Source organism: Meleagris gallopavo, chromosome 5 (assembly GCF_905368555.1).
Source record: "Meleagris gallopavo chromosome 5, MGAL_WU_HG_1.1, whole genome shotgun sequence".
NCBI lineage: Eukaryota > Metazoa > Chordata > Aves > Galliformes > Phasianidae > Meleagris > Meleagris gallopavo.
Genome location: NC_139408.1, coordinates 38277095 through 38814734, shown reverse-complemented (window position 1 = coordinate 38814734; position 537640 = coordinate 38277095). Strand labels below are relative to the sequence as shown.

Here is a 537640-nt window from a genome sequence, read left to right as displayed (position 1 = left end):
TTGACATGGATTTATTTCTCTATGTTAAAATTGTGTTAAATTGTAAGTACACGTAATATGTGCTGTTTAATGGGTATATTCATCAGGCTTCTGGTAGGTTGCCTTCAGACATCTAACTTCACAGATTGGGCACTTTTTCCAAGAAATCAATATTTATCTATGAGTCATTCTTATTTTGAGCGTGTAGTATCCCTAACATCAGACCAATGCACAATCTTGTACAAATGAGGCCCTTGTTGTGAACTAAATGGAAGAATCTGTAATAAAACTGGAATGTTGTAAATCAGGACCTGTGCCAGGCTGTAGTGACAGAGCGGCGTGCATTTCTGAGTACAGCATTGCAAGGGGTGGAACTAGAAGGGGGGAAAAATGCAGCCTTCCTCTGTGCAGCTATGCAGTGATGCCCAAATCAGTGCTGGAGGGGAGCCAGCCAGTCTGCTTAGAGCTGGTCCAGCGGCTGTTCAAGTAAAGTCAAGACGGCTGGAAACTGGACTTTGACTTGACAAGGTGATAGAATAGGCAGACTGAGCTCCTGGAAGGCCCAGTGGTATTTTGTGCTGCTTCAGAAAGCTCAAGCTGGTTGTGGGCTCTCATCCTGGAAGGAAGGGCTGCTGATACAGGAGCTGTTCTGGGGTGCAGGGAGATGAATAAGGAAGAGAAATGCAGCAGCGTTCAGAAACTGCTGATTACATCTGAGGTACAACTTTACTTCCTATCCTCCAAAAGACCGGTTTCTGTCCTCAGGTGAGTGAGGTGAGTGCCACGGGGGTGGCACTGATGCTTGATGGCATAATGGTATAATGCTCTGTATGTAGTTTTTATTATACCATGTTTGGAATCTCTTGGGTTCCACAGCCATTTTCCCATTATGTGGTCCTTGACATGAACAAGGCTTTTTTTTTTTCCCATAAATTGGTGTTTTCTCTTCATTTAGATCTTCAAGCTTTCTTAATGTTTTTGCTAACCAAATATAGAAACTTCTACTGCAAACTTTAACTTGCTTTCTCTGTCCCTCTAATCTCCTGTATCTCTTTTCTCATTTTCTTCATTTTACCATATGGTTTCCCAAACTGTACAATGCCTTCCAACATCGCTCTCCCAAATTCCATATGCTGAAAGAAATCTTCATGACTCCTCCTTCCTGGTTTACATCCAAGTACTGGCATATATATACACTTATACTTCTGTTTTCTAATATGCCATCTCTGAATGTAGTTCTGGCCCATGTAATGCATCATCTGAAAGAAGAAAGTTTGTGCTTTATCTAAATAGGCATAGTCTACTATGTGCTATGATTGCTGGAAATTGCTTTGTCCATGTTTACCATTCCTGCAGCCATTGTATTAGCCCCAAATTTCACCCGAAGCTCATCTTGCAGCCCTGCAGCTGATAAAAGGGAGCTCTTGGGCTTTGCTTGTCTGGTTTTTTCACTGTGTAGTTTTGGATGAGGCAGTTCTGCAGTATCCGTGTTTCTCCATTGACCAGACAGGGAGTTTCTTTCTTGCTCAGATGAATGTGTCTGCAACTGACCCCTTGAAATGCTGTAGGGACAATAATTACATGTCTGTAAAGCAAAGAAGGAATCTAGCTGACAAAAAAGGGAGGGTCTGGTTGAGGTGGGAACGAGAACATACGTGAAATGATGTATCTCTTTGTAAAACGTATAACCTGTATGAGAACAACCCAAACAAGTCACTGCAGTTGAAAAAAAGTGAATTTCAATAATCTGGTAACTTCCAGGCAAAATCCCATGGGAAGCAATTCCAAGGAGAGAGATTTAAATAACGGGTAACGGGAGCACAAGCTCTGGCCATCCCAGAGCAAAGCATGGGCTGGGAGTGCCAAAGAAGCCAAAGAGAAGTTTTTCATTGACTTCAAATACAAGACAGAAGCATACAGAGGGTGACAACTGCTGTGCTACTAGGGGCTGCTGTGAAGGTGTCATGTGGAAGGGGAAGGACTGCTTCGCAGAAGGGGGGTGTAATGAGGAGTATCAAAGGTAGAAGGAACTATAAGTAGTACAAGATGGATTGAGAATTAGACCACTGCTTGACAGTGAGGGGAAGATACAGACAGGCAGATCCCTGAGAAGTTGTGCACCCATCCACAACTACTTTTATTATAAGCTTTCCACTGAGCTTTCTACTTTCTCTTTGCTGGTTTTTATCACGTCAGTTGGTTTCTTCCTTCTAATCATCCTGTTTGGCCTCTTGGAGTATTAATGCATTTTTCTTCACCATAAATGTGATGAAGTTTCTGTTTATTTCAAGGACTGTTATTGTTTTTTAAATAACAGCAATGCAAGTAGGTTGGAGATCTCCTCAGGCAGAGCTGTAGGACTCATGGGTGCAGGCTGTCTGTGCCTGCTGGGCTTGAGTCTGGATTGCTAATGATGGCTGTTCAAAATCCAACTTAGTTCCCACTGGGTTGGAAAGTGCTTCATGATGTGACACAAGTACATCATTCCCTTAATGACAGAACCAAAGTATTTCATCAGCACTCGCACATTTTGACTCTGAGTTTGCAGGTGCAAAGTTTCTCACTGAATGAGAGAGTATTTGTGACAGGGACCAAAACTGGAATGGCTGAGGTAGGCGGGGAGGGGAAGGCCCCAAGGCTCCTCAGGAGAGGGGTGGCGCACACAGAAGCCACAACACATGGGGTTTGTGTTGAAAGCAGATGGCTGAGCATAGAGCCGAGAGGTGGTGACGCTCACACAGCCCCGCGTGAGGGCAGGATGCAATTAATGCAGAACGTCTGCTTCAATAAATCACTGCAAAAAGTGCTGTGCTCAGGGAAGACTGTTGTGGGACAGATGGGGGCAGGAGATGCCCCGGTCAGTGGCGTCCATGTGAGTTGCAAAGAAAGAACAAAGACTGGAGACTATCAACAAATGTTTCAGGTATTGACACTGACAGCACTTCTGAGAGGAGGCGAGCCCAATGGGGGTATGGAGGAAGTTCCTCAGGGAGAACAGCTCATTGCACCAAGCTTGTGCAGTACTGTGTCAGCAACTGAAAGGTGATCTAGAGCAGGTGGGAGGGTGGCAGGTGGAGGCCCATGCCCATGTGGCTGTCCCTTGGTGGGATGGGAGCCAGGTGACTACTGGCACTGTTGTGCTTGCCAGGCCACCAAGCGTGTTTCTGGTGAGATTCCAGCCTGGTGGTGGGGCAGCACTTGAGGGTTATCAGTGGTGCTAATAAGGGGGGAGTGACTAACTGCTGAGGTAGGTACTTGCGCCTGCAGGAGCCAGACCTGCCCACACCCCTCAGAAGTCAGCAGTGCTCAGGCAGGTGGATCTGCGCAGTCCGTGTGTGCCCTGTCAGCCTTGGTTGGGTTTCATCTGTCTGCACGCTCTTCTCCCCAGCCATGCCCTGGGCAGTCTGGGGTGAACCTGAGGATGCCCAGTATCAAAGGGACATCAGGAAGCATGTTTTTGTTTTGTTCTGCTCTTGAATTCTCTCCCACACATTGTTCCTCCTCTCTGCCTCTCCCCTCCCTCCACCCAAATCTCCAAGGCCAGTGGTGTGGCCCTGTTCTCCCTGCAGGCATAGCACCTCCTGCAAGCTCTACAGCTGTTGCCTTAATCATTTTATGGGGAAGATTATTCTCTCCTGTGTCTTTTTTGCTTCTTGTTATGCAACTATTTTGTGGTTTGCTTTGCTACAGAGCTGTGTGGCCTGAGGGGCAGTGTAAGAAGGTGGCTGGAAATATAACATGCCTCCTGCTCCCACCTGAGGGTGGGATGAGGAGGAGACTATGGGCTCTGTGGTTCGAGATGGGAGAGAAAAGTAGCAAAGGGGATTAATCAGGCCCAAGAATCTGGCTGCAAGGTGAGTGAGGAGCCCAGGGTAGTGGGGGACTCAATGGATTAGGAATTGGAAATGAGCAGGAACCCAAAAGGAGGGGGAGGAGGGGTTGGGTTTGTTAGAAAGCAATAAGGGGCAAATCTCAGTCGTGTCACAGTAGACCTGTAGGTAAACTGAGGCAATGACACTTGTCAAGGTGAGTGATGGTACTGTACTTTGAAGGGAGCTGTAAATTAGATAGTGACCAACCACAAATTTTAAACAACATAAACATAGTCTTCTGAAGCACAATAGAGCTCTACTGAAGGTCGGAGCACTTCGTCAGCCATCTGCCTCACTGTTTTGCAGGCACCCTGATGGTGACTGAAGCAGCCTGTGTGCTAAACTAGTTCTTTTTCACTCATCACAGCTTCAGGGGAGGTCTTGCAGGAATCTAAGAACAATTCAGGAAAGAGCTGAGCTCTGCGCTAGCTGCATAGAGTTCAGGGAGCTGGGACCATGGCAGGAAACCCACAGACCATGGCAGTGTTTGTAGTGCTCAGCCTCTGGACACATCCTGGGGCTTTCTTATGCCTCAAGGCTAGCTAACCTTGATCAAGGAGGGAGCTTTCCTGCTCTTTTTTTATCCCTCCCTGGACTCAGCCTGTGCTGGCAGCACTGTGGTTCTGCAGCAGTTTCAGAAACACCTCTGACAGCCCCAGAGCTGTGAGGAAGCAGCTGCTCTGCATGCAAGGAGAAGCGCTGTGTCTCCTGGGCCCTCATTTTAAGTCATGCAAATGGTGTTTGGATCTTTCTGAGCCTTGAAGTCCCTCCTTTCTCCCACCTCACATCCCTCCTGACAGCTCTCTGCTCCTGTGTTGGAGGATGTATGCTGGTAGAGGAAAAGTACTGCTGTCTTCTCGAGACCCTTCGATAGGTAGAGCAGGGTGTTGGGGAACAGATTTGCCGGACAGAGGGCAGGGAACAGCTCCTGATTGTGTCCCCACACCATCCTAAGGGAACCAGTACTGAGGGATAGGGAACTGGTTGGTTCCTTTTCATTCTTAGCCCTCATTGAGCACTACCTGCACAGGATATTACAGCCCTACCAGCTCATTGCCTCCTGGAGCACCTCCATCTCCAAGGGTAGCGAGCTGGGCACGCTGGGCAGAGTCTACTGCTACAAAAGTCTGCTCTGTGCCAGCAGCAAGTGGTCACCGTCTGTGGCAAGGAGGGAGGTACAATGAGGGGAAGCGAGCTGTCATTTCCCATTGCCATCATGGTCAAGCATTTAGTGCTGCCATATGAGATGCTCCTTCCAGTAGGAACTGTTGCCCTGGGATGTGAGCTGTACAGTGCCTGTGTGGAGCCAGGGAAAGGTGTCCCATGTCCCAACCAAACATGGGGCAGCATCCCTAGGCTGTCTCCCTGTTTCACTATGTTCATCTCCTGCCTTGTACTCCCTGTGCCCATCTCACTCACTCACCAGCTGATCCCTCAGCTCCAGCAGCCTGCCTTTGGTGCTTCCCTTCTACATGGGAACTGCTGAACCACAGCCTGAACCACTGATTGAGCACCTGGGGAAAGGACCGGGTCAGCCCTGGGGGCACAGGTGAAGGCAATTCAGCTGTGTGACCAGAAGGGGTGGAGCCTGGCTGCACCTCTTTGAGACCTCATTTCAGGGCTGACTGCTGCTGGGGAAGGATCTCTTTCTGGAGATCCTTTCTTGGTGAAGCTTTCCCCTGCAAACCTGGAATCTTCTGATACGGGTGGGCAATTTTCTCTCTTTCCTTTATAGCACCTTTCTAGTGTGCTGGTCCTTCTGTCATCACACCTCTGTTGTAATGGTTTTCCCATTATATTGATCTGTCCAATTGCTACACCGGTGATATTCAAAGCAGAGTTAAGATCCTTTCTTCTGGCTCGTCAGGCAGAGAGTTGGAGTCTCCTTGAGGAATTCAGTTCCCTTGTGAGTTTGCTAGACTTGAGAGACTGGATCTAGGCTGGAGCTCTCCATACGCAGCACTGTGTCCCCTCTGTCCCAAGGCTACGGGGCTCCAGGAGCCCATGTGAGCAGGGCAGGGCTTTGGGTGCTGCCAGAGCTGTCTTCTGTGGCCCTGCCACTGGGCTGCCTCATGGATAGAAAGAGCCCTGGGAGTTGCAGCTGAGCTGAGGCATGGTGCTGTGCTTCCTGCCAAGGATGGATGGTGGTGCTCTGAAGTAGAGAGCCTCCAATCTGCTTGCACTGGGTCAGGATGCATCTGGGTTGGGATCCAGGCCACTGTCTGTAGCAGGGCATGAGATAAGATTGCCATAGTTGTTATTCCAGAGCAGAGCAAGGGTTTCAGTGACGCTGGTGCTTCTGTGGTCTTTGCATCCTTCGGCAACTCCTGTCCATGGGGCTGCTCTTCTTTCCTGGGTTCTGCTATGCTCCTTGAGTCCTTGCTTGCTTGTACTCCTTTGAGTTTCCCTCATGCTCCCTTGGGCTAAATTAAATGCGCCATTTACTTTTATCTGAGCAATAAAGAGAAGTTCATTGCATCATAGAAACATTTGAGTTGGAGGAGATTCTAAAAGGCTATCTAGCCCAACTCTCTCCATTGAACAGGGATATCTACAGCTGATCAGGTTGCTCAGAGCCCTATCCAGCTTCACCTTGACTGTCTCTAGGGATGGGGCACCAATCACACTTATGGACGACCTGTTCCGAAACCTTTACTAACCTTACTGTAAAAACCTTCTTCCTTTTACCCAGTCTAAACATCCCCTTTGAGTTTGAAACCATTTCCCTTTGTCCTATCATCACAGACCCTGCTAAAGAGTTTGTCCCCTTCTTTCTTACACCCCCTTTAGATACTGACAGGCAGCTCTCAGGTCTTCCCGGAGCCTTTTCCTCTCTAAGTTAGGAGTCCTGAACGCGTCTGACTAAGCTGGTTTCCACTCTGTGTACCACCACCTTCACAGAATTCAGCCGTTAATTACCCTGAAATGACAGAGGCTCTTTGCGACGCCGGACCGCCACCTGCCCGCAGCGGTGGCCGAGGGGCAGCTCGGCGCGGTACCGCCCGGCCGGGGGGGGCGCGGGGGCACGGCGGGGGGCGGAGGGCGGGCGGCTCCGCTCTGTTGCGGGCTCCGCTTCGCTGCCGGCCCCGCTGCGTGCGGAGCGGACCTCGGGCTGCAGGGACGGGGGCAGGCTCCCCGGGCGGGCTCTTCCCCGCCCCGCTATGGAGAGCGGGATGCTGTCTCGCACGCAGCAGGAGCTGATCCGGGAGAGCTGGCGGCGGGTGAGCGGCAGCCCGGTGCAGCACGGCGTCGTCCTCTTCTCCAGGTGAGCGGGGGCTCGGAAGCAGCGTGGCTCCGCGCCCGGGGTACTCGGCCCAGAGGAGCGGATCCCCGGGGCGGCGGGTGGTGCGGGGCTGCCCCGCGCGGTGCCCCGCGTTGCGGCCGGGCGGGAGCTCGCGGAGCCGCGCCGAACTCTGCCGAGCGCATCTCAGCGTCTTCCCTACGGGCTGCGACGGGACTCCGAATGGAGCCAACAAAGAGAGAAGATGGGGCCTCTCTCCCGCCGTTGCAGGTTGTTCGATCTGGACCCTGACCTGTTGCCCCTTTTCCAGTACAACTGCAAGCAGTTTGCCAGCCCCCAGGAGTGCCTGGCCTCTCCCGAGTTCCTGGATCACATCCGAAAGGTGAGAGGGGTCGGGGCAACCCGCCGGTGGGTTCGGGACTGCCAGGAATCGATGGGAGCGCACGGGAAGGCTGCTCTGTCCCCGAGACGGGGAGGGAGCGGTGCTGAGGCTGCCTCGCAGGAGCTCACGCACAGGAAGGATTGGGCATTACGCAGCACAGCCCTTGGGAGCAGCCCTGCTGGGACAGAGTGCAGCCTGTGCTGCCTTCGTAACCCTGTAACCTCCATCTTCAAACCAGCCTTTATAACCTCCATCTTTAAAGCAGCGGAGCGCCTGCTCGCCTGGCCTTGTTCCTTGTGAGAGGCTCTTTTCCTGATAGCTGCAGGCTTTCTGCTATTTCCCTGCCACTGCTTACTGAACAAGCGATGTCCATCTTTATTTCTGCTCTTATTGCTTTAAGCTGAAATAGCTCTTTGCTCTAGTTGGAGATAATTTCCCTCTTGAAATTATACAGTTCTACCACCTCTTGCCTTTGCTGGGCTAACCATGCCCAGGCTTTAATCTCTCCTAACTTGTTCTGTCTGCTCCCTTCATCCCTCATTAACTCTGTTCTGTTTCCACATGACTCTTCATCCCTCTGGGAGCCCACTGCCATTTGTGCACTGCCAGAGCAGATCTCCTGGCTGGGCTCTCCCCCCCCCCCCCCCGCCTCCAAATACTTTGGCCTACCTTAGAATTGTCTCCTATGCTGTTGCGCTATCCTGGCAGCTTCCAGAGGTTCCACTCTCTCCTCCAAGAAGGAAGGCCAACAGCTCCTCTGCTGTGCTGGGAGGTGATGGTAGCTGCTGGGCTGAGCAGGGTGAACTAGAGGGGCTGGCCTTGTACAAATGTGGTGCAGCTGCTGTGCTCCCCCAGGTGATGCTGGTGATTGATGCAGCTGTCAGCCACCTGGAGGACTTGCCCTGCCTGGAAGAATACCTCTGCAACCTCGGCAAGAAGCATCAGGCAGTTGGTGTGAAGGTTGAGTCCTTCTCGGTGAGGTGTACTCTCCCATCCCACTGTGGCTGTTTGTGCAACCCTTGACGGTTCCAATTCTGCACCCTGTGCTGGGTGCAGCTGGCTGGGGAGGAGGCTGGTAGCTCAGCACAGCCCTGAGCCACTGGAGATGTTGGCATGGCCTGGGAAGCCCTTGAGCTCCCCTTGTTTTGTGCCTGGAGAGTAAGGGCAGAGGGGAACAAAGCATTTCTGGGACTGTTTGGATTGTAGAAGAGGAAGCTCAGGGGAGGCCTTATCGCTCTCTGCAACTCCCTGAACAAGTGACAAGGTGGAGGTCAGCCTCATCTCCCAGGTTATGGCAATAGGATGAAAGGGAATGGCCTCAAGTTGTGCCGGGGAGACTGAAGCTGGATATTAGGAAATATTTCTCCTCCCAAAAGAGTGGTCAGGCACTGGAAATGGGCTGCCCATTCCAGGTGGGAAGTGGTGGAGTCACCGTCCCTGGAGGTGTTCAAGAAGCATGTAGATGTCACACTTAGGGATATGGTGGTATTGGGTTGATGGCCAGACTAGGTGATCTTAGTGGTCTTTTCTAACCTTAACAACTCTGTGATTCTATGATTTCCCATTTGGAGAGAGCGATGGCTTGGTGCACCATTGTCTCTCACCCAAAAGTGTGCAGGAATGAGGGAAAGGATCTGCCTGTTGTTCCCCAGCACTGAGTTGACACTTCCCTGTTTGCATTGCAGACAGTTGGCGAGTCCTTGCTGTACATGTTGGAGAAGTGCCTAGGTGCTGCCTTCAGCCCGGATGTGCGGGAGGCCTGGATCAAACTCTATAGTGCGGTGGTGAAAGCCATGCAGCGCGGCTGGGAAGTCCTCCCAGAGGGGGACTAGCCCTAGGCCTGGCCCTCTACAGGACAAGCACTCTCCCTCTCTGCCTCTCTCTACCTGTCTGTCTCTATGCACCAGCCCACCTTCTCCAGCCACATGTACTTTGTGATCTCACCTTGCTTTGATGCTGCCATGTCCCTGCAGTTCCTGGTGGCCACAGGGTATCTCTCTGTAGCCCAGAGTATCCATCAGGTTCCTGTGTGCCAGCGCCTGTAGCTGTGCTTTGGTCGTCTGCTGGCTCCCTACCCTCCTCTTGCTGCCCATCCTCATAAGATGGCTGCTGACGAGGGCCCCTCAAGCCCCACAGTGAGCTCTCATCCTGCACTCTTCACCCAGCATCACCCTGGGCAGTGATCTTGGTGCTCCTTTGCCCTTCTCCTGTGCGAGGCTGGTCGCAGTATAGCGTGTTCCCTGCAAATGTTTCCAGTGGTGGGAGATCACATTAATACCAAGGTAAGGCTGCTCTCAGTGATGTATGCTGCTGCCCAGAAGGGTTCCTTTTGACTTGCTCAGTTGATTTTGTGAGAGCTGGCTGAAGTGCACCAGCAGCAGTGACTATTTAATGTTTTGTATTGAGAAGAATAAAGCAAATACAAGAAATCATCTTAAAATAACAATGAAAGTTGCAATCATGTCATGGCAACGGCTTCTAGAAATGATTCTGGCTCTTGGCCAGGGGAAACATGCCTGTAATTTTTCTGCTTATGAGGGTAGGACCTGGAGTGCTTCCTATCTGCACACAGTGCCCATCAGCAGAGCTTCCTCCCCTTGCAGAAATAACTCTGCCATGCCTGAGACACAGCTACCATGGAGGGGAGAAGGCACACTGCTAGCACTGAGCAGCAGGGCTGTGTTAGGGTAGGAATACAGTACCTGCCAGGAAGCTTTCAGGGGAATGGCTGGGAGGTAGAACCCACATGCTCCAAGGGAGCTGAACATGATCTCTATGGAGAAGGTCATCTTTAAGGGAAGTCATCCCAGGGTAAGGACAAGGAACAAGCGCTCATCTGCAGCCAGTGCCCTTTTTCACTTCTCCTTCAGAGCAGAAGCCCGGTGTTCAGGGCTGTGATTGTCCCTCCTGTGCTCATCTATCCTCCCTCTGGGCAGGAGGGCAATCCATGAGATGTGTCGCTATTCCTGTCCCCTGCCCTGTGGTGCTGGTGGCTGTGCTGAGCACACAGCAAGGACTCTGTGAGGAGTGGTGTCAGGGCAGAGCCATATGGGCTGTGCACTCTATCCTCCCTGAGATACCAGGCTGTGCTCTTGCAGTCTGGTACAGGGCAGGAGGGGCAGGGAATGGGGCAGTTCCTGCTACAGCCCTGATCTGGGGCATCAGCACCAGGGGCAGGAATGTTCTGAACCTGCGTGGCACATAGGCAGGTGTGTGAGGGATGGAGTGTGTGGTACTGCAAGAAATGGTTCCCTTGTCCTTTAGCTTCCATTCCTTTTTTGTGACATGTTTTGTGTAATTCCAAGGGGAAACAAAATAGTCTGTGTGCCTCTTACACCCAGCTGTACTGTTTAATAAAGAACAATCGAGAGTCTCTGCCCTTTTGGGTGCCTGTTTATTTTGAGACGCCTAAGCAAGCTTGACAAAGGATGACAGAGGGGTTTGCTGGGCTAGATTTAAATGTTCCAGTTTTTCACCTAATCTGACACCCCTTGCCCTGTACCAGCCTTTCTGATGTAACACCACTGGATGCTCCTCTTCCCCCTGCACCTTTTCTGCTCCTGCATCTTCCCCTTTACCCCTGGGCTTCCAGCCCAGATAGCTCTTCCAGTTGCTGCCACAATGCCACAGGCTGGATACAAAAGGGACAGCCATGCTTGCCTTTGGAGATGGTCTGTAGCTGGACAGAGAGTGACAATGGCTGTCACTACCAGGCAGGAGTAACGCGCAGAGGTGATGACTGCAGGCAGCAGGTGGGTGAAGTCATTTTATTCAAGGCACGGTCATAGCGATAAATAACAAGAAGGTACAGACCTCTGGCACATTCCTACAGTGTGGCAAACAAGGGCAATCCAAGCCTGAGCTCCACAGGACTCAGTGCCACTCGCAGGCACTTGTGTCCCCCCAGAAAGGGAGCATCAAGTCATTGGATAGGGCCACCAGTATCTTACCCGCCCCAAGATGAGTGGCTGCAGGACACCAGTGTAGGGAGCTGGGAGCCCCCCCCAGCGTCTCTTCTGGTTGCCACAGCCACCACTTGGGCATGTAGAAGCCAGGGAGCAGCAGGGCTGCCAGCCTTGAGAGCTGAAACCTCCAACTCACTGCTGGGTGTACCCCCACTCCCAACAGCTTCAGTAATGCTGGGCAGGGGAAGTGGCACAGGGCACACCTGCAATGCTGTTCACTGGGGTCAGACTCCTCCATCACCCCTGGGATAGCAAGGACTGGGGCAGGGCACCCTCCCAGAAGTGCAATGCAAATGCGAGTCCCCCTAGCAGGGGAAAGACCCAGATGAGCTCTCTCACATCCCACGTAAGGTCTTGGGCACCATCCATGGGCAGGCACCAATTCAGCCCCTACTTCTACAGCACTGCACCAAAGTGGGGAGAAACTGCCTGAGCACTGCCCCATTCCTGGACAACTGGCACTACAGGAGGATGACTGACTCATGGGAAGAGGCAGGATTTCAAGAGCCCCACCTCTGCATTTTCAGAAGGTAGCAGATGCGTCCCCCACTGGCACCATAACCATTCTGCTATCAGCTGCCTGCTGTGGCTTTACCCCAGCAGAAAACCACCCAGGCACAGCAGAGCTGTGTGCGCTCACCCTGTGGGAGCGAGGCTGGGGGTGCAGTACCTGCTCCTGCATCCAGGGCCCAAAAAGCCCAGGGATGCTGCCTGGCAGGAGCAGGTGTGCACACACCCAGTGCAGCAGCATTCGTGCTCCAGAGGCTCCTGGACAAGCCAGGGTGTGCTGCCAGACCCCTGTTGCTATTACAATGGGATGGAGCTGGGGTCCCCACAGGCAGTCCCAAGGGGAGCGTGGGGAGCGTGGGCAGCAAGAGTAGGAGGATGGGAGCCACCAGTGAAAGGCAGCTGTTGTTATGGCCACAAAATACACTTGTCCCTGAAGTCCTGAGGGCACAAGCACACTGCAGCAGCAGAGGGAGGGCACAAAGAGGGCAGGCCCTGCCAGGACAGTGCTCTCAGCACGACATGGGTTGGGGACAGGACCCAGGGCCATGAGAGGCAGCAGGATGGCTGCAGCAATGGGTGGGCAAGCTAAGTTTTGTCATGGCTGAGGGGATGTGTGACCATAGAAACCTCCCTCCTCCCCTTGCAGTAGTCTTTCAGGGAGACCTTACCCCAAACCCCTGCAACCTCTCTTCCCCATCCTAGACTGGATGAGGCAGATGGGGCTGTGGGGGTGCAGGGTGGCCAAGCCTGTCTGCAGTGGCAAGGCCACACTGCCTTGCATGGGCTGAGGTCCCTCCCTCACATAAGTCCTGATGCCCCCCTGCTCCAAAATCAGCCATGTGTGGGTCCATCAGTGAGGTGGGTGCCCACTGGCATTGGCTCTCACCCTGGGAGCAAGATGCTCACTGGTAGCGGGGCTGGCTCTCCATCACAGGGCCGGTCCTGTACTCGCCTTCCACTGTCTCCAGCTCTGTCTCAAAGTTTTGCAGACCACAGTCCTCCCCATCCTCTGCCAGCTCCAGGTGGTTGCCCATGGTGCCATAAGACTGGTGTGCCGGGGAAGCTGCCGGTGTCAGGCTCAGCTCGGGCTCCTGCAGCACTGTGGCCACAAAGAGCTGCCCCAGGGGCAGTGAGGTCAGGGATCAGAGGCTGAATGCAAGGGATGTTGTCCCAGGCTGGGAGTGAGTTGGGGGCCCACAGCAGAGTCAGGGAGAGGTACTCACATTGGAGTTGGGAGTGGAGGAGACGCTGCTCCGCTCGGCATCAGTGAAGGTACCCTCGGACTGATCAGACATCTGCAGAGGGGAGACAGGAGGAAGCCGCACAGGGGCAAAGGGAAAATTCTTTGGGACACTCCAGCGAGAGCAATATCCTTCACCGAGGCTGGGTCCAAATCCCAGCAAAAATAGGATTCATCCAACTGGGCTAGAAATGCTGGCTATGACCCTCCTAACCACAGCACCACATAGTGCTGATGTCCGGAAATGGGGAGCTCCTCCATGGGTACCAAAGAGCTGACTGCCAGGACCAGGACCAATCCCTGCCCTTGTTCTGATCTGACTATACTGGAAATGCACCCAAGCAAAGCACAGAGTGGGAGATGGGAAACAGCTGCCCATGCTCACCTGGTAGCTGGATGGTTTCCGTGGCTGTAGCTTCTTCAAGCAGAGGCCAAAGAAGGAGAAGACAATGCAGGAGAGGAGGACCACAAAGGTAAAGAGGGTGACAGGGCGGGTGGGACCTAGGGCAGAGACATGAGGTCAACACGCAAGCCTCGAAGGACCTGCTGTACACCTAGCTGAGCCTCAGGCTGGTGTATGATGGGGGTGCTCTGAGCTCTCATCCCCCTCTTCCAAGCATTAACTGATACTCCTGGATCTTTCAGGTCTTCAGCATGTCTTCCCACCCCACTTCCCACCCCCTACATTGTGTCTAACTCAGAGGTGACACCACCATCCCTCAAGGGTGCAGCTCATCGCCCAGAACTTGCGACCCTGAGAAGTGGCAAGGGGCAGTTCCAAGCTGTCAATACCAAGGCGCAGGACGGAGAAGAAGAGCAGCCAGAACATGCAGAGGATGGGGGCCACCACAACTTGGCTGATGGCAGCGACATGGAGCCGCTGGTTCAGCTTGGTGGGGATGTACACATAGTAGATGTTGTATCGGTCCACCATGTGTTTGAGCAGCATGTAGAGCAAACCTGTTGGAAAGACAGGGGATCTCTGGTGGCCGTTCCTTCCTTTCATGGGAAGTCTCCACACTGCTACTGATAGCTGGGACAAGCTGGTCTCAGCATGGATGGGAAGACAGTGGGGCCATACTCACCAAAGGGGACAATGATGGGGCAGGTGATGCTGTAGGTCATGACAACAGAGAAGATGCAGCAGGTCCACGCATACTCCAACCCAAACTGGAACTGGTAAGCTTGGCTCTGAGACATAACCAACAACACTGTTACTGCCTTTGCCTCTCCAGGTGCACAGGATCACTTGTATATTCAGAATAAACCGGGGCCATGTACCCGCTTGATGTGGAGCCGCTCGGGCTCTGACTTGGCGAGGCAGAGCCGGGCGGTATAGACAAGGAGGCCAGGGATGCGCAGCAGCTCCATGGCTGTCCCAATCAGGCTGGAGGTGACAACGTAGTTGACGAAGAAAGCGCCATTGTCTGGGAGGAAAACACACCTGCCCCATGGACAGGGAGGTTGAGAAGGCGGCAGAGTTGGCGCTGGGCTCTGCTCTGCAGGCTCTCAAGTTTTGGGGAGAAGGCCTTTACTCACTGGAACTTGATGTCGGCCTGGTCCAGAAAGTGGGTGTCAAAAAGCCAACGGAAGAAGAGGTCCAAGCTGGGGGATACAAAGGGGCAGCTCAGAAGGGGGACACAGAGCCGTGTGGGGGACATATAGCCTGCACCTGCCTTGCCTTGCCCTGGGCTCAGATCACACTTACTGGAGCCAAGATTATGCAGATACCTGACCTGGTCTTCTGGGATCTGCTGAAGGACTTAACACAAGACAGGCACCAACAGCACCTCAAGCTAGTTGTAGCAGCCTGGAACAGATCTTCACCTACTCTATGGGGTATTTTCTGTCTGTGCCGATCTGGGTGTAGCTTGGCATCACTAAAGCACGAGCCTTTTCCTTCCCAGGGACAGCCATGTGTCATCTGTGATGGAAGCCCTCAGCCCTCTCAGGCTCGCAGGGAGAAGACAACCCCAGTGTGATGCCCAAGCTGCAGGCTGGTCTGTACCTGGTCAGTCCCAGTGAGGGCAAGATGATGACCATGAACACCAGGAAGAAGAAACACTTGTGCATGGTAAGCTGGTTCTCACTTGACCTGGGGAAAGGGGAGAAAAAGACAACTTTGCACTCCTTGTGAGTGATGATAGAATCACCAAGGTTGGAAAAGACCCACAGGATCACCCAGTCCAACCATCCACCTATCACAAATAGTTCTCACTAAACCATGTCCCTTATCACAACATCCAAATGTTCCTTGAACACCTCCAGGGTCGGTGACTCCATCACCTCCCTGGGCAGCCCATTCCAGTGCCTGACCACTCTTTCAGAGAAGTAGTATTTCCTAACGTCCAGCCTGAATCTCCCCTGATGCAGTTTGAAGCCATTCCCTCTAGTCCTATCACTGGTTACACAAGAGAAGAGGCCGACCTCCAGCTCACTACAACCTCCCTTCAGGAAGTTATAGAGAGCAATAACGTCTCCTCTGAGCCTTCTCTTTTCCAGACTGAACAATCCCAGCTCCTTCAGCCGCTCCTCATAAGGCCTGTGCTCCAGACCCCTCACCAGCTTTTTGTCCTTCTTTGAACCCGCTCCAGGGCCTCAATGTCTTTCTTGCAGTGAGGGGCCCAAAACTGGACACAGACACAGCCTCACCAGATCTGTGTGCAGGGAGACAATCATTTCCCTGTTCCCGCTAGCAACGCTGTTTCTGATGCAAGCCAGGATGCCATTGGCCTTCTCAGCCACCTGGGCACACTGCTGGCTCACGTTCAGCCCAGCATCAATCAATCAATATCCCCAGGTCCATTTCCTCTACACAGTCTTCCAGCCACTCTGCCCCCAGCCTGTAGCATTGGCAGGGGTTGTTGTGGTCAAAGTGCAGGACCTGGCATTTGGCCTTGTTGAACCTCATCCCATTGGCTTCAGCCCAACGATCCAGCCTGTTCAGATCCCTCTGCAGGGCCTTGCTACTCCCAGGCAGATCGACACTTCCAGCCAACTTGGTGTCATCTGCAAACTTACTGAGGGTGCACTCAATGCCCTCATCCAGGTCATTGATAAAGATATTGAAGAGGACAGGCCCCAGCAACGACCCCTGAGGAACACCACTCATGATGATGCTACTGGGGCTTCTCTCATTCAGCACAGCCCTGAGCGGTCCTAGAGGAGCATGGGGTCTCCTTACCTTGTCCAGTGTGACTCAAAGAAGGCCGAGTAGTAGACGAGGAATGGCAGGAAGACTGAGAAGGCCCAGAGTAGCAGCGTGGGGAAGAACTGGGTAACAACTGGGTTCTGCAGGAGGAGAGATGGTGGACACCCTCTTAGGACTCTGCCAGCTCAAGGGAGCAACAAGCTGTGCCTGCCTACACTGCCACTGCTCCAACATGTTGCAGGCAGCTCCCTGGACAGGTGTACATGGAGCAGCCCTTCTATGAGCAGGGACATGTTCCAGGACGCAAGAGATTGAGGACAGCCAAAGGCATCACAAAAATACACTAAGTTCCCATGCTCTTCCAACAGCTACCATGTCAATAAGCAGGAAAGCAATGTGCTGCCAGCAGCTTCTGACATCTCCTGGAGCTCTTCCCACCCCTTTTCTCCTGCATGGACACCAACTTGCCCTTCCCTGTGGACATAGGCACCAAAGCTCAGGCTTAGGGCTGTGTTCCAGGGACTACCTTGAGACTTTCCACAGGTCGTGTGACATTGAACATGTCCATGGTGTTGACGATGATGGCCGGTGTGGTGAGGAAGAAGAGGAGGATGAAGAGGCAGATATTAAGGAGAATGAATCGCACCCACCAGGATGTGCCACGGACTGACAAGTTCTCCCTATGAGAGGAAAATATAACTTGGATGCGGTGCAGAGGAAACACTGTGTGTCTTGGGTCTTCTGTCTCAGTCCTCCAGTGCTTTGTGCCCTGCTCCCCACACCAACCACCCCATAGCCCTTACTCTAAGCCTACCATCGCTCTCCTTCCTATGCTGCATCACAGATAAAGAGCTCCCAGGATCTGAGTATGACTACAGTGAGGCCTGTGCTACAAGGATGCCTTGGAATAAGGCTAGAGAAGCCACAGCCTAGCAATCATCCCAAATCTTATCTGATCCTGCAACCTATGGAGCGATTGTTCCAGTTACCATTGGTAACTTCAGCTATGACCACAGGAAGGTTCTTTAGCCCCTGTTACCCTGGGAAGGTGCTCTACAGCTATGGATATGGTTTCCCCTTCCCAACTGCTGGCCCTTCCTCTCTCCATTCCTCCCACCCTGGCAGCTCACCAGATGATATCACTGGGTGCTGGAGCGTAGCGCACACCCCACTGGTGTGACTTGACCACGGTGGTCACGGAGGACTGCTGGGGATGCTTCCGGCAGTGGATGTGGCTGTAATCCTTCAAAATCCTGCAGGAGGAAGCCCAGAGACAGGTCCAAACCATGGATTCAGAATCCTCCCTGCTTCTCATGAGTCTTTCCCCGCAGCTCCAGGCAGGCAGAGACAGACGGGTTGCCTGGATTTGGCTGGAGGAGCTGTCAAAGTGCCCCCCTGCTGTCCCCAGAGATGGTGGCCCCATCCCGCACCACCACCAGGCTGTGGGCCATGCTCACACCAGCAGGCCCCAGGGACACTCACACAGCTGTCATACGCTCATCCTGGAAGGTGACAAAGGCCATGTCAAGCCGCTTCAGCGTGATGCGGTTGCGTTCAGCATTGAACTCATCTGTGAGCTTCTCCTCCAGTTCTCCATAGTACTGCTCAGCATCCACCTGTGGGAGCAGCCAGGGCTGGGGCATGGGCAAGCTACCGTGCTGCCTGCAGTTCTACCCATACTGGGACCACGTTGACTGCAGCCCAATCCTTTGCTTCCTACCTGCTCAAAACCACAGAAGCGACAGCAGAAGATCCGGGCACAAGGGTGGGTTTTGATCATGATCTTTCCCTCTTTCTGTGCCTTGGTGGTGAAATAAAGCCGGCCCTTCATTGCCTTACGCCTGCCAGGAAACAGACAGGACAGTTGTTCTGCCTCCATCAGACAGACAGGTACAGGATCCCCATGTACTCACCTCTCTACATCCAGTTTCATCAGCTTGCGCACATCAAAACAGAACTGTACGTTGGTGACAGTGCAGCTGGGATAGGCCTCACTGTGGGTACATGGACATGGTGGCACCAGAGGACAGTGACAGGGATTGAGACAAACTTCCCTCTCCTCCCTAGGGAAGCCCAGGTAGGATGGGGACATCCTGCTGACATGAGGCTACTCACTGGAAGTGCTTAATGATAAGTGAAGGGTCTGTGATCTCCATGGGAATGCGAGTAACCATCAGTGTCCGGGCAACCTAGGGAAGGAGAAGAGACAGAGGATGGGGCTGGGATCCATGGACCATTCATTTGCTATCTTGTTCAGCCCAGATTGCAGTTTGTGGTCATATCTTCTGCAGTACAGAAAGGGAAGGGATTTACACTAAGGGAAAAGGCTCAGACACTATTGTGCACTTAGGTGGAGGCACAAGGAGTTGCAGAACCCACAGCCTTTGTCCCTTGCTGGCCTCCGGCATGCTGCAGGAACAGGAGAGCCTGTGGGCAACTGCCAGTCCCAGGGCCTTAGCTTCAGGGCTTGGCTGGACAGCCAGCTTCTGACAGCTAGAGCTAGAGCTCCAGTCTCTGCGACAAGACAGCAGAACATTTGCCTCCAGGCTGCCAGACTTTCTCCAGAAGCAGGAGAAAAATGACCTTGTCTTTCCATGTCTATCCAGGTCTGACCTGCTTCTAAAGCTTCCTTTACGTACAGCAGAGCACATCTAGAGTTGTCCATCTGAGCTGAAAAAGGCAGGGATGGTGGCTGTGGGGAGGACACTGCTCACCTTTTCATTCTCTCTGTATTCCAGGTGGATTGAGTGGTGAGCCATGCACAGGATGGTGAGGATGAAATAGATGAGTGCAAAGATGCTGTGCAGCCACAGGAGACGATCTCTGGAGAAGGAGAGAACTGCATCAGCTCACGCTGCAGCAAATGGATCAGCATGGTGTTTAGCACCCTGCCATAGCCACCCAGCCAACCAGCAGAACCCTCTGAGCCTGCTGCCAGTGCTGGAGACCTAAGCCAAGAACGCATACAGACACACAGCCTCCCACATGTGCTGTGCTGCTCACGTAGGCCAGGCCCCAGACCGATGCACTGCTGCAAGCACATCTGAGTCCTTGCAGCACTGCAGCTGCACATGCAGCTGCCCAATGCCAGAGCTACGTACTGTGTTGGGATGTTGGCGATGGTGGTCCGGCCAAAGTGAGTGGGGTTGTGTCCTGCAGGAGAAGAGGACAAGCAGGAGTTTATGAGAATCTGGTGCAGAGAGCATCTTCATGCTTGCAGGGCAAACGATGCCTGTGGGCCCTCTTTGCTCCTCCTGTTCTCCCATCTCCCAGGTCCCCAGTAAGCACCCACCATCCTGAAGAACCATAACTGATGGAAGGGTCTTATCGCCCTCTAACCCAAAAGTGCAGTGCTTGTGCCACCCTGAAGCTGGGATGCACCTACCTAGGAGGTCCCCCGAGAAGTTGACAGGCAGGATGACAGCCACGGAGAGCACACAAACCAGCATCAGCAGGACCAGGAGGTGCCGCTGGAAGGAGAGGTAGGTGGTGGCGTCGACCCCACACTTGCTCTGAATTTCCTCATCCCTGGGAGAGAGCAGTGGGGGTGAGTGCTGGGGATGTCACCACCACCACTGTCACCACCACTGTGGTCTGCTGTCACCATACCCACTCTGGGGACACTAGGGCTCACAATGGAGCTGCTCTAGCTCCACAGAGTCCTTGAAAACTCATGGCATTCTGTCTGCAGCATGTGGGATTTGAGCACAGAGGCAACGGGCCCTCAGGCTGCCATCCCATTGTAAAACTGGATCCTGCTGGGATTGCTGAAGCCCTGTCCTTTGGAGCAGGAACCTGGGGTCAGCAGAGCAGTGGAGGACGGAGAAAGAGGAGCCTCTGCTCTCTCCCCTGGGGGGCACTTCAGCAGAGCTCTCCTCCACTGCTCTAGCTCTTGGACCACCACCCAGAGGGACCAGCTCCCTACAGCATGACCACAACACTGACAGTACACACTTACTTCATCTGGTAGATAGAAAGGAGCCAGGAGCAGAATCCCTGGAAGGGGAGAGAGACAAGATGAGGTAAGGGCCACCACCCCCAGAGCCCTAATATGGAGCTGACCCTGCGGACTCTAGGGGCTCTATCTCCTTGTCTTTGTCCCCTTTCTATGGGGGTTTACAATGACCTTGAATGCAAGGAGCTGCAGGCAGAACCTTGTGGGATGCCCTCCTTTCCCCTCCTGTGAGAGCTGATCCTGCTCCTCCTCTCCTCTCCATAGCTTTACCCAAGGTAAAATTACTCCTCACTGAACACAGACACAAGTGACTCTACATAGATCTCCTGCCACACCCTGCTTTCAAGTATTTCATTTACTACTGCCAATATATGTTGGCCTCACAAGCTCTCTGGCAGATTTCCTGTTTCTAAGTGTCTGAAAAATAATTTAAGTACTTGTTTTTAAGATTTCTACAAATGTTCCTACAAACTCCTCTTACCCCTTCCCTGGAATGCATTTTACACCTAACCTGGCAGAGTTTACATTTTCCTCATTTGGGAACTGCTTAACTTTTAAAAGGTGCCTTTTTACATCTATAAATCTTTCTTAATCTGCTTTTTAGCCATGCTAGCTTTCCTTTTGTTTTTTTTTTCTCTCTTATTTTTGATGAGTAATATACATCTGCACACAATATCCAGTATGATGCCTTTAAATAGTTATCCTGCCACCTGCAATTATTTTGCTCTTTTACTTTCCCTGCCTAGTTATTTTTTTTTTATAAGTTCATTTTTTTAATAGCTAACAGTAATTGATTTTTGAACTTTTGTTATCAAAAGAGGGAAAGAGGCAGCAAAATGTGTTGGACTGTGCTTGTTCCTAGTGTAGCCCGTTTTGTGCCAAATGCCGAGAGGAGAAAAAGGCACATTTGCAGCAATGGCAGAGTAGAAGTGAGGGCATCTGGCAGTCAGTGCCCTGGGCATCTCAAAGTGGTTTTGCTGAGAATTCCAAGAGCAGCTGCAGACTGCCTCTGCCGTAGCTGCTGTGTACTTACCACATCCTTATTGTCGACATCTAGGGGGCTGCTCTCTGATGGGGACTTCTCCTTCTCACTCTGCTCCCCATAGAACAGTGATGTCAAACTTTGGATGGATGAAAAAAAAAAAAGAAGTGAGTGAGGCACAGGAGAGGCTGCAGAAAAGAGAGGGAGAGCACCCAGGGAAACGACACCGAGATTTTCCTCAGCAGCCCAGCTGCTGCACTGTTCAGGCAGCGCATCCTGCCCGAATGGCACTGAGAGCCATGTTACCACATGCCCCATGACATCACTTTTCCTGCAGCAGACAATGTCTGTTCTCCCCCCAGCCAGGAGCGCTGGCCTCGTAGCCAGGTCATCACCTCTGGCCTGGACAAAACAGCAGCACCCTAAGGACTCCTCTATGGGCTGCACCACAGCCCCATTAGAGAGGCTGGAGCCAATCACCAGCAGTAGCCTTGTGGTTTGCTCACCTATCATTGTCCATCAGTAGCGCCAGGCGCCCATAGTCCCAAGCTGCTTTCCGAAGGCAGGAGAAGATCAGGAGAAGAACCTGGAGGAGGAAGGAAGGAACAGCGAAGGGTTTTGCCACAGGATCTCACCATCTCCCTTCTTCCTGTTTTCCTGCTGATGGGCTCACATAAAACACTCCTCAAGCCAGATTGCTCTTGTTCCGCAACCTCACACTGCTGCTGCAGGTAACAGCACAGACACTGACACAGCACAAGTGGCCTCTGAAGCCTGAAGCCTTGAGTGTATGTGCACCATGAGAGACCCCTGAAGTTGGATTATTTCCCACTGGGGCAGCAATCCCCGAGGTGCTGGTGACCGCTGCTTCTGCTCAAGCATCATCTGCTACCCACCACAAAGTGTGCAAGGCTCTTGGCCACCAGAGCTGCATGACCAAAGCAGCAGGGTGCACCAGCACACACTCACATACACGTGCAGCTGTCACCACATCTGTAACACACACCCATGCTCACAACCACCACATCCACAGCCTTCCCTGTAGCCCCAGGTGAAGCTCACTGTGGGCCTTGGCTGAGCATCATTAGTCGGATGGGCAGAAAAAGTCCCCATGTGCACAGAGGTTCAGTCCCATTCCCACCACATCTGCAAAGCACCAACCTGCAGCACCACGGGAGGACATTTACCAGATGTATCTTTGGCTACCCAAATACCAACACAACAAGGACTGTCCCACAGAATCAGAGGAAAGGGCTGGAAGGACCTCACAGCTACTTAGCCCACACAGATCATAGTAACAGGACGTTACAGGGACCCAAACATCTTCTGGTTGACCTCCTTTCTCAAGGAGATTGTCTCCAGCATGGGTGAGATGTGGCAACAAGGTTTCTTTTAGGACACAGCTATTCCTGGTCTCCCAGGGGTGCATCCTTTTAGGGGTTGGGACACAGCAAACTGAGTTTCCAGCCCTGACCCCCATGCTCTCCCAGGAGTCTGTGGACACGGCATCCTCCTGGTCTGCTCACCAGCCAGAGGATGAAGTTGATGGCGAGCACAGTGGGCACGCCACCAAATGGCAGCCCTTGCAGGACGGTGCTGCGTGAGCGGGCACTGAAGCATTGCTCCTCAGTGGTGTTCACCAGGGTGTCCAGGAAGCTGAGTATGTCCAGTGAGGTGGGGCCAGCCCCGTCCAGCGCTGGTTCCACCGAGTACACGTTCTCCATTGGTGCTGTCACAGGGCCTCACCCTGCAACACAGGGCCAGGGTGAGGATAAAGCAGCTGCTGCTTGAAAAAGGGTCATGGCTCCCCTGGTCCTTCACAGAGGTTGGGAGCTTGCTAAGGGCAGGGAGGGGATGAAGCTAGGTGCTGATCTTGCAATTTCATAGAATTATAGAATCATTAAGGTTGGAAAAGATCTCTAAGATCATCTAGTCCAACCCTTACTACCATGACCACTAAACCATGTAACTCAATGCCATATCTCCACAGTTCTTGATCACCTCCAGGGAGAGCCATTTCCCCAGTCCTACTAGCTACCAGGAAAGGGCTGTGGCACACAGGGCAGAGGAGGGTTGACAAAGTCTCACAGCTACCTCATATTCTTTTCCTTACCCGCATTAAAGCCCATGCTATTTGGTTGTCTCTATCATACCTGAGACAGGTCTTCTCACCACCTCTCCACTCAGTCTCGGAAGCTGAGTTCAGCCATGGCCACTCTGTTGCAGTCAGCAGGTAAGAACGAGGACTCAAAGCATTTGCTTGAGTTTCTGAGAAAAAGAAATTATGATGTTAGCAAGGGGGCTGCTGGGGTTGCCCTTCATTAATTCCTGTCAGCCAAAGCTACTGCTTGTGGGACATAGTCCAGGCCTCCCTTCTCCGACATCATGGTCTGCATGATTTGAGTGTCATGGGACCACCCTTCCATTTTCCCACCAGAGCAGGATTACTCCTTCCAAGACCTCCTCCACTTCCTCTGGGAGCTGATGGTGCAGGCTACAGTCACTGCCAGTAGGAAATGCTTAAAGGCCATTAACAGTCAAAGCTGTGTCTTACTTCCAAACCTTTTCTACTACTGTGCTTTGGAGGAGAGGATCCTCTCCAAATCCATGGTGCTTGGGAACCCTGTGAACAAACATTCTCCAGAAGCCAGTGTAAAATAGCATGATCATTATTAACAGGGATACCGCAGACTTATGCACCAGGATGGTGCCAAATGGCTGCTGAAGCACAGGAGGAGAGGGTCAAAAACCTCTCTGTTTAGGGACAGACAGGTTACCAACATGAGGAGGAAACAGCCAGACAAAACATTGTATTTGGAGGCCTTGAGCAACCAAAAGTAATTTTGAAGTTGATCCTGCCCTGAGCAGAGGCTTTTATCAGATGATGTCCAACGGGTCCCTTCCAACCTTGGCTATTTTGCATCTCTACTCTTGGGCACTTGTGCTCCTGACAAGGTGACCTTCTCGCCTGCCTGGAATTTCTAAGGAGTTAAATGAGTTCCTTGTCCTGCAGACACGCTAAGCAGAGATACTGCAACCACAACCTGTGAGGCCATGTGAAACCTTACTGCACCCACTCACATGGACTCTGCGAGCTTTGTATTTTTGCCTACATTGCAGATAGAGACCATTTTGCAGCCCCTACAGCCACTCAGCCCCAGCTGATCACTGATGCAGGATGCTCCTCACCCACATGGACAGGACAGACGAAGAAGAGCAGGAGCCACAAACTGATTAAGCAGCAAAGGAGGATGCAAAGGCAGCCGCACCTCAAGAGACCTGGCTATACAAAGTGTTTACGGCATTTTTTCCCATCAAAACCAAACAGGACAAAGTCTGCTTCAACACCAAAGGAAATCTGATTGAGAGGTCCTTAGGGATCACAGGGAGAGCACACTCAAAATACCTCAGCTTAGAAAGGGGATCTTCCTGTGCTCTACAAGGATTTGCTTTTGTTGAGAAACATTTACTGCAGATGTGTCAGTGTGACAGATGGGAGACTACAGGAGCATGCGCATCTACGTGCACTGCTGTAGCCTCAGTCTTTCCCTCTTAGATCACTCAGCTTAAGTTCCTCTTGGACGTGCACAGCCATATATATGCACTGACATGGCCAGTTCATGGCATCTGGAGACACATCAGCCCCAGCTGGGGGTGCGACGGGACAAACAAGCAGCAGCCATTTGGTTCCAGCCTGGCTGCCTCTTGCTCACTGTGAGACCACCAGAGCCTGTGACTGGGGTCAGCCCTTTCCTACAGAGATGTTCTCAATCTGTTCTTTCCATGTGCACGTCTTCCTCCCTCCCCTCCCCATGTAAACAGCAGAGCCATCACCATCTGGCATTTCCAGCTGCTAAATAATTCATTGCCTTTTTGTTAACACAGAGAAAGTGTCTCTGGCCGAGGGAGCTGTTGGACCTTCAGCAAATAATCAAGGAGACTCTTCGCAACCTCTGAGTCCCTTCTGCCACCAGCACTCCAGCACCCAGCAGTAGGATCCTGCAGTTTGTTTCTAGGTTCTGTGCCCACATCCATAGGGGGAATGCATTGCTGCAAGATGACAGGGTGAGAGGATCGGTGTGAGTTGGCTTCTCCTATCAAGTCATTCTTGCTGCCATCTTCCACTAATAGCAGGCTGTATTTGCTGTCACTCCAATCCTTCCTGCCTGCAGGCTTCCCAAATGCAAGCCTTCACCTACACAGTGCTGCCAGTCCCTGTTTCTCCACCCAGCAGTACTTCTTAAATGTCAGTCTTCTTGCACAGAGACAATTAAGGAGCAAGAGAGGCCTAAAACCACCAGGGCGGCTCTGTCCCCCCTCTCTTGAGCACGTCCTGCTCCAAAGAAGCCATCCCATCATGCTCAGTCTTGTAACATAGTGCTTGTAGCAAATCACATCTCCTCTGAAGATGATCTCAAGCTCGCTTTCCTACCTTTTCATCAGTTCCCTCAGCCTCAGATTCCCAAACCAGTGCCATTTCGGACCATTTTTTCCATCTAATCCCAACTCTTATGGTTCTCTTAGGAGAACTTCTGCAAATCGCATAGCAGCAGCACTACCAGAAACTGCTGGAAACAACCAGATAGGTAACTTGCATAGCAACAGCGCATGCACAAAAATGGCAAGAGAAGATTTCTGCTCCTGTGCACAGCCTGAGCCCAGACCTGTAGGACATGAGCAACCTCCCTCCAGAGCAGAGATTCCCATAGCAAGAGGTTGCATGGGTACAGTAAGTCAGATAGACAGCTGCCGCCAAAAGACCTAAAGCCACATTTTCACATCAGTTTATGAGATAATGCAGTACTTTGCAATACTCTGTTACCAGCACAGAGAAGTCCAACCAAGTGCACATAATCAGCAGAGCAGTTCCTATTTGCTGCCACACAGCTGCAGGGAAGCTTCCTGCCATTGTGCTTTTCCTGACTTTATAGGGCAGCAGAGGAAATGATGTTGTGAACAACAGAGCCAGGTGAGTGTATTCATATCCAGGGGTGCTGTAAGAGCTCCCTGTTAGCGGTGCATGGCCAGTGTCAGTCACAGCCAGGCATCCCTCTGGGCAGGCACTGTCCCTAGCAGTGACAGTGACAGCCACGTGAGGAAATGCAGAACAGGCAGGGCTGCAGCTGGGAAAATGAAGCAGTAACAGACAGGCAGGAATCACAATACATGCCTAGCCCATCAAGATCTTACAAGATATATGCTAATACAGGGCTAGGAAATGTGCAAGTGACAGAAAAGCACTTGCTCCTCCCCTTGCAATGGCTGTTAATGGGCAGTGCATTTATCAGACTGACTGTTCAAAATGATTTGTTGGATGATTTCTATGAACCATTTGCAGTGTGTGAGGTTTGCCTTAAATAATCAGTGCCCTGATTGCTTTGTTTATAGATCAGTATCTGCTTCTCCTCTCTGGTTGGGCAGGCACTAATCCAGAAAATCAGATTTCCAATTAAAAATCAAACATTTATTTTTTGTAGACACAATTTTATAAAATTTGTCTTTCCCTTTAAACATTCTGACAGCAAACTCATTTGTTAGGGCATTAAGGGAAAGCCGGAGTAGCAAAACACCAAAACAAAGCTTTGGGAGAGCTCAGATAACTAAGCTAGGCTTCTCCAAGTGCCAGTGCTCACTCAGCCTCCACATGCTGCTTGGGCAGGATGGACTCACTAGTTTTTGTGGCAGGTCAGCAGCTGTGGCATGGGACTGGGACCTGCTTCTGGTCAGCAGGGAAGCCAAGCTATAAAGCCAGATATTTGCTTGCCCGATGTTTCCTGGAAGGCTATCATTCCACTACATGAGTGCTTCTCTTCCTTCCCAAGGAGCCATGCCCAGGCTGCAAGAGGGGAAAATGAGGACCGATGTAACAGGAAAATCAGGTCCATGCCCTTCTGTGTCCCCGGCCATGCACCTCCAGCACCTGGCCTTGGCTAGCAGTGAGTGGGGCAGGGTAGGAAACATAAGCCACTGCCACTGACTCAGCACAGCAAAAGGCTAGGGCTTGGAAGTCTGATCCAGGCCCTGCACTGAGCTCAGTGCAGCCTGACCAAGGCACAAGTAGCAGCACCAAAGGGCATGGTGACCTCTCTGTCCCTGCAGCTCGATGTACAGCAGAACAGGCATCTCGCATACCACATCCAGCCCTGAGTGGGCATGATATTGAGGACACCATCCCCAGGGCACTGCCTTCAGGACAGAGCTCTCAGTAGTGAAATTGAAGAAGGTGTTACTTATGCCAAAGCATTTTGCTCTGCTAAGGCCATGGTACAGGCAATTCCCCAGCAGAAGGCTTCTGTCCAGTCACCATCAGGACAGATACTGGGTCAGAGAACATGTACCAGCTCTGTCCTATTAGCCTGCTGGAAAACAGACAGCCAACAGGGAGAAACATGCCAGGAACAGCAACCTGCCCTGCTGATCAAACCCTGGAGTCAGTAAAGTGTGGAAACAAACGACCACCTGGCAGCAGCTGATGACTCCTATCAGGCATAACCACCTGCTCAGAGACTCATTTTGTTAACACTAAGCAAGACATGACTGCACAGAGAGGTGACAAGGACCCAGCAGCTGATGTCCTCATACATCCCTGCAGTGGCCCTCCTCAACCGCTGCTAACCAGCTGTCCCACCAACAGGTATCATCTCATCTCCAACACCCACCAACACCAGCAAGGCTGACAAGTGCTGCTCTTATTTGATATCAGAGGCTGAAGAAAGCGCCTGGAGGCAGACGGCTGCTTCCCCTATGAGGGTGACCATGCCGACATAGAGCAGGGTGCCATGCCAGCACAGAGAAAAGTGCTGCCTCCTCTGGGATAAACTCTACACCTTGGAAACATGGGCATGGCTGCTCGCAATTTCTGTACAAGCCCACTGCAGGTCACATCTGCTGTTCACACCAGCAGAAAGTGCCAGAAGCACTGTGGGCTCCGGAAATGAGGAAAAGGGAAGGTAAGAGAGCAACTCCTCCCTCCCCAGACCCCTCTCAGTACCCAGGAGCAGTGGGAGGCGGCGAGGAGAGTGGGAGTTTGGTATGCTACATTTCCTAAAGCCACCTGTTGCAGAGGCTCCTCTCTATCTGCAGCACAGCACAGTTCTGCCCAGCTCAGCCCTGGGCAGTGCCAGGGTGGGCAGGAGCTTCCCCAGGGCAGGGACCAGGCCAGGGTTGTGCTTGTGGTGCTCAGTCCCCCAAACCAGGATCTGGGGAGCCAGCCAAGCCCCCACCATGGGCTGGGGCTCCTCTCCAGTTCCCGGACCCTGCCACCGCCAAGTGCAGCTCCTTCTCCTCAGTCTCTCACCTTACTCCTGCCCTCTGAGTCTTTCCTTCAGGTTCTTCTGGACATCTCCCTTTGCTTTGCCCTTGAGGTTCCAGCATCCACAGTACCCCTGCATCTGGCTCAGCCCCTGGAGCAAAGGAATTCTCCTGCCCTGCCCAGCTCACCTCTTGGTGAGCACAAAAGATTCTTCCTGCAAGCGGTGGGTTATAACACTATATATATACACACCCAAGATGTAATTTTAGAGCGTTTGCAGAGCTAGAACACTTTCCATTGCCTGAGCTCAGTGCCAGGAACACAGAGTGAGGTTCAGGCTGCAGCAGGAGCCCACAGACACACATCGCTTACCAAATGTGGCCCCAGCACAGCTCTCCTCCCACCTCTGCCAGGCTTCCAGCAGCACTGGGTAACACCGGATGACCAGGATGAATCACACCGCCCGGTGTGTGGGAGCTGGCAGCGCTGCGGAGGCTTCACCCAGGGCGTTACATAACAGGGCTGCGGCCGGGCCTCAGCCTACAGCCTTGGGTCAGCATACAGCAAAGGGAAGGGGAAGCCTCTGGTTGTGGGCACAGCAGCCTAAGAAGGGAAGACAGGGATAGAAGGTGCTCCCCAAAGCTTCTCAACCCTGTGAGGACCCACCACATGGCCACCCTCCTCCCCAGCATGCAAGCAAATCTGGTTCTTGAATGGGAAGAGGGTGGATGCTGAGCCAGGCTCCCAGCCTCATCCCCCAGCCTTATCCCTCAGCCTTTTGCAGCCCACGCAGCCCGCAGAGGGAGAAGCGGGAAGCGGCTGCTGCGGAGAGAGGCAGCTCTCCAGGCAAGCTGCAGGCTCTGCAAGGTACACACTGTTCCAGCCTCCTCCTGCTGTAGTAATGGGTGCATTGGTGTGATGGCTTGTTCCTGCCACCTGTCCTCTCTCCTCAGCCACGTACCCCCTGCAGCATAGGGCAGGGCCTGGCAGGGCAGGCAGCCTCTCACCTCCTCAACCCACTTCCTTCTACCCCCAGAAGGGACATGAGGAGCTGAACAGCCCCAGAGTATCAGAAATAAACCCCAGGCAGTGGGAGGGGGATAAAATGTCTGCTCTGGCCATGTCCACCATCCAGCAGTGTCACACAGCCAGCGCAAAGGTTGGATGTGACAGAGGAAAACATGAGAAATGGCTCATTTCCCTTACGGGAAAGATGGAAGCGTCACATCTGGGCACATACAGAGGCTGGGGAAAGGACAAGGCATGGGGAGGAAGAGAAAGTGTGGGCCAAGAGGGGCAGCACAAAGCCAGGATTGGTGATGCTTTCAGCACAACTCACCCTTGGAAAAAGGCTACCTGGGACCAGGAAGATGAAGTTGATGGACATGTGGAAATGTCCCCTGCCACCTAGATGTCCTCTGGCCACGCCAAACAGAGACAAAAAACATCAAGCCCCATCACATGCAGGGCAAAGTCAACTCTCTGCAGAAGCCGGTAGCAACACTCCTTTCAACAAGGCCTTAAAATTACCTCATTGTTTTAGATGGAAAGAAATCTTGGAAATTCAGCTGCAGAAGTTGTCTGAATAAATTGGAAGTTAGAGAAATTCCTCCCACACACATAGCTGTTGGGATGAACTAACCCTGAAACCTAACTGTTACCCTGGAACACTTGGACAGTTGTAGGCAATAGCAGTACACACACACAAGAGAGGGCATGGTAATTATGGCATGACAACGTTCAGCAATATTCTTTGTAAGTCCCATTACTGTTTTTTTTTGTACAGTTTGGTGCAACTCTGTGTGCAGAAACACACATGCCCTGACCTCCCTGCCACAACTGAGCTAACCTGGAAGTCCTTAAAATGTAACATTCTCAGGAGGTGGCACAACCACCCAAGCTTCTCTTACTGTTATTCACTTCATTTTGCTTCTGAACAAGGAAGAATTTGATGAAATATCATGAAAGAAAACAGAAGAAATTAAAAACTTGGATGAAAGAATTAAAAACTTGATGAAAAGCTCCCAACAGAAAAATTCAATGAAAGTGCCTGATCAGAATAGTAGCAGAGCAATATGAAAAGAAAAAAGCAATAAAGAGGATGTGGAACCAGAGCAAATAAAAGAATTATGACTTTCTGAAGCACATATCTGACAAAAAAGTAATCAAATGTTGCCCGAACTGAAAACCAATTTAAAACTTGAAATTGTAAAAACCTACATGCTAAACTTGAGATCACTCTAATCTGGGAAAAAATAAGTAGAAACGCACACAGTATGTTCTTGTTATCAGAGATATGCTCACTGGCTGAGCTGCTGGAAATAAAACCTGATGAACTACATAAGCAGCAAACTTTTTCTTAAAAAAAAAAAGAAAAAAAAAAAGCAGAGAGGAAAAAAATAATTAATTATTTGAGTACAGAAATAAGTTTATTAAAAGTTCACAGAATTCCAGTGAGCTCAAGCAGGAGTATTCCCTTTCCAGTTCCAATAAAAATGAGTGTGAGAGGATAATCTCTGCTAGTTCTGAATTCTCATAAAGCAATCAAGTCATATCCTGGTTATATTCTGTTCCTCCTAAATTCTAATAAAATTCTGTTCCTACTGTGGAGTCATTATCATTAAATTCACTGTATTTACAAATAATGCTTTCATAATATATATTTTTTAATGGACACAGATTTTAAGCAGTTTTATTCAGCTAACTAGGAATCATTTTTCAAATGCTCGGTCTCAGCATTTGGAATCAAAATTCATTTTCCACTGAAATACAGTTGGAACAAATTTATAATAAATAATGAAGTGAAATCTAATGGGAAAATGTGTCACTCACCATCTTCTAATATAAGAAGTACAGGCATTAAGAATTGAAACAAATGCATGTCACACTATAACCTCACTCACTTAAGCACGGCACAGCACCCTGCTCAGCCAGAAGTACCACAATTTATACTCATCACCAAGAATCAGCTTGTCCTTAGGCAAACAGCAGCAATCCATAAACACAGAAAGATTACAACTAGGCAATTACATCAGCACTTTCTGATCATCCATTTAAATCGTGACTTTGGCCCCTCCATCCTATTCAGCAGCAGGCTGAGAACCAAGCAAGCAAGGCACAAATAAACTTAGTCTTGATTCTAAGAAGCACGGTGCATTCTTCTGCCTTTTTTGCCACTTCCATGTAGTTCTGCCAGTTGTGTCCTCTCCTCGACGAAAGCAGCCCAGAAACAAAAGGAACTGAGTATATTCCCAGCCCAGAACCTGTGAGCCCTGGAAATCTCTTACTGATGTAGAGACTGCTAATGCAGGCTCAGGGGAACTAGACAACCACCCCCATTTCTGGTTGTTTCTCTGACACTACTTTGGGGATCACACCAAATTTCTCGGAAGATGCGACTAACAATCACAGAAATGCTGAGGCTAGAAGGTATCTCTTGGAGACCATCCTGCTCAACCTCCCTGCTCAAGGCAGGTGACCTACAGGAGGTTGATCAGGGCCGTGTCCAAGAAAGTTCTGAATATCTTCAGTGAGAGAGACTCAGTTCCAAACCAGAGCTACATTGACCCCACACTGGCCTGCTGCAGACAGGTCCTCCAGCCCAGCGGTCCCAAGCCCAGGATCACTGGGAGCTGGGATCCCAGCTGCACTGGTGCCCTGTGATCTTTGGCCAGCCACTTCTAAGTCCAGTGTTTCACACCCTTAGCTTGCCAGCCATCATGCAACTTCTCAGCACCTCCAGTCTCCTACTACCACCTTCTAGGACAAAATGAAGCAGTCCCTGGTAGAGCCCTCTCTACTCTCTCTTAGGAGGAACTCAGAATTACCTGGAGATGTTTTTCCCACCTCTCACACCCTGCTTTTTAGCACTTGAGGGTCTAGAGAAGCCTGGCTCACTCCGACTCAGCCTTCTCCATGGCTCACCCAACCTATCTGCAGATAGCAAGACACAAGACATGAATGCTGAGGGTAAGGGAATCAGGTCACCTAAAGCTTTCACATGTTCCTACTGAGCAGGAGCACTATGTCTCCTCTTTAAATATATCGTCACTTGAGATCAAACTACAACAGCTCTAGAAGCCCTTCCTTGGCCAAAGCAGGATTCACAGGGACAGTGCTGGGAGCTGCACAAATGATCCTGGTGCTGAAATGCTTCCGTACAGTGGCATTTAAACTCCCTGGAGACTGAGCAACATTACAGTAATTTCAATTAGGAATGTGATTTCCCAGTCAAAGAGGCTTGCTCCGCAGCCCTCAGCATGGATGCAGCACTTAAGCCTTTACAGCCATCCACTGAGAGGGCCGTACGGGGCAGGCAGGGCGGGACCATGCTGAAGCTTCTGTAACCACCACAGAGAGCCACAAAAACTAGACCCAACAAGGAGGGAAGTGCTGGAGAGGGGAAGGTAAAGCAGGGACAGGAGGATGAGAGAGGAGAACCCACAAACAAGGCCTCTCTATCCCACCTCCTGCCACCTGTGTGAAGGAATCCTGTGGGATCTGCCTGGCCCTGTCTCACCCATTAAGCACCAACAAACATGCCCTGGCTGTGAGAAGGGCTGTGCACAGCTACCTGGCCCCAGCTGATCACATTGTTGTCATAATGGTGTGAGTAAACTCACACCATTGTTGTCACCTAATAACAGGGGTGATAGCAATCAAATTTACCAGGCTGAGCTGCATTTGAAGCAGTAACTTAGAGCAGTTTTTAAAAGACACTTAGGCACCTTAAAGTGTAGGTAGATGCCAGAGTGGTCGTGAAAAGCACCGAGGCATCTCATTGCTGGAGGTCTCACAGCTGGGTAGGGACAGAGCGCAACAAGGCCGCAGCTGAGGCAAACTGGGGCTGGAGCTGCTGCACAGAAACCAACCAAAGAGAACAAATATGCTCCACTGCTTTCCCTGAAATGATCTCATAGCAAACAGCTTTTGATCTGAGCTCAGTACATAAGCAATGCAATGTTTTCTTCAAACTTTTGGCTAAGTACGCTAAATATATTTACAGCAATTAAGCTATGTAGGTAAGAATAGCTATTTCACCAGGCGCAGGAGTGATGACTGCAGAAGGCTTTGGTGTTTGCAGGACTCATGGAGGAGTCAGCACTTGCACAGCAAGCACAGTGATGTCTTCATATGAGTTTAGGTGATTGATTAGTTTAATAACAACTGAATTCACTAGTGGGTGTCAGAAACATTTCTCCTTCTCCCTGCTGCTTTGGTGAAGTGATCACAGCCTGTGAAAACAGGTATTTCCTGCAAGGAATATTTAAAGCAGACACTCCTCCTTTTACAACTCTTCAAATTCTGGGTCTGGAGCTGTGCTGAACCCCAATTCCTGTGCCTGAGGCCACAAGCTTGGATAGCAGAGGAGCAGTGGCCCAGCAGCAGGCCTCGTGCTCCCTGCAGGCCACAGTGGCTGAGGTGTGGGCCTGCCAATTTATGGAGTGTTTTGGAGAGTAGGAACAGAGGGATTGGTGTGATATCATGGGGCAAAAAAAAAAGAAAAAAAAAAGAAAAGCACTGAAAGGGACTGAGACACTTATGGGAAGAGCAGAGAAAACATGCTGCCATGGCAAGCAGGCAGAGGTTTAAGCTTTCAGGGAAGCCAGAAAAGCCCATATGCGCTATGGAGTCGGAGGCTGCAGGGGTCAGGCAGCCTCCATGCTTTTATTTACTACTCATTTGTTTGCAGAGGGCTGTTTGCCAGGCTACTGAAGACAAATCCTTCCTGACAGAGCTGCCCCTGCTTCCCTCTCCATCTGCTCAGCACCGGCACCACTTTGCAGGCAGCAGGGCCAGCAGGACAGACTCAGCCCTGCCCCTGCAGCACCTGGTCATGCTCCCTCCTACTTCTCCCACACCTTCCCCAAATTCCCCTCTGAACAAAAAACACAGCATCCCCTTCCATCCCAAGCAGTACTTCCTGCCTCCTCCCCTGCTCAGACAGGCCTGCCCTGCACCATTGTAAGGCCTAGTGCACAGGGTTCCACGGAGAAAGGTGATCGCTCCCACCCACCTGCCCACCCAGTCTTCTCCTCCCCTCCTGTCTCCACATCCTCTCCCCACTGAATTCTCATAAAGAGGAGAAAGCAGAAGCACAGATCAGTTCTGGAGATGGCAGGAAAGCAGCTAAAGGAAAAAAAGACGTTCATACAATAAAAAAAAAAAACAAAAACAACCAACAACAAAAAAACAAACAAACAAAAAAAACAACCACAAACAAACCAACACCAAAAACCTCAGCCAAACAAAGGTGCCTGGATAACACTCTCTGTGTCAGGGAGATCTCTGCATTGCACATCTCTATGCAGCACCGCTGCCACGCGGGAGGACATGAAACGCGGAGGGGAGAAGGCACGGCCCCGGTCTGCAGACGAACTCGGGTGAAGTACAGTGGGGGAGAGCAGCTAAGACAGTGACACAACCCCAACCCTACTACCCCTTCTGCTGCAGTTATCACTGCCCAAAGCCGAGGGCGGAACGGGGAGAGACACCTCCGGCACCCCTTCAGATGTGGTCCCCGGCTGGGCTGTGCGGCCGGGATGACGTGGGGACCGAGCACAGCTACGGCATGACACAGCGGCGGGACGACATTTCGGCTGGCACAGAGGCAGCGGCACAGGGACCCAGAGAGCTGCCCGGCCCTAGGGCTCCCTCCCTCCTTGTGCCGCTGGGCGGCTCCAGGAGCCCGGGGCAGCCCCGCACCGCGCCGTGCCCCGCCGCCCATCCGTCAGGTGCAAACAAGAGCTACGTAGAGCCACGCCGGTACACGCCGCAGCACGCGGGCGGGAAGCGGCACCTCACCCGCGAGAAGTACACAGAAATCTCCTTCGGCAGCAAACCGGCCCCTTCCCCGCATCCCCGACCCGCGCGGCCCCCTCCGGCATCCCACCGCCGTCCGCCGCGAGCCAAACGTTCCCGGCGGATCCCACGGGCGCGTCCGCCGCGAGCCGAACCCCGGCACGGCTCCCTCCCTTCCCAACCGCCCAGCGCCGGCCCCTCCCGCGGTCGTACCGGCCTCCCCCGGCCACCGACCCGCGCCCGACACCGACCTGCCCGCAGCTCGCTCCGTTCGGGGCCCGCCGCCCGGCCGCCGGGTGCCCGGCCTCGGCACGGGAAGAGGAGGGGGTCGGGGCCGCCCCGCCCCGCCGCCCGCCCCGCTGCGGCGCCCCCCCCCACTCCGCCTCTGCGCTGCTCGGAGCCGGGGCCTGCGCTGCCGGGGCCGCCCGCGCTCCAACGGGTTCGCCTGGCCCCGCGGCTCCGGCTTGGGGGGAGCGCTGCGAGCCGGGCGGCGCGGAGCGGCCTCTGCGGCAGCCGGCCGGGGGAGCTGCAGGGCGGCACGGCACGGCGCGCGTTGCGGAGCGCAGCGGCGTTCGCTGAATCTCTGCTGCGGATGCGGCGTCGCCCGGTTGCGCGGCAGCTGAGAAACTTGGCGGGGATCCTACCGGTGCCGAGCGGCCTTAGGGTGGGACGGGGGCCTGAGCGGGGGTGCAAAGGGGCTTCGAGAGCCCGTCCTCCCCCAAGTACCCACCGCGCTCCTTCCGACCGAGCAATAAAAGGCGAAGGAGCAGCAGCACGGTGGGCTGCAGGTGCTCCCGGCCTCCCCGGTTCCCATCCCAGCCGGTAATCGGGAGCTGCCGCCAAAGGGTGACCCCGGAGAGGTCCCACTGACGTCCCGAGCGCTTCGCTGCTGCCACCCCATAGGGGTGCCCGGGTCCCACACACGTGGCTGCAGTGCTGAGTAAACAGCATCTAAGGCACTCTCTAAAAACTCGTTTAGACTCATTGGGTCTCTTTAGGGCTGAGGAAGTGCAGCCCAGCGCAGAGCCCCTGCACGGTAGGGGAGCTAAAGCCTGATGGGCACAGCCTGATGAAGGTGCGCTACCCTAGGGAACCAAAGAACACAATGAGCAGGCAAGCAGGAGCTGGGAATAGACGGCACCACTCCTGAGCCGTGGGGATCCAAGGAAAGAGAACCAACTGTCCCACACAGTGCCCTTCCTTCTCTTTAATCTCCTCATGGCTGTGGCCCTGACACAGCACTGCTGATGGTGCAGGGCAAAGTGGGATACAACTGGATGCCCACCAATAAAATGTTACTGTCAGTGAGACCTTTGTCCCCAGCCTGTGGCTTTGAGAAGCTCCCACAGCTAAAGAAATGTGACTAACATCAGGGAACACTGGAACAAACAAGGACTTCTATCTCTCTCCATCTCCCTCAGCCCCAGCTGTGATGCAGAGAAGTTGCTCAGCTGCCCACTCACTCCCGACGAGCCAGCACTGGTCTTACAGTGTCACTCAGGCTGAGAGGCTATGACAGCTCCTTGTGGCAGGTGACATGGGCAGTGTCAGGACTCTGCAGGTTGCACAACACGCGCTCTGCGTGTTGTGACTGAGCTGCAGAGGCTGTGGGAAAGACAAATTGATGGGATTTTCTAAAATCACTTGTGACAGCAGATTGCTTCTGGTTCCCCAGTGCAAGATTCCCATTTCTCAATGAGTACAGACTGTATTATTCATAAGCCATGGCTTCTCTGGTCCATTGAGCTGGAAAGCAAGATGCTCCATCATTTAAACTGGCAAATGCCATGGTGAAGCACTGACTCCTGAGTAGAGCTGGCCTCCTTGGCTGGGACCCTGGCCCATGAAGAGCGCTATGGGTATGGTCTTGCAAGGTTCATGTGCTGGCTGTTCCCTGCCAGGTTGGCCCAGCAGGGTGCACTGGGTCTTGCCTGGAGGCAGATGGTGGAAGAAGAAAGAGCAGAGTTTAGATTTGGAGCCCAGGGAAAGAGCAGCAGGCAGAGAGGTAGCCATCCCCTATGAGGCACCCTGTATGGGTGCACTGCAGTGCAGTCTCTCACCATGCTGCGAGTCAGGCAGAGAAGCCCTGGACACGGTGCTAGGTTAGAGCATCCTCTACACAGCCTTGGGTACAGCCCCCTGCTTCCTTGCCTGCTAACTGTTTCAAGGACAGTTATCTGTTACTGGAAGGATTTCTTCTCATAACACGATGTCTATCCTTTATAAGCAGGAGTTTATTCTCACCCTGGTGACCAAGAGGGTGTTATCCCCAGATAGAGAAGGAAGCTTGTACTTGAGGGAATTAACCCTGCAATCACGCAGTGCTGGGTGGGCCTCCTCTGAGGCTGACATCATACAGCCCTGCAGTACTCACTCTAATCGCAGCCATGAGTGCTCAGCATTTCTTTACACTGGGCTCCAGAGCATTGAGCAGACACCCAGCAAATGTTGCCCAGGCAGTTCAGTAACCACATTAGGCAAGTGCTGTTGAATCCCACCTAAGGCAGCCCCTTGGATGGAGGCAGGAGGCTGCTCCCTGATCCTCTCTAGCCTTTTCCCTTCCTAGTACTGCCTGTCACCTTCCAGAAACACCTCCCAGCTGCAGTAGCTAAGGAAACAGGGCTCCTGCAGACAGCAGCTTCTTTCATTGGGTACCAGCACTGCAGCCTCGAGGGCTCCCGGGGAACTGAGATGTGCACTCAGGGCTATGGCAGTGCCAGTCCCACACAAAGCCATGCAGAGCCTCTGTCCACCCCGTGTTGATCCCAGAGCCTGAACACAGCACATCACTCCCCACTCGTACCTCCCAGCGGTCACACCAGCCACCTCTGCTGCGTTAATTAAGAAAGTTAATTTCTTAATTTTCAAGTGCTCACCCCAGACCACTGCAGGGCTCTCTGAAGGCAGCTTTCCATGGGTAATAACAGAGAAATGGGGACCACAGCTGCTAAGACAGGAAATCATTTCTCCTACCACCAGCTCCCTCGCGGGTTGCTATGTGCATGCTTGTAATTTCAAATTTACTTCAAACATTACCCACTAACCAGGCTGTGTGACCAGGCACTAATCAGTTACATTAAAGTATGCTAATTGGCTCTTCTCACTTGCTGCTCTGGTGGGACAGCATGCCTCAATACTTACAGGTGTGGCATTTCTCCCCAGCTCTCAACCCCCTTTTTTCAGCTGCCCTCAGCAGCAAGGTGCTCCCGAGGTGCCACTCCACCCACCACAGCCCCACACCAACAGGCAGCACAGCAGCATGGGTGGCTCAAGCTGTCCAAACCACTGCTATAGTTCCACCACAACTGCTCATCTTGATGAATGATGAATGCCAACCACCCTGCTTGCAGCCATCCTTGCCTCCAGCAGTATCACTTGGGGGTCCCACCAGCATCCTGCCACTCACCAATCCATCTTTCTCCCTGCATACTGCCTTTTGCAGCACTGAACACTTAACTTACCTCCTTGAAGGAAGACAAATGGGAGATCATCACCTAGACCTGCAGGCTTGCACTTTTGTGTATCAGACACCCATGCATTCCCTGACAAAAGTCTGCCCTGGGGTCAGACCCACTGCCACTCACCTTTCAGTGACAGATGCACTGACTTGACCTTGTGCCTTGAAGCTCAGGGTATGCACATTGCTTACTTGTGGCTCTGGTAGTGTGCATCAATGCGAAGTTGGATCTGCTCTCTCTGGAAAAGGCTTCTTCCTCTCTTAGGCAGATATATCTGAGAGAGAAATAGAATAAACTTTTGGTTGCACACAGCTTGTAGAGAGGTAAGAGATTTCCTGAAATGGAGGTCATTCAAGAAAAGTGTAGATGTGGCTCTTACAGACAGGTGTTACAGCTGGAAAGATTATCATGGTGAAAACTGGAAAATAAACAGGGAAGGAATGTTCACCTGTATCCAAAGATCTAAGTTCACAGGACAGACTCCACAGAGAAGAGGTCCCCAGAAAGAGATCCTCTCCCCATGGCAGTCAGACCTTAAATGGGGTCTAGAGTCTATCAGCTTCACCTGTGCTCCCACGGCTGACTCAGTCCTTTACTCAGGTGATCAATCAGTGGTTCAGGCCATGACTCAACAGTTCCCATACAAGTGGTGATGGTGGGGGTGGGCTGGCAGTTATACTACAGCTTTAATGATTCTATGATTTGCCGATCTGAGCCAAATCTTTCCTACAAATTTAAGGGAAACATCCCCTCTGTACTGAGAGCAGCAAGCGGTAATTCCCAGCGGATAAGAAGAAGATCCAGTCTGAGTCCTTGGCCTTCTGAATCGGAAAATGGAATTCGTGATGATGCTTCAAGCAAAGAAAGATTGATTGCACAGATAGCAGGGAAAAGTTATGGTAGTTTTAATGAGAATGTCAGTGGATATTGGGGGCAGATGTGAGCTGACAGCCTGAGCCAGCAGAGCCAGCATGGGATGTAACGAACCATATTAGAGCTCAGGCCAAGCACAGAGCCTTGCATGCAGGATGTGACCCCACACACGTGCCCGGCCATCCCGCCAGCACGCAGCCAGCACTCCGTGCACTGATGTTCTCCCCGGCTAAAAAGAGCCTCCAGACGCTCAGCTAATGAAGATTCAGCAGCGTGGTCCTTTCTGAGTGCCACTAGAGTCATTAACCGTAACCACGATGCCTCACACGCAAAATACATCTTTGCTAACTCCTTTCCCGTACGTGCTCCTAAGCTCCCCTAAGACCCGGTGCCTCCCACAACGGCACAGCCCAGTACAGCCGCGAACGGCCAGCACCAGCTCCGCCCACGTGCCTCCGCACCCTCATGGGGCTCGGCCGAGGCCTCCGGGGGCCTGCGGGAGCTCGGCGGGCCCCCAGCGCCACCTATTGGCGATCCCGCGCCTGTGCGCCTCGGGGAGCGGGGCGGCCCGATGGGGGGCAGCTGGGATACTCCAACCCCACCGGGCAGGAGCCGAAGGGAGGCAGCTGGAAACATGTCTGGAGAAAGCCCAAGTCTCGTTGCCGCAGGGACTGCTTCCTGATATGGTAGGTTTCAGCTGGCAGGAGCCTATCTTGCTTCAGGCAGCCTGGTGTGCGGCTGCCCTTGGTGTGCTGCCATCAGCCTGACCTTGGGCCTTGTCGAAGCAGTACCAAGGGCTTCATTTGATACCAGATATATCAGGTTGCTCCTCCTATCAAGCCAGATCTACTCCAGGAAAATATGCTGTTCATCAGTAATAGCCACAGAGGTGCACAGAGACTGATGATGGGGACGAACAGTGGAACACCTCAACCCACTCAGGGATTGTTGTAGGAACCCCTTTCGAGTGGGCATCAGAATGACAGGGTAATGGCCCTTCCTCTTTGGGCACTGGGACAGGCTGCCCAGGGAGGTGGTGAAGTCATCATCCCTGGGAGTGTTCAAGAAATATCTAGATGTGGTACTGATGAATACGGTTTAGTGGGCAATGTTGGTGGTAGGTAGATGATTATAGAGGTCTTTTCCAATTTTAAGCATTCTATGATTCTTCTGCACCAAACCCAGTGCTCACAAGGCCAAATGCATGGGATCCAGCTTCTTCTGTATCTACCAGAGGCTTGTCTTTCGTACAAAAGCACAATGGCCTGGGGTGAGACAGGCCCTTTACTGGGCTCAGGCAGCTGTGCACTGTGATACATGGGGACAGAGCGCTGCAATAAGCAAGACAGCGTTTGACCTGGTAGATGGGTGGCTGGAGACCTGGTTTCTGCTTCCAGTGCTGTTAGAACATTCTGCATAATGAATCCTAAAAGGAAAAAGCACATGCTGGAGCAGGTAGAAATTAAGCAGAGAGAATCTGGCCTTCCATGTAGCAAGGAAGTGTTCATTTAAAATCATCACCACCTGTGCTGTAGCTGGGGTAGTGCTTAGAAATATGACTGCATGTATGAAATATGACTGCAGTTATGTACAGTGCATGTAGTGCCCCAGTCGATAGACAGCATTTTTGCAGAGCCTTAATTTAGGCACTGCTCTCACAGATGCACTGGAGGAGCATCTTCATGACAGGGCAGCAGCCACGTGACACAAGGAGCAAGATCTCTTCTCCCAGAACACTACTGCAGCAGGCAGCAGGATTAATCCAAGTCTATTTTCTGGAATTGATTTAACACTGTGTTCATTTATCTGCAGCTCTTGCTGAAGCATTTCATATTTCAGATCTGATTTCACTGTTTCCAAGGCTGAAAGGCTTGCTTCTCTGGGGAACAGCAGTTCTGCAAGAGAACAACAAGTAGGAGCCCTAGGGAAGCAGCAACAGGGAAGGAATATTTTATCTTTAGTAACTGGTCATTTCCATTTTGGAGGTAGTGAAAAAAGAGCCATCTGGTGGGTGCTGAATATTCACTATGTAAACAGTGACTTGGTTATGAATATGTACATGCAATATTGTTTATTATTTATAGGATTCCCTAGATGTGCAGATTTGACACAGTGCTCAACAGCAAGAGACCATAGGAGAGGAAGCCGAGGCAACTGGCCTGGGGTTGGGGAGAAGAATGCTTCCTGTATAAAAACGGGAATAGCACCTCTTCTGAAGCAGCATCTGCTTCTGCTGACAGCAGATTGACACTGAATTTGTGTCAGTGAATTTGGGTTTGGATTGCCTCCATTCACATTTATTATTTAATTCTCTGTTCCTTAAAAGATGTGCTCCTACAGTGCCCTGTCTGGGAATGACCTAGCACAGCACAGCTGGACCAGCTGCCTGTACTTGCTGTGGTATTCACCTGGGGGTGAGGGAATCTATGGCTTGAGCTTTATTGCACAGGAGCTTCAAATCAGTCAGCTTAAACAGGAGACAGATTATTGTTGCATTTTTCCTGTGAGCCTGCTAGAAAGAAAAGCAAGAAGAGGATTCCCATGGAGACCCAGGGTGACACTGCGTTATCAGAGTATAATGTCGGGTACTGAAGAGTGCTAAGGGGATTCAAGAGCACCTGGGCACATTCAGAAGATGCTCAGAACATCGCTGGCTGTGCATTATTTTTCCTCTACTTCCCCAAAAAGATGTTTAGATGTCTATGTGGCTTCAGGAGTGAGGGAGATTGTCTAGGAAAGGCAGGAAGAATTGTAAGGAGTTTCATACAGGAGAAGACAGTGTTGGTGACTGCTCTGATGTTTTGTGGAAAGAGCTCTGTATTCCTTGCTAAGTGACTGTAAAGAACCTGTATTCTGCACTCACAGGACTCTCCCTGTCATCACATCTGATATTGGAGGAATGTGGTCATTGTAGCAGTTTCTTAGCTGCAGGAGGACAAACAGTCTCAGGCAGCCAGCACCAACTCATGCAGAGCATTATAAAAGCAAATCAGCTAATGTTTTGAAGAATGACTTGTCCTTGTACCTAAAGCACTGCATCCTGCTTTAAATCCTGTGGGTTAGAAGACACCAGCTGACACGTCTTAGAAAGCAGCCTTTTTTTTTTTTTTTTTTTTTTTCTTGTCTAAATATATCCTTGGTGCTCACACTGCTTGGGCTGCCTGAGTCATGGACTCTGTGGCAGAAGTGACAGCAAATGTGCTGCAGGTTGCTGTTCAGATATTCTGATGGTGGGTTTTGCTCAAAAGACATAAAACATCTGTTAAAGTCTATTCAGTAGCTCATCCTTGGAGGCAATTGACTCTTTGTCAATAAACATTTCCTCTGTCTTCCTAAGTGCTGGAAACCCCTTTGCTATGGGATGCTGTTGCAAGGGAAGCTGGAGATCAGGCATGTTTGAAAGGGTCATGTTCTAGGTGCATTTTTTATTCATTTCCATTTCTCCTCCTCACTTGCGTGGATTATTGACCCCAAAACATCTCTTTCAAATACAAAGATACAGCAAGGCATGGATATGTCTTTAGGTGGCAGATAATTTATTTTAGAACTGTCTGGATTACTTTTCAGTGTATGACACTATCTGAATCATAACATGTCCCTGCCTAAATACCTTGCACAATTCAAATTATCTCCCAGCTTATTCCTACACTGAGTGATAAGCTGAGAGGTTTGTAGTAAGAAAACTGCAGCCAAATTAACCTTCAGAAAACCTGTCACACTGAGACAGAAAGGAAAAACCCTCTCTCAACATTGTCCTTGAAGGGAGCAGAAAGCGAGAGCAGGTGAAGATTGACCAGACGGGGACTGAAAAAGATGCAGAAATGCTTAAGTCATAATTTCAGATACAGCATGCACTTGGCAGTATGTTAAAGTCATGACTATCTTTCAGCTGTTTAGTTCCCACTTCTTACTTTGTTAATGAGTGTCCTCTTCACTGAAACCCCTGACACAACTGATGCAGCACAATGGGCAGTCTAAGTCAAAATCATTAAAATCTGGCTATAGAAATCTACACTGACAGCTGCCTGCACTCAGTGCTGGCTGCCCCTCCACTCAGGTTCCTGAGCAACAGACACAATACCCCAGGTCCTTCAGGCTTTTCATCAAAGGTTTCCAAAACACAGCACAAGACTGAGAGAATGAGGTGACTTCATCTGGAGAAGACACAGTAACCATTTTCAAGTACACAGACATCACAGAGAGAAAAGGATTCAAATTTTCTGTATCCACTGGGCGTGAAATAAGGACTATGGATTTTAATTGCTGCAAAGAAATTTCAAGTCAAATAGGAGGAAAATCTAAAAAGGGGGAAAAGAACTAGATGAATTACCTTGAAGTAGTGGAGAATCCCCATTGCCAGGGATAGTCAGGATCTAGTTGGACCCTCTTCTGCAAGGGATGGATATATCTGGGTCAAGGAGAAAGAGGCACTGGGAAAGGTGGTTGAGTTGGCCTCTGAAGATCATTTATCACTTTGAGTAGAAACTTCGTATTAGGACCCTATTTCAGGATGTTCAGATCTGTCCCTTGATAGCATAGGCAAGTGCAAGAAAGGAACTGAGCTCTCTTTTTCCTCTCAGTGTTCAAGTCTCCACCTATGTAGATCTGAAGCTGGGCAGCATAAAAACCTGCAGCGCTGCTGCCAACCATGCTATATAATTTCTGTTGCTAAATTGAAGACTTCAAGCCTCACCTGCTACATTTTATGGCTGTTCAACTTCACCTAACCAAACAGGAAATCTCTCCAGACATTGTGGGTGTTAAAATTTTGAAAGTTAACTAGCTGGAGAAAGGAAAAATCTCACAAGAACTTTATAAGCTTTGTACTTAAATGATAATTTAAGACAAGCAGCACTGAGTTTACCACAGAGAGCATTCATTTCTCCCAAGCTATCACAGTAAACAGCAGATATTAACTCACTCATTTCAGAAAAAAAATCACCATCAGGATGTATCTTGAATGCTAGACTAATGGATCTGAATGAAGTAATGCACATTTTGAGCTGGAAGAAATGATACATAATTTGTGATGCAATTTAAAACAAGATCTCAAAAGAGGTTGAGCAGGGTGTATCAGAGCATGGAATTGACTAGAACTGCATTTTATTTTGCTTAAAATGGCTGAGCACAGGGAACAAAGGGGTCCAGCGAACAAGCTACCAAGATGTTCATCTGCCAGTCATCGTGACCAAGCATAGCCTATGTTATTGAGCTAGAAAATGAAAACTCCAGCTGGCTGACAACTGTACAGATTATGCCACCTTCCTTGCTTGGGCAATACTGGGAAATGTGCCCCCTCAAACACGTGGGGAACAATAGCCACTTCACACACACACACAGGGAGCAGGGGAAGGTGACATGATGAGACTCGGTTATGCTAACACTGGAATGAGAGCAAGTATTATTTCAATGTACTATGCTAATTTTTGGAAAACATCTGCACAGTAGGTAATAACAACAATAAATTGCTCCTATTGGTGTTCCTCATGCTTACTTGTCATGGTTTCCCAGAGGCAGACATGTGGCTTGAAACCTGCCCTATACAAAAGACAGGAAAATTCTAATACATGGATTAAATAATTTATCTACAATTGAAAGCAGGATGGAGAACTACTCCAACTCCTGGGTCACAACCAGAGTCTGTCCAGGGAAACTATCTCCCCAGAGGAGGAGCAGGGTTGTGCCACACATTCAAGTTATCTCATGTAGATGATCTTACAATGGAAAAAATTCAAATTCCTGAAGAAAATCTTGCTACTTGCTCCAGATTAGCTGCTGCTCTCACTATTCACTTACTCATGTTAATTTCCTTATTTACTGACCTCTCTCTTATGCATACACATGCACATGAATAGGCAAATTCATCCATAGATAATTGCTTCCCCATCCTGTCAACATTTCATCATATCGACACAATGGCATTGAACGAGGAATTTTTTTTACTATATTCTAAAATATGCATTCAGTATTTTGACAGTGACAAATCATAAGCAGCAATTTGCAGGAGCATTTTAATGAAAATGTGTGGGATAAACTGCCCTACTGTTTTCCTCTCCTCTCCTCTCCTCTCCTCTCCTCTCCTCTCCTCTCCTCTCCTCTCCTCTCCTCTCCTCTCCTCTCCTCTCCTCTCCTCTCCTCTCCTCTCCTCTCCTCTCCTCTCTCTCCTTCCTTTCTCCTCCTTTCTTCTCCACTTCCCTTTCCTCCAATTTGGCTGTTGCTTATTATGTCCCCTGTACAGGCAGAGTTAATAACTTTCATCAGATATGGTCCCTTCAACCAAAAAGTCTCTTATTATATGAAAAGAATTCTGTGGTGTTTTTCGGTTTTTGTTTTTGTTTGTTTTTGTTCTTTTTGTTTGTTTTTTTTTGTTTTTTTGTTTTTTGTTTAGTTTTTATTATTTTGATATAAGCTGTTAAAATATGGAGGAAACAATGTCTGATTATTTAAAGATAAAATTCTCACTGGGTCATGCATCTTTATTGCAAGGCTCAGTCTACTTTAAATTGATGATTTGAGGGAATATTGGAGGATTTTTATTCTCAGCAGTCATGACAGGAGAATGAGGGAGGTGGGAGTGAAAGCTAGATTGGTTCTGAGCAGCTCTCCTTTCAGTTCTGCTGAAGGTGTCTCTTAGTTGTTTGTCACAGCAGACCCAGCGCCTACAGGCTTAGTTTGCACTTTCTTTTACGAGTATCATTGCCTCCATTTTTCTCAGAAATGTTGAATCATGAAAGTTATCTGGTAGAAAAAAAACGTTTATGATAAAGAACCCTTGAACTTGTTTGCTGTCACCAACCTCCAAGCTAGTGCAAGTGTCAGAGATAAGCACAGCCACCCTCTGCTCCAGATCTCTCTCCCTATAAGAAGAGACATTAAACACATTTTAATTTTGCTCTGTGTGTTCAGACGAAGGGAGAGGCAATCTGTTGCTAGGTGTGCTGAGGTAGGCTAGTAAGCCTTGGGCCTATGATAAGGCTAAAGCCACCAGTCCTCTTTTCCCTTCCTCTGCCATGGGTGGTTTGTCTGTGGAGGGAGAAGGGATGCTTCTCATTGGAGCTGAGTGGGTGCAGCATGTAAGTGTGTGGGAGAATGAGAGGCTGTGCACAGCACCAGTGTAGACAGTGTGAGAGTGTGTAGGTGGGCAGTGGGGTTGAGGTCGTGCAGCTGTAAGAGGGGAATACATGTTGGCACCGTTTCTACCAGCCCACCATGCTGCCCAAGCACCTCTGTTCATACACCAAACCCTCTCCTATACATCTGCTGTTGTACAGGGCTGTACTAACCACCCAGGCAGAGGCTGTCTCCCGCTTTCCCCCTGCCTCAGATGCTGGTTCGAGCAGGAGACGCCTCGTGGGACGGCGACATCTGAAGGCTTGTCCCCCCTCGGAGCCTCTGGGGGGGCGCAGAAAGAGGTGGAGGACGTGCGGTGGTGCTGAACGGACAGCTCCGGGTCCGCGGGACCGAGGGGGATAGGAAGGGACGGGGACGGGGGTGTGGAGTCGGGGGAGGGAGAAGATCGTACTGGAGAGGGGGAGAGGGAGAAGCAAAATAGGACAAAAACAAAAAGAGAGGTAGGGGGGGGGGGGGGAGAGAGAGAAAGAGCGGCAAGGGCAGAGGCAAGGCAGGGGCAGCGACAGAGACAGAGGACAGGGACAAGGCCGAACAAGTGTGGGACAACAAAAGAACAGAATAGGAGAGAAAGAAGGAAAAGGAGACAGAGGGAGGAGAAGGAGTACGGCGTCGGACTGCCCTACGACACGGCAGCCGCGGGGGTCTCGGCTTGACTGGAGGCGGTAACGGCGGCTCCGAGGTGCCAGACGGACGGTACCGGGGCAGCAGGAACAAGGGGACTGCAGGGCGGCGGCGTGCATAGGGACCGACCGCCCACAGCCGCCGGGACACTGCAGGCACCGCGGCGCTGGGGAGCTCTCTGGAGCTGCCGGCGAGGAGTGCTCGGGGTGCCGGGGCAGCCACGCCGCGACCGGACTGGCTCCGAGCTGCCTTCGGTCCTCCGGGCTCTCCGCGTCCCCACGGTACGGGCTGAGCCTCGGGGCAGAGGGGAGCACCAAGAGAGCTGGGGGAGCCCGCCCGGCCGGTGCCGATGCGCTGTGGTCGGCCAGAGCCGCGGCTGCGGCTGCGAGGCCGCCCGGCTTGGTAAACCAGCGCCGCAGGTTGCATCCGGACAGCACTTGACCAGCTGTTTTGTGCATTTTCTAATTTCGTGCACAGCAGGGCAGCGGTCAGAGAGGTAATCTGTAGATCCGTGGCTTTAAAGGATAAATTAGAGCATTGGATTTGATCCGTATTGCAGTGGATTAGAGCAACCTCTCCCCCCTCCCCTTCTCCTCCCCCCTTCCTTTCCAATTCACTCCCCCCTCCTCCAGCACCACCTTTTTTCTTCTCATGCAATACCAAAACTGACCCTGCCTGGCAGAGGGACTCTGCTAGGCGAGCGGAGCGGTGCCTGTTCCGCCGGCGCACCGAGGGAGCCAGCTCTTCCCCTTCAGCCTCCGCAGCCCCTCCGGGGCACCGCCGCTGCGAATTCCCCGGAGGCAGACGCCGGGGCCGGGCTGCCTCCTCCGGGCGCCGGGGAGCGGGCGCTGCCCTGGGGCTCCCCTTTGCCGAGCCCCGCCGGGGCCGTGGGGCGGCGGCGAGAGAGAGCTTCCCCGCCTCAGGGCACTCCCGGAGCAGAGCGGGGCCGGGGACCCGGCAGGAAATGGAAGGATGAAGTGTGCAGCCGGAGCGGTGATGTTCGTCCTCTCCTTGCTCTCCCCTGCAGGAACGTAATCCGCAATGCTAGTTCTCAGGTTGCTCAATGTTGTTGCTCCAGCCTACTTCTTGTGCATCTCCCTAGTGACCTTCGTCCTCCAGATCTTTCTCTTCATCCCCAGCATGTTCAGAGACCCCTCCACCACCCCACTTTTCTCTCCTGCTCTGCTGCATGGGGCCCTCTTCCTCTTCCTCTCAGCTAATGCCCTGGGCAACTACATCCTCGTGATCCAGAGCTCCCCTGAGGAACTGGGCAAGGGCTTAAACTTGGGCGAAGGAGCTGAAATGATGGCGGACTGGCTGGACGGAAGCAGGTCCCCTGGCTCAGCCTTGCCCAGCACTCACTACTGTAGACTGTGTGCCAGAGTCACCCAGAGGCATGACCACCACTGTTTCTTCACAGGGAACTGCATTGGGAGCAGGAACATGCGGAACTTCATCATGTTCTGCCTCTACACCTCTCTGGCTTGCCTCGACTCCCTGGTGGCAGGCATGGCTTACATTTCTGCTTCACTCTCCATGTCCTTTGCAAACCCACTCGCCTTCCTCACACTTCTGCCTCACTCTATCAGCCAGTTCTTCTCAGGTAAGGATCCTTCCTTGGCCACGAGGAGCCCATTCTTCTCCCAGGGCTCCAGGATAGTGGCCATGCTCTTTGCTGTTTGGCTGTGTGTGAGGATGGGTGGAGGGGGGGTGTGGGCATGGGGAGAATTGTCTGTGTTTGATAGAGTCTCCTTTAAAGGCAATGGCTTCAGAGACTGGGACCCTCTCCGGGTTACATCTATAGCCCTATTCATAATGTGTTGTACTCTGGAAAACACTCTGTAACCAGATTGCCAGAGATGGTCTAGGGCTGCAGTCGTGATTGAGGCATTTAGACAGAGGTGGGAGATTTTATTCATTGTACTACAGGTGAGGGGAGTCTTACATGCAGATGTGGAGAGTGTCCCAGAGGAGATATGTCCATTCTCTTCATCCAAGTCATGCACCTACTCCACCTCCTGCCTCCTGTCAGAGCGAACTTACTGATTCTAGCACAGGAGAATTTGGGCTCACGTTTCAGAAATCAAGCAGGGCATTTGTTAATGTAATTGATCAAACACCTCTCTCTTGACTCTAGTCTGGGATGCAGCTCCACAGAAAGGCAAGACAAATTATCCATTCCTGCCCTCTGGAAAAGCTCTGCAACCAAAGCAACCTCTGTCTTCTTTTCACCATCCCTTATTCATCCCTCTGTTTTTCCTGATTTCTCTTCTCTTCCCGTCCTCCTGTAAATGTCCTCAGGATTTCTCCTTCCCTCCCATTCATTCTGTTCCTGTGCCTTTTCCTTCACTCTGCCAGCCCTGTCTCTTCACCTTTCACCATGCTCTCAAACTCTCCAACCTCTTCCCTTTCTCTGTCTAAACATAAGAGCTAGATAAAACCTGATCTGGGACAAGTTACTCTGCAAACAGCGGAGTCTGCTCTGAAATTGACAGCTGAAAAATGCCATTTTCCCCACATGCAGTTCATGCTGAGCACATTGAGATCAGTTTTCATCAGACTAAAATAGGTATTCCACATATTTTAGTTTTGAAGGTTCAACTGAGCACAGAGTAAGAAGGGCCTGGAGTCTGTTTTGGCTTGAGTACTGCCACCAGAATTGTTGATCATTATCTGATAAGGAGATGTTCATTGCTGGTGATACAAGAGCCAGAAAGGCCCCTGATTGCTTTCGGATTCCAGGCTGGGTTTGCAGGGTTGCCATCTGAAAACAAACAAATATCTCTACTTGGCAAATGAACAGATTCGTCATGGTAATCACTGAGAGACTATAAACATGAAATCCTGCCATGACATTTTTATGGAGTCATTTTTCCATGCAGAAGAATTTTTGTAAATAGTGTTGCACAAGCTTCACTAGCATTAAAAACACTTGGCATATTTTTCCTTGGTGCCTAAGCTCTGCTCAGCACATCAGCCTAGAAGGTAAAGCAGGGATTTGGGAGAATATTATCCAGGAATTAGTTCTCTCCCTGATTCTGTGGGCTCGTCTGCACCAAGATGAGTCCTGGCACATGTATGAAGACACACTGGAGTGCCCCACTTTTGGTGTCAGCACCCACAGTGCCAAAGTGGGCACACTGCAGTGTGTGAATGGGATGTGAAGGGGCTGGGAGCAAGGCTGGGGTTTGGGCACCCAGGAGCCAACAGAACCATAGAAACATGATCCCATGGAATTTCTGCCTCAGCTGGAATGACACAGTAACATGCAGGTGCCTCGGTTGCTCAGGAGGAAGGGCGTTCTGGGCTTCCATCAGTTCATTTATCTCCTGTGCAGGAAAGAGAAATATGACCTAGAATAGTTACTAGAAGGACTAGAAGGACTGCCCACCCAATGTTCTTATGCAGCTATTACTTAGGTGGAATCCAAACAGAGCTTTGCTACAACAGGAAAAAAAAAAACAAACAACAACTTTACCCTTCATCTCCAGCGTGCCCTTGGTGCTGGGGAGGTGGGAGAGGACAGAAGTTGAATCTGCTGATCTAAGGTCAACTCAGTGTCTCCTGCTTCCATGCTGGGAAAATTTTTGGTTGGCTCGTTTTCCCAGACCGTGCTCAGGCATGTATTTTGGAGTCTGACCCAGAGTCTATAATTTCAGGCTGTGATTCAGTTTTTCTGGCATAGATAACGTATGGTAATAAGCTTGAGACCACGTCAGGTCAGTCAGAGCAAAATGAACCCGAGACTAAAGTGGACTGTGGTGATGAGGGGCAAATGAAGCGCACTTCTATAAATATAGGTCAGGCCAGATCCAAGAAAGAATGGATAGAAAATGCTTTTTGTGGGCAGCCTGAAAATAAGGTTAAAAAATGCACACATCTGGAAAATATGGCTGAGAGATGCTGAATAAATGCAAAGGGAAACAAGTGTAATTGCTTATTTGATGCTGAATTTCAGCAGCTCATAGAAACAAAGCTTACAGCTGTCTTCCCAAGGCTCAGAAGAAAGCCCCTTTCTTCCGCTCCATCCCATCTGAAATCAGCTGTAGAAGGGAACACATGCCTGTCACACAGGTCCAGCAGAAGAGCAGAGAAATCTGTATTTGGCTCTGTACTTCCCCTTTGGTCCCCTAAGTTATTCTGATAGAATTGGTCTGGGGGTTTGTCACCATCTTGGACATTGTTCTCTCCTTGCTGTATGGCACATGAAGCCCACTGGGATCTAATGATATCTCATTAGATGATGCTGCAATTAAAGTGAACGCTGAACGACTCTGGTGCCTTTTCCTAGCAGGATGATCCAACAGTTCGGGGCTGCAAGCAGCACCCTCACCAATAGCCCTCAGAGTGGCCTGCAGGCAGAGCCCAGGTCTGAGTGCATTGTGCAGGCCTGTGCCAAGTTTGTGCTCCCACTCTGCACGCCAGGCAGGCTGGGCTCAGGGACCATGGGCTGGGTGGAGTATTCTGGCAGCAACTTTAAGAAAGAAATTTGGACTGAACTTGGGAAAGTTTTCTGTTTCATTTTCTTGCATTCATGTGAAAGCTGTATTTGTCAAGTGGCAGGAAAGACATTACTGATTTTTCATTAAAAAAAAAAAAAAAACATTGTTCAGCTATTATACATATCACAGAATGGTTTAGGTTGGAGGGGTCCTTAAAGTTCACCCAGTCCCAACTTGTGCCATGGGCAGGGCTGCTGCTCCCCATTAGCTCAGGCTGCCTAGGGCCCCATCCAGCCTGTCCTCGATCCCCTCCACGGATGGGGCATCTATATCTTCTCTGGGCACATGTATGTCTAGTGATGGAGCCCCAAATCTGTCTGCCTGGTATTAGTGCATACGGTAAGGTTTCTGGAAGCATCCAAATGCTGTAGAACTGCATCTCCTTCCAAAAGGAGCCTGGGAACCACTGAGTCCCTGTGCTTAACAGGCAGATGCTGAAATCATTTCATATTCTTCAAGATAGAGCTGCAGTCATACAAATGTCTTTCACTTCTGGCTGAGACTGCCTCTGAAATCCAGATCCTCACATTAACAACAAAAGGAGAACTCTGCAGAGATTGCCACCATTTTAGCACCTCCCCAGTGGGATGCATTGCCTGGGGCACTACAAGGAAAGGGATGCACTGCCTGGCCGCTCCAAGGAAAGCAATTTTGTGTTGTTAGTCACCACCCTACCTTTCTCCTCACTCACCTCTTGTATGGCTGCTCAATGTGGCCAGCCAGGCCCTCAGGGCTGCGTGTGATGCTGACACGTGAGAGGTTCCTAAACTCTTTCTTTTGCTGTTCCCCTCCCCTGACTGTCATTATGCAGGGGCTCTGCTCAGCTCTGAGATGTTTGTCATCCTCATGCTCTACCTCTGGCTTGGGATTGGGCTGGCCTGTGCTGGGTTCTGCTGCCACCAGCTGCTGCTGATCCTGCGTGGGCAGACACGGTACCAGGTGCGGAAGGGGATGGTGGTGAAAGCCCGGCCCTGGAGGGAGAATCTGCGGGAGGTCTTCGGCAAGAGATGGCTGCTGGGGCTTCTCATCCCCATGCTGAACGTGGGAAGTGACTGCCGCAGGCAGAAAGTGAAATAAAAACCCTGCATGCGCATCCCTTGCAGGCAGCACTCCCCAGCTCCCAGACCATGAGGAGCTGGGCCACTTCATCCCTTGAGACTGCAGCCTCTGCAGGAGGATGGGACCGGCTATCCAAAAGAATCAATTTAGCCTATTAATGCAGAGATCACAAACCATGTAGAGGAAGAGATACTGCAGCTTAGTAGTCGCATCACTGCACCTGCATACATGGCAACAGGCTTTGAACTAGCAGCAGGATTAGTCTGATCTCTGTTCCCTGCCCTTGGCCACCTGTATGTCCCCAAACAAGCTACAGCAGGAGCTCCCTGAGAGCCTGGGTTGTTGTGATAAGTTGCAAAACTGACATCTGCTCATTTGGAGCCTCCAAGGTGCCTTTGGCCCTTTTGTTCTGGAGGCAACAGCACTGAGAAGCCCTCCCTGGCAGACCTGCAATGCAATCAAGCCTCCAAAGGAGCAGGCTGTGAACATGGCTATGGCAGCGGATAAATCTGCTCTCAAAAGGCTAGGAAAACCAGGAAGGAAACAGAGAGAAATCCAGTATTTCTCCATTTCTGTCTCAAGAAAATGCTCTCCCCGCTCCCTGTGCAATGACATGCCAACACTGCAGCTTTGCCACATGCTTTCAGCAGCCCTTTGTCCAGGAATGCAGCACAGACAAAGCTGCAGCAAGCAGATAAATCAGCATCAGGCAGAGCACAGGGAGAGGCAATGCAGAGGTGAATGGAAAGCTGTGTCTGAGGAAATGTACTGTCAGGCTGGGTGAGAGACAGAGACAAGAGCACGTTCAAGGACGTGCCCACGTCCCCCTGCACCACACTCTGCAGAGGGCACCGACACTGTTGGTGCTGTGGGGGGCTCTGAATCCCAGAAACAGGAGCAGTTTCAGTGGATCAGGACATTTTGCACTAAAACCAAAATGTTTACCTCGGACATCCCCGCCACACCGTGTTTATAGGCTCTCCAGAGCAATTCCCTCTCACGTTGCTGCAGAGGGGTAAATTCATCCATGTTATAACTCCATTAAGGAGGTTAATGGAATTACTACAGGGATTAATCAGCCTAACGTGTCAGTTGTTTTCCAGCTGCAGCAACAGCCCTTGAGATCAGTGCAGATATGCTATGCTACTAGGTGCCTTAAGAAAGAATGAGCAACATTGACCAGGATCATAGTGCTGAGCTCCTCAGCACCTGCAACAAGAAGCTGTTGTTTTGGCAAACTGCATCAGCTTATGTGGGCTGGGCAGAAATCCATTGCTTCTCTTTAATAAGCTGGGGAGTATGCTGACAAGCCGTGAAAAATGTGTTTTCCCTTCCTCAAAAATGCTCTCTATGCATCCCAGGTAGAGAAGCACACGTGCTCGCATCCTTGCATTCCTCATGAGCCACAGCAGAGGCACGCAGTTCTATAGCTTCACACTTGTGTACATGTTTGGATCAATAATAAAGTCTATTGTGATGAGCAAAGCAACCATGAAAATATATTAAAAAAACCCTAACTGGATAATTAAAACTTGTAGACTTGTAGCATACAAGCCTTTCCACACTGTGTGTGTTCGCATGAATGCACCACTGTTGCAATGTGTAATAATCTGTATTTGCACTAATGGTGAACAATAAAAAGTGTTTTGACTTTTTATGGTGGCTGTATTGTGCTTTTTAACAGTTCGTTAGCTGTCTTTGTATGTGACAGAAGCTATGTTTGTTACCTCGTGTATACAGACATCCTGAAGGAAAAAGTCAGGATGTGTTTATTAATTTGTCAATAATTCGATGTAACATTTTGGATAAGTCCTTTCACCCTTTCTACTTTAATGTAATGATCAATCTAAAAATGCATCCAGCAGGCAACTTGGGGACACTTTCTACTCACTATTTATAAATTACATACAAACCTCAGTGGAAAGCTACAGGAAAATTGAGTGTTATCACTGCCCATGAACAGCATCTCAAAGTAAATTATTCCCCGCTGGTGAGGTGGCACCAAGGTGAGCAGACAGTCACCTTGTCGCTGGCAGCTGAGCCAGCACTCGGAGCCATGCACCTCGTCTTGGACAGACTCCAAAATTATTCTTGTCCCACCAATCAGTTGATGCAACAACTTCTTTTATCAGATATCTCTACAGGCAAAGGGCTCCCAAGGTTTTACATCAGTAAAAATTATGTTCTTACCCTCTGCAGCTGGCACTTGAATGCTGCAGTTTGGGCAGCTCGTGGCATTCAGGGCCTGCTGCCAAGCCATGAGCTTTTTGGGGGTGGCATTGTGGGAAGGGCACAGCCAGCTCACAGCTTGGGTGGACTGCCTGTGAGGACAGTTCTGTGCAGGCAGTGATGTTAATTGCCCCCAGAGCCTGCTATCTCTGCTCACTGATGCTGGGCCATGCCTGCCCTTTGCCAGTCAGAACTGTCTGCCCTCACTGCAAGGTCTCTCCATGTTGCAGCCCAGGAGGATCTCAATTTGAGCAACCACAGCATGGCTCCCCACAATTATCCTTCACCCAATTGTTCTTCCTCATGACTTATTCAGTCATCTGTGTTCTGACTGCAAACCATCATGTCGTCATTTTGTGCAGTTAAATGTTTCCCCTGCAGCAAACAGCTGGATGTCAGCAGAAGTTGTGGGACTCTCAGATGTATGCAGTCTTTACAGTTATGATCCTCTGGGATGAAAAGAGCTATAAAAATGTAACATTACAGTGGCTCCATGTATTGGCTTATTTCTCTCCTCATTCCCAGTTGCGTGGACTGCCCTATTTGGGGCAGAGCAGTAGTTCTGCAGGGACAGCTGAAAGCAGCTCTTTGATTATCCAGCTGTCCTGACATCCCTTCCCAGTCATACCTGTGCATTCACTTGTAGAAATCCTTGGAAGAAAATGTTAACAGGGCTCAACAGCTCTGAATAGAGCCTTTGCTCTTAGCTATGAATTAGTAAATGAGGGCTTAGCTCAACGGCAGTGTCACAAAATCTCAGCTAAATCCGTTTGATGGCTCTAAAGTTTTATAAGGGTAAATAAAAGCTTCCCAATTTCTGTGCTTAGAGAGCTAGTGCTTACCATTTGTATTTTATTAAGTAGCAGCCGCAATAGCACAAACATTTCAGAACATGATTTCTTGTGACAATGTCTAAGTATTTCTAACAATTTTAAATATAAAACATCTAGGGCTTCTCTGGGCTTTGGAAAATCAGATGACCATAATTTCTTCTCTAATAATGATAATGGCTGAGGGGAAATGCTCCCTGTTGCCCAACTCCTTGCCACAGAAACCACAGGCTTTTGCTGAGTGGATTGTCTGTTTTTGGTGTGGCTTCCTGAAAAAAAAAAATAGTGCCATCTCTAAGGCCTTTGCAATGATAATGGAAAACAATTTGAGGAATGCAAATGTGAAATAAACCAGTAGAGATCAGTCCTTATATATAGTGAAACTCTTATACAAATAAGAAGTAGGTGATGTTTGTTTTCATACTACATTATTGGGCAATCATTCAGGTCTGCATACGAAAGGTCTTCACTGGATATATTCAAAGGATACAGAGTTGAAACATGAAGAGTCTGAAGTAATAAGGCATGGGGAAGATATGAGAAAAGATGAGGTGAAATAGCATTTATCTTCTTTAAGAAAGAGCCAACTCAAGGGAGATGATCACAGTCTAAAAATACTTGCAAGGAGACAGAATAAATGAATGAGTGGACTCATTATTGTAAGAAGATAGCTGGAGGAGGACAGGCAGTCCTATAGAGAGGAAAAGAAAAGCCAAGGTCAGGGATGAGGGCAGCTATCTATCTTTATAACAGTCAGTGGAAAGCAATCGGAGATGTGTTCCCAGTAAGAGCAGAAGTGGTTTTATGTTGGTAGGGATGATGCACCAACATCCAGCAGGCAATAGGAGGTATGACAGCACAATTCAAGTTTGTCTTTATTGATTGTTGACTGAAAAGACATGGAGAAAGCCCAGCCTTGGAAAACACATTTTTAATAATTTTCTGCACAAAACCCCTCAAAACCCCCCAGCAGAACTGAAAGGGCTTTTCTCAGCTGAATAACAAATAATGCTATCAGCAGGTGCTCAAGGAGTAGAAGTCCTAAGTCATAAGAGCGGAATCTGTGTGACAGTTCTCTTCAAGTTACTTAGAAACCAATCAGAGCTATCATGGTTGGAATAAAGAGATGACCTACCTGTTCAAAATGAATAAGTAAATGGAGAAGAAAATTTAAAGCATCTAAGGAGACTCTGCTCTTCTAGATGTTCACATTGATAGAAATATAATGTCAAGCTACGTACATTAACAAACAGTAAGATGGTCTCTAATAACAATGTGTCCAAATGCGGGTTCTCTGCTTTTTCAGTTCTCTTCCAGAAAGCGCAGGGAATAAAGAGATCTTGGAGCTTACACCAAATGTCAGCAAATATGGACTAGTTAATGCTTCTGATCTCCTGTGGAAGCATTCTGCCAGCATCATCTTCACCACACCAAAGAGGTCTTAGCATTGGGTGTCCCTCAGGATCTAACTGGTAAGAGATGATGGTGCTCAGGCAGGACAGGCCCTTAAGGAGTTAAGAGTCAGCATTTTCCAAGTCTCCTCATGTGTTTACGAAGAAAAAATACAAGTTCTCAAGTGCTAGTGTCAAGTACCTTGCACAGTGCCTCATTTAACATTCTGGCAGACACCTTAATAGCAGTTTCAGAACTGATGTGAATTGAAAATGCATGGAACATATTGCAACAATTTGCTTTGAAAGTGGAAAGGGGTGAATGGCAGTAGCCCTCTCCGCATGTACAAGAGAATACTCACCTGTGATCAGTGGGGATGGGAAAGTTTCATTTGTCTGCTACTAATTTTCTCAGCACTGCTGTTAATCTATCTTGATCTTGAATAGTTAGCAACTTGAATTTCCTATTATTGCTGTTTATCCACAGGCTGAGGGGGATGCCTAGTCTCTAGTATGTTATTCAGTTGTTTTTCTCTCTCTGTTTTTGCCACCAATCATTCCCAGATTCAGGTTTTCATCATGCCTGACTGGAAGGTTCCCATTAGATGTCAGGTCAGTCTCTCAGCTGCTTATATTAGATAAGAAGAAGTGAAGACTTGTATCTCTGTGACATGAGATTGCTGAATATGCACTAAACAGGTTTTTCCTATCCTTAAAAATCTTAAACCTGCAATAGCAAAGGAGTGAACGCCGTGGACTCAAATGAGAATGTCCTGGGAGTTAATAAGCAACTGCTGGATGCAGCCTTGTCACAGAGGCTGCTTTCAGGGAAGGATGTTATCCTCTACGACTGCTGGGGACCACAGGTGAGCCTTAGGATGCAAAAACAAGGGACAGATCCAGCATCATCAGTCAGGACTCCCAGTGGCTTATGACTGCTGGGAGGAAACTGCTGATGAGTACAACATAATCAATCCCTGTGGGTCTAAATATGACCTGCCAAAATCAAGCAGGTCCTGAGTCCAGATGCAAGAAAAACACTGAGAGAAAACTCCAAATAGCACTACCTAAAGGAGAAAGTTTCAATAGATAAAGACTACCAAGTACTCAATGCAATGATCAATGTTTTGAGCAATGGAAGTTCCTTTAAATCTTGGGAAAACTGTCCCTCCTGCCAACAACTTTCAAGTGTCAACTTGTTACTTTTCATGTAGAGTTTGATATTTAAGACTCCTGTTAGATGTTCTCTGTGGATATGGAAAAAAAGTTACCTCTTGACTGCAGGAGGTAAAAGGTGGTAATGAAGCTCTACTAAGCTATCAGACATGTTGTTTAAGGAGATCTAAAATCTCTCTTAGAGCTTGTGGAAACAGATCTCCATTAACTTCTGAACAAAAACAAACAAAAAAGCTCATGTGTTCCTAATGCCAGGAGGAGAATGGAATTTCAAAGCAAATAATAAGGCTCAGTTTCTGGTTCTCAGAATTGGAGCATATTCATTGTGTATGAATTCAACCAAACACCACCTCATATCACCCCATTGCTTCAGGGAAGCCATACAGTCTGAAGGGGTTTCAGAAATTTGCCCATATAATCATTGCAGCTGGCAGGCACAGTCAGCCTGGGCAGAGCTGATGGCCTGCAGCAGGAAATACCATCAGCTCAGAAATTCTACTGCCTGAGCTGCACATCAAAAACCCTTTAGCTCAGGTAAAAATCTTTCATGTATCACAGAAGCTTTCTGCCAGGTATGGGTTTGAGATACAAGAACTTCTGTAATCAGGCTGGAGGCAAACACATATTTCCCCCTGACGATCTGCCTTTGGCTCTGTGTAATGACTGCTCCTGTTGAACTAATTTGATGAAAACTGGTTCAGCATCATCCAGTCAGCTATTAGCATCCTCTGGGAAAGGATAAATTTGGGGGAGGGGAGGGTGCTCATTAAGGTATCTATTATGTTGACAGAAAGAGTAGGAAAGTGTGAAACACATGAAGGAGTATGCCAATCCAGACTACAAATTATAGTACAATGGACAAACTCTGTATGAGCCTGCAGAATAAGATGACAGCATTTCAGAATGCAAACGAACTTGAAACAAACAAACAAAAAAGATACAAGGAACTTTTTCCAATGTGCTCTGATGCAATAAAGATGTGGAATATTGTATTCAGCTCTGCCCTCGTTATTCAAACAATATGGAGTTCATACAAATGATTACAAAACTGAGAAATGGATTTGCATGGGAAAAAAATGGTCATATTTACCTGCTTTGGGTAACTATGGCCAAAGTGGAGGTGAAGAAAATGCGGCAGCCATCCATACACACTGAAGGGTTGGAGAAATAATTATTGTGGGATGAACAAGCAATATCTAGAAACAGAGTCCAACTTAATAAGAGGAAGTGACCAAAATTTCAGGAAGTAATTCCAAATGACAGTTTTTCCACTCTTAACCATTAGAAGAAGTTTGCATTGGAGAAGCTAGAGTCTTCACATCCAGGAGGCTACAAAACTGAATGGGCTTTTAAGGCACAGTGAAAAGGGAACAACCCGTTGTTGATGGAAAACAGCGGAGAAAAGTGAATTAGAGAAGCTTCCACTTTTTACTTAAAGTGCAGTACTGTAGTTCAAGCTGAAGTCCATAGAGATTAGATACTGATCATAGGCACTTCAGATTTGTTGATGTTATTATGATCCTTTTCTACTCTGGGTGGCATTTCCTGACATCTCAACAGAATTAAAAATATTAGTACCATAATGTTCTATTCAACAAAAGTTACAGGAAGTGCAAACAGTTGTGCAAATAAAATAATCATATATATAAGTGGTATGTGTTGAAAGAGGCACAAAACAGGATTTTGGTTGTCTTCTCATAAGCATGAGATGAGAGCACATGTGGCTTCTACTTGTAAAAGTTACCACAATATTGAGAGACAGCAGAGAATTTCACAATTTTATTCCTATAGTAGCTATATGTGCAGTGACAAGTAATGACGATCTTCCTCAGCATTTCAGCAGACTAAGAAAAAGCCAAATTGCTTATTTTTAATCTCTCATACTTTCAAGCCCCAACAGAACAACAACTCTCTATCTACATGAAACAAACATTACCACATTTCTATTTCATTTTTTTGAATTTTGAAATGAAGTCTTAGATATGCTAATTTCCTATAATATAGCTTTCAGATAAGAAACTTTGGCAATTAAGAACCTCTGGCAATAACATGATCTTTAAACAGAGCAGCTACATAAAGACACGAAAGGTGTGATGTCATAACAGATTTAAGATCGTTGTTAAATTTTGACATCATTTTAGGATGTTCTTTCTTTTCTTTCTTCAATTTACTTCTCTAATACAGGAAAATATTTTTGATAAAACACAGCAGCTCGTTGGAAAAGACTTGAGCAGAAGAATGGGAGATCAGCACAGTGTTTGGGAAATATCAGAGAGGAGAAATTAGACATTTCATTATCTCAGCTATTACTATTTGTGAAGCCACCAGAATGACCTTTTATCCTCATCTGATAAAATTTACTCAGTAAAACCTTAGTGGAAATGTAGCCAATACATAATTCATATTTTGTCTCCAAAAAAGTTTTACACTGAAATCAAAGTGTTAAGAAGCTCTATAGATTTTCACTCCCCCCAGACGAAGTCCCTGAGGCATTAGATGTGTTACTCTGGTAGTCAGAAGTCTTCAGTACCGCTTCAGAGAAAAAAAAAACCAAAAAGCACAACTATTGTGCAGTTAACTATCCAAATGTCAAATTTTTTAATAAATGTGAATTTTGGGGAGAAATGCTCTATAACTTGGGCAATGCAGTTGTACAAATAGCAAGACTGTGTCTCTAAAGTTCCTTCAAGGAATACAAAACTTCCCTTCGTTAATGCATTATTACATATTACAGCATAATCTGAATTATAAATATTTAAATTGTCTCAAAATTCAAATCCTTATAAAAAATAAATCCTATGTCCTGATTTTTTTTACCTTGGGTTTTGACAAATCTCAGTGCCTCTCCAACAAAACTGTGCTAACAATATCAATAGGCATAAACAATCAGGACAGAAGGTCATTGGATGAAAAGACAATAATGAAAATACTCTCAGTCCTGCCAGTTGCAGAGCAACACTGTATAGGAGAAAAGATTTAAACAAACACTTAGTTTCAAACATAGTCGTAGTCCCATAACTACAGCTGAACTACTCACATCTTTCATTTCAGTCATTGCCGCAGATAGCGTCCTAATTAGATTGTTCTCAAGCGGGGAAGCACGACAGTACTCAATATGAGTGATCAAGCTTCACTTTATTGTTGCAAACACAGGGTTTATATATGGTTCCAATACACATGTGTTTGCTTACTATTGGTGCACAACATGGGCTGCTAGGTGGGCTGCCTAGCCTGAACCAATGCTCAGCCAGCATTCATCCCTGTGCTGCTGAGTCTGTCCACTTGTCAGCCCCCCACATCCACAGAGCACAGCTGCAGATGTGGGCCTGCTGTTTACATGCTGCCCCAAGGATGCTGTGACTCCCATCTAACTCCTAGTATTTTCTCATGGGTATGCACTCTGTGCTGCCGCACCAGTTATGCTCGTACATATTCTCATGGCCGCCCTGCTCTTGCAGCCATTCCCCAACAAGTCATTTGTTTCTATGTTCTCTTGGTTTGACTGCAGAACTCAGTGCCTTCCAGGACTGAGATCAACATGTTTTTCTGATTTAAAACACTGTAACTTTTTTAGATAAGAAAATGTAACATCTGATAAGCCTGCAGGCTTTTGACCTCTATTTCACATGTTGCATTACTACAGTTTATTGAACAAGGTTACGCACCGGGGAGGAAAAAGACATGTGTAGGCATAAATTAATATATGTGTGTGGGCAAGATAGATGTCTGCTTACACCACGAATGCTGGAGAGGATTTGTATGCAACACGGCCAGCTATAACTCTGTTTAAACCCATAGCCTTGTCAACGTGGAAATATCTTAAATTTTTCCCTTCTAAGGCATACAAAAAGAGATGTTAGTCTCCATACACCTTCCATTCAGTTTTCCATAAGGAGTAAGTTTCTATACTCACTGGTGGAATTGCATTAGGGGAAATTAACCCAGCAGCCACATAGTTTAGTTCACTAAAATGAAACAACTTATAGGTTAGTATAACTACACAGATGTTCAGCCTTCAGAAGATTCAGTACCAGAACCATGGCAGCCCACAGCCATGACTTGGAGAAAATACCAATATTGCAATTCTTACAAGAGAAATTTAAAGATTTTATAATAAGAAACAAACGTTGTTGTTGTTTTTTAGTTATATACTTACGGTATAGTTAAGAAGATCTAAGTGCCTTGTCCAAGGATAGAAGGAAATAGCCTTAGACCATCTCAATTCCAATCATATATTATTGTTTAAATTATTCCATGCAACAGTGGTGATGGCAGTGCCAGGTGCTTTAGAGCTGGGTGTGATTCACAGTGTTAAGCCATGAACCTAAGCCTATAGCATTCTCTTTGGCCAGAGAAAAGAGGAGGGGAGAACAAGTAACCAGTGATAGCAGTGAGTGAGTTCATTTCCACCATCAAAATATATTCAGATCAAATGGGAAAAAATACAGAGACTCGATTTTTTAATAAGGAATCTGATAAAAAGATTAGGATATTGCATGTGGATGGTTACCTTAAGATCTATTTTCATGCATCCTCATAGCATCGCTTATCAGTATTCTTTTCCTTTCTGCTTTTGTTTTTCTTTACTAGCAGCTGCCACCTACTTATGGTACAAATTTGTGGAATTTACTTCATCTTTTTCTGCTTCCATTCCCTCAAATTGCTGAGATTTTGGGCGTCAGCCATATGGTGACCAGTTCCTCACTCAAAGTTCTCTTATTTTATCTTTTACCTGATGTGATTTTTTAGACTAAAAAAAGGAAAAAGGAATGGAAAATTACAGTGCACTGGGAGCACTGTTATCCCAATCACTAAGACAAGATTGAGAGCTGATATTACACATCATAAATACCACCTCTACATCAAGACCTTCTTTGAGATAGAGACCAGGGAAATCTCAAAAAAGTAGAAAGACCAAAAGTATACGTCAGATATGTCAGTGCTAATGGTACAACCTGTTGGACAGTAAGTATGCACGTAATTGCTGATATCAATTTCATGTTGTTATGAATGCTATGAATGCTTGGGTTAAAGCAGTTCTGACCTGCAGCTTGAGTGCCATGGAAATGCATGAAAGAGTTCAAGAATTGAGTGCTGCTATATCTGGTTCCATTCCAAGCAGAAACAATTCCAGGCAAACAGAGACCTCTTTTGAGTCACATTTATATTTGAAATGCTTTATCCCATTTACTGAAAAATGATGTGCTAAGAACTGATCTCACATCAGAACCGGGAGCAATAATGGAATTATGGAAATGCTCCCAAAGTTAAGTTAGACTTCGGGGAACAACAAACTGTTTTCCTCCCTTCTCCATACTAATACAAGATGCAGGCAGTGGCCTATTGCTGCTATTGTCATTATTTTTTAAGAGGTAATAGTGATTGTTTGCAGGACTGCTGAGTGCTTGAACTAACTGCCACTACATCTAGATGAACTAATCACACAGGTACTCCCCATATGTGCTCATCTATGCACAGTTGTTATAATGACACAGAACAGGAAAGGTATATCAGGGAGTAATCTCACCCGTGGGAATTCAAAGTCTTTATTTTATTGGCATTCATCTGCTTCCAGTCACCCAGCCAAGCACACCGATAAACTCAGAGCTTTTACATCAGATGGCAGTATCTCTGGTTGGAAGGTGTTATTGTGCTGGAGAAGCAATGGAATTTGAAAGAAGGAAGCCTTACAAACTGCAGTGATGCTTCCTGTAACTTTGCTGGCTCCAGGATCAGACAGAGGCAGTGCATCATTCTGCTTTTCCTAATATTACTGCTTCAAGTTTGGCAGCAGAAAAAAATGAGCAGGGTAGCATTTTTCATGTGCAGGCAAGCCTTATGTTCGCATCTCATAGATTTTCATAGAAGTAAACTGCATGGCTGTGGCCAGAAGGTGCACCTCCTGAATGCTCAGCTTCATTTTTAACCGCTACAAGCTTGTCAGAGCCATTGGTGCACCTACATCCCCCCTCATGCTGAACAGCATTGCTTCTCTAACTGTGGCAGTCTCTACTGATGCGCTGCCATTGCAGATCACAAATGCTGCAGCAACAAAGCCTCAAGCACAGTCACCACTCTTTTTCTTCCAGTTTGGACTGGCTGCAGCTCCCATTATCCATTTGGAGGCTTTTTAGTATTCAAATGATTATCTTCAAGTTCAGACTTGCCTTACTTGTGCAATTAGTGTGGAAACAAATGTCTGGGAATTCATCCTGGCCCTTTCTCATGTAACTGATGTCAGCCACCCACTTCAGAGTGAACTCAGAAAGCTTTGTTGTGCAAGAATTGTTGCAAGCATGGTCAGGGGTAGAATAATGAATAATGAGATGGGAAAGCCAAGCTCAGTGTGATGCAAGCTATCCTCTCCTGAACTCGGAGCATGTTTGGCCATGCTGCATAGCACTAGCATTTGCATGGGAGACAACTTTTAGCGAAAGCACGTTTCAAAGGATCAAATACTTCTAAGAACTGGGATGCTAGTGGGTACCTTGAATAAAACTGAGATTTTATAATTTCATAGTATTTCATGTGTTGTTATATGCATGTCCAGCAGGTAACGCTGATAGCCTACCTGGTATCAGTCGGATTGCTGCCTTGGTACCTGCAGCCTTACAACAGTCACGATCACCTTCTCAGTGATAAGAAATACCATGATTCTTGTGGGCTCTTTTGGTGTGTCAAGACAAAAACAGCTCCCCTTCCAGTTGAAACGCTGCTGTCTTAACGACACATCACCATCCTTGAGAATACCCTGACCACATCAAAACTGCTTTGACACTATATTCTGTAGCACACAAAACTCACTTTTTGAAAAACTGCTGATGATATTGTTGTTGACTTCTGGGTGGGAAGCAACTGTAGCACAACATAATAAGCATTATTAACATTTAATCTGGGTAAAAAGAATTTTCCAAGTATCTACTCATATTTCACTCTACACACTAAGCACAAAACTCACAACATTCTCACTGCATTAAACTCTGCCTCTGTGAAGCATAGCACAAGGTCTATCTGGTATGGCAGTGTTTTGTACTAAATAAAACCCTTTACTTTATTTTCATTTTTCAAAATTAGACATTTTAGGGGCATTGTGGAAAAACTGCATTTGCTGAGCTAAGAATTTCTTCAGGAGGTGCAGTTTTATCCTCAACTCAGGAGATTTGCTACAGGAGATCCTGCTTCTTCAGCATGAGGTGATGGAACCACTCTTCAAAGCTAGGGTTCCATTTCCTGTACAAGAAACCCAAAACAATTCAAAAGGTGATGAAGGTAAAGGGAAATATCTTCGCCCACTCACACTGCCCAGAGCATTTCCACACTGCTTAAGATTCGCTGAAAAATGAACACTATGAACCAATGCTGCAAAACACTCAGCTTCCAGACAAAATGCATTTTCATTTCCAATAAAAACATGTGAGTTTTCCATTCAAAGCATATCAATTTTTCAAGCAGTACTATCTATTAAAAAACAGTAAGCATTGGTTTTCTGCCTGTTATTGGATTTCTTAGCCCTGGTAAATTTAAGTGGCCTAAAAAAAACCCCTGCTACTGTTATGGAAAAAAGTGAAATTGCCTAAGTGGTCATAGTAGGAGGCATTCCAGTTCCATTAAACTAATCCAATTAATTTAATCACAATAAGAAGAAAACAATGAAGAAGTTGATGAAACTCCTCTTTCAGCCCTGAAAAGCCCTACTTCCTCCATTTCTTGAAACGTATGAGATGAGAGGAGGAATCTTTAAGCTGGCACTGCTCCATTTCAAGATGGAAATCATATTGCTGCAGTGCAGAATAGCAAAAGCGTTCCAGAAAAAAATCAGAGAATAAGTGATTAGAGAAAGGCCAGATGTATTCTTCTCATATCATGACAACAGCTTGACTTCCACTTCAAAAAGTAAAATAATAAGATATTTTAAACAAGAATTGCTAAATATTTTTAAGTCAGCAAGTCTGAATAAGTCATGATTGAAAATTTAACAGAAACTAACAAAAAGCTCTATGAACCAGCAATACGATTGCAATGAATTTCAGACTGCTAGGCAAGATTTCAGCTGACTTAGGGGAGGAAAAATCTAATACAGCTTCAGCTTTTCAGAAGATAGGAAGATGGATCTGAATGAACATAGAGAAAACATTAGAATAACCTGTAATTTTTGATTAAACAGGTAGAAAGCAAAAATAACTGAAATTAATGAAGCTTAACAGAAATAGAACTGGTCAAATAAAATTGAGACCTTACTTTGATTATATGGAATTGGAAATTGATAGGAGGACAAAAGCAAGGACATATTTATACCTCTGATGGGTATTTGAAATGTGCAATGTGACACACTTTGATGCCAGAATTATATGAAATTAACTGGATGGTGTGAAATGTATTACAACTACGGTCCCTTAATTATATACAGTAATCTGTCAAACACTGCCTTCTTCCAATGAAACAAAAACAGCCTAAAATTTGTTCCTGACTACATTATTTAATATTATTTTAAATTGGAATACAACATAGAATTATTTATAACTAAAGATGAAACAGTTTAGAAGGAAGGAAGCAGAAGATAGTAATGTATGAGTCTGGTGACTTAAAATCAGTTTGACCTGCTTTCTGGATGCAAACTGAATTCAAAGGACTATGGAAATACACTTAAGGGACAGGAGGTCATAACCTTAGCAGGTCCACAGAAGATTTAGACTTCAGACCATAAGTGCTACTAAAATGAGAGATAGTAGCAGTAGAGAAAGTTGATATGGCAGAACTCTTTGCAATCCTGTTATGCTTTAAGTGCTCCACTTAAAAACGCATTTAAATAATTTTAAGGGATATGAAGAAGAGCACTGGAGATGAACAAAGGATGGAAGAAAGTTGAGAGCTTAAACAGTTACTTTAACAACGCAAGCTGAGGAATGACTTGTTCAGTTTATAAATACCTATAGTGAAAAGAGCAATATCACAGCATGCATTTCAGTTTAGCAGACAAAAGGTAAAGGTTCTGACAGCTGGATACTGAAAGATGACATTCAAGATAAAAGGCACATTTTAAACAGTAAGTAATTACCTCGTGAACAACTTGGGTGGATTCTTCATTGTGAGGAGCTTTCAAATGAGGGCTGGATGCTTCTTTTAAAGATGCACTTTAGTTCAAACAAGAATTTGAAGAAGTCTTGGAAACTGCACTCCACAATAGAGGAGGCCAAAACACTTCTGTCTTCTGAGTCAGACTAAAGGAATTTACACTCGAGCAGTTAAATTTGTCTCACAGACAGAAGTCTTATGCATTTTGGACACTTTGGAACACACGACACAGTTGAGAACTGTATGGCTACACTATACAGCTGCCTGCAAGGAATTAACACACAGATAAGGAAGAGTGTAAAACTGTGTAGGCAGAAGCCCCTATTTCTGTCCCAGGAATAGAGAGGAAAAAAAAAGCAGTAACAGCAAGCTACAGCCTAGTGCATGCCAGAAACTTTGCATTTTGAGACTCCTCAGCTCAAGTCTGCTGGGGACTCTGCTCCTTTCAGACTACTGTGTTATCAGAAAGATAAAGAAGCAAATCTTGTCCTCAGTGAAATAAAGATGAGCAGGCCTAATACCCTGTAGATGGACTTCACAGTGTAAAAAAATCGAGCCAGAAGAGATGGAAACACAGTGTTGGTGAAAAAATCTACTGCGTTACTTGTACCTATACCTGTTAGGAGAACAAGGGCTGCAAACAGTGAGTTTGCTCTGAGTGAATAAAAAGACCTCCATTATGGCACTCCCCTTTGGATGTAAAGCAATATGGTTCAAGTCATTGTTCTGCCTAGCTCAAAGAGAAAACTTGAAGCAGAATCTCCTGTACCTTACTTTATGACAGTATCTCAAGCCATGACATTGCTGGGTGTTTTGGGAATGACTGCCTAGTTCTTGCTATAAGTTTGATCTTTGAAGAAAAGACAACCACATTTTGAAAAACGCATTTTATTGAAAATCTGGGATACAGACTTAGTTGACAAGCATTCTCCTCCAAGAGAGGGACTAAATTTTTCCACCCAAGTAATCCTTTCGGTAACAAACTATCCATACACTTCACAATTCAGACCTTACGCATATCTGGCTGGCAGATTAAGCTAGTGTAGGAGTTTGTCCTGCACAGACGGTGAGTATAATGTACAGTCATCACATGGAAGTAACAGTTAAGAAACTCAAAAATTCTTCCAAGTTTTCATGACAAATCTATGGCAATGATCGTGCACTGCAATATATTTTTAGAGTTCTGTACAGGCCACTCTGAGACAGGCTCCTCCCAGAAATCCTTTAATTCATATACACTGTTAAAAGTTCACATGTCACTCTTCTGTAAGAAATCATAGTATCACTTTTGGATCTGCACTTTCCCACACGGGGAAAGTGGCCTTGTGGAAATAAGTAAAGCATGATTTGGAATCCAGGACTTGGCAGCTCAACAGCACTAGACCAAGCAATATATTTTTCAACTATATACTTTATTTGATTCATATTTCACAGTCTATTTCTGTAAAGATTTAACAAAAAGGTCATGTTTTATAACAGGGCTCTTAGGCTACTGTATTCAAAGCTGACAATGAACTTGAAAGGTACAGAAAAGGTTTACATTCCAACTAGAGGAGTAGAACTTCAAAAATAGCAAAAGTAATCAAAAAATACCAATGTTTATTTAACCTCAATAGAAAAACAGCAGTTTGTCTGAGCCATGAAGATACGCTGCTTGCTAATTGTAGCAGGGACTGAAGTCCCAGCAGACCATCTCACTGACTTTTTAGACTGGGACATGTGTTTTAGACTGACTTGTTGTGCCACTTTTAAAGTAAAAAAAAACAAAACCAAAACCCTCTAATTTTACTGCTTGCATGTTTCCAATTAAAGAGGCTAATGTTTCTGCTCATCTCCACTGGACCACTTCCAGACCCCTGCCGAGAATCAGCATCTATACTTGTCCTAATACAGTCAACTAATTTTCCTCAAAAGAACACCAGAGCTATACTGTTTTATTAAATTGCAGCCAAGAAAGGAAAGTCCTTATTGTTGAAAGCTTTACTAGGGCTTCTCGGAGTAAAGGCAGCTAAGAGAAACCAAACAGAAAGATATCTGCCAATGTATCTGTTACTAGGGCATTCAAAATCCTTTATGGTAACCACAAATCTTGAAGCAAAATTTGTCCAGGGATAAAGTTCCTATGGGGCCCTGGCCTTACTTATCTAGAGTTCTAGAGTAATTTTTCTAGTTCAGTAGAAACTGTTTAAATCTGGACTGATGCCCAGTAGATTTCTAACCAGCTGCTGGACATTATTCCAAATTTATCAAATACATACTTATCCAAATTAACCATTTGAAATGCCCATCAGCTGTAAGCTTACACGCTTCAGCTCACTCTTGGTGTCGTCAGGAAAAAACGTACGTGGTGCTGAGAGGACTATGAGAGAGTTTTAGCAGCTAGAGGCTCCCTAAGCCAAAGTGCCCTGCAAAGCCAGGTTTTCCATTCCCTTTATTCCAACAGTAATAGAAATAGGAAGGAGATCAAATAGTAAAAAAAAATTTATTTACTGTAAGGGTGGTCAAACATTGGAACAGGTTTCCTAGAGGAAATCTCTACGAGGGAGATGATACCCCAGGTTGAAATATTAGAAAAGACATTTGGATAACACCCTCATTAACAAGCTTTAGCTTTCAGTTAGCCCTGAAGCAATCAGCCAGTTTGATTCGATGATCTTTGAAGGTCCCTTCAAAGTAGTAACAAAGAATCATTTAAAAGGTCACCCGTGTACTCACTCATCATAAACAGCTAGAATTCAACTTCTTTTTTCTTACTTCCTTTCATCTCTAGAGAAAGCCTGAATCCATTGTGTTTCCTAGGAAGACAATCATTTCGTATAAACACTTTCTGAACTTCCTATTATTCTCTATAATTGATAGACAGAATAAGAATGCTAAGAAAAATAGAAAAGATATCCTATGCACTTTCCCACACTACACCTCTAAGCCTATTAAAGGCATCAGATCAATGGAACTGCCTCCTACTCCTTCCTCTAAGAAGCCCTTATCCTCTAGGATTCTTACACAAATGGCACAAGGCCCCACCATATCTACCCACCCAACAACTGTCATTTAATGCACATATCATATGTAGTTCTAGAAGAGCTAGTTATGTCCTACATTGTTACACTGTATTATGCTGCTTTCCTGTCTTCTGATTTCTCTGGTTGAATTTTGATATTGCGCGCTGCAAGTTGGGAGATATCCTATTATACACAATAGGAAACACAACACAGTCTTCAAAAATTTGTCTCTTAATATATTCCCATGTACCGTGCTACAGGAGTAGTAGCACAGCAGTTCAGCAGGAGAACAGGATGAACAATGAAACACATTGCTATTAGTTTGTTACAGCTCATAAAGGGCTTTATGGGGAATCCTGCCACAAAATTTATCTCTAGGCCTTCGGCTAGGGAAAACGTGACTCCCATTTCTCCCCCACGAGACATCTACAGCATTTCTTTACATCGGTTTTTCCCTAAAAAGGGGAAAACCCCTTATTAGAGGGAAATCCTTTGCACCTTTTCTACTGAGTGTATTTTAGGAAGTCTACAACAGCATTCTCCAGAGCCTTCTCTAATCTTAATTCCCAAAGGCATCAGAAAATGAAGGGGTCAAACCACAAACTAGCAAGAGTTCTACTATAATTTCAAGTACCTCTTTTAAGAATCTGAAATGAAGTGATCAGAGCATCAAAATACACAGTCATCTATATGGCACAATTTTTGGAAAGCATTTTCAAGTGGAAATGAACACGCTGTAAGCAATCCAGATTTCTTATCCTTCATAGGAAGAGACGTTCTTAGTTCTTTTACACAGCCTGCTTCTGGTAAAAAGCAAACGAACAGACTCATTTTATTGGAGGGACTGACAAAAGTGTCTACATAAACTGACATCTGTAGAATAGCTTTTGCAACTGACAACTGCAGATGTCTGCTAATAACATTGCGTAAGACGTTAGGCCTTAATTACATTTCATGTCAAGCAGGCTAGGGATGAGATACATTTACATGGACGAAAATGGTTTTGTTTAATTTCAAACTCAAGCAGATAAAACTTTCAGCAAGATTTTCCAAGTTGACATCTTTTTATTTAGTTATTTTTAAATAAACATATTCAGTCAATTTCTCTCAGTAACAAAAAAAAAAGGAGGGAAGGGAGATGGGAGGACTTGTTTTACCATGGGCCATTATGCCCCTTCTACTCTTACTTCTCTCCTTTTTTTCATTCTTAGCAATCGATTTCGTAGATTCACAGAATTGTAGGGGCTGGAAGGGACCTCTAGAGATCATCTAGACCAACCTTCTTGGCGAAGTAGGCTCTCTAGACCAGGTTCCACAAGTAGGCATTCAGGCAGGTCTTAAACATTTCCAAAGAAAGAGGCTTCAGTCTCTCTGAGCAGTCCGTTCCAGTGCTCCATCACTTCACCCTTACCGTGAAGAAGTTTTTATGCACATTTGTGTGTAACTTCCTAAGCTTCAGTTTGTGGCCATTCCCCCTTGTCCTATTGCCACTGCTGCAAAGAGTCTGGCCTTGTCCCTTTGCCTCCCACACCTTAGCTATTTATGGACATTGATCAAATCCCCCCTCAGTCTTCTTTTTTTTCAGGGCAGAACAGACATAGGTCGCTCAGCCTCTTCTCATAAGAGAGGTGCTCCAGGCACTCTGTCATCTTAGTGGCCCTCTGCTGGACTCTTTCCAACAGATCCTTGTCTTTTCTGTACTGGGGAGCCCAGAACTGGATACAGGACTCCAGACGAGGTCTCACTAGGGCAGAGTAGAGGGAGAAGATCACCTCCCTTGACCTGCTGGCCACACTCCTTTTAAGGCATCCAAGGATACCATTGGCATTCTTGGCCACAGGGCACACTGCAGAGTCCCAGGTCCCTCTCTGCAGAGCTCCTCTCCAGCAGTCATCCCCCAACCTGTACTGGTGCATGTGGTTATTCCTCCCTAGGTGCAAGACTCTACACTTGCTCTTGTTAAACCTAATCTGGTTCCTCTCTGCCCAACTCTTCAGCCTGCCCAGGTCTCGCTGAATGGCAGCACAGCTTTCTGGTGTGCTTCCTTCCAGCTTCATATCATCAGCAAACTTGCTGAGCGTGGACACTATCCCCTCATCAAGGTCACTGATGAAGATGCTGAACAAGACTGGAACAATTTCACAGCAAAAATAAAGAAGGAGTCTAGCCTTATAAATGAAAGATACATGAATAAAATAACATTTACCTAGTCTTGCCAAATTAACCCTGGTGAACAAGTATCTTCCTTGCACCATGTTTAAAAACGCCTCTGCATTCTACCAAGAAAATCCAAAGCCACTTGCCCTGAACACTTTTTAGTCATTAATGGGTAGTGCAAATAAAAACAGCTTTGAAACAAACACTTCCAGTGCAAGCCTTACAATTCTCATTCATTCATCTTTACAGATCAAAATCCAACGTATACTCAACAAAATCAAGTCACCAGGCTCCTAAGACTCCTGTCACTTTGGTCAAAGATTGCAATAAATACAGAATGTTGCTTCACCACAAGCAGATCTTCACTAATTCAAAACAACTGTAACCCCAAAAGCAAGATTCTCCATCAATAGTCAGCAACAGTCTGATACCACCCCACCAAACTAAACTTCTTCTCACACCAACTTCCTTCATCTACTTGCAACTGGTGATAGCCCAATACTGGGGACTGTTTTTCCGTGCCACTCTCAGAACTGGCAATCTGAAGATGGGAATGGGAAGAGACTTGCTTGCAGAATTCTGCAAATGATTGTCGTCTTCTCACAAGACAAGCAAGAATGGGAGAATGCCAGCAGAGCACATCCAAGCTTCCGAAGTCCAAGAAAGTATAGAGTTAGCATGGAATTTAAGGTCATACTGGAGTAGCGAGTACTCATCTTGTCAAGATCTCACTGTGCTGTCCCAGTCCCACGGCCGGCTGTAAAGATAAGTTGTAAATGGCATGCCACCTTGCACATCTTGGACTCAGAACGTTCAAGTAAAGCTTGAGACAGGAAATAGGAGGCACAGGAATAACTTAACATCTATGTACCATTTTACTACATGTTTGGATAAGTGGAGTCTTCAAGGTTGCTATTAGCTTTCTCTGAACCTGTTAGAGATGCTTCTAGCTCTGCCCATGACTGTGGAGCATTGTTCTTTATTGCCTCTATGAAAAGTTGTGTTTGGTGCTTCAGTCTGTCCAGCTCAGCTTGAGTCACCTGGTTCTGATGAATGAGCTCCTTGGTTTTTAAAGTGATCTCTAGCAATCCTGACCTGCGTAGCACAACGAGTGTATTCTGAAAGCGTCTGCACTTACTTTGCTGCTGCAAAAGCAGCTCGGGGCTAGTGCAAGTCTCTTCTGGTATCAGTGGTAGGCTCCACACTGCAGACTGCACTGTAGTTTGTGATGCACACTCATTCTCATGAGGAGTGCACTTTGCTGTCTGTAGAGTTCCAAAAGGCAAGAGAGAAGCCAAACCTGGAACTTTCGGAGTGTCAGCAGAAACACAGTGGAAACCAGGAAGAGTTGACGCTTTACCAGTTGTCATCAAACTTGAAGAATTTTGCTGGTTAGAATCCTCAGGAGCCTTAAAGCTAACTGGTAGATGGGCAAAAGGACTAGTAGACAAATCTGTGCTCCTTGATATAGGAGAAGTCTCCATTTTAGATGCTTCTGTGCAGAGTCGTTTATGGCAAGTGGTTTCCTGCCGTTCCTCTAGATCGAAGGAGTGATCCCTTTTGCAGGGCTGTGGTGCTATTTTGGGATAAGAGTTCAGGATGGGCAGGTAGTTAGTAGGATCATTTCTCTTTTTCCCGACAGGGTGAGGGTTAATGGGAGGTGGGATAGATGGGTGAAGAAATACCAGCTGTGGTTGAGCTGGAATCACTTCAAAGGATGGCTGGACAGTCCAAGACTGGAGCTGGGATGAACTCCCCTGAGAAGCATAAATGGGGAAAAACAATTCTTACAGCAGTGCTATTGATAAGAGTTAAAAAGCCTTAAGCAAAACAGCCATTTCTTCATAATTGATACATGCTACACAATATAACATATTGTGAGCAGCTTATTATCAAACTTGCTCTTCTCTGACAACAGAACATAACACTACAATCAAAGCTGAAAACTATACATAGATAATATATTTAAAAACAATTCAATTTATACACACTTTCCCTAATAAGAATTACAGTGCATGCTTGTATCATACAGTGCTAGTGTAAAATTATTACTGCAGTAGAGGCTAAACAAGAAGCACACAGAAAATTTGAAAAATAAACTTGAAAAATTCTGGTTATGAAATATTCCAGAAGAGTCGAAGACAGCACAGATATTTCAGGAGCAATTCAGACTCCCTCTTTGTTGAAATGCAGCAACTCCAATTCTGTCATTTCTATTCTTACAGCAAGCTTTTGAAATGGTTATTTAACACAGGCATTACTTAACGTAGCTTCTCAGTAAGTCTTGGAATCATAAGTACAATAAACGTTTGCAATAAATTTAAAAAACCATGAAGTTGAAAAAGAAGAAAAAGTACCGACTATCAATCAATTCAAGGAAAACTGCCTGTTTTAAGCCACAAACAGTTTAATTCCATCCCTTTGGTGAAATCCTGTGCAATGCCTTAAAAGCGTTATATGTCAAGAAAAGTGTTCAAGTTTTTATGTCCTTCCACAAATCACATTCTGCAATATAGGTAGGGTAATACATCAATTTTTACAAGACATCACCTTTTCTTTCACAAATACACTACTAGGGAGCTTCACAAGATCTCTTGTCCAGAAAGCAACCTGCTTTCTCTTGACATATCAAATGGTCTGGTAAAAAACTGTATTTCTTTCAGGAAAAACAAAAACAAAAAAACCTTCACTTTTTCTCATACAATATACTCTCTGCTGTTTCTCCAATTTCTATGGTCCATTATTTGGAATGTTACTGCAGGCCTGCTGAGGGCACTAGTTTTAGAAGCACTACAATATTTCATTCTTTTTTGTATTATTTTGACTCGCCTGAAATCCAACCTCTTTTCTTCAGCCTCAGAACATTTAAACTGGCAAATGCTAATATGCTTTGCTGAAGTCCACTCCTGTCAGCAGAGGACCTAACTTGACAAAGGTGGGCATATCCACACTGATTCAGATATTGAGACTCGGCAATGAGACTCAATTACCAACTCCGACACTGAGTTCAGTGGGCAAGAAGCCCTGTAGTAGTTAACATTAGTTCCTTATTTCACAGACAAAAGAACACATCCAAAAGAAAGGTACTCAGACAAATTAAGAGTGGGGAAGTATGTACATACCATGGCTATATAAACATTAGACAGAACGTGAAATCTTAAGAGCAAGGCTTTGGAGTCAGAAATTTACGCAGTACCCAGCATACTGGAGCCCCAAATTCATTGAGGCCCATAGAACTGTGATAATAGTCTACCATGCTCTTGTTTTTATCCCCTACTGCCATCTCCACTATTCACTTTCTTGTCCTTTCCACTCTCATTGTGTTCTGCTCTTATTTTCACACTCAAAAATCTCATTTTTATTAGAGAAGGAGACATTTAATTTTACAAATTCTGCAGTCAATTTTTTAACAAAAGATAACATTCTGCAGATACCAATGTTACTCACCTAAAAAGCCTTCTCACCTATTATGAACTTCTACAAACTTTACCTCAGCACTACTGTATTCCAGAGAATTAATTTCTGCTTTATTTTTTTTAGTAACATAGTTAGCTGTTTGCACTCTGAAATCAGGACAGCAGATAAACATCACTAAGCAGAAACACAGTGGTTCTAAGACAGAAGGTAATGCTGCCTGGGATTGAAACAGATAAACTGTGGTAACTGGGGACACTGCATTATTATTATTATTATTATTATTTTTGGTCCAGGGAGCTGAACTGAGAATTGTGTTGAAAAGAGCACATTGATAAGATGACCAGCATGACCACCTGAGGTAACGAGACTCAGTGGAAAGAGCTAGAAAGACACTCCGTTCTGACCTTGTCTTGCTGCTTTTACTTATTGAAATGAACATTTTCAATTTAAAATGATTGTCCTTATCCATAAATAATTAGATTGAAATGTTATGAACTGCTCAAATTAACTGAGTCTGGTAATTTTATCTACATCTTTCTCCCCGTATTTTTTTCCTTTTGCTACACTATCAACATTCAAGTTATGTGTATCATATGGCTACTTCTCCTACGTATTTGTAACAAAATCAAGAGTTCAACATGCTCAATTTTTGAACCCCAGACCAACAGCTATCCATCTGTGGTGCAACTTGTCTCTTTCCTATTACAAGAGAACCTGGGCATTTGTGTTTTAAGTCACGTGTGTTCTGTCCACACACCTAAGAACATGGCTATAAAAAAAAAATAAATGCTTCTTGTCAAGATAAGGCACAATGCTCAGATCAGAACCATGTGCCCCTACAAACGAATGACCTGTCGAATTATTGGAACAGGTTACTGTCATGGTTTTATATTTTTTTTTTGTTTTGGTTTGGCTCTCAGTATTCCGCATCAATACATCATGTAGTATACTGGGAGTTAAAGTGTTAATGCTCCAATTCCAGGCACCTATCCCTATACGTTACAGAAGTCATGGGATCTGACCCTTCCGGGTGGGGCGGTCTCTTACTGCCTGGCAGTGGGTGCTGGAGGGTGCTTTCCTGGCCGTTCCAAGCTTTTCAGGTTTGAATCGGTATCGGGAACTCTCTCTCTCTCCTGTTTTATTTGATTTATTAGTCTCAATTTCAATCAGATTGTATTATATTGTGTTATCTTGCATTCCGATATCATAATTAGTAAAATAAGTTTTCCTCCATAGATTGTTGCCGCTGTTTTTTTTGTTTTCCTCCCTTCCTTCCCATTTTGTGGGCTGGGAAGGGGAGGGCAGGGGTCTACCGCCCCCCTGTCACGGGTGTAGATTGATCTCGTTAACTCCGTGACAGATTTTGGTGGAGAATGCGGGCATAGTTCTATTTCTTAGCTTTTGGAACGAATCTCTCTCTCTGCTCTTAGAGAGCTTCGTTAGGGAGCATTATCAGTAGTTTAGGTTTCTGTGCTGGAAAACTTGACCTTGAAAGACTAGGCGTGCTGCCAGTGTTCTGGGATATTTGTAAACTTTGAGCACTGCTCAGTCTGGGTAGTGCCTTTTTCTTTTTTTTTTTTCCCTTTTTCCTCCTTCTTCTTGTCAGTTTCAATTCATTAACCCCTGTTTTAATAGACACCAGCAATGAACCCACTTTTCATTGTGGGGGTGTTGAGTAAAGGCTTACAAACCGTCATGTTACTCTCAACCTATTGGCAAATTGTCAAGGCCATAATTACTTGTTGTGGAATTATGTTCATATATAACTACTTAAGGGCATTGACGGAGACACCTGCATGGTACCTGTATGCAATGTGGTATGGTCTGAATTTTGACATTCACATCCCAGATGGAATGGCTAATTTTACAAACAGCACAACGTTCAGACCAGTCTCCAGGCTTCCTTATCGGTTTGTCAGACGGTTTTCGAATTCTGAATTAATACTCATGGGCGCGCTATTGTTTTCCTGGATTGTGATTATATTCCTTTACAAAGGGAAGGAGTCTCCTCCAGAACCAGAGAGTGCTGACTGGCAGGGAATATGGAGAGGTTTAGGAAAGATCTTAAAAGCAAGGGGACCCGCAGTGTCATGGGATTTCACACTTGAACATCTGTGGGATCCTGAGAAACTAAGTCAGTATTTGAGTCAGGGACAGCGCGGCTTACATAACTCTAAGGAGGTACAACTTATTTGGGGTTTGGCTTGTGCTTACCGCGCCCTATATAATACTATTCTGGAGAGAGAGAGTTTCCGAGCTGAGGTTCAGGCCAAAGTGGAGAATCTCCAAGTCAAATCTGATCAGTTACAAGAGACACCAGTAACAATATCAGTTGCTCCTGTGGAAGGCAAGAAATGGAAACGAGTGTCCACGCGTCTAGAACGGAAAAAAGAAGAAGCGGAGGCGGAGGAGGAGGAAGATCCAGGCGAGGGGCCCTCCTCAGAACCACCACCATCGCGAAAAGCAAAAGGAAAAACTAAGAGACATGCAGAAGAGACTGATGATGAGGACATCCTTATTACTACTCGTCGGCCCCTGAAGATGACTGAAATCCAAGGTTCAAGAAAGGAGTTCACACGGGGCCCGAATGAAACTATTGTTTCCTGGTTGGTTCGTTGTTGGGACCGCGGGGCCAATAGCTTGTTTCTAGATGGTAATGAAGCTCGCCAACTAGGAGCCATTGCCAGAGACCCAGCTATTGATCGAGGAATTGGTCGATGTTTGGATGAGTCTGCCTCCCTTTGGGAACGAGTGCTAATAGCCGTGAAAGAAAGGTATCGCTTCAAAGACGGCTTGAAGCCTGTGATGAAAAGATGGGATACAGTTGAAAAGGGTATCCAGTACTTGAGGGAAATGGCTGTGGTGGAAATGCTGTTCGACCCTAACTTTGTTCCTAACCACCCACGACAAGAACGCGATCCTGAGAGAGTGAGGACGACGCCTGAGATATGGCAGAGACTCATAACAACAGCACCAGACAGATATGCCGGTACACTACTGTCAGCTAATGACAGATACCGGGAACAAGAGAGAATACCCTTAGTTTTTGAATTGATTCTTACGCTCCAAAACTACGAACAACAGCTACCCCCAACTCACGCTTCCATTGCTGCCATCTCACAAGTAACGAACCAACTGAATGAAATGCAGGAGCAAATATCTCAACTGATTAATCGTGACAAACCTGTGCCAGTATCAGAAGTGCCCAGTGAAGATCAGGATAATCAAAAGAGTCTACTGAAGGAGCTGATCAAACTAATGCGAATCCTAACTAACGACGATGAACCTCCCTACTCATGGGCACCATCAAAAATCTCAGCTATTAAAAGCAAACGCTTTCCGGCTCCAGTGAGGAACAATACATCGCGAATTGCCTTGTGGCGTTACCTACGTGACCATGGAGAAGACATGAGAAAATGGCACGACCAAGCTACTCCTGTACTACGAGCACGGGTGAAAGAATTACAAAGCAGATCAATCACCAGTGCAGTTGCTCCACTTATCACAGGTAATGAATAGAGAGGCCCTGCCTTCAGCCAGGGGGGGGAAAGGGATAATCGAGTATATTGGACTGTGTGGATTCGATGGCCTGGCACGTCAGAACCACTGAAATATAAGGCACTGGTGGATACTGGTGCACAGTGCACTCTGATGCCCTCGAGTCATGAAGGGACAGAATCAATCCATATTTCCGGGGTGACTGGAGGCTCTCAAGAATTGACTGTGTTGGAGGCTGAGATAAGCCTCACTGGTAAGGACTGGCAAAAACATCCTATTGTAACTGGCCCAGGGGCTCCATGTATACTAGGTATCGATTACCTCAGAAGGGGGCATTTCAAGGATCCTAAGGGGTATCGGTGGGCCTTTGGGATAGCTGCTGTGGACACAGACAACATTAAGCAGCTGTCTGTTTTGCCTGGCCTATCAGAAGATCCGTCTGTTGTGGGGTTGCTGCAAGTAAAAGAGCAACAGGTACCGATTGCCACAAAAACGGTGCACAGACGGCAGTACCGCACCAATAGGGATTCCTTGCTCCCCATTCATAAGTTGATTCGTCAACTAGAGGATCAGGGAGTGATCAGCAAAACTCACTCACCCTTTAACAGCCCCATATGGCCAGTACGTAAAGCCAGTGGAGAATGGAGACTGACGGTGGACTACCGTGGCCTGAATGAAGTCACACCCCCACTGAGTGCTGCTGTGCCGGACATGTTAGAGCTCCAATATGAACTAGAGTCAAAGGCAGCCAAATGGTATGCCACCATTGACATTGCTAATGCCTTCTTTTCCATTCCTTTGGCCAAAGAATGTAGGCCACAGTTTGCTTTCACATGGAGGGGCGTTCAGTATACTTGGAACCGTTTGCCCCAGGGGTGGAAACACAGCCCAACCATTTGCCATGGGTTGATCCAAACTGTATTGGAACAAGGCAGTGCTCCTGAGCACCTGCAGTACATTGATGATATCGTTGTGTGGGGCGACACAGCAGAAGAAGTCTTCACGAAAGGAGAGCGAATAATCCAAATTCTTCTGTGTGCTGGTTTTGCTATTAAGCGGAGCAAAGTGAAAGGACCTGCTCAGGAGATTCAGTTCCTAGGTATAAAGTGGCAAGATGGCCGTCGTCACATCCCAACAGATGTGATTGACAAAATCAGTGCCATGTCTCCACCCACTAATAAGAAAGAGACACAATCGTTCCTGGGCGTAGTGGGTTTTTGGAGAATGCATGTTCCAAACTACAGCCTCATTGTAAGTCCCCTTTATCATGTGACGCGAATGAAGAATGAGTTTACATGGGGCCCGGAGCAGCAGCAGGCTTTTGAACAGATTAAACAGGAAATAGCCCGTGCCGTGGCCCTAGGGCCAGTACGAATGGGACAGGGTATAAAGAACATCCTCTACACTGCTGCTGGAGAGAAAGGTCCCACTTGGAGTTTGTGGCAGAGAGCCTCAGGAGAGACCCGAGGCCGACCCCTGGGATTCTGGAGTCGAGCTTACAGGGGGTCAGAAGAGGGCTACACTCCAACTGAAAAGGAGATCTTAGCCGCGTATGAGGGGGTTCGGGCTGCTTCTGAAGTAATCGGTACTGAAACGCAGCTTCTTCTGGCACCTCGGCTGCCAGTGCTGAACTGGATGTTTAAGGGAAAGGGTTCCTCCACCCATCATGCTACCGATGCCACTTGGAGTAAGTGGATTGCGCTGATTACGCAGCGAGCGCGGATGGGGAATCTCAACCGTCCAGGAATCCTAGAGGTGATCATGGACTGGCCTGAAGGCAAAAAGTTTGGAACATCACCAGGAGAAGAAGTAGCACGTGCAAAAGAGGCCCCACCATACAATGAACTACCAGAAAATGAAAAGAAATATGCTCTGTTCACAGATGGATCATGTCGTATTGTGGGAAAGCATCGCAGATGGAAAGCCGCTGTGTGGAGCCCCACACGACAAGTTGCAGAGGCCACTGAAGGAAAAGGAGAATCGAGCCAATTTGCAGAGGTAAAGGCTGTCCAGCTGGCCTTGGATGTTGCTGAACGGGAGAGGTGGCCAATGCTTTATCTTTACACTGACTCATGGATGGTGGCAAATGCTCTATGGGGATGGTTACAGCAGTGGGAGCAAAATAACTGGCAAAGAAAGAGTAAACCTATTTGGGCTGCTGAATTGTGGAAAGATATTGCCGCCCGAACAAAGAATATGGTTGTAAAGGTGCGCCATGTAGATGCTCATGTGCCCAAGAGTCGGGCTACAGAAGAACAGCAAAATAACCATCAGGTAGACCAAGCTGCCAAAATTGAGGTGGCCCAAATAGACCTGGACTGGCAGAACAAGGGTGAATTATTTTTAGCTCGATGGGCCCATGAGACCTCGGGTCACCAAGGGAGAGATGCGACACATAAATGGGCTAGAGACCGAGGGGTGGACTTAACTATGGACGCTATTGCACAGGTTATTCATGATTGTGAAACATGTGCCATAATCAAACAAGCCAAAAGGATGAAACCACACTGGGGGGAAGGGCGATGGCTAAAGTATAAATACGGAGAGGCATGGCAGGTTGATTATATCACCTTGCCACGATCTCGCAGTGGTAAATGTTATGTGCTTACTATGGTGGAGGCAACAACTGGGTGGCTTGAAACCTATGCAGTACCCCATGCTACCGCCCGAAATACCATATTAGGTCTTGAGAAACAAGTCCTGTGGCGACATGGTACCCCAGAAAGAATTGAGTCAGATAATGGGACTCATTTTAAAAATTCTCTTGTAAATACTTGGGCCAAAGATCATGGCATTGAGTGGATTTACCATATTCCCTACCATGCACCAGCCTCTGGTAAAATTGAACGATACAATGGGTTGTTAAAAACTATGCTGAAAGCAATGGGAGGCGGTACATTTAAACACTGGGAGAAGCATTTGGCAGAAGCCACCTGGTTAGTCAATACCAGAGGATCTATCAATCGTGATGGTCCTACCCAATCCAGCTCCCTACTTACTGTAGACGGAGATAAAGTCCCTGTTGTACATGTAAAGAACATGTTGGGAAAAGCAGTTTGGGTTCTTCCAGCTTCTGGAAAGGGCAACCCACTCCGTGGTACTGTTTTTGCCCAGGGACCTGGGACCACTTGGTGGGTAATGCAAAAAAACGGGGATGTTCAATGTGTACCACAAGGAAACTTGATGCTGGGGGAGTGCAGTCGATAATTCTATGTATATGTATATAGACGTGTGTGTAATGCATTTTAATCATCTTTTTCGCTTATATATGTATATAAATTAAGCATGATGTAGTGATGTAGAATAAGGGGTGGAATGTCATGGTTTTATATTTTTTTTTTGTTTTGGTTTGGCTCTCAGTATTCCGCATCAATACATCATGTAGTATACTGGGAGTTAAAGTGTTAATGCTCCAATTCCAGGCACCTATCCCTATACGTTACAGAAGTCATGGGATCTGACCCTTCCGGGTGGGGCGGTCTCTTACTGCCTGGCAGTGGGTGCTGGAGGGTGCTTTCCTGGCCGTTCCAAGCTTTTCAGGTTTGAATCGGTATCGGGAACTCTCTCTCTCTCCTGTTTTATTTGATTTATTAGTCTCAATTTCAATCAGATTGTATTATATTGTGTTATCTTGCATTCCGATATCATAATTAGTAAAATAAGTTTTCCTCCATAGATTGTTGCCGCTGTTTTTTTTGTTTTCCTCCCTTCCTTCCCATTTTGTGGGCTGGGAAGGGGAGGGCAGGGGTCTACCGCCCCCCTGTCACGGGTGTAGATTGATCTCGTTAACTCCGTGACAGTTACCCAGGGAATTGTTGGAGTCTCTGTCCCTGGAGGTGTTTCAGAAACACACAGATGTGGCACTCAGAGACACATTTTAGTGGGCATGGTGATGATGGATGGACAGTTGGACTAGATGATTTTGGAGGTCTTTTCTAACCTTAATGATTCTATGAAATATTAGCAAGAACCCACCTCTATGCTGGCTGTGACACACAGTATTTAACAGATTTTGCTCCTTTTCAAAACAGATTCAGTATAAAAGAATCAAGATCTATATTCTTTTTTCTTCACTCTCACTGTTTTCTCATACATATTCTAATAATAAAAAAGGCTGAAGTACTTTTGCCTTGTTTAAAAACACGAGTAGAAGCAAGAGGCCTAACAGTATACCAATACTTCAAACTTCCAGCTCTTGCTCTTTCTGTCAAAATACAGACCTTTTCAGCATCACACAGAAGTGTAGAGGAATAACACATAATATGATATTGGAAGATACAAACATGGAATGTAATTGTTGCAACATGAGATATGATATGTAATTAAGAAAAAAGTTGCTCAAATAAATATACCGAAACTAATTTTAGATACAGATTTAATTTGTTCATTTATAACTTTCTAAATGAAAGCTTCACATTGCATATAAAGCACTTCTTAGATTCTAGAAGTGGAAAGCCTACTCCTTTGTCTAAACTGAACAAAAAAGAAATCATCAGCTTCTGAATGGAAAAATACTTATTTTAGTTTGCTCTTTGGTGCCATTTCAATAACATTATGAAGACCTATTTTTTGCAAATCCCTTTCAGACAAAGAGCAGATGCAATGCAGCTTCCGTATTTCATCTTTTTCCCCCCTTAGCAGTTTTAGACGCCCCTCCAAAAGAGGGGTTGTTACTAACGAAACTTTACAAATTACTGCTTACTTTCTGGACTGCAATAACTTCATGCAATCCTTTTTGAAAGGAAAATATTTTAAAAAAATTTTGCAGTATTTTCTGAATATATTATTTTTTCCTTACCTGCTTTACTAGAACATTTTTCATTACAACCATAGGAGAAAGTGCAGGAAAGGAGCTGCTCGTGGTCACAGGGCAAGGCCAAGGCCCATCCTCTGCATTCCAACACAATGCATTCAGGACATCCTCAGAGTCAGTATGCTCCATAGCACTTAGACACTCTGAACTGCCATCTGCCAAATGTAGAATTCAGCTGTTAGTAGTTCCACATGTAGCATGCTTACTGTTTCCTTTCTGTTCTACTATTCTGTTCCCTTTCAATCAAGCCATTGTGAGTAATAAAGTTCAATTCTGCAATACCAATAAAATTAGATCTTTTGTGACAGCTATTAAATGACTTTATTTATTAAAAGACTTTGTATTTCACAATAGTTCTGATGCAAATACTGTCTCCACAAAAATCTATTTATTTTCGTTCATCTGTATTTAGTCTCCTATGGATGACATGCTACCACAAAGTCAGCTCTGAAGACTGTTATACAAAAGAACTAGCAGATTCTGGTCTGTGCTGCAGTCTTTTGCATTTTTTAATCTGCTATCTACAAACCTAGTGTGCACAGTACCTCCCAAAAAAACACTTTTAACTTATAAAGGGAATCTTTGTATGATTATTTGTTGATTATTAAAACAGAACATGTCTACATTTTGTTGATGTTACAAAAATTACTGTTTTATCAGGCTCTAATCTGACAATCCAGTCAAACCGCAAGACATTACATGACATAATCCAATAGTTCATTGATCACTGCAAAGAACAAAAGTTAATCTTTCCATTCCCACTTCTAGACTCTGAAGAATAAAGAATTTCTCCATTCAGTTCTTTGTTAGGCACATTTTTATATTTCCATGCCACTGAAATTCACAGGATGAACTACACAATGCTCCACTCCAAAAATTTTGATAGTAGGATTATTTTTTAACCTGCCTTAGATATCAAGACCCTACCATGTAATCAGACACAAACTGCAAAGGGTTGGAATCAGCTTTGTCCAACATCACTAGCAGTCTGGAAAGAAAACAGGAAGAAGAAAAAGAAAAGTAGCACAGTCTTTCTAAACCTGAGTATCCGGAGTCCTTGTCAGATTCAGTTGCTGCCATGCTGAAGTGATGATTCAAGCTCTTCATTTCCATCAGTTTGCCCAATATTTTCTTGAGGGTGTCAATACATGACTATTTTGTCTCCGTGCTTCCACAGTGCTGGTGGCTGTCTTCAACACCTCTTCCATTGAGGAACTATAAAAACCATTAAAAAACAAAACAGAGGCTTCCTCTGAATCTAACAAAAAATCCAACAGTATAAGTCAAAAGCGACTATGCATGTCCTTGCAGAAATCTTATCAAAGTTTTGAGGCCTCTGTTAAGCAATCTGTAGAATTCTATTAAATTTCCAGCTTCACATTTGCTGTTTATCACAGATTTAGGATAGCAAAGACTTGTCAGTAAAACCACAGCTTATTCCCTGCAAAACACTCTGAACTATTCATATTTAATAACACATTAGAGAACAGAAAAGACAGGCCACAATTCTTTGCATCACATTACTTTGTAGAATTTTTGGGATTCAAGCCTTCTACCTGCCTCAGGCTAATTTCTTAAGTTTCAAGGAAGTTCCCACAATCCAATCTTTCAGTTCCCTGCACCAACTACAAGGGAATGATACCACAGTAGACGTGGCTGTTGTGCCCTTTAGAGTAGGTTAAAACATGTTGAAAAATCTAACGCATAGAAATAAATTAACTGAAGCAGAAATACAGTACAGTTTTTTGTTGTTCTTGTCGAATGTGATTGCTCTTTTAAAACATACTATTGCTGTGAACACTGCCAGTGAATAAACCTAAGACAATTCAGAAGTACTACAGACATGGATTTGGCGGAAGGGGCAGATGACCATATCTTGTTCAGCTCTTTCCTTCAGCAGCTTGGCAAGTCAAGTACAGAGCACAGGTCTGCCAATCTTAGTGTATTACCTGAAGTAGAATTGTTCCATATGTAAAATCACTGGTGCATGGTACATTCATTTTGCGAGCACAGTACATATTTCTAACTTTGCTAAGAATTCTGACAATGAGGCAGTAACTCACAATTTCTGAACCCACAAATGTTAGTAAATAGAATCATAGAATCATTAAGGTTGGAAAAGACCACTAAGACCATCTAGTTCCCATCAAGTCCAACCATCCTCCCATCAGCACCATGCCTACCAAACCACTAAACCATTCTTCCCTATAGATGAATGTAATTTCTTGAACTGACAAAAATGCAATGCCCAGCTCTACCGGATGGCTCTGAAGTTCAGCACCATGGTTAACCAAGATCAAATAACATATATAGTGTACATTCGTTATCTGCAATTAAATCAAGGTTCTTCTGAGTGAAGTGGAATAGTCACTTATCTCTTTCTACACTGCCAGTAAATTAATCGGAGACTTTCAGGGATAGCTCAAATGACTCAAAGAATGAAATGTAAATAGACAACTAACATATTAGAGCCATTTCTCTACCTACAAAGGCAAAACAAGCTAAAAGCTATTCATAAACAATTTTTTCCCAAGAATTAAAGTTGCCCAAGTTACATCTGTCTTCCAAACAGCTATTCTAGGAGCACAGCAGAACCTGCAAAGCTGTGGTTTTGTTAGAACAGTCTGTTTCCCTGAGTGAAGCAAATCTTGTGATTAGAAAGAAGACAGGGATGAAGAAATCCATACTGCTAAAAGCACAATGCACACTATGTCTGCAAGTCACTCCTAGTGGAAATGTGGCCTTAGAAATGCCTCCCCATATCCTTTCTGAATGAAAATTCTGAAAGGCTGAAACTAGAAGTGACAAAACAGAGAAATGTAGTTACATGATGGCCTCCCCTGACGCGTACTCGTAATAACCTTCCCATGCTTCCTAACGGTAGGCAGGCTTTCGTAAAACTAAGAACAGTTTCTCCTCTTATAAAAGGGAGCAGAGACTTTGGCTAACAGAAAGCTGACAGGATGAAACACAGAAATTGACCAATACTATTCATAAAAATTTCCTATAAAGCGACTTTTTCAAGTTACATCTCATGTTAGAACTGTGTATTTAAATTAAAATTACAGAAACTTTGAACTTCACATAACAGACAGAGCAGGAGCCCATTAACTGCACTGACTAGTGACATCTACCTCAAGTAACACGCAACATACATATTCTGGAATAACCTACCCCCAAAAGTAAGTTTCTTCTTAAACTCCTTACACTCGATGGCTAGAATTGTGCTTCAAATTCTTAAGCCTTAGCACCTCCACTAATGAATTCTGTACATTAAATAACAGTGCTGAGATGCTAAGTGGCTGCCTGTAAAGGTAGAAGAATATTCAACAGAAGAAAACTTAATCACTAGCCTTTTGCCTCATTTCTACTTCTGTCTTCAGTCACACCTGCTGACCTGCTAACAGATATGGAGCTGTCAGAACTATGGAAAAGCAATGTAGGTGCTATCCCTGCCCTGTGTCTAATTCATAGAATCATCTGATAGGTCTTATCAAGGTATCACGATCAGGAAATCCAGTAATTACTGGCATTTTAAACTAGTTATCAGTTTACACTGTAATCTGTATGAATTTTAACTGGATTAAAAGCTATGAAGACAACCCTGCTTCGCAGTCACTACCAGAACAGCACGGCTGAATGTTTGCGGCATGGACAAGCCTTAAATGAAGTAACCGGATCCCAGCTTCCGTTACTTCTCCTTCTCCAAAGCAGACAGTAGTTAAGAAAGCACTGCGTATGGATGCTAGTGCGAAGAAGAGCTAGAAATACGTGAAATACAAGCACCCCTTCTGTCAGCCAGGCACTCCGTCGGAAGGGACCCACGAGGCTCGCAGAGCCCAGCTCCCGGCTCCACACAGCACCATTCAAAATGCAAACCCCGCGGCTGAGATGCTATTCCAGCACTCCAGCTGCGGGCCCTGGAGCTGCGACCGCCGCACGCAGCCCGCCCCACGCCCGGCCACTGCGGGACGGAACCTCATCCCGGCATCCGACCGGCGTCCTCCCCAAGACGCAGCTCCAGGCCGTTCCTCGGCTCCCCTCAAGGGAAGCTTTGCGAGCTGCTGGCCCATCTTCCCTTAACGAGGTAACTGAGAGGCACCCACCCGCAAGCAGCGCTCGGGACGGTGGGCGCCGAGCCCCCCCAGCCCGCACGCGGGGCTGCTCCCCACACCGCCACGCTCTCCCTGCCGCCCGCCTCCCCGGCGCCTCGCCCGCGGGCAGGGCCGTCCCGGAGCTCGGCGGGACGAGAGGTGCGGCGCAGCCCCTCCCCACGGCGAGGCGGAGCCGGTCCTAGCCGAGATCGGGCCGCCCCGAGCACTACGGTCACACCGCGCCCTCGGCGATAACGCGCGCCGAGCCGCGAACCCCTCACCTGCCCGCCGGCCGCCTCGGCGCCACCCGCTCCGCGCGTGCGCGGCGCCACCACCGCGGAACGCGAAGCTCCCTGCCGGCCTAGACGGGCCCGCCCCGGAAAGGGAAAGTGACCCGACCGCTTCCTTCAGCGCTCATGCGCGCGGCCGCCTGCTTGCGCCCTCTGTCGGTGGGGCGGGTGCAGTGCGCATGCGTGGCCGTTAGGGCGGGAAGAGCGGTGGGGTGCCTTGTGGCGCCGTGTGCGGCGCGCAGCCTCCTCGGGCGTTGAGGCGGGAATAAACTCGGTCTGAAGCCGTGTTCGCGGGCCCTCAAGCACAGGGGTGGGGTCGGGGAGTAAGCAGCTGTAGATGCACAGCGGTTGTGAGCACATGTGGAGCTTGCCAGGGAAAAAGGCACACTCAGGTGTTGCCTGAAAAACACTGGAGAGGTCCATCCATTCCACTGCTGTCAGAGAAGTGTCGGAAAAGAGAATCTTCACAAAAAACGTATGAGTGCTTTCTGCTACACGCAGAAAATATGAAAGTGGGTGAAGCTGCCCGGCCTGGACACCTGAGAGGATCGGGCAGGTGATCAGAGCCAGGAATTTGGGGTGCTGCTGAAGTTCCCAAATGCTGTGCTGAACAGTATAATTCATCTAACAAATGCCAGTTTAGGCTTTTCTAGTGCCTGTTGTGCTGTGAGGAAGAGATGTAGTGTATGCACAGCCACGTAGCAAACAGGGAAGGCAGCATCAGAGGTCCAGAACTGGAGTCTCAGAGAGGGAAAACACAGCAGATGAAAGAGCTTCATAAGCAAATGAGGAGTAAAGGATACTCTTCTCCTTGGCTGGTAAATATGGAATAGTGGAAGGAATGTGTGTGTGGATTTGCTTTCCATGAACTGCAGAAAGCCAAGGGCAAACAAGGAGGAGGAGGTGGATCTTCTACATCAGTTACTACAGCAAGAATAGATGTTCTTTTTCAAAGAACTCTAAATGCTGCCAGCACCCAGAAGCCTATCAGGATATTTTGCATTTGGAGATGAAAAGCAGTTTCATGAGAGAAAACAAAAGGGATGTGTGGAAGGGCTGAGCAACGACAGTGATTTCCCTAAATAGTAGTACGTAAAAGAAATGCTTCCATTGTAATGGTGGTCTTGGTTAAAGAACCTGAAACACACTTATTAGATCACGTTGGTCTTTTTAATAAGTTCCCGAATGGAAAAGAAAGGAATCTTTAGCCTCAGCCCTCTTTTGCAAATAATCTGTCATGTACAAAGCAAATCAAAATTTCTGAGGCTGTGTGAAATGACATTGTCATTTTGAAAATCTTATACAGAATGGGATTTCATTCCTACCAATTCAAAGTGTTGAGAAAGAACTGTAGTTACACGGACTGCTAGAATGCATTTTTGAGTATTTAAATACCAGATCTGTCTCTGAGTGCATCTAAACAGTACTGTGAGATGTGTGATATCTAGGCTGTGGATTTGGATCCGTTACCATTTTGGAGTTTTGGATTCTGAGGGAAAGCATGCTAAGAATGCTGTTACATCATGATATTTGCTTAGGCATGGTGTTGATTGCCATATTCCCAGAAACAACCCTCACCGATCTCCACAGAGACCAGATTTTTCAGAGCACAGAGTGTCCATGGGTTCTCCCTGAAAACAACTCATCAGAGAGCAACAGGCCTGTATTTGGGAAAGAAACCAGCCCTTCAGTTCAGCTGATTCAGAACGTTCGTACTATCTGACACCAGACTTTCATCTGAGAAACAACAGGTAGGAGTATGGAACTACTTTCCTGTTCACAGAGAAGTTTTATTGGATAGTCAAGGTAAATGTCTGTCTTAAGTTAATTATATCTTATCACTTGAATTCTCCCAGCATTCAGTTGAATTATACCCTAGATGTAAATTGAGCATTATCACCTGAATTCTTTGTATTCTATAACCTCGTGCTTTAATTTGTGTGTTTTTAATAGTTTATATCATTTTCCCTTTCTTCCCTCTTGATCTTTCGTTGATCCAAAGTCTCATTTGCTGTGTGCTTTCTGTGATTACTATCAGTGACAACAGGATGTTTCCCTTTTTCATTATGCTGCACTGTGGTTTGTTTACTCTAAAGGTGAACATTTTGGCAAATGTGTTAGCTTTTCATTCACTTCCTTGTTTAGTTTGGTCATGCGACAGGAAAAGAGTGGAAAGAGTATGGGTGAAGTATGACTGCATGTTTGCTCAGTTTAGGTGTTTCAGCATTTTAATTTTAATCTTTTTTTCCAGGAAAAGATGTAGAATTAGTCTTTGATGACTCAAGCAAATATTTATCCAGTGAAGCAATTAATAGGTCTTGTGGGGTTGCTGAACAGTTATAGGTGATGATATGTGGATTCATATATGCTTATATGCTTATGGAAGAAATAATCTTTTGTTCTAACACAGTAGAAATAAATGGTTGGCAAACTCTGAAAGTAAAACGTAGCCAGAGGAAGAGCACAGTTTTGTAATACATTGTCTGAACTGGAGAGGTAGGAGGTGTTTGCTTGAAAGCAACAAATACTCAATCTTTTTTCTTTATGCACTCGCCGATTTATTTTTCTGTCACTGGCAAAATACACTTTAATAGGCATTGCATTGAATTAGGTTGCAAATAATAGCTTTATACATGCCACTTTATTGAACCAAAGCTAACTTCAATATTTGATACAGATATCTTGGTTGTTTTTGTTATTAGTTTCTGTAATTTTAATAGATTAATTGAAGAATATTGTTGAAATGCCGCATCTAAGTTTTTGTCAGTCTTAACCAAAGAATAGATACAGATATAAAGTTGCTTCACATTTCAGAATATTGACCCCAAATCTCGAATGTATTTCCTCTTGTATTTTTGTTATGTGTGTTGTTAGACATTAGAGCATTATTAAACCTTCTGATCTGTTTAAAAAGGCATTCCACATATGGGCTTTGTTAACAATTAATATCTTATTTAATACTTATTAAAGCATGAAAGAGATATATTGTGGTCCATTACTATGACCTAAAGTTTTTATATGTCATAAAATTTCATCCAGCAGTTCGTTTAACAAGATTTTTCTCTAGAGAAGGTATTTAGCACTTGTTTTCTTTCTACATTTCAATTTTATGCAGCAATGCTTTCATGTCAAAATACTTCAGCTTCAGTTGTCCATCTGCAACTATATCATTAACATAAATGTCTCCAAATTAAGAGAAAGCACCATAAAGGTGCATCACAACAGATGCATAGCAGAGAGAGCACACCGTGCATAAAACACGCACCTTTGATGCTCTTTACTCTCCACTGTACTGTATTTATATTGGAGGATAGCAAAGCTAGCTGTAGTATTACCTTTCACCTTTGGGAAGCTATGTAAAAGAATGGCCCCAGGGACTGGTTTTAGTTGGGATGGCATTTCAGCAGTTCGAAGTAGTTTGGAAAGCAGCATGCTCCCTTATAGCCTTCCGCAGATTCTTTCTCTTTCTGTGTTTCCAGTGCACGGATGGAAGGCTGCAAAGCTGTTGTGGGGTATACATTGCAGGCTGTGAGATTTCCTCATTATACTGTTCTTTTTTGAGGAAGGAATATACAGGATTTACATAGTTGCCATAAAAGAGGTGCTTCTTACTCCATGGGAGGGTGGCTGTCATATTTGCCTGGAGATCAAAATTATTGGAGTTTGTGTTTTGAGTGGTGATGGTTGCTTTGGGTTGGCTTGTCTTGGTGTGAGTGTCACAAATGTTGATCCTGTTAAGGTCATCTTTATGGTCTCTTTAACTTGGATTGTAAATAGTTCAACGTCTTCATTTTTCTAGCCACATCTTAATTTTGTGAACCAGAGAGTGGTGCTAAGCATCTTCACATTCTTAATGGCTTTCTGCATTCCTGCATTATTTCTAACAACCACTGGGTGTCGTGGGTCTCTTTGGATTACAGTAGGCAGGAAAGGTCAAACTTGGTCCAATCAAGGAGTGTGGACTTTTTTTTTTTCCTTTCTTTCTTTTTTTTTTTTCCTCCAGAATGAAAAGAGCTTTATTTAATTTACATAGAATAACAGTAAATATTTGTAAATCTTGCTTTAAAGTGTTATTTATACAGCAAGGACAACAATTACAGCAGTCTAATTCTCTATTTGGCTTTGATTTATTCCCAATATTTTTTACCCTGTCCACTGAATGGCACATTGTTTGGTGGAAAAAAGATATCACCGGGAACTTAGAGATAATCTGGTAATGTTAATGCATAATGCAGCAGAATTAATGCTACATCAAATCTGTAATTTCCACGTAACTATATTTGAGAATATTATTTTGATAAGGATTTTGGCCTGTTACTTCCAGTCCTTTTTAAAAGCAAATGAAAAGGCAAGAACTCATTACTTTAAGTGCAAGGATAACAAATGTTCCTCATTCTCCCAGATGAGAATTTTGAATGTGACCAGTCAGTATATAATGGTATTTGCCACTGCAGATTAAGGGAATATTTTTTGCACATAGAAGGATTAGATGCTCTACAGCTTTGTCTAGTCAGCAGTGTGATCGTGTGATGCAGTAACACTGATGCAGTCATTGTTGTGCCTCATAGTGCAGGTAGATGAAGCAAGGATATAGACTGGACACATGCTTCCCAAGAAGCTCAGCTTTTGTGCCTTTTGTGACTCAGCTCCCTGTACGGCTGTTATGTTGGCTGGCTGAATGCAGTTGTTATGCATGGGTTTGTTTAGTGGTGCAGTGATTGGGATTTTACTTGTGCAGTGTGTGAATTTACTATAACCATTTTAAAAGACAAATGTAGAACTGGCTCCTGATTCCCAGGGTAAAATATATTCCCTTGTGGTAGGGGATGCATTTTACCTTTAGCTTAAAAATCTGTTCTACACAGACTGCCAAAGCGAAACACTGAACTGTTTGTGTCCAAGACTACGGAAAGCAAATCTGTAGGAGCAGATCAAGTACTGGTTTTTCCTGTGCCATATCAATAGTATATCCAAATCTGAATGAATTTTTATGAGACTAAAAGAGGATAGTGCCTTGATTGCAGTACTTCACAGATCTTCAGGTCAACTTTCAATAGTTATCAAGTTTAGCAGCTCTTCTGAAGAGGTCTTGTACCTCACAGAGGTCTGTATCAACTGGAACGTGCTTTTAGTTTGCAATCATTTATGAACCTAACTGATCCTAATGAGTATCTTTGCCAGCCTCCGTTTAGGGAGAAAGAAGCTAAGAAACAGTTCTGATTTCAAGTGGGGGCAGAATGGGCAGGAGATAGCAATTAAATTTCTAAACCATGTGCAGGGCTGATTTCTGTTGTTGTGCTGAATTCAGGCAGTGCTGTAGGGGCTGTCCACTTTAAAAAATGAGGCCATTTATTTGCGTGTCTTTGGGAAAAGAAACAGCTCCTAGATGCTTTTCTGACAGTATTTGCCTTACAGACTGTATTGATTTAACAAAAGTAAAGCCTTTATGGCAAATGTGTCACCATTGCTGTGACATCACTGAAAAACTACCTAAATATTTTATTTTGATTTTTACAGCAATAAGTGCAATGTTAATCACTACAGTACAAAACTAAAAAAATAAAATCCAAACCAAACCTGGTGATGTTCTGTTTTGAATTGAAATATAGTTACTGGTTTTGGTCAAAACTTTTGAAATCTTGGAGTTTCCTGAAAGTTGGAAACACTCTTCTTCTTAAATTAGAATGAATATGGCCCTGTAAAATGACCGCCTTCTGGAACTGTTGTAGAATTGTTATCAAATTCCTCACGTGTTGCAGTGATCTGATATAATGGAGGCTTGCAGGGTGGGAGTAGTAATGCCTGAAATACAAAATTTCTGATTCTAAGATATTTTATGTGATTTTATTCGAGATACCCTTCTGTAATAATGTTTCCATTCGTTTCATTGCTTTTTGGAATGAAATAACACTGATACTAATTGTTTGTATGTTCCTGCAGACCACACAGAGAAACCTGCAACGGAATACATGAAATGGCAAGCATAGCCAGGCTGTCACACTCTTGACCAGCTCTGCTGTGCTAACAGATATTTTGCTTAAGTAGGGCAAAAGCAAAGTATAGTAAGGACAGTAGAATATTTTGCAGGTGTTTTGGCAGGTATTTGGGCATTTGTGGCTCCAGGGCTCGCCCTTTATAGATGTAAGATTGAATAAGATTTTTCAGTTTGCCAAGGGCAGAGAAAATGATATCCAATCAGGGAAGATGACTTTTCATTTTTGTTGAAAATTCTCCACATGATGGCAGTAAAATACAGTAAAATTCAGAAGTGCCTTATGTTTCACTTTCAAAACCGAAAGGGGAAAACAGCCCCAGATGAAGAACTGAGTATGTGACTGGGCTTTTAGATTTCTTATTTTCTGTTGGTAGTCCTTAAATTCCCCAGATGGTTTTCCAGACAGCAAGGCTATAGGCATTCTGGCACAAGGAGAAACAGGCCACCCATCACATCGTACTGGGGCACGGTGTCACTCTCAGGCACGACTTCAAAAGATATTTTTGGATGCTTACTCTCTGTATTAATATGCAGGGGGAGAGGATAAGGAGAAAAGAGGTTGTTTTTAAACTCTGACTGAAAATCTGTCCTTCCCAAAGAATATGGAGACTGTAGTTTGTCACTTGAAGCCACGTAACAGAAGCTGGTAGAGGGCACTTGGATGAGGACCCAGTTTGCCCCAGTTGGGTGTTTGACCAGCTTGGGCTGATTGCTGTAACAATGCCAGCCAGAGATTAGTTGTGGAATGAGCTTGCAGTTGAGACTCAGCCTGTCTAGAGCACTTGGATAGCTTGGTGTATGGGAGCACTTAGAGGGGAGTGTATTTAAAGAACCCAGAGGCAGCTGTGTGGCTAAAATTAAAATGTGTTTTTCTTGTATTGTTTTTGCTTGGTTTCCTGTTGCACACTCTGGACCTGTCTTGTGAGAGCAGAAAGGAAGGGGATGAGTCAAAGGGGTGAAACTGATCCTAGAAATTCCTGCTTTGCTTTTTATGGCTTGGATATACCAGATTCTTGACATGAAAAGGCCTGTGGCTAAACCTGTCTTTGAAAGTCGCCTCTTCGTATTCATATGCCTTTCATTCCATCCTTCATTCATTCAGCCCAGAGATATTCTTTCTGTGTGTGTGCAAGGATTGTTGCTCCATACCTTTCTTCCCATTTTCCTCCCCAGAACATAGAAGGCCTGATTTTTCAATGCTTATCACCAAAAATAATGATCTATGGCTAATCAAAACATGTGTGAAAGTATCAAATATAAATCGCATAAAATTCCTGCTGTATAAACAGACACGAAAGATACATAATGTGGACATATCAGACCAAGAACTCTGATAAACCAGAAAGTTGAAAATGTAAACAAGGTTCTTTTATAATCAATAGAGCAATTGCTGCTTTAGCAGAAAGATAATTTTCTTTGGGAGAACTTATTACTTAGAAGTCTTAGCATAAAAACCTCTAGCAATTAATTTATACTCAATTCTGACATAAGGAATTATTAAACCCAAAATAGCACATGGGGAATTAGAAAATAGATTGAAAAACTTGGTCAAGGTCAGATAGGAAGTCTGTGACAGAGTTAAAAGAAACACGCAAAGAAGAAAAGGGCGGCCCCTGTTCACCATTTGGCACTCTGATCACGTGCCATGTAGAGGTTGTAGAGCCTTGCTGTAAGGCTCACAACTTGCTTAATATTATGCCCTAAAAGCTGCTTTGGAGATGTATACAAAGGTCTCAAGTTGTGGGAAGCTTGGGTTATGATTCTATATGATCAAAGGAAAAAACAGATTTTTTTTCTGACACACAGAAGTAGAGGGGTACTTCAAAAAACAGCTTCCCCCCCCAGCAGTATACTCATTCCATCTACTTAAAACGCTCTGTAAATATTTTCTAATCTATTTAAAACAAGCAAACAAACTCACATACATGTTGAGCTATGCAGTTTTTCTAAAGAGTAATTGTACTATTAAGGGGTGAGGTGAAGGGACCTACCTAAGTACTGATGAATTGGAAAGTAGAATTCAGTGTCACTAACCTCCCAGTTTGTGAAACCTGAGACTGATCAGAAGTAATAAACAGAATTTTATGTAGCTCATTATTCATTGGTGTAGCAAAGCTTTATTTTCAAGAGGGATTAGGTTCTTTGTGTGCATGCAGCATTCCTGTTGGTGACAAGGAGAGTTACACACTACAGCCTGAACCCCCAAGTGAGCAGCAGTGAAAGGGTCACATTAACAGTTTGAACTCTGGCAATGTCAAGGGTACTCTAGAAACAATGAAACCAAAAACCAGGGTAATCAACAGGGTCTGAATAAAACAACAAAACTGAAACAGCTACATTTCTAAATTAGCCTTCTGCATCAGTATTCATTGTGGCCAGAATTTTGGGTATTTGGTTGAAATCTCTCAGGGGTAAAAGATTCAGGAACAGTAGTCCCATTAAACACTGCTAAAGACTGAGGTTTTCCCAAGTACCAACTTCTTCTTTTTCCTTATTTGTCCGACAAATAATGCAGTTCTGGTATCCCTGCACATTTTCTACAAGAAGAAAGGATTGCGATTAGGTTTTCTGGTTTGTTTTTCTTCTTCAGAAATAGCTCAGTTGTGAATGACCTTGTGTGATATGTAAGAGAAGTTCAGCACGCAGTTTTGGTGTTACAAAAGGGCCTGTTGGTAATTTCAATGCATATTTCCCAAGTCCTCAGAGGGGTCACCGAAGGTCTCCATTACGTGCAGTCTAGAGCCTGCTACAATTTTCTCATACAATTTAATCTGCTGCCTGGACGGCCTCCAGTGTACAAGCAACTGACAATCTACAGCCTTTGGAATTGATTTCCTGGAATTGTGGAAGGCCTGCTTGGCCTCCAGATGACAGATGTGTGCTGGAGCTCTCAGTGCAGCACGATGCTTTACAGAGATGAGTGAAAATTTGCCTCATTTCAGCATTTTCTGTAAGCTGTTAAGTCTCCTTCTAGTGATTTTAGGGATAAAGTTATCACCAAGATACCAGCACCATTCTGAGTGAACATTGTTACTAATACTCCTTTGCTTTCTGTAATGCTTATCATACGAGGATCTTAATGGCTTTATAAATATTCTTTAAGACAAGTAGGTATCTATTATCATAGTCATTTTGCAGCTGATGAACTAAAAACTAAAGGATAGAGTAACAAATAGCCGAAGTTCACATTACCAGAGTATTATCATCACTAGAAGAAGGTTTTAATCTCAGATTATACTTCCACCTGTTAATTTGGACTCATGTTTAAGTCTCTAGGATTATAGCCATACTTATATAATGCACATGAAAAGTACATGCTCTTCTTTGTAAATATCCACATAGGTAGTAGAGCAGAGACAATAACTCCAGTTTTAAGTTTGTATGTTCCTCCCATTTATCTTCTCTGTATAGTACATGCTACTAACTTTGAACTGTAGGTGCTATTCTTTCATCTCGTGGTATATAGCAGCAAAAAACACTGCTCAGACTGAGTCACCAGAGGAAACTATAGTGGTGAAAGCACATCAGAAAAAGTTCTGGTTTTTTGAATTGAGAAATATGAAAAATACATTTCCATGAGAACGCGTGGTAATTTTTCAATTGATGGTGAGTTAAGCAGGCATTCAAAAGCCCAAGTGTCTTTCCACATGTAGAAAGTCTCTTCAAATATAGAAATCAAATATACGAAAAGAATCAGAAATTCTTAATACGAAAGTCCCACTCAAGTAGTTCAGTAATAGCTTGTTAGAATGGCTCATATGAATAAAATCTGAGTATACGGGTACACGTGGTAGCTTGTTCAGAAAGAGGATACTGTATCTACTGTGAGATCAGGAAGAGTTTTCTCCCAAAATCACAACTTAAAAAAAAAAAAACCAACAAAAAAACATGCAAAAAAATATACAAATACTTCATCTGGAAAAGTGTATACCAGGTCATAGAGAGTCTAGAGTGTCTTGATGTGTGATGCAATGAAGATGGAGCCATGCTATTTTCAGTGGTGTCAGTGCTAGGACAAGTGGCTCTGGGTGCAAACTGGAAATTCAGGTTCCACTTGAACATTTTTCCTGTGCGTGTGGCTGAGCACTGGCACAGGCTGCCCAGAAAACTTGTAGAGTCTCCTCCTTGGAGATCTTCAAAAGCCACCTGGATGGGGTGCTGGGCTGCCTGCCCTGGGTATCTCTGCTCGAACAGGACTTGGAGCAGTTGGACCCAGAGGTCCCTGACAGCTTCAGAGCCACTCTGGGATTCTGTTATTCTGTTTTGATAGCACTTTGGTACAGAAAGTAGAGAAAAAATGGAGGTTAGAATACAGTCTGTGGCAACCTTGTGTTAAAAAGAATGTGGATGAGAATGTGAAAGTGGAAGAGAACCTGTGTGGACATGAAACAGAACTACCAATGATCCTTTTGAGGGAAAGGAGGGAAAATAGCAAAATTGAAAAAGTGGATTTCAAGAAAGCAGACTTCAACAAGCTCAGGATATTAGAAGATCTCATTTCATGGAAGCAAACTCTGAAGGAAGAAAGCATTTTCTGATGAAAAACAAGTTACTTAAGATGCAATGATCTAAAAGCAGGGAAAGAACAGCACGTACAGCAAGAAGTCATCTGGCTAAATCATATACACTGACATCAAGCACGTGAAAGAGTCACGCAGGAAATGAAAATTATAAGAGATTACTAGGATTAGTATAAGGGAATGCATGTGGGAACAGAAATAAAAAACAAGAAGTCATAGAAGAAGTTATAATTAAGAAAACAAGAAATCTTTTATAAGTAACCAGCTTAAAAGATATATTAAAAAAAAAAAAGAATATTTCATTTTATGACTGTTAGGTTTCTACTTAAATTCTATAATGAATTAGAGAAAGATCGAGCGACTGTTCAGTACTTTGAATACTTTGAGAGAGAAAACTAGTAATGTAAGATGTCTTAGACCAAAACAAATAATGCTTTTTTTTTGTTGTTTCAGTATTCACTAGAAAGGTTTACTGGAGTTGTGTGGCTAATGCAATTATTATCAAAAGCAAAGAGATATGATCTTACAGCCTACATAAGATGGGCTCCAGCTTATTTAGAGAACTGGTTGAACCTTTCAGCAGCATCTCTGGTCTCTGATAGCCCGGAGATGTTCACTCAGAGCGTAAGAGATTGAAAAAGGACAAATTTAGCACACAAAAGATAAAAAGAAAGAGCTGGGGAACTCAATGTTAGTAAATTTAACTTCAATTCCTAAAAAAAAAAAAAAAAATAAAAATACTGGAACAAATAATAAATAATCACACAAGTTATATGTAAACATCTGGAAGACAGAATAGAAATGGCTAAGAGACAAAATGGATATATTGAGAGCAGCCCACATCAAACTAATTTGTTTTCCTTCTGGTTTGAGCTAGTAAGGCTGGAGAGAAATAATAGATGTTAAATATCTTGATTTTAACATGGTCTTCAATAATCTTTACCTGTCTAAATACTGCATTATAAGCAAAGCAGTAAGACTATATGAACACCATGTTTGTAAGATGAGTGCAGCATTATTTGGAAAGCATACTTGAACAATAGTTAGCAATAGTAGTAGCAAAATAGCAAAAGTAATTAACACTGTCAAACAGGAAGGATACATCAACTGCTTTGTACAAGTGTCTCTCCTGTGCAAGTTCTACTTGGTATTTTCAGTCGTGAGTTGAGGATGGAATGCAGAATATGTTTGTTCTATCTACAGATGGCTGTAGGCTGGTAACAATGAGTTGGAGTACAGAATTCAAATTCAAACTGGTCTTGGCCAGTTGGAGAAGCAATCTGGACAACTGGATGAGATTCGAAATGGAGAAAGGTGAAATTTTATATTTAGGTGGGAATAGGCAGCTTTAACAGCTTGAAATAGGAAATAAATGGCTAGTCCCTTGGAAGAGGATTAGGGGGGTAGTGTAGGACACCTTCTGATGCTAAATCAGAAATGTACCTTGTAAAACTTGGGAAATAACAGGACTCAGTATCATTAAGGTCTCACCTAGGTTACTGTAGTTAGCATTTAGCATTATAATTCACAAAGGAAGTGAGTCCAAAGGAGAACAGAGAGAGTAATCAGGGCCTAAAACACGATTTCTGAGGAAAATTTGAAGATCTGGTGTTGTTTAGTCTATAGGAAAAAAAGTCTGGTAGGAAACATGCCTTCAGGTGTATCATCTGGGCTGCCTCAGAAAGAAAAAGATTATTTTTTCTCCAGGTTCGCATGAATAGAACAAGAAACGAGTTTTAAAATGCAGAAAGATAAATTCAGGTTTGGAGTTTTCTAAAAGAAGGGATAATGAGGCACAGAAAGGTGTTGCCAGGAGGTGATATCAGATCTCTATTACTGGAATTCTTTATGTTCAGACTACCTGTGCCCAGATTCTTGATATTTCTGAACTACAATAGGACAGTAGGTAAATGAGTTGAGCTCTTGACATCCTTTTCAGTGCCATCTTATGTCAGTCTGTGCCTGAATTGTGCCCTTCTCCAGCACTGGCTGCCCCATTGTTGTGGATGTATCAAATGCTTCAGGCAACAATGAAAGCAGCCATTTCTCGCCAATACACACTTAAATAAAATTGAGGAAGGGAACAGGAATTTTGATTTGTATAATGCAAATGCTAAGAGGACTTTCTGTATGTCTGTGAAGTACCATGCAGAACTGGGGGCAGAAAATGTCAGACTTATAAGTAGGGGATATTTAGACCAAAAACAGTCTCCGTGTCTTCACTGTAAAACTCACCATCATCTATAATCCATCTTCATTTATCCTTTCCCTCATGTCTTTCCTTCACAAACTTTTAAAAATATCGCACTGAGAGCTTTAAATTGACTTCTAATTCAGTAAGAAATTCTTGGCTTCACTCTAACAAACTTCAGAAAATCATATCAGTAGTCTATGGAGAAATTGCAAGTTCATTGTAAAGCATCTTCTCACCATAAGGGATCACAAGGCCTTAGCACTGCTCTACTTAAAAATTGAAAACTCAGCGCATTGAGGGTCGGATTCGATGATCTCTTGAGGTCTCTCCCAACCTCTGTAATTCTGTGATTCTGTGATTCATTATTCCCATGGCCCTGTAGCACGATGCTAAATCACAACACAACTAATATTGGTCTGTTTAACTAGTTCCAGAGCTGCAGTGACTTGAAAAAATACAAGTTTCTTTTGTAGCAAATAAATTTGCAAATAAGATACTCCTCTAGAAGCTAAATCTCCTTTCACTTTTATTCCCATCTCCTTTTTTGTGTGTATGCATAGAGACTTTGTTTTATACATATTTGTATTTGAAAAGAACCAAATGCTTTTTCTTTGTACTAAACATTTTCATAGTTACAGGACTGGAAGCACTAGAGGGAATATTCTCAGTCATGGCAGAACAGAACTGGAACTAAATGTTAGGTATTGTGAAGGAGACAATACATAAGAGAATCACATAATGAGGGATGGATTTGATCTGCTATAAATTAATGGGAGATAAAGCATTGGAGACCACGGTCAGCACATCCTATTTTCATTCTTTGCAGTGTTATATTCAAGGAATTTGTGTTTTTTTTTTTTTTTTTTTTTTTTTTTAAATGCTAATTGTAGTACATGTGAAAGGTTTTTTTTCAATTTTTTTTTTTTATTAATACAACCAATAGGTTGTTTTGAAGAAGCTATTACCTAATTTCCTTCTATATTAGCCTGAATTGAGAAAGGGAATACGAAAAGACTTAGTGAAAGGTTGAAGTTAGGAAAAAGCTAATTTTTTTGAAATGAAATGTAAGCAGTCAGGAGTTGTTAAATCACTAGATAAAAAGAATTCACACTTATTTCAAGAAGAAAATTAGCTTCTTCATCTTCTCCACATCAAATGAATGACGCTTTGTCTGCTGAAGAGGAAAACATGAGTTTGATGATCTTCTGAGTGAGACATGTTCAATGTCACTGAAAGTTAGCCACAGTGAAAATGTAATTCCCTCCTCCAGGTCTTCCAGCAGCTCCTCAACAGCATGCTCCTTTCAGAGCATTCTCAGTTCATCTTTGAAAACCACAATATGACAGATCAATTGGCAACTGCACCTTGAGAAAAAAGGAAGAAAATAAAGAAATGAAGGAAAGGCTTGAACTTGATAGAAAGTTGCAACCTTCTTTTCTTCTTAAAACATCACACCCTCCGTGTAGCACAAAATGAGCAATTTAAAAGTGATTGAAGACCTTTGCCCTGAATTCAGACAGATTTGAATTTGTGGTTTCAAATTAGATACTGCAAGTGAAGAGGCAGAAGAAAAAGAATTAAAAGAACAACTAAAAGAATCAACTTTGACATTAAAGCATATGGTTTGTTGCACATGAGAAATGATCCAATAATGGGTACAAGTATCCATAGAGAAAAATGAGTTCCTACGGAATACTATTGATTTTACGTCTGAAAAGAAAAGCAAAGAATATTGTGTCCAGGTTGGATTAGATATTGTCCTCTAGTTTGAAAGAAAAGCATGAAACGATTCTTTACCTCTGTTATAATTACGGATATACAGAGATTGGATCTGTTTGCATTAAAGGTCACTGAAGACTTCTGTGTGGACAATGTTCGATATACTTCAAAAATGTAATTGAGAAATTTCGTAGCACTGAACACTGTTGTATGGCACATTTCAGCAGTTCAAATATTCTTCTGCAACCATCAATCTCATACTGAAAGTAGAGGACTGATGTTCCATCTTCCCAACAGCATTCAGAGAAACTTCATGGGAAAATTTTTTCCTGATTTTAATTGAGGATGGCTCGCATGAAGTGATCTAAACACACCTGAAAATCCACTCCATTTTACAGCATCCAAGCAGAATTATGTCACCTTTTTGTAAAAGGAAATCAATTCCAAAAGATCACTGTACTTTCATCAGAAGTGGCACAGGCATTCAGATTTATGTTGAGCCCAAGTGGAACTGTGATCAGAACACAACTTTACTGGTTTGCTATACAAAGATTGTATTTACAAAAGCTGTTATTTGGCATTTCTGATAGGCAGAAAGTTTATAAACATACAAGTTTACGGTTACAGGCACAGAGTCAAAATGACTTTTGTAATTATAAACTAAAATCACACAGCGGAAAAGTGTTCTTTTTTCATATACTTTTTTTTGTAATTAGAAATGCTATTTAGCCTACATTACTAATAGTTAATACAGATGACAGATTTTAGTCTAAATTAAGGAAAAGTATCCAATATTTGGCAGGTAGGCTCTAAGCTTACTTTTCTTCCCTCTTTCAACACTTACAGGATTTCTGTGTGATGAATTTGAGAGGAAGTTACATCACAGTTTATCAGAGTAGTAAAATTTGGGAGCAGAATCATAGCAGCTAGATATTTAAAATTGGTAAGATGCCAGTTTTACAAAGTGTATGCAGTTCAGTTCAGCACACCTAATGTACCTCTGTGGTAATTGAGGTGAATTTGTTTGAACTGTTAATCTCTGAAAATCCTTTTTTTAAATATGCTGGAATGGCTTGTCAGAGTTGGGCAGCATTCTCAGAAGAGATCGGTATCTTTGCTGATCTTCCTTCCCCTGTATGGATCTCCTCCCTAAGTGGAGTAAGAGCAACGTATTTCCAAAAATTCCCTGAGCAGATTCCAGCATGAATCAAGATTTTCCTAGGCATTGTTCTTCTGGAGTGCTATGGCAGCAGAGACTATACTGGTACGACCTTTTTCCTTATGCCTTGAAATGACTTTCTATTGCTAAGAGGGGGAATAGAGGAGGAGGAATTACATCTGAGTCTCAGTGTACTTTTGCTCTCATAAAATATACTTGAAATCCAGTAGCAGAGTGCATATTCTTCACCTGTACCCTCTAATCTTTGTTACAATTCACCGTTATGAACACGGATTTTGTTAGTGCAATCTCAATCTGCTAATGTCATGTACTGTGAATTTTGAGATCAGCGACCAGGTGAGCTCCAGACCAAAATTCCAAATTCCAAACCATTTTGTGATTCTGGAGATCAATATACGTCCATGTGATGTAATTTGAATTCATTCTTATTTTATTATTTATTCCGTGAAACTGGAAGAGTAATAAGGCAGTTCTAGAAGATAAGCAGACTGACTTAAGTCATGATAGATCTGTTAGACTGGCATCTATTCATGCCAAAATAATGGGAATTTACTAAGAATGGAAACAAAACTGATGCAAGTCAAAGTACATTTACAGAAAGTATTGTCAAAGAAATCTGATTTACATTTATACGTTTACTAATTTATAGACGTGATATATACAGGTTCTGATAAGACATTTGGATTGGTACGATAAAACATTCTGATTAAAGAATGCATCCTGTGCAATGTCAGCAATGCACACAGTGCTCTGGTTTGGCAGCTCAGAACTCAAGAATACTTGTCAACAGAGTCATCATAATTGGAGTTCACTTTACATGGGATTGATACTAATGCTATCAATAGGCTAGTGGAATTCTAAAGCTATTCAACATTTTCCTCACTGTTTTAATAAATCAATGGTAATAAATACGGATAACATAAGGATGGCAGAAACAGTAATTACTGACCGAAGCCAGCATGTTCTTATAGGATCTTGTGGACTGTTTGATTAAATAGAGCCTATTCAAAGAAAGTTTTAACACTACAACAGTAAGTTCATATACTTATGGACAAAGAACATATTGTCAGTTGCTCGGTTGGAAAAGGATTTGTTTCCTGAAAACCATGATTCTGAAAAGATTTCAAGGTCACAGTGGCCAAACATTTCACCATGACTCCCAGGATAATGATTTGGCAAAAATGTGTCACTTGAATGGGAAATGGACTACTTGAATGGTAATTCACGTTTTGGGTATGGAATTGGCACTGGCGTCTTGAAAAATGTTCCTAGGGCTTGTATCTTAAAAAGATCAATGAGCACTTTGGGTGGATACAGAGTCACGGACATAATCACAGAGTTGTTTTTCATGGTTTGAAAACTGAAGGGCCAAGTCTGCTTAGTTCATCAAAAATAAAAGATATAATTCCAAGGTAATGTGATTACAATATATAAATACTTTCCAGGGGAGGAAACAGCACGTGGCAAAAGGCTGTTCATTTTAGGGAAGATCGGCACAGCTCTTTTTTATGCTGGAACTTAAGTCCAGATAAATACACTTCAGAAACAAAGCTCATTTTTTTTAACAGAGAGGGAATAAACTACAGAGAAAGATGGAGATTCTTCATTGCCCAAGATGAAGGTTTGAAAATTTCTCTGAAGAAATATGAATAACCTTCAAATCAAAACAGGACGGCTTTTTTGGACACACTGTAGTGAAAAATAAGTTAGCAGCCTTAGAGTAGAATTTAATAGGCTGCTATATGCCAGATATCCAACTAAAGATTTAAAAGCCTTTTCTGACCTACTGAATTTATGGAAAAATGCATTTACATATAAAAATATCTTGAAAGAATTTTAACATTCTAAGTCATGCATTCAAGAAGGGGAAAAATAGAATGTAGGTTTCCTGGCCAAACTTGGCTCAAATTATTTTATCCGTGCATTATAAAATGGTTCAATTACATGTTCTTAGATTTTGGAGGTTATATAGAAAATGGATAAGGTGCCAAGGAGGGTAGAAATCATCATCTTGCTAAATAAGTGGATTAGTACCACAGAAATATTATGTGATCATGCCATTTCAAACTTATTCTAATGAATATGCTGGAAAAAAGCTATTGCTGGCATTTACCAGCTTGTGAACGCTTGTCTCTGCAACATCTGTGATCCTTTAATGAGAGCAGTGGGATTGAACAGGAGTGAGAAAGACTCAAATAGGAAAAGGAAATCCTAAAGTCACATCTCTCCGAGAAAGCTACTTAGTGCTTTAAATACATTGTGAAAGAAAAATACCTCTGTTATGGATAATTTCTATTTCCAAAGTAGCTGTTTGGACCCAGCTCTTCTCTTACTTGTCCTGTTGTAGATAAACTGGACAAATCTGAAAGACTGCTGTGTTTAACTAATTACCAAACCGATTAGTTACCATGTTTGTCCAAGCATGGTGTGTTGGCTGAGCAGAGCTTGATGGAAGTCTGGAGATGGTAGAATGAAAGTGAAGATACATCATTTCTGTAAACTTGTGTATGGTTCACTGTAAACTATCACAGAAGAACTGTAAGAACTGATTTCTTTCACATATCTGTATGCTGAGAAGGCAGATAGAGCAAATGTTATAACTGAATAAAAAAGAAAACAAGAATTTAGTTTTAGTGATTGTTTCTTGTTCTCAACTGCATGTAATGGTATAGGGATGGCTTTTTCTTCCATATGCCGCCTGAAGAATAACTTGAATGTTCTTCTCATGGACTACAAATAGTAAAAAGCAAGATATAGAATAATAAGAAGCAAATGTACCGGAACAGTGAATCTGTACATTTTTCTGTTTATATATTGTTTTTATGTATGAAAGGAGATTTTTAAGGAAGAAGTGTGGACTTTATGATATGCAAAATTAGATGGAAATAAGAATGATGACACACAAAGGGCAACGGCAGTGTACCCAATGAGAATGATAGATTAATAGAAATTTCCACCAATGTGGAAGAATAAAAAAAAACAACCAACAACCTAAAACCATGGACTTCTTAATTTGAGGAAACAGGAAACCAGTATTATGTGCCAGCAAGAACTGGTATGGATTTTCAATTAATCTTTGAATTCCAGAATGGTACTGTGTGATTGGCAGGTATCAAAAATTATTTCTGTTTCTAAATAGACAGAGAAGAACTACAGGATTGCTCTTTGGCTTTGGTACTGTTCAAAGCTTCAGGGCTTTGAAAAGATGGAGTAATCAAAGTCATGTAAATGCGGATATGTGGAAAATGGGATAAAATGTGAGATCGTGTCAGACAAACCTCATCTCTTTCTTTGATAATATGATGCAATTCTTAAAAAAGAAGTAGCTTGATATACCTAGATGTAAGTAACACTTGATCATGGAAGTAATTATTTAAGAGGGAGAGGCCAGGAACTGATTTTTTTAAAAAAATTCCAAACACAACAGGGTACTTTGAAAGAGTGGTTATACAAATACAGGGAGTTTGGTTATGATATTTTTGAAAAATTCATCTTGGGACTGCATCTGTGTATTATTTCCCATTAGTGATCTTACTGCAAAAACTTGTTTGTCCTTATGAAAGTTACTGATAACACTGAGCTGGGAGGTGTAGCTAATATCTGCCCATTGGATGGCTTGAACAAGATGACTGTGTTTGCAGGAGGCATTAAATGAGAAAGCAAACTTTTCTGCAGTGCCATTCAGTTAGGGACTCATGGCAGGAACTGTGAGCTGGATGCACGGTGATGCAGGAATTTAGAGCTCAGTGTTTGTTAACTAAATGCACTGATAACATTTTTCAGCTATGTAGAAGACCACTTTATGTTCAAAAATGCATTTTCTGTAGAAACTGGAAAATGATTAGGACAAAGCACTTTCAAAGATTTCATTTGGCTTACTGATATCAGTCTGACCACTCACACAGGAATAATTATGTATTCAAAGTGGAACAAATGCAGAAGATGGCTGGAAAAATCATTACAGGATTGGTAAAAAATTCTTTCAAATGGAGACTAAAAGAATGTGGATTCGTATGGCCAACCAAGATGAAGATTCGGGGAGGATGTGAATGCTTTCTAGAAATACGTTTGGGCATAAATTGCAAGGAGAGAGAAGAACAATTAAAAGATAAGGTCAAATGGATATGAATTAATCAAAATCATTAGAAAGTTAAATTCTCTAACCATCAAGAAAAAAGAACTTCTAGAGCTGTCTTCTAGACAGAGCAATGGGTGCAAGGAATCTGAATGACTTGCAGGGTGAAGGTTGATACACTGATGACAGGCTGAGGCTAATTGTAAAGCTGGAGGTGGAGGCTGTGAGTGAGGCTGTGGGCACGTGGCATACTGCCATTCTTAGAAGAGCACTAAAAGGAGATTTGCTCTCCGTGTGTCACTGCATCAGCGGGTGCCATGTGTTTTGCTTGCTGTAATACTAGAAAGTGGAAAGCGCGAAGCCAGCAAAGTTGTTAACAAGATATAATGACACACAGGGAAAGATTGCGTAATGTACTGTTTGGTTTCTGTCCTGTTGTTACTAGGTATGGCCCTGAAAGAGCACATCTTGAAGGACACGTTTTGGTGTGGTGTGTAAGGGATTCTGTAGCTGATAAGTGCAAAGAGAGAATATGGGCCAGCCCATCCTGGCTTGGTTTAGGTTCTTCATCCTTTACTGGGTCATGAGTTTTGAGTAGTAATTGTGGCATTTAACTTCAGCATTCACTTAATGTATCACATCTCTCCGAGCTGCTATTAATTGGAAAGGTGGGAAGAAGAAAAGAAGATTTTACTTGTTCTCTTCTTTTTGGCAGCATAGTTTCTCTTCTGTGCTGTTTTTCACTCTGCCATCTTTCTTTGATGAGATTGGTCACGACTCTGTTGGGATTTCAGGTTTATTACTCTGACTTCAGGTCAGAAAGGAAATTTTTACTGGTCACATCTGCAAGGATTATCTTTTCAGGAGGATGGGGGTCGAGGAAGGATGCCTTTCCCCATAGTTTGTACGGTCGTCCATTTTTGGATTAAGTTCATATCACCTAACAAATCCCCTGGCATTATGGAGGCTCAAAGCATTATAGACTTCCTTGAAATCTTTCTGTAAAACCCAAGGGTTTGAGTAATGAAATCCCTTTGTGTTGCTGAAGGGTGGTGGGGAGGACTTCCAAAAGTAGGAAAGTATGAATGTTCTTGTGGACCTGTTGCTTATACTGTCCTTCTTAGACCCAGGATTGAACTGACGCATGATTCTGATGCTAGAATTTTGATTTAGCACAGTGCTTTATTGATGAAGTATAAACCTGAGTATAAATCTTTGCTGTTTGATTTTATTCGAGTCCGTACCATCTTTCCTAAAAATTGAGGTGCTAACTATAGCTTTGTGATTGGTTTCCAGCTGGCTGACTGTATTCCCTCTGAAGTTTGAACTAGGCTGGATATCCTTCATCACTTTCTGACTTGTTCTATAGTACTGCTGTGTTCTTTCGTGCATTTGAGAGTTTAGATGCATTTAAATTATGGGGCAGTTGAAATTTATAATCATCATCATGCTGTCTCACAGAGAGCCATTTCTAAGACACATTGTGCTGCAACATTAATATTTATCATCTTATGTGGTTATTAAATTATTATGACAGGAATTTATACTTCTTTACTATTAAATATGAGATAAAGTTTAAAAGCATTCCCTACTTGGAAAGGGATTGTAATAATAAAACCATGAACCAGACAAATAATAAAGGAATGCGTTAAGTAGTACACGTGTTAATTTAAGACAAATTAGTATTTTAACCTCCAGAAAAGGAAAATACTGCCCAGCTGTAGTGAAGTGTAAGGAACAATTGGAGATGAGAAATTCCAAAGGAAAAGAGGAAGTATTATCTTCTATCCATTTTTAAGCTTTTACGGAATTCTTGAAGGAGCTGAGATGCAAATGAAATACTCAGATTACTTTTAAAATCTGAAATAAGTTACTGTGATGTTTTAAATACTTGTAGATGTACCTATCTATAAACAATGCTGGCAAGAATTCTGAGTTTACAAACTTCCTTCAATGGGAAGAGTGCATTTATTAGGGCTTCAGTTTTTAAAAGCTACACTAGAAATCAGTATTCAGAACCAAGCTCTTCCTCTCTCATGGAGAGAAAATTTCAGGAAATTCCTGAAATGTAAGTTATTATGAAAAAAAAATTAAAGGTAACAGATTAAATGTATTTTAAAGAGATTATATTTAGCAGGTTATCAAATTTGGAAAATTTGCAGGCCCCTTGTACCTTAGCCAAGACGGCAGTTTTGTTCCCAGTGTTTTCCCAGGGCACAAAGATGGCTCTGAGAAGCATGCTGCTTATGCAATATGGTGCTGGAAGCTTTTCCCTACGGGGTCCAAAAAGGACCCAGTTCTCAGCCTGAGAACTTAAGACTTTCAGAACTTTCCACTGAAACCTAAAAAGCTAGACCATATCCTTAAAGATCGACTTATGTATGGCTAAATACAACTCCTTTTCCTTTGGTCTTTTAAAGGAGAAACTCCCACATAAAGCTAGGATAGAGGAAGCTGCAGGGAAGCTGGTAGCTGCCTCAGTTTATAGATTGTTGGTTTTTTAAATTTTTTTTCTCCCTTCCATGGAAGAAGTATTCCCCCTCTTCTATACCTCTGCTTTCTTATTTTATAGCCTTCCCTACTAAGAAGAGAGTTTTCCTCTCTTGTTTCTACCAGTGTACCAAGTCACAGCTGTTAGTTCAAGCAGCTTGTGGGAGCTACTTTCCTGTTTTCACGCAGAGGGAGAATTTAAATGCAGAGTGAACCAGGAAGGAGTTTGTGTGTGTTATCCCTGACACAGAACTGCTGAATCATTTTCACTGGGGAAAAGTTTTGAGTTTGTCAGATGAATGAAGGAAAGCAACTCCTGTAATATAAGCAAAGAAAGGAAGAAAAGGTGATCCAACAGCAAATGGTTGTATAACATTCTTGGATTCTCTCTCAGGGATGAAAGCTTCTTGCATCTAGACCATTGGGATCATTCACCTACTGCAGTGTGCTGGTTAAGTTTGCATGGCCACGATACCATCAGTCAGCATTTCTGGAGATGCTTATGAAGGGAATGTCAAATATTCAAACAGTTATTAATGCCAACAACATCTTTAGGAGACTACTTTCTGGACTAAACAACAATTCAGGAAAATATCTTAAGTGAATGGAAGAAGAACCAAAGTCTGGAAACAATTTTATACCACTAGATTTATGAAATCCAAGGATCCCATCTTGCTGTCATGGACCTCTGTGTCTAGAATTTGGTTTCACATTATTCTTTTGAAATGCCAGTTTATAAAACTTCTGTTTAAGCAAGGGAATACCTTGGAATCCCTTGATGATAGTTTAGGTAGCTCTAGAGTTTTCTCTTTGACTTGGATTTTCTTCCAGGCATTCTGTAGCACAGGGTAGTGGTACTGAGGTTCTCAGCACTGAGGCTGTTCATTTGTCACCAGCTCTCTGGTGAGAAGCATTATTTTTATACCTGTCAGCATAATATCCAGGCATCACCCTATTTCAGGGGAATACTTCTTCAGATGGCTGCAGAGCAGCTTGTTGCCTGCTTTGCAGCAAACATGCATTAAGTGCTCTTAGGAGCAAGTATGCTTACTTTGCAAGTTATCACTTAAAACTTTTTCATTTTTCCTTACATATAGAAAAAAAGGCAAGGAGAGTTTTAACATAAGGAAAAAAAAGAAGCTAAGCAAAAACTTTATTTTACTTGAATTTGATGGTGCTGTAGGAGGCCTTGTAAGGTGGTAAGGTGCTGCAAACAAAACAAAAGAGCAACAAAAATGGAGTAGAAAGAATCAGTTAGGTGGCATAAGCTGTTGGTGGGATGCCAGTACTGGATTGGTTTGGTCACTGATTCCTTTTATACATCTCTGAAAGTAATGCTTCCTATTTATTTTCATGGAAACTACAGCAGATACAAAGAGCATAATAACAAGGACTGTTTGGTAGAGCAAATTCTCAGCTACAAAACACTGCTATGCATCACAGTCACCATCAATAGCTATGTGTTTTTGTCAGCCATGAATAAGAGCCTGCATGCCATGCCCATAAAAATCTTCACCAGTGCAGGTGGCACACTGTTGCTGTCACCACTGCTGAAAGGCACCACTCACTGCCTCACAGTGCTCATGTCCCCTGGTTGGTCTCAATAAAAGTTCAGCAAGAGTCAGTGAATGTAAATGGGCACAATTTTTTTTTCTGCTCGGAGGAATTCAATGATACACCTTTGCTTCATATTCATTTCCATGTCAGACACCATTTTGTCAGACTGCCCCTTGGCTGCCATCTGTCACACGGCAAGAATACGTAACAGAATACTGGTGGGAAGGGTCAACCTCTGGGTCTGTCATGGGTCAATATAGTAAAACAGAACGCATTACTTTTGGAGCAGCCCTTGCAAATGGAAAAAGGAAAACACATAGAAAAAAGAAAATAGCATACAGAATGAGTGTAACTTTCATGCGTATCATAGCACATGACTAACTGCTCTTAAGTGTCAGACCTAGCATTCTTTTTAGAATGAAAAGACTTCCTAGTTTTGATTTGTTTAAAGTGCTACTTTTGGTCACTGGCTGGTCACTGTTGTGCAAGCTGGGGGTTGTTGTGGCTGCCTGCATCAAACCAAAAGACAGCAAACAAAGAGAAGAAAGATAGAGAAGACCAGAAAGTAATTTGTTGGAAAGCTAGAAACGCTGCTACTTTGGGGAAGAAAATAATAGGAGTCTTAAGTTCATATTCCAGATGTTAAATATTCAACTAAATGTGGCAGTGCTGTCTCCTCACCCAACCACTTGTAGGTTTTTCAGAGACAATAAAATAAGCCTAGAGGAGAGACAATAGATGGTAAACTGGGTGGGAGAAGAGGGGCAGGAAGGCATAGCAACTCTTATGATGAAACTTGTTCCTTTCTCTGTTTCTTGAGTTATTCAGTCAGACAGTCTTCCGGTCCACAAACCTAAAAATGTTGCCAAATAGCTGCAGAAAAATAATTTCCAGAAAAGGGTGGCATCTGATTTATTTCCTACATCCTACCCTGACTTGTTGTGGTTTTGGCTGCAAGATTACAAGTCTAAAACTGAGAGAAGTGTCATTGGCCCCTAGAGACAGTGTCCAAACAATTGAACATGTTTGGAGGAAAGGTTTATTCTTTGGCTCTCTCAATACTCGTGGCTGCCAATTATTGAGCAGTTATGGCCAGACACAGATGCTGTGTTGTTCATGGCTGGCTTTTGGGTTCAGAAGTATCTGGAATTGTTCAAGGAAGGCTAAGGAGGTGTCCAAACATTTCCTCAAGGTTCCTTTGATATTTTGTTCTGCTGACGATCTTTAGGCACGATGGTTTCCCTGCGGAGAAATTCTTGACTCATATCTTAGAGGCTGGGCTCGTATAGGAACTCAAGTAGGGAGGTTAGAATTCCTTTTCTGGTCATCTGAGAAACTGGACTCATGAGATCTCATCAGCTCAGGGCAGACAAGGTTTTGGAAGAGCTGAAAGCCACAGAGTTCACAGGCAGTTTTCAGGGTTGGAATAAAACTCTGTTCTCGCAAGAACTCTTTGCAGTGCTGTGAATGACACCAGTAGCAATCCTTTTTTAAGAACTGGCTACTTGCAATGACTAGAAAAATCTGACAATCTTAATAAAAGGAGAATGCAAAAAACATGTCTTTCTCCTTCAAAAATAAATCCAAATTATTGAGCCATTATGGCCTCAATAATTTCTTCAAAAAGAAATCAAAATTGCACCTGAAATCCAAAGTTAAAACTGAAGTTGAATCTAGATATCAGTCGTGAATTTGGCTGAGAGATCTAAAGCCAGAGGGGAGATGTTTTTCTTTCTCTCCTTATGATAATTCTTTATCTTGCCTTTTCTTTGGATCATTGGGTTCAGAAGGGTGGTGATTTTGACTAGTACATAACCAAAATCTCTAAGTCATGTCCCCTTCTATTCTAGGTATCTTGCTCATGAAAAAACTGTTGAAGGGTATTACTTGGCTATGGGACAGTGTAAATGATAGTAGATATTATCAGGAGGAAGAGGTTCAGTTTCACTACTTAGTGGTTTTTGTTCTTGGCAATTTGGACAAGTACCTCGGGAAGAAGAAATTCTGCATGCTTTGCTTGGAGACAATAATCAATCTCTTCAACATTTGGGATGGATTTAGGTCTCTAGGCCTTTGAATTATTTCCATCTAGATCTCAGTAAGACAAGAAAGTGCATCACGTTCTTGGTGGGTAGTGACCATTGCTTTTCAAGTTGTTATCCTTCAGATCTTCAGTAGTCCTTGGGCTATCATTAAATGCTTGGCAATGGTTGTATATTTTCTTTGTTGTTCATGTCTGCAGGTGTATTAGTTATCTGAAGAACTTACTATTAGAAATTATTTTTACAGTTCAATAGTCCGTGCCTTCTGGGAAATAAACTACTCTAAGAATCTCTGTCAAAATAAGACTTTCTTTTGCACAGTTTCAGGTTCTTCCCATGATAGAGGCCACCTGCTGTCTCAAATGGGCTCTAGTTCACCTGTTCTTGGACAGTTTCTAGGATTTAATGTAGGCAGATGATCAAGTTACATCCATGGCAGAATACTCAGGTTATATTTTGCTGTTGATTTTATATCAAAGAGTTTTGATATGATCTTTAAAGTATGAAATAAGCACTTGGAGGTGGTCTGGGTGCGTTTTCCATCACCGAATGAAAGACTTGATCCAAAATCAACCAAATATACTTTAGCAGAGGTGCCCTCTTAGCCTGCTTCAAAAATCACGATTGGTGAGGAGCCTCCATTTCAAATATCAGAGCAATTCTTAAACGATTCTTTGGAGACAAATGTGATCACAGAGGTCGTTTTGCAGTCAGTACAACCATAGCCACCATTTACTTGTACTGGTTCTCTTTTCTTGCAGCCACGCTATAATGCTCTTTTGTGCACCCATCAAGACTTCTTTACTGCATCAGTTTCAAAGTAAAATGTGCTCATTCTCAAAAGGAGTTTTTAACTTTAAAGAAGACAATTTGCGATGCAGCCAGTCCTGTTCATTAGGAATCATCAGAATAAGCTTATCCAGAAGGAATCCATGGTTCCAAAGCAGATTGGAACCAGATTCGCCCTACGAAGAGTCCCTAGAAGTTGTGAGGTCCACTGCATCTTTTCCAGCAAAGGTAGGAGGAGGGTTCTACTCTAGCTCCTTTTTTCAACAGAAGCGATATACATCTTCTGAATCTGAGGTGAATATTCCCATTAACAGAGCTTTTACATTCCTTGGCAAAAGCAAAAAAATCTTTTTCTTCAAGAGAATCTCTGAATCCCATACTGCTTCTGCTTGCAAATCAGAGCAGGTTGAGCTTTTTCTTCAAGACCAAACAACCAAGACCTATCACTACTTTCTGAGGTTCTAAACAATGAAACTCGCTTGTAGATGACAGGATTTGAGGGTAGTGCCTTACCTCTGCGTGGCTGCATTCTTACTCCGCTCATCTGAACCTTCATCCTCGTCTTTCAGCAGCTGTGTCTGAGCTGCTTTCTACAGAAATCTCTCAGGAAACCCCTAGTTACCTGACGTTGTCCATCTTCCCATCAGCCTTCTGTTTGCACAAAGTATTGAGGAGTACTACAGGGAAAAGGAGATGCACCTTCACTAAATCATTAGTCTCACAAGCAAAGCTTCAGAAAAAGCTATTAAATTTGCTGAAGTCACAGTTATGTGGTAATACTCCTATGAATTAGACATTGATTAAAAGGCAGAGCTGTCAGATTTTCCACATGACAAAAGGTTAATGTGGGGTGCCACAAGGTCCAGTACTGTCTTCTGCTATTGAGTGTAATATATTGAGCAGTTATCTAAAAAAATTGGGTCGACAATGAAATGACAAATTTTGCAGATGACATGAAAGCAAATAAGTGTCTGGAATTCAGATTCATACCCTACGAAATCCCCCTGATGTGTTGCATTTCCTATCACAGCGAATTCTGTTAGTCCTTTTCACTGTATTCATGAATGTAACTTGCACGATACAATATCCCAGCAACCTTATGTTTTGCATTCTGCTGAGTGAGGTTTATAGCTTTTCATTTTCAGCTTTGGGCTGACTTGAAAGACTGAATCCATGTCCCAGCCTGCAGACTGGGAGTAATTCATTACCATGCAGAGCAGGTACAGAGGGAGACTGTCTCTATGCGACAGCTCTCAATCCACTCTGATTATTACAGCTCAAGGAAGGGGGTGTGCAGGGGAAACTGAAGAAGTGAAAGGAAAAAAAAAAGATTTTACAGACTTCAAATTTAAAAAAAAGGATTGGTATACAGTATCCAGAAACATAATGTATCTGTGTCTGTATTAGCAGCCAGTCATTCTATCAGTAAATTTAAAAGCAAATATCCCTAAAAGATGATCACAAGGAAAGAAGCCAAGCCTCAAATAGTAATTACCTGTTGAATTTATTATTTCTGGACTCTTTTAAGGAAGAACTTATGACTTTTACATGAAAAGCACCACAGCATCAAATAAAAATCCACTCTGCTACTAATTTTCTTTCTTTCTGCTTGGGCACACAGCTCCCTATCAAGATTGTAAAGCTGTGTCCATTGTAAATGTGTGCACTGGCTTTCAGGGGAAAGGACAGGGAAGACATTGAAGTGTAGGATATCATGATTTATCTGTTTTGTTTTAGCAAGTCATAAAACTATGAGAAAAAAAATGCTATATTTGTCTGTTGACGTTCATCCTGAAGGGTTGAAAAATGTTACATAGATAATTAGATCTTCTCCCTTTTTCCAATTACATATATCCCAAGTGGCTGCCCAGCCATGGGTAAATGGCTAAAATACTGCCACTTCGGTGTAGAAATATAGCAACTTGTTAGCACTGGTTGTTATACTACACAGTAGTTCAAGGGGAAAAAAAAAGTATTTGGAAGCGTAACTATTTTTTTCTTAAAATGCAAATATGGGGATCATTTTTTGTGTGGTAGTTGCCTTAACTTCCTCTAGAGCTCTTACCTTACTCTCTAAACCAGTGGCGAGAGCACTTACCATGGGAGATTCTGTGTCCTGAGTTTAGTTTGATTGAGGAGGCTCATTTTGCCATCTTCTTCCTTCCTAGGAGGCTGGCTTAACAGTTAGCAAACCGGTTGAGGTAGGGGCAGCATTTTTCTTCCTGTTGGCTCTGTGCCTCTGTGCTGAAAGGAGCACCAGATTTATGGTTCCGGAAGAACAGCAGACAAGAAGGGGCACGACTTGCCAGCCTGGTACTCCAGAGTTCTCACCATGAAGATGGGATTCATGGGTTCAACAGTATTTCATATTTCTCTCCCTTTGTGCATCTTTGCACAGCTCACCACTCATCTGCTTCAACTGTCTGATTGGAGTATCTCATTTTCTTCTGACATGGCATAGAAGTGCCTAATATTCTGTGGGGTCAGGCGGTCAGGCGGCTAAAGTGAGCCGTTACAGCACCTACTTTTTTTATCAGCAGCTTGTAGTTTATTTCAAAGATTGTCTATATAATCAGAACCCAGGATTTTTGTTTTTGAAAATTAACTGGGATATTCAGTGAACCACTAGTTCTTTTCAGTAGAGTTACATGAAAAGAACATTGAAGAAATGATGGAGTACAATTTCAAACGACCAATTAAGGATCAATGGTAATGTCACTAACAGAAAATATCCAAAGTTCCGGAGGTGCTGGGTTTTCCTATTCATTAGTCGCAACAATCCAACATTATCAATTGAATTATTTGCATACGGACTTATGTAAAATCATACTCACTTCTGTAACTGAAAACTTTAATTCCGTCAAGGAGATCTGACACCAAGAATGGTTGAAATGCAACCCAGGTTGCTACACATTGGAGCTGGGATTTCCTGGGATTAAGTTGCTCGTATTTATAACCCAGAATCTGCATTCTTTTCCATTGCAAATTTATAGTTTATTTCACAGTCATTCTGGTCGGGGAGGGAACTGATTATTTACATAATGCAATAATTATGTATAACTTATTACTAAGTTTGATGAGATGAACCACACCTAGACAAATAAACTTGTTTTCTTTCTCTTTGAGATAGACACAGATAAGAAAGAGGCCTAAACTCTCCCATCATGAAGCATCTTTGGTGATGAGAAGATTTGCATCACTCTTGAAACTATTTTCCCATATATTTACACAATATGTGTGTAGCAGATAGATAAAAAATAATTAATAAATCATTAATGTAATTGTCCTCATTTTAGTCTGTAGGGTCTTCTTCAGTGCAGCAGGTTTGTGCTGTCTGCTAAGTACAGGTAAATGCAACTGATCTCCTGAGATCTGTTCACACCCACAGTTTTAACCATCTTGCTCATCTTGTGTGCTACATGTACAAGAAAAGAAGGAATTCAGATTTCAGGGTAATGTAAATGCTGGTATTTAATGTTTGGAATGTTTGACTTTGCAACCATAGTATTCTTTTAACGTAATCTCTTTATGTGTAATTTTCTGTGTTAATTCCATCATGTGGAACCACATTAACTCTCACGTGGATCATTAGTAGAGCTGGAACTTTGATATGCTTGTACAAACCTGTACCATTTGAGCTAAGAGACCTGAACAACAGGCTGCTATCCTTTACGTGACCCAGCCTCTGAAGGCAAAATGAGACAAACACTTTGTGAGGGGATTTCACGGCTATATGCTGACAACAGAGTAATGAGGGGGCTGAGGAAGCCTTGTCCTGGTACTGTACATGCAGTACTGACTGAAGATCTTTTGCTCTTACGCATTTAAATCTATCTCCTTCTGTATTTATGAACAGAAACTCCCTGTGAGCTCAGCTCAGCCTGTTGTAGGATGTGCTCAGTATGGATAAAATAATAAACAAATTTATCTACTAGCCTCTTATATGACTGGAGTGTACAAGCTAGCCATTGTAGACTTTGAAATTTCAGGTTGTTTTCCTCCTTACCAGCATGAATTATGTATGGAGCAAAAAAACAAGTTTCTCTCTGCACCCAGGGCTGCCCTGGCATTCTGTCTGCTGTGGTTCTGAAGTGTTGGAGTACTGAGCCTTCTGAAAATAAATGCAAGGATTTTCTATCATTCACAAAATAGTATAGTTTTCTGTAGGTTAATAATCAGAAAAAACTTTTATGATGACATTGTGCAAAGTATCAGCCTCATGCAGACAGCACAGAAAACTTCAAGTCAAATGACTAAATTTTGGCAGTTACAGTTAACTAAAGCAAGGCGTTCTAATGGAGAGTGCTATTTAACTTCCTTGTACAGCTCTTGAGGAATGTAAAACTTTGCCCGCAGGATCCAAAACTGTAGTAGGGGAAGTACATGTAGATACAAGGGACTCAGAATGAGCAGCTGATTAGAAACAACCCCAAAACAGGTCAGATTCGTTTAACTGCCAACATTTAGGGAAATCAGTAAACAAACAGAACAGTCCAGTTGTTGAAAAATAGCATTTCAATGGGCTTTTGCATTCAATATCATAGATTTTGTTAGGAAGGAAGATTCAAAACACACAAAAAAATTATATTGATCATCTCCATTCAGCATTTTCAGTCAGTACGAACTGTGAGAGTTATGAAGCCTTTGGTATGAAGTATAGTGCCATAACTAAACAATTTGCTTATTTGGGTTGTTGGAAGTAAAACCACACAGGCCAAATATAAAATTGAGCAGTTTTATCTCACAGTTTCCATCAGTTTCTGTCTTCTGTCATTTAATAGCATTTGTGTAGTGCCGTCAATCTTAAAATCATTTACTATCGGTGTATTTGGGGACATTTTAACATCTGAATTTTAAAAATAGATATATTCCAGTCCTTTTTTCTGCAAATAGCTGATTGTAGTGCACAGTATTATTACCTATATTAGGCGGGATTTTTAAATGTTCTAATTTTTTACCAGAAGAACTAACTTGTTTCGTTTTACCTTAGAACAGAAGTTCTAACTGTGTGTGCTTAGCCCATGTTCCCACTAATATTAGGATTATGATACTCGATTTTCTGGTAGTATCATCTCTAGACTACTTCAATCTGAAATTGATGATCTGTTAATTAATGTGATAGCAGTCTAAAAAGGCAAATTTGGACATTTCTCAATATTTTTGAGGAGTACTGGGCTTAAACCGCAACCTTTCCTTACAATTTATGTGATTCAAGTAACACCGTGTTTACCTGACCTGTGCTAAAGCTGCACAGAGCTGCCCTGCTCTGCTTTGTGTGTATCTGTCCCATGCACCTGTTTCATGCTGGTGTCCCCATTCCTCTGCAGAATTTGATCTTGATTTGTGCCTAGGTTTTATTAAAAGGGCAAACTGAAGAGGACTTAGGGCAGGAAAGCCTTGCTTCAGTTTATAGGTGTACAGTACAAATTAAGTCTGTGCCATAGCTAGCTTTCTAATCACTCTGCCTGTCCCTAAGGATATCCCAACACACTTTCTGGCTGTGCCAGTCCAGCTATTTCCCAGCAAACTTGGTGTCTTGCTGGTTGACAGAAAGAAGCAGAACTTCATGGGAGAAGAGATGGCTTTCCTGGCAGAGTAGAGAGGAGCTCCTATTAAGTTCACGTGAGCCTGTGGCTGGAAAATCATGCTTGCTAGATTTTGGCTTCCTTTTAGAAACTGAAGCCCATGGAAATGTTGGGGAATGAGGGTGGTTGGGCACTGGAAGTGGCTTCCTAGGGAAGTGGTCACAGCACTGAACTTCCTGGAGTTAAGAAGGATCTGAACAATACTCTCAACCACATGGTCTGATTTTGGGGGGTTGTGGAGGCAGGAGTTGAACTCAATTATCCTTATGGGTCCTTTCCAACTCAGGGTGTTCTATGGTTCTATGATATGTGATTCATCCTCTATCCATCAAGGATTTAATTCTTGATGAAATAACTCTTTGCCTCCCCTTCTGGTAGGACACTGTGACAAAGGAAGCACCCTATTCCAGAAAATACAGGAATTGTCATGCTGTTTGGCAGGCTCCAACTTTTTGCACGGAGGAACTCCTTATACTGAAGAGATAGAACCACTGTCCATCCTCCCTGTGCAGAATGGGAAACAGTCCTTCTGATTCATGCTCATCTCCCTCCCTCTTCCTACATTTGCTGAGGAGGATCTCTATTTCATAGACTCTGCAGTAGGAGTAAGCATAGGTAATGAATGGCAAAATTGTAACAATCACAGTTCTAAACAAAATAGTCCCACTTTATCTAGCATAAAGGAGAAGTTGGCTATCTGAAACTCCGTCCTGGTCATTAAGAACTATTGTGTTCCCATCCCATTGTGTTCAGATTAGTTCTTCAAAGTCTGATCATGTTCCAATCACAGCAAGAGTAACCACATCTCTGTGACAAAGCTGCAAAGCAGAGGCTGATGGACAGCGTCTCTCCAAAGCCCTGCTCATATAGTCACAGGCTCTCTGAGGCCAAGGAGTCGAAGTGGAATACATGCTGCAGGGATTTGTGTTTCTGGGAGACGGAGACACAAGCAAGCTCTTGGTCTGCTGTTCTCACCTGCTCAGGCAGTACGTGCTCAGGGAGGATGGGCACAGCCTGACTCCTCAGTGACCCTCAGGTTTCATTAGTGTACATAGCCCAGGTCGCATGAACTAGTTAAAATATACTGTGACAGACCTACTAAAGATATAATTAGAATAGTTTTTCCCAGCGTAGTCATTGGCAGTGGAAGCAGAGAACGACGAATTCTAAGTCAGAGTAGCCTCTGTGTGCTGAACATTTCTACTTCCTTTTTCAAGGTGGAAAATGTTAAGATAAAGACACTTAATTGCGAGTGATGGGAATGTGTTACTGCAGATGTGCAACTCTGTGTGTTTGCTTGAGAGACAAACTGGGGCGTGTTCGTCATCTAATTACTCAATTAATTTCATAATAAGATATAGCAGTAATAATTTGTGTGAATTGAGCAAAAGGAAGAACATGTTCTAGGGTTGTAGAATGTAATCTTGGCTGAGATGGAATAGGTGGCATTTCTTCTTCTCCCCTGGACTGTGCAAGAGACTTTGTGCTGATCAGGGGAGTTCTTTCAGGGAGGTCTTCCTTTATCCTAGCTGGTCACTCCCAATGTGTAAAATTGAAAACCATGTGGCGAAAAATACAAAAGCTAAAACTATAGCCAAACAAAACCCCAGTAATAAAAGCATGTTTTACACATCTCAAATGCTCTACGTTTAAATAGGAAAAGGAAGGAAGGAATGTAGAATATTAACGAAGCTAATATAAAATATCATTGATTTTTGATTTTATATGGTATGCACAAAAATTCGGAATCCATAATTTTAGGAAACTCCTTTTATCTCCAAACACAGGTTTACTTTGGCCCAGATTCAGCAGAACATTTAAATACAGACTTGAAATTATTTATAAGCTAACTGCCCAGGATTTGATTGGGTCATAAAAGAACAAAATGCTCACCAAAGACACTCTTTATGGCAAGGACTTGGGAAACCATGACTTCCTGTGTTGCATAAAATTCCCAATTTAAAAAAAAGAAAACAACCCTAGAAACTATGACGGGTTTGGCTCACGTTCCTTCAGTACACAAGGGCTGTTAATGCAGAGAGCAATTGGCAGTCAAATGGAGGCACACTGTGGGGCCATTGTGACTGCTTCTGATATGAGTGCAGCAGGTAGGCGGATGATGAAGCAACCTTGGAAGCAGGATCTGCCCTGCTGGGACTCCTGGCTGGCTGCAGCACAGGGGCAGCCTGAGGGTGGCTGGCCACGATAGTCTGAGCAGAAAGTGTTGGTTTGGCTGAAAAAACAGACATCCATATTCTGGAAAGTTCCCTCCCTACTGTTCTGTGAGCTCTGTGTAGCTTTGCCAGCAGGAGCTGTGCAGACTTAGAAATTCCTCCCCTTTTTCTTTTGTTTAAATACAGGAAGAACTAAAGTAGAATCAAAAGGGTCCAACCTGCAGAACTGTGAAATTGAAGTGAAACCCACATCCTGGCAAACAACTGGCCATAGCTGTAGTTTCAGCAGATCCCAGGTTATACTGTTCGAAGGCAAGTTATTAAATCTTACCGTCTTGGCCAAAATTCAATGTACTTCATTATTTTCTACCTCCTTGAAGCTCTTCTCTGCACTTTCAATAACACGAAGTTTCATTCATCTCCTAACATAACATAAGCTTGTGCAGTGTTGCTTGTGAGATGCCCCAGGAGATGATAAACAGATAGCAAGCAGCGTGAGTCAAATGTGCATACCTGTGGGTAAGGCTCCAGGTACACTCCTGCTCAGGGCGTAAATGCAACTGCTGTGTTCCTACTCTGGGAAGGCAGAAGGAGGTGAATGAGGTTGAAGCTGAAACAGTGTTACTCTCTGTACAAAAAATGGATAAAAAAGGATACTGTGCAAGCAGAAATTTCTTCTAATTCAGCCTATGGGTCTGGCACGCAAACAAGCACATATTGCAACAATTTATGAAGTATGGCAAGACCGATTTGTGCATGCTTGGGCGCTTCTGCTAGGTCCAAAGGGCAAACTTGCTTCAGCATATCCTGTTGTTTGCTTTGGAATCTCAAAGATTAAAGGTGTCTATAAGTGTCAGTAATTCTCTTGGTTATTGTTAAATATTTCCTTTTATTATCTATATAACAGAAGCTAGAAATTAGAAAAAACAAGGTGAGTTCTCAAGTGCGCCCTCACTGTTTCCTGTCTGTGAGCACAAGAATGTTTTGTGCGTGAGGAGACTCCAACTCTCACGTCCCAGGAGGAAGGCTTGACCACCAGACTACAGGCTGTTTTGAAGGCAGGCATCCCCCACCCTTCCTATTGAAACCGTGCCATGTTGCAGAAAATAATTTAAGTTCATTGGGCCAGAGAAAGAGAGAATGGGAGACACAGAGAGCAGAGACAACGTAAGAGAAAGCATGACTGTACTAGTTAAGGCATCCATCTGGCAGAGAGATTCTTAGATTCCCTTCCCAGCTTTCACAACTGTTTCTTAAATATTTCATATAAATAGTCACTTGATAAAATACAGAAACAGATGTTTTGGATACCATATTGAGAGACGCTTAATTTCCCCCATGTTGTTTATAAGAAATCTAGACACAGAATGAGAGGTTCTGAATTTCCTTCTAGGAACCCAATACTTTTCGCTTTGACTCTGTGAGGTCTAAGTTCTGGACAACTTAGCCCCTCTTTGGACCTGACTCTCATGATGTCACCTAAAAAACCTATTTTAGAGATGTACATTTCCCTCCCCAGTGTATTTGACATAGACTTTTTTTTTGTATTCCTTCTTATAAATGTTCCATTATTCATTCGGCTCTTCCAGGAACCTTTAAAATTAAAAGCTGCAAAAATCAGCTCTGACTTTATCTTTAACTAGAGTAATTATTATTTTTTTTAATTTAATATTTTACTTGCTAGAGAATATAGCCATTTTCCCAGTACAGAAACTTGACTGAACTTATTTTCAGATACCTTGAACAAGCTAGATTGAAGTTGTTTTTCTGTCATCAAATAGGGATGTTCAATGGGGAATTCCAGTACAAAATCCAAACTTAATCCAGTGTTCCTGATTTTCTCGAGAGCTTTAGGGTGAGCATTTGTTATTTTTCAGAAATACCATGCCTGAAATGGCTGCCTGAACTTGTTCTGCCAGCCTGGAGCAGAGACGCTCTTTGCTCACACATTGCTGTGGGGTTCCTGATGCCACTGTTGGACTGAATGGTTCTGATAGTGATGACCATAGCTGGGGCTGGTGTCTCAGGTAGCATTTTTGGAGTTTTCTGTAGGGCACAAAGTGGGATCACTTTTGGCCAGCCTACAGCTTCTCATCTGGTCTCCAGCCTTTCCAGGACAGAAAGGAAAGAATTTGATGCAGCAGCTCAGGTGCCAGTATGTTCTTTCCAGTTGCTGTTCTGGAAGCAGCCCCTCCATCTCCAGTTACATAGGAGCACTGTAACATGCTTTATTACTTTCTCAAGCTGCAGCTTATTTCCCAGGTTCATTTGTATCATTTTCCTGGATGAGATATGATTCCAAACATAACAGTATGCTGGCTGTAACCCTGGTCAGCATTCAGCTTGAGAAGAAATTATAGGCATGGGCAATCTCTCTGGTGCATTGACTGAACCCCACAGTGTGGTGTCATCAGCAAACTTGCTGAGGATGCACTCAACCCCATTGTTGTTGTCATTAATGAAGATATTAAAGTGTATTGGTCCCAGTGCTGACACATGTGGGGCACCACTTGTCACTGATCTCCATCCAGCCATGGAACCATTGACCACCATTCTACTCAGGACTCTGTCCTGCAGCGTTCTTTGTCCATTGAACAGTCCACCCATCAAATCCACATCTTTCCAATTTGGAGAGAAAGATGTTGTGGGGTACTGTGTCAAAGGCTTCATGAAGTTCAGATAGATGACATCATTGGCTCTTGCCTTGTGCATTGATGTGGTGACAGCATCATAGAAGGCCACTAGGTTGGTCAAGCAGGATTTGCCCTTGGTGAAGCCATGCTGGTTCTCCCATATCACCTTCCTGTCTTCCATTTGCATTAGCCCAGCAGAGAAGTGAGACTGACAGATCAGTAGTTCCCAGGCTCATTCTTTTTACCCTTCTTAAAAATGGGTCTGATTTTGCCTTTTTGCCAGTCACCTGGGACTTCACCTAACTGCCGTGATCTTTCACATGTCATTGAGAGTGGCATGGTGACTACATCAGCAAATTGCCTCAGGGCTCTGGGATGCATCTCATTGAGACCCATAGACTCAGATGGTCATGAACCTGATCTTTGCTAACAGTAGAAGGGACACTGATTCTCCGATCTCCTCTGTTCAAACCAATTGTTTGGGACGTGACAAGCAGTTATCAAAGATGAACGAGGCAAAAAAATTGTTGAGTACCCCAGACTTCTCCTTGTCTGTTGTTACCAGCCTGCCTGTGTCACTCAGTGGTGCGGGGGCTGTGCCCTCTTGGACTTTCCTTTTCTGGTTAAGATACCTTGGAACCCTTTGCCAAGTTTAGTTCAGGTTGGGCCTTGGCTTTCCTGACCCCATCCCTACATAGCCTAGCAGCTTCCTGATACTTTTCCCATGGTACCTGTCCATTGCCTGTGCATTTTCTTCGTGCTCTTCAGTTTGACCAGCAGGTCCCAGTTCAGCCATGCCAAGCTCTTACCTTCCTTTCCTGACTTGCTACACCTGGGGATGGAGAGCTTTTGTGCCCTGAGGAAACCTTCCTTAAGGATCTGCCAGCTCTGCTCTGCACCCTTGCCTATAAAGACAGTTTCCCAGGGCGTTTTGTTGACTGACTCCCTGAAGAGCTGGAAGTTAGCTTTCCTAAAATTTAACACCAAAATTTAACACTTTGACTGTCTCAATATAATATACAATTAACTAGCTTTGAATTTTAGAAGGACATTGAATTATGATACTTCTGTATTTGTGGGAAATGCTGTGGGAACTCTAAGAAGGTCAGATATCCAAATGGTTATGGTTATTTCTCATTCATAGGGGTCCACATGCAACAGCACAGGCCCAACTTTAAGATTTTCATTCGAAGTGATGCATTTTAACAAGCCTATCTGTACCCCAAGTTTCCTTGGTTTTTTATCAAGGAGCTGAGCAGAGTTTACGCTACTTAGCCTGTGAACCATAATAATAAAAAATGGGGAAGATAGTCAGGATCTACATAGCTTTACATTTAATATGGGGAGTTTCTGGAAAGAGTCTGTAAGTAGGGACTGCTGCCCAGACCCCAAGCTTTGGCCAAGCAGTTATTGGCAGACCTCAAAGAGGGTGGTGAAAGTGCAGCTTTAAGCCATCCTTGCATCATCCCGGGGCTGTCTCCCTGCCAGCACGGACCCCAGTGTGAGCTCTAACACTGTCAGTGCTACTGTATGTTGTGCAGGCTACCAGTGGGCCCAAGAGACTAGGCTGGTGGCTGGGGATCCGTGAGAAATAGGGTCCTTTTAACCATTTCCAAGCCATATGTCTTTCACTGGTCCTGGGAAATCAAGAGCCGTTGCACGTGACTGCAGTGACTGCCACTAGCTGAGGCTTTTTTGTATCTGCGCTGGTTGATCTGCAAGTACCTGGCTGAATTGCCTTGCCGACCCCATTACACTGATCATGTGGCAAAAATAAACAATCCAGAACACAGCATCTGGAGAATCTAGCCCAAATGACTGCATGTATATATGAAGATGTTTGTGATATCAATGAATTCTGCAGTTGCTGCAAAGATCACTTTGTCTGAGACTTTTCACTTGCTTCAGAATAAAGAAATCTGAAGAATATAATGAGGAAAATGAAGTCTGAAATCTGATTCCTAACATCCATGAACTGCAGCTCCAAGCTGGAGGGAAAGCATTCAAATCCCACTGTGCCCTCCTGGATGCAATTCCATTTGTAGCTCTGCAGTAATCAGCAGACATCAGTGTCTGCTGCAATTGAATATTTTTGGTATGTAATTGGCACGGTACCGGCTTTAGAAATAGCTAAGGCAGATGAATATTGCTTCTTCTTTTCATGTGTGTGTGTCTGTATCATCTGTGTGAAGCTGTGTATTAATGTGGAAAATTCCCTGTTGATTTTGCTGGGATGCATGTCTGTGCAGAGAATCTGTTTCATTCCAAGCTGCAGTAACGTATAGAAGGATTTTTTTTTTCTTTGTGCTGTGAATATCTAGATTAAATTCCAAGTATTATTTGTGCAAAAACTGTGAATGCTTCCAGCTTGCAAATGAAGTCAGCCCCTTGTTCGTGTTTACAGTAAAACAGCTGTTCTCAGCATTTCTCCCTGAGCTTCAGCTACTTCAGCTCTACCGTACTCACTCAGCCTTACATCATAGCAGCTGCAATAATAAGAGGCTGAAAGAGGTCAGAAGCAGCCAGTCCTGCTAAACCACACCTTTGTTTAAAAGAGATCTGGGATTGTAAAGTGTCTTAACTGCTACATTTTTCAGCCTGACTGGACTCCATACATGGGCTGGGTCTTCAAAGAGCCAGCTCACCAAATGCACGCAGGCACTGCCAGCACAGAGTAAAGCAGAACACAGGCTCTTTATACATTTTCCCAGGAAACATTCTATAGATCCAGACTGGGAAATGTTCCAAAGCTTCACAGAATGTTCACAGAACTAAAGATAACAGTAATAAAAAAATGGACTAGAGCACACTGACTTTTAAAAGAAATTGCTGAGCCTGTTCTATTTGTGTTGCAAAGTCTTGGTAATTTGCGTGGCAAGACTTTGCTGATGTACACTGATGTACTAATGTACACTGTTAGCAGTGCTGAACTGTGCCAATCAGCAGGTATGTAAACAACATTCTAAGAAAAGAAAAAGGCATCAGTTGTGTAGGTTGCTTTCTAGACTGTAATTCCTTTGTAAATATTTATGATCACTCAAGTAATAAATGCTACTGGATGTATTTTGTAAAAATAATTAGGGGCTAGCAAAAGGTAAAATCGAGTGTTCCACTGCTCAGCTTTCTTTTGAGAGGAGAGAGGCCATCATTTTTCTTCTAGTTATGAAACGTACAGTCTGCTGAGGTTCTGCAGTGTCTGCATTGTAAAAATACATAAAAAATAGTTTAGAATCAATTTAAGACCATTTTAACATGAGATGTCCTATATGTGATTTACTGACGCCTTTTCTTCTGTTGAGTAGTGGTGGGAGATAGGAGGGTTTTAGCACACAAGAGACAATGTGTTCATTGCTGATTCATTACACTACCAAGGAACCGGATAAAACATGTCATTTTTATTTTACTGAAAATGAAATTTTGAAAACTGAAATAGGAAGAAAGTGAGATTTGCAATGTTGAAAAGTTTCCAAACCGATTTATGGGTCCTTTATTCCATGAACAAAGGGTTATTTTAACAGAAATTTCACAGTTAGAATCAAGTATGAGCATCGCAGCCACATGCCACATAATGCCAGTGACACCTTCTAAATCTCCAGTGAGGAGGAGCAGCAGCCTTCCTGGCCGGGCAGCACCCAGGGTGTTGTTTCAGATGATGTCACAGATCTCCTGGGTTGTGGAGGGTGCTGGGGCGCTGGAGGCTGTCTCAGCTGGAGGGCTCGCTGTGCTTAGCAGATTCCACAGCATGGCCGATTGCATCAAAATGTGACTTAGAAAAGCCCTCAATGTGCTTTCCATTAACAGAATGAGAAAGAAGAAAACAATGGAGACCAAAGGAGAGATGGTAGAGTTTGGAGATTCCATGAATACTTTTAATTCTGTAGTGACAGTATACAGTGTAAATTACTAGGTCTAAATTGTACTAAACTGGGAAGAAAAAAATATATCAGTTACATTACAAGCTTGCTTTGAAAGAATCCTTTGAGATCCTAATGATGTCAGGGCGGAGCTGTACGAGGCACTGACCAGCACAGAAAAGTATATAACCCTTTGTTGAAGGGCGCAGAGGCCACAAGTACGAGGACTGCACAAAGGCAATGATGTGAAACTATATACTCCAGCAAATTGTTTAAGGTAACCGTCCACAGGATAGCTCTGTTCTGCTATCACAAAAACCACATCTGGGTGAGGAACAACAAAAAAGCAAGTTGATGTTCTCTGATCTAGGTATCTATATATATATAATGTCTATTTATATAATATGTGTGTGGATATCAACTGTATAGAATCTGAGTACTGCTAGAGATGCACGTGTCAATGACATAAACCCTTTGTAACCACCCACCCAAGATAAATACTACTTAGCAGCATGCATTTTTCTTTAGGTTTCACTGGTGCATTCCAAGCACGATCAGTTTGCTGCTTCTGGTATAAACTGTCACTTGAACCCCCGGATAAAAATATTGCTTCTTCTCTGTCATGCTGAGAGAATATATTCTAACTCTCTCACTCTGGGTACAAACGTGTCTGTCATGTTTGAAATGGTAACATTAAATACGTGTTTCTGCTGTCGGAAATGCAGCAGTTAAAGCCTAAGTAATATCTATAGGATTAAGATCCAAGAAACCTTACAAGAAATCTATATGTAGTTATCTTTCCACATTTCCTCTCTCTCCCCTGTCACAGACCATGAAAGAAAATACCAGCAGCGCTCTGCTCTGTGCGCTTATCTCATCAGGCTCCATTTTCGGGTGTGTGGAGTGAACGGTTTCACCTCAGTAGATTTGTAGCAAAATAATGCACATTCTTCCGTGCGGGAGGAATGAAAAAAAAAAGCAGGATTGAGCCCAGAATGGGGGCAGGGGGGAGAGACGGGAAGGTTTTTTAAACGAGTTTCCTGAATAATCAGGAAATCCAGTGAGACAAACAGAATGTGTGGTGAGCAAGCCAGAATTATCAAATTACCATGACAACCGTAGGCAAGAACCCAGAGAGAATCAGGTAAAGAAATTACAGTAGAATTACACTTAGCTTTGTGTGTATTTATTTATTTATTTACTTGAAAAGGCCCAGGCAGCCAGGAAGAAATATTTCCTTTGCCCTGGCTGGTGCAGAGGCTTTCTGAAACGCAGCCTTGCGTGCGGCCCTGACATTGCCGTGTACATGTGTGCAGGTCGCTTTTATCTACATTTGCATATGCAGATTGTTTTAGCCGGCAGGATTTGATGTCAGACAGAAAACTCAGAATCACAGATGCCTTAATTTGTTGGAGAACGGGAACTAACAGAAAATTCAGAGAAGGTGAAGAGTGCGTGCGTGCATGCGCATACACGTCTGCCTGCGTGTTTGTGCTGCTTTGGACACGATCTCCCGGGCATGTTCTGCAAGTGACTGCTTTCTTTCACCTCGGCTTAACGCATTCGCAGCCAAAATCCTTCCAAACAATGTACCCACTGAAAAGTAAGTGGAAATGGAGTGAAACTTAAAGAATTTTGGCGCTCGTTGGAAAAAGCCCCGGGTTTTTACCATCGGCTGGTGAAGCAGATTATCTGTGCAATGTGAGCTGAAAGCGTGTGGGGTGGGGACTCACTTCCTTCGGTTTGTTCAGTTGCAGTGTGCCATTTCACATACTGCCATTCACATATAGAGATAAAAGCGTGCAATTTTGAAAGGCGGAATCCACGTTTAGAGAAGGAAGGGGGCAATGCGTTCATCAGCAGGGTCGTTGATTTTTTCCCAGTTTTAAACAAAGTCCTTAGAACCGGTCACATTCCGGTACATACACAGAATCCCCCAAATCTCCCTTCTTCCTGCTTTGTGCCACTCGCCGTCTGACCGCTCCTTGGCGTTCTCTGCCTTCTCAGGGAACACAGATCCGTGCCCATCTTGATCTCGTTACAGGCTGCCCCGGAGCGCGCTGCGTGGCCGCGGCGCAGCAATGCAGTGCTGTGTCCATTGTTCCCGCTGTGATGTCACGCACAGACTTCGCCCTGCTTAAACAGAACGTGGCTTACTCAAGTGCAGCGGGGGGCTTCGGGGAGCCCGCATTTATCACTGGGCAGAGACGGAAAGAAAGAATGTGTAAAGAAGGAGATGGAGGAAAACGGGTATAAATTCTGGCTGAAATATTTGCCACCTCTGTTTTTATCTGTACTCGTTTAGAAGGAGATATGCACACTCATTTCTATGCACAATCAGGCTGTGCATAGCTCAAGGGTGTGTTTATTTTAATCTTGGGAACTAGAACAAGCCAAGATTCACTCCCAGGACGTGCATTGTCACTAAGATCTTTTAAACATGCAGTTTTATATCACACTGCTCATTCTTTTTACTCACATTAACCACACATGGAGTCCGCATAATGGATCTAATCCCACTAGCTGTCCTGTGATGGTAATGAGCACTAAAGGCACCAGGCATGTTACAAGTTCAGTGGTGAATTAATTCATTTCCATGAACATCTGAGAACTGTATGTGGTGATGCTGAGGGGAAGAAAGGGGACAGCCCTTTAATTATGCTGAGAGATCCTGAACTGGAGGGAATTCTGAAGAGACTGAGTGGGGAGAAGGTCTCTACTCTTCCTCCTCCTCCTCCCTTCCAGCCTTGAACATCCCCAAGGGCAGCGCTTCCCACGCAGGGACAGTTGGCAGGTATGTGTTCGTCTTGTTCCCAGCACCTTGGAGGAGGCTCGCCCTGTCCTTTCAAAGCAGCACTTCCTGTCCTTCAAGAGTTAACCTTTTCTAGAACATTTATTGCACATCTCAGAGAAGAAAAAAAAAAAAAAAGGAAAGAAAGAAAGAAAAAAAAGAAAGAAAAAAAAAGAAAAAAAAGAAAAAGGGGGAAAAAAAAAAAAGCCCTGCAGAGGCAGAGCTGAGAGGCTGCAGATCACAAGGCCATTCTGATAGCCTCCTGTCCCCATGGCAACAGCAACGGCATTTATCAGTTCCTTATGAGAGCAGGCACAGCAAATCTGCAATGCACAAATGCACATGGCAGCCTTCCAGCCTTTCAAATGAAAGAGCACTTTGAACTGCTGCCAAGTGTGGAAGGAGCAGAGCTGTCAGGACTGCTTAATGCTGGCAGTTTGTACTTGGGAGCCTTTCTGTTCCCAGAATCCTTCAGCTGTGGCAGCCTGCCAGGTACTTAGCGGAAGCTAAAACTAACCCCCAGACCATTCACTGCAGTGCACTCAAAATTTTCCACATGTACTGTGTCACAAGTGCAGACTGTACAATGAAAGCAAACGCCTTCTGCTTGAGGTTCTGATTTTATTAATAATCTAGGAAAAAGTGATTGGCGATTAGCTGGCTGACAGCAGTACAGTATAGCCACTGTGCATAACTCTGCGCGTGTGTCAAACGTGTATTTCATCCTTCAAAAACAGAATTAGCTCTGACAACAGATTTGCGTGCAGTATCTGAGTGCTGGGCACAAGCAGCGGGAGCAGGAGGAGGAGCATGCTTATTTACAGTGGGGTATTTTGTAGAGATCGTCATCAGATGCATAGCAATGAGGCACGGAATAGAAAAAGAAGGCGCTGTTGCTGGCTGGTAAATATTTTCTGCCCTTAGCCTCTGCATTTTGCTGACATTGTGAGAATCTCGGAAACTGGCTGATGAATGTAGCAGAAGTAGATGGCTCTTGGTGGGTTTCCTTTCAATGGAGAGTTTGCATGTGAACTTTTTATTGTTTTGCATTACCCAAAGCACAAGGGCTTCTGTTGGCAGAGGAAACAAATTGGCACAGTTCTGCTTTTTTTTTTTTTTTTTTTAATCTGCACTGAGATCAAGGGCAAGGGCTTCATTTTCCAGCACTAGTCATAAGCCTTTAGCACAAATAGAATGAAAATTGTCTGTCGCTCAGGCAGTTGGACAGGGTTCAGGAAAACTATGTCTGGCACTAATTCCAAAGGGAAGGTTTAGTTCAATCCAGCATCATTAATTTCAGTAAACTGTTTTCACTAGTCTATATCCCACTGTTCGAGTGCTGTTTATTATCTTTTACTAAGTAATGCCTTTTGGAGTACGAGGTAATGAAAAATAACTCACAGAACATGAATGCCTGGGTGCTCTGACATGTATGTATATGTATGTATACATATAGATGCAGTACACGTGGAAGCACGTACATTTCTTTAACTTCTCTTATTTTTCTTAACAATCGCTTGTTTTTTACTTTACCTTCCCATTGCAAAGCACATTTAAAATACCAAATATGAAATAGTAAAAATAGCCCAAAAGGGGAGAGAGACAGAGAAGAAAAACCCCTGGAGCAAAACAATCTCCACAAATTTGTGAGTTTCACCACAAAACAAGGAAATGCATCGCTCTTTTCAGCTTGCAGCTATCTTTGGCTGCTGCTTGAAGTCTTGACTTAATTCACCCGGGCAGCAGTGTCTAAAAGTAATACACCAAGACAGTTAATTCTGGCACTTGGTCTCCCTTAGGAATTTTACCAACAGTCTTTGAAAAGAAAGTAAATGATCTTTTTTTCCTCCGTTTCTCCCCAAAGCTTATCTTGATATGTCCTAATAAAGGAACATGCCTTCCCTCTCTATTCTCACCCTCATCCTATGTCCATAAAATCCTTCTTTCAAAAACAATGTTAATCAGCATTTACAATGTGGTCTTAGAGAAAAAGTGGTTCAGGTCTCTTTATACGGCCTGGTTACAGAGAAAAAGCAGCTTGTGCCATGTGAAATACCTGAAGAGTGTGTGGTGTCTTTTCCTTCCTACCTCCCTTCCTTCCTTTTCCTTTTCCTTTTCCTTTTCCTTTTCCTTTTCCTTTTCCTTTTCCTTTTCCTTTTCCTTTTCCTCTTCCTCTTCCTTTTCCTTTTCCTCTTCCTTTTTTTCTTTTCCCTCTTGCTTTGTTGCTTGCTTTCTTCTTCCTTTCTTCTTTCTCCCCCCCTTCTTTTCTCTTTTAATTTGCCTCTCCTCTTCCCACCTCCCCCATTTTTGGAAAACACAGTAAAGTTTTGTTCAGTTCTCAAGTGTTATTAATCACTGGCGGAGGCCAAAAGCAGGGATATTTTTCTTGGCAGAACGTTTTGATAAACAATCTGTGTATGGGGTGAAGGGAGGGGGGCTGTCTTACTGGTAACTAAGCTAATGTTTGGCAGATTCTTAGCTGTCATGAAAGTGCAAGTGGCTCTCGGTGGGAATAGCTTGAAAAAAATGTACCGATTCAGTTGATTCATTATTGTTGATTGTTTACTACGTCCACAGGATGTAAGATGAAAACAGGCCAGGGATAAAGCAAAAATAAAAGCAGCGGAGAGGACCCAGTCTCTATGTATCCAAGCATAAAATATGCTACACAGTGCCGAGTCTCTTGCAGAGTTAGCAGAATTCATTATAGGTGTCTTATTTTGCACCGTAAGATTTGGCAAAGGTTAGTTAACGTATGGAAATCTGGGCTCGCAGATGGGTTTAAAAACCATAAAGTCAGCTGAATGAAAATCCATTTGGGCTGGGTCTCACACTGTAACTACTTCCCGGGGCAAAAATGGGACATTTGTGTGGCGTGGGGCCACAAAGCTGCCTGGCATCAGGGGCTGGCACAGAGCAGGACAGCTGTGGGTGGTGTGAGCGGCACGGGGAGCAGAAATGTGGAAACGCACCACCAAAGTGGGCAGCGCTTTGGGCAGCGGCTGTTTGGACACGTCTGAGTGCTGCAGGCTGGAGAGTAAGAAAAACACAGGAAGGATGGAATGAAGGAGGGAGGGAGGAAGGGAGGGAGGAGGGAAGCAGTAGGCTCTGTGTATGTCAACAAGGCTTGCTACCTGAAGGATGGTAGGAAAATACAGAATTATAATGAGATGAGAACTGAAATGATAAACAGAAACATGTAATTACACTCCTGTTCTTTGTAACCAGGTGTTTTGACACTTTGTGGCAGCTTCTAATAGAAGACAGTGTTGCTCAACTTTGAATTTGACAAAATTCTGCAGCTTCTACCTGAAGTGTTTGTGTTTTGACTTGCTGAATGCGTTCCCTATACCTACAAGCTCTGTTCATTGCTAATCTCTACATTGTTTTGGAGCCAGTCATTTGATTGTGAGGATTTGATTTTATTTGCTATACTGAGGTAAATCCATGTCAATCACACTCTCAGGAGCGCCCTTTCCTTCTGGCCCGTTTTTTTCCCAGCTGCAGCCGCTGCTCTGACCATGGAGGGAAGAGCCCTTTCTGCGGCTGAGCGCCTCCATCCCGAGCAGCTGCTGCAACTGCCTCACCATTCAGTGCCAGAGCTTTGCACCACGAGCAGGGAAGAGTTAAGTGCGTTCCCAGGCTGGGAGCATTTGGAGCATTCTTTCCCAGACTGCTGAGATCATGGGCTCCTAATTATTGCTGCTTGCAAACGCTGGGGCTGTCCTATATTCCGCATAATTAACATTGGACTGCTGATCAATAATCAGCAATATTCCAGTGCCAAAATCAATAGCGATCCCAGTGCTTTGGTGGCACAAGAGTAGAACCTGGCAGACCTGGGGCTCAGGCAGGCACATGGAATGTGTCCCTTCTTCCTTCATGTTGCAGTGCACCCTCTACTTCCTAGCAGCTGCATTAAGAAAGGTGTTGTCCAGTCTGCACACCCCATGTTTCTTACGATCACTTTGATTCCTCCATTCAAATCCAAGGCTCACTTGGTGTTTTGGCATTACGCAGATGTGCGTGTGTGTGCAGTATGGAATACAGCAGGTAAGGGGCATAAAGGGAAAAGGATTCTTGGATGGCAGCGTTTATCCTAGCATGAAAGGAAGGAGTTAGACATTACTTCTGACAGTGAGAACTGCGTTCCTGTCCATGGGGACTGTTGACGGGCTGGGAGCAATGGGCGACGTGCAGAGTCCCAGTACTGCACGCAAAGTGCTGACTCGCTTAAAAAAGCAATTGCAGAGCGGTTGTTCGCAACTGCCGCCCGGTCTCTCCTGGTGCTCCCCTCCCTTTTATTAAACACATCACTGTCCCCTTATGCTATTTTTTGTTTGCTTGCTTTCATCTAGCCACATCGGGCACCTGAATGGCTTCATTGTTGGGGCTTCCTCTTTTCCTCCTCCAAACGCAATATTAATTCCTGGATTATTTCAGAGCTAAACAAACACTTCACCACGTTCAGCACAAAGCCCGCCAGGCCCATGCGGCTGCCCCGGCCCCACCGCCAGCGCTGAAGGGTGCGGAGGGCACCAGGTGAGCAGCGCAGCGCAGCCCTCGCAGGAACGGAGCCGCCACGCACCGCAGCTCTGTGACATTGCCACCGTTCAATCTATTCTCTTCTAACAAAGAAGATCGATCCTGGCAACTCGTTCCCCGTGAAGGTGCCACGGTGTGCCATTTATTTGCATTTGCATTGCGGCTCTCTCTTCATCAATCGGCTTTCAGAGATCGCCACCGCTGCAGGCCACATTGTTGCTGCGCCGACACTTCATCTTTAAGTGCCACTTGCGTAATGGCACGGTGCGTGCCCATGACCAAAGTTTAAATCAGGTTTAATCATTACGGAAAAACAAACATATTTTCAGGACTGTGTATCCCGCAAGTAAAAGTAAAGGCAGTTTGCTCGGGTCACAGATGCTAATCTCAGCTCTTTTTCTGTTCACGAACTATAGAGGGAGTTGACAGCACCTGCAAATGGTTTTCCGAGGCCAGATTATATCTAAGGCGATTATTATTTACACCCCCATAAAGGCAGCGGGGAGGGCGGACCGCTCCTCGGAGGTGGGCGCCGCCAAATAAGGACCCTTTTGCAGGGTTCGGGGGAGCGGGGGCGTGGGGCGGCTCCGCATGGCGGGGCGCCGGTGCCGGTGAGGCGCCCCGAGCCCCCGGCCGGGAGCCCGTCCTGCGCCTGGGAGCGCGTCCTGTCCTTGTGTGCGGGAGGCTGCGGGCGCACAGCTCCCCGCTGCGCTGCGTTAGAGCCGAGCTCCCCACGGAACGGTATCTGCGCCGCCAGCTCCGTGTGCGCGTCGTATTGAGCTTCTCCTTTAAAACGGCTCCTCTCGCACACGTTTCAAATTCGTTTGCCGGCTTCATAGATTATAACTGGACGCATATAAAACGCTTCAGATAACTAAAAATGGAAATGAGACGCAGTGGCGATACGAAAGGAATTATTTAAAGGAACAACTTTTCGTCACGTGAGTCGTGGAACGTTATTAGCCGGGCACGAGGCAGCTTTGCGCTCGGTTCTCAGGGGCCAGTAAGCGGCCGCGCGTACGCGAGCGTGCGCCCGCACGCGTTTGTGTCCGGCTGTCCGCGCCCTCCCCGCCCGCGGCGATGCGCAGCCCCACAAAGACGGTGGCGCGGCCCGGCTGCAGCAGCACAGCAGTACAGCAGCGCAGCAGCACAGCAGCACGGCCGCCCGGCGCGGCGCGGCGGAGGCTCCCGGGGCGCGCTGACGCGGCGGGCGGCGCCGTGCCCCGCGCGAGCCGCAGGGCGCGCCCGTGACGCAACGGTGCTCTCGGCACGAGCGGCGCCGCTCCGCGCTACGCCGGCGTCCGCCGCGCCGCTCCGCCCACGGAGCCGCAAGGAAGGGCCGGCCCCGTTTGTGTTTCGCTTTCACCCCACCGAAGCGAGCGTTCCGCTTGTTTGCGTGGAGCGAAGTCGATGCGAGCGCTCTGCCCTGTGGCGGCGTTACGCAAGCATCGGCAGCCGGTTAAAGGGGTAAACGGGAAAACAGCCGCGCGTTCCGGCGGCGCGGGGGAATCCCCCTCCTCCTCCTCCTCTTCTTCCTCCTCTCCGCGTGAGCGCGGGAGGATCTCGGCGCTCCCTCGCCCGCCGCCCCGCCCCGCCCTGCGCGGCACCGCGGGGCCGCCCGTTGCGGCCGCGGGGTCGGACACCCGGCGCCGCCTGGGCACGCGGGACCCCTCCGGCAGTGCGCGGGACGCTCGCGGCCTCACTCCCGGCAAACGGGAGAGAACTGAGAAGGCGCGGCCCGGGAGCGGCGCACACGCACGCGTCCGCGGCGCGGAGAGGCGCTACCCGCCGCCGTACCCCGCGGCCGGGCAGGGCGCCGGGCATGCGTGCTACGCGCAACAAGTGGATGCGCGGCGCGGGCGGAGGAAGGCGGCGGGGGAGCGAGGCGCGGAGCCGGGTCGTGACGCGGGGCCCCGCCCGGGCGCGCCGCCCCGCCCCGCGCCGAGCCGGGCAGGGCTGAGCCATGCTGAGCCAAGCCGGGCGCGCGGAGGAGGAGGGGCGGCGCGGGGGGAGCGCGGCGCGGCGCGGAGGAGGGGGCGCGCGGGCACGGCGGCGGCGCGCGGCAGCGCGCTCGGACTGCGAGACAGCGGCGAGGATGTGAGTGAGGAGCAGGCGGCGCCGCTCGCCACGCTGCTGCCGCTTCGCCGCCGCTCGGGGAAGTCGCGGCGCTCCGTCCGGGTGCTCCTCGTCGGCGGGACGGATCGGCTCGTATCGGCTTGGATCGGCGCGTAGGGAACGGAGCGCGAGCTCGGCGGACAGCCGCGGCGGGTGGAAGGTGACCCCCCCCTCCTCGTCTTCCTCCGAGCACCTCCGCCTCCTCCCGGAGGAGGAGCAGCGGCGGAGAGGCAGAGAGCGCCGGGAAACAGACGCGGCGAGAAGGCGACCCCCGCCCAGCCCCCCGCGGCAGCGGCAGACGCCGAACCCCTCCCCGCCGGGGCAGCAGCGCCGGGAGCGGGCGGCGGCGGCCGTCCCCGGCTAACAGCGGGCGAGCCCCGGCCGTGAGCGGCGCCCGGAGCGGCTACGGACGCTCCTTCCAGCTCCGGCCCGCGGGGGAAGAGCGAGGCGGCCCCGACAGCGGCGGCGTCGGCTCCCCGGCCAGCGGCACCATGTCCGCCGCGCAGGTGTCGTCGTCCCGGCGGCAGTCGTGCTACTTGTGCGACCTTCCCCGCATGCCCTGGGCCATGATCTGGGACTTCACGGAGCCCGTCTGCCGCGGCTGCGTCAACTACGAGGGCGCCGACCGTATCGAGTTCGTTATAGAGACGGCGCGGCAGCTGAAGCGGGCGCACGGTTGCTTCCAGGACGGCCGCTCCCCGGGTCCCCCGCCGCCCGTCGGCGTCAAGGCGGTGCCGCTATCGGCCAAGGAGGCGGCGGCGGCGGCGGCGGCGGCCCAGCAGCAGCTCAACCATGTGGACGCGTCCTCCAAGGCGGCCTCGGGGCTCTCCCAGTCCGGCCTGGAACGCTACGGGCTGAGCGCGGCGGCGGCCGAGCAGCGCGGCCGCTTCGAGTACCCGCCTCCTCCGGGCAGCCTGGGCGGCGGCCACGCCGCCCGCCTGCCCAACGGGCTCGGGGGGCCCAACGGCTTCCCCAAGGCTCCGGAGGACGGCCCGCCGGAGCTCAACCGCCAGAGCCCCAACTCCTCGTCGTCCTCCTCCTCCTCCCGCCGCGGCGCGCACGGCGGGCTGGTGTCCGGCCTGCCCCCGGGGGCGGCGGGCGCGCAGCTCAACGTTCCCCCCAACCTGCTGCCGCAGACCCTGCTCAACGGGCCCGCCGCCTCCGGCGTGGCGCTGCCTCCGCCGCACGGGGGCCTGAGCGGCCGCGGCGGCGGCGGCCCCTCGGCGCCCTCCGCCTCCTCCCAGGGGGGCGCGTGCGGTGGCGGCGGCGGCGCCGGGGGAGGCGGCGGCCCGGCCGCGGAGGGCTGCGGCAAGCGGCCGGGCTCGGTGTCCAGCAGCGACCAGGAGCGCGAGCTGAAGGAGAAGCAGCGCAACGCTGAGGCGCTGGCTGAGCTGAGCGAGAGCCTGCGGAACCGGGCCGAGGAGTGGGCCAGCAAACCCAAGATCGTGCGGGACACGCTGCTGACGCTGGCCGGCTGCACGCCCTACGAGGTGCGCTTCAAGAAGGATCACGCCCTGCTCGGCCGCGTCTTCGCCTTCGACGCCGTCTCCAAGCCGGGCATGGACTATGAGCTGAAGCTCTTCATCGAGTATCCCAGCGGCTCTGGCACGGTCTTCTCCAGCGCCTCCGGCGTGGCCAAGCAGATGTACCAGGACTGCATGAAGGACTTCGGCCGCGGCCTCTCCTCGGGCTTCAAGTACCTGGAGTACGAGAAGAAGCACGGCTCCGGCGACTGGCGGTTGCTAGGGGACCTGCTGCCTGAGTCCGTGCGCTTTTTCAAGGAGCTGGTGGGCGCCGACATGCTGCCGCAGCCCTACCTGGACGCCAGCTGCCCCATGCTGCCCACGGCGCTGGTGAGCCTCCCGCGGCCGGGGGCCGGCGCCGGCGGGACGCAGGGCGCGGCCGCAGCCTCCCGGGGCCCGGGCGGCGGCGGCGGCAGCGGGAGCGGGGCCATGCGCAAGAGGAAGGCGTCCCCCGAGCCATCGGACTCGGCCGAGGGGGCCCTGAAGCTGAGCGACGAGCAGCAGCGGCAGCAGTGGATGGCCAGTCAGAGCGAAGCGCTCAAGCTCACCATGTCGGCCGGGGGCTTCGGGGCGGTGCACGGTGGGGGCCCCCCGCCGCCGCCACCGCCGCCCCTCGGGCCCCACTCCAACAGGACCACGCCGCCCGAGTCCGCCCCCCAGAACGGACAGTCCCCCATGGCCGCGCTCATGTCGGTGGCCGACACGCTGGGCAATGCCCACTCGCCCAAGGACGGCAGCTCGGTGCACTCCACCACCTCTACCCGCAGGAACAGCAGCAGCCCCGTGTCACCGGCCTCCGTGCCGGGCCAGCGCCGCCTGGCCTCCCGCAACGGGGACATGAACCTGCAAGTGGCCCCTCCTCCCCCCAGCGCCCACCCCGCCATGGACCAGGTGCACCCCCAAAACATTCCGGACTCCCCCATGGCCAACAGCGGGCCCCTGTGCTGCACCATTTGCCACGAACGCTTGGAGGACACCCACTTTGTTCAGTGCCCCTCGGTGCCCAGCCACAAGTTCTGCTTCCCCTGTTCCAGAGAGAGCATCAAGGCCCAGGGGGCGACCGGCGAGGTCTACTGCCCCAGCGGAGAGAAATGCCCCCTCGTAGGTTCCAATGTGCCTTGGGCGTTTATGCAGGGCGAGATCGCTACCATCCTAGCCGGGGACGTTAAAGTGAAAAAGGAGAGAGACCCTTGAGTAGGAAATCCCATCCCTTCAGGCTCCTGAAGATGTAGAATTGTGAATATAACGAACTGCAAAAGTTAGTCTTATGTATAGACATTATTTTCGTCGTATGTTTCTATATTTTGAAACAAAGGTATGTACTCTTCTTCATTTGAAGGATAGAGCTGGTTTTTGTTAAACAGAATATAATATTGTTTGGTTACTACATAATACCTGTTCTCATTTCTTTGGCAGTGTGTTGGCTAGGTACCAAGTTAATAGCCCTTAGCGATTACCTGCTGCTGGTGTGTATTTTTGTAAATGTATGCACTTCTCTGACAGAAAGAAGAAAAACAACAAAAAAAAATTTTTTTTTTTTTTTTTTTGCCAAGGCCAGTGTTGATGCCTAAAAAATTGCTACAAAAAATGGTGACAGCTTCTGTTTTACGAGCCCTGAGTGTTAGTCCTTCACTTTCTTTTTTCTGTTTTTGTTTTTTTGTTTGCAAACGGTGGGGTGGCTCTGGGGGGAGGGCGTTTTTTTTGTTGCAAGTTTGTAAGGAAAATGTTTCAGTTTGTTTCTATTGATCTGAACGTTTTTAATCTTCATGTGTTTTTTGTTTTTGCTTTTATTGATGCACGGATGCTTTTGAACAGTAGAGCAAAATGCTGTACATGAAAACATGCTCTGTTTGTCCTTTATACATTTCTGTAGTTAACAGAACACTGTAATGTGCCTTGGAGCTTAGTAAATTGTAATAAATTCAATTGATATTAATACTCCTCGAGTAGCGAGTGGTGTTCTTCGCAGAGCTCAGGCAGTGCGCGTGCCGTGCCGTGTGTGCCCAGTTAAAAGTCTCCATGATGGGAGAGCTGCAGATGGCCGCGCTGGTGGTGCTGCTGTCCGCACACTTCCACGCACACGCCGGGAGATGATGATGGTGATGGTGGTGATGTTGACGGTGTTATCGAATTCATCTGAATCTTGGCACCGTGCCTATTTACATTTCACCTTTAACGTTGCAGGAACATGTTGCTGACTAAGCATTTTCTATTTACTGTTTCTGCATCTCATTTCCTCCTCCCTTCTCCCCCCACCCCCAGCTCTCCAGCTGCAAGCCTTGTTTGCAATACAGGATGCATCCATTGCCGTGCAATTTAGGAAGGCGTCAGACTTGAAAGGAAGCTTTCTTTCACAAAAGCAGCAGCATCACGTGCTCCATACTTTGGGCTGTTTTTAAAAGTCGTGGCAGTTTGGCGGTCACCGTGGGCCCTCGGTAGAGCAGAGCTGTGGCACGGCACCAGAGGGGCGGTGGGAACGTGCAGCTCCTGTGGCCGGTGCTGCGGCCGGGGGGCTGCCACCCCCTTGGGCAGTGGCTTTTGCTCGTGGAGTTGGTGACGTGAGCCGTGCTTGGTGTGCTTTCAGGTGAGGAAGCTTCCCTTGAAGTGCTGGATTGAACTGCTTTCCTTCTGGCAAGGATCGCATGCAATTCTTTGTATCATTAACTATTTTATGTGACGTTGGCATTTTATGGAAACTGCAATACCTGGTAGGTGATCAATAGGCAAAGCAAATACACGGGCCTTCACACTAGCTAGAAAATGCAAACAAACCTAATGTGAACTTTGTCCTTTCCAGCGAGGCAAATGGAGGAGAGAGAAAAACCCAAACCAAAACCCGAGCGGCCCTGCAGAAACCCTTTGCAGTTTGACCAACAGAACACAGAGATCTTCCAACTGCAATAGTGTCAGAGGTGATGAGCTCTGAGTTTTATTGAATGTTAAGGATTCCTCTTCCTACAAAACAAAAATAAAACCCCACCACAATTACATGCAGAGATTCTTTTCAAACGTCTGAATGGCATTCGGTATCCAATTGCTCTTTGTAAGATGTTTTTCACATGTGTTCCTGGTGGAAAGTGTAACTGTGATGGCAGAAGCCTTGAGAGAGACTGTGCTTAGTGTGCGTGCACGCACATCTTTGCTCTCTCCTGTGGATACCTGCTCCTTGTATACTGGTGGTGATATCTTGAGATTCGTTCTTTGGCATCGCAGCATTTGTGACTTCTGTATACATGTATATTATTATTTTTTGGCAATTTTATACACTGATGCTTTCAAATCTCAAAACCTGCAGTTCTTTTGTAGCACATTCAGTGAATAATACAGAGAAAGAATATTTTGAGTTAATTATTGGATGCAACAGGCATGTTTTTTAGAGTATGGATTTGTACTGATTTTATTTTAAATTCTTTTAAAACTCGCAGTTACCACACGGCAGTACATATCCAAAGCAAGAGACGGGGGGATTAGAGCTGTGGGTTAATGACTGACAGAGAAAAGAAGCATACACAGGGAACAAGTTGTTTAAACTTAACCAGGAGAGAAGTTATATTCATGCATGAATTGCAGTGGGCAGTAAAAGAAGTACAACTATTTGACACTTAGCTGTGTCCTAGAAGGGTGAATTCCCAGATTTATGGAGATATGCTCTCGTGATCTTGAAATCAGTCACTGGTGGTTGGGGTTGTGAAGAGCTTCGTGTAGTGAATTTCTTGAAATGAGGAGCATTCTTGGAAAGCTTTTTTCAGCCCCAGTTTTCGAAATGTAGGTCCATTTACAAGGCCCATCCGTTTGATTTATAACAGGCAAAGGAAGGGGAAGGGGCAGTGGACAGAGTTGGAAAATAAGCTTGAAGTGAATTGTAATACTGCAGTTAATTAAAGTTAACGATCGCTCCAGGACATTTGTTGTATGGAGGTTTTTTGGAACCACGTGACCTTTTCCTTCACTCTGGCTCATTAAGCAGCCAGTCGTGGCACATTAGCCAGCGAACGCACTCCATAGGTTTTTCACATTCTGGAGATGCCCACAGCTGACAAACAGGCTGTAGCCATGTTTTGAGGAGGAGAAAGGGGAGCTGCCGCATGGGGCTCACGGCCAGAGCTTCAGCAGATGTCTGAGTTTTGCAGCAGTGCTTCCATGCTCCCCTCCCCCCCTTATTTTGCAGTATTTAAGGTAAAGCTAAATGTTTGCTCAAATACATCGTGTACAAAATTTATTTGTCCAGGTGGTCATTTGTTGTGCTCTCATTCCTTCTCGCAATGGGGAAGTATTTAAATGGTTTATTTTCCCAAGGTGGTTTTTTTGTTTTTTGGTTTTTGGTTTTTTTTTTTTCCAGTGAGTTTATTCTTGACATTACTTTTAATAGCCTCGTAGCCTTAATTTCTAAGAAATGGGCTAGAACACGTGTGGCACTGGGTGTTTGTTTTGTAAGTGTTGGCAGCTCTGTGCGAGTTGGAGATAGAAGTGTTTGTGCAGCAAGGAGATGTTATGTCCTTTTGGGGGAAATACTACACAGCTCCATCAGGAGCGTCCTTCAGTACAAACCTTGTTATCGTTTCTGTTTGCTTAGCAGTGCTGTGCATCTAAGCGTGCTCTTCCTCTCCCCTCCTTCAGCGTTTGAGCTCCAAACTGGTCAGGACTGACATTGTTTTGAAGCTGTGATCTTTTCAAACAGGCTGGCTGCCAGCACAGCTCTGCAGCAGTCACTGGAAAAAGGGCTGTCTTTGCTTCTTTACGTTTCTTGAGAACTGAGTTTTTCTTCCCCTCGAGGGAATGGGCTTTGTCTCCTCCTAGCTCTCAGGTTCCCAGCTTACTATGCAGTAGTTGCCTCGCAGCTTCCCTCTCCTCTAGTTCTTGCCATTTTCTTTCTTTTTTTTTTTTTTTTTCGTGGTATGCAGCCATTCTCCATTCATAGCAGGATGGCTTGTGTTGTGCATTAGCAGCCTCTTTCTCTGCCAAAGTGACACATCCTGTAGATTTGTAGCAGAGTACTGAACTGTCACTGTAATGCTGACTCTTGTAGGGCTATTCTTGAAGCAGAACAGCTTCCCCCTTGGCATTCAGCCATCAGAATCCATTACAGCATGCATTTTCTACCCAAAACGCTGTTCTCACACCCGTACCCGAGAAGATGCAGAGGACATGGTTATACCCTCTCGTGTAGAAGGAGACACAGCATGAAACTGCTGTGTTTATTTTCATAGTATCTGGAAAGTGTGTACTGAGCTTTTGTTGTTTCAGTTTCTGCCTTAAAACCCGCAACGCAGACCGGGAACAGCAAAGCTCTGCTGAGAGCTAGCACAGGAGGAGCAGCAGACGATGTCTTTTCCCAGCTGCGTGCCTTTAAAGAAGGATTAGGTGCTGCAGGAGGCTGCTGCGTGGCTGCTCGGGGGCCGGCCTGCCTGGGGTCCGTGCGGGGCTCGCTCTGCTCCCGCAAACCGCCCCCTGACCCTGCACCGCTTCCAGTTGCTGACGGCGAACGCGCTGTCTGTCAGCCATTCGGGGGACTGCAGAGAGGAGAAGCACAAGGGAGCCGGCAGCCATGTGGATGCAGGGAGGATGCTTGTCACCGGCCTGTCCGGCCGGCACGGTCCCCAGCTGGTCAGACAGGCTGGGCCACTCGGGGCTGGGGGGTTCAGCCCCACTGCCGTGCTGGGCTACGTCTTGCCGGTGGTGGTGGGCCTGCTGGCAAGGCTGCCCCCAACACAGGACCCCCTTGCACGCCTGCAGACGGCTGGGATCGCATTCCCCTCCTGCTGGGCACCCAGCCTTCCCATGCGCCCTTGTGGGGTTATTTGGAGGAGGTGGGAGCAGGGGTGGAGGTGAGGAAGGTCAAGCTTCTTAGGTTTCAGCTGATTTGGCATCTGCTCACGGCTCTTCCCCCTGGAGCCCGGCACAGCCGTATGTGCTCACTGCTGCTTTTGTGACCCTTTGCAGAAAAATCTCAAAGACGCAAACTGCTGCCGGCCATGAAAAACAACGTACTGTCAGGAAAGCGACCCCTTCCCACACCCATTGACAAAGGGAAGGCTGTGGGCTTTCCCCACGGAGAACCATAATGGGGCCGGCAGCTCTCGCTCAGGCTGGCACCGTTCCCTCGGCACGCACCGGCTGAGCGCTGCCCAGTGCCTGCTCTGTTCGGGACGCCTCCGTTTTTTGCCAGAGCGGAGGCCCCCCACTTCGTTCCACAGCCTGTGAGCAAGGGCCGGGGCTGGCAACGTGACCGCAGCGCCGGCTGGGGCCGAAGCCGGCTGTGCGGGGCCGGGAAGCGTGTGAGCGGCGATCCCCGCCCGGCCGGCTGCCTCCTCGCTGAGGCTGGGAACGGGGACACGAAACGTGTCTGTGCAGCTTCAAGGAGCCGAGCAGAATTCCCCGCTGTCATCATCCTCCTCCCCTCCCTCCCTGCGGGCTGCCAGCAGGGAGGGCCGATCACAGCCCCGCTATTGTTCAAGTAACCTACAAATGGATTTGCATGGAGGCAGGTTGGGAGGGGCGGAGGGGTGGGATTTATTAGCAGCGGCTAAATTCGTCGGGATTACTATTAGGCCGAGAGCTTCTCAATGGGCACGGTCCCTGGGCGAGCGGTGCGGTGGCGGGGAGGCGCTGGAAAGCTCCTTTTCTGTAGATGGTCAAAGGGGCATCCGGTGGGAGCCAGGGGAGGCAGGCAGGGCGCAGCTGGCTGCGGGCGCTTCACCTCGGCGCAGGCTGTAACCTCCATTCCGAGCACGCAGCTCCTGGCAGCGCCGCTCATACCAAAGCCTTGACTCAGGGTTATCTGCATGCTGGGTAATGAGCAGCGTCACCAGAGGAATGTGCAGAGAAAGCAGCCATGCTGCTGCAAGCCTCCGCTCGCTCCTCCGGCGAACTGCCGATTTAGCAGCCTGCCTCTGCGTGACCGGCTGGAGGGGGGGGCTTCAGTCCGGGGGGAGGCCCTGAGTGTGCTTTGAAGCCAAAACAGGGTTTTGCCCTTCCGTGAGTAAGCGCTTTGTATGCAAGGCCGGACAGGACTTTGCTAACCTTAATTGAGGACTGCGCCAAGTAAAGGGCGAAGTCACTCCTGCAGTCGCTGGGTGAGTTTATCCATGTTCCACATGGGCAGGCTGCAGCGCTCAGCCAGCTCACACAGCAGATGCCTATCTGAAGAAGGGGGGAGTGCCTGACTGCCGCTCTCCCTTCCACGGATTAAAAGCGAGTTGTAATAATGACTGCATAAGGCTGAAGTCAAAAGCACTTGCACCGTGCAGGCGTTTGGGAACAACAGCTTCCAGAGCCAGGCTGCTCTCTGTAGCCTGTGTCCTTCGCTCTGGTAGCTCTGAGGCTCTGGGCTGTTGCTGTTCTTGCTGATGCAACACAGCGAGGGCTGGGGTGAAGGAGAGTGCATACCTATGTGTCAGAGGTAGGAGCTCCCCTTTGGCGATGATGGAAAGCACAGCAAATTCAAATCAAAGATGAGAGGGAGTTGCTTTGAATTGCTGTACTCCAGATGTATCTGAGGCAATCTCCCTCTTCACTGCAGGTATCGCTGTAGCAAGAGCAAAGATCACAGCGTAGCCCAGGTTTTCATTTGAACATGTCCAGGCTGGCACACAGTTGAGGTAAGGACAGTGTGCTTTTGGAGATTCGATTTGTGTCAGGGCTAGGGGCAGAACCAGGGAGGGAGTGAGAAGCCTGAATATCTGGTCTGCTTCTGAAAAGTACAGGCCTCTGAGTAAGATGGTGCAGCTCATTTGAGTTAGCTGGATGTGCTAGAACTCTCTTCCCCAGTATCTTACTCCTGTAAAATGAAAAAAAGAAGTTTAAAGCGTTTGAAGGAGCTCTCACCTTCCTGCAGGAGTAAAGTTTTGAATATTTTCTATAACTTGCTCAGTGTTGTTGATGTGTTTTACCCTCTGTTACATGCAAAAATAATTCCTCCACGAAGAATTCAGACTGCACTGGTAAGAAAGGCCAGTTGGTGCATCTATTTTATCCCACCACCTTCAGTGAAAGATTATTTCTAGTATCTTATCAGAAAGAAGCAGCCTTTCAAAAGCTGTACCTTGGTAAGTATGCACGCTCCATTTTGGCAAACATTTGTTGTGGTTTTGAGAGGTTGTTCTCCCCTCCTCCTCCTGCTTGCTTTCAGCTCTTCTCCAGCTCATCCAGCTACGCTCACTCAGCTGTGCTCATTGCGTCACTTGTGCTGGAAGGGAGGCAGTAAGAGGTGGAACTGTCAGGATGGCATCAATTGGGGATCCACGAACATAGGGCTGTGTTGTGCTAACATGGCCCTGCAACCTATGATAGATTCATGAGTCAGCATCCTTGATAGGTGCCTAGTGGCTTGTGGGACAGCTGGTTAGCTGGATCAGGAAACGATGCAGAAATTCTCCTGTTTGTGCTCCTGTTTTTCCTCATGCTAGAAGAGACAACACCATTTCTTGAGAACTGCACTGCACATGCTTAGGACAAAGAGCAGCTCCTTTCGGCTTTTTTGCATGATTAGTTGCAGCTCTCTGCCTAGATCTTCCTTGTTCTGTTGATATGATTTTCACAGCAGTGTGTTGTGCATATTTTGCAAGTTCCAGCTTGAAACTTCCTCCTAGCAGAAGGCTGTGTCATTTAAAGGAACCCCACCCTGCTCTCCCTTGAAGATGTGCAATCCCAGGCTGTGTCTGAGCATGCCTGGGGAGGCAGGTGCAGCCCGGCTGGATCCTCAAGATGACCTACAAATAAATGCTGCTTAAACAAATTGGACTAATAAGAACATTCAAAATTCAAGTAATAATCAAGACAGTTTCTGCTCTGTAGTCTTTACTTCGTGCTTCTCCCATTCCCTCTACCTCTGTTTGTAACCCAGGATATATGCCATAGCCACTTTGCTATGGAGATTAATTACAACATAACTTCAAAGAACTGGTTAGCAATAACATTAGATAATATGTAGCACCTTTATTGATAGCAAACATCAGATTAATGTTGCTTTTTAAAAAGCTCTTCTTTTTCCCCCACTGTTACAAATAAGGAGTTACAAACAAACATTTATTTTATAAACTTTGGGGGGGGAGGGAATCGTTCAGCTCACAGCGTACAAACACATCTGTACAGCCATTAAATCTTTCCCCCAGTCCAGAACAGAAGACAAGTGCTTAAAGCCAGTAAGAGTCCTTCAAACCGTAGAACCAAATCACAAGACCAGAGCTGGGTTGTTGCTCTGATCAAAGCAAGCTCTTTGTGCTCATCTTGGTCCCACTCAGTGGGAGCCAGAGCGTGTCACCTGCTCCACACAGTTTCCTCCTCAGATGAGCTCTTTGTAGAGTCACCGGATTCCTTCTCAGCGTGGAGAGTCACCCTATTATTTGCTGCAAGCATTGAAAGTATCGGTCCCCAGCAGCGCACACACAGGTACCCTTAGGGCCTTGTCTGGATGAGCTCTGCCATTTGATGGCACCTATCTTGTGACCACGCAAACCTCTCAGGGATGTTCTGTTTCAGGATCATCACATCTGCAGACTGATCCACAGCTTTCCTTTATGTCTAAGAATGGCTGGGCCTGCAGTAGCTAATTCTCCTAAGCTTCTTAAGCCTTTTTGGCTGTTGTTCCTTAAGGAAACCTGGCACCAGACTTCTCTCGATTTTTCACTGAAGTAAAGGTAGAGTTCCCGTACAGTTGGAAATGGTCTCAGTTCCAGCTTTTATCCCTCAGTCTCCACTCAGAACTTTCTGTGGCTGCCTGATCCAGAAAGCTGCTGTGTTGAACAGAGACCTCCTCCATGGCTCAAATGGCACATGACAGGGATATGCTCCAGTAAGCAATCCCTTCATGTGCACAAGTTTGCGTGCCAGCTACATATTGCTAAAATTTCCCTGCTCTCAGGAGGACCTTCTGCAAGCTGATGCAGGACTAGACTGTTCTTCTAATGTTTTTTTGTCAAGCTTCAAATCTTGCTTTTTGGAGCAGAATGCTCCTATCAGTCACACAAATTAATTCCCTCCACCTCTGTTTCTTCCACCATTTCCTGCAGAGGAGTGCCCAGAACGGCAATCGGTTCCAGCTCCAGCAGCAGACCCTGTGGATATCCCTCCATCTCATCTCTGAGAACAGAGTTAGTGATTTTCCCTGGCTGTTTGGTTGCTACAAATGAGCACATTCCCCCTGAATGCAAGTGAGCCCAGATGCAATGCCTGCGCGCCTGGAGTCAGTCTCAGCATGGCCAGAACAAGAGCCAAAGAGCTCCACAATTTGTGCTGCACACGTAGGCCCCTCTCAGTGTGGAGCTGCTCTGCACTGCGATTCTCACCCTCTGCACCGGCAGCAGTAGTGTCCAGACACGCAGACAAACATTTGAGGGTGACTGTTTTTAGCTCCATCAGCGCAGGGCTAAGCCTGCCCAAACTGCCTTCTACCAGCCCAGCAACAGTCCCAGCCCACATGTCAGCAAATGCTATGGGAATCTCTTCTGCTGAGGTGAAGGCTGCAGTTCCTGGTGCTTTTGTTGACTCTGCAGGAGGAGTGTCCGGTCTGCCGGTGTGAGTTTTTTCTGGTTTTTTTTTTCTTCCCTGTGTTTTTTTTTTTTTTTTTTTTTTTTTTCCCCAGCAGCAGACAAACAGCATCTCCATCTTTCCTCCTCACAGCAGAAGATTCCATTGAGATATATCTAACTATTGGTTTTGTCATTATATTTTATGTATCTGCCCCAGTTTTCTCTTACAAATTCAGTCTATTTGCCTGTCAGCTGCTTTGTGGTGCACAAGCTTCTGGTTTACTTTCCCCAAGAATTATTCTGTTTCAGCATTCTGAATTATTTGAGACGGCAGTTCATCCTCCTTTGAGCACCTGGCTAGAGGGAGATGAGCTGAAGGGTCCTGACTGCTACAGCAAGACAAACCACACAAGCTTATCTATTCCATTTGCTGCCACTACTAAGTCCTTTCTGTAATTCCTCTGACTCTTTCCTTGCTGGGCTTGATAATCTCACAGAGCTGGTTTACTCCATGTCTACAGGTCCTTAAAGGGACAGGTTAGATTTAGCACTGTTTGCAAATAATCAAGGAAGATTTGTATATGGTATAGAAGCGTACAATCTTCTACAAAAACACTTTTTTCCTGTTTGGGAATTTGCAAGGTTAAAGTAGGTACGTGTGAAGAACAAACTCTAAAGGCTCTGAGTGCTGTCTGCATGTAATTGTTTAAGTGGAAGCATGGTAGATGGTAGGATTAGCATGAAGTACACCGTACCTGGGACAGAGGAACCACTGTGATGTTTTACTTCCGCAGCTTGAAATACATATTACTTACAGATGTTCTTACATTCTTAGCCCTTATGGCTTTCCAGCGCCTCTTGACAAACTCCTGAGCTTACAGAGGTGGTGCTGACTAGCTGCAGTATTTCTTTTCCTACCATAAATGAAGCTGTTGAGTGTGGCAAGGGATAGTTTCTGTCGGGAGAGATCAAGAAATGGAAATGTTCCTCTTCTGGGATGTGTGTCAAGGTGTTCCAGAGACCCTTAGCCTAAAATAGAGGATGAAGTAAGAACAAATGCCAGAGGCAAAGGCAAGAAAGGAAAAGTAGGCAAGCTCAATCCTTCAGCAGGTGGGCAGGAAAATGAGAGTGAGACATGCAGACTTTTCTGGTTTTAAATGCTTGAGAGCTGCTCAGAAACTGTTGTGATGGGGCCATTTATAAATCCTGGCAGGCTAACAAGAGTCAAATGGTTGCGTAGTTATGAGCAGGAAAACTTTCCAGAGCAGCAAAGGCTGGAAATAACATAAATAAGGTAGTTGGGCAATAGGTCACGGGGTGAAGAGTCCCTCGTAACCAGTTCATCCATGAGTAAGAAATAATGAGAAGTTCGTAAGTGAGAGACAGCAGATAATCAAAGGCAAGGCTGTCACAAGACTATGGCTCTTGAATGTTGACTTTGCAAATACCTCAGTGGTCATTATTGCTATTTTTCTTATCAGCCAAAGATGTGCAGTGTGGTAGGTAGTCTTTTTCAAAATGCTTACCATTTAAAATAGCAAAGGAGAAAGAACAAAAGGAGATGTGGAAAAGTTGGAAAGTACTGTTTGAGCATGAGAACACAAAACTGTAGGTTTTGACACACGGCTGGTGAGAAACGAAAGGAGCCAGGGAGTAGCAGGTCAAATTTATGGCATACACATTTCTCACACTGAGAAATTCCTCAGTATTTTGTCTAGTTTGAAAGAAACGTGTCCCATTTGGGGGAAGACCTGGTTGTCACCGGCAGGCCTACTGGAAGCTACGTCCGTAAAAATCAGCGCTTTGGGTCAGAAAGCCCACCCCTGAGTGAGTAACGAGTGGAAGCACCTTGAGCGCAACGCAGAGCTTTCTAACGCCCTTACAGGAAAGGAAGGAACGCCCTTGTCCTGGGGAGCCCCCCTCAGGAATGGTAATGATCCGAATAAAGAGGTTTGGAGGTAAGCCCATGAGAACAGTTAGAGACGTGCAAAAACGTCTCTGCAGCACAGCAGAAGTAGCTATTGTTTATTTATTCCGCGGCTAAAGCACCTTAGTATGCACAGGGCTTTGTAGGCAAATGGGACAGGTCTGTGCCTGAGGAGTTTGCCTTCTGAGCAAGACAGAGCACAACAAAGGGCGGCACGGCGAGGAAGTGCGTCGGTACGTGTGCGAGCGGCGCGTCCGCGAGAGGCGGCAGCACCGCCAGCAGAGGTCAGAGGCAGGGGTGGCACCAGGGCCCCCCATGGCCGTCACCTCGCCGCGAGCTTCCGCCGCCCTGCCGTGCGGAGGGAAGCCCTCGTTCCATTACCCGCAGGGTGTGACGCGTCTGCTCACAGCTACAGTCCTGGAGGAGTAGCTCCAGCCTCTGCGGACCGCGTTCCCACCGCCTTCTTTTACTGTAGTAGCAGCCGCTTTTAGGAGCAAACTGCGTGCCTGTAAGCACAGAACAGCAGCCGCATTGCACAGGCAGCAGCGGCAAAAGATTAAACGAATGTTTGAATTCAAAAGTGAATTTGGAGGGCTTCTGTGCTGCAGTGCTTTAACACTCATGCACTCAGAGTGTATAAATTCATTTGTGCGAATGAATTTGAAGTTGGATTCTAAACGTAAAAAGAAAAGGTGGAGCTGCACGTTTTGTTTGTTGCAAAACTCACGGTTAGCTCCCAACCGTGGCACCAAGCCAGTATCAGTGGTGTGTGCGATCAGCCGGCGCCTCAGTGCCACTGCAAACGTCCCTCAGACAGACCTGTCGTTCTGAGTGATCAAAACCTTCATAGTTCCTAACCCAGTTGCAGATAATTTCAGAAGAAAATAATATTAATAGAATATGTTTTTGTTGCATATTACTTGCTCGATTCAAGTATTATGTATGCAAATCAGGTAATTTTGTACCTAATTGCCTGATTTGCATGCATAAATGTAGGTTGCACATGTGCAAATGATTTTATTCAAATGCAGTTTATGCCTAATATGTAGAGTGGTTGGAAATGCGAATCTGTGGCTGTTGGTTTGAAGCACTTGTAATTGTCACTTAATGAAAAATCAGGATTGGTCACTGCTTTTGGAGGTCAGCTGAAATGCAGTGAGCTCCAGGGGATGGCTTTGCAGGGGCAGTAACCCTGGAGCCGTGCACCTTCCTCGAGAAATTAGCAGTCATGTGAATGCCCAGATAGATAAGTAAATAAGAAAGGTCGTCTTGCTTTAAATGGCAGCAGAAAATCACAGGAAAACGTGGCACTTGTCAAGTGGAAAAAGACAGAATCACTTAGAAAGAAATGTGGGTTTTGAAGCCTGAGGTGGTTTAGCAGACAATGAAACCTAAGATGAAAAGTGTAAAAATATGGGACTGAAATCTGAGTGCATTCAAAATTCAGATAATTTCATGGCTAGGAAAAGAACGGGGCTGACGGTTCTTGTGAATGAAGTTATTTAACCTAGGCAAAGGACATAAAAGCTTGTTCCACCGTGTCACGTGCCTCACCTCTGATCAGGAAGGGATAGAAGAGATGGATCTGGAGAGTTATTAGGAAAACTCAGGCTGCAGGGCCCACTTTGGTACGGGCCTCCTGTGCTGTACCCAGTGTGAGGTCAGCGCTGCTGTTCTCATAGCGATGAGGAAGGGCAGGGCGCGTCCTTGAGGAGGGAACCCAAATCTCCCTACAGCACTTTTCACCAAGGTGTCAGCTGTAGGCTAATAACAGCAGCAGGCTGTTTTCTCCCCATTACTCAGAACTCCCCTGCAAATGTTATTTGCATACAGATGGGTGACAAATGCTCCTAAAATAAGCGTGTAGAAAAACTGGAAGCAATTTGGATGCAGCTATGGACATACAGTTCCAAATCCCCTTTACGCTGATGAGAAGCACACGCAAGGTCAAACTCCTTCCACACCCCATTCACACTGGCAAGGCCCGTAGGAAGGTGTGGGCATAAGTCAGAATTTGGCACAGAATGCTCTCTGTCCGCCTGAGAGCAGGTTGGTCACAGCTCTGCTGACATGGCTCTGGTATCAGATGGTCTCTAATCAACGTAGTTTCACTAGTAAGAATTTCTAGTGTGGTTGTGTTTACGACGGCAAGCCAGCTCTTGTCTTGGAGTAGGTTAGTTCACTTGAGAAAGGGAGACAAGCCGGAGTAAATGTTGCTCTCCATGGGAAGATGCAGCTTCCAGCTGCAGGAGGGGAAGGTGAGGAGGGCCGCACGCCAGCCCAGCATGGAGCTGGTGGCACAGGGGCCACGGCTCTGTCAATCTGCACCTGGGTGCCCGCCCTGTTGCTGTGCTCTGCGAGCTCTGCTGCGTCTGCAGTGCTCTGCTGCTTACCTGCCCTGCGGCGCTGCTCCCCAGCGTGGGTTTGACTCTCAGCTCTCGTTTTGCTCCCAGGAGTACACAGCGGTTTTGATGTAAATGAGAATTAAACTCACCTTGTTTTTTTTTTTTTTTTTTGTCTACTGTTCTATTACTGGGAGAGAACACAACTTGACTAACACCAAGTCTTGCCTCTTTGTTTGCATGCTAACCTCATCAGAGCACTACATGCAGAGCTCTGAGCAAAACAAATAAACCCAAACCCTGGGCTCACTCCCAACTCGCTACCTGAGTGTTTAGCTAAAGCACAACTTCTGTTACATTGGAGAGATGCTGTGTTATTTGACTAAGTACTGTTATTTCTACTTATTTTTATTCCATCATAGAGTAAAGACACTTCCTATTTTCCAATTTTCCAGTAGGAGTGAAAAATGCTGCCTGATAGCTGTGGAGATTGAAGGTTTCTAGTTTTACACAGAATGTGTGTAGCTTGGGTAGTATTCATTTCTTGTTCTACAGCTCCCCATTCCTCCCTGGCTTAGTGTGCCAGATCAATTCCATCCCTGATCTCCTCTCAGAGCCCTTTATTCAGGTGTTCTCTGCAACTGGGGCGATTACTGCCCAGTGCAGAGGGAGCAGCTCTGAGCAGTGGGAGTCACAAACCCATCTCGGCGGCACAGAGCTCCCATCAGCACAGGCACTATCAGGGTCTGGGGGACAGGGGGCATCTGTGTGTCACGTGTGGGGTGACGGGTACTTGCTGTCCTCACAGCCACAGCTCTGGGAAGGGAGGGCACCGTGGCTGCACCAGGGCCTGACACTCCTGCCACAATCCCAGAAGGGGAGAAGCATTCGCACTGTTCATCTTCTTATTGTCACTTTGGAGGTTACCTTCATTTCTTGACACAGATCCATACTGTATTTTTGCAGAGATACATTTTTCTCCCAGTTGCCCTTTTTCCTCTTTTCGTACTCCCTGGTTGGCAGTGAGAGTGGTCTGACAGATCTCTGTGACTGATAAGAGAAATGATTGCCTAAGTGAGAATTGTTTCTGGAGTACATCCCTCCCCTTGGGTTAAATATAGGTTGCGGCATCCCAGCATAATGAAAAGATGGGGAAGCATTTACACGCTGCCATAGTTTATGCCTTGTAATAATTGAGTAAAACGTTCACAATTGTGAAAATCATACCTGTAAAGATGAGCTTAGTCACTTTCCTGTTAATGAGTCTGTATTTTCAGTCAGCCTCTCCCTTACTGCATTCAGCACATGCACTAAAACATATCCCAGCTAAACCCAATCCTTCAGCCTTTGTGTTTTATCGCCTTGCGATTTGCTGTTGGCTGCAGCAGCCTGGTTTATTACCATACGGTGTGCACTGCAGTACTCGCATAGCGCTGTGCTGCAGGATTGCTCAGCGCGCTGGACCAGGGATGTCCAATCCTTTTGACTATAAAAAACGAAAGCAAATCTGGAGAGGTTCTGCCACTGTGAAAAACTAGAGCTGTGTTGGAGCATTGTCACAGAGTCACAACTCAGAACACATCGATAGTTGTCATAAACTCTTCACTTTGTAACCTGTAATCATCTGCGATGCTGGGATGAAAGTCTTGAGGTTCAGAAAGCGGCTGAAATTTGAGCTGTAAAAATACAGCTTGAGAAACACTTCTAATTCCGACACAATCTCCATGTCTTTTCTCCATACACACATGTATGCACATGCATTCCCAACCTGGCATAGAAGCCCACGAGCTCACACAGCCACGAGCTCACACGTACCTTCGCAGGCACCTCACGCAGAACGTGTTCTGCAGCATGGGTGGCACACGGGGTATTTCTGAAGGCAGAACGAGAAGACTGCAAATCGACACTTCCACCCACTAATGAAAAAAAAGCCAAGAAAACCTCAGTAGAGATTGAGTTTTATAATTAATGCTGAACAATTTTCATTGACAAAGCAAAACGAAGCAAGTGGAAGGCTGATTTAAATGCTGAATGATTAACGCGTGGCGAGGCGGCTGAGGAAAGAGACAAATTCAGGAGCAGCTATGGAAATTTATGTATGAGAGAGTCAGCACCATATTCTGATCTCAGTTACACAGTTGTAAATCTGTTATCTTAATGGAAGTATTCGGCTTTTATATTTGCATACCGTAAGTGAAAATAGAATTTAACCCAGAGTGTGTTGGAAACTGTGTATTTGTGGGACCGAAAGGGGAGAGATGCAGATGTTTGCCTGCAATAAGCTGCAAACGCATGAGAGTTTTTGTATCTCAGTGAGGGACGGGGGGACTGGAGTGTGTGTGTGTGTGTGTATGTGTGTGCGCAAGTGTGTGCATGTGTGTGTGTGTGTCCGTCTGTCCGTGTGTGTGTGTGCGTGGCTTTGTGTCTGTGTGTCCGTGCGTGCCAGCTGCGGGGCTGCCTGCCAGTCAGTGGGAGGGTGCGATCGTGTTTGTTCCTCGACTCCCCGGCCGAGTGAAAATGGCTCCTGGAAATGCCGCTTTAGATTAGAGAGCGACGGCTGGAGAGGTGGAGATTTCATTACCTTCCTCTTTGTGTGATGTTTTGGACTCGGTAACGTAAAAGCAGAGCTATAAATAATCCCGTCGCAGCTGCGGCGTCCTAGAGATTTATATTGCCCGCTAATGCCGGAATCTTTGGGGTGTTTCGCTGCGTACGGCTAAATGAGGAATAATCACCCTCAGACTGCCGGGCGCTGCGGCCCCCACCTGTCCTTCCTCACTGCCGGGCACAAATCCTCCCCCCCTCCACCCCTCCTCCCTCCCCGCCGCCCGCTCTGCCCCCAGGTTTGTGCGATGCCCGCGGCCGGGTGCCGGTTCTCCTCTTTGCCCCCAGGGCTGCGGTCGACGTCCCCGCCCTCGCCTCCTGCGCCGGAGAGGATGCTGTGGAGGTCACAGCGTGCCGCGTGCGAGCTTTTGAGAAGCAGGCGCTGTATTTTTAGCTGCTCCACATTCTCTCACGGCTGGGTTATGAAGCTGAGCGGCGTTCTGCCGTAAGGATGTGCCCAGAATACCAGGCAGCCTCCAAAATGTATTGTGCCGCAGAGCCCCGACTCGGTGCCGCTCCGTGACTTTCCCGTGTAGCTTCCATGCTAGGAAGAGACAAAAAATGGTTCCTCGTGCTCCCGGTGCTGCCGTCACGTATGAGGAGCCCCGCTGCGGGGAAGAGAAGGCAGCGGCACCGGGGCTGGCCGGGCTGAAGCCTGAGCGGTGAAGCCGCCCTCGGATCCCTTCTCGGATGCTGCTCTCCGGTTTTGCCTAACCGGCAGGGATCGACACATGCTGCATCTCATGAGCGTGCTTCCCAAGCGCGTTTGCAGCCCCGCTCCAAGCAGCGCTTTGCGGTGGCAATCGCGCTTCCCTGCTGCCGGGCCGTGGCACAGGGCGGCATTTGGGGCAGGGCGTGGGGCGAGCGCCGGCGCTGGGTCACCGTGCCGGGGGCAGGTGGGCAGCCGCGCCCTGTGGCGAGGGGTGGGAGTTTGCTAAGGATGCCGACTCCTGTCAATGCACCGAGTCGAAGTGACGCTCGTGGGTCCTCGCCCGGCTGTGCAGGTGCGCCTGCAGGCTTGAAGCGGTGCTTTCTGCATCGACGCTCACTCGAATTCTGAGAGTCAGCATATTTGCAAAATAAATTCTTACACGTGAAAGCCGCGATTAACCTGACAATCGAAATCCCGTGGAGAGCCACTGGACCGAAAGGGGATAGAGCAGAAGTTCTAGCCTGGGAGAGACGGCACACGCCGCACGATTTGGTAGAAAGGGGCACGGGACGGACTGGGGGGATGGAGGGCGCCGCCCGGCTGCTCGAAGGGCGCTGCCGCGTCGGACTCCCCGAGGAAAGGGCTTTCTCCGCCGGCGCCCCGGAGGAGAATGTACGGGAGCTGCAGAAGCCCGAGAGCAGCCCCTGCCCGCCCGAGCGCCGAGCGAGGCTCCGCGCTGCCCCCTTGCTGCTGGAAGAGGCGGTGGAAATAGAGCGTGCTGCCGGGTGCTCCTCGGGGTGGGAGCTTGACTAATGTCCTCTCGTTTGGGGGAAAGTCGGAGACCTCGCGCAAGAATGTCTGTCTCATTGCTGTGGTATCCGGAATAATAAATACAGCCATTACAGCTGTAATGCCGAGCATTTGTCTGAGCTGTGGCGTTCTCGGAAGCGCACACAAACGAGAGGCGAGCTCTGGAGGCGAGGTTTGCAGACAGATGCAATCTCTGCCTTCGGCTTTTAATTCTTGCACAACACAAGCTTTGCAAGCTTACTCTCCTTGCATGCTTAGGTCACTGTAGGTGCAAAACTGTGCTGCTTTAGCAGTGCTAGCAAGTGAGGCTATAACGGCAACGATATTTCTGTTCCAAAGCATCTGTGCAGAATGCAGCACACACACAGCTTGGAGAAGCTCTGCAGTACAGGATGTGCCACATTTCAGTTTTGTGTTATTCACTGTAAGCTTTCCTTGGATCAGCAGCTCTCACAAGCTGCTGCTACCATAGAGGAAACCTACTTGAAATTATGTCAGTGGATCACAGCTCAGATCCTGCTCGGTTTGTTGGTTGCATTCTCTTCTGAAAGAAATAATCAAATCAGATTTTGAATCCTTCCTTGTTTGCAAAGGCAAGGGATTATGAATGGGATACAGAGAACCAGCTCTCCTCTGTCCAGTCATGAATGGTCGCCAGGTCAGGCCTGAGCCATGCTGGCAGGAGGCGGCGGTGTGGGAAGCCTGCCCTGCCATTATCTGTTCAGTAGTCAAGCAGCAGATTTAATTCTCTGAGGATCTCAAGCCTATAATAACATCTCAATGGGAATGAAAGCTCTGACCCGGAAGGCACTGCACGTTCTGCCTGTGCTCCGTTGCCGTGACTGAGCGTGGGTGTACGCTGCAGAGGCCCTGGCACTGTTGGAACCCCGCTGGCACACTGACCCCCCTGGTCCTGCTGCAGCCCCAGGCAGTGCAGGACACATAGGTCCTACTAGGAAGGAGCAGAAGAACCAGCTGGGTGCCTCTGGCACATATAATCTGCAGGAAAAATTAAATGTTTTCAGAGGATCATAGAATTATGGAGTCAAGTCTGTTCAATCATGTCTGAAGGGAGCTTTCCTCAATGCAGTGAGGTGGTGGGCCACCCTGACCCTGTGGCACTGCCATCTCATGCCAGATCCGGCCCCATGCGTGGAGCCCTCAGTGTGCAGTTCCCCCAGTGGTGGCCATCCCGGGGTCCGTGGGCTGCATGTCCCGTTCCTATCCCTCTGTCTGGTGGAGATGAGCGGCAGAGATCCCTTTGCCCTCACACTCAGGGCCAGTGAGTGGGCATCTCACGTTCTACACATACCTCTCAGTTCTGCCCAAGAGCCAGGAGAGGGATTTAAAGGACAGCAGGGGCCTGGGGCCGGCAAGCTATGGCTGCAGCTTCATGCTGTGTGAGGAACCTACATCTGGGAAGTGGGGCATCTCCTATGCCTGTCGCCAGGCCTGGGCGGTCAATACCGTCTCCCCATGGCTGTGCACAGTGAAGCATCCCAGCAACACATGCCTTCGGTTCTCCTGCTCCAGCTCCCCTTCAAGGGAGAGGGGCTGCAAGCGGCGTCAGGGCCGGTGGGGGCCCGGGGCTCAGCCCTGTAGAAATGGGGCTGGAGGTGGAGGAGGGGCTGCAGAGTGTGCTGCTGACCTGCTGAATTATGACTTTAATGCAGTCACTTTAATAACTCGCTGTAGCTCCAACCACCAGATGCAATTTATGGCAAAGCAGGCGCCCAAGCATTTTTCTTTCTATGAAGACTAAGCAGATCTCTGATTACCATCCCCTCCCCCAACCCATTACCTTCCCCCGCTTGCTCTGCTAATGGAAAAATGTTATGTGTCTGTGTGCTTTTTCCCCAAGCCCTGTTTTCAGGAAATGGTGGAGAATGAGAAACTAACACGCGCGCACACACGCTTGTACGAAAGATGGCTTTTATTCTCCCTTCTGCAACCACACAAAATTCTTCCTGCTAGCAAAGCCTCTTCTCTTCCTAAAACCTTACAATCTCAGCCAGGAGGAAGGCAATTTCCTTGACTTATTTGTAGGGAAAAAGAAAGCTCCCTCCCCCCTCCCATCTGACCCAAACCATCTGAAGTCTGACTGTTCTCCCTGCAGAATGCAGACCCACTGCCTCACAGAAATCTCCTCGCTGTCACGAAGGCTTACATACAAACCCTGCTCAAATGAACAGAAAGCAGAACCTGGGAACGATGGAAAGGCAAACTGAATTCAAATTTGAATTTTGTATTTAATGCTTAGATACAATGGGGATGAATGCACTGAGAAGCAATACACAGACAGGCAGACAGATCTCCTGCCCGTGCTCTGATTTTAAAGACCCATTCATTTTGCACCTGAAGGCTGAATTCTTCCTCCCGCTCTCCTCCTTTCTGTCATTTTCTATGATTTGCGTGATCATTTGCTGCATTCCTTACAAACTACTGTTTATCTTAGTCCAGGGCTTCAAAGCAATTTCCCAAATAAATCTCACCGGATCGATAAACTCAGATTCTGTTTTCTTTCCTAAACTGAGGGAAAGGAAAAAACAATGAGGAAAAGTAAATGTTTTCTTTTTAGCCAAATGGAACAGAAATCCGAGTTTAACAGATGTACACGTTTCAGAATTCTGAGGGTTCACATAGAAGCCCTGTAATTCAGCTGGTTTGTATTTTCATTTTGCTTTCCCTTTCTGAAAAAGTGGCATGTACTGTTTTGAACCCCTTGAAAGGTGCCCATACAAGGCATCACAGAGCTGTCCTTCATGACTGTTAAATATTTATCAGCAAGGCAAATTCCTCCAAGGTTACAGCAAGTACAGTCTGCAGTGACCTGCCTCTGTGCTTTCACAATTAAGCAGCAGACTCCTTCAACATGTTCAGCATCTCATTCAGCTGCAAGAGCTTCGTCCTCTGGAGCCCTGAGATAGCTCCATTAGTATGTAGCAACACTGCGGGTTTCTTTGCAAAGAAGCAGCAACATATGGGAGTTTGAAGTTCTACAGAGAAGAGTGTAAATTGGCTGCTTCCACGTGAACTCAGCTTGATGTGCCTGTCTGCTCTGCTTACCATGAGCTGTCCTCAGCCTGTACCTGGATCACGTTACTGGCTTCAGCGCTGCACCTGCATGCGGCCAGGCCTTTCTGTTACGTGCGATGGATTGTCTTCAAGCAATTGAATTTATCTCTGCTGACTACAGAGGGAGCTGAGACCAGATTCCCGGCTTTCCAAGGGTTAGAGTTAGGTGGAATGAATCTTTGCTCAAGCATTCAACCACAGCTCCTTGGCTTGTGCTGTTAGCTTCCTGAATTCCCAGATGAGCTCCCCACACCGTTTAGCCAGGCCTGGAACCGCTTATTTTCTCTGAACTGATGGGATGAGATGCTGCGAGTTCAGCAAAGCCATCGGCATTTCAAAATTATATGTGAACACACGAATTTGCTGTCTTGTTTTTCAAACAGTGCCTGTGAATATGCCTCATACTTAAAGCACCCTCTGTAATGGTGATCACTTAAAAAATCCAATTCAGTTTTGTCTAGTGCATAACCAAAAGCATCCAGCCCACAACCTGTATGGCAGGAGCGCGTCCGGCCCAGCTAGAAGGCTGGTGAGGTGGCGGGGTGGTGGCTGGCGGGTTGTTAGGATGTTGGGGTGGCTGCCTTTTTCCCCAGCATGGCCATCGAGGAGCTAAGGTCTGATACGAAGAACTCAAGGAGCTGCTGGGAAGCTGAGGAGCCGGGGGAGGCCGTTCATGGCGGCAGCAGGGAACACGGGTATGCTTCGTGATGATATAGCTCATTCTGAAGGCTCCTCTGATCTTGCTATGTTTTTCTTTTTTGAACCGGCCCTTTGATTAAAAACGTCTTGCTTCCAGCTCACATTGCCTTTTAAATGGCTCTGCAAAGCCCTCTCGCGGCTCCCAGCTCACATCAGAAGCGAGAGCTGGAAGTGTTTCACTGCAGAATAAACATATGGGCTGTAAATCCTGTGATTCAGTAGATTCGCCTGCAATATTCCACTCTGCTGTTGCCATAGGTAACAGGCTCTGCAAAACACCATTTACCCTGGAATGCGGGGAGAAGGGGAGCTCAGCAAGGGCACTCCGCTTAACCCCTTCCTGGCAACAATCCCCCCTGGTGACTCCAGCAGGAGCAAAACATGCTGCTCCTCACTCTCAGCCACATATATCCACACACAGTTAAACCCACGGCCATACGAATTAATGCAGGCTACCCAAAGCCCCTCATAAGCCTCAGGCGTGTGCAGAGCCAGTCTGTAGAGCGGTGGGTTTCTTTTTGGACCCCCAGAGTCAGTAGGACAGGAAAGGCGGCAGAGGGGTGAGCCGTGGAGCTGCTGACTCTGTGGGGCTGAGTGGCTCTGGCCCTGCACCAGGGAAGGGGTTAAACTCCTCTGCTGTAAGCAGATAAAGGAAGGAACAGAATCCGGCTGGCCTGGTCTGCACTCCATACCGAGGTTTGTGGAACAGTATTTGTCAAATTACTTTTTGTTCATAAGACAGGAGCTTTCAGAGGAAGGTTTCTGATTTCTTAGCTACCACAGAGGTTTTGTTGTAGCTGACAGGGGATGCCTAAGGTTTACGCAGATTTGCCAGTGCCACATAATGGAAACAGATCGAGTTGTACAGTGCACGTAATGCTCGCACTGTTGTTTCCGTCTTGTGCCGTTTTGCAGCAAAGGCACTCCTGACATCTCCTCACAGCCCTGCTGCCACTCCAGACCCTCTGCAGTTCCCTTTGAGGGCTGCAGCCGGTGCAGTGGCTGTATGGTGCTGTGCCTCGGGCAGGGCCTTGTGGCTGGGGAGCTCCTGCTGGGGGGTGTCTGCGGGGCACAGCCTGGTCCTGGGCGCTGCTGAGCCTCTCCTTTGTCATGGACAAACAGAGCTGTTCGGACCTCTGTTAGTTGAATAACCACAACCATGCTCCATGCACGTATATGTCCTATGTGGAAATACCCATGCATGTACAACTGTGACACCAAACTGCGTGTTAGAAAACATTCTGGATTCATTCAATAGATATAGAATAAAAGTCACAGTACATACATATAATTGCCACTCTACAACAAATTAAACAGATGGGAACAGAGTTCAAGATGAGCTATATTTGCATTTGCTGCAGCTTAGGAAAATGGCGGGAATTGGCTTCCCATTTCCTTTCTTATTCCTCTGATTCTGCCCTGCCTGTGACTGCGCAGACCCCAGAAGAATGCAGGGAGCCAGAGCGAGGCACCCGTAGTCAGCACGTGTTGCTGGAGGGTGAGCGGCAGCACAGGGTCTGTCTGTGCCCTTCTCCCCACATGGAGCTGTGGATGATGAACACAAGGAATCAGTGACCTGAGTTCAGGCAGTGGCTCACTTATGCTGCAGAAGAGCTGCAGGTGAGACTGAGGATCTGTCTTATTTCCCATTTCCATGAATCTTGTTACAAAAATCCTAAAGATGTATTTCAAACCACTGCTGTCTTCCTCTTCATACCCGCTTCAGCAGATCAGTGTGCAGATACATACAAACCATCAAATTATTAATTCATTTATAATGTGGTATTGCTCTGGGGTCATCTACAGACAGGGAAAAATTCCAGGCAAAGTTTCTGCCCCAAAGAGTTAACCGTGTCAGCTGCTTTTACATCAAAGGTCTGACAGGAATGCAGAAAAGTCAGGAAATGGGGATAAGGCTGAAATTACATTCATAAAAGATCTTGCAGTGGTTGGGAATCACAGCCCATGCATGGACAAGCCTGCTTTGAGACTGCTGTAATCCCTGGGTGAAATGGGGGGAGTGAAGGAGAGGTCAGTGCTCTTTGTGGGATTCTGTGGCATTATAGGGGCATGGGGAGTCAGTCCCTCTGTTATTTGAACAGTGAACGAGTATTTTTTTCTTTTTTCTCTTTTTTAAATGTTGCCAGAATAAAAAGGAATAGGTGAGAGAAAATTACCCCAAATCATTTTGGGATTGCTGACTCTGGAAAAGTGCAAATACAGAATCAGATTGCTTTCCTGCAAAATCCCTCTTTTTTCACGGTTTGTTTCCATGCCAGCACGGAGAATGGTGAAGGAAAGGGCTGATGAACATGCAGAAGAGGCTTTCAGAGATTCCCAATAACTGCTGAATTAGTGCTGCCCGTTCAAATGCTCCAAATCGCTGTTACATCAGCCTGGGTTGTGCACATGCACTGTCACGGAGCCCCAAAGCTCCGTGGAAGCTGTGTGGAAGTGCAGCAACATTTGTGCATCCCTGTTGTTTGGGGATGTATTAAGGATGTTGGCTGAACCCCGCGCCTTGCGCTCTGTTCCCTGCTCCTGGGGCACCTCCTGAGCTGCTCCTCCACCCGCCACAGCCCCGGAGCCAGTGCTGTGACATGGGACTGTGGCTGATGGGTTGGGGGAGATGCTGAGGCCGCAGCTGAGGGTCTGAAAACCGCTGGGAGCCCTGCAGGTGCAGGAGCTGGAGCCTTCCCTTCCCCGAGGCGATGGAAAGAGAAGTATTTAAATGTCACATTTTATATAGTTCCTACATTTACTTATGTTTGAGTGTTTATAGCAGGTTTGTGTCCTTGTGCGCTCTTATCTGTGTATTTGCATGAGAAATGCCAAGGCTTTCGTTTGGGGCTTGTGTTTTTCCACAGCTGAGGTGACACGGCTCCCACGTCTTTTAGCCTTCTCTTGCCAGAGCCGATACATTTTATTCCTTTTGGAAGAAAACAGAGCGGTCGGCCAGAAGCCGTTCTCTTTGAGGGCTGCATGCACTGGGCCACAGAACAGTGCCAGAGGCACGGCTGTGGCTGAGTTGCCCGGTGAGGGGGAGGCAGGAAGGGGTTATGGCCACGAAGCACCCGGCAGCCGGGACAGGAGGGAGCCGTGATGTCAGCCGCCCGCAGCTCTCGGCCTGCCTGGCAGCTCGGGCAGCCCCACAAATTCCCATCTGCCACAAGAAGGGCTTTCGTGCTTCTCTTTCCTGACCTCTTTGGATTAAAATGTGGAGTTATATATACATCCAGCCTGATGCTCAGGCACTTGCGTTGCACCAGAAATAGACTTATGGGAAACTGTCTGCAGCTTTCACCATTGATACTCAGGATCTGTGTCAGCATTGTCACTGAGCAAAACACGTGTTGGGAGAATGTGGAGTCATGTACGCAGATCTGCAGCGCAGCTCATCGTGTCCCGCCGTCCTGCATGTAACCAGCGCACATCAGGAGCGCTGTGGGGAGGGGAGATCAGACATAATGCGCAGATTAGCCAGATCCCAGCCCTGCAACTGCAGGGAGCTCACGAAGCTCTGGGGCAGCAGAGTAGTTCCCAGAGCGGGGGCCATGCTGGGGCCGGGGGTGGCCTTCAGGCCTCAGCTGGGGAGAGGCTGCTCGCTGTGGGATGAGAGGAGAGCTGGCAGGAGGCACTGGGAGCTGCGTTGACTCATGGTGCCAGGCTGCTGCTGCACACGTGTGCATCATGGTATTCCTCTGCCCGTCCCTGCGAGTTGTGTGGCTGTTCACTCATGTGTCTGTATCTCTCCAAGTGTATCTGTCAGCGTGCATCTGCATTGCTCAGTCTTTTTCCTTATAAATGTATGGGTTGCATTTCCTTCTGTGCACAGATTAATCTTCTTTTATGATAGGCTAAGTGGAAAGAAAATGTAAGGAGAGCAGACATCTTGCTCGTCAAGAGGCTTCACAATTTAGAAATATGAATGATGAAGAAAATGAGGATACAGCTCTTTCTCTCTTTTGCCCTCAGTGTTATCCTGTCTTCTCTGCCAGTCTTCTCCCTACCTTTTCTCCCATCAGACTGAAATCTCTTGCTCAAATAATAGATGTTTCAAGTGGAACCTACCCTGCCTGTCCATATATTCAGCCCTCTGTTCATAGCTGTTTCTTGTACAGCCTCCTCATTCTTTTCTGCCTTCCCTTCAGCTCAGCACTGCAAATTCCCATGGGCAGTTTGCTTTAGCCTCTCCCCCTTCATTTGACCCCTGTCTTCAGCACTCAGAATCTCAGAGAGCCAAACGCAGGGCAGCAGAACAAAAATAAGCCCCCCGAAATCAGTAGCTCCCCCATGGCTCACAGGGGTCTCGGAGAAGGGTTAGCCAGGAAAATCCTAATCGGGTGCTTGAAGGGGTGAGGCCAAATGGTCAATGTAGGATAAAAACTGCAAACCTCTTAATTCTCTTAGTGTTTGGCTTAACCTTGCCTTGACTCTGAAGAGATGGCAGTAAGTAAGGATGAGCTTGTATTAGAAATAGGATTCTCTCTCTGTGCCCAGTTCTGGCTGTGCCAGTTCCAATATTACAGAGCAGCAACAGTACAAACTTCTATCAATTTCTGTTGGTTTGGAACTGCCTTACTACTCAATTAGTATAATCAAGGCCAAGACCCTGGCATCTTTCCTGAAAGTTCTTTTTCCTTTCTTTATTTCTGTGTGTGTGTGTGCTAAGTTGACTTTGTGCCAGCTCTGATATGCAGCCATTCAGCCCCTGAGAGACAGAGAACACCGAAAGCAGTCAGGAGATGTGAGCCAGCCTCAGCATGGACTGCATTTCAGTGGTGGCACATAAGGAGGCTGCTCTGGTGTCAGCTACTTCGCGTGAGGCATAGAGACCAGCTGAAGTGGTAATATACATAATGTCAGTCACACAGATATTTCAGAGCATATGATAAGCTGTAATTAAATCATTAAGCAAAAGAACTTCGAAGGGTCTGTCCGTGCAGACAGAGGATCTACATGCAAGAATTCTCCAGTCCTTTTCCACCTTGATACTTGATTTGCCACTGGTATATCTGCCTTAAACCGGTTGCATCACACTTTTCCTTAATTTCCCCCTCAGAAATGCTAGAGGTTGATAATACTTAAGCGCCTCTTACTGAGTTGTTTTGAAGGAAATGGAGACTTTACTGAAGGAATCTCTGTGTGAAGACTCATTTGGTAGGAACTTGCCTCCCATTTGAGGTTCTTCAGGAGCAAAGTGGAGGAAACGTGTTCAGTGTGAGATCAACTCTAAGCTCCTCACATGCATAATGCCTGAGGGTCTGCAATCTCCTGGGGAATGCAACATTAAAAACAAGAGCCCTGCGTAGTGTCTGGGGACACTGAGTTAGGCTGCTGAACATCAGCTCTGGGGCAGAGACAGGTGCATCACGCTGATGGTCCGATCTTAAAATCAGAGAATCTCAAAATGGCTTGGGTTGGGTGGCACTGAGGGTGCATGGTGCTTGTTGAGTCTGTTCTTGTTACTTGTTCCAGCTTCACATAAAAACTCAATCAAACAGATGAGAGCAGAATCTCTGTGCCCTGTCTATTTCAGGGACCATCAGAGCAGGCACCAAAAATGTGAGAATGTGTCCCAGGTTCTGCTGCTTTGCTTAGGAACAATATTTGGATGAGAAGCTGTATTTTTACAAAAGAAATCAAGGAGTTTCTCTGTGTTTATAGCTATCCACGTATCGAATGTGGCTTTCTTACCCCAGACATGAGCAGCCCTGTGAGAAGTGCTCAGCAACTGCTTTGGGAGCTGAGGAAGCGAGGAAGCCTGCGAGTCACATCCTGCTGAAGTCCTTCCCCTTTGCTAGTGCCCACTCACTGCCCAGAACAGCTGTTCCGGGAGCTCTGTGAACATGCTGAGCATTTTCATTTATCATGGAGATAAGCAGGAGCATCAGTTGAAGCAGAGCTGCTGAGGTGTTCTGTGTGTTTCAGCGCTAGGCAGCAATGCTGCTGCTTAGGGGGTGGATTTATTAAGATTATTCATAAGTATTATTTGGAGGTGACTGAAATCGCTGGGTGAACTCCAGAGGATTAGTTTTCCAAAGATAGCAAATGCAAAAAAAAAAAAAAAAAGGAAAGGAACCTCAGACAAACAAGCCACTGGTACCGGTTGTGTCTATTTAATGAAGTTTCTGCACGGGATTAGCTCCTGAGCATTTACCTGTTTTTATGCCTGGAGGTAGGGGGAGGGGGATGGAGGACCATCTTAGCGTGTAATTCCCCAAGCAAACAAAGCTGCAGCTCAGTGACAGGCCCGGGTCGCAGAGGAGGTGAGAGGGCAGGCAGAGGAGGAATCTCCTCTTTCTGGATTGCAGCGGATTTAGGGAGCCTAGCTGCAACAACTGTGATGCAAAAATAACATGCGTGAGAAGGCTCTGCTCAGTTCCCTGCATAAAGGGCACTGGATTCTGAGGGCACTGCTGTCCTGAGCCAGAGCTGTGTGCTGGGGAAGGAAAGCAGCAATCCAGACAGGCATCTCCTCTTTTTTTCTAGCGAACCCCTAACGTTAACTCAAAGCATTCATAACCATCAGCTTCTCAAACATCACCACACAGGCCCACCCTGTGGCACTGAAGTTGGTGTCAGTGACTCCAGTTGTCAGAGCCGAGGCCATGAGAGGCTGACCAAATAGGCATGCAGGAGGGCTGGGGACAGGGGTAGGTAGGACGAGAGGAGGGCAACATCCAGAGGAAAAAGCCACCCTCAGAGAAAGCTGGGCTAAGGAAAAAAGAAGCTTTAAGGAGCTGTGTACCCCGTGTTTTAATGTTGCTTCGGTGCCTAGATACTGTTGGCAAATGAGTTCCTCCAAACTGTTGCCCACTCCATGGCACAGAGGAGATGAGGTCTGCAGTGCGGCTTCAGCACTGCCTCCTGCCATGGGGCCACATGGAAGCTGCATGCTGACCCCAGCTCCCCCCAGAGCTGCACTGCCAGAGGCAGTAACCCTAAGGAGAAGTGGCCTGTAGTGATTCATTTGGGCCCCTTTGGGAAGTGGCAGGAGAGGCTGAGGGACTCTCTGTTCAAGCCAAGATAAAGAGAGAGCAGGTAAGACGAGAAAGAAGGGAGCACAAAAGCCTGTGTCCTTGTGGCTTCCAGTGACATCACTTGTTTTATTTGATGGGAATCTGCTTTCTTATCTCCTAAATCCACAGGAGTTGCACTGGTTCTTTTTTCTACCTTCAGAAAAGTGCTTTATGCAGAGGTAATGCACGGCTTAACTCTTTTGGGATAAACTCAAGTGGAAGAAAAGAGGTGGGAAGGCAATGGTGCAGTTTTATACTGACTGGACAGGGCTGTCTGGGAAGCTGTGTGCTTAATCTTGTGTAGAGATTGAGGGATATGTAAGTGATAACTAAAATAGAAGCCAAGTGGGAGGCATAGAGCCCTGGATCCAGACTAGCCAGCTTTTACTAAAATGGGTACTACTGAAATTCTTGATTCTTGCTAAAGAGCCTAATGAGGATATTGGACTAAGAGCAAAAAAGAATTAAAAATAAAAAAAGAAGACAAAAGAGAGGGAGAAAGAAGGAGAGACTGCAGAACTTCAGGGTTGCATCCTCATCTATTTCTGTTGGGCTCCAACTTTTAGATAGCAGTCATAATTTCCATATGAGAAGATGATGGTCAATGAAGCTATTTAGTTTAATAGACAAAATGAAAGTATCCATGTTAAAATAAATGAATAGGGGTTTTCCTTTTCCATGACTTCTCCATGCATTAAAGAAACATCCTCAGTTCTCAGGAAAGGAAACAAAAGCTGACATTTCTTTAGAGAACTGGAAGGCATTTTCAGTAGGAACAAAACAACTTCCTGAGGAGGTGAAATGGAGAGGGAGGTGCTGGTCTCTTCACCCTTGTAACTGATGACAGGATTCATCAGGATGACAAAGCTGTGCCAACAGAGGTTCAGACTGGATATTAGGTAAAATTTCTTTACAGAGAGGGTGGTGAAACCGGAACAAGATTTCTAGCGAGATGGCTGATGCCTCATGCCTCCCCTCTCCTCTCCTCCCCTGCCCTTTCCCCTCTTCTTCCCCCCCTCTGTTCTTCTGATCTACTCTCTCTCGGTGTCCAGTACACTCTGAGGAGTTCACTGCTCTCACTCTCTGAAGCTGGTTGAGCAGGTGAAAGTCACAGCGCTGTGGTGGTGGGTTCCTAGCCTAGGCACTAGAGTAACTGCTGGAGGATCCCAGTGGGACAGAGAGAAGTGTATGGTTCAGTCAGGCTATGCATGCCCATTTATCTATCAGAATGGGGGAAACAGGTAAAGGGCTTTGATTTTGCGTCTACATATTTGACTGATTCACATCTCCAGCAAGAATTTACCCCATTGGTGAGACACTGGGCAGCTTTAATTTATAGCAGAGAACCCAGCACACCATGCCCAGTTACACCAAAGGAAGTTTAAGGCCACCTCTGTCCCCTGCCCTTGAACTCAATGCATACATAGAATATAGCCAAGATTTAGGGTCTGTCGTGCTGTGATAAATATCCACTTCTAGGAGACCACAGCCACGAGTCCAATTTAACATTATAAAGTAATTTTCTGTGACAATTTGTACTCCAGCATCATCACTGTCATCTTCCTCTCTATCTGATATTTTTTAGTGTTTGGTATCATGCCTAATAGAGAGAGATTGCAGTGAACTGAATGAGACATTTAATAGAGGAGAGGTCTGGAAAATGAGAAGGTTTTTATCTTTGAAAAAGTCTTCCAGTGATTTGTTGGAACATCCTATTTCAAAATGAGTTTGACTTAGGAGGGCCACAGTTGTATGATTTGTCCTCAGTAGAAATTAGAACCTCTCAGTATTTTTATGAGGCCATATGATTAGTTTTTGAGTTATTCATTATGGACTCCCGAACCTCTCAGGAATCCATGAGCTCTTTATGAGCCATATAAAAGGATGCAGACTCACTAGCAGAGCCGAGAAATTCCCAGGAGAAGAGAGATTCAGAACAAAAGTGAGATGGACAGAAAGATGGAGAAGGTAGACTTCAGAAAGTCTGGAATAAAAGTAGATTCTCTAGCAGCCTAACAGCTGTCCAATCTCCTGCAAATCAGGAGCAGAGCAGGCTATGCTGATGATGTTTTGAAGAAAGCACAGGACTGTCCTGCAAAGTTTTATTTCATAGCTGAATGGAAAGACTTTAAGTCACCAGGAGAGGACGAGAAGGTTAGTTTTCTAGGGATTTCTCCAAGCAGTGATCTTGAAGGAAACACGCCTGCTGTCTTTGGAGGACCTACTCAAGTTATTAACATGCAGCGTACTCTCCAAAAGAAGAGTCGTTTGTACAGAACAGCAGGGCATACACATCAAACTTAGTAATAATGAAAAAAGAACAAAAGCACTCTTTCTGTGAACAGGCTGTAAAGCTACAAATTTAAACAAAATGCACAGACAGGAACTGTACATATTGTAAATGCCTGAACCTGTCAGTAAGCACCTTTACCATCCCCAGGCTGGTTAGAAAAACCACTGAAAAGCAAAGATCTTTCTCACAAAAAGACAATTTCATAAATGCCACCTGCTGATGGGGGAACTGGCTACTGCTTGCTGGCACCCACGTGTCTCACCGATCCAGCCTGTTTTCCTACCTGGTAGCAAAGTCTGATCGAGCTGCATATTAAATTAAATGGGACAGAGCCAAAGCTGGCTAAATAATGGATTTGCGAATGTTTATTCAGTGCAAATATTGCCAATATTCACAATATTATTGATAATGAATTATTTAATCAGCTCCAGATGAAACTCCAACAGAATCCCTGGCTGTGCTATTCTGCCATTATGTGCAAAGCAGGACTCCCTTCACAGCGAGGGCAGGAACGCTCTCTGCTCTCTGGCATCTTAGCAGGGACCCGGCTCTGCTGCTCTCAGCTGAGTCAGTGTGGAGGGCTGCTAACAGCTCACTGAGGGACAGACTAAGTCAGGCATGCTGCAGAGCTGGACACGCCGATGGGGATGTTGACAACACAGGCATGTAGTGCTGGCACGCTCAGAAGCCCCACATATGGATACATGAGTGCGTGGGGGTACCTGTCTGCCCTCGGTGTAGGTGTGTGCTCTGTAGACATTTTCTTGGGCTCACACAGCTGTCATGTAGTTTTGGCAGCTGTGTGTTGAAGCAGAGATATGTGTGCTCTGCTGTCCCACCTGCACCAGGAACGCAGAGCTCCTCCATCTACGACACTGCGAGCTCCAGGGGGCTCTAGCTGGGATCCCTTCTCTCTCTGCCTCTTGTTTTAAGGCAGCCTTTCTGCAAACATAGGTTCATCCCCCTCGAAGCTGACATCCATAATTTCTCTCTCTGCTCCAGCTGCTGGCATCACCAGGTGGGTACCTGCAGCAGCACACACAGCAGGACGTGCGTGTGGCTGTGTGGATGGGCTGCAGGTGTCTGTACTCCCGTGCCCAGTGCCAGCCTGTGCTGTGTGCGCCTCTTCCCTGTGCAGATCACAGCACTGCTTTCTCCCTTTGGCTGGAGGACTTCTGCCTGGGCTCACGCTCAGATCTGCTCTTCAAGCAAAGGGCAAAAGCAGCGCTAAGTGAGGAAGTGCTGCATATTTCAGGCAGGCAGGGTTCGGGATGTTTGTTCCAGACGGAGCCTGTTTGTTGATCTCACACGTCTCTCTTCCACACAACACACATAACTCAGTCAGCCCTCTCCTCTGTGCCCTGATGGTGCACAGGCTGCTTCCAGCCTTGCTCTCATGTTCCCCCCCCTCCTACCACTGCCCAGCCTGTTCCTTCCATTAGAGTTTAATGAGGCCCACTGGAGCTGGCGATTGAACCCCTTCAGTCACTGCTGAAGCCAAGGTCAAGCCTAGGGCAGGAATTGTCCACAAATACAGACACCAGAGTGAAGGGAAGGAAAGAACAATAAGAGCCATTTACTTCCAATGCACTTGAGCGCTTGAGAGAAGCTGTCCCCCAGATTGCTGAGTCAGCAGCTGCTGACAAATTAGTCAACAGGATGACTGGGCCTCAGCTCCTGGCAATTAGTATTGACAAAGCTTTGTGTGTGCCTGTGTGTTTTCCCATTAGCTGTGGCTTGCACGCCTGTGGAGGGAGGAGGGACTGGGGAAGGAAATGTCTTGCTTTGACTTCGCAAACACATGGAATTTGCATTCCCAAGGTCGTGCAGCAGTCATTTGGCTTCCTGTTTCAGCATCTTTGCAGGCTGTGGCTGTTATGAATAGAGTATGCTGAGAGCCTCTTAGGAGGGAGGTGCGTCAACACAGCTGGAGGAAGGGTGAGCCCTGAGCGGTGGGAGCGGAGGCACTTTAGATTAGGAAGGGTGTAGTTTAACTGAACTGTGGGGCCAGCAAAATCAGGCAGTGACAGCAATCGGTAGACAGGATTTTTCTGCTGAGAACGGTATATCTACTACTAATATTCAGCATTAGAACGAGAAGGGTATCACAGATCCAGAGTGAGTGGACTCGGCAGATCTCAGTGATGAAACGGTGGAAGAAGACAGAGGGGGATCAGAACTGGAATAAAAGGGGATTCTACAGGTCAGGAGTTCAGTGTCTTGTCAAAGCAATTTGGGAAGATGGAGGCTAAAAGGTGGAGCTGCAGGTCAGGATTAAACTGAATCTAAGAGCTGAATTCAGTCACTGCTTGGCGGAGGTCACTGCCTCCAATGCTGGCTGCAGGGATCACAGCTCCCACTGAGAACAGTGACATTTCCTGGATTCAGCTCCACTGGAATTACAAACACATTCCGTTGTTAAAATCCTACAAATCTCCTTTTGCCTTTCCAATCTTCCGTGCCAGGTTACCAGTGCAGTGTGGTTTAGACAAAGCCCAGCTGTGCCTTGGATCTGAAAGGCCCAGCTCTGACCTAGCAGGGGTTGGGCTTCGTTCTGGGTGCAGGGGGACCTGCCAGCCTGCATGTAGGTGCTCACAGAAGCTGAGTTCAGCAGAGAGCAGCAGCAGCAGCAGCCTTCCAGTTCTTGGGGCTCCTGTCTGAGGGGGTGGGGGAGAGGCTGTCTTTGTATCCACAGCATGCTGCTGTGCTGCACGCAATTGGAATCCAGGACTGCAAAGCTGCTGCATAGAGCCTAGCAACATGCGAATGTCTCTGCTCAAGCTTTTAAGGAAGGAGTAGGTTAATGGAGATGGAAGTAGGTCAGAATGCTTTATTTTCCCAGTTTGTTGGGTTTCTTTCTAGGAACTGTAATGCTCACTTTGTAAGTCTTTGTGCCAGAGCCCAGCGGAGCCATAACCATTCACACTCCCGTATGCCTTGCGGAACCTGAGATAGTTCACTCCTGCTTCATTAGCAGACATTCTTCCTCCATTAGCCTCAGAGTGCCTCATGTTTGCCGACAGTGAAGAGCAGGCAGCGAGATGCTCCCATGAAGCAGCTGACACAGGGCCCTTGCTGCTCCTCAGGTGGCCTGTCTGCTTCCATCCCGCTGGTTTGCTGCTTGGTCGTAGGCAGATGTAGAACGGACTTGTGCTGGTCTCCTAGCTGCCTAAACAATGCTTTCTGGAAATACCAGCTGGCATCTCACTGCATCATTAGGTGTCTAAGTAGCTTTTGAATCTGGGTTTCTCTTCCTCCATGCTTCAATTCTTCCTCAGTCGGAGGGTCTGGCTGCTGTTTGTACCAGTGTGGGTTCTGCTGAAGGCCTGCACACGTGCCAGTCATGGACATGGCTGCTAAGGAGCTTGTGTGCTCCTGCTGAGAAATGGGACAGGGGCCTTCCTTCCATCTCCTCTGGTATGGTGGTGGTGGACACCACTGGGCTATGCCTGCTATTGCTGCTGTGTCCAAGCTTCAAAACTTTGATCTGTGCTTTTCGTCACGCCACAGGAAGTAAATCCAGGACCCATAGCACTGCAGAGGCAAGGAGGAGACAATTAGACCTGAAGCTTGGCTTTGGAGTGCTGCAGTACCAAGGAACAGCTGTTTCTGTGGCCTTGCACCTTGCAGAAAAAAAAGCAGGGCTGTCTAACCCTTTTACCATGACATTTGTTAGATACAAGTGCCATAAGGAATTGTACACAAAGACCATCTGAGTTCATTCCTCTCTTTTCACTTACATAACCTTCCTAGTGAATGTCAGAAAGTGGATAATCACTTCATTACAAGTGATAAGAGTTCAGGGCAGCTTCAACGCAAATTCAGGCCCTTGGTTTTTGTCATACTTCATGCAGCACTTACTTGTGGTCTATCAGTAACAGATCTCAGTAGTGGCTTTTTCTGATGTCAGGATATGACAGGAGGAGAAAGGCTGAGTGCTTCCAGCATATGTCACTATTTGCTTTGTTGGAGCTGGTTAATGGGAAGTCTGCTCACCTTTTCTCAGCATTATGATTTGGATCTAGCTGGCAGAGCCAATTCCACCTGAGTGAGAGGTATCCAGAAATACTGCTTCTCACTGTTCTGAGCAGGTCCTGCATTCTCATCAGAAACAAAAGAAGAAATGATGTACCCAATGATAACTTTGTTCTTCGAAATATTATAATTCATATAGGCCTTGTAACTGTTGCTAGAACCCCCAGCTACACAGCCTCCAAACTATAAGGGAACTGAAAGTTTTGACTGCTTTGCTTTCTCTCCCCGATTCAGAGTGCCAGAATTGCATGGTTCTTGCACAGTGCTCCCAGAAACAGTTGTTTCAAACACACAGACTTGTACACAGGAGGTACATATGTAACAGCAGCAAGATCTGGAGAGACTGCAGCATTTGAGAGAACGGAAGGGTTTCCTCTTCATGACATCACAAGGAAAAATATATCAAGGACCAGGTAATGCTCAGGTGTCATAGTGAGGACACTAAGAAGTTCTGTTTCCTCTGTCTAGCTACATTTTATTTCAAACAAGGTATGCCTCATGTAGAGAACAAAATAAGGATGGATACAGTGGCAAGATACAGAAGAATTTTAGTAATGCTGAGTTATTGCAGATATTTACTAACAGTAATTCACATTTCTGTCCTGAGGCACGCTCCTAAGGGCAGCTGCTTTCAGGAAACAGCCTGCAAATAATGCTCTCCCTGTCTGGCTGATACCTGCTGTCTCTCCTCTGTTCTTTAAAGTGGATAGTTTTCTGATGGAAGGCACTAAGTTAACTTTGGAATCTAAAAGGTAAATGCAGGACAGGGTAAGTTTCTTCAGTGTAGGCCTAACGTTATGCCTCCTGCCCTCCTGGAAGTCATGTGTCTGAGGAATGCAATGGCCTCTTTTTCTGAGCTGGCAAGCTGTGTCATTTGTAGCGTTGATACTTGTCCCAGTGGGACTCAGGCTGAGATTTTTCCACCCTTCCCTTGCCCAGTTCATTTCGTCTAGAGTGCCAGAAAGCTGTCAAATGGCATTTTTGCAACTATCAATCTAGACTGGGCTGGACCTGGTGACATGGAGGTGAAAGGATCTGGAGTCGGTTTTCCTGTACTGCTAAGCTAGCCAGTCTCTCCTTGTGCTTATTCATGGGGTCAGCTCCGATAATGTCACTATGAATATTTTGCTGCCATTTAGCTAATAAGCTACATTTCCTGTTGCAAAATAATGTCAGGAGAAATAAGGGAAAAATAACTGCCATGGAAGGAAACAAAGACAAATTCTGTGCCCATTTCTAAAGTGTGCTTGTGCCATAGCCTGGCTTCTACTTAACAACAGGTCTGACATAAGGCTTTCTGACTGCATTGAGCAAATATGTCCTAGAAAAGATGTTTTTATGTTTTTACAAACCACATTTTTGAGATTATCATTTCACCATTTTTCTCCAGCTGTACTTTGGTCTCAGTTGCCATATGCAGAGCAGATTGAACTCAGAACAAAAGGACTATGGTACCTCAGTAAGAATCAGTTACTCCGCCTCTAATATCAATGATAAAAATAATTAAGACTTTCTACTTCTCTAGTGTGTTCCATCCGAGGGTCTCAAAGCATTTTAACAAGCATTAATTAATTACACTTTTCATCTCCTCCCTGAGGCTTTTCCTGTGCTGGAGGTGGTTCAGTCCAGTTTGGTCGATGTGGCTATTGAAATCACAGCTGATTCTCTATCCAGCAGTTAAAAAAAGCCTCTAGAAATCCTCATTTCTTACTACTGCTGTCCTTTCATCCCACTGCCGTGCTTCCCAGTCTTCGTTTGGTGGATGGTTTCTCTTCACATGGTTTATGCAGGCACAGATCTGCAGGTGCTGGGTGGCTTTTGGCACTAGCACAGTGATCAGCAGCTGAACTGACCCTAGCCCCACAATTACTGAACTGTTAAAGGTTCTTAAAGCCACTTTTGGTTTCCATAGTCTTCCCCAGCCTGGTTAGAGTGGGGAATCTGGGCTAGAAAGAAATGGAAAGAGAAGGAATAACGATCTCTAAGTGCAAGTGCTTGAAAAGTAAGTATTTCTGTAAACATTTTATTTTGAAATATACCAAGTGTTTGTGAACAAAATACAGAAACTGCTTATCCCATTGCTGAAATTAAGTCATTCTTAGTTTGAATGTGGCAAATGTTTAATGGTGCTATCTTTTAACAAAGGGAGGAATGAGATTATATCTGGCTGAAATGAGAGGAAATTGAAGAAATCAGAAATGAGCTGCCCAAACTGGGATGTGGTCATTGGAATCCATTTCACTTTTTAAAGGAAATATATTAGAGTCTTTAATCATAATTAATATGTTGCTTTATTTGGCTTCACAAACAGTCACAATAAAAATAGTAAAAGTAATAAATAAACAACTATGCTAAGTATGCAGCAAGCCTTGGGGCTCTTGTTGGCAAGAGAAACTGTTGAAATACTTTTGAATTGATATTTATGTAACATCTTTTGTCTTGGGGATCCCAAACTATATCGCCAACTGCAGCTTTGAAAAGCTTGTGAACAAGGCAAGCCATATGTTGTTTTGTTAACAATATCATTTTCAAACTCATCTGTAGCATTTCTAATTACAAGAATGTAGTGTAAAGGATTTGATTTCATTAATTAGTGTTCAATACTGTGCATTCCTCATGTGGAAACCCAAGCGACCAGCACATTATAAGTACACTGGCATATAGAATAATAGAATGAATTACTAATTTAATAATGTGCACTGCTAACTGCAGATCACATGTTTCGTCCAGAGCAGTCAAGGCACTTTACAAAGGCTGGAGGTAATAAAGAATGATCCTTCCAGTTAATTAGAAATGTATATTCTGTTCCTGAGATAGCAATTATCATTCAGTGAATCCTATGGCTTCCTTGTGTTTAAGGCATCTTACTGTCTGTGTGCTACAGGTAAAGTAATAGAAGAGATAAATTCAGCTGTACGCAGTCTGTGGCAATTTAGGGACAAATTCAAGTCTCTTGAGCCTTTATCTCAGTGCTGAAAACACTGTTCCTCTCTGTTTTGCTGGGCAAAGGACGCAGGACTGAAGAAAGGCTTATATAGGATGACCTTCAGGGTCACCCTCTCCTGTCCCCTTCCATCAGAGGCACCCTGTCTTGTCGTGGCTTTTGTGACTGTGACAAAGAAAGAATGAGTCACACTTCTCTGCTGGACACCAGATTGCTCATTGATACAGTTCAGGTTGCTTTTTTGAAAAAAGGGTGGTATCTTAATGGCGTTTGCAGTGGAAAAAGGCTGGTCTGGTTTGTTCTCTGGGACTACAGCAGAATGGCAGCCTTCCAGCTTCAGGTGCTGGGAGTTTAAAATCATATTGCTACTGAGTAGAGTTTTGCTCACAGACTTGGCTTCAGCTCTGCAATTCCCTGGCTAGAAGATCCCTTTATATACAAGAAAGAAAAAAAAATCAGGAAGCATCTTGTAAGAGCATCTGCAGATCACATTTTAAACTGATGCCTGAGTTTAGTTTGCATGATGACAGGATGGGAAGGTAGGATTGGAAGATCATCCAGTCATTCCTTTGTTCCCAGAGAGGAGAGCACTCCTGGCAGATGTTAACTGAAATGTTCCTGAGGCTTTCTGCTGAGAAATTCTATCCTTCATCAGAATAGCTAATCGTCCTCCTAGCTATGATTTTGGCCCACCGTGTCCCGTTGCTGTGCTTTTTATGAGCTAGCCCTGCCAAAAGAGATTGGTTATGTATCTCCTGGTCCCTGCGTGGATTTGGTCCAGGGTGCCACACTTCTATAGCATAGCAGTGGATGGGCATAGGCATCAGCAAGGCTGTTAGGTCAGGCAATGCCCTCACTTGGAGCACTGGGCAGACTCATCAGCTCGTATGAACTCCCCACATGGGCTGCTTTCCTCTGTGGCTGCACAGTGCTCAACAGACAGGCAGGCAGCACACTGGGAGTAACCAATTCTGCAGACACTTTTAGTCCTTAGTATTTTATTGTCAGGGGGATGGGAATGCACAGAAATTGTGAGGATCTCACCCCCTTCTCACTGCCCACTGCAGAGCTGCTATCCTCTGATCTATTTTCTCTTCGCAGTATAAATAGTTACAGAAATAAAGCTTCCTAAACCTTGAAATGAATCACAGCATGTCGCAGCAGCCGTGATCGTGCTTTTCATCCCTGTTACTTCCATCCTCCCCACTTGGTTACTGTCCTTTGGTCCCTGTCTGTAAGCTTTTGGAGCATGAGAGATGCTGAAGCTGGATAGCAGGGACAAGCAAGAAGAAGGTGCAGAAGGTAGCAGCAGGGATGGGGAAGCAGCTGAATGACAGCAAGAGGACCATAGGAACACTGGTGAAGCTGGGAGAAGCACATGCAATCACAGAAGGACTCTCCTCTGGAACCTGGATCAGAATCATTATTTCGGCATGCAGACATTTCTCAGCTGTCAGATTACAGCTGTGAAACCCACTGGAAAGCTGTACATCACTGTTTGTCTTTAGTAGTACATGCATCTGGAAAAACATCAAGTTTTCAGATGGCACTTAATCCTCGGTCTGTATTCTGCCTGTGGCTGTAGGAAGGGTGGAGAGGTGCTGATAGATAGATTGGTGATAGATAGATAGATAGATAGATAGATAGATAGATAGATAAATAGATAGATAGATAGATAGATAAATAGATAGATAGGTAGGTGCTGAAATCTAAGCTGGCCCCACACAGGCTGAAAGAAAGGCTGGTGCTGTCCTCATTCACCCAGCAGTGCCAGAGCAGCTGGAGCCTGGGGCGAGAAATGGGAGTGAAAGTCTGTAGTGCTGCACATGCATTTCTCACATCTTTATTTTGGAGTGCTGGCCTCTGCAATCTTTACACTTAAATGTAGGTTTTTAAAATGCTATTTATAATGAGTGTTGGAATTAGTAATACTGCTGTCATTTTCCCAGCCATGTTAGAAACACCTACCTCTGCTCTGTGTTGTTTAATACGAGCTGGTGAAAGCTCCCAAGTCAGGGATTAGGACAATGAAAGCATATCGAGCCTTTCTTGCTTTCTTAGTTAGATCTTATCCAACATCAGACATGACATCGTGGTGCTTTGCGATCGCCATATCCGTGTGTTGCTCCCTGCCCCTGCTCCTCTGCTCAGAGCTGTGCTGCTGAGAGCTGCGTCTGCCTGCTGGGGCTAAGGAGGATCTCCTCTCTGAAGACGCTTGACTGAAGGAGGCCGGAGGGGATAATCTGGCACTAACCTAACTCTCTCCCATCCCCCTGCACGGACAGCCATGGGAACTAATAGGCCTTTTCCTGCCCGACATCTCCGATTCACAAAATTTTCTGTGGCGGATGTGGTGCCAGGAGGCGGAGGGGTTATTTTGGGGCAGATTCCTTTTCATTTGTTTTGTTTGCCTCTTTCTATAGCAGTGTGGCAATCCCGGTCCTGGCAGCAGTGGAGCTGAGGGGCGGGAGTGGAGTTGCTGAGGCCAGAGGCCCCGCGGCCCGTTGTCCTCTGGCCGCCCGCACCAGCTGGGGCTGTGGCCGGGGGGAGCAGGGCCTCTGGCTCATTCAGAGTTCACCCACGGTTATTTTTAGCTCCTTAATGCTCTTCCCAAGCCCCCTGGAGCTTATTTCTCTCCTCCTAGCAATGACACTTTGTGAGCCACTCAGCAATGGGTTAGAAGGCGCTGAAAAAAGCCAAAGGGCGGTCAAAGGGGGTAGTGCTCAAAGAGGGGCACTGGGGGGATGAGGAAATGCCTGAGCCCCTCCTGCATAGCTCTGCTGAGTGCAGTAGGGGAACATATGAAGGAGGCAGAGGAGGAAGGAGGACAGGGCAAAGGAAGAGCAGATAAAAGAATGAGGAGAAAGGATAAGAAGAGTTGTAGTATACAGAAGGAGCTAAGTGAGGTGAAGGGGGGTGTCCACTGCTGGAGCGTGGCTGAGAGAACAAGAAAACAAGAAGAGCACTTATTACCTCCCCGAGAAGTCTGAGGCTCTCTTACCAAGTGGCCATGGGCCCACAAATCCACATGGAGGCTGTACCTCTTCTCTTCTAGTCAGGTGGGAGCTTCCAGTGACAGGAAGATGCTGTTAGTTGGAGGAAGGCAGTTCTAAGTTGTAAGAAGAGAACCAAGACAGACACTACAAGGGAGACTTCTCCCATGCTTGGGAGAGCTGCCTGCAGCCTGTGCTGCCTCTTGTCTGGGAGGGCTCTGGGCAGGTCTTAAGATGGGACCATATTCTAGATGTGGTCAAAACAGGAGCAAGTATCTAAAACCCACCTTCACCTGTTATTGGTACAAAGCACTGCAACCGCCACTCAGGCAATAAATAAAGTAATAACAGCTGATGTGTTCAGCTGATGAGGACCTGAGTGTGAGGACTGAGGGCTCCTGCCATGTCTGCCTTCATGTTCCACTGTGTGCCTGTCTCTTTGTGGTTTTGGTACTCACAAATGCAGGATTTCAGCTTTCCAAGCAATAGGGAATGTATCCGCATCATGCTCCAGGAAAGGTTACTCTGCACTGTCCTCCTCCTTCCTCAGCTGGAAAACTGCTGCCTGAGAGGCACAGCAAGCCTTTCCCTTGTAAGCCTTCTCTTGTCTTACTGCATGAGGATGAGGAAGCTGCTTTTGTTTCCGTTCTCTTTGTAGGAGCTAGATAGGAGTAATTGGGTTGCTCCATTGGTTACCGTAGCTTGCCTGCATGCTACACTGATACCAAGCAGAAATAATCTGCTCAAAATAACATGGCTCCCTCCTTACACCGTCCCCACCTCCTCCCCATAGCTGCACTTTACAATGGTTTCTTCTCAGTTTTCCAAAGTCCCAGCTGTGTGCGCTTGTCTTAGGCAGGGGAAGTGGGTTGCCTGGATACAGTCCCTCTGAAAAACAGTGCATTCCTGCTGGAAATCAGGCTGCAGCCCTTCCCTCTCCACCCTCCCTTCCCCAGAACCGCTGTTGGGTGTGGAAGGTGGGTTTGAGTCCCCTGAGGGTTTTCAGCTGCAAAAAAGGGAAAGAGGGACAGAAGATGGAGCATTATAGATGTCAGTGCTTCCCCCTCACCAAAAAGAAAGAGCAGGATGCTGGGATGGCAGACAGGTAGGGCCAGGATATTGCTCTGTCCTTGCTGGAGGCCAGTATGAAGCTGCTCTGACTCCATGCAAGTGGGTCTGACATCTTGGCTGAGCCAACAAGCCACTCAGAAATGTGTGTCATGTAGTGAGATTGATAAAGTCTAGCAAGGGCAAGCCCAAGTGAGCTACCCGGATATCAGGATAATCATGTCTCTGAAAATGGGGTTGCATGGAAAGGGGCATAGTTGGTAAGGGATTAAATGATTCCCAATCCTCTTGGTGGGTCTTGCTTCACAGTTTCACAATTACACAGCTTCCTCTGCCCCAGACAGCTTCCTTTGGCTGGTGATGCTAGAAAAGTTGGCCAATGGGAAAGAGCATCATGATGTGCCTACAGGTGTCTAAGCTGTAAAGACCACAGGGAAGTGTTCAGACTGTTTCAAAAGTGTCTAATCAGGACAAATATGAGAAAGATGGAAGAACATGTACTATCAATATCAGAAAAAAAAATAATTTCCTGCTTCCTTTATTCCCTGATTTTTTCAGTGCAAAAGGACACATTTCAGTACAAATACTGAAAACCTTTACAAAGGATAATTTCTCAGCAACATTACAAAGTCTCTACAAAACAAAATTTGGTAACTGAAAATTGTATGACCAAAACATTAGCATACTCAACCCATCTGTCTTCAGCAGCATGGTCCTCTTCCCCATAAGTATCTGATAAGAGCCAGTTTCAGAAACAAGACAACAGAATAATTGGACTAGACTGATGGGTCCCTCAGGAGCGCTCTCATTCCAGAAGTCAGTAAAGGCGGTGGCTTTTGTAGCACAGCCTAAAACACAACAGATGAAATGTGAAATACAAATGTTATTTCAGAACCAGAAGGAGAAAGCCAAATCCCTAAGCTAGGATGCTTTTTATGGGGTTACCCAGGCATTATGGGGTTACCAGGAGCATTCTGTCCCCAGAGTGGCAGTGCTCTGCCGAGGGCTGGCATGGCAGGTCTCAGTGGGAGGTGGGTGTCTTTCAGTTACACAAGTCTCACTCAGGGCTCTTCCAAACCAAAGGAGCATTTCACATTCCCCAGGAAAAGTGATGGCCACCCACTGCAGCTTGGCAAGCACTGGTGGTTCCCAGTGAGAAAGTCTATTCAACTGGCAGTCATCTGCATTCTGCACTGGTTTCAGTTTCTTAGTGCACTCAAGGAACAGTTCCTGATGCAGTGGGTAGAGTATGACATAGTGTAGGGGTGGCAGTAGAGCTTTCTGCTCTGTGAGGAATGGTTGCAAACTTTTAGTCACATTAAGATAGAGAAGTGCATTCTTAGACACTGGCATTGTAATCTAAAATCATCTTGGGCTTTGACAGCTTTTCTGTTTTGCCAGCCAAAGTACCAGTGAAGACAGGTCTCAGCAATCAGAGAGACTTGTGTCAGGCCTGCCTTTCTCCCTGATCTCTTCCTTCAGCCTGTCAGCAGCACCGTAGTCTTCTAATGCAGTGTTGGAGAGTCACAGTCAAGCAACTATGTGTTAATCTGCATCATGTATGTCAAAAAAAGATAAACCACAAAGCTGGGATTCATCCCTGTATAACAAATGCTGCAAGCCATGCCTTCTTGCTAGCCCTTCTGTTAATCCTGTATGAATGTCAAGTAATGAAAGTGGCAAAACAGAACAGCACAGCACCCAGGAAATGCAAAGCCCTGGAGCAATTGCCACTAATACTCCAAGGATGCTCCTAGGATATGTGGGAAATCTTCTCAGGGAAGAAGTCCCATGGGAAGGGGAGAGAAAGGAAGGGGAAAAGAAAATAGTAGTGATCTCTGCTAGGGGCAAAAAGGATGTACAGACAGGGGTTTCTTTTTATAATCTCAAGAAATTATGATAGATCAGTACATAATGGGACAATACTGATGGGACTTGTTAACAGTGATGGCTCTTCTTCATTTTCTTCTTTATTAGACATGCTGAAATCAAGAGACAAGGTACAGGTCTTGTTGAGAATCAGGGTCTGACAGAGGAGGGAAAAAGGAAAAAGAGAGAGAGGAGTCTAATCACGGGTTCTTTCTTTGCATTTTTTTTTCTCTCATTCCCATTTCAAAGACAGGGAAAAAGAGAAAGACACGTAGAGAAAGAGAGCGTGAATCATTTAACATGAATTTTGCCTGAATGAGGACTGACATGAGTGTGTGAAACAGGAAGGAAATGTATGAATAATGCAGAGCAAGGCTCTGTGCAGACGGAAGACTGTTATTGTGTCCTTGTTTACAGCTTCTGAAAGCACAATCAAATAGATATGGAAAGAGCGCAAAAAGCCTGCATGGTCATCTCATGCTGAAAAGGTGTTAAAATACATTGCAGATCACAAAATAACACCTTTCAATCACTGCACCATATTTGCTCATCTGCTCACAAAGAAGAGAAGGAGTTGGTGCATCTCTAAGTCAGAGGCAGGCAGCAGCTGGCTTTGTTCCCTGCGCAGGTTAGACTTCTCTGGTTGTGCAGTGGCTGCCGGTGCAGGCTGCTGCAGGATCACAGATCACAGAACTCACCCTGAGCACCTCTGGCACACAGCCTTTACCATACATGCCTGGGAGAAGAGTTGCCAAAACTACAAAATAAAGAATTTTTTTTAACAAGGGGGACCTCTGCAAGAATGCGTATCTGCTCTTGTGCTCATTTACACCACAGAGTTGGTGCAAGGAGCAGAACTCATTTCTTACTCCTTTTATGGGAGGAAGTACGGCTAGAAACTTGCATGCTCTCCTGGGACACTGGGACAGCTGGTTTGCATTTGTAGCTCTGCCACTGGCTGGCTTTGGCTAAGCATCATCATTTTTGTGCCACTGGTGAGGCACTTCGAAATCTAACAAAAAGCAGCATGTGAGAGCTGGATATTAATGCTGGTTATTCTAAGAAGTCCATCAACATACCGTGTGGTCTCTTGCATTCTGTAATTAAGGCACACTTCTGCCCTAAGGAGGATATTCTTATTCCTTCCCATGCTTTATATCCACTTCTGGATGGAATTTACAATAATTTCCGAGGTAGCTTGTTGGATCCCCTCTGTGTGTTTGGTCCTTCTCCAAATCACAGTCCGTGAGTTCATCTGTGTATGATGGGCAATACTAGTTGCATTGTGTGCCTCAACAATTCAGTAGCAGCAGAACTCACACAATCATCCATAGCTGCTGAAGATTTCTCAAAAAGGTTTAAGGCAAAAAGCTACTTGAATGACTCTTTCTCTAATTTATTGCTTGGTTAGACCAGCAAGAGATGTAATACAAGTGTTTATGGAGGTCATTGAGCCTGGATGCTCAGAATTTTGGACAATAGACAGGAGCCTACCTGGAGGTCTAAGGAAGGGCATCTTAACGGAGGACTCTGGGAAGAAACAGAAGGGGGGTAGGGGGCAAAGCCAGGAATCTGAGGCATAAAGAAAGGCAGAATCAAAAACACTGATGTTTAACTTTGAATTAACAAAAGCAGAGAGAGGGAAGAGGCAGGGTATTTGAGGGCAAGAATGTAAGAGACATGGAGAACTTGAAACAGAATGAAACTCTATGTGGAATTATCCTATTTGTCATAGAAGTCTCTTTGCGTGCAAATAGGCACTCTCATATTCAGCCTATCTATCTAGCTGACCCAGTGTGATACATAAGGACAGACTATGAAAAGCCCTACTTGACACAGAGAAAGGCACAGTTTTAAGTACAGTACGTGAGCAGCCAGCTTGTGTAGAAGCAGTGGTGCAGATATGATGCAGTGATGAAAATAAATGTGCCTGAAACTTCAGGGATAGAAAATGCACATTCTATCTTCTGCCTCCTAAAAATCTGCTGCAGTTTTTCATCAGCCAAAAGAATCGGCAGACCTAAATCAAAACCTGTCTGCTTTTGGTTCCTCACCTCACCCTTACCACTTTCCCTGGCCACCCAGCAAAAGAAGGCAGCAGGGATTGTCATGTTTTCAATATATTGCATTTCTATGGTGTTATTAAAGTGCGCTCCATTTGATTTTTATCTTTGCACCTTGAAATGGAAGCTGCAGGTGCTTGTGTGCTGTACAGCTACTGGACGTAATGAGAAGTGACAGGGCAGTTCAATCTCCGGGGTCCTTTCAGTCCATGGGCTCCCTGCTGAGAAACCCAACAAGGTGGGCAGTTAGGCTGATCTTTCTTCCTAAGTTGTTCTGACATATCTCCTCTGGGAAATGTACCGATGCCCCATAACTTGTATCATGCAGCTCCCCTGGCTGCATCAACTGGCATTTACTTCTGGTCACTGATAATCTGAGCTCCAGTCAATTCAGCAGCCTAAATACGAAAGGCTTCTTGCTGTGGTCTCCAGAGCACTCCAACAACCTCCAGTTGTGGGGAGGAGGTGGATGTTCAGTCGGTGATGAGAGAACAGGTCTTACTCTTTTCAGCTGAGCTTTGAGATCTTTTGAGGGAAGATGGTTGGAAAGATGGTGATTACTGGCTTTTGGAGAGAAAGACAGCAAACTTCTGGTCTGAATTAGCAGCTCTAAAATGCAGTGAGATCAGCTATTTCTGTAGAGACTGATGCTGCAAAGAAAAATCATGCCAGCAGCAGTCTTTGTGTAGAAGTTGCTCTTGCCATTTCCTTTCTTCCTACCCGTATACTCAATACCCTTTCTTCACTGTGCTCTGAGGAGTTGTGGAGAAGCCCTTCCTTCCCAGACATTGATTTAGACTGCCATAATGTGGACCTGGAATACATCACACCCATTTCTCTACACCTACAATTAATTTACAGTTCATATTATCTCCCTATAAAAGAAGACGAGGAACAGAGAATCCAGCTTTTAAAATGAAGGAGAGCATCACTGATGCTACCACCATAAATGAAGAACTATCTTGAGACCATCTCCTGTAAAGGAAGATGTATTACACTGAACCCGTGCTCCCACATGCTTTAATAAAATCAGATTGTATTGAAGCTGCTACTCTCATAAATGGGAAAGCACAGATAGAGTTTTGAGTCAGGAAGGTTTGCCAGGCAGTGTCCCCACTCTGTACATGTGGAACTTGCCCCTGTCTTTCCAGGCCTAGTGCTGACCTAACTGCATGCAGCCTGCAGTAGCTGGTGAACTGTACAGCATCCACCCTTGCGTACACGAAAGCCATGCTGAATGATCTCCACATATATGGACAGGCATCCTCACACAATTTGCTCTCGCAGCAGGTGAGCCTTATCCAGTCCAACACAGCACCCACTTTAATGAAGGTTGAGATATCGATCTCCCCAGTAAATCAAGGTGAGATCTGTAGATTCCTCCCAATAAAGGATGGCAGCTGTATTGATTCTCTCCTTCCCACCCCCTGTAAGTGAAAGCAAGACATATTAGTTCCTCCCCATTAAATGAAAGCAAGCTGCATTGAGGCTACCCCCATAAATAAAAGGTGGGCCACGCTGACTTAGACCTTAACCACATAAATGGAGGTGAAATGTATTGATTCCATCTTCTGTAATTGAAGCAGAGCTGTATTACGGTCCTCCTTCCAACATAAATGACGGCAAAGCATATTGATTCTATCATTGTGAAGTGAATCGTTAGTTTTGTTGAATACCCCCAAAATATCTGGAGGAAAACCAGACAGAACTTAGCACCTTATCCAGAAATCTCTCTTGATCTGTGAGTTACGTATTGAGGCTTTTACTGCACTGGCAGAGGGGTCTTACTGCTTGAAAGCTCCGGGCAAAAAATGAAGTGCCCAGACCCGGGGCTGTGATGTGATGGCCAAGCAGAAGGCTTCCTAATCCCAAGCCATGCATTCAGGCAAGTTCCATCTCGTTCTGTGCCTCTTCTCTGTAGCAAGGATAGTGATTTTCCCCTGATATTAGGTGGGAGAACAGATTTATTCACGATTTTCTACAGTGTTCTGTGTGCTAAATAAGACCTGGAGACAGCAACAGAATTGGATGGAGTGCTGTAGGGCAAAACGGTTCAAAAATAAGGTGCCCTGAATGTGCCCTGTGACTTAGGAGCAGCTAGGCCCATGCACTGCAGATAAATAATTAGCAGCAGCTGCCTGGAGCCTGCTGTGATCTTTGCTCTTAATTATTCCTGCTCCTTCCCACTCGTCTCTACTAACAGAGCTGCATTTAATTGGTCTTTGCAGATGCAGAAGATAGCAGAGCTAGCTGGGCTCAGCACATGCTTGGGTTCAGCGATTCAGCGTTCTGGGCGGCGACTTCTCGTGGGCAGCAGCAGGAGTGGTGCAGGGCTGTGGGGCAGAATTCTCAGACTCACTGCTCTCCTTCACAGATCATGCTCAGCCCAACAAAATGATAAAAACCAGGGCAGTGCAGGGACAGCTGGTGACGGAACATACAGGAGGTGACTCCTTGTTTCCCCAGGGACACGTCCGTGCTTTCCCCGTGGCACTGCATTGCACCGTCGTTGTCTTTTGTTGCACGTAAGGACCACTGTAGTCCTTGGGGGAACTGCTGAAGACAGCTGAAGAGGATGGAATAGCTGAGCCTCGCACACGGCCCTGCCTGTGCCTTTCCTTCTGATTTGTCCCAGCAGTAGCAATGAGACAGCAAAAAGAGGAACAAACGAGAAGACAAAGAACAAAGCACAGCCTGGCACGAGGAAGTTAAATTCAAGAATAAAGGCACTGAGCATCCCGCAGGATAAATCATGCAATTGTCCCTTTTTTGCCCAGTGCCGCTGAAAAGAAATCCACCTCTGGCAGATGTGGTGTGGCACACAGCAGTGCCCTGGCTCCCGGCAGCTTGGTGCCGTGCCGCTTTGTGTGCCAGGGCCTGGGGGTGGGACTGGCACAGGACCCCTGCAGCAGCCAGCGCTCACATGCGGACATGGCAGTGTGGGATGGATGGCATGGGAGGTGGAGCAGAGAAGGAAAGGACGGGTGTTCTGTGGGTCTGTAGCAGTGCACATCCGAGAGGGGTGCTGGCAATTTATGTTGGCCACGTCCCAGGGTACTACTGTGAGTAATGCAAGCTTTGATCTGTTCTCTAGGACAAAATTCCAAGGTGTATTTTACCACACGTTTCTTAACAAGCAATCATTTTTCTTAAAGTCTCAGAGAAAATAAGGTGTGTTCTTTTTTTATGTGAATTAGCTATTCCTGGCAAATTTTGTGTTCTTCCCACATGGATGATTTCAAAGAAGTATTTCCAAGTACACTGCTTTGCCCAGAGCAGACTGTGAAAATGCCATTGAAGAGCCAGCTCACCCCTAGGCCCAGTTTCTTTGCAATTCTCTCACATCTCCAACTGTCTGAAACCCTCTCCGAAAGGATTTAGATCGAATTTTGTGCTGATTTTCTACAAGTGTCTTATGTCTTCCCAACGAGTGGTGAAAGAGATTTGTTCCATGCAGCATTGGGGATGCAAATATCATTCCTGTTTCATTGCAGTGCTTGAAAGGAGGACCAGACAGTTGCCATGGCAACAGCACATCTGAGCCAGCTGTAGTTGCCTTGGCAACGGAAATGATGGGAGCCAGCAAAAATACTCCCAAAGGAAAAACCATTTTAAAACACACACAAAAATTCCCTTAAACTAAAATAAAATATTGCTTTGAAATTTCAGGAGCTTAGAAACAAGGCGCAAACCAGGGGAGAATGCCAATACCCTCTCATGGTCCTGAGGCTTTCCTTCCTTACATTTTTGAGAGTCAAAGAGTTGGACATAATCCAGTGATGGCCAGAAAGGGAGTGAGAGTAAACTCCACCATACCTTTGGCCTGGTCTGCTGGCCCTGAGGGAATGCTCTGCATTGACAAATCTGTACCAGGAAGGCACAAATCAGTACTCAAGTCAGGTCTCTCTCATTTGTAGCAGCTCTCCTTCTATAAAACTAATCGTTCCTCATGCAAGTGCTTCCAAATAATGAGATTATATCTTCAGAGGCTCCTTGGTCCCTGAAACAGGCATTATTTTTTTTTTTCAGGAAATAGGGGGAAAGGTGCACTGCTGTAGATGTCCAGCACTCGTGCCCTTCTTACTGGTCTTCAGCATGGCCCAGTGTGTTTGATGTTGCACTAAGAAGAGGAACCCACTACAAGCCACATCTCATCTGGATGCTTTGGTAGTGCTTACTTGTAACTCTTAGCTTTAATGCTATGGATAATCAGAGAGAATGACTGAAGCAGAGAAAGAAATGATGCTGCAGAAGGAAGGAAGGCAAATAACTTCAGCATCCACGGAGATGAAAAGATCTGGGGGTCTCATGAGAATACAATAAGTCAAACACAAGGGTTGAGATTGTGAGTGGGGGAAGAGAAGAGAACAGATGGAGGCAGAAACCAACAGGAATAGACGGGGTAATAGGGGAGGGTGAGGCAGGAGAGCCTCAAATTGGGAAATGCTAGGTTAGAGGGCGGATGCTGGTGCTAGCGTGTGTGGTGAAATGAAAAGCAATGAGGAGGTGAACAGGAAAGCAGGCAGAGCCTGCAGCAGATCGAGGCAGGCAGGATGGAAGCAGGCAGAGATGAGAGGACCGATGGGAGCAGGGAGGCAGACATGGGAGATGAGGGTGAGCAAGCTGGGGGCAAAGCAGGGCTTGGGATGGGGGGAGATGAAGCCTGGCTCAGTACGTACAGGGGAAAGGATTGTCGAAGAGAAGCAGGAGGTATGAAGGCCAGATAATGTGCAAGGTGATTTGCAGAATAACATACTTTTTTGTTCTTGTTTGTAATATTGCTATATTTCAGCACATTACCTTGTCTTTTCTAGGATCAATGCATATGTGAATAGTTTTGTTAGCTGGTTCACTCATCACACTGTTGTGAGGGCTGTTTCATCCAGTATATTGATGTAGTTAAATTTTCCCAGTATTTCTTTCCCTGCTCTGTATCAACAGCTAATGTTGCCATTTTTAAATACGTTTTCAAGGCACAGACTTCTATTATTTTCTTACTGAAAGCCGATTTAGAAAATCAGTTCAGCATCTCAGGTGCCTTTGAATTGTCGCTGTATTTTCTACCTTCTCATTTGGGATCACAGTTCCTGCCCTTTCTCTTAGTCCCACTCCTCTCTTTCTGTCTATAAACAGGGAGACTGCTGTTGCAGCCTGCACACACCTGTAGTTTGAGTTGAACCCCAGGGAATCTGCAGTAACTAATGGTACTGGAGGACTTGTCTGAGGGTTCCTGCTTAAAGGAATAATAAACTGCTCACGTTTACCGAGAAGGAGAAAGAAAAAAGTCTTTATTCAAAATGTAAATCTCTTCCTGCTGAGGAGCGAACCCAAAAGTCAGCCTTCAGGATATAAATATTTATGCCTTTTGCATAAACAGCAGATGTAACATTTCCAATTAACTGTCGATCTTTCCATTTCTCTGGCTGCTGCTGCTTTCTCTCACAATATCGGAATGAAATATGGATAGTGGTCCGCTTGATTTGCCTCGGTTCAGATCTGTCACACATTTCCACAGTCAGTAAGATGAAATTGTTCCTGAAAATGTTTATTTATCAGAGCCTAACAATTTTCCTGTATTTTTTTTCCTTGAATTCAATGTCAAATGAATTCTGCTGAAAGATATGAGATTCTCAGTCACGATAAAAAGACAATGGAGAAGCAGAAACAGGCTCAGATGAGTGCTCAGGCACTGCAGCACACTTCAGCCAGCTGTAGAAGATCCCCTGAGGACAATGGAGACTTCAGTCATTGTGACCTATTTGGCCTCTGGCCTTTCTACCAAGGCAGCCAGCCTGGGGCCAGTGAGCATCCAGCAAAGAGGTTTTAGGATGTAGCCACCTGTTCACTAGGAACTGCCGCCATCAGTTCTTCAGTATCAGTTTTCTCAGGTGTCTGACATTCAATCCTGCTAATAGCAGCCTCTCACTTCCACGACTTCTTTCTCTCTGGGAGAAGGTGTGAACTGTGCAAGTGAGAAAGTGAACCCTACTAGAGCTTGTAAACATCAGTCTGAACTGGCATCATGCCTGCAAAGCAGAAGATTTCACTGGAGCATGGAAAGGGGAATGAGAAGAAAAAGCGGCAGCAGGGAAGCTGTAGTAGGTTGAAAAAAAAAAAAAAAAAAAAAAAAAAAAGAGCCAGAAAGCAGGAGTAAGGGGAAGGAAAAGCACTTCTTTTGTGATTTGTCAGAAAGTGAGGGTCCCTCTGTGCTCCTCTGCTGAGGATGCTTCTGCCTGTTTGCTGGTCCTTTTATCTGTCCTAAAACACAGTGAGGTTTAGCTCAGCCTGCCCTCATCTCCTGGGAATCCAAAAATTGGATGGCTGGGGCATCGCTCCAAAGCAGGAGCTGCTTTTCAGCTGATCTGCCTTTCACCAGGGGCTCAGGCAAAGGGATCTCTGTCTCCCTGCCAGAGGCTGCTGTTGGTGAGGTTGGGGCATAAGCCAACCTGGCATCCCACAGCTCTGCAGATGTTGCTGTGGGGACTGGCTCTGCCTTAGCCATCCCTGTGGCACTGCGGGACTGAGGCAGCTGCAGTCCTCACTGCTCAAGGGCGCAACCTCCTCACAGGCTTCTCCTGTCTGGTTCCCATTTTTCTCCAGGCTCCCTGTGCTTTGAGCTGCTTTGCTCCCCAGGCTCTTCTGTCTTCTGTACTCTCCCTGACTCCGGATTTTTGCAGTTGGCCTTTTGCATAGTGTGAGGACTCACTCTTGTCACTGGAAAAAAGCATCTAAATTCACAAGGGACTGGAAGCCTAATTGCTCAGTCAGCACATTTTTTCACTTTCTGCTCTGCCCAAAGGCATATGTGCTTGTCTATATTCAAGCATAGTCTCAACTCAACCATCTTTGACCACCACTCAAGTTATATGCATCAAATAATCACCACCATTTACAGCAAGTGAGCCAACCAAGTGCACTTTGATTACAAGTAGGAGCTAATTCTGCTTAGTTCAGGGCAGATCCTTGGATGCATAGGATTACATCGGCAGTGAGGCAGGTATATTAATGTGTGGCTAAGCTGTAGTTACTGGTGGCTGCACGCTACCTTCCTCTTCATATTGATGTCTGTGTGACCAGTTGTATCTGCACAAACCTGAGGCAGCAGCAGCAAAATGTCTGGGCTTTACTTTTAGCTAGTGTGATCAGGAGGCAGATCACACTGCTGTTGCCATTGCCACCCCTGTCGTGCCCTGTTCCTGACAGAGCAATCTCTGCTCCTCCTGCCTGGGGAGCTGCATAGGCATGAGGCAGCTCTGGGAACTGCTGAAAGTGGATCAATGGGGATTCACAATTCAGAATGGAGCAATCTCAAAATGAGGCTTAAAGTCAGCTTTTTTAAATCACAAGCATTTATTTCTCTTCTTGGTTCAGCCCCTTCAGTGTCGCTGACTCTGGTATTTCTCCTGAGTTTTCACTTCTGGATGAAGAGGCTTTCTGGTTTAATGGCTTTCATTAATCATACAACAATGCATCCCTGCAGCACCGGATTCAAATTATTTTACTGGTAGGCATTGGCCTGGGTCCTCAGGTTGAGGGTGCTCTGAGGTCAAGTCAGTGGCTTGCAGCTCTGCGCACATTTTGGGTGTAGTGAAGGGCTCCTGGGACGACGTGGCTGCTAGTTCTGGCACTGGAACAAACTGTCAGCTGGGCGCACTGAGTGTTCCAGCTCACGGCTCTCCCCTGAGGCTGATGCAAAGGGAATGAAGGCACTGTCACGATTCCCAGATTTGAAGGCGATCTGTCACGCTCCCAAGAGTTGTCCTCATTTATATGAATCCTAGCAGGTCCTTATGAAGCCCAGGATCTCAGTCTCGCATGCCCACTGCCTGCTCTTCCAGAAGCAAAAGATCTTACTCTTTACCTTTTGTTCTCTATGTTCTTCCTGGAACAGATTCTCAGGATTTTAAGGTATCCAGTTTTTCCAGTGCTAAAGGCCCCAGTGATGGTACTGCCTTCCCTCACATGCCCCGTGGGTGCTGAGGTGACCTGCAGGCACAATCAAAAGCAAGCTTCCAGCCTGTCCTCCCACCACCTTGCTAGGCACAAAAGCAATTGCAGAGCCTGTGGCTAGAGAAACCCACCAACAAATGGTCTTCAAGGGCTTCCTTAATCATCTTTTCCCAGCACCTCCATTGCAAAGATGGAATTCAAAGAAAATTGCCAAGACCTGATCCCAGCCCACAGACTGCCTGCCAGACAGCTCTGTGTTAAACACTCCCGGATTTGCTTTATGACCTCTGTTTCGAGGCCTCAGGTAAACATTATGGTATGAACCACAGAACTGGAGCACTGATACCTTTCTGCTAGTGTGGGACTGCAGTTGTTTTTCTTGCTTTTTAGGATACAGGAGTCTCGTGTTACCAAAATCCCATGTTTAACCATTGATAGAGCTTGACTTAACCCTATTGCTCGAGCTTTGGGAAGGAGTTGGTTCCCTGCCAGGAACATTTTTGGGCAAATTCCTGGAAAGTGGCATTTTAGTAGGTGACCAGAAATGTAAAGGGACCCTGCTTTTGAGGCTGGTGTGTACAGCTGTGAATGCGCACCAGCGCAGAAGTAGGCGAGATGCTCTTCCACAGCTCCATGTAGCCTGAGAGACCCTTAAGGTCCCTTTTGAGAAGGATGTAGGCAGTTTGTGCGTTACATCATTTCCCTTGCAAATGTGCTCACGCTGCATTTGGATTACCTCATTCTTGCCAGAATTTAGACTGTGCTTCTGTGGCCAGGCCCTTGAATTTGCTCACTGATCAGCCAGACTCACAGAGCTGACTGCAGAATCCTTCCGATGCAGATGAGACCCAACCTACCCTTCCCCCATCTTCCCTGCACCCTCTTACTTTGCCCATTTGTGTCAGACAGAGGGACTCTGCAAATAAATATTCAGCTTGTTGGCAGGTAGTCCGGGCATTTAGCTTGATAACAACATAGAATAATATATGCCCTTTCAGTTATTTTGCCCACGCGCGAATTTGGCTGCAGGCTGTTTTATCGCCTGTTTAATATTTTGTCCAACCTTCCGGCTTCCTTCTCGAGAGGAAGCAGTCTGCAGGTGCAGCAAACACTTTTTGTTCCTTTATGACTAGAAGAATCTACAATTCCTCTAATGCTTTTAGTCTGACTCGATTCTGGCTCACCCACCTGCCTGCTTTCTCTGGAGGTGAACATTTTCAATAATTTACTTTAGAGCTGTTCTATCGTCTTGCTATTTATTTCTGCCATAAATTATGCCCAGAGGTTAGGAAGCTCTTATTTTCCCACTCACAAAGGAACTAAAGAAAAATACTCTATAGGGCAGAGAGGCATCTCTGGGTGGTTTGTAAATATTTCCAGAGGCAAGAGAGTGGAAAGAGCTGCAGCTCTTACCCTGCTAGTATCGCCCGACATAGCCTGCATTTTGTGGGTTGTGCAATAGGGAGCAGTTGTGCACATACAGCCCCCCTCTCCCCACCGTGATTTACATCCAGCTTCTGTGAGATACACCTGCTAGTGCTTCAGAGCATGGAAAGGAAATAGTAATAATAATAAAAAAAGCCTTGAGAGATGATAGTTTACTCCTCACACACTCGTTTGACTCATTAAAATCAGTGGAGAGATTTTCAGCGACTTCTCTGGGATTTGGATCAGACCCTAAAAGCATGAGCTCTGAGAGCTGGACTGCTGCCAGCTAGCTCAAGAGACATTGAATTCCAAGCAAATGAGTTTTCATTTTTAATTCAGAAGCTAAATAAAATTGCATTTGCAGAGCATTTGGATGGGATAGCTCCAAGAAAAATCTAGATAACTGAAGGAAGTGATACTTCTGGTGTGCTTGCCGCTTCTTAGCACTACCCTAAGGGGCTCATTGCTCTGCAAAGCAGTATCAATTATCCAGCAATGGATGCTGCTACTCTTCTTATTACCACAGAGCCTAAATGCTCACTGTAGAGCTGGACTCCAGTAAACTGGACAACAGAGAAGTATAAAGCAAACAGATGGCCCTTGCCATGCAGAGCAACTTCAAGCCAAGACGGACCATTTTATGCTGTTTGCTGATAAATGCTGCACCACGCAGAGGGGCACTGCTTTACTCCTGCTTACGTTTTCAGTGCCTTGGGAGGTGATAGGGAATTCTGTGCTGCTCGTTTTGGTAGAAAAAATAAAGCATAACTCCTGTTTTACCACCCAAATTCCATTATGTTTTGTTAGGAAATGCCTGCAGAAGTTTGATCAACGTGCAGGTCAACTCAGTTTACTGTAGAGGCTCATTTACAAGCACAGTGCAGCCTGCGCTGGTCAGGTGGGTGGCTGTATGCTCAGGTCTGGAGAGAAGGGGAGAGTCAGTCCACGCTCTCTCAGAGCTACATAAGCACATGCTTTTCTCTGGTTATCTTTTCTGCATCTTCCTGTTTTTTAATCAGCATATCCTGACTTGCCTCCATTTCCTCTCTCTCTTTTTATTCTTTGGTCTGTTCTGATAGCATCACCTGGTCACCCTCAGCAGATAACTCCTCTGGAGAATGGCAGAATTACGAAAATAACAATTGTAAAGATCTGCCTATGCTTCACTTGGTTTGTGAAGTGCAAAAATAGACGTAACTTTTTCATTTGTTTGGAGGCTACTGTGCTTCCCGAGTTCAGGCAGGCCATCCCTAGGCGAGCTGTATTTGGGTGCTCCCAGACCCATGCAGCAAAGGAAGCTCTAGAAATCCTATAAGAAAAGATTGCCCTTGTTTCCATCTTCCCCCTGCCAGTGAGAGATAAAGCAGCTGACATGACCAAAGAAAGGACAGGAGAGGGAAAGTGACCGTGGAACTTGAGGGCTAGCTGTGGTCCCACAGCCGTGCTCATCTCTGTCAGGTACAGCGAGAAATCAGGCTGAAAAGGAGATCTCAACAAACAAATCAACTAAATGAACAAACTGGGCAATAAAGTACAGCTGCGGATCAGTAGCTAACAAACACACCTCTGTCTCTGCACTGCTTTCTCCTGGGCAGAACAAGAGTCAATTACCCGCCTTCCAACAAGCTATCGATCGAGCCGCTGCCGGGTATCGAATCTGCGGCCCTGTCCGCCCTGCGTGTGGCTCTTTGATTTTTCTCTCCCTCTGTAGCAGCACGTGGATGGAAGCCAGATGAGCTAGCACAGGACTATCGATCAGCCCGCATCCCTCCTCCTCCTCCTTCTCTTCTTCACCCAGTTGCCATGGCAACCCCGCAGCAGCAGCAGCAGCAGCAACAGCACTGTTTACCTGGCCCATTTATTTTCCTTTTCAATATCTTTCCCTTCCCCCCGCTGCTCTCACCTTGGCATGATATTGGCAAAGCGCTCAGCAGCTGTAAAAGAGATGAGTTTTTATGACTCTGAGGAGGACAATGCAGTTCTCAGCTCTACTTTATCACCCACTTGCTTCATTTAGTTGACTTGTTTGTGAGGAGTCAGTGCCCGTAAACAACAAATATCTCAGGTACCAACTAGATCATGCTCCAGTCGTGCAGGAGGACCTGTCATTCTGAAATGCCGGACTCTTTCCTATGGCTGAATTATGCCTATGATAAGACCCACATTTTCCTTTTATATCTTGCCCTAGAGTGGTAATACAGAGCTGACAGCAGGTTCGACATCGTTTCCCAGCTGTTAATTTCACATGGCCCCTGGGGCAGCATTATAGAACCACAAAGTGGACCACACTTACTCTGGAGCCTTCAGTCATACCCATAACCTTGATTGAGTCACCGTGCCCAGCAGGGCCAGCTGCTGTGCCAAGAGCTGGCCCCAACAAAAGGCCTCAGCAAGGCGCTCACCACAGCTTCCAGATGCATATCCTGAGTGGCTCCTGGCTTCATCCTGTTCTAGTGGGCTTTCAGTTTTCCCAGCAATCTTCCTAAGTGCCAATGCAGTTGTGTCCTATCACTTTCCTTGTACTGCTTCCATTGCTTGAAATTGCCTTCCTGTTCCTCAGCAGCATGACAAGCGTGCTTCCAACAGCAAACGGTAAACGTATGAACAGTGTTTAAGGAGTATTTCATCTCTCCCTGCCTGAATATTTTATTTCTTGTACCAAATCATCCATCTGCAGCTTCTCAGTGCAGGATTCTCTGCTGAAATATAAGACAGAAAGGCTTTGTGCGGGGATATGGGTCTATGAGACATAAATAAAAGATATCTCTTAAAATGTAATACAGGTGTCCATTTCATTTCAAAGGTCTTCCTGGCTTCCTTTTAATTGAAATTCTTCACCCAAGTCTCACATTCCTGATTCTTTCCACTGCAAAGCCATCAAAACCTTCCAGGAGGCTCCTAGTTTTCCTTGCAATTCAATATGATTGATACAGGATGTGAGAGATCACTTGATGTTATCAACTACAGATTCTCTCTCCTTGAAGCAGCAAGCTACAGGATAAATTGTGGAATTTGCTACTTCACTGTATCATTGAAGAAAGTACTGTATTTTGAAGAAAGTGCTCTCAATTGTAATCACCAAAGGAAAGCTTTCTGTGTGATGTGCTGTGAGGCACGACAGGACTGGGGTCAGTGAGGAGCCTTGCTTGGTCCTTCTGTTTTCCTGTCCTAGAGCAGTGTGATGCTGGGAGTATTGCAGAGCCTTCATCTCTTGACAAGTCTCACCCCATCAGATCAGTTACCAAGCTGCCAGTCATCTATCTTTATGCAGCAGGAGCTCAGACACTACAGAAGATGGTCCATGGATGCATTTACAATTATAAAGTCTTAGATGGACTGTGCAAAATGAGATGGGACAGGGAGTGACTACTACTAGACACCAGGCCCTGGCCTTACTGGAGTGACAATTAATTCCAAGCACCAAGAGAGAGGGAAATATCTGACTGGCTGGAGCAGTGGTCTGATGTGACATGGAAAGAAGCATGATACTAATGCAAATCATTAGTACTTATTAACTAATTAAATTATTGTAATGCCCATAAGGCACTTAACACTTTCCAGGTGCAGAAGAGAGCCCAGTCTCTGCCCTTAGGAGTAGAAGGTCCAAAAAGGTAAACACAGAGGAATAGTGGAAGAAAAACAATTAACACAGAGCACAAAGGGTGTAATGAGAAGAAGCACTGGGCTTTGCAGTTACAATCTATGTCTGGTTTTGTGAAGAAAGAAAGCCTATGTGATTACAAGATCTTTGTGTATGGGGGAGCATGCGTGTATGATAATATGTCTGTCTGGTGCATGGATAATTTTCAACTTCAAGCAAATTTGATGGAGGAGAAGCTGTCTCAAAAATACTTAGTTGTTAAAATAAGAAGCTGAGGGAAGGAAGGGAAGGGAAGGGAAGGGAAGGGAAGGGAAGGGAAGGGAAGGGAAGGGAAGGGAAGGGAAGGGAAGGGAAGGGAAGGGAAGGGAAGGAAGGGAAGGGAAGGAAGGGAAGGGAAGGGAAGGGAAGGGAAGGGAAGGGAAGGGAAGGGAAAAAGAAGGGAAGGGAAGGGAAGGGAAGGGAAGGGAAGGGAAGGGAAGGGAAGGGAAGGGAAGGGAAGGGAAGGGAAGGGAAGGGAAGGGAAGGGAAGGGAAGGGAAGGGAAGGGAAGGGAAGACCATTTTCTTCAGCTCAGAAGAATGTTGCAGTAAAAGCAGCTCACATATACTCTCAGACTTGAGAGAATTTGCATGGACTACAGTACTGTAAAACACTCTGCTGGTAGAAAAGTTTTTAATCATGCTTAGACTCAATGACACCCAACCCTACAGGAAATCAGACTACTTCAGCTGCAGACAGACCCAGGTAGAGATGCTGCAGCAAAAAGTGGAGCAAAAAGAGGCATAGAGTGGAGAAGTGGCATGGAAAGGTGTGTGGAGACTGGCAGGGCAGGCAAGGACTCATCCTGTCAGTGGAGGAGACGGGCAGGAACATAGTGTAAAAGATGGATGAGCAGTCTTGCACAGGTGACCTTTGATATAACAAGTTCTTCAAACTCAACAGTAAGTAGAAAGTGTTGGATAAACTCAAGAGAGGAATGAGGTGATACAGTATGCTGCAGAGATGACCTTTGCAGCTCCATGGGCCGTGTCCTGCAGAGAGCAGAGGTGTGCAGCAGACCTGGGAAGAGTATGTTATAAAGGTGAGAGATGCAGAGGCTACGGATAGGAAGGCAGTAGGAGAAAGACCTTGTGAATGCTGAGTGTGAAGAAAAATGAAAGGACAGAGGGATGGATGATATAAGAAAGATGGAAAAACTAGGGCACACAATGGCTGGCCATGGAGTCTGTTATAAGAAAAAGAGGGCAATGAGGAATGAACATAAAGGAAAATCAGGATTTCATTTTTATCCAGAATTTCTAATTAATGGCAAGTTGTGCAAGAGGGAGCATGCATTCAAGACACCAAATGGCAGTCTGACCCAGCCAAGCCTGTCTGTTCTGCGAAGCATCAGTTTCAGTAAAAACACATTGCTCTGTTGTTTCATCAGTCTCACCGCTGTTGTGCATCATACGATATGGCAACTGTTCAGCCAGGCCTGGAGCCGTGCAGGCTATAATTTCCTGGTCATATGTAACTGGGTGGGGAAGAGCCCAAGCCCTGGGGGTGAGTAATGCTGGAACCACACCATGCGGCGCTCCTTGCTATTCCAAGCGGTGTAGGTGTTGTTCAAGTTCCCCAGGGCATCTGAACGTTCCTGCACTCTCTGACACGTAAAATACCCTCCTGCAGCCTGTTTTGCTGGGCACCCGTATCACTTTTCCACATTCCCAATGTTTCGCTGGGGCCCTCTGCCAAGCGCTGTGGGTTTGAAGGTAGCACGTTGTTTCCCCCAGCAGGAGGCCCAGCCATGCCACTGCGCCAAGTCTGCTGTCACCACTGTCACGCTGCCGTGACAGCACTGAGCCGCCACAGGACCCTTCCTCACCTCACCCCCACTTGGTGTACTCAATGGACTGCGTGGCATTTATTTGGAGAACCCTGGGCTGTATACTGCAAGCAGAGGGAGGAAGGCCGTGCCTGGAGAGAAGCAGTGGCCTGTGTGGGGACTGCGCTCTGCCCGCTCCTTATCAGTCCCCTCCCCCCCCCGCCTGCTGGCCACCTTCCCCTTCCCGAGGTGTTTGCCTGTGCCCACACCCCTTCTCTGGAGCGGGTTTGTTTGCTGGGCTCTGTCAGACCGGGGGCTGCAAGCCCCAGCCCAGGAGTGGGGTGCGCAGGGGGGCCAGGCTCCCGCTGGGCTCCCCAGATGGGGAATCACACATCTCCTCGCGCACAACATGAGCTGTAATTTCCGGCAGACATTTGAGGTCCCCGACATCTGCATAATGTGTGCCAGTCTCCTAGCAACCCCAACAGCTGTCTGGCATTTCCAAGATTAAACTGTAACGATACACGGCCATTGCCAGGGAACGGGGGAGAGAAGCGCCCTCCTGGCTCCTTTCAAGCCATTTATGTTTTACTCATTTCCTGCTCCGAGTAATGAGGCCAACGATGCTGGGGTGGTGGCGGTGCTGCTGAGAAGGCAGATTGTTACACACACATGTATGTTTTTGTTTCAGGGCGAATTTTTAGTGCTCGTGAAAGGGAGGGACCAGCAGCGCTCTCCGGAGCCTGGCAGGGAACCAGCAAGCTTCCCGGCAGCCCTTTGCCAAAAAAGCCCAGACGTGAACCCCTGCTCCGCTGCCGCTCTTCACCCGCCCCGTCCCCCCACAGCTCGTCAGGGGCCTCACGCCCGCAGCAGCGCAGCCCGCAGCCCCTCGCCGTCCCCCCACAAGGTTCCTCCCACCGCTCGCAGCCATGCTGCGCTCCCGACCTGTGACTCTTTAATCCCCATCTCCCTCCTCGTCCGCCCCGGGGAATTACGGCGGGAGGGTGGGGAGGCTCCGCCGTGCAAACATACTTTCCTTGGAGGCAACAACAACTTGGGGCCAAACGGATTCGTCGCAGTAGTGGCTTGAAAGTAGGTGAAATGTCGGCAGCGTGCTGAGCCCTGGTTACACAACACAAACAAACCTCCCGGTGATGCCCGCTGCAGTCCCCGGCCCGGCCCCGATCCCACCCCTGCGTCCCTCTGCGAAGGGCGGCAGGACGCGGCTCTGCTGGCGTGCAGCCATCTTCCCCCATGCACCCGCTGCTGCTGAGCGCTGCCATTTGCCTCCTCCGTTACAAGTGACTAGCAGGGGTTGGTTCTTTTTTTTCTTTCTTATTTTCTTTAAATTGACGTTAAAGAAGAAAAGAGAACAAAAACTTTTTTGGCTGCAGCTTTTGGCTCATCTTTGGTTGCTTTCTAATGCCAAGGCCAGCAGGATCCAGGAATTCATCTGCTGGTGCCAGCGAGAAAGCAGTGACCCAAACAAGGGAGCCAGGGCTCGGGCTGCCGTCCTTGCCAGGGATCAGCAAGAGGCCAGAGAGCCCATGCTGCTGAGTCATCAGCGCTCCAGCTGCTGCAGGCCTTTTCTGGGGACGCGGCTGTTGCTAAGATTCCTGGGAGCTGACTGATTGCTCCTTCTATAGACATGTAGCGCACACGTCAAAGGAGCGGGGAACGGCGCTGGGTGCAGCTCAGCCCAAGAACACAGCCTGCTGGCCACGAGCAGCCAGGCTGTTCGGCAGGTCTCCGAGGCGGCAGGAGCAGCTCTCTGCATCACTGCACCCTGTGTGCGTGGCTGAGGCTGCCTTGTGGCAGGGAGCTCTGCCCACCTCCTGCTCACGGAGGGGTTTCTGAAGGTGAGCCACCCAGCTCGTGGTTCTGTGCAATGTCTTCCGGTTGTACATTTCATCCCATTTGTTTCAGATCAGATAGATATTAGGAGATCAAGGTATGCTTAAAATCTGTCTGTTGCATTCCTTGCGGGGCCGGTGTAAATGAATACATTCGAAAGCATGCTTGAGCATTTTCTATTTCTGGGGCCAGAACTACCTGAAAATAAGGACATTTCTCATTAGGCCCTGTCACGTCAGATTGTGCTGTGCAGCTGCCAGACTGCACAGGGAGGGACTGCTGCTTCCTGTGCATCCTGTGTTTTACTTTGCCCAATTTTATCTATTAAATCTTTTTATTCTCCTGCCTTTTATGTGCCTTAGGTACTCACCTCCCACAGATGCATTTACCCTTGTTTCTTGCTTCACGTCTGACACTTTACTAACTAGATGTACTCAGGCTTTCAGATCTCTCCATTCAGATCTGAGTTGTTAGAGCCTTAGGGTGAGGGACCTGTCTTTTCCTGTCTCCTACATTAGACACATCTCTGATTCCAAAGGAATAACTAATCACACTAACATTTAATAATGAAATCAGTAACCTCAAAACCCAGTGTCTCTACTCCTTTTTCTTTGGTGTCTGTTGGGATATAAAACTCGGTTACAGATTGCCAAAGTTTTTACTCTTTTCCCAATAGCACCTCAGAATCCCAGCCATGGACAAAGGCCACAGAATATTGTTGTACCGGAACAAGGTCTCTGCCACAAAGTGTGCGAGGTCTAAGTGTATGAGACAAGCAACAGACAGACATAAATAGGGAAGGGTTTGGTCAGCGTGTCAGGAGGTGGTCTCAACAAACAAGCAGCCTAGCAGATTTTTAAGGAGGATTCATGTCAGAGAGGAGGGATCTCATGTCCTCAGAATGACAATTTTCAACTCAATAGGTCTTTTTCTCAGGAAAGAATGGGCAACTGTGACTGTTTCCCCAAAGCAGCTTTTAAGTCACAAGTTGTGTAAGATCAGTAGTACATTTAAATCTAATTCTGTCCAAGTGAGCACAGAAATAGTTTCTCAGCATATTAAGTCTGTTCGTGTAGACGCTTGTAAGTATAGTCAAAGGCAGATATGGGTAAACTTACATGTTGTGTTTTGAGAAATCTGGTAAATTCCATACATACCAATGGAGAAACAAGTAAATTTTAAGTTGCCCAGAGTGGATATGGGTAGTCTTCATTAAACCACATGTAAGAGAAGCCTAAAGGACGCATCAGACATGCTACTGAAAAGGTACTTGGAAGCTTCACTGGAAGAAGCCACTCTGTAATGGCTGTAAAGGGACACAATAAGTGAGATTGAATAAGATTTCTGTGACTTTAATTTATACGGTGTTTTAGGTACTGTAGAAAACAGAGGGAAAACAGAACTGCACACATTAAGTTTCCTAATTACTTGCATATGCAGACTTGGAAGCTGTGTTTGGCTTGCATTAAGGCATTATAGTGCTCTGAAAGTGCCTGCATGGATGGTGAAAGCCATGTATGGTGATGGATGCTTTCATCCACTACAGGCAGCTACAGGCATGCTGACCTTAAAAATGCTGCAGTTACAACATCTGAAACGTGTTTTTTTGTTAATCAAAAGTATATTTATGCTGCTAGAGTTGACTGTTCTTCATTCGATGGGGAACTTCATTGGGCATTTCTTGCAGAAGTTCACCATTGACGAAACAATGAAGAAAGTAATCTTGAACAGCATCCCCCCATTCTTCAGTTTAGAGCATTTTGGTATCACAAGAGCCCTTAGATATGTTGTAAAGCAGCAGGCACCCCTTATAATTCAGTCTGGGATGGCTGGTAAGGGGAGCCCAGAGCAGCGTAGCTGCAGCTGACAAGCAGTGTTAATGGTGCCTTTGAAGAGGTCAGGCTCAGCTCCACTCAGCTCCAGTGCTGCTGTTCCATCAGTCCAGTACTGGTAGATAGAACCTCTGGAGCAACTAGACCTCCCGAGCTTCTACTTGCTGTCTAACCTCCTGCACACAACCAAGAAAGCAGAGTGGCCCATGAGGCATTGCTTCCCCCGCATCTGTCTGGTGCTGAATACTCAGTTCTTAGCAGAGCTTTAGGTGTGGTCATGGAATAGTGATACTGGCAGCATGGATGTGTGTTCTCCCCCAGACGTACAGACAGGAAGAGTGTTTGCTATAGCTAGCTTCAGCATAGCTTTATTATCTCAGACACTAATGATATCTGGAGAACCTTTAAAATGTGTCCTTTCTGTTTGCGGAAATGCTTGCTGACATGAGATGGTCATGGACAACTGCTTTCTTAGCCTTCAGAGAAATCATCCAAAGAGCCCTGGAAAGCTTCAGCCTTCCCCCCAATACTTTCTACATCAATTCCAGGTCCTGACATTTATTTTCAAGGCCTTCTGTGAAACTGTCCAAGAACATCTTAGAAAAGCCTCTTTCTTTGCATGTTGATGGCACTGTTCCTCTGAACCCTTGGATAATGAAAGACAAGATGTTCTCTACAGCAGGGTCATGGCTTCACAGATCACTCTGCTTGAAGACACAAATCTCTTTCCCTTGCTTTACTGAAGGCAGATCTGAAAACAGCAAAGAAAAACCAAGAAGGTGAAAGAAAAAAAAAAAGAGATGAAAAGAAGCACTAGTGAAAAGAGCTAAAGCAGTGAGAGAGAGGGAGTGAGGAAAGAAACAGCTTGAAAATGACAATTCAGTCAGTTGTTTTGAAGAAAAAGATTTTACCTTTCCTGAGACATGGGAAACAAAGTCAGAACACTGGGCTCCATTCACGGCTCTGCTCTCGGATACTCTGCAGGGAGAGCTTGTGAGCACAGAGAGAAAGGAATACAAATGCAGCACAAACAGAAATGCTTATACAGGCAATGTCCCTGCTTACACAGCTTCAGCCTGTCTAGCTCTGTGCAGACACCCATCCGAATTATAAGGAAAATAAAGCCTTGTGCCACAGGGTTCACAGCTGTTTCCTAATAGCATTCACAAAGGCATTTGACTTGACGGCAGCAGCGATCCATGTGGCATCACACCCCAAATCACAAGGCTTCTGTGTCATGTAATCTTTAGCCTTTCTTGTGTTTTTAGATGGCAACTTTAAAATTATGTTTTCTCCAGTGCACTGCAGTGGTATTCTCATTCCAAGGGTGTGCCACAGCTCACAGAGAACTGATGGGAAACAATACCAATATCTGCAGGCAGTAGACAGGTCTGCTCTGAGCCTGTTAATGGCAGAGAGCAGGAACTGGCAAGGAAAGCAGTATCTTTGCCCCCCTGCACCTTTTGAAGCCCCACAGACCTTTTGTCCGAGACGCTTAGTAGGACTGTAATCTTCTTGGAAGTGTCATGGCACTGCTTCAAGTGTCAGTGTCATAAAGGTTTTAGAAAAGGTAATTCATCATTGATCACTTTGTGATACTAGCAAATAAACATTATAGATGAAGGCTGAAACACAAAAATTAAATAAAACACACATGTCAATCAGCATTTTACAGTGCCAGTCATTAAACAAATGCTAGCTCAGCGACTGCTGAGCCTTCGTGCTCTGTCTTCTTCCAACACGTTGCAGTCTTACCAATAGGCAAAACAATTTTCTTAATGTTCTTTGCTAAAATACTAGCAGTTTTTATTTCACCTGTGGAAGGATCTTTTTTTTTTCTGCTATATGATAACATAACCCACCTAAAACTTCTTTCCCTGCTGTGTATATAAAGTAGCCCATCTGCAAAATCTTGGTGCACCCTTGTTCCTCAGCAAGGATTCAGTGGAAAAATGCTTTAGTGAATTGTCCTGTTAGAAGATCTAGTTTCACAAACTATAATGCACTATACTGAGAGAGCACTTTGAAGCAGTGAAATGCAGTCTGTAAGCTGTATTCTCTGATGGAGTGAAACAAGAAACTGAATTTTAACTATTGTTCTGAAATAAATGAGCAAAAGATGTTTTGGAAGGCGCGGCAATTCACAGTGTTCCACAGCAGGCATTACGTCAGGAGTATATTGACAAGTGATGCCCCACAGTGGAGCATGAGATACTGGTTGATCACAGCATCACTGCTGAGCAAAGTGCTTAATCACTTGCTCAGTATATAAATGCATGAAGAGGTTAATAGAGGGCAAGGAAGCACCCAACTTAAAAGGGGGCAAAAGCCTTTGACATTATAAGCAAGTCAGACTGCTTCAGTATCTGAAAGAATACCAGAATAAATTATCAAATAATCGATTCATAAGCACCTAGAGGATATCAAGGTAATCTAGGACAGCCTGGTTCATTTGTTAAGAACAAATAATGTCAAAGTAATCTAAATCCCTTTATGACAATGTAACTGCCTAACGGTGAATGGCAAAATAATAGATGTTTATGTCTGGATTTCAGTGAGGATTTCAACAATGTCTCATTTGACCTCCATCTAAGCATATGGCAGGAAAGCAATGTAAATTAAATCATTATGAAGTAGGAGCACAATCTGCAGAAAATACATTTGTAAGGGGGAGCTGTCAGTAAATAGTTTGCTGTCAGAAGGGTGGCTAGCATTTAAAAAGGAGGCTCTGTGTAGGACTCTGCTGGTCCTAGTCAAAGACGAGAATTTGGAAGGTTCTCATTCACAAAGAAGTGGCTAAAACCCGAGTCAGTAAAGGCAAGCAGCACCCTTTTCTTTTGTGGTCAGTTTTGTTTTTTTTTTTCAGAATAGATTAGACAGAGCTCTGTGAGCACTTAGGATATACTACATTAGAAAAAGAGCAATTTCTTAGTGTCCTTCCAGCCCTTCAGTCTTTGCATTTACTTAACTATTTGACTGAGATGAATTTTTTTCTGCTTGATGTTTTTATTAAACGTACATTTTTTAAGGCTGTTTTCTTTCCAGCAGCCATATGTAGCATCTCTTATAACCTCAGTGTTGGGGCTCATTAAAAAGGTTAATCTTCGGCTGTTGATTTCTCTCTCAAAATGATGTAGCTTTTCTCCTAAACTGACCAGAGGGGATTTTCTCATGCATGTCCAGAGGGGACATAGCTTGCTTGGGCTTCTGAGCTCCTGCACCGCCTGCTCGCATGCAGCTGATACACTGAGATTTATGCCTTTAAGCTTTGCCTTTCCAATGCTGTGGAAAGAAAGATGGCCAAGAAAATGTTTAATACATTGTATATAGGAGTTGATATACAAGTACAGTATCTCTGGAGGAGGAAATATACTGTTGTTCAGAGTTCTAATCAGACCTTTCTGCAAAGCACAAGACAGAAGGATAAGACAAGAGTCTGAACAGTCAAAGCAATGGGTCAAAAAGTTTCCAGGGGCAAAGGGATTAAGCACACTTGAAGCAGCAGCTATCAGGTTTTCTGCTGCAGTCAGTATTAGGGATGAAAAACTGATTCTTGCCTTGGTGTGTGTTCCAATTCTTGTTGGCAAAACCTGTAGCCACAAACCTATCATTTTGAATGGCATGTGTCACACTGACAGTGAAGACTAAAATGAAGTGTGTGCACTGGAGCTTGAGACAGCAACAGCAATAACAACTTAAAAAAAAAACAACAACCCATATCAAATCCCAGAATCAGAATAATGCAAAGATGAATTCATTTCAGAGGGCTGCTCAGTGTCTGACTTGGGGTCATTTCAAATCAGCAGTCACAGCTGTCACAGTCAGCTTCTATAAAACATGAAAGGAGCAGAAGAAATCCTGCATGCACACACACACATACTTTATGTCACACGCTCATCAGGTATGCAGAGAGAAAAGAGAGATACATGAGTATATGCAAATATTTTCCCCTGGACACAAGTAAAGAAATGCTGACACCCTTAAAAACAAACACACACACATACAGAGTTACTTTCAAATGTTTGACGCATTTCTATATAGCAGTTTTATTATTTTCTCCCCTAAATAGCCTCTCTGTGACTGCAACGGCTGCAGCTGTCACTGTGTCATCATCCCAGTGTGTATGAGAAGGGCACAAGTCCTGGCTGTCAGAAAACCCCAAGTCAGCAGCTTTGCAGTTCTGACACTTTCTCCCCAGCCAAATGGGGCCAGTGGGGGCATGCAGGGCCTGGTTCCAGCACAGGGATTTTAGGTGGATGAGAGCTGTGCCTCCTGCTACTGAAGTTCCTGTTGATTTTTAAAAGGATGAAAAATACATATCTCAGATATCTATGGGCAATATTTTTGATCTAACATGAGGTTCCAAAAGCCATCTCTGCAGCTCTCGACAAAGATGGTAAGCTGCTTTTGGCATGGAGCAAGGCTTCAAAAAGTTGATGTTCTACCCTAAGATAGGGATCATTATTCACTTACTGCAGAAGCTGTTGTTAAAAGATTCAGAAAGTTTACTTCAAAAAAACTCTCTCACTACTGAATACAGAGTTGCTCTAATGACTTCACTGATGCACCTAACTGCCAAGTCTGATGAGTTAACGTAGGTAAAGGAATGAAGTGGATGTTGCTCAGCTTTGTAGTCCTCTCATGTCCGTGGTAACTGGGTTGGGATGTTGGTTCAAGATAGGCAACACTTAATCAGGCTTAAGCAGAGGTTTGTGGGGAAGCCCAAGAAGGCAGAGGGGAATCAGTCTGTTTTCTGACAATGCTGTTTTTTCCGAAGTCCAGCACTCCTCTCTTCTGCCATGATGGACATTTTGTGCTGGGTATAACACAGATCAGAGATTTTTGCCAGGTGTACCTCGATCAGTCACACAACAGATGATCCAAAGTTGAGTGAAAGCATATTTTTAAGTTCTCTTGAGTTAAAGAATGCAACTGCATTCTAGACAAGATAATTGATGCCACTGTTAATTTCTTTTTATGTGTTTATCTAAACATGCCTATTGCCTGATTCAAACCACAAAATATTGTTATGCCTTTTTCTTATAAATGATACAGTCACGTATGGTCAAAACTCTCACACGTCCACCTAGAGACTGTAACCAAGCTACCCTAGATAAATACGTTAACCATCCCAGTTTGTCACAGAGGGATGTTTTTCATCTCTCAAGTTTTGCTTCAGACCTCCTTCCAGATAATCAATATCTTTTCTGAAGTATATGTACTTGGTTATCTCTCATAACTGAAATCTATTTTCCAGGTCTCTGCATTCCTAGAGATTGTTCCATTTTGGAAGCTCTTGTGCTAGAGATGTGACTTCACACTTGCCTATAGTCAGACACACATTGTTCAGAGAAGCCCACTTTTACCAAACTCTCCAGGTGGGTCTTTACAACTACTGTGTCCCATCATTATTTATTTTCTCTGCTGATTCTTCTGTTATGCACATTGATTCTCTGTTTTTCGTTTAGTTGGTTGTTAGAATTATTGAGTAGTTTTGTGCCCAAAGCAGATTTATTGTGTGCTCAGTAAAATAACTCTCCTAAGATGATGATGGTTCTCTATTTGCAATTACTTTTTTAATGATATGCCAGTTGAGTGGGGATTTAATTTGTTTAATAAGGACAACATTGATTTGTGTAGTTATCATTACCAGTTATTCTATCAGCCAAATTTGTGAACTCACAAAAACCAATGTTAAGATTTTTGGTGGGACAAGATTTTCCATATTGTCATGTTGTATTTGATATCAATCGCTTCACCATCTTCTTATACTTCATTGATTGCAAAACTAATGCGAAGCTAAGCAGCCCAGCAGCCACATAGCATGCTATCTAGCCTTGTAAATATTTGCCCACATAGATTTGTTTTCTCCTGTATGCTAGAATGTTTGTGGTATCCTGAAGCTTATTACACAGAAATCAAAATTAAACATTCAGTGTGGCATGCACCTTGCCTGACGTCAGCTTTATGGGAGTTTGTGAAAATTTGTCACCAAGGCATCTTCCGTGGTCTGTGCTGACGGGGCACTTTGCTTGTTTCTGAGCTCTGTTTCTGAGATAGGTGTGGTGTAATGCCTTAGAATGAAATGTCCTTTGGGTGCCATTCTGTTTATTATGAAATGCTTTAGGTAAGCACTTTAGACCATCTTTTGATCTTACACACTTGAGGTAGTTGAGATGCTTGCTAGCTTCAGAAAGTTCCTCATTTCTTCTTTTGATAGTTTGTTCACAGAGATGCATAGTCACTTGTACTCATATGATCCAACCATGTGGGCTCTGAATACTTCCTTATCTAGACATCCAGCTTTTTATCCCATATACTAACACAGATACACTTACATGTCTTTGTGTATACCCTTGCTGAGGTAGTTTGCTTTCCAGACATGGCAATTAATTACATAGGGACAGAACCTGCAGCCTTTGACAGAGTGAAGGAGATTGTATGGCCCTTCATTTGGGACCATTCATGTAGCAACTGGATGCAGCTCTGTGGTCTGTATTTCTTGTACACCACAGGCTGCACTGCAGTTCCTGTGTCATGACCAACAAAGACATATTCCTTTACTTTGATTTAAATATCCCTGTGTTAACCAAATACTGTAGCAATTGATTTAATAAAGGATTTTACTGTTTTCCCAAATCTGTCCGGTTGGGTCAGACCAATTGCTTCCAGCAGTGCCAAGAGGGTAAAGAGCAAAAAAATAGTGGTATTATACAAATCATATTACCCTTATTAAACAGTCTGGATCCTTGTGGGCCACTGTGTGGAGGAAGCTACTGAGACAGTTGCCCTCCTTCCTACTGTTGGGATATCTCTTTGTGGTCATTTTGGAAAGCCCAGTGTAGCCTCTGCAGTTCTTCAGGCTTGTCCTGGAGTCATGAGACTTTCAGGATTCATTAAATGAACACATTTTATCCTCATAGAAGCCATAAAAGGAGATAAAAGCCAGAAAATTTGACCCCAGAACAATTTCAGAAATTCAACAGAGAAAAACGATGGTCACATTAGTATTTCAGAATGCTTCATTATTTTAGTTCCTGACTTTCGGTGCATGAATGCTTAGCAGAGGCAATGTTATGGTTAGTCCCCAAGTGTCTCTGCTTCCCAACTATAAAACAGAGTGTGTAAAATTTGCCTACTTCATAGGGGATTGTCATCATAATTACTTTAAAGAATATGAGGTGTTCAGAGAGTGAGGAATCCAACGACTTGCTCTAGACGTATATGAAATAAAGCGATCTACACGAAGTAACTGGAACCTCTTCTTAACGGGGAAAACAATCACAGTCTGAGGAAGTTGTTAGAGCACTGGGAAAATGAGAACATCTGAATGTGCCATTACAAGACTGAATATTGAGAGATCAGAAGGACTAAAAGGAAGCTGTTTGCAGGACTTTTTCACAGTTGTGGTAATAAGGGAATCACATGAGAGCAGGAGATCTCTGCCCAGTGCTGAAAGACCCAAACATGATGACTGCTGGTCATGTCTTCTTTGCTTTCAAGTTCCAGTGCCACCACTGGCTGGCTGCATGGCTTGGAGCAAGTCACACTGTGCCGGGGCATCCTCTTCACTGGTGGCACAGGGTAACAGTGGCCCAAACAGCGAGATGTGAGGTTAGAGGCAGGGACGTTAGATTAAACAATGCCTGAAACTTTGTAAGCTCTTCATGGGGTTATAGTAGAAGATAAAAAATGATCATTTTAAGCCATAACATTGGCTAGAACAATTTAGAAGAACATGTTATTTTAAAAATAGAGTAGATATTGTTGCTTATGGAAGACAGAGAATGGACACAGGAGTAAATTGTTCTGATGCAGAGGAATATCACCCTTCAGATCCCTGCAGCTAAGTGTCAGTGAGAGATGTCTGGTGGCCACAGAGCAGGGACAGAAACAGCCTTTTTCACCTCCAGCTCTGCAGGGGAGCATCAGACCAGTCCTAGAGCCACCAGAGGATGTGTAGAGTTCTCCCTGGGAACTGATGGCAGGATGTGTGGGAGTGGCACAAATCTGCATCAGACTCGATATTAGGAAACATTTCTTTATCGTGAAGGTGGTCAAGCACTGGAACAGGCTTCCTAGAGAGGTGGTTGATGTCCCATGCCTGTCAGTGTTCAAGAAGCATTTGGATAACGTCCTCAATAATATGTTTAAACTTTTGGTTGATCTTGAATTGATCAAGCAGTTGGACTTGATTTTTGTAGATCTCTTCTAACTGAACTATTCCAATTTCTAATTTTCTAGTTTATTTAGCCTTTGATCGTTCGTTGGAAAGCAAGTAGTGCCTGGTATGATGTGACTTTTGGAACATGAGAACAATGGGAACTGCAGTGGAAACTACACTGAGAACAAATAATGTGTTTTACCTCAGCCAATGGGGAGAAATTGTGTGGTCTCTGCTGGCCTGGGCAGCATCATGGCAGACAACACATGCTGGAAAGCATAGCAAGGACACTGCAGAGTGCCTGCAGTACTCTGTAAAGATATTTAAGCAAATCTGGTTGATGCCAGATAATTCAGTAGCTACTTCGGTGATACACAGCCATTACAGGTCTGGATTCCTGAGCAGCTTTCCTCTGCCTGTGACACACTTGCTTCTTTGTTCCCTCCATTCCCATTGTTGCCATCTGATGTTTAATATTTAAACTCCGCATTCCCTGGGCAGGGCCCATTCTTTTCATCTGTGTTTGCACATTGGCTAAGACGGTGAGGTACTGGTCCATGACCAGGACTACTGGGTACTATGCTAATGATTATAATGGCAGTAATTAATAATGCTTTATTCTTTGATCTCTGGGCTTGCAGAGGCAGTCAGCTGCTGCAATTGTTCTTTGCCCTAGGGCTAAGCATGTAGTCAGGTTGTTTCTTTGGCTATCTGATAGTTTGATCTCTGTGCCCCCTCCTATGTACTGATCCTACCTTCAGACTGGCAGACTAAAGGCCCTAAGATGATTTTGAGGGCAACTGGCCAGGCTGCACTTGGATCCGCTCCTTCATTGGGAATAGTTTGTGTTCTCGTATGGGCTTTGCTGTTCTCAGTACTTGCACCAGCTCCACAAAGGAGTGTCCACGCTGCGCTGCTCTGCTACTGCCTTGTCATGACATAGCAGTGTTTTCTACACAGATAAATATATTAATTATTTATGGATGCTTTTATTTCCAAGTGATTATATCTGTACGCAGCTTTTGTTGGTTGACTGGAGATTTCAGGGAGAGAAATCAGAAGCAAGAGATATCTTAAAATATGAATGACTAACCTGAACATCTCAGGAGAACCAGGGAAGAAATCTGAGAGTATGGAACAGCATGGATTCATTTATCATTACTTAAATCATACATGTATGTGTACAGCTTCTGGGTGCACAATCAGGGAAAGTTGCATGTCAGTCCTGGAAAAGTTGATGAAAATGGCGTGAGTGCCCTGTGCAGACATAACAGACAGACAGAACCTGAGCAAGTTGCTCACATCTTGTTTCCCTAACAACAGAAATCATGAAAATGTTAACTGCACTGAGAATGGGTGGATTATTTGCCTTTTCCCTCTCCATTTTTTCCTTTAAAAAATAATTCTAAGATCATTACTTGTCCCTCACAAACTGGAAAGGCTCTGACCTGGCCTGCTATGTAGCTGAATGGTATCCTTAACCAGCTGTGCCTCTGAGAGCTGAGTGACTGGGACAAGCCAGCTAAAGACAGCGTGGATAGCTGAGGTCCTAAAGAGAGGCTACGGATAGCTGTGGCCTCTTCTCTCCAGCAAGATCTCGAAGACTTTCACTAGGAGTGGTGTACCATCATCCTGGAAGGCTTCTGCAGCTACAGTACTATTCAGATCCCCTTACACCAGAATGCCACTGGGAAGCAGACAGTGAGGAGGTAGGAGTCTGGAAAAATGGCAGCTGAGCCCTCCTAGCCTTTATTCCAGGCTCTGTAAGAATCCAGGCCACCCTGAAAACCCTAAATACTGCTCAGGTCTAAAGGGGAAACTAAAACAGTCTGTTTGGAAGGGTTGCACTAAAGCAGCAAAGATGGAAACTTCATTCCTTCAATGAGGCCCCAGGAGGCCAGGGGATGGCCTGGAGAGGCAGGAGTAAACATGCAGGGGTGTTAAAGAATAGAGCAAGTGAGCTAAGCCAGCTTTTGGTGACCTGCCTAAGCAAACAGCTTCAACAGAGATCTCAGAAATGGGATATTTGTGCTTGTGTAAGAAACAGCTCAGAGCTATGGTTATTATCATCTGCTGAATTGGACAGAGCATGGTGGAAAGTAAAGACCGATCTCTTCTAGCTTAAGTATGTGACCTATCTAAAAATGATTGATTTTTCCTGAGGACTTGCTGAGTTTTCCAGGTTATTCAACAAGACTTCAGCTGCAGTAGCGGAAAGGACAGAAGTGCTATTGCAGCAAACCCATCTGTTCATCTTGGAATTTCAGAGCAGGTCATATTTGACACTACGCTTTGATTTTCTTGTGAGGTCTTTTGAGGCATTTGCAGGTACTTTGTTACATCCAGGTCCCATTTTGCTTGGGGAAAAGGTTTCAAGCAGTGAAGACAATCAAAGGTTTCCTTTCTGAATTTTCATACTCCCATCCCCTCCTCTTGGCAAAGCAATCAGTACCTCTAGCAATGGATTCAGCATTTGCTTTGCAGATGAACTGTGGGAAGAGAGCTGAGGCCCAAACATCTCACCCTGCCAGATCCTTGCTGGCTGGACTCCTTATGTCTGCAAAAGAAGATCAACATAAAACATCTGAAAAGCAGGACTTGGAACAGTCAGTTTTTTCTGAATACTAAACTCCAGGGAGTTTCTTTTCCAAGCAAGATGGGGCAGCACAGGGATGAGCTAGAAATCTTTAGTTCCATTTTATTAGTGCATTAGCAAGAATCATCCATTAGCTCATTCTCATCTTGCTGCTTCACTAATGGGTTTCAGATACATTCTGATGTCTACCCTGAGACTAATTCTGACCCCTCCTGATCTCTAGCCTGTCCTCCAGATCTGCTGCTTGCGGCTAGGAACAGAGTGAGGTCTTCCTGCAATCCTGGAAGAACTGAACTATCCAGATGCATTCAAATGCTAGTAGGCAAATGTCTTAAAAGGGCAGAATAATCCTGATGCGGGGTTACACCATCTCATGCAGAGCTGTTCATTCTTGCGCTAGATTGATGTTTCACTCCCATTTTCTTTTGTCTAACGCAGCATTCAAAGTCCTTCCCTTTTCATCAAGGGGCTGTGGTATTTATTATGAACACTCAGACTAACTGCTTAGGAGGCAGTTAATGAGCATGTAGTAAACAAGCAAGAGCCTGTGTAAGCAAGAAATGAAGATAATTCTTTGTTCACCTCGACCACAGAATCCCGAGTCTCTGAAATCTTGGCAATCCCCAGACTCGGGGTTCCTCCTTCCACCAGGATGAGACATTAGCTAGTGTATCGAGCAATTACATAGGGTATTTTTTCTGCAGAGCCGTGACATCATGCCTGGCAGCTCCCCAAGGCACCAGATCTAATTACCTGAGTCACCAGCAAAGGGAAATTGCCAAGGGGCTGTCACTGAATTCAGCTCTGGTGAATGCAAGAGCTGAAAAAGCCGAGTGAAATGGCTGACAGCAGACAGGGGGAGGGAGGGGGGAGGAAAGGAGCAGCAGCAGTTCCTTGTCAGAGGGATGGAAGGAGAACTGGATGCAGAAAGGAAGAAAGAAGTCCAAGGAGAAGCAGATAGGAAAGAACCGTTGGGGAAACTCTGAGGGGAATTTCCAAGTATTCCCTGTGTCCCAGATAGTAAATAATCGGAGCCACTAGACTGATATAGGCCAAATGCTTTCTGGTATACCATTTAAAAATTAATCACTGTAGATGGAACCAATGCCCTTTTCTTTCGTGATCCCATCTGGAACCTCAGGTTCTAATTTGCTTTGTTTTTCAGCTTTCTGCTAAAGCTGTTTTCAAGGACTGAGAAACTGACCTTGGTGCTTGCCATTCCCTGCCCTGGGTTGTTCCTCTTTGCAGCTGCAATATCTTCCTTGCCTGGAGGAGTTTGCGAGGAGTACAAGGTTCCTCTGGAACAGGCACGTGGAGCCTTGTTTTCATAACCTGGCCTCTGGAGGTTCCCGTTAATTACTTCACCAGAATTCTTATATATGGCAGCAAAATGAAATTCCCCCAGCATGGGGATGAAATATAGGCCTCTGTTGCCTAAGGAGCCAACTTCCAAGTGATGACTTTAACTCACAGACAAGCATGCCATTCGATCCTGATATCAAAACTCTGGCATAAATAGATGCTGTGCACAGATCACATCTACAAAACTGCAGATATTCACAAGAAGGATTTTGCTTGCTTGTGGCATAAACAGTTACAGTCACAGAAGGAGACTTCATGTGCTGTGCATAGGCAACACATACAGCATTAGAGAGGAACAGGAGCACACACACAGATGGAGCAGGTAAGAGAAGAAGAGTCCATGAGCCACAGAAACACACTGAGCACAAACATGAGTGGAAGTACCATGCACACACAAAAGCTATTAAGATGTAGATGCAGGCTCATTTATCTGGATGTTTTACAAACCTTATTCCCTAGCTTTCATAGGGGATTTAGGTGATAAATGAGGCCATTTTGAGATCTGGCAAAATGCCGCCTTCCTCAAAGCATACGATAGAATAAAATTCTTATATAATGTGAAAAGCACCAGGGGGAGGGGGCCTCACCAGGAGGAAACACGTGTCGCATGTAAACTATGGGCTTTATCTCTGCTGCTGTGTGGTTGTGCGAGTCTGTGGTGTGCTTGTGCTGTGGGGTTACAGCTGCGGCCGTCTGAGCTGATCTGTGTGTCGGACAGGGAGAGAAGGGACCTGTGAATGTGCATCTCTTACCTGCCCCCATCCCCAGGTTGGAAAACTTGAAGTGGGTGACCTCCAGGGTCTACTACAAAGGTTATGGGTTAAGCAGGAATAAGGGCCTTAATTTATCATGGGTGGGTTGGGGAGTTGTCTAGCAATAAAGATACCCTGTCAGCATCGTGACCTTTGGTTTGTTTTTGTGAACTTCTACTACCAGCACCCCAGAGGTTTAGCAGAAATGTGAGGTACGAGCAGATACGTGGGTACCTGTATTATGTTACTGTCATGTTCACCAATTGTAGAACCATGTGCTAAAAACATTTACGTTATCTCTTTTCCTCTTCCCTCCATTCCTCTGCTAGTTTCCAGAGCTCTAGGCACTCAGGGGCATAGCATTTAGTCTTACTGAGGATTCCCTCTGCCTTCTTACGCACTCACGCAGCTTTGAATGGGTACTACTGACAAAGAGGATGTTCCACTAGCCAGTGCTGCTTGATCTCCTACAGACTCACATCCTTCTCCTGAAACCGTGCAGTATCCTTGTGTCCTGTACATCTCTACTACACCCCATTTGGGCATGAAACTGCAGGCCTGTGTGCTGTCTGGGCACCACTATGGTGTCTGCCCTCCTGCCTCTCTGTGCACGCACTAATGTGAGCTGCACTGGTTTATCCAGCCATTCCTTTTTGTAAAATGTACTGCCTGAGATTTTGTCTGAGATTTTACTGCCTGCAAATGCTGCAAATTGGGCTGCAGCTATCAAAGGGTTAAAAAGGTATCAAAGGAGAGAGACGTGCAGGTAGCACAATCACATCAGCTTTCTTTCCTTGGGAGAGCAATCTAAAGAGGAATATTTTCTTCTCTCACCGAGTGGAATTTATCTGACTAAGACTTCAGATAGGCAAGATTCAGACCTGAATCACTACAGTCTTCCTGTTGGATATCTCCCTGAAGAGTGAAAAAATGACAACTTTATCCTTCTGGAAAGCTATTGCCAAGGAATTATGATGGGTGAGAGAGTTGATTTATTTCTGTAAGATTACCTGCCCCCACCTCACTTTCTGATAATCATTTCCATGTCTGAAGTAACTGACCTGTGTGATACAGCAGTCTGACTTCCCTCCTTTTCCCTGGGCATACTATCCGAGCTGGATTTGTGGAGTGCATTTGCAGAACAAGGTACACACAAGCTCCCTTTCCCTGAGTGAATCCAGGTTAACCACTGCTCCTAGAGAAATGCAGCCCATGGGCATCAGCACGAATGGTCATCCAGCTACCGGGAACCCAGACACAAAGCTGACATCAGGGCTCCCACGTTACACTCAGACAGAAGCATGCTTGCCTGCAGCCTCAGGCTACCTAAGAAAGGAAGCACAACACTGGTGCAGTGTGAGTGTACCAGGACACCACACTGTTTGGTGAGCTGAGTATACACTGAGAAGTTACCTGGGTGTGCGGGGTGACAGCTCAGGGCAAGCCAACTCGTCAGCTATAAAAGGATCACGAAACAGCACAGAGCTCCTAAACCGTGGCTCATGGGCTGTGGGAGCTGCACGGCTGCTGCAGCACAAAGCTCACCTCGCAGGGCTGTACTGTGCTTCCTTTGTCACACTGAGGCTGGGTTTGTTTTGCATTAGAGAATGCTCATCACATGTCATCTCATTTGAATTCAGTGCCCCAGCACAGCGGCGTCTGGGTCCTGAGCAGGTCCTTGAGGCGTCGCTGCCGCAACAACAATGCCAATAATGATAATAACACAAGGGGAAGATCATAAGTGCAGCTCAGAGTACTTGCTTCTAGCCTTCAATGGATCAATACTCTGACCTTCAAAGTCAGGGTATATTTATCTACTGAAGATCTTTTTAATACTTATTTGGAATTTTAATGTATTTTCACACTGGTCCTCTGCAGCTTTAGCAATTAGGTTGTGGCAGGGTACCTGCAGGGTATCCGCTTAGTTTAGCTGCCGGAGAGATTCAAAACAGCTTCTGTAAAGGCTTCAGGAAGCTTTGCACTGCTTCTAAAATGGCCGCTCTGTAACATACATATCATGGAAGGTCCAAATAACGGTAGTGGTTAGGAATGTGTCCACAGTGGTTTGCTGACAGCAGGGGTATGTGTGGCTGCACAGATCCACACAGCACAAGGGCAGCCCCCACTTGCACGGGACCCTGCTAGTCTCAGGGCAGCACGCCAACCCTGCAAATCCCTGTATCTGTTGCACAGGCCCAGCAGGCTGGCCCAGCTTAGCCAGGGTGCCATGATCCCCAATAGCAGGGCTGGGGTGTAGGGCACTGTGTGTGGGGCTCAGCCTGGCTGCCTCTGACAGCGTGGCACAGGCTGCATCTCCAGGGCACCTGCTCAGCACACGGAGCGGCTCTGGAGGCTCACGTCTTACATTTTGGAGATAGATAACGTGGTCTCGAGGGGAAGACAAAATGGCTGTTGATATATTGTTGATATATTTGCATATATCACTATTTATACATAGCATTTTAGCACTGGTGCTGTGCAGCACAACCTGTGCGTGCATAACTGGAGCCTGCTTGAAGCTTCAGTGCACACAGCAGCACGCACTTGGCCTTTTCTCCTTTACAGCCATGCTCATCCCTGACTCGGCGCTGCCAGCAGTGTGTTCCCACAGGCCGTGGGGTTTCCCAACCGAGTGAACGTGGATTGTTATATTCCAACTGGCTCCACATTTCCCAGGAGCCGAACCCTGACTTGAGCCTCCTGCTGCCGGCGGGCAGCGGGGCAGCCACAGCACAGCTTCTCATGAGAAGTCCCCCTGAGCTGTTGCAGCCCAAGCAGGAGGTGTTCCCAGCCCCCCTTCTCTTCTCCTGGGCTCCCACGGGGCTTTCTGGGCAGGCACAGGGCACCACAGGGGGCAGATGTTCAGCACTGCATACACAGCCTCCTTCTTCCTTTTGGAAGATGCAGAACACACGCCCGTGGCTGGGTCTGCGGTGTTCTCAGGAAGGCGGCATGCACGGGTGAGGAGATGGGGAGGGAGCAGAACACAGGGAAAAACTGCCTATCTGCCACGTAAAATCTGTCCTCCCTCTTCCTCCCTTCCCACCCTCCCCCCTTCCTTCATATTTTGATTTCTCCACATCTGTGCAGAATTTCAGGCACTTGGGGCTCCCAGGAGATAGTGTCATTTTTTGTGTTAGAGATGCTTATTGAATTTGACAAACGATGATTTATGACAGGGCAACCCGCACAGGGCGCGGGGGGGAATCTCAGCTCCTCGTCACAGCCCAGGGATCCGCTTCGCTCCTGTCCCAGCTCCCCGCCCACCTCTCATTGGACTTCCACGCAGATGAGACTTGACAGATGCTGGGAGCGTGTAGCGTGGCTGAGCGGGGCTGTGGGAGAGACAGCAATGGAAACAAAAGGAGCAGGATGCAGGGCTGACCTCTCACTGCCTCTGCCTTTAACCTGTGACCATACCTCTAGCTCCTAGCTGGACACTCAGAGGAATAAATTAGCTTCAGCTGCCTCAGTAGCCTGGGTTTGAATCCAGCTTTGCTGAATTTTCTGTGCAGTCATGATAATCTACGTTCAGGTTTTAGGCCTCATTTGCTGTCTTCTGAGCTAATGGAGGGCTGGATCTACTGGGTAGAATGTATCCAGCTCTGCAGCTGTCCTTCTTTGCTACTATCTCCTCTGGCTACCCTGCTCACCTGGCACACCTTTGCCTTCCAGCACTCTTGCTGCTCTGGTTTTGCATCCCCCAAGCTCTGTCTTGCTGCAGATGCAGAGAGCCAAGCAAGGCAGGACGTGGCTTTGTGCTGCATAGTTGGAATGGCTTCTGATCTTAGAATCCTGGCAAACCAGCCCTGGGCAGAGCCAGAGTGTCTGTTTGAGGACCACACTCCTGCAGCCATGAAGGCAAGGAGCTACAGTGCAAAGATACCTCAGATCCTGCTGGATGCAGCAGGGCATGAAGTCCATGCTTAGAATCAACTCAGCCTGACCTGGTGGGTACTTTCAAGCCAAGCAGGTGCCTTCCCTGTGCTGTGAGCACTGCAGAGCTCCTCAGGCCCAGGCACTACAGAGATGCAGGAAAGGCAGCTCACACCTGGCACTGTGCCCCGGCCAGCAAACCCTCCCAAACCAGAGTGCTGGGAAGCGTGATGTGCAGGCGCTCAGGTGCTGCTCTGGCTGGGTTTGTGCATGGCAGCTGGGTATCCCTGCCCCACATTCCCCACACATCTGTGGGCCCCGCACTCACGGGGCTTTCCATGTCTGATGGATATCCAAGCCCCCTCACCCTGGCTCATACAAACCTGGCATAGAGCTCTCCTCCCCACACCCCCGCCCCCATGACAGCAGTGTGGGGTGGGGAAGGAAGGACTACGGGGAGGCCCTGCTCTGCTGGCAGGGAATCAGCCTGCGAGGGGAGGCTGGGCAGCACATGGCCACTCCAGATGGAAGCCATTAGCTGGGAATGCCTGTGATGTGGTCTGCAGCAGTGTAAACAAGAGCTATGAATTATCCAGCACCTTGTAAGCAGGGCTGGAAAGGATCCCCTGCTATCTTCACCTTCCCTCCCTCTTTTCCTATCTCCCTCCTTCTTTTCACCTCTTCTCTTGACTCCCCATATTACTGTAGATGTTTCTTAATTTCCACGTATGATGAAGCATGGACACTTTCTCCAGTGCTCCTGCTTTAAACCTGTGACACTCTTCAGGAAACTGAGAGCTGGAGAGGGGCTCAGCCTTCCCAAAGCACCCCTGAGCTCAGCCAACCCCAAGCCGAGCCAACATGATGCTTGACTTGCTGGGAGCCACCTCTCAAGTGCTGCTGCCTGCAGCAGCTCCCTCCCAGTGCCCTGCCTGCAGCTCTGACTCTCTTGTCTAGTCTCTGTCCCTCTGCTACTGTCCCTGATGAAGGGGTACTTCATCAGCCTGCTGAATGTCCAGAATATTTGGTCACGGGGGCTGAAACACGGCTTACAACAATGCTCATGAAGTATCCCATCTCCTTCAGGCTCCAAGATTCTGCCTGAATGAGGAGCAGAGGAAAGGGCTGAGGAGCTGGTGGCTGGGCAGAGGTCTCCTTTTCTTGGCAGGTGCTGATGGAGTGGCTGAACTGGCCATGTTGGGTGCTCCTCTCTGTTAACTGCTGCTTCTTGAGACAGCAAAATTGAACCACAGACTTATGTTTCTGTGTCTCAGTGATCCCATCTTGAAGCTCAAAAAACTATAAATACTAGGATCTTTTTGCTTGTTATTGAAATGTAGCTATTTCTGTCAAGGAAGGAGGAAGTTATTTAACAGAGCACTGCAATGCTGTATAATGTCTGAAGTAGCAGCATGATGCATCCAGCCACGTGTGATGAGGAAAATTTAGGAAGCAAAATGCAATTGCTCAAATTGAAGTACAAATTAATAGCACAGTTCTCAAATAGGGCCATGCATTCTTTCAGAACCAGAAAAGAAATTTTATTTTTTAAAACAAGGTGTCTTCCAGCTATGCCATGTGCCTCCTGCAGCCCTGTCTTTGGGATCTTGCCCCACTGCCTGTTGCCCTCACAGCACCCCATCCTGCAGCATCTGCTGCCTCACTGTCCTCCAAGTAGGTGTCACCCATCAGACACCTGAGTCTAAGCCCCAGTGGGAACGCTGTCAGAGATTAGACAGCTTCAGAGCAAATGTCACCGGTACTGCATGTCTGTTCCAGCAATAGCAAATTATGAGTTTGTTCTGTTTTAACCAGCCCACTGCAGAATATCTCTATGGCAGAGTCGCTGTAGCTCCCCAGCCCCTGTGTTGGGGTAGATGTCATCTCCCCAGGATGTTGTATGGGGTATGGTGGGCCCCCCGCAGCAATGCACGTCCCAGGAAGCAATGCAGCTGGGTGGCAAAATGGCTTTTGATGTAATCTGATATGGATGGCAGTACCTCAGAAAGCAGATGTCAGGAGAAATAAGCCCTGGCCAGCTGGACTGGTGCACGAGTTAGACAGCCGCCTAATGTCTGTTCCCTACCACCTCCAGGAGGGTGTCTCTGCTAATAGGGCTTCTTCCTGTCAACAGCCGTTCTCAGTTTCTTGAGCAGCAATGAAGCTGAACAGCTTTGGGGAAAAAACGTAGAGGAGAGTGGGCAGCAGTCCAGACCTTTCCCAGGGCACATCTAGAAGTTTCATGTTCTGGAGTTGCTCCCTGGGTCCAAGAAAATTTCAGTCATTGCATCCTGCAGCATATCCCTGGCCAGGTGGCTTGCCGGCATTCTGTACTCTAAGGCTTCACCAGGTGAGCGCTGCTAGGACCAGACTTCACAAACAGACATTCCCACTCGATCTGGTAACCTCGTGCTCATGTTTTCAGAGATTCTAGGGACAAAGAAGATCATCTTCTCCGGCTTTTTACATAATGTGAGCCCTGATTTTAATTCAGCTGGGACATACCCTATTCGTTTTCACTTTCAAAGATAATAAGGATGAAGTCTGTCTTTGCACAGTGCTAGTATTTAAAGCTGGAGGAGCCCTAATTGGTCTCATTTCACGTGTCTCCGGGGGACCAGCAGAGCATCGTTTCCTTTATGAAGTGCAGCTGTAACTTCTAAATGATTCAAAAGATGGCATTTCCACTGCTTTCCTGGAAATAACTTCTGCAAAAAGATCTTTCTTAGCTTCTCCACTATTCCTAGTATTAGCTATGCAAGTACAATAATTAAAACATCAGAAAATGTTTTCACCCTACAAGATACTACCAGCTTTGCTTGCATAGACTCTCAGGGTTTCGCACAGCTTTTACTTGCGTCCAAACCCACCTCAGTCTTACTTAACAGTGTCTTTTCAGGAATAAAATCCCCACATCTGTGAGTCCAATACTTTCCTCCCTCGGCCCTCTGGCAAGGCGTGCCAGCAGTCAGCCCTGCTCCCAGCCCCACGCCTGCCTGCACCCAGCCCCGCTGCCCTGGCAGCCAGCAGCTGCTGCCGCCCGCTGGGTGCATCAGTGCCAGAGGTACAAGTCTCCATAGCAACGCAGCTTTTTGTTTTTCTGAGGAACACTTTCAAAGAAGAGACAAAGCACATCTGGAGCTGCAGCAGTTGTCCTCCCCACCCAAACTGCAGAGCCAGCAAGAGCCAGTACCTTGGATTTTGTAGGCTCAGGGCTGGATGCACAAGGAGAGAGGAGGGGAGTGTGTGGGATGCAGGACAGAGATGCAGTGCAGGAGGGATCGTTATTTGCTTATGGGGTGTTTGGGTTCGTTTGCTTGACTACTGTCATACAAAGGGCTTCACATTGGAATACCTCAACCTCATCAGCCTGCTGTGTGTTCTCTGCCTGCTGTATGCTTTACTGAATGTTTTAGCAGGACTAGTTTTTATCTCTCTCATTTGTAAAGCCAGAGTATTTACGTGTCCCTACCTCAACTGCACGGCTTAGAGGGTAGAGACCAAAAGCCTGATACTTCATGGTCAGTGCTTGGAAAAAGTTCTTTAGGTATGGTATTATTTTCATTTTCAATGTCTAGTGCAAGCAGCAAGCATGTTGCTGCTGTTATCTGCTGTGTGATAAAGCCTCTCACTGTAGCACTGTGAACACATAAATTATCACTCAGGAGAGCTGCTTCTGCCGTGGGACCATACGTAGCCCATGCTGGACTGTACTTGTCTCCTTCAGTTTCCTTAACTCCTTATGGCATTGCCCATCAGGTAATTTTTTGCTCTGTTCTCAGAAGGCAGAGCAGATTATTCTTTTCCTTCTTTTTCTCTTTCCAGCTTCTGTTGCCTGCAGCCATTTTAGCAGACAATTTAAAAAGGAGGTGATAGTGGCTGGATGCATCCGTCACAGGAAAAGGCAGAGGAATCAGGCTGTGTGCCATCAACCTCTAACTTCAGCAGGCGGGATGTGGGAAAAAGCAAAGCCCAAGCCCAGCCAAATAAAGCTGGCCTGTAAAAGACCTTCATTCCTGAGGAATTTTTGAATTAAATACTGGCTAGAGCTGGCCAGATTCCACTGAAAATGACTGTCAACTGGATTTAAAAAGCAGGCTTTCATGTATATGTTTTTTATGTTGTTTCCCATTGTCTGTTGATTTCCCCATAGACACTGGGAAATTAGATCTTTTGCTCAACACTTTTGTTCCTTCTTACTTGGCAGATGGGGATTTCTGAATGTGACTTGGAGCAAGATGGCTGGCAATCCAGCAGCTGAGTGGTTGGGAGGATAGTCCCCAGCCTCCTTGGGCAGTTGAAAGCACCGGTGCCTCTCTTCTTTATCTGGACACTTGTGACTGGAAGGGAGTGCCTATGGCACTCGTCCTGTTGTAGTGATACTACTGGAGTCCTACTGCCCTTCACATGGACAAGCTGGTCCTGATTTCACTGAACTTCCACTGTAAAAGGGGTTCATATCTTAACTTCATCCTAAGAATGCCATTTTCAGTGTACAACGGTAGCCACAGATTACAGAATTGTTTTGGTAACTTACCTACTTCAAACGTTGGACTAGGAAATGAGAATTAGTCCCTCCTGGGGGCACAACGCCCTTATTACACTGTATTGAAAGAACTCGGATTTCTTTGGGAAAAAAAAAAAAAAAGGGAACAGCTAAAGCCACCTGAATCCCTCTGTCTGGAAGAAAGCCTGACAGAGACTTGGAAAGGGCAACTACAGTATTTCTTGAAATTACTGAAAGCAAATGGTAATTAGGAACAGCTGGAAATAATGAAATTGTCCACATGTTCGTATGTGGCATCTACACTGACCCAGATTGTATGCCTATGGCCAGAAAGTAAAAACACATCCCTTACAAGCATCCTTGCACTCCATACCACTGTTACATTATGGATTCATTTTTAATGGTACCCAGAAGTGCCATGAGAAGCATAAAAGGATGCATCTGTACAGGACATGTCTGCCACTGTTGGTGTTACTGCATCACTTAAGAGATCCTGGAGTAAACTTCTGCCCTTGGACTTGACTTCTTGTCATGGTCAGCAGCACACAATACTTTTACTCAACCATTTCTGTGATGCTGTAGGTCTTGAGTGCTGTTGGTTGTCTTCCATCTGTGTTACTGCTTGATATAATATTAGGTGAGAAGCATGCCTCCCTAGATTTGGCTGGCAAAGATAAATAATCTTCCACAGCCCAGCATGGTATGGTAGGGTAGGATCTACAGGGCAATTCTGAATCCCTCCTCATATCTCACTAGCGCAGCTGTTGCTGAGAGGTCCTGGCCATAGACCTCCTTTCCTTGGTGAGGGCACTTCTGTGGTCACCTGCTGTCTAATCTGCTGATTCATTTCAGCAACTTGGATTTAAGTGAGCAAACAAGGAGGAAAAGTGAGGAAGGGCTGACAACATTCCCCATAGTGCTGTAATGTTCTGCCTGTGGGAAAACCAGGCATCTGATGATGCCTAAGTGTTCTTGCTGTTGTTTCTCTCTTTCCAAAATCTCTTGGTATGTAAACTGTTCCCTGGGATGTGGAATAAAGTGTAAAGTCATTAGTAGCTAAAGTATCTCACCTGGAGAAAGTGAGACAAACATAGAAATATCATTTCTTTGAGCTTGTCTCACTTGCTACATCAGGTATTTTTCAAAATATGGGAAGTCAGAAAACCATGGTGACTTTACTGTCTATAAATCACAACTCAGTACTTAATTAATAGAGACCTCATGGCAAAAGGTGATCTGAGAAACAGTTTGAAGGGAGTCTGGTTCATGGTATCCTCCTTACAGCACGCAAGACATGTATTGATTCTTCCAGAAGGAGAGGAAGTGGGAAATGAAGCCATTCGGAGGACTGTGGGCAGTACAGTAAGGCCTAACATTTCTGGCAGGGGGTGAAAGAAAAGCTCATCTTTCACATACTGAAACAGTTTTTTCTTATCCAAGACTTAAGTATGTGTCTGATATTTTATTATGTCTTTGAGTACCTAATCTGAGCTCTGAGGAGCAGGAAGACCACAGTTATGATTAGATTATTTTTGATTTCCAGTGTAGGGAGTGGCATTAAATGGCTGTTTTGGAGCTTATCCTTCATTCTCAACATCCTGACTTGTAGGAAAGTACTGGGAAACAGCTACTGAGTGTAGAGAAGTCAGTGTCAGGGCACGGTGTGGCTGATGTCTCCCAGAAGACTGGGGTGTAGGGACCAGGGGTAGTATGGGGAAGGCAGAGCCCTTCCCACCACCCAGCCAGCAGCAGGGCGGCTGAGGGGCAGCGCTGGGCATTGGGCACCTCCATATGGATGGTGATAGATTGAGGGTGGGCAGGCAGGGCAAGGCTATGGCAGCTGGAAACTGGTGTCCTGTGGGATCTCTGGTGAAGGGACTGATGGCCCTGAGGACTGAAACGGGGTCCTAGCCATGAGCAGGGTAGGTGGAGCACCAGGTGAGGGGACCAGGGCCCTGTGTGAGGTTGTCAAGTGCCTGGGACTGGACATGGGTTCACGGAGAATGCTCCCACTCTCCTTTATGCTGAGTGAATTTGGTATGAGCTAGTTAATTACATTTAAATCTTTCATGCACTGTAAAATGTACTCTTGGCACCTTTACAGCGAAGAGAGCTATTGGTGATGCTTGTACAGCACCAAGCAGAATCACAAAGTTGCTCAAATTAAATGAGAGAGCTGATTTGGGTCAGGAAAGAAATGTAGCAATGTTAGGTATGTGCAGTTAAAAGAGAGAGTAAGTAGTCCAGTGAGAGAGCTACATGAATGTGACTATATTGCTTTTGGAACTAGGGCAGATTTAGATCTCTCTTAACTGCTTAATATGGTGGACATCCCTCAGAGGCTTCAGTTTGCACTTTCAGCTGCACGCTCCCCTAGGCTGCTTTAAAGTGCTTCTGACACAGAAGAAATATTCCCTCCTGAGTCACCCCCTTCACTGCAGAGTGCCACAACCTCGAGACCTATGTGGAGACACTGAAGACCAGCACAGACTCTTCAGCAACATCCCCCCACTGAATCAGAAATTGTGCATGACAGTTCCAGAGCTCCAAAATATGTAGCCCTAACTATATTCAGCCCAGTCATGCACATTATCTGTGTTTTCCACTGTCTTCTGCCCAGGGTACTGTGTGTGTGAAATTCTTCAGCCTCTTGTTTTGACTGGAGGAGGCCTAGCCATTTGCAAGCTAAGAATAGCCTAAATATAACTGTCAACAGAAAAAAAATATATATATACATACATAAAAAAATTAAATGCTAGTAAAAGAATGTAAAAAATGGAGCATGTCAGGAAAATATTTTGGCATTTCATTGGTACAAATACCCAGGCTCCCTAACCACTTTCAATACATAATCTAGATTTACTGCCTTTTTGAGATGGCTGAAGTGGGAGATTCTTTAAATCTCGACAAGACTGACCATAAGCATGAATCGTACAAATCCAGAGTTACAATTTTATGGCCTGTGTGAACACTTTTAACTGTGTGCTTTTGAGATTTATTGAGGTTCTCTATGTTTGAAGTGTTTTTGTGAAGAAAATTAGAATGTCAGTTAAAAACATGAAAATTACCCATAAATTCTCTTCGTTTTTGAGAGGTCAAAGGGAAGAAAATGTTGGCTTTCATCTCCCCCTCTCCCTCCCTCCAAAAAACAGAAAAAATTCCCCCTCAAAGAAAAATCAATATTTTTTTCCTCATCTTCTCTCCTGTTTTTTAAAGTTGATTCAACTTGATGAAGGTTACCAGGCCAAAACTGTAGACCTGGAGGATGAAAAATGCCTGAGCTTCACACGCCAGGAAAATGCAAGTAGTGACAAAACAAACTTCCCATGTGTGCCGCTCCCCATTGGCATTGCTTTCATTCATGCAGTTCTCAGCTTCCTAGGCTACAGCATGGAATTAGTTAGGAGTTGGATGGAAACCCTGCAGGTGATTTAAGGGAGCCCTGTAATAGCGATCACCTTTCAGCCACATCATGAAGACCTGAACTTATCACTTAAATAGAAGCCACATCTACATCCCTCCAGTGCAAGGAACCATATTTCAGACCCGCCTCAGCCTATCACCTCCCACCCTCTCTGTCTCAGATTCCTGCTGAGAATGACTGCAGAATTATGGAAACAGCAAGACAAGGCATTTCGTGTTGTACTTCTGATATGTGAGAAAATGCAGAGAATGAGAAATGTCAGGAGTAAAGCCAGCCTTAGGAGATATCCTCTTCTCAGACAAAAGAGATTTGGAAGTACAACCACCTTTATTTTAATGCTTTTCTGAACACCCCTGAATCTCTTGATGCATGGGCCATCACTAATGTGATCAAATCACATTCAGTCTGTCTGTGGATTTCTAAAGCACCTATCAGTGTCGTAGCTGGGTGACAGATTACAAGAATTAGAAGAGACATCACTGCAGTTCCATTTATACCCTATTCTCTGTCCCCCCTAAGGCATTGTAAGATGGATTCTCTGGTCTCTGCTAAATTTGCTTTGCAGTGCTTATGGAGCATAGAGAGAACTCAAACAGGCAGGAGATTCCCATAGGAAAACTCCCCAGCGCAAGGGAGATCTGTGCCACTTGCATAGCTGTTTTGTCTCTGCAATCTGTCCCTCATTCCTCGTCTCCCAGCAGGAGTAGGATGAAATGAACATCTATATTACAACAAATCTTTCTCTCATATAAGGTCCATTATCTTGTTTATGGTGGTGTAAACCGGAACATGTGATGTACTGTTATGGCTTCCAGTTGGATAAGGCAGCTAAGATTTGGATATTTGCCTCTCTGGCACGCCTTAGTCAAGGATCAAGGTCTCTCTTAATCCAGCTCTTTTGCAGGACAGCCATGGGGAAAGACACCCACTGTCTGTTTGCTGCTGACTTTATAGAGAAGGACTGCTGTGTGCAGTGCACCACGTATTGGGCTCAGCCTGAGGTCAGAGAACATGATGAGACATTCTCACAGATGAAGGTTTCCTGGCTCATGAGATCTTTTTGCCGCAGAGGATGGCAGAACAGAACTGTGGGCTTCCCAGGCTCAACCCACTCACAGGAAAACCAATCATCAATTCTTTGCTTCTTTTTTCTTCACGCAAAATAGTCACAAACTCTTTTCCTGACTGTTGTTGATAATCTCCTCCAGCCCCATAAACCTCCCTAAACAAAGCCAGCCAGCACGGTCACTGGAGAGGGGTTAATTTCTAAGCTCCAGTTTTATGTGAATTCATAATCTGCCCACTGTGCAGTGAAGACACAGTTTAAGTTTCTCAGGTTTTATTAGTGTTCCAGTTCTCCCCTACTTTGCTCCAGGTGGGCCCTGCAGCTGGTTACCAAAACTCATCCTGAACTGACTGCAGCCCAGAGAACGTCAGGACATTCCTTCTGGGCTTCCTGTCCAGCTCCTTGCTCACACAGGCAGCCATATCTTACAATCATTGGAGTAAATGTGTCTGATTCTTAAAGCCAGCGTTGTTTTTGGCCTTACTAAACCCATTGGGAGACCTTCACAGAGCTCCAGTGCTCTGAGCATTAGAAACCTGACAAACCTCAGTCCAAATGTATGCATGGCTAGTTTATACCCATTTGTTCTTATGCCAGCATTGTCCTTTATCTTTGAATAGCTCTTTCCTCCTTCCCATGTGTTCACCTCCTGAAGTATGTATTTATAGATAGCAATTATATCCCCCTTTGCTAGGCTAAACAAGCTAGGCTCCTTAGTTAATTAAGCTCTAGTGAATGATGCAAGGCCAAGCACCATGGATGCCCAAAATTTGCCGCGATCAGGGCTATGTTAACAGATAGTCGGGAGCCAAAAAGGACATGCTGAGTTTTACAGCACCTGCTTCAACTGTCCTCCCACTTCATGGGAAGCATCTTAGTTCAATGAGTGATCGAGTCTTCACTAGCCAGTCCTCCATTTTATCTTTAAGGTAAAGCAGATGTGGACTGCCTTTAAGGCACCCTGTTCTGTCCTGCTTGACATATCCAAGCAGCTGAGTAGCCCATACTACATTAATCACGTTGAGCTTTATTTTAAACGCAGAATTAAAAAGTGAAAAATGTGGGAACCTCTGTTGCTTGCTTGTTCAAAACATGTCCAGACAGAAACTGAGGAAATATGTGAGAGGCAACAGTCCTGCATCAGCTCTGGAGATGGACTGGAGGAGTTAACACATTTTTTCCAGCTTGTAGCACTGTTGTAATTCATCATTTCTATAGCACCATAAATTAGATGGCGCTTTGCAAACACAGAGGCAGTTTTTGCTTCCCTGAAGTCTCCAGCAGGACTCTCAGGATAGGGTGCCTGTCTGAGGTACACTTTTCCCCAGAAAGGCTTGTACTGTGAACTCTGTGCCTACAGGACTGCACCATTGTCCCACTGCAGTGGGAGTAAAAAGTCTGGGGAATGCAGAAGGCGGAGAGCTTTTTTCCCAACTCCTCCATACCACAGCTGGACTTCTCATCTCTCCATGGCCTGTTTTAATGTTGCCCGGATGGAGAATAGGCTTCTTGGGGCTTTGATTCAGCCTGGCTCTCCTCCAGCACTATCCACAGTACTCCCTCCCCTTCCATATGCTCTCCATTAACATCCTCCTGTCTGCTGAATAAGGAAAGAAGAACGCTCCCAGCCCCAGCCAGAGCCCCTGAGCCAGAGGAGTTCATCAGTCAGACTGGTTTCTCCTGAACCCAGAATAGGCCTCGTTAATGGGCCAGGAGGGGATTTTATTTTGCCTTTCAGCTAGTGGCTGTGCTGAGCCAGGAGCAGAGTCAAGTTACTGTGTCCGGGAATCTCAGCTATTCCAAGAGTAGGAGCAAGTGAGCTGCTGACTCAGGAGGTTTCCTCATATTTTCAAGCAGGGCTCAGTCCTGTCAGAGCAAACTGAACTGTTTGTCTTGCTTTCTTCTAGCCCCAAGACTGGGATTAGCAGAAGTCAAAGCCAATGGGAACAGTCTGGGGAATGGAAATCGAGCAGGACTCTACATCACACCTTTTTCTGGCATGGCCACAAGTCCTTGCAGACACTGAGATTAGTCCTTTTACTCTTTTTTACTCTTCTCCCAGGAGTAAATAAGTGCTGTACAGTCTATAGTACAGACATCCACAAGCTATGAGGCAGCTCATCTTTATTTGCACCATTTTGTAAAGGCGGAAAAAAAATCGGAGGGTGAAAACAGACTAGAGAGAGAAAATGTTTCCTTGTGATTTAGTGTCACAAGGGAGGCTGGTATTCAGGCATCCCTGTCTCCCTGCACTCTGCCATCATCCAGAGACCACCCTGCTTCCATTTTGTGCAGGGATACAGGAGGCTGTCTTCCTTTGGGCTTCTCAAACCTGGAACAGTTGCAGGCTGTGGCTGCTACAAGCAGTCACACTGAGTGCAGGAATCTCCTCCTTAATTCAAGTCTACCTATGTATTTTATTTCATTAATAGCATCCAATTGCTAAAGGTTTGTAGAGAAGATGAGGCTACTAAAAACTAAGAGCCTCCAAACTCACCCCATATGAAGCAATGCATGCTGCTTTTCTCAGAGTTTGCACCCCTCCATCTCCTTGCACTTCTGCAAGTCCATCCAGTCTGTTATATTTCTCTCTCACCCCCTGAAAACTTCTCTCAACAGTAGCAGTCACAACTCTCTTCTTCCAAGTACTGTTAGTCCTTTCCTCTTTGCTGCCTGCATCTGTGGGCTGTTATCTCCAACTGTCCTCAACATATCCTCAAACTCACCTCAGCAATGAATAACCAGCCCAAGAGGGAAAAAAAGGGCAATTGGGTACAAGCTGGTACTTATAAAACAGAACATTTCTTTCTGCCTGCAGGTATTGGCATGCGCCTGTCCCAGCCACTGCATTAGGATCTGATGTAGCAACAAAGATGGGTAAAAGCTTCTCCTACTTTCCTTCGCTCTACAAGACATGAAAGTCCCCAGCTAAGAGGCGCTTGGCCTGTGGCCCCAATACCACTTATCCCTGCAGTATGATGAGATGGATAGGATGTCTTTCTTAGCTTAGTATCTCACAGAGATTTCCCTTCCTATGGAGAATTTTCAGCTAACTTTGTGAGCACTTAATATCCCTCTAGAGATGCTCATCATTGCAAAGGCAACAAGCTGAAGACTGTTGCTGGCCCACGTGCCTTTGCACACTTGCTTTAGATCATGAGCTCTGCAAAAGATGCACAAATGGTGGTCAGGACTTGTGATGAGTAAAGGAAAGCAGCAGATGAAGGGCATGGGCTGGGACATTTTCTTTTCTGGTGAACTGACAATCTTGATTTTCTCTATTACTTCTTAACATGCCATTTGCATCAGGATAGGAATCTAATCTACAGTTAGCCCATTGAACAATGACCTCAGGAAGTCCAGATGTCCTCATCCAAAAACCTTTGACTTGGACGGGACTCAGTAATTTTGTTTCAGCTATTTGGACATGAATTAAGTATGTGGGACTGCAATAGAATAAAAGCTAGCAGGAACAGATTTCATTTGGACACCTGTAAGACAGGGTTTACTGAAAAAAAAAAAAAGAAAAAAAAAAAAAAGCAGGAGAAACTTGCTCTTATAAATTTAACCAGGAAAATGAACTTGTTAGTCTGTCATCTAGCCTAGTGAGTCACATGTTGTATCTCTTGGAAGCTGGTAACACCCCAGAAGTCATTAACTTAGCATAATACGTGCTTAACCAACATTTTGTCTCATATTAATAATAGCTCCAACTGGGCTTGCATGACAGTCTAGAGAAGGGGACAATTGCCAACAGGTGCCTAAGAATAGAGCACTCTTTAGTATTCAAGATGTCTGGAAAAAGAATTTTAGAGCATTTGGTTTTGAATCGAAGGCTTCTATTACAAAAAGTGATAGAGATGTTATAAATAGGACACCATGTTACAGTTGTATTGTCTAAAAAGCAGAACATAGGCTGAGTGAAAAAGGTGGGCACGGAGAGAAGATGGGGATGCCCTGAGCAGGATGGCTCCCATGTGAGGGCAACATTCAAAAGATGGGATGATGCTGGGAGCTCCAAATCTCTGGCTTCAGAGACAAAGACCATCTTGAGGGTGTCTGGATAAACACAGCTAAGCTATCAGGATGGTTCATCTCCTCAGAGGGAGGGAGTCCAAATGGTGCAGTGTTGCAGGCAGCCAGAATAACATGCGCTGCGTGACGTGAAATATTTAAGCACACATGGGCTTTTCTGTGTCTCCTGCCAATCTGCAGAGAGACTTGTTCTGTAAGGAGCTGTGCTAAGGAGAGAGAATTTCTCTGATTGGCATAACCTAGCAGCCTTCCTATGAGGGCCATGTGGCTGAAAGGCCTGACTTGGTTATGGGTAAACCCTACAATGTCACACTTACCCTTCCAAAAAGATGAAGGTATCTACTCCATGTCTGTCTTCCAGATAGTCCTGCTCTTCCTCAAGATGTAAACCTGAAGAAACAGAAATGCTCCAGCTGCACAGGGCAGCATCTGTGACAGGGAGGAGCACAGCAGGTGAAGATGTGTTCTGTGCTCAGTCCCTGCCCTTCCCTCCAGGTGGCTTCTCCTCCATGCACAGGGGTGCCACCTGACCCAGCAGGCATCGAGCTGCCTTAGGGGATGCACATGTGCCTACTTGACTCTCTCCTAGAAAACCTCATGCCTTCCCTAAGCATTACTCACACGCATACATATGCATACAGATGTAAACAGCATGATGCTGTATTAACACAGACCTATGATAATGGCAGTGAAACATGAAAGCTTCTCTCCTCACACTTGCTTTTCCAGTTTGAAAGAGCAGGAGTGAGCCCCTGCACAGATGGCAGTGGAGTACAGGCTCCAATTGCTTGCCCAGCAGCCTGGCTGCATTTCTGCCCGCCTTGCACCAGCATAGCAATAGCACTGCCACAGGCACTGCAGGGCAGGAGCCTTGGGATGCTTCTGACGCGGGTGTCATTTGGTGTCATGGGTAATTGTTGCTTCTTTACACAAAACAAACAAAGCCCTGCTGTACCGTCAGAGTCACCTGCTGTGGTTTGCCCAGGGGGAGAGAAGCAGGCAGTCATGGTCTGGCTGATGCAAGAAAGCATGGCGTGCTGCTGGGGGGATTAGTGGCATGCAAAGCCTTTCTGAGCACACGTCAGTTCAGCTTTCCTCTCCATACGTGCACACTCCATCCTAAACATGGGAACTGTCTGCCGGCTGCACTTGTGGAAGCAGTCAGATTGAGTGTTTGTAGCTGGGGGACTTAAAGCAGAGTGACACGCTCCCTCTTCTCCCCAACAAACCAGGGCAGCTGGAAGGGCTGAGGCTGGCTGGGAAGGCCACGAAATGGGAATCGCCTCCTGAGGGTGACCAGGCAGAAATCAGTGCTCTTTGCTAAAGGCTCTTTCCGCTCTGTACAGCAGGGCCTGGTGAAGCAGGAGGAGGTAAATGCTGTTTGTGGAGGAGGCAGGGTTGGTTTGCCTGGTTGCAGGCAGGGCCAGCTGCTGCAGCCGTGACCCAGCCGCAGAAATCTGAGCCTGCCAGCAGTTGTGCTGGGGAGGGCTGTGCTCTCACGTTTCCGTTTTGTTGTGGAGCCTCTGATAAGTAGCGGCCTTGCTTTTTTTCTTCTTTCCTTTCTTCCTATCTTTCTTTCTGTCTCTCTCTCTCTTTTTTTTTTCTTCCTGAATGTACTTCCACAGTCTCAAGGAAGGAATTTAATTAAAAAAATAAATAAATAAATAAAAAGAGCTCTGGAATGGGAACAAGTATGTTTCAAATTACAGAAAGGATGTTAAAGGTTCAAGAATTTGCGATCTGACTCCGCCTGTGTCTGTCTCCACCTCCCAGAGAGCAGCTCGCCTTGTGGCTTTTCCACCACGGCGGTGGGGCCGCGCTGCCAGGGGCCGGGGCCGTGTGTGGTGGGTGCCACGGCAGAGCAGCGGCCCGGCAGAGGCACCGGGCCTGTCAGACAGCTTGTTGGGACATTGGGCCTGCCGAGACGTGGCCAAGCTGGGACGTGGCCGTGCTGGGACATGGCCTTCCAGCTTGCACCATGCCCGGCTGTTGCTGGTAGGGCCTCCCGCACCCTCACAAGCTGCATTTCCAAGGGGTTCAGAAAACCTTTTTAGCAGTGCACAGCTTGGCTTGAGCGCAATCCTTTTTTTGTCTCTCAGGGTGTGTATGTGCAGGACTTTTTCTTGCAGTGGTTCGGCTGCATCCCAGGAATGTGCTGGGACCACTTCTGAGAGCACAGCGCCCTCTGCTCGGTGGAAATGGACAAAGGTGCAGCCTTCGCGGGGGCCAAACCCAAGGTGCACGGTCCTCCTGTGCTGGCACCCGAGAAAAGCAGTGCTGCCGTGAACACCATCTTGCCTCACAGTGGGACCAGGCCCCAGCGGCTGAAGCTGTGCTATGGGCTGTAAAGCTGTTCTATGCTCTGGTCCCAGCTCCCCAGCTCAGACTTCTCAGCACGTGTACTCAGAGTCACTGGTGCTCCCACTTTGTCTACGCAAAGATGGGGTGAGAAGGAACCACTGGCAAAGAGGACAGTCACAATGGCTTGATCTTCCCTGAAGTTATGGCTGGATCTAGTCTCAGGCCTTCATGAGGGCCACACCCTGTAGACCTCCATTATATGACTGCTTAGTTTATCTTGTGACAACAAATGCAGGCATAGACATTAGCGAATTGACATACTCGATGTGTATTTGGCAGGACATTATTTCCATGTCCTTCCGTGACACGATCAGATCCTCCCTTCTCCCTGAGGCTGGGAATACACTGGTCCCCAGAAAGCTGTGCAGCAAGTGAGAAGTGAGGGCACAGAGAAGGCCACCAGAACAATCTGCCCAGCCTGCAGACTGTGTCCTGCTGGCATCTCATCAGCCTGCAGGAAAGTAGTGGCAAGGAATGAACTATGAGTTGACTGAATGCTTCTGTGGGCCAAATTCAGAATGCAGTCTGTTTGCTGGGTTCTCTGGGGTAAGGAACTATGAATTAGCTTCAGTATTACAGATAGATAAGGAATCACCTACTGAATAAGAAAAGAACAACTATAACTTACATTTTCAAGAACTGAGATTCATTCTGACCTATGTTTTTTCCAGTGTCTTGCTAAAACATTTAGCATCAGTCAAATGACCCAAATCCTCTATCTCACACTGAAAAAAATAAATTCTGTTGTTGCAAACTTTCACTTCATCATGTCTTCAGATTTGGTAAAGTTGTTGTGATTTATGCAGGTAAGGATTTACTCAATGAATAGACAGGGAATGTAAGCATCTCAGTACACCGTCAAGTGTGTTGCGCATAGCATGCTCCCAATCTCATGATGCTGGACTTTGTGCACAGCTGCAGGACACTCCTTTGAATAAGGCACGTGTCCACTGATATATGCAGAACATCTTTTGGTGTACCATTATATGAATGGGAGGCCACTGGAACAAAGAACTATTGATGCAAGCTTAAAAGATGACGACCAATATCAATGTATCCACTTCCACAGCGTATGAGATTTCTCCTTTGAAAGCGAATCCTAAAAATCCTTTTGGCCAGTTCAGCGAGACAAGCTGAATAAGCTGAAATTGCTCTGCATATAACATTAGTTGTGTTGTATATGTGCATACATATATATATATATATGGGATTTTCAAAGATTATGACTAGCAATGTCTTTTTTTTTAATGCAGAGCTGTATTTCATAGGTGTTGCCGTGGCACCTAGGCAATCAGTCTGAATGGGACCTCCTTCTGCTGGGTAAGGTCTGTTACAGATAGAAGATATTCCCTGTGAGAGATCTAAGTGTTCATTTAAAGTAGCTAACACATTAGATACAGTAGTGTGCATGCTGAGTTTTCAAAACACGTTACTTAATAGTAGTTATTTGCTTTCTACCGTTGAAGAGAGCTGGCTATGTCACTTGGCTGTATCACTCTCCCAGCACACAGAAGATGCAGCGATTCTGTTTCGCTGGCTTTCTGCACTGTCCAATTTTGTGCTGGCAGGCTGAATTCCTGAGGTATGTCAGATGAGTCTCAGAGCAGCCTTAATTTATGGCAGCTAAAACATTTCCTTCTGCACCATTTCACAGGTGTGGGATCAGGCGAGCAATTCATGTTCCATTCCCTGCCTGTCCCTGCTCAGCACCCAACTCAATTCATCCCCAAAGTGCCAGTACAGGGACAAATGCTGCCACCAAGCTTAAAAAAGCTTTATTGATATGAAAGTGTTCAGAGAGACTCTGCAACAATACAGACTGCAGCCACATCCCTCCACCGCACTGCCTGCATATGAATTCATAGAATTAACATTTTCACTGGCACTTACTGATTTTAGTTGGTTTTAGTTGCATCAAGCCACGCGGTAGGACAGAATGTTGCACCTGGAGATCCTCCCCAGAGATTCACTCTCTTTTGATTTAACGTGTTTGGTGAAGTAGGTAATTTTTACTTATCAAACCCTTCTAGAAGCTAGAAATTTGGGTTTGAATTTGGTACAATTTTTTCAGGTTTTTTGTGATTTTTTTTATTTTTATTTATTTATTTATTTTTTTAAAGAAAGAAACCATCCAATCACCCTGTAGGCTTTCTGTGGTGTAAATGTACAACGTAGCTGCCATCACTGTTGAATCTGAAGCTTAAGAGAACCAAATAAAAGCCACACCTGCTGCAGGCCAGTACCCATCTATATTTGATTATGTTGCTTTCTTACAGAAGAGAGAATTTTTCATGGCTGTAGCTAGTCTAGAATCTTAAGGGCGATAATTGGGCAAATCAGTTTAGTTGGGCAGCCAGTTCTATGCAGACCTAAGCAGAATAGCAACGTGTGACTAATACACAACAGCACTGCGCATGAGATAAAGATACACGCATAGCGTAAGCAGCACAAACCCAGGATGCTATGGGAATAAACGATGAAGATATTTCCTAGTACATGCACGGAGTCTGGCAGGACGGCAGGAAAATCACCAGATGACGTCCTGCCGGTGGCATTTTTTCTCGTAGAAGACACAAAGTCTCTTTCAGAAGAGAACATGGACTCCGCTCGGGGCCGCCGGGTGCCGTGCTTTGCTCCCACCGCGGGGCTGCGGCGACACCCAGCGGTCAGGGCGGGCATCGACACCGCGCTGCCGCAGGGCCGGCCTCGGCTCCTCGCAGCCCTGGCCCAGGAGCGTCCTTCCGTCACGGGAGCGGTGCGTCAGCTGCTCTGTCTTAGGAAGAAGAAATCTCGAAGTGCAAAATGATGAGCGCGCCGCCCCCTTCACGTTTTTCCTGTGTAAAAGGATGGGCTTTATGGTTCGGCTTGGCATTTAGGAGTAAGATCTTGCAGGTCTGGTGTCTGGTTCTGTGAAACATACCTCGGTGCTCATTAACAGCCAAGGAAAGCTAATAAAACGTTGGGAGTTTTTAGGAAAGGAGAAGAGAATGAAAGGAAACAGTGTTACACTCATGCATGTGCAAACTCATCAGTGTCTTGAATGCTTGTTGCAGTTGTGATTCTTACTCCCATATATTCCACCTGGGAATGGTTCTGAGAAGGGAAACGAGGATCTACAGAGTCTGTCCTATGAGAAATGATTGAATAGTTGGCATGTTTCAGCTTGGAAGAAAGAAAAGTGGTGGGGAAGTGTGGGAGGGTAGAGAATACGATACAGGTCTGTAGGCCAGTGAGTAGCTGTGAGATAGATTTGGTAACTGGCTCCAACTCTTGACCAAAACCACCATACTTGCCTTGCAGAGGAACACTGACTTTATTTCTACATTCGATCACTTGGACTCTCTCAAATCCCCCCAAGCCCAGGGCCACTGTGAATTTTCTTCCAGTGTTTCTCCTACTATATTACACTGGCTGACCTGCCTTCTCACTTCATTTTTACATCTCCTTTATTTCCTCTTTCACAGGTTTCTGTTCTGGCTTCTGCTCTTTCAAGTGACTGGTTGAAAAGAAAGAGATGAAGCAATATTAATACCTGAGCATCAGCTCATCACTGACTGAGGAAATGGTCTGAGGTGGAAACAGTAAGGACAGCAAAGGTGACAGCTCTTCTGACTCTTGTCTGCAAAGTGAATATTGCCACTAACACACCTAATTCAGTGTTAAAATGTACTAAGCAGCTTGATAAGGAGTATCTATATTTATTTTTTCTTTCCACATCAATTCAGCAGCAGCCTTTGTTGTCCACTGGGTTTCAGTGGTTCCTCATTTGCTTACTGCTCAACCACACTTTTGTAATTTGTGCTTAAAGTACTTGGTTACCTATGTAACCTGATTCAAGATTAACCAGGCTAAAGCCTATACAGTGCCTGAACATAGATGCCTTTAGCATGGCAGTGATAGATGAAAAGGAATAAAGACTGGATCTAATAAAGTCATTCATAACTCAGCTGCTCTTTGAAAACATTATGAGGCTGGGAAATAAAAAGATTTGCAAAGCTGACCCATTGTTTCTAGCCTTAAAACTAGACTACGGCTTATATTTAAACCCTACAACATGTACACTAAGGGGTGGGAGTATTTGGCCATCATTAATAGGGCTTTCAGGTTATGAGTCACATGTCAGAACTGACTGCAAATCTAGGGGGAAGTCTGTTGCCCAATGACAAGGGGTTTAGCCTGCAGCAGCTGGCAACCTCCAAGGAGTTTGTTGCTGACTGCTCAGACTCTCAGAACTTGGACATGATTGCTACAGGCACTAAGAAAGAGGCACTTTAGGCACTTTCAAGAGAATGAAAAGTTCTGTAGTTTGAAGGCGGGTTTCTAGGGAAAACTAGGTCTCCTAAGAAGAATGATCAGAGAGAAAGAAAAAAATAAAAGTCCCCGAGGATGGAGGAAAAGGTCTGAAGGCATAGATATGCTGCCTTTGCAAATTGTACTTTAGCTTCGGGGGAAGACAGTATTGAGCTGATGCTTCTCATGCGGGTTTATGAGTATGAATGAAAATGCCATTCAGCTTTGAGATCCATGCACTCTCACAGGAAGTTCATAAAACAGAAAAATAATCCTGACTTGTAGTTTGGTTCTTTAAAGCTTCTGAGTGTATGAGGTGTGGTGTGATCTACCTTTCACTTAAGTAAGTAGTGTGTAATAAATCTTGCTGGATTGATAAGAAACGTGTCCTTTTAACAACTAAATTGAATGAGGGGGTGTTTACTTTATATTATAAAAATTTGGAGAAAAAAAAAAAAAGACAGTAAATAAGTGGAGTCACTTACCTATAGTCTACAATCCCTGTCTGATTCTGGTCTAGTTTTCGCACAAGTTCCACAATTTGGACCCGATCCAGTTGGATGTTTGATTGCTAACAGGAGAGAGAAATATTTACAAATCTGTTCATTTTACAGCAGAAAAATCCTCTGTATCAGATTGGAGTGTGGCCATCTCCTAATAGGTGAGGAGAGAGCCTGGTTCGTGGAAAAATACAGGATGTAAAAATTCAGAGTGATGGTGGGGAGGATAAAAATAATGTGGGTTTTGTGTTTTTTTTTGCAAAGGTATAAAGTAGCATGATACAGAGGTGACCAGTGCTACTGGTATCATCACTGTGGTAATTCTAGCAAGAAGAGAATTGTCTACTCAGTGTGAAGGAGCAAGGGTTTAAATAACTCACTTTCTCATAGCAGTAAGAAATGATTATCTGTTAAGACCAAGTAGTTATATCCTGTACAAAAGGCTGACCTCTGTGATTTTTTCAAGGTTCTTGTGATACTCTAAATTTGATCAGATAATCACTGATGCCCTCTGCAGTATTTACTGAATATCACAGCATTTCTGTTGGAATCTGTTGGAGGCTCAGCTTTTGCAGTGGGTGCCTTTAGCCTACTTGTTGGAACATCACCAGCAAGGCTGACTGTTGCTGTGGTGTAGCAGAGGGGTTTCCTCAGAGCAGTATGCTGTTGGAGGAGCACGATTTCTTGAACACACCTGCATCATGGCTCTCCTGAAGTCTGACACAGGGATCTTCATGTTTCCATCCTTGTCAATTTTCCTAAAAAAGTCCCAGAGTCGTAGGTTGTGTTCATTCAAATATTTCTAAGAGAAGCAGAGATAAAACACAGGCACAACCATGAGATGAAACAGCCACTGATGCCTGCTGCAAGCTCTCCTCTTATTCCTCCATCCTGCCTTTACTCAGCCTATCTCTGAGATGTATTTCTCCTTAACTATTTATGCAGCCACTGTCTGAACAAAATCCCACCAGCACTACTTGGCTGGGCTGTCTAATCCAAATACAATCCTTTTCTCCCAATCTAGGATCACTTTAGTTTCTTTTCTCTGGACTCCTATCTGTTTGAAGGAAGGTTACCGTAACTGCTGATAGAAACTGCAAAGCATGCCAGTATGAGTGTCAGTCACTAGCTGTGAATCACAGCAGCACTGTTTGATGTGAACTAGGAGCTTAAACTTTTACTTAATTTCATCTGAAGTCATACATACAGCAAGATTTCATCCAATTACCTAAAAATCTCCACAACAGCTAGAAAGCACAGAAAAGCTGGTAGTGCGAGGGTTATTAACTTAGTAGTGCTCCAGTGCCGCGTTGCCTTCCAGCCAGGAGGATAGCACCATCTGCTGCTATCTATAGAAATTACAGATCTTAAAAAGCTAAGCATTTTCTAGTTAGAACAGTATTTGCTTATATTACCATACCCTATTTTTATGAAACGCATTCATTTTGATGCTAAATCACAACTGTCTGTGAAGAGTTCTGTGAATTTCAGCTATGGTAGTGGCTTGGTGAGCAGAGTGCATGTTCATTTTGATCAAACCTGAAACCAATCAGTTTGTCCTCCTCAGCAAGGAAACATCTATTCAGATGGAAACGTCAGACAACACAGTGCAGTAATTACAGCACTTTGGGCTTGCTTATGTTGTCATCTCTGACACTGCTTTTTGAAGACTGTCAAACTGCACAGCTTCTGTTAGTCAGTATTCCCAGCCGTGGGAGAAATAATTTGGATGCACTTTTGAAAGAGAAATACATAGATGAATGATCTCATACAAATACATGGGATTATTATTACTAAATCACAACTATGCAAATCAAAAGCCACCCCCGTGCGCATTTTATTTTAGCCCAATATGCTCAGATCCCAAAGCATTCAGCTTCTCCTGAAAACTAAAGGATTTAGTTGGTCAATCTGCATGGAATAAGAGATGTGAATGTGCAGTTGTGATTCTGAATATACTTTTCTAAAGGAATTTGCCTGAATTTCCTACTTGGAAGAACGCTTATCCATTCCAAACTCTTTCTCTTCAAGTGCTTGAGGCATGGGTGCTGTGTACAGGAGATCTATGGAACAAAATTCAGTAGCTCACCTGAATCACTTTCATAGGATTTGGATGACGATTGGAGATTTTGGAGATGCAGCCTTCAACTTCCCCATAGATAACATCTAGTTCAGGCCGTGTTTGGTACACTAACTCCAGCAACTTGATAAAAGTTTCATTCACCAGGACATTCTGAAACACAGAAGGAGGGATAGTGAGTGTGGATGACCAGAGAACAACAACTTGTTTGTATTAACTGATCTATCTAAAGCCAACATTAACTACCTTTTCCTAAGGTGATGCCATTTTCCTGTACCTGATCTTCACTTTCAGGAATCCTATGGAAGCCTGACCCTAAATAAGTGTTCTTAGTTCTCTTTTCCCATATCTGAGTCAGAAAAGGACCTATAATTTACGCAGAAATTAATTTAATTAAGGTAAATGTCCATCAGGTAAATGCCTATACTGAAAACTATACTGAACATTAGGCGATCCGTGTTCATCTCACAGACAGTTCTGCCCAGATCTCCTCTCCATTCTAACAATACGTAGACAGTCAGGCAAACACTTAAGTAACCAAAATTTGTCTTAGAGTTCAGAAAAAATGAAAACAGTATCAGCCAAGGAGTAGAAAGATGAGTATCCCTGGCAACGTGGCTTTGTAGCCCAGACAAGAGAGATGAAGCTATCTGGGAAGAGTCTCTGTGTTTTCAGATGAAAAGTAGTTATGGTAAAACACTGTTTCCTTGTCTAACCCTAAAGAGGAAATTCCAGTTAGCAGTGCAAGGCCTGGCGTTGCTTTTTTCCTAAGGATTTCAGACAGAATAGTGGCAGTTCAGCATGTCAGATCTCACACTCTGAGTTTTCTGTTTATAGAATGGACAGCAGCACAGTGTCCTGTTTCAGGGTTTTGTGATGTTAGTTTACTGTCTGGGGAAAAAAAAAAAAAAAAAAAAAAAAAGATGTCACTGTAATTTATTCTACCAATATAATGAATTTACCTTTACCTTGACTGACATTTTGAAAACATAATTACAATTTTCCAGAAGAGTAAGGAAATACAGTTGTTCATGTGTTATGTTAGCTACATATTAAATTGATGGAAATTTCAAGGCAATTTAGGAACAGCAAATTCACAAATGCTTCTGTTTTCTGTCACTGCAGAAAGTTTCCAAGGCATCAAGCATCATATTTTTCCCTGAAGTGTATTTACAAGGTATCCCAATAAATTACTTTTAGCTAAAGAATTTACATTACAGTGAGGTCTTGCTTGCTATTACTTGTGAATAGTCTTGAACTAGTCTGAGTCTGGCTGGGGTTACTAGCCTTCATCCAGTACCCAGTGTTTTTATGGACGCAGAGTGGCTCACTGCCAAAGCCATTCAGACCTTGATGAAATACACAGGCTTGCAGCGCATTTCAGTCTTGGGAACTCAGCACAGAGACCCAACCTGTCTCTGCCTGCAGCTAGCTCTTTCCAAGGCTTGCCAGGCTGGGCTTGACCCCAGGAGAAAGGCAGCAGGCTGCCAGTGCGGCCTCAGCACAACAGAGCACTGCACCTGGCCGAGCAGGCCGTGCTGGAGTCAGCTTGTACCTGAAGGAAGCCAGGTGGTTCTTTCTGCGTCTTTGGCACAGTCATCCCACAGCCCAGAAAAACAATGCACAGGCAGCTGATAAGTAATGGACATTCTTTCATGCTGTGATGGTGAAGATAGGCATGTTGGCTGTTTTGATTTGTGCCTTCCATAAAATATCTGATTGCCAGTAAATGCAAGTTGAAAGTCTATGAAGGTAGATTATGGAAAGAGTGTGAGGAACAGCTGTGCTTAGAAACGGGAGAAACGGTAGAAATGTGCTTAGAAGCAATTAACTACGGCATTAAAAATGTGTCTTTCTATCACGTTGCCTTTACTAGTGCTGTCAAACCTATGCAGAGGTTTCTAGAAATGATCCTTATTTGAAATCTCACTTACAGACACGCTAATTATTCCTTCTTTGAAAGTCAAAATAAACATTTATCACCGAGTACAGGGGCAGAAAAGGCTGCTGTTTGCATCCTCCCTTAGGTTTCTTATTAAAGATTTTCTAATTTCTTAAAGATTTAGGACAGCAGAAGAACTTTGGAGGTGTATATTTGCAAATATTCTGAATTGAAATACAGGAGTACCTATATCACAGGTTGAATGAAATATATAGGAGAGGATAGATGTTTGTCTACAAACATATGATTGAGATACTGTAAAGACATCGTAAATTTGTGCCACTGACCATTTACTTTAGGAAATGCCAGATAATTTAGGCTTTTGGAGGGGTGGAGAAAAGAGAGCATTTGTTAACACTGAAAAGCAGAAATATTTAGTGAAATTTAAAATTCTAAATATTAATTAACTCCTTGCCTCAAAATTTCTCAAGTGGCTCCTTTTAAATAACTTCAAATTTAAATAATTTCAATAATTTCTTTAACTTCTCAAAATTTAGCCATAACATATTACTTTTCACAAGGTTATGAATTGTGTAGGTTACTAATAGTAAAACTAACAGAACCGTGCATACTGTATCGAAGCCTTTTATTCACACACAGACTCTTTTGGCTTTGTTTTGCAAAATGAAGCAGTCTTGGCAAATAATTTTCTTTGATGTTAATTTATGCAGGAAAAGATGTCTGCCCTGGAGGAATACCCGTTCTTTCTATCTCTGCTGAAAGCCCTTGGTACTCCCAGCAAAGACCATAGATAAATATTATTTATTCTGCTTTGTTTTCATTTCTTTGATACAGGAACCATAGGACAAAGATCCCACCTGTTATCCAAGACTCCAGAACTCCCCCTGAACTATTCAGCTTTTTGCAAATGTGAACATAATATTTATCTTTCAAGACTCAAATCTGATTTTTTGAAAATGGTCTTTCCTTTAATCATGGCTCTCCCAAAGATAAACAGAGGACCCTGAAGCCACTGACCCATTCTGTAAGTATGTCCATCCAGGCCTGCAAGCCACTCTTTCTCCCACTCACATGGATGGGAGAGATAGGAGCGGACTGTTGCATGCTCAGGTCTCTGCTCAGCATGGGTTTGGGATGTAGCTCCTGCTCTCACTTAGGAAATCAGAAGCATTTGTAGGACTTTCCGAGCCATTTTAGAAGTAGCACATGAGGTTACAATAATATGTCATGTTACCATCTTGCTATGGAGAGAAATGCATATTAATATTTGGCCTCTCTGATTCTTATCCTCTCACTTTAATTTTTTCCTTTGCTTTAATTTTTTTTTTTTTTTTTTTTAATAAGAAACACTGTGCTTTCAATGCCTTGAAGCATCCATCTCTTTCTGTTCCTCTTTCATCCTGACAGATCGAAGCACTTTACAGTATCTAGCATCTTAGGCTACCCTGGAGGGAGGCAGCTCAGGGGATAAAGAGAATTCATCCTCTACTGTGAATTCACTCCTCCTTCTGCTTCTGCTGCTGCAAAATTGAAGGGAGTGAAATGTGATGATTTTACAGGCAAATCTCTCCAGAGATAGACCAAAAATCCATAATTTCCTTGTGGCTCCTACAAGGGCTGCAAAATGGTAGCTTTTTTTTTTTTTTCTTAAATAATGGCTATGCATAAATAAAACAGACAGCAAGTCTCAAAACAGTTTTGAGGGGGACAGCTCTGAGGTTTAACTAGTTCCTAAAAATGTGTGCTGTATGGGCTTTGAAGTTTTCTGGTACATAAGCTCTTACTGAGATGTTGATCTCTTCCATCATGGAATTGGGGTTCTTTCTGACAGATCCCACTAGCTCAGTGGCGCCTTCCACGGTCAAGAGATTATTGGCCATCTGTGGAAGAAGAGATGTAGACAGACGTAGTGAGAATGAAGTTCTTGTGTCCTTGCAGGAGGCATGCTGTAACCTCAGGAATGACCCTTTCTTCCCATTCTTCAGCAGGCTGTAGAATAACTGTGATCCCTTTTGATGCATTTATTCTTTGTCTCACCATCTCTTGTCTCTATCCTCAAAACTCTGCAGTGCAGCTCTCCAGTGGAGTTGCCTTCTCAGTCTCTATCTGTCTCCATCTACAAAATTTGACATGTCCCTGATGTGTGTCACATGGGAGTATGTGATGTGGGGTGTGCTTAGTCATATGATGGCAAAAGGCTGGGACAATGGACTGTATTTGAGGATGTGTTTGCTAGTAAAGTTCATCTGAACAGAGAACCCTGTGAGATGGCAAGTGCTCCTCAGGACTTTTCCCATGCCCTTTGGATCCTCTTGGCAGCACAGCTGATCAAGGCTCAGGCTGATCAGCTGTCTCAGGCCTACAAGTTCAAGATATTTAGAGTTATGGGGCTGGCACTGCCATGTACATTCCTTAGTGTATGAACATCACCTCTTCTCCAACTTGAACTTTATATGTACTCTCCACTCCAATTATGTGAAAAAAACCATGGTGGTTAACATAGGCTAATGGAATTCTAAATTATTAACTCTGTATTATTTACGTTATCAGCTCCCAAGACAATCTGTACAGCTACATAAAAGAGCACTTGCTCCCCTTTGCACCACTGCAAAGATATTGTTAGGACAATAAGTGCTGTGTTGCACATGCTGCTTGTAGGGTTGCCAGCTCTCAGAGAGGAATGCTTAAGCTTTAGCTAGTGATCTTACCTTTGACCATGTTAAGAATGAGGCAAGCAGCCACATTTATTTATGTAATCTAAACCAGCAATCCAAAAAAGGCAGTGTGGTTGCAGTGATTTACAAAGATGGGGTGTCCAAAGACAGACCTGTACAAACAGTTTTAAAGATGTCCCTCAACCACCATACTGCCATTTGCAAGCTCTGAGGGTGACGACATTAGCTTTGGCTGAAATGAGAATCCACCTCATAAGCAGGCTAACTTTTCTGAGCAGAATTCCTACAGAATGACTTCAGATTGAGAAGATAAATTAGCTTTCAAGCCTAACCTCTAAAGCTAGTATGGTTGGTCATTCAGGTTTGCGCCATTCCAAGATTATTGATTCTTAGCTTATCAGGATCCAGTTTTGGCTTTCTTTTTCCAAGACTTGATAAAACACCTCAGGGTAGTGCTATGGCATTGCCTTGATGTAGGAATAGCAGTTTGTCCTGTGTTTGAACAAATTTTTAGCAAATCATTAACAGACTGAGAAAGGCATGTTCTGTTCTACTTTCAAATCCTTCCAGTACTTGAAAGGAGCACATAAACAGGAAGGGAAATGACTATTTACATGGGTTGATAGTGATAGGACAAGGGGGAATGGTTTTAAACTAAGACAGGGGAGGTGTAGGTTAGATATTAGGAGGAAGTTTTTCACACAGAGGGTGGTGACACACTGGAACAGGCTCCCAAGGAGGTTGTGGATGCCCCATCCCTGGAGGCATTCAAGGCCAGGCTGGATGTGGCTCTGGGCAGCCTGGTCTAGTGGCTGGTGACCTTGCACATAGCAGGGGGGTTGAAACCAGGTGATCATTGTGGTCCTTTTCAACTCAGGCCATTCTATGATTCTATGGTTCTATGATTCACTTCTCTGTTTGAACTTTTGCCTTATCTTGAAGCTTAGAATATGTATAAATCTGTATATTCACAACTCTGTGTTATGGATATATGCAGACCTGATGAATGCCTGGGCTCCCTCTTGATTGAGACTAGATATGATAGGAATCAACCACTTTGGGTGTGGTGTTATGCCAGGGCCAGCATTTGGGTGATATTTTGAGGGAACAGCGCAATTAATTTTCCCTGGTAGAAACTCAGAGCATAGAATTTCCTTCTGCTTTGTTCACCTTCAAACCAAAGCAGTACTCATCTATCCTATTCTAGTTCAAACTGCTCACTCTGTCTTTTGTGCCTCAGAACTTTCTACTCCCACCATTTTTTCCTCCAGCCCTGTCTGGGCTTTATTTTACCTTCAGGACTTTGAGTGTTCCATTGACTCTAAGGCCTTTGCAGATCTTCTTGGCTCCCTCATTGTTGATCTGGTTGTTGCTGATGTCCAGATGAATCAGCACATTGTTAACTTTGAGAGCTTCTGCTAGGGCCTGTGCTCCCTCATTCCCAATGCTGTTCCAAGACAGGTTGAGTATTTTCAGTGCAGCATTGCCCTCCAGTGAGAGAAGAGAGATCTCAGCTACTGCATGTACACCATGTGTATCGCTCTACCCTTTCTTGCTTGGCTGAGACAGGACTACCTCTCAAGTCACATCCAGCCCAGCCCCAATGAATCCAACATCTCTTCAATGTCCCAGCACCTCTCCATCCACATGAGTCACCAGACCTACTCACTACTTTAATTGTTCACCTGGCACTGCCTCCTAATGTCAGTAGAATAAGCCTGGCTAGAGCTACTGAATCCTGCTCAGATCTCAGGTATGTGAGTTCCCAATCAGCGTTTCAATCAGCTTCTGATAGTGATCACTGTGAAGGGTATCACAAGAAAGGAGAATTCCTACCTTAAGACCTGTGCCAAATGCTACTGTTCCCTTCCTCCTCAGGTGGTTCCAGCTCAGGTCCAGAATCTCCAGTGTTGTATTGACAGCTGAGAGAGAGAAATTGAGATGTTATCTTACGAAGAGCAGTCTGAGCACAAATGCTGACTCACAGGCAGAGGCTCAGAGCAAGTTTGCTGGGGATTCAGCAATAGCTGTACCTACAGTCTTCTCTGTTTGCTGCATCCACAGAACACAGAACAGGCTACTGGTCACAAGCAGAAAGGGAAGACAGCTTTTTTTGGCTTAGTCAAAGAATGCATTGCAAAGGAGGGAGGTAAAGAGAGGAAGGATTTCTTACTCTAGTAGGCACTGTTTCTCACTGGAAAAATGTTTGGATGCTCCTTGCCACATCCAAATCATCAAGACTCATTCTGCCTATCTTTGATTAGCAGAGGAGAGGAAATCGGCATCATAATAGTAGCTGTGCCCAGCTGTATACTTGTCAGTGCCAATTTCCATGCAGAACACACATCACAGTTTAAGTTCTACTTAGAGCAGGATATGTGTGAATTCATTTGTGTCACTGTGACACTGAGAGGAGTAGAAGTTACTGCCAAAGCTTCTCATCTTCAGAAAGAATTTCTCATCCAGATTTTCCATGGATGGGAGGATGGACGGAGGCAGATGGTGAATTTAGCTAACTTTAAAATATTCCTTTAAAAAAACAGATAAGAAGAAAAACAGATTCTGCAATAAGCTCTGCAGCTCCTGCCTGTATTGAGCTGGCAGGAAAGAAGAGCTGTAAGAAGTTTTAGTTTGGAGATGCATTTTTTCTGGGCTGGGAAGGTCACAAGGTTCAGTATTGGTCCCTGGGTTCCTTTCAGACTTGTGCAATGCAGGGACATACTGCCTAGTCCCCCACTGCAGTTTTAATTGTCCATCTTTTAAAGATATGGGCTGTAATTAGAAGCAGGTTCCTATCAGTGTGAATACTGAACCAGGGGAATGAAATTGCTAATTAAACCAAAGACGTGTTACTGGTATTCTCAAGGAACACAGGATGCTCAGGTCACAGGCTTGTGCCTGTCATGGTAGTATTTTCTTGGGGGTGCTGAGGGAAGAAATGCTGCCAGATATCCATGCAAGTAATTTCCAGTGCACAAATAGTACCACAAATTAATGACTGATTTTTACTGTTTTGTTTGTTTTCCCTCTCCAGGGCTACTACGCATCATGGATCTCACTTTGTCTGAAGGCAGCTTTATTTTATTTCTTTCTAATCTGCTTCCCTTGCTGCTTGATACACAATGATTCAAACCACTAGGGTTTGTGATACTTAAGAAAAGTTTCAATTAGTGATCAAAAGCTTTAAACAAACAGTTTTTACGCTCTTGAATTCCATTAAAATGTAATTTTTTGCTTTAAACACTGTAAAGGACTTCTCTTTTAGCTCCCTCTCTCTGACACAGACTCTTCTGTTATTGTGGTTTTTCATCCTTCATTTCTATTGTGAGAGAGCTGTGAAACAGTGGCTATAGTCAACTGTGATGAGGGTGAGCTGCTGGACCAGCCAGAATCTCTAAATCTGGTCTTCTGTATTCCCACCAGGTCAATGGACAAGAAGGAAGTACATGTTCACCATGCTGGACCCATTGTGTCTCCCAATGACTGTCTGCACTCCTGGCTCTTGAAAAGTAATAAAGTAAGTTACCGAGCATCTGTCCTAGGAGCTGTCCTCCCTTCTCAGAGAACTCATTGTGGCTGAGGTCCAGCTTCTTCACTTGGTAATTGCTCTGCAGAGAGACAAATGTGCAGGAAGAATGAGATCTTCCAACCAGCTGCAGCCGGCTGCCGTGCTAAGGCCTCAACATGAGGATGAAACAGAGGGATATTGAACACGTTGAAATCTACAGCATGTGGGAGTTCATCAACATGGAGATGGTGGCACTGTGTACCCCAAGACAAAGCTTTGTCAGTCATACGTCATAGCAATTATCTTCCCAAAACAGCAAAAGCAATGGGACTTTGTGTTGTGCAAACTTCTCTCACACAGCTTATGTCTGATCTGTAATACATCCGATTCCTGCCCCCTATTTCACTGCCAGCACTGAATCCTAACCAAGAGCACTTTCTATCATCAGCCTAAGGCCTTCCCTTGTGGCATCTTCTGGTGGTGCCACATAGTGCAGAAACTTGGAAACAAGAAATAAGAAGAGAAACTAAGATTTTTGCAAAGTGCTCTTATGTTAGCCTACTTATGTCTCTTGAAAATTTGGGATCACCTGTATTTCCTTCTACTGTTACACAGTCTTGAGGTTTTATTTCTCAGCCAGACTCACAAAGCTGTTCAGAGAAAACATTAATCCAGTCCATCCTTCTTTGTATCCTCCAGGCTCCCTTGTTTCTGAAGTAAGCAAGAGGCACTTAGCAGAATTATGCCAGGAACTCATATAGTTATTGCCATCTGAAATTATGCCAAGTGAATAGCAGCTTCAAAATGAGGAGTCTTATGCAATCTGGGCCGCAAGTGACCTTGGATTTCAGGTAACTCACCATTAATGCGTCAGCAAGGCATGATGCAGCCTCCTCTCCAAAACTGTTTCCTGTGGAGGAAAAAGTATGTGAACAGTGCGCTGATCTCTCCCTTGGCATTGTGTTGGGGTCCGCAGGAAACTTTGCTTTTATGTGAAGCGTTCAGTTAATCATGGTCCATATCAGACTTTGATATGTTAGCCTTTCCTCCGCTTCAATCTATAGAAGAGAATTACCCCAAGATGTGGGAGACACCCAGCAATGACCTAAGTTTTTCCTATGGGACTGGTTTGCAGAGGGGCTGGAGGCTAAGCAGGCTGAACACTTATTTTGATCATATCACTATAAATCTAAATCTCCACATTGCCACTTTGGGTTCTTGATGGGACATAACTGAGAAATTGTTTTTGCTCATGGTCTGACTAATGTTCTTGGGATGGGAGACTGAAATGAAACGTGGCATTTCACTTCCACTGCTGTCACTGCTTGAGTGCATGCAGCCCACCTGAGAGCTGAAGAGTATGGAGATAGGATGCATTTTCCAAAAGCAAACTGGCAATGGCTTCAGCCCCTTCTGTGTCCAGGTGGTTATTGGAAATGTTCTGGAAGGAGACAAGGTAGGACAAAAAAGATGAGCTCAAACAGTGAGTTGGCTTCATTGTGTCTTTAATACACAAGATCTTAAGAGAAAAATGCAAGACCAATAATATAAGAAATGTTATCTAAGCAATAACTACCTTTTAAAGCTATAGGTATGCTTAATCCCATATTCTTCCTAGCAGAAACAAAGTCCTAGAGCCATCGGTTTCACATGGATCTTTGTCTTCAGTAAACCAAGAGGCATTTGGCTAAGAACATTTCTTCCTAGTGCAGGCACTAGGAAGAAGTGCACAGATCCCACGGCCTATCAAAATGCATTTTTCATACCTCACTTTCAGATTGAAGGAACAGTGCTAAGGATTTTAATCTGAAAGTTATGCATTACTCCCTTAATCTATTTAGAAAAGTTTCCTCATATCATATTGGAGAATAAAAGTTCCTGACCAAAACATTTTTCTGTTGGCTAAGCATGACCTAGAAAGACCTAGTTCTGGTAATTATTGTTACATCTGCTAATGAAAAGAACAGTTCCAGGCTCCCAGATCTTGGGAGCCTCGTGAGACTCATCACATGCACATTTCTGTTTTTCAGAAGCTTGTACATTTTAAAACTAGATGAGCATAAAATATCATGTCTTTCAGATATGAATATTTTTGCATGGGAGCAACTGTTGTTTGGTTAAAACTTGGAACTGAATGAATTAGTTTTCTTTACTGAAATTCTTCAGATGATTGAACTTGGTAAGCAATACTTTTGGCTAAAAACTGCATCAGATTGGGTACCAGTTCTCGAAGAGAGCAATTCTCTCGTAACATCTCTGCTATGCATATGGCTCCTTCTGCCAGAATGTGGTTATCTTCCAGCTCTAAGTGGGTGACAGTTGCATTGGACTGCAAAGACACAAAGGCAAAAAGAGACACAGAAAAGATAGATGGAAAGTTAGTGAAGTGGGTTGTTTCCTCAGTCAACAGATACTGGACATTTCCTCCAAACCTCAGTAGGCATTGCAGGTCCTAAACAGGACTCTAGGCAAGGACATGGCACAGTAATTGCAGCAAAGGCCAGTAGTTGCCACACAAGGCTTTCCTGTTCAAGGGATTAGAAATATAAGAAAGACTTGGAATTCCTATCTGTAATGTAGGACATTTTCTCTCACTCTACGTATTCAGTGATGGCTTTCAATAAGAGGCCTAAAATGCCATTGACAAAAATGGCCCCACTCTTACTAGGTACTCACCACTAGAGTAATAGCAATGGCTTTGACACCTTTGGGTCCTAGACCGTGGTGGTTCAGGTTTATATAAGGCTTGGCCAAGTTCTGAGCAAAGTGTGAGACAGGCACCACCTCCATCAGTCTGCATGCTTCCAGATACAGATCTACACCCATAACACCTGCAAAGGCTTTCCCAGGATCTGCAGAGAAAAAGTATATGAATGGGTAGTGCATTCTGTGTATGCCATCCATCTTCTGAGGCTGTTTTTCCCAAGCACTCCACTCTCTCTGGGTCCAGAGGGTCCCTTGAATAAAGCACAGCTGGCAAGCATGAGCTAATAATTCCCTAATACCCCCAAGGAATCACTCTGAATATAGATTTCTTGACCTTTCTGTGTTAAGCACAGGACTTGCCCCAGTATCTGTAACATTTCTTCATGCTAGAATGTTGAGATGAGGAGCAGAATTCTTGCCTCAGCATTTGTGGCAACATGGGAGATGGGGACAGCCTGCCAGTTGTCTGCAGAGGACTAAGCAGCCACCTCAACCAAGATCTTGCTCTTTGCCTAAATGAGCACCTCATTTTGTTTTGTCTTGATTCATGACTCAAACCAAACCATCAGCAAACTATGCCAGTTTCTTTGGCTCAGCCTCTGTGTTAAATCTTATGCTACTAATTACAGAGCTAAATTAAGTAACACTATGCAACAACTGCAGAATTTTACTTTTAAAAAGTTATCTTCCATCCAGAATTTTCCCCATACCTTTATAACACACTTCTAAGAGTTAACGTAGCTTGCTTTCTTTTCCACTTGGCATTTGGTGATAAGCTGTAGCTTCTCATCAGTCTGCAATGCGACTAAATCTTTCTTGGTGTAATTGAGAATTTCTGACATCAGGCAAAAACATTTTCACCATTTTTTTTTTCCTTTAAGTCTTAATTGAAGCACGCAGCTGATATTGCCAGCAGAGTGAGGGCAGCTCAGAACATTCTGGCTTACAATCAGCAGAAAGAATCCCAGTGTTCCCATCTTGGCCATCGGGTGTTGTTGACACAGCTGCAGTGAGAAATATCAGTGCAGCTGGCAGCTGTATTTCCACAGAAACCTGTCATTTGGAATTCCTTCATCAAAACCTCATACATAGAGCTCATATTTCTCCATGTTGTTATACACATTCAGTGGTCTGACCTCAAGACAAATTCCCTTCCCATTTTTCCAGTTCAGTCTGAGGCTCTCACAAAAGTCTTTTTTTTCTTGCATTCTTTCTTTCTTTCTTTTTTTTTTTTTAATTTTCCTTCAATTTACAACATGTTAAAAAATGTTCATCGAAAATTATGGACAAGTCCTACTGTAACACAAATGAGCATAAAACTTGTTTAGCCAGAGGACTGACTTCACTATGCAGGAGTTTAGAGCAAGCAGAAAAGGACAATCATGGCAAACCTATGACATACAGACAACAGCCGGTACACAGTATTTCACCAGTGTTTCACGTGCGCTGGGCCTGATCCCCACCCTCCACCCCTGGCTTCTTCTAAGTGGTGTACTGCCCAGGCAGGCTGCTCTACTAGTGTTGTTTATTAAGGACTAGACGAGAAAGAAAAGAATGGAGGAAAGCCATTGTTTATTCTGTACAGAGAGGAGCTGAAGGAAGACACTTGATGTCAAAGTGGGAGCTCCTAAAAGGCAATGAATCCCCCCTGCCTTTCTCAACTGCCAAATATCAGTTCAGATGTCAGATGTGGATGTCAGGACCCTGATGTTGTTGTGTTCTGTGGCCTTCATTTCTGACATATACGTGTTGATAGGTACAACACTGACTGTAAGGGGAAAGGATAGTGAGGGGCAGATGGCAAGAAAGCATTCACCTTCAACATCAAGGTCAGTGTCAGAGCCTTGTGTGGCCTTCTCTGCTGAGGCATCAGACAGTGGAGACTCTGGAGGCTTACTGATATCTGACTTCTCTTCATTTTGATCTGCTGTGAAACCAAGCATTCATATGTCAGTGCCAACCCAGCACTTTGAGACTCCTGGTATGTGACAGAACAACTTCCTACTGCTCTCATTGAAGTCTGCATCTCTCTACAACATTCTGCAGATGTGCTCCTTCCCCAGCCCCGCTTCATGCCAACCACTCCCTGAGTAGGGTCCCCATGTGGTGCTAGCTCTGGCATGGTGATAAGCTCACATCAGGTCTTCATTCCCAAGTGAGCAGCCTTTCTCTCCTTCCCCTGTTTCTGAAATGACCAGACAACAGAAGATTTCCCTTCTCCCTCCCACTTTCCCACAAACCTATAAACCAAAGCTGAGCCAGCTCCTTGCTCTCTGAGCTGACGCAGACTTTCCCAGGCACTGGCACGATACTGCTGGCTGACTGCTATCAGACAGGGATTGCTTTATAGTACTCTTCAAGCAAAGCAGAAGAGGAATTTTTGAATGTTATTATATGTTGGGATTGAGTATAACCAGACTCGATAGAAGTAGCACAGCTTTTCTTGCTTACCATTCATAATTTATTTTACTGTGAGAAAAAAGGAGAATTTGGAAAATTCTTCTTTAAGACAAAAAAATGCACACCGGAATCATCAAGAGTGATTTTTCCAAAATATTTTTTGGTGAATAACTACACTTTTTTTCCTACTGTTTCTTTTCATCCCTTGACACTGCTTTTACTACCTTCTTCCCTTAATCCTTATTTCTCTTCAGAGTTCCAGGCTACTCTGGGTGCCACTTAGCTGTCACTGATGTTTCATGAAGCTTGCAGTTTGGCTGTTCACTCAGATCTGTGTGAGGGAAAGACTGGACAGCTAGCACCTACATCACAGCATTTCAACCATCCCTTCAGCTCCCTCATTAAGATATTTTGATATTTTCCTTCTGCCAGACTTTGTTCAAGTGATGGCTTTATTTGTATTTTACCACAAGAAAGACAAAAGAAAGGATAAAAACAGGTTAAAATCCTGTGTAAAGAACTCACAAGACAAAAAGACCCAGATTTGGAATACTCTAATAATATCCCCAGATCCTCTTTGCTTAATGACCCTACAGTGCTAGTCATCCTGATAAAAAACTTCCCACCCTAGGGATCAGACAGACCTTTGTGTGCTATACAGAATCCCTCCAGGCTTTATCACCTTCTGATAATGTAACTGTTGTGTGCCCACTATCAGCCAACCTGCACTACATGATCTGAGCCTTCTAAGGTAGATCCAGATGTGGTCCTTAGCATCCCTGTGGAACTGTATAAGTTAGCGCTGATTCAGATGTTTATCTTGTTAAGATATTACAAGCAGAAGTGTAAAAGGTATTGAATCATGATCATCATAAATTGTTTGAGTTGGAAGAAACCTTATATATCATATGGTTCCAACTCCTATGCCACAGGCAGGGACATATTCCAGTAGACCAGCTTGTACAAAACCCCATCCAACCTGGTCTTGAACACTTCCAAGAATCATAGAATCATAGCATCATAGAATTGCTCAGGTTGGAAAAGATCTTAAAGATCATCAAATCCAACCACAACCTAACCATACTACCCTAAGTCTAACAACCCTCCGCCAAATCATGTCCCTGAGCACCACATCCAAACAGTTGGATTCAGGGTGACATTCAGGGACGGTGACTCAACCGCTCCCCTGGGGAGCCTATTTCAGTGCTTAACCACCCTTTCTGTAAAGAAGTGTTTCCTGATATCCAACCTAAACCTCCCCTGGTGCAACTTGAGGCCATTTCCCCTCATCCTGTCACCTGTCACCAGTGAGAAGAGACCAGCCCCGCTCTCACTGTAAGCACCTTTCAGGTATTTGAAGATGGGGGCATCCTGGGATACAATCTCTTTTCTGGACAACCTGTTCCAGGTTTCACCCTCCTTATAGCAAATAATTTCTTCCTAATATTTAACCTAAATTTACCCTCTTTTACTTCTAAGCAGTTATCCCTTCTCCTATCACTATAGTCCCTGATAAAGAGTCCTTCTCCATCTTTCCTGTAGGCTCCTTATGTTGGGGAGCCCAGATCTGAATGCAGTAATCCAGGGGGGTCTCACAAGAGAGAGATTATTGTCAAAACCAATGCAGTGAAGAGAGGAGTCTGGAGATTCTTTTCTCTCTCACTTTTTGTGAGGCACTGGGACTGCAGGCACAGCTTTCTGGTCAGCACAGATTCTACCCACCATGAACCCGGAGGGGAGTTCATACCATGGTTTGTTGGGAGACTTACAATGGATGTACTGAGACAATGGCAAAACCCTTCTCATGCTAGGTTGACAGTGCCTGTTGTCTGGACTCTATATTGTTCTCTCTGTTGTGTTTTATAAGTCTTTGGTATACCACACTAGCAATTTATACTGGGATGGTAAAGAAGAAATTTTCTTCTCTTTTGCCTAGCATTACAAAATGCTAGGCATACCACTACTAAACTAATGAAGTCATCTTTCTTAGAATCACTGCTTATAATGGTTCAACTTCAGGTAAGATGAAAATTTTAATAAATCATCCTCCTTCTCTTCTGTGATGTAATCTAATTGATATATGCTAAGGAATTTCAAGTGTGAAAGGAAACTGTCAAGGTCATCCTCACTTCTACATTCCTTGTACCATACCTTAAAAATAATTCAGGCGAACAGCCAGGTCCCATCCTACTATGACTAAGATCAAACTAGAGTAGAATTTAATGAGAGAAAAGTTACATTAGGCTAGGAAATAAGCCCAAAATACTACAAACAGGCAGAGTGCAGACCCAGGACCAGCCTGTCTCTCAAAGCCAACCCATCTTTCCTAGCAAGGGAGGGCTAAACTAGGACCTCATTTTGCACAGTGCTAAGCTACTATCCATGGGGAATGAAAATGCAGCTGGGTATAATTGCCAGGAGGTACAATTGCTGGTACTGGTCAGCTGGCATTTTATTTTCTAAGCAAGGTGCTGGTCTGATTTGTCATCAGCCTTCTGGCAGCAGCCATCTCAGGCCACCAGCAGCCTGGGTCTCCTGGTACCCCATTTCTTGGCAGTAGCATATCTATGCAGCCCAGGTCACAGAAGGGAAGACTTTCACTTGTCTACAACCACTATACTCCCCATATTCCCTGTTGGACCCTGCTGATTTGCCTATTTCTGACTATTTGTAGATAACTAAGCACAGCACCTGTGTCCTTCTCAGAGTCCTTGTCCATGGCTGTTTTCTTGTCACTACCAATGAACTGCAGGTTTATTTGCTTTTTCTCTTCCCTCAATGAGAAGTTTACAGCCACCTTTTAGGCCCCACCATTTCCTCTAATTCATTTGTACAAAGCACAGCTGTTCAGCTGCAATTTAAAAGCCTCTGAGAGGAATGGTGCTATTTGTAAGGTTGACGTTCTTGATTTGTACTGCTTATAAACAGGAGAACCCTGTTTTGTTTTCATAGGAGCTGGCTGGATGTTAGGAGAGCCCTATATTCTCCTCAGCACCCTTACTCCTCCGTTCTGTCTACTTGGCCATTCTGTGACCTCACTTCCACACCCAAACTCTGTGTTCCAGGTTTCTCAGGAAACCAGGGCTGTTTGGTCTCTGATGGTGTCAGCACCCAAGGACAGGATCAGATGATGTTTTGGCTGTGAAAACCCCCAGGTTTGTCTTAAAGAAGATGCCAGATCTCTGGTGAGTCTTCTCCTTCCTTTTGGCTTGGTCCTACAGGTTGTACAGCTTTGTATGAGAAAGGCAAACTGCTGCATTTGCAGTCAGAAAGGAGCTTAGAAAGAAATGGGTGCATTAGCCTTATTAGTCTTCAACAGATTCAAACTTCTCTACTGCCTATTTGCCCATGTGTTCCTCAATAACATGTGGTTTGTAAGCATACCAGCATTTAATGGGGCCTCAAATCAAGTATTCATTTGTCTGGGCAAGTAATGGTGGTGCCAAATTTGGCTCAACACTTATTATTTTATGCAATTTATGCTGAGGACTCCAAAACCTTTCCTAAGAGGATAAAACTAAAGGTGTAACACAAGAGGATTTCTGATGGAGGCTGAGCAGAACTGATGCATACACTTGGAAATCTTTGAAGTTTATTTAAACTACACTGTGTAATGAAGACTGCTCTGAAAATAATGCCTCCTATTTTATTATGTTGGCCCACAGAGGCAGCTGTTGGTGGTATGGCAGTAGAGGCTGAACCTTCCCACCAATATTCTCTTATATATATATATATATATGTATATATATATATACATCTTTTTTGTTTTTTTTTTTTCCCCGTAGGTTCTACATAAATCTCCCAGGTAGTCCACTCATTAGAGGCCACAGCAGGGTTACATTTGGCTACAAAACAAAATATGATGCATAAACCAGTGAAAGGTTTGACCCCAAAGCAGACCTCCATCAGCTTTGATTCTCTTGCCAAAGTTTGTAAATATTTTTCTCTAGCATAGGCCAAACAACAGTGGCAGTCCAGATCCTTGCTTGTCTGTGGTTCTGGCCAATGTTCTTCTCTATTCCAGTCTGCTTATCCTGGCGTGGGCTGGGCCTGAAGATACTTTTTGAACCCTCAAAGAACAGCTTTGTTTTAAATTCTCTGGCAACTTGCCCTTGCTGTCACAAACCCTTCCTCTGGAGAACATCCTCTGTTTTAGGCAGACACCAATGATGGTTTGCCTACTGCAGCGGGATATGGGAGACTGCAGACAACTGCTGTACTTTGCCAGAGACATATGCAGTTTTGGCACAGAGGTTATTCCATGGCATATACGTAGTAACATCAGCTCAGGTCCTAGCCATGGACACCTGTTGTGCTTATCTCAATAAACTAGACATGCACATCTCTTGAAAAGAGTCTAAGGACTCAAGAGTACAGGTCTTAGGAGGAGCAGCTGAGGGAACTGGGATTGTTCAGTCTGGAGGAGGCTCAGAGAAGATCTTATCACTCTCTACAACTACCTGAAAGAAGCCCAGGTTACAGTGATAGAACAAGTGACAATGGCCACAAGTTGTGCCAGGGGAGATTCAGGTTGGATATTAGGAAAAAATTTCTTTTCCAAAAGAGTGGTGATGCATTGGAACAGACTGCCCTGGAGGTGTTGGAGTCACTGTCCCTGGAGGTGTTCAAGAACAGTGTAGATGTGCTGAGTGACATGGTTTAGTGGGCATGGTGGTGGTGTGCTGATGGCTGGACTAAATGATCTTAGTGGTCTTTTTCAACCTTAATGATTCTATAATAACCTAAAACAACACCTAGGGTCCATCCGAGGCACAGCCTGGTAGCACTGGTTGGTGCAGAGTCAGGGACAGCATGAGTCTCATTGACCTAATTGCAAGAGCCCATCTTTAGGGGAGTTTGGAAGAGGGTTACTGAGATCACCCTCCAGAAGTGTGCTGGGTGTCTTTCCCAAGTGGGAGGGGAAACACCCGAGGTGGCACAAAGCATTATCCTGAAAATAGGAGAAGCTTTTAACTTGAAGCAGAGACCAACCTGTAATAAGCGAGAGGTAATAACCAGTATGGATATAGGATCAAAATGCTCCCTACCAGATGACAAGGGTGACTTTAATGGACGTTGCAGTTCAGTTTAGTTAGATTTGCCAATTTTGTATGTTACTATGATACATTAAAAATATTTAATTGGCATAAAGAGTTGCAGTGGCGCTCAGTTCGATTTTTACCTTGTGCACCGCCAAACGCAGAATAAAACAAAATATTAAAAACGTAGCTTAAGCAGGACTTTTTCCCTGAAACTGTCTAGTTTCAGCATGACAGGCCTCAGCTTCGCACGGGCACAAGGTGCTCACAGTGTGCTCACAGCTGATCAGATGGAGCTGTTTTGCAGAGCTGTGACATGCTGTGAGCAAACCACAGAAGGAGAACGCGTTCATGTGCTGGTGCTTCGACCTGCTGCCAACGGGGTTTGTCCACGCAGCCTGTTCTCTGCGAGATACTGACTAATGTGGGTACAGGTTCGCGAGACACGTAGTGAACTGTAATTACGAACCGCCTGGGACCAAAAGGGACTTTATGTGGTGTTTTTTCAGGGGGTTGCAACTTTTGTAGGTTCCGGAGAACAGAGCGCAAACTTTCATTTGAAAGCACCCCTCCCACGTTGCGGACCGAGCCGGCCGCCCGGCGTCAGCGCCGTCACCCGGCCCCGCGGGCGCCCGGCCCCGGTCGCAGCCCCACCCCGGCCGGGGCCATCCCACACGCCTGCCCCGAGCTGCCGGGGCCGGCCCGGCGCGCGGCGAGGCCCGTACCCGAGACGGCCGGGCAAGGGGACGGCCGCGGCGCGGTGAGTGCCTGCGCGGAGCCGGGGCTCGGGCCGTCAGCCCGTTTCTGAGGCGGGGCCGGGCCGGCGCGTCGCCTAGCTGGGGCCGGGCCGGCGGAGGAGGTCGGGCCGCGCCGCGCGCTATGATCGGCACCGTGCTCTGCTACGTGCTGCTGCCGGCGGTGCGGCTCCTCCGGGCCCTGCGAGGTAACCCGGCCCCGGGCGGGCGGCGGCGGCGGGGCCGGGAAGTGGCCGGGGGGGCTCGCGGGGCCCGGCCTTCCCTCCGCCGCGCTCCGGACGCGGCGGCGTTGCCTCCCACAGGGCGCCGCTCTGGGGCCGGGCCGGGTCGGGCCGTGGGGGCCTCGGCGGCCTCCGCTCCTCAGGGGGAGGCCCTGCCGGGTCCTTACCCAGCTCTGCCACCTGGGTGTGGGGAAGGGGCCCCGCGCTGCCCGGAGTCGCTCTCTGGGGTGGCGCGGCCTTTTCTGCTCGCTCGGCGCAGCTCGCCGCGTGTGCGGCTCCGTGCGGTTGGGTTTGGAGGCAGGTATTTTGGAGGCAGGTCCCGACCCTCGCTCCGAAATTGCGGATTTTGTTCTTGGAGGCTCCGAGCGTGCTGGCTCGGAGCCGCTCTGCGGGTCTCGGGGAGACCTTCGGAGACGGCCAGCTGTGAGGCCTGGTAGCCCTTAAGCGCCTTCAGTTGGGTCTGTGCAGGTTTCACCTGGTTTCCCCGATCCAGCTGTGGCTTCGCAGGCTCTGGTGCTGTGCTCGTGTAGAGCCGTCCTGCCCGAACCGGGTCTCACGTCTGTGGCAGCCATTGCTGCAGGCTGATCACAGCGACCGGCTGGCTGCCCCGACGTTCAGCTCTTGCCTTACAAGCTCCTGTGATAGCCGTGTCTGTAACGGTGTGTGGAAGTACAGTGCTGGTATTTGAGACAAACGTGAGCTTCATTGCAAATGTACAGAGGGAGCTTGTGGGTCTCAGTGCTACATTTCTGACGCACGCAAAAAGCTTTGACACAGAAGATACCAGCAGAACAAGCCTACAGTTATTGCTGACCCTTGTGTGTTACAGCTATGGGTGACTGACTGTTGCAGAAAATGTCTGACTGACAGCAGAAAAAAGGGGATTTGTAGACAACAGAAATCCCTACTTAACAGCAGGGACTGGTATTTGTGTACGGTTTGTAGCAAAAGATCAATATTGTCATCTCTGATGTCAATAGAAGTAGGAAGAGTCCCTGTCATTTTCTGCTTTACACCGCCAGTATTCAGAACTGTTATGTGAACAGCAGATTATGTACAGATATATCACAGATAGTGGTCGCCAGGTGGCCATTAATTCTTATCAAGAATTCTTCTGTGCATATATTCTCTTTAATAAGGCTTTTAATTGCTCATATCTGTCCCCCTGCTTCTTTATTTTTTATCTGTAATTACAGAACAGTTTTTCTAGCACATTGTTGTGACGTAACCATTTTTAATCATCTTATCTGAATAGTACATTTTACCAAATCTCTATAAAGAAACTTGGTCCAAGTCATCACCTTCAAAGCTTGGCTTCTTAACCCATGCACCCCACCAGCTAACTTGTACAGATGTGTATTTGAGAACAGGTGCAACTGCCACAGCACCTTTCAGCTTGACTGACTGGCTGTGGTGCTGCCTGAGCAAGAATTGCACTTACTTGAGTTGGTAAAGCCATTGTTGTGCTGTACAGTTTCAGTGACTTTGACTAAAAGCTAGCTATGGACTGTGATCTAACGTTAAGAGGCAGGGTAAGTTACTCAGTTTGTAACTGTTTTTCTTCAGAGAAGTCATTTGTTTGGTTTGCTACACTGAATGGTTATATACAACAGTGAATTCACTGGAGAAAAAAAAAGTGAATGGGAAAGCATATTCATCTGTTTTATGTTTTGTTTTTGTTTTTCTTTTTTTAATGGCAGATGCTTTCTTTACCTGTCGAAAGAATGTGCTTCTGGCGAAGAGCACGTCCACCCAGATAGAAGGCATCTTTGCTGCAACCAGAGGAAAGTTGGTCCAAGAAGAGCAAGAAGCCCTGCTCCAGCAGTGGCTGGAGGAAGGAGCAGGGAGTTCATCAGCTGGTGAGAGTGCTCCAGTAGTGGGAAACGTATCGGCTGCATCCACCAGCACCTGGTTAGAAGGTTCAGAGCTATTGATGAGTAGCCTTAGTGACCTGAATTCAGCTCCAGAAGTCGTGTGGTGTGCCAGTCAGCAGCTCACGGAGCTATGTGCCTTGACTTCTTCAGAACCGCAAGATCATGCAGAGACTAAACTGGAAAAATTACCAGCAGAGGAAACAGTGGCTGTGGTAGGCAGTGCACCTTGGGCAGCTCTGGTGCCACAAGCAGATCACCAGATAGCTGACTGTGCCACTATCAGTGTAGAAGGGCTGAATGAAGACCCAGCAGTGTTGGCATGGAGTTTACCAGGTGGCACAGAGATGGTGCCAACAGAGCTCCCTGCCTGGCCCGCTCAGGATGCTGTGCAATTTTGTCCTCTCCCGGCGGAAGTACCCTACCATGGTCAGTGTCAACAGCTCTGGATCTAATGTTAGGAATTTGTATTGTAGAGAACCTGGTTAGGTTTTTGTTTCTGGTTGAGGGAAGTAGGTCTGGGCTTGCTGTCAGGGAAACATTGATTGTATCAGACCATACAGAACTGACAAGATCTGCTAGTGAAAGCTATGAAGTCAGGTTTTGCCTAGGACAAGCTGATCACAGCTAGAAGTGTCTGTGCTAGTGGGCTGTCTGAATATTGATACATTACTTCCCAGGAGCTGTGCCTGAGAAGTATAGAAAGCATCCAAAAGCTTGTTGGGTTTTTCTGTATGCTCATCTCTGGTCTTCTGTTATCTCGTTCTCAGTGGCAACTAACCAAAGGAATCCAAATAAAGCATCCAAAACCCAGAGTGGATGAGAGTTAGATTAGAGGCTTAGTTACCCAAACTTAGGGAATGACATTGATATTCTGTGTCCCAGAGGAACAAAAAAATCTGGAGGGTACCCAGAATGGCTGTAATTTGGCCTTGTCTTTTTTTTTTTTTTTCCCTTTTATTTATAGAGATTTTATGGAGAGACTGGGAGGATCTTTCAGTCCAGCCTTGTGAGCTAGAACTGGGCTCAAAAAATAATCCACTCTTTGAATTTCGTGTCATGTCTTACAACATCCTTGCCCAGGACCTGGTGGAACAGGGCCATGCTCTTTACCTACACTGTCATCCAGATATCCTGAACTGGGACTACCGCCTTCCAAATATTTTGCAGGAGATCCAACACTGGGATCCTGATGTGAGTATGACTTAACCCCCTTACACGTTAGTATCACCAGAATTTGAATTTTTTTGTTTGATCTAATTGCATTGTGGCAATTTTTTTCCCCTTCTTTTCTTTAAGGGTGAGGAAAGTAGTAGGAAGATGGTATCTACTTGGTAGCTGAATGCTGATTCCTCTGAGACTGTATGAGGCCTTGTGTTTACATTTTTTTTGCTGCCTAGCTTGTGTTGACTGTGTTTTTGTAGCATTTATTAATACTTAGGTAACAAAGGTTAACTTCATAAACAGCAGAAGTGGAGGAAGAAGAGTAATGTATTTTTGGGGGGAAGGGCTAGGTTTATAAGGCAGCACAGAGAGGAGGCTCACATAAAAGAGGACTTCACGACTTTCTCTGTGAGCCCTCTTTGTGTGATGAAGGAACTTTTGCCTCATCACTGATAAACTAATGTGACCCAGAAAGTTATCACTCTCTAGATGGGAATTACAGGACAGAGTTGCAATCGTGGCCTTTCTATTGCAGGCTTAGTATGTGAGTATACTTTTGCACTTTCTTCCTTCCCTGAAACAAGGTAACTGGCAAATACTGTTGGAGCGAGTGAGGTCTCTGACTTCCTTCCAGGTTCTGTGTCTACAGGAGGTGCAAGAGAACCATTACAGGGAGCAGCTAGAACCGACGTTCATGAAGATGGGTATGTCCTGCTTTTATGTGTCTGTATACCCAGCTCATGGCCTGGCTGAGCAGTGCTTCCCACTTAATGTCTTCAAAGCATTCAGTCTCAAAAGAACTCTTCTTCCTTTTTATTTGAGCTGCTGGCCTTACTTCTGACTTATCTGCCTGGACCTTTACCCTTTCATTTGTAACTGACTTCTCAATTTGAGAGACCAGAATAACAAATCTGTCCTAGAAGGACAAGAAGAGAGAAAAGACATGATTATAAATTATAGATGGTGATTACTGGGACAGAATTGGGTATAGTGCTGCACCCAGAGCATTGTAACTGTATTTTAGAGTAACTAAGAGTAACTGTATATAACTAGGAGTAACTGTATGGTAGAAAGCATTGCAGCTGAAGGAAGAAAGGTTAGAGTTCATGCTTCCCAAACAGTAGTCTTCTCTTATGTGCCCCGACATTGCTTATTGCTAGAGGGAGCTGAGGCTTTGAGGAATGCTGGGGATGTAAAATGCTATGTTACTAAGCAACCAGTGCTTTACAAGTAGAGTTGCTTACTGACAGATGGTGGCTGATTTTTTTTTTTGGTAGTTAGAGCCTAGATCTTTTGTAGAAACCAGGCTGAAAATTAACACAATTGGAATGCATAGGGGCTGGAGAAATAATCCTTCTGGACAGGCTACTGGATTGAATTGTGTTCTTCCAAATCATAGCGAGTACCTCTTCTACAAGTCTGCTATACTAACTTGTACTAACTTACTGGACTTGAATGGAATGAGAGCTTGAGGTAGCAACCAGATTAACTTTTCAATGGGTGATGGTTTCTCTTCAGGCTTTGCTTGCTTCTATAAACGGAGGACCGGGAGAAAGACTGATGGCTGCGCAGTGTGCTATAAGCAAAGCAGATTCCAGCTAATCACCGTCAGCCCCATCGAGTATTTCCGGCCTGGCCTAGATGTCCTCAATCGGGATAATGTGGGTTTGGTGCTTCTGCTGCAGCCCCTGCTCCCAGAGGGTCTTGATCTGAAGGCAGTCAGTCCTTTGTGCGTCGCCAACACACACGTGTTGTTCAATCCCCGGCGGGGAGATATCAAACTTGCCCAGATGGCCTTGCTCCTGGCAGAGATTGACAAGATTGCAAAAACTGCTGAAGGTCAGTACTATCCTGTCATCCTGTGTGGCGACCTGAACTCTGTACCTGACTCTCCGCTTTACAAATTCATCCGGAACGGTCAACTTTCCTACCAGGGAATGCCAGCCTGGAAGGTAGGTGCCAGGCAAAACTGGGATTGGGTGGCTCTTTACTGCACGCTGCTGGAGAAAAGCATGGCTGTATTCTTCCTCTTACAAGAAAGAGTCCCAGTATTGAACTTAATTATTCAGGACCCATTTACCCAGTGCCTCCAGCAGCGCTGAGGAAAGAAGCAGATGAGTGTGTGCATGTTGCTTCCAACACTGCCTTTTTGTTTCTTTTGAGCCAGACCAGTTATAACAGTTACTTCATCTCACATCCTGGTTTTCCCTTGCTGGGTTCCCTTGTGGGATTGTTGTTGCTGGGTGACTGGAAGTGTAGGGGAGCACAAATCCACCAAGGCAACCTGAAATTTTTGTAGGTGTTTGATGTGAAACTGATTTTGTTCATGAAATGGTTACCTATGCTGGACTCTTCAAGTGGCTACCTGTTAATTTATATCCATGCTTAGATACGTCTTTGGCTTTCATGCAAAATTATCAATTCAATAACACATGTCCACAAAGTATGTTCTGTATGGTGACTTCTAGTTAATTGCCATGCCCCACTGCGCTGCCACTGTGAGAGCACTTTCCTGTTTTGCTCTTGGTGAGTGCGTATACATACATTGTCTATAGCTTGCAGAAGTTCTGCTGTGTGTTGCTGATGTTTTCCTCTCCTGGTTCTTGCCTCCTTGCAGGTGTCTGGTCAGGAAGACCTTTCCCAACAGCTGCATTCTCGGAAATTGCTGTCCCCGCTGTGGCCGAGCTCACTGGGCGTAACAGACAGCTGCCAATATGTTACTGTGTGCCGGCCAAAGAAACAGGGTGAGCTCCAGTGTGTGCTGAGTATATGAGCTTGCTATGGATTGAGAGTCTGTGGGCCTTGTTATCTCCCAGAGTAGCCAATGCATGTGTTATATGAGGCAGTCAGCAACAAATTCTATTCTTCTGTGCTTTTCCTTGGTATTTGAATTAAATTTAGTTTTTCTGGACTCCGTCACTGTAGCCCAGTATCTGCAATCATATTTCTCTAGCCTACAGCTGAGAATTCCAAGTAACCATTGCTCCACATATCTTTTATATTCTCAGGCTTGCGCTTTTGTGCAGTTGTAACTGATGTTCGGCATCCATAGCTTTCAACTGCAGGTGTTTGTAAGAGCAATTTTGGGTAGTGATTGCATGCCAGTATTAGAAAATGCCAACAGTTACTTGTTCTCTACTGTTTCTAAAGTGGATTCTAAAAAAGGATGCCACACTAAATAGTTTTTGTTGGAAGTCTGAATATAAAATTTGTATTCAGCCTGATTTGCAGAACTTCTTTCTTTTTAGGCAGACTTGAGTTTCCTTGAGTTGCGAGCTCGCTGATCTGCTTGAAAATTCCTTGAACTTACAGTGCTTCAGAGGGAGCATTCTTAATTTGTCTTATCAAGGTGCTGACCATGATGGATGCATTGGCTAAAGGAATAGAACAGAATACAATTACTGCTGTGTTTAGGTTATTAAGTGATTCCTGTTCACATGGTGTAAGGGTGCTTGGTATGAAACTTGCTGTAAATGTGACTTTGCTGCAGATATTTTATTTTCTTAAATTGTATTTCTGTCTGCAGGCAGACGTAAGTACAGCCGAGACTTCCTGCTCCAGTTCCATTTTTGTGATGTTGCCTGTGAACGACCACCAGAACTGGTCTTCTTGGAAGGTGTGACAGATGCTAAACCAGGTATTAATGGGGTAGTTTTTCAGCTCACAACTCTCCTAGCTATATAGCGATGAAAAACTGTTGGAAGTAACACCTGGTACAAAAAGGGAAAGACAGAAAAATAGCATTCTGTGGCTGTATGATTATTAATCGATTCCATAAGAGATCAGAGTATACTCTTACTGCAGCACTGACAGTGTTTCTTGAGGTACCCTGGGTTTCAGACTCTTCTGGAGGCTACATCTATGTACATCTGTCTGGAATCTCTCTACTCCTTTGCAGACCCCCCTCCATACTGGCCCAAGAACACTGCTCCAGTGAATGACCCTGATCTCCAGATGCTCATCCCAAGGTAATTTGATGCACCTTCTGTGGTCCCAGTGTTTCACTTTCTGCAGCACTGAAAATCTGTTTGAAGTAAAGACTGAAATAATTGTGAGGGTCCACTCAGATCCCAGCAAGTAAGTGATATTCTGGCACCATTGGGTTGATGAGCTCAAGAATGAAAGGAGTAGACAGGACTGGGTATAGGACATGAGGTGAGCTCGTGGTCTGCTTTGTGCAAGAGGAGTAAATAATTCTGACTGTCTTTCTGTGTGCATGTTTGCAAACTCAGAAATAGTTTGGAGAGTTGTATCGGTAAGGGAACTTCCAACTTCATCTCTACTGCAACACTGAACACTGCATCATCTGTTTCCTTTCTTGGTAAATTCTGGCTGTTCACTTGCAGGTCTGCAGGCGTTATCCAGCACGGCCTCAACCTGACCTCTGTCTACAGCCATTTCCTGCCGCAGAGGGGACGCCCGGAGGTCACAACCATGCCCATGGGGCTCGGTGCCACTGTTGATTATATCTTCTACTCAGCAGAGCCTGTGATGAATGGAGACAGAGGAGGTGAGTGTGCCAGTGCAGGGGTTGTCCCTGTGGTGTTGGAAGAGGGCTGTGAGGTGTAACATAGTTTAGCTCTGTGCTGGACAGAGCATTTTGTTAATCTGGGGTAGATATACAGGGTGTAACTTTGACTGAGGTGATGCACAAAGTAGAAGCAACATATGCTCAGATATCTTGAGAAGATAGTGTTTGTCTTCCTTGTGGAAAAAATGAAGCTGCTAAGGGAAGATTCATGTAGGCTTCCAAGGAAGCCAGAGCAGAATACATTCTTCTTCCTTTGTTTAACTATTTGTGCTCCTGGTAATAAGCAGTGCTGAGTCCTTAGTTCAAGGCTTGGACTTCAGATCTGACTGAGACCACACATCCTCCTTTGAAGGAGGTGACTTGTTAAAATGACATCATATCTCTGCTACCTGGAATGGGAGTTAGGCTGATGGAAGACTGCATGTAATGCATCCAGGAACTGCCTTGGAACTGGTTTTGGATCATGTCAGGATCAGCTCTGGGGAGGAGGTTAGAAACAAAGAGAATTAATTCCTCCATGGGGAATTTGAAACTATCTTTAGGACTTATGGGAAGTTCCTTTCATTTCACTGTAAACAACTACCTTGTGAATTTAGAATGTACTGGATTTTTTGTGCCTGCAAGCATATGAAACCATTGAACTGCAGCATTACAGGATGCTCACTGCTTTCATATCCAGGCTCAAAAGTGCATTCAGTGTTTGTGCAGGTTGTCTTTCTTCATCAGGGAAAGGACTGGAAACCACTGACAAGCATCCTTCTGCAAGTCTGTAGAGATATCTGCAGCTTCAGTCTACAGTTGCTGTTTCCTTCCACTTTATCAGGTCGCAGGCTGTACCGAGATGGAGTCCTAAAGCTGCTTGGCCGCCTTTCCCTTCTCTCTGAAGACATCCTGTTGCTGGCAAATGGCTTACCAAATCCGTTTTGTTCATCTGATCATCTCTGCCTGCTGGCTAGCTTTGGCTTGGAGATCTCCAGCCTCGGAGAGGGTTAGTGTTGGTTCCCTTTTGCCTAAAGAAAATATATTCTGAATATAGCTGTTTGAGACTCTGGATTTACAACCAGCTTGCAAGAAAACTCTTTTATTTGACGTGCCTGAAGAGTCCTTTTCTGCCCTCACGCCCTCACAAAAATAGGGATGAGTCAGTTGGAGCCCTTTCTGTTGGTATTTTGTGGGTCTCTGCAATTCTGTGTTTCTGCACAGTTGTTTTCAGGCATTATCATCTCCTAAAGGGATCCTTGTTTCACAGCTTAATTTAGCAGATGTTTTAGTGCTGCAGGAACCAACTTTGCTCCCATGTTTGTCCCCTGGTAAGGTCTTCAAGGATCTGGGAAATACAGATGGATTGCTGTCTGCTTCTGGCTACCAAGCAGCAGGGCATATGTACACCAATATTCTTTCACACCAAAACAATGTTTCTTTTAATTTCTGAATGATAATTTATGAAGCATGGTCTTTAGGAATGTGGTGCTGCTTTTGAGAGTGGATCTGCTAACTGCTTAGAAATAGGTTTTTCTTAATAATGGCAAGGGCTGTATTGCTGGCAGAAGAGCTTGTGCAGTTGAGTAGTTTCAACAAGATCATCCCAGTGAATGTCAGGTGAAGAAAATTGTTGGGTAAGGCATGACAACTCTAGAGGCTGTATCTCTGGAGGCTCTCAGAAGAGTGATAAAAATTGAAAATGTGTTAGAGGAAGCAGAAACATCGAACGAAACAGTTGAAGGTATTGTGAATGCCTCTACCCTTCCTCTGTGTCTTCTCAATTCCATTTTACCTCTCTGGGGACAGAGAGCCAACTGGTAGCAGCCTGCTGGGCCAGGCTATGGGCTTTCTGGAGCTAGCCATGCTTAGGTAGGTAGGACCCATTGGACTAGCTCTTGTCTCTGAAAAGATGCTGGGAGGGAGGGGAAGACTGTTTCCTTGGAGGGAGGATTGTCAGTCTCTTGGTGTCTCAGCTTGTACAGTACAAAAAAACCCAAAACTGTACCTGGTTCTGAGGCAGATTGCTTTGTTTAGCCTGATTTTTTGGTGCTCGGTTTTGCTATAAGAGGAAAACAATATGGGACAAATATTTCTAACCTGTTTGCAAATGAGGCACAGAATCTTGTCCTGCCTCGGGATTTTTGAGAGGGTATGAAAAGACTTGAAATATCATTTGCTCTTTCTGTGTTATACTGGGGGATTTTCATATTTTAAATGTTACTTTCTGTATTGAAAAATAAATTTTTTCTAATTTAATGAAAAATGCAAAGTAACCACAGCACCTTGTGCTTCTGGCAGCTGAACCCTTAGAGGAGTTCCTCTGCAAGGCTTTGCTGGCTGGGATGTGAAAGAGGAGAATGTGGATTAGCTACACAAAATAGTAGTAATGAAAAATAAAGGCAGGGGTAAGAGTGTCTAGCTGTTGTCTCCCATCATATCCTCACATCCCAGATGTCTATGTGGCATCAGAGTTTATCTTGCGGAATGGTTTTAGGAACCATCCCCTTCTTTCCAAGAAAGCAAATACTGTTGATCCCTTAGAGCTTATTTCTGTGAACTGAACGAAAGACATGGGCCGTGCGCTCTGTTCTGTTCCCATACAACTCTTAAGAACTGTGCATCCCCTTCTTGTCCCCGCTGCGTGGTTTGTGTTTGCCTGCTGATGAGTGGATGGGTTTTGCTACCCCAGCTTGGATACTACGTGTAAGAGTCTGCACAGTGAACAGAATCTGGAGGTAAACAAGTCTGCAGCTTTCTTCATCATAAATTTCAAAGTTAATGGTTGTGGTGTGGTGCTGGTGTTTGTAATTGGGGAGGGATGCTGAGCTGTGTATTTCTGTGGATGTTTTTTCTGAGAGTTGCTTTAATTTCTTCAAGTACTCTAATTCAGATTTTATAATTGCTTTTATTTGTGCAAGGGGAAGAGAAAACAGAAATCTGTGCAACTGAGAGCTTTATTTTTCTGCCAGGCTGTTTGTAGGTTGCCAGATCGCAGTCTGGTTGCAGATAACTCCCACCAGCTGGTAACCTTGTAAAGGAAAATTTGAGACATTGCATGTTTAAAAACAACTGACCAAAAGCAAAACAAAAATCACTGTGACAGGTCACTTAACACTGTGACTGTTTGCTTAGGTTGTAACTGCTGGCCCAGTCTGATAGCTTGTTAATGGTGTGTGTGTGTGTGTGTGTGTGTGTGTGTGTGTGTGTGTGTGTGTGTGTGTGTGTGTGTCAAAGTCCTCCTGATCCTCTGCTGCTTTCCACTCAGGCGCAAGAAATGTGCACAGTTCCCTGTCAGGTGAGCTGGTTGCCCAAGCACCTTCGCACTCCTGTGATGTAGTTGAGTTTCAACATCACAAATACTTCTTCTATTTCGTTCAAACCAAAGACTTGACGTTTCTTTTGGCTAACTTGCATGAACACATCTCTCAGGGAGGTTTTAAGTTCCAGCTGTTTTGCTGGAGAATCGGTTTCACAGGTCAGTCTAACACTTTGTTTTTCAGTATATGTGAAATTGTATGGTATGGACTCGGATTAATTAATTTGCTAAACACTGTGGATATGGAGTCAAGTGCTTAGAAACCCTGGGATGATGCCCACAAGTCTTCTGCTTCTCTCTGAAGGTTGGAAGACTACCAGTGTCCTGCATCTCACAAAACCTTGGCTCACGCATTTTCTTGGGCATTCATAGATTAAACTGTTTCAGAAATGCAGCTCTAACAGTTGATTGTTGTGGTTGTTTTGATCACTATGCCTAAAGCTCTGGTATAGACTCCTACAGACTTGATCTGTTTCAGGAAAGAAAAACTCCTGTTCTAGAGCAATTCAGAGTTAACATCAAATGGATCTGGAGACCTTTGAATGCCTCTTGATGTTGGAGGCTGTAGGCAAAGTTTGTAGATAGGAAAGATGGAAATAGTCCCTGCCACTAACACAGCAACTATTATATAGTTGTAGGGGAAAACAATATATTCTCTGATGCTTTGAGAATCTCACATAGTGATATAATAAAGGACTGTGGTAATCAGCAACTTGTGATGGGAAGCAGAATTAGGATTCCAGATGTAGCTCTTAACACTGTTTCTTGACTGAAGCGTGTAACTAGTTGTCATTTACATAGTTTTCTGATGCGGAGAAGCCTGTAAATGGTTCTGAAAGTGGAACACGAATATCTGCTATAGCCAGAAGAAGGAAGTGAACTACCTATGCCATCTTTGTGATAGTGATGTAGAGCTCAGGGAGGTTGGTACTTATGGAAAGGGGTGCCAGAGATCACTGGCAGCGTGTATAAATATCCTGTTATGTCCTAAGCTGCAGGAACATGCAGCTGTAGAGGCAAACACAGATTTAACAACAGCTTAGATTGCACCACAGCTGCACGGCCGTATTTAATTTTGCCATTTAGATAGAAATTGGACTTACTTCTCTTTCTTGGTCTTAAGTTTATCACTTTAGGAAGATGCTCTTTGTGATCAGTTCTTCCAAAATATATGGGATAGGAGGAGTAATAAACAGTATAATTTCTCTAATTTCTGTCTTTTTGTCAGAAAATGAACCTTGGCTCCCACTTGAGGTCTTCTTTTTCTGTGTCTTTTTCTTATGAGGTATCTTTCCAACAGCTGTTTTCCCATGACATTGGATGTAAGATCCAGTTAGCTTTTAAAGTTACTGATGTTTATTTTTCTTCAGCTGTATTTTTGCACTTAGAAGCTATGGGAGAATTATTTAGGGCTAAGCCATATTAAATAATCAGTATTTTAATAGTGTCAAGCTGTAAGTGGCTTCCTCACCCCTTATCTGAAGAGTTTAGTGGGAGGAGTGGGAGCTCTGAAGCCAACACTCAGATAGGAATAACTCTTGTTGTAAAAACAAAAAAATTCAAGATTTACTGTTAGTGCCCTGTATGCAAGCTTCTTTGTAAGGCATGGGAAAACAGGGCCTTCATTCCTTTCCTTTAAAGAGTCTTCCAGAGGATCTGAGAAAAGTTGAGCATCTCAGAGATGCTCTTTAAAGGACAGATCAAGGCATGCTTTGTGCTCCTACTGATTCTGAGTGATGTTCTCAGTTAGCATCTTGCAGATCAGGGCTCTGCTAGAGTGCAATTTCTCCTCCCAGTTTTTACCACCTTACTAATGAATGTTTGCTGTATGTACTGTTAGGACTTTGCAGACAGGCAGTGTTCACCCAAATATGGACACTTTCCTTAGGTTTCCTATCGTGCAAGTTAATTGAATTGCTGTCCGTACCTGGCGGTCGCTGCCTGGGTCGTAGTGTTTCTCATAGCTCTCATCTGAGACACTAAAGGTGGATGCTCACTGCCACTGCCAGTATGCATGATGTATCAAAGTCTGGTACTGAGTTTCTGTAGAGAACTCACCTGCCATAACAATAACAGACACCTGACTGACCAGCCGGCATTTTTCAAGGTCCTTGCTTTTGTCAGTTGTACGAGCTTGGCTTCTGCTAACGTGAGCTTTCTGCCACTTTCCAATGAAAATATCTTTCTGGTCTTGAAGGTCTTTTCTCTTTTATTTGTTTGCTTCATATCTAGCCTGCACATTCCTGTGCTCTAAGGGAATAGGAATGCTGTATAGTGGAGCTGGAAATTTTTTCCAAACCGTGGTTAGACAAACGCAGCAACTTTCAAGGTGCTGAGGTGGCAATGAGCAACAAACCAAACTAGAAGTTGGCATGCACTAGAACAAAAGATGCATTTGTTCCATCCAGTCTTTCCTTTTACATACAAAAAAGACTTAGCATGAAGCCTTGGGTTTTTGTTTTTTTTTAAGTCTGCATTGATAGTCTGTTGCTTTCTCCAGCAGCCTTAATTTTATTCATTTACTGACCACTTTCAGCAGCTGCTCCTGAACTGGGAATTGAATGCAGCCCACCACCACCACCACAAACAAACAAACAAACAAACAAAAAAAAAAAAAAAAAAAAAATCAAAACACCAATGTAGGTGTCAACAGTTTATTGGAATTAAGATGAAAGTCACTGCCAAAATGAAAATACAAATCAGGAAATCCAACTTAACTAAATTAATTGAAGTTTCTAATGGCTTGCTAGCCAAAGTATGTCATACATCTTTCCATAATCCTGTAGTCCCTGTTCATAAGGTCCTTCTGGGCTTATTTCTGCTTTCTCATGGGTTTCTACATGCTTCTGTGCATGTGAGATCCTTAAATTTTGCAGTCATGAGCTTCTCAGCATATTAGGTGGCAGTGCTTTTTGGTGGTGGTGTTTTATTATTTTTAATTAGTGCTTTTAGCTGCTTTTCCCAAGCAGGGAAGGTTTCTCACTGATGTCCAAGTAGTATAATCTCTAATTTAAAAACCTAGAATTACAGGAACTATTAGGGGATAGCATGATAAGAGAGTTAGCAGCAAGTCTCACAAGCATCTGAAGTACAGGTTTATAGAAGTTGCAGTGCTTAATTATTTTTTGCTATTATTAAATGCCTAAAGATGAATAACAGAGCATGGAGCAAGAACCTTTCTGCTGCTGCTGAAGTCTGTCATCTTCCGGGCTCAGACACAGACCAGAAAGTCTTATGATGTGATTACTTTCTCTTGTCTGTTCACACCACCTATGAGGTACTATGCAATTACTTCCCTTTGAGACAGAAATTGTTTGTATAATTAACTTAGCTGAGAGAGACTACTGCATGTGCCATGCTTTGGAGTGACAGGGTAGGTGATGTTTATTGCTTTCTTCTGCAGTTGCATATACTGTAAGCTTGCTTGCCTACATCTTTATTACTTATTTCCCTAGAGAAGGGGTATGCTATGCCTGAAAGATGATAGCCTGAATAAAGTTGGATCCCACTTGCTGGGGAAATGTACTGAATGTTGCAGCTGACTGTCCTTTATTAACCCAGAATTTGTCTGAGAAGCCCTGGTGAGGTCATTAGTCTGGAAGGCCACTAAACTACAGTGCTTAAACAGAATGGGCTTTTCTGCCCAGGAATGGAAGCTTGATCATATGTTGAAGAGTAAAATAGAGCAAGCAGAGGCTTGCGTTAACTCTTACAACATTGACTCAAGTCTAAAATTTCTCCTGCCTCATCCACTCACTTTATCTGTGCAGCCTTGCAGATGGCAGCTTAGAAGAAAAATATGAGTTTAAGCCTTTGCCACACAGCCACAGAAAAACTTCTTACTGTCTGGCAGGTGCCTTTGTGTACAAACATACTTACCCTTCAGATGCTTGATGAAGAATGAAGGTCCTTCTATGTCTTTGTTCCATGATATTGCAAAAGTGTAGGACATCTATACATAATTTGTCTGATACCATCACTCAGTGTTGTGGTTTTGACTTCTCAACTAACTGACAAAGGGGAAGTTTAAATCAGAAAAAAAGACAGCACAGACATCGTGTTATCTCTGCACAAGCTGAGAGCAGTACAGAGGCAGTTTTATTGTCTAAGTGTCAAAGGAAGCAGGAAGAATTCTCAACATGAGGGCTATGGGAAGTGCAGTAAGAACTAACTCTAAATAAGAGTTCTGTGCTGGCTACATAAAGACACAGAACTACACCAATTAATTACAAAAAGACACACATGATATGATTCTTAAAGAAAGAAACCTTCCATTTTTTAATTAGTTCTGAGCAGTACCAGTGATAGAGATGTAAATGGTTTTGGAACACCCTATCCTATGCTAGAGTGGAACAGTGATGTGCATGGAAGGGGACCACTGTGGCCCCACTAGCACCATCTCAACCCTGACCTGGAGAGAGACTCTGCTCTGCAGAGATCATGGGGGATTCAGTCGCCTTCTTGGCCAAATTGAATTGCTTTTGAGCAGAAGGGGCCAGGGCACCACTGAAGGAGAATGCTTGTGATACAGTAAACACTTGCTAGGAAAACAGACAAAAAGTATTAAATTCCCTTAGGAGTTCAGCTTAGCTGTAGAGGAACCATCTCCACCTTGCTCTGGCAAAGCAAAAACCAAGCAGGATACAACTTGCTTCCATTGGTTCAGTTATTAACTCCATAATACAGGTCTTAATGTTAATAGGACAACAGTGCAACGACTAGAATACATGGTATTATTTCAGCCACACTTGCACAGTACACATGGGACACAGGCCCATCCTGCTTATATTTAGCACCTGATTATCAGGACCCCACTTGAAATACTTAACTTAGAAAAAGCAAGTGGTTAAAGCAACCAGCTTCCTGAAGTAATTCTTCAGAACCACTTGAGCAGGGTGAAGCGCATCTGATCCAGACCTGCCTTTTGGCAACAGTAGGATTCTTCTGTTAGTTATAGTTTCTTAAACTGCAGTTTTAAGGACAGTTATGTTTCAGTCTATACAACATCATGTGAGTCCACCTTAAGGGATAGGCACCTGATTAAGGCTTCCACCTGAAATACTTAAAAAAATAATTAAAAAACCCCCCACATTAAACATCTGATAACAGCAACACACTGTATGATCACAAACTATGTTCCAACCACAGTTCTGGAGTCATTTATTCTGGTAGACATCCAAGCAAACTTTGTACTGACCCATACAGGGCACACAGGTAAAATAGTCATAGTCAACTGAATAAAAGCACTCCACTCCCAGCTAAAACACTTGCTAACATATCTTAAGTTTCTAAAGACTTGTTTAGCTTTTCACATTTTAAAAGTTAAAAAAAAAACAACAAACAACAACAACAAAAAAAAAACAAAGGCCAGTGTGTCACAGACTGATGAAGACTTGATCCCACTTCTCAGTATATGATACTATCAGAGTGACACCACGGCAGAAAGTTCTTGGTTTTGCTCACTGATGCTTTTATCCATGAAAAAAAATTGCAGTTGGCCAGCTGTCAAAGGGACTTCTCTACATAAAAATATGAATATCTCCTTATTTCAAGGTTTGCATTATATTTAAGATAGTTTGCTAGTAGTAGGTCAGCATTTGTTCCAGTCACATCATTCAAAGCTGACCTGGACTTCACGTACAACGTAGGCAGTATCCATCCAATCTCTGTATTGGAGGCAGTTCCACAGGATTCACGAGGGCTCGTATGCAGAACAGACATCAGAGGGGACCTACTGAATAGTGAAAATGTATACCCCAGAGCTAAATGAACAATCATGTTAATATGTAACATTAAATAATTAATAGGACTCCTCAAGAGCCATGTTTTTTATTCAGCAGGCACTAAGGAGTACAAGTTACACCCTACATCCCTGTTTTCATTTCTTTCCTGCAGTTGTAAAGGCTGCAGAAGTGTGACAAAGACTCACCTCCAGCCTTTTTTTTAACAGATGAAGGCAGAGCAGAAGTCAGAGTAACTGGATGAGGGAGCTGAAGTGCAGAACAGGGTTCATTTTAAACTCTGCCCTCAAGTTTCTTAGGGCATAAATCTGGGTTGCACTAATCCTCTGTGCCACAGGGGACAGCTGTCTTGTTTGTTAGCAATGGAGCTAAACTTTGTATTGATGTGATTCATCTTGTAATAGAGACTAGAGGGAACAAGAGCAAGAAGGGGAAAATCGGTCATTTTCCCTTTCATTGCGCTCTCTGTTGAACTGGAGATACAGAGCAAAAGACAGGGCTTCTTCCACACAGAGAAACAGAAGGTGGCTTGCAATAGTAACCCCTAGTGTCTGTTCCTGTGTCCATCTTAAGGAGTCATGGATACTAGATACATAAGAATTAAATGACTCTTAATGAACATAATTGTGCAACTAAATCTTAAAAGAGGATATTGTTTCTGGCTACAGCTGGTGAGTGCTCTCAAGGATGAGGATTAAGAGACCTTGAACTCCACCTGTCATTCATTCTTTAAACATCCACTTCCTTGGTTTTCTAAACTATTGGCCTCAGTTACATCCTGCAGGAAAGTGCTTAATTAATTGGTCAAACAAAGCATTTTGTTTTTAGCCATTCTGCCCTGGTGATCTAATGCTGCTTAGCATCCCTTTTGCTCACCTCTTAAGAAAACATCATTAGCATGCAGCTGACCCCTTCACTTACCACATCTTTTCTGAAGTTTCTCCCACCCGATGCACTTCCCCTTCTCTCCAGCTAAAAAAAACTCAGGTCTGTCCAGCTATTAAATGTGCTCCTTATGAAGCTCCTCATTATTCTTGAGCTTTCCAGTTACTCTGAGTAAACTAACTTGCCAACTAGAATCATGGTGTGGATGCATCCTAGTTTCCTGTGACTTACATGTTTTTTCCTGGATTTCTTCTGCTTTAATAAAACCTGACATTTAGTCTCTTTTGCTGACTGCTGCTTGTGTTTATCATATAATTCACAGTGGCACCTGAACTTTCAATCTGTTGCATAGCAAACAGTAGACAAAGGCAGTTTTTGGCTTCCACATGATCCATGTTATTTACAGTTAGCTGTGGTACCTTTACAGCTAATATGATTGTTAGTACTCAGATGCTAAACACGTTAATTTACAGCCACAGAAATGAACAGAGGATGGATTCAACTGGCTGCTTGGCTTGCTACTGCCATCTATTTTTAAGTTGTTGCATACAGCCGGAATGCAAGGGAGGGGACAGGTGTTGCACTGCAGTATGGAAACAAATATCTTCTTCTGCAATAACCTTATCTTGAATCAGCAGCAGGTTATGCCACCGCCCTGTGTACTGTCCTCCTGGTGATGCAGCAGAGCAGAAAAGTACAGACAACTAAGAGAGCTCAGAAAGAAAGACAAACTGCATGGTATGGATATAGTGCCTGACAAGTTACATCACAGTTAAAGATGTACAATTAGGAACCTGTAAGGCCTGAGTTAAATCGCTTGTGGGTGGTGCTTTGAGGATTAACACTGCTTTAACTTGGCAGACGATCTGATTTGTTTGGGGATAAGAACCCATTCTCTGCCACCAGAATAGCACTGCTTATGAGTGTGGCACAACTATCCTGCAACAAAAAAAGCCCTGATGGAGCTGAGCTCCATCATGTTTCTAATGAGTCCACAGGAAAGCATAAGCCCAGTTCTAAGAAAATTATATACTTAGTACTTCAGAAAGCTTAGCTCCTTGTCAGTTTTGTTGTAAGATGGGTATCAGTTTCTTTCCAGGACACTGCAACTCTCAGGCACAAATTTTGCATCCCCAGATCAGTGTACCAGATCACTGCAATGCCACACTGTTCTAATTTATGCCAACTCCAATTTCCATGTCTTAGACCTCTAAGAGAGACCTGACAACACTCCAGATTTCTGACAAGCGTTACACAGCATAATCAGCAGTAAAACACTCCAGTCAAAGCTATAACCAGGCAGAGGTTCAGCCTGATCCTTGGGGAAGGTTTGCTTAAGTGGTGCTGTTAAATACTGCAGCTCTCCAATGAGCCAGAACACAAGCACAGCTCCAGGACTGGGATGGGAAACAACTTTCAGGAAGCTTGATGCTGAACTGGTAGGAAAGCAGCTACAACCTCATTGAGCAGGGCTTCCTCCCAACACGTGCCTGTAACTAACACTAGTATCAGTGAGGGAGAAGCATGATCTATGTGGAAAGGAAAAACGCTTGTAAAACCTGTTCAGTAAATTCTTCTTTAGGTGTTCTCTCTTAAAACTTACACTTCAGTGACTGAAATGCCTTCCATAAGCTTTCCACTTAGCAGTCGCTACAAGTTAATAGAAGACTGATGAAGAGATGACTTAAAGTTCAGGCTGCCAGCCAGTCCCAGCCTCCCTTGATGGATGTTTCTGTGCCTGCTTCCACATGGCAATGGCTTGGGCATATCTCGACCCACTTCACCACAAAAAGGACATGCTGCAGCAGCTCCTCAGAATCACAATGACTTAAGATTATTATCTGTCTACTCCCTCAGAGCCAATGAAATGTATTGAAATAGGATTAAACATATAAGATACAATTTCCCCAGATGAAGATGAGGCCCTTACATGATCAGTAATAAATTGGGCTGAGAAAATTATGCCCTCTTACAAGAGCATTGCTTTCAGAATGACAAAACCAGGAGTTTTTGCACAAGATGTGGGGTCATCCCATTCCAGCATGACTCCTTCCTCTGCTCTGCATAGGCTCAAGACTTCTGTGCAGATAGGGAAGAAGTACTGTTGAAGAGATGCTTAATCTTATGTGCTGTCAACTCAAAAAATTGATAAGTCCACTGATCCCACTCACTTCTTATTGTCCCTGCAGCACACTCCCATAGATGTACTGATCTTTTTATTTCTTTTTAAAAAAATACTTATTTCAGTGAGTTAAGATGGACACCTCTTCCAGAAACAGGCAGGTGAACCCTTTGGGACCCATGGGATCCAGTTCTGGGACTGTCCCACTAGAAAGTACCTGGTAAGACCAGCACTCTGTTCCATTCCCACTCCCCTGTCCCCTTTGTCAGAATTGCAGCAAGTGGATCCAGGTCCCAGCTGTGTTCAGCAAGAAGTCTGTAGAGCCTTCTCACACCCGGATTTGGTACCCATTGAGATCTGGCATGGCTTTGGAGTCAGCAGGCTTCTTCTCACCAGATGGCCTGTGTGCAGAAAGGGTAAGAACTATTCAGGAATTGTTTTTCTGGAGAGGAGAGCCTGCACGTATAGATGCTAGCACAGAAGAAGCATATAGGAAAGCTTCACAGTTAACCTATGTGGCTGAAGGCAGGATTTTTTGGTAACCACCAACTCTCTTGGCAGTCTCCACAGGAAGAGAACACAAGTTAGGAAGAATAGGAAGTCTACAGTGGTATGCCAGATCACTTTGATGAAAACAGTCCCACTGACCAGTGAGCAGAATCTCTTTGGGCATAGGTTTGTGAGATAACAAAACTGAGACTCCTAGGCAAATACCAGGCACCAGGATCACTGACTATTTAAGCAGCCTCCCTCCTCCCCACCTAAACATCAAAAACAAAACAAAAGCAACCAAACAAAAACCAAAGCCCCAGTAACAAATCAGAAGGGTAAAAAAATAACAGTAAGAAAAAAATAAAAGCAAGGAAGAGTCTGTCAAACAAACAAACCAAAGATGCACTAGATAGGCATTCTGGCCAGCAGCCCCACTCACCGTCGGTCCCCACGGCTGTTGCGGCGATGAGGACTGGCCTGACCTCTTTGTGGGGAGGAAACATCTTTCTTTCTGTCCTTGGTGGGAGACGGTGGCCCTGTTCCTTTGCCAATCTGCCAAAACAAACAAAAAAAAGAGAGTAACATGAGCAGAAAACAATACTAGTAGTAACCAGAAAACACGAAGCTGAAGAACTATTAATTAAATGGGAATAAGAGACAAAAAAGCAAGATAAGTGAACCAAAAATATAAAAGCCAGAAAACAAACTACAATCACTGCTGTGGCTCCAAGGAATGTATACAGTCCAAGGTAATCACAACTTCAGTACTGCCCGCGCGTCCCTTATGGGACCAGCCTAATCACAAAGCAGAGGGGCCAATTCACACTCCACTCCATCACCATTCTAATTCCCCCAACATGCCATAGGCCGGGCAAGACAGTGGATGCTGCAAACTATTACTACTTCATGCTGTCTGCTCACCTTGAGCCTCATGTCACGGGCATGTCTCTCAAGCTCTTTGCGAAAGTCTTCCCGGCTTAGCTTGTCTAGATCCAGGATGGAATGCTTCCACTCAATCTGCTCCACACTGTGTGGGTCGTGGGACACACAGTGCCCCAGCTTCACCTTTTTGAGCGTGTGCCAGCAGCGGCGATACGCCTCCTCGAAGTCAAAAATGAGTTCACTCAGTGTGCGGAAGACGGGTGCTTTGTACATGAGCTCTTCACGTCGGCTGATGCCCAGTGCCCCATAGCGGCCTCCAAAGTTCACCCCCAGCACGATGTGTCGGAAGTAGTTCCCTGAGAAGTGGGTTTTGAAGCTGATGGGGAAACGGTCCAGCGTAGTCATGTTGTTGGTGAGGTAACTAACAGCAGCCACTATTCAGGAAACAACCAGTGATGCCAGTTGCTTGGCAAGCTAGTTCCTTCTTGCTTCAAACCCCCCCAACCTGCTTAGCACCCTTGGTCATTCAAGTTGCCCTATTGATGAGGAAACCAGACTTGGCCTTTTCACCAAGGCAGTCAACAAAAAGGAGCTCATTTCCAGACAATTTTGTGATGCAGAAGTTGCAACACCAACACATTTAGTGTACTGTATTGCATAGTTTCAAGCTGCAGTGCTGTAGCATTATTCATTAGCTTGATTTAATCTGTTTCACTATTATTTCACATAGAAACTGAGGATCCTTCAGTACTCGGACCACCTTTCTGAACCACTTGCCGTCTCTGCCCCTCCAAGTGGTTTTGTCAATTTGCATCAATAATCTGTAGTCCAGTCTATAGATGTTGACTGTGCATAGACTGCCTGGGAGATAGTTGGGAAAAGCAAGTTCTTGAAGAAGGCACAAGCCTAGAATTAAAGGCATTGCCTAACTTGACAAGCAATGCTAGCTATCATACATAATTAGGTGTTGGGGAGGATCCCTAATTTATCTTAGTGTAGAACACATGCAGGCAACATTGCAGTAAGGGAACAATGTTATCCACAAAGGACCTCCTCACCTAACCCTAGCTAATATTTTTGCCACTTTTATATGTTCTTTTCTCTTTTACTTGCTTCCAAAGTAGTCCTTAGCAGCACCCCATCTCTGAAGAACTAGTTCTACTATTTCAGAAGATTGCTTGGATTTGGATTTTATTGGTAGGGATTTTGGAGAGAACTGGAGAAGAAAAACAGGGGTGTAGGGCTTGGTGACAACATTTATCAGCAATCTCAAAACATCAGAGGGGAAAACTCAAGGATGGTCAGGCATGCACATTTGTGGGAGGAAAGGATACATTCCCAGGATCACAGCTTCCAGGCATTTGATTGGCAGGGCCTCTTTGGTCATTTCTTTGGCCAGATCCATCAGCCTGTGGAGCAGGACAAGGGAAAGATGAGGAGAATTAGAGGGCTTGCACTATGCAAGTATGGCTAGTCCAGCCCTTCTGCAGCATATATGCAACATGGATTTCCAGGAGAGGCAAAGGCGCATCAAGGCTAGGGAAAAGAAGAGTGTTTTAGGAAGATATAAATCCAAACCTGCGCTCTTCCACACATTGTCACTGCTTACAAGGAGCTCCTACAGAGAGCTGTAATTATGCTGCAAGCCAATGTCTTGTTCCCAGGGAGACCACAGCACTTGGCTCAGTGAGTTCTGGGTGGACACTGACATGACCAGAAGCAGAAATCTCAATGCACCAAGGGCCAGCAGCGTTTGCCTCATAAGGCTCAAGAACAACAAAGGCCTCTTCTATGGCATGAAACAGTATTGTTCTACATTCAGTAAATACCATGGAGACATTGCACTGACTACAACACAAGACACCCAACTTCCCATAAGCCTGTGGATCAGACAAATAATAAGAAGCCAGTCTTGAGAGAGTATGCTGACCAAGAGAGCCAGTGAACATCAGGTGCTTATCGACAGAAGCTTATCAGGCACAGTTCTTCTCCAAGGTTTGCAGTTGAGAGAATTCTCCTCCTCCTTCAGAGTATGACACACCTAAAGTTTAGCAAGCATACACACTGCAAAGGCACTCACAGGTACGATAAAGTTAGCCCTATAAAGATGCTTGACTTTTAGAAGGATTGTTTAGGGCAGGACCTAGCTTCAGAATCCATCATAAGTTCATGTACTTATATTGCAATTAGAAACAGGAAGAATCTGCACATATCTGAAACAATTCTGTCATTTTACTTGATCTACTGATTCATGACAACAAAACTTACCCTTGTCCTTGAGAAAGGCTACACAAGCTCTACTCAGCCATACCCCAGGCAATACAGAATAAAGTCAACTAAAGAAGGATGGCGCTTCAGTACTGAAAATGGTGATTGCCTTCTAGACCTTGGTCAGGGGCTCAGTGAACAAACAGTGGGTATAGCAAGGCCCCAACACTTTAAAGCAAGGATTAAGTGTGGTAGAGGCTGCCAGCACTTACCCAGTCAGAGGTCTGCTCTTCTTAATCTCAAAGAATTGTGTCCCAGTGTGATTGTACCTAGAAGTAAGAGGTTAAGGGCTTGGCAGTTTGGAAAGTAGAGTTTTGAAGAAAACCTGCCCATAGAATTTTCATGATACTATTTCTCAGAGCAAATTCAGGATCTCACAAATACAGTCACAAAGCAAGAAAATTCCCATCTCCCTATTCCACATTTTTCCCCACTTATAGTTCCTCCTTAATCCCACTCTCCTTTTTTCTTGTCAATTCTTCTTTTCCTTCTCACCACATACAGGTTTTTCCACTTCATTTCCCAAAGGTCTGTGCTGACAGACCAAGCTCTCCTCATTTTTTCGGTTATAAGGGCAGAGAAAGTTTGATAGATATGTCTGCTCCAGTCTGCACAGAGCCTTAAAATGTTATTGGTACTTTACTCTTAGTCTGACAGGGACTCAGTCTGAGACACAGAGTCCTTGATGGGTGAGAGGTGCCAAAAGGACTGCCACTGTACCTTTTGCAAAGGCGGAGGTCAGGACTGGATCTGTGTCTCACCACTGAGATTACACTATGCTTGCAAGGCACATACCTGCTATCCAGCATAGCAAAGATGGAGCAGCTCTGAACAGAAAGGGGCAGGATACCACAGATGCACGCGAGCAGGGTGGCTGACTAACCTTTAAGACAGCTACAGAAAGGCAACACACTGTGCCTATCTAGACCCTGCTCTCAAGGTCTTAGATATATACATTTTAAAAGAAATGTGACTATAAAGCCAGTGTGGACTGATTAGAGTGGGTGGTGGGGAAGGGCCTCTGAAAACATGCCATGGAGCAAACAAGATCAGGTGGTAACTTGGACAGAAAAGAAACAAAGCAGCAAAACAAACCATCATCCAAAGCCCAGTCTCCTGTTTTCAGGAAACAAGCTTCAGTTCTTCTGCAGCTAAATCAGAATGAGCTCTTCTCTTTTGTAGGGAAAGAAAATCTGCTTCCTTCTTCTTCCTGGGTAATCATATCAGTGACTAAGGTAACAGTAAAGGATACTGAAGCTCCCTGATGTAGCGCTGTACGGCTTCCAGGCGCTCAGGGATGGGGGTGGATGGCTGGAACGCAGGCACACTCGGTATGGGAATCTGAAACAGAGAACAGACCATAAATCGCCACTTCGAAACCTCTCCAGCTTCTTTTGAACTCAGTGATACACAAGTACATAAAGCATATTCCTCTAAAACCAGCCCCTTTTGCTGCCTGAAGTGACCGTGCCAGGTACATTCCTCTGTCCCCATACTAGTAACTGATTCACTGGTAACAACACCACAGAGAAGCAACACCACAGAGCTGCAAGAGAAAATGCCCCAAAGGGTGCTACTCTTAGGGAGTGTAACAGGCAAAGAATTAGAATGAAATTAACTGACAAGGCAAGATGTGAAACGAGAGCGCTATCACACTGGGGAGCCTGGGCCCATTTGAGTAGGCAAACTGGAAAGCACAAAACAAAAAAGAGAGAGAGGTAAAAATTGAAAATAATTTCCCCCAAAGCCACTGGAGCAAAGGCTTACAAGAATTCTTACTGCCTCCTGGAATCTCGGAGGAGTTGGCACTGACTAGGACACAGGCTGGACAGCATGACTCCCCACCTTCTGTGTTGTTTTGAATTACATAGGGAATGACTTCCGAAAGTTCACCATTCAGACTGCTGTCCCATTTTAAGGCCTCAGCCTTATGGGTCCAGTCCAACTTTCCCCTCCATTTGCTCCACAGGGGATAACTGCAGCTTTGTCAGCGGCTGAGAAAATGTGTCTAAGGAAGGGAAGAGGTCCTGTCTGCTCAGCTACAGTGGACAGGCAAGCCAGGATGCAGACAGCCCTGACGACACATTCATTCAACAAATATAATGGAGAAGACACAAATTTGGTGTGACTGACAGGCTCACAGAAACAATTCAGCATCTTCCCTCTGAAGGATAGCTCATGCCTTTCACACACCCATCTGATACCAGACTGTAGCTTTTCACAGCAGTTTGATTTTTAACATTTCAGTTCCTGCTCAGAATTCCCCCAGACATGGGCTATCCCCCACCTAAGAAAGCATGAGTCAGAAACAGATCTTCCCTTGGGACCTTCCACTCTGCTGCACACCAACTGCCTCTCTTGGCAGCAGATTTGTAGCCAGCAGCACTGCTGAGCCATTCATCTCCCTCTGCTTGTGTATCTGCAATCACTCATTTCCATGCCTCCTCCTTCTGCCTTGGGCTGCCAGAAGTGACCAGTGAAACAGGCCAGGCACCTGCACCAGCTGAAAGCAGAGCCAGTGAGCATGGCTAGTTCTCAGTCAGATTAGTTCCCTGCCCTGGTTTGCCACATGGCCACATCCTGCTTGTGCCAATATGATAGAGTGGCCAGGGACTGTCCTTGCCTCTTGAAACTATATGGTTTTTCAATCTATCTACAACTACCATCAGCAAGCACATATTGAGGTAAACTCAGTCTCTACCCATCTCGATCTTTCTTTTCTTCTTGAGGTAAGAAAATAGTACCATTTGGACACTGGTACACATTTTCCTAGCATCTCTTGGATGTTCCACTTCACCATTTCCAACGCCTTGTTTCTGTACCTTCTTTGGAGCAAGCTAAGGCACTTGCAGGAAACACAAAGCAGGAGCAGATGTGAAACTGTGTTCGTTCAGCCACAGCAGGAGCAGGGAAGGCTCCAGAGAGTAGCACAGAGATGGAGCCATCTCTGGAACCACGTGAGCTGAGTCAGTTTGGATGCTGGGAGCTGACAACTGAGTCATAGGATATCATTTCCAGGCAGAAACAGCCAGAGAGGTAACAAGCAGGACAGTATGACTATTTCACTTTGTTTCATTTCTTCAGCTTGGGGACTTTCATGCTTTTGGAATGGATTACCATTCCAAACACCGATTAAGTCCATGTTGATAGCACAGATTAAGGATGCTCCTTTCCTCAAAGGACTGACACTCTGTAATGACAACCAGTTCAGCCGGGGACTAGTTAATACAGAGAGCTGCGTGCACCTCAAGTAATTAAACTGATGAAAGTACAGTGTGCTCACTTTCTCTCAGATCTGGGCCTCCAGCCCAGACTGGGCTATAGTTTCTTGTACATCTACAGCATTTTACTGGGGCAAGAGAGGAGGAGAGGAGAAAGGTCCCCATTCCTCAATCCCACTCTGACCCCAACAATTTGTTCTTACCTGGCACTATCCATTGCATATCTCAGAAGGCTTATAAATAGTAGGCAGTCTTAACAGTCCTCCAGGATGCAAAGAGGAATTAATTTGCAAGAGAAACAAGAGAAAATCAGATCTATTTTGCTCTCCCTTTAGTTGCACTGAAAGCTGGAGAGAGAGCTAGGAAGAGAGCCCAGATTTCCAAGAGCACATACCTCTGCCAGGCTTAGCAGACTGAACACATCCTTGGTCCCTCATCACTTTGTTGAGGGGCTGCATCACCCCACCCTTGGATTCCTGCATGCTGACAGGCTGGCTTTATGCACAGAACTGGGCCTGACTTCAGAAAGAGGATCCAGAGAACAACAGATTTTTATATACTAAGTGGGCTATCATGTGCATGAGACAAAAAGGATGGGAGAGAGGCAAAAAGCTCCAGCCTTATCTATGTCGCAGGGATACATTTTTGGCCAGCCTAGTTTAGCAACAGCTTCTTTTACAGTGCTTTTATTTATCTGAGCTCCTCCCTGATTTCCCTTTTGTAAGCCGCATGGGAGCAGTATCAATCCCAGTCATTAGCCTGACTAAAGAAATTGGATTTTCTTCCTCTCTATCCATACAAACTCATCAGATGCAGTACTCCCCATCTTTGCCCTCATAACTACTGCATTTAAAATCTAGCCTTTCTTAAAAAGGCAAGGGCACATCGTTTTGTATTTCCATTGTGAAGCTCCAAGCAAAGCAGTATCACACCTACAGCTAGAAAGGGAACAACCTACGAGATGGTGGCACACTCAACCTTTGCATGCACAGCCAGCCAATCAACTGTATCCTGCCAGCTTGGCCTGGCTTGCTTGATAAATACTTCAAACCTACCAGAAGGAAACCTTTGGCCCCAGGGGAGATGTCTGAACACAACACCACAGCAAACACACAGCTTCAGCAGCTGATCTGTGAACATTCCCACAGTGTCTGGACACAGCCTTATGCAGTCATCATTTTATGGCATTATGTTTAGCTTATGGAAAACTCTGTCAAGAGTTACTTCCCCCAGCATGGGCCATACTTCAAGGCAAAAATTTCGGAGTGAACAAACCACTGTCTGACTCCCAACACTTAAAAAGGTGTAATTGCCTTTCAACCTATGGAGAGTATCTGGCCTTACAGAGGAGCTTGCTCTGCTCAGTGCCCTAATTCTCATCTGTTGCATCAGTCATGCAAAGAAACTTAATGACACAGAGATGCATCTCAAGCAAACCTCAAAGATAAAAACACACTCCCAGAGGGGAGGAAGAGCTGGGAAGCAGAGCCCTTTCATCCTAGCTGCTTCCCGCATCCTGCATCTTCTCTGTAGGCCCTGGTGAGCTTTGGATAGCATTTCAAATTGTACAGCGCTGAACAGAGTTTATAGCTCTGGTTCCCAGGAGTGCTAGCAGACAACAAACAACAACAAATAATGGATTGACCACTTTCATCAGTTATTCTAGAGGAGCACATCCTGCTTGTGTCCCCTGTCTGTGACCCTATGGCACTAAAACTGTAAAAGACTGCTAAGTGAGAACAAAAGCAGAAGTACTTCACATCATGACACAAAACAGAGACTGAGCACAGTATTCCCCTCCCTTCCTGCTTCACACTCCTGTTTGTGAGCTTCTTTCTTCCATTTCCCTAACCAAATCATCCCTTCTGATCAGGAAATTAAGCACTGCGTGCCCTGACCGATCAGAAACACATTTTCAGCTTTCACTCAGGCTCAGAACAAAGTCCAGGGAAATGTGAAAGGGAAAGGAAAAGTCTAGTGGGGTTAGAATATGGCCTACAGTCAGAATTTAGAATTTGGTCTGGTTGCTGCCGTGTAACTCCTCACTGCAAAAAGGAACTTCGGCCACACACATCTCCAGAGCTCCCTGAGGACAGCGGTACAGGTTGCCTGTATGCACACCATGTAACAGTGCAGTTTTGCCTACTTCAAGTTTCCTTCTCAAGGAATGAAGTATTTGCTAAGACAGCACAGGCAGAAAATGCCTAATCTTTTTGTATTTCAGTTTCCTGTTAGCATGATGGGAACACTCCCCTGACTGGCCAATGGAGCGACACACCAAGTATTCGCAGTGCCTTTTGTTCACAAGATACCAATGGAAAGAGGGAATTTTTCTCCAGTTAAGGTGCAAGCAAATAGCAACAACCACCCGGATTCATGGGCAAATGATTCGGTAGGGCCCAAAGCTACACAAAATGCCCATCTCTTCCTCTGCAGTTAGGCCAGGAATATGCTTGGAAATGACATCTAACCCTACACCAGCAAAAAGCTCTGTGCCCGTTTGCTAGCTCCTCTTCAGATTCTCGGGCATCAAGGGTCCCTTTTCCATCAGATACGGTTCTGTGCAAGAGTTCCTTATACAAACTGTGCCCGAATCTAACTTCTGATGCAAAGCCTCACCTCCCTCGGACCCCCTCCTCCCGTGCGGGGACTCCCCAGCCCAACTCCTCACCTTTCCATCGTCCATCCCTTTTCTCACTTTATTAAGCCGGCCCATCTCCCTCCCACACAACGCGCACACGAAGGCCGTTTACTTTCCAGCACGGCCCCTCGTAAGGAGGGCGATTCGTCAGAGCCGGGCACCGCGATCGGACACAGCCCCTCGGGCCCCGCCAAGAGGACCGCTCCGAGCCGCAGGGCCGGGCCAGCGCCGCCGCTCTCGCATTTCGCCTCTCCCCTTTGCGCGCCCCTAAGGCCGGCTCCCCCGCGGCCCCTCACCTTGGGCAGATCGGCGGCGCCGCGGATGCGCTCCGCCACCCGCTCCCCGTCGGGGTGGATCCTGGCCACATGCCGCCACATCCGCTCCCAGGTGGGCTCGTCCACCGGCAGCCCGCCGCGGTTGACGAAGAACGGCACGCCGCCGTCGCGCAGGTCCTCCTCGCCCTCCTCCTCCTGCTCCTCCTCCCGCGCCGCCGCCGCTTCGCCGGACGCGGGGAGCCTGGCGGCGGCCGCGGCCCCGCCGCCCCCCGGCAGCGGCATCGCCGCCGCCCGCGCTCAACGTCCGCCGCCCCTCGCCGGGCCGCCGGGAGCCGTGTTCCGCATGGCCCGGGCGGGAGCACGGGGCGTCACCTCCCGCGGCGCGGCCTCGCCGCCCGGAGGATCAGAACAGGGGGCCGCGGGGGGAAAGAACGGGGGAAGAGAGAGCCCGGCGGGGCGGCGCCGGACGCCTCCCGCCCGCTCGCATCAGGCCGGGGAGGCGCCGGCGGCCCGACGGCCCGCGGCGGAGAAGGGGGGGCGCGGAGCGGGGCGGGGCACCCCCGCCGCCGGGGCACCCCCGCCGCGCCGCCTCCCGAGCGCTCCGCGGGGCGGGCGGAGACGGCCGCCTCCCGGCCGCTGCCGCATGCGGTTAACAAAGCCGCCGCGACGCGCTGGGCTGGGCCGAGCCCGGCCCCGCTCCGCCCAGCTCCGCCCCGGGCCCGGCGTCTGAAGCCGGCGCGGGGGTCGCGGGGATCTCGCGGCCCACCGGATCGGCGGGGCTAGCGTAGACGTCGTCCACCGCAGCCGTCGGCGCGCGGCGGGCGTGTCGCTACTGTCCGCGGGCGATAAGGGCCCAGGCGGCTGCGGCCGACGATAAGCGGCGGTGCGACGGAGGGAGCGGGCGCGAGCCTTGGGGGCGGGGCCAGAAAAAAACGGGCGTGGTCAAGAAAGGCGGTGGAGCCACAAAGGGGCGGGGCGGGATAAAAGGGGCGGGGCGCGGCCGCGTAACGGTCGTTGCTCCGGGTGCTCTCAGGTGGGGAGTTTCTGTGGGGCTGTGCAGAAACGCGGCCAGCAGGATGGAGCCAGCAGGTAGAAAGCACGGGGTGGTGAGGTGATGGGTCTGTTTTTGTTTGCACCCAGGGTTGAGTGTCGTGCTGTGGAGGTGAGGGAACCACGCTTTCTGTAATACTTAAACACTTTCTTCAGTGAGTAAGGATTTTTCCTTGAATGCGGCCCTTGAGCAATGCTGACTGATCCCTTCAGTAAGATTTGTAGTGTTACAATTGTCTTTGCTTCTTATGTGTGCAAGTGGAGTAGATTCCTCACACCAAAAAGGATGGCCAAGTCTTAGCAGGAATTACTGCACAGCCCCTGAGCAAATGCCTTTTATCCAAAGAGATTATACCTGCTGTGTCCATTCATCAGCCCTGCCTTCCCCTTGCTCCTCTCCTGGCACAGGCCCAGAAGTGGGTCACATAGGCCTGTATGTTGGGATGACAGGCATGTTACCAGTAGCAGTGCTGGGAAAGCATAGTGCAAAGCTTTTAAATGCTTCTGTAGGAGCTGCTTTGCTTTCCCTGGCTGATGTTTAAGCATGGCTCTCCATAGAAGTAGGGATTTTAGTTTTGAACTTCATCAGTGGTTGATGGTTAGCAATGTGTGGTGCTTTCTGTGCTCCAGCTTTTCCCTCTGTCAGAAATAAGTGCTAATAAGCCTGATCTGCAGCCAGAGATTTTTTTTTTAAATAATCAGTTAGTATCTGTGACACTTCAAGAATTGTTTTCTCCTGTGTGGCCATAGAAGTGCAACACAATTCTTGTGTCCTTAATGGCTTGAAATGTATCTTTAATTGGAGAATAGTAGCAGATAATTCTCAGCAGGCTTTAAAATAAGTTTTGTTGGAGGATTGTTTGCTGTTCTGTGGTAGTTAATAAACAGTGTTTGTCTCCTCTGGTTGTCTGGTAAATAATGTTGCAGCAACAGGTCAGTATTTTAAAGGTAGTATCAGTGCTACACTTTGTTTAGTTGGGAAAATCAGAGCACAGCTGTGCTGAATGAACTGATCTGTGCCAGGTGGATATGAGTGAGGTGATACAAAGGGCAGAGAAATGGCTGCCATGTCTCCACAGCTGGTGTTTTCTTGTCTATAGATACTGTTACTTGTGATACGGGCTGTGTAATGGGTGTTTCCCATTTCTGGGAGCAGATTACTATAGCTATGTCAATGTGGGACCAGAAGAACACTCAATTTTTTTTTTTAATAATGGTAATAGAAAGCTTTGTTTCTCTTGTCACTGTAGAGAAGAGTGCAGGTGCTTCCTGTGAATCACACTTGAGAACAGTTTAGAAGGGTCAAGCCTAGTTACAACAGGGAGCTTAACACTTGTTCATAGTGAAGGGACAAATAGCACTGATAGAGAAAGGACTAAAGTCAAGCCAGAACTTCTCTGAATATGTTTACTCAGAATATACAAAATATTTGATGAAAGTAGTGTAGAGAGCAGTTTAAAGAAATTCTTGCCTCCCTCTTGATGAAGTGGGAGTTCCACCTGTTGCAGGGGATCCAAGATTTGTTTCTGAAAATGGTAGTAAGGCCATCCAGAGACCATGAACAGGGTTGAGCTGTGGGACCAGGTGAACATTATGAGGATCAATAAATCTAAGTGCAAAGTCTTGCACCTGTGTTGTGGCAACTCCCACTATCAGTACAAGCTGGGGGATGTAAGAATGGAGCACAGCCCTGCTGAGGACTTGGGACTACTGGTGGATGGGAACCTGGGCATGAGCCAGCAGTGTGCCCTTGCAGCCCAGAAGGCCAACTGTATCCTGGGGTGCATCAAAAGAAGTGCAGGATGAGGGAGGTGATCCTGCCCCTCTACTCTGTCACTGAGACCTCATCTGAGTAACATGTCCACATGTGAAGTCCTCAGTACAGGAGAAACATGGACCTGTTGGAGTGTGTCCAGAAGAGGGCTACAAAAATGATCCAAAGGATGGAATGTCTCCCCTATGAGGACAGGCTGACAGAGCTGGGGCTGTTCAACTTGGGGAAGAGAAGGATCTGGTGAGGCCTGGGAGTGGCCCGTCAGTATCTAAAGGTGTGCTATAAGGAGTAAGGGGGCAAACTTTTGAGCAGGGTCTGTTTGAAAGAAGGGGAAATGGTTTCAGATTAGATCAGGAGATTTATATTTGATATAAAGAAGAAAGTTTTTACAGTAAGAGTAGTGAAGTTGCAGACCAGGTTGCCCAGAGATGTGGTGGATGCCTCATCCCAGGGCTGTCAGGCTGGACCAGGCTCTGAGCAACCTGACTGAGCTGTAGGTGTTCCTGTTCGTTGCAGGGCTAGAAGGTCTTTAAGGGTCCGTTCCATCTTAAACAATTCTATGGTATAACACTGTATTGCTCAGAGCATGGACTCTGTGCTGCTTGGTTCCTTTTTTGTATCTGTTTTGTTCCCTTTTCTGTATGTCTGAAAGACTCCAGAGACAGTGACTTCAGACTCTTGTGACAAACCAGCATCTTTCTTAATTTATTTCCTCAGGCTGATTTAGCTCCAAAGCTATTACCAATAAGCATTCAATTTCCATTTTCACATATTTATTCAGTATGCGTTAGGATTGCTTATTTCAAAGGCACCTATATGTTGTCTGAATTAATTTTCAGAACTTGGCCATTGCTTTCCACTTCCTGGAGTCACTTCAGGCTCCCAGATGGCACCTGAAAGCCTGCAGTGTACTTGATGAGAGCTTTTATCCTGTGATGTGTGCTCCTATAACCACAGGTTTCCTTGCACCTGTAGGCTGCTCCTGCAGATCCACGTTTTCTTCCAGGCTTTACTCTCCTGGTGGCAGCTGTGAGAGGAAGTGAGGAGTGGGGGACTGGATGTGAGCTTTGCTGATGGCCTTGGCCCAGTGGTGTCTGGGTTTGTCTGCAGAGTGAGGTGGGCAGGATGTCACATGGAGTCTGGGGTGGCCTCAACCTGCTGGGTTAGTAGAGCACTGTGCTCAGAAGAGGGATGGGGAGGAAACCCGCTTTTCTTTTTAGCTGCAGGCTTTCTATGTGGAACAATATGTATGGTATTAAGTTGGATTCATTGTACTTATGTTGTATGAATGTATTTCCCATAATATCAGTGAAAGACTGGAGGAAAAAATAGCCTCAGCAAAATGGCATCTGTGTCGTTGCAAGGTTTCAAGCATTGTTTGTTGGCTTTCAGTCAGAAGTAATATAGTTAGAGCTGATCTTGCGCTGGGGGGAAGGAGAAGGACTCATATAGCCTGTTAAAATCCCTTTGTGACTCTTTCTTCAGTGACTGAAAATCAGTGGTCTAATGTATTCTCTGCTGAAGGTGGGAACAGGTTTTGCTGATTTGAAGGGCTCTCTTGATGGAATAGTAAACTAAACTCTCTTCTATGAACGGGCCTTGCTTGTACAAATAGCCTCTTAGGTTCCATCTATGGCACTTACATGAGAGAAATGGCAATGGGACATCAGAATAGAGTGACTTAATTGAAGGTGTTGAGTTTTATTTGTAATATATTTTTTCTGCGTTATGTGAACCAGCTTTTTAAAGCATTTGTTTTTTTAGCTACTTTCAGAAAAAGGTGGAGACTTGAAAAATCACATTTTAAGCTGTGTTTTTTGTTTTATGATGTCTTCTTTCTCTGCTCACAACTGTACTGTTTTTTAGCATGATCATACGAATGTCTTTGTCTATTGCAATCAACTTGTCTGCTGTACAGTAAACCCTTAGAAGCATACTGCCAAGCAGTATGACAGTGATGCAGTAGATCTTTGCCCAGAGCAGAAATTCCACCTTTGCCCTTAATTCTGCTCTTTCCAAAGGTCTAATCAGGAGTATCTCTAAAGATAACAGCAAAGCTGCTACTATTTGCCTGTGAAGTTGAAGTAACGTTTAGTTAGTCTGGGCAATTGTTGTAACAGAGCCATGACAGACCTACTTTGTGGCAGTTAAGAATGACTTAATCAGTGGCTGACCCAGTGACTCCACATACTGTCCTGTTCACGTGAAGTCATACTGCTGCTTTCCCTGTGTAGATCAGATCTAAGAGAAGGGAGACTTGGACCCAATCAACTATTCAAATGTCTGCAAATATTTGTGAAACTTGTGCATTAATGTTCCTTTATCATTGGCCTGTGAAGTTATCTCACAACTGACTGACTTTGCTGTGTCACATAACCAGCACGTTGTCATGTGGCAGTTCCCATCCCATCTGTCACACTGTGAATACATCAGCCATGTATGGTTCTGCTCTGGGACTCAAGAAGGCAGGAAGGTTAGAACTCACTGGAATGAGGCAAGGATTGTACATGATAATGATAACTTTACAACTTGTTTCATTTGGAGTTTCTCTTTTGTTCTTAATAATAACCTTGCTTGATGAGAAGGACTTAGGGCTTAGCTATGGCATTTCAGGGCTGGAACACAGAAGCAAACAGGCTATCATCTAGTTTGCTTTGTGCCACCCCAGCTTAGAGGCAGGGCGTGAGACCAGAAGCTAGAGTTTTGAGTCGTGTGCAGGACTGACATCTGAAGGTTAATTCATCCAGATGGGAAACAGAAAAAGCACCACAATACTTGGGTGCCTAGTGAAAGAATGTTAAGAGTTAAGTTCATCTATTTCCATCAGAGAAAGACCATGGATTGAAATGGTTTGGCATCAAATTTCAGTGAAAGGAATTTGAATTGAAATTGAAAGGAAAACTAACAGGTTTAAAGTATTTTGTTTAGCAGTGAAGGGAAAGAGTTTTGTTCTCTGAATCATAGCAGAGTCCTAGAATGGCTTGGGTTAGAAGAGAGCCCAAGGATCATTGAGTTCTGACCCCCTGCCACAGATAGGGCCACCAACCTCCAGATCTGGTACTAGACTAGGCTGCCTGGGGCCCCATCCAACCCGGTCTTGAATACCTCCAGGGACAGAGCATCCACAGCCTCTCTGGGCAGCCTGTGTCAGCACCTCACCACTCTCTCTGTAAAGAACTTCCCCCTGACATCCAACCTAAATCTTCCCTCTTTGAGCTTAAAGCCATTTCCCTTTGTCCTATCACTGTCTACACTTGTAAAAAGTTGACTCCCTTGTTTATAATCTTCTTTTAAATTCTGGAAGGCTGCAGTGAGGTCTCCTTGCAGCCTTCTCGTCTTCAGGCTGAGAGAGGCAAACTCCAGTTTTAGGAGTCACGAGAGAGTTGATAGAGCTTTCTTCTATATAAGTGCTCAGTTAGAGCCTGAAGTTAAATGAGTTACCTGCTATTAAAGTTGATTATCTTTTTTAATTCAACTTTTGTAAACAGCTAGAAGGCTCTTTTGATAAAATTCTTAATTTCCTTTCTATCTGATATTTTCTCTAGAGGTGGAGAGGAAACTGGCTACTCCCGTAAAACCCCTTTTCCTGTTCTGCACTGGTATAAAGCAGACACCTCTGAAAGATTTAATGAACCAAAACAACATGTGCTCTGATACCCAGGGTATTTCTTTTGCTTGTTTGGGGAACAGCATTCAAATCTCAGCAGTGTTTCACATGAAATAGAACCGAGTATACATTTCTCAATTTGAAATAGTTATGGTGACCTTGGACTGCAATGCGACTCTTTCTTATATGGGTCAGAGTGAGCACTCACTTATATGCACAGAAGACACTTCTTCCAAACTAGCCAGCAGTGCTGGGAGCTCAGGAGCTTACTTGGAGCTTTAGGGCTCAATATTTCTGAGCCGAGTCTCATTATATAGGCAGTTTGAATTTGTCTGTCTTACCTTTGTCTCTGCAGATTGCCAAGGCATTCTAGAATTTGTGCTTTCCCTTTTGATTTGATCAGAAAATCTTCCCTGAACTACAGTAACCTTCCTAACAGAAATTTGGTTTTCTTCAGCAGATTTTCAATTAACTTCCATTTCCCGAGTACAAAAATGTTTCCTCAGTATTTTTTAAATTAATTCTAATTACTTAGTCAAATTGATCCTCAGCAACTTTCTGTTTCCATCTTGATCCTTAGTGTTTTCAATTTTAACTGTGTGATTCAGTGGCAATAGGTAACTTCTTTTCTTGAAGCCAGGGATGGAGTTAATGCAGCAAAGAAGCTTTCAAGTGCTCCAGGGGCTTCAGAGATCTGTGCTGTTCCTGCTCTGTTACTGTGCTGTCTCCATGTTTCTCCTGTTTTCTTGCATCCTTTCAAAATGGAAAAATGCTATTCTTCCAATTCTGCTATTGGAAAAATGAAATAGAGAAGCTAAGCATGTGACTTTCACGCTAGGTGAAAAGACACCTGCGCTGGTTTATCACTGACCTCAAACAATTCATGCAGTGCAGTGAGCCATCTAGTTCAAAACCACCTCCCTGCAATGGTGTCTGAACTTACTGGTGCTGCCTCTGGCCCGTGCTGGTACAGCAGTGCCATGCCATCTGCATTCCCTGCTTGGGAATGAGTTCTGCGTTGTTTCCTGCTGTGAGGTGTAGACCTGTCCTGAGTGACTTGTTCAAGATCATGTGGGAAGACTCTGCCAGAGCAGAGGCTTAATCTGAGTTTTCTCCTAAGCTACAAGACAGCTTTCTCTTGTTTCTAGGCTGCGTAATTTGTAAGTGAATGAAAATTGTGTGCATCTGGAAAGACATCTTTGTGATGTGTTTTGGAAAATGCGTTAATGCCTATAAACAAGATGAATCTTGAGGACTGGAAAGAATTACTTGGAATGGGACTACTTTTGCCAAGGACATGCTTAGATTGTTTTTTACTGTTGGAAGTCTTGCCAGCTCAGACTTCCATCTTGCTTTTACTGAACTTTCAACAGGGATGCGTTGATTGGCTCTGCTATGTCATAAGCCAAAATTAATTGTTATACAGTTGTGGAGTTTATTAAAGCCACACTAGTAATATATTTCTTCTGAAAACTGAGGTGGTTCAGAAATTGTGCAATCTTGTTAGTGTTAATCTCCTGGCTATTGATGTGTTTTTTTCCCATAGATACTAATTTATTCATAGTCCTATTATACCAAACTTATAAACTGACAGGAATGTGAAGATGGCATTACTCCTTGGTGCTTTCTGCAGTGTGGAAGCACTTGCACAATGTGTTTGACATTCACTGCAATGTTCTCTCCCATCTTGACAGGCATGGGGAAATGTGAGGAAATAGGAATGTGAGTGGATGCAGCTACAGCGTGTTCCTGATCATCTGATTCAAAGTGTTCAAAACTCTTCGAAAAGTGTTGTAGGAGTCAGAGCATTTATTTTCAAACTGAACTTCTGCAAACTCTTCAGGCATGGCATAAGAAAAGATCCAAAGGAGTTGCACTGGTGATTTGATTTGTACTTACTTGAGCTTAGAGTGTGTGTACTTCCTGCTTGTTTAAAAAAAAATAAGTTTTGAAAACCTAAAATTAACCAGATTCATGAAGAACAGCAGAATTAAGAAGTGGTCATTTGTAAGTGGAACTTGGCTTCTTTCACCAGTTTACTTCCCAGAAACACATATGCACTTTCTAATATGAAAGCTGCCTAGAATACAGCTCTACTTTTATTTTACAAATGCCTTGGTTTTTCTTCTTTCTATTGTAGGTCTCCTTGCTTAGAGGAGAAAGCTGGAACATTAGGACATCAAGGTAGGATCAGAAAGCAACCATACACAAAGTCTCTTGAAGACAATTCCAACCAAAATATGAGAAGTCCAGCTCTATCCTTAAATAATTGAAATGCAGTTCTTCATTATTACCCTGATTTATGAGAACTGCTGCCTTCCTCGTGATGATACTTAGACATTTACTAATGCACTGTGTCTTCTGTAGTTATTGTGTTGAATGCAGCTGATGCTACATCGTGAGTGTCCATAATTTTGTCTTGTTTGGGCTATGCTGAGTGAAGAGGAATTGTCTTGGTCCACATATATTTAGATTGCTCCGAAAGTAATGCTTCCTCTTTGCTTCCATGGAAACTGCAACAGATACAAAGAGTAACACAGTAACATTACTTGATGGAGCACAATTGAGCAAATTCTCAGCTACAAAAAAACCGTTTTTCAACAGAGCCACCACCTTTAGTTATAGTTTTTCACCAGCCATAAACAAGAGCCTGCATGCCATGCTCATCTATATCTGCACCAGCAGGGCTGATCTGCTGTTGTTACTTCTGAAACACATCATCTGGTGCCTCACTGTGTTCACATCCACTGTTTGGTCTTCATAAATGTTCAATGAGTGGCACATAGGCTGGATGTGCCTGGGCTACACAGTGCCATCTGTATTCATGCAGAGGAGAGAATTTGCTACCATAAGTCTTGGAGGTAGGATTGGGTTTACATGGGAACTGAGGTGTAGTGGGAAGAGCACTGGTTCCTCATTAATGTTGTCAGCTTGGGCTGTATCTTTCTAAAGATACTAAAACTAAAAAAAGACAAGTTTACCGAGCGAACAATTGTAGAGCCAATATATTGCAGGGCCTGATTGTCTATATGCTGAGGGTTTAATAGACCCTACAGATGCTCAAGGAGTGTTTTTTCCACCCAAATTGTTAATTTTGTAGAGTTGAAACTGGAAATTGAAGAGTTAATAAGATTGTACCTAGCAAGTGTTTGAACACTAAATGTTTTCCTCATTTATAAAGAGGTGCATTTGGGTAGGCTTTGTCATATTTGATCATTTGTTCTCCAGTAACAAGCTGAATGTTCATGTGGACCAGGATTTGGAAAAGATCTGCTTCCTCTGCATCCATAAGTTTAGATCCATGTTGTTGGCTGCCCTTTGCTGGAGCTGTTGAGTGGGTGTTTGCTGTTGCCTGGGCCCTAGCCCTTGGTGTGGTTTCAATGGGTGAAGCATAAGCAGGAAGAGCAAGGTTAAAAATGAGAAGATGGGGCTGAATTTGGCCATCCCTTCTATCACTGTAATGCCACCTGCACAGATGCTGGAGGGAGAAATGGGCAGCCGTGTGGCTGCTTGCTTCTGTCATTTAGGGATGTGGGTTGGTGATATGGTGGTGATGGCTTGACAACTGGGGACCAGATGACTCTAGTGATCTTTTCCAACTTTAATGATTCTATTTGCCTACTTCTCTGTATGATTACTTAGCAGTTTTGGGGTAAAAACGTCATGTCGGAGGCATGGGGAAAAATGGAAAGAGTGACATCTAGTGGCTCCTAAGGAAATGTACACATCTTTTTCCTCTGTACAATGAAAACTAAAGCAATTCCTAGTAATCTGTGATTCACTTGAATCTTGTAATACTTCAAATTTAGACATCAGTTTGATGCCAACAATTGAGTTTGATGTCTAATGCCAAGGCTTGCTAGCTTAGTTATCTTGTCAAATAGACTCTGCCTAATGGTATGGAATGGATTATACCTATATAATGCCACGTGGAAGAAGAGGGTGTCTTTAGCAAGTTTTTCCTGTTAGTTTCCAAGGACTACCTTTCTAGGCTATTGAACCAGTGGAACTAATCCTGATACCACATTTATGGACAAATTCCAGTCATCCGGTTTCCACTGAAGCATGAGCTAGATAAAGCCTCTATTGCTCAGAGGCACTGCTTGGCTTCTTCTGGTGCATAACAATATAATTGCAAGTTATATTTGAGATGCCATGAAATGAGGTTGTGTATGAACAGAGATTTAGAAAAATATGTCACAAGGAGCGTTGTGTGTGCTCACTGGCTTGGCTTCCTTCAGGAAGAATGGAAACAGATGTTTCCTAAGACTTGAGAAAGGAATGAGTTTAGATGGAGTCACTCTCTCCTCTCTCTTCCCAGGGAGTCACAACCATGTTCTGAAGTCAACCTGTCCATCCATTACAGAATGGAGCTGTGTAAGTTTGATACAAATAGAAAACACTTCTTTTGTTTAGACCAGTTACCTTTGCAGTTGTTCCAGTAATTAAAGTAGTATAGTAAATCCTGTGCTCCAGAAGGTTTTGGGTATACATAGCGCATAAATTCACAAGCTGTGGAGAATTTTGGGAAGAGAGGTGGCATTTAATACATAGCAGCAGAAGTAACTGTGTCAACTCTGTCAGGTCTCGTGAGTCTTTGGTAGAGCCTTGAATGTATCCAGATGGCTGCTACCTACCTTTGTTTCCTTTCACTTCAGAGGTGAAGAAAATAAGAGAGGAGGATGAAATCCTGTGTGGCACATGTGCTGTGTGCTTTAGTAACATATCCATCACAGCTGTGGGGTCTGAAGGAGAAGGAAAGAAACAGGTGAAAGTCTGCTGTGCTCAGAGGAGGTCAGCATGTGTTTGAATGCCAGCAAACTTTTTGTATTAAAACTGTGTGCTCATATCACGAAGACAGGAACAGACTTGTCATTGGTAGGTCATTGCTGGAATACCTTCATTGTGATGCTATAAGGCGACCAAGGATACTTGGTTAGAAGTTTTGTGGAGAAGTCGCTATTACAACAGGGACTGTTTCTGTACAGCAGGGAGTAGTATGGATATGGACTGCACAGGGGGCAAGAGGAAAGGAGTTTTTTTCCAAAATAGAAACCATTCTGAATTTAGCTTCTGTGCTGTAGCAGGCAGCAGAACTTCAGAATTTGGGCCAATTCTTTTTAATTTCTACATGTGTTTTGAAGTATGACAGCAATTACAGGTAAAACTATGCCAGCTGCTTTTCCTATAAGGGAAGAGGGCCTTTCCTCAGCCATGTCTTGAAGCATAAAAGCATTATTAGTGCCTTACTGTTCCGGACATGCGGCCCATCTAGACTAGTGTATCTACCCTTGGTGGTAACAGCAAGCAGTACTGTATAAGGCTAGGACATGATCCTGACCATTTCCTGTTGTGCATTCCTCTCCCTCTTTCCCAGCATCTGTGGTCACTGGATTTAGGATCATAAGGAGGTACACATGTGCCTCCTTATATTATCATAACTGTTCTGGAGCAGTTGTCAATAAATTTTTATACAGCCTGCTCTTGTCTACCTGGTGGTATTATTGGTCTCCTCGATCTCATGATTGCAAATCCCAAAGATTCACTACTTGCTCTATTTGTAAAGGAAAGTTATTTCTTCTGTGTATTTTAAACCCTTTTTTTCCCCCCATACTCTGTATGAGTGCTCCTACTTTCAGTATTGCAATGTTTAATGAATAACAGTTCTGATCTTACTTTCTCCACCACTCTCGTGATTTTGTAATTGTTGTTTATATTCCCCTCTGCCTACATGCCTTTGAATTAAGGAGAAGAGTATCTCTTGTAATGCAGCTGCTGCATCTCCCAAATTCCTGTTGTGCTTTGTGCAAGCATATAAACTGAACAAGTACTTAAATGTGGATACAGATCAGACTCTCACTGTCTGAATGTCTCAGCTGTCTGTCACAACACACACAGTGAGCTGCCCAATTAAAACAGCCAGAGTGATCACAGTATGACTGTTTGTTGTATACCTTCTATTTGACGTTTTCTGAAGCTGTAGCAACCAGATTCTGAGAACATCTGTGGGTTGAACTGCAGTGGCTTTCTGTGTTTGTGGCTGGAAACCGGCCAATTTATGGCCATCCCTGTGGATATCTAACTTTTTCTTGAACTGAAACCAGCTGTTACAGAGGGCCTAGCCTCACTACTTGCATCCGAAGTTCCTGGTCATTTGGGTTATGATATTGTCCAATTCTACTTTGGTTTAGATGGGTGATTCTTGCCTGTCTCAGTGCTGAAGGCGCTGAGTCCTGTTTTACGTTTTGATAGTTGGTAACTTCATATGTGCTGAGATACCCACCAAGAGTATGTGGATAGCTGCAGGGCAGGTACAGGTAGCAGCTGCTCTTGGAGGCATTCTCATTCATTTTTGCCTAGGACATTGATGCCCTCTTGTAAAAATGGATCATTAGAAGAACTTGATGCTGCAGGCAGCATCTGTCAACTCCTTGGTCTCTAAAAAGAGTGGAGGGTTATCTTCAGGTGGTGTGATTATGATAAAACTTGTTCATAGATGTTGCTGTTCTTGACTTCTGGTGATTTATTATAGATGATGCAGTCTTGTTTATTGGGAATAATCCAGACATTGATTTTAATCATAGATTGAGGAGTTACTGCTTTTATAGATGACGGAGTAGCTCTTACTGAGACCATGCTGAGCAAGGATTCTGTGCTCAGTTAAGTACTATAACCAACCTGAATTTCAGAATAGTGGAAGGAAGGCTGAAATATTTGATTATATTGGCAAAAATTCAAGGGAGTAAAAGAGCACTTCACTTCATTATTTCCTACGTCTAACTGTGTGATCATATAGTCTGGTAAGCAGAGGACTGCAAATAGAACTTTTGCATGTATTTTTTCACTTGTAGGAAAGCCAAGATTTAAAAAAAAAAATGTAATGAGAGTAAGTGTAACTTTAAGATATTAATAAAAAAATTCTGAATGTGTCCACCTAATCTCATTGCAGATTTCTCCCTATTGCTGTGGGAATGTAATGAGCTACTGTTGCAGTTCATTGTAGTCATGCTAATTGTTAGGGCATGAGGTATATTTTTCTCTTGGAAGTTATGTGTATACAGTGCTATGAAACCTGCAACGCCTTTCTGGATATATTCACTAACAAAGTGTCTTCCTTTCAGTTAGATGGAATAATACTCTCCAAAGTAGGATATTCCATATCTCTTGCTGCTATATGTTCTCTGTGAAGAATGTGACCTTGTTCCTCCCTTGCACTGAGTGGCACCTTGTAAATTTCATAGATCAGTTAAGCAATGACTATGTACCAGAATAAACTCTCACAAAAAATCTTGATTGGGATGAAAAAGGGAACTTCCGTTGCTTTTGGCAGTTTTTCATATGCAGCAAATACACTGATACTTCAGCATCTTCCACACAGCTTAATGTCAGAGTTCCTCACTAGTAGCCATGTAGCATAGTGTGAATAATACTTTTTTTTTCTTTTTGTATTCTTTTTTTGTGGGGAAATCTTTATTCTTTTTTAAAGAGTAGCAAGTATGTCAGTATTGTTAACACAGGTCCTGTGGTAGACAAAGTGCTTCAAAGAGGGAAGTAGCGTTGCCTGGAAGGTCATACAGCAATTGCCCAATCCCTCAAAACTTATTTTCCAGATTCCCTAGGAGAACTCTGTTCCCATCTCACAAATTCTTGTGTTTGTGAACTGGATTGTTCTAGGGGAGTATAGTTTCAGAATGCTTCTGAGGTGGATATTTGATCTATAGTGTAGTTGAGACTTGGCCTGTGACCACTAAAGTAAAGATGGAACATTAGCTGCAACTGCTTTACAGCTCTGTTTCTTAGCAATTGTGTGCTTTTTCAAGCAGGTTGGGGTACCTTGCTTATTGCATGCTAATTCAACACTAATGATTCTGGTATCTATAAACCATGTGTGGAATCCTTTGGGGGAAAAAATGGAGCCAAAAGCCGTGGTTCCAGTCGTGCTTGAGATACAACCAACCCGCAAGGATCCACAGAAGTACAAAACAAAGATATTGTCTCTCTGCTGCAGAGCATTTCAGTGTGCATGTTCTGAGTGACCTTCAAGAGTGCAGTGAGTTCAGAAATTGCATGAGCTATGTTAGCTATCACCATTATTGGGTATTTCATGTCCTGCTAGCTAGGGAGTATGACATGGTTTCTCAGAAGGCTGAATCCAGAATACAGCTGGATACTTACATGCATATACAAATACACAGGGAGGCTTCAGCTAGAATACACAAATATCTGGAACAATACATCACTGCTGAGTAAAGCTATGATGAAACATTGTGTTCTAGGAAGTACATCATGTGTCTCTTCTAATGGAGATCACTACCTGCTAGAGGTAACACATCTTGAGCTAAAAGTACGAAGCTTAAAGCAGGCTCACAGCACCACGGAAATGTTGAGGTTGAAAGGAACCTTTGGAGGTCATCTAGTCCAAACTCCTTGTTCAAAACTGGAGCAGATTATTCTGTCATGCCCAGCCACATTTTCAACTATTCTCCAAGGATGGGGGCTCCTTAACTTCTCTGAGCAGTCTGTTTGAACATTTCCACATTTAAAAAGTTTCTTCTCGTATTTAGATATAATTTCCTGGGTTTCATACTCACTGTCTCTTTTTAAGTTGTTGGATAAAATGGAGAAGAACATGGCTCTGTCTTTACTTTCTCCTATCAATTATCTTTCTTCATTAAGAAGATCCCCCTGAAGTAACTTGATTTTCAGTTCATGGAGAAATCCATGTATCTTGCTTTGCTATTTCTGCAAAAATGGATGAGAGCAACATCAGTGTTGCTCCCTCATGACGAGAGATGCGAACAGTATTTACTTCATGAATTCAGTGCTGGTGCAATGAATGTGAAAGTTCTACTGTCATACATTATGTGATTGTACTTCATGTAGCAGTCCATCTCTAGAAAACTCTAAACAACAGAAATAAAAACTAAAGAGTTGGGGAAAAAAAAACTGCTTTTGAACAATTTAAGTCTTTTTGCTGCTTACATCATGAATGGGTTAACTCATAGCATCACCCTGAGGGTGGAGTTTTGCATGAGATCTCTGTGCAGAATAAAGATCCAAAAGTGCCATGTTCTGAACCTTTCTTGAAAGCTCTTGCTTAGAATTCTGATTTGCTCTCTGGGGGGTTTCACAGCTGTTTCTATGATCCATCTGATGGAGCAATAACTGGATCTCAAACAACTGTCTCCTAAAATTTTTGCAGACTATACGTTCTGATGCAAAGGAAATTTTTTGTTCCCTCTCCTGATCTACTTGATAGGATAGTGCAGGCCGACTTCTGAAGTGTATAACTGCTCTTTGTCAAAATATTCTTAGGGTTAAGTATGCTGACCTGGAGCTGTTCCTTGCTTTTCTTGGCCTGAGCATGTAAGTGTTTGGGCTTCAGGAATGAGCACCTCAGACCCACTAAATCCTTCTACATACTCAACAAGTATTTCCCTTTCTTTGATAATTGGTGCCTGAGAAAATAAGCGTCAGAACAGGGAAGAGCATCTTTCTTCTTGCTTTAATACACATTTGTGTGTGAGCCCTTCTGACTACTTTCTACATGCTGATACTATCTTGAGTCTGATGCATCTCCAAAAGCTCTTGAGATGCGAATCTCCTTTCAGCTCTAGAAAATGTCAGCACATTGACCTCTGTTTAAGTAACACTTACTCTTCTAAAGGATGTTCTCAAAAAGGCTGTCTGTCATTTATTTTTATTTTTGTTTATTTATAGCAGAGAGGCTCATCAAAAGAAAGTTATAACTCTTCTTATCCATCCAGAATTTGTTTTTGTTGGAATGTAAAATACTCAAGTGATGTTGTCCCAGCATCAAAACCAGGGGTAGAAATGTCATTTCTCAGAGGAAATCTCTTACATAATCTTCTGTTGCATTTGGGGTAGCAAGAAGTCAATTCTCTGCTTATTAGGGAGATGCTGAGGGGGGAGGAGAGGGTAATATTAGCAAGGAGCTGGGGGGAGCTTTGCAGGGGTGGGTAGGGTAGAAAAGCATGGATGAAAATTTCTCCTGGCAGAAGGCTTTTACAATTGAATGGATTAAGCTGCTTGTCCAGATCAGAATGGAGCAGGACAAACATTTTGAATATAAGCATATGGTAAACTTCCTGGCTACAAGCTCAGCTCAGTTGTGACAGCAGAACATGTTGTGCAAAGCTTGGAAAAGCAATGATATACAGGATACTAGATTCTGTTAGGTGCAGTTGCTAATCGTGGCTTACTTGAAGGTTGTAAAGTTTTTTTCATGTCTTTCTGATTCTATTATAACAAACTAAGTTATGTCTAGCTGGCAGAATATAATAAAATTCCCTCATATAAACTCAAATTGTTTGAATATGTGTGGTGAAGCCTGGGGTGCTGGATTTATGCAGGAATTATCTCAATCTCTGGCTACTTGTGCAGACATTGTGTCTGTACCTTGAATGTTTCCTGGAAATAACTGTTTTAAACTCAACATTTCTTCCTCAGCCTGCCTCACTTGTTAGCTTATATCTAAGCAGCTGAAGTGTTGGGGAAAGCAGGGAGTTTCAGCACAAGTGGGTCGTGGCTCTGGCAAAAAACCTGGTGTGGTGGTGTGCCATCAGAGCTCTAACAAGCCTGAAAGGTAGCAGAAAGCAGTTTTTCTCCTCTATGGGAAGCTGAACTGATGAAAAAGAAAGCAGGAGGCATCTTCTGCTCAGATCAGCCTCACTGTGAATAGTGAAGCAGATTTTTGCACTCTGCTATGCTGTTGATTTTGGCATCATCATTTATTTTTCACAGATTGGACTGAGAGTCTCTTCCCTCACCTCTCCCCACTGTGGTTCAATCTATGTCCCCACCATTCAATCTGTTAAATTGTGCCTATAAAACCTGGCTACAGGCACTTCACCTAGCCCTGGGCCTAATTTCCATCTGCTTGTTGTGAGAGGCCCATCCGTCATGTTGTGGGAGAAGGGAGGGATAGACCTTTTCAGTGCTTTCAAGGGGCCTCTCTGCTTTTTTTTTTTTCCTTTGCTAAGGTAGGTTTAAAGGTGGGAACCGTCTCTGCCATCTAGTGGAAATTCACTACCCTCTTCTTGATAATTCACTTTCCCCTCAGAATTACATTCATTTTGACTAGAGAATGGAAGTAATGTTATTTCTAATACAAAATACGTATAAGAAACTAGTTGTACATAGGGTCTACATCAAGAATATTTACACAGATTATTCAGGAGATAGTTCTACTTGAATAAAAGTTGATAACAAGGGAAGGGAGTGAACTATCAGGTACCAGGAGACAGTTCACTACAGTGATGTTGATCTTCATATTTGCTTGATGTTGCTTGGTTGCTCTTTTATGAGAAAGCTGTAGTGTAGCTGTTTGAATAGGGACCAGGAGAATACTATCAATTGAATTCCCTATGTTTTCATTCATTTCTGAACTTTAAAAACATTTTACCTTTGAAATTATTTTCATTATAGTTTTGGCTGCTTTTGTTGCAGGAAACAAAAAACTGAGAAAACTGAAACCATGACAGGGGTGGTGCTAGAGAGGGATTTTCTCATTGGAAAAATCAGTACTAAAGGTTTCTAGCCTTGCCACCAGGAGTTTGCTAGGGAAAAAGATAAGAGATGGGGATACTGAAGAAACTAAGGGAGTGGTGGAAGAATGAGTAATTCTCTTGTCAGGTCAGAGCTGTGAAATATGCCACTTCCACTTCCTAAACCCATAAAAAAAAAAGTTCTATATTTTTCTGGAAAAAATAAAAATAGGCATATCCTGATTCTGCCACCAAGATCAAACAATTTATCTTTGTGTTTTTCAGTTTCTTCTCTGCAAAATGAGGATAAGGACAGTGGGCATTTTCTTTGTGAGCTATTAGTGTAAGCCAGTTCAGCATAGTCCCCTTTGATGCTAAATGCTGAGTGCGCTGCAGCACTAACAAGTTGCTGGCTAAATGATGGTGAGATTTAGGACCTTGTGAAAGTCACAAGTAGTGACACTTGTGCTTTTACATAAATTAATGTGATTTATTCTGTTTCCTTCTGTGATCTTTCCCATGGGGGAAAAAATCAGGCAGTTACTTCTTCCACTGCTGAGATGCAAACTACAAAGCTGATTCTAGTGAAAAACTAGCTTGTGATCTCCTGATGAAAGATTAAACAAAACAAAAAAAAAAAAAAACAATTCAGGTTATTTTTGAAGATGATTTTTGGGATGATTTTAAAATGCCTGATTTTGAACTTGTTTTTATTTAAACAATATGTTGAATTTAAGAAGTACTTGATTGACTTTAGCTTTGTTTTGTCTTTATAGTTATTAGCTGTTTACCAAAAAAACCAACAAATCAAAACATTCATGTACACTGTAAACAATTCAATTTGAAGCTTTACTCTGATTTTGGTAGGTCTCTCTGGTTGGCTCTCCTTTGAACTACTGACTGTAGTAATTGATGCAGCTCATATAATCATGCCTAATAGCTCTGTTTTTCCCAGAAGTGTCAGATCTCCTGTGTGAATGTTATAAAAACTCCTGGGAGTGTATTCTAGAGGTACTTGGATGGGAGAGGGTTGGGAGGAGGTAGAGGCATCAGAATACAAGGTAAAGAGGGGAAAGTTTGTGCTGAGAGAGCACATCTGAAAGTCTCTCAAAAATGAATAACCTTGAGAGGCTAGCAGTGCTGTTGAATCCACAAACATTGACAAATTTAACATCAGAGTCAGCCAAGTCTGTAAAGACCAGCAGCAAATACCATTATCAACAGTGTGTTACGTGACTCATACTGCACCTACAGTTGTGGTGGCTGTTATCTGCAGACAGGGACTACTGGCATGTATATACGCAGCAGTGGAAACAAGGGCCCCTTGAAGCTCTCTCTCAGCACCTGCCTAGAAGCCAGCAGTGTATCAGTATGAGCCTTTGCTTGCAAGTCAGCCTCCCAGCTGTCACTGCAGTCTGGCAAGTTACAAGTCAGTGCGTTTGCAGGCACCTGAGTGAACCCTGTGAATTATTGTGTAGTTATCTGCTATCAAAAATTACAGCTTAATTCTATTAATAACAATTTCATTAAGAAAATAAGCTGTTCTTGTAAATATGGATGACTTCTCCCTTCCCCCTGGTTTGATTCCCTGTCAGGGAAAGAAAAAATATCAACATGTACAGCAAATAATCCAGACACAGTTAAAGCCATTTGAGGTCCTGAATGATTCATGGCAACTCAAAAAGCCAGAACCAGCCCAGAGGTCAGGAAACTTGTGCTGGTACATAGACAGTCTGCCTGTTGTGGTTTGTCCCTGTCTGCCTGTAGTTCTGGTCATACACATTTATAAAATTAATTATATTGTGTTTGGACTATCAGGTTACTGTAATGGGTGCTACGTTTCTCAGATAGTAAGCTGGGGGATTGGGATTGAATTTAAAAAACCACATTTTGATAAAAACATACTGTATATTGTTAATAAATTGTATTTATTTAAAGTATTAAGCACTTATTAAAGTACCTGAAATATGCTAATAGGTAAAGAGCTCTGCATTTTCAGACTTAATTTTTGTGACAATTCAGGAAATTAGTACTTGGAAATTGGATAATTGGATAATGAAATTTTGAAGATGAGAAGCAAGTATGAGGTACATAAGGACAAAGTTTCATATGAAAGAAGGAAAGGTATCAACTGATGAAAATAATGTTGGAACATGTAGGGGAATAGACCATAAGACCTAGGCCCAAGTTTGCTACGCTTTGGTAGCGTTAGACACCCTTCTGTGGAAACACTATTTCCTGGCAATTGCGTGTAACCAAGGATAGGAATATGTCTTTAATTAATGTGTATGAAGGAAATCTCTTTACTCTCTAGCTAACAAGAATGACACTTACAAAGGTAGAATTTTTTTGTACAACAAAAGCTGAAAATACTGGGAAAGTAGAAACACAAGTTTTCGTTCATTTTGAAAACTGAAACTTGTCAAAGGATACTGTTTTATAGAAATGAAAGACTGTTATGTAAATTTGTATTTCTCAGAGCTGCAAAATGGAGAGTAAGTACCAGCTATTCTGGCAGTGCTGTACAAAGCTTTGATTCTAAAAGGCTGGCTTCTGTAGAGCACATCAGTGCACAAGAGACACACTGGTTGGAAGAAAAACTTAAGACTTCTATTAGCTGAAAAGGCAGTTCATTCAAAGAGGTGTTCATCCTGCTGGGAATATCTATTTTACCCTAGGCATGCTTTTACTGTGTGCTTCACATAGGGCATAGTTTTAGCAGTCCCCTGAAAAAAATTAAATTTGCATGAAATGTGAAATAAGGCAGTGTCTTACAATGACAGTAAAATGGCTTTTGGGAGATCACAGAGCAGCTTTTAATATTCAAGTGCTGTGAATGTGTATTACAAAAAAAAAGTGGTGAAATCATTAGTTCTAAATTTTAATGGAAAAAGTAAAACTGATAGTCCTCTAAACCTTTACAGCAAGATTTTCATTGACTTTGAGGCAAGAATTTTGCACAGTGAAAAAGGGGAATAACTGATTCAAACTTTACAGTTGTTTGTGTTTTGCTGAAAGATGATCTAGAAAAGAGGAACACAGCTGTACAATTATCATGATGATGCTTATGAAGAGCCATTTTATGGGTTACCCTGAAATTTCAGAGAAAAAATGCTATCTTGTTAGCTAAAGGTTTAGTATTCATTTTAATTCTAGTAGTGTAAATGCAAACAATTTACAATTATTGAAATTATTACTGTTTTACAAAACAGTGTGAGACAGAGGAAAACTTAGTTTTCTTAAGGACTTTGTCTTGTTCTCTTCACCCTCATGTGAATACGTCCCTAATACCAGACATCAAAGCATTAATGTTACTTTCCTCCCATTGCTCACCAGCTGAAATCTTCATTAAAAATGGAATCCAGCCTTCAAGTCAAAGCCCTCCACTGATGAAATGTGAACATAATTTCAGGATTCCCCCACTCTGATCATCTACTGGAGACTGAGTAGAGCTAGAACTTGCAGTGCTATGGGCATTCTACAATGACGAAATGCTTTCCTGGCTGAATAATTCCAGTGTTTGTCATCTCTGGGGGCATTCACGTGGGGTAGGAGAGAGAGACGGTGGCTTCTTTAAAAATAAATAAATAAATAAATAAATTAAAGGCAGGCCTACAACTTAAAGGAAGCTCAAGGCCAGTAACAAGTTGCATTACCTTTTCTGATGGCTACTGTTGATCCTTCTCTTGATCCTTTATGTACTTTCTCTCTGAATAAAACTTAAGTGAACACATTCAGGAGAAAAGCTTACATATGTAAGTCTTCACAGAAGACAAACAAGGGGAGGAAGGAGAGAACTACTGAAACCAAAATCATAGATTTGCTCACTTCCCTTTATTCTGGCCCAAGAGTCATACATAAAGAAATATTTTTTAATTTTCTTTTGCAAATCTGATTCATATATAAAATATTCTTTGAAATTGGTCTTATCAACTTCTCACCTTGAAGACAGTGTTTTCCAAGATAGACTGGGTTATTGGTGCTATGGACGTACTGATGAATCAAAAAAACCTTCAGTTAGTGAGGTTTGGCCTGCTTGCACTTAAGGGAGACATTGTTCCAATTGTATCTCAGGTTTCCCCCATGTTTTTTCCCTGCATGCTTTGAGACTGGAGACAAGTCCATGATGAACAACGGAGAGTGGGTATTTGGTGAATGATGACTTTAAAATTCTCTGCTGTTAAGCATGTCTCTAAAGAGAGAACCTCAGCAGAGGATGCTGGCAAGCAGTAAGGTGAAGTTTGGATAGGTTGATAGGGCCCTTCCAAGTCTTGTACCTGTCTGAGTTAAATGACACCTAACCTTGGTCAGGCCTGGAAGGACACTTTTTGTTTGAAAAAAGAAAAAAACGTACATGGTGATAAGACCATTTCCTTTCTCACAGCGTCTCCTTTAATGTCAGGCCTGAAATATGAAGTCATTAGGGGATATTAAAACAGTGCTGACAAACTAATTAACAAAAGACATTACGCCGGATGGGCTCAATTTATCCTTTTTAATGGTTCTTATAAATGGGTGCCGCCAATTAAAATTAATAAAGATTTACCAGCGATTGCCCAGCATACACTGTTAAGGAGCTCCACTGAAGGTCGCCTTAAAGTCAGCCTTGTCAAAGCTGCAAGTTCAGCTCCCAGTACCAAGCCTTGCTGAGCTACTCTCGGTTACGTTTTCCCAGGCGCTTTCTCCTTCTTTGTATTTGGCTGAAGTTTATACACTTCTGTCTCTATCTCTCTAAAAACCCATCCATCTATTGATTCTATTAAAAAATATTCCTCCCTCTCCCCCTACGCTGTAAGTTTTGTCATAGTTTCACAAAGGAGAATCTCAGCAGTAAGTATTATGAGAATTCCATTATTTACAAATCTGTCTGTTATGATGGAAAATTGTGACGTGAACCTTTCTTTTTAAACTGATCTCTATTTTCTTGCTGTCAAATTAATGTACAACAGTGTCCCTGCTTTAGAAGGACAGTACCAACAATTAAGAATGCCCTGTGTGATGGTACTTTTGTTCAGCCTAGGCCAGACTAAATGCCACCAGGCTGTGCTCTTCTAGCTGCCAGTGCTCCACTTGGTTTGTTTGAAGATTCACCCTTATATTTGGATGACAATGAAAGTGTTTGTGTTGAAAGAGTTTCAGCCAGCTATGCTGAAACTTAAAAGCCGGTGTAGGTGATTAGGCAGGCGTTAAAATATGAATTAGGGTTTTGTGGGAAACCAGATCAGAAAGTCACAACCAGGGTGATGTGACCGTGCTGGGTTATCTGATGGAAATCTGGGGAAATTTGAGAGATTATAGCTGGGAGACCACCAGCTGGGAGTTGAGGTTTCATGTAGCTTCTTCCCCCCTTTTTTTTTTTTTCTCTTAATACCCTATGACCCCACTTTTGGGTATGCTAAGTATGTTTAGGAGATCTATATGGTACACTCCAGGACTGCATGTGTCCTTCTGGTGGTGCAGGTGAATTGCTTGCACCTGTGCTCCCTGGGCTAGCCATGACTCTTCACCAGGTGCTCAGTTACTGGTTCAGACCATGATCCTTATGGTACCTGTACACCTGTAAATAAGTCTTTGGATAAGTACAACTCCTAGTTTGTGTCCTGTTACGTTTAGTGTCCCATAGCAACATCTTGGCACAGATGTTTTTGGTAGAGGTCTTCATTTTTGTAAATTTCCTTAAATAGCTTCTTCTGTGCCAGCTTGTAGCTTAATATGAATGGTTTTGTACTGCTTGAAGGTATTGCTTTTTTGTTGCCTTGTAATGGTATTTTTCACAAAGATTGTCTCTCAAAATCATTGGGTTTTTTTTTGTTTTTTTTTCTTTTTTGCCTCTTCATTTCCCTCTTATTTATGATGCAAGCGTGAGAGTAAAAGCTTTGTGGTTTTCCTGTAAGCTGTTCTGTGTTTGGTATTCAGGTTTTATGTGATTCTGGAGAAAACAAACTGAAGAAAGGGAAATGCATCTTCTAATCAACAATTCTAATTAACAAAATATCCAACTAATGCAAACTATATGTTTTGCAAGTTGAGGCTTTTCTTACCTCATCTTCTAACTGCTCTCCTTGAGGGAAGATCTGCTTATGTGAGACTTTGTGTATTTTCTCATATTGAACTACTCTGTTCTCTCTAATTCTCGGTTGCTTTGCAGGCTTGTTTGATAGATCCCAACTAAAGTAACCAAGTAGATGAGCAGGAAGAACAACAGATGAGAACCAAAACTGAAAAACAGTGGAGCATTGCAATCTCAGAAGATTTAAGTAGTCAGGAAAAAAAATATTCAGAATGTGAGAGTTCTCACTTTCTCATCAAGCTTAATTCATAAAACAAAATAATTTAGAGATGCTGCTCTGACTTACTGTGCTGACTTGCACGACTGTAAATTATTTATTTTTTCAAATCTTTCTTCCAAATGCCTCTCTTAACAGAAGATATTGTTAAGCTGTTAAGTGTACCACTGAGATTTAAAAAAATGAGTATAAGTGATCCTACTACGTGCAGTGACTGCCAGTTGGACTTACTCAGGATGTGTTAAAGTGGAATATCAGGGTGTATGTGCTACAATCTGGTTCCAGCCTACTAAACTTTGCAGCTTCCTCAAACAAGCCAGCATGGAGGGATCACCAGCTTTTGCCTGCTCTCTTGATGTACAGTACATTAATCGTACCCTCCCTAATTCCTGCTTCAAGATAAATCTCTTGCGCTCCCATTATTTGGCTAATTGCTGTGGATTATATAGCAGTCGGGTGCTCTTTGGCAGGGAAAGATTAATGGAGGACATTTCCTTTGTTTTGATTTCATTTGCTAATTGCTGTGTGGAGAGATGGTTATGTTAATACATCCTCTTTCCCTGCTAGATTGAAGAGTTTTGTTTAGCATGTGCTGGGAGAGGAATAGTTTGTCAGGAATCCTAAATGCTTCTTCACATTTGTTTTGCTCAGAGGTTTTGTGAGAGGGGAGGTCTTCAGACAATGGATAGGTTTTATCGTGGGATAGATGGGTTGCCCCTATGCTTATGTGCTTTCTTATGTTTCCATGTGCAGGAAATATTAATTATAGGTGCACAAAACAATGAATAAAAAATTATTTGCATCTTTTCATCTGCTTACTGGGATATTTGATCTCTTTTTACCTCTGTCAGGCTCTTGGTAGAAGGCCAGAGCTCTACTGAAAATTCCAGGTCTTGTAACTGATCAGGTATGTCACTGTTCTGGCCTCTGGACAAGATGCAGTGTCAGAGCCAGGGAGGAGCTAAGAATCCTTGCTCTCCCATTCAACTTGATAGGAGCTGTTCTTAGCCCTATTGTTTTTATTATGTAATTTTAAAAGTAATTGTCACCAAATGTGCATTTCTGTCAAGTTTGGGTAGGCACAGAAGTCTGAGGGAAGTGGCCAGATAATTGAGCCATTGACATTTGTTAGCCAGAAGAGAGTCCAAGCCAGTCACTGGAGACTAAAAATTGCTGCCATCTGTTGCCTGTTCTCTTGCCTTTGCAAAACATCTTGGATGTCAGTCTTCCCTGCTGAGACAGATGTTCCCATTGCATGTCTGCAGTCAGGGATTTGTACTAATTGCCCCTTTCCACTGACAGGTCCACTCATAGCCATAAAAAAAGTCCACCTTCATGCCAGCAGAAATGCCTTAGAACAAAGATTTTATTGGTGTAACTTTTGAAGGGCACATTTGGGAAGAGCATGTCCAGTACCTTCTATAGTTTAATTGTTCTGTGAAGAAATGAAACTCCTCAGCTTCCAGTTATTAGTTTGACAGATTTTTATTAGAACTAAATTTTGTTGGTTCAGTCACTGCAGCTATTAATCTGGGGACCCAGACATAACGTTTCTATCATGGAAGACTTGCCAGTCTCTCTATTGATAAGTCTGTTGGTCCATCGTCCCAGAAAGTCTGGTGAAGATGAACAATGTGTCTGTTTTTAGGCCTGTTTTTACACTAAGAACAATAAAGTCAACCCTGGGTAATAATAGGAATAGCTGTGCTGTTTATGATTTTGGTATCTTACAGCAAAGTGGGGGGCAGGGGTTAGTAGTCTTTGGATTGATGAACTGTATTATTTATTTTTAAAATTCCTGTGGAAGCCTTGTGGTTTCCACTGTGTGAGTGTATAGACGCAAGCATGCTTATCTGATTAAGACTATTCATTATTTTTCTACTGCTATGAAAACACTTTTTGAAGTAGGAATCTGACCCTACTGTGAGGGAGAAGACCTAGTATCAACCAAGTCATGTGAAATGATTCCAAAACACTTAAGTACTATGAATTGCAAAATACGTTCTACGTTATGACTGTCAAAGCACTTTCAAGAAAGGTTAATGTTGTGAGAAGTCATGGAGGCTTGAGGTGTTTGCATGGAATAAGCTCACAGAATCACAGAGTGAGGTGTTGTACTGGGCAAGGTGACTGGGAAATCCAGAGAAGAAAGTCTGTCAGGAAAAAGAGGAGGCTTAGATCCTCACAACAGCCTATAAACGGAAGTGGGACTCATTGCTTCCAGCAAGATGTTGGAGCTTTGCCTCAGGAATCATAGCTCCTAATTTGTCTTAAACCCTGGATACTGCTTCCTGACATGGTAACATCAATTAAACTGTTGCAAGGCTAGATGGGGAGAATTGTTCCATTTGAGGAAGCAATAACATTATTAAAAAAAAAAAAAAAAAATCCAAAACCATCACAAGTGCTATCTGAGTGTTTAAATAATTGGAAGCTTGCAAGGTCTCATTTTTGGCACTGTAAACAGACAACGCTGCTGTCACGATACTGAAGCCATGCAGTCTAGAAGTGTCTGTTTCTGCTTTGGGAAAAAAAAAAAAACTAAGAAAAAATATGTCATGGATTAACATGTTATTATTATAGTGATGCACCACTTTATCTAAGATGACCTTCATCATGTATGTGTACGTGCCTCTGAAGACTGCAGTGAGACTGTAAATCTTTAGTGAGGATAAAGGTTGCTACTGGCAACATGGGCTTGCATACACTCGTCATTTAGAAAGCAGTTCTTGATGAAACATCATTAGCAGCAAATTCGCCAGGAGAGTAGAAACAAATATTGTGGTCTAGAGAACCAAAAAGGATCACGGGTGCAGTCCCTGGAAGTTTCTGATGAACTTGAAGTTTATGTTGCTGGAGAGAGGGTAGGACACTTATTCATGTTTCTGCCACTTTGCCAGCTGTTGTTACTGCTAGTAATAACTGATTCCTCAGGGTGACCTTCCTGATCTCCTAATCTTTTAATTAGTGGGAACTGATAACAACGAGGTGACCTCCACAGACAGGGCAATGGTAATGATATTGAATTCAAAACAGGGAGAATACTCTTACTCTATTTTAGAATTGAATACTGTTGTTCAGCAAATTCTCCGCACTGCAATGTTGTTCAGGGTGTGGCATCTCTCCTCTCAAAATAAATTAAACAAGTGGAGAAAACTGGACAATCTAGCTTTGAAACACTATTATTATAGATTATTATTGAGATGTTGCTGGCAGCTAAGCTTATGCCTTTAGTCAGGCTGTTGTTGGCCCTTCCAATTTCCAGATAGTCAGAAGATGTTTACAGAACTTGCATTGTGGTGTTTTACTTGTGTTCTCTCTTGAATGTCTTCTTTCCAAGAGTGTATTCATTGTGATATGCTTATATTCAGAGATGCCAGTCTACCTGAGGCTGGGAATTTCCTTCATTTCACATCTGGCTTGTCTGTGTGTGTGATTCCTCCAGTGTTGCTCCCTAGCCTACTTCCAGCACAGAAGTGCTGAACACTTCTCCATAGGAATTAAACTTCACTGTATTTTTTGAGGCCAGAAGTGGAGAACATATGGAAAGCTCCTTTGTGTATTATAGCGCTATGTCTTCCAAGGAGGTTTGTCAAGCAGGAAGAAGGTAGAGCACAGTGCTGAGTTTTTCATGACAGGATATGAAGGATGCTGGGACGTTTCAGCATCCTGAAAAGGCTCCATGCTATACCTATTAACAATCTCTGTGTCTTTCAAGCTGTGCTTCCTGTTTTTGTTTTGTTTTGTTTTTTACAGAAGAGCAAGCTAATGCCTCGTTCTTCCTTCAAGTGGGTTATATGTGTTATTCTCTTGATTTACATTCTCCTGTAGGAGAGGTGTAACTACAAAGGATGCCATGTTTCCAGTAACAGCAAAACCACTGAAAGACTCCATCCTGAAAGCTGTTACACTTATTGTGTAACTGAGTTGGTTTCTGTATGAAAACGATGACACAATTTTAAAAGCACTTGAAGATCCTTCCAGGCCTGTAAAAATATGTGGAATTATCAATAGAGAATGTGATGCCCAGCTGTGCAAAGCCCAGGTTATTAATAGAGCCTGACTGTGAGAAATGATTTAAAATACGGCAGCTCAACTTGAGATTCCCAAGGGAGAATAAGCAAAACAGTCTCATAATTCCCCAGAGTCTTGGAAGGAATGCCATTAAAAAATTATCTTCATTAGAAAATGAAATTTAAAATGCAGAATACAGTCAGTCTGTGTCCTAAACAGAGGCCAGAAAGGTCACAGTCATTGATTTTTATTTTTCTTCATGGAATGTTGCCATCTGAGAATACTATCATGTCCCAGGCTGAATTCTGAAACAGAGAGTTTGCAAGAGCATTTAATCAATCTATAATTATTGATATGGTTTCAGAGGGGGAAGTATGGACAGTGAAATTACAGAAGAACTGTGCTATTTGTTCTCCTCCCAGGACCTCAGAAAAGACGGTGCTATTCCAAGATTATTGCCTGACTGTTCCAGGCAATCTTTTAGCAATGGTTCCTCTGTGTTGATTCCTGCACTGCAGTAAGGGACAAAAGTGGTTTCTTATTTCTTGTTGTCATACGTGTTCTGTCCAATTATTTCAACCTTCAGGGAGAAAATTCTTCCAGTACAGCAGCTGGCAGGTGTCTGAAATGGAGTATAGCCAGAACTACTGCACCAAGAGAGCATCTGTTCTTATTTGGAAACATTAAATTCCTATCAATCAGAAGAACATATGCCAAAGATAGCCTATAAAATGTTGGAAGACCTGATCACAGCTGAAGGTTTCTAGCCTTGCAAAAAGTCTAACTGTATCATGCAAAGTCAGTTCTTGAACTTCCAACTTGCCATAATTGACAAACTTCTCTTGGGTAGATGCACCTCTTCCATCTTGTATGGCAGGACAAATCCTGCTGTTCTTAAACTGCCTACTGTTAACTGTTCTTAAATTATCTCTGGGTACCTTCCATGACAGATCCATGTTTCTATCATCAATCAAATTAATCTGGTTTGCAAAAATCAAAGTATGTGGAAAATACTAGTGATGCCACTGTGAGTGGGAGTACTAATTGATTTGTAAATGAGTGAGAAGAATACTACAGACCTGTAGAAGTAAAACTAGATGGGTCATTCAGCCCACGATAAGAGTATGCGAAGGAGCACAAAATGTCCAACAAAAATTTGCTCATGGACTTTAAGCTTAAAACTAAGCAAAAACTGCTGAAACATCTGAGAAGATAAGGCTTATAAACACAGAATTGTGGGAAAGAGCTGAAGGAAAATAAATACTCTTATAGTATAAGAGGGTGAAAGGGAAAGAAACAAAAGTGTATTCCATTCTTGGAATCAAGGAAAGAATGGACAAAGCATAAAGGAGAGAAAAACTTAAGACCTAATGACCAATGTGAGAGTAAACTTCTGATGAGTCAGAGGAGAGCTTCCAGCAATCACATTCCTAATACAATTAATACTGAAGTAGCACAAACAAATGTACAGGGAATGCTCTGACAGTAATGCCTTTTATTTTGGTATGTTGGCCCGCAATGTCGGAGGCAGCTGTTAGTGGTATGGCAATAGAAGTTGAACCTTCCCACCAATATCCTGTTATGTGCTGTTGCTGTGTGACAGATGGCAGCAGAGGGGCAGTCTGACAGAATGCATCTGACACAGGAGTGTGGATGAAGGAAAGATGTGTTATTGAATTTCTCCACCCCCCAAAAATGGCACCCATTGACATTCATCAATGTTTGCTGAATGTTTATGGAGACCCAACAGAGGATGTGAGCACAGTGAGGTGATGGGGGAGGTTTTTCATGGCACTGTCACTGCTGCTGAAACACAAGTCTCATTCCAGATGACCATGTACAGCTGTCACACCACGAAATGAAGGATCTCAAACAGCTCATCTGTGTGAATTGGCTGATAGTGGTGACTACGTTAAAGAGTAGTGTTTTGTAGTTGAGAATTTACCCTGTCAAATAGTGTTATTGTGCTCTTTGTCTGTTGTAGTTTCCATGGATATAAATAGGAGGCATTGCTTTCAGAGCAACCTATTTAGGCTTTTGTTAAGTGTCTAGTGTTTATATATAGATAGTATAGACAAAAAGGTCCCTAGGTGGAAAATCTGTTGGCAGTAAAGGTAAATAGCTCACTGTGGTATACAGAACGTTCATTGTTTATATGGCAGTCATGTCCAAACTGTTTTGATTGTACATCCCTATCAGTAAAGACATTTTGAGCATGCTCTCACTGATGCCTTGGGTCTGACTTGCTGGATTCTGAAAATATTGCCTGATTTTCTGAGCTGATGTGCATCTGTTGTTCCCATCAATTTCAGCTGGAGTGAATTCCAGGATGGAATCACTGATAGAAATATTGTAAAGCCTATCACAAACCAGTGCAACTAAACATTTTATTGTCATGAACTCAGACAAAGAATGGCATAAAATCCAGTATGTCTGAGGAAGACTTACTGTATGCTATTGTTTCTCTACCACACTGATGCACTTGTGTTAGAACTGTCTTGAGGAGAGATTTCTATTGCTTCCAGTACTGACAAGGTGCGTGGCATTACATAGGGCAGTCTTGTGTGCTTCATCTTAAAGTGTACAGGCAGCAGGCCCTAAAGAAGGTCGTGGGACCCTTTCTGCTCATTTCAATAGATTCCAAGTACAGTTTTTTGTGTGAAGACATATCAGTTAAAACACATTAGGGAACGAGATGAGAGATGAGTAAAACAGTAAGATTGATGTCTTCAGACAAAATCATGCATTTTGGTGCTGCAACTTGAATTGACTCTCAACATCCCTTGCATTCCTTTGAGCAGATGTTTGTTAGGAACAGTTTTCACAGTTGAAGTCTATGGAGAAAAAAAAAATGATTTCTAATAACAGCTTGGATGAAAAATAGAAATAATTATTTGAAGGTAGTATTTCCACCTGATTGTAGATGATATTGAACCTTTCATTAGAGCATTATCTTCGATCTAAAATATTAAATGTTGAACAGGACTAAAATAGCTGCACTCAGCCTATTGACTGGTAAAAATTTAGATTCAGAAATTTTTGGAAGCTGGAAGTTCTTTTTTGTTGTTGTTGTTGTACTCTTACAAGTATGTAATTTATAATTGTTGAGTGTGATTTGAAAAATGCTGTACCTCTTTTTTTCTTTGATTAATCTCATTGTTTTAAGTTGTATGAGTGTATTTTTCATGTTTAGCGCTGACATGATTTCCTACTAAATGCCAGCTGTTTGAAAACTGCCTTTGAGGGATTTCAAGGAATCCTTTCTAGTTGCAGCAGATCAGGCTGCCAGGTAAGACAGGCTGCTTCTCCTACATATTCAGGTGCATAGACGTAAGCCAAGGAGTATTTACTCATCTCTGGTAAGTGCCAGAGATCAGGAAGAATGGTGGTACTTAATAGGGTTTCTCAATTGTCTGGAATAGGGAAAGAAGAAGGCTTTGGTATTTTGCTTTACTAATTAAGCTTCAATTTTTCTAAGGAGGAGTTTAAGTCAAAGGAAAATCCATTACAAATCAAGAATTTTCTCACTGTTGAGCACCATGTAAATCCAGGAAGATTAGTGTAATCCATCAGATTTGTTAGCTTGTCCTTTGGATTAACAAACTCAGCTAAAATCCAATTTATTTGTCCTGTTACAGGAGTTTGCAGATCAAAGACTAAAATGATAAGCAGGAAACGTTATTTTTAATCTGTTTTAATCTTGTCATACAATATTACATTCTAAATTGCTAAGGAAATACTAATTTTATTTTGGTGAACATGTGTCCATTTACTCTTACAAATACACAGAGGCTGCTGTGTTAAATGTGATACTGCTCCAGACCAGTGAGATATACTGTATGTGTACCAGTTTGAGTCAAGTGATGACACTTTCATCTGTATGCATTTATGTTCATACCTTTTTGTTGTACTAAAAAAGCACGGGTTCATTTTCATCAGAAGATTGATTTGTCTAGGTCTAATTGGACTGAAATTGGAATTCAATTACAATGCACAAAAAGCTTAAAAATTTTGTTACTAGTTATCTATCCAAACTGTCGAGGGCAGTTTTACTTAAAGCTGAAGACAATGTGTTTTTTCTTAAATCTGATTCTAACAAACCCATCCATCTATACTTAAAAGAGTTGAACAGATTGCTTCTGTTTGTTCATGTCTTTCAGTATTTCAAACTAACTTGATGTACAGACTCATAATTTATTTTTATTCATGTTTTGTGAAAGTTGAGCTGTTCTGATTTTTCAACTCCCAGATATTTTATCAGCTTTCATTGAACACACCTTTGAACTGAACTAATTGAATAAACCAAAACATCTCCCTGTACTAAGGAAAAAAGGCTCTCACTATCAAAATAAGTTGTTGTTTTAACAAGCCGTGAATGTAGCTGTTTGGACAGTCAGTTATATGAGCTCAGTGGTTTAATGTAAAATCTGACAGAAGACACCTGTAATTCTTGCCCTATTCCAGTTGAATTTTAAAAGATTTTTTAGAAAATAAATAGCAAATATGATTCTGCACTCCAGCTGCTCTAGTTTTTACAATCACAGTTTAAACTACTGATACTGCTGGCTTGCATTCAATACATCCTATTCTGCATGTTCTGTGACGGGACTGTGGCTGTTGGCAGATGAAAGGAGAAGGTACCCCAATGTTTTCAACAACTGAAGCCAAGTTATCATAGCTGCTTGTTCCTCCGAGGGGCTGTGTATGCGGTCGCTCTATGAGATGAGTTGGTTCCATGCTGTTTACTGAAACGGTTATTGAAGATCCAGAACTGAGTAGTTCTGTGCTCTGAGTAGTCTGAATGCTCATATACATATTGCTCTGAAAACAGTACAAAATGTAATCCTCATCTCACTGTTGCTGGAAGCAACTTCTTTCTGCCCGGAGGGGAGTGTGGTTTTGCAAGTTAATCCTGCTTTTATTTTATTTTTTTCCTGCAGAGCATAAGGATAAGACTTAGAAAGTCCATTTCACATTCTTTTGGCCCCAAGTTAGATTAGAATACAAGAATTCAGGTGATAAATGTTAAAAATGCTGCAAAAGCCCAGCTTGTAACAACAGTCCAGGACCGTTTTCCACAGTATCTCTTACATCTTCCACCATTCATAAAGTGATTAAATGAATTCATGCCAAGGGAAATGGCCTGCTCAGGTTTTCTTAACGTGCAGTCTGCATTCTCCTCTGCTTTGTGCCACCATCCCTTATTCTTGCCAAGTCATCTCCTTGTGCTCTCGTAATCAGCTAGCTGATTTTAGCTGATTTTTCTCTATCTTCATCAATATGTACTGCAATGCTGTTGCCAGTCTCCAGCTGGTACCTGGTCCTGACAGTGACTATACACGGAGCAGTGCCAGGAGATGGTTGTCTCAGCTTCACGCTCAGATGTCGGTGCCTCCAAATACCGGGTGCCTGCACTGTACCATGAGCTCCCTCTCACTTCTGCTCCCAGTTTTTGTCCAAGCAGTGCCTTGTTCCTTCCCGGCTGGGTGCCCTCATGAGTAAATACTGTCAATGTCTTTTCTCCCGGCGCTCTTTGAGTTGAGTCGGTTAATGCCTGGGGCAGTTTCCAGTCAGCTGTTCTCAGTCAGCAACTGACTTTATAAGCCCACGCTGCTTTCCCGTAAGTTTTTTTCCCAACGTCGTTTTAAAGAAGGGTTTGTAGGCAGTCAGCCCTGTGGCTGTGGCCGGTGAATAAGTGCCCCTCCTACACAGAAACCCGCTCCCTGCCTGCTGCATGTCCTCCTTGCTGTCCAGCTGGGGGAGGACTCTTCGGGCCAGCCAAATGGGCTCTGGACGTCTCCTTCACCCATACTGAAAAGGCCAAGCTGCTGAAATATTTTCTCCTAAAGGACGAGTCGCCTTTATTGCCGTGTTTCCTTTCAACTGTGTTTTGAAGCAGAGCAAATTTTCAAGCCTCTACTTGTGCTCCTGGCGAGAAACGCGAGGTCACAGTTTCTCCGAAGTAACTCGGAGAGGGTCCGCAGCAACGGGCTGCTTGCATCTCCGAGGCGTGGGGCCGGAGGCGTTCGCCTCGGCTGCTGAGGGAGGCCGGGTCCTGCTGTTCGGAGCCGTGGCCACTGAGGGGCGCCAAAGCCTCGCGTTCGGGTCGGCCTGCAGCTAATCCGGGGGGAGTGGAAGGAACTGCGGTTGGCCTGGTGGGAGGGCTTGGAGGTGGTGGAAGTGAACAGCAGGAGCTGGGGCCTGGTCACTTCCTCAGAGATTGGTTTCATGCCTGCTCATTACAGCCCTTTGCTCTCAGAAGCTTCGGGTCCCAACCGTTGAACCCAGGCTGCTGGGAACTTGCTGCAGTCTTTCGCTTATCTTTGAGTAACTCCATGGGTGCATGGAGGGGATAAGCAGAAAAAGTCTGCCATGCAGGGTTCCTCATGTCACCGTGCCACGTGGTACTTGGCTATGCTGCCCTCTGTCACCATCATCCTTAAGGGATGCCACAACTCTTCTCTTTTGCACGTGCTTATTTTCAATACCGCATTTAAATGTTCCATAGAGACCTAGAGGGGGCCTTTCAAAGTCATATCCTTAAACATCTTCATTCTCTGAGAATAATGGTCTAGGTTTTCAAGGGGTGAAGAAGCTACAGAGCTATTCCATATAGATTATTGGACAGGTGCATAGAAGGAGATGTGCCAGCATGGCCCTGCTATCACATGACTCTAGTAGCTCTAGAGGAACACAGTAGGGAGAGCTTGATACTGCGCTGCATATAGCAAAGCCCTACTGTGCCTGCTGCCGCAAGTACAGCCTCTACAGTAGGCAGCCTAATGGCCAGGCTGTGGATGGTGGATGGTCACGTTAGGAGAATGGCAAAGGAGAGCCTTGAAAACAGCTTATCATAGAGCCTCTTTGACCCTGTGTACTCTCTGGCTTCTCAGGTCTGAGCTGTTCTGCTGTTCGTGAGGGAGTTGGGAGGGATCTGGGGAAAAAAACACTTTCCTGGGTGCCAGTGGTGAGTTTAAAACATGGTTGACATGCTAATGAGATAGAAGCTTGGCAGCTGTGATTGTTTTGTGCAGTGAAGAGCTTGTATGCGTAGGTGCTTACAGGGAGTTGCTAACTCAAGCAAGATTGTGAATGACTCTAATTGTGAATGTGGCTTTACCTCCTCCTCTTATTTTTTTTGTTTTTATCTCAGTGGAAGGTTATACAGCGACAGCTGGCCACGAGAATTCTGAGTATCTGACTGCAGCAGAGTATTACTTTTTAAATAGAGATCCTGAATTCCTCTACCTCTTGAGGAAACTCCCAAAAGCTGTAGAGATTATAGAACTGGGAAGGGCAATCCGTGATTTCAGGCTTCCTACAGGTGCCACCTGATGTCACCAGTTTTTTTATAGTTTTGAAACTCCTAATACTATAAAGGAGGTCCAGGAATATGGTGAGAGGGAAGAGTACTGATTTGTGTTCAGAGGATGAATATGGCAGCAAACTCTTTGGCTGCCTCATGAGCAGAGCGCTAATATTCTGTAGTCCTGTAGTAATGTTTTCAGAGCTCCACTAAGCACTTAGGTGTATTTTTAAATGTCCCACTGTCCTATAAACCTTAAGTCCTGAACTGACTGGTGAGAGCCCCATTGCATAGAATTGAGCTGCATGATGTTGCAAGGTCATCAGCTTGCAGGCGTAAAACTAATGATTTTACAAAGCTTCAAAGCAGAAATTCCTTTATGATTCTCTGGCACTGTTAATTTTTCCTTTTTTTTTTTTTTTTTTTTAATGTAAACTGATTAAATCTCTTACAAGCAGTATTCTCTGCAGATCACCTATTTAGCTCACAGTGGAAGGAGATTTCCAAAGTTGTAAATGCTGGGCAAAAACCTTGCAGTTCTGTGCAGTTCAACCTTTGCGGAATCTGACATGCACAAAATGCTTTTTACCCTATATCTGAAAAGGACAGCATGCTTGTGTATCACATGAGGACTCAGAAGCCCTTCTGGTCCATTAGTTACCACAAGGAGTGTTAAACAACTTTCAAAATGAGATAATACTTTAAAACGAGCAAATCAGAGGCTTTAGTAAATCTCCAAATTACTGACTCTAGCTTTTTTTTTTTTTCATTTGGAGATTTTTTTCATTATTAGAAGGACTGTGAGATCACATAGAGAATATTCACTTTGAAAATAGAAGTCATATAAGAGTTGTTATTTCCTATTGGTACTGTTTGGTGGTGCCTTTGTGAGTGGCTACATCTCTGCACATCTTCTCTCCTACACTTCTCCCCTTCCAATCCCAACCGTGCCATGGCTGCATCCTGCTTTCCTATGCTGGAAGGAAAAAGTAATGAGAACAATGGAAAACTTGTAAGAAAGTCAGTTGCTGAAGAAAAGGAATATAATTAACATCAATCAGCATAACTTTATGAAAGCTAGGTCTTGTCAAACAAAGTTGATCTTAAGAATGTAATCTCAAACAAATGGATTGTTAAAGACTATTGTCTAAATGTAATGTACTTTCATTAAGCATTTGACTTAGTGCAGAATGATAGTCTACTAAAAAATTAGTATTACACGATGTCACTTCAGTGTCTGTTAAATGGATTAAGAACTAGTTAGCTAAGAGAGCTCAAAGGGAGCTCTCACTCCCAGGGTATTCTCACCCACAGGGGTGGGTTGAGGGATCAGTTCTTGCTGGGGATTCAGCAAGAACTGATAACAAGTTCAATGTTACTCAACAGGTTTATCTGCGAATAGGAAGTAACCAAACCACATCTGAGTTTTACATTTTGCAATGTTACAAGGCTGATAGGGTGATAAGTAATTAGAAAAACTTTATGTGAAGTGATTAGTATCACAAGGAATGTCTAATTCTAGCAGTCATAAACAAAGTATTACTGTTTGGTGCAAATATTGCATCTTGCAGCTTTCCATTTTGTGGCAGTGCACTAAAAGAAGGCTATTGCATTCCTTAGAGTTGACTGCAAGGACAGGAAATGGAGCGACTTTTAACCTTCATAAATGGCATTGACATACTTCTAGTAGCATACAGCATAAAAGGAGGTAGCAAAACTGAGGAGAACGGAGCAGAAGCACCAAGATGGCTTGGAATGATAACTTGGAATGAGCAAGTAGAACTCAGTATTTTCAGTTTCTCAAGAACATTGAGAGGTGACTTTCTTAGCGTAGATATTTCTTCATGAAGAAAAAATACCACGTATACTTCTTAACACCACGTATACTTCTTAACACTATGATCAGAGAACCTTTCAAAGTAATAGCAACCAACATCTAGATGCTAGAGCAGTTTACATTAAAACTTCTAAGAGCTATTTATATTAAAAATAAGACATATTTTCTTCAGTAGTAAGAATGATTAATTATTGGAAAGACTAGCAAGGATGTTGTGTCCATCCAGTGACTTAATGAAAGATTCATTTTAACTCATTACTGTTGTGCTCGAAGTGTAATTCTGTGGAAGGAACAAGGTCTTGTTGCCCTTGAATGTAACTCTGTGAAGTGAATAACGTGCTGAAGAGATTCCTATTGACTTTGTCCTTGAGTCATATTAAGCTCGTACACACCCCAGCAGTGTCCCTCTGTGCCGATATTCAAAAAGAACAAGTTGGGTGGCTAAGTGATGCCTTGTGTTGCATATAACTTGTGTCTTCTAACCATGCAAAGAAGGCTTCTGTTAACAGCTAAGGCTTTATTTCCAGCCTGCCTTCTTCAGTCAGCTTGCCAACTCTATCCAACCTATTGTATTTCAAACTCATTTTCTGGCCCTGTAGCTTACATCGAGAGTTCTTAAGAATGCAATTCCGATCTACAAGAAGGGTTGCAAGGAGGATACAGGGGAAACACAGGCCTGTCAGCCTGATCTCAGTGCCAGGAAAGGTTATGGAGCAGATAATCTTGAGTGTGATTACACGGCATGTGTGGGACAACTCAGGGATCAGACCCAGCCAGCATGGGTTCATGAACGGCAGATCCTGCGATACCAATCCAATCTTCTGTGATTGAGTTACCTGCCTAGTGGAAGAGGGAAAGGCTATTGACATAGTCTACCTAGACATCAGCAAAGCCTTTGACACTGTCATCCACAGTATTCTCTGAGAGAAGCTGGCAGTCCATGGCTTAGACAGGTGTGCTCTTTGCTGGGTAAAGAACTTTGCTGGCTGGAGGGCCATGACCAGAGAGTGGTGGTGAATGAAGTTAAATTCAGCTGGTCACAGGTGGTGTTCCCCAGGGGTCAGTACAGGGGCCTGTCCTGTTTAATGTCTTTATTGATGACTCAGACAAGGGGATTGAGTGCACCCTCAGTAAGTCTGCAGATGACACCAAGCTGGGTGGAAGTGTTGATCTGCATGGGAGTAGGAAGACCCTACAGAGGGATCTGGACAGTCTGGATCAAAGGCTGAGGCCAGTGGAATGAAGTTCAGCAAGGCCAAGTGCCAGGTCCTGCACTTTGGTCACAATAACCTCATGCAGCACTACAGGATTGGGGCAGAATAGCTGGAAGAATGTGTGGAAGAAATGGACTTGGCGGTGTTAGCTGATGCTCAACTAAACACGAGTCAGCAGTGTATCCAAGTAGTAGCCAAGAAGGACAATGGTATCCTGGCTTGTATCAGAAATAATGTAGCCAGCAGGGGCAAGGAAGTGATCATCCGTCTGTGCTCAGCAGTGGTCAGGCTGCACCTTGAGTACTGTTTGGTTTTGGGCTCCTCACTAAAGGAAAGATATTGAGGCCCTGGCGTGCGTCCAGAGAAAGGTAACTAAGCTGGTGAGGAGTCTGCGGCACGAATCTTATGAAGAGTGGCTGAGGGAACTGGGGCTGTTTAGTCTGGAGAAGAGGAGGCTCAGAAGAGACCTTACTGCTCTCTACAACTACCTGGAAGGAGATTGTGGTGAGGGTCAGCCCCTTCTCCTTCATAACTAGTGTTAGGACTAGGGGGAATGGCCTCAAGTTGCACAGGGGAGATACAGGATTGGACATTAGGAGACATTTCTTCCCTAGAAGAGTAGTCAGGCACTGAAACAGGCTGCCCAGGGGGATGCTTGAATCACCATACATGGAGTGTTCAAGAAATATTTTGATGTTGTACTGAGGGACGTGGTTTAGTGGGGAAATGTTGGTGGTAGGTGGACAGTTGGACTGTGGATCATCTTGGAGGTCTTTTCCAGCCTTGGTGATTCTACAATTCTGTAATTCTAATTTGCTTGGTCTACATTGCTCTAGATCCCTCATTATCCACACAGGTTGCAAATAAGCTATCTCTCTTCTTCCCTGCAGGCTACTTGGTAGAAATCAATATGAGGTGATGAGGGAAATGAAAACAGTGCCAAGGAAATCTCAGTAGATCCAAGTAGTAAAGATGTCTGCTATTTTTACCTCTCTTTACTTCCATGGATTTGCAAATTCAATGGGGAGAAAAGATTAAAAATAATCAGGGGCTTTGGATGAAACTCAGGAAAGATGGGGAACAGACAAACAACCACATGAAGATGTAAAATGTACGAAGGAGAAAGAACTAACTGTATGTCAAGGCTATGAGGAGGTCTTTATAGTAAGATATCACATTGGGAGATTTCAGGTGACTGAGCAAAACCCTTTTGCAACCAAAGCGACTGTTTCAACAACCAGAATAGTAAGCTTGTGTGTGGCCCTCATCAAAGAACTGCAGCACCATCCTGTCTTTCATATCACAGACGTGTTTATGTCCCTTACTCTGTTTATGTTCTTCCAGTGAATTTGAATTCACAGAGCTGAGGCCACAGTTGATCCTGTTGTATCTACTAGTGCTAGTTTCCTGGCAGTAACCCTGTATTCCCACAGTGGTTATCACTGGGGTCAGTGACCCTTGCAACTACTTTGTGCCCTTTACCCTTGCCTTCATTTCACTGTAATGGCCCACCACTGACTTAATAGCATTAATGCTTTAAGCCTTTACCAAATCATTCTACTCCCCTTGGCTCTCCTTTTTCATCTTAATTTGGCTGGAAGAAATGGCAGCTCTTTCTTGCTGTTTGCTAATGAACCTAGAGCATGCAGGAAGAATGGCCTCATAAAGACTTCTACAAGCTCAGTTCAGACCAGAACCTGACTAGAGCAACTAATGTGTCTGTGACAGAAAACAAAATCTACTAGGGTCTCTCTGAATGAATACTTTTTCTTAAATATGTTCATTTTCTGAAATCTGCTGAATTATTTTGTGGTTCATATCTTTTTTTGTTTCACATATGATTAAACCAGGAGTCTGAGAAACCTTGTCAGAGGGAAAGAAGTATCTTTGGATTGTAGGATAGTCAGTATCCAAGAAGTCAGGATTCTTCTATGGGATTCTGCAAATATTTACAGGGACAATATTTATCTGGGATCTTCCACAGACTAGTGCTGTAGCAGACATAGGACTGAATCTTTGCCAGAAGTGCTCTTATTAATTCACAGAGTGAAAGAGTTCCAACAGGAGAGACTGTTCCCAGAAGAAATTACACCAATCAAGACATTTAGCATTGCTGGGGGAGAGCCAAGTTTAAGTCTTTGATCTAGAAAGATAGACCAGAAACTTTAACCCAGATCTCTAACATCCATGTAGGCCTCCTTGTACATGCAGGCTTCTGTATTGCCTGCTGCGAATTAGGGATCCTTTCCTAGCAAGTGTTTTGCAAATACAGTGTGGTCCTTCAGAACATTTCCATTTCAACAAAAGGAGTATTTCCCAACAAAGATGGTTATCCCAAGAAGAGAGGGGGGAAAAAAGCCATGAGCGATTATATGGATAAGGTGCTGACAAGAAGGCAAAGAAGGAGACGTTAGGGAGATAATTAGCTAGCTGCCAAGCATGGGCAGGCTTGTGACAGCTGCTTAAGATGTGCTTCTGTTCTGAGTTCTTGCAGGTGTCTTCCATACTTAAGCTGCAGCGTGGCAAATGCAGGAAGTTTACTTAGGGTCATGGAGGGAATTGGAAGGTTTGCATTCTCTTTTGAATGCTAATATGTTCCTACAAAAGGCCACACACCCTTCATTTGGCTGTTTCCTTTCTGTGTGGAGGGAGAATGTTGATTGATGTGTTGTGCTTTTATGTATAGACACGAGCTTTCAGTTTTGGACTGTGTAGAAGCAAGTACTGCCATTATGTTTGCTCTGCTTTTCCTGTTTTCAGTGCTGTTGTTTTGGAGCAGCTCCTAAAGACATTTGTTTCAGATATATGGTCACTTCCCATCTCTGCTAATTTGAACCAGGGCTGCTAATTAGTGCTATCAAGAGATATCTGACTAGATTACTAATTCAGTACCTTCTACTTCTCGGAATTATTGTGGTGCTTGATGGTAACTGGAACATTGGTTCCAGCTTGATGGTAACATTCTTTCCAGACGCTTGGTATTGCTTGATCTAAATCCAATACCATTTCTATATCACCAGTTTTCATCCAGCTCCAAAAAAGTTTCTCAAAAAGCTGTCTGGCCTTTGGAGTGAGTTTGACCTGCTCTATTGCCAATGGACATCAGGATCAGAATTACAGCTGGCATTGACTGGTCTGCTTGACAGCTGTGTTGGTTAAAAAAAAAAAAACAGCAAAAAAACAACAAGGCTTAATCAGACTATTAGGTAATTAGAAACATCTGCTGTCATGTATACTCCTCAAGAGTCTAAAGAAATGGATGCAAAGAATCCTCTTGACTCCAAGAAATAATAACTCCAAAGGAGCAAGTGTGACTTAGAAAATATTCCCTTTTCACTGAGAAACACCCCAGGGGATATTGTAGGATTTTGCTGAGGTTTCTGAGCACCTGCTTTGTATTCCTGGTGGGTCTTATAAAGCCAGGATGCCTACAGGAGACGTAGACCTTTCTGTGGCTTTTTCACCATCTGTATAATGTTTCCACTGTACACTCTTCTATTTCTGATTGAAGGCAGAAGGAACATGGCTATTGCGCAGCTTGATAGTGTACCTTAGGACAAGTTTCCTGTCCCGACTTCTTCATTTGGGTGAGAAGGGAGGATAGGCAGTATTCTAATTTGAACAAGGGCTATGATATTCAGACCTCTGTTGGCAGGTGTATGCACAGATGGAATTAATCCCTAACTATACTTTAAGAAATTGACTCCTGCATCCACAAATAAGGAGCAATAACATGCTAGTGCATTTTATTCTTGGAGACACTAAAATCCATGTCATGCTTTGGTTTCAAAAACCAAATTGTATTCTCATGCTGCTTCCACCACCCTGAATGAGGCATCAACTTTGACCCATGGTCAAATTATGATACTTAAATCCTTCTGTCTAGAAGATTGTCCTCATTAGAGGACTATATTGTAACCTCCTTGTGTTTAATTGAAGAGAAATTTACTTAAAAATGTGAGAAATAGTGCTGACCCAAGAATGGCCCTAGAATGCCTTGTTCAGAAAAGGCATTGGCTACTGAAATGGAATGGCACCTTCTTGGTATATTTGTGCTGCCTTTCAAGGATGTAGAGAAGGTGGTAATTATCCGCTGAGGCATGAGCAATCAGATCAATTCTCTACAGGTGTGTGTTTCAAAACATTGCTTATTTGTTCACTTCAACAACTGAAAAGTATGTTCTGCCTGATGACACCAGTTGTACTAAATTCTCTGGTAGTTCCTGATCATTCCTCCAAACATAGATTCTCTCTTATTGTCTTTCTGGTTTTATGTTCTTAGGACTCTGTTTTCTGCGGGCAACTTCATTGTCTGTTTTCTTTCAGCCCCTCCTCAACTTCCACGTACTTGTACTTTTCCACATAGCATGCCTGAAATACTTTCTGATCTTCTTTATGAAGTTTCTTTGAATATTTGTGATCACCCTCGACACTCCTGTCTTCTAATGAAGCCAATAATGCAGGATGTTGAGGTCCTAAAAGGAGATGGCAATAATGACTTAACTGTAGATAGTCATTCTCTGTGTCTTTTCCCTGTTTCCTTTTTCCTTCCCATCATTTTATGTGCTCATGACCTCATTAACTGGGTATTTCTAACTTGAGAAATTGTTTCTTCCTGAGGGATTGTACTTTTGCTTGTTTTAGTGATAGATCTAGCAAGCTGGGTATGGTAAATAAAGCATAATGCCCAAAAAAGCATTGTTTTCCTTGGATTCCTGAGATGCCAAAGGTCAGGCACTAGTGCTCACAAAATAATGCTGTCAGCCATGACCTCACCATCCCCTTTTAAAAGTCAGTCTAAAGCCAGATGAGAATGGGTGTTTGGGTCTATGAATACAAGCTTCCTGCATCTCCTTCTCCTGTTGCACTCAACTCCTTCAGCTAACCAGTTTTAAAATGCCATCACTGAGCTTTTTCCCCTCCTGAGTTCCTGCTAGATCTTTTTTTTTTTTTCTATCCCAGAGTCCTTGTGCTACCACATCAGTGCAGTGCCCTGAGGAGAGAAGTTTATTTTCCCATCTGAGGCACTTCCAGCCCAGTTGCTGCTTTTTAAAGGCAGTTAAAATAGTCTAAAAATCATATATTGCATGGAGTCTTCATCAGTTATGTGTTTTATTAACAGTCATAGTCCCTAGTGTGTTCTCAGCTTTATAAAGAGACTATAGATGTTATACTATTGATATAGGTTGGCTTGCTTAGCAACAGGGATTAATACGTTAATTTAAGAACCAATTTATTAGTTTAGCAAAAGAAATCCATAAGTGATAGTTGTAAAACTTTCCATTTCAGCTTTAGTGGGTGAACAGTCTTATTTTTCCTCAATTTTGCACTGGGGGCTTAATACAATACTTCTATCTTCTGCCTTGAAGATTTTGCCTTATGGGAAGTACTGGAGTCACAATAGAACACTTTCATCTTTTGCCTCAAAACATGCAAAGATATTTTCCTTGGGTTCCACATACGTTGTTTTTAAAAAGCGCCTCACTGTGGCTTAATAAGCAGTGGAAATCTTCCAAACTGGGGAAAAGTGAATGAAAGTGAGTCAAAGGTTTCAATGATGAAGCTGATGGTGAAAAAAGGGGAAGAAGTAGGTTTGCACTCGACCACCCTAGATACCACTGAGCATGCCCAAAGGCACATTTTCACATATCTATGAGACCTTGAAAAAGAGTGACATATGGATGTCTGAACTGTGTAAATGTAGAACCTGGACTCTGAGAGGACTCACTTGCTTGTCAGGTTGCCCGGTGTGCATCATGAGGAATAAAGGAACACCGCTTTCTAAAACCACACCGGAGTTAGAAAGTTTGCTTCCCGGATTTCGGATGACACTATAGGTACGAAGGATGGAGTTGGTCTTAATCTGTTCAATGTGGTTGTTTCCTCCCCACTTCCTGTTAGTTTCAATGACTCCTTGTTCCTGAAAAACACGTTAATGCCATCGCCTCCTCTTTGATGTCTAACTATTTTGACAGTAGTTTTCTACCTCTGTCGGTCCTGTGCTACTTTTATTTCCTATGCTGATGATTTTGACTGAAATATAAGCTGTTAATGGATTTCTCCAAAGGGAAGACTTCACATTTTATATCACCTCTCAGTATGATTATCACTTTTATTGTTACAGTGACCTATGAAACATTATTTGTACTTTAATTGGTGGTCTATAACAGGGGAGTTAAACAGATTTTGGGACTGTAGTTCAAGTAGGTAATTGAACAATGAAAATCCAGTGGGAAACTCTGATCTTTGATGTCTTTGATGAGCTCCTTATAAAAGGTTGTTGGTGGTATAATTTGCCTTCAGCACTTACAGGAACACAGTGCCAGAGCTTACCAGATCTCAGGTTTCCAGTTTAGAGAAAAGATGAAACTCTATTTATGAGTGGTGTATCTAAATCAACAAGCAAGACAGAGGAGTTCATGGAGCTAACCTGAGGAGTCAATGTCAGAGATAGAGCACTGCTGATTTTGCTCAGCTGTGTGCCTCCAGTATAGAAACTGTGTAATCTTCTGTGTTGTCTCTGTGGGGTGGTGTTGATAGCACTAGCAAATGGCTGAGTTCCCAGCAGACTGCTAGTGGGGGCCTTTAGGTGGGTAAAATCTGATTCATCAACCCTATGGAAGCTAACCGCAAGCTGAAAGATTTGCTGATTGCATTGTTAGCTATGTTATATCCCACTATGATAGGGCTTAACATATAATCTTAATACACCTGATCCTCAGAAGTACTACCAAGCAACACTGAGCAACATCACTGCTTGTACACATAGATTCTTTTTCTCACATGGATCTTGATGATTTCCTCTTATTCTCAATTTTCACTGTTGACTGTCACATATCATTTCAAGAGCTAACCCCATCTCTGACTGCAGCTATTCGTTATCAGCCCCTTTGCCTTTACCACTTCCATTTGTAATTTAAACACCCTAATTTAATAGGTTTGTCTCATTATTTTGATTAATCATATTAACTCATATTAATTAAGAGATGGATTTAGGTAATGACAGAGGTTAATGGAGTCAGTTTTCACTTTCCCCTGGTTTTTCAGGGGAGGAGGCACACAGGGGTAGGAACAGAAAATAAAAAGAGAGTAAGAGGAGGGAAAAAAAAGAGAAACTATTGGGGGGGAAATCTCAGTTAGCAATCAGAAATTCCCTGCTAATTGAATGTCTGATTTTATTAATGATGAAATTTATAAAGGTCCTTAAGAAAAGAAAAGAATTTAGCCAGTTCAGCAGTTAAGTGTGAATATTAACTAACTCTGAGATAAAAGGTAAAATATCCATTTTCTTTTCTTTTCTCTACTTCTTTAAATAAAAAGCTCTCTTTGACACTTCATCCCATTAGAGCTTTAGCTTCCTTTGCCATCCATTTCTAAATGGCTGGAGACTGTGCAGAGAATCTAATGTCCTGGATGGTTTAAGAAATGCTGACCTTGGAGGGCAGGAAGTTAATACATGGATCATCATAGTGCTTATTTTCCTTGATGTTTGCTTTCTGATGATGCTTTGATAAGTAAAAGAAGGATTCCAGCTCTGCCCTATGCTCTGTCTCTGCTCTATCGTACTTGTTTCCCTGAGGCTCAAACCAAACTGCAAACAGTATTAGATTTAGGCTGAATCTTGTGTTGGTGCTGTGGGCTGCATTTCCATCACAACAAAGCATGGTGAATCCTTTGCTCATTGAGGTTCCTCCATGACAGAGTCTCATGATAATCACTCCTGGGCATGCCTATCAGCAACTGCTCCTTATTTGTCTCCTTTTACTTACTTGGACCAGCACTATATAAGCATAAGAATGCCATTTGAGGAAGGGAACTCTTTATAACTCCGCTGCCCCCATGCAAATGAACACATAAGGGCCAGTCAATGGAAAGCTCTTTTATCCTCTGCTCCATGGCAGTTCAATTGTCCTGCTTGAATGAATTTTTGTAGCTGAAGCTGGTTGATAGTTAGTTTTCAGGTAGGTATGCAAGACCTCAGAATAAGCATTTTTCTTCTTACCAGAAAAAAAGGTTTTTGTGATAATAGCAACATTCCTGTATACAAAATGAAGTGACATAACCATACAGGAAGGAAAACAGGTGTTCAAACCTGATATTAACAAATATAAGAGAGTTTATTTAAACTATTTTGAATCTAAATCAAAAAGAAATTCAAACAAAGTTGTTTTGTGAACAAACTGTTGAAAAATAACGTAATTGTGAGGCAACTTGTTGTATTTGTATATACCACTGCAGTAAATGCTGCTGATTTGTGAAAGGTAGCCAGTAAGTTTGTAAGATGGTCTAGCTTGAAGTGTAGTGTATTATCAGCCCTAAGATCATTTGGCTATAAATTACAGTTTTTTATATGCAGTCTACATCTTCCCCTCATTTTAATTTGGAACTGTTTTCCCTTGTTCTGTCACAATAGACCCTCCTAAAAACTCCGTCGTCTTATTTCTTATAGCCTGACTTTAGACACTGAAAGGCTGCTCTCAGGTCTCCCCTCCTCTCTTCTCCAGACTGGGCAGCCTCAGCTCTGTCAGCCTGTCCTCATAGGGGAGATGTTCCATCCTTTGGATTATTTTTGTGGCCCTTCTCTGAATGCACTTCAATAGGTCTGCGTCTCTCCAGTACTGACAACTCTACATCTGCTGTACTCCAGGAGAGGTCTCACCAGCACAGAGTAGAGGGAGTAGCAGGGAGATTACCTCCCTTGTCCTGCTGATTGCACTTCTTTTGATGCAGCCCAGGATACAGTTGGCTTTCTGGGCTGTAGGAGCATATTGCTGGTTCATGTCCAGCTTCCTATCCACCAGTACCCCCAAGTTTTTTTCAGAAGGGTTGTGCTCCATCCTTTTGTCCCATGGTTTGTATTGATAGTGAGGGTTTCCATGACCCAGGTATGAGACTTTGCACTTGATTTGCTGAACCTCGTGAGTTTCACCTGGGCCCACTGTTTGAGCCTGTCTAGATCTCTCTGGATGGCATTCCATCCCTCGGGTATGTTAACCTCACCATACAGTTTGGGGTCCTCTGCAAACTTGAGGGTGCACTTGATCACACTGACAAGATGGTTGGTGAAGATCTTAAAAAATGTTTGTCCCAGTACTGACCCCTGAGGGATACTTGTCACTGATCTATATATGGACATGGAGCCATTGACCACCACTCTCTGGGTACAATCTCATAAACCTGTTCCTTATCTATCAAACAGTCCACACACACACAGGAAAAAAATCCATATCTTTCTAATTTGGTGAGGTGAATGTTGGACAGGACCATGTCAAAGGCCTCACTGAAGTCCAAACAGATGTTAACAGTGGCTCTTACCTTGTCCATTATGCACCATTATAGGAGGTCACTTTGTTGGTCAGGCAAGGCCTGCCCTTGATGAAGCCACGCTTGTCTTGTGTGTATCTCTGAACTATCCAGATTTCTTGACTTCAGTACAATTCCTTGCTTTCAGCTACCTTAAGCTAAAGTTTGCTATGCTTTTATGTGAGTTTTTAATTTCATCCAACTAGCGTCTTACCTAACTTGTCTGCCACTCAGATGAAATTTTAATATGAATTTCAGAGGATGATTACTTTTTGGTAATCTGTGATTAAAATAGCAGAAGTCTACAGTGGAATTTTTCCATAATCAGTGTATCAGAATGAATGAATGAAACAAATTTCAGTTCAAGAGGTGCTAGAACAGCTGAAATCTGATAAGTCTGACTGACCTCTTTATGACTTTGATGAGAACGTCAGAAACCAATTGTACTTTTGAAGTGATGTTTTGTAACAGGAAAAAAATCAACCATGCTCTATGATTGTTAGCAACTTCAGAATGTTCGTGGTCTGCTTCTAAGATGTTAAATGACTATAAAATTAACAACTGTTTGTTTGCTTTGCCTTTGCTTAATATAAGCGTAAGTCAATTAGGCAGTGGTTTCTCTGCAAAATCACAGTTGACCTGAGCAATAGAGAACCATGAGTTTGAAAGATCTGTTTCATGTTCTTCGTATGGTATCTTTTCACTTGCAAGTACGAGATTCAAAGAAAGAATTCTGGGAACTTATCATTAAGAGACTTCAGAAATAAATGACTAGAAGCTGCAAAATAAAGCCTGAGATTCTAAGATCATCAGTGAAATCTCAGTACGTTATGAATTAGAACAGTATGACAGTGTGTTTTATTTTCAGCAATTTATGGTCTCGATTGAGCAGGTAAGGCTTCTCAGACCTTTTGGGGTCTCCTTGTGCAACTGTGCCTCTACACATCTGCCTCTCTACCTGGGAATATTCCTAGAACTCCAGGCTCTGAAATCCCACTTTCCCATGAGGTATCATTGAGTTACTTTATTAAAAGCATGCAAAACTTCTACCTGTAAAGAAAAACTTGAGCTGGTAGAATGTAAAAGCTCAGAAAATGTAAAAGCCAGCTAAGAAAACACGTATACATGCATTCACATACGTATATATTTAGGAGACAATAATACTACATGATATTTTAAGATAGTTTGGTGATTATGTTGCAATCTGACTTAATTTTGTAACCTTACATTTTACAAATCTGTTGATTTCAGTGAAGGTTCAAATGGAAGACACCAAAGACACTATTTTATTGCAGAAACAGAGGCAAGCTGGACTGTTCCTTTTTTGAAATTTTTATTGAATAGTCTTTGAATTCATTTTTGTCTAAAAGGAAGAATTTAGTATAAGAGTTTGATTTTACTGTTTATGGCTTTTTTTTTCTTCCCCATATTCCTCCACTTAAGTTTGTGGTACAGATTTTTTAAATTAGTAGCAGGCAAATAGCTAGAGATTTATATATTGCCTGGAGGTACTAAATAGGCAAAATCATATGGTAATTTTACTCTCTAACTATTAAACAGGGGGAGGAATAAGAGATAAATCACATAGAATTGATATTTCTCTCCTTTCCGGGGGGGAGGTAGGGAAGGAAGAAAGAAAATGTGCCACTGTGGTTTAATTCTAATATTACCTGTGTTGAATTTATACCAGGTAAAAGTCAGTGAAGTTGCTTCACCATGTACAATAGCATAAGGTTAGGAAGGAGTCCTGTATGTTAAAACACTGTGTGTAAGTAAATACACATTTCTGGTACACTGTATCTCTTTGTCTGTGCATATTCAAGTGCATATATTTCACAGCTCCTGTCTGCATCATTCACTTCCAAAACCAGCATGCATTCATTTTCATAACTTTTTCTTCTATTACAATATTAATGGGACTATCAATGGGAAAGGACAAGAGAAGCATTTTTAATGTTTATCTGACAGTTGCAAATTTCACTTGAGGTTGTTTACTGGGATCTGATTGTTGGCAAAGAGGAGTAGGGAAGGCAGCAAGATGAATGGGATCACAGGAAGAAGAGATGTATTTATAGGCCCTCTTAGCACCATCTAAGAGTAATAAAAGGTCCTGTCTTACTCCTCCTTTACCAAGTCTTAAGTTTTAAATGGTAAAAAATGAGACATTGTTTTAATTAACTTCTATCTAATCCAGGCAGCCTGTTTAAACTGAAACGTTTTGCATTGAGGTATATGAAAATTAGGTGAAGGTCTCTGTGTGTATATGTTCTTTAGTTCCTTTAGGGGAAAAGATGGTTGGAAGTGAGGGAGAGTTTGCAGACTTGCAGGTGAACCTGTAATGTGATGTCAACTGCTTTTGACCTTCAGTTCTAGGACTATATAGGGAGGAACTTATTTGTTATGGGAAGAGTTGAAGCTTTTCCCAATTGTGCTTTGCAGTTTTACAGCCCCTGAGTTTATAGATCTAGATGTTGTGCTTCCAATTTTTTCATCACTGCAAACATTTTTCTTCCAACAAAGGAAAAAAAAAAAAAAAAAAAGAAAACAACAACCAATAGTCTTGAAGTTCTGCTGCTTTATCTTTTTAGTTTGTGCTTTAAAATGTTTATCTTTAGGTCTCATTTTTTCAACCAGAAATGCAGAAAGATTAACTGTTCTTTTTGATGTTTCAGTGAGAGTTTTTACATAACTGCACAGTGTTACCAGCCAGTCTTTAAGAACAGAATCAAATATTGATAAACTGTAGACTATGCAGTATACTACATTGTGTTCAATCTCGTCTATCACAGGTGGCTGCAGAAATAGAAACGTTTCAAAACTAGGTAGCTAGCTGAGATATTTGGGAAACTGGCTGTTTCAACTGAGGAAACAGTTGTAGAAGAGTATGTAACTGTGAGGAGTAGGTTTAATTTGCAATGCAAAATGAAATCCAGAATAATTGCTATGTAGATTTGAATTGCTAGATACTTAGTTTTTGAATTCTTCTCTCCTTGTTTTTCTCAATAGGCCTGAGTCTTTTGATGAATTAAATCTTCTCTGATGAATCTTGCTGGGCACAGCTGAGGAGCCTTGATGATAACTTAAGCAACTCCTATGAGGCACCGTGGCAGCTCTTTTCTTTTCAAGTGAAAAATAGTAATTTTCCACAGGAAGCAGGTATGTTCCATAGTATTTTAATTATGTAAATGTAACTGTTAGGGGGAAGAATGGGAAGAACTTCCAGTTTTCAGTATGTAAAAAAATAATTGTCACTAGATGTGAATTCTTACTGTGTTTTGAAATACCAGAGTAAGGGAATACTAAATCTGGGAAGTGTTAGTCATAAAACCCTTGGAAAGGAAATCAAGCAGCAAAATGGTGTTCTTAGTTGTAATGGTGGTTTCTAACATTTGCTACCTAGAGAGAGGCAAAGATATCGGTAGAGACTGCAACCTGGTAATTCCACTCACTGTTTATCAATTACCAGCACTCGTTTCTATTCAGTGTCAAGTTTGGGTTAATTACAATAAGGTTGCTTTCAACTGTTAGGTTACTTACTTTGCTAATTACTGTTGGGTATTCCCTGTTGTCACTGCCCTCAGCCCTGTTTATTTCCTGCAAAATCCAAATTCACACTGAGACTAAGGAAGTGTGGATCTATACTTTATTAAAAAGTCAGTATAGCAGCCTTGTTGCACATAATTCTATTGTCTAAGGCTTTCTCTGCATTTTTAATCAGAAGAATATAGGTTGGGAGCATCCGTGCTATGCTACTTTACACAACAGGCAGTGCAGTCTTAGCATACCTCTGGCCTCCACATGCAACTTCTCTCCTACAGAACCTCTGCTGGCTGGAATCTCTGCAGAACAAGTCCTATGCTTTCATTTAATACTGTTTGGGTAGTATCATCTCACTTACTGACCAACTGACTGATGGAGCCAAAACCTACAGATTGGCCCTTGGACTCAGTTCTTCAAAGTGTGACAGCCTCAGCAAGCTACCATCATAAAAGTAGCATCAACAGGGCCTTTATCACTTGTAAGCAACTGTCTACCTCCTCAATCCCAGATCATTGCATCTTTCTAAACTGAATCCTCTTGGATGGATTTAGTGTGTCCTTTTGTCATTAATATGGCCATGCTGCACATAAGACAGCCTCGTATATTGGGCTAACCATTAAGTTTAAAGCCCAGAACTTATGTGTTTAGAAAGTGAATTTGACTGCTAGTGAAGTCAAATGGCCAGTATTTAGAAAAAGCAAGTATCCTGTATTACAGTTGTGAGACAAGAAAGGAAGCAATTATGAGGGAAGATTCGCTACGCTTCTATTTTCAAAAATTCTAAATAAATGTAAATTGTGTTCACCAGTGAGTTAGGTTGGCAGTATTCAGATGTATTCCTGTGATTTGCATGGTTGGGAAAGGAGGAAATTTTGGAGCATAGTAAAGTTTTTCCAGAAACCACAAGCTTCTTTTCCCTGTCTGCTTGGAGCAAATGTAAATGTGAATGTGTTTCCTGGTGATTGTCCAGATGATAGCCTCTTCGGCATTCCACCAAACGGCCACCTGTCTGCCTGTAATAAATGATGGCTATAAAGTGAAGTGATTGCAGCTGTGATACTGCCAGAGGCATTTGTTTATATTCTTATAATATGTATCAGATTGAATAGAAATTATCACTTACCATTGACAAATGGAGAGTGGAGATAGTTGGTGGGTATGAGGAAGCTTAGCCAGAGCTGGGCTGGCTGCAAACTTTCTTTGGTGAGGGCTGTCTGCAGAATGCAGGTGTTGAGCCAGCCAGTGATTAATGCTGTGACTGGATGCTCACTTGTGTTAATGATCCACGTGTCTTTGGATCACTGCATGTGGTCCAGAAAGTTGCTTCTCCGAAAGAATCCCAGTGAGTAAAATCTGCAATTTTGAGGGTGGCATGTGTAAGTAAGTAAATGGAGGCCAAATTAGAGGAGTGTTCCTGGGTATTTCATCAGGAGAAAAGTATTGTTCTGTAGTGTTATCCCTCAATGTCTAAGAAGTGTACAAAACCAGGATTGCTGAATCTAATCAGAGCATCCCTGACTGGATGCATTATATATTACTGTAACAATATACTGTTAATTAAGCAGGGAAAATGTCTGTTCCTTAGACCTCTTTCTGACCAAAAGAGTGGCTTGTATTACTAGTTTCCTGAACTACTGTGAATGGTTTTTCTTTGTCTCTGTGTAGACACAGGACTTTCTTTTCTACACTGAGAATCTGACTATGTCCAAATGAAAAGCTTCAGAACTGATCACTGGCTGGAAAGATGATCAAGTACATTGCAGATTTGTAAACAAGCTAAATGTTTTAGGTTACAAACAGCATTTATCCCTTTGCTAAGTCTTGAGGGAGAAACTGGAGCTGAAGAAAACTCTTGGACCAAAGATGGAAAAGTAAGACAAGCAATACTATCACTACTGCTTGACATAAATTTAAAAGTAGACTGAACAAATCTCTAGAAGCTATGCAGTTGGTAGATGTGGTAACCTAAGTGCCCTCTACATACTCTTTGTCTTTTTAAAAAGTCTACATGTGAAAAGCTGTATCTGTGGGTATCTGTAGTGAAATGCCATTTCTTATTTGTTATATGAAGTTAGTTGAAAGTGGAGACACTGAAAGAAATCTAGTAGGAGTGACTAAGGAAGCAAAGTGCAAGCAGCAGGAGTGTTGTAGTTCAGATCAGTTCCATCTGTTGAGCGTGTCCCACTTTGGTATGAAACAATAAAGGTAGTATCAAAGTCCATAGATGTTTTGTAGAAGAAAAAATATAGGATATGCAGCAAGCTGTAGCACAGAGGTAAACATCCTCTTACCCAATTTTTCCTTTCTGAAAATGTTCCACCAAGAGTGTTTTGTGTGTCTATAGAATACAGAGCTGATTTGAATGAAACTCAAAATGAGCAAGGCCTAATACTTCTGCCAGAAGTGAGAATAGACTCTGTTGTTAGCTGCCTTTTTGCTCATCTCTCTGTTTTCTGAAGTGCTGCCTAGTACCTGGAAAGGCAAACTATCCTCTAATTCTTGCAGTCTTGCCCTAAGTATGTCTTTTCAGCTTGGTAGAAAACATGTCCCAAATCTTTAAGAATCTGAACTCCTTCTGATTGATAAGTTCAGGGAGTGCTGCCACTCAACCCTGTGCAAGGACTTTCAACTTGGAAAGAAATGCTCTCTTAATTACCTGCTCAGAGACTGAGTTACTATTAGGAAGAGAGTTAAACATGAGTTGGATAATTGAAAACACTAAAAAAAATAAAACATCAATTTTATCAATTTCTTCTAATTCATTAGCCCCAGTGATGGCTGTTACGTTTGGTTTCCTCATCAGCAGAAGAAGCTATTGGATACAAATGAACTCATTTTTCTTGTGCTGCTAACATCTATAAGGCAAATGATGCTTTGTCTGGCTTCCATGGGATGACAAACTGTTCGTCTGCAGATCCACTGGCTTTGGCTTGCTTTCCTGTCTGTCTTACATTTCATTCTACATCATGCATTTGTGCAGTGAGAAGGCTTCTTGCCAGAGATCTGGCTTAGAACGCACTACTCTACTCACTGATTCCTGGTCTTGCTAGGACAGACAGTTCCTTATGAAAGTTCATAAATCATAAATGCATGATGTGATCAGTACAACCCTCCTGTATTGAAATTTCAACAAACAGCTTGCCCAAGCAAGTAGGAGGTTGAGCTGGGTACATATATGCACTGCAAGTTCTGCTATTTCTATCAGTACATTACTTTCAGATGTTTTGTCACAGATGCTGGCGCTCTAAATCTCTAGAACAGTAGTTTAGATGTGTTTCTGTTTGTGAAGCATCGTTCAACAGTAGGAAATAATTTTTGTCTCTTTGTTCAGAATGATGTGTTTGCTTTAGCTTTAATGTCATAGCAATGGATTTGTATTCCTGGTTCTGCTACCGAGAACTCAATACTGGTCTCTGTGTTACAGTTTTCAATGGGGCAGTAATGCATTCTTCTGAAACTATTCCAAAATCTTCAGACGTGTAAATTTGTGAGGAAAGAAACCTACTAGTCTTAATGAGAAAAGAGTAACTCAAAAATCCCTTTCCTGATTTCTTATTAGCTTTGCATTTAAAAAAATTAGATTGTCCATGTAAAGCTTACAAAAAGCAGAACTTTGACACTTATTTTAAATCTGCAAGTGCTCTCAGTAAGAAAAAGCTGTTTATTACTATAGCTTTACCATAACTTCTTTATCTATTACATTCACCAGTTCTTGTCCTCATTTAATCTAAAGGAGCGCAGGACCAGGTTTTGAGGGGGAATGTATGGCAGGCTGCATTTATCTGTTAATGTCTGGTACTGGGAAGAGAGGAGGTACTTATAACTTTGCTTAGTGCCTAAATGTCAGTTTATCATGGTATCATAAATAAAGTCCATGCAATTGTAACACTTAAAGTAGGTATGGTATTGCAGCAATTAGGCGTTATCTCCTAAATACATTTGTTGGCAGGTCCTGATGCCTATAAAAACAAACGAACAAAAAAACACCACCAAAAACACATAACAAAATGGGAAACCTTTCCTGTTCTTCAGTGAGTCCCCTCCTGATGGAACATAAGTGATCTGAAGCTCACTGCTGTTGCATTCTTCTGACTGGTAATTAATTAAATGCATAGTTTCTGCAGTTTCAGTATAGCCATGCTTACTTGCTTTCAAGTTAACTCAGTAGCACCTTGTGTATTCTTACTTTGTTCTCTTGTAACTGAAATTGAAAGTATCTAATGTCATGTTCATTTAGGAACACTTACTCTCATTAATTTGAGCTAGAGGAGCATTTAATATGAAGTAGAAATAGATAACAGGCAGTGACAGTATATCTCAACAGTATAGGGTGCTAAATTCATTAAGTTTCAGGAGATACTGAAGACCGTGAGCTATATTGATTATGTGGCTGAACCATGGATATTTTCATAGCTGCAAAGGATTTCCTTTCTACAGAATCACAGCAGCTGGAAGGGACCTCAAGAGATCATCAAATCCAACCCCCCTGCCAAAGCAGGTTCCCTACAATAGGTCACATGGGTAGGCAATCCAGATGTGTAATTTCCTATGTTCATAGAAGACGTCTCCACAACCACTCTGGGCAGCCTATTACAGTGCTCCTTCACCCAACATGTGAAGATTCTTCCACATGTTTGTACAGAAGTTCCTACGTTTAAATTTTAGCACATTACTCCTTGTACTATCACTGTGCACCACCGAGAAGAGCCTGGCCTCATCCATTTGCCTCCCTCCTCCCTTTAGATATTTATAAACATTGATCAGATCCCCTCTCAGTCTTTTCCCCAGGCTGAACAGACCCAGGTTACTCAGCCTTTTCTAGTATTGGAAGTGCTCCAGGCCCTTTATTAATAATCTTAGTGGCCTCTGCTGAACTCCTGTGTTTTTTGAATTGGGGAGCCCAGAACTGGATGCTGTAGTCTAAATGTGGCTATGTAGTTATTCCTGCCCGAAGTATAAGGACTGATTGCACCCCTAAACCTCTGCACAGAGAGTGGATGGGTTTGGGGTAAGGTGTTTTTAGTTTGCTTTTAGTTCTCACTGCTTTGGTCTGTTAGTAGTAGGGAATAAATTATAGTAGCCTCTCTACACTGAGTCTGTTGTGTCCATGATGGTGACTGGTAAGTGATCTCCATGTTGTTACTGTATTTTCTCTTCTTTTGAGGAGAAGGAGGAAAAGAATGCAGTGATAGAGTTTAGCTGTCCATCATGGTGAAACTGCCGGAGGAGCTGAGCATGGTTCCTCGGCATGCTTCCTAGAGGAAAGTGTCTCACCTCTGCTTTTGACTGGTGAAACTTGCAGTTCTTGTCCTCTATTTTGTCACTGACAGAATCCGTGGGATCTATAGTCTGAAGCAACTGTAAAAATTTGAACAAAAATTTGTGTAGTGTAGTGTCCTGTTAGATAATGGCTCTATTGCACGCTTCTGGGAAGAACATCAGTGTTTGGTCCCTGAAGTGTGTGCAGAAGTGTAACCAAAATACCTATAGACAGCACTTCTCCTTTCCCCAGAGATCCTGCATAGATGTGATGGCAGTTCCCTCCAGAGTATATCAGTGCTGCCACTGCTCTGGATTGCTGGATAGGTGTGAGAGATGTAACTTCTCTGGACGTGTCCTATGACAGTACAACTCAACATACCCGTGCTAATCATGGTCTGGAGCTGACTTGTGACAGTGATAATTACTTTCCCTTTAGGTTTCTGCTAAGGAACCACTACGTGCTTTATATGGGTCAATAAATTAAGTGCCCAGTGTGACGTCAGTTTCTCTCATTATACTTGTTCTAAGAGGATAAGAGAAGGAAACTAAGCATTGTGATGGGAAGTGAAAACAACTAGTTGGAGCTACATACAGACTAGTCAGCTTTGTCCACTAAGCAAAAGTGAAATTTGCTAAGAGATTGATAGCTTTTGGATCCTGACCTGCAATTGCCAGCTCAAACCACTAGGCAGTGCTTGCTGTTTTCTTTGCCTTTTTCCTCTTCACTTTAGTTCTTTCTTATGCCATCTGAACCATTTCCAAGAAGAGAGAGCTAAGAACACAGTAACTTGGGGCAGGAATCTTTCCCCTGCACTCTCACTCCCCACTCCCATTCCTGTCCATACAAGATTGATAATGAAACCAATACCTTTCACCGGCGTAATTTTCATATTTAATGAGCGTGACTCAAAAACTATTACATTAATTAGTCAAATCCCACAAATCGTTAATGGTGCACGCAGTAATTAATATTGTATTCAATTAAAAGCTGACCTGTTTCAGGTGCTTTCCCCTGGTTTGGGGGGCTCTTTGAAGACAGCGTATGTTTCAGTGCCTGAGGCCAAGACTTTTATTTTGTTTCAGTGGTGGGCAAGGAGATATTCTTTTCTGTTTTGCTTTTGGTTATTTTTTTTTTTTCCCACTATGAACATATGCTGGTTTCTCCCCCCGCCTCCATCTCCAAACGTGCTGCTATCACTGTACAGACAACCTGCTTGCTGTGATTTATGGGCTAGCACTGTGCGGGGCTCACAGACTGGAAAATTTCCAGTTTACACAAGAATTCCCTGAAAAATGAGCTTGGTTAATTTATTTCTTTCATTAACAAGTTCGAACTGTGAGATAATCTGAAACCCACCACCCTCCCCTTCACAAACCCTGAGAAGCTCAGAAGGCCCTTTTCAGCTTCCAGAGGGCCCCAGTTCACTCCTTTACTAGTTATGGGCAAAAAGTGTATGATTGAAACTTTTTTCTGAAGTTTCTTTATACAATTTGTTTCTTTGTTTGTTTGTTACTTATGTGAAGGGGAAGGGTGGAGGCCCTAGATCCTAATGTTAATATTTTAGGCCGTTTTAGTGGTCTTGCTGCTTTATCCTGCTGAAGCCTGTGGTTTTGCTGCTCACCGGGTCTGCAAGAGCAGGATGCGGTCCTTGAACTAAGCCTTGTTTTAGATGCTCCCTCCTGTTCAGCTGTGGTTCACTGGCTGCTTAAGATCCACAGAGCGTATCCAGTACTTTCCTGTTCTGTTTCCTCCTGTTTAGTAGAAGGTGATGAGTTGTATGTAGGTCTAGTCCTGACGCTCCTCTGCGCTGCTGATTTGGACACCACTGGGTACAGTGACCTTGCTACTGGGAGTTGTTACTTCTCATCCAAAGCTATTAACAACTCATTTTTGCATTTCCTTTCCTTCCAACAGTTGTGTGTGTTTTCAAGTACTCCACCGTGTGTCTGTTCCATGCTGCATGGGTTAGAAATGCTTGCTTGTCCCTTCTGCAGATTCACAGACCTTGTTGTAACTCCCTCCTGTTTTTCTATGTTCTGCCATGCAAAGAACCAATACTGAATATAGCCCTATAATCTTCTCACTAATGGGAAAATCTCACTAATGTTGAAAAAAGAGAAGTTATTATCACTCCTTTGTCTCACAGCAATTGTCTTTAGATGCTTGTTAAAACAGTAATCATGGTGAAATCATCCTGTGTGCTTCTGAACAATATTGTATCTGCTCTGACCAAAGAATTTTCCACCAGATCCCTGCTCTCTAAACTACTCTCTTTGATTCTGTATCCATAATGTACTATTTTTCCCTACTGATAGATATGTATCCGTACTAAGTTTCTGCAAAACAGGAGGAAAAAGATGCTCTTTTTCTGAAAATATGCTAATGCTATACAGAGTTTTTGAATAAGAAACACAAGAATTTTCACTGAGATTTTTTTCCTGAGTTAGGTCATTTTTTAAGGAAATAAGAAAGGCTTTGAAGCCAAATAGCATAGATAGCATAGATTATTCACCTGTAAATCAAAAGAACGTTCTGAGGAGTTTTATTTGGTGACATTAAAGACTTTTATGGCAAATCCAGAAACAGTATCCACATACTGATGCCTATTCATTAGTCCAGCCAAAATGTTTTTCTGTTTATGTAGTATTTAACACATTTATGATGTGTTTAAGCGGACCTCAAATAAATAAATAAATAAATAAATCTTTCTAATGAATGTTTGGGCTCCGTATAGTGACAGTGAGCCTCCTGATGGTGGGATTGCTTCTTGCAGTTGCCATATGTGGTGCTCTTGCAAGTATTTTGAGGAATCCCAAAGATCTCCATACAATAAGCTAAAAACTAGTTAGTGTGAGTGATGCAGGTGTGCAGTGCTTGTCAGTTGTTTTTTGTTCTATGTCAGGAATTGTTACGTACTGTATTAAATATCTAGAAATTGCCAACTGAATAAAGTTATCCCTCTGCATATTTTTCTATTGGGAGGGTAGATATCAAGTTGCTAGAATGGAGATCACTGTGCAAATGAAGGGGTGACTAGAAGCGCTGATATCAAATGTTGTTTTAAGCTTCTGAGCCCCTACTCCTCTGTTTTCACTGAGGGTCTGAAAATTTTAATGAGACCCACTCGGCAGGAGTCAGTGGGCTGGCCACTGGCTGCACACTGCGGGTCACTGCTGTGGCTGGCATTGCATGGCAGTGAGCACCCTGCGGCTGGGCGAGTGCTGACAAACGTGATCTCCCACAGGAGCATGGTAAGCATCCTGTGACTGTGAGGTAGCAAGGGTCAGGCAAAATTTACTTGCATGTTATTCTTTCTTTTTCTTGTCATTGCTCTTAACTATGCAAACTGAGAGTAGACTGTTCAAAAAGACTAAGGAGAAACTGACTTTAGGTCTTTTGTAGAAAGCTGCTTGAACTCACTGATCTGTTTAAAACAGAATAGCCCACATTCTTGTGCAATTTTTTTTTAATTTTTTTTTTTTTTACAAGTACCTTACAAGCATATTGCTAGGTACAAGCACAACCCTCTGAGAAGCTGTAGAAATAAGTGTCACACATATTCATGCAAGAGGGAAAGAGAGAGCATACCTGCTAATTCCTGACTATCTCTTTAATGTAACATGGGAAGTTCTTAGACAGCTAGTTGGGTTGCTAGTTGTGCCCTCTGTTCTTTTAAGAGCAGTTTGGAGTTTGCTGGCAAAACAAGTGAGCACTTCCCACATGTTTACGTTACGTAACACTATGATAATCTTAGTCACATAGACTACAATGATTTGTGTTGACGAGGTGTATGGGGCTGCTGAATCACGGCCTGAACCTCTGATTGATCACCTGAGGCGAGCAATGACTCAGCCACCGGAGCACAGGTGAAAGCAATTCACCTGTGTTGTCAGAAGGGGTGGAGCCTGGCTCCATCTCTCCTAGACCCATTTAAGAGCTGACTGCCAGCAGGGAAGTATCTCTTCTGGAGATTCGCTCCACCTGAGTTTCCCCATGCAAGCCCAAGTTACGGGTGAGTGTACATATCATTTCTGTTTCCTTCTTTGGTGTAATAACATCATAGCCAAGCTCTCTGTTATACCTTAACATCTGTATATTCATTAGTTGTACACTGCTATAACCATAAATTGGTATATTCATTAATTGTGCACAAGGTAAGCAGATTTTTTTACTTGAACTGATGACTTGCCTTGCTTCTTTCCATTACTATCCTGAGCCATGTGGTTAGGGAAAACCAAGTGGATTTCCTGTTATTTTCAGGAGCTGGAGTTTTTCCCAGAGAAACTGGTGATGTTCACTAAGGAAAGTCAGGGCAGAGTGAAGTAGAGTGCATACTGAAACTGAGTTCCTTTCTTTTCTTCAGAGACTGAAGTTAATGGGGTCGCATGTGGAATCCTCTTGGTGCACAGCTATGCAGTCACTGAGTATCTGGCAGTTGTTTTTCTTCTATCATTAGGAAATTTATTGTGCTTAAATGAAGGAAAGTCTGATTTGTGGGGGGATATACATGGAAATGCCCAAACTTCTTAATAGGGAAACCGGAAAAACTCTCTAACTCTTGGTTACTGTAGTTAACTAGTCTCAATCTAAATTATTTAGATAGGTGAACACAAATCCTTTTGATTGTGTTATGTTGAGTATGCAAGACAAGGCAGCTAAACCATGAGAAGAAACCTTGGCATGATTATTGCTTGATAATGCTTTGGATGAAAGAAGAGAAAGGGTCCTTTACATTTGAACTTCTTATCCTTCTAAGGTAGAAGGAAATAAAAGTATAAGTTGGAAAATGTATCTTCTGCCTCTGATTCATAGGACTGTTCCACTCCTTTAACATAATGTGGAAATGACAACAGATTCAAGTAAAAGTAAATGATTATCTCCTGAGAGCATAAGAAAAATGTGGTTCAGCTCTTTGGCCTGGGAAAATCATAATTCTAGGTCAGAAGTCATTAGAGTAGTACATCTCTGTATATATATATATATATATTTTTTTTCTTTCTCTTTAGTTTGTCAAAATCCTGCCTGTTGAGAATGTGATTTTGCTGAGGAACTCATTTGGAGGCTAGATGAAAACAATCTGGATACATATACACTTTATTATTTAGAATCTTTATTGATTAGTAAAATACAAGGGAATTAAGTTTTTTTTTGTGCCTATAAAAAGGAGAAGGAATGAAGAACATCACCCTGGGATATGGTACGTTCTGCAGCAACTATCCATTTCACCTGTTGGCAAATACAATGCTATTCTTAGCAGATCTATCACAGGTTCTTTCCAAAGGCTCCAACCAGGTACAGCTAATATACAGTTCTTAGTCTTCAGACCTCATCCTCTGGAAAGGCAATTGCGTTTTAAAAATGGTTCAGATTTGAATTTTTCAATGCTAAATCAATTCTTAAATCAATTTGCTTTGACGTTCCTTTTCATATGAATTTTCTCTTTTAAGTAGATTCTATATCTTGTTCTTACATCTGTTGAGTTCTAACCTGCATGCTACTGCTAATTTGTGCACTTTTCAGACACAAGTGTTTCAGAACCTGTGTTTCCTCAGTGCTTGTAGGGAAGATGGTATTCTTCCTTGCCACAATAATATCATGCTGAGTCCATTGTAGTTGATCTTCTGGGGGAATTTATTTGGCATAATCAGTGCTGTAAACCTGTCTCTAATGAGTCTATGCTGACAGACACGAACACAGGTATGGCTGCTGAAATCTAGTCCTTCACAACTCCAAGGAGACTGACTGAGATCATAATGTTCTTGTTCCTAGTTAACTATTTCCAGCAGAGCAACACTACACTTAAAGAACTTAAGGCAACAGGTTGCTAGTACTATCTTTTCTGTGCTGGCTCCAGCCATTTGTTCCCTGGCTGCTTATAAAGCATAGTTCATTTTATCTGTGTCTTCTTCATTGTTTTGTGTCTTATAGCCCTTTGCCTGTTGTCTACTAAATCTTCTAGCCTTGAGCCCAGAGATCTTTCATTCACATTTATTTTTCTTTCCAAAGGCTGAATGAGTATCTCCTTGGCTAATGTCCAATTTGTAGCTACCCAGAGGCCTCTTGATTTGAGAGGCAATAGAGTACTTGCTTTATTTCATATCTAGTGTATCTTACTTCTAATCTTGTGTACAGGGACATTGTCTGGACTTTAAATCAAGTTGTCTGCAGTCCAAGTTCTGGCCTGATAGAAGATGCCTGAATTCACTCTACCTCTGAACATTCATGTACACCATCATAACATTTACATCTAAAGTCACCTTTCAATTTTTCTTCCAGTTGAAGCTCCTTTCCTCTCATTCTGTTGCACTTCTTTCATACCCTGGAGCAGCTGCTGTTATTTCGTTATGTACTTCTCTGGGACAGAAGCAGAATTCCTTTTCTGGTATGGAAGTCACCTGTTTGGGACTGAGTCACAGTTGTCAAGAAGAGAATAGTAGCCGGGGTCCAAAGCACGTGTGGTTCTGTCTGTTCAAATAAACATTTTTCTTGTTTACAAAGAAGGTCCATAAAGCTTTTTCTTAAATACAGCAAGGACAAATAAAAAATAGGATTTTCTGTCCTGATGAGAGCTAATGTCAAACCCAGATCTTGTCTTCCTCCTGAAGCTCTCTCACTTTACTTCATGATTTACATTCAGCTTCTGCTGCATACATCTCCACCAATTCATGCTGTTACTGTTGCGTTTCATTTCTCTAGGAGACCAAAGCAAGAAACTCAGATTTGAAAGATTTTTGTTATACATTGTCTTGGATGGAACATCTAGAGGTGGCAAATGCAGCAGCGTCTAGGACTAGACTTGTAAACAGATGTTTCAGCAGCCTCAAGCACAATGTAATGTGGTATGATCTTTAACTATCTAAAAACTGCTTTGATACCATAAAGATGACAGTTTTCGTGTTACCCCCATTTAATCAATAACAGTTGCATTAAAGAGTCAAACACTTGGCTTTCTGAATGTGAATATGTTTCAGAAAGCAGAAAACACCTGTTCTTTTCCATTCACATGGAGTTACTACTCATGCATAAGGCAGGCAGTTGTGAGCTCTGAGTATGTATCTCTGTTTGTGTGTGTCTCCTTTCCTAGTACAGGAAGAAAATCCAACGATATTTCACCCAAATGAGAAATGTTATTCTGCAGATTAAAGCCATGCAGGGCCTGGTTTTGTCTTTATTTATGCCTTTCTATTTCCTTCTCTGCTGACATGGGTGCACATGCCGGGAAGCACTGAAGGACATAATTGGCGTTGTGAAAAATTATTGGGAAGCCAGAACGTTCCCTTGCAGTGATCCCCCCCTTCTCTTTCCCATCTGTCACCATCTAATGTGACAAAGTTTTTATCGGGCATTGAAGCAGAGGAGATTAAAAGTAAATACTGCAATCAGGAAGCAGCTGGGGGGAAAATGTAACACATTTCACACTAAGCTGAACAGCTCATCAACTTAGCCTTGTATATCTACGGTGGATGAGAGGGAGGGAGAGCTGCAGGGGGATGGTGTAGCGCAACATGCTCCTCCGCACTGGGAGGCTGAAGAGGATCATGTGTTTTCTTATACAAATAGGATTTGTGCTTTCTGACACTTGCTTTGGGGAAAAAAAAAAATCAGAAGCACAGTAGTTTTCCATTTACTTTTGTAACGAACTCATGTAAAACGCTGTTTCCTCATGCCCTGATTTACGTTTTTCTAGTACTCCCTTTACGCTTTAGTGTTTGTCCTAGGTAGTTCCATACTTGCATATAGTTCTGGCTGCTGTGGGCTCCTGTTGCACAATCTCTGGGAAAGGTTTGTTGGCCAAATGGAAGCCACTGTGTACAGACAGATGCAGTGATGTTGTAGGCTTGTGAAGCTGAACACTGCGATCTTTGGATCACACTGTGCTAAGAACTGTTATATTTTGTCTAAACTGATCTGTTTGGAAAGGCCAGAAAACTTGAAAATTTTATTTTATTCAAGCCACGTTGCTTTATTTTATTTTTATGTATAAAAGTTAAGGTATTTGAGTACTACCTGGTCGCATTCTTTTCTAAAGCTTTTAAAAGTCAGTGCTTTCATTTGCAATATTGGCTGTATCTTCTTCCTTTTTGACAGCAGTCATATGATGTGAGCTCAGTGCTGGTGACCAAAGTGTAGGCTGGTGCTTGTGGATGGCTGTCAGAATACTCTCTTTATCCTTGGGATAGATAAAGCTATGCAAGTTGATATAAGCTTCCTTGATATCCCTGCCTTTCTGAATGTGACTTCTATAGAAGGAATGGATTCTCCTAGGCTGGGAAGGATCTCAGTCTCCAGCATTTGTTTGATCCTTGACTCTTCTGCTGAGTGCCAGTAAAAGTTCAATATATGTTAGTTATGCTGGCATTTCAGTGCGAAGTAAAACGTTATTTTGCCAGGAAATGGACTCTGACCCTGTTGCCTTAACTATGTAATTCGATAGGATTTCCTTAATTTAAAATTACTTCATGGCTTTCTTATCACTTGTTCCTCAATGTTTATGAGGTGTCCTGTGGTTGTTAGCAAGTTGTCAAAGAATAAAAAATTAAAAAATCTTTTCAACTACTTGCTGAATAATAAGATCAGACAATGTCTCTTTGTATGAAATTAACTTATTTTTCTGCTCCTGTTTTCAAGGGTTCCCTCAATCAGCCTGTGTAGTTTGCATCATGTTGCTCATTGGTACCTACTCTGGTTGTGTCACTTTGGGGTCATCCAGTTAGAAAAGCTTAGTCAGGTTGTGTAATCCATGGCTAAGACTGTGTTCTGTCTTAAGGCAGTAACTATAGAATGATTTTTTAGAGTAGCCAAAGCTTCCAAATAGCAGATTGTAAGAATTTCTTGCTATTCTACCAGAGCACATGTTTTTCCTTATAAAAAGTTGGCTTTGATCTCATCATTTTTTGTTGATTTACAAAATCCACCAAACAGGACAATTATGGAAGTCTATGCTTTCTAAAGATTTGATTGGTAGAGAGAGTAGAACCTTTAACTGCTGGTGTTAACTCAAATAAATAAATCCTGCTATTAGACTGCCAGCAATGCATGTTTTGACTGTACTGAAGTATTGATGTTATTGGCTAAGGAACTATTTCCACTGTACGGAAGGAGTGAGATAAGGATTTAAAATATGGTGAGGAGTCATTACTATACTTTTCCTGATATCCCTGCATTATCAAAAATAGGCAAGTTATTGAGATTTGTTTTTCAGTAGCTCATATGAGCTACTTTTTAGTGTTTGACAGCTAAATTCTGATAATGCTCTCTGCAAAAAGCGAGTACCTGCCTTCATTATGATGCTACTTATTTGCTATCCTGCTGATAAGGTTCCATGCTTTACCTCAGGTTTGTGGGCCTTGATCTGGTGTCACTGTTTCTCTGAACGTGTGAAGGTCGTTGTTATCTTACAGGCTAGATTTAGGAGCGTCACCCTTATTCTCACTGTACTCCTAGTTGCATCAAAACCAGAAGGAGGACCATGAACCATGATGGCATGCCGAACATAAGACACGAGAGGAATTAAGTGAGGAAGGAGGTTGGGAAAAAGGCTAGATGGGCAGAGTAGTGTGCAGGAGAGGATTGATTGGGCTGGGACTTGAAAACCTTTGGAGGTTAAGATTCCACAGTTTCTCTGGATAACACGTTCCACTGTTGAGTTATGGTGAAAATGTTTTTTCATGTATTCAGTTAGAACTTTCCTTCTTGCAGGAGATGGCCACGGTGTGTCATCCTTCTCACCCCAAACTGAACAGAGAAGTCAAGTGGGTAACGTTTTTCAAAACATTAGTATAGAGCATCATGCTATTGCTAAATATCTGGTCATTACTATTACCGTTCTTTTAAGTCTAGTTGAAGCCCATGCAGCCTATCTTGGTGGCTTCTAGTAGTTACCCGATTGCAACTTTCTCCTTAATAGTATGTGGGGTTGTTTGTTTGTTTGTTAAACAAGAAGGAACTGTCTTTTAAACAGCTACTGCCTCAGGGTGCAGTCACATGCAGGTAGGCACAGACCTTGGAGATGACCTCTGCAAGGAATGTTTTACTGCAGGAAGCCCTGCTAGTAGCACAGAAAGTTGCACTTTCAAAGGCAGATGGTTTGCTGCTAAATATTCTGCTTTTGGGGTAAGACAACTGAGGTTCTGAACACTTGCATATTTTTGTAAGTGCTTCTGACTCTCTCCTAGGTGTATTATAAAGAGTGCTTGTGCTTTGTTTGGGCAATACCAAGTACCATGATGAAGTGCAAGTAACTCAGTGGGATTTATACGAGCTTATGAAGCGGAGAATAAACCCCATAGTTTGCACAGTAAATCAATTTGTAAAGCGCTTTGGGATCTTTCTGGATGAAAGGCGCTATATAAATGTAAGCCATGACCATTCATCATTATTGAATATGAAATAGAGATATACACTCTATCAAGCTAGCAGCAATAGGCTTGGGCTCATGATTGCTCACAGGGCCCAATCAATCATCAGATCACGACATAATGCAGCTAGAATAAAAAAAAAAAAGGAAAACTTACAGCAAATCATTCCAAGCAATGCAATTAATGGGCATCCAGTATAAATAGTGATCTCAGTCAGGGAGCCTGGGCTTTTCCTGAGCAGTAGAGTTGATTCCAGAGCCATATAGTGTGAAAAAGAGAATTACTAATCCAGTATTAGCAGGGGAAAGTTCCTCACCAGCAGTATACTGTACAGGCATTTGCTGCAGTTAGACTAAAAAGACTTTGTGACTCTGGTTTTCAGAATTGCTTTCCCTCCTGCCCTCTCCCCCCCACTTTCCATTTGGGAAGTGACATAGAAAAAATGTTGTTTTTTTTTCGTAAAAAGTGTTAAACTCTGTTCTACATCACATCTAGGTCACAGATGCTGTACGTTTTTTTTACTAAGCTGTAGCCCAGGCATTTAGCCTTGGTTGTTATCTGTAGCATCTATGGTTTCTGCAATACAGCATGCACTAAAAACAGTGTTCATAGGAAGTGAGGATTGGGACCAGGCTGCCTTGCATGCCAGTGTGTATAATCTAATTTATGTTGCTTATCCTTGGAGAGACTGACTGCCATAATGTGCTCTATTTTATGCCAATTAGGATGAATGAAATGTAGACTGCTCTAGTACTTGGCTTCAAGAGCCATGCAAATTGAGAGCTTTCTGCACTCAGACAAGAGCTCTTTCTGTCCATATGATTGCCTAATGAGAGAGGGCAAATACCTGGTCTGAACTTCCTCTCCTTCCTAATTCAACTGTGCTGATATGACCGTCTCTCAAGTGCTGTAATGCTACAGGATATAATATTCTACTCTCATTTTCTGTTTTTACCAAAGCAAGATTGAAAATTAATAAAATTTAAGGGAGGGGAGTGAACACTGGAATAAGAAAGCAGGGGAAGTGGGTCAAGAATCTCATTACGTAAGACCTGTTTTATCACAGGTCAGCTTAGGAAAATTAGGTAATCCCCTTCTACTTTTCTGTGTGATGACCATGTGACAGTCTGCACATTACACACAGTCTATAGTGCCTGTGTTGCTGCCTGCAGTTATCTTAATCTTCAGCACAGAGGCATAGCTTGACATGTTACGATGATATAACACAGTAGGATGAGAGATAACTGCCTCAAATTGTGCCATGGGTGGTTTAGGTTGAGTAATAGGAAAAATTTCTTCTCCAAGAGTGGTCAGGTATTGAACCAGGCTGCCTAGGGAAGTGGTGGAGTCACTGTTCCTGGAGGTTCAAGAAACGTGTAGATGTGCCACTGAAGGACATGCTTTAGTGGCCATAGTGATGGTGGGTTGACGGTCTAACTAGATGATCTTAGAGGTCTTTTCCAGCCTTAATAATTTTCTTATTTCATGTTCTGGAATCACTAGGTAAAGCAGGTCCAGTCTCGGCATCCTTTCTGTACCAGAAGTGCTGCTATAGCAATTCAGTTGAGAGATGGAGGATTCTGAATGATGAACCCCAAGGTTCTTACAGGACCTTTGCAGAAGACCTGTTGGCAGTTATCAGTGCAGCTGTTTTAACTTGTACTTTGCTGTTGCTTTATAATGATTTGTGTACGAATAGCAGCTGGAACTCTGCTACTGCTTGGAGTTGTTGTCAAAGTGGGGTGAAGAAATCCATGATATGAAAGATCAGAGAAGTTACTGAAATTAGCTGCAGTTTTGCTCTGTAGAGTGTATAGCTTGGAAAGCAGCTTGGGTTGTAAAGAAATTGCCATGCTAGCAAGAAGTAACGAGAAAGTGGATCTCCAGCTCACTTGCTCTCAGGGGATTCATATCCCAAGCACTTGGAAATGGGAAAATTGTTTCTGTTTCTTCCATTTTATTCCATTTGGGTGCAGATCTTGGTCTCCCCGCTTCTGAAGGTTAACAGAGTACAGGCTAACAGAAAACTCTTGCAAACGCTGAATTGTGTCGTGATCATAGAGTGAGCAGCATATACTGAGCAAGTCATTCACATTTTCCCATCAAAGTTAATTAATTGGAAATTACTCAGTGTAGTTCATATCTCAGTACATCTCTGAGAACCCATAATGCATGCAACTTCTGGTGCTAGAGACTATAAATATGGAAAGAGTATGTTTTCTCTTAATTTTCCCTAGCTTTTCTTCAGAGTGAGTATTTCTTGCAAGGCATGATTTCAGCCACAGCTTGATCTTTTGTATTTGAAAGAGGTTCACTTTTTAATAACCCTTTGTCATAGAATCATTTAAGTTGGAAGGGATATTTAAATGTCATGTAGACCAACTGCCCTGCAAAGAGCAGGGACGTTTATAGCTAGAGCCTCGTCCAACCTGACCTGGCACTTATATAGGACAGTGTATTTTCAAGCTCTTTTCTAGTTTCCCATACCACAAACCTTTAGCATGTACCTCAAATCCATGCACTTGCACATCTACATAGATCTGTGAACTATTATTTCTGACTTTGCAACATAACATTGCGACTGTATTGTTTCTTCTAGCAGCAATTGATATCCTTTCAGTCAGGCTTTTAATAGCTACTTGACTAATTAATTAGTTAATATAGCTAATTTTGGTGCTTCTTGATTAATTGGTTAATCAAGTAATGTTTTTTTGCAGTACTAATACATGTAAAGTGTGGTCTAAGTACTAAGCAATAGTATATTATTATTTTTGTTTTAATGCTGTCTCAATTCACCAGATCCCACCAAACAGTTTATTCAGGCTGAATATATTAATATTAGACCTGCTATGGAGTTCTTCTGGCTTGCATGAATGGATGTTATTTGTATACAAGGTCAGAACAAACAAAATAGATACCTAGACTAGATTGCCAAGTGAATTTCTGTAGTTGGTAGGTGTTTCTTCAGCTAAGAAAGCTGTATGCTGGTGGCAGTCTGACTGGCTACTAAATGTAGCAGCAGTAATATAGCTTAGTGGACAGAGTTTCTACCAGCGTCATATTTTCCCACTCAGTACAGTTCTGATGATATTACCAAGTTTGCATTATAAAATTTTGTGAATGTGTTCACATTCTTCACAAAATTACAGCTCGCTAAAATCACAGGGAAGGAAGGTGGCAAAGATACTTGCTAACTCCAAAATCAAGGAAAGGAAGATTCTTAGGTCAGGCAGATTACTAGAAGCTGGAATAGACAGTCTAGTCTATTTATAGGTTAATAATTAAAAAGGGAAGAATTATTGTAGCAGTGGATTCCATAGCATTAAAAAAATGTGAACTAACACCCAGGGCAAAGGCAGGGAGTAAGAGATGACCCAAACTGTGCTGTGTTTTATAGTACAAACTGGAAAGATGTTTTGGGTCGCTATGATTAGATCTCTGGATGCATTAGGCCAGTGCCCCAAGGACACCCTCTTTCTCTTAATGCTCTCTTTCTAATCCTCTTTCAGTATGTGCTCTAGGCCATTGCCAGAGATAATATTCTAATGTTGATTGTAGCCTCGTCCGACATAGCTATAGCACTGGTCAAAATGGATGTTGTTTTAGGAGGCTGTAGTGCTTGCAGTAGAGGAGAGAATGTGGCATACTTCCAGAATGAGAACAGTTCTGCGTTTCTCTGGGATAAACTTTTCTTCACAGTAGCTGATATGGTTTTAGGGTGAAAATAGTGTTGATAACATACCTGTGTTTTAGTTGTTTCAGAGTAGTGCTTACATTAAGGTCTTTTCTGTTTCTTGCACTGCCCTACCAGGAAGGAGATTAGGGTCGCATAAGCTGGGAGGGAACACAGTCAGGACAGCTTACCCAAACTGGGCAAAGAGTAGCATTCCATACCATATGGCATCACACTGAACAACAAAACCAAGGTCGACAGGCTGGGCATTGGTTGGCTGGTTGGTGAGCAATTGCATTGTGGACCTCTTTATTATTATTATCCTTATAATCATCTTTTCTTTCTTATTAAACTGTCCTTTCCTCAATGGACAAGTTCTTGCTCTTTTACTATTTTCAGTTCTTTCCCCCACCCCACCTTAGGGGTAGTAAGCAAAAAGCCTTGTGGTGTGGAGCTGCCTGCTGAGTAGTTTAAAATAAAACTAAGTGGAACAGGTATTTTATTTAAAGCCAAACAGCTGTAAAATCTGATCAAAACCACTGACAGGAAACATACTGTGTGTTAAAAAGTAAATAGTGCCAGAAATCAAATGAGTCAGTATGAAATCTGATGACACTGGGGAGGAGCGTATAAACCAGGAGCATGGCTAGATTCAGGACAAAGCTTTTACATTTGTTCCTGGGGCAGTGCTAGCAGATGTTCAGGGCATGCTGGTGGAAGAGCTTAGTTTGGTGAAACCATAATGGGCTCCTCAATTGCCTTTCTCCTCAGTGCTCCCTTTTGTAATCTGCTCTCCTGAGACCTGTACTATTTTCTGCTGTGGCACGTTGAATTTCTGTAACAATAAAGTTATTGGTCATAACTCAAGACCTTTTCCATTTATGGCATAACTTTCCCAACATCAATAACAGAGATGGCTTTTTGCCCACTTAGGCATATTCCTTGCACACGCCCTGAATGATGCCTGAAACAAAGTTGCATGCAATTGCATTAACAGACTGTGTGGATTTCTCAAGGATCCTGTCCACCTCTGGACTTCAGGAACTTAACTCCATGACACCCTCTTGTCCTTTTCCAGAAAACTGTAAGGAGTGTTGGTGGGGACTATTCTTGGTGTACTAGGAACTTTCAGTTTGGTTGCGTGCAGGAGAGGCGGATACCTCTCATCCCTTGCCTTCTGCTGTGTCCGTCTGAGATTTTTTTTTTCTTTTGCCAGTATGTCCAATGGAAAATCATAATTATAGACAGGAAAATTACAATTATAGACATGAACACCAGGACTACATGAATATCTCAGAAAATTCTACTTTAACCCATCTTCCCTGGTCTCTTCGTGGTTGTGAATGATTTTGAATTTGTTTTTGTTTCCCTTATCAAATTCATCTGACTTCTTTTAAAAGATTTTTTTCCTGTCATGTCACATTTGGGCAGAATTAGGGTTTGTACATACAGTAACATTTAGCACAGCTGAACAAATTGCTCTGTGTCTACTGACCTGTGCTAACAGAATCGTGTGCACAACTAGCCTGCAGGAGGCATGAGGTAATTCCACTTAATGCTGTCTTCTCCTAGGTTAAGTCAAATGACCTTGCATTTATCGCATGCCAGGAGCATGCATGTGTTCAATTACCAAGCTAAGATTATATGCCATGACTTCTTAAGCCTCAGTAACTTAATCCTCTATCTGAGCCCTTAAGGCTGTTTGTAGACCTTGAATAGGTATCTTCCCTAGGTATATTTATTAAGCCAGACTGCAATGATAGTCAGACCAGCATATCATGCTTTCTGAAAAGCTGTGAAGAACTTGTAGCTCTCATTCCCTTGCTAGAAAACTGCTGTTGGAAACCTGGAACTATGTTTTTCCACTTATTGGGAAAGGGGAAACATAACCCCCATTTTCAAGAAGGGAAAAAAAGAAGTTCCAGGGAACTACAGGCCAGTCAGTCTCACCTCTGTGCTTGGCACAATCATGGAGCAGATCCTCCTGAAGGCCCTACTAAAGCACACAGAAAATAAAGATGAGGTGATTGGTGGTAAGCAATGTGGCTTCACCAAGGGTGAGCCATGCCTGACAAAATTGGGGCCTTTTATGATGGAGTTACTTTGTCAGTGGATAAAGCAAGAGCAACTGATGTCATCTACCTGGACTTGTGCAAAGTGTTTGACACTGTTTTGTATGACATCCTGGTCACTAAATTGGAGAAAAATGGATTTGATGGATGGACCACTCACTGAATAAGAAATTGGCTGAATGGTAACTCAGAGTTATGATCAATGGTTATGTCCTAGTGGACATCAATGACAAGTGGCACTCCTAAGGGATCAGTGCTGGGACTGGTATTATTTAACATCTTTTTAGGCTATGTAAACAGTGGGATTGAGTTGCATCCTCAGCAAGTTTGCAGATGATATCAAGCAAGTGGTGCAGTTGCCACGCTGGAGGGAAGGGATGACATCCAGAGGGACCTGGACAGGCTTGAGAGGTGGGCCCATGCCAACCTCATAAAGTTCAAGAAGGCCAAGTGCAAGGCCCTGTTCCTGGGTCACGGCAATCCCAAGCATGGATACAGGTTGGGCAGGGAATGGCTTGAGAGCAGCATTGAGGAGATGGATATGAGGGTGTTGATGGATGGAAGACTCAATATGAGCCAGCAATGTGTGCTTGCAGCCCAGAAGGCCAACCGTATCCTGGGTTGCATCAAGAGAAGTGTGACCAGCAAATCAAGGGAGGTGATTCTGCCTCTCTACTCTTGTGAGACTCCACCTGGAGGGGGTTTCCACACATGGGGTCCCCAGAACTGGACTAACACAAGAAGGACATAGAGCTCCATAGGACTGGAGCAGCTTTCAGGTGCTCACTGAGACCAGAGAACTGCGAGGATGTAGTTCATCCAGGTAGGACATGAAACAAGTCCTTTCAGATGACTGTTTACCAGCAGGTGGCACAGTTAAAGGAGGTGCTGTGTTTAATATCTTTCTTGCTAATCCTATGGAAGCTAGGAATGAAAGGAAGAACAAATGAAAAAGAGACTAGGACTGTAAATAGGCTTCATGCCTCAGCTATGCAGGTTCCTGGCTGAACCAGACTGTAAATGATCAAATAACTTATTCCCATGTTAACACCTCTACAGCTTGCTAAGCGGAACCAGTAAGAATCTCTGATATTGCTAGCTGCTTCTTTTTAGTGCTTCTGTAGTGCTAGACACAACTACAACTTCATTAAGGAAATATCTGTATGGAGACTGCAGGTCCCACCGTGCAATGGGGAGGTCCTGTCAAATAGAGATGACTTGCTGGGATTTGTTGTCTCTGGGAATAGGACCACTGTATGGAAGAGGGAGATGTCAGAGGTTTTACTCCACTTGTGTGAATTAAGAGCATATTTTGAGCTCCCAGCAAATCACTCTCATTCAAGCATAGTTTGGGTGACCTCAGTCTGAATCACGGAAATCTCTTCCATCTCCTGCTTAATACTTGAGATGGCTCTGGCTTATCTGCTTCCCTTTGTGGGGACAGAAGAACCTGTGCAGTGTGTGTGTGTGTGTGTCTGGCTGCCTGTCATTACAGCACTAATGGAAATACTGCACGGATCACAACTCTCAATTAGCTCCTTGGGAGATTGCTGTGACAGCCCGTTACTGAACAGCAAGGCCTGAAGGAATGAATTAATTTGTAGTACACTGCAGTTAGAGTCACAGTGTTAGCAATGGAATGAGACAGCAATAGACCTTTATTAGGCTCAGGCTGTGTGATGCAAGAGATTGTTACCTGGGGGACATTTTTCTTTTTTCTCTACCAGAACCCCCCAGGGTTAAGAAGAATCTTGGACCATGAGTGAATGAGTTTAGAGCTCTTAGTTTGGTTGGTGGAGTCTCTGTCTGCCTGAGGCTATTTGGCAGACAGTGGTGGGATTTCATTCAACACAGACAAGGGCATGCTACTCTTCTGGCTTGGAGCTAGGCCAGAGCCACTAAGTAAGTGGTATTCAGGAAAGGTAAGGCTATCTTTCTGCCTGTCTCTAAACGACACCTCTCTTCCTTATTTGTTGAGATAAGTGTGTATCACAGAGAGTATCCAAGTGGCACAAGAGCAGCTATACCAGAGGATGCCAGTATCTTGTCTTTGCAGAACTACAGTTACACACATGCAGAGAGGAGCTGCTTAGTGAGGCCCAAGCATGCGGAAGATTATAAGAAATAAATAAGCAAAGTGTTATAGGAAAATCAGAGATCTTCACAGACAGCCTGAAGTTTCCAGAGCTTCTGCCTGCAAATAGCACTGTACCCTGAAGTACCATAGCAGGCCCTACCAACACAATTTCAGGTTCTCACTCTTTTTCCACTCTGATGTTCAAAGATTTGTCGTCTCTTAATCTAATAATCTAACATCCATAAAACTGAATACAAAGGAAAGCCTTTTATTTTCTCAAATGTACAATCACATTTTATTAAAATTTGTTTTTAACATATTTTTTGAGACAGATTCTTAGTGTGCAGAGTGGATTTATCTGAGTGGGATGCCAGCCCTTCCCTTCCTTTGAGGGAGATCAGCCACCTAGTGAGATGCAAAATAAAGCCATTGAGTTTTTGGGCATGCTGCTTACTTTAGCTGATACAGATTTGCCGTCCAGAACTGTGTGACATGCAGTGTTGAGAAGGAATAAGACGAAAGCAGATAAATGTTCTCAGAGCAATCTTTGCAGGAGATAGGAAACAAGAAAGGAAAGTTTCCTATAGTCTTTTAGTGAATTCTTTTTCTGATAGGCTGAGGAAGATGTTAAGATGTTAAGGACCACTTAGGAATAAATGCAAACCCTGAGAGGCAGGTACACTCTGTTTATTTACTAAAATGGTCACTGGGAGCAGCATCAGCAGAGCCTTTTTCTGCTATTCTTTTTAGGCATGAGAGAGATCTTTTATTTTAAAGAAAATCTTAAGAGTTGTTGATTCCACATTCCCTGCATTGTCAATCAACAAATAGGGCAGAGTATGTTACTTACCTCAAAAGAAAGCAGGAAATCAAGCCCCTCAGCACTGGTGTCTTCCTAACTTGGAAGTGATTGTAAAAAGGTTTGCAGCTGCAGTAGTGCTCCTGCTTTAGGCAGTGTTGCTTTGGTGTGCTCCTGCATTGTATCGTACTTCACACTGGAGTGCAAACAAAACCCATTGTCCTAACAGTTATTTTTTTGCACTCTCTGCCTCTTGATCTTCATGTCTGCTCCTTGTATGAATTGCCTTTTTATCTCCCATAATTGCACACTCTGACCAGCAAGTGGTGCTCCCCCCTTCCTTCCTACCACTCCATTCTTTGTGCAGAACTAAATGCTGTCATTCATTGCTGTTGCTTTCAGGTATGTCTCACCCAGACAGTGCGTCATACTTTTGAATTAGTGTATTGATACAATAATGGCATATCTAATGATGTATTCTTAATGATAAAACTTCCTGACGTAGTCCAGTTGTCTGTACTGAAGATTTTATGTACTGCTACGAAAGTCCGTTAATAGATCTCTCTCATGCAGACCCAGAAGAGATGAGCACCAACTGTTTTTTCATGCATTATGTTGAATGTGAAGAGGTGGATGTTGATATTGCTGACATGGCTATAAAGAGACTAGAGATCTTTGGAAAAGGAGGCTTTGGGATATGGCATTTACTGGATCCACACATCCCAGTACTGTCTTTTTGCAAATGAAAGAAATATGTTTCTTGGCAGGAGTATTGGATTTGCCTGGGATATGGGATGAGGCTTCTCCACTGGTGCCTAACAGCCAGGTTCTTTTCAGTAACGTAATTCCAACATGAAGTCACCATTTGGATTTTTATACTCTTGATTGTTAATGTGGTGATGTTTGTTTGTTTTTGCCTGGATATGAAATGCTGGTATTCTAGCTCAGTATGAGCATTGAATTTGTTCTTCTAGGTGAAAATGATGACACCAGGACCAAGGCAGATGTAGATCATTTCTTCTGTCTTGTTCTTAAGTTATGGGACAGCTTTTGGACACAAAGTGGCAAAGAACTACCCAAATACAGAGAAAGATTAAAATATAGAAGAAAAACAAGGGAAGAAATGAACCAAAAGAGAGAGGTAAAGAAAATGGGAATATAGAGAGGAAAATTGATAAATAAAAAAAAGAGAAGTGACTAAAGCAAGAGAAGAGAGGGAGATTCTCCTGATTAGAATTCATGAACTCCATTCTTACATTAAGTCTATATATGACACCTGGCCTTTAATGTGAAGCTGCCTACGAGCATTAAAAATTAAAAGCAGAAGGTAGGATCCATCCATCTCAGGCAGCGCTGCTCCCCTCCTATCTGAGCTCTGCACAAAGCTATTACACATTGATAAATTATTTTGGGTAATAGCTGAGATATTACATTGTTTCTGAGTGAAGGTAAAATCTCTCCATGACATGAGCATTTATCAGGAGCGCATTTCATCCTATTTATTATGGCCGAGACGAGATCGCAGGCTGCGGGCAGAGCTGGCACATCGTGCTGATCACCTCCCCCATCGCCTCCCTTCCCTCTGTCACTTAGATGATGGGATATTGATGGAACTCATGACAAGTTAATTATTAACTAAAGATATGCAGTTCACCTTTGCCAGGGGAGGGGGCATAGAATAGAGCAACGATAGTTCTTAAAAAAATAAATGTATCCATTGTATCTTAGGATTCTTCTTTCCATCTTCCTCTCCCTTCTACCTGTGGTTTTCTACAGATTAATCAGATAGGTTATTTGAATTCCGGTATGGTTTAGAAGGCTCACTGAAATGGAAGAACCTCTAAAAACTTTAGATCTTGTTCAAAAAAGTTTCCACTGAAGTTCTTCTCCATTGGCTTGGCACTGAAGACAAATGGGGAGAAATTTTCACTGTCTGCAGAGCATTAAAGACTTCTCTAACTATTGAGAGAACTAGAAAGCAGAGATAAGGAATTTTGATTCTGTCCAAAAAAGAAATGTTTTTTTTCTTTGTAAAGTAAGGATATTTTGACAAACTCTGAATATATCAGCTGTTTCTTTCTATGGAGTACAGTATGTGCTACTGGAATCTAGCTGGCTTGCAGGACAGAAACTAAAAGGGGATAGCAACAAAGGTAGCACTTGCTTGCTCATCTGAGCTCCTAGGGTAAAGAGGAAGTGTTTGCCACCACATGAGGGACTGTTATATTTACATCCTGATAGTCTTGGTCACTGACGGAGATAGGTACTGAATGTGGACCTTTGGGTTAGATTATCAGATGCACTGAGATATTTTAAATAATAGTTGTTCAGTTGATTTGCCGTGGATCAAGTAGTCCTTTAGTTTGCACTATATGCCTTACAGTAATGCACCCAGCCACTACTACCTCTTGACCAGGTACTGCAAGTTATTGTCCCAGCTGAACTGGTGTTACATTCATGATGCAGAGAAAATAGCTGATAGTCGCACTGGGAAGTTTCCCTGCTGACAGTCTCATCAGGAAGGCTGAAGTGCGAAAGACCCTCAGACCTTAATCCTGCAGTCTTTTGACTTGGATGGAGCTAAGGCAATAATAAGGCAGTTAGATGCCAGAGGTAACTAGCGCACCATTTTATGCTAGGCTACTGCTGATTTGTCCATAACTACTTTTAGCATTGTGATAAGTCAGGTGGTTCTGGAAGAAAGGAACAGATGCTGTAAGACACAATGACAATGGGCATTTAGAAAATAATTACAAGCGAGAATATTATAGTCTAACAAAGAAATCATTCCCTCCATATGGCCTATAGCAAGCTCTGCGTGTAAAAATGTGTGTTTGTTTTACAAAACCCAAGCTGCTCTGGATGCAAGTGTAAAACTCCACGTGTGCCCAATTTCATGCAGATTGGATTTGAGCTATATGGCTAATTTAGGTCCTACCTACCTTACTTCTTTGAAAAAATGTGCAAGTTTATTGCACTAGGGTTGTAGCCCATTACTTTTGAAATTTTCCATACAGTGAAGCTTCTGTGTTTATCCTTCCTGTGTTTTCAAGTGCCGTATCTTAAATGCCAAGTCTGTCAAATGGGATCCAAGAGTAAATACAATGGGTCGTCTCTGGCGTTTGAAAAAAAATAAACTTTATTTTCCTACTTGTCCTCATATGGGTTGTTGTAAAGGATCTAAAGTTAATGTCTGGTGTTTCTGCAACAAACTGGCCTCCCCAGAGAAACTTTTAATATACCATCTTTATGCTTTTCTACTTGAAGTATTCCAAAGCTTGTGAAAGCTGCTGGATAGATAGCTCTCATTCTTTGATATAAAACAGAAGCTCCTGTGCATCAGTACTTAGCAAAGCAGGGGAAAATAAGAATACTGTTCTTTGAAATCCACCAACTCAGTTCTCTTGGACTAATGCTCTGTGCTGGACTTTCAGGAGCAAACATTTTGTTTCACTTTTTTTTTTGTCTTTTATTATGTGATACAATTCCAAGGTAATTCTTCTCAGGTAACTCTGAGAAATCCCCTTCTTAATTATTATTATTATTTATTTAAATCAGTTTCATTTTGTGTTCCACAGCTTAGAGAAATCTTTCATTGAAAATACAGATTTCTACTTCTTTGCCTCAAAGTTGAAGTGCAATTGGAAAAAAAAAAAAAAAAATCATAAAGGGTTTGGATTCTCAGGTGTAACTCTTGCTGTCTGAGATTATACCAGGTGCTCCTGCATCAGAATTGCTGGGTATAAAAGCAAAACTTTCGTTGTCTTTATTTGCTTCATGCATTTTGGTTTTCTAAATCTCTGAAAATCTAGCTGCTTGCTATCAAAGGCATGAGGAGAAATGGGACCGGGGTTCCATGTACAGACAAGTGAGCGTTGTCTGAAACATGATGGGTAGATTAGCTGTCTGAACTCCAAGTAAGAAACTGCCCATCATTATAGTAAGGCTAATCTCCCTGTCCTTGTCTGTTCATAGTGATCAGTTTGCCCTTTACTTAATATAATAAAATATATAATAAAAATGTATTAACAACTATGAACCACCCTTATCCCCTTTCCAAAACCCCTTGGGATCTCTTCAAGGTTAGAGGATGTGCAGTATATGCACCACAAAGAAATTGTACGTTCATTATCTTTACCCTTTTATGGTACAACTTGTCCTTGCCTGTTGCATCTCTTGCAGCTTCTTTTTACTCCAGGTCTTGGTCTGTAGTCTCTGCCTGTGCAATGTAGCTGTGTAGACAGCACTGATGAAATACTAATGGTAGTAATACCTGGCAGTCCTGCTTGTGTTCCAGAGATACCTTTCTGGTGAGTTTTGTGAGAATCAGATCAGACTATGTATTTGTAAATATGTGTTCAGGAGGCCTGGATTCTTAGACTGACTTCAAGGCATTGTTTCCAAGCAACCTGCCCACCTGCTGGTTTGGGTAGTGACAACATTCATAGTTTTTTTTTTTTCTGATTTTTGATTTACCTTGACTTTTCTCCTAAACACCTTATAACTCAATCTGTAATTACTTATTCAAAGAATATATCTCACAGTAACATAGATAATAGCGTGATTTTAGCACTATCAAATTGTTCATGTAAACTCTGTTCTATAGCAGTTTAAATAAGAGCTGTGGAGATATGATCTCCACATTCAAGGAGTTCTTATGTTTAAAGAATTGGCATTGAAAGGCATAAGAAAGAAGGTTTGTATTGAGAGACAGTCGTATGAATATGTTTTGCTGAGATGCATTTTCTTATTTGGAAATGTACTTATCTATAATATTTATCTTTTCTGGCACAAAGATGATGATATGTCGTTATGCTACCTGCTGGCTGTCTAAATATAAGACAACCCCTAGCTAAGTTAACACTAGCTCTACTAGAATTAGCTCACTTATGAATGTGCTCGGTGTGTTTTATCTGAAGTGCACCTGGGAGAATGTATTCAAGTTGGCAGAGCAGGATGTGTCCCAGGGCAGACAGTGGAAACAGTCCAGATAGACAACACTTGTCAGAAAACGGCTCCTTCAGAAGAGCTAGAATTGAATGTGCTGTTTAACCAGTGTTATGGACTGTCATGCATGATAGCGTGTGCACTGAGCATAAACACATGGGGCAAGCAGTGTTGCCCCATATGGCAAGTCATATGCTGTAGTGCTATGTCAGAGCTGATGTCCTTTGCAAGTCTGATACTTTGTCTTTTGCTATGACTGACACAAAACGCATTGGGAAGGTGCAAGGACCTCAGGCAAGGGACAGTTAAGGAATGGTTGGCTGGATTGTGGTGCCTCATTTGCTGAGCCTGCACATGTAGAAATGGGTGTCTTGTGTAGGGGCTGAGTTGATGACAAGCACATCAAGCATCGTAGGTTTAGATACCTCTGTCTGTGCATCAGCTTGATCTTTTTCAATTGAGTCGAGTTCCTGGCATTAATAACAGTAGAGGTGAAAATTGCACCTGATAATTATTTGTGTGTGGTAAAATTACTTTGTAATTTATAAATTTCAGTGAATAACCTCTTGTTCTTTTTATGACCTAGTTCTAGAGTAAAGCCAATTATAAGCTAGTTCCTGACTTGTCTGTTCTTGTATGCTATATTTGAGTATTCTCAGCATTATGCTCTTCATGTCTCTTACAGGAAAAGGTAGCAGAACCCTTGTAGATCTTTCTTCTCTGGTACCCTTTTTACTTTGTCTTTTGTCTTCCATGAACTGACTGGCAGAAGCACTTCCTCCTTCAAAATCTCTTCTTGTAATCCACTTCAGTGTGTTAATGCTTTTAGGAAAATAACTGATTCTGGTGTCAACTTCATATTTATTATTATTTATTTACCTTACCATTAATTCTTGAAAGTGTTTTAGATGAGTCTGTCTGTCTGTCATCCAGTCTTCCTTACAGTCTCTGTATGTCAACTTTTTTTCTGCCACTTGTTTCAGTCTTACCTGTTGTGTCTCACCTAAGAGAGTAGGAGTGGTTTGAAAAGCACTATGAAATAAATTATTCCTAGTAATTGCCTGTGTGCCAGATCCACTACTGCTTTCCAAAGGTGTGCCAAGTACACACACAAATGCTGAAAGCCATGGCATACCACTGTGGATGATTCGTATTCATGCAAGCATCCGACACACACACACACAGGCACACATGCATCTGCATCATAGCGTAATTTGAGGACCATGTTCCATATGCTCCCAGGTCAACCTTGAGAAAGAGTTTAAGCTGCTGAGAGAAACACACAGCAACTTAAAGAGTTAACCCTACAGTAATTGGAAGGCAGGGGGGAACAGTGTAATGGAAGGGTGAAGAGTTTCCATAAACCCATTGCTTCAGCTCAGAAAACCTGCTAAGGGGCAGTGGTCAGAGAGAAACAGAAGGAGAGAGAGAGATATCAAGTGTAGTAATCAGAATGAAAAATGGAGCTCCAGTTACTTTAAACAAGAGCTAATTTATCACGAGAACGAGTGGATAAGTAGCTGAGTTTCAGGCGTTCAGTAAGTTCCCCGTTCTGCTCCAAAAATTATTCCACCCCTGTCTCCATGCTCCCATAAATCATCCCCTTCTTCACTTCTGCTCCGATTACCAATTACTCCTGCCTACGACACGCTTTTCCCTGCCCGACACAATCTGATGCGGCCCTGCCTTTTAATTTTACAAATGCTTTTTCCTTCTTGCTTCTCAGCTCCCTGTTCCTACTCCTCCCCTTGCCAGTTTCTTTCTGTATCTTTGTTTTCCCTTTCCTTCCTCATCTATTTTTTTTTCTTTTTAATTTGAAGAAAGAGAGGGCAGTAATGTTTTCTGGCACCTCCCTCTGTGAGGTTGACAAAATTGAAGGAGAGGAATAGAAATTAATTATTTTCCCCAATCTGAACCCTCTTTGAATCTGTGGGTCTTCTCCCTAAGCACATGACAAATTCTAGATTCAGTACAGCTGTATCAAAGGTGAAAGACTTGTTCTTAAAAGGATGAGTTGCTCTTTGTTGAGTTTGAAGGAAAATATATTTTTCTTTTTTTCTCTTTTTCTTTACTGTACATAGAGCTTTTTATGGACTAGAGATATTCTGTGAGCTGCACAGCTGTAGGCAGGAGAATATTAATTTCTATTGCAGTGTGTTATTTTTCTGCATATACTTCACCAATGTTAATATTTACATTACAGCAGTTCCCAGCTAGGTGTCTACAAATACAACAGGCACTGACCTGGGCCCCAAACGTGATAATTTAAACCAGGTCCACACAAGAAATTTTTGTTGACTTCAGTGATTCCATACATGAAATCATCTTAAACCAAACTTGTACTAATAAGCAAATGTTATCTTCAGGAGAATTAGTTGAATTTATTGTTATATTTTTTTAACACACAAAATAACACACTGATATTTCTTATGTACGGCACTGCAAGTCTGGTGTGCTATTTTAGATGCTGGATGGGTCTGTACATGCACTGCATACCTAAAAGTCCTAGAAACAAATTTCAAACATCAAAGAACTGGTATGCAATAAAGCATTATTTTGCTCAAATATGTTGTTTCACAACATAAATTATTGCTTATTGCTTGTTTCTACCAGCTACATTTGGAGTATTTGAAGCCAACATATGTCATATTTATCAGTTTGGCATGGAGGCAACAGATTTGTTTGATTCAGGAAGGTCATTTTTGGAGGGTTCATTAACTGATGTTCAGGTAGCTTATGATTCATGAGAACTAACTTACATAAAACTTATAAAAACTTATAAAACCCTACGCTGGAAGCCACCACAAGCAAAGAGAAGCGCTTAAACATTTAACCTGATGTGCACAGACCTGTTATTTTCACCATTGAGGTATTCTACCAAATTGCCAAGAAGCTTATTGAATCCACAAAGACAAAATTCCCTTGCTCTGCTGAGAACAGGACAGGCGAAGTGACAGCTCTGCGTGGTATGCTGCAGAGAAAACGTCTGTCCAGGACTGATTTTTGTGCAGGATAATAGATGGAGCAGATGGATTATCAAGTGATAAATCACACAGAGAAATCGGCTGGTGCCAGAACCCATGAGTGAAGAGATAGCTGGCACACTCTGCAATAGGTATAGCCATCTCCATCTAAGAGGCAGTAGCCATTATGTATTCACAGAAAAACAAAACTAGTTAATTTTACAGTGCAGCTTCTTGAAATAAGGTGTTTGCAGCAAAACATGATTGGGAAAGGTAACATGTAAATTCATGTGTATCTTTCTGGGGGAAAGAGCAGGGGAAATCTTTGTTCTTATTTTCCCTCTTTGGTCTTATTTTCTCTCTTTATTCTCATTCTTTAAAACCCTTAGTGGTATTTTCTGACCAGGAAGAATCACAAGCGTCTTTCAATAAAGCATGCCATTCCTCAGCCATTCCATGTGGTTCATATGCACTCCCTCTGCCCTATCATGCAAAGAATGGTTGCTGGCATTAACTGTGTAACTCTGTAATCACTAATGCTGCTCCACATCACCCTGATGACCAGTGATACTGTGAGCTCATTTTTGCAGGAGTATAGTACATGAACACGTAAGCATTGTCCCAATCAAAATTTTGTGTATAATCTCTAAAAGTAACTCGAGAGTTCTTTAGTAGTTGTAACTGGACGCTGCTTTTTAATAATGCAAAGCATTTGACTGAACCTTATCAAAGTCTTCTGTTACCCATGGGATTAGCCCCTAAATTGTTTCATGACTTACAGGGTAACTGACATTCACCCTGTACCGAGTCATTTGAGCACTGGGTTAGCATCTAATACACCACTGGGGTGGTGGTCACCTTTAGGTAAAGATTCTTGACTCTTGAGCTGTATTTTTTGAACATAATTTTAAAACTGTGGTTGGATAGTAGATTAATCTTCCAGCTGCCTCCTCCCAAGGACCTGGCATATATTGAACACTGAAATGACAGATCCAAAACTTTGCTCTGCTGTCTCATTTCTTGAAAATCCCTGTGTGAGTGATGTAATGTTCAGAGTTTTCCCTAGAAATCCCTACTATTTTCACTGCAGTTTTAATATAGAGAAAGAAGCAGTGACCTCAGATTGCCTTGAATCTTTTTTGAACTTACATTTTAGATGCTCTGACAGTTCCACTGTTTCATGACAATATATATTTTGATAAAGAAAGGACTTTAAAGGAATTTTTTCATCATTTTCAGGACTTGACTGCCAAAAATTACCTTTTCCATAGGGCAGCTTATGTTTTTCTGGGCAAACACCAATATGGTATCACAGAAAAAAGTAAACATGCAGGCTCTAAGAAGAAGCAGGCAATTATGTTGAGTAGCCTGAAACCTTCCATAGTCAGGTAAGGGTGCACAGTAGAGAGACTTATGGGCTTGTCAGCCTTGCCTCCCATCCCATCTCACCCTCTTTTAAATCTGTTAGCTAGTTGCCCATAGTGTACATGCCCAGGGCTCAACGCATACAAGATGAGAAGCAAGATCTCTCTGTGTTCTCTGTATTACCTCCTAGACTTCCGTGTGATGCTAGCCATCTATCTCTCCACTTTAAAACAATACTGACTCTGACAGCAGGGAGCAAGAGCAAATTGAAGAGCTTCAGTGGTAGAAAACCATTGGATTTGGAGCAGAATGATTTTTTTGACACCCAAACTGAATGTGGTAAAGGGATATACTTGAGGCTTTTGCTGCAGAGGAAGTGTGACGGGAGTAATGGCTGTCAACGCTTTTCTTTGCTGCCTGTTCTCAGAACTGTCACTTTGCTTGAGAAGGTATTTTTTCAGGAGTCAGGAGAGAAGACTTGCCCCTCCTGACCCAGCTGAGTGATACCAGAACAGGGCAAAGAACTGCCTGTTCATTCCATAGATGGACCTTGGACAACTGGATGTTTGCAGTACAATCACTGTGAGAAAGGACCCTTATTCTATCAAGAGATCTCCGGGCTGCGCTAATGTTTCCTGCTACATCCAGTGTGTCTTGAAAATAAATATCTGTGAGGAAAGTTATCACAGAGCTATTTAACCCATCCCCTTATGCGTCCATTGCATCAAGGTACCAATTAGGCCTTGCTGCTTGCTTGCATAAACCTCGCTTAAAAGAGAAAGGAGCTGACAGGATTTAGGTGCTCTGGGAAAGAGGGAAATGGCTGTATTTCAGAATGGCTGCCTACAAGAAGTCTCTGGTGCCTATTTTAGATGTGTTGTTTTTTCCTGACACTAACATTAGTGAGGAAATGGACTTAATATTTGAAGAGCCTAAAGCATTGAGCGCTCATCTATTGTATTTAGTCTCTATTTGCCAATTACTAATTCGTCGACATTTAGTTTGCCAAATAGTACTGTATGTTTTATTTGTGGTAAATTTATTTAAAGGAACACATTTGACTCCCCACTAAAGAGAAAGTTTACATATGTTACAAGGAAGGACGTGGTCCCCTCACGCATGCAGCAAAACATTTGATTACAAACAGCTTAGACAGAAGGACAGCAAGGTACAGGGAGACACATGAATTTTGGAGGTAGTAGTTTCTGTTTTATTAATTTTTTTCACTTAGCATTCACTGGAAGTTCACTCTGTCATTTCTTCAGTGACATGACACAGGCTTAACACTGACCTTTCTAGAGCCTTAGAGTGACAGCGTTCAGCTCTGCTCTGAAAAGTGGTCAGTCAACTCTTTATTAATAGGAAGGAGTAGGATGTCCCAGATCATGGGCGGGGGGGAAGGAAAATACGTTTTTAAAGTCTATCTTTGAAAATGTTAGAACCTTCTTGTTACCAGTTATGTTAAGTTAACCTTACTGACTCTGAAATTTTTTAAAAAAAGAAGAATGGGATCTTCTACTTTAGTTCTATTGAGGCAGCAGAACCACAAAGAAGGATACAGGATGCTGTTCCTCCATTGACAACGAAATAGGTCTAAGTTGATTTCTTGGAGCACACAGGCAGGGAGGCAAGAGAACAGTTGTGTTGTGCCTGTAGCATTACCTGGGGCTAGACAGGATTTAAACAGCAGAGCCTTTCTTAGTAACAGGGCACAAGAAATTAGAACGCTGCATGATTTTCTGGAGCCTGGGTGAGTTTGTATTCACAACAGGTGATGGCAGCCTTATAAAATCTGAGTGTGCTAGAGCTGGAGTCATTAGGCTTTGAGTACTCACAGTTTCTCAGAAAGTTTTAGCAATCATTTCATGTATGGAAGCGCAATAAAAACAGATAAGCATTTATATTGCAGTATGTATGTATATACATACAGGCATTGATGGCCAAATGTTTTCAACAGAAACAATTCATATTGTTTATCAGAGTCCAGCTGCACTGACCTTAAAGGGCCCATCTCTTTCTTCTGCAGGAAGAGACTCCAGGGTTCATCAGAATAGGCTTTCAGCTTCAGCTGGGAAATTATCTTGAGCCTGTGTAGCTTCCAGGGGAAGTTACTGGTGTTTCCAGGTGCTCAGTACCACTCTGAACTGGAGCTTAGATTTTGGACTAGCCTGGCTCTATTTATGTGCTTATTAATGAGGATGTCCTGAGAGGGGTTTCTTCATTTTTCATATGGATGTGTCTGGGTTTTTATAATAAGATGCATCATATAACTCAAATCTTTATTGTGGTCACTTCAAATGCACTCTGTGATTCACAATACAAAAATGTGGTGTTTTGGTTTACCAAGGAGCTGCCTAATTCAGCTTGTTTTCTTGAGTATTTCCTGCTGTGCTAGGGCATTTCTCAGGCCACCTACCAAGGTACATTTATGTTGTTATTAAATACCTCCATCCCTAAGTGATGGAAATCTATCTTCTTTAATTCCAGGCACTGGTATCACTGGAGAAATGCTTTTTCGTAGTAGCTCAGAAATAGGACAGGTGAAATTGAAAAAGATGGAGGAGTACAAAGAGTCTGGTAATGCTGCTAAGACTCCATATAATGAGTAAGAAATTATAAAACTGTAATAAGGAGACTACTACATATCACCATTTCTCCCCCAGACAAGGGGACAGAATTACCTGTGTGCCATAAACCATTAGCAGGCAGTGGAGATTTTTCTCTAGCTTGTACATTAGTTTTTATTCCTAAAGTAAAAGGATCTGTACAGGAAATGGGATAAAAAGCAATGAGGTAGTTAGCTTTGATAACTGAATAGAGTTTGTTTATGTTGAATTCAGAAAATCATTTAATAAGGTGTGTTATGGTGATTAGTGGAGGAATCACAAGGGTGACTGAAGTGGGGACAGCAGCAGGTAGTGCTGAAAGAAGGCTTTTCCAGGACTGATTTGTCCTAACCATTAATGACATTGGCCAAATGATCAGTATGGTGCTGATGGAAAAACTGAAGCTGGGACAAATTTTAACTGTTGAGATGCTCCCACTGGACAGAGGAACTACTGTGCAATTGCCCAAGAGCCTGTTACAACTACTCCTGAAATGGCACACACAATTCCAGCCACCAGTATCCCAAAAGGACACGCAGGATCTGGAACAGAGCGCTGAAAGGTACTAAGGTGACCAGTGATACGGGAAGCCTGTTTTACAAGATTTAAGAGCTGTGGTAGTTCAGTCAGGCAAAATGAGGGAAGAGGGGCTGTGATTTCTGTCTATAAATACATCAAACCACAAAAACCCTCAAGAGAGAGAACAGCTATTTAAGCTTAAGGACAATGTTGGCACAAGAACAAATGGGTATAAACTGTCTGAGAATAAATTAGTCTGGAAATTAAATGAAGGTTTCTAAGCATCAGAGAAGTGAGATTCTGGAACATCCTTCCAAGTGAAAATAAATAGGATGAGTTTTAAGATGGAACATGATCTTTCGTGAAAGAGCTCCTGTGCTAGTAGCAGGAAGAAATGGGACTGTTTGACCAGGAAGTCTCCTTCAATCTGTGCGTCCGCCCTGCCCTCACCCTCGGCCAAGTCCCTTCTCTTTTTCAGTACACTGAGCTCCACCTGCTCCTGCTCTGAAAGCATCATGGACCCCTTATCAGAATTCTGCATTGCAATAGATTGTTTTTAATCCTTCCCATATCTCCCTTATTTTTTTTCCTTGCCGAGCTTGCTGGGCTGTAATGTTTCTCTTCATGTAATCCATCACAGACACAATGTCGCTTGTGCAAATTAAAATGCACCTCGGAATAATAAAAAAGGGCCTTTTTTTTTTTTTCTTCCTTCCCAGCAGCAGTTCCTCAACACAAACCATTTGTCTCTGGGCAGGAATTCAAGAATGTTAACCCTGTATGTGCCCCTGTAGGGTACACAGCACCTCCTGTAGGAACAACACTTGTTAGAGACGTGCAGTGCTGCAGGCTACCTTGCATTGAGGACCTTGCATACAGCTGGAATTGTAACCCAGTTCTTTGCTCATTGGCATATTGATGATAAGGTTCTGTGCAACAAGATAAAGGTCTTCAGTGTCTGAACAAAGAGACACAACCCATGAAAGCTACATAAACTGTGGTGCTCCACAGAACTCAGACAAATGGTCTAAGCTGAGCATTATATGTTGGGATTTCTAGGAGTCCTGGGAATCAACTGAGTGATAAAAGGGTCACTAGGCTATGCTGCACTGCTGCACACTTCTGGAGGCTGTAATTGGTCTGCATGGGCACTGCTAACTTGTGATTTAGAAACAAAGTTACAATAAATCCTTTCCCAATGAATTCTATCCCAGCTGAGGTAGTGCATGTAAAAGGTTAAATGAAGGACAGGATTTTATTTCTTGCTTCTTTCATTTGGAGGGAGGGTGTGAATTTCTCCTCAGTGGCATATAAATTCTATGAAATTAAATATGCATTTTAAAAACTCATTTCGTATGACAAGAATGGTCCAGGACTGGATTAAGAGGTAGGCAGGTGCTAGAGGATCTCAGTGTTTGGCCGTAGAGAGGTCCCAGTGGGTTACCTCTTCCTCCAGCATGAACAGTATCTAATTCTCCAAGTCCTCTCTTGCATCCCCTTCTCCAGTTCAGGTGTTTGCTAAGCTTATCAGTGTGTGAACTAATGTCAGTATTAGGGCAGTGACACTTTGATGGCTTTCCAAATCAGGCATGGGGCTTGAATCACTCACTTTGACTTGAGGAGGAAGCATGTCCATGGGTGGAGGCAAGAACAGGCTATGCAAGATGTAGAAAATCAACTAGTGTGTGAAGAAAGAGAGGGCCAAACCAATCAAGAAGAAAAAGCATTTCAAAACTTCAGATTTCTGCAGAGGAGGTTTCTTCAATCTTCTTAATGCCTATTTGGAATAACTAGTCAGGTGTGGCTAGAAAAATAATTATGTAACCAACAGTATGGAAATGCAAAGGTGTGCTGAAGAGGTTCTTCTGTTTGGATGTCCCTGGTTTTGCCCTCACTAATTCAAGGGACTTCAGCCATTGTACCATGCTGTAAAAGTTGGGTAGGTGACTGGAAGTCACTCTTAAGAGCAGTGAATTCTATTGCTGTAATTTGCTTTGTGTTAGCAGCAAGGCTGCTCTATTCTTGATTTCCTTCAGAACCCCCAGACAAATGGCATAGAACTCTGGGAAACTGTTCCTTTTCAATTTACTGTTTTTCCAGTTCATCCTGCTGTGAGTCTTGCTGTTTCCAAGCTCCACCCTTATCATCTGAAAAGAATAATTCTGAGTTGGATCATTCTTGGTGCCAAAGAAGTAGTGCTGCCTTTTTTTTCAGTGTCATTGTCTTCCTTTATCTCCTTCTCATAACACAAATCTTCCCATAATTCAAAGACCCACCAATTTGCTGGTAAACTTTCTGTTTCCAGCAGATCTAAGAAGATTCCTTGAAGTTTCATTTCCAAACAAAACAAGGCTTAAGTGATCACACTACGTTTCTGTGACTGTCTATCTGTCTATTGTTTTTCACTCATTTCCCATATATGTGGGAGAATCTCTTTTTGCATCTGTTATTTCAAATGACTAAACTGAAAGAGATTCAGAATTCTTAAATATGCAAGGTCCCAGTAAGTTCCTTGCACAGACTTTTCAGTATGTGTGCTAGGTTCCATTTCTTCATCCCTTTTTAAAGGAACAGTAGGTAGTCCTTTAGAAGGGGTGCATGAGTATCCTATTTGCAGGAAAAACTCTCACTGAAGTTCAGAGCACAGTAAATTCAGCACACAGCAGTCAGTTGGAAGGTAGGATTCGTTCACTGTACTGCTCACGAAGCTACTTGTAACAAGTCCAGTGAATGATTTCAGGATTCTGTGGCCATGCTTACTTCTACCAGGTCTGTTAATTTGTATGTTCCTTTCTATTGCATTCTTCCAGACTGAAGTTGCATTTTTTGTTGCGTTTTGTCACATGATATATCTGGTTCCTGTCTATCTCCGAAGGATTTCTCCTCAGAATACTCACACTTCTTCCATTTGCTGAGGTTCTTGAGCATAGGGTGTCATCAGCAAAGCAATTCGTATTGCTTAAGTTTTTGTGTCTCTAGACACTTGTGAAGGGAAAGCAGCCAGCAGTCCTCAGAGCCACAAACTGAAGATAAGGCCAAGCTGGTATTGCAGGGCCTTCTTGCTTTTCCTGAGGCCTAACAGAATTGTCTTCAGTTAGATAGAGCAGATGTCTAGTTCATGGACAGTCTAGGGGCATGTAGGTGGGTTGATGAAAGTCTTAGCTTGTCTTGATTAAGAGCATCTGCAAAACAAGAAGGTTGTAAACAGTGCAGAGATTGGAGACTCATGAAAGCCTCTGTTTGAATCCTTGCTGTATTTGACTCTGGAAGGTCACTTTCCTTACATTGTCTCAGTTTTCCCACTTGCAGTCTAAGAACAGTGACAGCTATCTGCATCACTTGCCATGAGTGGAGGAAGATGAGATGTGGATGTCAGGGGAAGAACTGCTAAGTATTTTACTGTTCTATTAAAGGAAACTGAGTTTAGCAGCACTGACTCTCCAGCACCACCTAACACTGGGAGAAATGATCCATCAGACTGCTAGTGCTTGAAAGTCCAACTTGCCTACATGTGTGTAGTCCCTAAGTATGATTTTTTTTCTGTTTGACTCAATGTGAGAATAGGACCAGCTATGAACATAGAAGGAGGTGAGAGGGAGCTGGTAAAAGCAAACCCAGGCATAAGCAGCTCCTCCCTGTCCCATTCTTGATTCTGTCCTGTTAGTTAATCTTTTTGTCACTGTCAAGTTTTGGTTGACAACAAAGGCAGGAAGGCAGCTGCACTGAGCAGAATGATGATTCATTGAGCCTACTCCTCACCAAGCCTGATGGAGGTGATTGCTTTTGTGTCCCTGCCTCCAGCAGCTATTGCTATTGTCCTGGTGACCTCCTCCTTTGAAGATGAGGTGAGGCCATGAACTGTATTGGATGCTGTGGCTATCATCTTCAGGACTCCTTTCTGTGTTAAGGCCCCAGTGCCCTTTTCTGTGTCCCTACAGAGCTCCATGGCAACTACTAGGGTAGTGAGAAGCCCATGATCATCTAATGCTCTTCAGTCTGCATCCTCTTACAGTTATTCTGCACTGGTGTGGCCCTGCCTATTGAATTCAGTATGCTGTGGAGTAGCTGAAGTTCTGAACTAAGTGGAAAGAAACAGCTTCCCCTTTATTCACTGTCCTCTTCTGCAGGAACTGAGGGAAGATGAGTTGGTCTGTTGACTCAGAGATAGTTGTGTGCTTCCCTGGAAAACAGCCATAATCCCTGTGCCCACTTCTTGTTATGTCCTGGCTTCATTGCTCTGACAGCATGAAGGATGTTTGGTTTTGTTCCTAACGCTGCTGTCATTTATCATCCTCTTGTAAAGCCAGAACCCACTGCTCACCTGCCCTCCATCTGTCCCAGGCTTTCTGCTCCCCTCGTATTCCAGAATTTTTGTATTCCAGACATAAACCACTGGGTACTAGAGAAGCAGTAGCATCCTTTCTGCTCAATGAAAATACTGCTGTGATCAATGGTGATGGTCTGACCAGTTTTTAACCCTTGGAGGCTTTGGAGGAGCAGCTCCAGTCACAGAATGGAGCTCTGATAGTAAGCTAACCTGAAATAGTTGATAATTCCACAGAGATGGTATCTGGTCATGAAACTTTTGCAGTTGGTGCTGGCAGAAGATTTTCAGCATTCAAATGCTAGAGAAGAAGATTCTATTGTTCTGTGAGAGGGATGCAGTGTGCAAACTCCCCATTCTTCAGACAGTGTAAGTCTCTTAAAACTGCCTGGGCAGTAGTGTGCCTGGATGTATGCAAGAACTGTGGAATATGTGGGAATAGAACATGATTGAAAGATCCAGCCTTATTCTGTCTTGTATCTATGACCCAGAATGATCCACAAGCAGCTCTCTAAGTTTAGATCAGTGGTATATCAGTTTTTGTGGACAACTTGAAATAACTCAGAGACAAGCAGAAACTTCTGTTGGGACTGGAGATGATGGGATAAGGAAAATAAACTTAGCATCCATTCACCTTGTCTGCTCTGGCAATGATTTCAGATAGTAACAACCTGAAGCTGCAAAATTGTAATTTGGAGCTGGATGTATGCAGCCTACTACTGCCGTTTGTGGCATAAACATGAACTGTGCCTAAGGAATTTTTCTTCTGCCTTGCTTCAGCAGTAATGATGAGTCTCATCTCTTGAAGCCTAGAAACATGGCACTGTGTTTCTAGAAATATTGTGTAGGCCTTGTAGGGGATTCCTTGGAGAGACAGCTTGTAATGTTAAGACTGCTTACAAAAGGGCTGTCTTTGGTCTTGCCAGGCTCAGAAGGGTTTTGATAGGTACTGGATTCCATGCAGAAGCCTGTTTTGGCATATCTTACAGTGAGCAAAACGATCTCACTCCACAGGCAGGAATTTTCCTATGCATCTGTTGGAGCTGTCAGCATTTGACTCTTACTGTCCTTATTTATAGAGCAGTATCGGTGTTCTAAGCACTTCACAGATACATAAAAGAGAAGATTTCCTCTCTCCAAGGAGCTGATAGTAACTCAGATGTACACGAGTCATGGGACAATAATTCAGGTTCTGAGGAGGGCAGAAGTCTTTGCAATGTGTTTTGCTCTGTTAGCAAGTATTTGGTGCAGGAAGCAGGTGTGGGTGATGGGGCCAAGGCAACGATGAGAGGAGCTAAGAGAAGGTGACGAGGTAACAGCTTAAGGGTCGAGGAAGAGAAGGGGGATGTGTAGGCAGTAAGGCTGCTCTCAGTGGGTGGCTCAAAAGCAGTTTAGCATGCAGTGCCCAATTCTTTTTCTGCTCCTTGTACTGAGAAAATAGAGAACATCTGCACCCTCCCTACTCCCCTTCACCTACTTCTCTGTCTGCTTAGAAAGGGAGGGAATGATGCTAATGACTATCATTAGCAGTACTTACAGTTCATCTGTCAGGAAGCACCAACAGCTGCATTTGCCAGAGAAATTCCCTGTAGCTGGATCTATTTGCTCAGGTCAGGGCCTTGCTTTCAGTATTCGGAAATCCTCAGTTCCAGAAGATCGGGCAGCTTAGCACTGGGCCTTGCTGTCATGTGCCTTGCAGAGCTGGCACAGGAGCTGTGGGGTGTTTTTACCTCGATGGCTCTCAGGGCCTGTTTGTAATGTGCCTGTCTTCTCCGATCAAATCCAAAACTCTAGTTTCCATAGTCTGGGCACAGAATTCAGTTTATAAGTGGATCTAAGATTAGCAGCAGGGCTGCTTTTCTTATATACCTTTTAGGTGTCCATGTGCCCTCTGTGAAGGGAGCTAGAGACTGCAAGTCAGCAGTGTCTGCTGTCTAAGTCAGTGTATGTTGTCTGTGCTGACTGTTGACCTCCCTCTTTTTTTTTCTTTTTTTTTTTTCTTTTTTTTTTCTGGTCTGCGGCCATAGGCAGTGATTGCAAGAGAGAAAGACATCGCTGTCCCCCCCTTTCTCACCTTTCACTTTGTGCCCTGGTCAGACTAAGCACTCCTGCTGCTTTTTATTAATCTTCTCCTGGGACAGTGTTATCAGCAGCCCATCAGCGTTCAACATGCCCTCAGTCACTGGCGTTAACTCGATTAGGGTAGCGACAAGAGACTTACAGGGAAGCTCTTCTTCACAGGCAGTATTTGCATACAGTGATTGATGCTGATACGTCCTCTAAACACATCCACATTTTGCATTTTAAACAAAGCAATTGCTGTGGAACTGTTCCCTGTCACTCAGTGGGATTTCCAGTGCCAACATAGGGCATATCTTCTCTTTCATGAAATGGCTTTACTCTTGCCTCAAGGGGAGTCTCAGATAGGATGAACGGAAGGTCACTGACTCCACCTTATGTTGAGAGGGGAAGAAATTAAAGCCTCTTGTGTGTCTTGGCTTGTGAAGTTGCTTGTGGACAGTTCGGCGCTGTGTGGCAGTGTCACAGTCAATGGGCTTTCCATCAGGAAGGTCAAGTTTATACCCAGGCTAGCACCTGGGCAGTACTGCATAGATGTAGGTGTATATATACACGTAAATACACCTTCCTTGACCAACTTCAAAAGAAGCAAAGATACCACTCCTTCTTCCAATTTCTACTGAGGATTTTACTGATAGACACATCCAAATGAAGTTCTGCATTGGCATGGTGTCCTGAGCCATGTCTTATGAGGACTGGGTGAGCTGAACATATGTTTGAAGGAAAAGCAAAGGGAACAAAGTGACTGTATCTGTGGTGAATAGGGCTTGTATGTAACAAGGGAATGCAGCCTGCTTTGCAAAGAACACTGTTGCTTTTTTTATTTTTATTTTAAATGCAGTTTCCTCCCTTTCAAAGCAAAAGGGAATTTGCCAAGAAAGTAACCCACTTCAAACAGCTGCAGAGACTTATCTGGGATTTAAGCTGCAGAGTTCCTTGAGGCCTGCACTCACTCTTCCCATTTGTCTGTGGAGTGCAGGGATGACTGTGGAGGAAGGATAATAAAAGTCACTTATATGGCTCATACAGAGGTCTCAAAAAGAGCATTTTCTAGAGGCTGCCAGTGCTCTTTGCTCTGAGGTGCTCCTGGTTTGCCCCTGGTTAGGGCTCAGCACTTTCAACAAAACTCATAGAGATCTGCTGGTGCTCCAGTGAGATCTAAAATTGCTTAGAGGAAATACCTATTTTCACTCATTCTGCCATTAATTTCTCATCTTGTGCTTATCTCAGAGGACTTGCAATGTGCTGCTTGTTGCTCATTTTGAGTCTGAAAACTTTGTAGTTTTACAAAGCTAGGCACTTCATTTGTGGGCACAAACTGTCTGGCTCCATAGAATGTGGGAGCTCTATGGAGAAGATGGCCTTTCATCTCATGCCACACCATATTCGTTTTACAAACGTGACAAGTTCAGCTTTGCACAAATAACATATTGCCCACGTCTTGCTCTATTTGGTATTGTATTCAGATGGTCTGAGTGCTCAGTGATGTGGCCTGGGAGAAATGATTGCGAACTTCTTTGTCGTTTGAGTGACAGCTTGCTTCCAGAGGTAATTAGAGCTGTTTGGTGCTTTGGTGCTCCCATCCCCTTGCGGATTTGTAAGGCATGAGGTGTGCGGCAACTCAGAGGGAAGCACAGAGATGCTCCAGTTCCCAGGTCATAAAGGCCGCAAGATTTATAAGTCCTAATATCCACTTGGACTTGGGACTAAAGTGAAAAAGAAGCACTGTAATGACCTTTGAAGGGGTGTTTTAATTTTTCAGAAATCCAAACAGGAAAATTTAGACCTAAGTAGTCTTAGTAAAAGTGAGTTGTATTGCTGTTATGTGGATGCACGGGAGTTAATATCAACTCAGAAAAATTCTAGAGCTCTGATTTCTTAGCTAGAAAAGAAAACAAAGTCATGATAGTTATGAAAGTTGTTAAGTTAGAATGTTAAAAAAAATTCATTCTAGGAACGGAAAGAGCAGTTCAGTCAGTCATCTTGAGGGAGAAGGTGAGGAACAAAGTGATTTGAGTGTTTTCCATTGTTAGTTGTTGCTTCTCTCCTTATTGGCCAGGAGCTTGTTGGCCTCGTGTTCATGTACTGTGCTCTCGCTGATGCAAAGCATGTCTGTGTCATGGTTTCCTGCCAGCCAGATGAAGAAGTGATAAAGCCAGCTATGCCAACTAGTTAGGTAGCAAACTGTGTCATGTTTTCTCTACTCTCTCCTATTTCTCTCACTTTTTTCTCCTTGGAAGCTCAAAATATGTGTGAGCACGAAGGCAGCAGCCTTCCTAATCATGAGAAGTATCCCAGCAGAAATAAGCACGTACCTATGGTGTGGACTGGCAAGGAAATAATGTTATTTCTCACTGAGAGGCACTACAAACTACAAAGGGACTATATAGGGAGAAGACTAACAAGGAAGAAATGTTTTTTCTAACTTGCTTAGCTGCAGTAACTATAAAGCATAAAGCTAACTGCAAAGAGTTTTTGAATCCTCAGCCAAATCCGAAGCACAGAGTTCCTGGGACACTGCTGAACGCTCTTTTTGTGTTATAATTCAGACCTTTCCTCTCCTTGTCATTTCAAAGGTATGGTATGTTTCTGACTTGCTGGGTAGCTACCTACCTGATGGATGCTCATGAAAGAGCTTATCTCACTTCTCAGTTGTGGTGGAGATGTCAGCAGGACATTTTCCTGAATTGCGGCCTTCCTGTACTTGACGGGAGCATATAAACAGGAGGGGGAATGGCTGTTTATGAGGGTGGATAGTGATAGGACAAGGGGGAATGGTTTTAAACTGAGACAGGGGAGGTTTAGGGTTATATATTAGGAAGAAGCTTTTCACATGGAGGGTGGTGACACACTGGAGCAGGTTGCCCAAGGAGGTTGCCCCATCCCTGCAGGCATTCAAGGCCAGTCTGGATGTGGCTCTGGGCAGCCTGGTCTGGTGGTTGGCGACCCTGCACATAGCAGGGGGGTTGAAACCAGGTGATCATTGTGGTCCTTTTCAACCCAGGCCATTCTATGATTCTATGACACCAGCTCTGCTCACCTTGTGCATTACTGTCCCAGCTGTGCTAGCCCTTCTCTCTTCATATATCACAGCTAAAGTGCAACTACCTGTAGACACAGCAGCCCAGACAGTTTCTGTTGCAGTTTGTTTTTGACTCACTTCATCTTTGAGAGGAGCAGTGTTTATCTGTCAGGTGAACAATTTCTGCTGTGGAGAATGGAGGGCCAGGCTCGGTGAAAAGGGCATTTAGTGTGGTGGCATGTGAGGATAAAAGCCACCAGCAGAGCAGAAGACCTTGCACCAAAGAAGTGACAGCATTTGTTCTCAGCATGGTATTTCACTGGCAGCTTGTGGTAATTTATTTATTTAAGTAACACATGCAGCAGTCAGGCTGCACAGGTATCCTTGCTATCTTAATGTATGAGAATATCAGGAAAACTGATAAAATAAACTCAGGAGCACACTCCAGGACACATAGGAATGACAAACTTCAGAATGCATCATTAACACCACCTTTTGTGGGCATGTTCTGTGAGAAAAGCAAGACAAGAAATAAAAGGACTCTTGAATCCTAGTCCAAGCTGATTCAAGTTGAGTGTCTTAGCATTTTGAGAAGTCCCAGGCAACACTTCCCTGAGGTTTCAGCCACTTTTCAGGATATACCTTTTTGTAAGCAGCGTGCCTTAGGAAAGAAGAGGTTCACTACTTGCCTGCTTTACGTGCAGAGCAGCCGTGGATGGGAAGAAAGGCCCCAACCCGAAGAGCTGGCACAGCCATGGGTGCAGGAAGGAGTGCTGTGCTGGGCAGTGGGGTGATCCAGCCTCAGCCACTCTGACAGAGCTCAGTGTGCACTCAGGTAGGAAGCTTCCACTCCTCTCCAGCAGCTTTACCTTGCTTGCAGCACAGGCTTTGCAGCTTAGCAGAGAGCTGCAGAAAAGAGGTCACATCTGCCTTTCCATTACTTAAATATTACATGAGATTTTCTTTGTTAAAATAATTACCTGATAATTTCTGTAAAACTGAAACATCTTATTTGCCTATCTGCTGAGAATTTCTTTATCCCCTGCTCTTCATTATAGCTTACAAGTACATGGGACACCAAGTAGTCCAAGCACTTTATTTGTTGTTTGAAAAGGGTGAATGGTCTCTTTATTAAAAAAAAAAAAAAAAAAAAAAAAGTTGAGAAACACAGTTGGGAAGTGTATGTCCTGGTTCCGTCCTTTCCTTTTGACTGCTCATTTCTAAACATATTCAGAAGGTGTTTGTGATTTATTTGTAAAATGCTTTAGCTTTCTGTGATCATTGAATGTGAGCACAGTGGTGTTTCTGTAATTGCTGTAACTCAATTCAGGTTAATAACTACTTTGCCAAATGAACACAGCATCATAGGCGCACTGCTTTTTTAATCTAGCACTGACAACACACATTAGCAGTTCTGCCCCGCTGCATGGCTCTGCTACCTTATGCAGGCAGGATTTGGAGGCCCTCTTGGATTGCAGTGCAGCCCTAGGGAAGCAGGATATTTCACTGACCAGGAAGATTTGACACAGTTTCTCTGATTAACTGCACCTGTTACAGAAGTTGCTGTGATCCTGTCTGACTGTGGGCTGTGTCTGAGGCCTGTACTTTGTTCCTACCTGCACAGGAAGCTTGAGAAGGAAAGGATGCCCCGTCCCAAGTGTCAGTATCACTGCTGTTTTGCAGATGCCCTTCTCTAACCATCCTCTAGACACAGGGAGTGTCACTTCTGATGAATTGTATTCTTCTCAAGGCTGGAATGCCAGCACGTTTTAACAGAGCCTTACCAATGGGTCCTGTTAAGCTGGGTGACCCTCCTTCCAGATGGAAGTGGTCCAGAACAGCTTGGTGTGGTCAGCTGGCACAGGAAGCTGAATAGACACTGACATCCTTCCCACTGACTTGAGCAGTGTGTCAGGAACAGGGCAGGAGGAGAGAGGCTGTCTGAGGAGTGAACAAACCAAAACATACCAAACATTAGCAGTAAGTGCTCAATCATGAGGAGCCAGAAAGTTGTGCTGGAAAGAAGAAATACACAGAAGCAGCAGTAGCAGTGCAGGATTTTCTGCAGCTACAAGTGCTCAAAGCTGAGAATAGCACCCAGAAAAGGGGATGCCTATGCTAATACAGTCCCCATGAACATCACTCCCTTAGGATGCTGCTGAATGTTTATAGTTGGATGAAAAAAGCAGTGGGGGAAATAAGTAATAATCCCAGGCTTGGTTACAGGGGTTCATTAGATACAGTAATATCTGATGAAATTGTACTTCTTTCTTAAGACTGACCCAAAATATTTGTTGATTTATAGTAACATTAACCACTGGCAAAAAGGTATAAACAAGGGTTTGGTTCAAATGTGTGCGAATTTAATAGTGTAAATGGTCATGGAAAATTACTTGCACAAATGACTGCTTTCAATGTTGCAATAGAAAAGAATTTACAATACTAGAAATGTAATTATTGAAGGTGATTAAAATTTTGGCTTCAGTTAGATTATATTCCTTCCAAATCCAACACTCTTCACTCCAGAGAGATTATTCATAACTTACATATTGCACTTAATTGGCATATGGAGTAAAAACATGATTTATCTGCTATGTTCTAACCCATCTATTAAATGTGTTTGATTCTTGCCAGTTTAGGTAAAGTGCTTTTAGTTTGCTTTGTCATGGCTTTTCCTTATCTGATCACTGTTCTGCTTTTTATTATTCAATGACTGCAGTTATGTGGGGGATGTGTGATAAAGCATATTGAAAGTGTAATGCCACTTGAAATCCGAGAACAAAATGTATAGTTATTTCATTCACCAAAGTAATTCACTCGATGCTGAGCCTCTTGGTGGCACACTCAGTGTGTTCGTTTCAGAAAAGCAGTAGTCAGGTATTCATGAACTTACTTAGAAAGCTGGGATTTCTAAACAGAAATCAAGTTTTATAGTGCAGTAGGAAGGAATACATTTAAAAAAAAAATCTATTATTTGATGCATCAAGGAATGCACTAAAGATCTTCTCTTTTAAAAATCCATTTCTCCTATAACAAAAGGATTAGATCAGATAAAGGCTGAAGTGTCTTTTTAGTTCCTTTATTTGAGATGGAGGAAAAATGGAGGAAAAAAGCTCTGCTGGGGAAAAGGCCACACCCACCTTGTTGTGGTTAGGAAAATAGGGTTTGCATAGGCTGATCTTGTCTGCGAGCTGTTTTGAAAGTAAACCTGAACTTCAGCAGGGCTGTGAATGAAAATATAGCTAAGAGACGTGGTGAGTGCATGTTTGTGTGTGGATAGATACCAGAAGAGAGCTTTGTATGTCTCTCGGATGGGGACAGTGTACTTGCCTTTAAAGCATCTCCCCCAAGGCAGCCACTTGCCTTTCTCAATATCCCATTTTTCTAATTTAATTTGTGCAGTGTGTACTCAGTGAAGGGATAAGGCTGGCAGCTGTCCTTCATCCCTGAAAAGAAATGACAGAGGGTGAAACTGGGAGAGATTTAAAAGAGTGTGAATGGTAGGGAAAAGTGAGTATGGGACTGTTCCTTGTGCCTTCTAATGCAAGCTGTAAGGGCATGAAATAAGAATAGCTGATGGCATGCCCACAGCAGGCAAAGGAGCTATTTCTTTGAGCAGTGATCCACAGAACTCATTGCTGCTGCAGAGGCTGAATGCTTGTATCATCTCGAAAAGTGGCTGGACAAATCCATGTAAGAAAAACCAGCAGGGGTGGTTAAATGCAGAGACTTCATCTCTATCTTCAGGAGACTCTGTAAATGGCCAGGAGCTGTAGTTTTGTACCTGAGTGCTCTATTTTTTTTTGTTCTCTGGTCATCTGCTGCTGGCTGTTTTTAGTAAGAGGGACCTGGCCCTGTAATTTGAGCTAGAACAGCTGCTTCTGCAGTGTGTCCTGCCCAGAGACAGTTTGCTGAAGACTTCTGGCCAGCGTCAGCATGCCGCCGGTTAGATTTTGGAAGGGCTCAGTGAAGCACTGACCTCTTCAGCAGTCATTGATGTGTCAGTGGTGGCTGTTGTCTGTCTCAGTTTCTCTTGCAAATGATGCTTTGAGCATTTGGCCAGTTCTGGTCTTTCTTGTGACCTCGCTCCTGCTTGTCATTATTTGGATACTGCTACTCCCAGAGCTGAAGCTCTTTCTAGCCTTATCTAAGCCCTATGGAACAAAGCCCACAGAAGGCTGTAACCATGCTGGTCCTCTCAAAGCTGATTAGCACTTATGTAAAGAGGCTTTCTGGCTGCACTTCTTTTGGCTCTGAGTCATTGTTTTTGGCTTGCCTAGCCAGCAATGTTTTGAACCAGAGCTGCTGTGTTTTGCTGGGCTATCTAAACTCAGTGCTCGTTTGTGACTTACCATCCTGTGCTTTGTCCAGCCCCCAGCACACTGCTCAGTTTCTCCTCCTGTTCCCCGGACAGAGATGGTCAGGCTTTTCCACGCTGCCATTCAAATTGATAGTAATGGCTTTGTAAAGAAACAGGCTCAAAGCACAAACTGCCACTTTTTTTACTGGAAAGTTGAATGCTGAAGTTTTCTGTACCTAATATTTGCTCTCATTAATTGTTTGATACATTAGTTGGAAGGAGGAAAACACTGGTTGTTTTCATTTTATTCTGGGTGCAGGTAGCCACAAGCAACCACCTCAAACTGTTTGGAGCTGAAGAACATATTCCAGCAGTTAAACGTGCCTCTAACTTGAGAGACAGAGAAATGTGTTTAAATAAACCTTCTTCCCTCCCTACTTTTTGAAATAGAAGTGAGATTGCCCTCTGCGACACCTCACCACCAGATCAATGACTTCAGCACTTGAACCCACTTCATCAGCACTGGGCAGCTGCTGCAGTGCTTGCAACACTCTTGATGTCACTGTTGGGTTTAAGCCAATGATGTATTTTATGATTAGAGATTTTGTTTTTCACTGGAACAACTTCAAGGCTTTTTCATCACTAGCTCATGTTTATTCCTTGCACCAGTGGAGAGAAAATGAGTGAGTGGCAGAGACCAATCTGTGCCAGATACTGACGACAGTGTCTGTTTCACTAGCCCTCAGCCATGCTGATCTTAAAAAAACTCAGAAGCTTGCTGAGGATTTTATGTCTGAATATAGGAAAACACCAAAATGAGGGCATTTAAGTGAGAGGTTGGACTCTTCTCCCTTCCTTTCTGTAGCATGCATAAATGAGGCCTTCCCCCACCCTAGCCCTTTCAGTGGGTCTCTGTGCATCCTGAGAGACAGAACAGAGCATTTTCTAAATACAATAAACATTACTCTGTCATGATTAGTTTTTACACTTCTGTGTTTTATTTCTTGTTTTGTTTGAAATGACCTGTACCACAAGAATACAATTTATTTATTTCACAGGTTTTTCTTTCTTTCTTTTTTTTAAGGAGCAGATAATAGTTAAGTAGATACTGTTTATTTCACTGTCTATAACTCCCTGCATCAATCTCACAGCCTCTGTCTCTTTAGCTTCCCTCTATAAGCCAGCCACAAGAACATACAATTGGCCATACAATTGATTATAGCTTGTGGATACAAAGTGGAAGCACTTTTTCTCAGCTCCAATTGGTAATAAAAGCTCAACAAGTTACATTCTAGGGTCTTCCTCATTGATTTTTCCCTCTAATAGCTGCTTAGATGTTTCTGGTGAATTTGTTAATTGTTTAAAAAAAAAAATGACAGCTTACAAAGACAAAAATAATGCCCCCTTAGTGCAAACAGTACTGCGAGGTTCTGATTGTTGCAGGGGACTTTCCAGTAACTTCACAGTTTTGCTGCGAGGTGTAATGCCCAAGTTTTCCCAGAAACCTCAGTTTTGTGTAGTGTTTTACCCTTTCCTTTAATTGATCCCCATGAAATTAATTTTGCAATACAGGCCTGAGACTGCTGTTCCCAGAGAAGAATGTGCCCAAAACAGAAGAACTGGTCACTTGGGAAGATCTGCCTTTTTGCAGTGGCTCACAGGTACATGGTTTCTGTTACCTGCACATGCATATTGGGGCTAGAGCTGCTTTTACCGTACTCACTGCATGTCAGCTGCATGCTTATTCACCGTCACCGACACACTTACCTCTACAGTTTAGCTTTTCTTTTCTTTAAGTCACAGAAACCGAGGTCCAAACTCTGACATCTTTTGCCCCATGCAAAAGGACAGCTGTATGGAGCTGACTCTGTTAGCCCCATATTACAAATGTATGGCATGAGAAACACTGACCAGAACCCACCTCCCGGTTTATGTCTGAATTCCACATCTCCAGACCTCTTTGTAAGAGCCTATGAGAATCCAAAGACCTAAGCAGTTGCTGAAGCCTCATTTCCTATTTCAAACTTCGCTGAGGGGACTACACTAAGATGTCACCCTTTTCTGCAAGCCTGACCTGCTGCGTAGCTGGACATGCTCCTCTTTTGTGGCAGCATGCTGGTACTATTGATTCACAGCAGATCAGAGAAACTGGAAAGGGATGAGATGCATGTGAAGCCTGCACTTGTCTGAAAGGCCAAAGAGACCTGCACTGCTTCCCAACTAAAGATGGTACAAGTCTTTTAAGAGTTAAATCTAGGCAGGTGTTTCTGTCCCCATTCTTGAGAAACAGTTTGCATCCCTGGTATAGAGAGACAAATAAATGCCAATTACTGCCTGGTTTAGTTCCCATCCTGTTTCAGAAGCAAACCAGCAAAATTTCCAGGCCTACTACCTTTAAGCAATGAGGGGATATCCAGTTGGGCTCCAAGATTATGCAGCTCTAATGGAGAAAGAAAGTTCAGAAAAAAAATGAATTTAGTATCTTTATATTGTTCTGCCAACGCAACCATTGCCTCTAAATAGACAGCAGTTGCTGTGAGCTAGAAGGTAACTCAGCAGCCCTCCTTTACAATCATGTTTTCTAGGTTATTTTCCCCTCTGTTCTGGAAAGCAAGCCCAAGTTCAAATTCAGCAAAGCTGGAGGAGTCTTTTCACAGACTCACAGAATGGTTGAGGTCATCTGGTCCAACCCCCCTGCTCAAGCAGAGTTACTTCGAGAAAATTTCCCTGGAACTTTTTTTAAAAGACCTTCCCAGCTAGGGCCCAGCAGAGTAAGACTTGCTTCTTAGGAACTTTTCAGCTCACTTTGGGACAGCTGTGAGGCAGGCTGGAACACAGTGTGCTGCAGCTGGGCTCAGTGGGACTCAGCAGAGAAGCAACAGTGGTCAAGTGAGTCCTGCTTAGAGATAACAGCACAGCACAGCGAGTGTGTGAGAATATACATGCCACAGCCAGAAAGAGTTGCCAGATTGCAACACACTGCAAAGTGGCTCTAGTGAAGGCTTGCATTTCTGTTTGGTCCCTCTCATTCACAGATCGATACAGAGACTGTAAGCGCAACCAAAAGCTGTCATTTTTCTCCCCAGCTCTCTCTGGAAGGGTGAAGGTGAAAAGAAGCACAGGTATCTGTTCAAAGCACAAGGCCCCTGTGTAATTGCTACTGCTTTGAGCATGGAAACAATCCCAGTTCCCATGTGCCTTCTGACTCCTGGTCTTTGCTGGCTTACTAATGTGCCTGAAGCAAGACTGAATTCCTTTATGTAGTGAGTACAGAATGGGTGAGTAGCTATGACTGTATAGTGTAGGGAGAACTCAGACGGGATGGAACTGAACTAACTAAAGGACCAGCAGAGGGCTAGCAACATGAGCTGAGAGCTCAGTAGCAGCAAATTTCCTCAGTTTCTGAACTAGCCTGAGCTTTACACTGAGATACATGTTCAGTTCCAGTAGAAAACAAGCACGCAGTATCTTCCTGATCACACTCCACAGTTTGGGAGGCTTCCTGTGCAGGTCACACCACCTGGGTTATCCAGGAATGTAAGCCTAAGTTGAGCAGAGGCAGTAGAGGCGGTGGTGTCTTAAATACAGATCAGAGGCTTCTCCTCACCTCTGCTGTCATGCCACTCACCACCAAACAGACAATACATTCTCTCATCAGCTCAGGCTGGCTCAGATCAAAGTGTCCAAGAGAATAAAATCTCACAGAATACCAAGATAGTTTTTTCAAGCCATCCAAATTCCCCTCTGAATACTGAGAATGCAGCAGTTGTGATTTAGCCAGCTGAGCTAAACTAAGGCTCAGACACAGTAGAAACCTAGTGACATGAGTAAATAAATGTTCCACCACTTCTTCTCTGACCACTTTGAGGTCAGGTATATCCCTTCTTCCATCAGTGAGAGAACCTCTTACCAGGTCCAGGGATAATCCATGCTAGCTTTTTTGCTCTGTTGAGGATAATGGGATGAGGCAGGGGAAGACAGTAGTTGGGATATTGGATCTGGGGGTTCCACGCCAACCTCTAAGCTTATTTGCCTAGGCTGCCACAAAAAAAAAAAGAAAAAAAAGAAAAAAGAAAGGGAAAAAAAAAAAAAGAAAAAAAAAAGCAGTCTTGGGCTCAGGAGCTGTCTCCCCCAAAAAGCGGTTCCTTTGATTTCTAACTAGTATTTGGCAATAAGCCTAAGTCTCTGTGGAGGCAAAGATCTATTACTTGTATGAAGTCTAGGCAAGCCCTGGTTTGGGGTGTATTTATACTCGGGTGGTAACCATGCAGACAAAGCCTTGTGCTCTCTGCCACAAGGAATGAGTGGGGAATGGCACTCAGCTGCACTGAAGAGGCAGGTTTTATATACTACAGGGTGAAAAGTGCAGAAGAACTGTAGTTAGCACCACACAGGAGAGGATGCAGAGATTATCAAGTCAACCCAGCACAAAAGCTTACACCAGGATCTGTTTTTCTCACTACCTGGGAAAGGAGATTTGCATTCTCTCAGGGACATACATCCTGCCTCTTCAGGGTCCTGCGGGGATTGCACATGGGAGGGACTAGCCAGGCGTAATGACACACTGTACAAGGTCGCAGGGTATCTTACACAGTTAGGAGCATCTTTCCCGGTAAGAAGTGGGGCCTGTATGTACAAGTGTTAGCTGGCGCTAGAGGAGCCTGGGAGGCAGCCATTTTGATCAGGAGAGGTCCAGTACTGCTCCTCTCCAAAGGAGCATCTGCCCTATCGTTAGAGCCAGAAGGGTGACAAAAGGAAGGACCCTGGCTGCTTCCCTTTCTATCTGACCCCTCACAACACAAGCAGACAAAGTTTACATTGACTCTATTCTTCATCTCTTCCTGCTTCAGTCCCCACTCCCTCTCCAGCACTGGTGGAGGGGGCTGGGGACCAGGCGGCTGGCACAGTGCTGAGAGCAACATCGCTCAGAGGGGCTGAGCCCCAGCGACCGCCTCAACAAGTGCAAGAGCATATTCTGGTATTTCCCACAGAGAAAACAAATGAAAAAAAGAGAAACAGGTGACTGATTAAAAGAGTTTTCCCCCTCCTGTACATGAGATTCTGCAGTCACGCCGACAGATAGACATTAAATAATTCTTCCATAATAAATGATTGGAGATAAAAGCCGGCGGTGGCTGCTGCTGCTGTTTGGATTGCTCCGTTGTCTGCATCTTTGTTTCTAGTTTGTTCCCCGGCCATTGTCGGCTGGCACTGGGGCTGTCAGACCTTTGCCTCTAGCATTTCTAGGAAGAGTTTATGCATGGGAACCTTGCCCTGCAGTTTGATGCTGTAGAAATGCTGCACAGCTTTGGCGGCTGTCTGCCGCAGGAGGGGCAAGGTCAGGAGCAGCTTCCCTGCTCGCCGGGGCTCCTCGTTGCGCTGACTCAGCTCGTAGTCCTGCAGGGCTTCGTGGAGAAGGTCCTGGAGCTTCTGCACTGCATCCATGTCCTCTATGTGCATAGAGTCTGGGGGGAGGGAGAAGAGAAAGCAAACAGGAAAATCAGACATGAGGAAGGAAACACTTTCCAGTATTTCAGCTAAAGATGCTTTTTTTTTTTTTTTTTTTTTTTTTAATTGCTTTTCTCTTTTGTTTTGTAAGGGGAAAAAAATCCAACTTGTTTGCAGGCGCAAGTGCTGCCATTCTGAAATTTGGTGTCAGGCCCGGGAGCTGGCCTTAGCAGTGCAGGAACAGTAGAAATGTTACTGGGGTTTGTGACACGTTGTGCCCTGTGTGCCCACTTTGCTGGTTAGTCAAGGCTGCAAGGGGTCGGCCAGGGGCCTTTGTGACTTGCACATTCACTTGCCCTCCATGCTCCTGCCGGGGAGTCACCCTGCAAGGGGCGGCATCTGCTGTGCTGCCGCTTGGGAGCAGTCTCATTAAGAATAATTAACACTGCTGTAGCGCTTCATCTGTCTAAACTACCTAATTGCCATGCAGCTGCTCAGGGTGTCAGCAAGACAGAAAAGCCCCAGCAGGTCACAGTCAGTGTGCCCAGGGGTGTTGCCAGCCCCACCTTTGTGCATATGCCCCTATTTTCAGAGACTGCCAACAGCTGCTTGAGAGTTTCCCGATTCAGTTCTAGAAATCTGCACCTCCTGCAAGGCCTCTTCCCTTAGGCTGCCAGGCTGCCGGAGAGGCTAGCAGAGTGTGCAAGGCTAGCATGGCTCCCTCGTGCATCTCTGAGGCAAAGGTAGCTGATAGTGACCCAGTCCTGGGTCAAGCTAAGGCACCCATGATGAACACAGACTGCTAAATTTGTGGGGAAGTCTTGATGGCAGAGAGCACCACAACAGAGGAGAGAAGTTAGATTATAGAAGCTAGCTAAGCACCGTGTCATTGAAGGTTTTCTCCCTTTCATCTTGCTGATAGTTGCTTCTGCCTCACAACTCTGACAGAGCTATACACTGTTGCCTTGTATTCATTGTTCAGAGACTTTTAATCAATATTGATTGCACTGATAAAGATTCTTATTTTGGCCACAGGGCAATGAATCTAGAAGCAGAAGCAAAGGGATGCTAGAGTAAACATACAGTTGCACCTGTCTGCCACTCTAGCTGGGCTTTGCAGTGTAACAGTGTCTTGCTCAGCCTACATGCATCCAATGCAAATGTGAGGACTTGTTTCCCAAGTCTGACAGCAATAGAGGAGGAGGAAAGCCGGATGAAATGCCAGAATCTCTCCAGAAGTACACATAATCTCTATGGAGAGCTCAACACAAATTAGAGACTGTGAATTTCTTAAAATACACGTACAGTAGATGCTATTTATGATGTATGATTTATAAAGTATTACAACAGCCAAGAAAACAATATGTCTAACAAGAAAGCTGTTTAAAAAGTTGTTTAGAAGGAATGTACTAATTAGCGGATATCAAAGGGTTGTACTTCCAAGATGCATACTGGGAAAAAATCATTATTGCTGTATTTGCTTTTTGTATCCAAGAGACCAGGCAATGAAGCCCAGAAAAGGGCTGGTGGGTCATCATAGTGACTTGAGTTTGCCACAGAGGTTGATTCTGAAGGAAGGGAGAGGGAGGGAGGGAGAAACAGCTTGGCAACTTCTCCCAGAGGCAGGTGGTGCCTCTGGAGAATTTCCATACACCATTAAGAGAAGCATTTTCTTACAAACTGTAGCCGTGATTTTGGAGAATAGAAGCATCAAGAAGTGGAACTCAGAGAGAAGTATGCTCCATACTTCCTATTTTATGTGTGTCCTTCTGGCTGGGGGCACAAGGGAAGAAGCAAGAGCTCCTGTCAGAGCTTACAGAGCCCAGTAGATGCTGGAGGCACCACACAGTAAAGTCATGCTTCAGGTCAGGGTGGGTCCTGCTGCTTCTGCTGTGCAGTAGACAATGCTGTAGCTGTGCCCTTGTGCTACCAGGCCTCTGTAAGGTGTGGAGACCCTAACAGCACTAAATAGCCAGGCATATAGATGGAGATGAATTGGGGAAATAAAGATCCAAAGCCTCTCTTTCTTCTTCTACCGCTCTTTGCTGAAAGAAGCTCAAAATCGGCAGCTGACTGCAAAATATAAAATAACACTGCAGGATTAATTTCCTTTCAATCCATCAATGAGCTGGTGTCAATGGCATTGATAAACTGTTAATTACAAAATCAATAGCTATGAATTTTTACAGCTGTCAGAGCACTGAGGTGCTCTAGAGGCAGCCCGGCCATGTCCCTGCGGGTCAGCAGGCCTAGATGTGAGCCTTCGTATTAGAAGCCTTTTTCTGCAGCACTGCTGACATGGAATATAGAGCAGGTCTGAGAATGGACACACACACACACAAAAAAAAAGAGAAATAAGAGTTGGTCAGTCTGGGATGTCTTTAACTGAACATGTGCTGTATGCTGACCTGGAGAACTCTTTGATGCACAGCTTGATCATTTTGTATTCTTGAAGCAAAAGGAGCTAGAAATGCTTAACATGGGACTGCTGTCTCTGAACTGTAACAGGTGACATTTACAGCACACCTACTCTGTCAAAAAATGGTTGACGTTGCATTATTTGACCTTGCTTGCTGCTTTGGGGCATTAAGAATTAATTTCTCTGCTCTCTGAAAAGTACTCAGTAAAGACAGACTTTGGTTGGTGCCAGTCCTACCAGAGGAGTCCTTGGTGCATTTCAGTGATGATTAGATATCAGAGTTCGGCAAGGCGGTTCCTTCAAAGCAACACTGCACCTACTGTCATCTTCCCTTCTAGTGAACAGCAAGTGAGCTGCCACTTCTGTTTCCATTCACTTTAATGACCAGAAACAAAGGCTCAGCATGTACAGAGCTGCATGGAAGAGTGGAAAGTCCCTAGAAACCAGACTGCATGAGAAATTACACCCAACAGAAATAGGGGAAAATCAGAAATTTATCTTTATGAAAGGCAAGGAGCAAAAGACAGGTTCCAGCAACACAGGTGTTAATCTAAACACTCAGCTTTAAACCTTGCCTCTGACCCACAGAGCTAATGACTGGCCCAGAGGTAGTCTGCATTCCTGCTGTTCTTGGAGTCAGCTATGCATGCATGTAAGTACGTACATGAAGGTTCTGCACGTTTATTCCATGTCAAAAATATACTAAGAATAATAACATGTATTAAAACAATGCAAAGGTTGAATGTGAAGGTTATGTTAGAAAAACACAGCTTGCCATACCTAGTTTCCTTGTGTGTGTGTGCATACATGTACTTTCATATATTTCAGTAAGACTAACAAAGCAAGATTTTTGTGGCTTATGCTCCTACCTGACTGTATTTCTAGTTGCTCTAGAACAAACCAGTGCAGTTAGAGTAGCTTTTCCCATTCAGGTGAGGCCTGTGTTTCCTGACCGCTACCTTGGTTTCTTTGCTCCACAGTGCTAAAAGCAGAACCCTGAAGCAGCTGCTAAGCATTGGTTGTTCTGCTCAGTGTTTCTCTACTACTACAGACTATTCCATAAGGCTTACATGGGGCTTAGTCCTGACAGCACAGTGAGCAGTATCAGTAGAGTGCTTCTGTTGCACCATGAAGAACTTGAGAGCATCACGGCTCAGGTGCTTCAACAAGTCCACTCAAACACAGGTCAGATAAATGTCTCTGTATGGCTCTTCTGTCACCCTGTCACTACACTGCCTTAGCACTTCAGCCTCTCTGAGACGCCCTTCTCCTTGTTTAATCCCATGACCTTCCTGGTAGACAGGAGGCAGGTTTTTTAACAAGAGTTGATTACGTAGCCAAAAACCACCATCCCACAATATAGAGAAAGGGCAGCCTTGGCCATCTGCCCATCCTGGTTCAGTGGCAAAGTAAAGGCAGCAATTAGAGGTAAAAAAGCAGTATATGAGAAATTGAAAAAGGGAAGTAGATAGCAATTTATATGAATCAAAAGTTACGAAGTGTAGAAAATCGATAAGCGAAGTGAAGGACATTGGAAGAAAATCCATGGCTGGAAGGCTAAGGGCCATAAAGAAGAGTTTTATAAATATTTAAGAAATAGAAGAAAAATGACCGTTTGTAGGGGGACTCTTTTATGTTGTAGATGATTAAACTATTAATAGAATGAGGAAGCAAAAGTCCACAGTGAGTATTTCTGTCCTGCATTTAGAATAAGAAGTGTTATGTACCTGTCTTATGTGAAGATGATGAGACTCCTTATTCTCTTGTTTCCACAAGAAGGTATCAGACATCTGTTAGGGACAGACTTCACAGGAATTAGACCTTGATAACTTGGCTTTTAGAGTTTTAAAATTGCTGGCAAAGGCCCACCTAGGGCAGATAAATAATTGCTAAGTGTAGGTATTTTTGAGAAATTTGAGATGGCTGGAAAAGTTCTAATGAAGCATATACTTTCCCTGTTTGATAACTGCCATTGATGTGAACTGGAGTAAAATAAAGGAAGAGGAAATGTGATGTTCAATTAAAACTTAAGAGGTGGTATTACAACTACTGCCAGTCTGCACAATACTTTGGAATGGAGCTCTTGTCAAACAAACCTGATTTCATTCTCTGATGAGATTACAAGTTTGGTTGATAAAGTTAACTGCATAGATATAATAGACTTAGTCTTTTATATGGCACTTGGCTTAGCACCACAGGACATTCTCATTAAAAAATTAGCACCATGCAATATCAATAAAGCACACTTTCAATTGATTAGTTACTGGACAGATGACAGATTTCAAAGTAGCTATCAGTGGTGAATCATCCCTGGAGGAATAGATTTCTGGTGGAAACCCACAGGGATCAGTAAAACAACAGATGCTACCCAACATTTTTATCAATTATCTGGAAGTGATTTCATTCTTTCTTTCTTTCTTTAACTTCTTTCTTTCCAATTGCTGCTGCTAAGATGACAAAGCAGAACAGAAAGGTATAAAACAGTGAGGATAGAGTAGCCTTACAGAGCGTTCTGGACCACTTGCTTATATTTGAAATAACACCTATAGTCCAGGAATGCAACTATGAAATAGGAACTGTATCATGTCAAGCTGTCATGTGCAAAAGGACCTGGGATCATAGGACACAGCTCAGAAAAGCACTATCTGCAGGCTGATTGAACTCAGGCAAACTGTTGCTTGGGATATGATACCTTTCTTTTCTTTTTAAATTGAGAGAATGATCAATTTTTAGAGTCAACTATCGTGAAAGATGTGGATTCCCCCATATTTAAGGCCTTCAGCTTCATACTGAGTGTCTTTTTGGAAAGTGTCTTTAGCTGAACACAGATACCGGACTCACTGCTGGCCTGCAAGGGTGAACTGTGTAACCTACATGTTGCAGTTTGGCAAGATCAGATGTGAGACAGTGAGACTCAAGGGATGTAGAGGGAGCCCTCGTCACACAATAGCTTCAGCAGTTTCCCTTCAGAAGGAACTCCTGAGCAAATATATATCCGGTACAACACCAGTACAGCACACACAGCCTTGTGTCTCTCATGGGCACAGGCTTCCAGCCTACTGGTCTGAAGGCTGCGAACCTCCCCACACTGAGATGGAGGCTGAGGGCCCTCATCTCTCTCATCCTCTTCCCAAAAAGAAACAAAACAGGCAACATCAGGCTTCTGCCAGCACATCTATCCTCTACCATTCAGACAGGGATGGGGAGGGGGAAATTCAGTGTCAGTGGTCACTAAACACCTACAGCAGCAGACCAAGCAGCCTTAACCCCAGAGGATGGTTGGTTTTGTCTGTTTGTTTGTTTGTTTTTGTGGGATCTAAAACTAAGATTAGAGTTTCCCTATTTGCTATAACTGCCCAACACTACCCTTACCTAAATTTAAGGCACAAGGCCTTTCTTTCAGTGCTAGAATCCAGCCCACTTCTGACAGGTCCCACTCCCCATTTCAGGGCCAGTTTGCAGTTAAGGCCATAGTGGCAGCAGACCATGCTTCTCTCTCCTCTCCAGCTTGGACCCTCCACCTTCCTTGTCTCTTGTGGGTGACAGGGAAATGTGAGGATGCTATACGACATGGGCAAAGCACAGTCTCAAGCACTGGGCCCTAAGTTCCTTCCAACCCAGATAACAGCATGTGCAATGACTCTCTGGTCACCAGGCTGCCTGGGCCAGGGCCGTACCTGAATTGGCGAGGGCCAGAGCTTTAAGCGTGACAAACTCTTCCTTTTCCACCTTGAGCTTCTTGTAGCGGCGCACCAGTTGTAGGATGGCCAGGTAGAGCTCGAGCAGCCCCGTCAGACGAGAATGTTCTTCATCCATGATGTAGTCCTCAGCATAGACGAGCTTGTCCTCGTATGGCAGGGAGCGGTACACAATGCCCAGGATGAGGATTTCCATCCAGGCGCTCTGCAGGAGGCTCATCTGGTCCCCAAGGGAGAGATTGGAGAACCCTGATAGGGCAAAAGACAGCCAGGGTCAAACGGGTGTGCAGCAAAGAATCCCAGAGCCTGGGCTTCCTAATTTCCCCGCAGTCCACACAAAGCACCCTCCCCCTGCAACTCTCAAAAAATGCTTACTGAAGTGATGCCCCCTGTCTTTGTGGCAAACAGAACGCACAGAATATGGCAACCTTAATGATAATCTCTTTTCAGTGTGCTCTGCTTCTTCTACAGCAACTGTTTTGCACCACAACTTCCTGTTCACTGCACCTTTGTAATTTTGTGTAGCAGCTCATTTAGTCTCCCTAGCTGAACCAAAGAGCAGAGAACTCCAGAAAGCAGAAAAGATTTTTTCTGATGGAATAGGAAGAAATAACACATGCATACTGCAATCTCTCATTTCAGACAACCTAAGAGAAGGTCCTGCCACAACAGAGCGCTGAAATGTCAAAAGCTGAATGTGTCTGTGAAAAAATCCTCTTCTGTTCATCAGTATTCCCTGAGCTCCACTCCATCAGCATCTGCCCCTCACAGCCAACCTTACCCAGTACACAAACACCTCTGTGGTGCTATACAAACACCTAATTTCTTGCCAGGCCCTTGTGGGCCTGAACAGTGAAGCAGATCGTCCTCCCCAGACAGAAAAAGAGCAGTCAGAGTCACATTCACAGACAGCCTCAGAGCCCTGTTGGTGCTGGTGGGGAAGTGGAGAGGCTGAAACACAGAAGTACTGTCTGTGGGAAGTACAGTGGAAGGGAAAAGCAAGTGCATAGGAAAGAAAGCTATATCCGTTATGTCCTCAGTATCAAGCCCATGATCCCAGAAAGCCAGATCATGAAAGAAAAATTCTAGGAGACAGGCAATGTATGACAGCCATTGCACAGGGATGTCAAGTACAGTGAGCTGGTCCCATCTTGGCAGCTCCTGTCTACCACTGACAGGCAGGAATTGTGATTCTTGTCAGTTCCTTGTGTCTAAAGGTTCCCTAGGCAGTGGGAGAATGGGGCAGTCTGACACTCTCAGCTGAGAGGGCTGTGCTGCACCAGCCTCCCCTACCAGTCTTCACTCCACATGCTTGTTCAGCCTTGGGGTTCACTCTTCTCAAGAGGCATGGGAGCTCATTAGCCTCTGTCCCCAAGAGCCTGCCAGTCCCACTAACTGAGTGTTAGGCCCAGCGGGACGCTTCCATCCCACAGCTCCCCCTGCTCACTTTCCTTGGATCCATGTCAAGGCCTAGGTGGCCAGGCGCCATGATGATCATTTGATTTCTCTTGTTATCAAGTTGGCAATTAACAAAAGAGCTGATGATTGCTATATTGACTGACTGTGGGTCCTCTTTTTCTATCTGCGCTATCTCAGCTGGGGAAGGGATGGCAGAAGGGTGGGTTAGTGGTATTTATTTATCACTACGCCATGTTTTGTGTTTGTGTTGCCAGGGGAAGCAAAGGGTGATAATGGCCTGGCAGCCCTTGGACATCCAATTTCCCTTATCAGGCCACTGAATAGAAAAGAGGCCCCAGGCCACATTAATTAACAGATACCAATCAGCTGTCACATGTTGTGTGTGCAAGGTCTGAGGGGAGCAGTGGGTGGGAGGAAAGAATCAATAAACCACTGGGGAGGAGTGCCAGAGGGAACAGCTAAAGAGTCCAGGCTGCTGGGGAGAAAAGCTGCAAAAATCCAGCTCCATGACTGTGAGATTGATTCCTGTACAGCACAGCCCACGTAGCCCCATGCCTGGTGAAACCCATCCCTTGCTGAAGATGGAGGGATGCCTTTCTCCTTTTTCTCTTCAGTCTCCTGCTCCTTAACTCCTATTAAGGAGCAGTCAGTACACTGCTTTTTTGCTGCTCCTGAATGCAGCCATCCTGTGTCCAAGAGCAGGCTGAGGCAGCTCTCAGGATTGGGTCCTGTCTCCCCAGGTCTCCTTGCTACTCAGGAACCTCATAGGATTAGCCATGGCACAGTCTCTGGTGCCTGGAATTTCTCCTCTGCAGCCAGCTTTCAGCCTTTCATTCACCTTTCTCCTAGCTTTGCCCATGGAGAACAGCCCCACATTTGGGCTGCTGCCTTAAGTCCAGTTTCTGGGTAAATCATGTGGCCTTTCTGCACTGTTATTATTCGTCTGGGTTGCAAAGGAGGTTATGTTGTTGTCTCAATGCAGTCTGCCAACAAAATTTGTTAAAGATTGAGAAACAGTTATGTAGTACAGTGAGAGGATCCAAGACAGACATAGCTCACACATTTCTGTTACAGAATGAAGTGGGAAATGCTGTACACTCAGCATGTACACTCAGCATGTCTATGAATCACTCTTTCCCACAGGTGGTTACGGCAAGTAAAGAATTGCAAAGCAGAGGCCATTCTTTACCTATGCCAAGGGGGACACGAGAGCCAGCTGCAATTGCCCTACCCACCCAGCAGAGTCCTCTGCCAGTCTCCTGCAGTGAGCATAAGGTAGGAGCTGCAGTGCCAGTTCTGGATTTGAAATATGTGACAGAAATGGGACCCTCTTCCTCCACTGTTTCCGCAAGTAGAATGCAAGGGCTGGGGGACTGTGATGTATGATATTGCAGTCTGCACAGACAAGGGAAGATCAGACAACATAGAGTTTCCCATATATGAATGTTGGGATCTGGAGTGATAAAAGCTAATTTCATTTGGCCAAAATCAGAGGCTTGCTGTTATAGGTTTGTAACACTGGAGAACATCCAGTTGTGAAATTCAAGTGCATCACCAGATCATAGCTCTCAGGAATTGCTAGCAATCCAGTCCTGTGCATTCCTGAGTTGTTTGATAGCACAGCCTCCAGAAAGTGCCCTTACTAATCTGTTTCTTGCTGCAGGCCTTATTCTGAAAGGTGCTGACTACTCCACTGGCAGCGGGAGGCTCCAAAGAAGTATCTCAGGACTGCATAGGCTCTGTGATCAGCACAGAGCTGCATGAGCATTTCCCTTCTTCCCAGGTGCAGGTAGAGAAAAGCTGCTTTATTTGCAATAGCTGATGTGACATTCTTTTTTTTTTTTTTAATCATTATTTTTGTGGCTTTTTTTTTCCCCTCAGTGATATGGCAGTGGGAGCTCCCAGAATTTAAAAAAAAAAAAAAAAGTCACATAATTTGTGGCAAGTGGAGTTCATAATCTGTTAATTTATTATCATTTCTGTCATTCTGGAGGGCCATTAGCAGAGGTAATAAAGGGAGATGTAATTATAGGATCTGAGGCCACTCCAGACACAGCTGCTGTCACTCCACTTGCCATATTTCATTCCATGCTAGTACTATCGTCTTCCTAGCGAGAAAAGCACAACAGCTACCCTGGGAGAGCCTTTGCCGTCACCTCTTGAGAGAAGTCCTGTCTCCCTGCATCAAGGCATGCAGAAATGGTAGATGTTCAAAGACAATTAGCACAAGGGGGGGGGCCTCACTCAGAAGGGTACAACTCCACACTAAGTCTGGCTTTTGAGCTAATAGCTAATAAGACTGCTGAGCTAAAGATATTTGCTGAACACCATTAAATCATGCTTTCCTGTTATCATAGGACTTTAGCTTTGATTTTATTTGCTAGCAGCATGAGGCAGAAGTTTGTACCAACATCTGGGATCCTGAAGGGTTGGTAAGACTAACACCACACAATTCTTTACTAATTCCACTGTGAAAACAAGTGGAAAACAAGGCAGACATGATGTGACTTCTGTTCCTTTCTCCATGCTGACTATGTCAAAGAGTTTATGCACACAGGAAGCAAAGTTCTGGTATTCTAAAAATCTCTGGAAGGCAGAAATACAGGGCATGTATAATCCAGACTCCTGGCAGCCTCCTGGCCCTGCCCTGTTCTGCCCCCTTGCTGCCTAATGCAGTATGTTTTGTACATGTTTTTTTATTCCCTTTTGTAAATGTTTCTATGAACATTTACAGCTCCCTTGTGTAACAGTCCCTGAACTCTCTCTTGTATACACAGTCCTGTTATGGTACTGCTGCTTTGAACTGTATGAGGCTGATGGCTGTTATCACGCTGCAAAATCTTTGATAGGAAAGGAAAGGTGAGGTGATGACAGGTTTGTCCTGCCTTTTACAATGGAGTGGAAGATCCCTTTTCGTAGTGCAGGAGCCATCTCATTACTACACACCTGTTCTGGGATAATCGCCATAGCAAACTGAAAAACCTTGTAAGAACTCAGCGCTGAGCATCCCACACTGCAAGCAAGGGAACTAAAGCAGGACACCCTGGGCAAATAGGAGTGGACAAGGTTAGCAGAACAGACAGCAGCACCTTACTGGACAGCCAAGCAGATAATTGCATTGCATGAAAACCACTCCTGTTAACACCCTAAGTTCTGGGTTAGTAGAACAATCCAGGCTGAGTTCCCTAATCACCACTGTAACCCCATTTGTGATGAATCAGCCCCAGAAGGATTCCAGTGCTAGTGATGGATGTAATCCTTGCAGATCCTACAGATCTCATGTAAGAAGGGCACCACTGGGATTAACCTCTACTCAGAAACACTGTCCTCATAAAGTTTATCCAGACTTTATAGTCCCACCACATAACATTCTGTATTTCATACAGCCTACGAAGTCACTAACCCTTGAGTCACAAGAGAAATGCTCCCACTGAGAAAAGAAGAACGGCCACCAAAAAGTCACAAGAGGAGTGACAAAGAAAAGCAGTATGCATAAGAGAAATAAACTCTTTGCTCACTCATGCTAAGATGCCTCACAAAACAAGGAAGAACTTAAAGCTTTGAAGCTAAGCAACATAACACAAGTCTATGCAGTGGAAGATGCAGGCAACGAGCAAGTACTGGTTAAATCCTGTGATTCTGTGGTTGACCTCAGATATTCTCCCAACTACGCAGGGTGGAAGGCAGGAGAAAGTAGTACTGAGCTGTTCATAGTGAGCATCTGTTTGAAGCAGTCCTCTGGAAAGCAGCCATGTAAACCTCAAGGACATTCTCCAAATTCCCTGTCCAATCTTCCCCACATCCAAATCCAATCTATTTTTTTTGAGAGGATGTTTGTGAAGGAGTAACAACAGAGAAGGAAGGGGCATTAGTCTGAATCTATGTCCCAGAGCCTTCTTGAGGATCATGTCTGCTCCTTCAGCCTGGGTCCATCCTACCTGCACGTGAGATGCTGTAGCTCTCTCACTTAGTTGCACAGGCACACTCAGTTGGATACAGGCAGTAAGCCTTCAGAGGCCAGTCACATTGCCAATACATTGTCCTCATTATTTTTCAGCACAGAAGACCAGAGATTGACAATACTGAGTATGTCCTCCATTCCAATGGGACTTGCTCTGTGATTAATCCAGTAAGATAAAAGCTTTCCTAAGTCTGCACAAGAGTGCCCACTACAGACAGAGTGGGCACCTGCCTTGTCGTTAGCAGTGAAGTCCAGTCACTATCATAACATCTATTTCATCTATAAACACAGCAGACCTAGGCCATAGTAATATAGTCCAAGATCACTACAAGTCCACCATCCTAAGGGCTGTTCCCCAAGTGGCTGTTCTTTGTGACACTCAATGCTGGTGTCACCGGGGACTTTGTTGTAGCACCTCAAAGCCTACTGCATAATGCCAGGACGCACACACATACAATGAACTCATGCACCTGCAGGGGTTATTTGGAGTTCATTTCCAATGAAGGCCTGCCATAAGCAGTTTTCTGTATCAGTGACTTCCATCCATCACTATATGTAAAAATCCTGCTTAAAGACAAACTGATAAGCACAGTTATAAATAATAGCTCCCTTTGCTGTCCAAGCTTAAGCCCTGTAATTTCCCATTTACCTGGGATGTGTTTCGCCCAGCCAATGATCACCACCAATTCCCTGTCTGCCAGGTCACAGAGGGTTGTCAGGGCTTTGATGTCACTCTCCGGCATGGTTGGATCAGGCATGGCATAAATCTTCTCTGGCTCTGCCACCAGCAAGTGGGAGACGATCTTAGTCACTGCACATTTCAAAGGAGAAGTTGTTGTTTTATCTCTCATGACATAAGGTGTCATAACAGCCCTCTCTAGAAGGGCCTTGCTACTGGTTATAGAGGCTATGGGACCTCAGAAATTGTATAGGTCACAAGAGGACAGTACACCACAACCTTATATGCTATAGTGATCTGTCTGTGCCAAACCAGCTCCATACAGGGATGACAAAAGCAGCAAGCTACTGTAAGGCTGTCAATCACTATTTCAGGTAGATCCAACAGGGATAAGAGGAAGCATGAATAATCAATTGATAGGACCTGGAAAAGTTTAGGGAATTATTGGCCATATGGAAGAGAGAAATCAGCACAGGACCAATTTTGTTAGGGTAGTTTGGATGGTGGAAAAGTTCAGCAAAATCACTAAATGAATTTTTATAATCTCCTAGGAAATTTCTGGTCTATATTCTAGATACAATATATATTGCACTCAGGCTATACCTTAGATGTAGCAAGTATACTTATGCACTGTGATCACAAGAAAAAGTGCTGGTGACTCATGGAAACCAGAATTGATAACTGCTCCACTGAACATTTTGAGCCAACTAAAGTGGTTGCTCAGAGGACCACAATTCAAAGACTGATACATACGTGGCTTTTTAGCTGGGGGAGGGATCTGTAAGCTCAAATAAGTGCTACTCTCAGAATCCAGTCTTCTCTTGTATTTCTGGCGGCCTCCACGGACTCGATCCAGACGAACACCTGCAGTTAAAACAGGATATATTCACATGATTCCTTATAGCCACCATCTTGATGTTCAGATGTAAAAATTCTGCTGTTCTCCACACTCTCCTAATCATATGAGATCTCAGCTGAACTCAGATCCCAATAATAATAGGTAAGCTGCCTCTAGCTGTCATACTACTGCTGGGAGCTTTATTTTCTTTCAAGACGTTAATGAAGACAAAAATTAACCCATTCAAACTCTTGAATCGCCACTAATGTGATGGACAAATGAAAAGTTTCAGAGCTCAATGTCCTCTGGATGATCTTGCTTTTAAAAATAAAGCGTTAAATGTCATTCAAACCTGTAGTTATAAAAATAAGGTTTTAGATTGTTCTTAAAATTGAGGAGTTAAATATTCTGTGACCTCTCTCTACTTATGTTTGAAAAAAGTGATCTATAGCAAATAAATTATGAACCATGAATTCAACAGAAATGTTTCAGATTTGATCAAGTAAGGAGCCATAATAAAAGTAGAACTGAAATAAATAGAAACAACCTCTCCTACAATATAGCAATGATAAATCTGAAATAGGGACACACTGAAGAATTTGCTGTCGCTCTTTGAAAATACAGAGAACCAAACTGCAAATAGTACAGTGAAAACGGTTCCCAGAGACTGATCCCACACAAAAAACTACAGCAGCATCGATAACCGACTAAACAGGAACTACCATTGAACTTCTGTTATCTTGAACGGCATCGGGACGAGACACGGCATTAAAAACTAATCATGAAAGAAGCCGCAGATATCTGACCAATTGTCAGCTACTTCTGGCAGCCATACTGCCACTGGCAGTCAGTTCCTGAGAAACTGGGGCAGCTCAGTTCTGCTGGAGGAAACAGCTACTGCAAAAAAGTCCTCTCGTGATAAAAGTAGGGGCAATCAAGTAGAATACATCTTTGAATCTACACAGTACAAGCGTATAAATGCTGATGAGTTTATCTAGTCTGATCACAGGAACCAATTATGTGATACACTTACTAATCACACTGAACCATTAATATTTTGCAATCAATTTACTGCATAAACACAAACATCTAAAAGCAAACACTCCAAACCGGTGCTTTTTGAACAACTTGTACATCTGAAAAACCTGCAGCCTGCTGACGTATATTCAACCCCAGAAGGAGACACATCTGTCACACTGTATGTCTCAAACCAGTGCCCCATTTGCTTACTGGGTCATGGAAAAAGGAAAGCTTGCAATGTGCTCACACTGATCCCACTGACACCATGTGAAATTATTATGTGAAATTATTACTTGCCACAACACCTCAATCCTGATGCCACAACCGGAGCACCCAAACCAGATCGACTGGCAAACTAGCACCAACAGCCTTGCAACAGCAAGAAGAACCATTGCCAGCAAGGCCAATGGCACTTAGCTACACAGCAGTACTGCTGAGATTTCCAGCAGGAGCAACACCACGTGCAGGTGTATTGCCTTTAAGCCTCGGTGTGCTGGGGCATGCTGTTGGTAAGGCTACATAGCTGCTTCCTTTTAAGAGACGAGCTGCTGCCATTAAGCAGAGGAAGCAGGAAGACAGGAGGCCTGGAGTTCTTGAGACCAAAGGAACTGCTGCTGCAGGACTGTGCTCTGGGAGGAGGACAGGCATTGGAAGATGGGCAGAATGACATGAAATAGAATGCATGAATTCAGATCAAGCCTTTCCTTCTCCTGCATTTTCTATTTCTGACTGTATAGAGAGCTTACTGATGGCCCTAAGAGTAACTACTACTTTTCTCCTCCATTACACAGCAGATTTTCTGAAAATCTGCCCACCGCTTCTTTTATCTCTGTTCCTTGCAGCAGGTAGCCTGTGGGCAAAATGTCATCCTGGGAGCTTATTAAGGTTCCAATGAGTGATTTTTAGAAAGGGCAGATGGGGAATCCCAAACTTAAGTTTATCCTGGGAGATCCTGGAGGAACAGCACTAATAAAGTCCTGGATGAAGTAGGATGCTGTCACTTCTGCTGTGATTCTTTCCTTCTGTACATGTTCCCTGGTTTCATAAGAAAAAAAGACTCCTATGCTACTATGCTTTGCTGAATGACTGACACCTACCTACAGCCAGGAGGAAAAGGGAGAAATAGATTTCAGGAAGTACCAGGAAACCGAGTAAACAGCTATGAAAATTTAAAGGGTCAGGAATAATTCTGTTTGAAGGTTATGGAGGAATCTGGAAAAGGTTACAGGACTTCACTCCTGAATCACAGCTTCCTAGGATGCTCATAGAAGAAAGGTCACAGGAAGGCCCATTCCCTCATGCCAAGAGGTAGGCAGGATGTCACTGGAATGGGGGACACCATTCTCAGTCCAGCAAACAGCTCTCCACAAGCTTTTGTTGTACACTTTGCTAAGCAGTACGGAGGGAGGACAGAGTTGGGAGAAAATGAGGGAAGGAGCTTTCTGTTCCTTCTCCCAAGGAGAAGCACGCATCTCCAGTGCCCAGCAGAGGGATGGCTGCACAGGTTGCAGCAGTATTAGGGACCCTCAATCAGATTATAAGGACACAAACGACTTAAGTGCATTAAAAAAAAAAAAGATAAGAGAGACGCAGGGAGATTTACCTTCCATCCCTCCTTCCCTCACTAGGCAGATAGAGGTCTGTTCGCCCAAGGTCTTTAGATTGTTTATTTTGAACAAGCTTTTGTCCTCTTGTTGTTCCCTATCCTACATGAAACTCCTTGAGGCAAATGTTTTCAATCAGCATTTGCAGAGCCACTACCCTACCCTGTCATCAGCAGCTCCAGCTGCTGAGGACAACAGCAAACAAAGGCATCTCAAGCTGAGTCCCTGACTGTGACAGTCCAGAAGTGAGCACTCTGACAAAAGCCCTTTCCTAAAGAGCTGACAGCATAAGGGGTCATAGTTAGATGGCAGGAAAGGGCATGGCCAAAATTCAAGATCTCATACTAAGCAGCGTGACTTGTTAATGTCTGCTGTTCTGCTCTGGTTTGTTCACTGATTGATTTTAAGATAGGGAGGGTGGTTACAATGCAGCTCCGCTAGGGGAAACCTATGGGTTGTTAAAACGGGGTGGGGAGTTGCAGTGCATGAGCTCAGAGCAAGAAAGAAGGCATCAAGTGGAGAAGAAACAGAGCAGGATGTAAACTGAATGAATGAAAGCGAGAGGGCAGAAGAGAGATGAGAGGGGCAGGGCTGGAGCAAGGCTGAGTGCTTTGTACACTGTAATCCCAAGTGCAGAGTTCACACCAAGCCTGCAGCCACCTGCGCTTTAACTGCGAAGTGCAGCAGTCACTTCTGACATACAGCTGGTCAGAAGGCTCTCACATAGGGTTTGATACCACAGCCTGACAGGACAACACCAAGAGAAAGCAGCTGACTTCCAGCTCCTGCACAGACTGATTTTTCTCATGGATCACATCTGTCCAGCTCCCAGGAAAGAAAGCACTCATCTTACAAAGCCATCACCATGACAGGCACTCCTGGATCACAAGCGTCAGCAAAGAGGGTCAGCTAGAGCAGACAGGATGGGAGGATTCACATTTAGGATGTGAGGTGCTACAGTACAGAGCAAAGTTTGGGAAGTATCACTCTGTGCTGACCTACCTTCCTGGAAACTGCTTCTTCAGAAATGAAGGCTATATGTGCTGGAAGCATCCCCTCTCCTCCCGTTCCCTATGCTGCCAGGAAGTGCCATATGTTGAATTTTGTTACCTTTTGAGGCACTCTGCACAGCAGCCCAGGTGCAAAGCTGGGCCCCTCGTCCGCCACTGGCATTGAGCCCCCACTCACTAGAAGCATGCTCTCAGCTCCCCAGCACCAAGCAAGGAGAGGGGCAAGTCCCGGGCTCGTGCAGAACTTGTCGGCTCAGCATCCTGCCCGGGGCAGGACTGTCAGTTTTCGAAGTGTCCTGTGGGTGCCACTCGTGTTCCAAGTGCTGATGCGGAGAGGTCTGTGCCAGCACCAAGCCTCTGCAGTGGGAGAGCTGATCCGCTGATCTGTTCAAGCTCCCTGCATTTCTGTGACATGCCCCTCAGAGAGATGTCTGCCCGACAACTTTGGGATCAGATGTCTTCATGCTGACTTGATAACATCAGACTTCGGATTTTTTTTCTTAATGGAAGTAAAATAATTCCATCTTTTTTTAAAAGCTGGACCTAGGCCCAGTCTGTCGGAAGCAAAAATAGCAGAGTATGCAGAGGCAACAGCATACAGAGTCAGGTTTAGTTTCTCTTTTATTTTCTGGGAACTAAAAATAATCTTAAAAGCACTGTGAAGCTAAGCTCAGGCCATTGGGAAATGCAGTCTAGGCCCAATATCAGCTGTCGTGTCAAATTACTAGCCTCACCTCACTTTCCATCGAGTCCTATCACATGCTCATGAATTGATAGGAACAGAAAGATCCATCTTGCCAAAAGAGCTAACGCAGAAGCCAAGCTACAGGGTTTATGCACGGGACAATTTGTGTCTAGCCTGAGAAGGACACAACTGAAGGGAAGAGAGGGCAAGTGCTTGCTGGGGAGCGGCGTCTCCAGGACTACTTTTGCCCAGCTTACTCTATAAACCAGCCAGATCCTGTGCTTAGTGCCCACCTATACTTTGAGGTACAGTCTGCATCAGTGCAACCTAGCTGCTCTCCCAGGGTCTGAGCTGAGGTGGTGCTCTGCAGGTGACACAGATACCCCTGTCCCCAAGAGCTGCAGTCTAAAGCACGGGGACTGGCAGTGCCCAAGAAAGCTGGCAGCCATGGGCTGAGACCAAAGAAAAAAAGGAAAAGTGCTGTACACAAGGTGTTCTTTCTCCTTTTTTGCTCAGAATTCCAGGAGAGACAAGGGGATGTGGCAGTGGGAGCAGACAGCTGGGAGGATGCCTATCAAGGAAACAGTGTAGCTATGACCTAGCTATGAAAAGTTAGGGGTGCCGAGATGGGGAAAGAAACAAACTATGGAGAAAAGTGTTTAGTGAGAAGGTGGAAAGGCTGGAGCCTGACTGCGTTTTCTTTTGTCACTTGTAGATTCTATCACAGGAAGAGAAAAAGTCCTGTTTATATCATAATCCCTCTCCTGTGTTACAAGAACCCACAGAGAGATGGATCTGATCCCCCCTCTGATATTTTCAGGAATGTATTAGTTGAGTAGAAAAGTTGTTTTCCTGCTTGTCTAGCTAAACAGTCCCTGAACTGCAAGGGACAGGTTAGCCCTGTAACAACTGGTGATATGCTTGGTTCCAGAGCCTGTCACGTGCCCTGGAGCACTGACACAAGCTGTCACATGCATATAAGCTGCATGTCCCAGGTGGTTGGTCCAAAGCATATAGGATCTGATGTAATTCAAAAGCTTGTGAACCCTTTTCCTCCTCAGCTGCCAGCTCTGCTGAGGTGTCTCTGCATCCCTGGCCTATCTCTCAAAGGTACAGCTTCCTTCCCATGCTGAATCCCCAGTCACACTGGAAAACCAGGAATCAAGAAGGGCTTCAAGGGCAAAGGGAATAAAGAATACCTCGGTACATTCTTTACCATTCTGGAGTGTTCCCCACACCCTCACCTTCTGTTTGTGGTCCATGCAAACGCTTGGACTGTTTCCCCTCATGGGCCTCTAACCAGTCTGAAGAAGGACAAAAGACTTATTGACTTTTATCACTTACAAAAGCAATACTCACACAGCAGTGGGCTGAGGGGCACTGTGAAAGAAGACACAGGCATGTGTCTGCCAGGAAAGGACCATGGATGACTTTCACAGAAGGACCTACGAGGTAACAAAGCCACAGTGCCACCAACTTTCCAAGAGATAATACTCAGAACCAAATCCCCAAAAGGGATTGCTGCCTAGGGGAACTTACAGCCCAGAGTGTGATTCCACTTACCTTACTTTAGACTTTGATAGTTTTCTTTTGTGCATCTGGGCTCCTCTGAGAAGCAAGAGAAAGAAGCAGGAAGATCTGCATTCACATCACCCTCCAGACACTTACATGAGGAGATGTGATGAACATCAGAAATGCCCTGAAGGGTCAAACCAATGCTTTTTCTAGCTCAATTTTCTATTTCACGCTGAGAACATCTGTGAGAAGACTGTTTAAATGTTTAGATAGAGGACACAAGCCTTTTGGATCAGGCAAGGGAGCATGAGCATGGACTGAGAAACAAATTCTAGATTTATGACACAGCAGAGAGGCCCCACCAGCACATGGAGAGAGGCCCACTTGTGACAAAACTCTGCAGAGGTGAGGAAGCTCCTTGGGCCTAAGAACACAGCATGCTGCCACTTCAGCCAGCTCTCCCAGCACAGCTCTACTTGTGCCTTGGAGACTTAAAATGTCTCCTGAAATTCCCACCTCAGCAGTGGTGTTTGCAACACTAAGAACTAGTGTCTACTGACACTTGTTGAATGTACGTGCCTTAAGTTACAATAGAGGAGTGGGACAAGCATCCAGGCCCAACCTACTCCTGCTCAGCTCAGAGGATCTCACCCACTGCACAGATTTGTTGCATGATGATTGGCATCTAAAAATCCTTGCACAGTTGCAGTTTTTATCAGCTTCCTCTTTTTATATGTGTTACAAGAGCACTAAGCACAACTTCTAGTGATGGAATACACAGAGTATATCACAAACCTTTGTAGAAGCAATCCCTCGCTGAATTTGCACTGATGTACATCAACAGAATCTGGACTTCATGTTTGATAGAACAGAGGTTCAGTTACATACAACAAAAACGTGCGAACTCATCTGGGCAAACTAATGGTTCAAAATGAATGGAGAAAACCAACCTTGACAGATTGATAATTCACTGGATGTGGCAGAAGGTGTTGTGAGGGTCCAGTGTGGTGTTCAGAAAACAGATACCAAGTGCTGTCATTCCAATGTACACTTTCTGATGGCCCATCCATTAGAAGCCTCAATTTTGGAGCTTTACCATCATCCACCAAAGGCTGCACTCTATGTTGTGCTACCACCTAGCCTAATTCTAGCCATTCTACAAATGCTCAATTCATTTCTTGGAAAATGGCTGGATGTAGAAGATACAGACATCAAGATGCCACTCTGAAATTCTGTTTCAAAGGACAGAGAAATTGGTTGCCCATCTATTTTTAAACACAAAGGTATTTTAGAGTAAGAAAAATAAAATTTCTCTTTCTTTTCTTTCATCTGGATGCCTCCAGTAGTGATATTTCTGGCACCGGCCGGAGGCAAAATACTTTATAAATACAAAGCCATTAAATCCCATGCAGCAGCAACCTGATCGGGGCTGCCTTTTAATTTCCTGACATGAGCTGGCCACTAACCCAATTACCCAGAATCCCCGGAGGAGCCCTCATCCTGCCCAGGAAGCACAAAGCAAAAACCCAAGCATATTGCGGGGATGTCAGCTGAGCTCTCACTAGAATCAAATATCTTTTCGAGAACACATGGTTTGGAAGCAGGGATGGGGGCAGGAGGGAGCAGTTGCTGGAAACACTTTGCTCCATTGAGAGATTCTGACACTTAAAAAGAGAAATGAAACACCCTCCATTGCTGAAAGAAGGTCCACTGTTGATTCAGTTATCTGGATTTTAGTGAACAATGAAGGCAAAGTTATGAAGTAGAAGTAGTTTGAGATTGCCAGTGCCAGGAGTCCCTTGTTTAGGTACTGGACAATGGCACCCAATTTATAAAATCGCAGAGCCAGGCCTACCCAGGACTGATAGGTTTACTTCCTTGGAAAGCATTTGTAACAGCCCTGGCCATCTGATAAGGGAAAGAGCAGAGTTAGAATAGTTCTACTAGCTGCAGTAGGCAGGGTATTGCCAAAGGCTCTGCAGACAAGTGAGAAAGGGGAACAGCTAATGGGAAGATGAGCAGGATGAATTCTGTGGCTCTTCTCTCTTCACTTCTCATTCATATTTCAGTCCTTGGCCCTGCAGTGTCAGTATCCACACATTCTAGTGATGAGTACATCACAAATCAGATTAGACAGATAACAGTTCGGGAGCTTGGGGGATTTGTAACAAGGAATTTGGACGTCCTGTTGAATTTTAACATGTTCTCTAGTCTTACTTATTGAAGTGCATTAGTATGACAAGGAGCAAAGCTTGGGAAATGAATGGTTGTACCTGGGATTACTACATCACAGCAGATACACTTCTGGGAAGAAACAGAGTCATGTAGCCAAAGTAAATCATCCACCTTTCTTCGCTAATTGCCTAAACTCCCTCTTGCTGTTAAAGAGCCTCCCTTTTCTGCATCCAGATCCAGACTTCTTTCCCTTACCTTCCTTATGCATGTAAACTTCACCCTCACCACATAAGTAAAAGCTGCTGGGTGACCCTCAGAGCAAGGAGGCCAGGCCAGAGGAGAATTTGCCTTCAAAGACATTCCGAGGGGGGCACAGTATCTTAAACAAAGCAGTTTTCCTATCTTGGGAATTCTTATAAGAAATGCATTTGGGAAACCCTGGATGTAAATATTTTCTGAAATAAGGTGCACCTCATCTGCCACAGGATACATCTCCAGGGCCCCTTCAGTCTTTGCCCGCTTTCTTGGAAGCCCCACAGGCCATCCTCAATGGCTAGGCATCCTTACAGGTAACATTTCTGTTTGCAGACAGATTTTGCAGAACAGGAAGGTGTGCGCTTCGGCTGGACAAAGCTGTAGAGAAGCCCCATTCATCTGTGCCTGCAGATACCTCAGCCAGGCCACATTCAACAGAGCACAGGTTTTCTAGGGATATAACCTCTCTACAGGGACTCTTGGATTGGAGTATGCTGGAATCGCAGACTCCAAATCCAGCAGCCTCCTGTCCAGGTCTGGGAATGAGAGGGCAATTAGAGCTCTCTGAGGGCGCACTCCAGATGGAAGGGAAAGTGAGAGACGGACAGCTAGACAGACCGACACATCTGAGTCTGTTGGGCTCCGCAGGCATTGCTTTCTGCCAGTCACTCTCCCCAATGAGTCTCGCCTGCCCTGCAGCGTCACTCCTGGAGAACCTGAGACAGCAGAGCTCTGGTGTCTGTGCAGTTCCCTCGCTGCAATGCATTGATCGGAGATCTCTTAAAGAAAGTGGCCTGGATATCTGAGACAACTATTGATTGTCCCATCGGCTCTCTTCCTGCCCTGATCCTCATTCACTTGGCATTGCCCGAACAACCTGCACCTCTGTGTTAGGGACAGCCTCCCAGGTCTTAAAGGGACACAGTTGGCTGTACAGCTCCCTGTGGTCCATTGGAAAGGAAAGAAGGTGCCTGGTGACCCTCACGTGTGCATTTCCAAGGAGATTCTGCAGTATCAAGTTGAGCATTCAGGAGTAAGGTAGAGGCTTGAAGTCATTGCTACCTGTTTTTTGACATCTTTGAATACTGGTTCCACCTGCTTGAAAAATAGGCCTGCACCACATGCTCAGTGAGCACAGAGGTGTGTAGATCACATGTAAGGACAATAACCAGAAGAATCTTTCCTGTCTTACCAAGAAGAAATCACAAAGCACCGAACTAGGCATGAATGGAATATCGTATTTTTCTTCTTCAGAGGAAGGACAGTTTCATTTCCCAGAAATGTCTTGCAGTAAGTTATCAGATCAGTACCAAAGATCTCAAAGGGAAACGCAGCAAGAGACAAACTGGCTTCAAGATCTCTCATTTCGCTATAAGATCATTTTTCTCCAAACTCTGGGCAATCAAACAGGAGAAGGAACCTGGCTTAGCAGCCTTCTGCCATGGATGGACCCAAGGAAAAAGAGAGATGTAAACCAAGGCAAGGAAAAACAGGAAATACTGAAAGGAAAAATAGCATGTAGCTTGAAGATCAAGACACATCCTAATGAGCACATGGGGACTGCAGGATAGGTTCTCTGGGAAAGCCAAAATACGAGGGATTTCAAAAACCAGTCAGACTACTAGAAATGTGTAATAGGGAACACTGTTGCCCTGGTGGATACAGGGATGGATGAGCTAACGGAATGACAGATCAGAGATGTAAAAAACCAACGAACCTTTTCTAATCCAAAATCTCTTGTCAATTCTGCATTTCTGAGCAAGTCAAACAATTATGGATTTGTTCTTTCCTGAAACTCCTGGCCCTGTGGAGACCAAAGACTGTGACGCCATTTTTTATCCCTTTTTGGATTTTGCTTTCAAAGATGTCTATTGATTAAATTCCGTATACTAATAACTTTGCTTCAACCAGGCTTCACAGAAAGTTAACTAATCAGTGCTTATAACCCTTTTGTAAAGTAGTCTGACCCTTATTTCTCAGCTGCTAAAGCTGAGCAAAAGAGAGAGAGAAAAGAAGCAGCATTTCCTACATCAGCTGACCACTCAGTGTTAGGATAAAAAATTCCCGTTCACAGATTGCTAAAATAGGCTCTTCTGCTTCCCTTGATATTGTCGAGAGTTCTTACATCCCACTGCTATCAATAAATTTAAATGCTGTATATTCCACAGTTGTAAATATTATGAGAAGGATCACAGATACACTAACATCAATAGCAAACCACCCTTCCCCAGTGGTTTAATGATGCCAGATAAATCCCTATATGAATAACCAAAGACACTTCAGCACAAAAGCAGCCTTAAGAGTCAAATTTCAGTTTACAATGGGTTGTATCCCACAGGGTTCAGGAGTTCAGACACAGCATGGTGTGAATATATACATATATATATATATATATATATATATATATATATATACATATATTGTTTGTCAGCCTATCGCTGGTCTGGCAGGAGTTAACTGTTTTCACACAACTTGGTGGCTAAGCCACAGTTCAGACCCTGCTCTGGACTGTATTACACTCCTAGAACTGGGAGCAGAGGTTGCCCTGGCTGCAGTCAGGCCAGCACAGGCTCCTGCTACTCAGAGCTGCCAAGCTCTGAGAGGCTCAACTGCTTGGATGAAGGGCAGTACAGACACAGGCAGCTGGCAAGCCGGGATCCATTCTGCTGCTCTGCAGAGTGACTGGAGCCACATCATCATATTTTTATGGTTGTTTTACAAGCTTATTGTGAGCAGGCGCTCTCATACCCAGTGTGCTCTTCCACTAAAGCCAACATCACTATCATGGACTGGTGTGTGAGTGAGGGGATATAATGCTCCCCAGAATGACCACACACAGAAAAGCTGCTTTAAAGGGGTTTCTCTCTAAATCCCAAAGCAGGTGCCTCCCTCCCAGCAGAAGATCAAGATCTTCCCAACTCGATAACCTGCCAGGGAGGGATAGACTACACAAGACTGCATCTCCTTCCCTTGGTACCTGGTGTGCTCCAGCAGGAAGATATTTAACCACAGAAGCTGCACATCCATCAAAGAACAGGACAGGGTTTAACATCTAATCTACATTCTTAACAATACAGGCTGCCATCAACTTGCCTCTCAAGAAATGAGAGAGCACCAGTGCAAAGCAATACACGTTCAAGTGACATCGTGCAATTCATCACTGGCTGCTAAAATGGTATGATCTGGAAGCACACTGCATGCTGGCATCTTGGTTCCAGCACACTGGCCTTGTGCAGACCACAGCTAGCTGTTATTCCTTTTAGACAAACGGAGGGCACTGTTCTCTGCCAGGTACAGCAATGCAGAGGGTTACAAGTAGCTCTTCTCCTTCCTGCCCCTCCTCCTCTCGGTGCCTCTCCCTGAGGGACCCAAAGGAAACAAAGCTTTAAAGCCAATCCATAAGAATGTGTTTAATTGCCACTGAATTCCCTGTGGTTCACCTTGAATGGACAAGGATTGGGAAGGCAGGGGGGAAGGGAGGAAAAGCAGCACAAGAAAAGCTGAACACTGCTTAGAGAACACTGAACAGATCAATAAGCTGAACAGGTTGAGCATGCAGGGCAGGCGACCCACAGCTCCCAGACAAACCTGTGCTCCTCAACATCTTCAGAAAGTCTCCTGAGTGGAAATGTGGGCAGACCTTCAAGCACACTGTGCTATAGCTTTGCATTAACTCCATCCTTCCCTTACTAAGCCCAGCCAACCCAGTCATAATCAAGCAAGAACCTTTCCTTCTTAATACTGCAAAATGACCTGGAGGACAAGGAGAACAACATCCTCCAGCCTGGGGTTCTTTCAGGAAGGGAAACAGTTTGGCACAGCCTGTTTCCAGTTATCTGTTGAATTTGCTATCACGCTGAAAGTAATATCCTAGCATTAGTGTGCTGACTAGAACCACCCTCCTCTCTGGATTGCCTTCTTGGTCGTGGCCCATCCTGACTCTTCTAAAAATCCTGTATAGAGATACCTTGGAAAAGCCAGAGAGCACAAGTGTGTAGTTGCCCTAGGGGATTCTACAAGGCCTAGAGTTCCAGGTCAGGACAAACAGCAACTGCATCTTACCTTCCTTCAGCATCCCCACTTTGAGGCATTTCATGAAGCGACAGGCTTGACAGGACTTGCGCCTCCGTTTTGTGATCTCACATTCATTGGTGGCTGGGCAGCTGTATTCAATATTCCCTGCAATCAAACACAGATATGGTCACTCAGGAGCCATGTTCTCCTCACTGACCCAGAGGTAGGCTGTAGTGCCCCAATATTTCTATAACCATTGGTCTCTATGTTTGCTCACTCATTTGCGCACACACACACACAGACCACAGCTGGCTTGTGATGGATGGCTCTTTGAGAGCCCAGCACTACTTATTAGAGCTCATTTTAGAAAAAAAGCAACACTGCTGTTTGTACTGGGAGAAACCTGCCCATCCAAGGGGCTGACTCAAAGCTGGGCTTTCAGGCACACAATATTTTCAAAGCATATCATCACATCTTATGCTGCATCACTTACAATCTGTTCCCTGAAGCCCTGAGAGCTAGAGCAAGTCTCACTCCACCTCTACCAGGTGGATGTCACCTGCCTTCTTTGCCTTGCTCTGGGTACCACAGAGCTGGGAGGTGGCATTTCCTCCTTTGCTTCCTCCTGTCAGTGACATCCTGCAGGTAGCAGGAAAGCAGTTGTTGAGAAAAATAGGTAAGATGTAAAATGCAAGCTATCTATGCAAATCTTTTCAGTTTCACTTTAGTAGTCCTTATCATTTCTTTGTAGAGAAAATAATTTCTTTCCTCATTTCCTTTCATTTATGATCACAACATCACCTCCAAGACAAAACAGGAAAAGAGGCATCCCGAATTTGTTTCTGCTCACGTTGTATTTTATAATAAGCCAAGCATATAACTGAAACATGGAAGCAGGGGTCTGATATGAGGATGGAATGGATAGTACACTGAATGACATGTAAAGCAGCAGTTATTTAGCCCTGGAAGATAACAAACAGAAACAGTTGTCTTCAAGCTGCCATTCATTGTGAAGATGCTTCTGAAGAAGACTATTCAGTTTTTGCTGTGGAGCAGGACCAGAAACCTGGCATCGACAATGATGCATTGATAGCGATAATGTATGCAAGGCAGTCTGGCTACTAGGTAAAACAGGCAGCTCCAAAAGGGATTTCTAAAATCTACAATCAGTTCAGAAGGATGGAAAGGTTGCTTTGGTGGTTCAGACAGGAAACGGAGAGTCAAGAGTTCACTCACAGCTGTAGGAAAGAGCACAGGTGAGAGCAGAGAGGGGACATAGCCTGGACTTTCTATACCACCAGATTAGAAGGGAAGCTCCCAGTTCAGTAACACCAGGACGGGACACTTTGATTTTTGTTCCTAAATATGCAGTGGATTTCTGTGTTCTTGTTCCAAGACCCTTCTTTTCTCTGCACGTATGCATACAGTTTCTAGGGGTGGTGACTAGATCTTGGGACTAACTAAGCAGTCAGAAAGCCCACTGACAATCAGAGCTAAAAGAGAGCACAGATTCAAAAGGAGGAAAGCACCATTTTATTTATTTCATTGTGCTTGGCCCTTGCTGGGTGAAACCTCAGAAGCACTCAGCCCCTAAAAGCATAAACATTATCTGCCTGCTAGTTACAGACCTGCCCTCTGGTCTTGTCACAAGACCTGCAACTTGACTTTAAGCTCCAGGCCATCCACCTCATTCCTCACCAGTGTTCTTCCTTTGTGCCCAAAATGCAGCTTGTCCGCAAAACAAAACAAACAAAAACAACAACAACAACAACAAAAAAGAATGTTGCACAAGTTGCTTCCATTCAGACTGTATTTGGTCATTGTGCAGCACCTGAATTTCAATAGCTAGCAACGTACCAAGATTCTCAGAGAGCTGGAAATTGAGATTCAGGCATGATCTCAAGGTAATAAACTCCTGCTCTAGACACAGAGCTCCACTGCCTTACAGATTTCTGAATACAGAGGCCCTGATCTCTACTTGCTGTGCCCCACATAGGAAGGAATAGAGCAGGAACAAACCAGGAACAAAACTCCACCGTAATCTCACTTTTGAAGGTCTTGCCTTAGTTTCAATGCTCACCTTGCACACCAAAACCAGCACCAGGGTTTTGGAGAGCAAAATATTTCATATTTTATGGTTTCAAGGCCAAAAATTCACCTCCTAAGACAGAGACACCCAAGGGCACAGAGCCCTAACAGCAGCAGAAAGCAATGACAGCCCTCTCCAGCAGTTCAAGGTCCCTCTACAATGAGTCAGGCAGATCCTTCAACTTCTTCATGCCTCCCCCTGACAAAGTACTGGAAATGGTCTATGTAGCTTAGATCACAACTCAACTGAAAGAGTCAGAGTAAGTACTGGGTATCATATGTACCATGTAGGCATAATTTGAATATGCAGCTTTCAAAGGCATTTTGTACTGGGATCACAACTGTTAAAACATCAGAGCCAGAAGGGGGTGGCCACTGGGCCAGCTCCCCTTCCCATATGGCAACACAGCAGCCACCATGCAGTGCTGCAGCCACAGGGTTTGTGGGTATGTAAAAGTGAGAAAAATACACCTAGCACCAGTGGGGCATCCCTTTCAGCATGTCTTATTGCCTTCACATCGAACACAGGCTTGCATGTCCTTACACATACCCCGTTCCCAGTCTGAAGGAAGAAAGCACCAGCAACCATGTCCTGCAGCCTGCCCTGCTGGGTCAATGCTACAGGTGAAGCCCAGTGTGCTCTCTTCATACAAGATCTGACAATAAGAGACACAAGATAGTGCTGCCAAGCTAAACAGACTTTTTTTTTTATCAAGCCCTAAATGTACCCTGTACTGGATAGACTGAAAGCTACAGCTGGGGGCAATACCCAACTGTTTGCAGGACGTCACCAGGGAAGGCACTATCAGCATTATCCAGGCAGAATTCATCCAAGAAAAACTCATCTCCAAAACTTTGTAAGAAAGTTCTCTGACTTTTTTTATTGTTTGTTCTCTCAATTTCTTTTATGGGTCCTGGGGCCGGCTGCCAGCACAGCGAGCTGCTCGCAGCTCCTGTAATTTCTGTAAGTGCCCTATGATAAAGTGATGAGATTAACTCATCGGAATTCCAGCAGCCTCGCAGTGGCTGGCGGTCACACCATCAGCCTGGCTGCTGGCACTTGGAGAGTGCTCTCTGTTTGCTACAGCAGCTGGGGTGCAGAAGGGCCTCCGTGCACACGGGAGTTCAGACAGACAAGTCCTTATACGAGTATAAATTTGTGGCACATATTGTATTGTGAATTGTAGATTATGTGACCTAGAAAGAAAAGGCAAGAAAACAGGATAATCTAGTAGATAAGGCCTTGCTTTGAACTGTCATTTATTAGAAAAGCTTTCCTTAGTTAAGGTAACATTTACATTTGATCCAAAATACCTGCTAGGACCTCACCGATGCCACCACACAAGGCTGACCTAAAAAACAGCTTCAAAAAAACCAAGTGGCTGGTGACCAGATCAGAGTCTGGATTTGTTCTGAGCTTTCCTCTTAGAGGTCAAATCACTTCCTCTCTGTGTCCTGATCTTCCCATCATCAAAATTGGGTGAGCTACCAAACCTGTCTTCTGGGGGAATCGTGAGTCTTGATTCATTAGGGTCTAACTGCACTTTAAAGTCTTTAGATGAGAGATGCTAAGGAACAGCCAAGGACTACTGAAGTGACAGGTCATGTTTTTTTATGCTGGAGAACTCTAAAATTACCCTATTTTCTCTAAAATAGGGACCTTTGACTGATAAACAGTTTGGAACAAAATATTCAGTGCACACATAATTGGAATACCTGAAAATTGCACACCAGAGCTTGGAGTCTCCTAGACGACCACGTCCTCTCTGGAAGGGGAGGATCTGGGAAGGGGGAGAATGACTCCCTGAGCTTGGGGAAGGTGGTAACTTGTCACACAGCTCCTGCTCATGTTATGGACTTGGCTCGTCAACTGAGATGAGCTCAGAATTAGTATAGCACTGAAAGCACAAGCTGCTCCCCCCCACTTAGTCAGATCCTGCCTACTCCCCCACATAGAAGGAACGAAACCTCAGGGACAATCAAACAGAAATAACCAGGAAAGTCTTCAGAGATGAAATCTTTTCAACTTCTGCTTTCTGAAACAAACAAGCAAACAACTGAACCTCTTCTTTCTTTCTGGTTTCTTCTGCATTCCTCTTCACCATTCTTTCCCTATCCTCTCCCTTGCATGCTCCATCCTGCTATTGCTGCATATCCATCTCTCTTGCCCTCTGTTTCCTTAGTCAAGCTTTTCCTGAATTTCAGTGAAAAGCCTACATTTCAACATATTTGCTATTACGTGCCAAGTTTTATTTGTTCAGGATAAAAAGTTTTCTTTCACCCCTACGATTTGATGCAACAAACTGCAGTTATGACCAGCAGCATGGTGCCACACTACTGAGTCCTGTGGTGCCAGAGGGCTGAGAGGAATTTGCAGGGAAATCCGTCTTGCAGCCTTCTCAGCTCATGCATTTGTTGCCTTTTATCCTTCTTTCTTTCTTTGTTTTTTTTCTTTTTTTTCCCTTCAAGTACTGCTTTCAGAATATTGTAGGTTTAGGAGAGTTCCATCAAGCACAGAGCATAGTGCCTCCATGGTACGGCTACAAGAGAAAGCAACCAAACTTTTCAACTAGCCACTAGCTCTGATGATCCCTTCATTTCAGGACTTGCAAACTTTTGTCCTGAATCTGTTTGGTTTTGTTTTTGCTTTTTTTTTCTCCAGTTCCAAAGGCAAGCTGGTCATTTGGGTGTCCCACTGAAAAAAGACCTAAAAACTGTAAAATGGCCCATGGTGAGTGACCAACATTGTCTCTGCTCTCAGTGGGCACCAGTCCAACCTCTTCTACAGCAGGACAAGGGAACATTGATAGGAAACATGCAGGGGATTCTCTGTTACCTTCCGCTTAAATTAGCTGAGATATCATCATCTGAGTCCTGGTGTGAGGATGGGTACTTTGTGAAAATCAGAGGAAAAGCTCTAGGAGAGCAAATAGAGGTCTCTCCAGGTGTAATACCAGCACTGTTTGCCTTCTCTGCTCCATGCAAAAGGACTTGGACATTTTGCACAGCCTTGGTCAAGTCACCTTCTTGCCTGCATGTGGCTGCAGGACATGAGCCCTGGGGCTCTCTAGCGGCAGCACACAGCTTTCTCTCAGCCTGCCATACTTTCTTGCAGACACAGATTTCTGACACAGAAGTATTTACCTATTGAAGTTTCAGATAACAGATCCTTCTGTACAAAGCAATCTCTATAGATGCACTGAGGCAAAAATAAAATGCAAAACTAACAACTGCAGATCAACTGCAGATAATTTTCTGACTTCAAGTACTAGAGCTATGACAATAAATAGCAGTCAGGCACTAGATCCTGGAAATACTGCGCTTTTTCTGGCCATGCTACAAAAGTTTTTGGAAGTCTAAGACACTGTGTTTTTGCTGTGAATTCCCATCTGAGAAATATAAGAAGGACAGAGGGACAGGACAGAGCCTGACTGCCACAGCCACTACTGCAGGGTCACAAACCTCCCTCCTGCATCTCACAGGTTCTTTGCTGTACTTGTGGAAGACTTTTGCGCTCAGGAAGATGTGCAGACTCTCTCAGCTGCTCTTACCTTCCCAGCAGCCATGCTGATCACTATAAATACAACCAGGAGGACCTAAAAGACCGTGGATTTTCAAGCCTGTTACAAATCCACATAAATCTTCTGAGCTGCATTATCCACATTTTAAGCCCCTTTGTGGTGTGAGGGCATCCAGGCATAGCAGCTGTGTAGCAATGTTCACAGAGTTTGAAGTTTGCAAGACTCAAGCAGAGAATCTATGGATGCAGACGCTTTGCCTGATAAACAACCTGGCCATTCAGAAGATGATGTTAAAGATGTATTTTCTCTCTGACTCTCCAATGCCCCATTCTCCTCAATATGAATTCTTGTAAGTCCTGTTGTTTCACCTTATGGGTACGAGTTCCAAGTACACAACAGACTGACTCACAAAGATCAGAGAGGGAAATCTTAATTCAGGTTTATTTTGCTGAGCTTCAAGGTTTTATATTAATGGGTCATTTTAGGAATAGCCTTAATTTTCACTATTTGAAAATGAAAAATAGATGAAGGGCAGTCATAGTCATGAATATATTGAATAATAAGGGCAGTCATATGGTTATGTAGCACTGTTCTTAGTTTAATGCTCAGAGAGGTAAAACTGTTTACCAGTTAGAACTGAAAAACAAAAGCTAATGGCAATGTATTTGATTGATCTATAATGTTCTATCTGCTGAGCAAACTATTACAAGAATGAATATAGTTAGATTATGAATACACATCCATAGCATTTGTCCTAAACTTAGATGAGAGAATTATGTAGGATTTCTATGGAATATGAATTTTTAAAGTTTTTAATTCAGAAATATGCAATACGTTACCTTTCTTGTAACAGACCTATTTCACTTCATTTAACTAGTATGAAATTTCGCTTTCAAATCAGACTTGTCTTAACAACAACAGTAGCACATTTCAAGATGCCCAGAGAAGCTGCGGGTGCCCCATCCTCAGAGGTCCTCGGGGTGAGGCTGGATGGGGCCCTGGGCAACCTTGATCTGGTGGGTGGCAGCCCTGCCCATGATCTTTAAGGCCCCTTTAACCTTAGACATTCTATGATTCTATGATTTTATGACATCAGAGATACCCAACCATGTCCCTGCTGGCTTTCAGCCTATCTCCTTCCCATCAGTCAAAAAGCAGTGGACTTCATGATGTTGAGGACCTGTTCTATCTGCTTTTTCAGATAGAACCTGAACCTGGCCTCACCTGGCTGAAAGGAAGAGTAAGTGGCAGAGCTGCCAGGTTCTGCCATACTTTAATTAAAAATAAAAATAAAAATAAAACTTTACCTCAAAAAAAACCCTTTTAACTCAAAAAAAAGTCTGCAAATTGGGTGTAATACAGATGAAGAATGAATACCTTTTGGAAATGTTTTTCCTGTCTCTTGTATGTTATACTTGAGCTCTTTCCCCTGTATACCCAGCATTGAGTGGATACAGCATACACTATAGCACAGCCCTAGGAATTTCACATTTTCCTGAGTCAACCAAAATGTGCAATCCTATTGCCTACCCAGTCTCCCTAGGCTCAGCCTTCAGCTCCATAGCTGGAACCGCTCACACTTGGCACAGCACACTGGACTCTCCCACTACTGGGAACTGAAGCCTTTTGGTGCCTCAGTCACTAACACAAGCTGATGACAGGGTGAGAGAAATCTCCACTTACTCCTTCCCCCCATCTGTTACATGTTAACAGGCAATCAATTAGGGAACCGCAGGGAGAATATGGCTGTGCTGGGGAGCAGGGCTTGGAGAGAAAGAGTCTCCCTTCCTAGGATGAAATCAGCTGATATAACACCAAGGCTGATTACAGGCTCTAGTTACGGTTGCTCTGGATCATTTTCAACTTCTCAAAACTTCCTAGATTTCTTTTTCCTCTCTCCAGGTTAAACCTATATTCCGCTCTGCCACAAAGAAGTTCTTGTATTGCTCCCATGAGGGGTTAGTTTTTCAGTTTCTTCCTGTATAAAGAGCCCATAAGGGCTTTGCTTCAGAGTAATACCCTTTCCCTCCTGTAGTACCCAAATGTGCCAAAAAGAAACACAGGGAATAGATCCAAGTGCTGGAGAAGGAACAGAGTCTGTGTTGACAGTCAGAAGTACGACTAAAAGTCCAATCACAGGAGATTCAGCAATGACATATCACAGAAAGTCTGCCAGAGTATAGGCCAGTGCTCTAGGGATGGACATCCTTTCCACATAGCATAATGAAAAAGGAAGACTCAGTGGGGCAATACAGAATGATCATCTCGATAGCAGTATCTCCTTGCCACTATACATCTGGAATCTTAAAAAAATTAAACTAGAAACAGTCAATTCTGTAGAGATCCATGCTAATCTGCACCCTGTATTGCTCTGTTACTCCAGAATTGAACATTCCCAGTGATGGAGTATTAGTTATGACTGGCCCAGTCAATGAAAAAAAAAAAAAAAAAAAAAGGAGTGCTTTCCGCACAAGTGGACTTCATTTCACAGAAATCAAGAGAATATTGGAGTGGTGGGCTGACATCAGCCAGCTACCCACACATTGGCTTGCTCTCTAGTCAACCCACTAGTATGCTTTCCATTACAACGTGAATTATTGCGTCCTTTTTTCAGTTAGAGAGTATCTGTGTGTTCAGGCATGTTTGCTCATACATAGTCTGCTTGTGTAAGTACACCCAAGCATCTGAGGATATCAGAGCCCGCCTGTATGCACTTCTACTTTCAGCTATATTGTTGGAACTGTACATGTACACACCTGCAGCATGCCTTTGGCACTCAGGGCACAGATATGTACCACATACGTGAATTGTATTCGCAAGATAAGTGAGCTGCAATTTGTCTACATACACATGCACTGAGGTTATCAAAGTCATCTAAGGAATTTCTGATCACTGGTTAAGACTGACAAAAATTGGTACACTGTACCTTGAATAGTCCTCTTGAAGAAGGCTTTGCATGCCTCACAGGAAGCCACACCGTAATGGTACCCAGAAGCAATGTCCCCGCACACCAGGCACAGCCGCTTGGGGATGGCATTAAGCATGTACTCGCACTTGGTGGGTGAATCCTCCATGATGGCACTGGCGCAGTCATCGTAACGCTTACGGCAGGACCCACCACCAATCCCTGTGCCATTGAACATGGGCGGTGAGTCCAGGCCATTGGGGTGGCCACCCATGGCAATGCCGTAGCCACCGCTAGCATCGGAGGAGCCACTTGGGCTGTGGTGGCTGATGGCATCGATGCCAGATGATGGGCTGGAGGGCTCGGTCTTGATGAAGGACCCACAGCTGGAGGAGAGATGCCGCTCCTCCGTGGCCATTCTGCCGAGCAGCCTGCAAAGAGAGAGCGAAGATGTTCAGCGGCCTCCTGGCTAAATGCAGCTCCAGGGTAGTCAAAGGAGAGCTCTCCTTTCCCACCTCAGTCCAATTCCAGTTGGCTCAGGCAGTCCAACACCACACAGGTGCTTCTCCTCAGGGATACAAAACAAATCACTAAGAACCATTGCCTACTTCCCACCAAATCACACAGAGAAAGTCTAGGCCATCATGTAAATCACAATTCCAGGCTGTTTACAGGCTAATGCTTGGAAGGGGCATCAGTGCTGATGAGGCAGAAGCTACCCAGAGCAGACAAACCCTGGGAAAGCAGAAAGAAATGAGCCTATGTGTGGCTGGCCAAATGAGAAAGATTCTCAATTAGTTCAGGATTCCCTGCCCTGGCTCTAAGCAGAGTACACAAGCACACTCTGCAAGAAAGATCTATTCAGAATGGATTTTCTTTTGTAATACAGAAGTCTCTGTTATTTTCATGTTGGATTCCCTCCTCCTCTTCATTAACATCACTAAAATGGGAGCTCAGAAACTGAAAGAAACTGATCTGATCAAAAGCTTCATCCAGCTTAATCTTAAATATTAATCTCCCTTTTGTTTACTAGCGTAAGACATATGCATACAAAGGCTTCTCTCAAATTTCCACTTCTTATAGAGTCATATGCTCTAAAGTATATGCAGGGATGGCATCTTTACCAAATTTGAAAGCTTTTATTATTATTAACTGCAGTCAAAGGTAATCTTATTGTTCATGTGAAAGTTCAGTCTTTTTTTAGAACACTGCTAATTCTGATGATATCATATGGAAATGAGATGCAGGGATTACTCGTTTAGTCTATGAACAAATAAAAAAAATAATCACTTCTATTGTGCATGCTGTATTTGCAGCCTCCCAGATTCCCTGGACATCTCCTAATTCTCCTTCTCCTGTCATGTACTTTTCCTATGTTCTCCTAATTCAGACTTTCATTAACCATATAATTGTTCTTCATGCATTCACACATGAGGTTTTTGCAAACCTCAGATCTGTCTCATCATCCATCTCTGAATTTCATCTACTTTGGCTATTTCTGTTCAGTCCAGAAGAATTCAACAAGGCAACTCCTCAGTAGTATGAAACTGGCACTACTCCACCACTTCTCCAGCTGAAGATCTGGATAGCAGTCAAGACAAAGGTATGCCATCAATTACCTAGTGACATTTCCACATTTGCAATGTTATTTTCAGCCCATCACTTATATAACTCCTTATATTATTTGCTTGTTTTCTCCTCCCATAAAATTAAATTATTATCATTTCTTTAACAGACAATATCAGCAAGTTACTTACTAAGACTCTCAGACCTTTTCAAGAGTTGCTACAGTTAATTTAGAATCCATTAAGATCTATGAAAAATCAAACTAATGTCTTCTGGAACACAACACTGCAATGGTCAGCAATGCACTTCATCTACCACTGTGCTGTCCACGCACCTAGCGTTGTTACAATCCTCTGGGGCTCTTCAATCTTTCTTGATAATGTACTGTCATCTGCAGTGTCTCATTGCTTGCCCACTTTGAAGATCATTAATGCATGAATCAAACACCACAACACAGAACTTTTTGGGCTGTCCATGTTAACCTTTACCATGCTGAGAATTGACCTCCACTTCTTCTCTGGGTAGGGTATGCCTACTCTTTGTTTTCTGTCTCAAACACTTTTAAATTGATAATAGTATTAACCTGAGAGGTCAGATTTTCTCTCCAGCAAGATAATTTGTCAACAGCTTTTAAAAAAACCTAAAAATATGCAATCAAGTGATTTTCCTGATGACATGTCCAAAGAATTTTGACTGCCTGGAGATGCTTAAATTTCTTTTTGGAAGGTCCACTGGTTTAAAGTTACCACACCATGGTCATGTGGGTAATTTCCATTTCTATTTCAGTTTCAGCCTATTTACCTGGTATTTATGGCAACTCCTCCTGCCAAGAGGTCTGATCCATCAGGTGACAAGACAAAACATTTTGTGACACGGCAACACTGGCGTGTATACATTACATACATCATTTCTGTCTACTGATATGAATGTACATGTCTGATACACAACAGCTTTACAGTTCTACATCCTTATGATCTCATTTGACCCAAGTATCTCTTGATTTTCCTTTCTCTGTTTCATCGTCAGCATTTGACCTCATCTCCCATCTCCAGGAATCGATCATACAAGTCCATTATTTGGCAAGATGATTGACCTTGAGACTATGGGCAGGCATCTCACGTTCCTGGGCTGCTTTGCCTGGTGTTACTTGAGAGGGATCAAGAGTTTAGTCCCACTCAGGGACAGAGTGATGAGTTGATGAATCCCCATGCTTTTCCCAGAAAAGCAGAAAGCAAAGCAAAAAGCTGCTGTGCTGGCCAGTTCAGGAACCTTTCTCTACCTGAGGGGTGCATAGTAATAAAAACCTGAAGATCACCAGGCGTAGAAACATGAGATTGGGATCAAAGTGGAAGGCAAAACCACCATAAAAAAAAAACTTTTCTGCACTGAGGAACTCCACAGAAAAAGAAGCTGAAGTTGCATGTTAAGGGCAGACAGAGGACAACACTATGAAAAAGGCATGACAAGGAGGTAAGCTGAACTGTCAGATTCAGTCAGGTAAGTTCAAATCCCAGCTTCTGTCTCTTAAAAAGCCCAGAATCCACTGACTGGGAAGAAATGAAGGAGCAACAAACAAGATTCTGAACTGTATTAGAAAAGATACTGAAAACTGGGAGTAGAAGGACTTCAGAGAATTAAGGTTAAACAGAGGTGACAGAAGTCCTCTGCACCTGTGCTTATATCTGCTCCAACTAGGACAACATTGCACATTCTTCATGTTAGCCACGTGTAAAACAGACTCAGCCTGGTACACCTCCATCTTAATGGCACCCTTTACAAATCCGAAGTCAAACCTGAATATGGAAAACAGAGCTACTCCTGCTATGGCTGGTTGTTGGAGCATAAGGCTGTTCACTTTTTCAGATTTGGAAGTATTTTTGGAAGTCCTGTCTACCGTATTAGTGTAGTATAGTGTAATCACTATTTGCAAGACAAGATGCCACAGTGGAGTTTACCTAGGAACACTGCTCTCCCAGGCCATCATAAACCAGGGAATCACAAAAAAGACAGGACGGTTGTTTGCAAACACTTCTCAGAACTGCTGTCATAGGTCCAGACCTCACTGTTTAAAAAAAATCTTAGTTCTGAACTGATAAACTTGAAGACTAGCACTGTTTTGTCACCAGCAAGTTGTGGGAAGCTGGATTTGCCTCAAACAGACTCAGTGAGGTGTTTCTGTCGACTAGGAAAAAATAACAGAAAAAAAGGTTAGATCAGTCTCCTAGGACCAACTCACTTCTGAACTCACAACCTCAGTTATGCAGGCTGCCATACAGTGACTGTCTGGTGGTCAATCAAATACAGCAACAAAACCCTACATGCTTACAGTTGAGGATACTCTTTTCCTTTCAGTGAGACATAGCAAGTTCTGGTTAGGTTTGAACAAGTGCTTTACAGACAAAAGCCCTTAGCACCAAGACAGACCAAAAACCACAGCTAGGGTGTATCCACTCATTCCAGAGTTGTGTTTTTCTTTTGTGTCCTCGGGTACAACTTGCATAGCTGACTAATGGGCAGTAGACACTGAGTTAAGCCTTTCCAGCTCTGACTTTCTACAAGTCCCACAGAGATCCCATTGTGATTTTTAAGCAGACTCAGTGTGTCCCCTGGCAAGAAAAAAAAAAATATATTGAACTTCAAGAATGGTTAAACATTTTTTTGCAAAGAGTTCAAAGTGATGAACAGCCATTTTGCTCAGCTCTAGTTACCTTAATAGGAAAGTAAAAGGAGAGAGACTTGATCCAACTCTCCTTTGCGCTGGCACAGGAAACTCCGTTACTATTTCTGTGCCCATGTAACAGGCTTAGAGGTTCTAAACATTTCATTCTTTTCACCTTTCCTCATCATAGGTCATTCCTTCTAATCCCTTTAGCATCTTTGTGGCCTTTCTTTGGACTCATTCCAGCTTACTTAGGTCTTGCAGCAAGGTGCCCCGAGTCGCACACTGCAATGATGCCACAGCAGTACAGGGCAGAGACTCTCCAGAGAGTGAGTGCACAGTCAGGCAGACTTACAGGCCAGCCATGTGTAGCTTCACTAGCCATTAGCCTGCACACCAGCTCACATCACTGCATACCCACTGTCTCACAAGTTCTCAGAACTTAAGCTGCTTTGCCACCTTGCTGTGCACAATATGAAATTTGGATTCTTCCTGTTCTAAAGTAGATCTGATATCACCTTTAAAGCACACACCACTAATTTTTACTTGTTTTATCAAAGCCAAGTCCTTTTAATAACGCTCATTTTTTCAGCCTAGATTTTTTTTTTTAAACGCTGATTTGTTTTTAATATCTTTCAGTTGTGTCAACTGTAAATTTAAGAATTATATCTCTTACATTTTCCTTCAGGTCGGTAATGAATATTTAAAGCCAAAATAGCACCCTTTTGGACACCACCTTTGCAGAAGGATAAAGAATGTCTATAACCCTTCTGTTTATACTCTGTCAGCTAATCCATGATTCATTTCACAGGATTTGTATCAAAACCAATTTGATCTAATTTCCCTAATAAGATCTTACACAGCTTTGTGTCAAAAGCTCATGCATGGTCCAGAGACAGTCTATCCACTGCTTTCTTTTTGCCCACTAATTATCTAATTGTATCAAGAAAGGTTATTGTCTGACTACTCTCGTTTCATAAACCCACTGCTGTTTATCACTGATGATGTTGTTAGCCTTTGTGTGCACACTGCTGTCAGACAAGTATGCTCTGATCTCAGTGATCCTGGATGTAAATATGCAGGTTTAGACCAGGATTGTGCTTTAGGTGCTCCCATGCCTTTAGTGTTACCTCTTTTGAGCAGTGATGTTGATTTCATATTAGAAATTTCTCCAATTTTTTTCTATCCTTTCACCCTTTGCTACTTCTCTACAAAGTTCATTACACATTTTCTGATTTTTTTTTGTTTTTTTTCTTTTGCCAGAAATAGTCATTTGTAGCTATGTTCATCTTATTATCCCAGTTCTAGATAAGGAAATGACATCAGTATTTTCTAACTACAAGCCTTTACTTGCCTCAAGAGACAAAACCAGAGGTGGGTCACAGCTGCTTTCACGATAGCTAGAACAGTATCTGTTGCTGTTACAGAAAGTAGCTTTCCCCTATCAATAGGATTCTCTATCAGCTACCATATCCCAAATTCGGTAACTTAATTCCATCTGAGCAGCTCCAAGTGCCAATGCAAAACCAAGTATCTGACCCTGCATGTTCTCCATGCAGCACTCCCTATTCCAAATAGGAGCTAGGGAAGTTTAGAAGCATTACTGCTGATGTTCTCTAGTGGATGATCTCAATACATTATCTTCAACAAGAAAAAGAAGGTTATCTCAGTGCTATACTCTTTTCTTGAAGGAACTTAGGAATGAGCATCAGAAGTTCTGCCATGTAGGCCAGTCCTTCTGCCAGTATTTTCTGATTAAATCACATAGCCACCAACACAGCCTGCTGGAGATTTTCAACATTAAGACTGAAGTTGTCATTAAAACGTATCTGAAATATATCTATCTAATGTAGTATGAACATGAGTAATGAGCGAGCAAGTGAACATCCTCTCATAAATTCCTCAGAACAAAACCTTTTTTTTCCCCATGTACAAGGAGCAATTGTAAAGGTCAGAAATGGGCTTTTTTGGTGGTTTTCACAGATGGACATAGACTCCAGACAGAATTCTATTCTGAAAAGTCCTGTGATCTACCATAAATTGAGGAGCCCCGCAGGCAACATGCTGGTACAGCTTGCAACTTCCAGATTCTCTATGGCTTTGCTTGTGGTTCTCTACATTAGTCCTGAAGGTCACAACTGGGGAGTCGTCGCAGTTAAATAAGGCTTTATTGAAAAAAACTGAGAAAGCTGCCACTATAAATCTGCTCACTTTATGTTCCAACCTGTGACAAAATCATGCTTTGGATTGCACTGACATTTTTAGACCAGCCATGGAAGTTTAAAGATTCTTTAATAAGCAGAAACACCAACAATTAAACAGTTTAAAAAATCCAACCTTTCCATGTTACAGGCCTATTTTTACTACCAGTATTTTAACAATACCCAGGTGACAAACTTACACTGCATGTGAAAATGAGATGTGCATATCATGCCATGATGCCACTGGGGCAAGACAGACTTTGTGTCCTCTGTGGGCCATATGAGAGAGCTTCACAACTCATAGCTGGCTGACAAGCACTAGATCAGCTTCTCGAACACTCACCACAGCCCCAAGAACAAGCCAAATTTTGTCAGGTGGCTTTTTTTAGATACAGAAGCAAATAATATTTTCTAAATGGCAGGCTAGACATGACAGCTGCAATAATAACCTGAGTAATTATAGGGTGCAGGCACAAGGCATTCATACCACAGGGCCAAGTGGCTCCCACCTGTGGGCTCTACTTGCACCACAGACAGCTCATGCATGGCCCTGGCTCTCAGCCTCCCATGTACTGTTGGGAGCAAGGCCTGTCCTGCCCCGCTGCTTCATTTGAACCTCAAATAAGAGGGACATCATCTAGAGACACTGGTGCATCCTGCCTGACAGATCTTTTCCGTACAACGGTCTGAGAAATAATGGGATCTGCTAATGTGTCACTTCTGTGCAGTAAGTAATTGTGGAAAAGTCAGTCCTAACCACCACGGTCCAGGAAGCTCTTCTGAGAATATTCTATCACACAGGAACATATCCTGCACCCAGGGCAAACTTTATTTCCCCAAAAGCCTGGGTACTGCGTGGGTGACAGGCTTAATTACCAAGTTGGGTGCCAGATCATAAACAGAAATTGCCAAGATATCAGTACCTAGGATTTAGAAGGTTTTACTTAAAACATAGCTTTTTGCTTTGCTATAAAGGATAAGACAGTCATAACCTCAAATCAACCTAAATATTTTTCTCTGGAGTGCAAATATGATTCCTAAGGGTTCTGTCGTGCTTGGTAGCAGCAGCTTCCTTTGGCTTGCATAGGCTATGTTGCTATTCTGCAAAGTACAGCAAGACCCAGAGACACTCTGCAAAGCATTCATCCCTAGTATAGCCACATAATAAATACTACCTGCTTGCCTTCAGAACAAACACAAATCATAGCTTAGCAAAACATTGATGAGTTTGCTGGAGTGGATAACACTTCTCCACAGCATGAACACCAATCTGGACAGTCAGGTTGTAACAAGGTGCAATTGTCAGCATTTTTTTTATAAATGCAATACACCGTCCTAACTCTAATTGCAATCTTTTCTGTTGCTTCTGGCTCTGCTGGGCATCTGGACCTGGCTTATTCTGGACAAATGCATCACACTTGGCTTGCCATTTAAACTTGCTTTGAAGAGAGAGATGGACTTTTAAATTTGCTTCGTAATTTGAGGAGGTCAGGCAAAGAATTTTTGAGTCAAAAGGCTGAAGCATCTAAAAGGTAAATGTGACAGGTAGCCAACAAAGTGCTAGAGCTCCTCAGCTGCAAGAGTCAGCCGAAAGACCTGTCTCCAGTGTCAGCCCTGAGATGGACTGCATTATATGAGGTCTCCTGAAGTGGGTTGTGGTATGAGACAGTTCTGTCACGTAGTCTGGAAGAAAAGATTCCTTGCACAGGAGTGGGCAAAGGAAGTCCAAGCTGGGTTCTTTTGCTAGATAAGGAGATGCAGGAAAGCAAGTACACATACTCTGGTTTTTATACAAATAGTATTTGCTTGTCTAATGCCCAGAAGACATTTTTATCCCTTTGACCCGTAGTGTAACCAGAGAACAGTTACGTATCAGTAGATTTGTTCCAGTCCAAGTTAGCTGGCACTAATGAAAGCCACAACAGCAAACTTGTCTGGAGGCTGCTTAAGAAATAAAAAGCTTGCTCATGGGCAGAAGACATTATGGATTTCCTGCTAGCCTTCATCCCTCTTCTCCTTCTTGTAATTTCTCTTCACACTTAAGACAAGGCTCTTGTTAGTTAATGGTAAGAAGTATTACACAGATGAAGTGACAATTAATCTGGAGGTGTGGCATACATTATCAGCTCACTCTCTTATTAACACATTGCCTTTTGAAGGTACCTTGCCCTATGGTGTACTAATGGCTGTTCCTTTAGAGTGAATCGTTTTAGCACTTGAGCTAATGCTTCTACTTAGACTTACCATTGATACCACTATGAAAGAAGGATCAGGATCCACTTGCTATTCACTGTTTATCTAAATTCTACCATCACCCTTTTTTCCTCCTGTTGTCATTCTATATTTCACATCTCCAGGCTGTCTGTACCTTCTTCCTCTAATATTTCCACATTTGGAAGATTGCTCACGCCAGTTCAACATTTTTGCTTGCATATGGCAAAGCTAGACACAGTAATCCCTGTTGAAATGCTCGACTAGACCTTCATTTATTCTTGAATGTTTCTTTATACCTCGTCTATCTAGGGCACTTCTAATCTATATCTCTCAGTACCTTCAGTGTCCTTCAGACACTAGTGAATGATACTCATACAACAACATATTCAGTAGAGCACTTCAAATACTCATACGTCAGAATTTTGCATTCACCTTTTCAGCTGAGCAAGGAAAGGAAAACCTCCAGAAGAGTCATTCATGTCACATTCATTTTTGCACCCTGGCCTGATCCATCGTCTCATCTCACACAGACCTCTTTTTTCACTCAGTACCATCTTAGCATTTCTGACAGAAAACTGCCACCAGTGCAAATTCCTCAGCCTGCACTTCCTTGTATTTGAAGATATCCACTGAAGGCACTCCTCTCTTCAGCTTTGCCTACAATTCGTGATGAAAAATAGCAAAAAAAAAAATATAAAGAAAGACACTGAAGTACTATTTAATTCCAGCAAGTGTTTCGGAAAGGATTTAAGATGGGAGCTACCTATCTATCAAGGACGTCATCCTAGAAGGAAATATGAAGAAAGACTACAGAATTAACATTTCTTCTGAATACTAATTTACTGAAAGCGTATCCAAAGTTTATTCAGACAAAATCTGAACTTGAACGTTCTACAGTCTGGAGGCATTCAGGAGTTCTCTGACTTTGAGTGATTGCCAATCTTTTGGAATTTTTCTTACATCTCAACACTTAAAGCTGCAGCAGGACTCTGCTTTTTTCTCCCATCCCTGCCAAGACAATCCAGACAGGACAGATGGGCTTTGCCTAGATTCCACCTATAGCTCTTGAAGAAATCTATAATTAAGTAGCTCATCATCAGAAACATTACTCAAAACTAGATGGATCCTGAAAAAACTTATTAAAATTAGTTTCACATACATGAGAGCATGTAAAATAACAATGGACAATTACTGCTTTTCAATTTGAACTTTTTTTTTTTTAATCCCTGCCTTTCCTGGGAGGATTTTTAAGACAATATAGAAACAAAGCAAGGTAACTGTGTGAGAGCAAACACTGAATCTGGCACAGGGAAGCCATCCCAGAACCATTAAAAGAGTGGAAGTGGGAGTGGGCAGAGTGGTGGGGAGGGAGAAGAGAACTGTCTGGGGGTAAGGGCAGGCAAGAGACTCGTGCTACAAACTGGAGTCATGATGTGGCACAGAACAGAGAAAGGGATTACAGTGGAGAGCCCACTGTGGCTAACAGAAACCGTAGGTCTGGGGAGATGCTTCTGCACACCTTAGACTACTGTAACATACAGGATTATCATTACCTACCTACTTAAGATATCCCAAAAGTTCACTTTTGCTGAGTCTTTAAAACCTCACCACTGGTAGTTTTCAGCATATTTTCTATAATCATAGAATCACAAGGTTGGAAAGCAAGATCATCTAGTCCAACCGTCCTCCTACTACCATTGCTACCACAAGCACTTAAACCATCTCTCGTAGCTCCACATCCAGATGCCTCTTGAACACTGCCAGGGACGGCAACTCCACCACCTCCCTGGGCAGCCATTCCAGTGCCTGACCACTCTCTGAGAGAAAAAGTTCTTCCTTATGTCTAACCTAAACCTCCTCTGGTACAGCTTGTGGTCATTTCCTCAGGTCCTGTTTGTTGCCTGGGAGAAGAGGCCAAATTCCTCATCATCACAACCTCCCTTCAGGAAGTTGTAGAGTGCAATAAAGTCTCCTCTGAACCTCCTTTTCTCCAGACTAACACTCTAAGTAGCTAGTTGTAGCTGACCCAAATTCCAACCTTGAGCCCTAATGACTTGTTTTAAATCCACTTCATTCATCCATTGTTCAGACTGTCCCCATTTCCTTCCAGTCCACTTGACCCTCAGACCCCATGATGTTCTGCTTACCTGCCAGAACAAGAGATGAGAAGACCACCACAGGCAATAAACTCCTTTGCAGATAAAAAATTGTGTAATGGAACAAGTACATGCTTCATTTCCCCATCATTCTGGCTTATATTGTACATTCTTTTATCTTGAAACCAACAAAAACTTCCACCCAAAACAAATTCTGCACTTAAATTCCCTACATTTTCCTCACAAATTAACAACACTGAGTGTACAACTAAATGTTGTTAAAAAAAAATAATCAAGCGTTCCTTTCTATTATGACTAATAAATCTCCTCATCCTAGGAAATTTTCACTTTTCCTTGTTCGTAAAGAATTGAAAGAGAAAAAATAAGCAAGCTATGAGATCTTCGACCTCAGTTTTACCTCCCGGTCTCATTCTTTACAGTGTTCCTACTAATGGGCAAACAGAGGCCAAGACACACACGATAACACAGGCAGATGGACAGCTAGGCATCTACAAAGATTTACAGCTGCTTCTGCACTTTCACACACTACTTTTCTAAGATAGGCTTTATTCAATAGGGAACCTGTACATGCAAGTTATACATACACACAAATTTATCACACAAATATACACAACCCCATTCCTCACTTTCAGACATCCCTTCTTTCCTCATTACCTAGGTGGATGCATCTAGGTACCATTCCAGTAGATTCACTACAGAAGCCAAACTATGATCTCATATTTTCAGATCATCATAGTGAGTGTTCAGATCTTTATAGGAAATAGAGTGCAATAAAGCAAAAGATTTAAAAAAATTAAAAATACAAAAGAAATCAAATTAAAATACATAAATTAATAAGAATAAAAAGAAAAGAAAAAAAAGAAAAAGATCACTGCCTAACAGGGCTACACCACCTGCAGCTTGCACTGTGACCATGGCTCTATGTCTACCAGAGCACAAGAGGGAAAAGCCTGCGTATGATTTTACATGTCTGCACTCTGTCTCATTTAGTATTTGAGCACTCTTTGTTCTCTGTCCAAAGGTCTGGAGCCCTTTGCAGACACATCTCAGAGGGGGCTGCCCTCTTCAAGGAAGGGATGGAAAAAGAAGCAAGTTTCAGCAACCCCCAGCCCGGGGTGACCCAGCCCACCCTGCCCACACGTCCTCCCTGCTGTGCTTGTTCCGTTTGCCCTTGGAATGCTATCACTTATTATCACGCTGACTTCTCCAGATGGGGCATTTTGGCTATTGATCTGATAAATAAACAGCCTGCTCGCTCGATCAAAATGTTATTTTGCATTTCAATTACTGTTCACTAATGCAACCTTCATCCCGCCAAGAGCGCTGCTGGCAATGACACTCGACCTGGCACAGGCGTTTGCAAGCAAATTCGGCAGCGCCTGCTGCAAGCACCTAACGGGATTACCAACCTCCATTAGACTCATAGATGGAGAAGGAGATGGACGGGCAGTACTGGGCCGAGAGGGGAACAGATGCATGCAGAATAGAAGGTGTGAGAAACCTGGACGAGAGGTGAGCATAAGTAGAGGCAGAAATCCATTGACAACAGAGCTATGCCAAATATTTTGATGTTGGGAGGTCTCAAAAGCTAACTACATCCCCTCCAGCCACCTCCCCTGACATAGCAGATAGACTGAGCTCACTGTGTGTGAGCCATGCAAGAGTTCAGAGCAATGGGAAATGGAAATCAATGTCTGGTGATGAGCCAGCAGTAAGCACTGCAAACCCATCAGAGCAAACAGGGCCATTTCTGAAGCAGGTTCTGCAGCCTAGGCCCACTCACATTCAGCTGCACGAGGGATGCAGTGTGAAAACCCGAAGGGAAGAAATCCTGTAACTCCTTGATGTTTCCTCCAGTAGAGCAGGAAGTACCAAAAAGAGTAAGAAAGGGGTACTCAGTTCTGTTGGTAAGATATGGCAGGTGTTGGTCTCTACTGATTCAGCGTTCTGTTTACACCAGGGAATACTTTGCCAAATCCCCAAACTGATTTCACTCAAAGCCAACCAGCAATGAGAAACACAGCACAGCAAGTCAGCAAGTGGCCACCAGCAGTGAGGTCAGGCATAGCTGTTTGGTTAAGAGGCCGCTTTTAGTCCTGAGCTCTTCTATTCACATCATGTGCTTCACCAGGTAGCCTTGCTTTAGCTCTTTCAGAAGCAGACTCCTACTGTATGATGCAGAACACACCTTGCCCATCACTTTTTTCCCCCCTAAATTTCTAAATGCAATTTAACATGTTACCATAAGCTGACCCAGCCATTCAGCATGCAAGCGGTGTTAAGTCCTGTCGCCAACCACTGTATAGCATATAGGAAGGTGTTGGATTTAGTTCCCAAGTGACAAAGTAATATACATAGTCAAGAAAGTGCATTTATTGTTATTTCAAAAAATCCTTTGACAAAGATCTTTCACCAGAACTTGACTATCTTCCATTTCATTACCAGACAGCATCCAGACTGAAACTGCCAGTCATCTATGAGTTAAAAATAAACAAACTCACATAACGTCCTGACATTATATAAACGTAATGCTAAGTATAACACAATGAATGAAATCAATGTGATGCATAAGGACAGGATCTATAACTCCACACACTCACACTTCATCTGCTTTGTGTGCCCGGCTCCCTCTGCCCTTGGCAAACCAGGCCTGTCCCCAGCCACCTCTCTCTGGTCAGGTCTGAGTGGATCTCCTTGTTTACCTGCTGCTTTGTAGCTCAATCTATTGGAAGAGTCTTATCTAGAAGTAGAGTTGCTGATCCGTTTTGCACCTAGATTACATTTCTCCTCAGCATTAGGCACTGATGTCCCAAACGCAGCCCAAGGACCCATATGTATGTTATTGCTGCTAGTCACTGGTTCTGTACTTACAACACAGAATAGGCAGGTATAAGGTACTGAGTACTCATAATGCAGCCAAAAAGTCTCATACTCTAATTCCAATCTCAACACTAATTTGGTAGACTTCAACAAGTCACTGCAGAACTCCAAGACACTGCTTCACCAACTGAAAAGCACAGATACGGTCCTGAACAACCTCTCAGGAACACCAAGAGCGTTAATCAGCAACTATGCTTGAAAGAATGGAGCATATAGGTGGAAGTGTTAAATAAGATAATGGACAGATGAGATGCTATGCTCAAGTGATGACCCGAGGATGAGGCTGTTGATGTTGTCTACCCAGATTTCAGCAAGGTCTTTGACTGTATTTTCCCCAGTATTCTCCTGGAGAAGTTGACAGCCCATGGCTCAGATGGTTACAGTCTTTGCTGGGTAAAGAACTGGCTGGATGGTTGGACTCAGAAACTGGTGGTAAATTAAGTTAAATCCAGCTAGTGGTAATGACTAGTGTACCCCAGGGGGCAGTACAGGGTCTTGTCCTGCTTGATATCTTCATTGTTAACCTGGACAAGGGGATTGGGTGCATCCTCAGCAAGTTTGCACTCCGCACCGCAAGGAAGTGTCGATCTGCCTGAAGGTAGGAAGGTGCTGAGGAATCTGAACAGACTGGATCACTAGGCTGACGCCAATGGGAAAAGTTCAACAAGACCAAATGCCTGGTCCTGCACTGCGGTCACAACAACCCCATGCTCCAGGTTTGGGGCAGAGTGGCTGGAAATCTGTGCAGAGGAAACGGACCTGGGGATATTGGTTGTTGCTTGGTTAAACAGGAGCCAGCAGTGTGCCCCAGTGGCCAAGATGATCAATGGCATCCTGGCTTGTATCAGAAATAGTGCAGTCAGCAGAAGCAGGGAGGTGATTGTCCCCTGTACTCAACTCTGTTGAGTCCCTCTCTACAAAACGTCGAGGCCCTGGAGTCCGTCCAGGAAGACAAGGAAGCTGGTGAGGAGACTGGAGCACAAGTCTTATGAGGAGCAGCTTGGGGATCTGGGACTGTTTAGTTTGGAAAAGAGGAGGCTCAGAGGAGACACTATAGCTTTCTACAATTCCCTGAAAGAAGGTTGTAGTGAGGTGGGGGTCAGCCTCTTCTCCCAGGTAACAGCAATAAGACAAGAGGGAATGATCTCAAATAGTGCCAGCAGATGTTCAGGTTGTATATGAGGAAAAACTTTTCAGAAAGAGTGGCTAGGCAGTGCCCAGGAAGGTGGTTGAGTTACTGTTCTTAGAGGTGTACATGAAACGTGTAGATGTGGTACTAAGGAACACAGTTTAGTGGGCAATATCAGTGGTAGGTGGACAGTTGGACTAGATTATCTTAGAGATCTTTTCCAACCTCAATGATTCTATGATTAGCAGCAGAATTTGAACATCCTTCTTCAGCACTGTAGCCCAGAGCTTAGCTTGTGTAAGAAGTAGTTACAGTTTTCTTGCATGCAAGCTAGCCAGAGAGGAATTGGATTCACAAATCTGTATTATACAGATCAATTCTGACCTCCTCTTGCGTCTGACTGCCCTTTATACCGAATCCCCTGTGACCCAGTCTACACAATAAACTTATCTCTAATACTGCCTAATCCTATCTCCAGCTCTCTGGGTGCTATTTCACACACCAACTGTCTCCTGACCACACCACCATACAACCCATTTTTATGTTTTCCTTCACAGCTAAACTTTGCTAGAAGTTTTTCATCAAGAACTAATTGTGTTAAAGAAAGATTTTCTATTTTCTTACAGGAAAATGTCCAATTTCGTTTTGTACTGTAAGATTTCCAAAATAAGCATAAACAAAGTGAGATGCTTAGTTTTGCTTTGTTCCTAATACTTTGTTTACTCTTTCGTGTGCTGCCTTGTGTTCTTTGACTGGCCAAGCACTCACTGTTTGAAGAACATACTGTAAAAAAAAAAAAAAAAAAAAAAAAAAAAAAAAAAATTGTGAGTTTTCTCAAAATAAGCTTCAACAGATTTTCTACTCAGCTTAAAATTTCATGTTGCAGCCAGATTTAGGATGAAACAACATTGGCACTTCTTGCATCTTGCACACAGCCCTCTGCTTGCTCTTCACTGAGCAGGTCTATTTTCTCTGTACTTAATCAAAAGCACATATTTCTAATGTACATAGAGATGCTTTGATACACTTCTTACGTTAAGCTGCCTCTTCAGTGAGGCAGCTTAATGAAATGAATACTGGCAAATAAACTACATCTAAATCACCCAAAAAGTTGGAACTCTACATAAAAGTTCCAGAATTCAAGACTTTGGTGGAAGCTGTGACATCAACTCATGTAAAACAGTCATTCTGTCTTACTCAGCCTTTTTACATGGTAGGGATTAACTACGTGTCAAGGAGCATCACACAGCCAAAAATCGACCCCTCCATTTTGAAAGCTGAGTGCAACTGGAAAAATCTCACTCTGCTTTTCTGTTTGGTGCCTTTTAAGCTTTACCCCATTCTTTCTGCATCACAATGAAATGACTGCTGGCATGTGATCAGAAACTCAGAAATCCTGGCTCCGTATCAACTTACAAAAATTGACCTGGACATTTTATCCACTTTGATGAGAACATGAATGAAACTTCTTTCTCATTCACTCATGAGGAAAATGCTGCTGCTTAGCACCAGCACAAGTACTCCACTTTGCAACCCACTGAGGAAGCATTGTTGAAATTAATATAAATGTCCTACCTGCTATCTGAATCCTATCCAGCATTTTGTAGTGACAGTCAAAATAAATGACAAGTGGTTGGAATAAGATCCTATCTCTCCGTTTAAGTCTTGATCCAACTGCCACTGAAATTAAATAGGTTTTTTTTGTTGAACAGGAACAGAAAAGTTATCTGAATGTTGGACACTGCAGCTATCCCAAGCCCTCCATTGTACTTCTGGACATTTACCTTCTAATGTAAAACCACAACTTCTACAAGAACACTTTTATTTCAAATATTCCTCCTTTCCATCTGTTGGGAAAGATAAGTTTTTTTCTTATTTGAAATAAAAGTGTGTTTGATAACCAAGATCCTATTCCTAAACCCTGGTGCATAGTGAATCTCTCCACGCACCTCCATCATCTGGAGCTGTGCTGAGCAGGTGACTGGCCTAAGCATTCCTTAGAAACCACACTGCAGTCAGCTGTAACAGGCTTGTCCACCCTGTGCAATTCACTCCTGAGAGCAACAACAGGCTCCCTACAAAGGTCTATCAGATATCTATCTAACAGAAACTCATAGTTAGCAGATAAACAGCCCAAGCTCTAGGAACCTCTGGCAATTATTCTGCTTGCAAAGAAGAGGTCTGTGTTGAAGCAATTTTCTTACTTTCTACTTTTCCATCCAACAAAGAACATCATTCTCAAAACAGGATGAATTGAAGGAATCCAAGCTACAAATCAAACAGCTACAACTAGCAAAACCATCTCCAGAGAGAATTTCAGTCCACGGGGTTAACAGCAGCTATTTAGTAGGAAAAGCACTGCTTATCTCAGATACGCCTGAACCGCCTGTTCTGGACACTGAGGTACCAGTTGCAGTGCTAGTGGCATCAACAGCAAACCTGGTACAGAATAGGCTACATCAGCAAGGGAGCCACATAAACTGGACTGCAGTGCTAAGAGAGGCTATTCCTGACCATGTACAAAGCCAGTGCAAACATCACAGAATCACAGAATGGCCAGGGTTGGAAGGGACCTCAAGGATCGTGAATCTCCAACACCCTGCCACATGCAAGGCCACCAACCTCCCCATTTAATACTAGACCAGGCTGCCCAGAGCCCCATCCAATCTGACCTTGAACACCTCCAGGGACGGGGCATCCACAACCTCCCTGGGCAGCCTGTTCCAGCACCTCACCACTCACTCTGTAAAGAACTCAACCTGAATATCAGTGTTTGTTTTTCTATGTTTTCTGTGGATAATTTAGCTGTTTAAGTTCCTGACAAATCTGTAAACTCTTTAAAGTTTCTCTGTCCCAGCAGAACTGCTGGATGGATTTTCAGACCATGAGTGGTTGAGAGCGAGTCTTTTGATATGGACATTCCAAGTAATAAAAGGAAACTGTCAGATTTGGTACAGCAAAAATCTCACACAACAACATGAGATCCCTCCAACGTGACTCATGGCCTATAACCCTGCTGGAAAAATACACAACCAGTCAGACTTGGGACAAGTTTATAAATATGAAGCATGCTTCTGCAAACCGATACGCATTTTGGAAGACTAAAACACAGAATCAAGTTGTACTGCCCAGCTTCAACCTTAACAATGGAAAACTTAGCTGTTTTGCAAAAGCACTGACTTGTAAACCAGACACGTCACCCAAACCTTGTGAACTTCTTTCAGTCCAGATAGATTAATATTGGTCAAAACTAATTAAAAAAACATTGTCTTGCCCTCTAGCAACAAAGTACATACAAAAAGCACTCTGCATTGCAACCCTCCACTTCACATAGCACTTGGAAAAGTCAAGTCTGGAGCAGCAGCAGACGGAGAAGGGGGTTATGGATTCTGGTGTATACTGTCAGAGCACTGTTTATTCTAATCAATCAACTGAAAAAGTAGCAGCTGAGAGTAATTATTAATAATCAAGTAAAATTGGATTATTTCTCTGCACTGCAGTGTTGTCTGGATTGAGAGGCTGGTGTAGAAAAAGTTCATCAGAGCAAGCTACTGCAGTAAAATTGCTGACCTCAGCAGTTCATCAGAGAAGGTGGAAAAGGGAACCTCAACTAAGCATATGGGCAATACAATCTGCTCTGCATGAGGTATAACAAAAATAATTACTGGAAGGCAGCTGAGTCTAGACAGTCAAATCATCATATAGCCAGCTGTATATCTAAGTGACAGTATTAAGACCTACTGCCAAAGCTTTTCAGTTCTGAGGGATTTGTTTTTTGTGACTCTTCATTTCTGAAAGCAGTCAGCTCCCAGTTCCAGACATACTGACTGTAAGGAAGGGGTCTGGATCTTGTGTGAATATGTTTTGCCCTCTGTGCAGCTGTGGTCTTGGTTGATCTTATTCTCAAGCAATGGAATGGAAACACTGCATTATACAATGCATGCAATGTATACATGCAATATGATTAAATATACATCAGAAAGGAATGCTATACCAAACACTCTGCAATATACTCAAGTCCAGATATTTGATGTTTGCCTAAAACAACCACGATGTGGCACTGCACAGAGATATTCTTACCCACAAACACAAATACTGAACTATGACTAAATAACTTGCACTGTTACTGCAAAAACAATGGCTCAGCAACTCCATTAACTAACTTGTAGACAAAATTATATTAGCCATTTGTGTCCATGAGTGCCTTATCCATACAATTACACACGTATCTTTTAAGTGCTTTGCAAACAAAATTTAAGAGCCTTCATTTGAAAATTTAACTCAGACTCAGTATTAACAGTCACTCTGGGTATTAGCCAGAGTGAACTGTCCCTTGCAGTAAACGGAATTGTATCAATGCACAAAATCTAAGCTGCAAGCCCTAAACTCCAAGTAAGAAGAATACTGCCCAGTTACACAGGGAATACACTGTTGCTACTGAAGAAAGCAGAACTTGGAGTTCTTTGACATCTCTGTGCACAAGACCTCAGCCAAACAATTGAATTACCACAGCAAACATTTTCTAACAACTTACTAATTACATTTTCAAATTAAATATTTACTTCTATCATGAGTATTTCTATATCATCAACAGAGTCTGTCATTTCCCCATTAACTTTAGCAATTTCTTAAATGAAAATAATCCTTTACTTAAAGGGTGCAGAACAGAATCTTGAGAATTTCAGTTCCCTCAGAACTTCTGGATGATACAGTATGCTACACAACCTCCCAACACAGGAACAAAGGATGTGACAAGCAAAAGCTTTTTCTCATTACCTGCAGCAAAACACTGTTTTTGGTGTCCCACTGCAAGCACCAGGTATGACAGTCTACTTATTTCTAACGTTTATATTTTTTTCTCCATTTCAGGAAGTGAGGAGAGAAGAGAGATGTAGTTTAATGTGGTGGGGGTTTTTTTTGTTTTTTTTTTGTTTTTTTTTTGTTTTGTTTTTGTTTTGTTTTTGTTTTTGTTTTTGTTTTGAGTCAGATCAGTCTGGAAAAGTTTTGATAGTGTCATCTACCAGAATAGAAGCACTAACTGCAATGTTAGTGTCTGCTTTAGACATCAGCGCACACAGCAGCAGGTAGGAACAGAATGAGAAGAAACAGTGCTGGCTAGTCAGCACTCCAGGTTCTCTGCTTGTGTGGGAAGAAAGGGTTTAGTCCGCCTTGAGGTTCACTTTGCTCTCCCCAGTTTGTGCAAGACCAGAAATCAATCAATTGCACTCTCTCTTCTCCTTCTCTTCCTGGGAAACACTGCAGGAATATCGTGCCCAGGATCTTGTTTAAATCCACGACTCTTCTCTGTCAAGTCAATTCCTCCTATCCTCCCTCAACCTCCTCCTCCCCCCCAAAAAAAACATCCCCTCCCCCTCTCCCTGAAAATGGGTCTTCTGAGCTCGTTTTGCTAATGTATTCTCAAACCAAATTAGGGGCCCTGACTCTCGGTGAAGTTCGTGAGTTAGTCGCCACGATGCACTGAATTAAAGATACCATCTCGGACTCAAATCAGATTAGAGCCCACACACACACATGCAAAAGCCCACTTTCTAATCAATTTTATAAAGGGCCTTCAGCAGAGATACACTAATGGTATTGAGCTAAGATCTTTAAACTAAGTCTGCAAGAAGTCTGCAGAGATAAAATGCACACTGTATTAAAGAGAAAGCTCTTCACTGCGCCCTTCCCACTGGGAACCCAGTGCACACTGGAAGAGCACCTCACAACACTAAGCAGTGTTGTGTGGTGCTCTCCTGAACCCAAGACGTTCCCTCCCACCCTCCTCCTGCAGACCTTTAAGTCCTTTCTTTCAGTTATTGTCAAGCTGCAGCAGAAGGTTCCTGCACAATGGGCAGAAGACATGGGAACTATGATGCCCTGGTATGTGCTAGGAATTAGACATAATGAAAACATGCAGAGCTTTTTAGACCTTTTCCATAAATCTATAATCAGTGGGTGAGTGACCACCTGCTCAGGTTCAATCAGACTTCTCCTTCAATGCAGCTGCCTGCAATCATGTACAAGATGTGAGGCACTGCCATGCTGGTTGGTGCATATAACTGGGATGCCACAGCAGCCGCCTGCTGAGTCACTGTATGGCAAGGGGCTTCCCTTACAGCAGTAGCTGCGCACACGTTTCTTCACATCCTCCTGTCCTCATGTATCTCTGGTTAGCAGTAGAAAGTCTCATGTGTGGCACCACGTTTAGCTCTCTGAAACCAACTCTGGAAATTGAAATGTGGAGCCCAGAAAAGGAAGAGCAAGATAACATAAAATAAAAAATTGTTGGGCAAGACTGCCCACAGATGGTGGCTTTGAAGGGAAGGCAGAAGAAAGGGTTTATAAAAGAAGCTGAAATTGGTGATTTAACAGCGCAGCAGTTGCTTGGCCACCAACAGACAGAGAAGAAAAGCAAACTGAAGACTGTTTTTGCAAGGTGTTCTGTGTCAGACTAGGAAGCAATTTTTTGCTCTTCTTCAATATTTTCAGTAAAAGCACCTCAAAATATTTCACACACTACAAAGTCATATCTCAGAATCCAGCATTAGTCTTTGTAGCTACTCACTTCCTAAGGTGCTGCTTCTAAGAAAAGGATGAGCAAACGTGCTAAGGTAGCAGAAAACCTGTGTCTTAACAAAAATCCCATCAAAAATAGAAATTCCTCTTCAGCTATGAGAAAAAAATGCTTCTAAGATTCTTAAAAGTTCTCATATGCTCAAGATTTTCTTCATTTCTGAAACTCTACCTAGCTAATTGAATTGTGATTTTCTGCATACACAGCAGAAATTGCTCTCAAAATATTGACAGAAATACATCAAACACAAAATACATTTCTCTGACTAGCTAACATACACACTAGCCTAACAACACACTGGAATGGACGACCTGAACTTTCAGAGGACCAGCCTTGAAAAAAGTGAGCCTTCCTTGCAGTTTTTGGACAGGTGACAGCTCGTAGAGCTGGGCAGGACACCAGTGTCCTCCTGCAGCAGAAAAAATCCCAACAGCAACAATTTTCCAAGGTCTTGAGCTCTGCCACAGTATTAGCACAGAACAGTTTCTCAGAGTTTGGATAGACTCTGCTCTCCCTGAGACAGCTTCAGGCCTCACACTGCTGTGGAGTTTTATAATGTTCATGTGCTGAGGACGATGCCAGTTTTCAATGCAATTAACCTTTACAGCCTAATGAAATGGCTCTATTGGCTATGGTGGCAGCAAGGAGCCCCTTGACACTGGCAGGCTCCTGAGGATGGGTTATCAAGGTTGCAGAGCATCTCTGCTCCACATCTATCCTCAGGCTGCAGCTAATCAATGCCAGACCTGAAAGGAGCAGGCAATGCCAGCCTCAGCACCACATTCCAACACCACATCGATCTCTGGGAGGAAAGGGGACTTGTGTCTGTGCCCACTGATCTGCTGTGTCACAGGCAGAATTCTTCCAGGAATGTACTTGGCAGCATAAGCACCCAGCTGGGAGAAAGGGGAAAATTCCTCAGGTGGGAAAGTTACCTCATACATGATACCATAGCAGCAAACTGTCCCATGGCTTAGCTGATCTAGGATGAAGCTTAGGGCTTTTGTGCATGCTGATTTACCTTCCTTAGCTGAAGTACCAGAGGCACATCAATACTCTCAGGGCTGGGTGACAACTGCTGTACCCCAAGGGCTGAATTTTCTTTCCTCCCAAGAAACAAAACCACAGTCTGTGCATAAAGAGGCCTCTCATCATGCAAGACTAACAGCTTCTTTCCTTGTCCATCTCTGTTGCTCTTCTTTCAATAAAGCTTGCTTTTGCTTTCTGGCATTTTCCAAATATTAGATACATCTTTTAAACATAGATCTGGCTGAAACTTCAAAAAAACACATAATCCCAGAATCAACTGTTCTCTTCCACTGTGAGAAAGATATCCAAGACTTTGCTTCACATCCTACCTGAAACTTTTGTTCATTTGTATAAACTTGCTCAGTGAAAAATAAAGAAAGGGAAGAAGAGCTACCAACAGGTTGGTCTTAGGAGCTTTGAGGTATTTTCTACGTAGAAAATATGCACCTCCCTCTAAGAGATTTTCTTGCTGTCAGTGATGTATGGTCCCATCTTTCTAGGACTGAGTAAAGGCTGTTGAATGACATCCTGTCACAACCAACTTAGGTGCTGCTGGTGGTAGCAAGAGATAAACTTGAGTCATAGCTTTGCCCCAGTTACTGATGTGGGAAGTAATTAACTCGTCACTACTGCCTTTCTTCAAGTTACAAGCTCCCAAGAATAGCAGAGACACAGAGCATTCACATTGGTGGAATTCAAAAGCCTCAACTTGTCCAGTCTGTGGCAGACCAAGGGAGTGCCCTGGCTGAGTGGAGGGGAGAAATGAACCTTCAAGCAGAGAAAAAAGGCACATAACAAAGTCCTGGGAAGCCCCAGGTTTCAGTAAAGAGTCAGAGCCAAGACAGAAAGGAAAAATTGGGAGATGGGGTAAGAAAAAAAAACAAATACCAAAACTCTTTAGACTCCAAAAGACGATAGAAAAGCAAAACAAAAACCATGTTCTGGTAACCGTAAATCAAAGGCAATCTGCATCAGTTCGCAGCAGATCTGCGTCAAAGGGAGATTTTCAGCAGGTAAGCAGGAGAAGCAAGAAAACCACTGTATCCTTTGTCTTTGGAACGGAGTATGCATAGATGCAGGGCATGGACAACACAATATAGATGCTGCCAGGGCAAAAAGGTCTCTGAAATTAATGCTTACGCATGCAATGCAATACACAGGGACCTGCTCTCAAAGGAGGATATTTTCCAGAACTGCAGAATGTGCTTATCTCCATATCTGAGTGTGAAAATCAGGACCGCACATACAGTATAAGTTTATATACACACAAATATAGAAGCCTACTTGTAAAGAGGAAAAGGCATCTTTGCCATTCAGCTCCGAACGAGCAAGAATGCTCTCATCTTTCTCTGACCTGTGTCAAGGTAGAACAGGTACACTTGTGCTGCACTTAAGATTTCATCTAGACTATAGAGATTGAAACTAAAGGACTTGGTATGCGGCACCAGTCCCCAAGAATTTCTTTTCACTAAAGCAAAAGTAGAGAACAATCTGATTTGTGTGACTGTGATAGGGCTGGCTTTATTATTAAATGCATTACTGTCAGACCCAAAGCGTTCGTCTCATTAAAGTATCTTCTCATAAGAACTTCCATTCCAGAGACAGATTAAAGAAAGGAGATATTTCAATCCACAATTTACCAGCAGGGGAGAGAATCAGAGACTTAAGTCTCTGCTCAGATCACCTAAGGAACTTATAGAAGACCTGGGAACCGAGCTTTGATCCTGATCCCAGATTTATAGCATTCAACTTCCTTATGAAACAGAAGTTAGGAGAACAGCAGAATCAGAAGAGATACTTTGCATGCTTCCAAGAGCACGAAGTATATTTAATTTATTGGTAGGGACAGAATACCACAGAAAATGAAATAGCTTTTTATTAAAAACCAACAACAATAACCACCACTCATCACAAAACCTTTAAAATTTGCTCCAAAACTCACGCTAAAAGTACATCTAAGGAGTTTTCAGGATTTTTTTTGTTGTTGTTGTTCCTTTGTGAAATGTTTGCTTACATTTATTTTCATTTATCTTAAGAAAAAAATTATTTTCACTGAGAAATGAAAACTATACAAGGACAACTCATTTCAGCATAGCTAGAAAAAAATCAATTTCCTCAAGTTAAAGTTTTACTCTTTCCTTGAGAAGGAAAAAAAAAATAATCCTAGAGAGAATTCCCACCTGCTGGGAACATGAACCAAATAGCAAAATGTAGCTCTCAAGAGCAGAAACATCTGCCGAGTGCCTGTAAAAGGAAGTAAACAAGGAAGGGACCCTATCTTTCAGGACAGAAAGCATCAACGCTGCACTCTGTGAGCACCGCAGCCAGGTTTGGGGAGTCTGTGCTGCCATCTTCAGGGATGCTCGCTTTTTTTCCATGACCCAAAATCACAGACGAAGGCAAACAAAAAGGAAAGAATTTCAACATAAAGACAGATAACAAGGAGATGACAGCTCCACTCTTTTCCCTCCAAAATTGCTGGGTGCCTTGTGGAGAATCATGGAAATTAAAACTGGGAGTGCCAAATAAATCCTGCCTTGTCCATACGCTCCCAGGCTGCAGTAAAGCTAATAATTGGTGCCTAGACCTGTCCGATTTCTCTCTATTCTTCTAATCCAGAATAGAATCAGGTGATTATTCAGTGTACCTCAATAGCAGATGCTCAGTTGAGGCTAATAACCATCTTCTTTACAAAGCAATTTCAAAAAGAAAGAGAGACCCTGACCCCTTCCCACTGGGCTGAATTAAAATGAAACAGTTAATTGTGTGCCCACAGGGTACTCAAAGTCCTGTTTTGTGAGAATATATCACAGGTATTCAAAAATTTCATGTACGTGTTATTCTTCCTCAGACTAAACAGCTAGATTTGAGAGGCTGTGGGGATAAATGCTGCATAATAGCAAAGGTAAATTGAAGAAGACAAATCAGAATCTCCTTGTTTCTGACCCAGCAGTCATATATGTATCTCAAATCATTCCAAAGTGCCTTTTGATGTGTGCAACTGTTTTGGTTTTGTTTTTTATTTTTATTTTTTTTAAAGAACAATCCATCCTACAGGGCTGTGAACTCTGTCATTTCCCCGACTTTTTACCTTGTCACAAGTATTTCACATTTTTTTTCCGAAATTGCTTCACAGCCGCAGTGTCTTTGCAGACACATGATTTTCAACCTGAAAACACAGCATTGATAAGTTGAATTTTGTTGTGTTTTCAGGTTGAAAATCATGTGTCTGTTCCCCAGTTGCTATGCTGGGGACTTTCTTTACTGGTCATAACTCTGAACAAGTTCAAGCCATGCTCTTCAGATCTCCATTGCCCTCTGGCCTCACTGCCCCCCAGTAAATCTGAGTGCTTCATCTTCTCAACACATCTACATGACAGAATAAGAAATAATGTTTTTATTCAAATTAAGCACCAACTATAAGCTCCTACATAGGTCAGTATAATGGCTGAAGGTTAGAGATATAAAACTGCACTATCTGTTTTATTAACAACCTATTCTTCCTTAAAGCTTTTGGCTTTGTATTTTATTTCACCTAGGATACTGTTATTACCTCACAAAATTGAAGACTTCCTAAAAATGACTTAGGTCATTTTTTAAAAATGGCGATTTACAGTGAGTTAGAAGCTTAGAAGTTAGACTGTAACAGAAGATAAGTAATAATGTAAATTTCTGAGTTGAAAGTTAATCAGAACTCAAGCATCCACCCAATAACCAATACTGCAGTGCCACTACAGGTGCCAGGCTGAGATGTTGGCAACAACTCTAGCTCTCATAAAGAAGAGACTCCTATACTGGAAAAGTAGATTGAACAGAGCAGAAAGCAGTTGCTTAGCTGATAGATTATTTTTAAACCATTCCAGAAGATTTAATAGACAGCCTCTCCTCAGATCATGCTGCCCTTTCAGTGATCCATCACATGCAGCCTAGTCCATTTGTTTTGAGCACCTTACCAACATGCACCTGCCTTCCTCCATGCCATCCTTCACTTCACAATGGACTGGTTGATGCTGCCTCACAGCAAGCACCCACAACACTTCCTTCTACAAGACCTGCACTACTAGAAGCACTGACAGAGAGCAGCTCACTAATGATGAGTGAGATGCACAATGAAGGACTCACGCTGTTGTTTCAAAATCTTTCAAAAAACATAAGTGCACTCGCAGTCAATAAGATTGGGCAGATTGCTTTTCTTTTCCCAGTCCTGGCTTGCTGCTGGGCTGGGGGAAAAACAGAACTAGCAAGCCTTTATTCACTTGGCTTTCTGATCTCTCTGCCTTGGTGCCTCCTCACTGCTTTCCAGACTCGCGCCAGGCCTCAGGGCAGTACCACCTCTCAGCACACCTCTCGCAGCAGGCAGCATGCCGCGGCCCAGTCCTGGGAAGAGGCATTCCTGGTATTGTCCTTGGGAAAACTGCAAAGCTGCTGCTCTGCAACTCCAAGTCTGAACACAGTTGGGGAGGAGTGAAGCACACTGGGTTTGTGGGGCTGCACAGAGAGACGGACACAGGGCCAGATATAGATGGGACAGCAGCAGCTCGTGCTGGCCACTGCAGAGTAGCATGAGCGGAGCCAGCATGAGGCAGCTTACCCGAGCAGTGCTTCAGTTGGTGCAGTAATATCAGCCTCACACTTTCATGAGCGCTAAGTTCACACAAAAATGTTTTTTTTTTAAACCCACCACAGGCGATTAAGCTGTGATCTAGATTAATTAGCTGCCATATTTCATGTTTAAAACCAGAACTGGCCTGTGCTGACACTGAGGAAACTTATAATTTTTTCACTCATACCTAACGGCCTCTGGTTTTTCACGCTGCCTGGAGGCAAAGGGCTGCTCTCGGCCGCACACTGCTGGGCCAGGCTGTACTGCACCCACTGCCAGCAGCCATTCTGCCACACTCCCGGGATGGGTGAGGGTGGGGAACCAGAGATCTCCTGATGGAAGTGCTGACCCTGCCGTAACCCATGTGTCCCAACCAGCATTGCTTCAGTGTTAAAAACAAAAGATTGATGAATTGCATAATTTACTTTTATCGCTGTTAATTTTTCTGAGTGCTGCTGGTTGGTAACTCCTGGAAGCTAACAGGCTCCTTTGGCCACACAACATTTACTCCATCACCGCATCTGGAGGCTAAAGCTGTGTCCTTGCCCTTCTGAGGGATAAGGGATTGTGACAACGCACATCAAGAAAAGGACGTCTCACAGAAGTATAGCATTTCTTCATGGAAACAGGGTTCACCTTCTGCCTCCTGTTTCCTGTGAAGGTCTTTCACTTTGCACTTTTAAATCCTTAAATAAAGAGGAGACAAGCAACAATTCTGTTTACACAACATCAGAGGTTAGCTTTACCAAAACTAAGTTGAGATGCTAGACACTCCTCTTCAGCCCCTATTTTGCTCCCTGTCCATTAAAATTATAACAAATACTGTTCAGTCTGCCTCTCCAAAGCACCATTCAACAAGGAGGCAACAGGTAGTGCCTGGTAATCCTGCAACACAGCACTGAGACTTGAAACTAGCAACAGTCTGTGGAGTGGGCCAGAAAAATCTTTACAAATTGGCTGTAGTCCTCAGTTTCCTCCTATTCCAGCTCATTGAATGCGAGTTGCTTTTTCTCCCAGGGTTATTCTATAATTTCTATCACACCAAAACGTACAGCTGAGCTATTCCTTCTTTCACACTGAGTCAGTGTTGCTCTAATTCACACCCAAGGCTGCACAGGTCTCCACTCTACCCTGCCATGCTGCACTTTTCCTGCCTTCTCCGCTCCCTTGGAGCAGAAGAGCCACACAGGCCTCCTACCAGCTGCTGATGTGCATCTTCCTTCTATAGTTGCAGGGATGCTAAACACACTGTAATAAATCTCCTCATCCCATGGGAACAGTTCACTTTCCTCAGGCCCCATGACATTACACACAGCAGCTCTTTCCAATGTCAAAAGCACCATTTCAAAGCTGCTCTGCCTTCTGAAAGATCCTGCTGCCCTATTTCTCTTCTCCAGCCTGTGCAATTTACCCCTCGCACCACCCAGCTTTCAGGTTCCCCGCAGTAGGTGCAGGCAGCAGGCTCTGCTCTCAGCCAGCAATAGAGGACACTGAAGGGCTGTTAGGTGGGAGGAACCCTGCGTGCTGGCATGAGCAGTCTTTACATGCGTGCTTCTTCCTTGCCTCACAAGGACATCGCCGACACTTTCTCTTTGTGGCAGAGAGACAAAGCAAGAGAGTCTGCAAATTTGAAGGAAAGTCCAGTCAAATGGTCACACAGTGCCTGTAGAACTAAAAAGGTGAGAGAAAAACACAGCAGTAGTTTCACAAGGCTTGACCCCAATTTTTAGGCAAATCCTCATTCAATTTTAGTAGACCAAACCTATGCATATGCTAGAAAATTTTTTCTCTCTTCCTGTCATCTCCCCTTCCCTTAAAGCTGTTGTATCCAAATTCCAGCTTTCTGCAGGAAGAAATGGTTCTGTATTTTCAGTGCACATTCAGTAATTTAAATGAGAAAAGTGGTCAGAAATAGATTTTTCCTACTATGCATCAGAAAGAAGCCTTAGTCAAGGCAAGACAAGACACAGACACAGTCACTACTGTCCTGGGCTTTTTGTTCACCATCGCTCTGTCACAGTGAGAGCTCAAGCTTCATGACCCAGATATTATCCTTGCTTTTCTCTCCTCCAGCTCACCATCTCCAGTCAAACACAGCTCAGTGGAAGGACGCTGTTTACAACCTGAAACGCTCAAGATCATTCTGCACTATCAACTCTCCTTCAGATCTCCTGTCTAGAGCAGCAGGACACCTCCTGGCATTGCTTTACGCATTTCCTAGCAGCATCAGGGGTTAAACAATACTACAGAATCAGATGGTGTTAAATTTGTATTTCCAGCCCACAGGTGAATAACAGGGAGATTTTGCTTAAGGCACAGTTTGTTACATTCGCTTTCTATTTTTTTTTTCTCAATTTTCTCCACTGTTATAAAGATGTAATTGCTGTTGAGTTTGATGGCATTTACATATATATTTTTAAAAAGATCTTGAAACAAGATTCAGGTCTGCACATTTGTCTTGTTCTAGTCTCCTTTTTCCTTCACCCAGGCCTTCTTCTTCCGTAGGTTTCATCTTCACAAATTTGGCAAAGGACATTCTCATCTAGAGCTCTCCGGAATTCTCCACATGCTGGAATGCTTCTTTGGAGACCTCCTTTACTCTTCTCTGCTGTGTTTTCATCCCAATAATATTCTTTGCAACTTCAGCAAGTTCACACTTCACCACCTCTCACACCTCATTTGGCATTTTGTCCTCTGTGCATTTTAGCAATGCATCAAACTGCTCCCCAATTACCACTATGTAGCCTTCCCCAACATATTCCAAATTATTCCCAAAAGGCTGAAAGAATAATTTCATGCATCAGAAGCATGAAACTTGAACTCTGAAGGAAGTACCCAGTGATTTGAGGCACTAGCAGCACCTAGCAGAGTTTTAGATGAGGAAAATGACTCCCCATACAAAGATTTAGGGTTTTATTGTTTATTTTCCCCTTCATACAATCTCTTATATCAGTTCCAGGTATATCTTCCCCTACTGTGATGTTGAGTTGAACGGCCTAATATTAGTGTTGTGCCAGTTTTACACTTCCATATGCCACCTGATTTTGACAGTTACTTGTCATTTGCTCAGGTATAAATGACAGCCAATTCAGATCCAAAGCAGCTTAGAAGACAGTTTTAAAAGTAAGTTCCCAAACATGCTTGAAGCTTGTAGATGGCTTCTTCATCTTGTGGCTTCTGCTTGTCTTGTTTCCCATATAAATTCTTAACACCAGCCTCTTCCTTCAACAACACTGACAACATTTCATGGTTGTTAGTTGCTTTCAGATGATGAAATAACCTGATATAAATTACCTATTGCTGTGAGTCAAAGAGAATGTGTGAGCACAATTGTTGCTCCAGGAAGGCAGGCAGCAAGTACTGACTGTATCATTATAGGCAGAAGGTTTTTTTTTTTTTATCATCATAGAAGTTATTTTAACCTGATTTCCTCCTCCAAGATTTTTCTCTATGATATCAAAAAATTTTTTTTGATGGCTCAGTAGTCCACATCATGAGAAGTAGCAAACCTTTATCCTAACTCTCACACTGGTGATGTATCAAAGATGCAGTGAGACTACCCCAATGTCACTGTACCAGAAGAAACAAGAGACATTGAGGACTGGGGCCAGAAGTCACAACAGGCAATCAAAAAATGAATGGATTGCTCTCTGTTAAATCTGCACTTAATTGTTGCTCACTGATACTCATCCACTCTGTTAAGAAAAGAATCATATTAGACCACCTACTAGTAATGAAAAGATAAAGAGACTATTTCAAACAAGTATGCTGATATTAATAATATATAATGCAGACATGGTATATTCTAGTCTCGATGAGAAATTAGCTACATAAATTCCTGCATCTCCTGATGAGACAGAATTGATGCTCTCAGTGAAGTAGTTATGAAGTTCAAGCCAATGTATCACCTGTGGATTCTTAACACAGGCTGCAGTAGCCCCACGATTCAGATCCTGGTGACCCAATTACTCTCCCAGCTGCCCATCACCTACACAAGATACATCACAATACTCTGTCCATGAACTAGGTAAGGAATACTCTTTCACACAGGTTTTACCTCAACTAATCTAAAATGTCTAGGTTTCACATTATTAGGGACAGACTGGCAAACTAGATACTTTAATACACCAGAAAATGGTTTGATAGGCTCAAGTACGAAGAAAATCATAAGATTGCTTCATTTAGGAAACAAACATATCAAAAGAAACAAACACATCAAAAGAAGTAAACACAGAGATGCACTCAAAGATGAGAACGTATTTCTCAAAGGTTACAAGGGACTAAGATGGGAAGCTACTCTTTTTCTTTCCTAATCAAGCTTCTTCACAATGAGATCACTCCTTGGCAGACATGGTGACAGCTTCCAAACACTGTATTAGCAGGATGAGGAACAGAGTTTGCAGGACACGACTTGTGATGGATGTCACAAAATCTCCTCAGAGGCTTCAAAAAAATCCATGAAGATGGCAACGCTCTCCTAATGTGGCAATAAGAGCCAGTGCCAAGGTGCCCAGGAGAAATCCACGTATACTTTTTAGAGGACAAAATAATCTGAATGTTTCTAAAGAGCCAGGCTGTGAAAGGTGTGACGGCTGGTCCCAGGCAGCTCCACAGCCCCCGAGCAGGAACGTGCAGTAGTGTTGGGTAGGGCTGTGCACATGGCTTCTGAGCTCTGTCAGTTCCCACCTGCACTACAGCCACAGGCAGGTGCAGGTAAAGCCTCTAGCCATCCTCCAATGAGGATTCTCCTTTCAAAAGACAGTTCTATCTATGCTGCCTTTGTTTATGCCCAAATTGAACAGGCAAATCACCTGCAGTCTGCATATCAGTATTGTTAACCTCCCAAGAATCCCACGTTTGCACGTTTTCCCAGAACAGTTCAAAGACAGAGATGTTGAGAATCTTTAGTGTGACATCAAACTTCTCTTACAGGAGGTGAAATAGCCTCTTCAAGATGCTTTTCCCACCAAGGCTCTGTGTTCCTGGGAAGTTCTTCTGGAGCAGGTATTTGAAAGAATTAATCCGGGTCTCCTCTCACCCATCGGCCTCTTCCTTCTCTACCCAGATATCCCATCTTCTCGATGAAACTCATATCAGGCTCGAGCAACTGCTGCTGAAACAAGCCACCTGTGTCCACTGGCTTCCCTTAACCTCTAACTTCAGATTCAGAAACTGAAATAATTTTATTTATTTATTTTTTTTTTAAATGAAATCTTCATCCCCCTGCTTCCTCACATAGGTGTTGCACAGCGGATTTCTCCAAGAACAGAGTGACATTTAGCATCAGAAAATTTTGGCTGCAAATTTTTTCCTCTGTCTCAAGGGAATAATGGGTTTTCCTGTGCCCACTTTGTGCCAGTTACCTGCTTTCAGCACAGAACAGCCTGATGTCTGTACTGAATGCCGTGCCGTGGTCAGCTAACCAGCAGAGGCAAGCTGAAGATCAGTGGAATTTGGTGCCTTCCTTGAAAGTGCCAGCTATAGGAACACATCACAAAGCATTCACGTACAGTATTTACCTGGTCCCTTTTCTATCTACAGATTTCTGAATCAAATAAATTATAAATTATCTCCTGAGAGGTAGTCAAGAACTTATAATAGACACCAACCGCCCAGCCTCTTTTAATCCATCCAATATTAGACCCGTTATTCATCGGGATAACAATCCTATTTGCAAATCAGCTACCTTTATCAGATAACCAACAGGAGCTAGTACAATATCTATTAGTCCAACAATATCAGCACCAAGATATATAACTGCTTCTGTACAAAAGCCCTTCTTCTAATCCTTCTTAAACTCAACAAGACTGATTGGTTTTTATTATTCATGAATTAATTTTTAACTCTTGCTCCAACAGGAGAATTGAATGTATAATATTTTGCAGACATTGAGGCAAAGGAACAGTAAGCTAAAAAAGCAGACCATCCAAAAGCAGGTATTTTTTCTTCTTTCAACAAACAGTAAGGGGGAGAAACCACATCTTTTTTTCCTCTAAACACCTGGGCAAAAATTCTAAGGAATATGAGTGTATTAAAAGTGCACAAATACTGCATCCGTGTATTGCACGCGGTTTTGTTTTTTTTTTCATAAATAAAAATGGCTACGGAATTGAATTGCTTGATAGTTTTAAAAATAAGTCCATATTAGAACATGAACTCAAGTGGAGAGATTCCTACAGAGATGGTCCGTAGTATTAACTGATTAGTTAGGGCTTACAGCTTCTTCTGCAATGACAGCTCCCTAGCTATAACTGCTAGAAAAAAAGCAACTGCTCTGTTCTAATCTAAAGAATATATCCAAAGGAATAAAAAGAGAGTAATGAGAAACACTATAGTTATTGAAAAAACACAAAGCACATCCCGTCATCAAACAATTTCCGAAGCAAGGGATTCCATAAGGGAAACAACCTACATTCTGTGTCCTGCAAAAACAAAAACACATTGAAAAAGAGAAAAGTTTCCAAAATAACCAAAAATTGAACAAACAAACAAACCTCCAAACACATGACTTTTCTGGTTATGCCACAGGAGCCTAGCTTGCAGTTTGCAAAACATTTTTCAAATTCATCTGTGGCATTTTATTTGAAGAAAATCTTTGCTGATCTTTAAAAATCACAGATTCCAAGATATATCGGTTTATAAACAGAACATCCATTGCCAGTTGTTTGATAGCACCTAACCCTAAATACTTGCTAATTATTATATCTGTTAAGTTGTAACAAAAGCACCAAATATTTTTTTGAGGTACGTATGGCATATTTGGATGGCATTCTGCTTTTATAGAACAGCTTCCATGCACGGCTCTAAAAAGATTTACAAACTTTAATTAACCAACACTCAGGATGATCTTGTGATGAAGACAGACAACTATCCTTAATTTTTATGCATTTACACACGCACACAAATACACAACCACATGCAGAAAGATGTGCGTATGTGAGACTTAACACGGATAACGATTCAAGTGAAACAACACGTAGAATGAACTTGCTCTAAGTTATATATTTCATCTTTTTTTTCCCCTGCTAACTTACAGTGTGCACTTTTATTTAAAAAATAAACATGGACACATATAGCCTGATATACATATGTCCACGCACTTACAGATCTCTGTATACAAGACAACTGTTTCTGTCACAGCTGGGCTCATTCTAGACCTCCACAGTGTGCTTGGTGCCACAACTACGCAACTCGCATCAACTATTCTGCGGGAGATGCTCCTGGCATCATCTATGTCAAGTAATACATACATACATACAGACAGACACATCAATATACTTAACCATCATTTTCAAAAGGTCGCATTTGCTACAATCTATTACGGCCAAAAAAAGCCTCAAGAAGCAGAGTTAACATCCTTCACAAAGCTCAGGCACTGCGACACAAGTGCCCACGTCGGGATTTCCCTGGCTGTGTGTCGACCGTGCCAGCTGCTGTGCCTGCCCCAGTCCCTGGGCACACTGCACTGCTTCTGCACAGCACATCTTGGAAGTCACTGCTCAACAGTCGGGTGCACGGAGAGTCCTGCTCCATCCAGACACCTCTGCACCGCCATCAATCTGATGTCAAAAACTGTGTCAGGCAATAGGCACCAAGGCTTTTACTTTTGCAGGAGAATGTTTTCAGCCTCTCCTTGCACCATTACCCCTCCAGTTGACAAAAATGACCTGAAAACCTCTATCAACAGAAACATAACAACTAAAAGAAATGGAATCAAACTCAGAGGCAAAATGTAGAAGCAGAACCCTACATGCCTGAAAAAAGGCTGTGGAAGAACAGAATTTGTATTCCAAACAATTAAATATCTCTTACTCCTTCCTCTGCAGCACTTTCTGAACTGTTTAAAACCAGGTGGCATTTGCATGCCATCCGTGGTCCAGAAACAAATTAAACTAAAAACACTGCAACTCCTCAAAACTACTGTATAAGTCAATGATTGATTTAAAAAATAAAAAGCAAAGGATGAGGAAATGTATACGTTAAAATGTACATAGGTTAATTCTGGCTCTGGGCACCAAAAAGAATTTGAAATCAAGTCTTTGAGATCAGTAACACTCTATGTTCTCCATTGCTATGCTGTCAAATCTGTGAAAATCTCATTGAAGTAGGGTTTGTTTTGTTTGTTTTGTTTTGTTTTAATAGCCAGGAAACAAACAGCATTGCTGAGAATGAGAAAGTTGTCAGACTAACCGAATAAAAATAAAAATTACACACAAGGCTTCAGAAAAATAAAATCTGTCAAACAATAATTATGTAGTAATTTTCTTTTTTTTTTTTTAATATGGAAAATTACATAAACCTCAGTGAGAAATCTGGTTTGCGATTGCTCATGTCAGCATGTTTTTTAAAAATGTACCAGCGGCAACATGGAAAATCACATTTCTGCCTTATTTCACCCAAATGCTTGCACGTTCCAAAAACGACCGTCTCCTTATGCAAAACCATAACAGGAGAATTGAACATTTTTTTTTTTTTAAAGCTGTTCTTTTGACCTTTCTCTTGAGTGAAAGGACAGCGAGACAATACACTCACCAGCATTGTTCACAATGACGGCTCCATCACCGGAGATTGAGGGCAGTTATTACTAAAAGGAACTTTAAAGTGGCAGGAGAAAAAGAGGAAAAATTATAAAATAACACTTCTAAATATGCCATACCTACAATGAGACTTTCAGGAGAGCAGACACAGAACAACAAGAAATCGTCAGGTAAAAACAGCTGCGGTAAAACACAGGCAATTAATTCAAAACAAAAGGTGCTATGATGAGAAATTCTCTCTTGTTATGCAGCATGTTCTAAGCTGGACGTCCCGGACACACTTCAGTCTTCTACAATACGAGGTTTTCTAATTCAAGAAAAATATAAGATCTCTAAATACATGGTAAATCCAACATCGTCTCCAGGAACGGAAAAGGAAAATCTAGACTGAAGCAAAGGGTTCTCATCAGTTTCTCGTACTCTACCAAGAACAAATTAGAACATACTTCATTTTCCTTCTAAGCTTTCAACAGGATGCAGTATTTGGGAGGTGTCCTTACAGCCATTACAAAAATTGTATGAAAATGGCTACCTGTGTCTACACTACATCTCTTTCCTTTCACATGCACAACAACGCGGGAATAAATAAAACCGTGTCCAAAACCAGGACAGTCCTATTATCACCATTTTATTGCAATTTAAGTTCCATCTTGAAAAAGAAATGAGGTGACATTTGCCTGAGAAGGCAAAGGAGTCCTCTTTTCTTCACATACATACAAGTTTGTGATTTTATGAATAGATTCTGCATTGTTCACTAAATCCTTACAGGGCAGGAATATTCTCTGTAGGATGACTAAAGTCAGCCGAAGGGTGACTAGGTGCAGATTTGCTGGGATCCCACAAAATGAACAGGACTTCTCATCCATTTTTTCCTCTCCCATTCAGAAAGGGAGTGCAAGAAAATTCCAGCTCAGCAGGGACACAGAGCCATCGCAGGTTGTGCGATAACAGCTTGCCACCTGCTTTTCGCAAGTTGTCTTTGCGAAGTGCAAGGGGCACTGAATAGTAACGTTGCCTGTGGTGATAGGAATGCACTGAACAGCTCAGTATGCAAAAGCACTTACTAGTACATAGTGCTCTTCACAAAGGGCATTGCAGAATGCTTTCCAGACTGTCAGAAGTGCTAGGACAGGAAATATTAGCGCGTGTGCCGCAGGAGGAATGTAAGCACTTGCCATCACAATAAAATAAGGTATTAGCAAACGTAGGTACAAAGCTGCTCACAGCAAAAAAAAAAAAAAAAAAAGAAAAAAAAAAGATAATTTTATAAGGAACAAAAAGACTCCTACCAAACAGCAAACTTAGCTGCAGTCAGACAAAAAGGAGCATTTCTTTGCAAGATCAGCAAGGGTTAACAGCGGCACACAAGCTCCCGTCCAGTCAAGATAGGGTCAAACGATGTGCAGTGAAAGTTTCAAGTCCTCAATCCCCCAGAGCTTGTTTGCTAATTACATTTGCAATTACAAACATGACAAATATATTATTATACAGTGCGTTCCACCTTGAGCAGGCACGTTCTCCTCCTGGGCAGCCACAGCCAGCAGCCACGCTCATGAGCACAGACAGAATCAGAGCACGCCGTGCTCCAGCTGCAAGGCATGTTCTGTGGGCATCGCTACTGCTTCGAGGGGACAGGACAAGGCTGGGGAGAAGCAGGGCAGCAAGGATGAAACAGATGCAGAGTACGTTACAACAGCTTAATTCCTCAGTAGTAAAACTTATCAGATCGATAACTATTAGTAATAAATAATACTAAATTCTGTTCCTGATGACAGGCACCACACACTCTGCACATGTAAGCTGCGTAGGGATGACTACATTCAGAACTCAAACGCGGTCAATACAGGGATGGCAGAAAGAAATTAAGGTTTTCCTCTCTCCAGCAGGGTCACCAAAAACGAGTACTGCTAGCATTGCCTTTGTAAAGTCCATTCACTAAACAACCAACCATCTGATTTGTAGGTTTCTGCTGAAGCTCTGATTCTGCTATTTGCCCCCCCAGTTTCTATAGCAGCATTACCTAGAAAGCTCAATGCTGGGGTCTGGGCACACGCTACATTTCCTTCCTCTCAGTGCATAAACTAAAAATTCTGTACTGTTCTGGCTGTAAAGTTAACAGCAGGAGATCCATGGATTAAAAAAATAGGTGTTACTGGGAAGAATTTCCCAGTATCCACAGTCTGCAGCAGAGCTACTGCCTTGAAACACTGGCTGCTACGAACCTTGATTCCCAATCCAAGAAGTAGGAATTAGGAGGAAAGGCTGGAGAAAGGATTTTGGCTTTCATATCCAAGCTGTGCCAGCATCTGTTTTTACTTTTACTATTTCTTCCTCTATTTAAAATTCTCTTTGATATTTCAAATTCCGAAGCAATTCTACCACATTCCTAACAAAAACTGTGAAGTCCACTGGTCTCAGGCTGAAGTCCTTTCCATTCTCCCTTCTTCAAGCCGTAAAAGCACTCGTATTCTTTGAGCCCGTGCAAATTTGGGAAACAGACGCACTGACACAATGCACAGAACTTCTTATTGAGCTAAAATTATTGGGAAAACACAAGATATTTCAAATGACAAGGAATTCTGAGCAGCGGTAACAGAGCTGAAGCGGGGCTGGGGAACAGCAGCAAAAAGGGCACTGAGGATACAGCAGTGATTCCCTGGAAAGGGAGAAAACGGGATGTGAAATCTCTGTCACAGCAACTTTCTCTGATGCAATCTCTCCAAAGTCTTTCCCCTCTCAGGCTAAATGCAATATTTATTGATTACTTCAAATCAATACAATGAAAAAAATCCTACTTTTTGAAATATATTGATCTTTCCATATTTCTCAATAATTGATAATGATTAGACCATCTTTACTTTCACAAGTGGAATTGGAAAAGGAGGAAAAAGTTAATACAAATGTTGTAAAGGCACCAATTTCCTCATCAGCCTCGTGCTCAATACGCACAGTACACCAAGACCCTATTCTGCAGTGGGAGTTTAGTCAGGAACCCAGCAACCAGGCTGCTTCCCTTACAGAGGGTTTTCAGTTTATTCTGTCAATAAAGCACACAACTCCCTCCCTGCGCTCCCCAGTTAACAACTCCTCCCTGCCCCAGACTTTCAGAGACAGTCAGACCAGACCACTGCATTCAGCTTCTCTGACTCAGATTTCCTCCCATTCACGGAATACAGACATTTCCAGTAACCTCTCAAATTAAGTCACATTTCCTCAGTCTGTGCATTAGAGTCAGTGACAACAACTTCGTCAATTCTCTGCTACAGGATCCAGAATTTGCCGTTTCACTGACTTAAAATTCCAATGTTATACCTTTCCGTTCCTCTATCAAACGTACCAGATATTCCTTTCAACTTTTCCTTTCTGCCCATAAAATAATTTTCATTTTTATCAGATCAGTGACTCATGTGTCTTTCTTGTACATCAGAGGAAACAGTGTAAGAGACATAGCATCTGGCAGCATGCCCTTACTTGCCAGTGATTTTTATTTTCCCTTCATTATGGTTACATTGGTCAGTTTCTGTCTGTCATGGAGAATATTAATTAGAAACGGAGATGGCAATTTTGCAGTCCTGTCAGTATTTCTCGTGGCAGCTATAGCTGGGCAGAAAAAAATTCTCTGGGACATAGAAGTTGATACATAAAAGTAAAGCTGCCCCCTTTGAAACAGCCTTAGGTTTGCATGTGAGAGATGCACAATACCGATATTCAGTGTGACTGTATCTATGTACGTGCGCACAACTCCATATAAATATTTATATATGCACACACGTTTGTGTGAATATAATCACCTATTTTGTCTGTCTGGATGCTGTTCCCAGTGCCTGTAAGCGCACTCTCTTCCCGCTGTACTGCAGACTGACATTGTCAGTACAGTGTAACTAATGTATTCTCACCATACACCTCACCTGAGAGACGAACTGCAGGTACAAATCACTGCCTTTGTTAGCTTCCCAACTGGAAGTCACGCAAAAGGTTGTCCCTTGGAGCTGCATCACCGACCCCAGGAATAATTCTCCCAAAGGTCGGTACCAAAAGGTAGAAAGTGGTCACCAAAGAGCAGATTCCTGTACAGGAAACCAAGCACATACACTGCCGTAGGGTGCACAGGGTCAAAAATAGAGGGTCAGTATCAGGAATCAGTATTTCCTTACTCTCACTGCAAGACCCCATGCTGAGGGAAAGCACTCAGCCCACCAAACGGAACGTCCCCGGTTCCCGATGCGATCGCTCAGACCTGCACACACAGAGAAAAGGGAACTTCCACTGCTTCAGCAAGACGGATCCAAAACCTCAAGAGTGTGATGAGGGATAATGAATTCCTTTCCCTTGTTCATTTTTGTTTGCTTTTGAGTGCATTACAAATATTAAGCTCCCCTTAAACTCCAAGGTGAACAGAGTCACCTTTCCTCTCCTTTGCCTTGGTTATAGTCTCTCTCCATAGTTGCAAGGTGAAATACAGTTTCCAGGTAACTGTATGGATCCCCTATTGAGTGACTACAGCTCCTTCTCCAGCCACATTCAATCCTTCCTCCCATTTTCTCCTATAGCTTAACAGGCAACTAAACAAGAGGCAGCCTGTGATATTTAGAAATTCACACTTAAATTAAGGTTTAATTTGACGACAAATGCTGCCCACATAATTTAAAGCTTTTTTTTTTTTTTTAAAGGAAAATAACTATGAAAATATTTTTCAGTGATTAACAGTCAGAAAGAAGACTCACTCAGAACAAAAAGGACGATATGCTCACACAACCAGCAAGTAACACAAGCACAACTGCAATACCTGTATTTACCCAATACGTTCATAAATAACTGTGTTACAGTGGGGGAAGAAGCAGCTCAAAAAGCATATATTGGGTCAACTTTTATCCTCGGCTACAAGAACGCAAGCCAAAATCTAAACCTAACAACACGAGAACGTAAACCCAAGCAATAGCAGACACACTGCATACACTTCAATTTTTCCATGCTTAGGGCTTCTCACACCTTTTCCTTCTCTCACCAACTTTTCCCAGACTTAGCCATAATTCCCCACTTCATCACTGCACTCTTCTAATTAAACAAAATAAAATGGATTGAGATATTTAAAATGGTATTTCTTGGTCTCCCTCTCCCGACCTCATCAGTGTTAGGATGGCAGCTGGCTGGCACACGCAGCAACGTCAAGCACTCCTCTCAACTGAGAGCACTACGACAGATTCTCATGGCAAAGAGCAGATCTGCCAACCGCAAAGCTGTGGGGGCTCAGCAGCACTTCCCCAGGGCCACCTCCACCTGCCTGCTACGTGGCCAAAGGGTTGGGAACGCAGTAGGGCACTGTTCCTGAGCTGGGAGCTGCCCGAGAGCCCCTGGTGATACAGCACAGGGACAGCAATCCAACGTGCAGATCCCTTCTCACTGCTTTCATGCTGTTGGAGTTTCTTTTCTCAATTCCAAAACTAGAACAAATAAAAAGTTAAGAGACACTATAGCAAGTGATAACGATATACCCTTTTGACTGTGGCATTTTCTTCTGTTGTTTTGTTGTTTGTCTGGTTGGTTTTTAATGAAGGTAAATGCACTTTGTATTTTTTTTGACTTAATGTTAAAAGACTCCCAGAAGCACACAGAATACATTTCCCTCAAGAAACTGTTTATTTTTAATTCAGGATGGAGCAGCCATAAGTGAAGCAGTGGAGAAAAGAAAATCACACGGGTTAGACTATTAATTTCTATCAACAATTCTAAGTCACATTTTAATGAAACGCTGGAAGCGGGGGATTAAAGTAGGGAGAAACGAGCATAAGGACAGACAATATCAGCAAGCAAGACAGACGGATAAAGGACAGCTGTAATAAGGAAAGAGAGATCAGTATCATTGCGGGTTCGGTTGGTTTTAAGTGTTTTAATTTTACTAAATAGAATGTGTTCTTAAAACAAACACAATGAAACCGGCAAATGACCTCGCTCCTAGCCCCTACCCCTTCCCGATGACACCACAGAACCTGTGTAGGTGACACACAGATTAACATGAAAACACAAAAGGGGACTCCGCTCGTGGAGATTTATCTGAGGGGAGAAACACACGTAGAACTGAATGACTCCAGTGAGCTGGATGCAGACGCTGAGAAGATTCTGCCTTGTTTCCTAACTTCCCCAAAAGGATCAAACCAAACTTAACACGTTAACGTGTCTCTGAACGCAGCGTTATCGGGTACCGCTCCGCGCAGGATACAAAGAGCAGCGGCAGGTGCTGAGGTAGCTGCCAGCGGTCCCGGCTCGGGATGCTGCGGCCAGCCCTGCCGCTCCGCTCCTCTCCTGGCAGGCACCCCGCAGAGCGAGCTGTGGGAAACTCCTTTACCGAAGGAGATTTCGGGTCAAAATACGAGGTTTGTTACAACAATAACAACAAAAAAAAATCGCAACTATTTTAGCGGACCCACTTTCCGTAATTTTATGCGTATCTCCTTATAGACGCCTAAGAATCCACGTAATAAAAATCCTAGCACCGACGGGAAGTACAACTGTGCAGACTGGACTGCCAGCGCTCAGCGTCAGCCCGTTCCTAGGAGATGAAGCGTTAGAGGGAGAAGTTACGAGGAAATAAAGCGTCGGCCCCGCGCACCGACTCCCGGCGCTCCCCCGCGGCACCCGCCCGCTCCTATCCCCGCGGCGAGGCAGAGGCGCGCCGGGTCACGGCCCCGTCCCGTCCCACCGGCAGCGCTGCCGGTCCCCGCCCGCCCGCGGCTCGCCCGGTCCCGGCGCGGCACAACGCGGCACACTCACTGGTTGTGGTAGCCGAGCGGGTCAGAGATGCACAGCTCGGAAATGTCCATCAGTCCACTTTGAGCATTCCCGGTTGGAGAAAAAAAAAAAAGAAAAAAAAAAGAAAAGGAGAGAAATAAAAGAAAGAAAGAAGGGAAACAACAAGAGGACAACTCGGGCGCCGGGCGTGGAGCCGCGGCAAGGAGCCGGCCGAGCCCGGCGGCAGGGCACAGGCGGACGGGCCGGGCCGGCAGCTCCGCTGCGCTCCGCTCCGCGCCCGGACACTGGCAGCGGCGGGAGGCGGGCGGCGCGCAGGACCCAGCCACGGGGGATTTCGCCGCCCCGAGCCCCGCTGTAGCTTTAACACCGGGAGATGGATGGAGACGGACGAGCGGCGATTGGCTCCCGCGCGGGGGCCGGGCTTGGAGCGCGGCTGGGGGAGGCACGGCCGGGGGGGGCCCGCTCCGGCCTCGCGGGCGCAGCGCTCCCGGGGGCGGCCCCGGGCCGGGCGGCGGCAGCGGCGGGACGCGCGATGACAGCCCGCCGCCCGGCCCCGGCACGGGAAGCAGCGCAGCGGGGGGCACGCGCGGCCCGCGTCTCTCGCCCCCTTTGGGAGAGGCGGCCGCAGAGTTTAGGGTTAGGAGAAACCCCGCGGAGCGGAGCCCCGGGAGCACTTCCTCCCGCGGGCGCGCAGCAGGCGGGCAGCAGCGCACACGGCTCGCACACGCTTGGCACGGCACGCCGCACCGGCCCGGCTCCGCACGCACAGGCCGAGGCTCGCTGCCGCAGCCCCGCGCTACGCTGACAGCTCCTGCGCGGCCCCGCATCCTCAGCACACGCAGGCAGACGAGAGCCCGATCCCGGTTTCAAAGCAGCACCGTTCAGATGTCGCTTCAGCGCAGCCTAAGAGCGTGCTGGAATAAACCCTGGCACTGAGACCAGAATCGGACGTTCGGGATAAAAGCACGTATTGACAGGCACACGCCTGTAGGTACGGACCCTCAGAAACGTTAACAATCAAAACCAACACAAAACAATCCTCATGAAAGACTTTCCTAAGCTCTGCGTATACACCAGCTGCCCTGTCGTAAGGCTTTCACAATCCTCACACGTTTTCACACCCGTGCAACCTCACTGCCTTCTTACAGCAGCAGAGCAGTTCCCAGCTGAAGAATCCTCTCTGTAGGAGCACACAAGCCTCAGCTGCACACCCAGAGCCTCGCCCTGGAAGCCTGTCTCACGTGAAGGTAACCCTGCAGGGTCTCTTTGGTCACTGCCACCAGCCCTTTGACTCCCAAAGGGCACAGATGCAAACCTCCCGTGCCCCTCTCCTACACCTCTACTTCATGCTTAGGTGTCTGATGCTTGAATATACTAAAATAACCTTCACCAACAAACAAGAAAGGACCTTTTAAAAGGGAAATAAACACAACTGAATAAAACTTCACTCTCCTATGTCAAGCAAATGAAAAGTTGGAGCATTAAGGATAGTCCTTAATACAAGGCACAGAATCTATTTTGAGGCAAGAGTGTAGCAGGAGAAGTGATGATCCTTAAGAGCTTACCAGATGGGAGGGGCTATACAGCAAAAGAGGGAAACAGTGTTTATTGCCATGTTTACATCTGAACCACTATGTTGTAAGAAAGTTTTAGGCTAAGCCATCTTGGCAGAAACTTGAAGCAGACTATATTCAGAAAAAGAGGAGTAGTCAAATTCACACCAAACACCTTCTTTGCTAAAGGCAGCACAACTTTCTCAACAAATTTTCTAACAGAGATCTTAAGCACTATGGAATATGCAACAAAAACACCATATAGACTCGTGGCGGGTCCTGCTGCATCCCCTGACTGTGCAGGGACAAGCTGCGGGATTCTGATCAACTTCCCTTAATACAAGACACGTGAAGAAGCCACTGAAAACACTTAGTTTAGAAAACAGGAGACAGCAGAGACTTGTCCACAGTTTTAAAAGTAGAGCTGAATCTGCTTACCTGAATCTTGCAGGTGACACAAAGTTCGGAATATACACCTTTCCTAGAAGCAGAGTTAAAGGAAATGGAACTGTACACACATACACCTCTGTACGCCTAAGTGACACATCAGCACAGTGAGAACTCTAAGATGCTTTGGTTGCCAATAAGTCTGAAGACAGGGGCTTGGGGGCAACTGTAGGAGTGCCCAGGATTGCAAGGAAGGGATCTCAGCAACCACAATGTAGAACCTGAACGCAACCAGAGATGAGGAGAAGGAAACAAGCACCAGTGCATTTCCTGCAGGGGTCTGAGCTCAGAGGGACCTACTGATGACCTGATTGTCCTTTGAAGAGGATTCCAGATGTAGCAAGAGATGCTGGAGGAGGCATACGGGGTCAGGGTAGGGTTCAAAAGCAGCCAGGGTGTTTGCAGTGAGCTGACTTGGACTGAAAGCTATTTTATCTGGAAAGATGCTCACTGTCTGCACACTGACTGTGCAGAATTAGTTCAGCTGCAGGCTCTCAACAAACAGGAGAGCAGAGTGGGGATGGCCTGACAGGCAGGTATTCCTCTCCCAATAGCTGATGTTTTATTCTTTCACTTTAAGATTTAACCAGACTGAGGCAAGGCAAGCAGGAAGCCATGTGATCACCTGGCACAAGGTCCATGGGGCCAAATTAGCTGATATCAGCAGTACAATGGTGGGTTTGTACTCTGGAAATGGGCTGCTGCTGACAGAACAGCCTGGGTAAGGTGGGTATTTACAAAGTGGTGCAGAAATGTAACATTAATTTCTCCTCATCCAGTGCAAGTGAACAAATGGAGCTTCCCCCATCTCTAGAGGGGCTGAGCAGAACCCTGGCTTCTTTCCTCTGAAGGCTATAAAGGAACAAATTCCACTGTCTGGGCCTGATCTGTAAGCTTGAATTCCCCAAGGAATGGGACAAGAATTCTGAGGGCTGATCTGAGAATTTCAGGAGGCCTCATCTTCCTCTGCTTCATCCCCTCTGCACACCATTCTCACTGAGCTCATAGCTTTAGCCAAACTGTCTTCCCTCCAAAGATTAAAGGAAACACTGATCTTAAGATGGCCTTCCTTCCAACATGGGTTGTAAATATGTGCCAGAACAAGTTTAGAAAGACTAAGATTTGGCTGTCAGATCCAAAAGCCTCAGTCTGAGTAAATACAAAGTAGAATTGCACACACAACAAAGCAAAGCTAGCTTGTCCTGTGAGCACAGCCCTTGTTGGCCTGTCTGAATCCTGCCTTGCAAGTGCTGCTCTCCCTCCAGGAGGGCAGGAACACTCTAGCCCGCTTGATTTGCAGCCTCTGAACAGAGCACACCTCAGGTAAATGCTACCTGTTGAGTTGATCATCATAAGACAGCCATTGGATTTTGAGGTCCCCAGTTCTTCTCTCTGCATGACCCCAACACGGAGTAATGACTTTCCATGAGTTAACATAGAAGAGAGCACAGTTAGAGTGCAGATGGAGTCCCATCAGTCCCGCTTCTCTGAGATATGCAATCCCCCCTTCCACAAAAAGATGTCTTTTGTACTTTTTGCTGGCTCTTCCAAGAGATGATGGGTTAAGAATTTCTTGAGGAACTTTCTCCCATCCTTTAATGACTAAGGAATTTTCAATGTGTTAACTTCTTTTTTAAAACTTTTATCATGAAATAACAATCAGCTTTCCAGGAAGATGACTGATTGACTGACAGAAATTTCATTTGGACTAATATAGGACCAACCTGCAAATCTTGCCAAACAAACCTGATTTTGCTTGGTGATAAGGTTAGTTTTCTGTGAATAAGGAAAATACAGCAGAAGATAATATCTAGTTACTTGGGGGGGTTGGGTTTTCTTTTTTTTTTTTTTTTTCCTTTTATGAAGGCCCTACTATTGTATTCTCATAAGGAAGTGAATGAGGTGCTGCACAGGGCAAAAACCATACCTACTTAGGAGAACTAAGCTGAGCACAACAGACTTGTGTACATGCAGTTCTGCCTTGTTGACTTTCTCTTTACCCAGCAGACCAGTGGCTTTTCTCATTTAAAAGAGCAACAGTTATACAGGATTCATTGGGATGAATTTAGAAGACAACCCTTTCACACTATAGAGGCGAACAGCACAGCCTAAGTCCCTGCATTGCATGCCCTCAACCCTCTACTTTGTAAAGCTTGTAACCATGAAGAGAACCTTAGGTTCTCTGAGCATAGGTCCCTAATCACCAGTGGGCACTCGCTATTCTCACATATACCCCTTTGCTTCCCCCATCCCAGATCAGGACTCTATCCGTGAGGACAAGACAGACTTCTCTACTGAGGGGCTCTGTTCTACCTTCCCTTACTACATTTAAACAAAACAGTTCACTGTCACCAAAGATAATTTGTCATTCTTTACTGAATTCCATATTGATTTTTGTTTTCCCCAAAACATTCCTCATGGCTTGAGCAACATGCTCTACCTAAAAGACATCACCACCATCACTGCTAAAGCTCAACATCTATTTAAACAGGAAATAGTTTTCATTTAAAAACTGCTCATCTGAACATCCCTAGACATGCTTCAAGCATTATCTAGTCTCTGAAACATGTTATAATTCTCAACCTATAGACTGTCCAATCATATCATGAAGAGGCTAACATGCCCAAGATGAAACTGAGCAAGTCTGTAGCACAGTGTAAGTTTGCATATGTGTCTTAACTCTTGCTGTCCTGCTTTGCCTCAGAATTATCTGTCCCAGAAATGTGACCTTTCATTAGGTTCCAATTTTTTCCATTCTGAATTTGGATATAGCAGTATTAGAAACCTTCAGATGAGACACAGTCCCTCCATTGCTAATGAGAAGTTAACCACACCTATTTTCTAATAATCCCCACTTTTGTAGGGTCAATGTTGATTTTTGTCCTTCCCTACTTGTAGCGTTTCCTACATTGCAGCATTTATAGCACAATAAGCTCTGTTTCCAGAGCAGAACACTGCTGGCATCTTAGATGAAAGTGCATAGACATGCAAACAAAGAAAAGCTAGGCAAAGCTGCATTAACTTTCACAGAATTTAAAACAGGGCATCAGAATAAGAGGTACACACTGTGTATTTTACCAAATGGGAAAGAATAAAGATAGTGTGAAAAATATACAGTTTTCTAGATTAAGAGCTTGTAGAAAGAAATTTACATCTTTTTACATGAGGGAGGCAAGAGAGGAAATCTTTTTACTGGGTTTATGCTTTCTTGCATCATTAGTTTGCTTATGTATTTGATATGGACTTCTAACCTTCCTTCTCAGAAATAATGCAATTTATCTAATTTCACATTTCGTCAACCTACTTCTTCGGCCAGAGTTTGGCTAGCTCTTGTTTAACTAAGCAATCAGCAACCTTCCTCAAAAAAGGCAGATAATTACAGAGGTAGATTGATCTTGCAGACTTGGATGACCTGCATCCAAGCTACAAATTTTGACCTGTTGCTTATCTGTATTCCTTGATGTATTACAGTAACCCTCAGCAGGGCCACCTTGGCCAAGCAGAATATGACCAAGATATTGACAGGAAAGTGGTTTTATTCATATTGACAGCTATACATCATCTACTAGCTATTCCAGGACTCTGTCCAAATTGCAGCAAAGCAAAAATGAACCCTTCTCCATCCATAATTCCAAGTGCCCATAGAACAGCAGTTAGGCTATTTGCTTGCATACTACCAGGGACAGGGAGGGAACCCACACGACATCCAGAATTTTTGAAACTGCCTCCGCTTAGCCATCACTGACACGACAAGGGTGGCTTTTCCAGTGTGGTAGTTCATCCTGGCAGGTGGGACAAAGCCAAATGGCTTCAACCTTTCAATCTGAGTACACTACCTTAAAGTCTTTTATTACAAAAGAACAAGGTGGGAGGTCAGGAGGTGCCTGAGAATGCTTTCTCATTCCTCTAACCACTTCAGGACCCCGGCATTCACTCTACCAGCTTACTTGCTGAACTACTCACAAGAAATAGCTGTCTTGTCAAGACAAAGAGCAGTTACTTACTGGTATGCAGCAAGGAAAAAATTAAAACATGTTCACCTCTGCACTGATAATGCTGAATGTCTCAGCCCAGAAAGGGAGGAGCTTAAAAAGAATGCAAATGTTTCCAAGTCACAGCTATAAGAAAGCATATCCAACACAGGTTAAACAGTGAAGATGGAAGATAATTTTCCAAATCTGTGATGGAAACAGGAACTTCAGCATGTGCAAGATAACCTTTCCTCAGCAACAGAAATGAAGCAGCTGCCATGGCCCAGACTTTCCAGTTTGAATTCTAGAATGTGACAAAAAACAGTGGGTATGTGTGCAATTTCCTCTTAGCTGGGTTCTCTGTGAAGGTAACACAGTTCTTTTGGAAAGTGATGCAGGCAGTTATAAAGCAAACCAATGAAAAGTTTCCATCCAGACTATACAGGATGAAAAAAACAAGGATTAAAGGCTTTCTTTTCCCTGCCAGAATTTCCATCTAGCCTTGGTCATTGGAAGACATTGGCTTCACATGATCAGCAAGGACAAATACAGAAGAGCTCAGTGACAAGAGACCTGTGAGAAATGCTTAACAGCAAGACAAACCTGCAGGTTCCAAGTGACCTTAGGAAACCTGATGGAAAACAATCTGAAAAAAAAGTAGAGATTATCACATGATCAACAGCCCTTCTGGTCATCTTCTCTAACCCCAGAACACTCCAGTTTCTAACAGTAAGGAGTTGCAGGTTTTGGCTAAAGCCAGACATGCCAAAGGCCAGTTTCCAGTTTAGAGACAGATGTATGAGAAGCACAATAACGACAAGAACCCTCTGCCTTGGATTGGATCAGTTAAGTACACCTCCACTTTGAAGATCTGTTCTGTACTAACTTGTGTTTATATATAGAAAATATAGATTTTTCACAACTTCCTCGAGTGTATTTATTAGTTATACAACATTTATTTCACTCTCTCAACAATCACAAATTGATAATAATCCATCACACCCTCAGCTCTTATTTCATTAGACTGCTTTGCCAACAAACTGTATCCCAAGCTTAACATACTTTTAACTTCTGAGTCCCAACACCTCACTCAGATACTTGCAGTGAAGTGCATGCTAGGAAATTGCTGCTTTTATCAATAAACTATAAATATTCAAAAATTATGCCTTCAGACCTGGAATGATCACAGTAACATGTGCTTTTTCAAACAAGAAATTGAAAAAGAAACAGAAAACCAATTCTTACCTATACTACATATACTCAAACATCATTTAAGAGTGACAAGGCTACTCAGGAACCATATGAACTCATCTTCTTTAGCTATGTGATGTATGCACATGTAAGATCAAGAGAGTAGTCAGTCAAAAAGAGGTGCATGCTGATTAACAGAAAGAAAGGTTCTCCATGCAAAGGTAAGGAGAAGCCCTACTTTGCTAAGCAGCCCTGCGAGCTTCAAAAGATAGCACTTGCTCTTGTGTGGAAATACAAGTCCCCAGATGTCTTTGTAAAGGTCCTGTTGAGGTGACTTCCAAGTTTCTCAGAGATCCAGGCTCAGAGGAAGTTGTAGGCTGCAATAAAGCCATCTCCTGATGGACTTGAGCACACATCAGTGTATTTCAGCAAATATGCCTTCATCCTTTCTGCACTGCCAGCTTTGCCATTCTTGTGGCAGCATTATAGAAAATTACTTCTCAGTATCATTGTTAAGGCAAACTCAAATCTCAGTCCCATGTGGTCTGAGGGTGACTTTGGTACTACAGCTTCCTAGCAACAGATCCCTTTGGTCTCCACTGTGCTTATAAAGGAAAACCAGTTTTGGTCTTTCACTCATCTCTCGAGCACTTTTATTGTATTGATCAGGGACTACCAATGCCCACCTCTTTTTCTCCTCTGTTGAACATACCAAGCTTCCATTAAATATTTACAGTCAGCTGAAATCAGTAGAACTTAATTCATCTCTTAGGCCTTGCTTATCAACATGTTGCAATATTTCATAACTCACATGGTTAGCAACTCAGCAAAGGGTAGGCTTTATGCCAAGGTATAAGTACCAGAGGTGGTTGTTACCAGATTACTCCTGGGAACCATACAGACTGGGGCCAGCACCCCTCTTTGTTAAACCTGGGGCTGCTTCAGAACAGAGAGAAGGAAAATAGAAGGAATATGGTAGGAGACAAAGAACATCGCTTCCCCAAAAACAGAGATCTGCAAAGTAGCCAATGATGGAGCACCCAGGATAACCTTGTCCCAGGAGAAGACACTAGGCAAGGGCACTCAGAGAGATTACTTAGTTTCTAGGGGCTCATTCATTGCATGAGGAAAGACATTAAACTGGTTTATCAAGCATCCTGGGAAAGTATCAGTGACACGCAACAGCACAAGACCTTGCTAGTATATGTCCCAGGCAGCTGGCCACCAGCAGAAGGACAGGCATTGCACGTCCTACTGCACAGCATGTATGTTCTGCTTGCAGAGACAGTACTAATACTTCCAGAAATACAAAATGCTTCTGCACAGACACACCTAGGTGACACCTATCAGAGGAGCAATAAATATCTTCAGGTTTGTCCAAGGCTATATTCCAAGCACCTTTAGGTTTGATTATATACTTGCCACACAAAGACAACTTAAAAAAAAAAAAAAAAAGTTTGTATATATGGGCTGTAGTAAAAGTACAAGAACACCAGTGTAAGCCCTGCATATTTGGCCAGCTGTCAAAATGCCCATTATTGATACGCTGTAGATCAGCTGAACAGGTAACAGTGACTGCATTCCGAATTTTTGCTCCCAAGCTTTTTCCTACTCTCTGGGAAGAAATGGACAGACATTCAGTAGAATAGAATAGGAAAGTTCACTAGGAAGGGACACACAAAGATCAAGTGCAACTGCTTTAGCACTTCAGAGCTGACCAAAAACTAAGGCAGATTATTAAGGACATCATCCACATTTCTCTTGAACACAGGCATAGGGCATTAACCACCTCTTTAGGAAACCTGTTCCAGTGTTTGACCACATGAACATTTTTCCTAATGTCCAGTCTGAACCTCCTCTGGGGCACCTTTATGCCATTCTGCATGTCTTGTCATCGGTGATCAGGGAGCAGAGCCCAGCACCTCCCTCTCTACTTCCTCTCCTTAGGAAGTTGCTGAGAGCAATGAGGTCACCTCTTGGTCTCATTTTCTTCAGATTCAACAAGCCTAACAAACTGATAGGACATGCCTTTCAGCCCTTTTACTAGCTTTGTTGCTGTCCTCCAGACACTTGAAGCATCTCAACATCGATTTTATATCATGGAGCCTAGAAGCACACACAATACTTGCTACATAAAGACAACCTTTTTGCACAGTACTTGTGTGCAGTAGTTAGCTCTTTCAACAGTAAAGCATATCCAAAATTACAGTATACTTAGAGTGCTGCTAGAGTTATTAAACTCCTATTTATTTGTGAAGCACCCATGAGTATCACACACACCCACTGCTCTCAAACAGGAGTCAATGCCAGTTGCAATACTTGGGGAGCTGCCCCGTAGAGGTCTGTCAGAATAAGCCATGGGGCAGCACACTGGAAACAGCATACTGCAGCTTTACATGCAGTGTTACCATTTCACCTCACCCACAACTCTTGGCACAGCCTAAACACTCCCCCCAACCCTCTCCCTAAAAGAAGAAAGTGTTCTTTCAAAAATCAGAGGAGAAGCTGGGTCATCAGATGAGGGTGAAATTGGTTTAAAAGCCATTAAGAAGAAAGCAACCCAGGCTTTCACGAGCAATCACAGCTGCTTGGACTGATCAGGAGAGACAGAGGGAATTATTTATTTATGGAGTTCCTGTTCTCCCTGGGCAGGTGTATCCACTGGGGAAGTGTTAAGAGAAGTAGGGAGCAGGATGCCGCTTGGAATCCTACTGAGGTTTTCCTGGCCTGGGTCTCAGGAGAATTAAACACAATTCACGTCTGGAGCATCCAGGAGACATCAACCATCTCCCAGAGCAGGAAAGGCCAGAAAGAGCACCATCACACAGGTCCCTGCTGAGATGAAGTACACAGAGAGTCCCTGGCACCCAGTGCCATGCAAGCTCTGTAGAGCTTTCAGTAAGATCTCTTCAGAGCAACAGTGCTTGAGTACATAGACACTTCTGTTTCTCTTTTCTTGTGGTTCAGCTGCTTCCCTTTAAACACAGATCAAGTGTCTCAAGGGACTCCGCAAGTGCTTAACAGACATGTCTGATGGAAGGACCTCCAATGAGAAAACCAAGACCTGAAAATCCCAATAGACACCCTCAATTTAATCCACAGCTGATAGACTAACCCTGAAGTTATATGCAACTAGATCCTAACTGCACAAAAAGCACAGTCTAGTCTGCATCCACAGCTCAATGAAAGATGGGGGAGGGAGGGACCAGCAGATTAAACAGGAGGAAATAACTAAGTTGAAACAGTCAGCATGGGAAACTAAATTGAAAATTCTTTTTCAGGATACTGTACAGTATATTCTTAGTACAGTATGTAGTTCCTTATTGTTTCCCAAAACTGGAGGATGAAGAGGTCTTACTCTCTAAAGTAATAAAATTCCCTCCATTATTCAGAACGAATCTTCCAGTACTAACTAAAAAAGAGCTGCAGAAACAATCACAGATCTACCCTGTCAGACACATCTGGCAACTATCCTCTTCTGATCTTGGTCAGAGAGCCACAGAGGGAAATCAGGGCTTGAAACTATCAGACACCACCTGAATTTCCCACTGAAAAATGCTGCAAAAAAATGTTTCAGAAAGAATCATTGATGGCAGCTGAACTCATGAGTGGCACAGCCTAACGCAATATCAATTCATGTCTTCCTGAGATCGAGATGCCAGAGATTAAGATTAAAAGGCAGGAGCTGTCAGTGAACTACTGCTTTAGACATTTTTTTTAGCATTCCCAGTTTTTTCCTGCTCCTTCTTCTCCTGGCATGTCTTGCATTACTCCCTAGTGCTGGTTTTCTCTCTCACTTCCTGTCTCAAACCAGGACTTTGTATTGTGCTGCTAAAGCCACTGCAAAGCCAGCTGTGGCAGTGAAGTACCAATCCATGAACTGGTTTGGAAAATCTTTGAAAAGGTAAGATCAGTGATCCAAGTCTCAACATCATTTAGGCACAAAGTACAGCAGTGAGGGAGCTTCAGCAAGTTCCTCATTCTCAGACTTCTCCTCAGCGTTCTTCTCGCCACATAAAACAACGTGATTTCTGATAAATACACAAAATAGAAGAAAAGAAGCTTGTTCTCTCAGTCTGTGTTCCTCCAAAGGGCAATATTAAAACAATCCTATTTCAACAAAACAGGTACTATTTGGTCTTTCAAATAGAACTTCCTTTGCAGCACATTCAGAGACAGGTTACATTTCCAGGGTTTGTGTGATTTTTCTTCCTCACTTTGGGAAGAATATCTAACAGTGTTCTGATAGCTACTTAATCCTAATGGGAAATTGCTCTAGAGAGCCTTGCATCCCCGAGGGAGATGGAACACAGTAGACCCAGAGCTCTCACACCAAATTCCCCTGCTGCAACTGTCAGGTTATAGATACAAAGGAGAACATCTGCTTCCTTGTGAAGCACTTCCCATTGAGATCTTTCAGTCACAGTAATTTCTGTAGGATGCTTAACCTGCACCCATTGATATGCATTTGACACAAGGAGGAGGCCTCTCCTTCCTTCTGAAGGGCACACTCAGGCTTCCTTGCATACAGGTGGCTTCACCTCTTACTACCAAGCACAGAATTCCCCCAGTGACACTGATATTCATGGCACCCAGTGTTTACCTACCCTCTTGGCAAGCGTTCTTTGCATAAGGATGCTACTGCAGTATAACACAAGGTACAGTTTTAAATAGATTAACTTAAACCAGTGCAAAAGACTCTCACTACTATTGAAACTAAACTTGTTTAGGTATCTAATGAGGCAAAATTAAATAACATCAAGCTGGCAGGAGAGCATACATGGTTTGGATGTTCAGTAGTTTAAATGGTTTGTTTTAAAATGATACAATTTAGAGTACAGTTTCCTCATGTAGAAAAGATCTCTGAACAGTGGAAAAAGTAGCACTTGTAAAATGACTATCACAATGCAGCACAAAAGAAAAGGGGCAAAGGAGATGTGATCAGTTGCTTGCACACAATTTGTTAGCTTGTTAACCAAGAAGGGGTAGACAGCTAAGAAAAGTTTCAAGGACAATCCAGTATTTGCAAGATCCTGTTGGTAGGAAAACATAGGGGAGAAAAAAAAAACACATTGGTGTATCTCCAGAATGTTTTCAGGCATTCGTACAGTACCTGTGTTACACAGGGGCTCAGAACTCTCTGTCAGCAGAGAATGCAAATTAGTTGCTGTAAAGCAAGCACTGCACACAGCAAGGATGCATACCTTCCAGCTACTGCCCCATGTTCCTACTTCCCAGGGTAGCTCACAGAGACACACTGTCAAGAAAACCCTCTCTGAAGACATAACAGCACTTGCATGAGGCTGGGGCCAGAATCTGCTGCTCTCAAACAGCTCTTCAACCCAGGATGTGACTGCAGCTGGCAAAACATGTTAGCTAATGAAGATTGAGTCAGGCAGGCAGAGACGATCCCCTCAGCCTGTTAATCCACTTAGGGAAGGGAAACCTGAGCTGAATTGCTGTGCCCCTTGCAATGGGCTATACTGTGCTGGCTTTAGCACCTAGGCAGAGCAAAAACAGCCGAGTTAGACTGAGGAGAGCTTCGGATGTAAGATCTGAGCTTTTGGGAAGCAGGTCAAGAGGAGAGACTGGGGGAACAGCATGCCCTGGGCTGGCTTTTGTGCTGCTTTGCCTGCTCGGGAATAAGCAGGATGAGGCTGGACTGGAGCTTCTACCTGACAGTGGGACAGGGACGGCACGCACTCCTCGCACTGTTTGCATTGAGCAAAAAGGCTTCCCGAGGGCTCAGCTTGCTTTCCTGGGACAGAAAGTCGGAGGAAGTATTGGTACCACAAACACTCATCCCAGCAGTGACAGAAAGCCAGTCCCTGCTACTTACTGAGTTTAATTGGAGGAACTTGCTGGGCTGATGGGTGTCAATCCCAGGAAATGTCAGATTATCCTCAACCGCCAGAGGGTGCTCCCCATCTCAAAGACAGAGTTAATGTCAGATTCACCCAGACTGCTAGAGAAGCCTTTTCTTTTAACAATCGTGGAATCCGAGCAAGGGAAGAATTAGAAGATTAATAATAAATAATAATTAAGGAATGTGCCTCTCCTCTCTTTCTTCATCCATCCTGTCCAGGCAAGGTAAGGCCCTTTGTCACATCTGTCCTCTGTGTCCTGCTCAGTTGTGATTTTTTCACACTGAAGGTTAAATCACTTTTAGTCTTTCCTCCAAGACTGCAGATCCAGAGCCACAAATAAACATTTTCTGCTTGACAAGTCTGCAAAGAATGAGACTGCAGCTCACCTGCCCCTGCACAGTTAGGATCACACCCTCTGGGCACATGCAGTTTTTTTGCTGAGCCCAGGCCTGACCTTACACCTGCACAGCCACAGTGGGGTAAGGAGCACCCCACTTTATTTCACTTTATATATTTATATAAAGCACACCAGCTTTATTTCTCAGTCTCATTTCCCCTGCTCTGTCCTAAGCTGTTTTCAGAAGGCAGCATACCTGTTGTGCACAGATGCCTCAAGATGATGTTTACAAAACAGGTATGCCTTAGTTTTTAGGTACTAGTGTTGCTTAGCTTTGTCAATGAGACAATTGTTTTGGAACACAGGGCCCCCACAGCCTCCCTTCCTCCACTTACTGGCATTCAACAGAAGCTTGTGACTCACATGACACACTCAGAAGTGACACTCCTGGAACGCACTGCCTTATGCTTCAGCTTATCTTCTGCATAGGACCCCAGAGCTGCATCATATACAGCAGTTAGGATTAAATTGTAAGGGTCATATTGCACCCTGATATTCAGAAAAAAGGGTTTAAATCCTGCCTAGTAAGATCAGGTGCCTATGCAAAACAGAATAGCTTTGCTGACATGCCTGCATAACTTCCATTAGTCCCAGCTCCAACTTACTTTGATAGTTCAGGTCTGTATATCCCATGGAGAAACCAGCTTTCATTGATGGCTCCCACCCAGCATACGTGGTGCATTTTGCAGTCTGAACACCACCAGAACTGATTGTTGGATTTTTCCTTGTTGTTTTCCTAAATTTCTCTTTCCTCTCTCTCCTTACCAGTAGTGTCAGGTCCTGCCTGCAGGGATTTTCTATGAGTTCCTGCTCTCAGGTACCCTGGCATCACTTTTTTGTTCTGTTCTCCTTAAACCATACATTTGTCTGATGGAACAGTTAAAGCTGAACAGTTAAACCACTGCACAAGGGACTTTCATTCAGTCTCTCAAACATAATAAGATACATCTGTTTGGCTTTCGTCTAACCACTAACTGGCTGTCAGGTTTGGCTTACTTCACTTCCAGAATGATTCACTATCTGCAGTACACGTGGGAACAAGCGCTTTTCAAGTCATCAACTGGTCAAGTGACACTAGCCATCCTTGAGAGAGCCATTTCACAGACAAAAATCAGCCAAAGAATCCTTGTCTGGTTTGAAATTCTGAGAAGTGAGGAAGAGAAGGTGGAAATATAAGAGAAAGAGTTTATGGTTGGGTTCTTAGACACCTGCAGTGAACAATTCCACTTGCCACAAACAAAATGCCAGTAGTACGTGTCACAACTCCATTTCTTGTCCCACACATGCCATTTTCTCTTGGAAATACAGCAAATATTAGACACACCACAGAAAGGGTAATTAGTGTTAGGTTTGGACACTGATCATTCTAACACTATAAACATTCATTTTCTCAATTTAGTAGATTTTAACACCACTCCATCACCATTACAGTCATTATAAACTTGTTCTGAAGTGTACATAGTCAGCTATAAAGAAAACAAATGTAGTTAACTAAAATATTTTGAGCATTACATTCCTCATTAGGAGCTCAGGTTTTGTCATTCTTTTTCCTCCCATTACAGCAAAGACCTTTAAGGTCATTTCAGAGCCCTAGTGATGCTCTCTTCTCTTGTATATTGCTACATACGAAGATTATGTGGGCTTTTACTTTTTTAATTACTTCTAGTGGGTTTTATGATCTCAAATATCCCCAGACTCTTTACTACTCAGAACAGTAGTATCCGGGTGCCATTTTTGCTTACAAAGAAAATTACAGGGTCAGATCTGACTTTCTCACTCATGCAGTGTTACCTAAGTGGATATTACAACTAGTGGATTACGTACTATTTAGGATCAGCAGGTTTCGACTACTTGCAATTATGTGATCTGCAACTACACAAAACAGCAACTCTTCCTCCAGACAGTGAGAATGAGACAATACCATATTACAATACATCATTCTACAAAGCACGAAAGGATTCATGAAACAAAGGTAAACAAAAAAAACCCCTATTTTTAAAAAGGCAGACTACAAATGCAGGGAAGGTTTAGAAAATGGAAAACTGTGCTTACTTGCGATAAACACTTTTAGCTTTCTCATACACACAATTTCACAAATATTCATTACTTTATATTATTTCCACAAGATCCCACCTCAGATTCCATTCTCAAAGGATTGTGCCCGTGCCACAAGCAGCTACCTGAAATACTTGTTTTTTGCTCAGAATGGCTAATGTGGCCACAGGCCTTATTTACTGCACATTCTTCAAACATATCTCTGGAGATTCATTCATTTTCTCATGCATTTTTTTATGGGCTTATCATTACACTGTCCAAGAGTTTCACCATCCAAGATCATTTATTTTCACACACACACACAAAAGTAGGGAGTATTTTCATTCCTATTTTATGGGTGAATGACTGAGAACAACAGTGAAAGACATTTGGTAATTCTGGGTGCCCATTCTCAGACTCACAGCTTGACTGATATGTTTGCATAGTGCAGTATTAGTGGATTCCCATTTACTTCATTTGCAGCTATAAGCACTCAGTGCTTCTGTAAAGTGGATCCTTTAGGTTCAAAAAGGTCCACTGTAAAATAAGGAATGCACAATTAAACACCCACTGACACAACAGTTGCTTCAGAAGCTTGAAAACTATCATACAGAAATGGTGAAAGGAGAAGTTAACCACCAGATCAGAATTTAACTGCCTCACCAATAAAAGCTTCCCTTTTCCTCCCATCATCCCTCATCTCACTTGCTACACAGCTGTGAAACTAGACGAGGTCCTACAGAAGTCTCTTTCACTTTGCAATTCTGATTTATCTTGGAGCTGGTGATCTACCATATGCAGTGAATGAGGCAGGGTCCTGAGGAAGAAATAGCAGAGTTATGTAGCTAACACCTGAGTTGTGCAAGACACATCATAAGGTCAACAGAAGTGCACACAGATTATAACTGGCCTTTCTACATCTTCCAGTTCCTGTGTCAGCATTCTTTAGAATGCCCTTTGCACGGTTTGCTGTTTCTTCCACCACAAACAAATTCCTTCATGAAGTGTCACAGTGACATCTTTGTGGGTTATCAGAAAAGACTGGCCCATCGTGCAGACCACCGTAATCGAGGTAATAGAGTAAACGGGCTGTGAGAGTAGATGACCCTCCTCTGTTAAGACCAATGTGGGCAATGATAATACTACATGAATTTCAGACATTGATCACCTCTGAGGAATAAGTAGTCAGAGGCTCTTCTGAGACCTTTCAATCTGTCTTTTACACTCTACAACATCACAGTCCACTCCCATTGCTGTCTTTGCCTCTTCACCCCATCTCTTTCCTTTGCTCTCATCTCAACTCTCCAAACACCATTCCCCTCCAGCCTGTTATCTCCTCATCCCAATGCAGCCCTGTCTGTCCCCATAGGTTGGCTCTGGAACACAAGCAGTTTTAGAGCTTTACAAGGAGAAATGTTCTTGATCTGTATTTTAACAGAAAGAAGGCATTAGCCAAAATCACAGTATAGTCCCTACTTTTTTCTTTTTTTTTTTTAATTTGCTGTTTTTGACAAAAAGTTCTCCAAAACCAATCACAGACACAGAAAAGTGTGAAGTAATGACTAAAGCTAAGCAGTGGTATTAAGAACTGAAACTAAATTTTACAGGGAGTACTAGTAGAAAAAGGACAGTGCTAGCAGTCTCTGTTGCACATAGCAGTATATCTGAAGATAAAAATTAAGGAAGTCACTTAAGCAAAGCGCTTGCATTTCTAGGTACACTATTCCGGGTAGCTTACAGGTCAAATGCTTATTTGATGATATATGCACCTTGTAGTAATTGCACAAATCAATACAGTGAGAAAGGCTTTACAACAAAAGTGTGATGACAGAAGGACCAGCACACTAGAAAGGTGCTATAAAGGAAGGAAAGAAAATTGCTCACCCATACCAGAAGATTCCACATTCATAGGGGAAAGCTTCACCAAGGAGGAATCTCCAGAAAGAGATCCTTCCCCAGCAACAGTCAGCCCTGAAATGAGGTCTCAGAGAGGTGCAGCCAGGCTCCACCCCTTCTGGTCACACAGCTGAATTGCCTTCACCTGTGCCACCAGGGCTGACTGGGTCCTTTCCCCAGGTGCTCAATCAGTGGTTCAGGCCCATACACACCTGCACCCATTTCAGACCCACATCAGCTGGTCACAAGACCATGCACAATTTAAATTAACAGAAGATAAAGCAAGGACCACATCTGCTGGTTGCAGCATCTTTCTATCCCTATAGAGGATCAGCCATAGCAACATTATGTTGACAGATGTTTTTCCAACCTGCTCTGAAAAACTCAGCCCTTCTCACAGTCAGTCTGTTCTATTGCTTCTGTATTGTTGCTAATGTGATGTTTGTAATATAGAAATGAAAGCTCCTGCATTGTATCCAAAGCCCATTTACTTCCAGCTCTATCAACAACAGACATTGCAAACAGTTTAATCACTTTCTCTTGGATAAAGCCTCTTAGAATTTGAATACACGTTCTCCAGACCTTATTTAATAGCTAGATTTCCACAACAGAAATATTAACCTGCCTAACAGAAACAAAATAGCACCACAGTTCCTCAGACAGTCTCCAACCTTATCACTTGGAAGGCCAAGCATTTTGCAAATACCTACAGCCAGGAACAGCTAGCAGGCTGGCTTTATGACACACAGAGCAACCTTGCTTTCACTTCCAGGGGACCACAGCTGGACTGGGACCATGTAGTAGTCATGTCTCACTGTAGTTACAAAAAAAAAAATGTTAGTCCTTCACTGAGGCAAATCTCCAAATTGGATTCAATTGCTCACACACTTCCAAAACCTTATGCTGAAATTGAGGGAAACTGGAGAAAGTATCTTCTGATAAATTGAAGCTATCACCTGTTACATTCGCTACACTACTAGATAGAGAAACAAAATTTCTGAGCACACCTCTTCAGTGGGGCTGACCGCTGTGCTCTTGATCCTGCCTTTCAGTGCTGTGCCCAGGACAGAAACCAAGCCTTTTACACTGACAAGCCATGCAGAGCTGCCAGATTTCACATCAAACAGCTCCCAGGAAACTAGAATTCTATATCCTTAGTATCTGCAGGAGTGCAAGTATATGGAACGTCTGGAATAATAAGGAGGAATATCATCAAGTTATACATTTTCAAACTTCACGTTATTGAGATTACGAAGGTTTGCCTTCAGCGTTACTGACTGAGCTCCCAGCGAGATCAGGAGCCATCATGCACAGAGAGGAAGGCCCTTCCCTACCACACAGCCTTGCTAAGGTGTGGTATTGAGGGAGGTGAACTGACAGCCCAAAGGCACATGCAACTGCTCTGTACCGTGTTTGCACAACTGCGTGAGAGTGTATCCCTTGGTGATGTTATTCACAGGCTTTGGCCGACGGTAAATAAGACAGCAGAGCTTGATTCATGAGGGATGACAGGAAATCTATAACATGTGGGTTCTATAATCTGCTCGCTACTGCGTAGCAAAATGAAAGAACAACAGTCCAATTAGAGTCCTTGCTGATCCCAAGCACATCTTCCAGATCTTGTTCTGCTCAGAGCACTGGAAGTCTGTGGGCACCAAGAGAAAGCCAGCTGTGCTCCTACGCGACCAGTGCCGAGGACACAAAGAAAGACAGAAGGAGATGACTTCTGCACAAAACAACAATGGCAGGGGGGTTGCTAATTCCAAATAGAAAAAAGGAAATGATTTTGTTGCCTACTGTGCAGTGTCAGAAAACTCACAGGGCTGCCAATGCCTGGAAAGGCACAGGACAGCTCTGCTGAGGATCCTGGCAGCCCAAAGGAGACAGTTACCTCATTTTTCTCTAACCAAACATCTACTTCTCATTCCTTGCATCTCTGACCCTAAACACGTCGCACCTTTTAGATCTACCCTCTGCCTCCTAGGAAAGGCGCAAAGGGAATCTCTCTCATTGTGGCAGGTTGGAGAAAGGGAACGCTTTCTGCTCAATCCCTAGTAAAGGCCTTCTTTGCAGAGTGCACGCTCTGGGGACTGCTGTCCTTCCCTGCTTCCCCCGACAACCATCTCTGCTGCCACCCCCACCCCCCTTGTTATCTGTCAGTAAACAGTAATTAAAGATGTGGCCTGTTTGATAAAGCTCCTGCCCGCCCTCACACAGTGCTGCCCTCTCGGACGTGTCTAATTAAAATCCTGATGAGAAGATGAAGAAATCCCAGCAGCTGGGAATCTGCTGACTCTCCCCACACTTGGCCTCTTCATTACTGACGACGAGGCAGAGAGATATAAAGGACCCCAGGAAATGCTCCGATAGACCAATCGATACAGCCTTTTGTGGGACGTGAAGGACCACTCAGGACTGCCTTTTGAACTGTGTGGATAATGAAGATGCTGGAGCGTGGCTCACTGCACAGGGCAGCAATTCCCCACACATCCTGCTATGCTGCCATTCCCAGAACTGGATCCCAGCACCCCAGCAGCTTGGCAGCCACTCACACCACGCAGTGAGTTCACACAGTTGTAAAAGCTGGAGCATCTGGATCTCTCCTACGGCCCAAGCTCCAGAAATCATTGCTTGTAGTAGCAGACTACTGTGAAAGCTCTATGTGCTCCATCATTTCTAAGCAAAGAAAGGGTGCACATGTGTACGTACATACACTGCAAAGTGCTGAAAAGCAACACGGGTCTGCCCCAAATGAAGTCAAGGTCATATGCACGCTGTTGTGTTCACATACACTTATTCATAAGAACAGTGTGCTTTCACTGCTTGCTCAGGATTTTGTGCTAAGGTGAAGATCTTGGCATACACAAAACAAAAGAGCAAAGTTTTACACAAAGTGCTCGGCATCATCATCATCATGAATCACCATAACTCTATTTAGATAAACTTCACTTCATGCAAATACATCAGTTGAGTGGTTTTATTCTTGCTTTTTTTCCTAATGAGTCTAGCTTTACACAGAAACAGGCACATTTTCATTGGCAAACTCACACTTATCCCAAACATGAATGAAATCACTCTCAGTTTCAAGATGAAAGAAATAGTAAATGAAAAGAAATAGTAAATGAAAAGAAATAGTCTTATATTTTCTAACGTTTAAAAGTGGACTCAGGCACCTGCCTGCATATCCCATTTGAGCATGCCCATGAGAGGTATGCTCATCGTGGGAATTGGGAACCCACGCAAAGAACAATAGTGCATGTGGTTATCACCACAAGTGCACTTTGAGCAAAAAAATGTGTTCCATCTGTGGAATCAATCAAAGTGTGAGCTTTTATTTGAGTTCACACTTCCACAAACCACTACTGCTCATGTGATCAGTGCCAATCCAGCAACAGCTGGTGCTCTTCTCAGAGCCCCAACTAGGTCCTTGGAACCTACTTTATTAAACAAACAAACAAACAAACAAACAACAAACCACCAAGAAACCAACAGTAAGCAAAGCATATACAATTTTCCAAATTGTTGCAATCCTCCCCCCACTGCTCCTCTGTAATCTATATCCAAAGAAAAATCACATAAGAAATAATTCCCAGACCGATTTAATACTGAGTTAAGCTCGGGAAAGAAAAACCCAAAGCAGCTCAAAATAAATAGTCCATAGCAAAATATAATCACTAATAGTAAGAAGAGGTCAAAGAAATGCAGAAGCAATGGACTCAAACGTAATCCTGGAAAAGATGAGTGAAGAAAGGGCAGAAGAAGGGAAATCCCAGTGGGAATGGCGGCAGAAGCACTGTCGCAGGGAGCACACAGCCTCTTTTGGCCCTGCACCCCTCTTGGCAAGAGATGACATTATGCAGAACAAGATAGAGGCATTGGATGTACAGAGCCCTCCATGCAATTCCTGCCTGTCCCAGTACCTGTACTTGATGGAATGACACATTGCTGCAGCAGCTAATAAATAGAAGTAATTTGATTAGCCTTCCTTAACTAGCGATAAGATCCTGACAAACCCTTTTTAATGCGTTTCTGGAGCAGGATGAAATTGTTTCATTTGGCGAGCAGGGCCCCACGGGAGTTGCCTCCAAGCTCCTTTAGTGAGAGGTAAAAATATGCCAATCATTAATGAGGGGAGAATTACGGAGACTTTAATGCAATCAGAAAAGAGGAGCCCTGAGGCAGCTAGGGAATAAAACCTGCCCTTAAATCAGAGGCAGGCAGCTGGAGCATGGAAATAAAGGCATACACAGGCATGTACACGTGCACACATATACCTACCGCACACACAGAGACTGCTGCTGTAAATACACTGGGAGTTTTGCCTGGGCAACAAACACTTGTCTCAGCAAATGGTAGCCATCCTCCCCAAAAAGCAATTATAAGAATTACAACCAGCTAAGTGTTCACTTGTTATCCCCCTAATAGTAGGGCATCACGGTCCATGTAATCCTCTTGTCCTTCCTACACATGTACATACTAAGAATTGCAGCTTTCAACATTTCAGACCAAAGTCTTTCGTGCAGGAGGTGCATTGGCCGGTCGGGCATCCAGCAGCAGCAGGGAGGAAGCTTTGCCAAGTGGAAGCATGCCTCTCTCAGGGCCAGACTTGTTGCATGAACACACATCCAAACCCCTTGCTCTGTCCTCCAACCGGGGCACTTATGCCAGAGGCTGCATCTACTGCAGCTGCTGAAAGGCAACTTCTCCCATCCCCTCCCCTTCTCAGCCACTTCAGTGAATTCCCTTCCTGAGGTGAAACAACTCTGATATTAATGCTGTAACTTTTATTCTGAAGCAAAACAAAAGCCTGCAAGCTGTTGGCCTTTCCCCTGGCACTGCAGCTTTCAGGAGCGAGGCAGACACAAGTGGCCCGGCTGACTCTGATTTTGCAGGTGCCTACGTTCTTCCAGAACCTCCTTTTCTGACAGAAAGCATCCCATCTTTCTGCAGCAATGCTCTAACCCCAACCAACAGGTTACTGATGGCTGTATCAGCACAGGTCGTCCCAGAGAACACTAGCTCCTACTTTAATAGGAGAAAAAGCCTGTCTTGCTTTTTATCCCATCTCTTCCAGATCCCCCACCTTACTTGAAAATAGCGAGTAAGAGCACTGGGATATTAAAAACTAGCCACCTTTCATCTGCTAGATACACAGAACACGATACCAGGAGGACCAGGCATGCAGTATTTCAGCCCCCTTCCCTGCTTTAGGTAAACATTAACACAAAGGGGAGCAATTGAGGGTTGCTAGGACCAACAGGAAAGTGGATACGTACTTCTAGCCTCACTACACATGAGAGGATTCTTATACCATGAGAGAGTACCTGTAGCACCCCTTGCACTCTGCTAGATGGAACAACTGTCCTGCTCAGCATGAACTGTAAGTCTTGTATTGAGAAAGCCAATTCTTCTGCCCTAAAGACATTATCAGAAACCTCTGCCACAAAGATCCTGTGCTATCACACCATATTCTCACACACACTTGACAACTGTGGGGCTAAAACGCTGGTGTGACTATTAGCCATTCAAGACAACAGACAAAGGAGTTACAGTCAGCAGGACAGAGCAGAAGATGGATGAAAAGCAAGGGTATGTCCTGAGACATAGAGCTTGAAGCTCAGCAGTTAAGTTAGGGTAGATGGCTGGCACACTCCCAAATCCATGTATCAAGGACAGAGCTGCATGTCTCACAGCTAAATGAGCACAGAATACTCAGCCCTAAGTGAGTGGGGCTTTGTGTCACTCAAAAACAACTCCTGACTGTTTCAATCATTCAGTGATGGGTTCCCAAAGCAGTAGAGAACTCTCCTTGGCTTAAAGCTCAGAATGAAAAACAACTCAGAGGTTAAGGAAACCTCAACTGTTCTCCAAAAGCCCCTCACATTCCTGTGAAAGACTAAAAGGATTGAAGGGATCGTGCTGTTGGGCACATCACTCAGCCAGACTGCACTCCCCTGAAAGTCAGAGAAATCACTTTCCAGAAACACAAACAAGTGAAGAGACCCCTGCATGAAATAATCAAGACTGCAAAAATAGGTTAGTGGAATTAACATTGTGTTAGCAAAAGGCTTTCTAACACTCAGAAATTGTACTGTTGCCCTTTTGGGGTTAGGGTCAGTTTTGATTTGAAGCTTCAATCGAATTCAATTCTTTTGGCCAAGAGGTTTAGGCTATTCAAGATAAATACCAGACCCCTCCCTCACAGATGCATTCCTAGGTAACCCAGGCTTTACTATGGTCATAATCCAGACGAGTTTGTTGTGGCACTCAAGCACAGCAGCTGTACGTAACACCCTTCTTGGAGCAGCAGGCAGAGATCTAAAGTAGTGTCACACACCATGGTTCCATACGCAAACCCGCCTCACTGCAAACAACTCCTTTTCCTTTTTGTTTGTTATGATTAAAAATGCACATCACCCAGAGAGGCCTTGGAGTGGAACCCAGCTGGAAATTGGATCATTAATATTCCTTTTCATGCCCGTTGCTACAATTTCTTACCTCTTCAGAAGCAATTACTAACAATGCAACAATTTAGGGTCTCATACTAACAGTGAACTCAAGACTAAGCTGCCTACTGTTGCTCCAGTTCATTCATCTTTGCCCATATTCTAGCATTCCACCAGTCATATAGCCAGCATGCTGCGTATCAGATACTTTCACCCCTTTCTGCTGCCTGTTCCTAATTTATTTACCAGAAGGTCTTCAGCCTCCTAAAACATCAGGAAGCAAATTCAAGATTATCCTTATTCCTGAGCAACTGGAAACATAAAGAAAGAAGATGATTTGTTCAAAGTCTCTTTTACTGAGTGCTTGGCTCTAATTCCTGGTCACTATGCTTTCCACAACACGAAGGTGCTCTCCAAGAGTTGAAGGAAAAAATAAAAAGGAAGTGCAGGACGCGCCGCACAACTGACAACTAACTCAACAAATGCTGGACAATATTCCATTTTTAGCAAGCAGGGTCATGCATATGACTTCACCTCAACTCTCGTGTGCTGTTTCTGCTGTACCTCATTAACTGGGCAAGCTGTGAGAGATGTGCAATTTTCCCATCACTCCTTCAATGATCCTTAGATGGAAAGGATGCTGTAGGAGGACAGAGAACAAGTGATTGAAATAACAATTGTGCTCACTCACAGTCCCACTTGAACCCTCCTCCCTATGAGGTGTTTACATTACACAGCAAGATGCATAACACAACCAAGATCACAGCACCGAGTATAAGGAATAAAAATAAATCAAGACACACTCTCCTAGGACTCTAGCATCACTGCTGTGGACTGCTCATGCACAGTAGTACAGGGCAGAGGAAGTTTGTTCTTGCTTGACAGCTAAGCTGACATTCCCTTGGCTGCGGGCAGAACAGCCTGCACAAGGATGATCTTGGTCGAGAGGTGGAGAAACCTGCCTGACAGCAACTAGCACAAGGCAGCCAGGAAAACCGCACTGGTCACAAGAATCAGGATGTCACCTGTAAGCTCTGCTCCAAATACCTATTAATCCTCTGGTGTCTCATCCAAATACCTTAGAAACACTTGTCTTCTTGTGAGCACTTTACATCTTAGGTGGCTAAACTTGTCAGGAAATTATTGAAACGCACATCAGGCTGAAGACTTGCACCACGTGCCTTTCCATAATAAAAAAATCCTGCAAATAGCTCCTGAATGGAGTGCTTACCAATACAATGTAGTAGTTTAATGTGAAAGTGCTCCTGTGCACATAAATTTGCATGTTTGATACTTTCACTTTGACATCACTGTTTCTTTTGTTTTATTCATGCCAGAAATAATAATTTTCAGTGAAAAAAAAACCACTGACAATAAAATGCATAGCTACATAACCAGCCACCTTTCTGCAAGAATGTGAATAGTGACAGGTTCAGAGTGATAGGTTCAGTGAATGTACACAGCAGTAACAGCTCCAAGGAATCTGGAAAAGGAGCTGTACTATCAATCAATCAGAGTAGCCAAGACCCTGCCACACCAATAAGGACAAAGAAATAAAAAAGAACAACCAGTGGGTCTGCAAATATGACCGATCTTATCTACTTAAAATAAGTATACATTTCAAAAATAAAAACCTAAACAGTTTACCGTACCACAGCACAGACATTTCCCTTCAAGTTAAGGGGAAGTAACCATCAGCTCTGCCAACTCCCTTCAGCAGCTCCAGCAGCTGCTCACATCAGCCTGGCAGTCTGCTCACGAGGGCAGTGTCTTGTTTGCTGCTGGCAGCCAACAGAGCTCCAGCAAAGTCAAAGCTACAACCTACACGCAGTTGTGTAAATAACTGAAGGTATTTTGAAGAGACAATAGGTAAGAACAAAGCTCTGCCGTAGATTTGCCAGCTCCTGGCTGGGTAGAATAAACACAACATGCAGTCTCTACACAAGGGCTGGTGACGACTTCTGCATCACTGAATGCCACAGACTGCTAGGTGTGGACAGTTGAGTCATTAAGCCTTAACTCAATGCTTCAGAAGCAACTTTTCCTACCCTGACTGAGAGGCAGCCCCAAGTCCTCCTCACCCACAGCCTCAGCCTCCCCAGCAGTCTTGGGACCGAGCGATGCGTCTTTCCAGGTTGCCCTCTCTGTGAGCGCAAGGACAGAGCAAAGGGGTGCACTTAGCAATCTCGCTAGGGAACACTGTCTACCACGCCACGAATTAACATCCTCCTCAAATTATTTAGGGGGGACAGAGGGAAAAATCTCAAATAGTTTCTCCTTTCCTGCCAATTGTTCCCATCCCCACCTCAGTTCTGGCTGGATTCCCCCTTCCCCCTGTCCTCAGCTAGCACCGCCAGGCTCAGTCCTCCTCATCCTAGCCCCCCCTCCCCAAGGACAAGCAAAGTTATTACAATAATGAATTAGCCAGGCTGCTTACTGCTGCCAGTGGCGAAGGCAATTATCCCACTCCACGTCCCCAGCCACCGCTCAGCTCCCTCATAAAGAGAGGCTTTTGGGGCCGCTTTGTGCTTTGATTGGAAATGAAGAGATTGCTAATTAGGGAACCCCTGCTGGGATCGGGCTGGCAGGAACAATGGTGAAATGGACGGAGCACACGTCCATTTAGAGAAGGGGGGGAGAAGAGAGAAATGTGAGCTCCCCTGTAATGTAGTGCATCCTCTGCTCATGTCATAAACAACAGGGCAGACAATTTTATAGAGCTTTTCACCTTTTAAAGCATGCTAATTTGTTTATAGGAAGCAATAACTTGGTGTGTGTTTGCATAGGTCAACGCCTGTAGTTTCTGTGTACAGTATGGATTGATGTATGCATGCACATACACAGCCGTTTCCAGAGAAGCATTTTCTTAAGGAGTGTCTAGACAGCTGTGCATTTCTTGTCGTTTGCTGAGCAGCAAGCATCAATCCTACATTAACAGAGAAAGATGCAGAGACAAGTCCATTGATGAGTATTAGCATAGAATTTAATGCCTGAATTCACAAATAACCAAAGTTGAAAACGACTTGCCAAATTAGTCAGCTCACCTGAGGCTTGCCCAGCACCCGCTTCCATTGCTTTGCCCAAGTACTTTAAATGATAAGTGAACCTCCAGGAGAGAATTTCAACACTAACACGTTTTCTTAAAACTCAGCTTCCACTTAATTCAACTGTGCTAACTGTCCTTGGATTCACAGAAGGCACATTCACCTTTCTTAGCTTACGAATAGCCCACACACAAACTACAAAAGATCTCCCTTGGAGCGCACAGGCATATTTGGACAGCTTCATAAAACAGACTGACAACCCTCATATGAGTAACATACTTGCGTTTTGTGCTCTAGTCACTTTTACCTATTGTCAAACACGAAATCTCTCCCAACAGATCAACATGCAAATCATTCCATTTATAAAATACAGCCTGTCTACAAAAGTAAGCGCCTTATCTTTTTGTGCAAAGTTGATAGAAGGCAGCTGCAACCTATCCTACAATGCTCAGTTAGTTAACTAATTCCATCGGGAAGGACAGGTCCCACGTAAACAGAAAGTATAGTTTTCAACCACACATCTACCTTACCATACACAAAATTTACATACTGTCAATTAGTATTAGGTGACTTATGCTGGGTAAAGCAAATTCCAAATTTTAAACTTGAACTTACATTTCAGAGTTTCCTTGCAGATACTGAAGCATTTGAACTACTGAGGTGTGTTTTTTCCTGAAAATGTTTTCAGCAAAGCACAAGTCCTAACAGAAAGCGAGCACTAAAGAGTGGAAACAAGACTGAGCTGAGAATGACTTTCAAATACATAGAGCATTTCTCCCTGCTGTTTGCTCACCTCTCGTGTTTATATCCTTCAAACAGTTGTAGGTAGTTTTCATGTTTCCTTCTTCGTCATCACTTAGCCAAGCTTCACATATTTAGATCTTTTGATCTTCCCTCATAAAAACAATCCCTCCAGCTCTGTCATCATTTTTGTTGTTCTTCTCTTACTACCTTCCAAGTTTCCTCTGCATTTTTTCTTCTAGTGCCCAGAGCTGAAACTCTCACCAGAATGGTACAGAGCAAGAACACTACCTCACTGCTTTGTGATGTCCTGCTTCCAAACAACACAATCAAGTCTCATACAAATGCCGAAGTATGCAACCGGCCTGCTTTTCCCTCGTGGTCTGTGGTGCTACAGTGCTAGCCCAAATCGGACTTGCCTGTCACCACCATTCCTCCCATTCAGCCCTTTACCACATTCCACTTACCTGAGGAATATTTTCCCTTGAGCAGGTACAGCCTGAAAGGAAAACCTTGCGTCAGAACCACGCTTAAGGTCGCTTCGGTTTGCTGACAGCCCTGTAGTTACCTGCATCACGTACAAAACCTGACCACTTAAAAGCAAGGAAACAACCACCTATGGACATCAAGGGCCAAACTGTAATGTGGCATACAATAGCAGGGCCGGTTAGGTTTCACCACAGCTGTGCTGGTTTACACCAGCTAACAAGCTATTTTCATAAGTATATTTCCAAGTGGCTGTATCACAAACAATTATTCAGATAAAGTACAAAGAAAGGCCTGTTGCAGCTCATTGGCTGCAGTTCTGACACACGAAGCCTCATTACCTTGATTTCATAATCCAAGTATTTTCTTTTTTTAGGATATGGCTATAGTGAATATATTAACAATTCAGTGTATCTACCAACTGGTACTGGAATTCTTTGGTAAAGCATTTGCAGTTCTACTCTTGATCAAAAGACTCTTTTAGAAAAAGAGAAATAAAACTCACAGTAGAATTATGAATATAGAGGCTGCCTATATTTGAGGCTGATGGCTTCATTACTACATCCATTCAGAGGATCTGATTCCAAATAGCTTTAATATCCTAGCAAAGGGGAATGAAAGAAGGTGGTCCTCTCACTGCATTATAGCAAACAGGTAAGGCTCAGTCAAAGGCTGAAAACCTAAAACCCCGCAAGACACAAGCAAATCCATTGCCTGTCAGATTGATCCTCTCATGTTCCTAACAACAGACTACTATTTCTGGTCTTGTGAACTCACTCTCTTTCACAGAGCAACTTGCTTGAAATAAGTCAGTTCTTAATAACCATTCCTGTACAAAGGAAGACAGTATGAACAGAGCAGTACCCAATCCAGGATTTCTTCCTCAAATTCTTCCCAGAGCAACAAAACTACATTCTGCCACAGACAGTAAAAGTAAAGGCCAAAGTCTCTTAGAGCATACTGAGTTTCTTTATCTGAAAGATTTTAGTATAACATTTTCATTATCACAGCAATCAGGTCACCCCCGGTCTTCTCCAAGCTGAAGAAACAAAGCTTTCTCAATCTCTCTGCATAAGCCATGCCCTCGAGTCCTCTCACCATCTCAATTGCCCTTCTTTGGACACATCCTAATATTTTTATATTCTTATGCTATGGAACCCAAAACTGCACCTCAGTACTCAAGGTAAGGCAGCACCAGTGCTGACTATGGTCAGATTATTTCTTTCCACTGGTTATCTACGTGTTGACGCATGTGAATGCACAGCCCTAAATGGGGCGATGATCTGGGTTAAAAATGCCAAAAGGTTAGTTTAATCCAAATTGACCACAAGGAGGACTACTATAGGCTCAGATGCACACGACATATGCTCCCCACATTGCCAATGTACTTTTTTCGCAACTGCTGTATTTACATTTAGGGTCGTTTTCTTTTTTTCAGATGTTTCATTTATGTTTAGGGTATTTTTCTTTGAAAACATCTCCTTCTGTGTAAGTAAATGCTGACATAGTTGAGACAAAATGAGATTGAGAGACATAATTTCTGAATTGAGAAGCATGGTTCTATCAGACCAGGACTTGCTGGAAACAAAAACTATCCAGAGAGAAATCTGAAAAGCATAATACATTTAATTCCAAGAACAGACTGAGGAGTGACAGGATACAACTGTAAGTCTAGGAAAATTTAATAGTGGAGAGTTCTTTAATCTTTCCTTTAAAGGATGTAAGATAAGACTATTCCAGTAATCAAAACTAGACAAATTCTACTTCACAATAAAGAGAACATTTTCATTTTAAAACAAAAGGAACTGGCCAGTTGGACAACCTGCCATGAGGTACTCCAGATAATCACAATGTCTTTCCATAACAGCTGCACATCCCTTTAGAAGATACTGACATTGAGAAGCTACCAAGTCAGTCCAGGAGTTATTAGGTAGGTTTTAATGGCCTGCATTAAGCCTAGTGCATCAAAGTGAGGTGGGTTTGCCTTAAAATATTTTTAGATTTCAGTTATTTACAAGTTTCAATATTTGGGCGCGTTTATCTTGCTTTCTGCATCTGTTTCTATCTGGTGAAATCATTCACTAAGAAGGGTTTTGTGTTGTATCAACTAACCAGAACTTTTTTGTTCTCTGTAAGTTTTAATTAAGAGGAATCATAAATGGTTTTCATAACGCAATTTCTTATATATTAGAGTAATTCTTCTATGAAAAACTACCTATTTTTACCAGAGAGCATGCATCTCATCTACAAGCATGCATAAAGAAATCTGAGAGCCCGATAGCAAGGGCTGCACAGTGCATCAATCCTATACAAGACAATAAATGGTCAGTTGAAAGTGTCTGTGTCTTGATTTTTTTTTTTTTAAGATCTGCTTTAATTTAAAATTTTATTCAAGCTTCACAAAGCAGGATGCCTATAAGAAAAATATATATATATAAGACCAGAACATCAGGGTTATAAAATAATATGAGAGCTGTTTGTCTACCATCCAAGCCCGCTAACATTTGTCTTGCTGTCCAGCTTTGCTTCTACTACTACAATATGTAGTTTTAATACTGGAGCACTGACAGCCTGAAGTCAAGCAATGGATTCTGCTGTAGCAGAAAAATCTGTTTTTCCAGCTTCTCATGTACTCTGAGTAACCAGACACGGTTTTAGTTTTAACAGATAAAACAAATCAGTTATTTAGCTTCAAGTGACTTTAACCATGTGCCATCAGAAGAGACTACATAGTATTGGGGACCATATTTTTTTTATTCTTCTCCATTAAGTTGTGATGTACCATTTTACTGCCTACTGAAGGCCTCTTAAACTCACACACTGCTGTTCTGCAACTGCTCCTTCCAGTTTGTGTCATACCAGGCTGTTCTTAAAAACCACTCACCTTTCCTTTCTACCACATTTCTCAAATCTCAGCATCCAAAACAACACTTGCAAGACTCATTTTTTCCTATTAAAATGTACTGCCCTTGGCTCCTTATAAGTAAAATCTATATTGCTTTTTTTCTTTTCTTTTCTTTTTTTTTCCCCCTCCAAATGGATCACAAAAACCTTTTCAGATTCCACTTTGCCATAAGGGCAACCCAGGACTAACCACGTTCCATCACACACACATGGAAAGTGAGGGAAATTACAAAAGTAAACTGTATTCACTGATCACGTTCTAGAGTTTTCCTATTCCAAAATTAAATTCTTAAATATTCTAGATAAATTCTGTGAAGCATCTTTAAAAAAAAATATATTGCTTTCTGAAACAACTGATGGTAGGAGCAAAAATCCTTGATGAAGTGCTTAATTTTTAAGAAGCCCTGGTTACACTTATTCATCTGAAAAGCTACACTAGCACAGCCTGGGAGAAGAGCCAGCAGCAGCTGCAGGGGCAGTTTGTGGTCTGTTTCAAATACCTGATGGAAGAAGCACTCCCCACACCCCAGCTGATGCAGGCTTCCATTGCAGAGCTTGTCCCAGTGATGCAACCATCAGAGAGGCTGGCCTAGCTCATAGGTGCAGGACTTGTCATGTGGTACTCTCTGGAAAAAAGGCCTTCATCTAGCTGGAATCTCCTCCTTCCCATAAAGAACTGCTACCTGTGAGTAGCCTTGAACCCTGGCCAAAAGACAGGTTTGAAACTCAAAGTGTAAAACCTTTTCAATAGAAACACAATAAAACTTACAGAGTAGTTCAAGAGACTGATGAAAGGTGCCAGCAGGGGAGGGCAAAAGAAACAGAGTTCGGTCAAGGAAACAAGGATTAAGAGACAAGACTTCTGTCTAAAAAGAATTTAAGAGTAGAAACAATAAAAAGAAGAAACTGTGTATCAGGAGAGAAAACTAGAGAGAGAGAGAAAAAAAAAAAAAGAAATTAAGAAATAATTTTAACTGAACAACCAGGAAAATTTCTCTGATAGCAGAAGGGCTTATATGAGCAGTATATGAGTTATATGAGCATATATAACCCATATATGGGTTGTATGAGCAGTAGAAAGGTCACCCAGTGAATGGGCATGGAAGAAAGTTGGGCAAGCAAAGCTAGTCAAACAGAAGAACTGAATAACCTAAGAAACTTTTCCCACCTCTAACTGCTGTGATTAATCATCTTACAATAGCTGAGAAGCTTAGAAGGGGTATACCTACTATCACAAGTTACCTATTGGAAGTGTGCGACCCACATATTTCCCCCAAACAGTAGCACATTACTGACAAAAACAGCTTTGTAAACTCAGAAAAGATTATGGGCTTCTCTCCAAGGAACATTTAAGCATGGGAGTACTTTTTTCTTCCCTAATGATAGGAGAAGGAAGTGAAGGAGGTCAGAGTTCCGTAGACCTCTCTGCACTCCCTGCGGTCTAGTTAAGGAGACTTAAAAGGTTTCACATTAACTGGGGTGATTTTGTCAATTATACACAGTGAGGAAAAAGAGCTCCCATAGTAAGTGTTTCCAGGACAGCTGCACCGTTGGTGAAATACTGCTGCATTCCAGAAATAAACTCCTACAGTCAAATTAGCATCTCAAGTCCTCTCTCTGCAGAAACGTGACTTTACCAAAGTTGCAGCGGTTCCCAGATGAATGGGAAACCAGCAGCATAAATTCCTGCTTGGCTCAGCTTTTAAATAGTAAATGATACAAACATCTTTTTGTACAATAGCAGCTTTCATAGTCACATAATTGCCCCATATTATTGATGGGCTCAAAAAGTAAAATTGGGAATATTGCTGGCTTGGATGGAGAATTAAAACTAGCATCACTCCTCACGACTTCAGGCCTGCTGAGAGTTTTTTTTTTTTAGGTCTGAGCAGTTATCGGGACAGTGCAAGAAGGTTTTGTTTCCAACATGGGTCAGTACCTACCAATGCAAATTACAATACAAACACGTACAAGACAACAATCTACATTTGAAGCAAGACAGAAAGCACTGTTGCCCCTAGCCTGGCCTTTTCTATCTCCCAAAAAGTAATGCAAACCTGCCCTCTCACTACAGAGGTGAATTCTGGGCCATGAAAGTAAATTCGCTCAGACGCCCCAAGGCACTCGCTCATGTTTTGTTGAAGACACACATTAAGCAGCAAAACTACAACACAAAACAGCTTCCAAGCTTACACAGCTTTACAACTACAAGTTTACAGATAGCTGCGCTGGAGAAGACCCATGAAATCTTGGGGAAAAAAAAAAAGCCACAACAACAAACTACAATTTCCAACAGATAATGGCACATTTGTTCAGTGCTTTGGGCTCATAGGGTAGGCTCTGGACAAGAAACAGGCTGATTCATGTGACCACTGAGTGCATTTCATGGTCCTCTTTCTTTTTTTTCCTCACACTGAACCCTCATCTTACAAGGAGAATATCTTGCTCCTTTGACCCAACACATCACCGAACTAAAGCTCAATGGGTGGCTAAATCTTCTGCAGAACTACACATTGCAGAGCAGAGGATGTTATACATGGAAACACCACATGTTATACGTGGAAAAGATCACAGCTGCCGTACAGTCTGCCCTTCTGCAACCATAGAGGCACATGCCTCTTTTCCTTTGGGTCTTTCTCTGCCCAGCAAATTCCAGTGCAAGAACCACCCCATCCAAGGGAAGGAATGCACACCAGTCAAAACCAACACATTCAGGGAGCACTGTCTATGTGGAGCTCAGCCTTCCTCCCTGACTGTATTCTTGTCTTCAATACTGCTTTCTCCACGGCATAGCTTATCTGCCCGAGGAACTTTCACAGCTTTGAGAACATAGCTTATAACAGCAGAAAAACATTTACTGTAAACAAAATATAAATGCTGTGTGTCTGTAATGGGGTGTCACATAAACAAATAATTCAGCCATCTCCACTGAGTGACAACACTGGTTTCACCTGTAAGAGATGTCGTGAAGACAGTCACATGAGGTCAAGTTAAGAAGTCAGCTAGTCCCATATTTCATCTCTGATAGCAACCACTAACATGCTCAAGGAAATACCGTAAGAAATGAGAATACGTTTCCTGCTCTCCACCTTGCTGCATTTCTGTGGCTTAAGCTGTTGCCTCTAGACCATAACATTACTTGTCTCTGATGACAACCACAAATTCCATAAATTCCTTTTCCCAAGTCTATCCATAACTTTGCTACTGAATAACGCAGAGGCGAACAAATCCCACAGTTTAATTCTGGTTATATGAAAAAAATACTTCCCTTGGTTTATCTAAAGTCGGCTCCCTCTGAACTATTTTTTAAGAGAAAATGATGACTATGGTACTGAAAAAAAAAAAGGGAAAGCACACGAGTATAAAGATGCTGTGAACAGGTAGCAAAGCTCTCCTAGCTAAGAAAGAGAGGTGTTAATTTTGCAAAGCAAAGAATTAGATAGGTCTTGCACAGTGACATAAAGGAGTATATTTTATCTTCTACTCAAGTGCACAGTAAGTAAAGTCATCTGCATATAAAATAAGCCATGCTTGTGTTAACACATTACCATTAATTCCTATTTTAGTTACTCTCGTCTTTCTTATAGTCACAGACATAATAACCAGCTATACTTCCAGCCATCTCGTCTTGAAGAGAACTGCAAGGTCTCTAGGACAAAAGCTGTCTCACATCTCAATGCAGCAGGCCCAAGAGTAGGGACTGTGTCATCATACAAGCAACAAGGGCAAAATGGAAGGAACAGCCAAAGCTGCCAGCACTTGTAGCCACAGTCTGAGAGCTAGTTAAAAAGAAGTGGAGCAGTCACAGCATGAGATTTATTAAGTAGTAGATAATAATTTTACATTACATAATACACAGTACTGTAAGTCTCAAACGTTCAACTACTGATCAAGTCCCAAAATAAACATAATTATATTCTGTATTATACGTACATTGGTGTTATTCTTATCTCCCACTGTTTTTTTTCTTTTTAAGCAGTTGGCTTTGCTTTTTAGTTGTTCACTGAAACCTTGTGGTCCAGACACTTTTTTTCCTTTTAAAATAAAATTGCAATTTTTCTCATCATTTACTTTCACTTGGTGGAGTTGTCAAGTAAAATTTCAAGTGCAGCAATGAAGTTGTTGGCAGGATCAAAGATGAACTATAGAAATGATATATAGGGTAATTAAATGGCTCTAAGTTATTTGCGTATCTCTATATATAAACTGTCCTGACTTAATAAAGAAGCATTTCACAGTAGTTTTTTTGGCTCTCTTGGCTTTCTGCAAGACTCTGCAATGGGCTCCAAATGGTCCCAAGCTTTCCTGGCCCTCTGTCCCGGCTATAGAGGCTATCACCCTCCACCTGAAACTCCTCATAACACAACAGCACACGCAGAAAAATGAAAGGGTGCAAAGCACGTGAATGCAAAGCAAAAAGAAAAGGAGATACAGTACACGATGAGCAAACTACTCCTTTACTTCTGCAGATCTGAGTCCAAGTCAGTAGTCATCAGCAATGGCCTAGTTAAAGCCATAAGCCAAGCCCGTCTTGCAAGCTGCCTGCAACTGGTGCCTCAGGGCAACAGCATGAAGGCTTCCCCAACCCACTATGCTGCAAAGACAGCTGTGAGTTCCAGAAATAGGCAGGAGAGTGTTCCCCCAAGCCACATCATGCCCATGGTCACATAAGCACCCAAGAGATGTTCAAGGCTACCACTCTGCATGCTCTGCTCTTCAAACACCTCATTCATGCATCTGCAGACTCCAATGTGCCCAGGAAGGGAATGGAAAAGAATGGGAGAGATGTGATACAGGCTGTTACTTCACAAAATGCCACTACAGACAAAGATTAGGAAAAAAACTCTCAAAAAACACCATTCACAGCCAACTGCCATTACCAACTATAAGCCAGTGACACTTGTGCATGTGCAGGGAGGCTGCTCACCCACCTCCTTGTGAGCAGATATACAAGTGGTAAACTCAACACATGTCTAGCACAGGGTTTTTCTGGAATGAGTTGGCAACAGAACAGCTCCACCCTCACACTATTCTAGGTAAACAGAGGATGTTGCTGGTACAAAGTGCCTCAAAGTGGCAGAAACAGCATTATCGCTTCAGGGCTGTTTCCTGAAGAATCAATAAGCCAAGACAGTCAATTCTTCTGGCTAGTCCTTATTTCCCAGAAGCCTTGGCTCTCAGCCCCTATAATTTCACCTTTCATAAACAAGCCAGCAGCACCAGTAATTCCATCCTCCTTAAACACACATTACACTAGCTCACATGCCAGAAGAGACTACTGAGCTGGAAATAACGTAGCCAGGTTAGCACAGTATTGCAGCGAGGCACGACCCATTACTACAGCAAAGCAACCACATCTCTATATATTGCCCTTCGAGCACCTATATGTATTCTTGCATCCAATTTCTTTTTATGGGACAGATTATCCCAAAAAAATCATAGCTCTAGCTCTCTGCCCCTCACAACTTCTCTGTGCAGGGAGTACAAGGCATCTGCAGAGCAGAGCACCCCCTCACAGCTGGGAGCAGTAGATAGCACTGACAGTCATTGCAGTCCCCGGAGCCCACAGAGAAAAGTGAAGTTTAATCCTATATAGCACAAAGAGAGCAAAAGGGGTGGGGAGAAGGGTCAGGAAGAATAGAAAAATCTTGTTGTTATATGCACTGCAAAAAAGAGAATGAAGGTTACTGGAGGCAAAACACTGGACTGTACTAGGAGTCTGCGGTAACACAAAGCATTTTGCTGTGGTCATGCAACTCTCCATGAGCCACAGAGAACAGGCAAGCAGGAACTCCATCTAAGACGTGCAAAACACATCATCACATCAGTGAAGTGACTCACCTTAGGCTAAACAGGGTGTCTGTATCAGAGCCAGAATTAAAAAACAACAGTGAAACAAATCACTCTGTACAAAGATTGCCTATGAATACATTTAAGCTGTGCATCTAAAAAGCAGGGGAGCTTTGGATAGGCTCCTAGAAAGACTTTAGGGATAAGTGTTAGAGAGGATGCTCATGCAAGGAACCCTTTCCTAGATTTTGTTTTGTACACAAAAGGCACCTCTACCCAAAGACAGTATCAGCCAATGGCTATAACTTGAGTGCTGGACTGCTCTCAGTGCTAGTCTGTGGGTTCAAGAAGCACAACTCAGAAATCGCATTCATTCGAGCTCTCTGCCAATCTACTTGAGTCCACATTGCCCACAGAGAAAGGTTGAAAACCCCTTGCTAGGCCATGGAGACATAATGCATCAGGGAAGAGCTTCCTTCCTAAAGAGAAGCAGAAGAAAGAGCTGCTGATGAGCACAACTGCAATTCCTGCACGCCCAGGAGACCCATGGGGAAAGAAAGGCCTGAGGATGGAGAGTAAAGCAAACAAAAAGAAAGCAGTCTGGAAGGCCTGGCAGCAGGCATGCCCTCTCTTCTACCCAAAGTCACACTCCAGGCCTTGTGAACTTTGGGAGGACGTCACTGAAATGCCTGCACTTTTGTACATGGCTACTGGCCATTTGCTGAGACTTACTACAAAGAGGTGATCACGGGAGCCTAGAGAAACAAGAACTTCTGGAGTGCATTTCCTGCTGATCCAGCAAATACAATTATAAAGAGATAGAGAATCCATTCTAGGAGAAGCATGAAACTCTTGTGAGCAGGATCATTCACATCTCACATGGTAGAGGGAAAGGAAAGGGCAGCAACCCCTTAATGAATAAAAATAGCTACTTATGCTTCCCTCTCATACATGTGAGATTCAGGCTTTGTAGCTGGGCATATGCTTTCCAGTATTCAAATAACATTTAGTTATATCCCATTAAAAAGGGTAATTCCCCCCAAGGAAGCAACCCTTTTTTTCCCCTCAGAGTCTTTCAAGTATCCTGAGACTTTTAAAATGCCATTACTTTCAAGTAATTGTGGAAACTAAACTGTATTCTAAGAGTTAAAGAATCACATTTCCTTCCCTGAAATTCCTACACTACTATAAAATCTTTTTTTTTTTTTTTTTTTTTTTTGAGTAATTGTGGCAAACAAGGACAAGAACACAGTTCTGTGTAGCTTGTGGAAGATTGAAAATCAGATTTCAGCTTCCCACTTTTTCATAAACTATATATATGGCAGGCAAAGTTGCACTGAAATGTATCTACCTTCAGGGTAAACAGCAGCAGGTCATTCATAGGATTCAGCATAACACTGGAAAGAACAAAAAAGAGAAGGAAGATTATTTTGCCTAAAAGTTCAACAGGGGAAATGTAAGTATACACTGCCGACCATATGGCCACAGCAGAACAGAGCAGGAGAGGTAAAGGCTCAGTAAAACAGAAAAGAAGGAGAGCAAGGTAGGAAAAAATGTTACTCAGTGTTCAGCTTGGCCACAGAAAGTCACGTCTCAAAGCAATCTGCTGTGGGTGCCAGTTATTAGATGGAAAGAACACAGTTATTATGTATTTTAAATGCATTTAATAAAGTAGACTCCGGCTGATGGTGCTCTCCTCAGCAGGTCCAGGCACAGAACACAGAGAGAAGCAGGCCTCAGGCATTTACATCAGGTCACAGTTTTAAATAATTTTTAAACTAGGGCAAGGTGCCAATTCTTACCTCAAGGTGCTGCACCCAAATAGACATGTCAGCAAAAACAGGAAGTTCAGTATATTGAGAATAACCATCAATACAAGTGGCTCCAGACCCAGAGTAACATTTTTTCAGTCAGTGCTTACCACCTCTGAGAAATAGACCTGGAGCTTCATCTCAGCAGGAGTCACCAGGATCAAATTAAGATTAATGTGAAGGACAACTCCACTGAATTTTAGTTTTACTAGGAGTACGTTAGCCTTTTACCTGCTTGTCTTACCCAAACTGGAAGACATTATTGATGACTTATACCAACTGCTTTTAAAAACAAAACAACAACAACAAAAAAAAAACCCAAACCTAGCAAAGTGGGGTAACTCCTTGTTACCAGCACAGTAACCCCCTGTTCTCAATCTACACACCTGTGTCAGTGATTTGCAGTCAGTCTGCCATGAGCAAACCTGCCACTGGGGATTTATACAAGTTGTTCTCTGTAGACCTTAGAGTACTTTTGATGCCAGCCATATATCATTTTACAGGCAGGAAAACTGAGGCACATGGAGGCACGACATGACCATGTCAGTCAGAAGATTGTTGGTCTCTATCTCTTAACACACTACTTAGCAACACTGTACCTCTACTCACTGCAGGCAGGCAGGACCACTCTTTTTCAGCAACAGCAGGATCTACCCAAGCATTTAAGATGTACTCATCACAAAAATAATCAGACATTAATTTGATTAATCATTCCTGTGACAGAGAACCCAGTTCTCCACCTAAACTGCTTGACCCAAGACTCCAGCTAATCTGAAGCGCAGCAAAAAAAAAGCCTCGATAGGTATCAGCCTACTAAACAGAAGTGGAACAATTAGGTATTGACCCACACACACCTCTTTTTTTTCTTCAAGCAAAAATTACCCAAGGGTTAAAGAGAACCAAAAATGTAACTCATTAAAATTTTAAATCAGGTCTTCAAGTAATAATAAAAACTAAGCCCACCCTCCAGTTCTTCCCATTTAGAAGAGTATTTATTTGGAGTTCCTACTAGACTACAGCATGCACTGCATGTATCCTGCTTTGCTAAAGGAGAGTCTTTCTGAAGCATCACTTGACTTTGTTTTAAATATCTCACTACAGTTTCCATTTTAGCTCTCTGAGATGATTATTTTTTCTAACCAAACTGAAGTTATACAGCAGTTGAAAATGCTGATGGCTTAACTGGTTTCCTTCCCCCCCGCCCCTCCACAGCAGCCCTGAGGGGTTTTAACTCTTTCTGTAGCACTGAAATCCTGCTTTTGGAGTTCAATGTTTAACTCGCGCTGGGAGACTCATAAATATTCGGAGTCACTCTCTCCCTCTCTGTTTGATTAGGAAATGAGCCTTTAACTCAATGTAATCCCCAAGCCATTAACAAAAAAGCCCTCAACAGCTCCACTATTAGAATTTCACTCCTAACCCACAGAGGATTGAATTAGATTAACATAACTACCCGCAATCTGAGTTTATTTTCTGTGCCAGATAGAAATGTGTCTTCAGGAAAGGAAAAGAAGAGAGGCAGCGAGCAGGTATAGCATAATGAAATGTAAAAATATATGAGAAATAGATGGACAGATGTACAGGTGAAATGATAAAAGAGGTAAGAGATAGCACGAGCGAGAGATAGCTACACAATCTTTAGTAACCAGCTGCTGGCTTTGGGGGGTTTATTCAAAAGGCCCCTCCAAAAAACCCCACAGAATTGTTTCAAGAAGAGTATTTTTTCCTGTTGGTGTTTACTCCATATTCTCAGGGACTTACAGTGAGACACTGCGGCGCACTGCACTCCAGACACCTGAGCAGAAGATTTGGCACAGGTTATATTTATAATTCTCAGGAGGTGTCATACTCAGCAATGGGAGGAGGGGCACAAAAAAGAGAATCTGCATGTCAATCATTACTTTGCTGTCAAGGAAACAAACAAACTAGGATGAGCTAAAAAAGATGATTTTTCATTCCTCAAAAAATAAATAAATCAAGCAACAGCTCTGTGACAAACTACTCGAAGTCAGTCACTTCGGAGGTTCACAGGTGCTCAGTCCACGTTAAATGAATTGCTAGTGAGACAGAAACTAAGTAACAAAGACTTCTCCACACATCATACATCAAAGTCTCTCTAACTCTCTCCCCACCCCCAAATAACAGCAAGCCCATAAGCTATTAACTGGTACACCATAAAGCAGGAGATGCTTGGTGATTTTTTCCTATATGCAATAACAAAATGCAGCAGGTTGAGCGGGGGAAGAGACACACGTGATTAAAAGCAAAAGATAAAGTCCAGCAGTTAAGTGGACGCAACTATGGAATAGTTCAAAAAATTAAGATTAAACATTTTCTAAATTTATGCTCAGAAGACTTCTAGAGGAATGCTTGCATTTCCACAAATCTGTGTATTAAGATATAATAACTGCAGTAATTCCTGAGCACAGTCATGCTGATGTTTCTGTATGTACAAGAAGGAAACAGATTTGATTTTTATTTTTCAAGTGATGTTGCTTGATTTTCAATTTTTAGGAGGGCTTCAGACCAGTTATACCATGGATTCCTTATTACTTACAGAGTCGGTGATTTAATTTCTTTAACACCTTTCAGGAAAATCTGCTCTCCTTCTATAAAACAGTGATGTCGCATTGTCACAGGCTGAGAATAAATGTAATCTTGTGCCAAAACAAACAGAACTTAAATAATTTAAATATACTCATTTTTAAGTAAAGCAAAAAGCCTTAATATGCAAAAGGAAGCTTTCTGTGATGAGAACAGTCAGGCTGACGATTCTGTTTTACTTTGGGGGAAGGGAGCTTCAGAGCAAGCAGAGTATTGTAATAGTCATTTTGAACACTACTGGAGTATAAAAATTCGCAGTGTTTATTGATACTGTCCTAAAAGCCTTCCTCATATCTAGAATTGTAACTGAAAGAGGAAATATTTATATCCGTGACTGAAAACTTAGTAAGAATTACGGGGTTCTGTTTGTCCCTTGCACTGAAGCCATAAACTTAGAGAATTCTGACACATCCATCTAAGAAAGACAAAATGAAGAGCCAACCAACAGCCTATTTGCCACATTTCTATGGTTAGTCCAAGCAATTCAGCTATCACCTATTCCCTCGGACTGTGAGACAGCTCTGGATTTATTATTCTGTGCTTATTAGACACTTGTTCTATCCAAATTAAATACAGCTTCATTTTTCTTCTTATTGCTTTCAAAAATGATAAATTGGGGGGGGGGGGAGGTGGGGAGAGAAGGGGGCAAAAAGTTTTTATAGTATATATCTCATACATAATTTAAACTGAAAAACTTAACATACCAAAATTAAAAACTGTAATACTTGTGTTTTGGGAGTCAGACATTACAAATATGAGAAATAGAGGAATTTTTTTCTGTGCTTAAAAATAAATATAAAAACTAAATCCTGTAAAAGATGCAATCCAAATCTCTGAGGTCAAAATACAAAGTAAGAAAAACCTCCTTGACTTCCAGCATTTTGACAAAAAATTATGCTAAAAGCAATTAAAAAAACAGTTTAAATAATTATTTTCCTTCCAGTTTTCATTCTCTTTATAACAGAAGTTAAAAAAAAAAAATCTACCATTGTTAAAACCATTTTGCATTTGGGCAGCTTTAAAGCACACAATTAACTGGCAATCAGAGGCTAAGTTATTTCTCTGACTGCCCCTGTGCTGAGTTTACAAAGACTTGCATCCCTTTTGTCATTGAAGAGGCTTCTGTTTCTTTGGGACACTGAAAATTAGAGAAACATCAACTGCTCAATGACAAAGACATTCAGTAAAGGCAAACTTCATTTCTCTCTTAAGAGAAGGTTTGATATGAAGTTGTTTTTTGTTTTTGTTTTGTTATTTTTTTTTTTTTTTAATAAAGTTGAGGAAAGGGTGTCACTTGGTTCTTTTAAGACAAGACTGTTGAAGTTTCCAGGTTTGCCTTTACCAGCACGGGATAAACAGCACCTGTCCTTGGTAAGCCCTTAAACAGAGCTACATTATACATTGACCTTTTTGGAACGCCAGCAAACCTGACCATTTCTATTCCCAAAACATAACTGTTCCTCTCAAACTTTCACTTGCTTATTTCCAGAGGAAAAAGCAACTCCTGAATAGTGAGACTGCCTGATTTCTATGAAGTTCTCAAACCAACTCCTATCCTTGTGGGTCATGCTGACCTTCCTTTGACAGTGTGAAAGTAGATATATAGATATATAGATATATATAACCTTTAACTATATTGGGATGCTGCTGTAATTTTTAGCCCAGATAAAAAGATTGGTGCACAGCAACATTCGGATAAATTAAAAAACAAACAAACAAACAAATAAACCCCCTAAAAACAGCAAACAGCTCCATAAATGCAATAAAAGGTAGAAGTTCGGTACTTACATGCTGCAGGCTGAGAGATGAAGCTCGAAGCTGGAGTAGAATTTCCCTTGCCCTCAGGTGTTTCTAATTGCTGATTAAATATCTTTTGGTTCCGCCTGCACCAGCCGACAGTCCCCTCTGCGTCTCTGCCTCTCTTTGTGACTAGGACACAGTACTCCGAGTCCCAACCTATAAATAGATCCCAGCTCTGTGATTGATATAACAGGCAGCTGACAAAAAAAAAAAAAAAAAAAAAAAAAAAAGGAAAGAAATAACCAGGTCTTAAGCAAAGCAGAAGCTGGGCTTTTAACTCTGCGCTGTGCCCAGGGAGGAGTCCCCCACAGTCACCCGTGGGCATCAGAAAGAAAAAGTGCAAGGCAATTACTTTCCCAGCAGCATTACAGCAACTTGAGGCATGTAAAGCGAGCGAACAAAATTCAGTGCACAAAGAAGAAGAGGAAAAGCACAACTGGCAGACTGCATCCAACTCTTCCGCAATTTAACAGAAATAAATATCATTTTGAAAACATGTTAGGGATTCTGACAAAATGAAAGAGAAGTTCAGAGTTGAGCTCTGGGGTTTGGTCCAGGCATGTCTGTATTTCTGCTGCAGAATAAACAGAGTAGCGGGCAGAGCAGCAGTTTAACAGTTTGACTGTCCATTTTAGGTCTCAGCCCACAGAAACTGGTTCTTGAGGCTGTTCCTGAAAACAAAACAGAGGGCACTGATGATGCATTGCCCATTGGCTCAGTAGAAGCTGCTGAACTCTCAGGGGCCAAACCATCGCTTGCAATCACATCCTTGACTGCCAGGAAAAAACTCCTAACAAGTTACAGGTATCATCACAGCTCTTTTGCAGAGGCTAAGCTGGGAACCCACAATCCGGGCAATAACTTGACAGAAAGCACCAGGAGTGCTTCTGCCTTGGGCCCATTAATGGGTAGCATTAACAGTCCTGGATTTTTCCATATCTACATTCTACAGGTTCTTCTGATTGTTCAGTCCACCAGACAGGCCAAAAGCTGATCCAAGAGGTAGCTGGTCCTCCAAGCTCCCAGGTACTCACAGACCCAGCAGAACCTTACCAGCTAAGCAGTTTCACATTAAACAGGCTCAAAGGCTGGGCAGCTCCAGACAAACACTAGCGGAAGAGTGGGAAAGAAGAGGAGAACAGCAGGCAGAGAACAAAAGCTGGTTTGCCTCCACACTGCTACCTATGGCAGTATCTCCTACTAAAACCCCAGCACCATGCTCAGCTCTGCAGGGAAATGCACTACAGCAGAGTACCAGATACACCAACCTTTATTTTCAACACATTGTTAGTGCTGAGATGGTAAATCAATGCTGAACTCATAAAAAGCAGGATAAAATCCCCAGGAATTAAGCCCACACTGAACTCTATGGTTCTCTGGCTCAGTGGCTAACAGTACCTGAACTATTCAAGCTAGTTTAGGCATGTCTACATCGTGCTGCTGCTGCTGCTCTCACTGGAGTAAAGCAGTCAACAGGGGCAGCTATCCGAAAGTCACCCAAGGACTCACCACTCATAGCCAAGGTCTCAGATCAATGCAGCTATTGATTATTTGGGAATATAAAAGTAATTTTTTCATTTTGGGACAAATCCTGCTGCATGCATAATTCAGCCCGTGTCAATACGCTTAGTGTCTGAGCTGATAGGATTAGCCAATGTGCTTTTCCAAAAAACCCAAACCCATCTTCCAACAAGACAGGGATCTGGTGAAGCACTGGAAAAAAAGACGTTTTCCTCAGCTGAGCATCCGCACTATGCAAAGTTTCATTTATCGCTTTACTACTGCTTCACATGCTCCGGCTTTAATAAAATAGCGGTAACAATATTTAATAGCGCACTTTAGGGCATGAATCTATAGATGAGGACGTACAAATGAATGCAGGGAAAAAAGAAGTATCTGATAGGCTGAGCTCTGGTGTGGAAACACAACCCCTTTCCTGCCAGACTGTGGTCCTTCACTACCAGAACAATCCATCGCAGGTAAAAATTAATGTGACCAAAGATTTTTCATTTCAGCCCTCTCATTTAGTCTGTGTAGCAGGTGATGTTTTGGTCTTTAATATTCAGAGCCATACAGCATGTTACACTTCCCACTGCCATCAGAAGGAATTTTAGGATAATCAGACTGAGGTACAACAGACGAAGGTCCCAAAACAGGGCACCTAAATCCAGCAGTCACTTCTGGATAATTCAGCTTTAGTAACGTCAGTTGTATAGGCCCTAAAAACGTTACCTGCCAAACTGTTTTTTGGCATTCTATATTGCTGGCATCTAAAGATCCCCACATATTACTCTTCCAAGCCCTATTTCATGAGAACAGTTTCATCTGTGCTCCATTTCCCTGCCATGGGTCAAACTGAATCCCAAGGAAACCCCATGCCTGTGTGCTGGACACATCTCACACAGGTTGCCAGGAAGCTCTATTCAGTTCTCAGGCCCAGGTTAGCACTTATCATTGGCACCCCATACTCACAGCAGAGCAAAAGTGAACACAAATTAATTCCCATCCTTTTGCTTTCCATGTGGAAAATGAAGGGATGAGAATTTGCCAGCATGAAAAACTTAGCTAATATGGATGATCCTTGAATGGAGGCAGCATTCCTCCATCCTCCCTGCCTTTAGGCACCAGGATATTTGACCTCAATGGGGTACCTGGAAGTTCAGAGATGGTCTCTCTCTAAATAAAACCTCTTACACAGTCTTCTGCCCCCCACTGCCATCACCTCCTGTGCACAAATTTCTCCTCAGCCCAGCCACAATCAAGACAAGGTGAGGCATGGAAAGAAACCAATGGTAGAGACCATGAAACAGGATACCCACTTCAAAATACAGCAAAAAGGGAGCCAGAAGATTTCAAGAGCACCCTCAGATACACTAAAACAACAACAACGAAAAAGATTAACATCAGGGACTTGCAGACTATATTAAAGGATCAACTCTTCCCTTGAGGCACCCAGGTAGAAGACATCGTAAAATGCAAACACAGCTTTACAGTCTTTTCTACGGTTGTTTGGAGAGGTTTTTAAAATGCTTCTTGCCAGGGCTACTTTCCTCATAAGCCTGAATTTCAGCCTCAGGTTCCAAAGTGTGTGTAACTAGCAGAACTAAAATTTCAGTACTCCATTTTCTTCGAACATAAGCAGTTTAAGGCTTGCTTGTGTCAATCTGAGCAGAATTTGCTCAGCTACTTTTATGCCATTGCAGAATGCAAAATACACTTTCTTCCAGATGGTAGAAACAAGCAAAAATTCACAGCTACCCTTTTTGGACACAGACACAGCAAAAACAGTTCAAGTTTGAAAATACTGGCCCTATCAGTGAAATCTTCCAATTCCTCCCACTCGCACATGAAACCATGCTGACAATTTTTGTCCCATGTGCCGTGAGCCTCAGGATGCTTCAGTGCACATCGGATTTCTGTGACATAATTTTAGAGCTTAGAACCACCGCTGCTTTTGTACCAGGAAAAACTAGTATGAATAAAAGTTTTACAAGAAACAAACAGCTCTGCAATTCCAAAGTTTAACCACAACAAAAAACAACTGTAAAGTCCAATAAGAAGTTTCACTGTCAGAGTTTCCCTACCCTGTGTGTCTCACAACCCCAGTATTCCAGGATAGCCATGATACAACTCTCCTTAGTGAGATGGGAATTTTACTGATTTGAAACAGTAAAGACCAAAACAGATTCAATAAAATAACTCTTAAAACACAGAGGAAATTAAAGTCAAAAAGCCTTCTTTCAAGACTGAACGTAGAAAAAAAGAATAAATCAGGCATAAGTTGCATATAAAAGGAAAAGTGTGAGTAGCAACATTCTCCAAATGCTTGGCACACATAGTATTACTCTTAGATCTGACTTAACAGATAGATAAATATACTCTACATTTTGATACAAGTACTTTGAAAAACAGCAAATGCTCAAGAGGAAACAGCTGATATTATCACTAAGAATTTTAATTCCTTATTCAATTTCAGTACTGCAAACTTCATATACATCAGCATACTTTGTGCAACCAATATCCTTAGCAGGATATTTTTTGGCACATGCTGAACCCAAGGTCCATACTTCTGTGTCCAGATCTTTCATGTGTGATCCAGTACAGTGCTTTCCATGCTTTGTCAAGTCTGTGTTATCACCTGGATAGGTCATACTGATTTGTTAATGTAACTACTACAAACACTCTTAGGTTTTTTGTTTGTTTGTTTGTTTTTTAACTCTTATACATGTTATTAAGTTGTAGGAATGTGAAAGTGACTAAAATTTTCATGGAAGCTCCCTACCAGATTTAGTCATTTCTGCTAATTCCACCTTACAGGTACCTGCCAGCAAGAAATTAGAACTCCAAAAAGCTCTGTGGCAGAAGGGAACCTATCACAACTTATTACATTGCTTCAAGCAAAGCACATCAGGTTAGGACTCCACAACTTTTCTGGATTGAGAAGCACAAATCTATTCTTCCACCTCCAGAGCTGAGAGCAGATAAAATCTTCACCTGGCATAGCTATTTGCAGAGTGAGGCTGCTGAGAGGCACCGTTTGTGGCTACTCAGAAGAAGTTATAACCATTGTCTTTAACAAGAACAAGTCCAGAAAAATGCTACTCCGCCTTGTTTTTTCTGAGTCCACCAGTAATAACAACAAACTAATAAAGAATGGCTTGGCCTGAACAAGAAGACACAACATATATCAGAGTACATTCAGAGAATATCTGGAGCAAGCATTCAGTTCTACACACAGAGAAATAAAACCTGCCTGGATTTAACTAAATTCTGCCAGCACTGGAATAATTGTATACCAGAGTACATTTAAACACACAGCCTTTGCCAATCTATTGCACACAGTATGACTCCCCCTTCTACCCTTACCTCAATTAGATCCCTCCTAAACTTCCACCTAAAAAGGCTTCTGTGTTTACACTCTGCAAAATACACTGAAAAAAGACAACTCTTATAGAGGTACTCTGCTTAAATTGGTGCAACCATGATACTCTCTCTCTGGAAACCACCACCAACTTCTTCCAATTGCACGCTGCAACACGTTTCACTAACGTGGGGCTGTCAATTCCATCACTTGAGGCAGGTGCCTTTCACGCTTTTGACTTGCACGGATGCTTTGCAGAAACTCATTGCTGTTGTTGTACCACTTGTTTAGGACCTTGTTTAGCAGCAGCAAGCCCACACCTGTGCTGGCAGGGCATTAGCTGCGCACTCGAACTCAAAGCAGCCCGCAGCCTAGTAAGGTCGACTTCGGGCAAGAGATACTGTTTCATGTTCTCAGTGACCTTGACCACAGTGGAGAGGCAGAAGAAGCACAGTAGTAGTATAGCAAGTAACTATCGGAATAAAGCTAATAGCAATTCTGATACATCTGGAGGACAGCATGAGATTAAAATCACTAGGGTGCCTGATCGGAAAGATGAGGACTGCCAGAAACAGGTTCCCCTTGGGTTTTTGTTTTCTTCTTGCTTTGTTTTTAATTTAGATTTCTCCAGAGAATTTCTACAAAACCAAAACAACTGCATTATAACCACAGACAGGCCTAACTATAATGTCTGGCTCCAGATCTAAACTCCTTACAGCCAGACTGTTAGCTCAGCTCCCTGAAAAAAAAAAAAATCACTGCCATTTTCCAAAGGTATGGGTGAGGGTGGGGGTGTTTATTGCTGCTCCCTCTTTCCCTTCCCAAGGAGAAGCCTTGCACACTTTGATTGTACGCTTTGCTCAATAAAAAGATAGTTATAAACATATAAATAAATAAATAAACAAGAAATCAAGGCAAATAACTAATTAAGTTCTTAAAGCAAAGAGAAGGTTCCTTGGCTATAGAAATTCAAATGAAGAAAAGGTCTTCCTAGGAGAAGCGCTTCAGTTGCAAGCTGAAGTCCTTCAAGGCTGCTCACCCACCTCCAACCACACAGAGGACAACACCAGATGGTGGGCACAACCCAGGTGGGACTGCCAAGTAAAGCCAAGCTCGTTAGTCAGCAAAGAAATAAAGGGAAATTCTGAATCAGATCCCTCCTGAGCCTTCTCTGAATCACCAACCTGCCTGATTTCTGAGTTGGGTCATGTCTGAAAAGTCCCTACCCAAAGCTGGTCTGAGAGAGAAGGCACAGCTCTCACCCACCTCAAAATACCATCAAACTAGAGTTAATCAGCACACCTGCTCTGGGCGTCCATGTCCAGGTGCTGGCTGCAGGGACCCACTGAGGCAGCCTCTGTGAGGAGAGGCTAGATGCAGACCCCCTCAGATAAAATGGTGGCACCTCATGGTGCACCTGTGTTAAGAAAAGGCAGAAAACACTGTCCTGGGAGTGAGGAAAAAACTTCTGTGACACTGAGAGCATCAGAAGAGGTAAAGAGTCCTTCTTCTTCCCAGAAGACAGACCAAAATGGCTCCTCAGCACAGAGCTGATCCCAGACAAAGAAGGAAGGCTACAGGATGCAGAGAGGTGACAAGCTGCAGTTATCATCTGCCATTGCCAAGCTTTACTGCTCGCTTCAGTCACCGAGGATTTGGTCCGGTGATACTTTACACCAAGAGAACGTGACAGCAGTGACACACATGGTTCCAGGGGAGAGGCAGCAGTGCCAGAGAGTGCCAGGATAACTTGGCAGCTGCTCAAGCAAGTGCACCAACTGCCCCTTTTCAGCCAGCCACGTGCTGCCAGCCAGTGACCTGCTAGCCTGAGAAGGACCCCAAAACCCAACAGTTTCCACACCAACAGCGTACGTGAAGCAGACAGCAATCCCCTTGCAATGCCTCTGAGGCTGTAGTGGGAGCATCCAGTGTCTGCCCACTCCAACCCCGGCCTGCTAGTACCATGCTAGGCCTTCCACCCCACCTCCATCCCAGAGCAGCCAGCCCCAGCCCCACAGACAACAGCCCCAGCAGCCTGAGGACAGGCCCCTTTTGGGTAGAGATGCCATGTCCACCCCAAACAGTTCTCAATTCTTTTCTTTGAGTAGATTTACCCAGAGCCCTCTGGAAACAGCTGCTTGAGGAAGGTTCCTGTTGAATCCAGGTTTCAGCTGCAAACATTTGGTCGCTCAGCCTCTTACTGCTGCTTTAGTCCATGCTCCTGCCACACCCGGACCCGGGCTCACCTGGAAGAACTAGTCCCTTCCATAGATTCTGCCTAGGGCCCTGCTACTGCTGGGTGGTGAGGCCCAGCTCCTTGCTTGTCCCCTCCCTCGAGGAATGTGTCATGGGCATGGCCTCAGCACACGCCCCCACCAGGCCTGGCCATGACTCTCCACAGAGAGGAAGATTTGGAGTGAACACAGTAATTTCTTTCCTGACAGAGCACATCTGTGTAACATTAAGTTACATGCAAAAAAGGGGTACATTCTGCCCTCTGCATCTTTGCAAGATGGTCAGTGGCATCAAAGCACTTTGCAAACAGGTGATAGAAATTCCAGTAAAAGCAGTTCACCCCCCACCCCTTTTATTACTATTTTTTTTAATGTCATGTAGCAAGAAACGTTATCTTAACTAAACAGAGTTATGCAGAGCTACTCCAGCACACTCTGAATGAGCAAGTTTGGAATTTGGCAGGAAGCCCCATTCATAGGGACTTTACAACCAGATGAGAAACAGGCTGTATTAATTCAAACAGAGATTAGCATGAAATAGTAGCTAACATAAGTTGTGTCTGAATGGTGCTCTCCTGTGCGCAGTAAGTGTACCTTAAGCAGGATAGACAAGAACAGAGTCTCTCACTCTAGAATAAATAAAGTGCCTTGCTGTGAGCTCCTGGGATCCTTTTCCTCCTGAAGCCTCATGGAAACCTGCAGGACAGACCCACTCCTTGGGAAGCCTGTTCTCCAGAGTTGTATTATGTATGCATTATTGTTCTGAAGAAGTTTCTCTCTTTTTTTTTTTTTTTTTTTTTTTCCACATTATTAGATGACTCTGTTCACAATGTTAGATTTGTAAAAATTGAATGTTAGAAAATAGTCTGCAGAATTTTTTTCCACATTTTCTTCTTAGGTTTCCAAAGAAAACAGCTTACTTTAAGGAAAAAAAAAAAAAAAGTTACTCAATTTTTCACTTTCTCACCTGTCACTAGCTCTCATCCAGGCAGGACACAGGTGCAGCTCTGGTCTTAATAGGGATTTCATATTCCTCAGCTATATCAGCAAAGCTCCCAAGAAAAGTCTCCTAAAGCTTTGTCACTCTTTTCTGAGCAGGAAATTTAATAAATAGTTGAGTTTAGGAGGAAATGTTTAGAACTATTGCTCTGAGAGGTGGCTGTAATTTGGAGAAATTGTTGCTAACACCAGAAAATTTTAATCAAAGAGTAAACAAGACTTGATAATAAAAGCTACGGAATCAGGAAGCAGGCCTCTGCCCTAAACTTTTCATTGAATTTCTCCTCTTAAGGCAACTTCTTCAACCAGGTTGTCCATCCCTAAACACTCTTGTTTCAACTCCTTCAGAACGTGCAAAGAAGCTGCTTCTGGATTACTAACTTGTATTTGCAAAATGTTACCTGCTCCCTTTGCAAATATTGAATCATTAGTATGGACATTCTCAGTGATCCACATTATAGCAAGATGGCAAATAAAACCCATTCAACTTTTAATTTTATTTAGAGGTACAGAGCAAGCAGAAAGCAAGGAAGTTCCCTGACAGAAATGTCATTAAGGCTGCAGCATGACAGAGATGACTACATAGTTACTGTAGATCTGTGAGAGTTACTTTGTTTCCAGATGCCTTAGAAATGATAATTTTTACCACAACTAATTACAGACACTGTGGTGACTCCTCAGCTTGTATTCCTTTAATGTTGTTGTTATTATTACAGCAGCATTCAGAACTTCAGTGAAGTCTTGGGCCTTTTGACACTAAACATCACGCATATATGCAAATATGGTCTCTACTGCAAATACTTTATAATTTGAAGCCTGATCTGCATCATTTTTTCTATAACTATCCCACTTCACAGGAGTGATTTTATAAGAATACTGCACTGAACGAAGTTACGCAGCTACAAACAGATATATTTTAGTCCACACTGTATTTCCAAAGAAACTATACTGGAAGATCATCAATCCAATGAAAGCTGAGGTAAACACAGGGACAGAAGACAAAGTCAGTACAAACATCAGTAGTTTCCAACTGTGTTTTTACAACCACACCTCAACCCAACTCCTGAAAAAATCTTTCTACTGGAAATTTTGGGTGTGCGCTGCCTTCTCAGGGATATGAAAGAAATACATCTTGCTTCCAATAGCTTTCTCTTATCTTTGTTTTTTTTTTGGTTGTTGTTGTTTTTTTTAACTCTGGTATACTGAGACTGCAATATTACTCACTCTTCACTAAATTCCAGGGAATCCACACACATTAGCAGCATTACGAATGTCCAGAAGTAAGGCAGCTCATGCCTTTCTAACTACAGAATCTGTGTGTGTGTGTTTGTGTGAGCGAGTGAGAAAGAGATGGAAAGACAGAGAGACACTGACCAACCAGTAGATCCTCTGATGCACACCCAGTATGATATGAGCCTCAATTGAACTCTTCTGTAACTGGGGCATTCGGACAGTCTCTGTCCCATGTGGATTTCCAGGACTCTAATAAGAATGATCTCATTCTACAGTCTTTCCCTAAGGTATGATAATAAGATCTTCCTCCTCTACCTGTCACCTACTTCATGAAACTGACATAAGCGTAGTACCTTTCATAATTGTGACTGGGTGCAAAATGTGTTTGATACTAGATAACAGGTTTAAAAGTTAGAGAAACTTACCCAGTGCAATCACACACATAGTACTGCCTTAGAAAAAATCAGGCCGAACAAGAAATTTGAGTTAAACTGACAATGCTTTTTTTTTCTAAGGAGCACACTGTTGCAATACAATCAGTATTCCGTTTAAAAAGAAAAAAAACCAACTCATTTTTAACTCAAAAAGTGCTGTATCTGAAATCAGATGCCAGATCTGAAATCAGCTTCAGCCAGCTTCATTGCACTTGTCCTGCCACATCCCTCCTCATAGAACACATCCCACCTTGTTCCTGCTCTTCTTTACATGTAGCACAGAAGGAGTACAGTCAAGGGTTGGCATGGCTCCACAGGGCTCTCCTGGATTCTCTGATCAGGGGCAGATTAAGGGACATCTTCTTGGCCTCCAGCATGCATTCACATGCTAACAGTCATCTTTCATATCTTAATAAATGGTCACTGTCATGCACAAACCCCTGAAATTGAAAACCACAGTGTTGTGCTAGGTTTAATCCCTCTTTTTATCATTTTCTCTGTTTCATACCACTCTGGATCTCTTAATAACTGAATTTGAAGCAATGGTAGGCTTCAGCCTGAACATCTTTTCTTCTCTTCAGTGCTGTATTACTCCAAGGAGGCTGGGTGGGACTTCTGCATGCTCAGAAGCCAACTTCCTATAAGACAAATTTATTGAAGAAAATACTGCAGATAGCTATGCTCTCTATAAGTCAAATCTCTAGATAAATAGGTCTGGATTGCGTTGGTCCCGTATGAGATATTAATGCTATGTCTTTGTTTTATCACACTACTCACACCCTTTGCAAACCCAAAACACTTTCTCTAAATAATCAAAACTGCACTGATTTCTTCCCTCTGCAAGGGATATTTTTAGGTAACCCACTTGCTCAATTTTTTTCCCCTCTGTGAATACATCCTTCACTTATTCTAACATCACCACCACACACATCCCTTTGTCTCCTTGTTCTGGCACTATCTCAGAACAGTAAATGCAGCATCTACTGCTTAGATACATGGCTACACTATCACTTTCTGCCAGTTTTGTGCTGGGACTCTCCCATGGCTTTACACACTATTACCAGAAGTACAGAGGCAGAAAACACAATGAGATCTTGATAATGTTTCAACCACTGTATACTTTTATGTAGGAAGACAAGAAAAATTCCAAATATTTTGATGATTATTCATCAAACCTCACAAAGATTCCTTTCCAAAGGAAAGGAGGTAAGAGACCTACATCAGCAAAGGCAGGTAATCTACAACTAGAGAAGTTTCTCATTCAAGTTTTATTCTACTTCCTAACAACAGCTGGCATAAAATATCATGACTCTGTCAGGAAGAAGCTTTGGTGCCAAGTTTGTTGAACTATGAACAAGAAAACTGGTGACAAGGCAGGAGACTATCAGTCCTACTGAGTGGCTGTGTCCAACCCACATCACAGCTGCCTCAAGAGTTTCCCTTTTGGTATTAACTGCAGCCTGGGTTCTCACTCTTTCCCAAAACAGAAGATGAGACCTTAGGAATCCCTTTTTACACACTTCTTCTTTCAGTCTACGATTTTTTTCCTACCTACCTGCTTTTTTCTCTCCTGTTTTCCACTCTTGTTTCCAGTTCTTTCATTTTCCTTTCCTTTTTATTTTGGCCCACAAATAAACCCCTTCCCCAGCATGTCAACAGCAGTGGGAAGTAACCTAATTAATAGTTCCTTGATAGCCTACCCCACACATACACACACCCATCCCCCCAGTATCCCACTGGCAATTCAACAACCCTCTCTGAAGAAAGGAAAATATTTCCATACTAATTAATAACAACATTGGGTATTTCTGGGCGGAAGGATCTCGGATTCCCATCTGGGCCTATATCTCTCGAGCTGACTGAGCAATTGTACCTCAAAACACATTTCCCTTTCCAAAGTCTTGTGTCATTAACTGTTTATGCTGCTCTGTATCAAACATCTTTGTCAGTCTGGTTTGTATGTTAAATGACATTTTTGCAATCAAGTTCAGGATGAATCCCTTCAGCACTCACACAGCCTGTGTCTCTCTTTCGGAACATGGCACTTGCTCATAAACTTACATTACTTCCCTTATGTCTTCTTCATCAGGATTTATATTAGACCGAGATCTTTTCACATTGTAGTTCTCAAAGGACCTCAATGCTACTAGATCTATTTAGAACATCTCTCTACTGCTTGACATCACCTGACATCCACTTTACTGTCTCTGTTTCTGCTGCAATCACTTTAAAAAAACCAAAACAACTGCTGTTTGCAGAGGAGGAGTAGTTCTTGGCTCTGGCTAAGCTATGGCATGGATTTTTTTCTACATGGTTTGTGTCCTCATGCAGTACAATAGACCCACTTCTGTCTTCTGCAAGAAGGAAAAGGCAAGAAACATTTTCCCTGAGGACTGTGTTCAGGAAGGGGCTTCTAGCGAAGAGAGAACATGTGGGAATTTTGCCATCCTGACCTGGAATCAACCACAAAGGAAGTCGTATGTCTCTTACCTCTAAAGACGGCCTGAGACAACCAGACTAGGTAGTTCATCTGTATCTCAGGCCAACAAAAGCATGAAAAGCAAATAAAGACAAGTATGGAAACACTGGTGCTTCTGAAAAGAAACTGCAAAGAGACAAAAGCTCTTCCCACTGAGAAAAACCAACAGAGGTCCTTTACCACCTATTAGCTCCTTAAGGCAGTGACAAACGAGCAATAGTATTTCTTACAAGCCCTGTACAGACAGTATTGTGGTAGAGGATGCCAGCATTGAAACAAGACTGCCAGATCCTATCTCACACACATAGGAGACTAAGCTGCCTCCAGGAATTGCTGCTGTTTTTCCTGCTACTCCAATACCTGCAGAAAGGTTGGAAGCGTGGGTCCCTCTTCTACGCAAGGAGCTGGAATAAGAGATAAGCATTTAGATAAAATAAATACACACGGAGCACATTTACTAAGCAGTTAGCTGGTAAAAATCATCCTCAAAACAAAGCTGTAAAGAAGGAAATGCAAGACCAAACAAACAAGGAAGATAAGTGAGGTGCCGCCACTTATTCCGTCACAGGTACTGCCTGCACAGCCTTCACCAAGTCACATGCCCTACACACTCACTTCTCATGCCAGCTTTTTTCTGAAGAGCCTTTTAAACCCCAGGCTTCACTCTGTCCTCACAGCCCCTAGCGCCTGCCTGGCCACAGTATTGCTCAGTCTCTCCACATTTCCACAGCCAACCATTCTTGTACAGTGATGCGTTGCACAGCAAAGCATGCAGTTCCATCTACAAGGCTGGAAGGATGGAAGGAACGACGAAAGAAAGGATCCCTCTTAAAGAAGGATTGCGACAGAGGCAAATAGGAGGGAGAGTGAAAGGGGCCATAAATTCCCTTCTAATTCCAAATAATTCCGATTACACGGATGAGTAGTTTTCAATCAGAAAGATAATCTCAAAGATAGATGGCAGGATAATTGCTCGTCGGCGCGACGTAAATATTGTGTCGTTTCTATTAATCTCAGCGAATCGGGTGTCAGGGCTGTCACTCATTCATCAAAACAAATTAAAAAAACATATTAAAAAAAGAGAGAGATGCTAGAGGGAGGGGGATGTGTATCCAATAAGCAGCTGAAGGCGTGCAAGGTAATGAATGCTGCTTACATGCTGTTTGAATTTTTGGTTTATAAAAGCTAAAGGTAATTCAGGCAGTAGGTCTTTATTAACCTCACAGTAGGGACTGCAAGGGCCAGTGCTGCATGCTGAACAGGGCTATAGGGCTGCAAAATGGGTCTGGGATAGCACAACAGGGGGAAGAAGGTGAAAACAGGCCTCAGGTATCAAGTCTGGATAGCCTGAGCAGAGGATACTGCAGAATCACAATACCCAAGAGAAAAGACACAGATCAAAAGATTAAATAAAGGTAGTGCCACCAGCTGCTATGTGCAAGAGTGGTCAGGGAACTGAGTGGTGCGGGGAGGCTGGAAAGCAAGGCACACAGTAGACCTTGGTGCAATTTGCTCACTAGCTGCGGGATGATAGGACATCTCTGCCTCACCGTTATACCCTCATCTCCCCAGCACTGCATCCTTAGGCACCGTGCCCCTTCTCCACAGCTCTGCAACCCTGCATGACCTCAGGCACCCTCCTTATATGGCAAATACAGCCCCTTAAGCCCCCTGGCCCATCGCTAGCTAGCCTATTGATTTGGTTCATTTCTACTGACCTGAGACGAAAAGGCACACCCACTTCCCAGCACTCTCCCATTCTACAGAGACCCCTTACTTGCTTGGGAGAATGCCCTGGGCTAGGAGCTACTTGTGACAGCCTGGGTCACACACTCATCAATCACCATTGCTTGTTCCCCTACTGCACATATAATTTTCCTTGGGAAGACCCTCATCACACTCTGATACCTCTTTTCTTAGGGTTGATAGCACTTTCCCTTGGCTGGGAGCTCTCATCTTAGATTCTACGTATTTTCTCTACTGGATGCTATAGACTGAAGCTACCACTCACAGCACGCAGCTGGCACAGGTTTCCTGATCTAGACATCTTGGAGCAAGTGACCTCAGAGAAAAGGCTTGCCTGCCTGTGCACCTTCCTCCTTCTCCAAGGATATAGTGGCATCATTCCAAGAACAGAAAACTTGCACTATAGACCATAACCTCCAGCCTTGTTATCTTGTGCTGCACCTCACAAGAACTGGTGAACCAGTAGTTTAGCTAGACAAATATTCGAACAGATGAATGCCTCAGGAAATGTAGTCACAGGCAGGAAGCATCTCATAACAGAGCAGGGAGGTTCTTCAAGCCAGTCCATTTGAGTCTGCTTCTTGCTACTGCGATGTGAGAGGGAAGCCTTTCAGTGCACCACGATCATCTGAATAAACTGAAAATCCTGTGGTCCTGTTATACCAACTCACTCCAGTTTGGTCTTCACTATGCAGTTTTCAAGCCCCACAAAAGCCCAAGTGCTTCTTTCCATGCCTGCAGTCTGAAGTGGCCAAAACACTGACTGAAGCTCATGCTCTGACTGATGTGTCTTTGGGACACATGTCATCATCAGTACTGATATGTACTTTCGGATGAAAGAAATGCAAAGGTATTACATTTTTAGAACAGATTTAGTTTGTCAACTAAGACAAGTTTGGCCCTCCTGAGCTTCAGGAAGGTTTTGTCTGGAAGTTAGTTTAGTGCTTTGCAAACAGCCTGCTAATACAAAGACCTGAACCAATGCCCAGCAGCTGTCTTCACTAAACGGATTTGAAAAATTCTAATATTTCATCCCTGGCCACATCAGTGTTTCTGTTTATTTATTGCTGTTGTTTGTTAAGTGAACTTATTTATTTAAAATGCCATTCTATGGGTAGATCTCATTGAAAGCTGGAAACAAATCCCCCGTGGATGTTCTCATGCCAGGCTACGGCAGAACTGGTCCCAGTGTAGGCCAAGATTCATTAGGATTGAGTGCTGTTCTCACTACATAGTCCTCTGGGACCGAGGGAGCAGAGAGACTTGTCCCAGCAATACTTTTAACCTGTCAATCCAGCCAGAAACGCAATATCCGCTGGGGATTTCAGCTGCTTCTGTGATCCTGCCTTATCTCCCTACATCCCCTGGCGTGCCCACCGCTCGGTGAAATGTCACTTCTCTCACTCCTTCTTCCAAGATGGAAGTGAACTTGTGTGCCTGGTAGGGGGGCTGACAGACATGAGCTGAAAGGCTGTCAAGGACCCACTGAAAAGCAGGCAAGCCACACTGTGTCAGATTTCGGGGTCTAACACTGCAGCTTTCTGTCTGCACTAAGGCCAGCTCTAAATGGAGCCTTTGATAGGCAGCCAGGCAGCTGTCATCACAGGGTCAGCCTCAGAAGCAGGAGAGTATGAGCACCTGGAAAGCACATGCCAATGAGCAGAGAATAGCAGCAGTATTGTGAGGCTGGGTACTGCAGAGAACCAGGAGCGTTGAACAAGGGGAGAATCATGCAATTAGACAATGGGATGCACTGAGTGCACTTGTCCACAAATCCCAGAGAAACCTCAGCTCCACAATGAATTCTCATGGATGAAGTGTCACCAGCCTAAACTCCTAACTTCTCAGTGCTCATTTTCCTTGCTAAGTAATTAAGTAATTAGCCTAAAGGAGACTCATCAAAGGGAAAGAATGTAAAGGCTCTGTGATAGCCACCATCATATCCTGCTTGCCATGGGGGCCAGGACAGCAATGGCCTTTGAGTTGCCCATGAGTGAAGTCAGGGCACCCAAACATCAGTTGATGCTCAAGAGTTTTCCTCCTTCCACTACATCACTGTTTTCCTCGTGAATGCCTGGGTATGCCCCTAACTGAAGAGACTCACCTCACCTTAGATGGATGTCAGGGAAGAGTGAAATGCAACACGAAAGGGATCTCCATGGCCGCAACACTCAAGGGCCTAATACAAGGGCCTAATACCCATGCAAGCTAGACTTAACAATTATTAGCCTAACTTACAACTACCAAATAAGCCAGTTCTCTCACTTCAGAAGAAGAGCTGGCCCTTTGCTTAGACAGAAGGGACTTTTTCAAGTTACACCTGAAACACCTTGATGTGAGAGCCAGCTGACAATCTGGACCCTTAGATAATGATGGTTGTTTTTTTTTCTCCTGAGAGACTCTTGAAAAACCAGCATCTATAGAGTGGGACTTCTGTCACAAATGAGAAATTAGATGAAACTGAAAATGCTAGTAAAGAATGAATAGCTAGTCTGTAGCACAAGAACAGGTCAAAAGCTCATCTCTACCAGGGTCTGTGCTAGGACTATTGAGGTATATTATGACTGACCTGAATATTCTTGCAAGAAAACTGCAAATGACGGCCTTATTTAAATTAATCAAGGTAAAAATGGGCTCAGCAGAACCTCGAAGTGACAAAGCTTTATAGAAGGGAAGACAACTGTAAGTGAAATCTAGCACTGGCCACAGCCAGGCAGTGCAGACCGTGCTCAGTGCTTCTAGAGGACTGGAATTTCCCAATACATATAGGAAACAAAAAATTTAAATGGAAACGATCTTTCACTCTGCAGTAATGACAAGGAAACAAACAAACAATCATCTCATTCAGATAGATCAGTAAGGAAATACCAAGTGATAATGGATAGGAATTTTTGTCCCTATGTTCTGTGCTCTACAGAAGCACTATCTCCATATATTGGAGCAATCTTTTAGTGGAAGGAAAAATTCTGAGGCCAGGGCATTGCATAACTTGTGGAAGACAACAGTAGAAGAGAGTGCAAAGCTGGGAGATGAAAATGCTGAAGAAAGTGCTGCAACATGTTGCTTTGCAGTAGGAACACAGCACGGCATTCAGTGACAGTAAAAAGCAAGTCCTCATTTAAAATGTATGAAGCCACATCAAATTCATGGGACTTACCCCCCACGAGGTAGCACTAAAGATACCAACCAAGCAGGATTTAAAATAGGATCAGATAAATATATAAATTATGAGGTGATTGATACATCCTCTATTCTATCATTGACAGGTGCCAAAATTTCCTGCAAAAAAAAAAAAAAAAAAAAAAAACAGTAATTTGGGATAATCTGCCTCTTAACATAAAATTTTTGTCTCAGGAGAGATTCAATTAAAACCTGCGGAGTGTGGTGCCCTCCCAAAGCTCTTAAACTGGCAGGATTTTGCACACTGGAGAGTAACTGTGCACCAGCTCCACATCAGCGACTAGATGTCAGTTATAGGAGTCCTTCACGGGTGGCAATTCCTTGGCCAGATTTGTCCTTATGTCTTGTGTACTGACAACATCTGTTTCTATCTCCTTTAATATTCCAACAGAAAGATTAAAACTGTACACAGCTGTCCTCTGAGCTGTCTAGGCACCACCAGCTGGATCCACTTTCTAGGAGAAAAGGCAAATACCCAACTTAGAGGCTGAAGTCAACCTCAAACCAC

General features: G+C 44.1%; 11 protein-coding genes and 4 long non-coding RNA genes across 41 annotated transcripts; 8 read left to right on the top strand and 7 right to left on the bottom strand.

Moving 5' to 3' along the window:
• The first annotated feature begins 6911 nt into the window (after window positions 1–6911).
• On the top strand, window positions 6912–10847 carry NGB (neuroglobin). Its single transcript, XM_085225388.1, has 4 exons — window positions 6912–7116; window positions 7363–7474; window positions 8330–8449; window positions 9160–10847. Exons 1-4 carry the CDS (start codon window positions 7013–7015, stop codon window positions 9304–9306), a joined length of 483 nt encoding a protein of 160 aa, XP_085081514.1. The 5' UTR covers window positions 6912–7012; the 3' UTR covers window positions 9307–10847.
• A 2-nt stretch (window positions 10848–10849) lies between these two features.
• Window positions 10850–39052, bottom strand: TMEM63C (transmembrane protein 63C). Of its 4 annotated transcripts, XM_085225386.1 has the most exons (25): window positions 35582–35960; window positions 23431–23545; window positions 22804–23024; window positions 21784–21863; window positions 21329–21416; window positions 20299–20336; window positions 19726–19868; window positions 19442–19493; window positions 19055–19163; window positions 18456–18529; window positions 18254–18334; window positions 18061–18181; window positions 17823–17956; window positions 17471–17593; window positions 16867–17020; window positions 16374–16480; window positions 15198–15284; window positions 14729–14794; window positions 14471–14633; window positions 14275–14380; window positions 13982–14149; window positions 13575–13690; window positions 13173–13244; window positions 12836–13064; window positions 10850–11153 (listed from the first exon to the last, which is right to left on the bottom strand). In XM_085225386.1, the coding sequence occupies exons 3-24, from the start codon at window positions 22999–23001 to the stop codon at window positions 12852–12854; spliced, it is 2493 nt and encodes an 830-aa protein (XP_085081512.1). In that variant the 5' UTR covers window positions 23002–23024; window positions 23431–23545; window positions 35582–35960; the 3' UTR covers window positions 10850–11153; window positions 12836–12851. The 4 variants fall into 4 exon arrangements, with proteins under 4 accessions (XP_085081512.1, XP_019471316.2, XP_085081511.1 ...); XM_019615771.3 differs by lacking the exons at window positions 10850–11153; window positions 35582–35960 and adding an exon at window positions 38915–39052 and having other exon boundaries at window positions 11228–13064; XM_085225385.1 differs by lacking the exon at window positions 10850–11153 and having other exon boundaries at window positions 11228–13064.
• Window positions 39053–48058: 9006 nt separating this feature from the next.
• Window positions 48059–54631, top strand: ZDHHC22 (zDHHC palmitoyltransferase 22). The gene is made up of 2 exons (XM_003206631.5): window positions 48059–49016; window positions 52727–54631. Exons 1-2 carry the CDS (start codon window positions 48455–48457, stop codon window positions 52990–52992), a joined length of 828 nt encoding a protein of 275 aa, XP_003206679.1. The 5' UTR covers window positions 48059–48454; the 3' UTR covers window positions 52993–54631.
• A 13913-nt stretch (window positions 54632–68544) lies between these two features.
• CIPC (CLOCK interacting pacemaker) lies at window positions 68545–89090 on the bottom strand. Of its 2 annotated transcripts, none has more exons than XM_085225383.1 (4): window positions 88935–89090; window positions 85600–85774; window positions 84545–84714; window positions 68545–74588 (listed from the first exon to the last, which is right to left on the bottom strand). In XM_085225383.1, the coding sequence occupies exons 2-4, from the start codon at window positions 85670–85672 to the stop codon at window positions 73710–73712; spliced, it is 1122 nt and encodes a 373-aa protein (XP_085081509.1). In that variant the 5' UTR covers window positions 85673–85774; window positions 88935–89090; the 3' UTR covers window positions 68545–73709. The 2 variants fall into 2 exon arrangements, with proteins under 2 accessions (XP_085081509.1, XP_085081510.1); XM_085225384.1 differs by lacking the exon at window positions 88935–89090 and adding an exon at window positions 88666–88920.
• On the top strand, window positions 77180–79767 carry LOC146544327 (uncharacterized). Its single transcript, XM_085225381.1, has one exon. The coding sequence runs from the start codon at window positions 77893–77895 to the stop codon at window positions 79765–79767; it is 1875 nt and encodes a 624-aa protein (XP_085081507.1). The 5' UTR covers window positions 77180–77892.
• Window positions 89091–102494: 13404 nt separating the features above from the next.
• Window positions 102495–120591, bottom strand: LOC146544326 (uncharacterized). 2 transcript variants are annotated; one of them, XR_014883671.1, is made up of 3 exons: window positions 117603–118176; window positions 116018–116181; window positions 102495–103016 (listed from the first exon to the last, which is right to left on the bottom strand). It is a non-coding gene; the product is annotated as an uncharacterized LOC146544326 (long non-coding RNA). The 2 variants fall into 2 exon arrangements; XR_014883670.1 differs by having other exon boundaries at window positions 102495–116181; window positions 117603–120591.
• An 18191-nt stretch (window positions 120592–138782) lies between these two features.
• On the top strand, window positions 138783–142662 carry IRF2BPL (interferon regulatory factor 2 binding protein like). The gene has a single exon (XM_085225380.1). The coding sequence runs from the start codon at window positions 139693–139695 to the stop codon at window positions 141916–141918; it is 2226 nt and encodes a 741-aa protein (XP_085081506.1). The 5' UTR covers window positions 138783–139692; the 3' UTR covers window positions 141919–142662.
• A 4557-nt stretch (window positions 142663–147219) lies between these two features.
• On the top strand, window positions 147220–163364 carry LOC104911204 (uncharacterized). 2 transcript variants are annotated; one of them, XR_793725.4, is made up of 4 exons: window positions 147220–147797; window positions 148244–148322; window positions 148649–148769; window positions 149289–163364. It is a non-coding gene; the product is annotated as an uncharacterized LOC104911204 (long non-coding RNA). The 2 variants fall into 2 exon arrangements; XR_004159954.2 differs by having other exon boundaries at window positions 148649–163364.
• Window positions 163365–163820: 456 nt separating this feature from the next.
• LOC104911202 (uncharacterized) lies at window positions 163821–263379 on the top strand. 3 transcript variants are annotated; one of them, XR_014883668.1, is made up of 8 exons: window positions 163821–163995; window positions 211315–211435; window positions 239454–239520; window positions 241665–241796; window positions 247808–247997; window positions 253072–253165; window positions 253856–254007; window positions 261328–263379. It is a non-coding gene; the product is annotated as an uncharacterized LOC104911202 (long non-coding RNA). The 3 variants fall into 3 exon arrangements; XR_014883667.1 differs by lacking the exon at window positions 239454–239520 and having other exon boundaries at window positions 163827–163995; XR_014883669.1 differs by lacking the exons at window positions 163821–163995; window positions 239454–239520 and adding an exon at window positions 203939–204230.
• Window positions 193690–203639, bottom strand: LOC146544325 (uncharacterized). The gene is made up of 2 exons (XR_014883666.1): window positions 203404–203639; window positions 193690–195572 (listed from the first exon to the last, which is right to left on the bottom strand). It is a non-coding gene; the product is annotated as an uncharacterized LOC146544325 (long non-coding RNA).
• LRRC74A (leucine rich repeat containing 74A) lies at window positions 239750–258072 on the bottom strand. 3 transcript variants are annotated; one of them, XM_085225360.1, is made up of 12 exons: window positions 257679–258072; window positions 255833–256008; window positions 255378–255485; window positions 254501–254597; window positions 254017–254066; window positions 253175–253256; window positions 251485–251570; window positions 248758–248853; window positions 245080–245223; window positions 243685–243792; window positions 242976–243061; window positions 239750–241034 (listed from the first exon to the last, which is right to left on the bottom strand). In XM_085225360.1, the coding sequence occupies exons 1-12, from the start codon at window positions 257803–257805 to the stop codon at window positions 240785–240787; spliced, it is 1410 nt and encodes a 469-aa protein (XP_085081486.1). In that variant the 5' UTR covers window positions 257806–258072; the 3' UTR covers window positions 239750–240784. The 3 variants fall into 3 exon arrangements, with proteins under 3 accessions (XP_085081486.1, XP_085081488.1, XP_031409477.2); XM_085225362.1 differs by having other exon boundaries at window positions 256573–257770; XM_031553617.2 differs by having other exon boundaries at window positions 240899–241148.
• A 524-nt stretch (window positions 263380–263903) lies between the features above and the next one.
• On the top strand, window positions 263904–277773 carry ANGEL1 (angel homolog 1). 2 transcript variants are annotated; one of them, XM_085225359.1, is made up of 10 exons: window positions 263904–264061; window positions 265978–266577; window positions 267116–267342; window positions 267947–268016; window positions 268831–269264; window positions 269930–270056; window positions 270839–270949; window positions 271211–271280; window positions 271659–271822; window positions 272667–277773. In XM_085225359.1, exons 2-10 carry the CDS (start codon window positions 266211–266213, stop codon window positions 272834–272836), a joined length of 1740 nt encoding a protein of 579 aa, XP_085081485.1. In that variant the 5' UTR covers window positions 263904–264061; window positions 265978–266210; the 3' UTR covers window positions 272837–277773. The 2 variants fall into 2 exon arrangements, with proteins under 2 accessions (XP_085081485.1, XP_085081484.1); XM_085225358.1 differs by lacking the exon at window positions 263904–264061 and adding an exon at window positions 264090–264244.
• A 1423-nt stretch (window positions 277774–279196) lies between these two features.
• On the bottom strand, window positions 279197–294571 carry VASH1 (vasohibin 1). Of its 2 annotated transcripts, XR_014883664.1 has the most exons (8): window positions 293690–294571; window positions 288784–288872; window positions 287744–287800; window positions 286598–286672; window positions 285303–285684; window positions 284821–284933; window positions 284107–284290; window positions 279197–280875 (listed from the first exon to the last, which is right to left on the bottom strand). XR_014883664.1 is itself a non-coding variant. In XM_031553775.2 (7 exons), the coding sequence occupies exons 1-7, from the start codon at window positions 293948–293950 to the stop codon at window positions 284218–284220; spliced, it is 1050 nt and encodes a 349-aa protein (XP_031409635.2). In that variant the 5' UTR covers window positions 293951–294571; the 3' UTR covers window positions 279197–284217. The 2 variants fall into 2 exon arrangements, 1 of the variants encoding a protein (XP_031409635.2); XM_031553775.2 differs by having other exon boundaries at window positions 279197–284290.
• Window positions 294572–294621: 50 nt separating this feature from the next.
• LOC146544324 (uncharacterized) lies at window positions 294622–469949 on the top strand. Of its 13 annotated transcripts, none has more exons than XM_085225374.1 (10): window positions 294622–294757; window positions 344574–344723; window positions 360070–360122; window positions 397047–397135; window positions 403930–403993; window positions 409602–409733; window positions 410122–410241; window positions 411845–429159; window positions 436235–436331; window positions 437321–467809. In XM_085225374.1, the coding sequence occupies exons 3-7, from the start codon at window positions 360073–360075 to the stop codon at window positions 410141–410143; spliced, it is 357 nt and encodes a 118-aa protein (XP_085081500.1). In that variant the 5' UTR covers window positions 294622–294757; window positions 344574–344723; window positions 360070–360072; the 3' UTR covers window positions 410144–410241; window positions 411845–429159; window positions 436235–436331; window positions 437321–467809. The 13 variants fall into 13 exon arrangements, 12 of the variants coding, with proteins under 12 accessions (XP_085081500.1, XP_085081499.1, XP_085081495.1 ...); XM_085225373.1 differs by having other exon boundaries at window positions 410122–410247; XM_085225369.1 differs by lacking the exons at window positions 410122–410241; window positions 411845–429159 and adding an exon at window positions 437081–437141.
• Window positions 396450–537260, bottom strand: ESRRB (estrogen related receptor beta). 3 transcript variants are annotated; one of them, XM_085225364.1, is made up of 8 exons: window positions 537110–537260; window positions 519955–520122; window positions 434750–435159; window positions 426263–426379; window positions 413852–413962; window positions 413069–413230; window positions 407019–407288; window positions 396450–400939 (listed from the first exon to the last, which is right to left on the bottom strand). In XM_085225364.1, coding segments are annotated over exons 2-8 (1317 nt in total). In that variant the 5' UTR covers window positions 519957–520122; window positions 537110–537260; the 3' UTR covers window positions 396450–400694. The 3 variants fall into 3 exon arrangements, with proteins under 3 accessions (XP_085081490.1, XP_085081491.1, XP_085081489.1); XM_085225365.1 differs by lacking the exon at window positions 537110–537260 and having other exon boundaries at window positions 519955–520420; XM_085225363.1 differs by lacking the exons at window positions 519955–520122; window positions 537110–537260 and adding an exon at window positions 477006–477403.
• Window positions 537261–537640: the final 380 nt, after the last annotated feature.

What these genes read in the sequence shown, in the direction of transcription:
- VASH1 (XM_031553775.2), bottom strand. Translation starts at nt 293,950, where the DNA reads ATGCCGCTGCCGGGGGGCGGCGGGGCCGCGGCCGCCGCCAGGCTCCCC. An exon ending in GCGCCGCCGATCTGCCCAAG is followed by an intron (nt 288,873 to 293,689) that starts GTGAGGGGCCGC and finishes TCTCTGTTTCAG; the next exon opens with ATTCCCATACCGAGTGTGCC. An exon ending in AAGAGCAGACCTCTGACTGG is followed by an intron (nt 286,673 to 287,743) that starts GTAAGTGCTGGC and finishes CCTGCTCCACAG; the next exon opens with GCTGATGGATCTGGCCAAAG.
- ESRRB (XM_085225363.1), bottom strand. Translation starts at nt 477,055, where the DNA reads ATGGACATTTCCGAGCTGTGCATCTCTGACCCGCTCGGCTACCACAAC. An exon ending in CTTCAAGAGGACTATTCAAG is followed by an intron (nt 426,380 to 434,749) that starts GTACAGTGTACC and finishes GTTTGATTGCAG; the next exon opens with GGAATATTGAATACAGCTGC. An exon ending in TCCCCCAGCTAAAAAGCCAC is followed by an intron (nt 413,231 to 413,851) that starts GTATGTATCAGT and finishes TGAAATGTGCAG; the next exon opens with TGACTAAGATCGTCTCCCAC.
- ANGEL1 (XM_085225358.1), top strand. Translation starts at nt 264,181, where the DNA reads ATGATCGGCACCGTGCTCTGCTACGTGCTGCTGCCGGCGGTGCGGCTC. An exon ending in AGGGAATGCCAGCCTGGAAG is followed by an intron (nt 269,265 to 269,929) that starts GTAGGTGCCAGG and finishes GCCTCCTTGCAG; the next exon opens with GTGTCTGGTCAGGAAGACCT. An exon ending in TGTGACAGATGCTAAACCAG is followed by an intron (nt 270,950 to 271,210) that starts GTATTAATGGGG and finishes ACTCCTTTGCAG; the next exon opens with ACCCCCCTCCATACTGGCCC.
- IRF2BPL (XM_085225380.1), top strand. Translation starts at nt 139,693, where the DNA reads ATGTCCGCCGCGCAGGTGTCGTCGTCCCGGCGGCAGTCGTGCTACTTG.
- CIPC (XM_085225383.1), bottom strand. Translation starts at nt 85,672, where the DNA reads ATGGAAATGAAGAGCTTGAATCATCACTTCAGCATGGCAGCAACTGAA. An exon ending in CAAGGACTCCGGATACTCAG is followed by an intron (nt 84,715 to 85,599) that starts GTTTAGAAAGAC and finishes TACATTTGGCAG; the next exon opens with ATGGCAGTTCAGAGTGTCTA. An exon ending in AAAATGTTCTAGTAAAGCAG is followed by an intron (nt 74,589 to 84,544) that starts GTAAGGAAAAAA and finishes TATGCTTCTCAG; the next exon opens with GGGAGTTCATCCCAGCTCCA.
- NGB (XM_085225388.1), top strand. Translation starts at nt 7,013, where the DNA reads ATGGAGAGCGGGATGCTGTCTCGCACGCAGCAGGAGCTGATCCGGGAG. An exon ending in GGCGTCGTCCTCTTCTCCAG is followed by an intron (nt 7,117 to 7,362) that starts GTGAGCGGGGGC and finishes CCGCCGTTGCAG; the next exon opens with GTTGTTCGATCTGGACCCTG. An exon ending in TCCTGGATCACATCCGAAAG is followed by an intron (nt 7,475 to 8,329) that starts GTGAGAGGGGTC and finishes GTGCTCCCCCAG; the next exon opens with GTGATGCTGGTGATTGATGC.
- ZDHHC22 (XM_003206631.5), top strand. Translation starts at nt 48,455, where the DNA reads ATGCTAGTTCTCAGGTTGCTCAATGTTGTTGCTCCAGCCTACTTCTTG. An exon ending in TATCAGCCAGTTCTTCTCAG is followed by an intron (nt 49,017 to 52,726) that starts GTAAGGATCCTT and finishes GTCATTATGCAG; the next exon opens with GGGCTCTGCTCAGCTCTGAG.
- LRRC74A (XM_085225360.1), bottom strand. Translation starts at nt 257,805, where the DNA reads ATGCTTGGTTTCACAGCAGATCAAAATGAAGAGAAGTCAGATATCAGT. An exon ending in GCCTTGCTGACGCATTAATG is followed by an intron (nt 253,257 to 254,016) that starts GTGAGTTACCTG and finishes GTCTCTCTGCAG; the next exon opens with AGCAATTACCAAGTGAAGAA. An exon ending in CATTTGGCACAGGTCTTAAG is followed by an intron (nt 248,854 to 251,484) that starts GTAGGAATTCTC and finishes CTTCTTCCACAG; the next exon opens with ATGGCCAATAATCTCTTGAC.
- LOC146544324 (XM_085225366.1), top strand. Translation starts at nt 360,073, where the DNA reads ATGGCCACGGTGTGTCATCCTTCTCACCCCAAACTGAACAGAGAAGTC. An exon ending in CTTTTTGCAGTGGCTCACAG is followed by an intron (nt 397,136 to 403,929) that starts GTACATGGTTTC and finishes TCTGACCCACAG; the next exon opens with AGCTAATGACTGGCCCAGAG. An exon ending in GGAGTCAGCTATGCATGCAT is followed by an intron (nt 403,994 to 409,601) that starts GTAAGTACGTAC and finishes TCTTTCCCACAG; the next exon opens with GTGGTTACGGCAAGTAAAGA.
- LOC146544327 (XM_085225381.1), top strand. Translation starts at nt 77,893, where the DNA reads ATGAACCCACTTTTCATTGTGGGGGTGTTGAGTAAAGGCTTACAAACC.
- TMEM63C (XM_019615771.3), bottom strand. Translation starts at nt 23,001, where the DNA reads ATGGAGAACGTGTACTCGGTGGAACCAGCGCTGGACGGGGCTGGCCCC. An exon ending in GACCTGTGGAAAGTCTCAAG is followed by an intron (nt 16,481 to 16,866) that starts GTAGTCCCTGGA and finishes CTCCTCCTGCAG; the next exon opens with AACCCAGTTGTTACCCAGTT. An exon ending in TTTGAGTCACACTGGACAAG is followed by an intron (nt 15,285 to 16,373) that starts GTAAGGAGACCC and finishes CCCTTTCCCCAG; the next exon opens with GTCAAGTGAGAACCAGCTTA.